The sequence below is a fragment of the Dermochelys coriacea genome, chromosome 14, assembly GCF_009764565.3.
Source record: "Dermochelys coriacea isolate rDerCor1 chromosome 14, rDerCor1.pri.v4, whole genome shotgun sequence".
In the NCBI taxonomy this organism is placed as follows: domain Eukaryota; kingdom Metazoa; phylum Chordata; order Testudines; family Dermochelyidae; genus Dermochelys; species Dermochelys coriacea.
The window spans coordinates 30,964,116-31,453,984 of NC_050081.1; the positions used below are offsets into that span (position 1 = coordinate 30,964,116).

General features: G+C 48.2%; 6 protein-coding genes, 2 long non-coding RNA genes and 1 pseudogene across 23 annotated transcripts; 6 read left to right on the forward strand and 3 right to left on the reverse strand.

Annotated features, from left to right (window-relative positions):
- Positions 1-2,848: 2,848 nt before the first annotated feature.
- Positions 2,849-6,512, reverse strand: LOC122456646. Of its 2 annotated transcripts, none has more exons than XR_006275629.1 (5): positions 6,262-6,512; positions 5,445-5,549; positions 4,933-5,068; positions 4,585-4,679; positions 2,849-2,923 (listed from the first exon to the last, which is right to left on the reverse strand). It is a non-coding gene; the product is annotated as an uncharacterized LOC122456646 (long non-coding RNA). The 2 variants fall into 2 exon arrangements; XR_006275628.1 differs by having other exon boundaries at positions 2,849-2,912; positions 6,262-6,510.
- Positions 6,513-19,024: 12,512 nt separating this feature from the next.
- On the forward strand, positions 19,025-35,687 carry LOC119843037 (zinc finger protein 572-like). Of its 6 annotated transcripts, none has more exons than XR_006275594.1 (4): positions 19,025-19,972; positions 23,481-24,929; positions 32,082-32,166; positions 35,379-35,687. XR_006275594.1 is itself a non-coding variant. In XM_043497077.1 (3 exons), the coding sequence occupies exons 2-3, from the start codon at positions 24,254-24,256 to the stop codon at positions 35,486-35,488; spliced, it is 786 nt and encodes a 261-aa protein (XP_043353012.1). In that variant the 5' UTR covers positions 19,025-19,972; positions 23,481-24,253; the 3' UTR covers positions 35,489-35,687. The 6 variants fall into 6 exon arrangements, 1 of the variants encoding a protein (XP_043353012.1); XR_006275596.1 differs by having other exon boundaries at positions 32,085-32,166; XR_006275595.1 differs by lacking the exon at positions 35,379-35,687 and adding an exon at positions 32,844-32,997 and having other exon boundaries at positions 32,085-32,644.
- Positions 35,688-40,908: 5,221 nt separating this feature from the next.
- LOC119842475 (zinc finger protein OZF-like) lies at positions 40,909-50,002 on the reverse strand. 2 transcript variants are annotated; one of them, XM_038370670.2, is made up of 4 exons: positions 49,735-50,002; positions 45,177-45,303; positions 44,452-44,565; positions 40,909-44,086 (listed from the first exon to the last, which is right to left on the reverse strand). In XM_038370670.2, the coding sequence occupies exons 2-4, from the start codon at positions 45,301-45,303 to the stop codon at positions 42,639-42,641; spliced, it is 1,689 nt and encodes a 562-aa protein (XP_038226598.1). In that variant the 5' UTR covers positions 49,735-50,002; the 3' UTR covers positions 40,909-42,638. The 2 variants fall into 2 exon arrangements, with proteins under 2 accessions (XP_038226598.1, XP_038226593.1); XM_038370665.2 differs by having other exon boundaries at positions 40,909-44,089.
- Positions 44,421-47,931, forward strand: LOC122456657. The gene is made up of 2 exons (XR_006275646.1): positions 44,421-44,542; positions 47,759-47,931. It is a non-coding gene; the product is annotated as an uncharacterized LOC122456657 (long non-coding RNA).
- A 28,582-nt stretch (positions 50,003-78,584) lies between the features above and the next one.
- Positions 78,585-96,755, forward strand: LOC119842465 (zinc finger protein 572-like). Of its 6 annotated transcripts, none has more exons than XM_043496645.1 (4): positions 78,585-78,983; positions 83,350-83,481; positions 90,690-92,376; positions 93,043-96,755. In XM_043496645.1, the coding sequence occupies exons 2-4, from the start codon at positions 83,365-83,367 to the stop codon at positions 93,909-93,911; spliced, it is 2,673 nt and encodes an 890-aa protein (XP_043352580.1). In that variant the 5' UTR covers positions 78,585-78,983; positions 83,350-83,364; the 3' UTR covers positions 93,912-96,755. The 6 variants fall into 6 exon arrangements, with proteins under 6 accessions (XP_043352580.1, XP_038226553.1, XP_043352583.1 ...); XM_038370625.2 differs by having other exon boundaries at positions 93,046-96,755; XM_043496648.1 differs by having other exon boundaries at positions 91,451-92,376.
- A 6,964-nt stretch (positions 96,756-103,719) lies between these two features.
- LOC119842493 (zinc finger protein 664-like) lies at positions 103,720-129,667 on the forward strand. Of its 3 annotated transcripts, XM_043496971.1 has the most exons (3): positions 104,209-104,633; positions 105,589-106,856; positions 128,578-129,667. In XM_043496971.1, exons 2-3 carry the CDS (start codon positions 105,647-105,649, stop codon positions 129,501-129,503), a joined length of 2,136 nt encoding a protein of 711 aa, XP_043352906.1. In that variant the 5' UTR covers positions 104,209-104,633; positions 105,589-105,646; the 3' UTR covers positions 129,504-129,667. The 3 variants fall into 3 exon arrangements, with proteins under 3 accessions (XP_038226661.2, XP_038226660.1, XP_043352906.1); XM_038370733.2 differs by lacking the exons at positions 104,209-104,633; positions 128,578-129,667 and adding an exon at positions 103,720-104,042 and having other exon boundaries at positions 105,589-110,027; XM_038370732.2 differs by lacking the exons at positions 104,209-104,633; positions 128,578-129,667 and adding an exon at positions 103,720-104,033 and having other exon boundaries at positions 105,589-110,027.
- A 6,482-nt stretch (positions 129,668-136,149) lies between these two features.
- LOC119843039 lies at positions 136,150-474,631 on the forward strand. Its single transcript, XM_043497479.1, has 16 exons — positions 136,150-136,392; positions 412,936-413,027; positions 418,391-418,517; positions 422,241-422,354; positions 422,778-424,784; positions 425,092-425,105; positions 439,597-440,032; positions 440,680-440,771; positions 444,405-444,531; positions 452,629-452,742; positions 453,163-453,457; positions 453,584-454,690; positions 461,757-462,108; positions 471,210-471,336; positions 471,954-472,067; positions 472,462-474,631. The coding sequence occupies exons 2-16, from the start codon at positions 412,944-412,946 to the stop codon at positions 473,736-473,738; spliced, it is 6,387 nt and encodes a 2,128-aa protein (XP_043353414.1). The 5' UTR covers positions 136,150-136,392; positions 412,936-412,943; the 3' UTR covers positions 473,739-474,631.
- Positions 273,486-329,015, reverse strand: LOC119842488 (annotated as a pseudogene).
- On the forward strand, positions 341,602-389,536 carry LOC119842518 (butyrophilin subfamily 1 member A1-like). Of its 2 annotated transcripts, XM_038370786.2 has the most exons (12): positions 341,602-341,861; positions 347,136-347,252; positions 348,315-348,662; positions 352,505-352,786; positions 365,810-365,926; positions 368,504-368,536; positions 369,425-369,457; positions 369,546-369,578; positions 374,305-374,325; positions 375,503-375,508; positions 375,603-375,629; positions 388,401-389,536. In XM_038370786.2, the coding sequence occupies exons 2-12, from the start codon at positions 347,147-347,149 to the stop codon at positions 388,931-388,933; spliced, it is 1,539 nt and encodes a 512-aa protein (XP_038226714.1). In that variant the 5' UTR covers positions 341,602-341,861; positions 347,136-347,146; the 3' UTR covers positions 388,934-389,536. The 2 variants fall into 2 exon arrangements, with proteins under 2 accessions (XP_038226714.1, XP_043352761.1); XM_043496826.1 differs by lacking the exons at positions 368,504-368,536; positions 369,425-369,457 and having other exon boundaries at positions 341,603-341,861.
- Positions 474,632-489,869: the final 15,238 nt, after the last annotated feature.

Consider the following 489,869-nt stretch of genomic DNA (forward strand, 5'->3'; position numbering starts at 1 on the left):
AGGCCATCCCCACCACTCTCCAATACCAGGCTGTTTCCATAATGGAAGCAGGTTTGTAACAGAGTTCACGCATCAATAGGTGCCCCTTCCTGGCAAGACCTGGTGTCACAGCTTTCTTGCTGGGCTAGCACCCCCACCGAGAGTTGCTAGCACGCTCATCCCGAACGAAAAGTCCAAAAATGTCTTTAACTGAAACAAGATCCTCCGTCCCTTTGGGGGCTTTTCCTCAGCCTGACTTTGGCTTGGCCTGCCCTTGCTGGACTTGGTAGCCCTTTCTATGGCCTTGTACGTCCCCTTCCTTAGAGACCATGGGAGAACCAGTCCTACCTTGGATTCTAGGTTCTGCCCCAAGGCCCTGTACCGAACAGCTAGGCCTGCTTCTGTACCTTTGCTGTGGTTTTCCCTGGCTTTCCCCTCAGGTGGAGCTCACTCTTCAGTCCATTTGGCCTAGCTCCAGGCTTTATTGCCCACAGGCCAAGCCCCCCTGTCATATACATTCCTCCTTAGAAACAGGCCCACACGAGGGACAAGTTTTATTCTTGTCATTTCGTCGCTGTCACCGGCTGCGCGCTTGTACAACCTGCACCCACAGCGTCTCCAGCTCCACGGCCAGCTCACTCACCAGCACTCAGAGGCCACCCTTCTCTTCAGCAGTGTCCCAGTGCTCTTCCTGCAGCCACTCATTCCCATTAACAGCTGCCTGCAGAGCCTCTTCTGAAGCCACTAGCTTCTTCTGTAGCCTTTTTGCTACTGCCACTGCATCCCCCAAAACCTTTTCCATCAGGGTCGGAGAGCCCACCATGGACTGCTCCACCCTTGTCCCTACTTCAGTCTGTTTCATCTCTGTGCCAAGCATTTCGTCCTTCACCTCCCTGCAGCACCCGACAGGGTGTGTTGGTGGAGGGTCTGCAAGATCCACAGCCATCCCTGCCATCTCCACCTAGCCTGCCTCATGTGAGTTTCTGTCAGAGGAACCTTCTCCTTTCTTTCTAACCTCTTGGGGCCCTGGCTGCTCCTTTTGCCACTCAGCAATTTTCTATGCAGGCCGGGTCTTTCAATATGGCCTGCTTCTCTGCACCAAAACAAAGAACTCTTGTCCCCATCTTGGCATTAGGCCATGCGTGTACACTTTCTCATGCCCTGCTCTCCTGGGCTAACCTTCTCAGCACAGCCAAAGCATGCTTTCTGTGTCTGCTCTTTTTGTCCATGGGCATTCCCTTTGCAAGATCTCTCACAGGTATTGCTGCTGCTGTGTCTGTAGCTCTGCCTGCACTTCCTTCTGCTTCTGTTTGTTTTCTAGGAGCTGCTGGAGAAACCCCTAGACCTGCTTTGGCTGCTTAACCAGTCCCTGGAACTGAAATGGGAAATCCAGTGAGAGGCTCGGTCCCTCGATACACCCGCTTGGGAGGACAGACCTTCCTTCAGCAACGAAGACTTCCATCAGTCCTCACGGATCACAGGCAGAATTCACAAAAAGAAAAGGAGTACTTGTGGCACCTTAGAGACTAACAAATTTATTAGAGCATAAGCTTTCATGAGCTACAGCTCACTTCATCGGATGCATCGAATTCAATCCTCCTGACTATGCCAATCATAAACAAATCTACTCATCGTTTCGTGCCCCCCCGGCAGACAGGCATGGTATCACAGGGCTAGTGATGGGCTAGTGTCCCCCATCCATGGTCGCTCCAGCACCATGGCAGTTTCTCTGCCCAGTAACTCAGCCCTCCAGCCAGGTCACCACCTTTAGTCCACCCTTCTGGGGCCCAGCTTGTCTCACACTAGAAGTCCAAAGAGGTCTTTCCACAGAAAGAAGTCCTTCTGCCATCGCTGGGGCGCTTGCTCAGCCTGCAGCCCCCTTGCTGGGCTTGGTAACCTCTCTGGGTGTGTGTACACCCCCTACTTTGGGGCCAGTAGGGGAACCCAGTCCCACCTGACATTGGTAGCAGCCCAGGGCCCTGTACCCAACAGCTAGGTCTGCTTCTTTCTCTTTGCTGCAGGTTTCTCTGGGCACTTCCTACCTTTCTTCTCAAGTTTCCTTGCTGCTTTCGACTATCTTGTTCTCATTCCTGTGGATACCCCAGCTGGGCTGTGTCACCACTGAAGTCTGGCTGTTTAGGGGGAGGTTCATGGTGCCTCTCAGTTAGGGCTCATTCTGTAATCAGCTTGGCTAGGCCCCAGGCTGCGCAGCCCGGGGTAAAGCACCCTGTTACAGGCCTGCTCTGCCCGCTCCTACTGTTATTGGCCTGGGGTTCTTGCTCCCCATTTCAGACCTGGTTTCCAGAGGGGCTGAGTATACACAGACCCCACTGCCTGGAACTGGAGTTTGCTTGTTCTGGTGACTGACATTCAGAGTCTTCATCATTCAGAGGCTGACAGGTGTGGTGAGGGGGCTGGAGAAACCCCACTGCTGAGTGGAAGGAAGTCAAAGAGTTGAGATTCTGGGAGCAGATGGGTTTGTTTTCCCTGCTGCGGGAAGTGGAGCTGGAGACTGGAGATGCCATGTGAATGAGACTACCTGATGCTCTCTTCATGCCCGAGGGGCTGGAGCCTCCTGCCAGAAATGCTCTCAGGAGTCCAGGTTCAAGGACATCTCTGGGGAGCCCCTTCCTAAGAACAAAACCAGGGTGGTACGATGATGGAGGTGTCTCTGTCCCAGAGCTGGAAGCCAAGGACAGGGGAAGCTCGCAGCCAGGCTATGCATCAGGGATGCCATTTCTCTCCCAAGAGACCCACATACCCCAAGGAGTAAATGGCTCTTACCTCCATGAGGGAGTGGGGTCTTCCATCTAAGCCTCTTTGAGAGCCAGCATTGCTTGATTTGATGGGACGAGGTGACATGCCCCAATGCTTCCTGACATGGCTCAGCTACAGGATGCGCCCGTCTGGGAGGCTGTGCCAGATCCCAGGGCCTGGAAGACAGCTGGGAAGGAGGCTCCTATTCATTTCACACCCAGAGACCCCATAGAAGGGCCAAGGGGAGAATAAAGGGCAAGAGGTGAAGCTAGCCCTGATCCTCTGTCCCACCCCCACCTCCTCAAAAGTGGAGCTTTGCGAGCTTCAGTGGGGCTGGGGCTGGGGCCGGGGCCCTGACACAACGGCCTTCTTCACCCTATGGGGCAAGGAGAGCTCGGCCTGGGCGCAGGGGGAATGGGATGGAGGTAGACCTAGGAAAGGGGGAGGGGAATGGGTGTGAGAGAAAGAGCTCCGGCCCCAGATGAAGGAATTTGGGGGGCAAAGGGAAGGACCCAGCTTCACAGAGAGGGGAGAGAGTTTCTGTGAGTGCCAGGGGGCTCCATTTTCCCTTCCATTAGCTCCCCATTTACAGGGAGCCAGAGCAGTACCTGCAGCAGGGAGCGGGGGAGCTGCTGGTGGCCTCAGAGGCAGAGCTCCTGCAGTGCCTCGGGCATCTGACGCAAGTGCCGGATGACGTGGAGCTGGCGCATCACATTGGCCGTGACGCCCTCCTGCTGCAAGGGAACGAGGAGCTGTCAGATACCCAGATGCTCCTGCGGAATCAGGGTGAGTTAAGGGCACCTGGAACCAGCAGCATTTCCACCCAGCACCTGCCCACCTCTGAGGGATGGATTCCCCCTCCTGCCCCCAGAAATGGAGTCTTGTTGTCCTTTCTAGTGACCTCCAGTGCCAACCCCCCTCCTTGTAGGGTGAGCTCCTGCCACCTCCCCCTCAGTGCCCCTGACAGCTGTTCCACCTCCAATCCACAGCTACAGTTCTCAGACCCCTCTCCTCCACCCCCACCCAGGTTGGGCAGGGAGGGGGCTCTAGCAGTGGGGGCAGGAGGGATTTTGGCAGCAGTGAAGTGGCTGTGGGGAGGTTCAGACCTTTCCCCAAGTCATCCCAGCCACTAATGCTGAAGCTGCAGGATGGCAGCCCTGGTGAATGGGGCAGATCAGTTGCCATCGTTCGACAGTCCTTGGCCTCCCAGGCTGCCAGTGATGGGAGCAACTCTAGGCGGTGGCTTGGGTGACAGGAGAGGCTCTCAAGGGGCACTTAGAGGACTCTGCTGCCCTTCCCAAGAACACAAGTCCATGATGAGGCAATGCTTGTCATTAATTAGCCTTGCTAAAGAGCTGGGTTGGAGCTGCTCCGGGGACAAGATGGCTCCCTCCTGCTCATGGAGGTGAATTCATCTCCCTTCCCAGTAGCACCTGCTCTCACTCTCATTCCCCACCAGGCTCCTTGCTGCCAGGCCAGCAAATGGCCATAGGCTGGGAATGAGGCCTGGGCCCCACCCCAATCACCTGAGTCTAATGCAGCTGCTCACCTTGTCCCCATCAGCTGCTGGGCTTCCCCCAGGAGGGAGTAGGTGAGGAGCAGCCCAGCCTGGCTGACACGCAGCAGAGGGTCATGGATGGCCAGCACTGCTGTCCGGAGGAATAATCTTCTCTGCCCCTCCTAGAAGAACTTTCTGAAGACCTAAAGCCAACCGGATGTGAGGCTTCAGCAGATTGCCCAGAACTAGGCTGCAAATCCTGGACTAGAACGGCATCTCCGTCTAGTGGCTCCAGGAGGCAGCCACCCGCACTGCCAGAGCTGTGTCATGCCCTGGCAGAGTGTCCTTACCTTCCCCACCCTGGCTGTGTTCTTGTAGCCCAGGAGTCTGCTGTCCTGGTGCCAGTCCCAGACCCACAAGTCTTCAGCCTCATGGATGGTCAGGCCTGGGAAAGAGAGACACACACACGTTTGTCATTCTGGTTGCAGTGCTTGTGTCCTTCCAGCCCATTGGTGGCTGCACAGTGGGCAGAGTCCTTTTTGTGTGCCTGACCCAACACAATTGCAGGGCGTGATGTAGAACAGAGAAAGAAACAGACAGAGACTCATCCTCCAGGTGGGGTCAGTCTGAGAGAAATTGGCTGGGGTCCCAGTCTCACACTTCTGAATCAGGTGCCATTTCCCAGCTGGGTTCCTTACCCCTCTGGTGCAGCAGCAGCTGGTAGAGCCAGTAAACCCGCTCCATGGCCTGCCAGCTGATGTCCTTGGATGGGTCACCGACAAACAGAGTCAGCTGTACCATGTGGTGACCCATCCTAGGGAATTCGGCTGAGTTCTAATGGAAGGGACTCTCCTTCCCCTCAGCCCCTCTGCAGGAGATGGTAGAGGTTAGGAGCTAGAGCTAAACCCTTAATTTTCTCTGCCTGCAAGGGAGCCTGGAGCAGGGCCCTCCATGAGGATTTGCTTCCCTAGCTGCTCCAGGATGACAGGAAGGCATGAATCTGGAGCATAGTACCCTTAAAAGTGAGATTCGCCACTTAACCAGGACAAGAAGAACACTTGACTCAAGCCAGGCTCATTCTCTGTTTTGACTCTGCCTCTCCAAGAGGAACACTCCTAACCCACAGCCCCTGCAGCAGCAGATCCTACAGCCCGTTGGATCCAGCCCACCCACACCTGGATTCAGGAAACTGGGGTCAGAGGCCACTTACGTTGAACTCAGGGAGGGTGATGGTGAATCTGAGCAGGGTCGTGCTGCTCCTAATGGCCCAGGCTCTCTCTCATGACACCCTGGACACAATCCAGTAGTTAATGTGCTGTGGGGAAAGGAGGCAGGTCAGGATCAATGGGCAGGTGCATGTGTTGTGCTAATGAGCCTCTCCCCATCCCCAGGGGGCTGAGACATTGTATGTGGGGTGGAATATCTGATTCATTGATCACAGAGCTTTAGAAGGGGATTGTTGTCCCCAGGACGATGCTTGTATCCTGCACGTCACAACTTCTTTTTGTCTCTCTAGATTGGGACAATGCTTGGTGTCAGGGCTGGTCCCATCCTCTCTGAACTCCTGATTCCTGAACAACTCACCAGGAAGGAGACAGACCCCTCGGCCCTCCCTGGCTCTGAAGTCTTTGGCTGGGTGAAGTGACTGAGTGTGAGCACAATCCCCCCAGGAATCTCGGGGCCTGTCAGAGACAAAGGCTGATTCTCTGGGGTCTTCCTGTTTTCTCTAGGAATGAGCCTGTGACTCTTCTCTGAGGACCATCTTCTGGATCTCACAGGAAGGGTTCAGACTCTCACTCCCCAAGCCAGCCAGGGGCCCCATGGTTAGTGCTCAACAGAACCAGGCAGAACTCTGGCTTGAAGTCACAGCTCCTTCCTCTGTCCTTCAAGGAGGAAGGGCCTGACGCTTCGTTGCACTGACTGCCCTGACCAAGGACGGCCCACTGGGGGCCCACCTAGGAGGACAGACTGGAAAATGGATCTAAGAGTTAAGGTAAAATTGCCCCCACCCCTCTCATTGGGCTCACCTCCAAGATGTAGTGGAGCCTGTTGATGTCTGGGGACTCTGCCAGCAGGTTCCCCAGAATGGCATCCAGGAGGTCTGGCAAGACCCTATGCAGATCCTGCAGGTGAAGGGAGAGTCATGGGTCAGAGTTAGGGAAACTGGGGCTACACTTGCTACAGGATGGGAAGAGGGGGTCTCTGGGAAGCACTGGTGAGACCCCCAAACATATATCCTGGCCTCTCTCATTCACATCCACTGCAGGCAATTAGCAAGGATTCATGGCAGGATGACAGCTGGCTCTTCAATCCATGATTTAGCATGATCTATCTGGACTTAAGTGGTGTCCTTCTCCCTGCTCAGGGTGAAGACTTCATGCAGGGCAGCTCAAAGGAGGTGGGTCTCCAGCTCTGGCTCAAGGGCAGATGTCATGGTGCTGGCAAGAGAGAGGAGCCAGTATTAGACTGTGCAGTGCAGGAGTGGGACTTGCACCAACATGGATGTGAAACTGCAGGGAAATAGGCAGAGGCTGGCGAGAATGGAAACTGAGGCACTGAGCCAGGGAATGTTAAGGCCAAGGTTTCCCAGACAGACGATGGCAGGTGTGACGGGGCAAGGCCAGATGGCTATGGAAGAGTAGTGGGAGATAGATATATTAGCTCCAGGCTAAACAAATCCCTGGTACCAGTGTAAGTGAAGCGGCAGCTGCTCCAGGTCAATTAAGACACCTGGGGCCAATTAAGAACTTTCCAGAAGGCAGGGAGAAGGCGAGGTTGGTTGGGACACCTGAAGCCAATCAGGGGCTGGCTGAAACTAGTTAAAAGCCTTCCCATTAGGCAGGTGGGTGTGCATGTCAGGAGCTGTGGGAAGAAGTTGCGTGGTTGGAGAGGCTGAGTAGTACACACCATATCAGGTACAAGGAAGGAGATCCTGAGGTAAGGATGAAGTGGAGCTTGAGGAAGTGAGGGCTGCTGTGGGGGAAGTTGCCCAGGGTATTGTACATGTCATGTTTCTAAAAGGTCAGCTACCATAGCTGATACTATGAGGGTCTCTGGGCTGGAGCCCAGAGTAGAGGGTGGGCCCGGGCTCTCCCCCACCCACCTTTGCCCCTGATTAATCACTGAGACTGGGAGACAACAGAGACTGTGCAAGGAAGGATAACTTCTCCTCACCTCCCTCACTGGCTTATGATGAAAATGGCTCAGTAGACTGTGACCCTTGTCTCTAGAGAAAGAAGCATTACGTGGAGGGTCACAGTGAGCCTCTGAGGCTAGTGAAATCCTCCAGGAAACGCGGGACCCACAGAGGCAAGGACAGAGCTTTGTCACACAGGGCAGGAATGGCGCCTGTTCCCTTGACCCTCCTGCCCCTCCTGTATCTGATCCTGGGAGTGAGCCTCTCCCCAAAGCCATTGCACTGTTACTGGAGGGAAAAGAACAGAGCAGCCAGGAGAGAGTGAACCTTCCTGCCACCTCTGCCAGAGAAGCCACCCTTGGGAGGTTACCTGGGAGTGGCGGGGCAGTGACTCCCAGCCCTGGGCCTGAGCAGCACTGGGGTGAGGAGAACCGGGCAAGAGGGTCTCGGTACCTGAGGTTGCCCACAGCAATCAGGGAGTTGGCCAGGATGGCGCCGGGTGGAGAGTCATCAGGAAGCTCCTCAATGAGCTCCTGTGAGACCCAAAGGAGACAAAGGAGCGTGTGAGATTTGGGCCTCACTGAGAAGATTACACAGCCAGCACCCCACACAGCCAGCAGGATCTCCCCACCTGCCTCCCGCTTCTCCGATTCCTGCCCACTATTTCTCCCTTCTCTTCTCCCCAATCTTCAGCCCCAGTAATCCCTGCCCTCAGCTGCCCCTCCAGCACCAATCATCCCCCAGCCATCGGCCTGGGGAGACCCCTGCCCCTCCCATGTCTCCATCCACCCTCCAGCTGCCGGGTGCCATGTCTCGCTCACCACAATCCTTTCCACCACAGACGCCTTGCAGCAGTGCGGCTCCAGCGTGTCTTGCCCTCTCTGCTGTGCAGCGAGACACGCGGGGTGGATGGCCTGCAGGAACGGGAGCTGCTGGGTCTCATCCTGCACCCACCAGGAATGGGGTTAGGGGAGATATAGCCAGTTAGCCAGGGACCTTCCTGCCCCAGCCACATCAGCCGCAGGGCTTAGGCCTGAATGGGGGATAGTGGGGACCTGCCCATTGTCCAAATCCCGCACAACTCCTACACAAGCAGGGTCAGGAACTGGGACACGGCTTGTGGGGGGAGGAGACCCCAGTTGGTGTGTGACAAACACCCCCTTTTTGGGGGTCCCAGATTGTGGAGGAGAAAGGCCCCCATTAGGGGTGGTGGCTCATGAGGGCCAAGACCCTCTGCAGGGGGTTGGGATGCTGGGAAGGAGAAGGACAATCTTGGTTCCAGCACAGCTGGGGAACGTTTGTACCTTTTCTCAGCCCTGGAGCTGCTCTCAGATGTTTTTGAGAGCAGCCTCCTCTGTGACCATGTCCACCCAGTCCTCCTCTTCCTCCTCCTCCTCTGAGTCCCTGGCGGTCCCTGCACCAGGGAGAGAAGGGGGCAGGGTGACTCCTGCTGCCACTTGGGGGAAGGACAGGGGCCTGGTGGGGCAATGTGCCCCCTTCCCACCTCCGGGACTTAGGGCAGATCGGGCTCCACACTCCCCCCTCTCAGTGATGCCTTCAGCCCCCAACTCCTTCAGAGCCCATAGCAAAGAGACCCCCCCACACTATCCTGAACTCTCTGGGAGGTGCCTCCTCCCCCCACTCCCCACCCAATGGAGCACCAAGGACCAAAGTGGCAGCATCTAGTGTCAGTGGGGTTCACGTGGCTCAGGCCAGACACCTGGGCTGGGAACCCCCCCCCCCATAGCACTGGTCAAGGGCCTGGGCCCAAGGTGTTCACAGTCCCCCCCCCCCCCGAGCCCAGCCTGGCTCCTCACCTGGAACAAAGCAGAAGCGTCCATCGGCCTCGCTGCTGCCCAAGTCCCAGGCGCTGCTGCTGTCCCATGGGGAGCAGGCTAAGCTGCTGGTGCTGGGACAGGGATCCCCCACCTTCTGCCCTGGGGAGGCTGGAAGGTCCTCAGTGATCGGGCAGGGTGATGCCTCCTGCTGGAAATCAGGGCTGGGCTCCTGCTGCCCACATAACAAGCCCCAGAGCCACTCTGCCTGGTTCTGCTCCTCGGTTGGGTCCTTCCTGCCCTATGCAGCCTCATCCTGTCCCAGCTCCATTTTGGTCTGGCCACTGCCTGTCCCACCTCGGCACCTGCGCCGGGAGCGGGTTTACTCTGCCAGAAGGCTGGGCACTTCCACCTCCTGGCCCGGCCGGGAGCTCCTTCCCCGCCAGTGGGGACGGAGGGGCTGCTCGCTTGGGGAAGATGGCAGCCTCAGGCTCTGGGGCCACCTGCAGAGCCTTCTTCCTGAACATCCTCAGGAGCCTGGCCATCCTGGAACCGAGCGGGGAGCAGGCGTGAGTCTGGGGTCAAGGCAGCCTTTCACTAACCAGCCTTTTTGGTCCCTCCCCATCCCTGCCCCAGCCAGAGCAGCTCCTCCTCCCCTCACAGGAGTGCAGGGAATGCAAGCTACACACGCTGGCAGGAGTTCATTGCATGATCTGCTCCCAACGTTCCCCCTCGTCATCCCTGGTGCTGCAATAACCGGGGAGTCTCCTCCTTTTCGATCACTGGGATCAGTAACAAAGACCATCAGTCACTTTGGACAAGCAGCTCCCTCCTGCCATCCCAGGCCACACTCCCCCACCCAGGCTAGAGAAGGAACAAAACCCAGGAGTCCGGACTTCTCCTGGGAAACCATTCCCCACTTCAAAGTCCCTAGGCATAGCAAGGATAGGGCCCCCATTGATCTTCATGCTCAGCAGCTCACAGGGTCTGGCCCAGCTCAGAGATTCTCACCCTGGGGAACGGTCTCCCACAAGGGAAGGGCTGGGAGCCCCATTGCTGGGACCTTTCCAAACACACTGGAGATGGCTCTGCAGAAGCCCATCCCCGATCTGAGAGTGAGGGGCTCCTGGGGGCTGTTTGCAAATCCAATCTCCTTTGGGAGAGATTCTCTCCCCCTCTTTCTGCCTCTCCCCAGATAGACAGGAAATGCCATAGAGGAACCCTAATGCCACTCACTTGCTCTAGGTGATGGAGTGATGGATGGAGAATGTTCAGTGTTGTCCCTTACCCTTCTCCTCACTCTCCAAGCCCAAGGCAGGCTGGAGAGGGTGATGGTGACCTGAGGAGTTACCCTGCCCAGCCAGCAGGCAGGGTGATGACACTGGACGATTGACTGGCTGTGAAAACAAGAGTCTGTCTTATTGACAAGGGACAGAGAAACTTGGCCAGCAGCAGGGGGTACAGAACACTGCCTAAAGCGTGGGGTGACAGCGCCTCCAAGATCCTGACATCCCAGCACTTTACATACCTTCCTGGAGCCTCCCAACCCTCTGGGCTGTAGGGACTGTGACCCCAACCCTACTGATGAGAAACAGGCCTGGGGAGGGGAAGCTACTGGCTCAGGGTCACACCAAGTGTCAGAGCTATGGATGGGACCCAGCAGTCCTTATTTCCAGGCCCCTTCGCTAACCACTGCTACGCACTCCCTCCCACAGCTGGCAATTACAACCAGGCCCTCATGTCCACTCTCCCTGCCTTGGAGAGGGAGTGTGCTCCCTGGAGTGACTGGACCAGGGGATTGGGAGTCAGGACTCCTGAGTTCCATTGCTGGGTTTCCTATTGGTTCCATTGCTGTTTGTTTTCCTTTTCCTGTGGGACTTTGGGCAAGTTGCACCCCCCTCTATGGCTCTGTCCCAGCAGTCAAATGGGGATTTAATACTTTCCCACTATTGGAAAGTGTTGGGAGAATCCCCAAGCAAAAGCTGCTCTGACAGTGCTAAGCAGCATCTGACCATTAAAGGTCGGAGCACACTGCCCAGGAGGAGGAGTGTTTGGCTCTGAGGTTTCACTTCAGCCCAGTCTACAGAGAGGGGCCCAGCCATGGAGTTTGGCTCAAGAGGACCAATTCTCCAATTTATTAAGGGCATTTTGAATTCCAGTCCTGTGCTCCAAAGTGCTTGGTGTCATTTGCAAATTTTAGAAGCATACTCTCCACTCCATTTTCCAAAGCATTAATGAAAATATTGAATAGTACCAGACCCTGGAATGATCCGTGCCGGATCCACTAGGTACACCCTCTCCGTTGGACAGCCAAACATGGAGAAGGGCTCTTGAAGTATGGGCTTTCAACCAGTCTGCACCCACATTACACAAATTCATCTAGACCACATTTCCCTAGTTTGCTTGTGAATGTCCTATGGGACTGTGTCAAAAGCCTTAGTAACACCAAGATAGATCACATCTACTGTTTACCCACCTCCACTAGGCCCGTAACCTTGCCAAAGAAGGAAATAGGATTGGTTTGGAATGATTTGTTCTTGACAAATCCATGCTCACTAGTCCTAAGAACCACATTATCCTGTAGGTGCTGACAAGCTGTTTAATAATGTATTCCAGTATCTTTCCAGCTATGGAAGTGAGGCTAGCTAGTCTGTAAGTCCCAGGGTTCTCTTTGTTCTCCTTTTAAAGATAGGTCCTGTCTTGTTAATGGATGGGAAGATGTTCTTTTTCAGGGATCTCAGACGAGAACTGGGGCACAGCACCTGGTTTGTTAAGGCCACAAAAATGGAGGCAGGAACCTCTTCTCTCTGGCAAAGAACCCCAGGTAACTAAAAGACAGGGACTCACATCCCTGATTGGGCTTTAAAAAAGGCAATAGTTAAAAAATTTGGCCCCGACCATTTCTTGTTTCCGCAGACTAGACATTTTAGCAAACTTTCAAATTCCTTGGTGCTAAACACCATGAAACTCCCCTTTCTCCTTCACAGAGGGCTTTAAAGCCCCTTATCTCATTCAGGCTCACGACTGCCCAGAGTTGAGAATTGTCCCTGTTCCATTGGACAGATGGGGAGGAGCTGAGGTACAGAGAAGGAAAGTGACCTACCCAAGGGCCTACACAGCAAGGCGGTGGCAGAGCCAGAAAGAGAAGCCACCAGTCCTGACTCCTGTTCTAACGGACAACAAACCCCCCAGAGGCAGGGATAGAGCCCAGGAATCGAGATGGTGGGGAAATTTCATTGAAACTGTTTCTCTCAGAAAATCCATTCAGACTAAACCAGTTTGTTTCTTGAAATCATAACAAGTGGGATGAAAGTTCTTTGCAAACATATTTGTTGCAAAACAAAGCATCTCCTGTTTGTCACCGTAAGTTAAATTGTCTCGTTGCACACAAAGAGGAGACACTTAGATCTCGAAAAATTAGATAAAATGTTTCAGTCTGAGCTAAGTAGTTGCTGCTCTTAACAAATTTCAAAATAAAGAAATACAAATAAAATAGATATTTCAGCATTCTATTATGTCATAATCTGATCTGAGTAAACGTGATAGGACACCTCATATTATGCATTACTCCTAGTGACACTCTCCAATGGATCCCCACCCTCCACCCACCGTGAGGTAGGTAGGAGTGGATCATTATTATCCCTACTTGAAAAAGGGAGAAGCTAAGGCTGAGAAAGGAGAATTGACTTGTCTTAGGTCACACAGCCAGTCAGTGGCAGAGTTGGGAATAGGACCCAAGAGCCCTGATTTTCAAACTAATCATCTGATCTTGAATTTCATACATTGAATGACCTGAATAAAGTGCTCTCAAATGAGCTCCAGACCAACAATAGTGCACAGTAATTATTCAGCAAGTATTTTAGGAGAACTGGAATGTTCAAGAGAATCATGAACTGCTCAGAGACAATTAATGCAGAGAAGCAGCAAAATTAATCAAACATATGACTGGTTATGACTTATTTACTTGGTCTTAAAAGAGAACAACAAGGACCTGAGTCTCCTCCCTGTCAATAACCCCCTGCTTAGCCAATCAGGGTAGAGACTGAGGACAGGAGGCTGAGAGTTCTCACCAGAGAGCCCAAAGGATGGCCCAGGTCACTGGTGGGGATCACTGCCCGAGCACTATTTCAGACCACATTTTTGGGTGGACCTCCCATAATGGGAGCTGCAGAGCACTCCCCCGCGACACACACACACCCCTCCTGGTGTTGGGAGGGCAACAGGAGAAGGACAAAAGAAGCAAAGAGAAGAAGAGAAAGGAGGGAGGGATGGAGGAAAAGGTGAAACAAAAGGACAACCCCTAATGTCCCCAGTGATTCTAAGGGACTAAATTCTAGGTGCAGAATAAAATTCTGCCTCCTTAAGCTCATGTTTTCCACACGTAGAATTCAACTGTCACCAGATGGATCAGACTGAACAGGTTTCAAACCTCGAAGAGGCTCTTACCTTATAAACAGGGATGTCTGTTTTCTAGTAAAATCAGTAAAAGAAAAGGAGAAAACTCGAAAGAGGTTCCTCCTCACGCTCACATACGTAAACCCTTATACTCTGTCAATCCCCAAAGAGAGATCTCAAAAAGGAGACTTGCTGCAGCAAAGCCACAGGGGTCTCGAGGTTTCCCTGGCCCTCACCCCTGTCCTGCCGGCTGATGTCAGCTCTCTCTGTGAGGTCACCACCTCCCCACCACCTTTGACCAGTAGTCTGAGGTCCTGCAAAAGGCCTTTGTGATCTCACTGCCACACCCCTCCCTTGCTGTGCTAATGTCCTGCCGCTGGCCAGGCACTTTGGAGGTTTGAGCTACTCCCTGTGGATCACCCCAACCAATGAGTGTTCATTCTAGGAAGCAAGCTGGCTAGACAGTAAAACATCAGATGCTGCTCCCCATGCTACACTCAGTTTTTCAGAAATGAGCAGACTTTATGGCCAGAAGAGACCATTAGAGCATCTAATCTGACCCCCTGCATATCACAGGCCTCCTGTATGACACAATAGCTACTTTTTGGGCAAACACATTCCAGAAAGGCATCTAGTCTTCATTAAATGACATCAAGAGATGGAGAATCCAACACTTTCCTTGGTAGCTTGTTCCTGTGGTGAATCATCCTTGCTGTTGAATATTTGTGCCTTATTTGTAATATGAATTTGTCTCTTTTCACCTTCCAGCCATTGGGTCTTGTTATGCCTTTCTCTGCTAAATTAAAGAGCCCTTTAATACCCAATATTTTCTCTCCATTAAGGCACTTCAACACTTCAATGCAGTCACCTTTCAATCTTCTTTTGATAAGCTAAACAGGTTGAGCTCTTTCAATAGCTCACCAGAAGGCATTTTTCTCCAGCCCTCAGAACATTTGGTGGCTCTTTGCTGCCCCAACTCCAATTTCACAACATCTTTTTTCAAATGAGGACACCAAAACTGGATGCAGTATTCCAATATCAGTCTCACTGTGACATTATTGACATCATCTGTAACTGTATAGATCACTGTTGTGACCACTGTTTTATATTTGCAGCCAATATTGTATAAAGGTTGTTGTGTAAGGGGTCTATGGAGAGGTTATGATTGGCTGATTATAATTATGCTATTTGTATATGTGTATCATTTTTGTAGCTGAAATTATGAATATTGTGGGGGAGTTCAGAGCTGGGGTTTGGGGGGGATATTTGTTTGGGGATCCATGTTCAGAGCTGGCACTCTGGGTATGTGAGTGACAGGAGCGGGGGAAGCTGGGGGCAATGTCTGAAATTTAATATTTTGTGTATGTCTATAGAAGTGGTTCTCAACCTTTCCAGGTTACTGTACCCTTTTCAGGAGTCTAATTTGTCTTGTGTACCCCCAAGTTTCACCTCTCTTAAAAACTACTTGCTTACAAAATCAGACCTAAAAATATGAAAGTGTCACACAGCACACGATTACTGAAAAATTGCTTCCTTTCTCATTTTTACCATATAATTATAAAATAAATCAATTTGGAATATAAATATTGTACTTACTTTTCCGTGTATAGTATATAGAGCAGTATAAATAAGTCACTGTCTGTACGAAATTTTCATAGAATCATAGAATCATAGAATATCAGGGTTGGAAGGGACCCCAGAAGGTCATCTAGTCCAACCCCCTGCTCAAAGCAGGACCAAGTCCCAGTTAAATCATCCTAGCCAGGGCTTTGTCAAGCCTGACCTTAAAAACCTCTAAGGAAGGAGATTCTACCACCTCCCTAGGTAACGCATTCCAGTGTTTCACCACCTCTTAGTGAAAAAGTTTTTCCTAATATCCAATCTAAACCTCCCCCATTGCAACTTGAGACCATTACTCCTCGTTCTGTCATCTGCTACCATTGAGAACAGTCTAGAGCCATCCTCTTTGAAACCCCCTTTCAGGTAGTTGAAAGCAGCTATCAAATCCCCCTCATTCTTCTCTTCTGCAGACTAAACAATCCCAGCTCCCTTATCCTTCCTCATAAGTCATGTGCTCTAGACCCCTAATCATTTTTGTTGCCCTTCGCTGTACTCTTTCCAATTTATCCACATCCTTCTTGTAGTGTGGGGCCCAAAACTGGACACAGTACTCCAGATGAGGCTCACCAGTGTCGAATAGAGGGGAACGATCACGTCCCTCGATCTGCTCGCTATGCCCCTACTTATACATCCCAAAATGCCATTGGCCTTCTTGGCAACAAGGGCACACTGCTGACTCATATCCAGCTTCTCGTCCACTGTCACCCCTAGGTCCTTTTCCGCAGAACTGCTGCCGAGCCATTCGGTCCCTAGTCTGTAGCGGTGCATTGGATTCTTCCATCCTAAGTGCAGGACCCTGCACTTATCCTTATTGAACCTCATTAGATTTCTTTTGGCCCAATCTTCCAATTTGTCTAGGTCCTTCTGTATCCTATCCCTCCCCTCCAGCGTATCTACCACTCCTCCCAGTTTAGTATCATCCGCAAATTTGCTGAGAGTGCAATCCACACCATCCTCCAGATCATTTATGAAGATATTGAACAAAACGGGCCCCAGGACCGACCCCTGGGGCACTCCACTTGACACCGGCTGCCAACTAGACATGGAGCCATTGATCACTACCCGTTGAGCCCGACAATCTAGCCAGCTTTCTACCCACCTTATAGTGCATTCATCCAGCCCATACTTCCTTAACTTGCTGACAAGAATGCTGTGGGAGACCGTGTCAAAAGCTTTGCTAAAGTCAAGAAACAATACATCCACTGCTTTCCCTTCATCCACAGAACCAGTAATCTCATCATAAAAGGCGATTAGATTAGTCAGGCATGACCTTCCCTTGGTGAATCCATGCTGACTGTTCCTGATCACTTTCCTCTCCTCTAAGTGCTTCAGGATTGATTCTTTGAGGACCTGCTCCATGATTTTTCCAGGGACTGAGGTGAGGCTGACCGGCCTGTAGTTCCCAGGATCCTCCTTCTTCCCTTTTTTAAAGATGGGCACTACATTAGCCTTTTTCCAGTCATCCGGGACTTCCCCCGTTCGCCACGAGTTTTCAAAGATAATGGCCAAGGGCTCTGCAATCACAGCCGCCAATTCCCTCAGCACTCTCGGATGCAATTCGTCCGGCACCATGGACTTGTGCACGTCCAGCTTTTCTAAATAGTCCCTAACCACCTCTATCTCTACAGAGGGCTGGCCATCTCTTCCCCATTTTGTGATGCCCAGCACAGCAGTCTGGGAGCTGACCTTGTTAGTGAAAACAGAGGCAAAAAAAGCATTGAGTACATTAGCTTTTTCCACATCCTCTGTCACTAGCTTGCCTCCCTCATTCAGTAAGGGGCCCACACTTTCCTTGGCTTTCTTCTTGTTGCCAACATACCTGAAGAAACCCTTCTTGTTACTCTTGACATCTCTTGCTAGCTGCAGCTCCAGGTGCGATTTGGCCCTCCTGATATCTTTCCTACATGCCCGAGCAATATTTTATACTCTTCCCTGGTCATATGTCCAACCTTCCACTTCTTGTAAGCTTTTTTTATGTTTAAGATCCGCTAGGATTTCACCATTAAGCCAAGCTGGTCGCCTGCCATATTTACTATTCTTTCGACTCATCGGGATGGTTTGTCCCTGTAACCTCAACAGGGATTCCTTGAAATACAGCCAGCTCTCCTGGACTCCCTTCCCTTCATGTTAGTCCCCCAGGGGATCCTGGCCATCTGTTCCCTGAGGGAGTCAAAGTCTGCTTTCCTGAAGTCCAGGGTCCGTATCCTGCTGCTTACCTTTCTTCCCTGCGTCAGGATCCTGAACTCAACCAACTCATGGTCACTGCCTCCCAGATTCCCATCCACTTTTGCTTCCCCCACTAATTCTACCCGGTTTGTGAGCAGCAGGTCAAGAAAAGCGCTCCCCCTAGTTGGCTCCCCTAGCACTTGCACCAGGAAATTGTCCCCTACGCTTTCCAAAAACTTCCTGGATTGTCTATGCACCGCTGTATTGCTCTCCCAGCAGATATCAGGAAAATTAAAGTCACCCATGAGAATCAGGGCATGCGATCTAGTAGCTTCCGTGAGTTGCCGGAAGAAAGCCTCATCGCCTCATCCCCCTGGTCCGGTGGTCTATAGCAGACTCCCACCATGACATCACTCTTGTTGCACACACTTCTAAACTTAATCCAGAGACACTCAGGTTTTTCCACAGTTTCGTACCGGAGCTCTGAGCAGTCATACTGCTCCCTTACATACAGTGCTACTCCCCCACCTTTTCTGCCCTGCCTGTCCTTCCTGAACAGTTTATAACCATCCATGACTGTACTCCAGTCATGTGAGTTATCCCACCAAGTCTCTGTTATTCCAATCACGTCATAATTCCTTGACATCACCAGGACCTCCAGTTCTCCCTGCTTGTTTCCAAGGCTTTGTGCATTTGTATATAAGCACTTGAGATAACCTGTTGATCGCCCCTCATTCCCAGTATGAGGCAGGAGCCCTCCCCTCACAGACATTCCTGCCTGTGCTTCCTCCCGGTATCCCGCTTTCTCACTTACCTCAGGGCTTTGGTCTCCTTCCCCCGGTGAACCTAGTTTAAAGCCCTCCTCACTAGGTTAGCCAGCCTGCTGGCAAAGATGTTCTTCCCTCTCTTCGTAAGATGGAGCCCATCTCTGCCCAGCATCCTCCTTCATGGAACACCATCCCATGGTCAAAGAATCCAAAGCCTTCTCTCCGACACCACCTGCGTAGCCATTCGTTGACCTCCACGATTCGACGGTCCCTACCCAGGACTTTTCCTTCCACGGGGAGGATGGACGAGAACACCACTTGCGCCTCCAACTCCTTTATTTCTTCCAGAGCCACGTAGTCCGCAGTGATCCGCTCAAGGTCATTCTTGGCAGTATCATTGGTGCCCACGTGGAGAAGCAGGAAGGGTAGCGATCCGAGGGCTTGATGAGTCTCGGCAGTCTCTCCGTCACATCACGAATCTTAGCCCCTGGCAAGCAGCAGACTTCTCGGTTTTCCCGGTCAGGGCGGCAGATAGATGACTCAGTCCCCCGGAGGAGAGAGTCCCCGACCACCACCACCCGCCTTCTCCTCTTGGGAGTGGTGGTCGTGGAACCCCCAACCTCAGGACATCGCATCTCATGCCTCCCAACCAGCGGAGTCTCCTTCTGCTTTCTCCCCCCAGACATATCATCTGGTCCACTCTCCGCATTGGTACCTGTGGAGAGAACATGAAAGCGGTTAGTTACCTGTGTCTGTGTTACTGGAACCCGGACATTCCGCTTACCTCTTCTGGAGGTCACATGTTGCCAAGCTTCTTCACTGGCCTCTTGGCTCCTCTGTGCAACCTGCTCTATATCTTTAGAGCTTTGTGCCCCTAGAAGGCTATCCTGAGTTTGGTCCAGAAAATCCTCAGTTTTAGTTTGTACTGACTTTGCTAGGGCTTATTATATAGTCTATTGTGAAACTAGGCAAATATCTAGATAAGTTGATGTACCCCCTGGAAGACCTCTGCATATCCCCAGGGATATGTATACCCCTGGTTGAGAACCACTGCCTATAGTGTGGGGGATATTTGCAGCTGGGGGTTGGGCCTCTGGCAACAAGGTGGGTTCTGTTTTTATTCATTTCCCTTTTCACACTGAGATTTGCCTGGGATCAGAGTGCCTGGAGTGATATGGCAACCGCAGGGACCCTCCTGCTTGACTCAGCCAGAAAACCATCCCCACTGGAATCTAGGGAGGAAGGCGGGGTCAAGCACATGGAGGGTACCATGATGCTCTTGGGGAACATTTGCCTGTGCGTGGGCCTTGTCTGTGAACTGTCCCAGAGCGATCCTGCCCAGGGGCTACTCAAGGTATTATAGTGGCTGGGATTTCTCTGGAGCGCCTAGGGAAGATGGGGAGAGAGGAGAGAAAACGTGGGCTGACTGGGTGGAGATTTTTGGCTCAGTGCAAGTTGATGAAGTTTTTGTGCTGTTGCCATTTGTCCCTGCCCTGAGCCCTCCATCCTTCTTGTTCTAAGTGAATTTTCCCATCATGCACCACTAGGGACCCTGGGTTCTAGCCAATATCCCCCCCGCCCGTCATCTGCTGGGAGGCACATGTAGGATATTCCCCTGGTTACCTTGCCACCCTCTCCCTGTAATTGCAGAAACAGACAGAAGCTAAGAGGCAGAAAATCATCCAGGAGTGAAAGAAGCTATGTGGGTTTCTGCAGGAGCAGCTTCCTGCTGTCCTAGCTGAAAGAACTAGACGGAATCATTGTCAAGAGAGGGGATGAGAGGATCTCTGAACTATCCCTGGAGATTTCCCTGCTCAGTGAACTGCTCAGTGAAATGGGAGGAGAGAATGGATAGGAACCACTGCGCCAATCTGTATAGGTGAGACTGTGCCACTGTAGTGTTAATACACAGCATTTCTTTTCTGAAACTTTTTATTAAGGCAAAGATACAATAAAATGTTAACTTACTATATCATACATGACTTATTCAGCATCATGTTAATATTCAAAGAACCTGGCTAAAGATTCTGACTCATCAACTGGCAAGCCCTCCTCCTCTGAGCATGCTACAAAGGATGATCAAATTTCTATATACCTATCCTCTTTTTGGCACTTCTCTTGTGTACATACTTGGTGTGAAAGCTGTTCCATTACAAGAAGAGTCCATATTTTACAATACCACAATTCCATAGGACAAGAAGTCACATTTTTCTAATAATATGCAACACTTAGTCTTGCTGCTAACCATAAAAAAAAAAAGAAATAAATTTGTCATTCTTCTTAAAATGTACATCCTTTATTGAACTTTAAGGAAGCAGGTCAGAAGACCTCTGGGAAGCTGTCATTTTGTTATAAGATGAATCTCTTTAATAATTGCCTCCCCAAACTGTCTAGTTCCTGGACACAACCACCATATGTGCAAGTATGTTCCATTTTCCCCACCACCCTTCCAACAGAGTGCATCCCTAGCAGTAAAAATATGATTGATCTTGAGTCAAATGCCATCTGTACAGTAATTTATAAAAATCTTTGTGAGCTACACAAATTGAAGATGTATATGTATATCCCCTTTCCCACTCTATCAATATCTTTGCCCCATCCCTCTCCCATCTTTTTATCTGGGTTGTTTTCCTATCAACATCTTTTTCAATCAAAATTGTATATATTTTAGAAATTAAACCTTTTGTTCCAGGTTCCTCCTGGATCAACTCCTTAAATGTGGTCAAAGGTCTAGATAGAGACATCTTGTATCCAGATTTCACAATAAAATGTTTGATTTGTAAATATTGAAAATATGGGATCTTAATAATTATTATTAGCTATCTCTTGGTATGATTTCAAATTAGGACCCAGGAACAGCTGTCCAAACTGAGTAATCTCAGCTCTTACCCACAATGCGTAGTCACTTTGATATTTCCTAGTGATAAATTCATGACTAGTAATAAAAGTAGCTAAGGGAGAGGGCCTCAGGTAAAAGAATTTTTAAAAAGTTGCCCAATGCTGCGAATGTGGCCTGGATGAATGGGCGATTTTTTATTTTTGGTGACTTACATTTCTCTGTAACCTAACAGTTACAATCAATAGTTATATGTGGGATCTTGTCTTGTTCGAGTTTTACCCAGCGTTTGGATGGTCTATTGTTAACGCAATTGATCACGTCTTTCAATTGTGATGCATAATAATAATAAGCCAAATTAGGGAAAGCTGGTCCACTCAACTGTGTATGTTTATTCAGTACTTTAGAACTCCCCCTTTGTCTTGTATGTTTCCATATGAATTTTAATAGTGCATCCTGCCATGTTTTTAAAGCATTTCACGGATACCAACTGGGATGTACTGAAACAAAAATAATGACTTTGAGAGGTCATTCGTCTTTTACAAGGCTACCCTACTTAGCCAAGAAATGTAATATTTGTTCAATTCGTCCAACTATTCTGTTGTTGCTTTTTCCCACGTGGAGGGTTGTTTGCCTTAAAAAAAGATGTTAATGTCTCTCTACAATATTTATTCCTAAATATTTTAAATAGAACTTTACCCATTTAAATTTATGTGGGTGACAGAAGTTTGTTTTGACCTTTCAGGAATATTAATTCCTAAAATTTCATATTTATCGTAGTTTATTTTGAAGCCTGACACCTACCCAAATTCCAAAGTCAATTCTGTTCTATCATTTTTAATGATGTTTCTGGATCCTGCAAATATAATAAGATATCAGCATACAAAGCTATTTTTGAGTTCTAATCCAGAAGACATTTTGATGCTTTTTATCAAGGGGCTGTTTCTTACATTTATGGCAAATGGCTCCATTGCCAGAGCAAACAAGGTGAATAAGGGACAATTCTGTCCCTTGCCCCTAGACAAATTAAAAGTTGGGGATTGATGACCATTAGCCAAGGCATCTGTGCGAGGATGAGTATACAGGGGCAATATGCCTGTAGAAAATTCATTTCCAAAACCATACCTTACCAAATATGTCTGATGTATTCCCCTCCAGCCAGTTGAATGCTTTCTCACCATCCAATCAAAGCAACACACAGGAAGAATCGCTAGATTAACATTATAAATGAAGGCTAGATTTATAGACTTATATTAGACCTAATTTCTGATGCACCGATTTTGGTTAATTGATTTCTGGTCTCACACTGCTGTTATTTGCTGGGCATGATTTTAACACAGTCCTTGAGTTATATCAGTAACCGTTTTTGTTTGGACTAAGTCAGTCTTCCTGTCTCTCTTGTTTCAGAGTAGCAGCCGTGTTAGTCTGTATTCGCAAAAAGAAAAGGAGTACTTGTGGCACCTTAGAGACTAACAAATTTATTAGAGCATAAGCTTTCGTGAGCTACAGCTCACTTCATGCATCCGATGAAGTGAGCTGTAGCTCACGAAAGCTTATGCTCTAATAAATTTGTTAGTCTCTAAGATGCCACAAGTACTCCTTTTCTTTTTGTCTCTCTTGTGTATCTTTTCCCATCAATGTTTGTTATTATAGGTTACTGTGACATTTTATGAACTTTCACTCACTCTTCATGGTTAAGCTCACAATTAGGGTAAATTATCACAACACAAATCACAAATGCCAGCATGTTGCACAGGAATAAACTTTCGCGTTGGGCAGTGGCATGTCCCAGCTGCTTCAGAACCATCCAATAGTCACAGTAACAAGACCTGTGACTACATACACATTTTAAAATATCAATAACAAAGGCCCTACCAATTTCATGGCCATGAAAAACGTGTCACACAGACCGTGAAATAAGCCCTTCCCTATGAAATCCAGTCTCTCCCTGCTGCTTGGAGCACTCCAGCCAGGGGCTCCTAGCTCCAGTTGGCCTGAGGAGGGACAGGACTTGTTCATCCCCTGAACAACCGCTCTCAGGCGGAGCTCAGACCCACCTCCACCTCTAGGAACCTCCTGTGGCAGGAAGCTCCATGGTTTCTGTATTCAGAGTTCAGCTCTGAAAGTAGCACAGAAGTGAGGGTGGCAATCCCGTGAACCCCCTACAACAGGTTTGCAACCCCCCTATACAATTCCCTTTTGGGTCAGGGCCCCCACAGTTACAACACCGTGAAATTTCAGATTTAAACATCTGAAAACGTTAAATTTACCAATTTGGTAGAGCCCTATCAATAACTTATTCAAATTAAGAGGCAGATACACCATGTGAGAGTGGGTTTTGTTTAATATAAATTGTTATAAAATTCAATCTCACTTATTTTATTGAAATTTTTTAAAAATTAAACTTTCATTGATGAGTTGTTGTTTTGTTGTTTTAAATCTTGGCCTTTTGAATAAGAAATTGGAAATAAGGAACCAACCTTAACCTGTGGAATATTCTTTGCATTCAAAATTCACCCTCATCTCACGTGTTTACTTTCTCCTGGAACAGGATTTCTTCTTCACAAATCTGATATGATCTCCAAGATGGAACAAGGGGAAATGCTGTGGGTCCCAGATCACCAGGGCTTCAAGGAGAGGGAGATCTTGAGAGGTACCTGTGCAGATGAGGAGTCCTTTAAACTGACTCAGAAACAATTCTTGAATGATGGAAACAGCTTGGGATTTCCAAAAACGCCAAGTTAGCTGCCCCACTTCTGGATTGTACCCAGCAGGTGTGGTATCCTCATGGCAGACATCACTTATGTCTCCACACCCACCATCGCTGACACCTGGCAGTACATCCCTTCCACCTGAGATAGGATGTGGAGGTTCCATCCTCTCTATTCTCTGGAAAAAAATTATGGAGATTGATTTTTTTTTGATCTCCCAACAGTTCATTTCATTTGTGTCTCCCCGCCACATGCACCACCCGTTTGCTCTGCCCGTTTCTGAGGTTTCCCTTCCTCCCTTTTCCCACCCTCCTGGCACAGGGAATGACTCATGTCTGGATTCTCTTTCTATCCCAGCTGGTGATGGGACGATGAGAAAGTACGAGGAGGAGAATCCCCAGCAGGAAGGTCCTGAGCAAGTGGAACAACACTGGACATTACAGAAGATCTCAAGGGAAAGTCCTCGAGTCCTGAGCAGGAAGCAGCTTGTGAGAATGAGCACAGGCCAGAGAACCATCAGGGTAACTTCCCAGGGAAGGAAGTAAATAAATCAGTTCATTATGGGGAATGTTGCAAGGACCTTGAGAGAACAACAGTCCAGCAAAGAATCTCCATGGGAGAGAGAAAAACCACATGCACCAAGTGCGGGAAAAGCTTCAAATGGAGATCAGACCTAACTAGACATGAGAGAATCCACACAGGAGAGAAACCCTATAACTGTCCTGACTGTGGGAAAAGCTTCAGCGATAGCTCAGCTCTTACTTTACATCAGAAAACCCACACAGGAGAGAGACGGTATAAGTGCCTCAACTGTGGGAAAAACTCCACTCGCAGCTCACACCTCACTGAACATCAGAGAGTCCACATAGGAGAGAAACCCTATAAATGTCCCGAACGTGGGAAAAGCTTCAGTGTGAACTCAGCCCTCATTAGACATCAGAGAGTGGACACAGGAGAAAAGCCTTATAAATGCCCTGACTGTGAGAAAAGCTTCAATGTGAGTTCATCCCTTAGTACACATCGGAGAATCCATACGGGCAAGAAACCCTATAGATGCCCTGACTGCGGGAAAAGCTTCAAGGAAAGATCAAGCCTTATTAACCATGAGAGAATCCATACAGGAGAGAGACCCTCTAAATGCCTCAACTGTGGGAAAAGCTTCAAACAGATCTCAGTCCTTCTTCTACATCAGAGACTCCACACAGAAGAGAGACCCTATAAATGCCCTGATTGTGGGAAAAACTTCCATGTGAGCTCAGCCCTCATTAGACATTGGAGAATTCACACAGGTGAGAAACCCTATAAATGCCTTGAATGTGGGAAAAGCTTCAATTTGATTTCATCCCTTTGTACACATCGGAAAATTCACATGGGAGAGAAACCATATAAATGACTGTGGGAAAAGCTTCAATATTAGTTCGTCCCTGATTAGACATCAGAGAATGCACACAGAAGAGAGACCCTATAAATGCATCAACTGTGGGAAAAACTTTACTCAAAGCTCATACTTTATTAAACATCAGAGAATCCACATAGCAGAGACACCTATAAATGTCGGTCAGTAGCCATAGTAAAAATAAGCCATTTCCTGATTTTCCTCCTACATCAGTGACATTTGGTTCCCAAGTATCTGGCTTCCCCTCTCTGGGGTGAGGATACAGCAGCAGACAAACCTGAACTGATGAGTGACTCTGGTTCTGTCTGTCTAGCACACCCCAGGCAGAGCGGAATACCTGATCCACTTTGCCTCATTGCTGCAGCCCCGGCAGCTGAGCGGATGTGCCTCTCCACCTTCTACCTGATGGGTAAAGGAAGAGAAGAGAACTCCTCTGGAAATTCCCTCTCTCCTTCCCTGCCCTTTCATGGAGATTAGCAGAAGAAAACTTGAGCCCTGTATTCACTCTAGAGACCTGTCACCATATCTCTTCTTCCACCAGCCCATGGGCTGGGCTCCCACACTTAACTGGAGTTGTTCCCTGCAGTGGGGTATCCCTGAGGGCTGGTAACCCCTTCTCTCCCCAAATCCCCCAGGGTGCTTGGTTCTCAGGGGATCAGATGTTAACAGACCAGGAGGGATGGATGATGGGCAGGGAATGGAGTAGTTTAATGTTTGGGACATGGGATGGAGATGGGAACCAGAAGCAGTCGGATGCAGGGTGTTGGGGTATCCAGTGTGTGGGGATCATGGAATAAGAAGGGTGGGAAGGGATGGGATTAGGAAGGTACTTCTCCTATAATTCAGCCCCTCTGCCCCTTTCCCTGTCCTTTCAGTATTAAGAAAGCATCACTGAGAGGGACACAAGAACTAGGAGTCACCAAATGAAATGAATAGGTAGCAGGTTTAAAACAAATAAAAGGAAGTATTTCTTCACACAACACATAGTCAGTCTGTGGAACTCTTTTTCAGCAGATTTTGTGAAGGCCATGACTATAACAGGGTTCAAAAAAGAACTAGATAAATTCATGGAGGATAGATTCATCAGTGGCTATTAGTGTCCATCCATCAGGATGGACAGGGATGGTGTCCCTAGCCTCTGTTGGCCAGAAGCTGGGAATGGGTGACAGGGGATGGATCACTTGATGATTGCCTGTTCTGTTCATTCCCTCTGGGGCACCTGGCATTGGCCACTCTCAGAAGATAGGATACTGGGCTAGATAGACCTTTGGTCTGACCCAGTATGCTTGTTCTTATATGATTTCCAAAGGGATGCATGGGCCAGGCCCACCTCAGCTTAGCCTCCAAAGATTTGTCTAGAGTAAGAAAAGTAGGGTTAGCTAGCATGTTTCCCTCTGATCCTGATCGAAACTCCAGCATTTTTCCTATTGTAGACCATCCCTAAGCATCTCCTCTATATTGTTGCCTCGTTAGCAGAGTGATTGAGTCACTCTTAAGATTAAGTATGCTCTTTCAGGACAGAGTGACTCATTCCCAGTTATTCTCACATTGATCTGAATGACTTTTTGTACCCTTTCTTCTATTTCCAAGATGTTTAACTATAACACAGAGCAGGAGCAGGGCTACATAAATGTGTTGTTTCAGAATCTGTGATACCTGAAGGTGGTGGGGTGCATCAAAGGGATTCCATTCTTCCCCCAGTGGCACTGTGATTCCCCTTTTTCCCCAGCAGCATTAAACTCTATGGCTCAGACAGAAGCTATCTTATCTCAGTGCTACCCCTTCACCTCACAAAGGGTCACATTCCCCAGTGTCCTCAGCTTTCCATGCTTAGGAATCACACTTGGATTTTTCTGATTCTAAATTAGAGTTAAAGCTGGAGATGAATGTGTCACTGACCCAGAGGAGGGATTCAAATTAATCCCCAATGCAGTGTGACCATTCTGAGTTTAAATCCCGGTGTCCATCAACAAAAGTGGCTTCTGGGCTTTTATTTGCCAAACTTGCTTATTTGCCCATGGGAAGGTTTTGTTTATTTTTTTGGTGGGATTTTTTTTTCTTCATTACAATGATGCTAAAATTTTTGTAAATAACATGACCCAATAGCAAGGGATTGTGGAGTGGTGGCTTAGAGGAGAACATGATGTGAAAATCTATTTTGATTTAGAGTAATCAGATGTAACATGCTCAGGGATTAAATTTTATATGAACTTCATATCCTTCCCCCCGTAATGTAGGTTTCTCTCTCTTTCCTGAAGGCCATTTGGTCACATAAGTGGATATTAGTTTTGTTTGAGAGGCTATAGCTGATACTTATTATGGTTTTCTTGAGACAAATTACCATTGGTGAGAATAGTCATTTCTTCTATTTTTTTCCTTTCCCCAACCCTTTGCCATGAGATTTTAGTGTTTTTTCGAACAATAGGAATGATAAATAACCATTGGCACAAACACTGATGGGCAAATGTCAGTCACCATCCGAAAGGCAGAGAATGAAACAGAGCAGGAGATGACTGCATGATCCCTGCAGTGACATGAGATACAGCCAGGTGGGGGAGAGTGTGGGAGATCCAGCTCTGGGAAAGTGCAGTGTTTGTACAGCTGATGCTGAGAACTTGGAACTCATTACACAGGGGACAGAGAGACAGGAAATATCCTTGTGGGGTGAAGCCATCGCTGAAATGCAAAGAGTGTAAATAACATGAGAAGAGGGGTGAGCAAGGGTGTGTGTGTGGGGGTGGGCAGGGGGTTACCAATTCTTGGGATGATGTTGGGAAGAGGTGGGAAGAAAATGGGGGTTTTCAACAGGCCTATGTAGCCCAGAAGTCAGGCCCACCCAGTCACCAAGGCCACAGGGAGGGGAAGACCCTCATAGCCCAGCCGGGAACCCTCCCCATCTACCAGTGTCCTGTGTTGGGATTAAAGGCACTTAAACATGATCATTGCGTCACTTGTCCCACCCACACCAAGGGACTTTTAGATTCCTCTGTGATCCACAGAACTCCTACTCAGCTTCCACCTAACCCTGTAGGTGCCTAAACAGCCTGGGCTCCTACATTACTGCTGTAAATGTTCCTTTGGTGCCTAAGAGAAGGTGACCTGCTGCCTAGCTCTAGCTGCTCAGGTGCTTATCTCATGCTGAAGCTCCAAGCCAATCCTCAAATTGAGGAAAGGTGGGTGCTCCTCTGCATCTCCCGCCTGATCCAGGGGGTGTGCTCTGAGGATGCCTAACTTCCCACAAAGTGGGAGGAGAACTATCACCTTGCACCCAGGGGTTAGGTTGCACATCAGGCATGTAAGAAAACCTGGTTCAAGTCTCCCCTCTGTCTGGGGAGGTGAAGGGATCCGTATAGGGGTCTCTCACCTCTCCAGTGACTACACCAACCACTGGATTATAGAGTCATTTTTATTCTTTATCAGGACTGGTTAATATTCAGTTATTTAATGAAATGGAAACAATTTCTACAAGAGAGACCCACATCAATTGGGTATTGCTACACAATTCCTCGTACCTCTATGCATTCTGCAATATGTGTTTTGAACTAATAACAATACTTTTATTCTCCAAACATAGAAATGTATTAAGCGGCAAAAAGCAGTGCAGAAAAACAATGTGCAAAAAAGTGCAGGCAATGTAAACAAAGCTTTAACATCAATTAACAGAGTGGAACTTTAAAATTGGAAATGCAGCAAATGTTTCCATCCATTTCAGTAAACAAATGCAGGCTGTTGTGGCTACACATGGGCAAACCATGCTTTGCACAGGTCAGTGTACGTGAAGCTGTGGTTTCCCTTGTTGTCCCCCACATGAAGTGGTAGGGGTTAGGACGTGGCCTGAGATGCCACATGAAATGTTGGAGATGTAGGGAGCTGCTAGCATGGAGTTCTCCAAGGACTGCAAAGGGTGGGGAGTCTGGGATTTTTAGACCTTTAGGTCAATCTTTGTCTGCAGCATTTGGGTTTGTGGCCTGAGAAGATCTATGATGTCCTGGTTCATCACCTTCTCCTTGTCCTGCTAGGACTTCTCTCTCCTCTCCTTTCTTTACTTCTCCCTATTCTTGGTCATATTGGCCCTCCAGGCCCTTTGCTCACAGGCCAGTGCAGCACTGGCTTGCAGGATCTTGCTGAATATATCCTCTCTAATCCTCTGCTTTCTCCTCATCAGTATTGGACATTCTGTGGGTGTAGAGAGGACACCCCTTAAGGCTGCAACAGCAGAAGCTGCTGATTAAACACAGATATGTCATTGGATTTACAGTCACAATGGAAAGGGAGAGAGAAGGCTCAAAATGCCCATCCCTTATTCTCAGAAAAGCTTTTAACAAGAAAAGTTTATTGACACTTCAGCTGTGGAGCGCCTCTGCACTGCACCGCTCTCCAGCCCCAGTCATGGTGCGTATGGCCCCACCAGTGGTGAGTGAGAAGATGGGGGGAGGAGGAATTTTGGTTCCATGAAGCAATAAAATTTCAGACTCTGGTCCATGGGCACAAGTGCAAGGAAATGCCACTGAAGATTGGCACGATGTTCCACAGGTGGTGGTGGTGGTTTAAGCTGATCTCTTATTCCTGAGGGTAACAAAGGAACAGAAAGCATAGCTCCTACTGATGTCCTGAAGCTGCCTGTGCCTGTATGCCACTAGCCTGTTTACTGAAATGATGCCAACTGAACTCATCATGGACTGGCGTGGCAAAGTGTCCTACCACAGAGGAAGAAATAAGGCAGCCCTCCCTAGAAGCCTTTGGGAGAGAATTTCAGAGCATCCTCATAAAAATTTAATCGAGATGTCTCAGGAGGCTACAAAGTATATATACATCCCTATGTATATAAACAAAGTGCCCCCCTTCCCCTATGCTTAACCTAACAGGGGAATAAAAAGCACGTGTCAATTCTACCTCTGCTTGTTGTACCTCTACTTCTTGTATGAATAAAACAATGAAAAGTCAGTACCTGTGGCTTGTTATCTTGGGGATGGGCCAGGCACCATCTTTAAATTTAAACACTGTAAGGAAAAATGCATGGTCACGCTTTCCCAAGGTACCTTCCCATGCCTTGGGCTCATCCATGCTTGCCTAGCAGACTGGCTAGACTGCTGGTGGTGTCTTTAACAGGCCCTGGCTCGTGGCTTGGCTGGAGCCTCCTGCTGTATTTCCTCCCCCTCCCCCCACTTCCACCTCCTCCCTGTTCATGGCAGGGGTCTCTGTCTTGGGCTCCTCTGAAGTATCCACAGTGGTTTTGTGGAGTCTTTTCCACGGATGGCATGATGCTCAGTGTAACAGCTCAGCACCAGATCGGTTGTTGCTCTCCCTTGCCTTGTGGTACAGCAGATGCAGATCCTTTGATTCCATGTGGCTTTCCTGCTGATCCCTGTCGTATCCCTTCACCTGCATCCCTCATGCAATCTGTTCATGTTTCTACAGCTGGTCCATACCTGGGCTTGCACAGCCTCTTCTCCCCCACAGGCCCAGGAGACCAAATACCTCCAGTCTACTCCCGGCAGGAGCACATTTAGTGCATGGCATTGGCATGGTAAGCTGCACACAGTGGCAAGCTCCTTGTTGTCCTTGCCAAGGAGGACAATCAGGAAAAGGCATTTCAAAAACACGTGGGAGGTTCTGAAAGGCGTGGTGGCTTCCAGTCTCTGTGACCCTTGGGCAGTAGGGTTTACAACTGTGACCAGATCTGTCACTATCACAGAGAATGGGGCATTCTGGGACAGCTGCTGGAGGACTATGAGGTCGACAACAGGTCATGAAACAGAAAATATCATATTGCCTCTGTATAAATCTATGGTACACCCTAATATTCAATACTGCATGGAGATATGCTTGCCAAATCTCAAAAAAGATATATTGGAATTGGAAAGGGGCAACAAAAATTATTAGGGGTATGAAACAGCTTCCATATAAGGAGAGATTAATAAGACTGGACTTTTCAGCTTGGAAAAGAGATGACTAAGGGGGGATATGATAGAGGTCTATAAAATCATTACTGGTGTGGAGAAAGTAAATAAGGAAGTGTTATTTAATCCTCAGAACACAAGAACTAGAGGTCACTAAATGAAATTAATAGGCAGCAGGTTTTAAAACAAACAAAAGGAAGTATTTCTTCACACAACACATAGTCAACCTGTAGAACTCTTTGCCAGAGGATGTTGTGAATGCCAAGACTATAACAACGTAAAAAAAGAACTAGATAAATTGACTGAGGATAGGCCATCAATGGCCATTAGCCAGGATGGGCAGGGATGGTGTCCCTAGCCTCTGTTTGCCAGGAGATTGATTACTTGATGATGACCTGTTCTGTTACCTCTGCGGCACCTGGCATTGGCCACTGTCAGAAGACAGGATACTGGACTAGATGGACCTTCGGTCTGACCCAGTCTGGCCGTTCTTATGTTCATGCAGTGGTTACACTCACACTGTGTTGACTGCAATAGGTTGATTATGGCTCCATGCCATTTGGGAAGGTAGTTTTATTGAGTCACTATGATGGGGCACTTACGATGGCCAGAGACAAATTTGAGTGTAGACACATGCACAAATGGGTCAATGTAAGGCGACTTGAGTTTAGCTAACTTTGTAATGTAGACCAGGCCCTCCAGACAGAAGTTGTTTTTTCTATCTTTGTTATTCTTTTCTCTCCCCTTTTTTGTGTAATTATTTTGTCTGAAAGGAAGCAGGATAAAATTCCACTGACATGGACCGCTTCAGCCCATCCCAAGTAACATGTTTTCTTTTTCACCAAAGGAACAATTAATACCATCTTTAATACCATCTACAAATCTATCAAATAGAGGATTTTCCCTATAAAAGACCCTGTACAACTAAAGGGAATACAGAATATTGTTACAATGGAATTAAGCCAGCAATAACTTGACACCAAACCTCATACCACACAGTCAGGGCATTTAAAGGGCTTCACCTGTGTGTGTGTGGAATTTCTGATGTCTGATAAGGTTTGAGTTGTGATTGAAACTTTTCGCACACTTGACAAATTTATGGGGTATTGAGGTCGATCTCTTGTGTGGTTTCTTTCACATGAAAGAAGATCTGAGCTCTGGATGAAGCATTTCCCACAGAGGAGGCATTCACAGGGTGTCTCTCTCTGATATTCTCCAGTGCTTAATAAGGTTTGTACTGTGACTCAAACTTTTCCCACACTCTGTGCATTTATATAATCTGTTTCCTATGTGTAGTTGCTGATGTGTAGAAATCTCTAACCTTTGAATGAAACATTTCCCACAGTCTAGGCATTTGTAGGGTCACTTTCCCGTGTGTGTTTTCTGATGTGTAATAAGCTCTGAGCTCTGCATGAATCTTTTCCCAGAGTCACAACATTTATAGGGTCTCTCCCCAATGCGTGTTCTCTAATGTCTAATCAGGTGTGAGCTCCAACTGAAGCTTTTCCCACATTCAACACGGTTTTTCCCTCTTCTATGCAGTTTCTCTGCTGGCCTGTTGTTTTCTTGCGGTTCAAGGATCCTCCCCTACAATGAATTAATTTACCCACTTTCTTCACTGAGTGCTTTCCCAGCTGTATCTTTAAGCTGTGCTGGTTTCCCCAGACTTTTCCCAGTGCACAACTGCTGGGACACAGAGAGAATTCAGGTTTCAGAGTAGCAGCCGTGTTAGTCTGTATTCGCAAAAAGAAAAGGAGGACTTGTACTTAGTACTTAGAGACTAACAAATTTATTTGAGGATAAGCTCCGATGAAGTGAGCTGTAGCTCACGAAAGCTTATGTTCAAATAAATTTGTTAGTCTCTAAGGTGCCACAAGTCCTCCTTTTCTTTTTTAGAGAGAATTCAGACATCAGTGTCATGGAGTCCCTAGGCGATGCTCTGGAACTGCTCCCTACCAAGCCAGTCAGGACTGTGGTGAGGTCTCCTCTCTGTGAGCAGACTGTCTTCAGGACACACAGCTCACACAGCTTCCACCTTCCTGGGTCTAACCTTGGTGACTCTCAGCCAGCCAGTAAAACAGAGGTTTATTAGATGACAGGAACACGGTCTAAAACTGAGCTTGTAGGTACAGAGAACAGGACTCCTCAGCTGGGTCCATTTTGGGGGGCAGTGAGCGAGACAACCATGTCTGCATTTCACTCCATGTCCCCAGCCAGCCCCAAACCTAAACTCTCTCCAGCCCCTCCTCCTCTGGGCTTTGTCCCTTTCCCGGGCCAGGAGGTCACCTGATCTCTTTGTCTTCAAACCTTTAGCTCTCACCTTGCAGGGGAGAAGGGCCAGGTCATCAGTTGCCAGGAAACAGGGTGTCGGCCATTCTCTGTGTCCAGACTTCTGCACACACCTGCCCACTAGGGCTCTGCAACGATCATACACCCTTATCCCACCACCTAGATACTTAAGAACTGCATAGGGGAAATTGAGGCACCCCCACAATATTCAGAGAAAACATTAAGAACAATCCCACTTCGTCACAATCAGTCATTGCCTGTGCCATAGGCACTGACTCTGTGGGTGCGCTGGGGCTGGAGCATCCACGGGGAAAAGTTTGTGGATGCTCTGCACCCACCGGCAGCCAAGCTCCCCCACTCGCCTCCTTCTCCCCCCCCCCAGCGTGCCATGTCCCCACTCCTCCCCCTCCCTCCCAGAGCTTCCTGCCCCTCTGCCCCCTAACAACTGTTTGGCAGCGCTCAGGACTTTCCGGGAGGGAGGGGGAGGAGTGGGGATGCAATGTGCTCAGGGGAGGAGGTGGAGAAGAGTCAGGGCAGGGGCGGGGACTTGGGGGAAGGGAGTGGAATCAGGGTGGGGGCGAGGACAGGGCAGGGGCGGAGCCAGGGGTGGTCGGGGGGGGTCGAGCACCCTCTGGGCAGAGGGGAAGTCGGCACCTATGGCCTGTGCTAGGGTTAAAGGAAAGAAAGGGGAAATTGCAAAGAAGGGAAACAACATAATACCTGTTGCGGAAACTGAGAAATTAGATTCCGCTTCCATATCTCTTCCAAACACCCAGAGGGAAGTAAAGTTGGGAATGGAGATCCTGGCAGCTGTCAGTCGGATGGGTGGGAAACCATGAGTGACAGCTGCCATAAGACACCACACTATAACTAGTGCAAAGCAGACAAATGGAGCTGATGTAGCAGGGGGCCAAGCATCAGGATGTCTCACGTGAATTCATGACTTACCAGTGATAAAAACATTAAGGCTCTAATTCAGAAAAATGGTCTAGTTTGAGGCACCTGCATTTCTCTTTCCCAACTAGAGAACTGCAGGGCAGGTGCTCCAGGGCTGTTCAGCATCCACAGCTCCAGGTGCCCAGCCCCCTGAGAACCAGATCCCAGGTGCCTAAAGGTCAGCACTCAATATCTAGACTCTAAATTAAAGGCAACTTGTTAAATCTGGACCAAGCCCCTCACTGTGCTCTGGTCCCGTATGGCAGCTAGTCTGGGCCAAATGGGCTGTAGGAAAGAAGAAAGCCTCTTCCCCTCGCTGAGGGTTCCCTCCTCCACAGCAGCTGCAAGCACAAAGCATGTTCCCAAGAGGGCTGGGAATGAAGTGGGGGTGGTGAGGGTGGGGTGGATGAGGGATAGAGGGACATGGGCAGTGTAAAGCTGGGCCTCTGGTACTCTGCACGCTGGCCGAGAAGAATGGGGGCCATTGTCATAGGGATGTAACTCTGGCTGGCTTCAAAAAACTTCCTTAGCCTGAGCCAAGGTCTGCACTGGCCCCTGCAGCCACTGAAAAGCGGAGTCACAAATTGCCTCCCCTCTCTCCTTTAGCTGGTACAGGGCAGAATCTGGCCCACTGATCTAGCTTTTCCCCCGCCTCAATTTTCACATTGATAAAATTATTTTATTATTATTCCTATTTCTGCAAATGGAGGACGAGGGCCCCATAGTGCTGCTCTCTGTAGAGATGCTGAGTAAACAGACCCAACAGCTCACAATTACAGCCAGGAACAAACACTTAACATCCTGTTAGTGTCAAAGGGACCAAAGAGATTAAAGTTACTTTTATGCCAAAGTCTTTGCAGGATCTGGGTCTAGGTTATGACAAAAAGGAGTAAATGAATGAGATAAACCAACTGGGGTCTGAATGGTGTGTGTGTGTGAGGGGGGGACGGGGGGATGATGAGGGAAAAATAAATCTCTCTCACAGATTGTATGTCCTGGGATGGTTGTGATGCTTATGGATATTGGTTCCATTGCTGGGAGATGCCTGAAAGAGAAAGGAAATAGAAGGTTTTAGACCCTTTTATATTAAACACCTGAGTGTGTCTCGGTCTGTTTCCATGTCATCATTAAAACGTAGTTCTATGAGTTCAGAGTGGTAATGCTGCTGTAAATATGAAAGCCTGAAATCTCATCTCTTTTATCTGTCCCCCCTCCAGACACTCTGCCGTCTGCACTGGAGACAAAAAGAGGGGAACCCCTAAGAGCACACAGAGCGGGTGAGATTTCAGGTGGAGATTGTCTTAAAATTATGAGAAAATTCCAGTGAAAACATCTTAATGAGTTTGCAGCTAAAGTTACCAACCAAACCGACAGCGACCATGACACACACAGCCCTAAAAATAACACATTAAACAGTAAGGAGATCCAGGGGCACAGGAACAGGGTGAACCAGGGAGCCATGCCCCCCGCCCACACTTTTAAAAGTGGGATGGTCAGGCCCAACCACTTTTTAACATGGGCATAGTTTGGGGCCAAGTTTCCCCCCCCCCCAACTGCAAGCCTTGGGCAGGAATGCAGCGTCGTAGGCAGTGGCTGTGCTTCGTGGCAGGGCAGCTGTTCAGCTTCCTCTGTGAAGCGCTGCCCCTGCCCATGGCGCCAGCCTCTTCCCAGTGCCGGCCCCTCTCAGTGGCTGCACCCCTCCTCCTCCACACCCAAGGCCCTGCCCCCGGCCAAGCCAGAAGCCACAGCTGGGCTGCCACCCAGGAAGCCTGGGCTGCAATGGGGAGCCACGGTCCCTCCACCTGCCCTGGGTGGCACACTCCAGGAAGCGGGGACATGGGCCGGGGGCTGCTCTCAGACCCCCAGAAATCCACCCAGAACAGGTGGAGGGTCAGGGGGTCTCCACAGCAGCCACGGTTCTCAGCCTGTCCAAGGGGTGGGGCCTTGGCAGGAAGAGCAGTGGGGTGGGGCCACGGAGCGGGCGGGGACACAGGCAGCAGGACCTGGTGCCACCCCCAACTTCCACCAAGGTTCCGGAACTCCTGGGGAGATCCCAAGTTGAAGTCACATAAACATAGGGTGACCAGATGTCCCGTTTTTAAAGGGACAGTCCCTTTTTTGGGACTTTTTCTTATATAGGTGCCTATTATCCCCCACCCCCGTCCCGTTTTTTCACAGTTGCTATCTAGTCACCCTACATAAATACTCTTGACACCAACCTTAGCGCTGAGTTCATGCCCATGCTGATGAACAGAAACACTCTCCCTGAGCAGCACCCAAACAAAGCTCTCTGCCCTGAGGGCTGACACATCCCTCTGCTTTACCCCAGTACCGGGGGTTTGCCCCATCGCTCTTCTCCAGTATACTACCTTTCCTTTGGACAGGGCTGGGCTCTCCCACTGAAGCTGCTCACTGCTTCCTGGATTGGGGAAATGCTCTCCCTCTGATGCTGCCAGCTGCTCCCATCTCTCTAGGCGGGGGATGGGGCCACGCCATGGCGACGCATGGGTAGGGCATGAGTGGTCACACACCCCTCCCCACAATGCACATGGGGGGCAAGGGGCCAGCAGGCAGAGCCAGAACGGAAGAGGCTGGGCCAGAGCCTTTCCTCTTCCGGTTCCGGCACTGCTGCCCACCTTAGACGCTGCCCAGTACAGCGCAGCGGCTGGACTCTCTATAGGCAACTGCTGCGCTGCACCGGGCAGCATTCCAGGGAGGCAGCAGGGCCAGAGGCTGCCTGGGAGAGCGAGAGGCTGCAGCAGCAAGGGGGTGGCTTGGACTAGCTGCTGTAAATGTAAACAAACTTGTTTGTCTTAACAGTTGGCTGAACAAGAAGTAGGACTGAGTCAACTTGTTGGCTCTAAAGTTTCATATTGTTTTGTTTTAGAGTGCAGTTATGTAACAAAAAAAAAAATCTACATTTGTAAGTGCAACACTCATGATAAATTTGTTAGTCTCTAAGGTTCCACGAGTACTCCTGTTCTTTTTACTCATGATAAAGCGATTGCACTACAGTACTTGTAATGAGGGAACTGAAAAATACTATTTATTTTATCAATTTACAGTGCAAATATTTCTAATAAAAATAGTAATATAAACTGAGCACTGTACACTTTGTATGCTGTGTTGTAACTGAAATCAATATATTTCAAAATGTAGAAAAAACATCCAAAATATTTAAGAAATTTCATTTGGTATTCTATTGTTTCACAGTGTGATTAATCATGATTAACTTTTTAAAATCAGGATTATTTTTTAGTTATTTGCGTGAGTTAATTGTGATTAATCGACAGCCCCAAAATAAACCCTTAAAAACAACAACGAAGCTTTTTTTTAAAAAGCAAAATAGAAACAAATACAAAACACACTGAACTACAAAGTTCCCCTCCCCCTGGATCTGCTACAGGATTTGAATCATGTCTCTTCAGTTCCCCAGCGCACACCTCACCACTTCAGCTCTGGGAATACAGTGGTTGCTGTGTGTGGATCAGCCACCAGCAGGGACAGGACACATGCTTTGCCAGTGGGTTACACAAGTATTTGCTAGTCATCAGTAGAACATTTTTGACCAGGACTCTGGGTTCCTATTGCTGGCTCCTTTGTGGTGGAGGGGTGAGGGAAGCTCCTTAAAGTGTGGGTGTGGGGAGGGGGACACACACTGGCACCTGAACCATTGCCCCTCCCCCTGCACTGCCCCTTTCCTGCCACCCGTGCCATCCCTTCCCCTCAAGCTCCCACTCTTGCAATGCCCCTTCCCCACGAGGCCCCATCCTTGCCTGCCCCTTCCTCCATGAGGCCCCCTCCCACTGTTCCTCACTCTTATGGCCAGTAAAGTCTTTTAAAAGTGATGGGCCATGGCCCCCCATTCTGGTACCCCTGGTTTGGTGTAATGGTTAGCAACAGGAGAGCCAAAGAACATATATTTGACACTTTGAGACTAAAGCCAGTGGGGATGAGTAGCTAATACCTGGGGCTTCCACACTAGAGACCCTAGTTCTAGTCCCCATTTCGACCTTGTGCAACTTCTCTGTTAACTTATTAGCACAATGGGTTGCAAAGGTGTCTAATGATAGATTGCGTTCTAGGGCTGGAGATATGAAGTCTTGGTCAGCCATAAGAGCTGGGGAGTGCCTGCAAACACAAGCAGCACTCAGTAGAATTGAGATGATTTTTACTCATGGCTTCTGGCTTGTTTCACTGTAGTACAGCCCACGTGTTTTGTCCTTGTCATTGGAGAGCATCCCCACTCCCCCAGCCCGCTGTTTCACTAAGCAGTCTGGGAACTCTCTCATTGGCACAGTCAGCTGCAAGTCAGGTGGACTGAGGGATTCATCTCTCCAGCCTCCTTCTCAAAGCTCCTAGAGGCCACTTCTGTTGGCCAAAAGTAACTGCATGTCACATGTGTCTGACTGATGACTACAATTCTCAGGCAATACATTCACCAGCTAAAAAAACCCAGCAGCAGTAAGATCCTCTGCCTGAGCTCATCCACCAGAGCGGACAGCCTCTGACTGCCAAGAAGCAGGAAGACTGACTGGTTAGAAGGAAATTTACAACCGTGTAACCAGTTATCCTTACATAATCATGACAATGAGTCTCATCACAGTACCAGTCAGGATCTGTAACAATATTGTATCCGGTTGCTCATGAAGAAACCAGCAGCATCTCTGCTCGGCATGCCTTTCCCATTGCAGCTCCTGTTCTGGTTCCAGAAGGCCACTCCCCAGATTCACTGTTGAATCTGATCTCAAAGCCACTTTGCTGCAATAGACTCTTGGATGCAGTGCCTTTCCATGAAACAGCCACAGAATGAAGGAGTGTGACTGATGGCTAGAAATCTCCAGCCATGCATTAACCAGCAAAACAGGAGCAGTGCTGGCCTTTCTCTTAAAGAAAACAATTTCAGTTCAGCTGCAAAAACGTATGAATTCCACAGTGCAATGCATTAAATAGCTGCAACATTGTACCAGCTGTATGGCAGCTCCTGTAACTAACCACATCCCTGGCAAGTGCTCCATTCTCACCACAGCTGGAGTTCCATTTCTGGTCCAGGTGGCTGCTCCCCAGAGTCACCCAGGCCCCCTCTGTCTGTCCCCAGATCTCCTCCTGAAGCCAGACTGGACAAGTGGCCTGAGAGCCTTGGGACCTGGAGTTCTCTGGTTAGCCCATCCCCTGTACAGAGTAGGAGCCCTAGGGCCAGCTCCCCGCACATCCGCTGCCATCTGCAAAGAGCCAGGAGTCCACAAGAGCTGGGGAGACTGTGCAGGGAAACTGAAGCAATAGCCACCAGGCTAAGAACAAATGTGACAGCTGCCCTCTTGGCCAGCACACCCAGTACTGAACCAGGGACTCCTAGAGCTCTCGTTTATCCCACACCCTGTGCAGTGCAAGACCACTACTGCAAGATCCCCTCACACCCGCTGCCCTCAACTATTGGGCACCAGCCCTCACCCAGGGGACAGGAGCTTGGTCTCCGTGGGCCAATGAGTCCCTGGTGTCTCTGCTGGGGCTGACAAAAAAGGAGAAAATTAGTGCGGGCCTTGTTAGGTATGCTTGTGTGAGATGGGGTCACGTGCCCCACTAGGGTCCAGGCTGAGATCCTAGCACATTCCAACCTGGCCCCCGAGCCACTATCAGATGGACATTCAACCTCTGTATGCTGGTGCAGGAGGCATTGGGTCATTGCCCTGGGGAAGCTGCTGGGGGAGGGAGGAGATTTCCTGCTCACAGCCTCAATGGTCTGGTTTTACTTTAATTCCCCACCAGATAAGGAGACTGACTGAGATTGTGGGTGAGGGAGAAAGATTTGTGTCTGTTTCCTCATGCCTTCCTCCACATTCTTATTTACAATGTCACCAGAAAATGAGAACAGGCATTTGCATGGCATTTCTGTAGCCGGCATTGCAACGTATTTACGTGCCAGATATGCTAAACATTCGTATGCCCCTTCATGCTTCAGCCACCATTTCAAAGGACATGCTTCCATGCCGATGACACTTGTTAAAAAAATAATGCATTCATTAAATTTGTGATTAGAACCAGGAATCCCTAGTGGAGAAGCCGGTTTAGGGAATGCAAGCAGAACTGGAGGGAGATGGGTCCAATAGGTGAGCACAGAAAGCGGCTGTGTATTCAGAGACAGCCTGAGCATTTTAAAGCAGGCCTGAAAAATGATATACTTTCACTCCTGTCTGCTTCTAAACGGGAATCTACAAACCCCATACTAAGGTTTTTAGGAGGAGGGGAGCCCCCTCCTGCCTGCAAGCAAGCAGCCTGATCACACCCCAACACAGCTGCCTCTACTACCAGTAACAGAGGCAGGCTCCCACAGCTGCAACCAGTAAGGGAGACAAGACCTACTATAAAAGGAGAGAGCACAGAGACAGTGGGTGGTTGTAGGCAGAAAGGGCTGGGACAATGGAGTCCTCTTGCTATTGGGCTGTCTCTAGAGACACAGCCCAAAGGAACAGATGCAGACTGCTAAGCTTAATTAGATCCTAGGGGCCAACTGAAAAAAGCCAATTGGCGGTAGTAGAGATCCCCTTGAAAGACCACATCAGGGACTGTGACATCACCATTATCACCTGACTCTGCACAGACTGACCTAGTGACTGTGGGGAGGGTCAGGGAGATGATAATCAGAAAAACTCTGTGCCCGTGTGTGTCCATCTGTTCCTTATCTTCCTTTTCTAGGTTCTGGCTGCAGATTTTCTCCAGACGCTTCACTCAAAAGCACACTGGTTCAGATGAAAACATAAAACAAGATTATTAACTACAGAAAAATCAAAGTTAAGTGATTTTAAATTATATTAAACAGAACAAAGCAGATTACCTAGTAAATAAACAAAACCTCAAACTAAGCCTAAAAGACTAGAAAGTTTGGATATGAATTAACAACTTTTCATCCTGACTGATGATACAATCAGGCTTACAGATGCTGAAAGCATAAGCTGCACTTGCTTTGCAGCTTGAGCTCCCTACCCCTGTTCCAAGTCATTTTCTTTTGGAGCTTCTTTCAGGTGTTCAGCAGTGGGAGAGTTAACACCCACCAATGAGGTCACTCCCTGCCTTGCATAGCTTTTCCATATGGCAGAAACCCTTTCTTTCAAACTTGGTTCCCAGACCAGTTTGTGGAAAAACACAGGTACCCAAAACAGAGATTAGTGTCATGTGGTCTGGTCATATGCCCTTGCATACCTTGCTGAGTCATAGCACCCATTATTCATAGGCTGTCTGGAGTGTTCTCAGGAAGGCTCACCAGGTTGGGGATAAGATTCTCCTAAGGCTTATTGTTTCCTCTTGATGGTCCATTACCTAATATAGGCCCTTCCCAACCAGCTGGAAGAATCTTGCTCAGTGGGTGTCACCCAGGAGTAACTACATTTGAAATAAAGATACATAGGCTTTGTCTACACTAGCAACGTTAAAGCACTGCCGTGGCTTTCCCAGCACTCTAAAAAAAAAAAACCAACCCCACAAGGGGCGTAGCTAACAAGAGTGCTGAAACTTGAATCGCTCAAGGGGGAGCTTTTTCATACCCCTGAGTGAGAAAGTTTCAGCGCTGTAAAGTGCCAGTGTAGACAAGGCTATAGTCACGATTCATAACTTCAGATACCAAAATGATACATGCATACAAATAGGATCCTCATATTCAGCAAATCAGAACTTTTCCAATGACACCTTACATGACCCATCTTGTACAAAATGCATCATAATTATGCCATAATAATATCATAGTAACGTTACTATGACGAATATGAGGTGTAGTGTCACAGGCAGTTTCTCTCTCCCTTCCCCCAGCAGGTTACCAGGAGGCAGGAAGGCCCAGCAGTTCAGCAGCCAGGGCTGCAGCAGGGTGGAGGGGCTGATGGGGGCTTCTCCTCCTCTGCCTGGGGTTTGCTTAGACCAGGCAAAGCCAGAGGGTCACTGACCAGCTGCTGCTGAAACCTGTCCCCAGAGATGGGCAGTTGGAAACTTGGGAGCCAAATGCCACTGCTGTGTGTGGGAATTAGGAAATGGAGCTTTTACTGAGGCCAGCCCTACTCAGGGCACTGAGACAATTTCTCTCCAGTGTACAGGAGTCTCTGATGTCCAAATGGTGTTAGCTCCAACTGAAGCGTTTTTCATGCTGAGGTCATCTGAGAGGCTCTTCCCCGTGTGGATTTGCTGATGCTGAATGCCTTGTCAGCACCAAATGAAGCTTCCCCCACATTCAAGCTCTTTCTTTTGTGAACTATCTGATGGGGAATAATGTGTGAGCTCAGACTGAATCTTTTCCTGCAGTTATTGAAGCTTTTCCCACAATCCAAGCATTTATGGGTTCTCTCTCTTGCGTGGACCGTCTGATGTCAAGCAAGGTTTGATCTTCAATTGAAACTTTTCCACAGTTAAAGCTTTATAGATTCTGTGTCATGTGGATTCTCAGATGTTTATGAAGTTATGAGCTGGGACTGAAACTTTTCCCTTCATCCAAGTATTTATGGGGTTTCTCTCGTGTGGATTCTCCCGTGCTTAATAAGGCTTGAGCGCTGATTGAAACTTTTCCCACAGTCCAAGCATTTAAAGGGTTTCTCTCCCGTGTGGATTCTCCCATGCTTAATAAGGCTTGAGCGCTGACTGAAACTGTTCCCACAGTCCAAGCATTTAAAGGGTTTCTCTCCCGTGTGGATTCTCCCATGCTTAATAAGGCTTGAGTGCTGGCTGAAACTGTTCCCACAGTCCAAACATTTAAAGGGTTTCTCTCCCGTGTGGATTCTTTCATGGCTAATAAGGCCTGAGGTCCGACTAAAACTTTTCCCACATTCCAAGCATTTATAAGGTTTCTCCCCGGTGTGGGTTCTCTGATGAATAATAAGGGCTGATGGTGCACTGAAACTTTTCCCACACTCAAGGCATTTATATGGTCCCTGTCCTGAGTGGATTTTCCCATGGCTAATAAGGCCAGAGCTCTGACTGAAACTTTTCCCACAGTCCAAGCATTTATAAGGTTTCTCTCCCGTGTGGATTCTCCCATGCTTAATTAGGCTTGAGCTCTCACTGAAACTTTTCCCGCAGTCCAAACATTTAAAGGGTTTCTCTCCCTTGTGGATTCTCCCATGTTTAATAAGGCTTGAGCGCTGACTGAAACTTTTCCCACAGTCCAAACATTTTAAAGATTCCTCTCCCATGTGTGTTTTCTGATGTATAATAAGGGCTGATGGTGCACTGAAACTTTTCCCACATTCAAGGCATTTATATGGCTGCTCTCCTGTGTGAATTTTCCCATGGCTAGTAAGACCAGAGCTCTGACTGAAACTTTTCCCACAGTCCAAGCATTTATAAGGTTTCTCTCCAGTGTGAATTCTCTGATGTACAATAAGGGCTGATGGTGCACTGAAGCTTTTCCCACAATCAAAGCATTTATATGGCCTCTCTCCCGTGTGGATTCTCCTGTGGCAAATTAGGCCTGAAAGCTGACTGAAGCTTTTCCCACACTCAAAGCATTTATAGGGTCGCTCTCCTGTGTGGATTCTCCCATGACTAACAAGGCCTGAGTGCTGACTAAAAGTTTTCCTACACTTCAAGCATTCATAGGGTCTTTCTCCTGTGTGGATTCTCCCATGCTTTATAAAGCCAGACAGCCGAGTGAAGCTTTTCCCACAGTCCAAGCATTTATAGGATCTCTTTTTTTTGTGATTTGTCTGCAGTGCTGTGGTTTCCTTGGGACCATTGCCTTCTCTCCCACATTCAATGGATTTATCCACTTTCTTCCTTGGGCTGTTTCCGAGCTTTCTCTCTGACCTGTGCCAATTACTCCAGGCTGTTCTCTGTTCCGAGGACTGGGAAAAATTACTGTCAGATCTCAAAATGGTCCACTGCATTTCCACTTGCTCAGGATTCCCCTCCTGTGGATTCCCCTCCTTGTTCTTATTCACTGTCTTGTCACCTGCTGGGGGAAAGAGAGATTCCAGTCAGGAGTCATTGCCTGGGCTGGTCAAAAGGACAGAAAGAGGAACAGCAAAGAGGGAAAACACAATACAGTAACTGTTGGGGAGACTGAGAAACTGGATTCTGCCTCCACATCCCATCCAAACACTCACAGGGAAGTGAAGTCAGGGAGAAAACTCCTTACAGCTAACAGGGTGGGTGGGAAGCCATGAGCGATATCTGCCATGATCATATGACGCCTCCTGACCACAACCTCACCTGGGTGAGATGAGGCAGAAGCAAGGGGGCTCACAGCACATTTTGGAGATTTTCAGTTTTTTCCTTCATTTGACAGTTTTTGTGTCAGTATCATGGACTCCTCACCTGTGTGGGTGTCTCTTGGGATCTTCCTTTCCTCAGAAGCTTGGAGATCTGGGACCCATGGCTCTTCCCCTGCTTCCAGCTGGGCGATCAGGTCAGGTTTGGGAATGGGGAGTCCTACTCAGGGGGTGAAATCAGGCATGAGCAGAGTGCACGGAGGATTGGTGGAGTATTTGTCACAAAGGGCACATCTTGAGTTTAACCTGACCCCATGATTTGCTGGGGAGTTGTGGGATCTTAACAGATGGGAACATGGTCATTGAACCCCCTTGGAATCGGGTGATGTCTGGAGGGGAGGGAGAGTTGTCACACCCTCACTAGGAGTTTTCAGGATCTGTGTGCTCTGGGGGACTTGCCAAGGCACATGCAGCTCTGATGTTAACCTCCTGCCTCTGTTTAAACCTCAGAGCCCACCCCACACATGGAGCTAGTCCCATGAAGAAAGATACACAGAGAACCTGTTTGAAGTGAGAATTAATGCAGAGAGGATGATACTCTGCTTCTGCCCCAATGACAGCTGGAGGGATGGAGATGAATTAGTATGTCCATTAGCTCCATGACTCCCTTATCCCATTTGAGGGGGTTTGGAGGTGAACGGTTCTCCAACCCTGGAGCTGTGGACTATGTGACCCATTCCCCTCTAATGTAACTGACCAGGGAAGAACCTGACCAGGTGCAGAAATACAGGGCCCCATGGCTTCAATAGATGAGGGGACAGGAATCCTTACCCAGTGAGGTCACATTCTCATAATTCTCCTGCATGACGTCCCTGTAGAGGGCTCTCTGACTGGGGTCCAGCAGAGCCCCCTGCCCCTCCGTGAAGTACACAGCCACCTCCTCGAAAGTCACCGGCATCTGAAACAACAGGTGCTCTCAACAGGGCCTGCTGCCCCAGCCACAATCCCACTATTCATTGGGGAAGAAGCCCAAGAATAGGACAGCTCTGGGAGGGCCAGAGGAGCAGAATCCCACCCTCACCCTGCTCAGAGTGGCCAGGAGGTTCCAGGGAACAGAGAGAAGGGGAGAGCTTCTTGTCCCTCCCAGCAGACGGAGGAGGGCAGGGTCTTCTTATTTATCACCCACCTACTACACACAAGCTGAAATGGGAAGCAGAGCTCTGGGCAGGGACAGGGACAGGAATCCCAGCACCTTCCCTTTGTATTTCACCACAGTCTCTGCCTAGTGGGTTCAGGCTCCAGCATTCTGGTCTGTTTTCCCAGCCCCGTCCAGAGGATTGTTTCCTGTTTCAGAAACAGGGGAATGTTCATCCCACCAATGGGCCTGTTAATAAACCAGGTCCTAGGCTGAGCATGTCCCAGCAGGTTTAACACACCCTGTCCCTTCCCTGCCTCACCCTGCTTGTTTCTGCCCCACCCCCTCTACAGCAATCCTCCCCACCAGCTCTCTGAATCCCCTACCTGAGCTAGATCCACCACATCCATTTCTCTTCCCTGTCCCCGAGGAAGATGGGATGATCAGGAGCAAAATGGGGTTATTATTCTGCAGCCTGTCAGGGTAAGAATGGAAATTGGGGAGGTTTCTGAATTAGCGTTAGTCTCTTTCACACCCCAATTCCCCCCAGGCTCTTTTCTTGCAGACATACACTCTAGACTCCTCCATGCTGAGAAAACCCTCAGTTACTTTATTACAATGAAGACCTGATCTCCCTGCCCCCTGGGACTAAACCCATGAGACGCTTTTAAATCCTCCCAGCAACAGAGTCTCTGAGTCAAATGCTAGAAAAGAGCAGAATCAAAGATGCTGATTTGGAGGATCCCCTCTGACACGGTCCCCAGGGCAGTGCATCCCCCCAGCAGCGCGGGGACCAGGCAGAGGCAGGAACTGGCTTTTCCTCTCTCTGCTCCTCACCTTCTCCTCAGCCTGGGGTGCTGCAGGGAATGGAGCTGGGCAGGGCAGGGAGCTTAGAACCTCCCTCCCCACTGATTACTCCTACTGCCCCTGCCAGTCTCTCCACTCTCCCTTCTGCATGGAAGAACTGGTTACTGTCCTGCTATTCCTGTTGGTGCTTCCTCTCCAATAGTTACTGCCACTGCTAACAGTGTGCACCTGGGTGTGTCGGGGGCAGCAGCTCTGGGTGTTTCGGGGGCAGCAGACACCTGGGGGCAGAGCAGGCGCCATCTCGGCAGAGTCACTTTCCTGCCAATAGGTCTCTCTCATCACCTGCACTCTCTGGCTCAGGAGTTGATGCCAGCAGAGCCCAGGGCTGCCCTAGAGGGCTAGTTCCAGCCACAGGAGAAAGTCCCCCCTCGGCTGGACATAAAGGGGCTTTAATGATGGTCTGTCCAACACAGACCCCACTGGGGAGCAGCAGCTGCTCAGTCTGGACTCCCAGATCACAATGGGGGCAGCATCATGTGCCCCAGGAAGCTCAGCCAGCTCTAGGGTTCCAGTATCCTTAGTACAAAGAGAGAGACTGACACCAGCCTCTTTGGCCTTAGCAATTACCAGAGCCCTCTGGTGGTGGCAGCTAATAACCAAGCCTGCCGTGCTGCCCCTGCAGCCCCCAGGGACAGTCAGGCCAATGTTGATTTCATTTGCCCATCTGGACTCATAGTGGAATCGGAGACCCAGTTCAAACTGGTATTTTATACATTAATCGGAACCGAATCTCAATCATAAATTTGTTTTACCGACTGAACCTCAACAGAACTGAACGAAAAAGGGGGGGGGGGGGGGGAAGAGTGCTGTTACCAGTTAAAATAAAGGATTCAGCATTTTTAAGCTCATTATATGAAAAAACAAAACAAAAAAAAACCCCTACAGTGATCTTATTTTCATTTAAGAGAAGATAACTAGCCAGTGGGTTGGTGATGGCTCCCATTCTGCCCCAGAATAGCGAGAAGAGAATGAGAATAGAAGGGAGCCATGCCACAAGCGCAGGGAGGGAGAGGAGAAGCTTGGGAGCTGCCTGCATACCATGGGAGGCAGAAGCGGGGCCAGAGGTAGATGAGCCATCTCTGAGAAGTCCCTCTGGGGAGAGCAGAGGTGGGATGCTCCCTGGGCCCTGAAGTTCATAATAACTCTTCAAGTCCAAGGGCAAAGGTTAATGGCTCCCCAACCTTCTCCTCTTAGACAGGCCTCCTCCCACCACCCCCAGCCCCTGGGGCAGCTCCTCCCTCCAGTGGTCCCACTTGAGGCAGAGTTCATGATCCAAGCTTCCTTCCTCAGTGAAATCACCTGCAGGGCTCCCTCCCAGCCTCCTCCGGGCACTGTCTGATACCCACCTCCAACCCCCCCCACCCCTACCCCAGATAGATACATTTCTCTCATATGTATATCTTGATCCTAGACATCAACTCCCACTGTCAGCAGAGGACAAAGTCAAGGCAAAATTTCATTACACCAAAACATGGATGAAGATGTAAATGTTTGAGTCAGAAGGCAGAAATAATGATATCATAGAACCAGTGTCAGACACATCTGAAATTGAAAGATGAATTGGAACTTATGCTGAACTCTTGTGAAATCTCTAAAAAGAAAGCGATATCTGGACGAAGGCAAGCCCAAAAAAGGATTGGGCCAATTCCTGATTCATTCGCAGATGGGCCACATCTCCATAAGAAAGAAAACATACTGAACTACTGGTAACATCTGAAAAATGTCATGCCCAAGCTAAATCAACTAGTAACTGGCAGTTCCAGCAACACAAGTGAGCATCGAAATAAAATTTCCAGGCCTCAAATGTATCCTTTCACTGCAGAGGTCCAATATGACAAAGCAAATGTTTAAATATTTTTTTTAGGTTTCTCAAACAGATTGTTTAGGAAAAATAATCATGTATATTTGACAACATAAAAACACTAGGAAAACTCATGTACTGCTAGTTACTAAATAAATAAATAATCGAAAATCAAAACAGTGTCCATTTTAAGTTGCAGCTCTTTCTTGGATTTACCTCTACTAAGATTGAAATAGGATTTAAACCAGTAACTGAACTTCTATTTTTGTTTCTTTGGGTGGCTTGAACCAGAAATGAAACCGAACCTATTGGATGGAACTGAACCTGAATCAAACCAAAACAAATACCAGCTGGATTCCTTGCCTGCTGCTGCTAACAGTGACTCTGCTTTGACACAGAAATCAGAGCAGGAACCTGTTCAGTCCTGTCAGCCCCAAACATTTATCATTCAGGAGTCAGACCCCCCCCCCAAATAATGAGACTGTCTTAAAAAAAATCAAGACTAAGGGCCTGTCTACACTACCGTGGGAGATCGGCAACTTCAGCTACATGAATAATGTAGCTGAAGTCAAGGCACTTAGATCTGCTTACCCCGGTGTCTTCCCTGCGGTGTGTCACCGGGAGACGCTCTCCCATCGATTTCCCTTGTGCTTCTCCTTGAGGTGGAGGAGTCAACAGGAGAGTGATCGGCGGTCGATTGATCGCATACTAGATGCGATAAATCCACCCCCTGCTGAATTGATCCCTGCCCCGTCTATCCGGCTGGTAGTGAAGACATGCCCTAAATTAGGAGCCGGGAGTATGTGCTCGCGGGGGGGGGGGGCGCGAAAGCGGAATATTTGCCTTGTAAATTCTGAGCCCGTAGGGGGAAGTCCACTGCGCCCCGCTTGTTTGACCATTACTAAGGAAAAAGATTCCCCACTGACTGCTGGGCAGGGCAGCCCCATTCCCCTTTCCTACCCTATGGGCTGCGGGGGCTGCCATTATATCTCTCACCATCCCCCTCCCCTCTCCTACCCTCTGGGTCTCCCTTCCCCAGCCGGTCTCCGCTTGCTCTCAAATTCTCCCTCCAGCTTCCCCAGTCACCCCTCCCCGTATCCCGCCTTTTCCTTCCCTTTATCCCCCCCCCTCAGAGTTTCCCTCTGTTCCAGCTCTGTTCCCCTGAGCCCCAGAATCCTACCCCTGCTTCCTGTGTGTTCCCTCAACCTCTCTTCAGCAGCCCCACATCCCCCTGGCCCTAACCCCCCATATCCCTGTCCACCCCCCCATCCTGCTCCCTGCAACCCTGTTCACCCCTTCCTACCCTCCTCACACCCCCCTGTTCATCCCTTAATGCGCTCTGGCTCTCAGAGCCCCCTGCCCCTCTTCAGTCCCCTTCTGTCTCCCCACATGTTGCTGTCCCACCCCTAATCCCTCCCACTCAGGGCAAAGCATGGGAGCTGGCAGCCAGCTTTCCTCTGCCCAATGCAGGGAATCGCGACCAGCCCAGCTGGGAGCAGCCTGGGGCATCCCCCTGCCCCTGCACACAGGCTGCTCCGGGGGCAGCGCTCCGTGGGGAGGGGGAGGGGGAGGGAGGCAGGTCTCACCTTCTCTCCACGTGGGGCACTGCCTGGGAGCAGGGCTCTGGGTCGCAGTAGGGGGGTCGGGACAGGCCGGGGTCTCTGCTCTGGGACAGTCTCTCGAGGAGCAGCGGGAATGTCCCTCCCTCGATAGGAAACCTCCCCCGCCCGCAGCCAGGACTCTGGGGTCCCCAGCGGCAGCAGCCGACGCCCTGGGGTCTTGCAAGGAAGGCGGGTTGCACCGTAACAGAGTCACTGCAGCGACTGCAATTCACTTCCCGATGCCAGGCTGAGTGACCCCGGGATGGCTCCGCCCGGCGCCTCCTGGGTCCTAGCGAGATCGATTGCACTGGGTTTGGCCTGCGGGTGTGTGTCTGTTATTGTTATTATTTATTGTATTGGCATGCCCTGACCCACCGATGGGAAGGGGGGTAGTGGTCAATTGCCCAGGGGCCCGGTGATTTAAAAGGGCCCGGGCAGATGGGATAGTTATGTATTTTTTAAATCAAAATTAAGATAAAAAATACCCTCCCCCCTGCCCCAGAGCCTCCCTCTCTGGAGAACCACATTCCCGAGGAACAGGCAGCTCCTCTCAGCATTAAGGAGGCATGATGCATAGAAGGCACCCTGTCAATGGGCGGACAGAGAGGAGACATCCAGATTGGACGTCTATGAAGACACTGGGTTTTTCCCAAGCATTCCCAGTATTAACCAGGTGTGACGTGATCCCGGGGTACAGTTTGGGATCATGGGACCGCTGTGCCCCCTGAACTCTCTCCGGCCTGGGCTGTCTCTCACAGTGCCTTGCTAGTGACCAGCAGCCAACCCCTGCAGGTGCTGTTGTCATTCAGCACAGCCGCATATGGAGCCTCACCCCCCAGCTAGATTGCATGAATACTCTCAGAGCCACTCATGAATCACACAGACAGGCACCACCCAGATCCCAGCACTGTACCCCAGGAATATACCGCCCTGCACGGCTCAAGATTAATTTGTTCACCACTTCATCAATGGAAAGTGGACATACACCCGCCTTTGTAAAACCTGAGCAGGTTTACCACACACACACTTCATACAAACTCACCAGTAAAGATAAACAGTAAAAGAAGTTTATTGACTATAAGGATAGAATTTAAGTGACTATATGTAATAGGGAAAAAGTCAGAGTAGTTACCAAAATAAAATAAAATATAAGCATACAGTCTAAACTCTCAACTCTGTTAGAATGGGCAACAACTAGATCAAGCAGTTTTTCTCATCCCACTGAATATTGCAGTCCATAGTACACAGATTTCACCCTTGAAATCTGGGCCAGTCCCCTCAGTTGGAATTTTCGGTCTTCTCAGTGTCCTGGTTGCTTGCAGCATAGGTGGGTGAAGGAGAAAGGCCAAGCATCATGTGGCTACTGTGTTCTGTTTTATACCCTCAGTTCCATGTGCTTGGGGAGCACAAGTCCAGGCATGTCTGGGGGCATTCCTGAGTCTCTAAGCAAGGTTGAGCAATTCCCCTGGTGTGGCCTCATGCAGGTGAGTCATTGAATTGCAGCTCCCTTGCTGGACAATGGCTGATTAAGTCTGTTCAACAGCACCCACCCAGGTGTTGGTTACCTCCCTTGTCATTGTCTCTGCGGAGCTAGTATCTGGGCGCCTCCCAAATCCAAGCATGTTTTAGTGACAACCATACAGCACATTCTCATAACTTCATATGCATTAATGATATACATATTTAGATAGAAAAATGATTTTCAGCAGATCATAGCCTTTCCCCTGATATCTTACAAGGCATGCCTTGTAAGGGAAGATCACAATGATATAAAAATGAGGAATGTGGGGGTCACGGGATGCTCCCCCAAGGTATAGAATGTCATACCAGGATATGGGGGTGATGGGTTCTTGGTCCTACAGAAGCTGCCCAGAACCCAGAGAGGCATGTTTTCCAGTGACACTGACTGTGGCGGGATTCACTCTGGTAAGAGATTGATCCAGGAAGCAGTTTGTAAGCTGTGGTCTCTTTTCTCCACAGCATGTTCACTGCCTGCTAGCACAGGGTTGAGCTGCAAGGTCTGCTTCCCTAGTTTGGGCCAGAGGTGTCACTGGTATGCCACCAGGTTCCTCTGGTTACCAGGAGGAAACACAAGGAGGAGGGTACAAAATGGGAAGCCTCCCAATTCATACTGAGAAAGAAGGACAATTGGCAAGTTATCTTAGATGCATATACACAAACGCAAGAAGCCTGGGAAACAAACAGGAAGAATTGGAAGTCCTGGCACAATCAAGGAACTATGATGTGATTGGAATAACAGAAACTTGGTGGGGCAGTTCACATGACTGGAGCACTGTCATGGATGGGTATAAACTGTTCAGGAAGGACAGGTAAGGGAGGAAAGGTGGAGGAGTTGCATTGTATGTAAGAGAGCGGTATGATTGCTCAGAGCTCCAGTTTGAAACTGGAGAAAAGCCTGCTGAGAGTCTTTGGGTTAAGTTTAGAGCAGCAAGGGTGATGTCATGGAGGACGTGTGCTAGACACCACTGGATCAGAAGGATGAGGTAGACGAGGCTTTCTTCAGACAACTAACTGAAGTTTCCAGATCACAGGCCGTCGTTCTAATGGGGGACTTCAATCACCCTGACATTTGCTAGGAGAGCAATACAGGAAGTTTTTGGAGAGTGTTAGGGACACCTTCCTGGTACAAGTGCTGGAGGAACCGACTAGGGGCCATGCTCCTCTTCAGTACCAGGTTTACCATGGTGCCGGGCCCAGGCTCCAAAGGGACCCAGGCCTGGACCGTTCTGCTTGGGCTGCAGTCCAAAGCCCCGCCAGCTCTTTTCCGACCCCCACCCAGCGCTCTCTCCTGCTGGGGCAGAAGCTTGGTCCTGCCAGCTCCTGGGGCTCCTGCTGCAGGGCAGGCTTCGCCTGCACCCACCGGCAGCCAAGTTCCCCCTTCCCCGGCCTTGTCCCCCACATGTGCCGCATTCCTGCCCCTCCCCCTACCAGCACTTTCCCTGTTGCTGAACAGCTGTTTGCTGGTGCTCCTGGAGGGAGGGGGAGAAGAGGGGGTGGGGCCTTGGGGAAGGGGGTGGAATCAGGGCAGGGCGGAGCAAAGGCGGGGTCCCCTGCACTCCTCCTACACATACCCCCTCCAGCCCCCTGCCATGAGCTGCTCCGGGCAGGAGGCTGGGAGCACCCCCACGACCCCAGCCCACACCCCTGACTCCTGCACCCCCCCACACCCAGCCCCCTGCCCTTACTCCTGCACCCGCCCCACATCCCCACCCCCACTCTGAGCACCAAATGGGAACTCCTGCACTGCCCCCCCCACATTCCCACCTGCACCCCTCACACCAAACAGGAGCTACCCCAGGTAAGCGCTCCACACCCCAACCTCCTGCCACAACCCTAAGCCCCCTCCCTCACCACCCTAGCTCCTGGCCAGACCCTGCACCTCAACCCCCACCCTGACTCCTGCACCCCCCCACACACACACTCTCCCAGCCCCCTATCCTTCCTGACTCCTGCAATCCCCAAACCCCCTGCTCCCCCATACCCCCAGACCCCTGCCCTCCTTGACTCCTGCACCCCCCCATCCCCACCGGCACCCCTCACACCAAATGGGAGCTGCCGCAGGTAAGCGCTCCACATCCCATCCCTAAGCTCCCTCCCTCACCCTAAGTCCTGGCCAGACCCTGCACCCCAACCTGCTCCTGCACCCTAACTCCCTCCCAGACCCTGTACCCTGAGCCCCCTCCTGCACCCTAAGTCCTGGCCAAACCCCACATCCCAATGCTTTTGTACATTTTTTTTTTATAAAGCGCTCTTATCCAAAGAGCTTCGCAATCATTAGCTAATGGTACAAACAATATTTGGAAAGATCATTAAGTGGTTTGCCAAGACCCCCAGTGATTTTCAAGTGGTCTGTGGAAAAATAAGTTAGTCTACAAAAACAATCAAGGTACTGCACTTTATTTTCATTTACTTGCTATTACTTATAGGAGGAGAATGAAAAACAGGAGCAGGGGGAGATCAGAGAGAATGTTCTTTTTCTTGGCTGGGTCCCAAGGAAGGGCCCCAAAAATGAAGCTGAGCACAGGGCTGCACTGACTCAATTCACCACTGGGGCTGACCCCTCCCCCACAGCTTCCCATGCCACAGCCAGGGGCTGACCCCCACTCCCCAAGCTCCACATACGGCTGCCAGAACAGCGGTTGACCCTCCCTCGCCCCAGCTCCCCACACCACTGCCAGGAGCTGGGGCTGGCCCCTAATCCCCCTCCAGCTCCATTCTGGCTGGGGCTGGGGCTGACCCCCCCAAGCCCTGCTGCATGACACCTTGCTTTACTCCCACACACACACCACGTTCCTCCACGCACTGCTAGGGTGGCGCACTGGACTTTTTTGGTACACTGGGCATTTGTTCATTTGCTCTTGCCAACTGATCAGTTGGCAAGAGCAAATGGGATAAATGCCTATTTTTGTCAAAAAAAAGTCAGGATGGCCAGGACAGAGCTTAAAAAGGAAAATGTCCCAGCCAGACGGGGACGTACTGTCATCCTATCTCCAGGCAAGTGGGTCCTGAGGGAGTCCGGCCAGAGTGGGGGCAGACCCTGGCCAGGCTAATCGAGCCACTCCCGAGAGGCCAGAGTGATTTCCCGCCCTGGCACTACACCAGCCCCAGTCGCGCTGCCAGCTCAGCCTGGCAGACGCCGTCACCTTCCAGCAAGGCTGGTGAGTGTGGCCAGGGGGCAGGGTGTGTGGGAGTGGGGTCTCTGGAGGTGGAGGGGTCTCTTGGGAGGCGGTGGGGGAGGTCTGTGTATTGGGATGCTGGGCAGTGGGGGGTCTGAGTGGGGTAATGTGAAGTTGTGGTGGTGGGCTCTGGGGAAGTACATCGGGCAGCTGTGGTGCAGCTGTGTGTGGGGGTGCTGGGCAGGGGTGGTAGTGTGCAGGCTGCTCTGCATTTGTGGTGGAGGGTCTGTGTGGGGGGCTGCTGGGCATAGGGAGTCGGGGGCTCTGTGGTGTGGCATGGGCCCACCTGCGAAGGGAAGGGTCACGCTGGCAGCACAGGGCTGGGCGGGCCAGTGTGTGTCTGGCAACTGCCAGTTTGTATACAGTGCCCTTGCACTGGGCTGGGTGGAGTGGGGCCAGCCCCACCATGCCATGCCCCATTGCCCCTGGCTGGCCCCTTGCTCTGGGGACCGACCTCCCCACGCCATGCTCTTTTGCCCCTGTGGGGGCCCACAAATATGTTTGGCACCAGGACCACAAAAGGTTAATCAGGCTCTGCTCCTCTTGACCTGCTCCTTACTAACAGGGAAGAATTGGTAGGGGAAGTAGAAGTGGGTGGCAACCTAGGCAGCAGTGACCATGAGATGGTTGAGTTCAGGATCCTGACAAAAGGAAGAAAGGAGAGTAGCATAATACGGACCCTCAACTTCAGAAAAGCAGATTTTGACTCCCTTAGGGACCTGAGGGGAAGGATCCCCTGGGAAGTTAATATGAGGGGGCAAGGAGTCCAGGAGAGTTGGCTGTATTTTAAAAAGAAGCCTTATTGAGGGGACAGGAATGAACCATCCCAAAGTGCAGAAAGAATAGGAAATATGGCAGACGACCAGCTTGGCTTAACAGTGAGATCTTCAGGGAGATTAAACTCAAAAAGAAAGCTTACAAGAAGTGGAAATTTGGACAGATGACTAGGGAGGAGTACAAAAATATTGCTAGAGCATGCAGGGGTGTAATTAGGAAGGCCAAGGCACAATTGGAGTTGCAGCTAGCAAAGGATGTGAAGGATAACAAGAAGGGTTTCTACAGGTATGTTAGCAACAAGAAGGTGGTCAGGGAAAGTGTGGGACCCTTACTGAATGGGGGAGGCAACATAGTGACAGATGATGTGGAAAAAGCTGAAGTACTCAGTGATTTTTTCCCTTGGTCTTCACAGACATGGTCAGCTCCCAGACTGCTGCACTGGGCAACACAGTATGGGGAGTAGGTGAGCAGCCCTCAGTGGTGAAAGAACAGGTTAAGGACTATTTAGAAAAGCTAGATGTGCACAAGTCCATGAGTCCAGATCTAATGCATCCAAGTGTGCAGAGGGAGTTGGCTGATGTGATTGCAGAGCCATTGGCCATTATCTCTGAAAATTCATAGCGATCGGGAGAGTTCCCAGATGATTGGAAAAAGCAAATATAGTGCCCATATTTTAAAAAGGGAAGAAAGAGAACCCGGAGAACTACAGCCTCACTTCAGTCCCCTGCAAAATCATGGAGCAGGTCCTCAAGAAATCCATTCTGAAGCACCTGAAGGACAGGAAGGTGATCAGGAACAGTCAACATGGATTCACCAAGGGCAAGTCATGCCTGATCAACCTGATTGCATTCTATGATGAGATAACTGGCTCTTTGGATATGGGGAAAGCAGTGGATGTCATATATCTTGACTTTAGCAAAGCTTTTGATATGGTCTTCCACAGTATTCTTGCCAGCAAGTTAAAAAAGTATGGATTGGATGAATGGACTATAAGGTGGATAGAAAGCTGGCTAGATTGTTGGGCTCAACGGATAGTGATCAATGGCTCGGTGTCTAGTTGGCAGCCAGTATCAAGTGGAGTGCCCCAAGGGTCGGTTCTGGGACTGGTTTTGTTCAACATCTTTATTAATGATCTGAATGTTGGGATGAATTGCACCCTCAGCAAGTTTGCAGATGACACTAAGCTGGGAGGAGAGGTAGATATGCTGGAGGGTAGGAATAGGGTCCAGAGTGACCTAGACAAATTGGGGGATTGGGCCAAAAGAAATCTGATGAGATTCAACAAGGACAAGCACAGAGTCCTGCTCTTAGGAAGGAAGAATCCCATGCACTGCTACAGGCTGGGGACCGATTGGCTAAGCAGCAGAGGTGGTGGAATCCAGTTTTCAAAGATAATGGCCAGTGGCTCTGAAATCACATCCGCCAACTCCTTTAGCACTCTTGGATGCAGCGCATCTGGCCCCATGGACTTGTGCTTGTCCAGCTTTTCTAAATAGTAACCACTTCTTTCTCCACAGAGGGCTTCTCACCATTCTGTGCTGCCCAGTGCAGTAGTCTGGGAGCTGACCTTGTTCGTGAAGACAGAAGCAAAAAAAGCATTGAGTACATTAGCTTTTTCCACATCCTCTGTCACTAGGTTGCCTCCCTCATTCAGTAAGGGGCCCACACTTTCCTTGACTTTCTTCTTGTTGCTAATATACCTGAAGAAACCCTTCTTGTTACTCTTCACATCTCTTGCTAGCTGCAATTCCAGGTGTGATTTGGCCTTCCTGATTTCACTCCTGCATTCCTGAGCAATATTTTTATACTCTTCCCTGGTCGTTTGTCCAATCTTCCACTTCTTGTAAGCTTCTTTTTTGTGTTTAAGATCAGCAAGGATTTCACTGTTAAGCCAAGCTGGTCACCTGCCATATTTACTATCCTTTCAACACATTGGGATGGTTTGTCCTTGTCACCTCAGTAAGGATTTTTTTAAAATACAGCCAGCTCTCCAGGACTCCTTTCCCCCTCTTGTTATTTTCCCAGAGGATCCTGCCCATCAGTTCCCTGAGGGAGTCAAAATCTGCTTTTCTGAATCCAGGGTCCTTATTCTGCTGCTGTCCTTTCTTCCCTGTGTCAGGATCCTGAACTCAACCATCGCATGATCACTGCCTCCCAGGTTCCCATCCACTTTTGCTTCCCCACTAATTCTTCCCGGTTTGTGAGCAGCAGGTCAAGAAGAGCTCTGCCCCTAGTTGGTTCCTCCTGCACTTGTACCAGGAAATTGTCCCCTACACTTTCCAAAAACTTCCTGGATAGTCTGTGCACCGCTGTATTGCCCTCCCAGCAGATATCAGGGTGATTGAAGTCTCCCATGAGAACCAGGGCCTGCGATCTAGTAACTTCCATTAGTTGCCGGAAGAAAGCCTCGTCCACCTCATCCCCCTGGTCCGGTGGTCTATAGCAGACTCTTACCACGACATCACCCTTGTTGCTCACACTTCTAAACTTAATCCAGAGACTCTCAGGTTTTTCTGCAGTTTCATATCGGAGCTCTGAGCAATCATACTGCTCTCTTACATACAATGAAACTCCCCCACTTTGCATTTGTCCTTATTGAATTTCATTCTATGTACTTCAGACCATTTCTTCAGTGTGTCCAGGTCATTTTGAGTTTTAACCCTATGCTCCAAAGCACTTGCAACCCCTTCCAGCTTGGTATGCTCCACAAACTTTATAAGTGTACTCTCTATGCTATTATCTAAAACATTGATGAAGACATTGAACAGAAACATATCCAGGACTGATCGCTGTAGGACCCCACTCATTATGCCCTTCCTGCATGACTGTGAACCACTGATAACTACGGTCTGGGAACTGTTTTCCAACCAATTTTGCACCCACTTTATTGTAGCTCCATCTAGGTTGCCTAGTTTGTTTATGAGAAGGTCATGCAACACAGTATCAAAAACTTTAAAAAAAGTCAAGGTATACAATGTTGACCACTTCCCACCTATCCACAAGGCTTGTTACCTGTCAAAGAAAGCTATCAGGTTGGTTTGACATGATTTGTTCTTGACAAATCCATGCTGACTGTTACTTATCACCTTATTTTCTTCTAGATGTTTGCAAACTGGTTGCTTAATTATTTGCTCCATTATCTTTCTGGGTGCACAAATTAAGATGACTGATCTGTAATTCCCCAGGTTCTCCTTATTTCCCTTTTTACAGATAGGCACTATAATTGCCCTTTTCCAGCCTTCTAGAATGTCTCCTGTCTTCCATGACTTTTCAAAGATAATTGCTAATGGCTCAGATATCTCCTCAGTCAGCTCCTTGCGTATTCTAGGATGTATTTCATCAGGCCCTGGTGACTTGAAGACATCTAATTTGTCTAAGTAATTTTAACTTGTTCTTTTCCTATTTTTGCCTCTAATCATAGAATATCAGTGTTGAAAGGGACCTCAGGAGGTCAACTAGTCCAACCGCCTGCTCAAAGCAGGGCCAATCCCCAATTTTTGCCCCAGATCCCTAAATGGCCCTCTCAAGGATTGAACTTGCAACCCTGGGTTTAGCAGGCCAATGCTCAAACCACTGAGCTATCCCTTCCCCGCATCCTACCTCATTTTCATTGGCATTCCCTCTGTTAGACGTCCAACCACCACCAACCTTCTTAGTGAAAAGTGAAACAAAAAAGTCATTAAGCACTGAGTAATGGGCCTACTCTGTTCTTGGTCTTCCTCTTGCTTCGAATGTATTTGTGGAATGTTTTCTTGTTACCCTTTATGTCTCTAGCTAGTTTAATCTCATTTTGTGCCTTGGCCTTTCTAATTTTGTCCCTCCATACTTGTGTTATTTGTTTATGTTCATCCTTTGTAATTTGACCTAGTTTCCACTTTTTGTAGGACTCTTTTTTTAGATTTTTAGATCATTGAAGATCTCCTGGTTAAGCCAGGGTGGTCTCTTGCTATACTTCCTATCTTTCCTATGCAGTGGGATAGTTTGGTCTTGCACCCTTAATAATGTCTCTTTGAAAAACTGCCAACTGTCTTCAGTTGCTTTTCCCCTTAGACTTGCTTCCCATGGGATCATAGAATCATAGAATCATAGAATATCAGGGTTGGAAGGGACCCCAGAAGGTCATCTAGTCCAACCCCCTGCTCAAAGCAGGACCAAGCCCCAGTTAAATCATCCTAGCCAGGGCTTTGTCAAGCCTGACCTTAAAAACCTCTAAGGAAGGAGATTCTACCACCTCCCTAGGTAACGCATTCCAGTGTTTCACCACCCTCTTAGTGAAAAAGTTTTTCCTAATATCCAATCTAAACCTCCCCCATTGCAACTTGAGACCATTACTCCTCGTTCTGTCATCTGCTACCATTGAGAACAGTCTAGAGCCATCCTCTTTGAAACCCCCTTTCAGGTAGTTGAAAGCAGCTATCAAATCCCCCCTCATTCTTCTCTTCTGCAGACTAAAAAGCTTGAGCAATGGGGTAGAGGATCTTACCTACCAACTCCGTGAGTTTGCTAAAGTCTGCCTTCTTGAAATCCATTGTCTTTATTTTGCTGTTCTCCCTCCTACTATTCTTTAGAATCATGAATTATATCATTTCATGATCACTTCCACCAAAGCTGCCTTCCACTTTCAAATTCTCAACCAGTTCCTCCCTTTTATTTGTCAAAATCAAATGAGAACAGCCTCTCTCCTAGTAGCTTTCTCCACCTTCTGAAATAAAAAATGGTCTCTAATACATTCCAAGAAGTTGTTGAATAATCTGTGTCCTGCTGTGTTATTTTCCCAACAGATGTCTAGATAGTTGAAGTCCCCCATCACCACCAACAATATAAGATTGTTCTTATTTGCTGACTTGGCCTAATTTGCTAAAACTTGACAGTGGTGTGGGATGGAAGCATAAAGTCTTTGGCTTCAAAATGACCCTGCCTGGTGTAAATATGTATCAGTTACCTCTTAATAGAGGATTGTAACAAATAGAGTGAGGTCATTTAAACATCATTTATTTTGCAGCTTCTTTTACTGTGCTAACAATGTAGCGTCCTGACATTGATACTTGTGCCCAAGTGACCTGTGGGTTGAATTCATTGTAGTGGGATGCGGGACATGTGGAGGATAATTGAAACTCTTAATTTCCTTAGGGTTTTCCTTCAATACACTTCTAGGCTGGTGCGATCTCTGACTATTACCGTTCACCAACTCAGCAGGCAGGCAGAGGCAGCTGTGCACTCCTCCTGTTGCCTTGACTGAGAAAGGTTCTGATCAAAGGGAGCGTAGATTCCAGCAAGCTCCTGGGGTAATGTCTCATTGGAGATGAAAGGGCTTATTCAGAAAGAGATTTTTTTAAGTTTGTAGGGTAAAGATGAACCAGAAGGGTTTTTCTCTATGCAAGTATATTTCAGTTGCTGGAGGCTGGATAGAAAGGAGAGAGAAGTATTTTGGATTTCCTCTTTCCCTTAGTGAGGGCCATCTATGCTCACCTGAAATTTTTCCTGGCAGAAGCAGTTCCTATCTGTTTATTGCAGAGTCAAAATATGGCTGCCATCACACAGAGGTATTAGTGAGAAGAGGGCCCAAAATTCCTTTCCCTCCCCCAAACACTCCCATGCATGTGGAAGCCATAATGTTGCTGCTGCTTAAATACCCTGATGGCAAACAGGTAGGGGCAGAAGGCACTGCCAGCTATACTGAGCACCCCAGAGGAGCCATGAGCTGTGTGGATTGTATGCTGCTACACCTATTCTGTATTGTTGAGGGCAACCCTCACACCCCAGTGCTTCTGGTGGCCACAGGGCTTCCCTTGGCTTCCACCAGCACAAACACCACTCCTACCACCATTGCTTGAAGATGTACGACCTTCTCCTCCTCTACCCCATTGCTCAAGCTTTAGAGCCATAACTGAACCTGCAGTTGGTAAAGTGCTCATGATCTCTATAAAATATGACATAGGTTGATTATAACTGTTGCTACTGAGGATCTCAAACTCAGACAAATGTTAGTGGGGAGTCAAAGAGTTCTAGTGAAAAACTGACATGGTATTTTTGGTGAGGTGAATAGCTCTTTAGAGGTTCAGGCTTCTTCCATGAACAAACACATGAGTCAGAGAAGCAGCCTAGTAAGCCTACCCTGCTATTTACATTAGGAGCATAATTGATGCTGAATCCTGCAGCTGACAGAAAGTATTACACAGATCTCTCTATCATTCTCAGAGCTTTCGGGCCAGCTCTTCACATGCCCTGCCCAGTCACACTCCCTACTTTCATCTGGCTTCTCTCACTCATCACAAAACCAAATGCACACAAGATGACATTTGGAAAGATGAGAGCTTCAGCTGATGAACTTGCTAGGTAATAGCTGCTGCTGGAAATACAGCATGTGAGTGTCTGTGGGGAGGGGGGGGTGTAACCGTGCCTTAGTGGGTCACAACTGAGGATGCCAAATTTAGGACAAACTGCTGAGAAATAGGGCAAACACAACCCCAAACTGGTGGTTATTCTTTTATAAGATATAACAAACCAGCCACAAAAGTAAACTCCTGTTTCACCACACTGGCTAACAAAAAAAACATAAAGGCAGTTTCCTCAGGCATTCCAGTTCTTATATCACCACCAAAACCATTGGATTCAGAGATGAGTGGTTCTTTACAACCAGCTTCATCAAATAATGGTTCTTCTGATCCCAAAGGACCAGTCACACACCCAGGTCAATATATAACTTAGATCTTACCCAAAAATTATGTTGATGCCAATCCTTTAGTATCTAAAATCTAAAGGTTTATTTATAGAAAGAAAGAAAGAAGAAAGAAAGGTGAGAGTTAAAATTGGTTAAAGGAATCTATTACATACAGTAATGGCAAAGTTCTTGGTTCAGGCTTGTACCAGTGATGAATAAATTGCTGGCCTAAGCCAAGTCTCTGGAGTACCTCCACAGCTTGGATGGGTCAATCAGTCCATTGTTCAGAGCTGCAGTTTGTAGCAAATTTCCTCCAGAGGTAAGAAGCAGGATTGAAGACAAAATGGAGAGGTTTCCAGGGCCTTTTATAGCTTTTGCCATGTGGAGGGCATCCCATTTTTACTGTGGAAAATTACAGCAACAACATACAGACAAACACCTACAAGATCTCTATCATGCATTCCTACAACTACAATACCCACCTGCTGAAGTGAAGAAACAGATTGACAGAGCCAGAAGAGTACCCAGAAGTCACCTACTACAGGACAGGCCCAACAAAGAAAACAACAAAACACCACTAGCCATCACCTTCAGCCCCCAACTAAAAACTCTCCAACGCATCATCAAGGATCTACAACCTATCCTGAAGGACAACCCATCACTCTCACAGATCTTGGGAGACAGACCAGTCCTTGCTTACAGACAGCCCCCCAATCTGAAGCAAATACTCACCAGCAACCACACACCACACAACAGAACCACTAACCCAGGAACCTATCCTTGCAACAAAGCCCGTTGCCAACTCTGTCCACATATCTATTCAGGGGATACCATCATAGGACCTAATCACATCAGCCACACTATCAGAGGCTCGTTCACCTGCGCATCTACCAATGTGATATATGCCATCATGTGCCAGCAATGCCTCTCTGCCATGTACATTGGTCAAACTGGACAGTCTCTACGTAAAAGAATAAATGGATACAAATCAGACGTCAAGAATTATAACATTCAAAAACCAGTCGGAGAATACTTCAATCTCTCTGGTCACTCGATCACAGACCTAAGAGTGGCTATACTTCAACAAAAAAGCTTCAAAAACAGACTCCAACGAGAGACTGCTGAATTGCAATTAATTTGCAAACTGGATACAATTAACTTAGGCTTGAATAGAGACTGGGAATGGATGAGTCATTACACAAAGGAAAACTATTTCCCCATGGTATTTCTCCCTCCCACCCCACCCCCCACTGTTCCTCTGATATTCTTGTTAACTGCTGGAATTAGCCTACCTTGCTTGTCACCATGAAAGGTTTTCCGCCTTCCCCCCCTTCCCACCCCCCCGCTGCTGGTGATGGCTTATCTTAAGTGATCACTCTCCTTACAGTGTGTATGATAAACCCATTGTTTCATGTTCTCTGTGTGTGTGTGTGTATATAAATCTCTCCTCTGTTTTTTCCACCAAATGCATCCGATGAAGTGAGCTGTAGCTCACGAAAGCTTATGCTCTAATAAATTTGTTAGTCTCTAAGGTGCCACAAGTACTCCTTTTCTTTTTGCGAATACAGACTAACACGGCTGCTACTCTGAAACCAGCAACAACATGGAGTTTGGAGTCACATGGGCAAGTCATATGTTTATGCCCAATTTCTCTCAGTCATTCCCACTGTAGCTCAGGCAAATGACCAAGGATCTAGTGGCTCTGACATATCTGCCAAGGCTTAACAGAGCCTGTTAGAATCTGTGTCACAACCTGGGGGGATCCCAGAAAGGAAGACACAGGAAGAGCGCTTTTTCCTTTCTTTGATGGCTTTGACAAAGCCCTGGCTGGGATGGTTTAGTTGGGGATTGGTCCTGCTTTGAGCAGGGGGTTGGAGTAGATGACCTCCTGAGGTCCCTTCCAACCCTGATATTCTATGATTGCAGGAAGCCATTACTTACACTCCGGACACCACTTTTACATGACAGTCCACTCAGTGTGGATGGGTGTCTCCCATGGTCCATTGTCAACCAAGTGTTTCTTGATGAACCACTTAATATGAACAGTTCCTCCAAGATGTGCTGGCTAGTTATCTTGTGGGTGTTACCCTAGGAACAAACATTTGAAATCCAAGTACAGAGCCAATACTTATAACTTCACATACAAAAGTGATACATGCATACAGATAGCATAATCATAACCAACAAAACATAACCTTTTCATAGGTACCTAACTCGATAACCTTTGCACAATATTTGCTGCAAATATATAACAATGGTTGCAACAATGATCTATATGGTTATATTTTAATTAGATAACAACACAGCGGTATACCAGACTAATGAGGCCTTTGGAGAATGTACAAGGGGAATCCAGTAAGTTTATTTGGGATTCTGCAGAAAAGTACAGGGAACTGAGAGCCAGGATTTCCACTGACTTGCTGCATAACCTTCGGCAAGTCACATCACCTTGTGTGCCTCCAGTATCTCCTCTCAACTTCCCCCTCCTCTGGTCCAGGGGTAGCAACGTGTGACCGAGGGGGGTACCTCTGGCACAATTTGGTTTGAATGTGACAGGGCTTCAACTCCAAATCACAGCATGAGAAAGTTCAGAGGCAGCAAACCTTTATGGATGATTGATACTCTGTTACAATTGGTTACCATTGTGAAATCTCCATTGTAAATGTGGACACAACTATAGAGAGGTATTTTTCAAAATATAAAACCGTTAGTATTGTAACAAGATATATAAACAAGAACATTTTAGTTTTCATTTCAAAATTTTTTAAAAAACAAGCATCTGAACATATTTATAGATACAGTTATTAATACATTTTTTCTTTACTATAATGTACAGTAACGTTACACTTCTCTACTTCTCATTTATATTTCAGCAGTGTTATTTGAAGAAAACCAAAATACTCCTCTTAACAAAATAATTCTACAATGTACATTTTAGTTAAATATCTGAACTATGCACACTTGTTGCAGCTGTACTCTTTCTTCTCATCAGTCAGGTTTTCTTCATTGGTTCCCTCTGGAAGGCAGGGCACATGTGGCAACCTCTTACAAGAGTCACACTGCACCTTTGATAAGTAATAGATGAGAAAATGAAATTAAAAAAAACAATGGTCCAGATAATTTCAACTGGGTGGTATGGGCTAGAGAAGCTACATTGTATTCCCAATGTTTTGCAAATCTCCAGGTTACACTGAAAGAAAACAAGTTATGCCATAAATTTTCCTTTGGACAGGTTTGGTGGGTAAAAAGAGATTAAAGAATAAAATATTATAGCAACCCTGATGGGGTGACCAACAGTACTGTTTTCCAAAGTTGAGTGGGAGTTCATAGAAACTTGTCAGCAAAAATGTCCATAAAGAAAAACTCATGAGGGCAATTAAGCCCATGTTCACTATCAACTATCTGTGATCTGAAAGTGTGGTTGAAGACATAGTCAAAAACAACCTCAGAAATAAGTATTTACCTCATTATTGAATTCTGACCTGCGATCTGTCAGCATACGCTGTGGACATTCAAATTGCATTATAATTTCATACATTTGCTTTGCCACCACAGTTACCGACTTATTTTGGAATGGAAATGCTTCAACCCGTCTTGTAAAATAGTCTGTGGCTGTCAGTATATACTGGTATCCCTCCTTTGTTGCTGGTAATGGCCCTATTAAATCCATTCCCACAATTCAAAGGGCCGACTGACCTGTATGCAAGGGAACCGGTTGGAGTTATACTTTGGATTTCTCTTATTTCATATTCTCAATAAGCCCATACTTAGTAAGCATACTGAGCACTGTGATGTGGGTTCCACAACCACACTATCAGAATCTAATTTCCATTTTAAAAAAACAGAACAAAAAGGAATAAACAAACAAAGAAGTTAACAAAAAAGGAATACAGGAATACTTGTAAGAAAAATTATATAATAATACACTTGCAGAAATATGCCAGTGCAAGGAGCAGTAGAGCTCATTGCTGCATTCTGTTGTACCATGCATTGCATTTGTTTTGAACTAAAGGCCTCATTGTGTAGCAATAATAAAAATTGATAATGATAAACAATTATCTTTGACTCCCTCTTTATAAAATTTCTTAATGGTTTTTAAAGGAAGTGAATAAAACTTGTTATCATGTATATGCAGTCCACACTAAGAACATTCCTAATGCTTTGACACTGGAAGGAAAGTAAAAGGAATTTCTGAAGAAATGTAGTCGATGTCTCAGAGTCCAAAATTCACCTTTATGCTTTTCAAGGTGGTATCCAGATTTAATTCCTTTTCCACTTTCTGGCAACGCAGACATCGCAAATCCTACTTTGGATGGAATAATAGGATGACATTAAAATTCTTGTATGAAAATGTTGTTGCAAGGGAAGGGATTGTACATTTTACAGCAAATGTATAATTATTGTTCTTTGCAATGTAAAAGTAAAATTTGCATTTAAAATGTAAATTACATATTCCAGGATTTAGTTTTATTCCTGTACAGATCCAATCCGCGATGCCATTTAGGGATCTGGGCCAAAAATTGGGGCTTGGTCCTGCTTTGAGCAGGGGGTTGGACTGGATGACCTCCTGAGGTCCCTTCCAACCCTGATGTCAACCCCATGGACTGTCATGATACTGCTCAAAGAGTTGTAGGGCTTGTTTCATGGTGTGCACAATGACAACCTTTCTTCCTCTGGCAGAAAGGAAAAGTGTCCTCTCTGATAATCAGAGAAGATGGAGATGTCAACTGTTGGGGCCAGCACATCCCTCGGCCCGCACTGCTTCCCGCAGCCCCCATTGGCCTGGAGCAGTGAACCGCAGCCAGTGGGAACCGCGATCAGCCGAACCTGTGGACGCAGCAGGTAAACAAACCGGCCCAGCCCGCCAGGGGCTTTTCCTGAACAAGCAGCAGACTGGCTTTGAGAACCACTGGCTTAGAAAACATCCTCACAGTACCTATCAGATAAAACTTGAAACCAAACAAATTTTTGGAGTAGAGAGGACCAAGCCCGCATTCCTATCTTTTCAGGATTGTTTAAAAAGCATTTTACAAGTTGAATTTCAGGGCTATTGCATGAAAAACCCTTAATGGAAGTCTGAGCATTTCAAAATAAATCTTTATTAGTCCCTTTCCACTGCATAGTAGGTCATACAGTCTATTAGTAAAGCAACATTGAATGCACACAAAACATTGAGAGTAGTGCAAAGCATTATCAATAGTATTTGAAATGCTTATGAATTCCTTTTGAAAGCAAGCTCATAGGCAGAAAAGCTACCATTGTGCTTTATACAGACTTCCACTTTTGTCACTGTTACATATATTGAGCAACAAGGTATCACCACAAAAAATTTATACTCAGAACCATGGCGCTCACATGTCACATCATTGCTCTGTGACTTAATTTTTGAGACATTTTCTTGAGCCTTTTCTCTTGCTGTTAAAACTTAACTTGTGTTGTCTTGTCTTCATTGTGTTGTCACTTCAGAACAGATCAATCACCCTTCTTACTGCAAGATGATAAAAAAATCAAAGTTTTTTAGCAGTGAGGAAAAGGCCTATGTCTGCATAATGTAGACATAACATATACTGTAGACACCTGGATTCTTCAGTGCAGTGATTGATAATGTCAGAGCCTTCTCCTTCTCAGTATCCTGAGCTGAAGCATTTGTCTTCCCAACATTCAGGTTGCTTCCAGCATAGGTGGGTGAAGATTTTGAGGCAAATGCATGTTGCCTTTATTTTATAGCTTGAGTCCATGTGCCTGGAAAATCCTTGTCTAGACAGGTGATGATGGCTTTGCAGAGTGAAATTGTTCAGAAATACCCTTGCTATGGTTTGTCACTGAATTGGAAATCCATTAATTACAACTCCCATTGACGAGTAATGGCTGGTGATGATCATTCAGTGCCCACCTGGCTGTACATTCCCTCTTCTGTTGTTACTGGAGAGCAACTCCCAAACTTACAACATATTTCAGTAACAACCAGACAGCAAAATTTAATTATTTGATAGGCACTAACAATATACATACTCTGACAGAACAATGGGTTTCAGCAGATCCTGACCTTTCATATGATATGTGACATGGCATTCTTTGTATGAAATATATCATAATTATATGACAGGGATGAATGGGAGGAGGACGGTTAAGGTCGAATGCCACAATAGGGTTGAGATACTTCTGAGTAAGAGGTAGCAATCTGTTCAAAGTTTCCATGGTGAAATCCGTATTTGCTTCTCCACTGTCAGTGCAGCTGTCATTTTGGCAAGTCTGGCACACAGATTAAGGAATGTGGCCTTGTGCAACCAATGCTCATCATCCCAAACCTGTGAATGCCACCACCAATTTTGAATTGGTTGTTGCTATGTCCCACAGCAATTTGTTCTGCATAGAATCATGATGTCCCCCACTTCTATGCTTGCGACTCTGCAAATACTACAGGATCGTGTACCTTGGGCTTGCAACGCTCATGACAATAGTGCAGAGCCACGCAGGCTCCATGCTTCTGTGTGAGATGGCAGACAGTGAGGAGGGCCATGCAGGTTTGTAGGTTAGAAAAAAGGGTCTAAGCAAATGTATGTATAAGTTTTCGTATGGGATACATATACAATTAGGGGATGGTTAACAAAGCATTATGGGAAGTTGATCCCATGATCACAGTCACCCCTGTGCAACCTGTTTGGAAGCCAACTTACAATGGCAAACCAAAGCTTCCCAAAATACAATGTGGTGGACAGTGATGAGTTGCACAGTGAGATATCTATTCATGGTGCACCTCACTCTGACTCTATACAAGTGCTTCTGGTGAGTACCCTCATTGCCGAGACAAGGAGTCCAGTAGATATGCACACAAGTGACATGGTAACTGTAGCGAGCCTATGCTGACATAACTTGAGTTAACATACGCTTGTAGTGTAGATATGGCATTAGGTATATGAAATGTTTGGGAGAGGTAACAGGAAAAGTATGAGGGTAGACTAAGATTCATTCAGGTGTTTAGGCTCTAGTTTTTGTGGAACTGGCCTTACTACACCCTAAAGGCTCAGGAACAAAGAGGCATGTAAGAATCAAATATCATGTATTTATTAAAATTTTTTGACTTCAGGGTGTATAACTCATCGTTTTAGAATTCATGTGGTTGTTAAGGTATCTCGAGGTTGTAGATGTGTCTTCATTATGTTTTGAAGGCCAAAACTATAAATGGTTTCAACAAAGAATTAGATCAATCCCTCAGGACCGGTGCATCAGCTATTAGCCAAGATAATCAGGGATACAGCCCATGCTCTGGATGTCCCTAAACTGTCCTCTGACTGCCAGATGCTGGGAGTGGACAATGGGATGGTTCACTCAGTGATTTCCTGTTCTGTTCATTCCCTTAGAAGCACCTGGCACTGGCTGCTATCAGAAGACAGGATAGCAGACTAGATGGCCTACATCCATTACAGCAGTTCTAATATTCAGCAAAAATTACAATAGATTTTTGCCTTTGAGAAAGATGTTTAGGAGATAGTATACTGCCTTTATTGAATATCTGAGAATCAAGTTGTACACAATGACATGCAGAAAAACAGTAAGGGCTGGACTGAGAGGCAAAATAACAGTTGCAAAATGCAATCACCACTGGTGAATTGAATGAAAACAAAGTTTTGAGACCAGGCCAGACATTCAGTCAGACTGGAAGTCAGATGATCCACAGAATAAACTGCTCTAAAAATAATAAGAAAAATTTAGAATTAAAAATTCAGGGAATTCAGGGAATCCCAGCAGCAGATGAGACAAACTGGTGAACTGTTACAAGACTCTATGCCATAAGATACACTGGGGATTCTGTGTTTGTTTGTTTTTTCTGAAGGGGCTGTATGTAAAATGTTTCACTGAATTAAGTCTCCTGCAGCACCTCAGTAAGTTACATCAGACAAAGGGGAGCTGCAGTGACTAGGCATTTGGAGGCCTGTGCCTTTAAGAACCAAGCCCTGAAAAGCCCATTCTGAGAGGTGCTGTCTGTGAGAGGGGAAATAAAAAAGCCCTTCTGCCCCCCCCCATTTTTGCAAACACTGGTGTCTCAGTTCACCGGGGTAACTGTTACCCCCTCTCTGCCCCTGCCTGTGCTGGGGTTTGGCCCTCTGTCACCCTCTGGCAGCACCTCACCCTGGGCTTAACCCTGGTTCTACCCCCCTACCATCCCTGATTTTGCCTTTCAGCTCCTTCTAACCTTGCCTGCAGCTGCTTGATGCCCCTGACCAGTCAATTTCCACCCTCTGCTTAGACACTAGCCACCCCACTGCTCCGATTCGCCCCCTTTGAACCCTTGCCAAAAGCAGTCCGCAGAATCTTACAAGTAATAAGGGCAGGGTGAAGGGCAGTGGCTTCAGCAGATGTTACTGAGCATGCTCACTGCACCATAAGTAGCACATTCCTACAGGGAGCAGTTTCCTACACTACACCAGGCCCACAAAAGGTTAACTCGGCCCTGTTTGGGGTGCAGACTCTGGGATGGAGTTTGGGTGCAGGAGGGGTAAAGGCTATGGGGAGTTTGGGTGTGGGGTGCAGGCTCTCACCTGGGGCAGGGGATTGGGGTGCAGGAGGGGGTGCGAACATGTGAGCTCTGGGAAGGAGGTTAGAACCTCAGCACATTATATAAGAGAAAGGAGCTGCAGTGACTTCATATAGACATGGAAACTGATAAAAGACTCTTTTAAATACTCAAATGTGAGAGGCAGAGTTTGAGGGAGGGTCTGTCTGTACAGTATTTCACAGCATTAAGTCTCCTGGCTGTAGCAGTAACGTAGCCCTGCAGCACTTGGATAAGATAGAGAGGAGCTGCGGTGTCTAAGCATTGACAGTCTAGGAATTGGGAGGCCTGTGCTCTTATGTAAGGGGTCTGTTGCCCCCCTACTAACAGTCAGTCAGGGTGTTTTGGTTGCTAGCTCCCAGTACTAAAAGGGGAAGGGTCTATGGGAAACCAGGACCCTGAGACTGAAAGTCCCCAGGAACAATGGGGAGAGGCCAATGCGCTAGGTCAGCCTGAATGACAGGGCGAGCAGGCTAATCAGAGAGTCAGGAGGCCAGGGAGGTCCCGTCCTCCATGTGAGATGGATTTGCCTGGGTCAGACAGAGTGGGGCCGAGCTAAGGAGAAAGCAGGGGCCCAAGCTAAGCTGGGGTTGCAGAGCTGTGCCAGATCCATTGATTGTGGATAAAGGAAGTGGGAGTGAGGACTCAGATCCTTTCGCTAGCCCACTTCACTGGGGTAGTGCAGAAGCCAGGAAAGTTCCCCACAATAGCGGGACTATTCCCCCGCTTACACTTAAGAACCCGGCCCCAGGAACCTGCCCTCTGCTCTGGGGCTGACATGCAGCATCCTGTAAAGAGAACTAAAAATGCCTCTGCACCCCTATATTTGCAGAGCACGTGGCTCAATCCCATGGGGTAACCATTACCCCTCTCTCCCTCCTTAAATGGGGGTTTTGTCCCCGCACAGGGTCTGGCAGTGTCTCCCCCCTGGGCTTAACCCCAGCTACCATCCCCCACCCCCGATTTTTCCCCTTCAGCCCCGATTCTGCTGCTACCTTCAGTAGCTTTATCCCCCCCAGTAACTTTCTGCCCCCTGCTCAGACCCTGACACCCCGCCGCTGCAATTTGCCCCCCTTAATCCTTTTAAACCCCTCCAAAGAGGAGGCAGCAAAACGTAAGACGTGAGGGCAGTGGCAACAGTGAAGGTTATTGCGCATGCTCAGTGGGGCTGAGCATGCTCAGTGCACCCAAAGTAGGGAATTGGGAGAGGGAGCTTTTTGCGTCAGGTGTAGCGTCACAAAAAGAAACCCTCCTCTTTTGCGGCTAGTTGCAGTTTCTGCCAGGCAAACGTGACCTTCTTAGCTACTTCTCAGGACTTGCTACTGCCTGGTCCAGAGGTTGCAAATTAGGAGGGATGGGGTTTTGTGGTCGAAAACACTCACAATTTCCTCCCTCCTTGCTAATGTGCACAGTTGATGTATTTGATGATTGAGGTGTGCTGTTTCATTTTGCGTGAATACGTGAAAAGGGAGGTGAGACTGGGGGGTACGGAGCATGGACGTGAGCCCAACGTAGCAGAGTGGCCTGTTTGATTTTTCTCATTGGCTTTCTCCTTGCTTATTTGCAATGACTTCGCTGCCCATCCACCTGCTTGTATTATTTGTATTCTACACATTGACACAAATAAAGAGAATTATTTTTTTTCAAATTAAAAAAACATTATTATAATCTGGTATATAAATAAAAAGGTTTTCTTTTTATTCCAAGATGTTTTGAACAACAAGCCTTTAAACATAATGTTATTTTTTGGTAAAGTAGTGAATTACGCATATTTCTTGCACTTGTATTCTTTGTTCTCATTGGTCAGGTTTTCTTGATTAGTTCCTTCTGGAATGCAGGGCATATGTGTCCACCTCTTGCACGAATCACACTGGACCTTGGATAAGTAACAATAGAGAAAATGAAATCTCTGAAGTTATAATGTTACACATAGTTTCTATTCTCTCACGCTATTCCTTCCATATGTCAGCATTACCTAAGACATGCCTACCAGCATGATGAAAATGTTGACAGATGTGGAATTTTTACAAGAATCCTGATTGTTAGGCAGTTTATGGCATTTGTTTCTGATACCATCGAACAATCCTCCCTTTCCTTTTCACAATTGACAAGGTTGCAGTATATGCAGTAGTCTTCCACGCTTTCTGAAAAATCAATATAGTGCAATGAAATGCTCATTATGTTACGACCAACACTCAAAATGCAAATCTTGATTTATTAATTACTGTGAATATTTTAATCCAGCCACTGGTTTGAACATATTTTCTTCCTTTTTCGTGAGTCATATTTTCTCAGGTTTTTAACTTTACTGCAGCTGTATATAAAATTAGCAATTTCATTTAACTGGTCTAGCAATAGCAACCATTCATCCCATTCAAATTTTGGGGTACTTAAAGATATTATTGATGCATAGTCACCATTACAGAACCAAACCTGTGCGATATCCTACTTTAGGGGTATTAAGATAACTGTGTGCTACATGACATAATTCCACTCTTCCTGTTATCTTCACATGTGCCTAATGAGTCCATAGTACAAGGGAGAAAGTTATTACCTGGCTCCTTCATTAGAACAATTGCAATTTGTCTTCTAAATGCAGTATTAGCCTCTTGTGTTGTTTCTACCATACTGATGTTTTTTTATGCTGCAAGTACGTTTCTGCAAACTAACAACACTTCTATTTAGAAAAATCATAATTAACATAGGTGAAAGTGGGCTGGTACAGCATACCGGTAAGAACCGGCCATCAGTAGCTGCCCGTACACGGCTGACGTTATAGTGCTGCTGTGGCAGTGCTTTATGCTTTAAAGTTGCTGCCCCCTGTAGGCCCCCCCTGACACACACACATTAGCAGCCCTGCCATAGGGTCTGGTAGCACTGCTGGATGCTACCGGCAGGGCCACTGACAGTGTGGGAGCAAAAGGGGCAGCTGCCCTGGGTTCTGGCAATTTACAAGGGCCTGGGGCTCCTGGCCCCCCAGCCCTGCACCTTCCACCCGAGATCCCACCCCTTCCAAGAGCCACAAGCCCAGCCCCAAACACCTTGGCAAGGACGCCGATGCAGAAACCCTGGTAATCTCTGGCATTTACTTTCACCCCAGATAATTACACATAAATAACAAATGATAATGGCAATTTGGTATTCAATACTTTTAAGATGAGAGGTCTGTAGTTCTGGCCATCACTTTGTCTAGTATGCTTAACAATTTTACTCTTCCAATCAGATGAGGTTTGCTAGTTAATTGTTTTATGAAGTATCTGAAATTTTTAGAGAGAACATTAGCAGACTGCATAAGTGAGCTTTTCTTTCTTTTTTTTTCCCTCTGGTTTCTGGACATGGATACAAATCCATTCTAGCTGCATTTAATTAATGATTGCAATGGCTTATTGCTCATATATATACACACTTTCTCTCATATTATTGTCTCACTCTTACACAATGTATCACCTGATTTGCTATGCCTCATATTGATAATAACACTTTCTCACTCATGTAACATGCTACTGTTTCATGTCCAGGTTCTATGAAGTTGTTGCCCAGACTGAAACCACACAAATTCACTCAAAGTCCATTAGTAAGTATATTCAGTACAAGTACATGCTGTTTCAATTTTTATTTGTAGGTAGATATTAGTCTCACTACTGTTACATTACATTCCCTGAAAAAAAAATTCACAGTAACATTTCATGTACACTGTAAAAGTAAGTATCTAATAAATCACCTCCAATTCCTCAAGCATGTTCTTTCATATCTCATCTCGTCACACAAGGGGTCAATTATTAACAATTCCTTTTTTTTTAATCAAGGCTATCTGTAAGTGTAAATATATGTACAAATTATATTGGTAATGTGATGATTTCTACAATTTTATAATGATTTCTCAAATATCATTCCATTAACATATTCTCATTTGTAATGTCTCACTAACACACAAGAGAAAAGCATATTGTGAATTCACGGATCGATTCATTACAGATTGTATTCTTCCAAATTATATTAACACACCCACAGAGCCCCAGGACCAGAAAAGTTCTGTCTCTGTGTCATGGCCCTGGGGCTGTACAGGAAGTGAGATCTCCTCTAGTCCCAGGGCCATGGCGGGAGTATGAGTGGTGCACTTCTTTAGAGGACCAGGAGCGGGATGCTGTGGATTCTCCTGCCCCACCCGGCACTTATGTGGCTTCCCACAGGCGGAAGCCAGCCACCCCACCCGTTGACTGTGGCCCCTTGGCCTGGGCCCTGTAGTCACAGTGGCTAATCTGCCACTGAGGGAGACATAATGATGAAATCAAGTGTTGCACTTAAGCTATGACCGGTTATTTGCTAAGACATTCATTAATTATAAGGCATATGTATATCAAAGACATGTATATACAGTATGATTTGTAATGACTTGAGTACAAGGTGGGAATTTCAGTGTATGGTTAGAACTAGCTGTTTGTTTGTTTTTTAAAATAGAAATGATTGCTCAGTGAATGTACAGTGATTGTTGATAGTGCTTGCAACAGACTAGTGAACATACTTATGAAATGAAGCAAAGTCATAGGGTTTTTTGGTAAAATTTATACTCCTTTCTCATGTAACTGCACAATGCGTTTGTTGCACCACCAGCATAGATAGCAAAGGAGATTTTCTGGAAAATTTGAATAAAACTAGAGATCCCAATCCCGGTCCCCTTGAAGGTAAGGTTAACACTCCAAATAAATCCCAATGTTGGGACATCAGGAGCATCATTTACTGGCTGAATTTTCCGGTGTAATGTTTCATTATTATCTGAAAAAAATGTATTCCTTGCCTTCCAAAGAAAAGTTGAGAGCAAATTGACGCAGGTTCAGTCTGCCTGATTTATTCATTTCTTCAGGATATGTGCTACTCCTTAGATATGCCAAAACATTTGCAATTTTTTCCTCGAAAGATTTCCCTGAGAATTGTTTACAACAGAAAACAGTTACTTGTGGAAACAGGGAGTATCAATCCATATAAAAGACTTAAAGTTCAATTAGAAGGTATGAGATATACATTGCAGATATATAAGCAGGGTAAACTTTGGAGTATTTGTGGCTTGCAAAATATAGCTGTATTCAATCAGTGCAGATTGAATGTTAGAGATAAGGATATCACCTACAAGATTGTAGCCACGTATAGACACAGTTACTCAGGACATGAAATGTAACAGCCCAAAAATGTAATTAAAAAAAAAACACAAGCAGAGTTGCTTGAAGATAACGGCTTCCGAAAACAAATGAATACACATGGAAACACTCTACTTACCTGCCATTATGTGTGCAGTACAGGTCATTTTTTTGCTTGGTGCAACTTTTGGGAGAAAATTGTATTCTGAAATTCTGAAGAATCTGAAATTAAGAAACCCCTATAACATTCACATATCAGTATCACCTTATTCTCAGCGTTGCCTTTCATCAATCATTGTACTGTAATTTAAATAATAAATCCTAACATATTGTAACTTGATTATCTAACAAATTAGATCCCACCACCTTAATTGGTTTATACCCAGCAAAATTACTTGTACATCACCCCAAAAAAATCAAAGAACCAGACAGAGACCATACAGATAAACAATAGAGAAATGGGACCATAGAGAAATGGGACGCTGTGGGGGGTGTCCTTTCATGAGTCAGATAGGCTGGATACTGTGCCCTGGTTCCCCAAAAAGACAAAGCTGACTAATATTATCTGTGACTGCAGAGGTGTTAACAGGGCATTGAGCATGAAATGATCTTTAACAGTGTGTTCTGACTACTTACATTAAAGAAATCCATTCTACCTTGATTTAGTAGAGAGACCTCTGATTGACCAATAAGAATCTGGTGTTACAGGTCCACATAGTGCAATTATATTTGCTTCTCCATTGTCAGTGCAGCTTGTATTTTGGTGAGTTTTGCACACAGATGCAGATATGTGGACATGCACATCCAAAAGTTCTGCAGCCACTGCTCCTCAGCCCAAGCCTTCATTGTTGCAGAAGATTTTTGCCCTTGGGAAGGATGTAAGATGACACAATACAATACACTTACTGAATATTTGTGAATCAACTTCTACACACAAGCAATGATTTGTGAACATGAGACACTAAGGGCTGGATTCACAGACAAGATAAATGTGGCAAAAGGCAATCCTGGATCAAATGCAAAGGAATTGTTGAAAACAGGAGAGGAAATCAGTCATACTAGAAGTCACATGATACAACAAAATAAACTTGTGCTATTAAAAGAAAAAGAAAAAAAGGTAGAATTAAAAACTCCAAATTACAAATCAAAGTGCAAAAACCATAGCAAGTGTTATAATAGAAAGACAGATGGAATTGCTAAAACCAATAACTAATTACTTAAATTTTTTTTGATGAGCATTAGCTATTAAAATAAAAAATAAACAGCACAATGACATGCATTGATCAATGATAATACAGATAAATGACAAAATATTCAGAGTAATAAGAGTAATAGAAATAACATTTTTAAAGGAGCAAAACTATAATTAAAATGGATTACAAAGAAGAGAGTGCACTTCAGGGAATCACAGCAGCCGATCTGACAAATTTGTGAACTGTTATGAGACTTCACGTAGACATATAGTGATGAGACTTTTAAATACTCAAAATGTGTGATGCAGCAGGTTTTTGTATTTTTTGGTGGCATCCAGAAAAGTCCAAGGGAGTTTTGCTGTGGGAAGGGGCTTGGGGTCAGTACCGGGTTTACAGTGGTGCCATGGCACCAGGCTAGGGTGACCAGACAGCAAGTGTAAAAAATCAGGGCAGGGGGTGGAGGGTAACAGGAGCCTATATAAGAAAAAGACCCCAAAATCGGGACTGTCCATATAAAATAGGGACATCTGGTCACCCTACACCAGGCCCGCCCTAGGAAGGGGCCCATTATAGACCCCTCTAACCCGGCAGTGTCCAATAGAAATTCGATGCTAGCCACACTACTAGCCATACTTGTGATTTTGACATTTTCTTATTAGACACATTGTAAAAAAGCCACATGCATTGGCCACAATTCAGTAGCCTATTAGCCACACCTGGCTAGTGGCGAACGTATTGGACACCGCTGCTTTAACCCATCCACACAGCCAGGTCTGGCCCCTTGCCTGGGCCAGTCCAGCACACAGGCCTTGCTGTGTGAGCAGCTCTCAGCCAACAGGTTCCACTCGCCTGTAGGGGGCTCATCACCCAGCAGCGGGGGTCCACCACGCGGGCGGGGCAGGGCTGTTGGCCACGGGGCCAACGGGTGTGGCTGGGATCTGCCCTGCTCCATCTCTGAGCTGTCTCCGCTGCCTAGGACCTCTGGAGCCCCACCTGCCTCCAGTGCAGAGTCCGGGCCAGTCTTAGCCAGCCACAGGGGACAGTGCGGGGGGGGGGGGGGCTCAGCTGGGTCCTGCCAGGCATGTGGGTCCTGAGGGAACCTGGCCCGGGCAGGGTCTGCTCCTGCTCTAGCCTGGGTAATTGCACCACTCCCAAGGGAACAGAGTTTTCCTGCCCCAGGAGCAGCCCTGGCTGCGCTGCCGGCTCAGCCTGGCAGATACTGTCACCTCCCATCAGGGCTGGCTATTGTGGAGGGGGGTCAGGGCGTGGGAGAGTAGGTGTTGGGGGGGATACTAGGCAGTGAGGGTGTGGGGAGATCTGTGTGTGTTGGGGGGCTGTGCAGTGGGCGAGATCTGTGTGTGTCGGGGCGCCGGGAAGTGTGTGTGTGTGTGGGGGGGGGGGTCTGTGCGGGTCACTGGGCAGTTGTGGTGATGAGGCTGCGGGGGGCACTGGGCAGTGAGGGGAACTGTGGGGGGGGGGCTCCGGGCAGGGAGGTGCAGGGCACTGGGCAGTTGTGGGAGGGCTGTGGGGGGTGTTCGGGTAGGGGAGCACTGGGCAGTGACAGGATCTGTGGGGGGGGGGTTCCGGGTGGGTGGGGTGTGCTGGACATAGTGGTCTGGGGAAGGGCACTGGGCATAGGGGTTTGTGGGGGTCTCGGGGCGGTGTGGCACTGTGCGTAGGGGGCCAAAGGGGTGCTGGGCAGGGGGGTGCATGGTGTGGCGTGGGCCCGCCCCCAAGGGGAAGAAGCACACCTGACCCTTCTGCACCCAACAGCGGACACCCCCCCCCCCGCTCCCGAGGGCACAAAACCGCGACCCGGCCAGGATCCAGTTCCCTCTGCGGCCCCTTAACCAGAGACACCTGCAAAGCCAACCAGGCGCGGGCTCTGTGTCGCAGGGAAACGGTCCCTCCGCAGGAAGTGCGTTGCATTCACCGCCGTGTTCAGGCTGCTGCCTGCCGTCCGCTCTCGCCATTGTGTCCCTTGCAAAAGCCTCCAGTTGCTGGGGCTCCGGCGCCCTGGCTGCACAAGAGAGAGGCTGATACCGAGGAAGCAACATACCCGCTGTTTCCCAACAAGAGCGTCTAGTTCAGAGACCCCTCCACCCTGCCCGGGACACCCTGACCGAGAGGACAGTCCTTCCCCTCCCGAAAGAGCCGGGGGGGCCACATCTGAGGGGGAAGGCCACCCCCACATTTCAGGGGGCACAGCGTAGAGCAAAGGTAAGCGAGTTTTTGCCACCGCCTTCCAGGTGGAATGAGGCGTCCTGGATAAACCTGTCTGCAGGAGGTTTCTGCCAACCCCTGGGACTGAATTCCCTGCAGTCGCTGGTTAAACTGCCCCATGGTTAGGGTGCTAACTTAGAATTTGGGAGAGGGGTGTTCAGTTCTGTGCCCTGCCTCAGACTGGGTGAGATGTTGGGAAAAATCACTTTGGCCCAGAGCCCCGTAGCTCACCAAAGCTTATGCTCAAATCAATTTGTTAGTCTCTAAGGTGCCACGAGTCCTCCTTTTCTTTTTGCAAAGGTTCTTTAGGTTCCTATTTTCCACTGATTTGAATGGATGCTGAAATACCTTTGTGGACCTGGGCTGGAGGGTACAGTTTTTCAAAGGTGCCTAAGTTCTATTTTTAAAAATGTTGTAGGGCCCCCACTCTGCTCTTGGAAAGAGGTTCCTAAATCCAGACTGTAGGTAGGCACCTCCCAGTGCTTGGGATTCTCAGCTGCAAACCCTGTCTTGGCCTTCGGTGCGTATGCCATTTTAGCAAGGAAGAGGAAACATTAAACTCAGCATTTAGCCCCGTGGTCAGAGCGCTCACCTGGGATATAGAGGAGCCCTCATTCAAGTCCCTTCTCCATCTAATGTATCCTTATTGGAAGCATTACAATTAAATAAATAAATAAATAAATATAGCGTTTATGCCTTTTCCTCATTTTTAGAGAGAAATATGGTTTCTGTACATTTAGTGCAATTCTAAATCAAGCCTAGGTACTCAAAGTCTTAATGACAGAAGAATAAAGTGCTAACCTGCATTCTTAGAGAAAATGAATTTTAATGCAATCAGTCCATTTCTAAATAGTCATTAAATAATTTATAAAATCTTAGGGCAGGTCTACACTTAAAACACTGCATTGGCACAGCTGCAGCACTTTAATGTAAAGACGCTCTACAATGATGGGAGAGAGCTCTCCTATCCACATAGTTAATCCACTCTCAGGAGAGGCAGTAGGTATGTCAATGGGAGATGCTCTCAGCTGAGTGCTCTCAACACTCATCAGCTGTGCACATTAGCCCTGATCTTTCTTTCTTTCTTTCTTTCTCGGAAATTCTTGAAAATATCCCTTTCGGATGTTGCCTTATTTTCTCACTAATAATACTCAAAATATTAAAAATCTCAGATTATGGAGGGTTTTCTACCCTTTTAATCGTGCAGTAATTTCCCCCTTGTTTTGGAGAGAAAGTGTTGCCCTGAGTTACTATCCCAGATGTGGGGAGAGGGGCTGAAGAAGGGGAATAAGCTCCCTGCTAATCAACTTTCCCCCTCATGTCTTAATTCCCTTTCCCTTTATGTACATTAAAATTGACTTATTTCCCCAAATGTAGTAAACATCACAGCTGGAAGCTTCCCCTCATTCAGTCTCTGATGCTCAGGGACCTAAATATCACCTGAAGTTTCAGGAGAAGGACCATGGTCCACAGCTCCGTTCCTCAGGCACAAAAGAATGGTCAGACCAAAGGTCCATCTAGCCCAGTATCCTGTCTTCCAACAGTGGCCAATGCCAGGTGCCCTAAAGGGAATGAACAGAACAGGTAATCATTAAGTGATCCATCCCCTGTTGCCCATTCCCAGTTTCTGGCAAACAGAGGCTAGGGACACCATCTCTGCCATCTTAGAATATCAGCGTTGGAAGGGACCTCAGGAGGTCATCTAGTCCAACCCCCTGCTCAAAGCAGGACCAGTCCCCAGTTTTTGCCCCAGATCCCTCAATGGCCCCCTCAAGGATTGAACTCACAACCCTGGGTTTAGCAGGCCAATGCTCAAACCACTGAGCTATTCCTCCTCCATCAATAGCCGTTGATGGACCTATCCTCCATAAATTTATCTAGTTCTTTTTTGAACCCTGTTATAGTCTTGGCCTTCACAACATCCTCTGGCAAGGAGTTCCACAGGTTGACTCTGCGTTGTATGAAAAAAATACTTCCTTTTGTTTGTTTTAAACCTGCTGCCTATTAATTTCATTTGGTGATCCCTACTTTTTGTTATGAGAAGGAGTTAATAACACTTCCTTATTTACTTTCGCCACCCCAGTCATGATTTTATAGACCTCTATCATATCTCCTCTTAGTTGTTTCTTTTCCGAACTGAAAATCCCATTCTTATTAATCTCTCCTCATATGGTAGCCATTCCATACCCCTAATCATTTTTTTCCTATTTCTGAACATTTTAAAATTCCAAGATATTGTTTTTGAGATGGGGCGACCACATCTGCATGCAGTCTTCAAGATGTGGGTGTACGATGGATTTATATGTATATATGTCTCATTATCTATCGCTTTCTTACTAATTCCCAACATTCTGTTCACTTTTTTGACTCTTACTGCATATTGAATGGATGTTTTCAGAGAACTATCCACAATGACTCCAAGATCTCTTTCTTCAGCGGTAACAGCTAATTTAGACCCCATCATTGTATATGTATAGTTGGGATCATGTTTTCCAATTTGGATTACGTTGCATTTATCAACAATGATATAACAGTGGAGCCATGGACAGGTGGGGTAGAGCACATCTGGTCTGGAGATGGCACTTTCTTAGGAGCCCCTCCCCGGCTGCGGGACAAATCTGAGTGGGTTGGTGTTACTACCTGGTGCACGAGGTTGCAACACCACTCAGATGTGTTGTGTGTGCTAAAAGTTGTGAGTTCTGCAACAAAGTCACAACCTGTGATTTTCTTACCATCTTAACTATTATTTATTTAGTATCCCTTCAGATTCTGAATACTGATCTAAATTCCCCTTTTTTTCCCCTAGTTATTGAATGATATAAAATCCCCTCACTTTTGTCTCTAGTTATTGACTATTAATATCAAATCTCCTCAGATTTTGCTGTTTTCCATCTGATTGTCAGTCTGATAAAAAAAATCTCATACCTTGCCCCCTTTCCCACTAATTTTCAAAAGTTTACATAATAGCCTCTCAGAGTCCCCCACCTCCACCCCATACATAAACCTTTTGAACTTCAGGAATTTGTCTGTATTTTGGAAAGAAACTGTTACTGACGAAGACATACTGATAAGTGTGTGTTTAGGATTTTACTGCTTTAAAACAGGCTCAGGTTTAAAATCATGGAACATGCTTTGTGAGAAATATTCCACAAATTCACCGGATCTTGCTTGTTCTTTTTCCCCTGAGCAGGATTTCCAAGCCTGATGTGGTTTCCTGGTTGGAATGGGATGAAAACCCATGGGTCAAAAAGGGATCCTGGCGGCTCTGGTCAGCACTGCTGACCACTGTTAAAAGTCCGGTTCAAGGCTCAGTAGGGCTGGCAGACTCCCTACCCAGCTCCGCACAGCTCCCGGGAAGCAGCTGGCATGTCCAGCTCCCAGGTGGAGGGGCAGCCAGGGTAGCTCTGTGCGCTGCCCCCACCCCTCGACCGCACACAGCTCCCATTGGCCAGGTTAGGGCAGGGTTACGTAGCATGACTCACGAGTGCTCAGCTGTTGAGGGGTCGTGGCGCATGCCTCTCCCGCTGCTGCCCTATTCTCCTGCTCGCGCTCCTGTGGCTGGACTCAAGCTGCGGTGCGTTCCCCTGCGCTCTATCTCCCCATCGCTGGCACCCAGGCTTTCAAGGTATCCCTGTATCTGAGCACTGCAAGGGGTTATGGGGCTGCTGGAGGGGAGGAGGACGAGACTGCCCCTCCCAGGGCCCTGTGACCTGCAGGGACTCCTGTACCGCCTCCCCCATAGGGCCCCGCATCCTGTTGGTGCTGCATGCCTCAGCATCCTCCCAGCTCACCAATGGGGCCCTTCTGGCCTCGGACAACTGGCTCCTGCCAGTCCCGGGCCTGGTGCAATGGTCTGGCTCTGCCTGGGGCTGGGACCTATAGTGATTCTACGGGGTGCCCCTTGCCACCCCCACTGTGTTTGTTAACCCCGCTCACTTGCCCTCCGTGGCTGTGGCAGGCCGGGGAGCAAGCTAGAAGTTGGGGATGAGAATTAAGTAAGTGTCAAACCTATTTGTTAAAGCTGTAAAATTTCCAAAATGAACTACAGTATTCAAGCAATTAATGAAGATCCTGTAGTTGCTGGAATGAAAAGCAAGTTCACTAGTTCCCAGATGTTCTCTCCTTAACTATTAAGGGCTCTGTTTGCTCTAGCCACCACAGTATCTGATATTCTTAACTGAGATTTTCCTTTAGTGTTCAGACCATATAATTTAAAAAAAACATATTCAAACTTTAAATCCAATCAAGGATTTGGAAATCTCCCACAATTACTGAAATTGCCACATGTATTTACAAGTGATATTACAAAGTAAAAATCACAGCCAGGTTAAAAAGTACACTAATTTAGCATTCATGTGCTTAGATGCTACTTTGATGGATGACACAGACAAAGATACGTAGCTACAGAGTGGAGAAGTCCAGCTCAAAGAACAGAATTATTCAGGCTGAATCATTCAGGATTTGGGTTTCTACTTCTAAATTTGGGACAGGAAATGTAAGTAAAATTAATGTTCAAAAAGCTGTTTTTAGTACTGAAAGAGACTTTAATGTACAATCATACATGATTAAGAAAATATACATGATCTTTAATTGCAACCCGGCTGAAGTACATATTGTACAGAACTAGGATTTATATGAACTTGCAATATGTCAAGCATTTCTAATTTATTTGTGTTCTGCTTTTCTGATTTGAAAAACCATTGCAATCTACTTCAGAAGTTGTTGTTGCATTCATACTAGGGACCCAGTTTTTCACACAAAAAGAAGCAACTGTACTATTTGTATAGGTTCTTCATATTATGAAAAATATTGTCTTACAAGTTCACAATTTTTTTTTTTTGGTAAGTCATCAGTAATTGATATTTATGAGCTCCTTCTCCTCTCATTTCCACCGCTATAAATCCGGAGTTGCTCCATCAAAATTAATGGAGCAGATCCTTAACTGGTGTAAATCAGTGGAGCTCTGGTTTTTGGTGTGTTTGTTTTGTTTTTTGTTTTGAGGTATGCTAGTTTACAGTAGCTGAGGATCTGGCCAAGCAGCATCATAACAATGTAATACCATTGTGACAGAAGAATCAAGCCCTTGAATATAGTCAGCACTGACACTTAAAAACTCTTCCCCCCCTTTTTTTTTTTAAGCTATCAAGTACTATGAGGTTGCATATAATCACAAGGCCTGCTTAGCACAAGTATACTTGGAGAATATCGTAGGAGGTATATAAAAGGATCAAGATTTCATTAAGATTAGGTGCCTAAAGATGAAGTTAGACATTTTGAAAATCCCACCAGGTCAAAGGTATGAATCCAGCTGAGGTTGCAGGCCAGTAAGTAGTCCCATTTGGTTCCATAAGAATATTCAGGTGAACAAGGGTTTGCAGCATTAGGCCCTAGGTTCAGTCCCACGTTCTTGTTAAACTGGCAATCCCAGCAAAGAGAGAGAAGTGTGAATCAAGAGCAACAAGATACCTCATGGCTGGGAGGCTCCACTGCACAGTTGAGGCACATTGGTTAGGGCAACATGGAGAAGCTTGCACTGCCGTTGCTCCCCGGGTCTGTTTGTTAGATCCACCTTTTGTCTAATATGTACACTGTAAGATCTTTGGGGCAGGAACTGTATATTATAGATGTGTACATTGCTTAGCACAATTGTCTGGTGTAAGTGCTACTGTACTACAAATAAATAATGTTTACAACATTACTTCAATGTGTTGAGCACTTAAGGTGGGAACCATATAGCACTTTCTATAAAAGGTATAACCTAGAAGATATATCATTGGATTTAATCTAATTCTCTGCCCTCCACACAGCTAGGTTTTTTGCACTGGAATGGGTATACAGTGAGATTTGTGACTGATCCTCACGTAATAAAAATATCATTACTCCAATATTTCACATCAGAAAATAGTATCCTTTTTATTTTTTCCAATATAAATTACTTTGTGGTAAAAAGCAATGAGTAGCAGTTTTGTATCAACTGAGTTGTGGAACAGATGACCTACATCAGTGGTTAATCTTGCTTCTTGATTAGTCTGAGCCCTAAAGCGCCTAAGCTGTATTTTGCACTAAGGTAGACGTTTAATAGTAATGATAATTAGCTAGCAGAATGCAGTTTGATGTTGCTGAAATCTACCCAGGGCCATTTATAACCAAATTTACAGGTACTATTGTTTTCCTTTATCTGTTTGTATATAAGACCTTTAAAATATGGCTTTTTATACAAAAATGGGACAGTTTTGTTAATTACTTTGATATTATGTGCATTTTCTCCATAGAATCATAGAATATAATATCAGGGTTGGAAGGGACCTCAGGAGGTCATCTAGTCCAACCCTCTGCTCAAAGTAGGACCAATCCCCAACTAAATCATCCCAGCCAGGGATTTGTCAAGCCTGACCTTAAAAACTTCTAAGGAAGGAGATTCCACCACCTCCCTAGGTAATGCATTCCAGTGTTTCACCACCCTCCTAGTGAAAAAGTTTTTCCTAATATCCAACCTAAACCTCTCCCACTGCAACTTGAAACCATTACTCCTTGTTCTGTCATCTGCTACCACTGAGAACAGTCTAGATCCATCCTCTTTGGAACCCCCTTTCAGGTAGTTGAAAACAGCTATCAAATCCCCCCTCACTCTCCTCTTCCGCAGACTAAACGATCCCATTTCCCTCAGCCTCTCCTCATAAGTCATGTGTTCCAGTCCCCTAATCATTTTTGTTGCCCTCCGCTGGACGTTTTCCAATTTTTCCACATCCTTCTTGTAATGTGGGGCCCAAAACTCGACACAGTACTCCAGATGAGGCCTCACCAATGTGAATAGAGGGGAACGATCTCGTCCCTTGATATGCTGGCAATGCCCCTACTTATACATCCCAAAATGCCATTGGCCTTCTTGGCAACAACAGCACACTCTTGACTCATATCCAACTTCTCGTCCACTGTAACCCCTAGGTCCTTTTCTGCAGAACTGCTGCCTAGCCATTCGGTCCCTAGTCTGTAGCGGTGCATGGGATTCTTCCGTCCTAAGTGCAGAACTCTGCACTTGTCCTTGTTGAACCTCATCAGATTTCTTTTGGCCCAATCCTCTAATTTGTCTAGGGCCCTCTGTATCCTATCCCTACCCTCCAGCATATCTACCTCTCCTCCCAGTTTAGTGTCATCTGCAAACTTGCTGAGGATGCAATCCACACCATCCTCCAGATCATTTATGAACATATTGAACAAAACCGGCCCCAGGACCGACCCTTGGGGCACTCCACTTGATATCAGCTGCCAACTAGACATGGAGCCATTGATCACTACCCATTGAGTCCAACAATCTAGCCAGCTTTCTATCCACCTTATAGTCCATTCATCCAGTCCATGCTTCTTTAACTTGCTGGCAAGAATACTGTGGGAGACCGTGTCAAAAGCTTTGCTAAAGTCAAGGAATAACACATCCACTGCTTTCCCCTCATCCACAGGGCCAGTTATCTCGTCATAGAAGGCAATTAGATTAGTCAGGCATGACTTGTCCTTGGTGAATCCATGCTGACTGTTCCTGATCACTTTCCTCTCCTCTAAGTGCTTCAGAATTGATTCCTTGAGGACCTGCTCCATGATTTTTCCAGGGACTGAGGTGAGGCTGACTGGCCTGTAGTTCCCTGGATCCTCCTCCTTCCCTTTTTTTAAAGATGGGCATTACATTAGCCTTTTTTCAGTCGTCCGGGACCTCCCCCTATCACCATGAGTTTTCAAAGATAATGGCCAATGGCTCTGCAATCACATCCGCCAACTCCTTTAGCACTCTCAGATGCAGCGCATCCGGCCCCATGGACTCTTGTGCTCGTCCAGCTTTTCTAAATAGTCCCGAACTCTTCTTTTCCACAGAGGGCTGGTTACCTCCTCACCATGCTGTGCTGCCCAGTGCAGTAGTCGTGAGACGGAGGCAAAAAAAAGCATTGAGTACATTAGCTTTTCCCACATCCTCTGTCACTGGGTTGCCTCCCTCATTCAGTAAGGGGCCCACACTTTCCTTGACTTTCTTCTTGTTGCTAACATACCTGAAGAAACCCTTCTAGTTACACTTAACATCTCTTGCTAGCTGCAATTCCAGGTGTGATTTGGCCTTCCTGATTTCACTCCTGCATGCCCGAGCAATATTTTTATACTCTTCCCTGGTCATTTGTCCAATCTTCCACTTCTTGTAAGCTTCTTTTTGTGTTTAAGATCAGCAAGGATTTCACTGTTAAGCCAAGCTGATCGCCTGCCATATATACTATCCTTTCTACACATTGGGATGGTTTGTCCCTGTAACCTCAATAAGGATTCTTTAAAATACAGCCAGCTCTCCTGCACTCCTTTTCCCCCTCTTGTTGTTTTTCCAGGGGATCCTGCCTATCAGTTCCCTGAGGGAGTCAAAGTCTGCTTTTCTGAAGTCCAGGGTCCGTATTCTGCTGCTCTCCTTTCTTCCCTGTGTCAGGATCCTGAACCATCTCATGGTCACTGCCTCCCAGGTTCCCATCCACTTTTGCTTCCCCTACTAATTCTTCCCGGTTTGTGAGCAGCAGGTCAAGAAGAGCTCTGCCCCTAGTTGGTTCCTCCTGCACTTGTACCAGGAAATTGTCCCCTACACTTTCCAAAAACTTCCTGGATAGTCTGTGCACCGCTGTATTGCTCTCTCAGCAGATATCAGGGTGATTGAAGTCTCCCATGAGAACCAGGGCCTGCGATCTAGTAACTTCCATTAGTTGCCGGAAGAAAGCCTCATCCACTTCATCCCCCTGGTCTGGTGGTCTATAGCAGACTCCCACCAGAACATCACCCTTGTTGCTCACACTTCTAAACTTAATCCAGAGACTCTCAGGTTTTTCTTCAGTTTCATACCGGAGCTTTGATCAGTCATACTGCTCCCTTACATACAATGCAACTCCCCCACCTTTTCTGCCCTGCCTGTCCTTCCTGAACCGTTTATATTCATCCATGACATTATTCCAGTCATGTGAGTTATCCCACCAAGTCTCTCTTATTCCAATCACATCATAATTCCTTGACTGTGCCAGGACTTCCAGTTCTCCCTGGTTGTTTCCCAGGCTTCTTGCATTTGTGTATAGGCACTTGAGATAACTTGCTGATCATCCCTCTTTCTCAGTATGAGGCAGGAGCCCTCCCCTCTCACGCTCTCCTGCTTGTGCTTTCTCCTGGTATCCCACTTACCTCAGGGCTTTGGCCTCCTTCCCCTGGTGAACCTCGTTTAAAGACCTCCTCGCTAGGTTAGCCAGCCTGCTTGCTCTTCCCTCTCTTCGTTGGGTGCAGCCTGTCTCTGCCTAGCACTCCTCCTTCTTGGAACACCATCCCATGGTAAAAAAAATCCAAAGCCTTCTCTCCGACACCACCTGCGTAGCCATTCGTTGACTTCCACGATTCAACGGTCTCTACCCAGGCCTTTTCCTTCTATGGGGAGGATGGACGAGAACACCACTTGTGCCTCAAACTCCTTTATCCTTCTTCCCAGAGTCACGTAGTCTGCAGTGATCCGCTCAAGGTCATTCTTGGCAGTGTCATTGGTGCCCACGTGGAGAAGCAGGAAGGGGTAGCAATCCGAGGGCTTGATGAGTCTCAGCAGTCTCTCCATCAATTGTGAATCCTAGCTCCTGGTAAGCAGCAGACTTCTCGGTTTTCTCGGTCGGGGCGGCAGATAGATGACTCAGTCCCCCTGAGGAGAGAGTCCCCGACCACCACTACACGCCTCCTTCTCTTGGGAGCGGTTCTCGTGGAACCCTCATCCCTAGGACAGGGCATCTCATGCCTTCCAATCAGTGGAGACTCCTTCTGTTCCCTTCCCTCAGAAGTATCATCTAGTCCACTCTCTGTATTAGTACCTGTGGAGAGAACATGAAAACGGTTGCTTACCTGTATCTGCGTTGCTGATACATGGACGCTCCCCTTTCTTCTTCTGGAGGTCACATGCTGTCAAATTGCTTCACTGTCCTCCTGTCCCTGCTGCGCAGTCTGCTCTGAAATTTCTGAAAATTCAGAACATTCTACAGGATATGTAGAAGCATATCCTGTCGTCTGTCCAGGAAATCTTCAGTTTCTCTTATGCAACTCAGAGTCAATCCTTGTTTCTCCAGATCTTGAACCTTCTCTTCCAATATGAAGACCAGCTTGCACTTTGTACAGACAAAGTCGCTTCTGTCCTGTGGAAGAAAGACAAACATGGCACATCCAGTGCAGGTCACAACAGCTCAACACTCCCCATCCATACTACCTTCCTTCTATGAGCTTCCTCAGGAGTTGTCGTGACTACTCAGAGAAGCCGGCAAGATGTAAGCCGCAGTGGGCTCTCCCCAGGCGAACTCCCTCTGTTAATCTCTCTGCTGTTAGCAGCTCAGCTGGTTCACAGCTGACTGGCTTTTTATAACAGTCAGTCGCACTCAAGGCTCACCTGGAACAAAGCACTCCCAATTCACACTTTTCAAACAACCAATCAAGCACACTGTCAGACTGTCCCCAGGACAGACACTCAGATACTCGCCAACACAGCCTCCCTAATGCAGCCCTTAGCATACCTCCTCTCAGGCAGATCCCAGGCAAACTCCCTCTGTTAGCCTCTCTGCTGTTTGCTGCTCCAGTTAGATTGTGTCTTCTTTTGTACAACATTTAGCAATAACCACTCTTCCGGTAGAAGGTCCAAATCCTATAAATTAAGGGCTGCCCTCATGCCAGATTGTGCAAGTAAACCACCGTTTTTGGTATGGTCACAAGTCTCAAGGTCACTTGGCACCCATAAAAATAGCACCCAGTTTTAATTGCCCATCACCAATATGGTGATATTTTGAGATGATGTGACACTGTAAACATCAGGACATGATGAGGACCATTGAAAATCCTCATCTTACAACTATATGGCAGTTTGATATTTTTTAAACTATGCTCTGCTCTCTTCTGGGTGGGTTTTTTATTGTCTTAAAGATTAAAACAAAATTTTGAATATATTATCTTAATACAGTTGACTTAATATATCAAGATGTTACTTCCTTGTTTTGTTAATCTGGAGAGTAGCTGGTATCAAATGTAAATTATATTTTTATCTTATAGCTTTCACATCATTTTGCCATGGTTTAATAAAACTGTACTATCCATGAAAATTGTAAGCATGTGGTTTTATGTTTGATGTGCTAGCTGCAGCAGTTCATGCTCTTCCCAGGGTGGTGCTAATTGAACTGATGCAAATATAGAGATTTCCTTGCAGAATTGGATGTTACACATGCTGGTCAAAACACCTATGTTAACTTTAGCTCCACTGAAAACAGAAAAATATAATATAATATAGCCAATTTTAAGGGGACCTGTACAGTCAGAAGTATTGACCTGAGGCCAAAAGTCTCGTTACCATAATTTTCTATTGTTTTCTAGCGTTCTGTAACAAATGAAACCTGAAATTAGCATAATATATCTGTCAAAAATATATTTGATTGAATCTTTGAATAACTTTTTCAGTGCACAACCACAGGCAATGGGGAGCAACTGGCCTTTAAAGAGTTAAGAGCCTAGCCAGCAGGCATCAACAGTCAGCTACCTAGTTAGTGTTGCGACATCCACAGTCAACACTGTTTTATCTATCGGCTAAACTGTGCTGCAGTCAGACTAGGGCGAGGTGAAATGGCAGAACCTGAAAAGAAAAAGATTCAAAGGTTGTCCAGTACAATCGATAAATTCTTTTTAAAGGCTGATACCTCCGAAGAACAACACGTATGCATGGCTGAATTGGTTTTAACATACCATGGAGTTAAACACCACCACAGCTACCATTCTCAAGATTGTGGAAATAAACTGTACCCCTCCATTTTCACTGATTCCGAGATCGCTTCCAAAATTCACTGCGGAAGGAGAAAAGCGGAGGCTTTGATTGAGAATGTATTAGCCCCCCATTCATTGAAACTGGCTGTGCAAGACATTGGATCAACATCGTTCTCAATAGTGACAGGTGCTTCTAATAAAGGGAACACAAAATTATTCCCAGTTGCTGTCCGCTACTTTAATAAAGATAAGGGAAGCTGCACATGTATCATAGGCTTTTTTGAGGATGCAGATGAGACATCAGAGGCAATTGCAAACAACTTACAAAGTTGTCTTCAAAATGCCGGTCTGATACATAATAAAATTGTGGCATATGGAGCAGACAACGCATCTGTCAATTTTGGAAAACGCAAGTCTGTTTTGGTGCACCTAAAACGAATGTTGGATTTACCAAACCTTGTGCCAGAGCACTGCAGTGCTCGCATAGTGCACAATACAGTGAAACATGGCTTGAAAATGCTCTCTTATGATGTAGAGAACTTGGTCATCAAGATTTTCAGTGAATTCTCATCCTGTGCAAAGAATATTAGTGAACTTAAAGAGTTCCTTGACTTCATGGAGACAGAATATTCAGAAATCTTATGCCATGTACCTACACATTTTTTGACCCTTTTCACTGCTGTCGACAGGTTACTGAAGAATTGGCCTGCACTCAAGTCTTACTTTGTGAGCAAAGGAGAGGAAACGGTGAGCTGCGCAATATGGGCCTTCCTTTCTGAGCAGAAGGACACAGTATCCGACGATGACATTATTACACTTCCCGAGCTGTACATCTACTTTGTGCACAACATTATGAGCCATTTTAACAACACCATAAAGGTTCTTGAAAGTGATTACATTCAGGTAACTGAATTGTATGCTATATTCAACAAGCTGAGAAGAGAGATTCAGATTCGACAAGAGCAAGGCTTCTATGGATACAAGGTGACACAGTTCTTGAAGAAACTGCTGCCTAACGAGCAGAATAAATTTGTTGGAGATGCCCAACGGGTTTACACACGCATGCTACAGTACCTGGAAAAGTGGTTTGATTTCAGCGAAAACTCTTTCTATATGTTGTGTGCGCCACTTAATCTGGATGGACCTCTTGAACTAGACAAACTGTGTGCTTTGACTACAAACTTGGACATTCAAGTGGACGGAGATGAACTATTTACAGAAATGTGTACGTTGAATGATGTGCTACCAACCCTAAAGAGTTTGACAAATGATCCTGAATTGACATTGTGTCAGGAGCAACAAGAGCGCCATCATCGAATCAATGTCTCTGAGGTATGGGTAGAATTCTTTAAGCACTGGGAGGCCCCAAACTTACTTAAAATTGTACAGCATGTGCTTGCTATACCACCCAGCAACGCATTTGTGGAACGCATTTTCAGTGTTATGAAGAACTTGTGGACTGGTGAAAGGAATCGGCTCCAAGTGGACCTGATGAAAGCTGAGCTATTCATGCACTTCAACTATAAAATGACATGTGCCGAGTTCGCTGGATTTTTGAAGACAGAAGCAGCTAAAGAGCTTGTGGTGGCAGCAAGAAAAGAACAGAAGTATAAATGTAAGTAGTTTTAGTTGCCACTCTCATTAAAACGGTTTTTTGTTTAATTTTGTTTGAATCTTCTTTACACTTCAGAAGAAGTTAAGTTTTTAATTTTACAGTAGTGTTTAAAATCTCTCCCTGGTGAGGTGAAGGGTATTTGAATCACACATTCCATCTCCTACATTCAAACTGTTGCAGCTCCTGGTCTTCTCCTGGTGCCTGCTTGCACCTTGCAGTGAAAATGAGCAAGTGTGGGGGAGAGCGAGCGACAGAGGGAGGGGTGATGGAGTGAGCAGGGGTGGGGCCTTAGGGAAAGGGTGAGACCACAGGGCGGGGCCTCGGGGCAGGGGGTGGGGCGAGGGTGTTGGGTTTTCTGCAATTAGAAAGTTGGCAACCCTAGTTCTAAAGTCCCCCAGGGTCTGCTTCATCTTAGCTAGGTCAGTGTTGTTCCTAGAACTCTAGACACTTGGCAGTAGCTCCCTCTCCCCTGACCTCCCTTCCTCTGATTGTTCAGATGGGATATGGTGTCCAGATTTGTCCCCTTCTCTTTCTCCCTTGGGAAAGGGTTTGGGGAGGATTCTGTTCCTGATTTTTCAGTTTCTCCAGTGCTATTTGGATTTGTTTCTCTCCTTTCCCCCTCCAGTGCAGGGAATGACTCATGTTTGGACTCTCTCTCTGTCCCAGCAGGTGAGGGGATGATTGAGAATGTGGAAGAGAATCCTCAGCAGGAAGATCCTGAGCAAGTTGAAACTCATGTTACATTATTAGAAAGATCTGAAGGGACTGTGTCTTGGAGTCGGGAGCATGGAAAAGCTGGTGGGTATCAGCACCGGCCAGAGAGACAGCAGGGAACTCAGCCAGGGAAGAATGTGGGTAAATCCATTCAATGTGAAGGTGGTTTGAAAAATTTTAGTAAAAACATGATGCACCAGAGACTCTCCAAAGGGGAGGGAAAAAACACATGCACCGAGTGTGGGAAAAGCTTCAGTCGGAGTTTACACCTCATTATACATCGCAGAACCCACACAGGACAAAGACCTCTTAAATGTCTTCAGTGTGGGAAAAGCTTTATTGACAACCCAACCCTGAAAATACATCAGAGAATCCACATGGGAGAAAAACCCTATAAGTGCCCTGACTGCGGGAAAAGCTTCAGTGAGAGACCACATCTTATTGGCCACCAGAGAATCCACACAGAAGCAAAAACTTTCATATGCTCTCAGTGTGGGGAAACCCTCTGTAACTGGTCAACCTTTCTTAGACATGAGAGAATCCATACCGGAGAGAGATCTAAACCTTATAACTGCCTCGAGTGTGGGGAGAACTTCCGTGATAGGTCGGGTCTGAGTAGGCATCAGAGAAGTCACACAGGAGAGAAACCCTATAACTGCCTGGACTGTGGAGAAAGCTTCAGTCGGCGCTCAAACCTTACCAGGCACCAAAAAGTTCACACTGGGGAGAGACCCTATAAGTGCCTCAAGTGTGGGAAAAGCTTCAGTCGGAGATCAACCCGCAGTAGACATCTGAGAACCCATTGGGGAGAAAGTGAATAAATGCTCTGACGAGGGCTGGTTGAAGTGAATTATACTGAAGCAGTTGCACCACTACAGCTAAAGTTGAGACTAGCTTCCTTTTTAACTGCTAGTTTTTCTGTATGCTGTAAAATCCACATGTAGACTTGGATTGTCTTGAAAATTTCTGTGCTTCATCTGGGCCAGGGGCAGAACTAGTGATGTGAGGTTGTAGTCATTTGGTCTAGGGGTTCCTCAGATACAGCTCCCCCCATAAGGAGCTGCTTTTACTATTCAGATAGCTCTGAAACCCTATGCAAACTTAACCCCCATGAAAAACAGGAAATATAACATTAGAGTACATGCTACCCCCACGACATAACCTCAACTCTGCCCTCTGAGTGAAGTCCCAACGTACCAATAACACACATTAGCTCTCTACCTTTACAGATGCTACAGAACACTTAAGGAATCGAGCACCGATGAGCAGTGTAGGACAGTCTGCCACCTTCTCTTGATAGGAAAGACTCTGGTGTAGGTCAGGCCTAGTGAGCAGCTGCCACTTACATTCAAAAACCAAGCCTACTCCACACAAACTACCCCAGAATTGCAAATGTTTCTATGCCTTCACCCCTGCACTGAGGATTCCTTGAGACATGGTTTTCACTGACCCCGCAGTAAACCCTGGAGATCCCATGACATATGCCACCAGATTGCTGACAGTTTCCATGGCTATACTCCCTTGTGCATTTCTACTGACACAGCCTACAGAATTCAGCACTGCAATGAAGCATAATTGATCCTTTTAAAATACACCTGCACCTCTTCTCATATTACAGTGACAGCTCTGCCAGCCTGCTCCAGCTAATCTCTTCACCATTCAACACAGCTACGCCTCACACAGTGAAGGGAGATGAGTGCATGCAGATGAATTCTAGGATTCAAATCTATGGAATACAACACAGGCAATGGTACATTTTCTTAGTCCTTCATATCTACTTATTATGGCAAGACAGTTATTGAACCATTCTCACTGGCAATTGCCAGCTCTAAGGGGGCAGAGTTAAGGTTGCATTGTGGGAATGACATTTACCTTAATTTCTTAGTTTTTAGAGGTGTAAGTTTAGCCACTCTCCACATTGTAGAAGAGCACACGGCAGTGCTGGGCTACCTTAGCTCTGCCTTTACTAAAGTTTTGGACAGTTAATATATTTGCTGATTCCACAAATGTCATCACCGTTTGACTTTTCAGTGGCTGGTTTCCCGTTTTTTCCCATTTTCTCTGGTGTTAGGAGACAGCGGTCAGCTCCCATCTGCTCAGCCCTCCTCTGGCTCTGCCTGGTTTAGCAAAGAATCTCTGATCCTCCACTCTGCTGCCATCCATCTCTTTCTCAGCTGGAATCTTCTACCTCATCTTTCCTGGATCCCCAGCCAGTGTCCTGTGGACTGGGTATCTGAGGAACCTTTCATACCCTTTATTCATAAAGACGCCCAGGGACCTGAGGCGATCCAGTATGAAGGGACTAGGGGAGACGGGTGATGGGAAGGGAAGAGCCTGTGTTTGAGCACAGGGGGATGGGAACTAAGGGATTGAGTGTGTGAATCAGCGAGTGATGGTGAGAGCGCTGAGACTGGAGAACTTGCTGCACTAGCTGAGCACAGCTCGTCATTACAAAGAGGAGCTGCAGCCGTAGCCAACACCCAGAGAAGAAGCTAAGACAGTATTTGCTCAACCACAGATGGCTCACAATTACAGTCCAATTCTTTCCAGCCCCCCAGGGATAAAATGATTCACCACAATCCCCACCTTGGTCTCCTATTGCTGTGGCTGCTGCTACCACTTATCCTCTGAATTCCACCCTTTGACTTGATGTCCCCCAGGTCTGACCCCAAAATACCACAGCTGAGAACCTCCTCTTTGAAAATCCCCTGCTTCTGTCTTCTAAGATTTAGTTCCAGGGCCTGGTCCTGCTGTGACAGGTTGCCCCACTTAGAATGCCACCTGATGTGCTGAGATCCCACAGAGCCTGCCTGTTATGTCAGCCTGGGCAGCCTTTTTACTTGTCTTGCTGAAGCAGGCTATTGAGCCTCCTCCAGAACACACGCAGGCAGGGCCACACCCAACTGCAGAACAACACAGACACTGAGATCAGTTCTGGGAAGGTTCAGCTTAAGGGACTTGCCCCAGCACTCAGGTGTCCACCTCCCTTGGAGTGCAGACCTAAAGGTATATTATGAAATCTGCCTCCTCCCTCAATGTGGAAGAAGGTATGCATAGCCCTTACTCCCCACCCTCTCCCAATTGTGAATTGTATAAACGGGGTTACATTATAAACAAAAAATAAGTTTATTAAGTATAAAAAATGAGTTTTAAATGAATATAAGAGATAACAGACAGAACAAAGCCAATTACTGAGCAAATAAAAAAACAAAATACCCAAGCTAAGCTCAATATACTTAAGAAACAGGTTACAAAATGTAATTTCTTATCCTAAATGTTATTTTAGGCAGGTTACAAAGTTTCCGTAGTTTAGCATTTTAGTTATATTTCTTTTTAGGTTCGACCCCTGTCTCAGTCTGGATTACCCCCTTGCCTTCCCTACAGGTGTCTTTAACAGTCTTTCTTCTTGAGCAGACAGGCCATGGAGAGGAGTCCCCACCCTTAAATCAGATTTACACAAGGTGGGAATCCTTTGTTTCCCAAACTTGACCCCCCTTCCCTTTTAGTGGAAAGTTACAAGCAGTATAAGATAATGTTTAGTATCAGGTGACAAGACCACCTGACCTAGTAGTGTCACAGTTATGTCCCAGGACAGCTCCAGGGGAGAGAGATTAGTATGGTCATGGTCTTATTGTTCCTTCCTAATAGCCAATCAAATCCATTAATGGGCAGCAGGTTTAAAACAAATAAAAGGAAGTTCTTCTTCACACAGTGCATAGTCAACCTGTGGAACTCCTTGCCTGAGGAGGTTGTGAAGGCTAGGACTATAACAGGGTTTAAAAGAGAACTGGATAAATTCATGGAGATTAAGTCCATTAATGGCTATTAGCCAGGGTGAGGAATGGTGTCCCTAGCCTCTTTGTCAGAGGGTGGAGATGGATGGCAGAACAGAGATCACTTGATCATTACCCTGTTAGGTTCACTCCCTCTGGGGCATCTGGCATTGGCCACTGTCGGTAGACAGGATACTGGGCTTGATGGACCTTTGGTCTGATTCTGTATGGCCGTTCTTATGATGGACTGTCTGGTAGGGGTTTTCCCAATACACACCCAGTTGTAATTGTTACATAGTCCATATTCCTAACTTTAGATACAGAAATGATACATGCATACAAATTGGATAATCACATTCAGTAAATCATAACCTTTCCAATGATATCTTACAAGACCCATCTTGCATAAAGTATATCTCAGTTATGTCATATCCATATTATAAACATATTTCCATAAAGAATATGGAGTGTAACGTCACACCCGCTCACTTCTACCAGCATCTGGGTTCAGGCTAGAGCCCTGAGGAGACTAGAACAGGAATTAAATTGGAGTCTGAAGAGTTTGGTTCCTCCAGGGCTACATGTTGCGTCCGAAAGAGCCAGTAAGGAACTAGCCTGTTTCACAGCTTGCTAACCAGAAGGGGCCCTAAGCCAGAGCATCAGGGCCCAGGTGCTTTCCCATGTTCCCATGGCTAAGAGAGGGCACTCGGCCCTCTGGGATGCAGGACCCTGGTGCAGGCACCCAGCCCATTGCCCCCTCCACCCATGGGGATCATGGCCTGTAATTTCTAAGTGTTACACTCATCCAATCAGGAGACAGGAACCACAACTTGTGACACTGGTCAGTGAGAAACAGCTCAGATGGTTTTCAAGTCTTATTTGGCAAATCACTTTGAATAACGAATAAATCCCAGAGAATTGTGCTCCGTCTCTGAGTAACACTCAGGGAAAGGAGCTGAATTCCTGCCACTCCTTATTCCCTGCACGTTCTGTGCTTTGTGTTTCTTGGGGCCCTTTTCTCACCCCTCTCTCGGGTTCTGGCTCTTCCTGCCTTTTATTCCCCCTTTTGCTCTGCTTGGGAATCACCACTAGTCCTGCGGTTCCTACGACGTGCAGAGAGCACTGTACAGACCAACGAGAAGACTGCGCTGGGAGCTTGCAGTCCCCTTTGTGCTGCTGGTGGGATTATTGTGATTATTCATGAGTATCTGTCAGGGCCGGGCACATCACAGACAGACCCATGGGCATGGCTCCTGCCCGGGGAGCTCACACTCTGCACATGTTTAAATGTTCCTGGGCATAAAGGGAGGGGCTGAGCGTTCCCTGGAGAAGAAGGTTTGAGGAGGGGCGGGAAGGTGGATGGAGGCTGGGGGAGCAGGGTCAGGCAGAGGTGAGAAGGTGTGTGTTTGTGTGGCCAGGGTAGAGCGCATATGAGGGGCAAGGGATAAAAAGGTGCCTGGGTCCTTTCCTTGAGCAGGTCCCATTCACCCAGTCTGGGCTCACTGGTCACACAGCCCTGGGGCTGGGCTCTCACTTCCCTTCCCCTGGCCCAGCTCCCAAATCCACTTCCCCAGCTCTCCTCACCCCTCCCTCCATCGTGCTGGGACCAGCTCCTCTCACATGGCTGAGTCTGCGGCGCAGAGCAGCCCATACAGCAGGGCCCTGGCACTCTCACTCCTGCCTCCGTGCTGCCCCCTATGGCCGTTTCACGCCCCTCCATGGGAAGAGACTCCGCCAGGGTAGGAAATGCCGGGATGTTCCCCTCACTCACTGGCCCCATCACATTCACTGGGCTCCTGGGCTTGCCTTTTCTGTGGGATTCTGATAATGCAGTTAATGGCCCTGAGGGGACCTGGGAATCCTGCAATCCCCATCCCACTTCTGTCCCCCGCACCCCCAGGTAATGCTGAGTAGGATCCCGTCAGGGGTAGATAAAGGTCTCTGTCACACTGGTCACTGTGTGTAACGGGGTGTGAATTCAGTTCAATGGGCCTAGGGTGACCAGACAGCAAGTGTGAAAAGTCAGGATGGGGGTGGGGGGTAGGGTAATAGGCACCTATATAAGATAAGGCCCCAAATATCGGGACTGTCCCTATAAAATCAGGACATAATTATCCTAAATGGGCCTAAAGCACATGCTGATGGGCTGTAGTGAATTGGGGGAGGGGGAGCTAGTTGCCAGGTGCTCCCCAGAGAAACATTGTCCAATCAGGGGCAGCAACTTCAGCCCTTAAATTAACCAACACCTCCCCCCGATTCCCTGTGTATGGACACATCCTCCCATCTCAGCAGTGCTCTGGGCTGTGGCTGAATCAGATCATTGCTTTCCCTGGAGCCATAGGTCCCCCTGCTCACAGCTCTCTCTGTTCAGCCCTGGCTGGGTGTGAGCATTTCTCTGACTGTCATCCCCACTCATTTTAGAAATAATTGGATCTGAAATGTTTGTAATGCAAAACCTACGTTCCTAACTTTCCACTCGCTTTAAACAACATAGGGTAATAGGTGCAGGGAAAAACTGAAGTGGGAACTCTGTGCAGTGAGGGGGCCGGAGATGGTAGGGCAGGAGAAATCACTGGGGCAGAGGGGCCCCGTCTACCAGCAAAAGCCATGTCACCCCCAGCATCCACTATGACTCCTGATACAGAGAAATCAAACCTGGGCGGAAGGAATGGAGCAGTTGCAAACATCTTGGCCCTGGCATTTCTACGTTACATCATCCCGTTGTAACTCCCTTATCTTTGTCCCATTCTCTCTCTTTCTCTCTGCTAGTTGGCTGCCCCCTTTGCTGGCCACTGCTCCTTCCCCAATGTTACGAACACTCATGATTTTGTTACGTGTCTCATGATAATGTTTTCCTTAAAGCCCAAGCTCCTGGAGTCAAGTGGAGATGTGATGATTTCAGCTTTCATTCTTAAAGAAAAAGCTTCAAAATGTGACGCCAGTTCACCCTAAAGGCTTATAAAGCAGAAGGCAAATAAAATGAACCTCAAAGCTGTTATTCTTACATAATCTCATGATTTTAAAGGCAGTCTCATGGGTTTTGGTGAGCCTGACTCATGACTGTTGAACATTTGGGGTTGGCAATGCTGTTTCCCCATCATGGACCGGATCTGTTTTCCCCACTCGCACCCTTCTATGGACCTGTCTACACCATCAAACCACCTGCTATGGAATCTGGTCTGTGGACAGAACAACCCTGGCCCGGCTAACACCTAAATGGGATTTGCAGTAGAATATGGTTCTGATCCACGTTCCCCTTCCCTCAAGTAGTGCAGGGTTCTGCAGACACCCCCTGGGGCGGTGCCGCTCCTGGGACCTGGGTCAGTCCTGTCTACACTGCAGTGCCCAGCCATGCTTTAAGGGTTTTGAGAACCACTATGCACTTAATGATGCCCCCAGAACAAGACTGAGAATGCAGGCAGGGCCCAGACCTCTCTCCCTTCCCTGGTTCCAGACTTCTCTGCTCCTGGATCCTTCCCTTCTGCCCACTCTGCTCTTCCCCAGGATCTTCCCATCCCACTTCTTGGATCTCTTCCTCTCTGTAATTTCTTCCCCTCTGTAATGTCTGTAAGCAAGGACTGGCCTGTCTTGGGAGATCTTGGGAGACAGGCCAGTCCTTGCTTACAGACAGCCCCCCAACCTGAAGCAGATACTCACCAGCAACCACACACCACACAACAAAAACACTAACCCAGGAACCTGTCCTTGCAACAAAGCCGTTGCCAACTCTGTCCACATATCTATTTGGGGGACACCATCATAGGACCTAATCACATCAGCCACACTATCAGAGGCTCGTTCACCTGCACATCTACCAAAGTGATATATGCCATCATGTGCCAGCAATGCCCATCTGCCATGTACATTAGCCAAACTGGACAGTCTCTACGTAAAAGAATAAATGGACACAAATCAGACATCAAGAATTATAACATTGAAAAATCAGTTGGAGAACACTTCAATCTCCCTCGATCTCCCCTGTTCACTCGATTACAGACCTAAAAGTCACAATACTACAACAAAAAAACTTCAAAAACAGACTCCAATGAGAAACTGCTGAATTGGAATTAATTTGCAAACTGGACACCATTAAATTAGGCCTGAATAAAAACTGGGAGTGGATGGGTCATTACACAAAGTAAAACTATTTCCCCATGCTTATTTTTCCCCCTACCATTACTCACACCTTCTTGTCAACTGTTGTAAATGAGCCATCCTGATTATCGCTAAAAAAATATTTTTTTTCTCCTGCTGATAATAGCTCACCTCAGCTGATCACTCTTGTTATAGTGGGTATGGCAACACCCATTTTTTCATGTTCTCTGTGTGTATGAGTGTGTGTGTATATATATATATATATCTTCCTACTGCATTTTCCACTGCATGCATCTGATGAAGTGGGTTTTAGCCCACGAAAGCTTATGCTCAAATAAATTTGTTAGTCTCTAAGGTGCCACAAGTAGTACTCGTTCTTTTTTCTGTGCAGATAGGGATATAAAAGACAGAGGAGAAGAGTAGGTGACAAGGTGGAGAGAGGATCCTAGATCCCTGGTTTGGAGGGAAACAATTGCCCTGAGACATTTGCCTTTCCTTCTCGGAAATTATATAAACCCCCATCTCCCCAAAAGTGACCTGCTTTGTGGTTCATAGTAAAGTTTGTGCCTTCCCCATTAGGAATAATGGAGTTTGTATGGCTGCTAATGGGGCAGTTGGCCATCTTATTGCCCCAGACAAGCCAGGATGAGGAAGAATGAGGGGTTCCCCTCCCTCCAGGGCTGCTCCATACTTCCTGGGTCCCTAGTGCAGCAATTCCCAAAGTAATGGAAGGACTAGCTGGGGGTTCGGGAAATTGTATCAATTAACTGCAGGTTGAGGAGTCGTTTTGCAGAATCCCTGGGTGTGTGACTGTTTTCATATTCCTGAAGGGGAGGTGGGGAATTGAGTTTTTAAATGTTTACAAAATGCCACCTTATGCAGCCCTCAGGGTAGCCCAGGAGGAGAAGGGAAGAATAAGGTCTCTGAAGGAGACTGCCCAGACCCAGGTTATCACATCCAAGTGGCTGCTGCCCACCCCTGGCCACAGCCCAACCCAGCTCCCCACAACCACCAGCTGTCATTCACCTGCCCCATCCATTCTGCTGCCCTCTCCCCAACAGCTATGGACCCTTCCAGCTCCATTCCCTTCTGTGCTGTGTTAAATCCGCATCAGGTAGGGCTCCCTGTTGCCCATGTTGATGGCAGGGCTGCGGGAAATCAATATGCTCTAGTTATTTATTAAATATTGATATAAATTCTTCCCAGAATTTGCTAATTTTTCTCTGATTGTTCAAAAATATTTTCAATTTCCTTTGCTCTAATTCATAGAAAAAGCTCCTTAGATTTTATTCCTACTTCCAACCTCCTCCTTTAAATGTCTGGAAATCCTTGGTTTGGAGCAAAAACACCTGGACTGATTCCTTCTCCCACATGGGGGAGCAGGAAGGGGGAAGGGTTAAAACTTCTCAGTGACCCTCTTTCCCCTTGCATGAGAATTCAGATGTTTCTCTGTTAATGTCAATACAACCTGATTTGCTTGCTGAAGTGGGTTTATTAGCATTACCAATTTTGACCTGAACATCTACTTAAAGTTCAGACCACTGTGGGTTTTTTTCCCCAGTCGGAAGGAGAAATTGAAGATGGAGTCTGGTACCTTTGATGCAATTTTGTTTATTTACAAATGTACAGAGTGCTGTTTCCTGGAACACAGAAGGAATCAAACAGGGGACAGCATCCTTGCTCAGGGAGAGCGCTTCAGGCAGCACCCCAATAGCTCTGTGTCCAGGCTTTTTCCAGGGTTGAGTTGTGGCTGCTTCGTCAGGCTATTTCTTTCTGTGCTTTGTCTGCTGCTTCTGTTACCTCTGGTCAAACAATACCCAGTGTAGCCCTCTGTCCACATAGTGCTAACTTCTGGACTGGCTTGCCATATCCCTTTGGCTTAGGTGAGGCTGCCCAGCCATTTCTCACAGCTATCTTAAATGAAGGGTACAGGCTAGACAGTTTAACAGGTTTAACCCAACCCATGTATCTATGTTTGGTAAAACTACAATAGAATTTCCCTTTAGGAGCAATTTCCAGGAAGATAGCATAGTGCCCTTCGTGAATATTTGGGGAGTAAGTTCCACACACAAGTGGTGACAAGAAAAAGCACTTAAGACTTGTCTACACTGGAAGGTTATACTAGTGTAACTGCCTGTGTGGACACTGTTATTCTGGTATAAGAGTGGCTTTTTACAATTTTTTGTGGTTTAGCTTACATCGTTTGTTAAAGGGTGTAAGCTAAACTGAAAAAAAGCCACTCTTAGACTGAAATAACCATGTCCACATGGGAAATGTACTGGTAAAACTGCACCTATGTAACTGGTAAAATTTTCCAGGGTAGGCAAACCCTAAGATTAGGGTGACCAGATGTCCCATTTTTAGGGACTTTTTCTTATACAGGTGCCTATTACCCCTACCCCTGACCTGTTTTTTCACAATTGCTATCTGGTAACCCTACCTAAGATGGTGGGAACTGAATCAAATTTCTTTTGGCAGCTCAGTGAATCATTTCAGATAGAGACGAGCTGCTGTATCTGGGCATTGAGCCACACTGCAGCTTTAACACGATAGCCCTGGGGAAAGGGTGCTGAGATGGACTCTCCAGTGAAGAGCACAAGCCCTCTGCTACCCTCACCCTATTTTGATAAGCTCGGCAGATGGCTCACCCCACCTATGGTAACTTTTTTTTATCCCCTCTGCCCCGTCTGGTGGTGCATTCCCCCCTTTTTGAACCCCGATTCTGACTATCTGTCCCTCACCTTCCCCTCCCTCCACCAGTTTGACCCATCTCTGGATACATTTTGAGCCCTGTAAAAACAAAATCTGCCCATCCCTCCCCACCAATTTGCCCCCTCTCTCCCCTCATTTAAAACTGTGTATAACAGATTCTGATTGCCAGTAAGGGCAGAGGCTTCAGCAGATGTTACTGAGCATGTTCAGATCCATCCAGCCTGCTCAGTAACAACAAAGCAGCCAATTTCCCTTTTCGCCCCCAGAGGATGGCTCCATGAGGAGCAAAATGCGGATGAGCATCCTGGCAGGGCAAGTAGAGTAATTTCAGAAGGGGCTTATACTGGAGTTTGGAGAGACAAGGTGGGCAAGGTAATATCTTTTATTGGACCAACTTCTTTTGGTGTGAGAGACAAGCTCTGGAGCCACACAGAGCTCTGTTCCAGGTCTCTGCTGGAGAGAGAGACAAACTTTAGTCCATTTCATATCCCCAATTCCCTCCCCCACCCCTTTCTCTGCAGACGGACATTCTAAGCTCAAGTTACAGCCGGTCCCAGGGAGGGCTGCAGGCTGCCTGGGTTGATATTCAGGGACATAGGAAGGGGTTGCTGAGAGCGGTTGTTGCATCTGGTGCTGGCAGGGGTGAGGCAGGAAGTAGGGAGAATTAAGGGCTCTTCGGCACTTCTGCACTGCAATACATAATAATTATTGTCACAGAGGCTCAGAGATTGTGCCGCTCCTGCATTTGGGTGGTCAGTGTGAGAAGAAGCTGCTACTGTCTCCATTGTGAGCTGGAAGCCTGGATTGAGCAGCTGCTGCTCCCCCAGTGGGGTCTGTGTGGGGGGAACCTTCCTTAAAGCCCCCTCTGTGCGCAGGCAGGAGGGACTTTCTCCAGTGGCTGGAGCCAGCCCCTGGGGCAGCCCCGGGCTCTACCCACACTGGCTCCTGAACTGGAGACTCCAGGTCAGTAGTGCTCAACTTTTCCAGACTACTGTACCCTTTTCAGGAGTCTGATTTGTCTTGCATAGCCCCCAAGTTTCACCTCACTTACAAAATCATACAAAAGTGTCACAGTACACTGATACTGAACAATTGCTGACTTTCTCATTGTTACCATAGAATTATAAAATAAATCAATTGGAATATAAATACTGTACTTACATTTCAGTGTATAGTATATCAAGCAGTATGAACAAGTCATGTATATGACATTTTACTTTGAACTAACTGATTTTGATACTCATACTTACCAAGAGCTCTACCTGCCTGGAGGGAGCTGGGGGCGGGGGGGGGAATGGTATTGTTATTCAGAGTTGGAGGAAATATTTTGTTTTGAAAAAGCCTGCTTTTTTTTTTTTTTAAATCTCTGTTAAACAACTCCTAGGACTTCAAAATAGCGTTAAAAAAAAAGGCTTTGTTTCTTTTTTTCCCCCGGGAAGAAAAGGCCTGTGAAATTCAATCCAAAATGGTGTGGATTGGTTTCTCTGTCACTGGAAGTGTTTAAAGCAGAAATTGAGTCTTTCTAAAAGATTTACTGTAGCTCCCCAAGAATGTATGGGCTTGATGCAGGAATTACTGGGGAACAAAAACTCTGTGAGCTCCTCCAGTTCTGCCTTATCTCACCCAGGATTGTCCCAGGCAGGTGTTGTATACATATGGCAGATGTTGCTCATGAATTCCCCACCACCCTGGCTGACACCTGGGAGTAGCTCCCTCCCTTTGACTGTTCGGATGGGCTGTGGGGGCAGGACTGGTCCCCCACCTCTCTGCTAGGGAAAAGTTTTGGGAAGGATACAACTGATTTTCCAGTCTTCCCAACAGGTATTTTGTTTCTCCCTTTCCTCTTCCACTTTCTGAGATTCCCTTTCCTCCGGTACAGGGAATGACTCATGTCTGGATTGTCTCTCTGTCACATCAGGTGATGGGATGGTGAGTGAGAACAAGGAGGTGAATCCTCAGCAGGGAGATCTGAGCAAATGGAAGCACAGAGAACACTATCGGGAAGATCTGAAGGGGAAGTTTCCTGGACTCCTGAGCAGGGAGAAGCCTATGAAAATCAGCACAGGCCAGAGGGGCAGCGGGAAAACTCCCCTGGGGATAGATTGGATAAACCCACTCACCAAGGGGGAGGTTTGAAGGACCTTCCTGAAGACACGATCCAGCCAGGAATCTGCACTAAAAGAAAACTGTATGAATGTGCTGAGTGCAGGAGAAGCTTTGATCGGAGATCACATCTCATTGTGCATCAGAAAATCCACACAGGAGAGAGATCCTATAGCTGTCCTGAATGCGGGAAAATCTTCAGTAATGTCTCATCCCTGATTGTTCATCGGAGAGTCCACACAGGAGAGAGACCCTATAACTGCTCAGAGTGTGGGAAATCCTTCACTCGGAGCTCCACCCTTGTTGTGCATCAGAGAGTGCACACAGAAGAGAAACCCTATAAATGCCCCGACTGCGGGAAAAGCTTCAAGCGGAGCTCAACCCTTATTTCACACCAGAAAATCCACACAGGAGAGAGACCTTATAACTGTCTTGAATGTGGGAAAGGCTTCAGTGAACGCTCAAACCTAAACAAACATCAGCGAATCCACACAGGAGAGAAACCCTATAATTGCCTTGAGTGCGGGAAAAGTTTCACTCGGCACTCACACCTCATTAGACATCAGAGAATGCACACTGGAAAGATACCCTATAGGTGCCCTGACTGTGGAAAAAACTTTAGTGACAGCTCAGCTGTTATTAGACATCAGAGGATTCATACTGGAGAGAGACCCTATAAATGCCTCGAGTGTGGGAAAAGCTTCAAGCAGAGCTCCGACCTTATGAATCATCAGAGAATCCACACGGGAGAAAAACCCTATTACTGCCCTGAATGTGGGAAGGGGTTCAGTCGGAAGGCTCACGTTATTTCACACCAAAAAATGCACAGGCCAGAGAGATCATTTAACTGCCTCGAGTGTGGGAAAAACTTCAGTAGGAGCTCTGACCTCATTAGACATCAGAAAACCCACACTAGAAAGACACCATATAAATGTTCTATCTGTCAAAAAAGCTTCAAGCAAAGGTCAGAACTTATTTCACACCAGAGAGCGCACACAACACAGAGAAACTATAAATGTTATGTCTGTGGAAAAAGCTACAAGGCAAAGGTCTCTCTAATGTCCCACCAGAAACTCCACACAGGCTAGCAAGTGGCAGGAGCTCTCACTATGGGACAATGGGTCTGTGCTCTCCTAAAGCAAAGTGTAAATGTGCTTCATTGATAGACAGTCTTTGCAGGGGCAGCAAGTGGATGAAGGGTTTGGGTTTCAGTGGGGGATAGTTGACAGGGGCAGAAAAGAACAAAACGCTGGGTACTGAGGAGCTGGGTGATTTCAGGGTCTGGGGAGAGCAGGCGATGGGATTGGTAGAGAGACATTTCTGTGGGTTACACACATATTTTCCAATTTAGAGGAGAGGTAAAAATACCCCATTGCAGTTCTTGTCTGAGTTGTCTTTGTAGCTCCTAGGGCATCTCTGCATAGGGATAGGGGAATGTTATTCAGGGAAGTAGCAAGGGGCCCTCTGGGGCTGTAGTTACAAGGCAGTAAAAGCTGCCGATCTGAACTAACAGGATGTCGGAGCACTGCTCAGTGTATTGGACATCTCTGAAGTCATGGATGGTAGGGGCGGCTGGAGATTGGGGAATTAATGGTGGAGATTCCCCAGAGAGGTGGGGCCAGGTGTGGAGCCACGACTGGGCCATGGTCAGAGGCCGAGGCTGAGGGTGGTGCAGGGGTGCGGGGCCACGGCTGGGGGCAGCACCAGAGCAGAGCTGGGAATGAAGCAGGTCTGGGTGGCGTTCCCTCCCACCCCCAAAGGGGTCTGGCCTGGACTCCGCCGCACCCCCCAAATGTTCCACCGCACCCCACAGTTTCAGGACCTCTGACTTATTAGAAAGCAGTTGATTTTTTTTCCTTCCTAAGTGTAATATTTTGCATTTGTCTTTACTGACTTTATTTCAGACCAATTCTCCAATTTGTCAAGGTCATTTTGAAATCTAATCCTGTCCTTGAAAGGGCTAGAAATCCCTCCCATCTAGGTGTCATTCACAAATTTTATAAGCATATTTTCCACTCTGTTATCCCAGTCATTAATGAAAATATTGACTGGTACCAGATCCTGGACTGACCCCTGAGGGACCCCCACTAGATATGTTCCTCATATTTGAGTATGAACCATTGATAACTACTCTCTGAGTATGGCCTTGCAAAGAGTTTTGCACCCACCGTATAGTGGTCTAGACGAAATTACATTTTCCTAGTTTGCTTATGAGAATATCATGTGGGACTGGGTCATAAGCCTTACTAAAATCAAGATTACTCCTGGGGGAATTCTGCACCAAAAAAAAAAAAATCTGCACACAATATTTTAAAATTCTGCATATTTTATTTGTCAAAATAATGCGTTTTTTTAATGCAAAAAGATCCACAATAACAGTCAGTCTTGATTGAGAACAACATTGCAGGTTATGCAAAATAATTTGTCCCCATCCACATACAATTTTGTAAGGAATTCTCGAGCACGAGAAGCTGTGTAGCAGTTTTGATGCATGATGTGAAGGCTGTCCATGTCATGCAAAAGAATGAATATCCGTTTGTCATTTGGTAACTTCATCTGGACCTGGCTGGGTACTTTGGGAAGTGCTTGGTTCTGATTGTCCTGACATTTTATTAACTGCTTGATAAATGTTTTATTTGCCTTCAAAGTCTTTTTTTTTAAATGGGTAAGTAAAATAAATCCTGAGCTATAATCTAACCCCATTGTGTCACTTTGGCACAGGAAAAAGTGAGGAAGCACATAGATCTTTCTAGTTGAGGATTTCCTTACTGTCCTTTATAATAAGGCTCCTTTACATCACTCTGGCAATGTAAAGGAGCCTTAAAATGTTTATAGGTTTTATGCTCCTGGGGTAATTGACTGAGAATGGGAACAGTTAACTAACAATAGAAACATTAACCACATTACTATGCAGGCAGGCTGCTACATTTCTGCCTCAGAAAATGAGATCAACTATCAGGAGCACCATTAACAATGTTGTTTTTCCCCATCAAGAACAGTGTTTTGTTTCAAACGTTGAAACAATTTTGCACAGAAAGAACACTCTTCTTATTCCACACCTTATCCCCTCTCAAATAAAAACTGACTGAATTTTGTTTCAATCCAATCCTTGTGATCTTCTATAAAATGAGCCTCCAGGCAATTTAAGGGATAGCACTGGCTGACTGCATTTCCAAATCTGGCAAAATAGCTGCTTGCTTCATTGCAGTGAAGGAACATAGGCAGGCAGGCAGGCTGCTACATTTCTGCCTCAGGGGACAGAGCCTGCCTCCTGCCTAACAAAAAGCCTTACCCCTCCACGCCAGGCACTCTGCAGGAGAAAGGAAGAGGGACAAAGGGCTTGGCTACACTTGCAGATGTAGAGCGCTTTGGGTTAAACCAGCCTTCGTACAGCGCAGTAGGGAAAACGCTCCAGTCTGTCCACACTGACAGCTGAAAGCGCACTGACATGGCCACATCTGCAGCACTTGCAGCTGCATTGGGAACTGTGCATTATGGGCAGCTATCCCAGCATTCAAGTGACTGCAATGTGTTTTTCAAATGGGGAGGGGGTAGAGTGGAGTGTGTTGTGTGTATGTGGGAGGAGAAAGAGTGGGTTTTTGGGGTGCTGAGAGTGCATCAGCATGCTGTCTTGTAAGTACAGACCCGCCCCCTGACTCCCCCGCCTCTCTCTCTCTCTCAAAGCAAACATTAGCTGTTTGTTTTTTTCTCGGAGATAAGCAGCTGGCACTCCGAAACAGAGCTTTGAAAGGGCCACTTCCGCATTCCTGCCGGAGTTCACAACAAAGACAAGAGAAGCCACTTCAATTAATGGGACCTTTCCAGAGGGCAATCAGAGCGCTGTAAGGTAACTCCTCGTTCACACTGACGCTGTAGCATCTCACCCAATACGCAGCAAACCTTATCCCTCTCGGGGAGGTGGAGTACCAGCAGCGCTCTAGCCAGGGAGTCAGAGCATTCTACGTGCCTTGCCAGCGTGGATGGGGAGCAAGTTAGAGCGCTCTGGGCGGCTTTATTGCGCTGTAACTCACAAATGTAGCCAAAGCCAGAGTCTCTCCCGCTTGTTTGCTCACGTGCACCCAGCCCTGCCCCTTGACGGTAACTAACTTCCCCCCTGCAGGCATGCATGCCCAGCCCCTCTCCCCCGCAGTGATTTGCATCTCTGACGGCTACTCTAGGCATGCTGGAACAGATGCATTGCCTGCGCTGCCAGGGAAGAGGTGCATGTCCCCCACATATTTCTTCTGCATTTTTCTGAACCATAAGAATTCTGCACTTACACAGGTGCGCAGAATTCCATCAGGACAGAGGCGGGCAAACTACGGCCCATGGACCACTTCCATCCCACAGGGCCCTCCTGCCTGACCCCTGAGCTCCTGGCCCGGGAGGTTAGCCCCCGGCCCCTCCCCTGCTGTTCCCCCTCCCACGCAGCCTCAACTCACTGCACTACCAGCACAATGCTCTGGGTGGCAGGGCTGCAAGCTCCTAGGGAAGCGCAGCTGCAGAGCCCGGCTAACCCCGTGCTCTGTGCTGTGTGCTGTGTGGCTGCTCCAGCCGGGCAGTGCAGCTGCCTGTCCTGGTGCAGCTGTGCTGCCAGCCACCGGTGCTCCAGGCAGCGCGGTAAAGGGGCAGGGATCGGGAGGTTGGATAGAGGGCAGAGGAGTTCGGGAAGGGTGGTCAAGGGGTGGGGGTGTGAATAGGGGTCAGGGCAGTCAGAAGGCGGGAACAGGGGGGTTGAATGGGGGCGGGAAGTCTGGGGATGGTCAGGGAGAAGGGGTGGTTGGATGGGGCAAGGGTCCTGGGAGTGGCGGTGGGCCACACCTGGCTGTTTGGGGAGGCACAACCTCCCCTAACTGGCCAAGCATACAATTTCAGAAACCCGATGCGGCCCTCAGGCCAAAAAAGTTTGCCCACCCCTGCGTCAGGAGTACAAGATGTATCACATCTACTGCTTTCCCCCAGCTACTAGACCAGTAACCCTGTCAAAGAGGAAATTAGATTGGTTTGGTATCGTTTAAGAACAGTCATACTGGGTCAGGTCAATGGTCCATCTAGCTCAGTATCCTGTCTTCCAACAGTGGCCAGTGCCAGATGCTTCAGAGGGAATGGACAGAACAGGTAATCATCAAGTGATCCATCCCCTGTGGCTTATTCCCAGCTTCTGGCAACAGAGGCTAGTGACGCATCAGAGCATGGTTTTGCACCCCTGCACATCCTGGCTAATAGCTATTGATGGACCTATCCATCATTAACTTATCTAGTTGTTTTTTGAACCCTGTTATAGTCTTGGCCTTTACAACATCCTCTGGCAAAGAGTTCCACAGGTTGACAGTGCATTGTGTGAAGAAATAGGTCTTTTGTTTGTTTTAAATCTGCTGCCTATTAATTTCATTTGGTGACCCCCTAGTTCTTGTGTTGGGAGAAGGAGTAAACAACACTTCCTTATTTACATTCTCCACACCAGTTGTGATTTTATAGACCTCTATCCTATCCCCCCTTAGTCGTCTCTTTTCCAAGCTGAAAAGTCCAGCCTTATTAATTTTTCCTCACACAGAAGCCGTTCCATACCCTAATCATTTTTGTTGCTCTTTTTCGTATCTTTTCCAATTCCAGTATGTCTTTTTTGAGATGGAGTGACCAGATTTGCACACAGTATTCAAGATGTGGGCCTACCATGGATTTATATAGAGGCAATATGATATTTTCTGTCTTATTATCTATCCCTTTCCTAATGATTCCCAACATGGTTTACTTTTTTGACTGCCACTGCACATTGAAAGAAGAAAAGGAGTACTTGTGGCACCTTAGACACTAACAAATTTATTTGAGCATAAGCTTTCGTGAGCTACAGCTCATTTCATCGGATGCATGCAGTGGAAAATACAGTGGGGAGATTTTTATATACACAGAGAACATGAACAATAGGTGTTACCATCACAATGTAACAAGAGTGATCTGGTAAGGTGAGCTATTACCAGCAGGAGAGCGGGGGCCGGGGGGGGACTTTTTGTAGTGATAATCAAGGTGGGCCATTTCCAGCAGTTGACAAGAATGTGTGAGGAACAGTGGGGGTGGGGGGAAATAAACATGGGGAAATAGTTTTACTTTGTGTAATGACACATCCACTCCCAGTCTTTATTCAAGCCTAAATTAATTGTATCAAGTCTGCAGATTAATTCCAATTCAGCAGTCTCTCGTTGGAGTCTGTTTTTGAAGTTTTGAATAAGACTGGGAGTGGATGTGTCATTATACAAAGTAAAACTATTTCCCCATGTTTATTCCCCCTCCCACACACACACTGTTCCTCACATGTTCTTGTCAACCGCTGAAAATGGCCCACCTTGATTATCACTATAAAGGGTCCCCCCTCCCCCCCCTGCTCTTTTGCTGGTAATAGCTCACCTTACCTGATCACTATTGTTACAGTGTGTATGGTAACACCCATTGTTTCATGTTCTCTGCATATATAAAAATCTCCCAACTGTATTTTCCACTGCATGCATCCGATGAAATGAGCTGTAGCTCATGAAAGCTTATGCTCAAATAAATTTGTTAGCCTCTAAGGTGCCACAAGTACTCCTTTTCTTTTTGCGGATACAGACTAACACAGCTACTACTCTGAAAACTGCACATTGAGAGGATGTTTTCAGAGAACTATCCATAATGACTCCAAGATCTCTTTTTTGAGTGGTAAGAGCTAATTTAGACCCCCATCATTTTATATGTATGGTTGGGATTATGTATTCCAATGTGCATTATTTTGCATTTATCAACATTGAATTTAATCTGCCATTTTGTTGCCCAGTCACCCAGTTTTGTGAGATGCCTTTGTTACTCTTTGCAGTCTGCTGTGGACTTCATTATCTTGAGTAGTTTTTTATCATCTGCAAATTTTACCACCTCACTTTTTATCCCTTTTTCCAGATCATTTATGAATGGGTGGAACAGTGCTGGTCCCAGTACAGACCCCTGGGGGACACCACTACTTACCTCTCTCCATTCTGAAAACTGACCATTTATTCCTACTCTTTGTTTCCTATTTTTTAACCAGTTACTGATCCACGAGAGGATCTTCCCTCTTATCCCATGACAGCTTTCTTTGCTTAAGAACCTTTGGTGAGGGACCTTGTCAAAGCCTTTTTGAAATTTTTGACAAATCCATGTTGGCTATTTCTTATCCTATTATCCAGTAGGTTTTACAAAATAGTTTTTGTAAAATAGTTTTACAAATTGATTGTTTAATAATTTGTTCCAGTTTCTTTCCAGTTAATTAACTTAGTGTAACTGGTTTATAGTTCCCCCAGTCCTCTGTTTCCCTTTTTAATGATAGCCATGTTTGCCTTACTCCAGTGTTCTGGGACGTCACCTACCCACCACAAGTTCTCAAAGATATTCACTAATGATTCACAAAAAGAAAAGAAGTACTTGTGGCACCTTAGAGACTAACAAATTTATTAGAGCATGATAATGATAGCCATGTTTGCCTTACTCCAGTGTTCTGGGACGTCACCTACCCACCACAAGTTCTCAAAGATATTCACTAATGATTCACAAAAAGAAAAGAAGTACTTGTGGCACCTTAGAGACTAACAAATTTATTAGAGCATCATGCTGATGCTTTACATACCAAGTCTCACTGTGGGACCTTCTGAAAGGAAAGGTGCTACACAAAGCACTTCACAGACTATAAACTGTCATCACCTCTGAAATGCAGCCATTTCTGAGGTAAGGGGGAAGAATGGTAGCCAATTGACCCTCATGGAGATTAAAGATTTTTAATCTTGGTAAATTATAATGTTTTTCCAGTATCCTGAACCAATATTCCCTCCACACTCTTGCTGTTGTGCAGTGTACTATGATCCAAACAATGTTTCTTTTTCTTAGGTCTCTGCTGAAAAGCCCATATGGTAAACTACTGGGACCAGCCTGATACTCAGGGACCAATTCAGATGAAGAGTCCTCAAAGATGTTCCAATAAGCTTCTTTCACAGACTAGACTCCTTCTTAGTCTGGGTCCAATCCTTTCCCCAGTACAGTCTTTGTTAGATCCAGCAGACATCTCAGGTGGTAAGCAGGGGTTGTGGTATGTAAAGCATCAGCATGAATTGAATTGTTGCAGCCAAGCTATAAACCCCTGACAAATAGGGGCTTAAAATTGAAACAATGACAGGCCCTTCACTGTAGTGATGGCAACATGTGATATAGTAGGAAAATGCAATGTGAAATTTATCATTTTGCTATAAAACAGCAGGAAGGGATACACAAATCAGACGTCAAGAATTATAACATTCAAAAACCAGTTGGAGAACACTTCAATCTCTCTGGTCACTCGATCACAGACCTAAGAGTGGCTATACTTCAACAAAAAAGCTTCAAAAACAGACTCCAACGAGAGACTGCTGAATTGGAATTAATTTGCAAACTGGATACAATTAATTTAGGCTTGAATAGAGACTGGGAATGGATGAGTCATTACACAAAGTAAAACTATTTCCCCATGGTATTTCTCCCTCCCACCCCACCCCCCACTGTTCCTCTGATATTCTTGTTAACTGCTGGAATTAGCCTACCTGCTTGTCACCATGAAAGGTTTTCCTCCTTCCCCCCCCTGCTGTTGGTGATGGCTTATCTTAAGTGATCACTCTCCTTACAGTGTGTATGATAAACCCATTGTTTCATGTTCTCTGTGTGTGTGTATATAAATCTCTCCTCTGTTTTTTCCACCAAATGCATCCGATGAAGTGAGCTGTAGCTCACGAAAGCTTATGCTCTAATAAATTTGTTAGTCTCTAAGGTGCCACAAGTACTTCTTTTCTTTTTGCGAATACAGACTAACACGGCTGCTACTCTGAAACTAATGATTCAGAGACTGCTTCAAATAGTTTCTTAAAGTACCTTAGAGTAAATTTCATCAGGATAGCCCCATTTGAATATTATTATCTAACTATTCTTTAACTTGTTCTTTCCCTATTTTGGCTTGCACTCCTCCTTTGCTGTTAATATTAATTATGTTAATTATGTGGTCACACAAGTGAATACTAAAGCAAAAAAACCAGCATTACACACCTCAGCCTTTTTGATGTAATCCATGATTATGAGTATTTGATGTTCTCCGGTGCCTTCCCAGCTCTTTCTGTCAGGGGGAGCGTATTACTGAATGGAAGGGAAGGACGGTAGCTGGAATCCCTTATCCCTGTTTTCAGGCAGGGACTCATCTGAGATTGTGACATACTGGGATTATTCCTGAAATAATTGCCCTGGGAGGGGTTTTCTTGTTTCTGGACAGTGGGGTGGGGCAGGGACTCATGTTTCATGAAATTCAGGTTTTGGGTGAGTCTTTTATGTCTCATTGAAATTTTTACATGAATCTGTTTTGTTTTATACAAATAAATTCCTAATAATTTTGTGTGTGTGTGCAAAGTCTGTCTCCCAGAGCTCTGCCAGGGGTATGATGATCCTTAGAGTCCCAGGCGGGGACTGAAAGCTCAGAGAGGGTGGATCAGAGCCCCAGTGGGGTGGGTCTGAGAGACCCAATGGGCAGAGAGGAGGCCCAGGGGCAGATGAGAGCCCCAAGGGCTGTGTGGAGTCAGAGACTGTGGTGAGTGTGAGAGACAGAAAATGTGGCTGTGTGAAGGGGGCAAAAACAGAGTGAAAATAACAAAAGGAGGAAAATAGAAGAAAAGGGGAATGATTGGAAATGAACAAGGGTTAGAAGGGAGAGGAAGAAATAGCAACACATAGTGCGTTTAGATCTCAGCTCTCCCCTGCTGCTCCTGGTCCCCACCTTCAGCGTTACCATTAGGGTTACCAATTTTCTAATTGCTGAAAACTGAACGCGCTTGCCCTGCTCCGCTCCTTCCCCTGAGGCCTCCCCCTGTCCCCCCACCCTCTGTCGCTCACTCTTCACTCTCCTTCCCCCCTTATTCCCCCCTCATTCCCTCATCTCCCAGGACTCACCTGCTGCCTGCAGAGTCAGGCTGGGAGGAGCTGATGTGGAGCCTGCCCACCTGCCCAACTGGGGCACAGCAGAGCGGGGAGGTTGGTCCCCAAAGCAAGGAGCTGGGACACATGGGGGCAGGTCCCTGGAGCAAGGGGCCAGGGGTGGGGAGGGGCAAGTCCCAGGAGCCAGGGCCGGGGCAATCAGGGCACGGCAGGCAGAAGGGGGGTGGTGAATAGGATTCTCCACCGGGTGGTGGCACCTACTTCTTGCAGCCCTGTCTGGAAGCCAGCCAGGGCTCTCTGTCAGGCACCAGCAGCTGAGCAGCTCCTCCATGGGGCTCCAGCCACAGCTGCTGCTCGTCCTGCCCCCCAGTGGTAGAGGCCCGTTACTGCAGCCAAACCGGAGTTTTAGTGTCTGGTCAGATATGCCGACTGGATGCAGCAGATTCCCTTTGAAAACCAGACACCTGGCAATCCTACTCTCAACTGATTTCCAAATAGGTTGAGGGCTGGTCTCTATGGGGAAGCTTTACATAGATTCATTGATTACATGGCCAGGAGGGACAATTGTGATTACCTAGTCCCACTTCCTCCTTAACAAGCCATAGAACTTCCTTGGATTAATTCCTGCTTGAACTAGAGCATATGGTTTCAAAAACAGCCAGTCATGATTTTAAAATTAGTAAATTTCCCACCGGCTAATAACCCGCACTCTTAAACAATTGCACCTTGTTTCTTGTCTGCATTTGGCTTCACCTTCCAGCCATTAGATGTTGTTACACCTTTGTCTGACAACATGAAGAGCCTCCCTGTATCACATTTCTGTTTTCCATGTAGGTACCTATAGACTGTGATCAAGACACCCCTTAACCTTCCCTTTGCAAAGCAAAAATAGACCCCAGGAGCTCACTCTGTCACTGTACAGCTTGTTTTCCAGTCCTTTAATCATTCTCACAGCTCTTCTCTGAACACTCTCCAGTTTATCAATACAATAATCCAACAGCGGTTGCACCACTGCCAAATACAGAGGTAACACAGGTTTCAGAGTAGCAGCCGTGTTAGTCTGTATTCGCAAAAAGAAAAGGAGTACTTGTGGCACCTTAGAGACTAACAAATTTATTAGAGCATAAGCTTTCGTGAGCTACAGCTACAGTAATGCATCCGATGAAGTGAGCTGTAGCTCACGAAAGCTTATGCTCTAATAAATTTGTTAGTCTCTAAGGTGCCACAAGTACTCCTTTTCTTTTTTAGAGGTAACACAATCTCCCTATTCCTACTGGATATTCCCATTTATACATCCAAGGATCACATTAGCCCTTTTGGCCACAGCATTGCCCTGGGAGCTCAGGTTCAGCTGATTGTCCACCATATCCTACAAGTCTTTTTTCAGAGAGTTCCTGCTTCCCATGGGACAGCGCCCCATCCTGCAAGTGTGGCCTACATTCTTTGGTTCTAGATTCATAACTCTGCATTTGGCCATATTAAAACATAAATTGATTGCTTGCACCCACCTCACCAAGCCACCCAGACGCTCTCTGTCAGCAACCTGTCCTCTTTTATATTTACTGCCCCCCTTCTTTGCAATTTGCAAACTTTATGGGTGATATTTTTTGGTTTTCTTCCAGCTCGCTGGTGAAAACGTGAAGTAGGGTACGGCCAAGAACTGATCCCTGCAGGAAGCCACCAGAAACACACCGGCTCAGTGATGGTTCCTCATTATACAATTCTGAGACCAGCTAGCCAGCTAGTCAGCTAGCCAGTTTTTAATCCATTTGCTTTGTGCCATACTGGTTTGTTTTGTTTTAAATCAGTTACCATCTGTCCCCCAGCTCCTGCTGAAGGTGTGTGCCTGTCAGTCCGGGTGCCCTTTGCAAGGCGGCTGGTGAGGGAGCGTTCACCTCCCTTCTCCTAGCGGCGCTGCTGTCTGAGTGGGAATCAGGCGCCTGCGGAGATGCTCTGGGGACCAGAGAGCCCATCGCTCGAGAGTCCCCCAATCAAAGAGACCCTCGGAGCGGAGACACAGCCCCGGCGGGCAGCAGGGGATGCTGCTCTGTAGGACGCATTTCCAGGGTTGGGAAAAGATTCTGGCTGGATCCCTCCTGGGCCACGTTTTCATCCCCAGAGCAGAGCGCAGGAGGGGGGGCGCGATTCATTAGCTCCTGCCACCAGAGGGCTCCGGGTGGTGCGGAGGCTGGGGACGGGCAGGCTGCGCTGGCCCTTTAACTCGGGCTGCCAAGGAATCCAGGATATTTGCAATTTGAGCTTCCTGGGTCAGGCAGCGCGGGCGATGCTGCTGCCGCCTCCATAGCGAGCCGGGAGCCCGGGCTGAGCTAGTGCGCCCCAGCGGGGTGTGTGCGGGGAGAGCCCTTCCCTAGCGCCCCCCTGGGCCCGGCCGGGGGACTTTCTCCGGGGCCTGGAACCAGCCCCTGAGCCGGAGCCTGCAGGTGCGGGGGGGGGACCCGGGGGAAGGGCTGGGGCCGGGCAGGAAAGTGACTCTGCACCAACAGCCCTTCCTCGCCCCAGCTCTGCTCCCGGGGCGGGGGGTCTGCGAGTCCCAGCGCTGCTGCTCTCCCTGCCCCCCTCCCAGGCTCTGCGCCCCTGAGCGCCTGCAGGAGCCGAGCCAGCTTAAAGGTTACAGTGACAAAGTTTCAGAGTAGCAGCCGTGTTAGTCTGTATTCGCAAAAAGAAAAGTAGGACTTGTGGCACCTTAGAGACTAACAAATTTATTAGAGCATAAGCTTTCGTGAGCTGTAGCTCACGAAAGCTTATGCTCTAATAAATTTGTTAGTCTCTAAGGTGCCACAAGTCCTGCTTTTCTTTTAGTGACAAAGTTGTGTGGTTTCCTCCACACCCCGGCGAACATAGCCATGCCGAGAAAAACCCCCAGGGTAGACACAGCTGTGCCGACAAAGTGTTTCTGTTGGCACGGCTATCAAGAGAAGCGGTGTTCATGCACCGGAAGAAATACTCCTGCTGCGTCTACACTAAAGGTCTATATATGCATAAGCTCTGCAGAGTAGATATGGCCGCAACAAAACAGCAACTAGACCTCCTGTCCGGAGAGGGGAAGGGCAGTGAAAGGGAGAGAGAAAAAGTGTGGGAAAGGAGAAGCAAGTGGGGAGAGAAGTTACAGGCTCCTAAACCTGCCCAGGTCTGTTGACTTTAGATTCACCTCTCATTGCACAAGATAAGGAACAGAGGCCGGAAAAGTCAGTTCCTACCTCAGCCTAGTCCCTGCTACTGCCCTGGGTGACAATCTCAGGGCGAACCCCATGCAGCTGTTTTGATTTTGTTCTTTTCTAGTATTTGGTTCTGGGAGGGTTTAATTATGTGTTGATGGGTTTAGAAAAATGCCCCAGTATTTTTGCAGTGTGGCAGAATGCAGAACATCTGTTTGCAGGGAAGGGGAGGGGGATGAACCAATGTGTCAAATTGTCTAAAGCCCCGTTCTGAAACTTTCCCTCTTCCCTTTTCACCCTGACAGGCTGGAAAGTAACATCCAGGTTTCACTCCAGATTTTCCCACTGTCCCTGGGGATAGTGAAGGGAAATGGCTGCAATGTAACAGGCACAGGTAAGCGATTATTGGGAACCTACCAGTGTCCCTGATTTCCCTCTTACCCCTGAGAACTCTGTGTGCCCCTCCATTACACTTAATAAAATCACCAACTTTTTCTCCTTAGGTACTTAGTGATTAGATACTGTTCTAGTTCCTTGATAGATGAGGGCCAGTCCTCTATTGAGCTAACAAACAAGTCCATTTTCTCTAAACATCCAGACATATTAACCCTTTTTTCTCCCCCTCCATCCCCAGTAAATGAGTAGTTTTCTGACAGTCCCAGTGATCTTAGGCTGTGATTTCCTTTTCATTTCACTTCCACAGGATCTCCAGAGTCATTGCCTATTCCACTCTGTCTCTGGGTTCCGATCCCATCTGCATAACCAATTGTTGTGTCTCTTGCTCTTTACACAACAAAAAGAAACTTGTAGAAACCGCAGGCACTGTTGAATTCTAAATAACCATACTTATTTAACTAGTTCAACTATTCAAAACCTAACTACATTCGCTGCTGTTCTGACAGGTTTTCAGCTTTTCTTACAGGAGTTTTCTAAAACTAGATCATGGTGAGGGCTAACGAACTATTTATAGGGACACTACATTCTCTTTAACTTGGAGCTGGAAGATGTGGGAAAGGCCCAGCAAGAAGAGTTAGAAATTATCCACTATGAGGAAACATCCACAAGTTCAGGGGTTTATCAAAGACCTACTACCAACCCGCAGAACTCCGAAGCCAAGAGTCACTCCAGAAAGTCAGGAGACGGGCATAGATTCATAAGTTCTGAGGCCATAATGGACCATTGTGATCATCTACTCAGACCTTCTGTATAACGTAGGCCATAGGACTTCCCTGTATTAATTCCTGATTGAAATAGAGTGGATCTTTTAGAAAAACATCTGATCTTGATTTTAAAATTTCCAGTATTGGAGAATCCACTGCAACCCTTGGTAAGTTTTCCCCAATGTTTAATCATGCTTTCTGGTAGAAAGTTTGCATCTAATTTCTAAGTTTGAATTTCTATTGCTTCAGCTTCCAGGCACTGTATCTTATTGTACTTTTGTCTGCTAGATTGAAGAGCCCATTATCAAACTTCTGTTCCCCATATGAGTACTTGTAGATGGGGAATCACGTCCCCACTTAATCATTTATTTGATAAGATAAATGGATTGAGCTCCTTGCGTCTATCACTATAAGGCAGGTTTTCCAATCCTTTAATCATTCTTGTGGTTCTTTGAGCCCTTTCCAATTTTTCAGCATCATTCTTGAACTGTGGATACCGGAACGGGACATAGTAGTCAAGTAGCAGTTGCACCAATAACACACAGAGAGGTAATATAACCTATCTATTCCTACTCGAGTTTCCCCTGTTTATACATTAAAAAGGCTAATGTGATCCTTCAGGTACAGCGTCACACTGGGAACTCACATTCAGTTGATTATTACCTTGAGCCTCAAATCTTTATCCTGGGAAGCAGAGACTCTGAAAGAGTATCCCATTTTGCAAATATTGCCTGCTTTGTTCCTAGATGTAGGAGTTTATATGTGGCTGTAGAGAAACACATCTTGTTGGCCGACATCCAGTTTACCAAGTGATCCAAATCTCTGTAAAATGACCAGTCCTTTTTATTATTTACCACTCATCCAATCTTTGTGTCATCTGCAAACTTTATCAATAATTATTTTGTTTTCTTCCTGGTCATTGATAAAATTGTTAAATAGCATAGGGCCAAGAACTAGCCCCTGTGGGATTCGACTAGAAACACATCCATTCTCTGGTGATTCCCTGTTCTCAATTACATTTTGAGACTTATCAATTAGCCAGTTTATTTTTTTAAACTATTTATTTATTAATTTTTAACAAGTTCACAAATCCTTGCCTGGCACATATCAGACAGAAAACACTTGTTACGAGAGTTAGCTTTTGTTTAAAGAGACTTTATACACAGTTAGCTAGTTTTTAATCTATTTAATGTGCCATGTTGATTTTGTGTCATTCTAGTTTCTTAATCACAATGTCATGTGGTATCAAGTTGAATGACTTGTAAAAGTCAAATATACAACATTAACATGGTTACCTTGATCAATGAAACTCGTAATCATAAAAAAAATCTTAAGTTTGTCAAGATCTATTTTCCATAAAATCCACGTTGATGGACGTTAATTATATTACCCTCCTCTAATTCTGTAGAAATCAATTCCATTATTTTTTCTAGGACTGATGACAGGCTGACAGATCTATAATTACCCAAGTCACCCCATTTACCCTTTTAAAATATTGGCACAACATTAGTTTCCTTCCAGTCCTTTGGAACTTCACTACTGCTCCAAGCTTTTTATTTTTTTTATTTTTTTTTAAATCAAATCAGATGCACTGATTTTAAAATGTCTAACTTTAATAGCTCCTGTTTAGCATTCTGTGTTAAGTTATTGTTAAAGTGGACAGTATTTTATCATCATCAGATGATATGAATATATCATCAGCTTTTTTCCAAATATGGAACAAAAATATTTATTGAATACTTCTGCCTTTTCTGTATTATTATTGACAGCTATTTCCATATAGCAATGGACTAATAACATTGATAGGATTGCTTTTCTTCCTTGTAAGCTTTAAAAACTCCTTATTGTCCTTAACTATTCTGATCATAGAGTTCTCCCTATGTCCTTTTGCTTCCCTTATTAATTATATACAATTCCTAGCTTCTAACATATTAATTGCTATCAGCCTCCCCTTTTCCCCATTTGTTGTGTATGTATGCGTATATTTCAGTTTTCAAAAATACTCTCACTTCCCCGCTAAGCCAGGCTGTTCCTTTTTAAACCAGTGTAGCTTTCTTTCTCGATTTTGGGATTGCGGCTTTTTGGCCGTCTAGTAAAATGTTTCTAAACAGTTTCCCATTGTCATTCACATTTTTCTGTTTAAATTATTGTTACCAGCTGATATGGCTCATAACCAACTTCAGCTTTGTGAAACTGTCCCTGTTAAAGCACCAAGGAGAAAGAGAGAGAGATAACCGGTATGAACTTTATTCTGTTTGTAACCACTAATTGTTAGTGCTAGGATGAAGAGGAATTTATCTGTCAAGATGAGGTCTCAGATAGAATTCCCCCATGTTGGATGCAACACTTTTGAGTGAGTAAATTGTCGTGTTTAAATGAGAAATTCTAATGACATTTTAGTAGTGGTAGCATGAGAACTGCAACCTATGTCACTCGCATTAAAGTTCCTCATGATCACAGAGCTTTCTTCCCTACACGTTATAGATAGATTCTTGAGGAGCCATTCATCCTGTTCTTTAAGAGTTATTTGGTAGTCTGTAGCAGACACCAAATAGTACCTCATCTTGCGCTTTATCTGTTAGTACACTGATCTGTATGCATTTAAGATCATTTGCACTGAGTTGTTGTGACTCAGAAACAGGTAATGCCATTTGTGACAGAGTGCCATGCTCCCTCTTCTTCTGCCTACTCAGTCCTTCCTAAATAGATTATAACCATTGATTTAACACTCTGATTATGTGAATCATCCCACCAGTTTCAGTAACGCTATCTAGATCAAATCTGTGTTCATAAATGAGTAATTTCAGTTTCTCTTGATTTTTTTTTTTTTTTTTTTTAACCCAGGCCCCTACCATAGGTATGTAGGCAATTCAAAAATTCTTCCTTTTCATGTTTCTTGGTGTCTTGATTAATGTTATTCTCAACTTCTTAATTTTTTACTGAGTGCTCATTTGGTCCCTCTTTTCACACTCCTCTGTTGGTATTAGTTTATTGCCTTCCTGAATACTCTGACCTGCCTGTCCCCTTGCAGTTATATCCTTCTGCTGAGATGCAGCCATCCAACCTGTACAGCCCCTTCACCCCACAGAAGGTAATACAATGTTCCACAAACCCAAAACCCTATGCCACTTACCTATCCAGTGCTTCACTTCCAGAATCTTCTGCTTCCTGTCTTTCTTGGCTTATCGGCCAGGAAATATTTCTGAGAAGATAATTTGGATGTTCTCCTCTTTCAGCACCCTTCCAGGTTCTCTGAAGTTGACTGTAATCTCTCCAGTTCAACTTAAAAATCACAAGTTTAAAAAAAAAAATTGTGGCAATTTTATTTGCCTTCTGTTTTCTGAGCCCAGGGGGTAGGGAAGAGATGTATGCATGAAGCTGCCTGGTGTGTGTGTATATACCCATCTGCTTGTGTATCACACTGCATCGACAAAACTCCACCTTCAACAGCGTACATGGAAAAGTGTGGCCTCCCCGCTGCTGGGATTTACCTTTCTGACTTCTCCATTCCCCTGCTTAATCATGACTCTGTTTCCTCTTTACCCCAGCCAGTCTTCTCTCCCACACTCTCCTTTTCTCTCCAGCCCCTGTAGTCACCTGCCTTTCCATTTACAGCTTCCCACCTCTCACAGCTACTGCCCCACGTGCCCCTGCACTCTCTATTCTCCTGCACCTGCTCAGCCTCCCACTGGCAGAATCCCCCACAACCTCTCTTTGTTCCCCACACATCCTCCTGGACCCCCTCAGAGTCCCTCTAGCTCTCCATATTTCCACTTTTCCTCTTGAGTTTCCTGTCCAGTCACCTAACAACGGAGCGCCAGCCATATTCCTTGAGAAGAGCCTGACATCATTCACACTGGAAACAAAGGCAGTTGGTGGCCATCTTTACTAGGGACAGCCTCACTTCCACATGACAAATCTATAAGGAAACGGTGGCCATCTTGAAGGCCATTTGACTTCAGCTCCTCCCACCCCACCCCCTAATAATGGGAAATGTGTGAGTTTTGGATTGAAATCCCAACTAAATATCATGAGACTCGTGATAAAAATCACCAGAGTCGGCAGCTCTGGGCATCGCACTTTCACAGCAGAAATTGTGTGTATTTTTAATGAAAGCTCTGGGAAATTTCCCAACTCCCCAGGGAAGTTCCCTGCTCTCTGTGGGGAGGGGTAATTTCCAGCCCTGCCTGTGACTGGTCAGGGTTCTGATCTCAGCAGGGCTAGAAGTGGGGATAAAAGGTTGAAGACCTGTGTTGTGCCTGCATCATAACAACCCTCGGTATGTGGAGGACCCTGAATCTCATGCAGGGGGGAACCTCAAATCTCCAAGGAACCATCTGACCTCCTCAAAGGGTCTCCAGGAATGGTTTCCAATTCCTTTGGTTTATACAAGTGATGGAATACACTCCTGTGTTCATACCCTACACCCTACTGGAATACTTTTTGTACAAAATGTGACATTGGAGGTGTCTTTTGAAAATTCATAATTTGGTGGTCAGTGTTGTCTTGATAAAATATGTGGCAACATTGTATGTAAAATTAAGATTTTCTTGTAGGATGTTGTTAACACATGTTCCAAACCATAGCAGAAGTTGGCAAACTGGTCTGTCCTAAACAAAGGAATGTGTGCTTTGCTTCATTAGCATTTAAGCAGTAACTAGAGTCATCAAGCAGGAAGGGAGACAAAGGGAGCGCAAACAGGTGAGAAAAAAGCAGCAGAGAAAATCCTTCCACACAGACTCTTTGTCTCCTGGTTCTCAGCTGGAAATGCTTCTCAATGGGGAAACAAGACTATAAAAAGGAGGGGCAGACACCCCAAGAAACCTTCCCTCCCCCCGCATTCATCTCACTCTTTGCACCTGAGCAGACAAAGAACATTGCTGTTGGATTATGGGAGATGGGTCCTGACCCGAAGTTGGTCAGTAACACTGCTGGAAGCATGTGGTGAGAAACTTTGCTTCAGATCTAACATAAATTGTTGTTAGATGTGAGAAGGTGTCTTCTCTTTATTTTTCTTGTAGTCATTTCTCACTTTTATGCCTCATTACTTGTATTCACTTAAAACCTATCTCTTTGTAGTTAATAAACTTGTTTTACTGTTTTATCCAATCTAGTGTGTTTAAGTTGGAGTGTCTGGGTACTTTATTTAAAGTAATAAGCAGTCATATTCCTTAAAGGAATAAAGGACTTATTTTATTTGTATTGTCCAGGAGAGGACTGGATAGTACAGGACATACATTTCTCGGGGAAATCTAAGCTTGGGGGTGCATGGGTGTTACACTGAAGTATAACCAAGGCTGGTGAGAGTCAGAGTGTAACCCAAGTGGGCCTGGCAGGCTGCAGTTACACACACACACACACACACACACACTCTCTCTCTCTTTCTCTCTCTCAGGGTGTGATTTGCATGCTGGTAGGCTGTTTGTGTTTGGCCCTGGTGGGTGCTACTTCAGCAAAGCGTTGTAAGGCATGCAAGGTTACAGGGCAGGGGTGACACAGCTGCTCATTAGTCTGGATTGTACCAAGGTGTGTCACACCCACCCAGCTAGTACATCTGGAAACAACCGTGTCTTAGAATAAGTGTAAAATCTTGGTCTCATGTGTTTTCTTTGCCTGGAGCAGGATTTTCAATTCCCAAACTTGTTGTGATTTCCCAGGGAAGAGACCTGGGTCCAAGATCTCCAGGACTCTGAGGAAAGGGAGATCCAGAGAAACAGCCACACAGGTGAGGAATTGGTTAAACAGATGGAGAAGCCGTCTGCCATTGATGTGTTTATATTTTGATTGTAGTAAGACTTTTGATATGGTCTCGCATGACCGTCTCATAAAGAAACTAGGGAAATACAACCTTGATAGAGCTACTATAAGATGGGTGCATAACTGGTTGGAAAGCCGTACAGAGAGTAGTTATCAGTGGTTCACGGTCAAGCTGCAAGGACATATTAAGGGGGTCCCGCAAGGATCAGTTCTGGATCTGGTTCCATTCAGTATCTTCATCAATTATTTAGCTAATGTCATATAGAGTACACTTATAAAACTTGTGGACATTACCAAGCTGGGAGGGGTTGCAAGTGCTTTGGAGGATAAGATTAAAATTCAAAATGATCTGGACAAACTGGAGAAATGGTCTGAAAGTAAATAGGATGAAATTCAGTAAGGACAAATGCAAAGTACTCCATTTAGGAAGGAACAATCAGTTGCACACATACAAACTGGGAAATGACTATCAAGGAAGGACTACTGTGGAAAGGGATCTGGGGGTCATAGTGGATCACAAGCTAAATGAGTCAACAGTGTAACTGCTGCAAAAATAAATAAAGCAAACATCATTCTGTGATGTATTAGCAGGAATGTTGTAAGCAAGACACAAGAAGTAATACTTTCGCTCTACTCTGTGTGGATTAGGCCTCAGCTGGAGTATTGTGCCCAGCTCTGTGCACCACATTTCAGGAAAGATGTGGACAAATTGGAGAATGCCCAGAGAAAAGCAACAAAAATGATTAAAGGTCTAGAAAACATGACCTATGAGGGAAGATTGGAAAAAAAAAAAAAAGGTAGGGGGGTTTGTTTAGTCTGGAGGCGAGAAGACTGAGAGGGGGCATGATAACAGTTTTCAAGCGCACAAAAGGTTGTTACAAGGAGGAGGGAGAAAAATTGTTCTCTCTAACCTCTGAGGATAGGACAAGAAGCAATGAGCTTAAATTGCAGCAAGGGTAGTTTAGGTTGGACATTAGGAAAAACTTCTTAACTTTCAGGGTAGTTAACCACTGGAATAAATTGCCTAGGGAGGTTGTGGACTCTCCATCGTTGTCTAACCTGCTCTTAAAAATCTCCAAACACCTGTCAGGGATGGTCTAGATCAGAGGTTATTAAACTGTGGTCTGCGAGCTCCATTCAGGTGGTCCATGGATAGTTCCCTCTAAGGTGCGTACCTGGATGGCCGCACACAAGAGAACGAAGGGTCACCCACCTAATTAGTGGAGCCGCGCAGGTGTGGCTCCACTAATTAAGTGCCTAGACCCTGGAGAAGATGCACATGTAAGGTGAAGTGGTGGCCTTGGGGGCAAGAAGGGGTAGGTGGGAGGGGGCAGTGGGTTGAGAAGAGGAGGTGGGGGGAATTTGGGACATGCAGGGCTTCGGCGGCCTGAGAAAGGGCGACTTTCCCCAGCTCCAGGGCTGTGGCTGCTAGGGAGAGATGGCCCTCCCTGTATGTAAACAGCTGAGATTCTCACAGAGGCCCTGTGAGCATCTCCAGGTCTCTGTCCCCCGGTCAGGATTGTCCCCAGCAGGTGGTGCATACTCATGGCAGATGTCGCTCGTGACTTCCCACCCACCCTCACTGACCCCTGGGAGTAGCTGCTTGCCTTTGAATGTTCGGATGGGATGTGGGAGCAGAATTGGTGTCTCTCTCTCTCTCCCTCCCCCTGCACCCCCCTTCTAGGGAAATGTTTTGGGAAGGATTTAGATCCTGATTTTTCAATTAACCCAATATTTTAATTATCCCAGATGTTTTAATTTGTTTCCCCCCTTTCCTGTTCCACTTTCTGAGATTCCCATTTGTAACGGGCTCAGGTGATCGGGAAGCCTAGTGATTAGATTTCCAGGCTCTCAGTCCCCTACTGGGCTGAGTACTTTGTCTTTAAGGCCAGGGGAGTAGTAAGGGGCACCCAGGCCCTCCCTCTCCACAGGGTCCCAGCCCATGGCCCTGTGTATATTAACCTCTGAACAGGATGGGTTTGGTATCCGTTCTGGCAGGGAGTCAGAACCCACTTCCCTGGGCTACTTCCTACAAGTCCATTTAGTTTGGGGCATGGCCCCTTTAGTACAACCTGCCGGTGGCTTGCTGCCCATAGGGTTCCCTTTTGGGTCTAGGGAAATGCCTTGGTGTGATCTCAGGTCCCTTCAGGCAAGGTGAGGATGAGCCCACAATATCTCTGGGGTCTGCTCAGTCTGTTACCTCTGGTGCTGGGGGTTCATTCACAGTCTCCCCTTGGTTGGGGAGCCAGTGCTGGCTTCCAGGTGGCTGCCCTGGCTGGCATGTCACTGCTCTATCCCTTCAGCCCTGAGCAGAGCCAGGGTCCCTTCTTTTATCCTCTTTCCAGTCATGGCATTGTTTGCAGGTATAGCGAGGTGGGACTAGCTTAACCCAAATGCTTTCTTTAACCCTTGCTGAGCCAGCTGGCAGTTTCTCTGCTTCATTGCACTCTTCTCCAAGTGCAGGGACTGACTTCTGTCTCGATTCTCTCTCTGTCACATCAGGAGATAGGATGGTGAGTGAGAACAAGGAGGATCATCCTCAGCAGGGAGGTCCTGAGCAAATGGAAGCACAGAGAACACTATTGGGAAGATCTGAAGGGGACATTTCCTGGATTCCTGAGCAGGGAGAAGCCTGTGAAAATCAGCACAGGCCAGAGGCACAGCAGGGAGCCTCCTCATGGGAGGGAGAACAGGGTAAATCCACTGATCAAGGGGTTGGTTTGAAGGACCTTCCTGAAGACATGATCAAGCCAGGAATCTGCACTAAAGGGAAACCGTTTGAATGTGCTGAGTGCGGAAAAATCTTCAGTAATGACTCATCCCTGATTGTTCATCGGAGAGTCCACACAGGAGAGAGACCCTATAACTGCTCAGAGTGTGGGAAATCCTTCACTCGGAGCTCCACCCTTGTTGTGCATCAGAGAGTGCACACAGAAGAGAAACCCTATAAATGCCCCGACTGCGGGAAAAGCTTCAAGCGGAGCTCAACCCTTATTTCACACCAGAAAATCCACACAGGAGAGAAACCTTATAACTGCCTTGAATGTGGGAAAGGCTTCAGTGAACGCTCAAACCTAAACAAACATCAGCGAATCCACACAGGAGAGAAACCCTATAATTGCCTTGAGTGTGGGAAAAGTTTCACTTGGAGTTCACACCTCATTAAACATCAGAGAATGCACACTGGAAAGATGCCCTATAATTGCCCTGACTGTGGGAAAGGCTTCAGTGACAGCTCAGCTGTTATTAGACATCAGAGGATCCACACCGGAGAGAGACCCTATAAATGCCTCGAGTGTGGGAAAAGCTTCAAGCAGAGCTCAAACCTTATGAATCATCAGATAATACACACAGGAGAAAAACCCTATTACTGTCCTGAGTGTGGGAAGGGGTTCAGTCGGAAGGCTCATGTCATTTCACACCAGAAAATACACAGGGCAGAGAGATCCTTTAACTGCCTTGAGTGTGGGGAAAACTTCACTAGCAGCTCTGACCTCATTAAACATCAGAAAACCCACACTAGAAAGACACCATATAAATGTTTTGTCTGTCAGAAAAGCTTCATGGAGAGGTCAGAACTTATTTCACATCAGAGAGCGCACAGAGCAAAGAGAAACTATAAATGCTTTGTCTGTGGGAAAAGCTACAAGGGGAAGGTGTCTCTAGTGTCCCATCAGAAACTCCACACAGGCTAGCAGGTGGCAGGAGCTCTCAGTTTGGGGCAATGGGTCCTGAAGCAGAGAGTGACTGTCCTTCCGCGATGGAGGGCCTGTGCAGGGGCAGCAAGTGGATGAAGGGTTCGGGTTTCAGTGGGGGATAGTTGGCAGCAGCAGAGAAGGAGGAGAAAACACGGGGGAGCTGGGTGGCTACAGACTAGGGACTGCACCGCTACAGACTAGGGACTGCACCGCTACAGACTAGGGACCGAATGGCTCGGCAGCAGTTCTGCGGAAAAGGACCTAGGGGTGACAGTGGACGAGAAGCTGGATATGAGTCAGCAGTGTGCCCTTGTTGCCAAGAAGGCCAATGGCATTTTGGGATGTATAAGTAGGGGCATAGCGAGCAGATCGAGGGACGTGATCGTTCCCCTCTATTCGACACTGGTGAGGCCTCATCTGGAGTACTGTGTCCAGTTTTGGGCCCCACACTACAAGAAGGATGTGGATAAATTGGAAAGAGTACAGCGAAGGGCAACAAAAATGATTAGGGGTCTAGAGCACATGACTTACGAGGAGAGGCTGAGGGAGCTGGGATTGTTTAGTCTGCAGAAGAGAAGAATGAGGGGGGATTTGATAGCTGCTTTCAACTACCTGAAAGGGGGTTTCAAAGAGGATGGCTCTAGACTGTTCTCAATGGTAGCAGATGACAGAACGAGGAGTAATGGTCTCAAGTTGCAATGGGGGAGGTTTAGATTGGATATTAGGAAAAACTTTTTCACTAAGAGGGTGGTGAAACACTGGAATGCGTTACCTAGGGAGGTGGTAGAATCTCCTTCCTTAGAGGTTTTTAAGGTCAGGCTTGACAAAGCCCTGGCTAGGATGATTTAACTGGGACTTGGTCCTGCTTTGAGCAGGGGGTTGGACTAGATGACCTTCTGGGGTCCCTTCCAACCCTGATATTCTATGATTCTATGATTCTATGATTGCAGGGTCTGAGGGGAGCAGGCGATGGGATTAGTGGAGAAACATTCCTGTGGGTTCTACATGCACTTTCCCGTACTCTGAAACCTTTCCCGTTTAGAAGAGAGGTAAAAAATGCCCCATTGCAGTGTGTGTCCAAGTTGTCTCTGCAGCTCCTAGGGCATCTCAGGGTAGGGACAGGGAAATGTCATTCAGGGAAGCAGCAAGGGGCCCTCTGGGGCTGTAGTTACAAGGCAGTAACAGCTGCCGATCTGAACTAACAGGATGTCAGAGCACTGCTCAGCGTATTGGACATCTATGCAGTCATGGATGGTGGGGGCTGCTGGAGCCTGGGAGATTCATGGTGGAGATTCCCCAGAGAGGTGGGAACTCTAGGAGATGCCCTTTTAGGAGTGTGGTGTAATGGTTAGAGGGGATGGGGTGGGGGAAAAGAGTTAGGACTCCTGGGTGTGAGCTAGTGCTGGTCACTTCCCCTCCTCTCTCTGTGTCCATTTTTCCCATCTCTACAGTGGAGATAATAGTTCTCCAACTCCCTGGAGAGTTGTGAGGGGCTGGTAATTACTGTGTTCATAGAATCACAGAAATGCAGGGTTGGATCATAGGTACTGGAACTGGGAGTGCTGCCAAACCCCCTGGCTTGAAGTGGTTTCTGTTATATACAGGGTTTACAGCAATGGTTCTCAAACTTTTGTACTGGTGACCCCTTTCACGTAGCAAGCCTCTGAGTGCGACAACCCCCTCCCCCCAAATTAAAAACATATTTTTATATATTTAACACCATTATAAATGCTGGAGGAAAAGCAGGGTTTGAGATGGAGGCTGACAGCTCAAGACCCCCATCTAATAGCCTCATGACCCCCTGAGGGGTCCTGATCCCCAGTTTCAGAACCCCTGGTTTACAGTTTAGTTTAATGGCTCGCAGCATCCCCTCTATAAAAATTGTTCCAGCACACCAGGGTTGGAAGGAACCCCAAGAGGTCATCAAGTCCAATTTCCTGCACTGAGCCAGGAGCAAGTAAACCTAGATCACCTTTGCCAGGTGTTTGTCTAACCTGTTCTTAAAAACCTCCAATGATGGGGATGCCTCCCTCCCCTGGAAGTCTCTTCCAGAGTTTATCTACCCTAATAGTTAGAAAGCAAATGATTTTTTTCCTTCCTAAGTGTACCATTTTGCACTTGTCTTTACTAACTTGATTAGAGACCCATTCTCCAATTTGTCAAGGTCATTTTGAATTCTAATCCTGTCCTCGAAAGGGCTAGAAATCCCTCCCATCTTGGTGTTATCAGCAAGTGTTATAAGCATATTCTCCACTCTATTATCGTAGTGATTAATGACAATATTGAATAGTACCAGATTCATGACTGACCCCAGAGGAGCCTCATTAGATATGTCCCTGTAGTTTAACAATGAGCCATTGGTAACTACTCTTTGAGTATGGCCTTTCAAACAGTTTTGCACCCACCATATAGTAATTCCATCTAGACCACATTTCCCTAGTTTGTTTCTGAGATTGTCATAAGGGACTGTGCCAAAAACCTTACTAAAATCAAGATATATCGACTGCTTTCCCCAGAGCCACTACACCAGTAACCCCGTCAAAGAAGGAACTTAGATTGATTTGGCATGCTTTGTTCTTGACAAATCCATGTTGGCTATTTCTTATAATCCTATTATCCTGTAGGTACTTACAAACTGATTGTTTAATAATTTGTTCCAGTATTTTTCCAGGTGTTGAAGTTAGGGTGACCAGACTATAGTTAGATTCATAGACACTAAGGTCATAAGGGACCATTCTGATCATCTAGTCTGACCTCCTGCACAGCGCAGGCCACAGAATCTCACCCACCCACTCCTACAAAAATCCTCACCTATGTCTGAGCTATTGAAGTCCTTAAATCATGGTTTAAAGACTTCAAGGAGCAGAGAAGCCTCCCTCAAGTCACCTATGCCCCATGCTACAGAGGAAGGCGAAAAACCTCCAGGGCCTCTCCAATCTGCCCTGGAGGAAAATTCCTTCCCGACCCCAAATATGGCGATCAGCTAAACCCTGAGCATAAGGGCAGGATTCACCAGCCAGATACCCAGGAAAGAATTTTCTATAGTAACTCAGATCCCATCCATCTAATATCCCATCTCAGGGGATTAGTCCTATTTACCCTGAATATTTAAAGATCAATTACTTACCAAAATCCCATTATCCCATCATACCATCTCCTCCATAAACTTATCAAGTAGAATCTTAAAACCAGATAGATCTTTTGCCCCCACTGCTTCCCTTGGAAGGCTATTCCAAAACTTCACTCCTCTGATAGTTAGAAACCTTTGTCTAATTTCAAGTCTAAACTTCCTGGTGGCCAGTTTATACCCATTTATTCTTGTGTCCACATTGGTGCTGAGCTTAAATAATTCCTCTCCCTCTCCTGTATTTATCCCTCTGATATATTTATAGAGAGCAATCATATCTCCCCTCAACCTTCTTTTAGTTAGGCTAAACAAGCCAAGCTCCTTAAGTCTCCTTTCATAAGACAAGTTTTCCATTCCTCGGATCATCCTAGTAATCCTTCTCTGTACCTGCTCCAGTTTGAAGCCATCCTTTTTAAACATGGGAGACCAGAACTGCACACAGTATTCTAGGTGAGGTCTCACCAGTGCCTTGTATAATGGTACTAAAACCTCCTTATCCCTACTGGAAATGCCTCTCCTGATGCATCCCAAAACCGCATTAGCTTTTTTCACAGCCATATCACATTGGTAGCTCATAGTCATCCTATGATCAACCAATACTCCAAGGTCCTTCTCCTCTTCCGTTACTTCTAATTGATGCGTCCCCAACTTATAACTAAAATTCTTGTTATTAATCCCTAAATGCATAACCTTACACTTCTCACTATTAAATTTCATCCTATTACTATTATTCCAGTTTACAAGGTCATCCAGATCCTCCTGTATAATATCCCGATCCTTCTCTGAATTGGCAATACCTCCCAGCTTTGTATCATCTGCAAACTTTATTAGCACACTCCCACTTTTTGTGCCAAGGTCAGTAACAAAAAGATTAAATAAGATTGGTCCCAAAACCGATCCCTGAGGAACTCCACTGGTAACCTCCCTCCAACCTGACAGTTCGCCTTTCAGTAGGACCCGTTGCAGTCTCCCCTTTAACCAATTCCTTATCCATCTTTTGATGTTCATATTGATCCCCATCTTCTCCAATTTAACTAATAATTCCCCATGTGGCACGGTATCAAACGCCTTACTGAAATCTAGGTAAATTAGATCCACTGCATTTCCTTTATCTAAAAAATCTGTTACTTTTTCAAAAAAGGAGATCAGGTTGGTTTGGCACGATCTACCTTTTGTAAAACCATGTTGTATTTTGTCCCATTTACCATTGACTTCAATGTCCTTCAAAATTTTTTCCAGGACCTTGCATACTACAGATGTCAAACTAACTGGCCTGTAGTTACCCGGATCACTTTTTTTTCCTTTCTTAAAAATAGGAACTATATTAGCAATTCTCCAAGCATTCGGTACTACTCCTGAGTTTACAGATTCATTAAAAATTCTTGCTAATGGGCTTGCAATTTTGGGTGCCAATTCCTTTAATATTCTTGGATGAAGATTATCTGGGCCCCCTGATTTAGTCCCATTAAGCTGTTTGAGTTTCGCTTCTACCTCAGATATGGTAATATCTACCTCCATATCCTCATTCCCATTTGTCATGCTACCATTATCCCTAAGATCCTCTTTAGCCTTATTAAAGACTGAGGCAAAGTATTTGTTAAGATATTGGGCCATGCCTAGATTATCTTTAACCTCTACTCCATCATCAGTGTTAAGCGGCCCCACTTCTTCTTTCTTAGTTTTCTTCTTATTTATATGGCTATAGAACCTTTTACTATTGGTTTTAATTCCCTTTGCAAGGTCCAACTCTACTCGACTTTTAGCCCGTCTCACTTTATCCCTACATGTTCTGACCTCAATTAGGTAGCTTTCCTTGCTGATCCCTCCCATCTTCCACTCCCTGTATGCTTTCTGCTTCTTCTTAATCACCTCTCTAAGATGCTTGCTCATCCAGCTTGGTCTACAACTCCTTCCTATGAATTTTTTCCCCTTTCTTGGGATACAGGCTTCCGATAGCTTCTGCAGCTTTGATTTAAAGTAATCCCAGGCCTCCTCTACCTTTAGATCCATAAGTTCTTCAGTCCAATCCACTTCCCTAACTAATTTCCTTAATTTTTGAAAGTCAGCCCTTTTGAAATCAAAAACTCTAGTTGCAGATTTATTTTTGTTAATCCTTCCATTTAGTTTGAACTGAATTAGCTCATGATCACTTGAGCCAAGATTGTCCCCTACAACCATTTCTTCTGTGAGGTCCTCGCTACTCACCAAAATTAAATCTAAAATGGCATCCCCTCTAGTCGGTTCAGCAACTACTTGATGAAGGAATCCATCAGCTATCACATCTAGGAAAATCTGAGCCCTATTATTATTACTAGCACTGGTCCTCCAGTCTATATCTGGGAAGTTAAAGTCTCCCATGATCACACAGTTTTCATTAGTATTTACTTTATTAAAGTTCTCCAAGTTCTCTTTGTTTCCCTTTTTAAAGATAGCTACAATGTTTGCCTTACTCCAGTGCTCTGGGACCTCACCCGTCCTCTGAGTTCTCATAGATAATCCCTAAAGATCCAGAGACTAGTTCAGCTAGTTACTTAAGTACCCTAGTCTAGAGTCAATTTCAATACATCTAATGTCTCTATTCTTTAACCTGTTCTTTCCCTGTTTTGGCTTGAATTCCTTCCCCTTTGCTGTTTATGTTAAATATGTTAAGTACCTGGTCAGACTAGTGAATACTGATGAAAAGTAGGCATTAAACACCTCCGCCTTTTTGTCATCCATTATTATAACGATTTGATGCTCTCCTGTCCCTTCCCAGCTCTCTCTGTCGGGGGCAGTGTGTTACCAAATGGAAAGGAAGGTCTGTATTTGGAATCCCTTATCTCTATTTTCAGGAAGGGGCTCAGCTGAGATTTTGACCCACTGGGATTATTCCTGAAATAATTGCCCTGGATTTTGTCCTTGTTTCTGGACCATGGGGAGGGGCAGGGTCTTGTGTTTCTGGAAATTCATGTTTTGGGTGAGTCTTTTATGTCTCATTGAATTTTTTACCTGAATTTTTCTTTTTATACAAATAAATTCCTAATATTTTTGTTTGTTGGTTTGGTGTGAAGTCTTTGTCTCCCAGAGCTCTGCCAGGGGCATGATGATGCTTGGAGTCCCAAGAAGGAACTGAAAGCTCAGAGAGGGTGGGTCAGAGCCATCTATCCCCCAGCCCCCGCTGAAGGTGCCCCGTCAATCTGGGTGCCCTTTGCAGGGTGTCTGGTGAGCAAGTGTTTGGTTCCCTTCTCCTAGCACCTGGGGTGAGGGTGTGTGTGTGTGGGGGGGAAGCAGGAGCCTGGGGCGATGCTCCGGGGACTAGAGAGCCATCGCTCTGGATGAGCTGAGACACAGCCCTGGTCACATTTCCAGGGTTGGGAAAAGATTCTGGCTGGATGCCTCCTGGGCCACGTTTTCATCCCCAGAGCAGAGCGCAGGAGGGGGGCGGGATTCATTAGCTCCTGCCACCAGAGGGCTCCGGATGGTGCAGGGGCTGGGGACGGGCAGGCTGCGCTGGCTCTTTAACTCTGTCCATGAAGCCAGGGGGTATTTGCAATTTGAGCTTCTTGGGTCAGGCAGCTCAGAGGGTGGCGCTGTTGCTGCTGCCTCCATGGTTCCATGTGATTTGGGAGCCCGGGCTGAGCCGCTGCTGCCCCCCAGCGGGGTGTGTGCAAGGAGAGCCCTTCCCTAGCGCCCCTCGGGGCCCAGCCGGGGGGACTTTCTGCGGGGGCTGGAACCAGCCGCGGGCTCTGCCGACACCAGCCCCTGAGCCGGAGCCTGCAGGTGAGGGGGAGACCCGGGGGAAAGGGCTGGGGCCGGGCAGGAAAGTGATTCTGCAGCAACGGCCCCTCCTCGCCCCAGCTCTGCTCCCGGGGGTGCGGGGGTCTGTGAGTCCCAGAGCTGCTGCCCTCCCTGACCCCCACCCCGGCTCTGCCCCCCTGAGCGCCTGCAGGAGCTGAGCCAGCTCTGGGAGAGCGACCACCCTGGACTGGGGCCAGCCAGGGACCGAGTCTCCCAGCCCGAGGGGAGGGGAGGGGGCAGGAGGGAGACAGGGGCAGAGACTGGAAGGAGCAGCCGGAGCAATCAGTGGGGAGGGAGGTTCCCGGCTCCCAGCCGTGCCCAGCCCCGGTCCCTGAAGCACCTGGGCAGGTTGACTTTCCTGGGACAAGGTGAGGAGCAGGGAGAGGAAAAGCCAGTTCCTGCCTCTGCCTGGTCCCCGCACTGCTGGGGGGATGCGCTGCCCTGGGGACCGTGTCAGGGGGAACCCCCCCCCCCAAGCGACTCCTTTGGTTCTGCTCTTTTCTAGCATTTGGTAACTTCAGGGACTCTTACTTGACAGGGTTTAAAAATGGCTTTTGGGGTTTAGTCCTGGTGGGAATGGGTGGATCGGGGCTGCAATAAGGTGACCAAGGGTTCTTCCAGCATTGCAGAGTCTAGAGCATATGTCTGCAGAGAAAGCAGCTGGAGGGAATCAAGGTGTGAAATGGACCAAAGCCCCTCCTGAAACTCCCCATCGTCCTTCTTGCCCCGACAGGCTGCAGAATAACATTGCCCCCCCATCCCCCTTCTGGGGGATAGAGAAGAGCAATGGCAGCAGTGCAGACAGCTCAGGAAAGCCATTGTCAGGTTCTGGGGAGGTGGTGGGGTGCGGTCTGGCTGTGGAGGGGGAAATAAATACAGAAGGAGAGAAAAACAGGAAATGAAAAATATTCAGTTATGTCTTTTGCTCTTTACCCAACAAACTCAGTATGGAGAAGCCACAGGGGCACAGCTGGCTCCCAAATAACTGTTTACTAACTACAGTAAAACCCCAGAGTTATGAACAGTCAGGAATGGAGGTTGGTTGTAACTCTGAAAAGGTTCATAACTGAACAAAACGTTATGGTTCTTTCAAACGTCTACAACTGAACATTGACTTAAAACAGCTTTGAAACTTTATTATGCAGAAGGAAAATGCTGCTTTTCCTTAATTTTTTTTTTAGTATTTATGTTTATACTGCACTGTATTAGCCTTTCTTTCTTTCTTTCTTTCTTTCTTTCTTTCTTTCTTTCTTTCTTTTGTCTCTACTGCTGCCTGATTGCGTACTTCTGGTTCCAAATGAGGTGTGTGGTTGACCAGTCAGTTTGTAACTCTGGTGTTCGTAACTCTGAGGTTCTCCTCTATACACAGACATGCAAGGCTGAGCCACATACATACACTGATGCAGCTGGGTGGTTTCTGACAGCAGCTTCTTTAAAACATAGAACACAAAGTGTGTCACCAGAGGGCTCGCAAACTATTTCAAGGGAAACTATTTTTAAATTTGTTAGTCTCTAAGGTGCCACAAGTACTCCTTTTCTTTTTAAGGGAAACTACTCAATTCTTGCACACTACATACCCCTCCCTCTTCAATTTAAAAGGACATTTTAAAAAAAACCCTTACCAATCCATTATTATCAAAAGTACTGTGATTAAATATCCAGCACACTATACACCAGGGACCAAACCTGCTGAGATGTTGTTAACTTCCCAATAACAGTGTCTCTGAACCAAATATTAGAAAGGAGTAGATTCAAAAGAGCCACTTTGGGGAATCTTCCCTCCCACCCCGCACTGTTCCCAGGGCAGCGCATCCCCCCAGCAGCGTGGGGACCAGGCAGAGACAGGAACTGGGTTTTCCTTTCTCTGCTCCTCACCTTCTCCCTAGGAAAGTCAATCTGTCCCGGGATGCGGTGAATGGAGCTGGGCAGATTGACTTTCAAAGTCAATCTGCTGCATGCTGCTAGGGTCACTTGTAGTAGAAGCAAAGACATGAGGCTCATTGGTGCTGTCATGAGTCACTGTCTGTGATTGGGTTGTAGGTGTGATATTTTCAATGGGTGTCACTGGGGTAGAACATCCTGCTGAACTTGTGCTTAGCAGCTGTCTAGGTGTCTTCCTGAGGACATGTTCATTGAAAGCTCCTTGTCCAAAAGTTTAGCTAATTTGTTTTGTACTGGAGTCCATCATTTATTTAACTTCAGGGATCTGCTGTTTTGCTGGTCTAGCTGAATCTGTCTCTCATTTAATGTCTGAACTGTTCGCTTCACAACACAGATGTTTAGCATATGCTGTTTAGTTAGATGTTAACTCCCTCACTGTAACAAACCCAGGGGACCACAGATTTCCCCTGTATGTTTTTAGTAGCACCGAGGTTTGCTGCAACCTCACTGTTTTAAGTAGCCTCTGATTGCCCTGTTGTGAAGTTAGAAACACAGTGGAATCTTTATCCAGCTCCATTTTAAGTCTGACTTTTGCTTGTAAAGGAATCCAAATAATACTCCATCTTCTTCTAAGTTCAATAGTTGTTGAGAAGTTATTACACTCTCATGACTTGGCTTGGCTCTAGTTATAACCTGAGTGTTACCCTAACTCAAGATCTGTCCACTCACACACAAAATCCTGAACTGGAAAGTAACTCGTCATTCTGTAGTACTGAGAGTCATGGGATCTGCTACCAGAAGTCATAGTGACATGCAAAGTGAGAACAGTGCCAGTGTGGACACTGTAACTTGCGTGTTATTTCAATGTGGTCGCGAATAGATAACTGGAGTTAGCTCCGCAGTGAAGACAGACCCTTCTCTATGGACTCCATGTTGTCACCTGAAAGCTGGTTTATCTTAAACCCTCTGGATTACCCTCATGAAGTGGTTCTTTCACTAACCTGCACATTTTGTCTTTGCCCCAGTTTTTTGTGGTTTTGACAGGGTTTGTGCTTGAACTAGTCATCATATCTCTTGTGAGACTGTTTCCCATGATAAAAAAAACATAGTTTTGGGTTCTACAAAGCCACCCAGATGAATGACATGGAGAGGTACCTGGTCTGGGTTCTCTGTAAGTCCTAGAGGGAGGAGAGATGGGGAAGAACTAATAACCTGCATCATAGTAACTCCAAGACCTCACAATATTTGCTTTTGTGAGCAGCCTGAGTTTTAACCTGCCAGACATCACCTCCCTGCAGCATGAGGGCCCCTCACATGGGATGGGGATAAAGGGGGATGCTAAATTCAATTTAATCAACAACAGGAGCATTGGCCATAAGCCTTGATGCAGAGATGGGGAATGGGTAGAGGAGGGGGAGATCTTTGATGTCATCTCCTCTTCAGCTGCTCAGCAGTCAGTTGCTGGCACTTTGCCTCTATCTATTATCCTCTATTTTGGCTTCTGCAGAAAGGACCTTTGCTGAGACAGTTTGGTTACTTTTCTCCATAGTCTCTGTGAAGTCCCCCTCTTCTCCTCCTCCTCCTCCATCTCTGCACAAGCAACTGCTCTTTCTCTCTTGGGAGCTGATGTACTTTCTCAAATTTTACTCCATCTTCTCTCTTTTTCTCCTCATTTTGTTCTTTAATAACAAAAATTCACAAAGGACTGAGAATCTCAGTTGCACAGGATCCCCATCCCCACTTCAGGCTCATTATGGGCCAGAGAATCCACAGCAATTTGTGTATCTAATGGATTTACAGAGTTACATAGTATGGGCCAGACTGAGCCATAAGTCACCCATGCAGTCCCCATGGAGGTTCAAGAACCCCACCCTGCCCTGGTATTTCCATTGCCCTCAGATGGCCTGTGGGGTTAACACCTCACTGAGATGACTGGGGAAGCCATTGTTTAAGGCAGCCTGCAGAGCTCAGATCTCCAGTGAAGTATATGCAGAGTTCATATCTCTGTTTGAGGAACTGCCCCAGATTGAGGTATCAGCAGAGGACGTTTTGGACCAAATTGATAAATTGAACAGTAATAAGTCACCAGGGCCAGATGGGATTTACCCCAGATTTCTGAAGGAACCCAGATATGAAATTACAGAACTACTAACTGTGGTATGTAACCTATTGCCAGATGACTGCTGCAAACACCATGACAGGTTTCAGAGTAGCAGCCGTGTTAGTCTGTATTCGCAAAAAGAAAAGGAGTACTTGTGGCACCTTAGAGATTAACAAATTTATTAGAGCATAAGCTTTCGTGAGCTACAGCTCACTTCGTCCGATGAAGTGAGATGTAGCTCACGAAAGCTTATGCTCTAATAAATTTGTTAGTCTCTAAGGTGCCACAAGTACTCCTTTTCTTTTTGCAAACACCATGGTGAAAGTTGTAAGAGAGGCATCACCATCTCCTCCAACCATTTTGTGGGAAGTGAGGCAAGCACCTAGCTCATTCCTGCAAGAAACGCCTTAGGAACCTAAGCCATCTCCCAAGGCATGTTCCCATTCCTGAATTGCTAAGCAGAGCTAGGCTCCTTCCTGCAGCCTGGACTTAGGACACATCTGGCTAGTTGGTATCTTCCATTGATTGCTAGTCAGCTCCTTGCTTAGAAAGCTGGTTTTGTTGGTTCACAGTTTTAGGTGCCTAGTTCTCCCCACTGATTGTATAGAAACATCTGGCACCTAACTCAGATTGATCACAGTGTGGGTCCTGTAACGCTCCATCAGAGGAGTGAAGTTCTGGAATAGCCTTTCAAGGGGAGCAGTGGAGGCAAAAGACATATCTGGCTTCAAGACTAAGCTTGATAAGTCTAGAGAAAAGAAGAATGAGGAGGGATCTGTTAACAGTCTTCAAATAGTTAAGGTTGCTTATAAAGAGGACAGTGATCAATTGTTCTCCAGGTCCACCAAAGGTAGGACAAGAAGTAATTGGCTTAATGTGCATCCAGGGAAATTTAGTTTAGATGATAAGAAAAGCTTTCCAACTCTAAGGATAGTTAAGCTCTGGAATAAGCATCCAAGGGAGGTTGTGGAATCCCCATCGTTGGAGATTGTCAAAAACAGGTTAGACAAATAATTGTCAGGGTGGTCTAGGTTTATTTAGTTCTGCTTCAGAACAGGGGGCTGGACTAGGTGACATTTTATGGCTCCCTTCCAAGCCTACATTTCTATGATTCTGTGATCTACTTACTGCAACATCCCCGGGCAGATTCACTTTCCTGGGAACCAGGGGAGGGACAGAGAGAGGAAAAGCCAGTTCCTGCATCTACTTAGCCCTGGTCTACACTATGAGTTTAGGTTGAATTTAGCCACATTAGGTTGATTTAACCCTGCACCCGTCCACACGACCAAGCCTGTTTTGTTGACTTAAAGGGCTCTTAAAATCAACTTCTGTACTCCTCCCTGGCGAGGGGTTTAGTGCTAAAATCGACCTCGCTGGGTCGAATTTGGGGTAGTGTGGATGCAATTAGACATTATTGGCCTCCAGGAGCTATCCCAGAGAGCTCCATTGTGACCGCTTTGGACAGCGCTCTCAATTCAGATGCTCTGGCCAGGTAGACAGGAACTGCCCTGCGAACTTTTGAATTTCATTTTCTGTTTGGCCAGCATGGCGAGCTGATCAGCACAGGTGACCATGCAGAGCTCATCAGCACAGGTGACCATGCAGTCCCAGAATTGCAAAAGAGCTCCAGCATGGACCGAACGGGAGACACTAGATCTGATCACTGTATGGGGAGAAGAATCTGTGCAGGCAGAACTCCGTTCCAAAAGATGAAATGCCAATATATTTGATAAAATCTCCAAGGGAATGATGGACAGAGGCTACAATAGGGACACACAGCAGTGCCACGTGAAAATTAAAGAGCTCAGGCAAGCCTATCAAAAAACAAAGGAGGCAAATGGTCGCTCTGGGTCAGAGCCCCAGACATGCCGCTTCTATGATGAACTGCATGCAATTCTAGGAGGGGCACCTACCACTACCCCACCACTGTCCATGGACACCTGCAAGGGGGGAGTCTCGTGTAACAGGGATGAGGATTTTGTGGATGAAGAAGATGATGATGAGGAGGAGGTTGAGGATAGTGCACAACAGGCAAGTGGAGAATCCCTTCTCCCCGGCAGCCAGGAACTGTTCATCACCCTGGAGCCAACACTCTCCCAAGGCGGGCTCCCGGACCATGAAGCTGGAGAAGGCACCTCTGGTGAGTGTACCTTTGTAAATATAATACAGGGTTTAAAAGTAAGTGTGTTTAATGATTAATTTGCCCTGAAGACTTGGGATGCATTCATGGCCAGTACAGCTACTGGAAAAGTCTGTTAAGGTGTCTGGGGGTGGAGTGGAAATCCTCCAGGGACATCTCCATGAAGCTCTCCTGGAGGTACTCTAAAAGCCTTTGGAGAAGGTTTCTGTGGAGGGCAGCCTTATTCTTTCCTCCATGGTAGGACACTTTTACCACACCAAGCCAGTAGCAAGTATTCTGGAATCATTGCAGAACAAAGCATGGCAGCGAATGGGCCTGGGCTTTGGTGGCATTCAAGCAACATCTGTTCTTTATCTCTCTGTGTTATCCTCAGGAGAGTGATATCATCCATGGTCACCTGGTTGAAATACGGGAAATTTGTTTAAGGGGACATTAAGAGGTGCCCGTTCCTGCTGGCTGTTTGTCTTTGGCTGAAAAGAAGTCATCCCCGCTGTTAGCCATGGTGGGGGGGTGGCCTGTTCATGCTGAGCTGTTCAAGTTTGGCTGACAGGGATCTTCCCTGATACTAGTGCCCCATTAGAGGGGTGGGGGGGAAGCAATTATCCCAGAGAATTGGGTGGGGGTTGGGTTGTGCTACACATTCACCCTAAAACCACAGCCCCTCCTTTTAAATGGCCAACCCAACGGGCTTTGCTTGGTATGGGAAAGGAAGGCGCTGCTGTTTGAAACCATTCCCTCATGTTATGAAGGCTGAAGAAGCCGAAACCCTTTGCCTTACCATGGCTGCCTGCAAGCCGAATTCTGTTGACCAGTTGAGCATGTGTGATGTCTCACACCAAACCGGCAGGCATTCAATATAAGAGGCAAAATGCAACCTTGTACCAAAAGCACATGTGCTATGTAATGTGATTCGCTTGATTCAGTGTGAAATAGTCTTCCCTTTGTTCTCTAAAATGTATCTTTTTAAATACTACTCTCCCTTTTTTTCTTCCTGCAGCTGCAAATGTTTCTACACTCCCCCTATCATCTCCATCCCAGAGGCTAGCGCAGATTAGAAGGCAAATAAAACCGCACTTGCAATGACATGTTCTCATGCAGTCCTCCCGCACTGAAAGAGCTCAGCAGAATGCATGGAGGTGAACAATGGCAGAGTCCAGGAAAGCATTAAATGAATGCGATGAGAGGAGGGAGGAGCATGATGAGAGGAGGCAGGATGCAATGCTGAGGCTAATGGGGGAGCACACTGACATGGATGAGCTGCAGAAAAGGCAGCAGGAGCACAGACCGCCACTGCAGCCCCTGTATAACTGCCTGCCCTCCTCCCCAAGTTCCATATTCTCCTCACCCAGATGCCCAAGAACGCGGGGTGGGGTGGGGTGGGGTGGGGAAGGCTATGGGCACCCAGCCACTCCACTCCAGAGGATTGCTCAAGCAACAGAAGGCTGGCATTCAATAAGTTTTGAACTGTAGTGTGGCCTTGTCCTTCCCTCCTCCCCTCATCCACCACCCACCCGGTGCTTCCCTCTTCACCCACCCCTCCCGGGCTACCTTGCGAGTTTTCCCCCTGTTTGTGTGATGAATTAATAAAGAATGCATGATTTTGAAACAATAATGACTTTATTGCCTCTGAAAGTGGTGATTGAAGGGGGGAGGTCAGTTGGCTTACAGGAAGTAGAGTTAAACAAGGGGGTGGGTTTTCATCAAGGAGAAACAAACAGAACTGTCACACCATAGCCTGGCCAGTCATGAAACTGGTTTTCAAAGCTTCTCTGATGCGCAGGGTGCCCAGCTGTGCTCTTCTAATCACCTTGGTGTCTGGCTGCACATAATCGGCCGCCAGACGATTTGCCTCAACCTCCCACCCCGCCATAAACATCTCCCCCTTACTCTCACAGATATTGTGGAGCACACAGCAAGCAGCAATAACAATGGGAATATTGGTTTCGCTGAGGTCTAACCTAGTCAGTAAACTGCACCAGCGCACTTTTAAATGTTCAAATGCACATTCTACCACCATTCTGCACTTGCTCAGCCTATAGTTGAATTGCTCCTTACTACTGTCCAGGGTGCCTGAGTATGGCTTCATGAGCCGTGACATTAAGGGGTAGGCTGGGTCCCCAAGGATAACTATAGGCATTTCAACATCCCCAATGGTAATTTTCTGGTCTGGGAAGTAAGTCCCTTCCTGCAGCTGTTCAAACAGACCAGAGTTCCTGAAGATGCAAGTGTCATGCACCTTTCCCGGCCATACCACATTGATGTCAGTGAAATGTCCCTTGTGATCCACTAGTGCTTGCAGCACCATTGAAAAGTACCCCTTGTGGTTTATGTACTCGCTGGCTTGGTGCTCCGGTGCCAAGATAGGGATATGGGTTCCGTCTGTGGCCCCACCACAGTAAGGGAACCCCATTGCAGCAAAGCCATCCACTATGACCTGCACATTTACCAGAGTCACTGCCCTTGCTAGCAGCAGCTCAGTGATTGAGTTGGCTACTTGGATCACAGCAGCCCGCACAGTAGATTTACCCACTCCAAATTGATTCCAGACTGACCGGTAGCTGTCTGGTGTTGCAAGCTTCCAGAGGGCTATCGCCACTCGCTTCTCAACTGTGAGGGCTGCTCTCATCTTGGTATTCTTGCACTTCAGGGCAGGGGAAAGCAAGTCACAAAGTTCCATGAAAGTGCCCCTACGCATGCGAAAGTTTCGCAGCCACTGGGAATCACTCCAGACCTGCAACACTGTGCGGTCCCACCAATCTGTGCTTGTTTCCCGGGCCCAAAATCGGCATTCCAAGGCAGGAACCTGCCCCATTACCACCATGATGACCAAATTGCCAGGTCCCATGCTTTGAGAGAAGTCTGTGTCCATGTCCTCATCACTATCGTGATTGCGCTGTCATCGCCTCCTCTCCTGCTTTTGCAGGTTCTGCACATACTGAAGGATAATGCACAAGGTGTTTATAATGCTCACAACAGCAGTGGTGAGCTGAGGAGGCTCCATGCTTGCTGTGGTATAATGTCTGCAGGAAAGCAGAGTTGCATCAGAAGCGGTGGATGATGACGGATGCCATGAGAATAGATATTTATACAGAACGATGAGAGGACCTGCGAGGTGGATTCATGTCACCAGGAGAGCAGAGTTGCAGCGGAAGCGGTGGATGACGATGGTTAGCAGTCCTACTGCACCGTCTGCTGACAGCAGCACCCAGGACACAACAGCAGTAGTGACGGTGAGCTGAGCTGAACGGGCTCCATGCTTGCCGTGGTATGGTGTCTGCATGGAAAAAAGGCGCAAAATGATTGTCTGCCGTTGCTTTCATGGAGGGAGGGGTGACTGACGACATGTACCCAAAACCACCTGTGACAATGTTTTTGCCCCATCAGGCATTGGAAGCTTAACCCGAAATTCCAATGGGCAGTGGAGACTGCGGGAACTGTGGGATAGCTACCCACAATGTACCGCTCTGTAAGTTGATGCTAATCATGGTAGTGAGGATGCACTCCACCGACTTAATGCGCTTAGTGTGGATGTACGCAATCAACCATATAAAATCGATTTCTAAAAATCGACTTCTATAAGAGCGATCTAATTTTGAAGTGTAGACATACCCTTAGCCTAGGAACTGCTGAAGGAATGTGCTGCCCTCAGGGAAAATTTCAGGGGGAATCCTCCAAAGTAGCCCCTTTGATCCTGCTCTTTGATTACAATTGGCACACACAGTGACACTGACAGGTAGTGGTGGTTACACAATTTCAATCTAAAGGGACTTTTTCAGTTGTTTATAACATACTCGGGATTACTAGATTGACTTTGTGTCTGATCCCGTCTGGCAAATCCTATGTTTGTCTTTAGGGTAGACAGTCTCTGTCATGATGACTTTATTTTTGATGAAAAAAATACTTGGCCTGTTTTTGAGACAGGAAAAAAAGAAAAATACAATTTTACCATTTTTATAAAAAGTTTGGGTTTTGTTGAAAGACTGATGTGACTTGATTACACTGTAGAAGAACCTTCAGCGAGAGACAATAATGGGTGCCAAAGGGAAATTCAGTTTAGTGGATAAAGGCGTAAGATCAACCAATAGCTAGCAGTTGAAGATGGTGAAATCAGATGAGAAATTAGGCATAAATTTTTAATAGTGAAGGTGATCAACCACTGCAACAAATTATCAATGGAAGTGGTGGACTTTTCATCTCTTGATGTCTTCAGATCAACACGGGATGACTTAATAGAAAATGATAAATCTTGTACAAAGAATGCCTTGTGAGGTGTCATTTGAAAATTCATGATCTGCTGAACATTATTGTTCTGTTGAAATATGTGTAGCAACACGGTGTATGAAGTTATAAGATTCTACTGTAGGCTTGCTACTGTAATATGCTGTAATTTTGGTACATATTTGGTTTGCTAACACCCACAAACCAGTTTTTCAGTGACAAAGGCGTGTTGGTCCTAGTCAGGTCTTAAAGAGCCATTGTCCAGCAGGGGGAAAGATATAAACAATAAATTTACATTTCATCACAGGGACGGCTCAAAATCTCATGCCTTCAATCCCAGCAAGAGATGACCCTCAAAGAGGTGAGAAAAGTATAAATCACTTTTCTTAGGCAATACCAACTGCTATAAGCTTTTGGTGAGAAAAAAATTTTGCTTTTATGTTTATTTGGCTTGATAAGTTTAGACATTAGATTGCATTTTTAATCTTTTCATTTTCTCGGTAACCAGGCTTGACTTTTATGCCTCATGACTTGTAATAATTTAAAATCTATCTTTCTGTAGTTAATGAATTTATTTTATTATTTTATTTTAACCAGTATGTTTGGATTAAAGTGTGTGGAAACTCCATTTGGGACAACAAAGCTGGTGCATTACCATTTTCCACTGATGAAATGACAGACCCTATATGAACTTGTATCTTCCAGGAGAGCGCTGGGCAGTAAAAGACACACATTTCTGGGGAAAGTCTGGGACTGGGGAATTTGCCGGTGTCACCCTGTATATGATTCATGAGTGGCTGGCCAGAGCATTCATGTATTTTGGCTGGGTGGAATTTACATGCTAGTGGCTGTGTGTAAACTGACCAGGAGTGGCTGTTTAGACAGCAAAGTGGTATAAAATTTACCCCAGACTGGAGCATTGAAGGGACACAGTGGTCCAGCAGTCCAGATGGTACCCTGGGGAATGTCACAGGGTGAGGAGAGGCTGTTTGTGCAGATTCACTTTCTTGACTGTCCCCAGCACTTTCCCCCAGGTCTTTCTCATCCCCTGGAGTCTCTGGCTCAGCAGCTGATGATGGCAGAGGCCAGGCTGCCCAAGTGGCTGGTTTAAGCCACCAGAGGAGCTTTAATGAAGGTCTCTCACTAGCACAGAGCCTAGGGGGGAGCAGCAGCTGCTCAGTAGTGGAAAGAAAGAAAGGTGGAAGCAGCATCTAACCCAGAAGCTCAGCACAGACAGATCCTCCCTCCATTAAAAATAACTGGAGTTCTCTGGTGGCAGCAGCTCAGGACACCTTCCCCCTCCCTCCACGCTCCCCCAACAAGCCAATTTGGGCAGAGACATGACACCAGATGCATCCAGCCAGAATTTCAGTCTCCTTCCTTAAAAGACAGGAACCTCCCCAGCTAGTGAACCGAAGAGAGACAGACAGGGCAGGTGCCTGGAGAGAGGAGGGGCAGGGGTGTCTCTGTTCAGTGCTGGTGCATTGGGAAAGGCCGGCCATTGTGTCTGGATGAGCACTAGGGAATGACGTCCCAGAGCATGCACCCGAGGGGAGGTCTGGGCCGTGTCCATGGGATTCCTGGGCACTGAGCCCAGATTCTGATCAATCACATGAGTGCCCCTCGCCCCAACCCCAGCTCCTTTCATAGCCACACGCGAGACACACCTGTGAATCATCCTCTCGTCAACAGCCCACAGAAAAGCCCCACTGACACCAACAGGGAGAGGTGGTAGGATCAGACCTGTTTCTAGCCACATTTATTATTACTCCATGTCATACAGGAAGGGATTAGAGGCAGGGGCAACGTGTGGAACTCCAGCAGCAGGGAAGGTGAAGCAGCCTCAGGTGGCTGGGGAGGAGCTCAGCCAACCAGCGCCTAGCCAAATGGGGTCCTGGTCCTTGGCTGAGGCTCTCATGGGCTACAATAATACAGCCAGCCACGCTGCTGCTTCCTCCCTCCCAGGGCTGCAAGGACACAGGGAGAGTGGCACTGCCAGAGGGAGGGCTGCCTCCTCACTGCTGGGTGTCCCAGCTAGAGGCATCCTGAGCAATCTGGCAGGGCATGTGACCCCCCAAGAACCTTTTATTTTTGTCTCCCCCCCCCCACTAGCCACAACTGTGTGTTGTCTCTGGAGGGTATTCCCTCCTATCACAATTTGCTACCCTGGTGAAATACTTATTTTAAGTTTGAGCACAACGAAAATGAGATTTTTCTAATTTAGGAAATTATATCACATTGGAATCTTATTTTCTTTGTGTCCAAATTTAAAACAGAGATTTCACAGTTGTAGCACATTGTGATGGGAGTGCTTCCACCTAGCACAACTTGCTGCCCCTGGACCAGGGGATGGGGAATGGTGAGAGCAGCAAATTGTGATGGTGCAGCAAAAAAATCCTAGCAGGGTGACAGTAACTGCTATTGGTTGGAAATGGTGACAGGGAGCAGTTTGTAACGAGACACCTGGCTCTACAGGGAAAAGGCCAATGTCTGTATGGAACAAGTGCTCTAAATAAAGATCTCAGGCCTGGGGCAGCACCCAGGCCACCAGAGGCCCAGGAAGGTCAGGCAGGAGCCAAGACCTAGCCTGAGCCTCAGAGACTAGCAGCAGAAACAGCAAACCCCATGGAGGTGAACACAACAGCTCTGAGACTGAGGACTGCTCCATTCATGCCCGTGGGTGTCTCATTCCCTCCCCAGGGCTGGAGAGTTTCTGATACTGGTCAAGCCTGCCCATTCTCACCTCCTCACCCCGCTCTCATCAGTGTGTTCTTGGGGCATGCTCCAACCATGCCAGTTCTCAGCTCCCCACCCAGAGGGGCAGGGCTTTCCCAGATCCTTGCACACACACACAGGGGAGGGGGTTCAGGCACCACGAGAAATGCAAGTTCCCCTGGAACCTGGCTCACATGAGGGGATAACGGGGAGTCAGACACACAAATATACAGAGGCCCCACATGCTGGCACACACAAGGTCAGGAAGATGGGCTCAGGAACCACTGGGGGAGGCGGCAGAGAAGGGAGACCTACAGACCAACCTACCCAGAGGGGTAGGGAGGGGGCTCAGATTCCCCCAGAGAGGCAGGGCCTCTCCAGGAGCTGGTTTGCATGAGAAGACAAGGAAGGGTGGGTCACACCTCTGTAGCTGGGCTGGGGGCCCCCAGATCATTGCACACACACACAGGAGGGGAATGTGAGAGTGAAAGGTGCCTCTGCCCCTATCTTCTTGAGTCCCCTGTCACTAACCCCCATCTTTTCCTTCACAGTGTCGCATTCCCCCACCCCATCATCTGAGCCTCCAATCCCTCTCCCTTTATTCCCACCTACTCTTCCACACCAAACACCCTCCCTTCCTAGCGACTATTTGCTTGTGTAGTTTATTTTCTGTTCAAAAATAGTGTAAACGCCTTTGGATTATTTTGCTGCACTCTGATTACATTTCCCCTAAATCAAAACCCCCTTGAAGAGGCAGATTGGAGCAATAGGCCTGTTTTTTGTTCTTGACACATCTCCCTCCGTTTGGATTTAAACCCACACTGCATAGACTCCGATTCAATGACTGCAACTTTCCCTCAGAGCTACCCAAGTGCTGTAAAAAAGAGGCAGTTTTCCCGGTAGTTAGCCTCTCTGTCTGCATGACTTCACTGTAATCCCTTTAGCTCATCATGTAGCACAAGAGACTACTGATGACCTAAACGAGAGGAGCAAAACCTTTTTCAAAAAAATGTTTAATTTGATTTTCACCACAGGGCTGGTGGATACCAATACACCCTGTCCAGGCAGTCCTTGAGCTTTGGAGATCCTGGTGTGATCAACTGAGCCCTAGTTTTATCTCTATCTATGAGGGGAAATTGGTTGCCAAAGTCTGTCAATTTTAAAAAAACCTCGATTTTGGGGGTGTGGCTGTATCTCAGCTGCCCCTTGGCCAAATGATCCCAAAATTGGATCAGTAATAGAAATATACACACTCATAAGCCACACCAAATGTCAGGGCATTCCAAGTAACAGTGTGGATTTTCCAGCACTTAGGAAAGACCAGCTTTAAACAGAAACTTGATCTAAACCTTAACTCTAGCAGGGCTGTCACCCTTCTATACTTAAGCACTTCATATACCTTAGAGAATACTTATGAAAATACTTATATACACCTTAATACTTATTTGTCCAGAAAGCAAGTATGAATCACTCTGCAGGTCAGAGATTAGGACTGTCACCGGGGAGGGGTGAGCACCTGGGTCCCAGTCTCTGTGTCTATGACTATTTAATTATTGATACCACCTAGAACAGCTTCGACAGGAGGGTTTGAGAGGGACCCACTTAGGAATATGACAGAGCAATTCATTTAAGAGACTAGCTGAGTGATCAAGACAAGGTAATGTGAGGGGTAGGCACATTTTGATGAACAGTACTGACAAAAAGAAAAGTATTTGTGGCACCTTAGAGACTAACAAATTTATTTGAGCATTAGCTTTCGTGAGCTACAGCTCACTTCATCGGATGCATTTGGTGGAAAATACAGTGGGGAGATTTATATACACACACAGAGAACATGAAACAATGGGTTTTATCATACACACTGTAAGGAGAGTGATCACTTAAGATGAGCCATCACCAGTACTGACAAAGTGATGTCACCTGGTGAGCACAAGTGGAATTACAGGGAATCGACAGAGTTGGGAAGTCTACTGCTGGTGACTAGTGTTAAGATTCTGTCAAGGGTATTTTTAGTAAAATTCAGGGACAGGTTGCAGGCAATAAACACTACCAGAAGGATGTGGAAAAATTGGAAAGAGTCCAGTGGAGGGCAACACAAATGACTAGGGGGCTGGAGCACATGACTTATGAGGAGAGGCTGAGGGAAATGGGATTGTTTAGTCTGCAGAAGAGAAGAATGAGGGGGGATTTGACAGCTGCTTTCAACTACCTGAAGGGGGGTTCCAAAGAGGATGGATCTAGACTGTTCTCAGTGGTAGCAGATGACAGAACAAGGAGTAATGGTCTCAAGTTGCAGTGGGGGAGGTCTAAGTTGGATATTAGGAAAAACTTTTTCACTAGGAGGGTAGTGAAGCATTGGAATGGGTAACCTAGGGAGGTGGTTGAATTTCCTTCTTTAGAGGTTTTTAAGGTCAGGCTTGACAAAGCCCTGGCTGGGATGATTTAGTTGGGGATTGGTCCTACTTTAAGCAGGGGGTTGGACTAGAGACCTCCTGAGGTCCCTTCCAACCCTGATATTCTATGATTCTATGATCTGTGGCACAGCAGGCTAGTGCTCTAACCACTGGATCATCCTGCCTCTCTAATCTCATTATCTCTGCCTGAGCATTTGCACATGACAATAAGTGACCAACCCCCACCCGTGCAGTCTGAACACAAACCTGGAGAGCCACCACCACCTCCACCAATTGAGCTAACTCCAGGAGATGCTCACATTTGTACGCATGTTCTTAAGACTGGCTGTGCATCCTGAAAGAGGACACACAAATTGTGGGGGCAGGGAGTGGGGAATGGGGTGGGTGGAATTTCCTTAAATGTTCAAAAACAATTATGCCACCTTGTTTTTGTTCAAAATCTTGTGATCTTTTTTTTATCAAGTCTTGTCATGTATTTGGACCTGACTGATGAGTTGTGAGCGCTTGGGGTAGGCACTGCTGAATATGAGAGTGGCTTTCACTTACCTCTGAGCTCCTGCTGTTGAGTAGAAATGGCTTCCTGTTCCTGAATGTTCACATTTTCACTCCTAAAAAGAAGACATTCTCTGTCAACTTTCAGTTCAGCTGTTCAGTGCAGTAATGCTGCAGTGCATCGAACAGGAATGTAAAGGGAAATGACAAAGGCAAATACATGTACAGTACCTGCTTGATGTGCTTGCCTCCCCCTGAAAGGAGAAATGGGGAAACTGTCAATAATAATCTATAATTTAATAAAACCATGTGAAAAAACATCCAGAGACCATTCCCCATGGGTGTGCTACGTGCTTTCAGACACAACACCCTTCTTCGCAACAAGACAATCCCATTTCAGAAGGGTAAATTTCCAGCCATCCCTGCTTCCCTATGTATTTATGAATTTCATTCATCTGAGCAAATAATGTAGCTAACGTATTCACCCCGCTGTGGCTACAGTTTGCTAAACCCACTGCCAAGCACCTTTATCAACCACAAAGGGTTATGCCTCTATATGGACCAGCATTAGCCAGAATAAGTGATAGGTTTACAGCTGATATGGCCTGAAGGGGCCATTCTGATCATCTGGTCTGACCTCCTATTTTTGAGCACAAGTCAGAGAACCTCCCCCGGTGATTTCTGCATCATTAGGAATCCATTTTGAAGCATTTGGAGGAGGGGAAGGTGATCAGGAACAGTCAACATGGATTCACCAAGGGCAAGTCATGCCTGACTAACCTGATTGCCTTCTCTGATGAGATAACTGGTTCTGTGGATATGGGGAAAGGAGTGGATGTGACATATCTTGACTTTAGCAAAGCTTTTGATATGGTCTCCCACAGTATTCTTGCCAGCAAGTTAAAGTAGTATGAATGGACTATAAAGTGGATAGAAAGCTGGCTAGATTGTCAGGCTCAATAGGTAGTGATCAATGGCTCGATGTCTAGTTAGCAGCCGCTATCAAGCAGAGTGCTCCAAGGGTCGGTCCTGGGGCCAGTTTTGTTCAGCATCTTTATGAATGATCTGGATGATGGGATGAATTGCACTCTCAGCAAGTTCACGGATGACACTAAGATGTGGGGAGAGGTAGATATGCTGCAGAGTAGAGATAGGGTCCAGACTGATCTAGACAAATTGGACGATTGAACCAAAAGAAACCTGATGAGGTTCAACAAGGACAAGTACAGAGTCCTGTACTTAGGAAGGAAGAATCTCATGCACTGCTACAGGCTGGGGACCGACTGGCTAAGCAGCAGTTCTGCAGAAAAGGACCTGGGGATTACAGTGGACGAGAAGCTGGATATAAGACAGCAGCGTGCCCTTGTTGCCAAGAAGGCTAATGGCATATTGGGCTGTATTAGTAGGAGCATTGCCAGCAGATCGAGGGAAGTGATTATTCCCCTCTATTTGGCACTGGTGAGGCCACACCTGGAGTATTGTGTCCAGTTTTGGTCCCCCCACTACAGAAGGGATGTGGACAAATTGGAGAGAGTACAGCGGAGGGCAACGAAAATGATTAGGGGGCTGGGGCACATGACTTATGAGGAGAGGCTGGGGGAACTGGGGTTATTTAGTCTGGAGAAGAGAAGAGTGAGGGGGGATTTGATAGCAGCCTTCAACTACCTGAAGGGGGTTTCAATGAGGATGGAGCTAGGCTATTCTCAGTGGTGGCAGATGACAGAACAAGAAGCAATGGCCTCAAGTTGTAGTGGGTGGAGGTCTAGGTTGGATATTAGGAAAAAACTATTTCACTAGGAGGGTGGTGAAGCACTGGAATGGGTTACCTAGGAAGGTGGTGGAATCTCCATCTGTAGAGCCCTGGCTGGGATGATTTAGCTGGTGTTGGTCCTGCTTTGAGCAGTGGGTTGGACTAGATGACCTCCTGAGGTCTGATTCTATGATTGTACATCCATCTCAGCATATCAGGGGGAACAGGAGAGGACAGGTAGCCATTAGCACAGTTGTAAATAGGGTTATAGATCTCCAGCTCTACCCACTGGACCTGCTGACTCTGCCTAACCCATTTCTAGTAAGGTTGAACCCCAAATGCACAAATACAGAGTGGGAAATAATTTTCTTGGCAGCAACCCTGCTGAGAAAAATCTGGGAGTAGTGGTGGATCACAACCTCAACATGAGTCAGCAATGCGATGCTATTGCAAAAAAAGCAAATGCAATTAAGAACATAAGAATGGCCCTACTGGATCAGGCCAAAGGTCCATCTAGCCCAGGATCCAGTCTTCCGACAGTGGCCAGTGCCAGGTGCCCCAGAGGGAATGAACAGAACAGGTAATCATTAAGTGATCCATCCCCTGTTGCTCATTCCCATCTTCTGGCAAACAGAGGAGAGGGACACCATTCCTGGCCATCCTGGCTAATAGACATTATGGACCTATCCTCCATGAATTTATCTAGGTCTTTTTTGTACCCTGTTATGGTCTTGGCCTTCACAACATCCTCTGGCAAGGAGTTCCACAGGTTGACTGTGTGTTGTGTGAAGAAATACTTCCTTTTATTTGTTTTAAACCTACTGCCTATTAATTTCATTTTAGGTTGCATTAACAGAGGCATAGCATACAAGTCATGGGAGGTACTGCTCTACTCAGCGCTGGTTATGCCTCAGCTGCAGTACTGTGTCCAGTTTTGGTCACCAGTGTATAGAAAGCATGTATAAGCGTGTATATTGTAGAATGGGGCATGGTTGACTTGAGGGAGGCTTCTCTGCTCCTTGAAGTCTTTAAACCATGCTTTAAGGACTTCAATAGCTCAGACATAGGTGAGGTTTTTCATAGGAGTGGGTGGGTGAGATTCTGTGGCCTGCGCTGTGCAGGAGGTCGGACTAGATGATCAGAACGGTCCCTTCTGACCTTAGTATCTATGAATCTATGAAAGGATGTGGAGAAACTGGAAAGGATTGAGAGGTGAACGGCAAAGATGATCAAAGGGACGGAATGCAGCCATCTGAGAAAAGGCTGAAGGAGCTGGGTATGTTTAGTTTGGAAAAGAGAAGATGCGGGTGGAGGGGGGACACATGATAATCTTCAAGTATGTGAAAGGTGGCCATAAAAAAGATGAAGAAAAGTTGCTCGTTTGCCACAGAGTGCAGGACAAGAGGCAATGAGTTCAAAACTCCAGCATAGCAGATTTAGATTAAATCTCAGGGAAAACATCCTAACTGCAAGAACAACAGGGCAATGGAACAGAGGCCGCAGGAGGTCATGGAAGCTCCTTCACTGGAGGTTTTCAAAAGGAAGCTGGGTAGCCCTCTATCTCGTATGATTTAGACACAACAAATCCTGTATCTCAGCAGGGGTTAGACTAGATGGCCCTTGTGGCCCCCTCTAACCCTGTGGTTCTATGATTCTAACAGGAAACACACATGGTGACAGCACAGTCTGCCACAGCCACACCAGCTGCCCCCATCCCATCTCTTCCCCTGGACTCTGCTCTTCCTTACTCCTACTGAAAGTGGCAGCTACCTAATAAAGACACACACGTGCCCCCAGCGCCCTCTGCTGAGCTCTCTTTTGAGCCCCTCTCCCTTCCCTCATGCTGTTCTCGACTTGCCCAGGATCACCTGTGTCAGCAGCAAAATAACTTCTGGATGAAGCATGGTGTGAGGATGCCCCCTTCCCCACCCAGAGACCAGGGTGAAGCCCTGGCAGTCGGGTTTACTGGGCCCTGCCTCAGCGCAGGGGGCTGGACTTTGTGACTTCTCCAGAGCCCTTTCAGCCCAATATTTCTGTCAGTTAGCTCTGGCCTGTCTGAGACTCTCCAGGCCTCGGAGCCTGATCTGGTTCCCCTTGCAGTCAATGGTCAGATTCCCATTGGCTGTTGGATCTGGCCCTAGCGCACATCTTATCACCTGTGTATTGCACTGTGTGTTGTTAGGGGCCTAGCGACCCCCTGGGTTATTGTTACAGGGAGATACTGAGCTGAGCTCACAGAGTTCTGTCTTGTCTGTTAAATCTCCTCTGGGTTTCTGCCATCCTGCCCCTGAAAATGAAAATGTGAGAAAGTAACAACAGCCCTGGGGCTGATCAGAGGGACTCTGCAGGGACACTGAGTTCTATTGCTCCAGAGGCTGAAGTGCACACCCCAGCCCAAGCCAGATGCCAGATAAGACTCAGGCTGCAGCTTTCAGTCTGAATGTGACAAACCCCAGTTAACTGAAGAGGAAGGAGCAGGGAGAAACTAACAATGTGATTTTATCGGCCGTTCTTTTACATGGCCACGTTATTTCCATCCCCAAGAAAATAGGCTCAGTCCAGTGAGAATGAGGGGGGAAAATAGCATTTAAAAATTAAGAGGAAAATTTATGAAGACACCCTAGATAATGTCCAGATCTGCCCACCATTCCCAGGACAATCTCCCCGCCCTCATCGTTTATGATCCTGCTGAGATAACAACCTTGGGTAACAGCAGCAGAAAGGAGCAAGTGGTGAGTGTGGGGTACAAAGGGTAACAATAAGCCGCAGTTTATTGAGCTGCAGAGGAGAGCGGTGTCCAATGGGAGCCTCTGGGGTCAGAGTCTCCTTTTTTATTGCACATCATCTGACAGACAAGCCCTCAATCAGGGTAATAGCAACGCTGAGCCTGTGTGCCCCAGAACACACAGATAGGAAATGATAATTAAACACCCCACTGCCTGTGCTGACAGAGCTCAGGGTATCTGAGACACTTCAGGTGTGGCTCTGAAGGGAGTTCCAGGGCAAGGTGCATAACTCCCTGCTCTGCTTCAGACTCCCTATGTGGCCTTAGGCAAGTCACTTACCTTTAGATGCAGATAGGTGCCTAGTGGAATTTTCAAAGGTGCCTGGGCACCTAAATTCTAATGGGAGTTAAGCACCTAAGTGCTTTTGAAAATCCAACTAGATGCCTAACTGCATCTTTAGGTGACTACAGACCTTCCAAAATCTGCCCCTTAGTCTCTATCCCAGATTTGCAAAGCTATGTAGGCTCCTAAAGATGCAGACAGGAGCCAAGAGGGACTTCAAAAACTGCCTGCATGAGTTAGCTGCCTGACTCCCATGAATTCCTTTTAGCTCCTGACCCTTCTGCATTCATCCCATGCATATTTCATAGAAGGCGCTTGCTGGCAAGAATGTCCATGAGAACAAGGGATTTCTACTGAATGTTATGAAATGTTCATAGAATATATCAGGGTTGGAAGAGATCTCAGGAGTCATCTAGTCCAACCCCCTGTTCAAAGCAGGGCCAATCCCCAACTAAATCATCCCAGCCAGGGATTTGTCAAGCCTGACCTTAAAAACTGCTAAGGAAGGGGATTCCACACCTCCCTAGGTAATGCATTCCAGTGTTTCACCACCCTCCTAGTGAAAAAGTTTTTCCTAATATCCAACCTAAACCTCCCCAACTGCAACTTGAGACCATTACTCCTTGTTCTGTCATCTGCTACCACTGAGAACAGTCCAGATCCACCCTCTTTGGAACCCCCTTTCAGGGAGTTGAAAGCAGCTATCAAATCCCCCCTCATTCTTCTCTTCCGCAGACTAAACGATCCCAGTTCCCTCAGCCTTTTCTCATAAATCATGTGTTCCAATCCCCTAATCATTTTTGTTGCCCTCCGCTGGACATTTTCCAATTTTTCCACATCCTTCTTGTAGTGTGGGGCCCAAAAATGGACACAGTACTCCAGATGAGGCCTCACCAATGTCGAATAGAAGGGAACGATCACGTCCCTCGATCTGCAGGCAATGCCCCTACTTATACAGCCCAAAATGCTATTGGCCTTGGCAAGAATGGCCCACTGCTGACTCATATCCAGCTTCTCGTCCAGTGTAATCCCTAGGTCCTTTTCTGCAGAATTGCTGCCTAGCAATTCGGTCCCTAGTCTGTAGCAGTGCATGGGATTCTTCCGTCCTAAGTGCAGGACTCTGCACTTGTCCTTGTTGAACCTCATCAGATTTCTTTTGGCCCAATCCTCTAATTTGTCTAGGGCCCTCTGTATCCTATCCCTACCCTCCAGCATATCTACCTCTCCTCCCAGTTTAGTGTCACCTGCAAACTTGCTGAGGGTGCAATCCACACCATCCTCCAGATCATTTATGAAGATATTGAACAAAACCGGCCCCAGGGCCGACCCTTGGGGCACTCCACTTGATACTGGCTGCCAACTAGACATGGAGCCATTGATCACTACCCGTTGAGCCCGACAATCTAGCCAGCTTTTTATCCACCTTATAGTCCATTCATCCAGCCCATACTTCTTTAACTTGCTGGCAAGAATACTGTGGGAGACCATGTCAAAAGCTTTGCTAAAGTCAAGGAACACCATGTCCATTGCTTTCCCCTCATCCAAAGGGCCAGTTATCTCATCATAGAAGGCAATTAGATTAGTCAGGCATGACTTGCCCTTGGTGAATCCATGCTGACTGTTCCTGATCACTTTCTTCTCCTCTAAGTGCTTCAGAATTAGTTCCTTGATTCATGGGAAGCAATGTCTGACATTTAGGCCCTGATTCAACAAGGTCCTTAAGTATGTGCATAACTTTCAACATGCAAGCAACCCCACCAAAGTCTTAATCACAAGATATTTGCACCAAACACCTGTTTCTAAGAGTTAAATTCATCTGTAGCAAGGTTGAAGAATCACTGGCATGGTGCCTCCTGCTGGTCATCTTGGGAATTAGCTCAAATCCAGCTCCAGAGCACCTTCTTCTGGCCAGTGTCCCACCTGGACTCTGGTGCCCCTTTACCTGGGGGTTCTGCCCCAGCATTACCCCACACTCTGGGTTTCCCCTCTGAGGGGAACCCCCAAACCTCTAAACCCACCTTGCCTCAGTGGCTACTGCCAGTCATCATCTAGCCCCCATTCTCTGGGGCAGCCTGCAGCCTGTAATGGCCACTCATCATTGGCAAGGCAGTTGGACCAGCTGCCTCTGCTTATCCCCAGGCTGCCCCCTCTGTAGCCCCACTACCTTCTTCGGCCTTAACCAAGGCCTCAGCCTGGTGAGTTGCCAAGCTTGAGCTCCCCAGCTCCTTTGCCCAGCACTGCTCTGTCCAGTACCCTTCTCACAGGCAGCTAGGTCTATCTCCCTCCAGGGCTAGAGAAAGACTCCTTATTGTCTGGCCCTACAGCTCTTTTATAGGGCCCAGCCTGGCACTGATTGGCTATCTCCCAGCCTTTTCCTATTGGGTCTCAGCCCCAGCCCTCTCCACGGGTTGTCATTTAACCCTTTCAGGGTGGGAGTGGGGTGACTGCCCCGCTACATCATCATTCATCCAATCAAGAAACAGAAACAATCCCATGAGTCCTGTGTGTCAATCATAACTAACCCCCACAGATCAATATATTTGACAAAAATATTTAGCAAGTATTTTTGAACAAATAAATCAGAGCAAATTGTGATCAGTTTATGGGCTGCTGACAAACCGGAACAGAAGCTGATCTCGCTGGACACATCACATGCTATACATTATTCCCCCAACTCTGCTCTCAGCCCTTCTGTCCTCTGTCTGCCCCTGCCCCCCACCCCCGCTCTCAGTCTCTTGCCTTTTATTGATACCTTTGCTCACTCCCAGAAGAATTACTGGTGTTACTATTATTCCATGTTATTTCTGTAGCCCCCTCAGTGCCGTGGGCATGTTGTATGGTGCCTGCTCTGGGAGGTCCCAAGTAGGGCTGGGCTTAGGGGCTCATTAATGACTGTATGGAGGGATTCAGAGGAGAAGTCTGCAGGCGCTGGGCAGTAGGTCAGAGTGGGCATCCCAGGCATGGAGGGAGGTGCAAAAATAGAAGGACATGGGGCAGGGGGTGGACAAGGCAAGATGCTGTGTTGGAGCTAACACATGGGGAGAGGGGTGAAGAGCTTCCTGGACTCCCAGGTCCCATTCACCAGATGATGTAGAAAAAGCTGAAGTACTCAATGCTTTTTTTGCCTCAGTCTTCACAGACAAGGGCAGCTCCCAGACTGCTGCACTCGGCAACACAGTATGGGGAAGAGGTGAGCAGCCCGCAGTGGTGAAAGAGCAGGTTAAGGACTATTTAGAAATGCTGGACATGCACAAGTCCATGGGTCCAGATCTAATGCATCCAAGGGCACTGAGGGAGTTGGCTGATGTGATTGCAGAGCCATTGGCCATTATCTTTGAAAATTCGTGGCAATCAGGGGAGGTCCAGGACGATTGAAAAAAAGGCAAATATAGTGCCCATATATGAAAAAGGGAAGAAAGAGAACCCGGGAAACTACAGACCAGTCAGTCTTACTTCAGTCCCCAGCAAAATCATGGAGCAGGTCCTCAAGGAATACATTTTGAAGCACTTGGAGGAGAGGAAGGGTGATCAGGAACAGTCAACATGGATTCACCAAGGGCAAGTCATGCCTGATTAACCTGATTGCCATCTCTGATGAGATAACTGGCTCTGTGGATGTGGGGAAAGTGGTGGATGTGATATATCTTGACTTTAGCAATGCTTTTGATACGGTCTCCCACAGTAATCTTTCCAGCAAGTTAAAAAAGTATGGATAGAATGAATGGACTATAAGGTGGATAGAAAGCTGGCTAGATTGTCGGGCTCAACAGGTAATGATCAACGGCTCAATGTCTAGTTGGCAGCCGGTATCAAGCGGAGTGTCCCAAGGGTCGGTCCTGGGGCCGGTTTTATTCAACATCTTTGATTTGTACATGTCATGTTTCTAAAAGGTCAGCTACCATAGCTGATACTATTAGGGTCCCTGGGCTGGAGCCCGGAGTAGAGGGTGGGCCCGGGCTCCCCCCCCCTGCACCTTTGCCCCCTGATTAATCACTGAGACTGGGAGACAACAGAGACTGTGCAAGGAAGGATAACTTCTCCTCACCTCCCTCGCTGGCTTATGATGAAAATGGCTCAGTGACCCTTGTCTCAAGAGAAAGAAGGGTTATGTGGAGGGTCACAGTGAGCCTCTGAGCCTAGCAAAATCCGCCAGGAAATGTGGGACCCACGGAGGCAAGGACAGAGCTTTGTCACAATACACACATCGGGCAGAAAATTTAAACTACCCGTACACCTTATAGTGATCCATATTAAAAGGGACCTGGGGTGTCACTCTAAACAGCTCAGTGGAGACTTTTGTTCAGTGTGGCTCTTCTCAAACAATCTAACAAACTGTTTGGCTGCACAAGGAATGGGCAGGAGAATGATACAGAGAATATTCTAATACCTTTATATAAATCAATGGTATAGCCACACCTGGATGCTGTGTGCAGCAGTGGGCACACATCTCACAGAGGACAGTGAAGGATCAGAGGGGGCTCAGAGAAAGGTTGTGAACTCTGAAGAGAGAGTGAACAGACTGGTGTTGTTCAGTGCTGTGGATTGTTGTTACTGCTGTCAGGTTGTTATGGCTGATCAGTGCTGCTGTTCTTGGAGCTCCGATGTTAGCTGCATGAGCAGAGGATGCAGATTTCGGATTCACCAGATCTCAATGTAATTCATGAGAAAGACCACAGGCTTGGTTCGGTGATGAAGGCGCTCGGCCAGGTTTATTGTCGACAAAGCATGGTTCTAGAGCTCCATAGGAGCAACAGGTACACTAACATTTGTATGCCTGTGTCATTCTGCCTAGTATGGGTAACATCTAATAGTGCCAGTCTCAGGTCAGAGTGTCAGAAAACAGGGCAGGTACCCCAAACTCATGGTGTACTCTATCTTAAGATTTCACCAAGCCAGTAACAAATGAGTGCTCCTGAATCACGATACTAGTTTATAATGGAGCAGCAGACAGTCCCCTTCAGGCTCTGTAGCCCCTTGTGTACCACCCAGACAAACCAGACTTTATGATGAAAGGTTATTAAAACCAGAATTCATCACACATTAGGTTCTTCCATCCCCAAAGAACTAGTCACTTACCTTAGGTCAATATATATTCCAGATCTCACCAAAGACAATGATGATAGCCAATTTCTTTAGTAATTAAAACTAAAAATGTATTAGTTAAGAAGAGAAATGAGAGTTAATAAATGGTTAAAGCAGATAGAATACATTATAGTTGGATCAGAGGATATAGTTTAAAATGATAGCAGGGATGTTAAATCTGCTAGTTCCTATAAGTCTCAGAGACTTATAGAAACTGAGTTGCCAAATAGTTTTGGGGACCATAGTCCTTTTGCTTAAAATTCCCATTGTTAGAATTCATCAGCCCATAGATGGGGTAGGAAAGAGGTGGCCAGGGACCTTTGTTATCCCCTTTCATATCTTGACCCCTTTTCCTGGAAAAATACTTTCTATGTCCTGGGGTCATGCAGTCCTATAACATATATGTTTTGCCATCAATCATAACTAAGGCTACGATTTTGTCACGGAGGTCACGGAAGTCATGGAATCATGGACTTCCAGTGACCTCCGTGACTTCAGCCCTGGTGGCGGGGCTTGAGCTGTCAGCTGGGACCCCAGAGCTCCAATGCACCGTGGGCAGCAGGGGGAACCACGGATCTCCCAGCTGCGGAGCTCCCAGCCACCATGGGCGGGCAGAGCTCCCGCTGTATGTGGTGGAGGAACCCCAGGGCTCCGAGATTCCACAGGCAGCGGGGGCAACCGCAGGGCTCCAAACCACCAATGGCGGCAGGGGATCCCTGGGGATCCAAGCAGGGTCCTGCAGCTGCCTCGCCACTTTGGGCGGTGTAGGAACCCCATCTCTGTGAGGGTCTGGGGGGAGCCCAGAGCACCAGCAACCATGTGCTCTGGAGCCTTCTCCCTCCCCATTTTGTCATGGATATTTTTAGTAAAAGTCATGGCCAGGTCACGGGCTTTTGCGAATTTTTCTTTATTGCCTATGACCTGGCCAAGACTTTTGCTAAAAATATCAGTGCAAAAATCTTAACCTTAGTCATAAGAATGTAAGAACGGACATACTGGGTCAGACCAATGGTCCATCTAGCCCAGTATCCTTTCTTCCGACAGTGGCCAATGCCAGGTGCCCCAGAGGGAATGAACACAACAGGTGATCATCAAGTGATCCATCTCCTGTCGACCATTCCCAGCTTCTGGGGAATAAATAAAGGCTAGGGACATTTCAGAGCATGGTTTTGCATCCCTGCCCATCCTGGATAATAGCCATTGATGGACCTATCCTCCATCAGTTTATCTTTTTTTGAACCCTGTTATAATCTTGGCCTTCACAACATCTTCTGGCAAAGAGTTCCACAGCACAGTTGACTGTGCTTTATGTGAAGAAGTACTTCCTTTTGTTTGTTTGTTTTGAACCTGCTGCCTATTAATTTCATCTGATGACCCCTAGTTCTTGCGTTATGACAAGGAGTAAACAGCACTTCCCCATTTACTTTCTCCACACCAATCATGATTTTATAGACCTATATCCTATCCCCCCATTAGTGGTCTCTTTTTCAAGCTTAAAAATACCAGTCTTATTAATCTCTCCTCATATGGAAGCTGTTCCATACCTCTGCTCATTTTTCTTGCCCTTTTCTGAACCTTTTCCAATTCCAGTACATCTTTTTTGAGATGGGGTGACCACATCTGCACACAGTATTCAAGATGTGGATGTACCATGGATTTCTATAGAGGCAATATGATTTTTTCTTTCTTATTATCTACCCCTTTCCTAATGATTTCCAACATTTTGTTCGCTTTTTTGACTGCCGCTGCACATTGAGTGGATGTTTTCAGACTTCAAGATCTCTTTCTAGAGTGGTAACAGCTCATTTAGACCCCATTTTTATATGTATAGTTGGGATTATGCTTTCCAATGTGCATTATTTTACATTTATCAACTTTGAATTTCATCTGCCATTTTGTTGCCCAGTCACCCAGTTTTGTGAGATCCCTTTGTAATTCTTCGCAGTCTGCTTTGGACTTAACTATCTTGAGTACTTTTGTATCATCTGCAAATTTTGCCACCTCAGTTTACTCCTGTTTCCAGATCATTTATGAATGTGATGAATAGAACTAGTCCTAGTACAGACCCCTGCAGAACACCACTATTTACCTCTCTCCATTCTGAAAACTGACCATTAGTTCCTTCCCTTTTGTTTCCTATCTTTTAACCACTTACTAATCCATGAGAATGTGACAAGTTGGCAAGGCCAGATTAACTCTCCTGTGGTCCCGGGGCTATTAGATTTTGTGCAGCCCCTGTATAAAGTCTTTTTCCTGGGAGGGAGTTTGGTGCAGGAGGGGGCTGGGGCAGGGGATTGGAGTGCAGGAGGGGGTAGGGGGTCTGGGAGGGAGTTTGGGTGCAGGACGGGAATTCTGATCTGGGGCAGAGGGTTGGGGTGGAGGAGGCAGTGCAAGGTGCAGGCTCTGGTCAGGAGGCACTTACCCCAAGCGGTTCCCGGCCAGCGGAGCAGCAGCGCTCAGGCTGCCTGCCTGCCTGCCATAGCTCCCCTACCGCTCCTGGAAGCGGCTGGCTGTTAGCATGTCTCTGCGGCCCATGGGGGGAGGGAGGCAGCAGGTCTCTGTGTGCTGCCCTCACCCACAAACAGCGACCCCGTAGCTCCCATTGGCTGGTTCACCCCAATCCCCTGCTCCAGCCCCCTCCTGCACCAAACTCCCTCCCAGGAAAAAGACTTGTATAAACAAGAAATAAATTTATTAACTATAAAAGGTAAATTTGAAGTGATAATAAGGGATAGCAAACAGACCAAAACAGATTACTAAGCAAATAAAACAAAACACGCATCCTAAACTTAAGGTCTTAAAGAGACTAGTTTCAAGAAGCACAGTGTCTCAAAGGTGATGAAATATTTGGCAATATCACTGGATTCATCATACATGAACTGGCATAATCGTTCCCGTTTGTGGATTTTTGAGGAAGTAGAGCCAGCTGCTGAAGGATTTTGTCTCTTCCACTCCATTACAGCCAGTTCATGCTTCTGGGTCTTAATTTGGGCCTGTATTTCTCTGTCTTCTCTGACTTTCCAGAGTCCCCCATCCTAGCTGGGCGGGAGGGCTGGGGAGTGGGAGGGGATTTGCCCTTTCCAGCTGTCAAGGGACCCATCCAGACAGGCAGGACTATGGTCAGAGGTATGTCTGAGAACAGGAGGTCTCATGGGCAGTGTGAGATGTATATGGAGAACTGGTCCTAGGGTCAGTATTTTCTGTGACCACTATCTGGGGGGTTCTATTGTTTCTGGTTCTGTTTTTGAACATAAAGAATTTAGGGACAAAAGCAGCAGACGGATGGAGAGAAATTAACAAAGGAGAAAGTGAGGCTGAGTCTCAGGGGAAACGTCCTGGCAGCAAGATCTCTGGGGTTTGGGGACCATCCTCCCAGGGCCAGCACTGGGCATCCCATTATTCCATGCTGCCTCTGGGAACCCTGCATCACCAAGCCCACAGAGACCTCACAGTGCATGTGAGGTGAAACAGTCCCACAGCCACCTCTGTGCCCTGCTCTGGGCCTCCTCCCTGTGCTGCCTGCAGGCTAAGAGAGGCACAGGCATTGGTAGCAGCCTGGTGTACTGCAGCCTCCTGGATTCCCCAGTTGGCAGCAGGCGCTACTGCACCCCACAGAATGTCAGCTGCACTGCACAGAAGTTACATTACTGCTGGGCCTTCACTCCATCCCCTGCAAGGAGGAGCTGCCCCTGCTGGTGACAGTTTTCCGCAAGGCCAGGTCCCCAAAGCAAGAACCCCTGGTGAGTCACACTGGAACACACAGTGCAACAGGACAGAGTCTAAGGAGAGATTTTGGGGGAAGCAGAATAAATTGTGCACAGACCCTAAAGTGCCAGGGCTCAAGGCTTTTGACTGTTCTGCCTGTAGCTAGTTTCATGAGGTGAGGCCCATTGTTGTGAAATGAATGAATAAGACTGAATTTCCCCTCCCTGTCCCTCTTCCAGCCAGAGGGCATTGCTGGCAGAGGATGGCATACATCACATTAGTAGATGTGCAGGTGAACGAGCCCCTGATGCTGTGGCTCTTGTGATTTGGTCCTCTGATGGTGTCACTGGAGTAGATATGGGGACAGAGCAGGCAACGGGCTTTGTTAAAGGGATTGGTTCCTGGATTAGTGTTTCTGTGGTGTTGTGTGTATTTGCTTCAGGTTGGGGGGCTGTCTGTAAGCTAGGACTGGCCTGCCTCCCAAGGTCTGTGAGACTGAGAGATCGTTTTCCAGGATAGATTGTAGATTGCTGATGATGTGCTGAAGAAGTTTTAGCTGGGGGCTGTACGTGATGGCCAGTGGTGTTCTCTTATTTTCCTTGTTGGGCCTGTCCTGTAGTAGGTGACTTCTGGGTACCTGTCTCGCTCTGCCATGGACATTGGCCAAACTGGACAGTCTCTACGTAAAAGAATAAATGGATGCAAATCAGACGTCAGGAATGGTAACATACAAAAGCCAGTAGGAGAACACTTCAATCTCCCTGGACATTCTATAACAGATTTAAAAGTAGCCATACTTCAAAAAAACTTCAAAAACAGACTTCAAAGAGAAACTGCAGATCTACAATTCATTTGCAAATTTAACACCTTTAATTTGGGCATGCATAGGGACTGGGAGTGGCTGGCTCACTACAAAAGCAATTTTCCCTCTCTTGGCATTGGCGCCTCCTCATCATTTATTGAGAGGAGACCACATCCACCCTGATTGAATTGGTCCTGTCAGCACTGGTTCTCCACTTGTAAGGTAACTCCCTTCTCTTCATGTGTCAGTATATTTATGCCTGCATCTGTAATTTTCACTCCATGCATCTGAAGAAGTGGGGTTTTTACCCACAAAAGCTTATGCCCAAATAAATCTGTTAGTGTTTAAGGTGCCACTGGACTCCTCACTGTTTTTGTGGATACAGACTAACACAGCTACCCCTCTGATACTTGACATCATGCGAGGCATTGAATTTAGCCATATGAAGTGGAAATCCATCAACCTCATCAAAAAAAATCGCAGATACAGACAGACATCATCTTCCTCTCCAAGTGCAAAAGGATGGACATCATACCACATGGATTGAAGGCAAAAAATCCATTACAATCAACATACTACACTGACTATGGTGAGTGATTATGCCACACACTCTCAAAGAAACTGAGGAACCACCTGATAAGCATCCTGAACAGCACACAGGAGAAGATCAAGAATGAGCTCTCAAAACTGGAGACTCTAATACAAAACAAACCTTCCACACAAACTTCCACATGGCTGGACTTTATAAAAACAAGACAAGTCATTTACAATGCACACTTTACTTCTCTACAGAGGAAAAAGGACAGTAAACTATCTAAACTCCTACTTGCCACAGGGGGCTACAATACTGGTACCCTTAACTCACCCAACAATATTGTTAATCTATCCAACCACACACTTAGCCTGGCGGAAGAGTTTGTCCTATCTCGGGGACTCTCTTTCTGCCCCATCACCCCCACGAACATGATATAGTTCTGCAATGATCTGGAAGCCTACTTTCACCATCTCTGACTCAAGGAATATTTTCAACACACCACTGAACAGTGCACTGACCCACAGGAACTCTTCCTACAAGAAGAAGAATTCTGCGTGGATTCCTCCTGATGGTCGAAATGACAGACTAGACTTTTACACAGAGTGCTTCCGCAGACATGCACGGGCTGAAGTTGTGAACAAAGAGCATCACTTGCCCCATAACCTCAGCTGTGCAGAACACAACGCCATCCACAGCCTCAGAAACAACTCTGACATTATAATCAAAGAAGCTGGCATGCACCAGCCTTTGTAATCTGAGCTGAGATTCCCCCTAGTACTTCAACCAAACACACACTGTTTTAGGTAAAATAGATTGATTAACTACAGAAAGATAGCTTTTAAGTGATAAGTAGCCAGCATAGAGATCAAAGTTGGTTACCTAAGAAATGAAAATAGAAATGCATAAGGTGCCACAAGTACTCCTTTTCTTTTTGCGAATACAGACTAATATGGCTGCTACTCTGAAACCAGTCTAAACTCTGACTTTAATAGACTAAGCAAGTTTTGAAACAAGCAATGTCTCACCCTAACAGATGGTACAAGCAGGTTACAGTTCCTTAAAACACAGACAGGACTCCAGCCCAGCCTGGGACTAAACTTTCCCAGTTCAAAGTCTTTGTATTTCAGATATTCTTCCAGGTGTTGAAAGGGGGTAGGGGGGAAGAGGCCAAGTGATGATGTCACTCTCCCTCTTTTATACTTTCTTCCAGCTGCTAGAAAGATCCTTGGGAGGTGTGTTAGGCCTTGTCTACGCTACAGAATTTTGTCGACACAAGTTACGCCAACAATAATAAATCAGTATAATTACATCACTTGTGCATGCTCACACTATGCTCCTTCTGTCAGCAGAGCGCATCCACACTTGGTGCTCTAGCATCAACAGTGAGAGCAGTTGGAAAGGATGGATCCCGCACTGCTCTCTACTGGTGTGGTCACTGTTATGAACTAAGTCTCTTGATTAATCACAGTTAACTCACACGATTAACTCAAAAAAATGAAATTAATAAAAAAAAATTAAAAATTAATCACGATTAATTGCAGTTTTAATCGCACTGTTAAAAAGTAGAATACCAGTTGAAATGTATTAAATATTTTGGATGTTTTTCTACATTTTAAAATATATTTATTTCAATTACAACACAGAATACATTGAGGGGAGCTGGGTTTGGCTGGGGGAGGCAGCAGCTGGGACTGGGCAGTCTCCATGGGGGACAAGATTCTTCTTGCTGTGGAAGATTTTACATCAGTATTTAATAACCAGAAGAAAAGGGGCGATATCAGTGGGGATTTTATTTTATTTTATTTCCAAGTAGAAGAATTAAAGAGAAAACAGCAAAATCTGTAGTTGGAGATGAGTGTCTAGTACTTGAAAAATAGCCTTTCCTTAAAGGTGACCTGAAGGGGAAAGAATAACTGGGAGCTGCTCCCTTTTGTGATTCTCTAGGTCACATAGGGGAGGCCTGACAGCTTCCTGACAGGGTTTTTTCCACCTGAAAAAATGAATTGAACTTGAGTTTTCTCCCAAAAAGACTTTCACTCCCCTGTTGTTGGTGTGGCTGGTTGGGAAACTACCATGTGTATTGGGAGCTGTCTTAGGGCTAGTCTACACTTAAAATACTGCAGCGGCACAGCTGTGCTGCTATAGCATTTCAGTGAAGATGCTACCTCCACCAACAAGAGGGCTTCTTCACTTCCCCGAGAGCTGGTAGCTGTGTTGGAAGAAGCCCTCCCCCGTTGACAGGTCTACACTGAACACCTGATCGCGGCAAGCGGGAGGTGCAGGGAGGGAGGGATGGGGAGGCACTGATCATCGGGGCCACTGGTGGGCAGAGGTGCTGGGGGGAGGGGGAGGAGCTGATTGGCGGGGATGCCGGTGGGTACTCAGCTCCCACCATTTTTTCCCCATGGGTGCTCCAGCCCCGGTGCACCCATGGAGTCGGTGCCTATGCCATGGGAACATTTGTGTATTTGCCAGGTGCGCAGAGCTGTCCGGGTGGAGACACTTTCACGCTGACCCAGGAATTGGTGCTGGGAGGCCCCACTGCCCAGAAGGCTAAGGGCTCTGGCTCCCCTGCCCTAGGGGGTGAAGGGAGGGGCTGTGGGGCTGCTGTTCCCCATCCCAGGAATGGGGTGAAGGGGACGTGGACAGAGACCATGTCTCTACGTGCGCTCTGAGGGGCAGACCCGGCTCCAGTTTGGGCTTCAAAGCCTGAGCTGTAAGGATAAGGCTTTTGTCTGCAGCCATACTGTAAGGCCTAAAGCCTAAGGCCTTTGTTTGCAGGCAGATTAAAAGAGCAGCTAAGCAGCAGCCATTAGCTGAGAAGCAGGAAGTCACATCCTCACATTCCATCTATGTGACTGTGCACTCCATATGTTTATGCAAATATGCTTATGAGTGTAAATATAATGTAATTGGAATATGATTTATGCAAAAGGTGTCTTGTAAGGTCTCATTACAAAGCTTATAATCTACTAAGTGTGTTCATCCTATTTGTATGAATGTATCATTCTTGTATCTGAAGCTAGAAATATGAAGTATTACTCTGAATTCCTATAGTAACTATGCAAAATGTGGGCCCTTAATGGTGGCTTGGAATCTTGATGGCTCCCATTAATTAGGATAATTGGTTCTAAATGGCTCTGTTTACTTGAAAACATTCCTGTATACCTGGGTGCCAGCTAATGAAATCTCAGAGGACATGTGAACATGTCACATGATACTGGAGTCCATCTTAAACCTGGTGCTTTTCCATTTAGAAAGAAGGGTGGGAACCCAGAGAGAGACAAAAGATTCCAGCCTTGTTAGAATCATAGAATATGAGGGTTGGAAGGGACCTCAGGAGATTATCTAATCTAACCCCTTGCTCAAAGCAGGACCAATCCCCAATTTTTGCCCGAGATCCCTAAATGGCCCCCTCAAGGACTGAACTCACAACCCTGGGTTTAGCAGGCCAATGCTCAAACCACTGAGCTATTCCCCCCCCCAAAGATATAAAAGGGGGTGGAACAGAACAAAGGGGGCTGCCAGTCATGAGAAAACCCCTAATTACCACCTGAGCTGGAACTAACAAGAACTCTATCAGGGGAAAGGATTGGGCCCAGACTAAGAAGGAATCTAGTCTGTGAAAGAAGCTTATTGAAACATCTCTGAGGGTGAGATTTATTTGTATTCAGTTTCTTAATGTATTAGGCTTAGACTTGTGTGTTATCGCTTTATTTTGCTTGGTAACTTACTTTGTTCTGTCTGTTATTACTTGAAACCACTTAGATCCTACTTTTTATACTTAGTAAAAGCACTTTTGTTTATTAATTAACCCAGAGTAAGTGATTAATACCTGGGGGAGCAAACTGCTGTGCATATCTCTCTATCAGTGTTATAGAGGGCAGACAATTTATTAGTTTTACTCTGTATAAAGCTTATAGAGGGTAAACTGATTCATTTGGGGTTTGGATCCCATTGGGAACTGGGTGTCTGGGTGCTGGATATAGGTGACTTGCTGTGCAGTTTTTGGTTAAAGCCTGCAGCATTGGTGGCATGGTTCAGACCCTGGGTCTGTGTTGCAGCAAGCTAGCATGTCTGGCTCAACAAGGCAGGGTTCTGGAGTCCCAAGCTGGCAGGGAAGATGGACTCAGATGTAGTTTCAGCACATCAGGTGACAGTCCCAAGGGGGTCTCTGTGACTGAACCCATCACAACGGTGTAGTCGAGCAGGATCTGTGCACAGCTGATTGCTTTGAGACACTGGTACTGATTTTAAGTGAGTTTTGAGTGTGATGGCTGGAGAACAGACAAAGTGGTTACTGGTTTATTGTCTTCTGTTTGTTTATGTCGGATGAGAGAAATAAGCACAAGCAAGCAGGAAAATGACTACCAGTGAGGCAGCTACAAAACTAGAGCTGGCCAGACTGGAAGCGGAAGAGAAGGCAAAGGACCACGAGTTTCAAATGAGGCTCAAAGAAGTAGAGGCAGCCAGGGAGCAGGCTGCTCACAAAAGAGCCATGAATGCCCAGAGGTTAGCCCAACAAGCTTCTCAAGAAGAGAGGCAGCAAGCCTCTGACACAGCCCCGCCAGGTAACAATGAGTGGGGCCCTCTCAGCGCAGATAAAGGTCTCTCTTGTGCTGGTCACTGGGTGTAACAGGGATGTAAATTCCTTTATCAGGCACTGGTCAGCATCCCAGTCATGGCCCCTTACGGACACCAGCTTAGCAATGTCCATAGACAGATCTCTAGTGCAGTGACTGGCTACAAGAGCTTCCTGAACCAACCCTTCTTCCCCAGTGTCGATGAGATCCAGGTCTCAGCATGGCTCCCAGAGGCTGCTTGAGGAGTGTTGTAGGGCTCCTGGGGTAATATTGCAGCAACAGTGATACACTCGAACCCAGGAGCAAATGGGCAAAATTTGGCCCCATCCCAACTTTTAAATGGGGATGGGTCATCCTGGGAACTAGACACCAGAGCAGAGGAGGGCATGCAGGTAAACAGGTCAGTAATGGTTGCCTGCAAAGCAGTGTGGGATAGCTATTGGAGGACTGCCAAAGTGGTGTGCAGTAGGACTATGTGCACACAAACAATAGACAGATAGAACTCTATTCACAGCATGGCTATCCACTTTGCAACAGGACTCCAGCATTCACCATAAATGCAGAATTAGTGTCCTGGGAAGGATTGTGGTATGTGTGCACATATGTTTTTAAATCAAATTAACTCAACTTAATCCATTTTAAACCCCCTGTGTAGACAAGTAGGGTGGCCACTGACACATCCCCAGAGTACTGAACATTCCAGAACTTCTGGAACAGGATGGGCCTGCCGTCGTTGGCTTGACCCTGCCCCTGCCGTCATGACTTCACAGGCACCATGCGTGCGAAGTCACACTGTACAGAGGACACCATTTTGCAGAGTGTGCCACCCTGCCCCTGTTATGCTTATAAAAACTCACAGAATATTTTTCAGAGGAAAAGGCAATACACCACATTTATTTAAAATGCTTGCTAAACAAGTATTAAAATCAATACATGCATAAACACACCCCCCCACACCCCAAAAGGTTCTGCAGCTGGTGTTATAGTTACCAGTCCTTATCATTGCTCGAGTCAGCCTAGTGGCCAGCTAGACTGAACAGGAGTGGGAGCTGGGCCTCCATCGGACATGTCTGATGCTCTCTTGTTGGTGCAGAACAAACCCAAAGTCTCCTGGCTTCTGCCCATCTTTATAGCAGTTGTCTCTCGTGTAAGTCTATGGATGTTGCTGTGTCAGCTGGGATTCATTAATTGCAAATTTGCAATTCTCACAGTCACTTTCCATCAGTGATGTTTGGATCCTACACTGGCAAAGTTACAGCGCCTGCAGTTACAGCGCCGCTCAGAGAGCACTGAAAGGAAACTGTTGTTGTGTGTTCACACTTGTGGCACTTGCGGTGCTATTCATAGTGGTGCACTCTGGGCAGCTATCCCACAGAGCACCTCTTTTTCTTTTGCCGCTAAGACTTATGGGAAGGCAGAGGGGGTTGCAGGGCATCCTGGGTCCTGTCCCAATCCCCGTGATGCATTGCTTCACATCCCAGAAATCCCTGTGATTCCGTCCACATTTGGCACCATCTTTCAACGGTTTATGTACCTCGTGACCTGGCTCTTCGGGCTGCAGGAATGGACCCCGAACTGCTGACTGGTATGCTGCTCGCTCTGACTAACACATCATGAGTGGCAATGGAGTTATTCCTTAAACTACAAAGGCAAGAGGACTGCGACATTGAACTCACCACGCGTAGTAGCTATGACACGAGGTTGCTTGTGGCATTCACGGAGGTGCTGACTACAGTGGAGTGCCGCTTCTGAGCTCAGGAAACAAGCAGTGAGGGGTAGGATCACATCGTCATGCACATCTCAGATGATGAGCAGTCGCTGCTGAACTTTGGGATGAAGAAAGCCACATTCATGGGACTGTGTGATGAGCTCGCCCCAGCCCTGCGGCGCAAGGACACAAGAATGAGAGCTCCCTGTCATTGGAGAAGCATGTGGCAATTGCACTGTGGAAGCTGGCTACTCCAGATTGCTACCAATCAATTGCTAACCAGTTTGGAGTGGAAAAGTCGACCGTTGAACTTGTGTTGATGGAAATGGGCAGGGCCATTAATTGTATCCTGCTCTGAAAGACCATGACTCTGAACATCGTGCGTAACACTGTGGATGGCTTTGCACAAATGTGCTTCCCTAACTGCAGAGGGGCAATAGATGGCACGCACATTCCAATTCTGACACCAGACCACCTAACCACTGAGTACATTAATTGCAAGGGGTATTTCTCAATGGATCTCCAGGTGCTTGTGGATCACCGTGGGCATTTCACAGACATTAACGCAGGCTGGTCCGGAAAGGTGTATGACGCATGCATCTTTCAGAACACTGGCCTGTTCAAGAAGCTGCAAACACGGACTTTCTTCCAGGACCAGAAGATCACCATAAGGGAAGTCGAAATGCCCATTGTGATCCTGGGAGACCCTGCCTGTCCCTTAATGCCGTGACTTATAAAGCCATACACAGGGCAAGGAGCAGTTCAACAAGGCTGAGCAAGTGCAGAATGATTGTGGAGTGTTCTTTTGGCCATTTAAAAGCCCACTGGCGATGTTTGTATTGGAAGTTGGACATGGCTGATGACAATATTCCTATGCTTATAGCCATGTGCTGTACGCTCCATGATATTTGTGAAGGGAAGGGTGAAAGCTTCACTCAGGGCTGGACTGTTGAGGCTCAGCACCTGGAGGCTGAGTTTGAACAGCCAGAGACCAGGACTATTAGAGGGGCCCAGCGTAGGGCCATAAGGATCAGGGATGCCTTGAGGCAGCAATCTGAAGCTGAAAGCCACTAATATTTGTTGCTATGCTCAGGATTGCAGTGCTTGTGATACTAGGAGGTTATTAGTGCACATGATGCAAGAAGGGGCCTTAACATAATTGTATGTTGCTTTGCAGTGCTTTTTTTGCTTTCATTTAATAGAATAAAGATTGCTTTCAAACAAACACAATTCTTTCATTAAAAGACAACAACCAGAGGAGAGAGTCAAATAAACAAAAAATCAGCAGGGAGGGGGATGGGGGAAGGGAAGGTCCCAGAAGGAGTAGGGTTCCTGGGATGGCTAAAGATTTGTGTATGTCCAGAGATCATACCCAATCATCTCCTTTGGAGTACAATGCAGTGGGTGCTGTACTTCAGCAGGGCCAAACTGCAGAGGGATGAGTGTTGAGTGCAGAGGGTAGTGGGAGTCCGCAGTGCTGGACTGTAAGGGGGGATGACTGGAATGCCACGGGTATAGACTGGAGCCAGGAGGCTGATAAGAGTGTGTTGGCGGTGTCTGGGGGGCACATGGTAAAGAGTTTTGTGATAATGGCTGCAGGGGAGGACAGGCGCAGAGCTGCTCGTTTGAAGAGCTAGATCGCCTGGAGCGTGTCTGCTTGGCACTCCATAACTTTTAAGAGCCGCTCCGTGGCTTCATTCTGGCATGCCAAGTTCTCCTTTTGGTCCTTCTCGCTGTCCTGCAACTCCTTCAATTCCTGTTTCTCGGCCATTAATGGGGCAAGAAACAAAGCAGCTCTGCCAAAGAACCTGCAGCAGCAGATTGCCCCGTATCTCCACAAGAGTTTCCTGGAGATCTCTGAAGGAGATTCCCGTGAAGTGAGGAGTCATAGAATCATAGAATCATAGAATGTCATTTTGGAAGGACCTCAGGAGGTCATCTAGTCCAACTCCCTGCTCAAAGCAGGACCAATCCCCAACTAAATTATCCCAGCCAGGGCTTTGTCAAGCCCGACCTCAAAAACTTCTAAGGAAGGAGATTCCACCACCTTCCTAGGTAACGCATTCCAGTGTTTCACCACCGTCCTAGTGAAAAAGTTTTTCCTAATATCCAACCTAAACCTCCCCCACTGCAACTTGAGACCATTACTCCTTGTTCTGTCATCTGCTACCACTGAGAACAGTCCAGATCCATCCTCTTTGGAACTCCCTTTCAGGTAATTGAAAGCAGCTATCAAATCCCACCTCATTCTTCTCTTCCACACACTAAACAATCCCAATTGCCTCAGCCTCTCCTCATAAGTCATGTGCTCCAGTCCCCTAAACATTTTTGTTGCCCTCCGCTGGACGTTTTCCAATTTTTTCACATCCTTCTTGTAGTGTGGGGCCCAAAACTGGACACAGTACTCCAGATGAGGCCTCACCAATGTTGAATAGAGGGGAACGATCACGTCCCTCGATCTCCTTGCAATGCCCCTACTTATACATCCCAAAATACCATTGGCCTTCCTGGCAACAACAGCACACTGTTGACTTATATCCAGCTTCTCGTCCACTGTAACCCCTAGGTCCTTTTCTGCAGAACTACTGCCTAGCCATTCAGTCCCTAGTCTGTAGCAGTGCATGGGATTCTTGCATCCTAAGTGCAGGACTCTGCACTTGTCCTTGTTGAACCTCATCAGATTTCTTTTGGCCCAATCCTCTAATTTGTTTAGGGCCCTCTGTATCCTATCCCTACCTCCAGCATATCTACCTCCCCTCCCAGTTTAGTGTCATCTGCAAACTTGCTGAGGATGCAATCCACACCATCCTTCAGATCATTTATGAAGATATTGAACAAAACCGGCCCCAGGACCGACCCTTGGGGCACTCCACTTGATACCGGCTGCCAACTAGACATGGAGCCATTGATCACTACCTGTTGAGCTCGACAATCTAGCCAACTTTCTATCCACCTTATAGTCCATTCATCCAGCCCATACTTCTTTAACTTGCTGGCAAGAATACTGTGGGAGACGGTGTCAAAAGCTTTGCTAAAGTCAAGGAACAACATGTCCACTGCTTTCCCCTCATCCACAGAGCCAGTTATCTCGTCATAGAAGGCAATTAGATTAGTCAGGCATGACTTGCCCTTGGTGAATCCATGCTGACTGTTCCTGATCACTTTCCTCTCCTCTAAGTGCTTCAGAATTGATTCCTTGAAGATCTGCTCTATGATTTTTCCAGGGACTGAGGTGAGGCTGACTGGCCTGTAGTTCCGTGGATCCTCCTTCTTCCCTTTTTTAAAGATGGGCACTACATTAGCCTTTTTCCAGTCATCCAGGACTTCCCCCGATCGCCATGAGTTTTCAAAGATAATGGCCAATGGCTCTGCAATCACATCCACCAACTCCTTTAGCACTCTCGGATGCAGCGCATCCAGCCCCATGGACTTGTGCTCGTCCAGCTTTTCTAAATAGTCCCAAACCACTTCTTTCTCCACAGAGAGCTGGTCACCTCCTCCCCATGCTGTTCTGCCCGGTGCAGTAGTCTGGGAGCTGACCTTGTTCATGAAGACAGAGGCAAAAAAAGCGTTGAGTACATTAGCTTTTTCCACATCCTCTGTCACTAGGTTGCCTCCCTCATTCAGTAAGGGTCCTTGACTTTCTTCTTGTTGCTAACATACCTGAAGAAACCCTTCTTGTTACTCTTAACATCTCTTGCTAGCTGCAACTCCAAGTGTGATTTGGCCTTCCTGATTTCACTCCTGCATGCCCGAGCAATATTTTTATACTCCTCCCTTGTCATTTGTCCAGTCTTCCACTTCTTGTAAGCTTCTTTTTTGTGTTTAAGATCAGCAAGGATTTCACTGTTAAGCCATATGGTCGCCTGCCATATTTACTATTCTTTCTACACATCGGGATGGTTTGTCCCTGTAACCTCAATAAGGATTCTTTAAAATACAGCCAGCTCTCCTGGACTCTTTTCCCCCTCATGTTATTCTCCCAGGGGATCCTGCCCATCAGTTCCCTGAGGGAATCAAAGTCAATCAACAGCCTGTTCCACCACTCAGACTAGGCATGCAGTGGGAGACAAGCCTGCTTTCTGCAACCCTCCTGCCTCCAACAACTCGCTTCAGCGATTCCCAAAATCAGATCCACTTAGCAGGGGCTTCCTCTCCTATTTGCACTTTGCCAGTCTCCGTCAGCTGTGACTGGCTAGGCTCCTCCGGGGTAAAAAAGAGCTCCTGGCTGCATGCATCTCTGGCCTCTGAGTCATCCACTGCCTCTGGGTCCCCCTCCTCCTCCACATCCTCATCCAAGATTTCCTCCTCCTTGCTCGGTCCACTCTCAACTTGCACACGAGCCACCAAAGTATCCATCGTGGTCTTCGCAGTGGAGGTGGGGTCGCTGCCAAGTTTCGTGTCCAACTCTTTGTAGAACCAGCAGCTCATGGGCGCAGCACCAGAGTGGCGGTTTGCCTCCCGTGCTTTGTGGTAGATGTTCCGCAGCTCCTTCATGTTGATCCTGCACTGCAGTGTGTCCTGGTCATGGCCCCTTTCAGTTATGCATCATGATATGTCCGTAGGTATCATAATTCCGACGGCTGGAGTGCAGCTGTGACTGCACAGCCTCCTCTCCCCAAACGCCGATGAGGTCCAGCAGCTCGGCATTGCTCCAAGCAGGGGATCACCTGGTGCATGAAGCAGGCATGGCCACCTGGAAAGATGTGCTGAGACCACTGCACGCGTCACTGAGCAAACAGGAAGGGGACTTTCAAATTTCCAAAGGAATTTATGGGGCGGGGACGACAGTTGGTCACCTGTGGGCAGGGCAGTAGAGTTCAAACCGATGACCAGAGAGATGAGAACAGGTATTGTGGGACACCTCCTGGAGGCCAATTGTAGCGCTGTAATCACCACAGTGTCTACACTGGAACCGCAGCACTGTAGCCACGGCACACAAAGCTCTACGCCTCTCGGTGGGGTGGCTTTTTTAAAGTGTTACAACTGCGCAGTTTCTGCGCACTAAGTGGCTTGGCCGTGTGTGCACCTCAGGAGTTACAGCGCAGAAAGCTGCTTTACTGTGCAGAAACTTGCCAATCTAGACAGGGTCTTAGGGCATGGCTACACTTGCAGACGTAGAGCTCTTTGAGTTAAACCAGCCTTTGGAGAGCGCAGTAGGGAAAGCGCTGCAGTCTGTCCACACTGACAGCTGCAAGCACACTGGAATGGCCACATTTGCGGCACTAGCAGCGGCATTGGGGGCGGTGCATTATGGGCAGCTATCTCACAGAGCATCTCTTCTCATTCTGGCACTGTATCTTGTGGGAAGGGGACACGGGGTGCGGGGCATTCTGGGTCCTGTCCCAACGCCCCATGATGCATCGCTTCACATCCCACCAATCCCTCTGCTTCCATCCACATTTGGCACCATCTTTCAACGTTTTTCGTGCTGCGCGCTCCATCTTCCCTTTCGGTCTGTGGGAATGGAGCCCGAACTGCTGAGGAATATGCTGACGAGCCTCGCCAGCACATCACGTTTGGCAGTCGAGTTACTCCTTAAGATCCAAACTGACACTGAGGACTCCAATGATGATATTGACTTGAGTAACGCATACGACACGAGATTGCTTGTGGCATTCACGGACATGCTCGCCAGCTTGGAATGCTGCTTTTGGGCTCGGGAAACAAGCACTGAGTGGTGGGATCACATCGTCATGCAAGTCTGGGATGACAAGCAGTGGCTGCAGAATTTTCGGATGACAAAAGCCATTCATGGGACTGTGTGAGGAGCTCGCCCCCACCCTGCGACACAAGGACACGAGATTGAGAGCTGCCCTGATGGTGGATATGCGGGTGGCTATTGCAGTCTGGAAGCTGGCAACTCCAGACAGCTACCGATCGGTCGCTAACCAGTTTGGAGTGGGAAAGTCGACCATTGGAATCGTGTTGATGCAAGTTTGCAGGGCCATTAATTGTATTCTGCTCAGAAGAACCATGATTCTGGGTAACATGCATGACATTGTAGCTGGCTTTGCATAAATGGGTTTCCCTAACTGTGGAGGGGCGATAGATGGGACACATATTCCAATTCTGGCACCAGCCCACCTAACCTCCGAGTATGTTAATCAGAAGGGGTATTTCTCTATGGTTCTCCAGGCACTTGTGGATCACTGTGGGTGTTTCATTGACATTAACGCATGCTGGCCGGAAAGGTACATGACACACGCATGTTTCGGAACACTGGCCTGTTCAGGAAGCTGCAAGTCGGGACTTTTTTCACAGACCAGAAGATCACTGAAGGGGAAGTCAAAATGACCGTTGTGATCCTTGTAGACCCCACTTACCCTTTAATGCCATGGCTCATGAAACCCTACACAGGGAGCCTTGACAGCAACAAGGAGTGGTTCAACAACAGGCTGAGCCGGTGTAGAATTACTGTGGAGTGTGCTTTTGACTGTTTAAAGGGCCGCTGGTACTCTCTGTATGAGAAGCTGGACCTGGCCGATGACAGCATCCCTGCAGTTATATCTGCATGCTGTACCCTCCATAACATTTGTGAAGGGAAGGATGAAAGATTCACTCAGGCATGGACCTCGGAGGTTCAACACCTGGAGGCTGAATTTGAACAGCCAGAGAGCAGGGCTATTAGAGGGGTCCAGCGTGGGGCTGCAAGGATTAGGGATGCCTTGAGGGAGCAATTTGAGGCTGAAAGCCATCAGTAATGTCTGGTGCCTTGCATGGGAGTGAAGTGCAGTGGTTCCAATGTTAGTAGGAATCTATGTTTGCTACGCTGACTTGCAGTGCCTGTTGCTTTCCTGGGCTAAGGTATCTTTTACTTTATGCAATAATAAAGAATGTTTTCAAAGCCAAAAAAACATTTATTGAAAAGAACATGCATTTATTGAAAAGAAACACAACTGCTTGGGAAACAGAAACCTTGGGAAACGGGGTGGGGTAGGGATCGGTACAATCACAGATTTGCATATGTCCTATTATCATACTCAGCCTTCCTGTCTGGAGTGCTGCGCAATGAGTGCTGCACTTCAGGATGGCTATACTGCATGGTGATGGGGGTTGAGTGCAGGGGGTAAGGGTCGTAGTTTTCAGGGCTGGGTGGTGAAGCTACAGGTGTTGGAGGCAGCTGGTGGCGATAAGTACCTGGATGTTGGGGAAAGTGGGTTGGAGGTGACATGGTGGCACAAGGGAAAGAGTTTTGGGACAAGGGCTGTGGGGGGGCGGGAGCGGTAGTGCTCCGCCTGCATGGCTACAAGTGCTTGGATCGAGTCCGCTTGGCGCTCCATGATGCTTATCAGCCGCTCCGTGCTTTGGTGCCAGCGATCTGCATTCTGCTGGCGGACCCTCCTTTCACTCTCTCACCACTCCTATACTTTTTGATTTTCATTAAGGGAGTGCTGCATGACTTCATTCAGCATGTCCTCTTTACTTCTACAATTCCTGATTCTTTGCAGCCGGTGATAACATGGACAGCTGAGATCTCAAGGTTGCATCTATAAAGGCAAAATGCAACACTTAACAGAGGCAGCATTGTTCACACCAGACAGAGCAATGATTCCCCCGTACTTAAGGAAGGCAAGCACAGTCTACACAATAGCATAATTTGCAAACAGGAAAGGGATTTTCAAAATTCCCAGAGAATTTAAAGGGCGGGTCTGACGGTTGGTCACCTGAGGGAAGGGCAGTAGAGTTCAAACTGATGACGAGAGTGACTAGAATAGGTATTGTGGGACACTTCTGGAGGCCGATCAGAGTGCATTAACAGACCAGGGCGTCCATATTGCCTGTCCCAAAGCGACTGCAAATAGCCCACGGGAACCCAAAAATAGTAGGTAAGCACAGGGTCAAGGGGGACTGATTGTTTCATGGCTGTACCGTCTTCTGGGGTTCTGTGCCTTGGGGAGAGCCAACAGCTGCAGGGGGCCCCTATACTGAACACTGTCCCCACATTTTCCACAGGAATTCATCCTGGAAGATATCTTGCTGCTAAGGGGGACCTGGGAAGCAAGGGAGGGTCTTCTGCAACAATGCGGCTTCTACCCTGGCCCATATGCAGCTTGTCTGTGTGCAGCAATGGTCCCCCTGCCCCTCATGGCACAGTGGCGTGGACATGTTAGCCTGACAGGGACAAGGACCACAGTGGCTCTCCCAAGAAACCTGCACAAGTGCATTGCCCAAGTTCTGGCTGAAAGCTTTGAAGAGATCACTGAGGTTGATTACCGCGATGTGAGAGAGTACATCAATGCCCTATTCCGCATCTAGGCATGCATGCAGCCCTAACCCTCCTCGCCCCAAGAGCCCGCACTGAATAACTTCCTTCCCCAAATAAAAGCCACTTACCAGGAACCTCCTCTGGTGTTTGTCCTTCCCCAAGCACTGGCCGCCGTGACTGGCTACCTTCCTCCTGGCTTGAGAACAGCTCCTGGCTGCATGCCTCCAAGGATTCTGGGGTGTCTTCCTCCATCTCAGCTCCCTCACTCCTGCTTTGCTACTCTTCCTGCCATGTTGGACTGGGCTCTGAAGTGTCCATGGTGGTACTCGGAGTGGAGGTGGGGTTGCCAACAAATATTGCGTCCAGCTCTTTGTAGAAACAGCAGGTCGTGGAGGCAGCACCAGAGCGGTGGTTTGGCTTGCGGGCTTTGCAGTAGGCATTCCGCAGCTCCTTCACTTTAAGCCTGCACTGCACTGCGTCCCAGTCGTGGCCCCTTTCCATCGTGGCCCTTGATATCTGCCCGAAGGTATTGTAATTCCTACGGCTGGAGCGCAGCTGGGACTGAACAGCTTCCTCCTCCCAAACACTGATGAGGTTCAGCACCTCGCCATTGCTCCATGCTGGGGATCACCTCGTGCGTGGAGGCATGGTCACTTGGAAAGATTCGCTGAGAGCTCTCCACACCTGGCTGAGCAAACAGGAAGGGGATTTTCAAAATTCTCAGAGAATTTAAAGGGCAGGTCTGATGGTTGGTCACCTGAGGGCAGGGCAGTAGAGTTCAAACTGATGACCAGAGTGACTAGAATAGGCATTGTGGGACACTTCTGGAGGCCAAATAGAGTGCATTAACAGACCAGGGCATCCACACTGGCACCACAGCGCTCCAGCGAGGGCGCATCAAACGTTATTCCACACGCCGAGGTGGAGTACCAGCAGTGCTGTAGCTGTGGAGTCAGAGTGCTCTGTATGCCTTGCCAGTGTAGACGCATCGTGAGTAGAGCTCACTGGGCTGCTTTAATGTGCTCTAAATCACAAGCGTAGCCATGCCCATAGTTACAAACTGGGCCGTTCCTACAGTCATCTTCCATCAGTGATGTTTGGATCCTTAATCACAAACTGGGTACTGGATGTTTACACAGCTGCTCCTTATCTTATACTTTGCATTTCAGGGTCATCAATTTGCACTCCTTGGATCATCAAACCAAGGGTGATACTGGTGTCTCCTTTTCCTTCACTCTTTCTTCTCTAATTAGGTCCATCTGATACTAACATCCTATCTCTTATTTGCTACATACACATACCTCATTCACACAAAGAACAGCTCTACATTGTTTCACCAAGCAATGAGAGGAAACAGCAGAGGGGCTGTTAAACAATTTTCTAACAAGCAGGCTTGTAACAAAACATCATGATTCTTAAACAGATCCATTTCATATCACTACTTTAGCTTATAAAACAAATTACTATTACTAATTTAATAAATCCAAAACAGCTTAATAGACCCAGGGAACTTTGTGAGGGCTTGGGTTCTTTGGCTAACACCCCCACCGGTGTGGCCAATGTCATACTGGCAGGAGCAGGGTGGCAAGCTCTCAAAATAGCATCATCTATTATAATACCAGACAAGACCACATCTGGTACTGGACAGGGAAAAACCTTTCCAAAAACAGCACTGTCCTACTCAAAACTGGACAAATGACCTGCCTAGAGCTGTGCATTAAATAAGTTTTTAAACCAGTTTAATTAAACCTGCATGAAAGGCTGTGTGGACACTCTTATTTTGGTTTGAACAAGGCTTATTTCAGTTAATCTGAAGTTAATTAGGAATCAGGTTAATCTACTGCAGTAAACTGCTTTTAAAATGAAATAAGAGGAGCGTCCACACAGGGATTCGCTCTCGTATAACTAAATTGGTTTAAAACACAATATCAGTGAAACTGGTGCAACTGTCTGATGTAGACAAGGCCTGAGGCCTTGCCTAGATTCCAAGTTGCACTAGTTTAGTTAAACCAGGGTAAAACCCAATATGGACACACTTATCTTGATCCAGAGGGGCCTATTTTGGTTTAGCTTAAGCCAGGGAGAAATCTACTTAAGCTAAATCGACGTGAGCGCCTCTTAGGCCTGTGTTTGTCCCAGTGTAACTTTTTTGGTCAGAGGCGTGACTGCCCATCTAAATAGTTCTAACTCTACAAACCATAGTGCGGCTGCATTTAGATCAGTATAAAAGTGACTCCTACTGGTAGAGCTTATTCACCTCCCCATAAGGGAACAGCTATATTGATATAAACACCTTTGTACAGGTATAACTCCATCTGCACTCAGGGGGCAGTTAATCACATTGGTTTAAAAAGACACTATTAGTTAAACAGGGTGCGAATGCATGTGCAGCAAAGGCCCAGCATTGACAGTTGTGATGATGAATGTGTTATTTCACATTTAATGAGCTTGAGTTTAAAAAGGCCCCAGCACTCTTCTGGAGAAATCAGATGGTGAGTGCCTTTCTGTCTCCCCATCCTGGGGACTCCTGGTGCAGACTCTGCCCCACTGAGTGGCTGTCGCACAGGGGAAAGTGCTACTGGGTTTCTGAAGACAATACGGAGGGGACTGGGAGCCATGCGATAGCTTGGCAAAGAGGGCTCAAGCCCTAGGGATCTAGGACTTGGATGAAATGGTGATGTGACATGTGGGGGGTGGGAACTTCAGCTGGAGAGAGACCTGGTCTTTCCCGGATGGCAGAGCAGAGGAGTTGCAGGGGCTGGGGAACCTCAGAAACCTTCCCTGACTGCAGGAAGCCCCCATTCCTGCTGGGGAGTGGGGAGACAGCCGCCAGGCAGCTTCAGAGCAGTTATTTGTCTGTGCATGTCCTCTCCACTTCCCATGGAATGATCCTGCAGTCTTCAGCAATGAATACAATGCATGCAGGGAGTCAGCCACCTGCGTGCCTAGGGGTGTAGCAATGGCAGTGTGTGACATTCTGTATCTTAGGAGAGCATATTGTAACCCTGATATTCTTCATTTTCATATAATCGTGATCTCACATATAAAGCATGCCTTGTAAGGTATCAGGGGAAAGATTATGATCTGCTGAAAGTCATTTCTCTATCCATATATTTGTATCATTAAGACATATGAAATTATGAGAATTGTGTTATACAGATGCTCCCCGACTTACACAATCGTTCCATTCCAGAACGCCTTGCATAATTCGAATTTTGCATAAGTTGGAAACGTATACCTGACTATTACACACAAACCCCCCCCCCCCACTCCAAAACCCCAAAACCTCCTATTTCTAGCTCATGGAACTTTTTCCGTAAATGTGGATTTGCGTAAGTCAGGTCTTGTGTAACCCAGGAAGCGTCTGTATGGTAGTCACTAAAGCTTGCTGTAAATTGGGGAATCAGCCAGATATTAGCTTCCCAGAGGCAACAGCAACAAAAATAACCAACGCCCGGGCGGGGTGTCAAATAGCCTATTAACAGCCATTGTCCAGCAAAGGAGCTACAATGCAATGACTCACCTGCATGAGGCCCCACCAGGGGAATTGCTCAACATTGCTCAAAGAGACTCAGGAATGCCCCACAGACATGCCTGGACTTGTGTTCTACTAGCACATGGACTGAGAGTGTAAAACAGACAGAGTGGACACATATTAGGCCCTTCTCCTGCCCCCACCTTCACTGCAAGCAACCAAGACACTGAGAAGAAGACAAGACTCCAAAACAGGAGATTGGCCCAGGTTTAAGGAACAAACCTGTATATTAGGGACTGCAATATCCAGTGGAGTGAGAAAAATTGCTTACGCTAGTTGCTGCCCACTCTAATAGGGTTGAGAGTTTAGATTGCGTGCTTATATTTTCTTTTCTTTTGGTAACCACTCTGACTCGTTATGCTTTGACTTATAATCACTTAAAATCTATCTTTATAGTTAATAAATCTGTTTGTTTATTCTACCTGAAGCAGTGCATTTGGTTTGAAGTGTGTCAGAGACTCCCCTTGGGATAACAAGCCTGGTACATATCAATTTCTTTGTTCAACTGACAAACTTATAAAAGTTTGCAGTGTCCAGTGGGTATAACTGTATACTGCAAGATGGAGATTCCTAGGGTTGTGTCTTGGACCATAGATATTGGCTAGTATCATTCGCTTGCAAGTAGCTGGGAGCAGATTATATGCCAAAGGCTGTGTGTGAACAGCCCAGGAGTGGGGATTCTCACAGCAGTGCAGGGTAAGGCTGGCTCTGAGAGTCAAGGATTGGAGTGGCCTAGCAAATCACTGGTTCAGATAACACCAGAGGGGAATGTCACACGGGGACGGCCTCTTTGCCCAAGAACACTATCACATGTGATAAGTATGCAGAGACATGAAGACAGGAGATAGTGGTGTGGAAAGGGGGGTTAGGGCCCCTGGGGCATGGAGGGATCTGGTGAGAGTAGCAGAGACACCAAAGATATAGTGGAGGGTGTAAAGAAACTATGTTCCATGGCAGTCAGAATGGTCTAATGATTATGGCACTGGACTAACAATCAGGAGACCTGGGTTCTCTTTCTGCTCTGCTGGGTAAGTCAGAAATTCTTAGTGCACAGACTGTAGGTTAAAATAGGTTTGATTTCTTCAGGGACAAGAAACTGTCCAGAGCTGTGGCATTTGAGGCCCTTTCAATTATCATGTGCTGGTTCCATCAGGCAGTTTGTGTTTCCCCTGCTTGGTTTGGGTCCCTCTTACATCTCCAAGGAGACCTTTGAGTTCTCTGGTTTCATTGGAAAGACAGCAGAGAATCCACGGAGTTACGGAAGGTTCTGGTCACCCTGGTGCCTCTGTCATATGCTTTGCAGGAGTTCATACAGGATATCATGCAAGGCAAATGTCCTTGGATTGGACTTAACTTTACAACCCCTGCAATGAAGTGGACCTGAGTGGATGGCTCCCCGTTAAATCAAACACTTTGCATCTTTCCCCATGTTAAATACATCTGAAGTGTTTTTAAACATCTGAAGTGTTTTTAAACATTAGCCAAGCTAATTATTTATCATTATCTGTATTTATTATTGCTGCACAATAAAGCCTCTAATCAGCTATAACAAGTGCACATGTGAACTAATGGATGACATAGTGCAGCAACGACTTTTATTGCCCATTGTGGTGGCACAGCGAGTCTATTTATGCAAGTTTTCAGTTGCAGAAGTTTGGCCTGTATATATTTACTTCTGAAAAATAACAAAAATTAGATTCTGACTGTGTGGAGACATGAACTATTATAGAAACCACATTATAATGTTTACTTTGCTTACTATATATGGGATTATAATAAAAATGTCATAGGAAAGATCCAGATGAGAACTCTAGCCTGTGTTCTTGCACATAGGTTGTTAAACCCTGAGAATTGCTGAAAGCAGATTTAATCAGGCTGTATCCGATACCACGGAAGTGATACCAGTATGTCCTGACAGCCACAGATGATTTTTCAAAATAGGTAGAAGAATTTTTCCACTTGGAACTATGATAGCACATGAGGTGAGAAGAAGACATGTAAAATTATATATCAACATGAATGTCCAGAGCAGATACTGGCAGATCTGGGTTCTGAATTAAATAATGAGCTAACAGTTTACCTCTGGTGTTATTTTCACTATATGGTCAATTACACAATCATGGCCATGTGATAGGGGGCTGTTAACTACTAACTGAGCCCTTTGGAAGCCAGCACTCTGGTCACTGAGAACACCCAGGGCACCGGGTGCAGTTAGAGTAGGAGGCACTGAATAGTTTGGGTTTGGAAGGGTAGAGGGGATCACCTGCACCTGTAGGGAGCCTGATGAGCCTGATCACTAGGTCAGTGCTGAGAAGAAAGCAGCAGGATAAAAGGCTGAATCAGGGAGTAGGAAGGGGGCTCCTCATAACTGCTGCTATGCTGTGATGCACCATAAAAAGTAGTAAAGACACTTGGTGGAGGTTCCCTGGCAGACTGCAGGCTGCCTAATTCACAAAGAGGTCTGCCAGCCAGGGGTTGCAGGAACTGACGGGGGAGCCCATTTATAGTTAGAAAATTAAAAATGAACATTGCCTGCAATCTCTTCATGACACTTCATGCTGTAAATTGTGAGTGACAACACATTTGTATGTCTTGTCAGATAGTGAAAACCATGTTGTATATTAACCTATTTGCCAACATATTTTCTCATGTAAGATTGGATAAAAAAACACAGTAATTACACATAATTAAGTGAGAAATAGGGAAAGGAACGCAGATATTTCTGAAGGAAATTTTAGGGAAAATTATCTATTTTTAGATTAAAATTTCCCACTGTTAAAAACTAGGAAAAACACATAGCTTCAGCAGCCCATGCCACCTAGATACCAGTAGACTGGATAAAAACACAAATGAATCCATCAAAAGATAATTTAGGATATTTATTTTCAAATAATCAAGGTAAGTTTAGGGCACATTGCCATGGATGGCATATTGTGAATAAATCTTCAAAACTGAATTATTACATTGAAAATGTTCATAATGCATCACGTTTAAAACAAAAATATTCCTAACAATGCCACATGATGTGCCTCCCCTCATACTCTGCTCAGCTACCTCTTCAAGAAATGAAGTTAAATCGCTAATTTAAAGGAATTAGACCAATTAGTCACTATTTTACAGAGCATTCCAGAAGGTGGTGGCCAGAACCCAGAGGAATTGTGATGAATTTCCTGGAGCAACTTTATTTTCTTTGGACTCTAAACCTCACATGACAACAAAAATATCACCCTTTTGACTGATTTATGGCTGAGAAGAAAGGTTTCCCAATAAAGCTTCGCCAAATTTCATGTTATCTGTCATTAAGTGCCAGCGTCTTTAATAGAATTAAGTTAATTTGTGATGATTCAATAAAGGAATACAACCCCTTCTCTATTTCTTTATCAAACTACATTTGTTGTGTCCTTCTAACAAAGAACATGAAGAGCCTGGCAGTACATTGTAATCCCACCCCCAGTCACAGTTGATGCTGACAATACATTGCCTGCAAATAATAGTTCTAAAGAAAAATAAACTAAAAAATGGAGATTGTAGAGGAGATTTCTATATGTAGGAAGATAGGATTTGAGGTTGGGGACTGTGTTTTGTTAATTGTTGTGAGAAAAAGAAAGGAAGAGTCATATCTTGATTACCGATTAGATGTAGCTAGAAAGTTAAAAATCACTTGAATTAATGCTGACAGATGTTCAAAGAATATTATATAATCTTGTGTGAGTTAACTTAAATATATTGCTTACTTAATTCTACCATTTTTTCACCTATTAATTTTCAAAGATGTCATGCAGGAGGTGGGTATATGTGCCCTGCCTTCCAGAGAAAAGCAGTCAAGACAATAATGAGAGGGGGAGAGAGAGAGACAGAGAGCAGCTGCACATGTATGTAGTTGTGATGTTTTTGACACATGTACATTGTAACTGAACAACTCAGTCTGACAATTTAATAGTCTATTTTGTTAAGATAAATATTTTGGATTTCTTGAACTTCCACAGTTGAAATACAAATCACATTATTTAGCACATTATTTAGATAAGTTAGAGTTCAACATAGATTTGAAGGAAGAATTAAAAAATAAATGTAAATAATTCCATTTCTAAAAATATGTTTAGATACTTGTTTTTGAAATACTGTTGAAATGTAAATTAAAATAATCTTGTATTTACACCTTGTTATAATAATATTTTCTAAATTAGAATAATCTTTTTTGTTTCATATTTTACATTGAGATTTCACAGGGGTAGAAAATTCTGACAGGAGTGAATGACCCCCATCCACCACCATCTGCTATCCCGGGACAGGGGACGGGGAAAGGAGAGGGCTACGGGTTGCCAGGTGTCCGGTTTTCGACTGGAACCTCCAGTTGAAAAGGGAAACTGGCAGTGTCCGGTCAGCACAAAAAGCCCAGTTGCCCGCAGTAACTGCCTCCCCACCCCCACTTGGGGGGCAGGGGTGGGAAGAGCAGCAGCTCTGGGAGGGGAGAATCTGTGCCACGGGTGTCGCTGTCAGAGACAGAGATTCCCTCCGGCCTGAGCTGGGACTGGGCAGATTATCAGGGGAGCCGTGTTTTCACCCCCAGCACTGAAATAAGGGCGGAGCGTCCCGGAGAAGGTGCCAGTGAAAGTGAAGAGATGGGACCTGTCAGTCACATTATAAAATGAGATCTCGCCCGTCTCATAGTCCAGAAAAATTCCCACCCGCCTTGGCCTGACGCTCACGGGGAGGGGGGTCCAGGGGGAGGTGAGGGCCTTGTATTCCCCCTTCCTCAGCCACACGGCCCAGTATCCAATCCCAGGTGTGTATGTGACCCACCCCTTTCTGCTCACAGATTCCCTACAAACCCCCAGTTCCCACTCAGTCTTGTCTCCCACCCCCACCTCCCAGTAATGCCTCCCGCCCCTGAACCCCTCAGTGCCCAGGACAATGGGATATTTATCAAATCTCTCAGGAGTGTCGGGCAGATACTATCTTGTGTCTCCGTGTCTCACACGTTTACAATCCTCAGACAGGATGAGCCAGGGATTTGCCGTGTCTGGATCCAGAGTCACATCCACTGGGGAGAGAGTCACCGAGTCAGTGCCGGGGGCAGGGGCTGGTCACTGGGATCAAAGGGAAATTAACCTTCATCCCCATTAATCGCTGTGCTGGGGGTTGTTGCCCTTTAAGGGGAGTCAGGGCCAATGAGAATGAACTTGAGGGGAAGACAGGAGGGTGTGTGTGTGTGGGGGGGAAGTGACAGTAGAGGTGGGGGAGGGGAGGGCAAGAGAGTGACGGGGAGGGGCCAGGCTGATGCTGGGAGAGGAAAAGGGGAGGGGCAGGGACGAATGAGGGGAGGGGCAGGCAGAAGAGCAATGGGGGGCAAGGGAAGGAGCAGGCACCAGGAGCATGGGGAGTGGGGGCGGGAAAGGGAACAGGCAGGCACCAGGGGGACAGAGTGAGGCAAGAAGCTGGGCGAGAGGAGGTGGCTAGGACAAGGGTGGTCACTGGAGGGCAGAGCAGGGAGGGGGAGGGGCTGGTGCCAGGGGACAGAGTGGACAAGGAGTGTGAGGGGAGGAATGGAAGAGGAGGGGCAGGCACCACGGGGTAGAGGGGAGGGGCTGGTGCCTAGGGGAAGAGAGGGGAGGGGTGGGCACCAGGGAGCCAAAGGGAGGCAGGAGAAGGCGTATGCACTGGGGCACAGAGGGAAGGGGGTTGCACCAGCAGACACAAGGAGCGAATGGAAGGGGAAGGAACTAGGGAGGCAGAGGGGGTGAAAAAGGAGAGGTTGGCACCAGGGGGCTAGAGGGAAAGTGAGGGAAGGAGCAGACATGAGGTGGGCAAAGGAGGATATGGGGGAAGGCACAGGTGACCGGGGAGGTGTGACTCCGCAGCTCCCATTGGTCGCAAACTGCAGCCAATGGGAGCTGCAGGGGCGGTACCTGCAGGCAATGGTGCATGGAGACCCTCTGGCCCCCCAGCCGAGGAGCCGCTGCCAGAGGGCTGTGGCAGCTGCTTTTGGAAGCCGCCCGAGGTAAGCGCAGACACCCTGACCCCTGCTGCACCCCAACCCCCTGCCCTAGCCTAGAACCAGCACCCCAAACCTCCTCCCAGAGCCTGCACCCCTCCTGCACCCACACTCCCTCCCAGAGCTTGCACCCCACACCTCCCCCTGCACCCAACTCCCTCCCAGAGCCTGCACCCCACACCTCCCCCTGCACCCAACACCCTGCCCCAGCCTGGTGAAAGTGAGTGAGGGTGGGGAATAGTGAGCAACAGATGGAGGAGGGATGGCGTAAGCAGAAGTGGGGCCTCGGAGAAGGAGTGGAACAGGGGCATGGTCTCAGGGAAGGGGCAGGGCAAGGTTTTTGGGTTTGCATGATTAGACAGTTGGCAACCCTCCCAGGGGGGCATATGGAAGTCTTGGCTGTACCAGAAAAGCGTGGCCAGCAGCGCAGCCGGCAGCTCGCTGGGCACCAGCCAGCGCAGGTGCAGCAACACCCAAATGTCAGGCGGACTGTGTGCATGCGGGCACAGCTTGTGTGTGCAGGGAGGCCCATTGACTGTTCTGCCCGGGTCCCAGAATTCCTGTCAGCAGGGCAGCAGGCTGTAGAAGGAGGTGAAGTGATGGGTGCAGAGGGTGTTTGGGGGAGAGGGGCAGGTGCCAGGAGGTCAGGGGGACAAAGGGAGGGGGAGCTCTAGAGGGGGAGAGGTGGGTGGAGGGCAGGGGCACATGCCAGGGAGACAAAGTGGGAGGACGGGCAGGGGCCAAGGGGAGCAGAAAAGGGTTGAAAGGAGGGGGTGGGGTGACGTGAGGTGGAGGGGGGCAGGAAAGAGGCAGGGGCCAGGTGAGCACAGGGGTGAGGGAAAGTTAAGGGAGGGGTAGGTGCCATGGGTGAAGGGGGACAGGCCCCGGGGAATCTCTGTTGGTCTGGGGCCATGTGTGGTTGGTTTGTTAATAAGAACAGGTTGGTGCCGTCCTCACACACAGCACAAAGACGCAATAATCAGATAATCAAATCTCCCAAGATTGTCAGGCAGATCCTGGCGTGTCTCTGCGTTTCACATGTTTCCGATCCTCAGACAGGATCTTGCTCCCTCCATCTGGGAGAAGCTGCACTGGGGTCCAGTCCCAGTTCACACCCACGCAGCGTGTCTGCACTAGGGGTTTGCACTGGGGCATGCACATGCCTGAGACACTGTTGTGCCAGGGGCCATAACCCCTCCCCTCACTGGGGTTATGGATCAATAATTACAGGGTCACTGGAGCAGGGGAGCTGGACTCTGGACTCCCAGGTGGGGACCCGATCCACTAGGCTGCAGGGTCATTCTCACTCTCATGCTCTGGCCGAGGGCCCATGGCAGTGTTTAGACATAGGGGGTGTCTTCAGCAGGAGAGATTGAGGGAGTCCCACGTCAGACACCTGGAGCCCAGCAGTTCCAGCCCTCAGCTGAGGGGGGGAGACCCCCATTCCAATTCCTTCCCCTGTATCACACGGGGGGATTGAACCGGGGGCTCCCAGCTGAGGGACCAGCCACTGGGCTAAAGGCTAGAAGGGAAGCGGCAGCACCTTTCTGTTCATTGAAACTATTCAGGAAACTCAGCATGAATTGGCAAATAGTTTCAGTCGACCTGAAATATAATTTTTCGGCAAAAAAACTATTTTCACCCAAATTTCACCCAGCTCCACTGTCTGAGCAATGTAGGAGCCCAATTCCCAATGACTTGCAGTGAGTGACTGTCAACATCCCCCAAAACACACAGTTACGAGCAGGCCAGACTCAGGACATCAGCTATGAAACACTCCAGAGCTGTTTTAGAGTAGCAGCCGTGTTAGTCTGTATTCGCAAAAAGAAAAGGAGTACTTGTGGCACCTTAGAGACTAACAAATTTATTAGAGCATAAGCTTTCGTGAGCTACAGCTCATTGCTATTTAATTTGCCCTGGGTAGAAAAAATCCCCCTGGACACCTGATCTCACCCCCACAAATCAGACTGAAAATGGAGACTCGGCTCCAGCCTCAACTCTCTGCCCAGAGTGATTTGTCCCATGGACTCTTCCAGCAGCACAGATCCTCTGCAGATACACCTGGACGTCTCCCAGAGTGGATAATGGTTACCGAGACCATCTTAGAGTCCCAGGGGCTCAGGTGTCTCCATCTAACGACTGCACCAGCCACCCCCTCGCTCTCATTAACCAGCCCTGGGTCAGACACACTGGGAACTTTCACACCCAGACTCTGGAGACACTTTGGGTTCATCTACACAGCCCACGGCATTTAGTTTCAGAACTGGGTGGACATATTCAGGCTTGCAGGGCTCCCTCTTTGGCACTAAAAATAGCCGCATAGACGTTCAGGCTCAGGCTGGAGCTCAGGCTCTGAAGCCCAGGCTGGAGCCAGGTCTGCCCCTCACAGCGCATGCGGGGACATTGTCTGTGTCCACATCCCCTTCCCCGCATTCCTGGGATGGGGAACAGCAGCCCCAGGGCCCCTCCCTTCACCCCCCCAGGGCAGGGGAGCCAGAGTCCTCGGCCTCCTGGGCAGTGGGGCCTCCCAGCACCGATTCCTGGGTCGGCGTGAAAGTGTCTCCACACGGAGAGCTCTGCGCACCTGGCAAATACACAGATGTGCATAAGCGCTAAATCTGTGGGTGCTTTGGGGCTGGAGCACCCAGAGGAAAAAAATGGTCGGTGCTCCCCCCCAAGCACCTCCGCCCACCAGCAGCCCTGACAATCAGTGCCTTCTCCTCTCTCCCAACATCTCCTGCTTGCCGTGATCAGCTGTTCAGCGGCCTGCAGGAGGCACTGGGGTGAGGGGGAGGAGCAAGGACAGGGCACACTTGGGGGAGGGGGTGGAGCAGGGTGGGAAGAGGCAGGGCAGGGGTGGGGCCTTGGAGGAAGGGATGGAGTGGGGCTGGAGCGTTGAGCACCCCCTGGTTCATTAGAAAACTGGTGCCTCTGGCCCCTTGGATCAGGATCCGGGATGGTACTCTCCCCAGGAGTGATGGAAGCTCCCTAAAAGTAGAGGGGCCAGCACAGCCCGAACCTTGGCCCTGCCCACCTGTGCCGCTCCTTCCCTCCAAGGCCCCACCGCCACTCCACCCTTTTGCCCCAAGCTCCTGCCCCCACACCGCCTCTTCTCCCCTCACACCACTCCTTCTCCCCACGCTGCCTTTTCCCCCCAAAACCCTGCCCCCCCAGTCACTGCTCTCTAACCCTAACCCTTACGGCCAGTAAAAAGTGGGAGGCCAAACCCTTCCACTTTTAAAAGTGATGGGGCCATGGCCCCCTGTATCCCCCTCTTCTGGTGCTCCTTACTCACTCCCTCCCACCTCAGGAGGAGAGGGGGCCTTGGGGCAGTGTCAGTGAGTTCAGTGTTAGGGGTACAAGCGGGGTTTACACCCCGGCTGCTGGAGCTCTGTGTATTGAATGTACAAGGATGTCACAGCGGCTGTGTGAGCCCCCCACTGCCCTGACAACATGGCTCTGCTCTGACACCTGCTGGAGTCTCTCCCTGGGGAGGAACCATCCCTGTGGCATTCAGGCCTTGGCCTCCCTGCAGAGGTGGCTGGTGAAGTTGCCGTTAATGTGAGTTACGATGTGAGCTCCTATCTGCTGGGAACTGGACTCTGAGTCTGGGCTGGGATCAGTGACTGGGGAGTGAAAGGCCCCAGCTCCCCTCACTGCCTCTCTGAGCCAGCTGGTTCCCCTTCCCCACCCCAGTGCAATACCAGCGATGCTCACACTTGGTTAATCCCCCCCAGTGGCCCAGGGGGCAGGGCTAGGGCCTTCCCAAGGAGCAACGGGCGCAATCTACAGCAAGGGAGACTGAGGCTGGAGATGAGCAAACACTTTCTAACTCTCAGTGCAGTGATGGTCTGGACCCAGCTCCTAGGGAGGCTGTGGGATCCCCATCACTGGAGGTTTGTAAGAATAGGACAAACTGCTGTCAGGAATGGTCTAGGCCCTGCCCCAGCATGGGGGTCTGAACTAGGTGCTCTACATTGCTATGAGTCTAGGTTACAGCTGTTCTGGGGCTGGGTCCAGGGCCCTGGGGGCTCTAAGCGTGGTGTGTGGCACATGGCAGAGTTAACACAGTTAGTGACCCTGGTAGCTGGCAGCTCAGTGTCCCTGACAGGAGCCTGGGCTGGCACGTGTCGGCTGCCTGTACTCGGCTCAGCAGGGTGTTACTGTGCTGTGTGAACAGGACCTAGGGTTGACACTTGTCCAGGTTTTTCCAGGATTGTCCCTTTGCTTAGGTCACTGTCTGGGAAATCTGTGAGTCTGCCCAGGATATTACAAGTCCTGGGTGTGTCAGTGGCTGTAGCCAGGAAGCTGCGGGGTGGCGGTGCCTGCACAGAGGGAGCTCTGGGTCCAGAGTGCCTGGAACTGGCTCGGACAGGGCATCTTCAGAGCAGTGAGTGTCATAGGGAGCTAGGGGCAGCAGGGCCCAGTCACCACCACGCAGGGACTGGCTGTGGGTTCGGCACCAGGGGGAGCTGGGTAGATCTGGCGCCGAGGCCTTCTTGGTATATCTGAGGCAGCCACAGAGACAGGAGTCATTGGGCTGGTGGTATCTTCCAGGGGTGGGATGGGGAGACAGTGCCCTTGGTGGTGAGACAGGTGGTATATGTGGAGCAGGCAGATGTCACAGTTTTTTGCATCTCAGAGGTGACAACCCTAATAGGGCCCCCAACAGTGTTGGTGTAACTGTCCCCCGACCCCCAGCTCTGTGCAGTAGGATACCCTGGAGTGCATGGACCCCGAGTCAGTGGTGTTGTAATGTGTGTGCATGTTCCCTGGGCTCTCTGATCCCTGCTGAAGCAGCCCAGACTCTCCCAGCATGCACCAAGGTGCACACATAGTCAGGCAGCATGCTGGGAGCAAACACACAAACACAGCTCAGCCACAGGTGTGAGGCAGAAAAGCTGACATGTGGGCACAATTTGTTGTAACTGAGTCAGTGGAATGCCACAATCTCATTATGAAAACATGTCTGCCCTTGCAGTGGGGATTGGGCCTTCCTCACTCCAAAACCATGGAGACAGTGAACAGCTCTGTAATGGGGCGTTGGCCCCACACCTGCCTGTAAAGGGTTAATAGAGCCCAAGGGAGGCTGCAAGAGAAGCAGCCAATAGGAGAGTGGCTGTAAGGAGCAGCCAATCAGGGCCCAGCAGGACCATATAAGAAGAGCTGCAGGGCAAAGCAGAGTCAATTGCTCCTTGGAGTTCAAGGAGGAAGGAAAGACTGGATGTATTGCTGGTAGAAGAAAGTTAGCACTCTGGACAGAGCAGTGCTGGGCAGGAACAGGGGAGCGAGAGGCTGCTAGGACTGGTATGCTGAGGCCCTCAGGTGAGGGTGAAGAAGGTGCTGGGGCTCTGGGGAAGTGACCCTGGGAAATGTACTAAGAGGTTGGAGGGGATGGAGCATGTGGCTGCCATCTACAGGGTCTCTGGGCTGAGATCTGGAGTAGTGGGTGGGCCCAGGTCTCTCCTTGCCACTGGGAAAGTGGCTGGACAATTTGCTGCAGTCACCACTGGGTGAAGTAGATGGACAGTAGACTGCAGGGCTGAGGAGCAGGAAGCACAGATTGTGACTTGGATGGAGGACTGTGTCATAAGAGGATGCTGAGGTCCTGGGAGTGATGTGGGTCTGGGAGTAGATGTGATGGTAGGGAGGCACCATTGGGAAACGGCATATTGACTTGTGGAGCTCCTGCCCAAGAGGGCCAGCAGGAGGTGCCAATGTGGTGAGTGGAGCCCTGTTACAAGCTCTTGTCTGGTCATCTTATGATTGAAAGAAATTGTGGCTAAAGCATGGTCTGAGGATAGCAATGCTGCTGCTGGGAAGAGGCAGCTTAGCAGTTCAGTGCAAGTTATGGACAGATAAGAACATCCATCCTGCAGAGCCCAGGTACTGCCCTGGAAAGGTGACTCCAGGAGGCAGTATTCCCTCCCAACTCCACCCTTTTCCAAAGGTGGTATGTGCCTGGTCTGCAATAAACCTGGGGTGTTGCCTGTTCCTTTCCATCCACCCCCAGTGATGTTGCTGTTTCCAGCCTATTGAATTTCACATCCTCTGTGCAGGGAAAGGAGCAGAGAGCTCCCAGGGTGAGGTGGGTCTCACTGTGGATAAAATATCAGTTGTATGTACAGTACCTGCGTAGAGCTGGGCAATTCTCCACCCTGCAACCAAACACAGACAGAGGGGTGAGAATGCCCCTGAACACTGACACACTGAGCAGGAGACAATGTCACACAAAGGTGATACTGGGGAGAATGGGACTTACTGAGCTCAGCTTGGAGTTTGTCTAAAAATAAAACAGAGGAGTCAATATCACATTCACTTGCAGAAGAGAAGTGAGTCAAAAAGACCTTTAAAGCAGGGAAGTTAAAATCCTTGGATTCAGCCTGAAGACTACATCAGCAGCCAGACACCTGCCCCCCCCCCCCCCCCCCGGAGCAACAAAGAAATCAGCAAGGGGAGAAATATAGTAACATCACCTGGCCAGGTGCAAGAGGTTGTTAGAACAAAACAAGGATCCTTCAGCAACTGGAAAATAGAAACCCTATGAAGCCAGGAGAAAGGAGTATAAAGCAAGTCAGGTGAAGTGCATGATGGGAATTGGCAGAGTGAATGGCAAGAGATGCACTGGAATTTTTTTGTATTTCAGTCTATTAGACTCAAGAAGACTGAGAGAATTGATGGGTCCCCTAGATCAGCAGGGGATAAAGGGAGCAATTGAGGAGGGTAAGGACAATGCTGAGAACCTAACTTATTTTTTTGCATTGGGTTTCACCATAGAGGATGCTGGGGAGAGACCTGCCCAGGAGCTGCTCTCTTGAGGAAATAAAGATCAGGGATGAGGTGTGAAGAGGAGATATTGGAACAAACTGATATGTTAAAGGGCCAGCAGCCACCAGGACCAGAGGGGATCCCTGCCAGATATCAAAGCCCAGGAGCTCTGACATCAGAGAGATGGCTGGGTTGTTTACCATAATATGCATCTCTCATTAAAATCTGCTACTATTCTGGAGAATTGGAGGGCTGGCAATGTTGTATCCAGCTTTAAAAATTTGGCAGGAGTAATCCTGAGACTTACAGCCCAGTGAGCTTTACTTCAGTATCTGGTAAACTAGCTGAAACAATAATTAAAATAGAATTCTAAAACAGCTGTATGATAGTAGGTTAGGTCTGACTAGCAGTTCTGGACAGGAAACTGGTGTCCTACTATATCTATCAACATGCTTTGAGTTTGTCAGTAAAATGCACAAAGGAGAACCCAAGAGCATAGTTTATGTGAACTTTCAAAAAGCCTTTAAGTTTCTCAAAAAGGTTATTATGGAAATTAAGCCATCATGGAGTGAGAGGTAAAGTATTACCCTAGATCAGAAACCAACTAAAAGACAGAAAACAAAGATAGAAATAAATGGTCAATTTTCATATGGAAAATTATAAGCAGTGGGGTGCCTCAAAGTTCAGTAGTAGGATTGGAGGTTAATCTATCTATCAGTGACTTGGAAAAAGGGATAAGCTGAGTGTGACATTGCACCCCATAATGTTTTATGGAAATATGCTTATGAAAGTAAATTGGCATAACTGGAATATGTTTTATGCTAAAAATGCCATGTAACATCTCTCCAAAGGTTATGACCTACTGGATATATTCATCCTATTTGTATGCATGCATCATTTTTGTATTTGAAGTTATGAATATTGACTCTGTACTTGTTTAATTTTAAGTAGCCTCAGTGAAGCAGTTGGTCAGCTTCCTGAGAAGACTATTCTTGGTATGTGCCCAGTCAAACACTTAAGCTAACAATGAATGTGGAGATGTCAACCCACATCTGAGCTTTCCAGGGAATGTGGCCTGGCTGGTAAAGAACTGAGTCATGCATGGACATGTGACTTGCCCATGTGACTCAAACTCCATCTTGAAGCTGGATCCTGGATAGGAGAGAAGAGACTCTCTTGTGGGTGGAGACCCCCTATTTAAGCCCCTGGGAGACCCCTCCATTTTGTCTTCAGCTGGCTCAAGAGTCTCTCCACCCCCAAAGGATACCTAAAAGAAACTGGAACACAAGGGTGTGAGTGATTGCTGGACCCAGACTAGAAGGAGGCTAGTCTGTTTTTAAACAAAAAAAACCCACTTATTGGAACATCTGAGGGTGAGATTTCATCTGTAATCACTTAATGTATTAAGCATAGTCTTGCATTTTTTATTTTGTTTTGGTAATTTACTTTGTTCATCACTTGGAACCACTTAAATCCTACTTTTTGTATTTAATACAATCGCTTTACTTATTATTTTAACCCAGAGTATGTATTGATACCTGGGGGCAAACAGCTGTGCATCTCTCTCTATCAGTGTTATAGAGGGCAAACAATTTGAGTTTACCCTGTATAAAGCTTACAGGGTAAAACAAACTTATTTGGGGTTTGGACCCCATTGGGAGCTGGGCATCTGAGTGCTGGAGACAGAAACACTTATTAAGCTGTTTTCAGTTAAGCCTGCATCTTTTGAGGGACGTGGTTCAGACCTGGGTCTGTCTGTCTAGCAGGCTAGTATGTCTGGCTTGAACCAGACAGGGCACTGAAGTCCTAAGCTGCCAAGGAAAACTGGCTCAGAGATAGTATCAGCACATCAGTTCCCAAGGGATTTTCTGTGATCCAACCCATCACACCGAGAGGTGGCAAAACTTTGGCCAGGTTACTGTGATATTTACTATATGAAAATCCTGATTTAGCAAAATAGTAGCTTTGTCAGGAAATGCATCAGGAACAGGGAGGAAGATTCCAAAGCTGGCAGGATTCCAGACAGAGGCCCAGAGGAAGACGCTTAGTGTGTAGGCAGCAGCTGGATGGGGAACTCACTCTGGATGCCCTGACCAGTGGGAAAAGCTGCAGCTCAGATGAGACAGACTGCAACAAGAGCACCAGGGACTTCCTGGCAGGAGCAGGAGAAGTGGAATGTGAGAAGGAACACTAGCATGAGCAGGATGAAGACAGAGAAGCAGTGACAGCATGAACTATAGAGTGAGGCTATATCAGCAGCACACTGATCCAGGAGGTGGGGTCAGACACTGTATGTTTAGCATCTTGGATGGCAGAGACTCTGCATTGTTGCCTCCCCATAAGGATGGGGATGGCATAGATCAGGGGTGGCCAACCTGTGGCTCTTTAGAAGTTAATATGCTGCTCCTTGTACAGGCACCGACTCCAGGGCTGGAGCTACAGGTGCCAACTTTCCAGTGTGCCAGGGGGTGCTCGCTGCTCAACCCCTGGCTTTCCCACAGGCCCAGCCTCCCCCTCCCCTGAGCCTGCTGTGCCCTCACTCCTCCCCACCAGAGGCTCCTGCATGCCACTGATTAGGATGTGCAGGGGGGGGCAGGGGGAGCTGATTGGGGTGGGGGGCTTGCTGATGTACATTGGTAAATTGACTCCTTCTCAGGCTCAGATTGGCCACCCCAGCATAGACACATGTTTAAAATAAAAATGCTTTGAGATGAGTTCTGAACTGAACCGGGTGGCCCCCAAGACATGGCATGGCATCTGTTCCCCTTACTGAAGGGGAAGGCTCTAGACACTTTCACCCTTATGGCCAGGAACGACTACAGACATTAGGAGCAAAGTGAATGAGCTTTACTGTAAAAAGTCTAAACTAACACTTGAAGCAGATAAGAGGAAATTGCAGAGGTTTCAGAGAAAAGGGGCCATGAACTCTGCTGAAGATACTACCCAAGTGAGGGCTCAGATTAGGAAATGGGTGAATCACTGATCAATTTCCAGGGAACTCAAGAGTGGTGAGGAAACTGGGGCAGGGAACAGCATGCACATGTTTCTTATTTTGCCTGCATCTCTATCTCTTGTGCTGTCTAAAAGTGCCTGATTTAGAAATCCCTTTGCAAAATCTGTCTTGTCTTCAACTATCAAGTGTCCCTGGAAGAAAAAATATAAATCTGAGTATCCACTAGGATGGGAGCTCTGGGAGGGGTGGTCATAAGTACAGGGTGACTTGTGGAGGTTCAGTACTGATACTGGGGCCTTGGGCATCTGGACCATGGTGTTCCACCTCCAAGATAGATGACTGATTCTGGCACAATGTTGGATCAGGCTCTTCATTGCTCTTGGGGAGAAGAGAGTTTTGAGAATCAACAAAAAGCACCTGGTACGAGGGGTGAGACTGAACCAGGATCCCCCTGACAGGGGTGCCAACCACATGGGAATGGGGATGTTAGCAACACTTGTGGGTGCTACAAGCCCCTGCAGACAAATGGATGCCCCCAGAGAAGCAACAATAGTCTCTGGCCTTGCAGCCTCTGGCCTCAACTTTTTCAGTTTGGATATAAGACATTATTGTCAGTTTGCTGATTGCCAGTTTCCTCTAGTCATTGCTCCTTGCCTTCCATGGTCCTAGGCAGGACCTGAATTGCTAATGTATTAAAATGTGCTTGTTCAATTCAACAAACAATATTTCAGGACTTCCCCATTCATCTTAAAGAAGAGAACAAACTGTGTGCTACCCCTTTGCTTGTCCCTTGAACACACCCCATTGGTCCCAGAAATTACGTTGGTCTTTCTTCATTTTGGATTGCACAGTTGCTAGAGGGAGGAAAAAGGCAAATTGTGAGTTTTCATTCTGCCAGGTTTATGGCAATATTCTGACTGTTTAACATAATGTGCTGTACTTCTGAAAGAGGGACAGATTTAGTCAGGGGTTTAAAACACCCATCTCCAATATGCCATGTGATTAGGGAGGGAGAGAGCAGCCATTGGCTGTGGGGGATGATTATATAACTTGGGGGACTGAGAGGTGTGATGGGAGGGGGAAGCATGAGGAAAGGAAGGAGACACAGGAGTGTTTTCTGGGACATGGGTCAGGGAAGCACCATCCCTTAGAGTGTGTGTGTGTGGTGGTGGGGGGGGATGTTCCAGAGCACTCCTGGAACAAAAGTAAAATAGAACTTACCAAGCTGAGCAAAAAATTTCTTCTACAAGATGGAAAAGAGAAATAATATATGAAAAATGTACTTTAAGAAGTTATAGTACAGTGGTTTCCCCACCACCGTTTTGGTATGTTTGCAAAGTAAAACACTGGTTGTCTTTGTTTTTTTTGTTTCGTTTTTTTTCTTCCTGGTATTGGAATCACTTTTCTGCCATTGAAAACTTTTGCCCAATTCTTACCAGAAACAGCTAGAATATTTTTCACTGGAAAATAGGTATTTGGGTCCAACAATTTCACATTCATGTTGCTTTTGGTGAATTTTTTCAGTAAAAGGAGAATTTGGGGGTAAAATATCAATTTTTGCTTTTAAGATTTATATGCCATTCACAAAATAGCAGTGATGGCAACCCCCTTTATGTGAGAGGGCTGTAGAAAGTTATGAAGTGATTGTTAAATTTTACTTGTGTAGTGTTCTGTAGGGAGAGCAGGCTAAATATTTGCACACAGGGCAAGTGTAGGTATGGCCTGGCCACACCACTGACAAGGCAGAATGGGAGTGCGTGGGTGTTGTGGTCATACAGGGGTATTGCTCCAAGAGGTCAGAATTAAGGTTGTATGGGTGTTTACTTTTATTCTGTATTCCTGGCTTTATGAAGCTGGAATTTTGCTGAACTCAACTTTCTGGAAGGGCGGAGCTACCACTGGATAACCTTAACTCTTCATTGGTCACAATCATAGAAAGGTTGTCAAGTCCAGCCCCTTGCAAGTAAAGGCAAGACCTAGTAAATCTAGATCATCCCTGGCAGGTGTTTGTCCAACCTGTTCTACAAACCTCCAATGACGGGGATTCCATAACCTCCCTTGGAATCCTTTTCCAGAACTTAATTGTCCTTTGAGTTGCAAAGTTTTCCAGAATATCTATCCTAAATCTCTTCCAGAGGGAAAGGGTGAAGTCCCAGGAACTGGCAAGGGAATGGGAGTAAATCTTGATTCCTGTGCAGCAATGTGAAACTGTGTGCCTCCAGGTGTGGGTGTGGTTGAGACTGGCTCCTGCCCTATAGCTAAAGGCAGCATCTCTTCCTAGGGGGAGGAAGCATGTTGCCAGCCAGTGAGAACTGTCCAGGTTGCTGGCTGCCAGGAGATTGCAGAAAGCAAGGGACAGACCCCACTCTAGGGTGCATAGGGAGATGTGTCCCGGAGGGAAGCCCAGAAAAGAGTGGTGGAATCTTAGGAACCACTGAGGTGGGTGAGGGTTCCTTTAACACTGTAGCTGGAGGCAAACCCAACTCAAAGAGAAGGTGAAGTGCCTACCAGTGAAAGAACTGTTCTGGCTGTTAGCTTCACAGCTGAACAGGGGATAGATCCACTCTAGAGAGCACAGAGGGGTAGGTATGTCTCTTAGAAGGGGGCCCAGAAGAGGAAGCTAAGAGAATTTAGTGGGAATGTCTCCTCACTGATTACATGGGGGAGCAGGGTTTGCCCAGGATAGAAAGGCTGGTTCAGCATCTGTGTACCCAAGCTGTGGCTCCAGTTTTAAGAGGGAGCCATCACACAACTGACCTCTCAGGGATAGAGAGGAGTGATAGTGGGTATGCCAATCCAGGTCCCACTTCTTCAGGATGCTGTTCCTGGTGTACTAGAGAACTGTCTCTTTAAAACAGGATGGAGCTCCTGCTGAAGAATTGATTGTCCGTGAAAATGCTAATGACCTCCCAGAGAAAGGGGAAGGAATAATTACCTGGGCTGGTAAGATACAGCGAGCAGTTAAGAAAGGGGGGTGGGGAAAGAATCTGAAGAGCAGCTGAAAAGTCACAACCTTCTACAGAAGGGGGGGGGGGGGAGAGTGGGGAAAGTCCCAGTGCTGGGAGTGGAAAACACAAGGAAACACCAAGTCAGGGGTGGATTTTTTGCATGGGCATAGCCCTGGAGATCAAATACAGCTCCACAGTGGGCCAGCCAAGGTCCCCTCGCATCCTTACCTCACCAGAACCCCAAAGACCTACATAAGTGAAAACTCTTACTGAAGGTGACACTGGAAAAAACATTGAAAGGAAAGAAACCGTAACTAAACACATGCTAAGGTTCAGGGAGGAGTTGAAAGACACAATGGGTATTGAACAAACAATACTGTCTAAACAGGAGGCATGGTATGATGAAAAATACTTAGAAACGCTTACCTGTGATAAGATTTGGTGGTGGTGTTAAATTTCATGATACGAAGCTTGTTGTTAATGGTAAACCTATGATAAAGTATTTGGTACTGATGGTAAATCCTATGAAAGGGTGTAACATGCATGATTTTTTGGAAAAAAGCTTTTGGACAGGTTTGGGGTGATAACCAGGAAGCCCTATAAGGATACTGCTTCTCAGCTAATATTTGTAAACAGGCTTAAAGCTTGTCACAGCAGAGAAGCCCTAATGAACCTGGCTTGCTGTGTGGAAGGGGAAACTGAGACACACCACCTCCTGGCATTGATGGCTAAATGCCAGGATACCTACACTCTAGAAGACATGAATATCTGCATTAAGTTAACAATGCTTCCCAAAAAGATGTTTCCTGGCAACCCAAAAGAAACACAGAACTCTGCAAGAGCAACTGTGGGTAACACTGCAATGTTTGGTAACACTTAGGAGTAGTTTAGTTGTGTAGATTAACTCTTCATTTTCTGGATTTCAGATTAAATTTGTGCAACCTCCTATCTCCCCCTGATCCCTGCTCACATGGAGGGGCAGGGAAAGGGGCTCGGACTCCTCAAGAGGAGTAGGGTCTCTCCCAGATCTCAGTGCACACACAGAAGGGGAAAATTCAGGGCTGACAGGCCCCCTCACCCCATAAACCTCTGCTACCCAGTGCCAGGTTTACAATGGCTCCAGTTGCTCCATGGAGCCAGGCCCATGCTCGGAAGGGGCCCTGGTGTGCTCTGCCTGCACTGCACCCTAAGACCCCACTGGCTCCCCCTGCCCACCACTTGCTCCTTTCGGCCTGCCTGCTGGCTGAGGACACTTCTCCACTCCTCTCAGCCCTCTGGCTGGACCCCAGTGCACCTCCAGCTCATCTCTGCTTCCCACCACCTGTGGGGCCCCACCTGTCTCCCTGGAGCTGAGCCACCTAGAACTGGTGCAGAAGCCTGGCCAGTCTCAGCCAGGTGTGTTGGGCGGGAGACAGAGCAGGGAGCTTGGCTGGGCCCCTCCAAGCAACTGCATCTTTAGGGAGCCCTGCCGGGGCAGGCCCTAGCCTGGCTGATTGCACCACTCCCGAGGGGCCGGAGCGATTCTCCGCCTGGAACCAGCCCTGATTGCTTTGCTAGCTCAGCAGGGCCTGTGTGTGGTCAGGAGGCAGGGCTTGGGGGAGTGGGACAGTGGGGAGTCTGGGTGGGTGCTGGGCTGTGAAGGAGCAGGGAAGATCTGTGTGTTGGGGCACTAGGGAGTGGGGGGGGTTCTGTGTGGGGTGCTGGGCAGCTGTGGTGGGGCTGTGGGCAGGGGTGGTGGTGTGCAGGGTGCTGTGCATTTGTGGGTGAGTCTGGGGGGGCCTCTGGCCATAAGGAGTCAGGGTGGGGTGTGGTATTGCAGAGGCCCACCCCTGAGGGGAAGGGGCATGCTGGCACCACAGGGCCAGGCAGGTCACTGCACCTGGCAGCTGCCTGTTTGTAAATAGTGCCCTCGCATTGGGCAGAGCAGCGCTGGCCTGGCCCTGCCATGCCCCATTACCTCTGGCTGGCCCCTCGCTCCAGGGACTGAACTCCCCATGCCATGCTCCATTGCCTCCATGGGGGCCCACAAATATGTTTGGTGCTGAGCCCACAAAAGGTTAATCAGGCCCTGCTGCTACCCCTCACATTCTGCAAGCCTTTACATCTTGTCTCCTCCCACTACCCTGTAATCCCTACCCCTCCCTCTTACATGAGTCCCCAATCCCTTTTCACTCCCTTACCATCCATACCCATTTATCCTCCTCCCCGTAATACCTCCTTCCGTAGCTGCCTACCAAACCCCTCTTCCAAGGTTCCCAACTACTTTTGCCCCCCCCCCCCGAGCACTGCCCCTCCCAGTGAACATGCACATCTTCTCACTTATTTTCTTTTCAAAAATAATTTCAGCACCTTCTGTGCTCAGGTGACATTATACCACAATCATCATAATAATGAAACCACCTTGACAGAGGCAGATGTTCCCCCAGATGGTCACTGCTCCTTCTCAGAGCTCTGCCCACAGTAAGTTTCAAACTTCAGAGTTAGGAGGCCCATTGATCTCAATGAGATGTTCTCCCCATGGAAGTGAACACAGCCTGAAACAATAGCTCTGAGAACAGCTCCATTCACGTCAGTGGGTATTCCGGCCCCTCCCCAGTGCTGGAGAGTGATACCTGACAAGCCTGCCAGTTCTCAGCTCCCCACCCAGATGGGCAGGGCTTTCCCAGATGAAGGAGGGGGAGGGAGGAAGGCTCAGAGGATCTAAAGTTTTACTTTCATTTTTGAATGAAGGCTTTTTGTACATAATTCTACATTTGTAAGATGAACTTTCATGATAGAGATTGCACTACAGTACTTAGGTGAATTGAAAAATCTATTTCATTTTTTTACAGTGCAAATATTTAATAAAAATATAGGTGAGCGCTACACTCTGTACTGTTAGAATTGAAATCAATGTATTTGAAAATGTAGAAAACATCAAATATTTCAATAAATGGTATTCTATTGTTTAACAGTGCAATTAATCTTGTGATTAATAGCAATTTTTTTAATTGCTTGACAGCCCTAAAACTAATCTAAAACTTTAGAGCCTACAAGTCATAGATTCATAGATACTAAGGTCAGAATGGACCATTCTGATCATCTAGTCCGACGTCCTGCACAGCACAGGCCACAGAATCTCACCCACCCACTCCTACGAAAAACCTCACCTATGTTTGAGCTATTGAAGTCCTCAAATCGTGGTTTAAAGACTTCAAGGAGCAGAGAAGCCTCCCGCAAGTGACCTGTGCCCTATGCTACAGAGGAAGGCGAAAAACCTCCAGGGCTTCTCCAATCTGCCCTGGAGGAAAATTCCTTCCTGACCCCCAAATATGGCAATCAGCTAAACCCTGAGCATATGGGCAAGATTCACCAGCCAGATACGACAGAAAATTCTTTCCTGGGTAACTCAGATCCCATCCATCTAATATCCCATCTCAGGGGATTAGGCCTATTTACCCTGAATATTTAAAGATCAATTACTTACCAAAATCCCATTATCCCATCTCCTCCATAAACTTATCAAGTAGAATCTTAAAACCAGATAGATCTTTTGCCCCCACTGCTTCCCTTGGAAGGCTATTCCAAAACTTCACTCCTCTGATGGTTAAAAACCTTCGTCTGATTTCAAGTCTAAACTTCCTGGAGGCCAGTTTATACCCATTTGTTCTTGTGTCCACATTGGTGCTGAGCTGAAATAATTCCTCTCCCTCTCCTGTATTTATCCCTGATATATTTATAGAGAGCAATCATATCTCCCCTCAACCTTCTTTTAGTTAGGCTAAACCAGCCAAGCTCCTTAAGTCTCCTTTCGTAAGACAAGTTTTCCATTCCTCGGATCATCCTAGTAGCCCTTCTCTGTACCTGCACTAGTTTGAATTCATCCTTTTTAAACATGGGAGACCAGAACTGCACACAGTATTCTAGGTGAGGTCTCACTAATGCCTTGTATAATGGTATAAAACCTCCTTATCCCTATTGGAAATGCCTCTTCTGATACATCCCAAAACTGCATAGCTTTTTTCACAGCCATATCACATTGGGAGCTCATAATCATCCTATGATCAACCAATACTCCAAGGTCCTTCTCCTCTTCCGTTACTTCTAATTGATGCGTCCCCAGCTTATAACTAAAATTCTTGTTGTTAATCCCTAAATGCATAACCTTACACTTCTCGCTATTAAATTTCATCCTATTACTATTACTCCAGTTTACAAGGTCATCCAGATCCTCCTGTATAATATCCCGATCCTTCTCCGAATTGGCAATACCTCCCAGCTTTGTATCATCTGCAAACTTTATTAGCACACTCCCACTTTTTTTGCCAAGGTCAGTAACAAAAAGATTAAATAAGATTGGTCCCAAAACCGATCCCTGAGGAACTCCACTGGTAACCTCCCTCCAACCTGACAGTTCGCCTTTCAGTAGGACCCGTTGCAGTCTCCCCTTTAACCAATTCCTTATCCACCTTTTGATGTTCATATTGATCCCCATCTTCTCCAATTTAACTAATTCTCCATGTGGCATGGTATCAAATGCCTTACTGAAATCTAGATAAATTAGATCCACTGCATTTCCTTTATCTAAAAAACCTGTTACTTTTTCAAAAAAGGAGATTGTTGGTTTGGCATGATCTACCTTTTGTAAAACCATGTTGTATTTTGTCCCATTTACCATTGACTTCAATGTCCTTCAAAATTTTTTCCAGGACCTTGCATACTACAGATGTCAAACTAACTGGCCTGTAGTTACCCGGATCACTTTTTTTTCCTTTCTTAAAAATAGGAACTATATTAGCAATTCTCTAATCATTCGGTACTACTCCTGAGTTTACAGATTCATTAAAAATTCTTGCTAAATGGGCTTGCAATTTCAGGTGCCAATTCCTTTAATATTCTTGGATGAAGATTATCTGGGCCCCCCGATTTAGTCCCATTAAGCTGTTTGAGTTTCGCTTCTACCTCAGATATGGTAATATCTACCTCCATATCCTCATTCCCATTTGTTATGCTACCATTATCCCCAAGATCCTCTTTAGCCTTATTAAAGACTGAGGCGAAGTATTTGTTTAGATATTGGGCCATGCCTAGATTATCTTTAACCTCCACTCCATCCTCAGTGTTTAGTGGCCCCACTTCTTCTTTCTTAGTTTTCTTCTTATTTATATAGCTATAGAACCTTTTACTATTGGTTTTAATTCCCTTTGCAAAGTCCAACTCTACTCGACTTTTAGCCTGTCTCACTTTATCCCTACATGTTCTGACCTCAGTTAGCTAGCTTTCCTTGCTGATCCCTCCCATCTTCCACTCCCTGTATGCTTTCTGTTTCTTCTTAATCACCTTTCTAAGATGCTTGCTCATCCAGCTTGGACTACAACTCCTTCCTATGAATTTTTTCCCTTTCTTGGGATACAGGCTTCAGATAGCTTCTGCAGCTTTGATTTAAAGTAATCCCAGGCCTCCTCTACCTTTAGATTCATAAGTTCTTCAGTCCAATCCACTTCCCTAACTAATTTCCTTAATTTTTGAAAGTCAGCCCTTTTGAAATCAAAAGCCCTAGTCGCAGATTTATTTTTGTTAATCCTTCCATTCAGTTTGAACTGAATTAGCTCATGATCACTTGAGCCAAGATTGTCCCCTGCAACCATTTCTTCTATGAGGTCCTCGCTACTCACCAGAATTAAATCTAAAATGGCATCCCCTCTAGTTGGTTCAGCAACTACTTGATGAAGGAATCCATCAGCTATCGCATCTAGGAAAATCTGAGCCCTATTATTATTACTAGCACTGGTCCTCCAGTCTATATCTGGGAAGTTAAAGTCTCCCATGATCACGCAGTTTCCATTAGTATCTACTTTATTAAAAACATTAAAAAGGGCTCTATCCATATCCAAATTAGATCCCGGAGGTCTATAGCACACCCCAAGCACTATCGTAGGAGAGGCTTTACTAGTTTTCTTCCCCAATGTAATTTTTGCCCAGACGTACTCTGTCTTATCCATTGCATCGCTTCTTATTTCTTTACATTCTACCTCATCATTGATCTACAATGCTACTCCACCACCTTTACCTTTGTTTCTGTCTTCCCTAAACAGCACATACCCTTCAATATCTGTAGTCCAGTCATTACTACTATTCCACCATGTTTTTGTTATCCCTATAATATCTGGTTTCACTTCCTGCACCAGTAGCTCTAGTTCCTCCATTTTGTTACCTTGGCTCCTCACATTGGTGTACAAACATCTTAATTTTTGCTGTTTGGCCTCGCTCACATTTTGTACCCTATTAGGCACAGTCGTTCTACAGCCAGTATAACCTATTAGACTAGTATCCACACCACCCTCGCTCCTTATATACATTCTCCTACCCACGGCTGTATCCTTTCTTACTTCGTCTTCTTCCCTCTCAATGCTAAAATCTGGCATGGAGATTACCTGGCCATCTCCCAACCATCTCCCCCAAATTCCTAGTTTAAAGCTCTCTTTATCAGTTGTGCCAGCCTTGATCCTAGAAGTCTATTTCCTTCCCTACTCAGATGAAGTCCATCCCGAGAGAACTGTCCTCTGTCTGTGAATGCCTCCCAGTGGCCATACATGCCAAAGCCCTCCTTATAGCACCACTGCCTAAGCCATCTGTTGACAGTCATAATCTTGTCACACCTTTGTTGCCCTTCTCTAGGAACAGGAAGGATACCACTAAAGATCACCTGAGCCTCAATTTCCTTAAGTGTCTTCCCCAGCCTAGCATAGTCTCCCTTAATACTTTCCAGCGAGAATCTAGCTGTATCATTTGTTCCCACATGAAGGATAATTAGGGGATTCTTTCCCGCTCCCTTTAGGATCCTTTTCAATCTCAGGTCTACATCCCATATCTTAGCACCCAGAAGACAGCACACCCTTCTATTCTCTGGATCAGCTCTAGTTACAGGCTTGTCTATTCTTCTCAATAAAGAGTCCCCGATCACATAGACCTGCCTTTTCCCGGTGACAGTGCTATTCTTCAGTCTCTCCCCTGTTCCCTCTGGCTGCAAGTTCTTTCCATTCCTATTTTCCCTTATAATCCTCTTCAACCCATCCTGTATCCTCCTGGGGCTCATATTTGGTGTAGTCTCCCTTGACTCTTCCACTTTTCCTATAGGACTAGCCTCTCTTCTCTTCTTCCTTACCCTTCCACCTTCAACAAGTACCTGCTGAGCCCCTTCTTCATTTTCCAACTCTGCAAACCTGTTCCTAAGCTCTATTTCTCCTTCACTAGCCCGTCTTTTCCTCTGCCTGGTTCTTTGAGTCACATGCTTCCACTGACCACTTTCCTCACCCAGTCTCCCCTCAAAATTCCCCAGCCCTGCTTCCATCTGCAAGTCTGAGCTTTTCCCTTCAGATACCTCATATCTTTGCTCCATCATCTGCTCAAACCCCTTCCTAAACTCAACCAGACTTTCCACCTGCATCTCCAAACCTCAGATCTTTTCCTCCATCAGCTCTATCAGACGGCATTTCATGCAGAAAAAACTCTTACCAGGTCCCCCCCTCCAGGATCATGTACATACCACAACTTCCACATCCAGTCATCCTCAATGTGTCTTCCACTACAGGAGTCACTCCCACAGCTGCCTCCGTATCTGTCATCGGCTTCTCACCTAAGTCCTGTTAATCTGGGAAACACAAGCCACACCAAAAAGACCACCCCCCACAGCAAAAGCAAACCCCAAACAAGCACCACAATACAAACTCCTCCAACAGAGCTCCCACTCAAACTCCCCTATTTACAACTCTGTTTGCTAGCTCCTGTGCCGCTGCAGCTGTCTGTAGTCCACACAGTCCTATTTCTTGTCCAGCCAATCTCTGAAAAAGATTTGTTTACATTTGCAGGAGCTAATGCTGCCTGCTTCTTGTTTACAATGTCACCTGAAAGTGAGAACAGGCGTTCATATAGCGTTGTTGTAGCCAGCATTGCAAGATAGTTACATGCCAGATGCGTTAGTCATATTCCCTTCATGCTTTAACCACCATTCCAGAGGACATGCATCCAGAGATTCTGCTCAATAACAATCCAAAGCAGTGCAGACCGCGGCAGCTTCGTTTTCTTCATCTGAGTCAGATGCCACAAGCAGAAGGTTGATTTTTTCTTTTTGATGGTTTGGGTTTTGTAGTTTCCACATCAGAGTGTTGCTCTTTTAAGACTTCTGAAACCATGCTCTACACCGCATACCTTTCAGATTTTGAAAGGCGTTTCAGATTCTTAAACATTGGTACCTTCTTTGTGTTTTATCAAATCTGCAGTTAGTGTTCTTAACCCAACACATGATGTTCATTTTATCATCCAAGACTGCTATAACATAAAATATATGGCAGAATGCAGGTAAAACGGAGCAGGAGATTCCCCCCAAGGAGTTCAATCACAAATTTAATTAATGTATTTTTTTTTTTTAATGAGCATCATCAGCATGGAAGCATGACTTCTGGAACAGTGGCCAAAGCATGAAGGGGCATATGAATGTTTAGCATATCTGGTATGTAAATATATTGCAATGCCTGTTCTCGCTTTCTGGTGACACTGTAACTAAAAAGCAGGCAGCATTATCTCCTACAAACAAACTTGTTTTGTCTGAGCGAAGAAGTAGGACTGAGTGTACTTTGTAGATTTTTTTTTTTGCACTCAAAAACAAAACACTTAAGTTGCACTAGAATAGAATGCTCTCGTATGAGGTAAATAGTATTTTTCTATTTTCTGTTTGTAATCAGAAATATAAAGTGAGCACTGGACAATTTGTATTCTGTGTTGTAATTGAAATCAATATATTTGAAAATGTAGAAGAATATCCATAAATATTTAATACATTTCAATTGGTATTCTGTTTTTTAGCAGTGCAATTAAAACTGCAGTTATTTTTTTGAATTTAAATTAATTTTTGAGTTAATCACATGAGTTAACTGTGATTAATCAGTCCTGATATTTTTAGTAAAAGTCAGGGACAGGTCATGGGCAATAAACAAATTAATGCAAACCAGCAACTAAATTTTTTTTACTAAAAATACTCTGGGGGGTGACGACAGGGATGGGGGTGGTCAAGCATGCACCGGGCAGAGGGGAAGTTGGCACCTATGATGATCTGCATCTTTAGGCACCTACACAGCTTCAATAATCTGTCCCTAAGTGACTCACCCAAGGTCTCACAGCACATTTGTGGCAGAGCAGTCTAGTTCTGTAACCACTGGACCATCCTTCCTCTCTAATCTCATTATCTCAGCCTGAGCATTTCCACATGAAGGTATGTGACCAATCCCCACCTGTGCAGTTTGAACACAAAGCTGGAGAGCCGTCACCACTGCCACTATTTGAGCTAACACCCCAGTTCCAGGAGATGCTCACATTTGTATGTGTGTTCTTAAGACTGGTTATGCATCCTGAAAGAGCGCACACAAAGTGTGGGGATGGGGAATGGGGTGGCTGGAATGTCCTTAAATGTTCAAAAACAAGGTGGCACAATTGTTCATAATTGTATGATATTTTTTTATCCAGTCTCATCATGTATTTGGACCTGACTGATGAATTGTGATTACTTAGGCTGGGCACTTCTGAATATGAGAGTGGTGGTTATTTACCTCTGAGCAACTGCTGTTGAGTAGAAATGGCTTCCTGTTTCTGAACGCTCACATTTTCACTCCTAAAGAGAAGACATTTTCAGTTCAGCTGTTCAGTTCAGTAATGCTGCAATGCATTGAACAGGAATGTAAGGGGAAATGACAAAGGCAAATACATGTACAGTACCTGCTTGATGTGCTTGCCTCCCCCTGAAAGTAAAAATGGGGAAACTATAATTTAATAAACCCAAGTGAAAAAATAGCCAGAGACCATTCCCCCTCGATGTGCCACACACTTTCAGGCACAAAACCCCTCTTCCCATCAGGGCAATCCCATTTCAGAAGGGTAAATTCTCAGCCATCCCTGCTTCCCTAAGTATTTATGAATTTCATTCATCTGAGCCAATAATGTAGCTAACTTATTCTCCCCGCTGTGGCTACAGTTTGCTAAACCCACTGCCATGCACCTTTGTTAACCACAAAGGGTTATGCTTCAGTATGGACCAGCATTGGCCAGAATAAATGATAGATTCACAGCTCATAAGGCCTGAAGGGGCCATTCTGAACATCTTGTCTGACCTCCTGTTTTTGAGCACAGGCTAAAGAACCTTCCCCCCATGATTCCTGCATCATCAGCTTGTGGCTGAGCTAGAGTAGATCTCTGAGAGATGCCCAGCAATGATTTAATGACCCCAAGTGATGGGGAACCCACCACAACCCTTGGTAGGTTGTTCCAATGGTAAATCCCCCTCATGGTAAAATATGTGAACCTTATTTCTAGCCTAAATCTCTCTAACTTTAACCTCCAGCCATTAGATCTCACTCTGCCGTTGTCTGCTGGATTAAAGAGCCCTCTCCCAGATGTGGCTTTCCTCTGCAGGGCTAATGGGATTAAAAGGCAAAAAAACCCATCTCTTAGTAACTAAAACAAGGAGCTCTGCCTCTGCTATTGGCATGGGGATGGAGCTTAGTGAAGAATTCATTTGACAAATAAGGGAGCTCAGACAATTTCATATAGCAAAAGGGGGCTATATTGGAGGGGGGATGCTCTTGGAGCAAGAGGGGCCATTGATCATCATATGCCAGAAGACAAAACTGGAGAGAGAGAATGCAGGAGGGTCTCTGCCTTGCCTGAGATGCTGACCAGACCTCAGAGTCGCATGTCTACACTAGAAGGGCTGTGGCCGCTCAGCTCTCCTGATACAGCTGCGCCGCCGCAGCGTGTGTGGTGAAGACACTTTATGTCTGTTTATGAGAGAGCTCTCCTGTTAGCATAAAAAACCCAATCCTGTGAGCAGCAGTACCTATGTTGGTGTAACTTATGTCACTCACAGGGGTGGAATAGTCACACCCCTGAGTGACATAAGTTTTGCCAGCATAGGCTGTAGTGTAGACATAGTGATAGAAGGGGTGAGAGCAGACACAGGGGATAGGGGGCAGTTTGTCTCAGGACTGTTTGTTATTCTGTGTAGATCTGTAACTCTCCCTGTGCTTTTTTAAAAATACAAGTGCCTGTGATTAAGAAATCCCTTTGCTAAGCCAGCATTCCTGGCTCGCCTGACACATTGTCCATGAAGGGGTCAATCGAGAACTCAGCGTGCCCACAGTGATCTGGAAATCTGCTGGAGCATGTGTAACCAACTGTGAGCTTGGGAGGGCTGCGGCACTGGTTCTGGGGTTTCAGACAGCTGGGGTGTGGAGGACCACATCCCAAAGAAGCGTGGCAGACATGGGGTCTGCAGTTAGGAGTGCAACTGAGAGGCCCAGAGCTGAAGTCTTAGAAGCACGTGGGATTCTGTGGTTCATTCCAGTCACAACTGACTGGTATCTGTCCAGAGAGGGTGTGACACAGGGCCCTAAAGGGATTTAATTAGCCAACAAAAACACCCCTACCTTGGACTCGTGGGCAGCCTTTGCCATGGGAATCACAACGTGAGAGCGGTGAGCCAGGAATCCTTTGCAATCCTCACAAAGGGCTTTGCCATCCTCCTTACAGAACTATGTGAGCTCTTTGCCATGTTCCTCACAGACATTCCCTTTCCTACTCCTTTTCCACAGTTATGTGATGGATGGTACTATGCTGCCCAGCTGTGTGTTGGACCTGAAGGCTCTTTTCTGGAACGTTTCTCCACACTGAGGACAGGCGGCATTCTCCAGTCCCTGACAGTGCTGGGTGAATCAGCTATGGCAGAAGTTGTGCCCACACTTTGTAGTCACCGGGTCTGTCAAATACTCCTGATGGATGCAACAAATGGTATCATCTAGCTCTCTACCAGCTAAAGATATTGGAGCTGGGGATTCCAGACCCTCAGTCTTACGTTTCCTCTCCCCTGGTGGAGCAGGTGTCTCCATGGTTGCTGGGCTCTCAGTCTGTCTGTCTGTCTGTCTCCTTCCCCAGCTCTGGGTGTTCTGGTGTCACTGGTGGGAGGTGCCTGCTTCTGGCCTCTGCCCTACTCCGTGCAGGGTGAGGTGAAGAGAAGGGAGAAGCCTGGAGGAGAAGGGAAAACAGAAAAAAGGGGAAGAGGAACTGACTAAAAGAGGAGGAGGAATGGCAGTTAGAAAGGGCGAAAAGCTGCTCTGCCAGACACCCCCTCGCCAGTGAACAGGAGCAGGAAAGGGTTTTAGCTCCGTGTTTGGCACTGGTGAGATGGACCCTGGAACACTGCGCCCAGTTCTAATGGCCACATTTTGGAAAGGACGTTCAAAAGAGTGGAAAGGGTACAAAAAAGAACCACAGATGTGATTCAAGGGCTGAAGAAAATGCCCTACAGGGGTAGACTGAAAGAGCTTGATCTGTTCAGTTTATCAAAAGGAAGAGTGAGAGGTGACTTGATCATGGTGTTTGTGTGCCTTCATGGGGAGAAAATCCTGGGTATTAAAGAGCTCTGTAATCTAGTGGAGAAAGGCAGGACAAGAAACAATGTCTGGAAGCTAAAGCCAGACAAATCTAAATGAGAAATAAGGCACAATTTTTTAACAGTGCAGGTGATGAACAACCTCCCAGATGGTGGATGCTCCATCCCTTAATGTCTCCCAGTCCAGACAGGTGCCTTTCTGGAAAGATGCTTTAGTCAAACACAAGTTATTGGCCTCAGTAACTAGGTGAAATTCACCAGCCTGTGTTATAAAGGTCAGACTAAATCTAATGGTCCCTTCAGGTTTTAAAAACTAGGAATCTATGAATTCCGGCAGGCCTGAGATCATGCGAGGCCTCAGTGCTAGAGAAACAGCATGAATAATACTAAATTAAGTAGTGCAATGGGGGAGGTTTAGATTGGATATTAGGAAAAACTTTTTCACTAAGAGGGTGGTGAAACACTGGAATGCGTTACCTAGGGAGGTGGTAGAATCTCCTTCCTTAGAGGTTTTTAAGGTCAGGCTTGACAAAGCCCTGGCTAGGATGATTTAACTGGGACTTGGTCCTGCTTTGAGCAGGGGGTTGGACTAGATGACCTTCTGGGGTCCCTTCCAACCCTGATATTCTATGATTCTATGATTCTATAAGTAGGCTGTGGGTAAAGTGTGCCCATCACCAGGAGCTTTCCTGTAGGTCCTTAAAATGCAGAAGGACAATAGGGAAGAAAATTTGAGGGTCTGAACAATGAATGTTCCACTGACCTCTGTTTATGTTCACTTTCCATGCAGTTTTGATTCTGTGTTCATATTTAGAATAAAATATTGATCATTGCACCGTGACCTGAACCCACAAGAACACTCTGTTATTCAGTAGTGCTGGGGTCTGTTCTTCTCTGCTCCTAAGAACAGACAAATAAATGTGGTCAGCGCTCACAGCCCAGTTCAGTTTATTGTTTCCTTATCCTCCCTGCTCACGGTTGCGCTGGGAATCTCTGTCACTCACATTACATCTCGTATAGATTGAGAGCTCCCTGGGCCAGGGACATATCTTTGTTACACATCAGTGACTGGGGTTCCTAGGCGCTAGTATACCATTACTGTTACTGATAACCATTAAGAACAAGTGGGGGAATAAACAAAGGTGGTTGCCAAGACTGGCTCCTTCATTGCTAATTCCACCTCAGAGTAATACAGCACCACTTTCCCCTTAGGGGCTCACTAATGGCTGTATTGAGGGATTCGAAGGAGAAGTCTGCAGGCCCTGGGCAATAGGTCTGGGTGGGCATCCCAGGCATGGAGGCAGGTGCAAAGATAGAATGACATGGGGTGGGCTAGGCAAGATGCTGAGGTGGAGCTGACACATGGGGAGAGGGGTGAAGAGCTTCCTGGGCTCCCAGGTCCCATTCACCCAGCTTGGGCCCCTCACTCACACAGCTCTGGGGCTGGGCTCTCCCTCCCCTTCCCTAGCTCTCCCCGCTCCCCATCCTCACCCCACCCTCCATCACGCTGGGACCAGTTTCCCTGATACAGCTGAGTTGGCAGCACAAAGCGGCCTGTACAGCAGGGCCTGGCACTGTCACTCTTAACCCCTGTGGCTGTTTCACTCCTCGCCATGGGTAAAGAGTCCCTAGGACAATAAATGCCGGGACATCCCCTGTTGCTCACTGGCCCCATCACACTCACTGGGCTCCTGGGCCTGGCTTTTCTTTAGGAGTCAGACCATGAAGTTATTGGCCCTGAGGGGACCTGGGAATCCCCCCAAGCCAGGCCTGGAGCTGACCTCATTGGGGTTCTCTTGGAAGCTGTGGGGGAGACACTAAAATGAGGGGACCTAGGTCTCCTCCCCTAGAACATTCTGAAATCCCACTGCAATTTTCTGAATTTGATACAATAATAAAAAAAGTTGAGGCCAAAAATTGTAAGTGGCCATGCAGGACCCTGTGCAGGGGAAGCAGCCTGTGGGTGAGCTGACTGAGTCTTTCTCGTTATCATACTGAAATGTTCCCACTACCATACTGAGTCCCTCATAATCACTAATGGCTTTTTATTCTCACCCACCCTGCGAGGCGGGACAGTACTGATATTCGTGTCAGTATTGTGGCAGCCCAGAGAGACTATTTACAGTTAAATGTTTTGCTGGCATAGCTACATCGGTTAGGAGTGTGAAAAAACCCACACCCAGCCTGTGACGGGTTCGGTCACAGAGACCCCCTTGGGACTGTCACCTGACGTGCTGAGATTACCTCTGAGCCCATTTTCCTTGCCAAAGCTTGGGACTCCAGAACCCTGTCTTGTTGAGCCAGACACACTAGCCCGCTGCAACACAGAGCCGGATCTGGTTCACGTCCCCAAAGCTGCAGGCTTAACTGAAAACAGCCTAGCAGGTTACCTGATTCCAGCACCCAGACGCCCAGGTCCCAATGGAATCCAAACCTCAAATGAATCAGTTTTAGTCTGTATAGTGAGGCGGTATCAGTCCCCACCGCCCCAGAGAGAGACGAGCCCCTCCAGACATCAGAGTGGGCAGAGCCCGGAGCTCTGAGCCCGCCCCCCAGAGGGTCAGGCATGGCACAGGAAGTATAAAGGCCCGACCCCAGAGCTCACTGAGAGAGCAGCCACCAGGGAGACCAGAAGCCTCTGGCTTACCTCCCGGTTGGGAAGCCTGTGATGGACCCAAGGGCTGACCGGGCCTGCCCCAGGCCAGCTTCCCGGAGGAGTTTCCAGGCCTGCCCTACATCACACCAGTGATCCTGAGGAATCCATGGTGTTGGACCCCCCTGGGGACACCACCCTGACCAAGGTACTTTAAGAGGGGGAGTTCGGAAGTAGTCTGGGGGCAGCCAACCCTAGTCTGGCTGCAGCACAGCCGGAACCCATGTCAGTGTGTTGCGGCCAGGATCCCCACTGATGCAGCCGTGGGTCTTCTGCCACTGCTAGGGCCCTAGCCTGGGATGCAGTGGAGTGGGAGGGCCTGCATCCCATCTGCCACCCAACTCACGGGTGACAGTCTCCCCATCTCCCTGACCTTCAGAGCCAGGGCCTGGGCTCACTGTTGATAAACTGTTGTTGCTCAGTCCCTGCCTGAGGGCCTTAGCACCTGACTCACCATTGCCCCACCCTGACCTAGGGCCTGGGTTGACAACTAACTGTGTTGTTTCTGCCCTCCCAAAGGCCTTGGAGGAAAATTCCTGTGGCCGGACTAATTCTCTGCTAGACATCCTCCCAAACTTAGTGAGGTGGCGAGGGTCCCCGCTGCCCCAGAGAGAGATGAGCCTTGGCTAACCTCGTAAGCTTTATACAGTGTAAACTCATAAATTGTCTGCCCTCTATAACACTGATAGAGAGATATGCACAGCTGTTTGCTCCCCCAGGTATTAATCACTTACTCTGGGTTAATTAATAAAGAAAAGTGATTTTATTAAGTATAAAAAGTAAGATTTAAGTGGTTTCAAGTAATAACTGGCAGAACAAAGTAAGTCACCAAGCAAAAGCATGCAAGTCTAAGCTTAATACATTAAGAAACTGATTACAGGTAAAATCTCACCATCAGAGACAGTCCAATAAGGTTCTTTGGGCCCAGACTAGGAAGGAGTCTAGTCTGTCAATCTTTTCCCTTGGTACAGTCCTTGTTAGTTCCAGCAGCCATCTTAGGTGGAAACTAGGGGTTTTCTCATGACTGCAACTTTCGGTGGTAAGCAGGTGTGTTCTCATGACTGGCAGCCCCTTTGTTCTGTTCCACCCCCTTTTATAGCTTTGGCACAAGGCAGGAATCTTTTGTCTCGCTGGGTCCCCACCCCGCCTTCTAAATGGAAAAGTACCAGATTTAAGATGGATTCCAGTATCATGTGACATGGTCACATGTCACTGTAAGACCTCATTCTTCATTACCCACAGGCTGGCCCACGTGTACACAGGAAGGCTTGCAAGTAAATAAACCATTTAAAACTAATTGTCCTAGTAAATGGGAGCCATCAAGATTCTAAACCACCATTAATGGCCCAGACTTTGCATAATTACAATAGGAGCTCAGAGTTATACTTCATATTTCTAGCTTCAGATTACAAGAATGATACATGCATACACACAGGAGGAATAGTTCAGGAGGTTATAAGCTTTCTTATGATACCTTATAAGAGATCTTTTGCGGAAAGCATATTCCAGTTACATAGTTCCATAAAACATATGGAATGCAACGTCACACAGCCCACATAGCTCCACCACCACAGACCATCCTGTAACCCTTTTGTTGGTACAACAACTTGTTCCCTTCAGGGAACTGTTGTCATCTATTCTGGGGAAACCATTCGCTGCCAATATCAGCTGCACTTTTGCTTGGCAGGAGGGGAAGTTGCTCACCTAGCTACATAGACGAGACCTAACCACCTTACTCACAAGGCACAGTTCTCCTCATCCCACAGCCTCCCAGCCTACCCACTGCACCACCTGCTCTCCATAGGAGCTCCCTTACACACAGTATTTAGGGCTCCATGCCCAGCTCCTGTTCACAGCCAGACAGTGTCAAAAAATAGCACACAATGTTCTCGCAGTGATGTGATTCTGGCCTGGCTGGAACCAGTCTCATGATGACAGTCTGCCACATCCACACCAGCTGCACCCATCCCATCTCTTCCCCTGGACTCTGCTCTTCGTTACTCCTGTTGAAAGTGCCACTTCCTAATAAAGACACACGTTACAGCTCAGCAATAGCATCTGTGCCCCCAGCACCATGTGTCCCTGCTGATCCCCTCTCCCTTCCCTCCTGCTGTTCTCTGCTTCCCTCAACTTGCCCAGGATCACCTCAACAAAATAAGGTCTGGGCACCTGGGCAGAGGGCCGAGCAGAGGGAGATGATGCCAAGCCAGAGGGCCTTGCAGGCTGAACTTGGAGGGGGGACATGACCACAACAGGGAGGCCAATGGTGGGGGAAAATGGTCCTGCCACCTAGAGCCTGAGGGTGTGTGGCCACCACCAGGGCAGGTGTCTGATCCATGATATCACTGCAACACACCCAGGGCCCGGGAGGGAGCCTGGGACATGTAAGGAACAGACTGCAAACTTTTTTTACATTCCAGAGACAGCTGGTTGTGGTTTTCCCCTTGCCCATAGGGCGGGGCCTAAATTCCCTGTAAACTGCGCAGACGTGAACACTGTACCAGTGGAGAGAGGCTCCCCTGCCCTGGCCCAGCCCTGCCCTGCCCAGTTGGAGTTGCCATGGCCGGGGAAAGGCACTCGTCCGCTGGCCCAGTCATGCCCTACCATGCCGGAGCTGCCGCACTGGGGAGAGGCATCCCTCCCCAGCCCAGAGCTGCTGCTGCAAGAGAGGGCTGGGGGGAGTCCTCGCTCCCTGGGACAGCCTGAACCCCAAACCCCTCAATCCCGGCCCCACCCCAGAGCCCAGATCCCCAGCTGGAACTCTCACCCCCCTATCCTGGCCCTCTGCCCCAGCCCTGAGCCCCCTCCCACACTCCGAACACCTCAGCCCCACCCCTGCCACACATCACCTCCATACTGGTGCACATAAAAAAATTTATTCCACACATGGATGTAAAAAATTAAAGGGAAAACTGGGCAGGGTCCCATTCCTTTCACCTTTTCCATTTTCCTCATGTTTTTCTTACAGTTGCTGTTTAGTAAATTGTAGTTGGTTTGAACTTAATGCAGTGGATCAGGGAAGTGGATGGTGAGGTGGGAGTACCCCACAAGACTGGGGTTTAACCATCCCAGGAATCTTGGGCTCAGCCTTATCGGGGTTACGAAGACTGCTGCATGGGGGAGTGAAAGGGGAGCCCTCGAAGGCAGGCAGGCCTCTGGATAAAGGGAGTGGGACCCATCTCCGATTCCACCAGGGTAGTGCAGAAGCCAGGAGAGTTCCCCACAATAGCGGGACCATTCCCATGCCCATCCCATGGACTGCTTACACTCAGTCCATTCCCAGGTGAGAGCCCCTCCCACTTTCTTCCAGAAGCCTTTTATCCCCACCTCACACCTTCAGTCCTTTGTTCTCAAGCTGGGGTCTGCTCTGCTTCCCTGCTGAGGGGTTGAGACTTCATCTCCCTCTGGTTCATTGGTTGTTAGGTGTCAATATCCTGGTGATCAGATTTTTCCATTTTCAATTTAGATTCTCCATTGGTAGGAGGTTGACCTCGGCTAGTCCTTTCTAATGACCCATTCAGGCTTGCCCCATCTCTGGCAGGTGACACACACACCCCTATGCCTTCCAGCCTGTCCTGCAAGCAAACTTACTTCTTCCCACCCACCCCCATTGGGTAGCCATGCAAAATATAAGGAAAACTGAGGGACATATAGGATTCATAAAAATAATGCAGAAAATTCCCACTTTATCACTCTGATGTCACTACAGAAAGTCCCTCAGAGCACTGAGCCCTGAAGGCGTCCAGTACAAGCCTCTTGCAGGAGTCTGGCTGGGCTGGATTCGCTGCAGGGAGCCGTGGAGAGACACAGGTGTCGCTGGTGCTGAAGGCGCAATCTGGGAGTCTTAGAGACCCCAGCCCTGCCCCTGTGGAACTGTGTGGGTCCTTGGGGACCAGCATATTAAAGAGGTCACTCCCAGGGGAATGGTCAAAGGCTGGGACATAGACCAGACCCTCTGGATCCATGACACTGGGGCAATGGAGGGAGGAGGGGCAGGAGGGAGTGACACTGGGGAACAGGGGCAGGAGGTGCTGGATGGATGGCATAGAGGAAAGGTACACTGGGCAGAGGGGGCACAGTTGGGGAGAAGGGGGAGGGGCAGAGGTGTGGGGGAGAGGCAGGGTGCGCTGGGCAGAGCATGCTGGCAGAGGGAGAGGGGACTGATGGGCAGGATCCCCTGGGAGAATAACATGAGGGGGAAAGGAGTCCAGGAGAGCTGGCTGTATTTTAAAGAATCCTTATTGAAGTTACAGGGACAAACCATCCCGATGTGTAGAAAGAATAGTAAATATGGCAGGCAACCTGCTTGGCTTAACAGTGAAATCCTTGCTGATCTTAAACACAAAAAAGAAGCTTACAAGAAGTGGAAGATTGGACAAATGACCAGGGAAGAGTATAAAAATATTGCTCAGGCATGCAGGAGTGAAATCAGGTAATAACACTTGGAGTTGCAGCTAGCAAGGGATGTTAAGAGTAACAAGAAGGGTTTCTTCAGGTATGTTAGCAATAAGAAGATGGTCAGGGAAAGCGTGGGCCCCTTGTTGAATGAGGGAGGCAACCTAGTGACAGAGGATGTGGAAAAAGCTAATGTACTCAATGCTTTTTTTGCCTCTGTCTTCACGAACAAGATCAGCTCCTAGACTACTGCACTGGGCAGCACAGCATGGGGAGGAGGGACCAGCCCTCTGTGGAGAAAAAAGTGGTTTGGGACTATTTAGAAAAGCTGGACGAGCACAAGTCCATGGGGCCGGATGCGCTGCATCCGAGAGTGCTAAAGGAGTTGGCGGATGTGATTGCAGAGCCATTGGCCATTATCTTTGAAAACTCATGGCGATCGGGGGAAGTCCCGGATGACTAGAAAAAGGCTAATGTAGTGCCCATCTTTTAAAAAAGGGAAGAAGGAGGATCCTGGGAACTACAGGCCAGCCAGCCTCACCTCAGTCCCTGGAAAAATCATGGAGCAGGTCCTCAAGGAATCAATTCTGAGGGGGGATTTGATTATCTGCTTTCAAGTACCTGAAAGGGGGTTCCAAAGAGGATGGATCTAGATTGTTCTCAGTGGTAGCAGATGACAGAACAAGGAGTAATGGTCTCAAGTTGTAGTGGGGGAGGTCTAGGTTGGATATTAGGAAAAACTTTTTGACTAGGAAGGTGGTGAAACACTGGAACGCGTTACCTAGGGAGGTGGTGGAATCTCCTTTCTTAGAAGTTTTTAAGGTCAGGCTTGACAAAGCCCTGGCTGGGATGATTGGGGATTGGTCCTGCTTTGAGCAGGGGGTTGGACTAGATGACCTCCTGAGGTCCCTTCCAACCCTGATATTCTATGATTGACACCAGGCTCTCCAAGGCTGGGACAGTCTGTGTGGAGTGACAGGGACACAGCAACATCTGGGCTATTTGCTCCCTGTCCTGTTCCTGTTCCCTATTGTGGAGAGCACTGGGGTTGGGTAAGGGGAATATGGGAATGATCAGAACCCATCCAGTTGGCTCAGTGCCAGGGATCCCATGGACACGGCCCAGCCCTCCTCTTGATCCCAGCTCTGGGGATGCAGGTTTCCCTCTCAGGGCTGTTGCTTCCCTGAACAGCACAACAGTGATGGGACCCTGATGCCTCTGGCCTCAGCTTCGAGCAGCCGCCTTCAGCACCAGCCGAGACCCCCCCAGAGCTTTCACTGAAACAACTTGCTCATTAAAACTTTCTCCAAGCCAAGGACTTTTTTGTGGTGGCTGGAACCAGCCCCTGCCAACACCAGCCCCTGAGCCGAAGCCTGCAGGTAAGCAGGGAGAGACCCAGGGGAAAGGGCTGGGGCCGGGCAGGAAAGTGACTCTGCCCCAACGGCCCCTCTTCACCCCAGCTCTGCTCCTGGGGAGGCGGGGGTCTGCAAGCCCCAGAGCTGCTGCCCTCCCTCCCCCCCTGGCATTGACACTGTTAATTTTATTGCTGGTAGGCTCCCTACTGTGAAATTAAGCCCTGTGCTCAGCTGACAGGTGTGGGAGGGCAACAGCTGTGAGCCCCAGGCAGGGCTGACAAGCAACAGTCAATGCAATCAACCTACACTGACACTGCATCGCCCTAACTACATCGACCTAAGCGCTATGCCTCTCACAGAGGTGGAGTTATTAAGTTGATGTAGTAGGTGAGTTACATTGGCGGGAGCACAATTTTAGTAAAGATACTTACATAATTAGCTGGACATAAGCTGCCTTACATCAAGCTAACCCTGTAGCATAGATCTGGCCTCAGATTGAAAGGGGCAGCAGGAGCAATAAGTGTAGAGGGAGGTTTCCAGCTTCCGGGTCAGCCCAGACCCAGGGCAATGCAATGGGGGAAGGGAGGTTTCCAGTCCCTTGAACAGATGCCCCAGGCATGAGAAGGTTTTAGGGGCTCCTCCCCAAAATGGAATCTCACACCTGGGAGCCTCGTCTGCACAAACCCCTCACCCTGGAGTTACAAACCCTGGTGGCCCCAAACAAGCCCTGAGCCTGAGCCACGTGCAGCCCCCAGTTACTGACGGGCCCTGCCCAGCTGCTGTCCTACCCTGGCCCTGGGGGCTGTGAGCCCAGCTGTCTCCCCTCCCTGCCCCAGAGCAAAGATCCCTCCCCTCAGGGACATGCAGGCAGCAGTGGGATCCTCCATCAGCCCTGTCCCAGCTGCAAGGAGACAAATCGCTCTTTTTCTTGGGAAAAAGAAAAGTGGCACCTTAGAGACTAACAAATTTATTAGAGCATAAGCTTTCGTGAGCTACAGCTCACTTCATCGGATGCATCTTTTTCTTGGGGCAAGTCAGAGACACGCAAGCCACTGAATCTGTCCCGGCTCAGAGTCTGAATGAAGAGATGGTGGGGGTGGGGCCACTCAGACCGTGTGTCTGGGCTCAGTGTCTCCCCAGGCTCTGTCTGTCCCTGGGAGCTGTCAGGTCCTCTGTGCTTCCCCATAGCTTGGTGCCTCTGTGTGCCCTGGAGTCAGTAGCCCTGTGTTATATCTGCCTGAGGGCACCACCCACCCATGGGGCCTGGGGAGAGAACCCCAGCCCAGGAACAACAGCCCAGCCATGTCAGGATGTCCCCCCCACCCCACACACACACCCCGCTCTACTCAGAGGAGCTGTGGAAGACTTGACAGGACAGGGCTGCATTCCCTTGGCCTGATTCTCCTCCTCGCACCCATGTGACCCAAGAGTAACAGGTTTAGTTTCACTTTCCTCTTCCCAGAAATGTGCTGCCCTAACAGCAACCGGCCATTTCCCTGCTGCCAACTGCCTCCTGCTTGTTACCCAGCATTCCCCGGGATCTGCCTGAGTTCGGCTTTGTGAATCTTTTCAAAGGGCTCTCACTGCAGCTTTGCTCTCTGTTGTCTGCTGCTTCCACTCAGACACGTCCTTCTGCAACCTGCCACTGATCCTCTCCCTGTCACACACGTGCTTCTGCATTCCTACCATCTGTTCTGCTTGTGTCAGAGACGGAGCTGTGAGAGCATCAGATTCTGCCTTTTGATTAGTCACTTCACTTTCCTTTTCAGCTTTGATTCATTCCAATTCCTGCACTCTGTCTTCCAGCCGATCTATCTCCTGAGCCAGTGTTGTTGCAACCAACCACAACCCCTGCAAGGCAGCCCTCTTCTTTGCCCTGACGTTTGGACCTCCCCCCTTCCCTGGACCAACCCAGACATCCCATTGCTTGTGGAGCTGCAAGAAGGCTCGGGGGCCAGTGAAGATGTGTTTTTTCAGAGTTTGTTTGCCTTGAGGCTCTGACAGACACATCCCTGAGCGCACATATAGACAAGCTTCCTGTTTACCTAAAATGCGAACCTCAGCAATTTTGACACAGATCTCATCAGGAAGGACGCGGGATCAAGCTGCGCTTTCTGTAGCACCCAAACCCCCTCCCTCCTGACTCGGTCATGCTGCTGTATAGGCCCACTTACAGCGGTTAGCTTGGCTACTTTAGCAATAAGCAGTAGTGGTTCAGGCACTTTACTAGTCTGCCAAGATCTCCTCATACACTGCAGGGGGCTGATTTGGGAATGGTCATTAGGGACAAGGAGCCAGGAACCAAAACAGGACCAATTTCTTAGCTTGCAGCTCCAAGCCTGTTTAGTCAACACCAGACACTCTCTCTAGATTTTCTGGGGTCACACTGTGCTCACAGTGGCTGCTTGACTTTTACCTCTGCCTCTCTGTTCTTGTCTGTTCTCTGGGCTTCTACATTTTGCATATTTTCACACACACACCCTCTTACCCAAAATACTACTCAGCAAAGCCCTTCTGTCCAAAACTCCTGGGTGGGTTCACATACCTGTTTTGTCTTAAGTAGGGGCTTGTGATAAATTTATCCTTCCAGTTATATTAATTGAAGGATAAATTCACATCCATCGATCTCAGAGAGTTTTTAACTCGACCCATATCAAGGTTTCACCCAGCTCATGATGATACTAACCAAACTGTTTTTCCTGTACCAACTCTCTCAATAAACTTGTGAATCTTGCACAACTGAACAGAGTCATTATTTGAATCTACCCTGGAAGGGAAGGGAAGGGAAGGGAAGGGGAGCTAGAGGCTGTGACGGCTCCAGGAGATTGCCATTTTGAGTGCACAGATGGAGTTGGGGGGTGGACAGATACCCATCTACTAATTTTCTTTTCCCTTTGTGTATGTGCCCACCATGGCATGGGTATGTTAACAGTCAGTGGTTGGGGCTTCAGTCTGAGTTAGAAGCCAATTGCCTAGGCAGTCCAACTTCCAGTTAGAAAACTTGTTCAGGGGGGCTGAATGAAGGTGGAGAGTGTAGGGGGAGAGAGGAAAGGGGAGAGGAAGATGGGAGCTGGAAATTCAGAAAGGCTCTTGGCTCACATCCACCAGAAATGGCTGAGGCCATGGGGCACCCACAACAGAAGTGAGCACAGCAGTATAGCATAACAATAATACATTGTAATGAGGGATACTTACATGCCAAGATCCCCTCAATCATATCTTCCTTCTGTGTCCTGGGCTGGGTTTGGGGCTGGGAATTGGGGCAGCTTCCTACAAGGCCACCCTCAGAGTCCTGAGTCCAAAGGGATCCTGGCTTTCCGAGGAGATCTCCTCACTGCCCTCTTCGTGTTCCTCCACCAGTGACTCTTGCTGCTCGGCCTCGGGGGCTCCACTGTCCTCCCGATGGCATCACTGCATCCACATGAACGGTAGTCCGCAAACTAACTTAATTCACATTGAATTTAGTGCACTTTTAAAGTGGAATCCAGAATTCACAATAAGTGGGGAGTCAGTGAGCTTTAAAGGTTTGTGTCAGATGCACACAGGCATTTTCAATCCGCATTAACTTGAGTTAGTCTGGACTAAACCCCCCATTGAGATAAGCCCCTCGATTTCAAGCGTAGGGGCTGGGGGTTGGTTCTGCACTGTGTGACTTACCCCTCGCAGTGGCAGGGTGATGCTGGAAGGAAGCAAAGGCAGAGAGAGCTGCTTCTCGGGCACAGGGCTGGAGTGTCAGGCTTGGGATTTCTGTAGGCACTGGTGCACTATACATCCCCACTGCTTTTCAGGGGAACAGGACTTACTGTGTGTTTCTGTAAATAACCAGATGACACCAAAGATAACCTTGACTTCATGTCTGCAATTGCTCATCCAAACGGATCCCTGCTCCCCCAGCCAGCCCCAAATTTCAACTGCTGCTCAGCCAAAGAAGCATCAAGACCTGTCAGAAACCATGTGATGTGAGCAGGCATGGAGCAAATCACCTTGTATATTCATTATATGTGATGTGATTGGTCACTTAAATCACCTGGGTTGAAAGCACCACCAGACTGGGATGAGAGGGTTTGAGTGTGAACAGAAGTGGGGTTAGGGCAATGCCTGAGTTAGAGCCCGAGTTAACTCTGCCATGAAGACAGACCCTGTTAGATACAGGCGCTAACTTTTGTTTTTCCCAGTGCATGCTCTGGACCTGCTCTGCCCCGAGGCCCTGCTCTAGGGTGACCAGACAGCAAATGTGAAAAATCAGGACAGGGGCTGGGAGGTAATAGGAACCTATTTAAGAAAAAAAAAACCAAATAGGGACTGTCCCTATAAAATCAGGACATCTGGTCACCCTACCCTGCTCCCACAGGGCATCTTCCCCCAGGATCCACCCTCCATCCGCCTCTTCCTATCCCTACTCCGCTCCCTTCCCAGAGACCCCCCTGCCTACCTGCAGCTTGCTCATCTCCACCCTGTCCCCAAGCCTCCCCGCCCACCCACCAGCCTCTCGCTCCTCACTGCCCCCTCCCCCGAGCACCTCCCACCAGCTGCTCACTGATCAGCGGACAGCCCCAGGGCCCGCCAAACAGCTGATTTATGGCCAGGCCCATGGCCCACAGAACAGCTGTTTGGTGGCCAGCCCCAGGACCTGCGGAAAAGCTGATTGGCGGCCAGCATCAAACAGCTGTGGCTGGTGGGTGCTGAGCACTCTCTATTTTTTTCCATTGGTGCTTAGGCCCCAGAGCACCCTCGGAGTCTGTGCCTATGCAGGTTGCGCAGAACACAGTCCCCAGATTAGGTATGACAGGTTCCTGCTGGCCAGTCCCAATACAGGATGAGTAAATAAAACCTCTTTTCCAACTACCAGAAAACCCAAAGCAAAGAGGTGACTCCTCTGAGTGTTTCAGGTCACTCTGAGGCATTTACACTGCAGACCATGAATGAGGAAGCTGCATGTCTCTTCAGATACCTGCTTAAAGCAACCTGACTGTAAACAAGCCATTGACGATGTCTGACTCAGCCCAGGGAACCAGTCTGAGTGGTTTGCAAAGAATTGTACAGAGGTGAGGAGAAGTTCATACAAATAAATGTTTCTGCTAAGACTCCAAGCTCCAAAATGCTTCACTAGTAAATATTTTGTATGATTGCCATATCTGGAGCAGTCAATTAATTAACAACACAGAAAATTTGTTTTTAAAAATTCTCTCTATACATGTTTCATAGTAGCAGCCGTGTTAGTCTGTATTCGCAAAAAGAAAAGGAGTACTTGTGGCACCTTAGAGACTAACAAATTTATTAGAGCATAAGCTTTCGTGAGCTACTGCTCACTTCATCGGATGCATTTGGTGGAAAAAACAGAGGGGAGATTTATATACACACACAGAGAACATGAAACAATGGGTTTATCATACACACTGTAAGGAGAGTGATCACTTAAGATAAGCCATCACCAGCAGTGGGGGGGGGGAGGAGGAAAACCTTTCATGGTGACAAGCAAGGTATGCCAATTCCAGCAGTTAACAAGAATATCTGAGGAACAGTGGGGGGTGAGGTGGGGTGGGGGGGAGAAATAACATGGGGAAATAGTTTTACTTTGTGTAATGACTCATCCATTCCCAGTCTCTATTCAAGCCTAAGTTAATTGTATCCAGTTTGCAAATTAATTCCAATTCAACAGTCTCTCGTTGGAGTCTGTTTTTGAAGCTTTTTTGTTGAAGGATAGCCACTCTTAGGTCTGTAATCGAGTGACCAGAGAGATTGAAGTGTTCTCCAACTGGTTTTTGAATGTTATAATTCTTGACGTCTGATTTGTGTCCATTCATTCTTTTACGTAGAGACTGTCCAGTTTGACCAATGTACATGGCAGGGGGGCATTGCTGGCACATTATGGCATATATCACATTGGTAGATGCACAGGTGAACGAGCCTCTGATAGTGTGGCTGATGTGATTAGGTCCTATGATGGTATCCCCTGAATAGATATGTGGACAGAGTTGGCAACGGGCTTTGTTGCAAGGATAGGTTCCTGGGTTAGTGGTTCTGTTGTGTGGTGTGTGGTTGCTGGTGAGTATTTGCTTCAGGTTGGGGGGCTGTCTGTAAGAAAGGACTGGCCTGTCTCCCAAGATCTGTGAGAGGGATGGGTCGTCCTTCAGGATAGGATGTAGATCCTTGATGATGCGTTGGAGAGGTTTTAGTTGGGGGCTGAAGGTGATGGCTAGTGGCGTTCTGTTATTTTCTTTGTTGGGCCTGTCCTGTAGTAGGTGACTTCTGGGTACTCTTCTGGCTCTGTCAATCTGTTTCTTCACTTCAGCAGGTGGGTATTGTAGTTGTAGGAATGCATGTTAGAGATCTTGTAGGTGTTTGTCTCTGTCTGAGGGGTTGGAGCAAATGCGGTTATATCGTAGAGCTTGGCTGTAGACAATGGATCGAGTGGTATGATCTGGATGAAAGCTAGAGGCATGTAGGTAGGAATAGCGGTCAGTAGGTTTCCGATATAGGGTGGTGTTTATGTGACCATCGCTTATTAGCACCGTAGTGTCCAGGAAGTGGATCTCTTGTGTGGACTGGTCCAGGCTGAGGTTGATGGTGGGATGGAAATTGTTGAAATCCTGGTGGAATTCCTCAAGGGCTTCTTTTCCATGGGTCCAGATGATGAAGATGTCATCAATGTAGCGCAAGTAGAGTAGGGGCATTAGGGGACGAGCGCTGAGGAAGCGTTGTTCTAAGTCAGCCATAAAAATGTTGGCATACTGTGGGGCCATGTGGGTACCCATCGCAGTGCCGCTGATTTGAAGGTATACATTGTCCCCAAATCACCTACTAGAGGACAGGCCCAACAAAGAAAATAGAACGCAACTAGCCATCACCTTCAGCCCCCAACTAAAACCTCTCCAACGCATCATCAAGGATCTACAACCTATCCTGAAGGACGACCCATCCTTCTCACAGATCTTGGGAGAGAGGCCAGTCCTTGCTTACAGACAGCCCCCCAATCTGAAGCAAATACTCACCAGCAACCACACACCACACAACAGAACCACTAACCCAGGAACCTATCCTTGCAATAAAGCCCGTTGCCAACTCTGTCCACATATCTATTCAGGGGATACCATCATAGGGCCTAATCACATCAGCCACACTATCAGAGGCTCGTTCACCTGTGCATCTACCAATGTGATATATGCCATCATGTGCCAGCAATGCCCCTCTGCCATGTACATTGGCCAAACTGGACAGTCTCTACGTAAAAGAATGAATGGACACAAATCAGACGTCAAGAATTATAACATTCAAAAACCAGTTGGAGAACACTTCAATCTCTCTGGTCACTCGATTACAGACCTAAGAGTGGCTATCCTTCAACAAAAAAGCTTCAAAAACAGACTCCAACGAGAGACTGCTGAATTGGAATTAATTTGCAAACTGGATACAATTAACTTAGGCTTGAATAGAGACTGGGAATAGATGAGTCATTACACAAAGTAAAACTATTTCCCCATGTTATTTCTCCTCCCCCACCCCACCCCACCCCCCACTGTTCCTCAGATATTCTTGTTAACTGCTGGAATTAGCATACCTTGCTTGTCACCATGAAAGGTTTTCCTCCCCCCCCCCCCCACTGCTGGTGATGGCTTATCTTAAGTGATCACTCTCCTTACAGTGTGTATGATAAAACCCATTGTTTCATGTTCTCTGTGTGTGTATATAAGTCTCCCCTCTGTTTTTTCCACCAAATGCATCCGATGAAGTGAGCAGTAGCTCACGAAAGCTTATGCTCTAATAAATTTGTTAGTCTCTAAGGTACTACAAGTACTCCTTTTCTTTTCTCTATACGTGGACACCCTCATAGAACTCAAGTACATGGAGAGCAAACAGACCCAAATATAAAGAGAGAGAAGGTTACACACAGCTGTGTCCTCTTCCTGATGCTCAGGGAAGCCATTCCAAAGGTCACTCCCCACCCGCTGATCTACCTGTCCTGCCTCAGTCAGCACAATTCTTCGGTAACCTGCCAAACAGATTCACATTCCAAACTCGCAGGGACATTCTGCAGAAAGGCAGCAAGGCCAAGGCCTGGTGAATCCCCTGATTCCACAGCCAGAAAATTCACCCAGGCCATGCCACCGGCATCCAGAATCTGAGCTCTTCGCCCGGCCCACTGTGGCAATGTACAAGGGCCATTAAAACCTGTCTCTGGCTGGGGGAGACTTTCCCCATACAGGCGCTGTGTGACTCAGGCACAGGCTCTGCATCAAAGGGCCCCTTGCAAGCCCCACCACGAGGGGTGTGCTGGGAGTGCAGCTGAGGGCTTGCGGGGCTGGGAGGGAATGTGCTGCAGGCAGAAGGAGGTGGGTCCATACTGTTAACACTATGGTCATTTTTGACAGTGCCGCCTCCCATAGGCAGCCCACACTGGGCTGCTATGACTTAGGGTAGCTCCCCTGGCTACCTTAAATTACACTGTGGGATATTTTATCCCCTCCCTCCACACAGAACAGCCTGGAATCCCAAAGATGCAAAAGTGGTGTCAAGCGACCTTTGCCATCTCTCCTCCAGAGCTGTGAGTTCTGTGGTGCACATCCCAGAGGCCTGGCACAGTATCGCACCCTGTGTTTCTAGACCTTGTGTTTGCAGAGATAACCCTGAAAAGGAACTGCGTGTAAGTGATGAAGTGGTGTTTGCCTGAGTCTGCAGGCAGCCTGAAACAATAGCACTAAGAAATGGGAACTTCTCCATTCCTCACAGCTCAGTGGACTCATGATGTCACAGAATTCAGCGTGTCTGCCACAGAATTCACAGGTTGCCCTAAGTTTTATCCTCTGTGTCTCTGCCCTGCTGCAGACAGGAGTGGGGGGAGCCACCCCCTCACCTAAACAGCCAATGCCCCAGTCAGAGAAGGAATCTTTCCTCCCTCGTTCAAACAGTTGCAATAGTCCAACCAACACTGAGGAAACCCACCCTGGATGCTTCAGTTTTCACCACTACTACCAGCATCAGATCTATTCTTGAGCGAGCTGAGAGGGGAGCTAGCAAACGGTTCATCACCAGCTCATCTAGCTGGAGCTCACTCTAGCCATGGCTTGTTCTGGATCGAGGCCAGGCCATTGAACTTCAGCTGCTTTAGGGGCACTGATGGACGATCTCCTTCTGTCACTGGACAAGTGGTTAGAAACTGACCAAGGAGCTATGAACTCCTGCTGACAGGATGCTGTAAACGAGCAGCATTCCCTCTCCGCTCCAGAGTCTGCTGTGTGGGGTCAAACTCACCCCTGCCCTGGGACTTTGCTATTCACAAGGTAACTCTCAATAACACAGTCTGGCTTTTCCCTAGGGCTCCTCCCGTGTTCCAGCAGGGAACGGGCGCAGCAGGTCTTGGGGTAGCTGACAACAGGACATGCTCACAGAGGTTGAGGGCCCTTGGGGCCCCTTAACCCAATGGGAGTTAGGAGCCTAAACAGAGTAAGCACTTTTGAAAATCCCACAAGGTACCTATCTGCATCTTTAGGTTCCTAAATACCTCTGGAAATCTGGCCTTACATCCCTCCCTGCTTACCTAGAGGAGGAATTATACAAACCAAACCAAACACAACACCAGAAATCACACCCAGAAATCCTCCTCTGACATTCCACCCAGAGATCCATCATGGGCCAACTTTCCCAATGCAAGCCTCCCGCACAGGGATTCGTGCCACTTTGCTTGCGCATTGGAAATGGCAGGTTTCCAACCTTCTGCAGTCTAGACCAGAGGAGGGAGCTCCAGATCCTCAGCTCAACAACTTGGATTTTCTAATTTTGCCTAGAACATGCCTGGCAAGAGCTGGAAGCTTTGGTTCGCTGGAATGCTGGGCAATCCCAGTGAATATGTGATTGGATCCAATCCCAGGCTCACCGCGCTCATACTGTAGCTCCCATTGAGGAGTTATCTCTGTGGCTGGGACCAGGGCTTGGTCCTATACTACAGAGTTAGATCAATGTAAGGCAGTCTACATCAAACTAATTATGTCAGTGTAAGTGCCCTGCTACACTGATATAATAACTCCAACTCCACGAGAGGCGCAGGGATTATGTGGGTGTAGCTAGGGCGATGCAATGTGTGTGTAGACACTGTCTCATTTACATCAGCTGTTGGCTGTCATTCTTGTCAGTTCCATGGCTCCACTGGCTAGAAAGCCAGGCTGTTCCGAGGGCAGGTGGGGGCTCCAGCTAGGGCCCAGCTGCCTTGAGGCTCTCCTGTCCTAGCCTGGCTGTGCCCTCCATGCTTGGAGCTTGGATGCCCCGCCCCACTCCCAGCCTAGCTGCTGCCCAGGCTTCCTGCTCTGAGCTGGGCTGAGCTGCCCTGCTCCATGCTGCCAGCCAGACTGCTGTCCGGAGACTCCCATCTCCCTGTGGGGAGCCCTGGTGAGGTCACTAGCTCAGCACTGAGAAGAAAGCAGCAGGATAAACGGCTGAACCAGGGAGCACGAAGTGAGCTCCTCATAACTGCTGCTATGCTGTGATGCACCATAAAAAGAAATAAAGACTCTTGATGGAGGTTCCCTGGCAGACTAGAGGGTGCCTAATTCCCACAGAGGTCTGCCAGCCAGGGGTTGCAGGAACTGATGGGGGAGCCCACTCATAGTTAGACATTTAAAAATGAACATTGCCTGCAATCTCTTCATGACACTTCATGCTGTGAATTGTGATTGACAACACACTTTTATGTCTTGTCAGATAATAAAAACCATGATGTATATTAACCTATTTGCCAACATATTTTCCCATGTAATAACACAATAAGATTGGATAAGAAATCACAGTAATTACACATAATTCGGTGAGAAATAGGGAAAGGAACGCAGATATTTCTGAAGGAAATTTTAGGGAAAAATTATCTATTCTTAGATTAACACAGGGAAATTTTAAAAACCAGGAAAAACACATAGCTTCAACAGCCCATGCCACCTAGACACCAGCAGACTGGATAAAAACACAAATGAATCCATCAAAAGATAATTTAGGGTATTTATTTTCAAATATTAAAGGTAAGTTTAGGGCACACTGCAATGGATCGCATATTGTAAATAAAGCTTCAAAACTGAATTATTACATTGCAAATGTTCACAAAACATGTTTATTTAAAAAAAAAAAAAGTAGTCCAAGCAGGCCATGTGATGGGCCTCCCCACATACTCTGCTCAGCTAGCTCTTCAAGAAATTAGGTTCAATCACTAATTTCAAAGAAATAGACCAATCAGTCACTATTTTTACAGCAAAAACAAAGAGGAATCCTTGTGGCACCTTAGAGACAACAAATTTATTTGGGCATAAGCTTTCATGGGCTAAAACCCACTTCATCAGATGCATGGAGTGGAAAATACAGTAGAGAAATATAAATACACAGCATATGAAAAGATGGGAGTTGACTTACCAAGTGGAGGGTCAATGCTAATAAGCCAATTCATTTAAGGTGGAAGTGGGCTATTCTCAGCAGTTGACAAGAAGGGAGGAAAGATCACTTTTGTAGTGCTAATGAGTTCAATGTAATCAAGGGAGTGGGAGTGCTTTGTTCCAGGTGGGCCTTCAGTGGGCCTGAGTGTTATAAAAAGGCAGCCAGTTGCGAACCAGCGGAGAGGCTAACAGAGGGAGTTCCCCTGGGGAGAGCCCACTGAGGATTTCATCTTGCAGTCTTCTCTGTGTAGTGACTGCAAGATCTGAGGAAGCTCCTAGAAGGAAGGTAATATGGATGGTGAGCATTCAGCTGTTGTGACCTGCACAGGTTGTGCTATGTTTGTCTTTCTTCCACAGGACAGAAGCGACTTTGTCTCTACAAAGTGCAAGCTGGTCTTCAAATTGGAAGAGAAGGTTCAAGGTCTGGAGAAACAAGGATTGACCCTGCGTTGCATAAGAGAAAATGAAGATTTCCTGGACAGATGTCAGGATCTGGTTCTATGGGCACAACATTCTGAGGAATCAGAGGAGACTGCGCAGCGGGGACAGAAGGACGGTGAAGAAAATTGTCAGCATGTGACCTCCAGAAGAAGAAAGAGGAGCATCCATGTACCAGTAATGCAGATACAGGTGAGCAACTGTTTCCATGTTCTCTCCACAGGTACTAATGTAGAGAGTGGACTAGATGATACATCTGAGGGAAGGGAGCAGAAGGAGACTCTGCCGATTGGAAGGCATGAGCTGCACTGTCCTAGGGATGGGGGTTCCACGACCGCCACTCCCAAGAGAAGGAGGTGGGTGGTGTGGTCGGGGACTCCCTCCTAAGGGGGACTGAGTCATCTATCTGCTGCCCTGACTGGGAAAACCAAGAAGTCTGCTGCTTGGCAGGAGCTAGGGTTCACGATGTGACGGAGAGACTGCTGAGACTCATCAAGCCCTTGGATCGCTACCCCTTCCTGCTTCTCCACGTGGGCACCCATGATACTGCCAAGAATGACATTGAGAGGATCACTGCAGACTACGTGGCTCTGGGAAGAAGGATAAAGGAGTTTGAGGTGCAAGAGGTGTTCTTGTCCATCCTCCCTGTGGAAGGAAAAGGTCCGGGTAAAGACTGTTGAATTGTGGAAGTCAACGAATGGCTACGCAGATGGTGTTGGAGGGAAGGATTTGGATTCTTTGACCATGGGATGGTGTTCCAAGAAGGAGGAGTGCTAGGCAGAGATGGGCTCCACCTAATGAAGAGAGGGAAGAGTATCTTTGAAAGCAGGCTGGCTAACCTAGTGAAGAGGGCTTTAAACTAGGTTCACAGGGGGAAGGAGACCAAAGCCCTGAGGTAAGTGGGGAAATGGGATACCGGGAGAAAGCACTACCAGGAGAGCGCAAGAGGGGAGGACTCCTGCCTCATACTGAGAAAGCAGGATGATCAGCGAGTTATCTTAAGTGCCTATACACAAATGCAAGAAGCCTGGGAAACAAACAGGGAGAACTGGAAGTCCTGGCACAGTCAAGGAATTATGATGTGATTGGAATAACAGAGACTTGGTGGGATAACTCACATGACTGGAGTACTGTCGTGGATGGATATAAACTGTTCAGGAAGGACAGGTAGGGTAGAAAAGGTGGGGGAGTTGCATTATATGTAAGACAGCAGCATGACTGCTCAGAGCTGTGGTATGAAACTGCAGAAAAACCTGAGAGTCTCTGGATTAAGTTTAGAAGTGTGAGCAACAAGGGTGATGTTGTGGTGGGAGTCTACTATAGACCACCGGACCAGGGGGATGAGGTGGATGAGGCTTTCTTCCGGCAACTAACAGAAGTTACTAGATCACAGGCCCTGGTTCTCATGGGAAATTTCAGTCACCCTGATATCTGCTGGGAGAGCAATACAGCAGTGCACAGACTATCCAGGAAGTTTTTGGAAAGTGTAGGGAATAATTTCCTGGTGCAAGTGCTGGAGGAACCAACTGGGCAGAGCTCTTGACCTGCTGCTCACAAAAGGGAAGAATTAGTAGGGGAAGCAAAAGTGGATGGAAACCTGGGAGGCAGTGACCATGAGATGGTCGAGTTCAGGATTCTGACACAAGGAACAAAGGTTTCAGAGTAGCAGCCGTGTTAGTCTGTATTCACAAAAAGAAAAGGAGTACTTGTGGCACCTTAGAGCTAACATTTATTTGAGCATAAGCTTTCGTGAGCTACAGCTCACTTCATCGGATGCATTCAGTGGAAAATACAGTGGGGAGATTTATATACACACACAGAGAACATGAAACAATGGGTTTTATCATACATACTGTAAGGAGAGTGATCACTTAGGATGAGCTATTATCAGCAGGTAGGGAGGGGGGAAGGAAGAAAACCTTTTGTGGTGATAATCAAGGAGGGCCATTTCCAGCAGTTGACAAGAATGTCTGAGGAACGGTGGGGGATGGGGGGGCAATAACATGGGGAAATAGTTTTACTTTGTGTAATGACCCATCCACTCCCAGTCTCTATTCAAGCCTAAGCTAATAGTATCCAGTTTGCAAATTAATTCCAATTCAGCAGTCTCTCATTGGAGTCTGTTTTTCAAGTTTTTTTGTTCAAGGATAGCCACTCTCAGGTCTGTAATCGAGTGACCGGAGAGATTGAAGTGTTCTCCAACTGGTTTTTGAATATTATAATTCTTGACGTCTGATTTGTGTCCATTTATTCTTTTACGTAGAGACTGTCCAGTTTGACCAATGTACATGGCAGAGGGGCATTGCTGGCACATGATGGCATATATCACATTGGTAGATGCGCAGGTGAACGAGCCTCTGATAATGTGGCTGATGTGATTAGGCCCTATGATGGTATCCCCTGAATAGATATGTGGACAGAGTTGGCAACGGGCTTTATTGCAAGGATAGGTTTCTGGGTTAGTGGTTCTGTTGTGTGGTGTGTGGTTGCTGGTGAGTATTTGCTTCAGATTGGGGGGCTGTCTGTAAGCAAGGACTGGCCTGTCTCCAAAGATCTGTGAGAGTGATGGTTTGTCCTTCAGGATAGGTTGTAGATCCTTGATGATGCATTGGAGAGGTTTTAGTTGGGGGCTGAAGGTGATGGCTAGTGGCGTTCTGTTATTTTCTTTGTTGGGCCTGTCCTGTAGTAGGTGACTTCTGGGTACTCTTCTGGCTCTGTCAATCTGTTTCTTCACTTCAGCAGGTGGGTATTATAGTTGTAAGAATGCTTGATAGAGATCTTCTAGGTGTTTGTCTCTGTCTGAGGGATTGGAGCAAATGCGGTTATATCGTAGAGCTTGGCTGTAGACAATGGATCGAGTGGTATGATCTGGATGAAAGCTAGAGGCATGTAGGTAGGAATAGCGGTCAGTAGGTTTCCGATATAGGGTGGTGTTTATGTGACCATCGCTTATTAGCACCGTAGTATCCAGGAAGTGGATCTCTTGTGTGGACTGGTCCAGGCTGAGGTTGATGGTGGGATGGAAATTGTTGAAATCATGGTGGAATTCCTCAAGGGATTCTTTTCCATGGGTCCAGATGATGAAGATGTCGTCAATGTAGCACAAGTAAAGTAGGGGCATTAGGGGACGAGAGCTGAGGAAGTGTTCTAAGTCAGCCATAAAAATGTTGGCATACTGTGGGGCCATGCGGGTACCCATAGCAGTGCCGCTGATTGGAAGGTATAAATTGTCCCCAAATGTGAAATAGTTATGGGTGAGGACAAAGTCACAAAGTTCAGCCACCAGGTTTGCTGTGACATTATCGGGGATACTGTTCCTGACGGCTTGTAGTCCATCTTTGTGTGGAATGTTGGTGTAGAGGGCTTCTACATCCATAGTGGCCAGGATGGTGTTTTTAGGAAAATCACTGATGGTTTGTAGTTTCCTCAGGAAGTCAGTGGTGTCTCGAAGATAGCTGGGAGTGCTGGTAGCGTAGGGCCTGAGGAGGGAGTCTACATAGCCAGACAATCCTGCTGTCAGGATGCCAATGCCTGAGATGATGGCGCGTTCAGGATTTTCAGGTTTATGGATCTTGGGTAGCAGATAGAATACCAGAGCAGTAGTATATGGACCCTGGACTTCAGAAAAGCAGACTTTGACTCCCTCAGGGAACTGATGGGCAGGATCCCCTGGGAGAATAACATGAGGGGGAAAGGAGTCCAGGAGAGCTGGCTGTATTTTAAAGAATCCTTATTGAGACTGCAGGAACAAACCATCCTGATGGGTAGAAAGAATAGTAAATATGGCAGGCGACCAGCTTGGCTTAACAGTGAAATCCTTCCTGATCTTAAACACAAAAAAGAAGCTTACAAGAAGTGGAAGATTGGACAAATCACCAAGGAGGAGTATAAAAATATTGCTCAGGCATGCAGGAGTGAAATCAGGTAATCACACTTGGAGTTGCAGCTAGCAAGGGATGTTAAGAGTAACAAGAAGGGTTTCTTCAGGTATGTTAGCAATAAGAAGGTGGTCAGGGAAAGCGTGGGCCCCTTGTTGAATGAGGGAGGCAACCTAGTGACAGAGGATGTGGAAAAAGCTAATGTACTCAATGCTTTTTTTGCCTCTGTCTTCACGAACAAGATCAGACTACTGCACTGGGCAGCACAGCATGGGGAGGAGGGACCAGCCCTCTGTGGAGAAAAAAGTGGTTTGGGACTATTTAGAAAAGTTGTATGAGCACAAGCCCATGGGGCCGGGTGCTAAAGGAGTTGGCGGATGTGATTGCAGACCATTGGCCATTATATTTGAAAACGCATGGCAATCAGGGGAAGGCCTGGATGACTGAAAAAGGCTAATGTAGTGCCCATCTTTAAAAAAAGGGAAGAAGGAAGATCCGGGAAACTACAGGCCAGTCAGCCTCACCTCAGTCCCTGGAAAAATTATGGAGCAGGTCTTCAAGGAATCAATGTTGAAGCACTTGGAGGAGAGGAAAATGATCAGTAACAGTCAGCATGGATTCACCAAGCCAAGTCATGCCTGACTAATCTCATTGCCTTCTATGACGAGGTAACTGGCTCTGTGGATGAGTGGAAAAGCCGTGGACGTGTTTTTCCTTGACTTTAGCAAAGCTTTTGATACGGTCTCCCACAGTATTCTTGCCAGCAAGTTAAAGAAGTATGGGATGGATGAATGGACTATAAGGGTGGACAGAAATCTGGCTAAATCGTCGGGCTCAACGGGTAGTAATCAATGGCTCCATGTCTAGTTGGCAGCCGGTATCAAGCAGAGTGCCCCAAGGGTTGATCCTGGGGCCGCTTTTGTTCAATATCTTCATTAATGATTTGGAGGATGGCATGGACTGCACTCTCAGCAAGTTTGCAGACACTAAACTGGAAGGAGAGGTAGATACAATGGAGGGTAGGGATAGGATACAGAGGGACCTAGACAAATTAGAAGATTGGGCCAAAAGAAATCTGATGAGGTTCAACAAGGACAAGTGCAGAGTCCTGCAGTTAGGATGGAAGAATCCCATGCACTGCTACAGACTAGGGACTGAATGACTAGGCAGCAGTTCTGCAGAAAAGGACCTAAGGGTTACAGTGGACGAGAAGCTGGATACGAATCAACAGTGTGCCCTTGTTGCCAAGAAGGCTAATGGCATTTTGGGCTGTATAAGTAGGGGCATTACCAGCAGATCAAGGGATGTGATCATTCCCCTCTATTTGGCATTAGTGAGACCTCATCTGGAATACTGTGTCCAGTTTAGGGCCCCACACGAAAAGAAAGATGTGGAAAAATTGGAAAGAGTCCAGCAGAGGGCAACAAAAATGATTAGGGGACTGGAGCACATGACTTATGAGGAGAGGCTGAGGGAACTGGGATTGTTTAGTCTGAGGAAGAGAAAAATGAGGGGGGATTTGATAGCAGCCTTCAACTACCTGAAAGGGGGTTCCAAAGAGGATGGATCTAGACTGTTCTCAGTGGTAGCAGATGACAGAACAAGGAGTAATGGTCTCAAATTGCAGTGAGGGAGGTTTAGGTTGAATATTAGGAAAAACTTTTTCACTAGGATGGTGCTAAAGCACTGGAATGGGTTACCAAGGGAGGTGGTGGAATCTCCTTCCTTAAAGGTTTTTAAGACCTGGCTTGAAAAAGCCTTGGCTGGGATGATTTAGTTCGGGATTGTTCCTGCTTTGAGCAGGGGGTTGGACTTCTATACAGCCCACAGCAGTGAGTCCCAGAACCAGGTCCACAGACTCAGGTTTGTGGGGCTTGCACTCCAGCACTAAATATATCCATATAGACCTTCGGGGTAGGTTGGAGCTGGGGCTCTGAAGCCCAGGGAGCAGGCGGGGGGGGGGGGGGCTTCAAACCCAGGCTCCAGCCCCAGACGTAACGTCTACACAGCTGTGTTTAATGCTGTTGCACAAACCCTGCAAGCCAACGTTTGTCACCCCAGCTCTGAGACTCGTCAAGGAGGGATGACAAAGTAACATGGCACAGACACCTTCCATGCCACTGGGACATTCATTCTCCCAAGCTGGTGTCTGGAGGCCCAGGAACAGCCATGGGTGTTCCAGCTCCCATTGATGGAAGTGCCCAGATACGCACAGCAATGCACTGAGGCAGGCCAGTGACTTGACAGACACCACCGCAGACAGCAGCAGAGAAGATGCTGCAGAAGATGGTCCAATGCTGTGCACTGACCATGGGCAGGATGGGTACATAAGATGGGGCTGCCTCCAGAAGCAAGGCGGGGAGATTAGCCCATTTTTCCAGGGCACTCACAGAACAGGGGAGTTCCAGGTTATTAGAGACACCCTGCCATGAGGAGGTCAGGTCCAGGACTGTGGGAACCCCATTCTGGGCAGGGAAGAGCGACACCCCTAGGGTTAATTTGTTTCGAGTGCAGGGAAAAGGGACACGTAAAAGATGCTGCCCTCCAAGAACTTTGGATTTTGATGTTGCTGTGGGGCAGTGCGAGTTTCTAGGACTGGGTAAAATGGAGAGCTAAGAAAGCAGGGTATAAGTATCAGAGGAAGAGCCCAGCCATGGGTTTCAGATGTCCCACCGCTTACCAGGGATACCTTAGACTCACTCCCAGACTCAAAGCTTGGGTGTTTGAGTAGCTTCCTCCAGGAGCCTGAAAAGACTCCACTGGAAAATGATCCAACCAGCAGCTCTAGTGTACAGCAGGCTCTCTGGGCCAGGGGAGCTGGGGCAGAAGCTAAATGTGATTTAACATTTCTGGTGGTCCCAAGAGATAGGTGGGACTAGAGCTCTGACTGGGATATTGAACAGCTCTATAATTTGCAGACCCAGGTGCGGGTTTTCTTACTGAAACTGGCCAAGCAACAAGAGGGAATCCGGTAATCAGAGGACATGCAGAAGGAGCTACTCCCAGACTGGGAGAGAAGACACCAGGTTGTGGCTACGGAGAGCAAACGGGTCTAGGCTCTGAAAATGGAACATGGTGTTCAGCAGAAGAAATTCTGCTCTAGCTTCCAAGAAGCCCAGCTTTAAAGATATAGCTGCAGCACCCACATGAGCCAAGTACTGGTGAGATTATTCAAATACAGGAGAAACTCACAGCTGCTGAATGTACTAAGCACCAGGCACCACCCCACAGGGAGGAAGCAACAGTTGGAATTGCCAATACCCCTAGTCAAGGAGCCTGGCCCTAGAGGAGAAGCAGCACCTGGAGACCGGAATAGTTCAGCCAAGGGAGGAGTAATGCAACAGAGAGATGGAGAACAACAGTCTCAAGACAGCCAAGCTGCAGGCAGCCAAGGTCGAAAATGAGCCATGCAAGAGGAAAGCTACTCAGGAGTCAAAACTGAAAGGGTTTGAACAAGCCCTAGGCCTTGCGAAGGAGGGCCCCCAGAAAGGGCTGCAGGACATGAGTAGTGTGCCTGGGAAACTAGAGGAGGGTTTGCTGGGACACAGGACCCTGCCACACTGGTTAGAAGGAAGAAACCTGGAGAACTTGAAACAGAGGGTGTCTACAAGTGAGCTGGGAGGTGAGATTCCCAGCTTATGTAGACATACCTGCAATAACTCTGCTCAAGCTAGAGCGCTAAAAGTAGCAGTGTAGCATGGGTAGTATGGGCAGCTCGGACTAGCTGCCTGAGTACATACCAAGGGAGTCCAGACAGGTTTGTACTCAAACTGCCACCCGTGCTACCCTGCCACATGACTATTGTTAGGAGCTAGCTCAGCTACATCTATGTGAGCTGGGAATAGCGTCGCAGCTCAAATGTGGACATATCCTATGACAGGGGAAGGAACAGTTTCTGCAAGAAGATAAAGAACTAGAAAGACTAAAGCTGACGGCTCAGGAGAGGGCAGAGGTGCTTGCTGAGAGCTCTGGTGTGTGAGATAAGAGAGAGCCCAGCAATAAATTACCAGGAGGCTGCATTTACACAGGTGAGCAGAGTGAGGCCGTGGGTGTCCTGGGAGGCTTTTTAGGGGAACAAGTTGATCACACACTGAAGGGCTGGATGTCGATGGGCACAGATACAGAGGGAATCTGGCTAGAAGGGAAGCTGCAGCAGTGGCCATGTCCTCTACAGCTACCCAGCAAACCCACCTGCTAATGGACTGGAGAGAGCTAGAAGAAAAGCTGAACTCCCTGCAGGCCCAAAGGCTGAGCCCCGGCAGGAGCTAAAGGAGATGTGCTGCTCAAAGGACTGGATCTCAGCCCAAGCCATCCAGCGGGAGAAGGACCTGGCCCATCTCAGCACTGGAAGGTGACCAGGGAACAGCAGTGTTTGTTGTTGCAGAAGGAGCTGACTGAGCTCCAGAATCAGCTTAAGGTCAAGTGTGGAAGGAAGCCCGGCTCTGGGACTCATACGAAGCAGGAGAGCCCAGAAGCCTTGTGGAAAGAGCTGAAATTATGCTGGAGAGAAGGTGCAGTGTCTCCAGAAAACAGAGCAGCTGGGCAGCGAGCTACACCAGCCGGCTGGAGACAAGAACAGTATGGAGAAGGGTGCAGAGGTACAGGCCCATCTGGTGGAAGATGGCCATCTGAGGTGGGGATGCCAGTTGCAGAAGGAAAAGCCACCATAAGTTCCCAGAGCTCCTTTGCTGAAGGAAAAAAGATGCTGCCAGTAGTAATTAGAGGCACTAACAAGGAGCTAGTCTGAATGGAAGAGACCTTGATTCCAAAGGGTGCGTGTGTGACTAGTGTATCCTTTGGGCTGCTGGCTGGAGAGACCCTGAGGCAGCCTGATGCTGGTTACCAATTGTAATGGAATGCTAAACTGTATTGTATTGTTCAGCCACAAAGTGGCACAGTGTGTAATATATTTAAATTACCCTAACCTCAGCCAGAGGTTTATAGGAGCTTATACTGAACATATCTGGTGTGTATGTGGCTCAGAGGGAAGCTCTGTAGCCAGCCCATATTTGTTACAGGAGAATGACACCAATGGTGAAATCCTGGTGATACTGACTACCTCTGCTATGGCCAGAGGGCCTGTCATGATAAACCCCCCCACTCTGAACTCTGGGGTACAGATGTGGGGACCTGCATGAAAGACCCCTAAGCTTATATTCTACCAGGTTAGGCTAAAACTCCAAGGCAGAGATTCCCCCGGCCCTTGGACTGGAATCGCTGCCACTGCCAAGTCATTTACATAAAAATTCAGGGAAGGGTCACTTGGAATCCCTATGCCCCCAAGCTCCTTCACCCCCATTCCTGGGGAGGCTTGAGAATAAAATACCAACCAGTTGCTTTAGCAACATGAGTACAAATCAGACCCTTTGTCTTCAGGACACTGAAATCAATCAATCAGATTCTTAAAAGAACAACTTTTATTACAAAGAAAAAAAGTAAAAGAATCACATCTGCAAAACCAGGATGGAATGTAACTTTTACAGGGTAATAAAAAGAATTAAAACACAGAGGATTCCGCCCTCTGGGCTCAGCTTCAAAGTTACAAAAACAGGAATGAAACTACCTCTTTAGCATAGGGAAATTCACAACCCCAAAACAAAGATATAATCTAATGCATCTAGCTAAACATTTCCTTGCCCTGCTCACAGATTCTGTGGTTTTAGATGGATTATTCCAGGTATGGTTTTAGGAGATATTGTACCTGCTGGTTTTTCCCTCCATCTGGAGAGAGAACAACCCACAGAACAAAACAAAACAAAACTTTCAAATCTGGCGGGGAAGGAATATTCTTTAATCATTCTGGTCAGATGCCAACAGGTCATTTGAACTGTTTAACCCTTTACATGTAAGGCAATCCATTACAGCTGCCAAGGAGGGATTTTAGGCTACTGAATGGGCTGGCATATATAAAGGTTGCTATTCTTCCCCCTATATTCATGATGCCCCCCAAATCACAAATGGAGCTGGGACATCACACTGGATGTGATTTCTTCCTGGAGCTCTAGGAGAAACCAGAGTTCATAAGACACATGCATCTCTAAGCATACTACTGATTATATAAAAACTAAACAGTATTTCCCACATTTCAATGACTATAATGACTTAGAATATAGGGACAGTTTTAACCAGTTTTCTGATTCTGGGAAATTTTCACAGGAGACTGCATCAGCCACTTTGTTAGAAGCTCCTGAAATGTGTTGTATTTCAAAATCAAAATCTTGGAGAGCTAAACTCCACCAAAGAAATTTCTTTTTATTTTCCTTGACGATATGAAGCCACTTCAGCACAGCATGGTCAGTCTGCAGGTGGAAATGCCGTCCCAAAATGTATGGGTGTAGCTTTTCCAGAGTACACAATGGCATAACATTCCTTCTCTGTGATTGACCAGTTGCTTTCCCTCTCAGACAATTTCTTGCTGAGAAACACAACAGGATGGAATTCTTGATTCAGTCCTTCCTGCATTAAAACTGCTCCCACACCATGCTTGGATGCATCTGTGGTTACGAGGAAAGTCTTGAAGCTCTACGAGGGGCTCTTAGCACAGGGTCAGACATGAGTGTTGCTTTAAGCTGGTTAAAGGCCTTCTGACACTCTTCAGTCCACTGAACTGCATTTGGCTGATTCTTTTTGGTCAGGTTGGTCAGTGGGGCAGCGATTTGGCTGTAGTGCGGTACAAATCGCCTGTAATATCTGGCCAAGCCTAAGAAGGATTAGACCCATTTCTCTAACTTTGGGACAGACCACTTTTGGATAGCATTCACTTTGACCTGTAGGGGGGTGATAGTTCCTTGACCCACCTGGTGTCCAAGGTAAGTCACTCTGTTTAAGCCTATTTGACACTTTTCAGCCTTAACAGCGGGTCCTGCGTCCTTTACACGCTCGAAGACTTTTCTTAGATGCTCCAAGTGTTCTGCCCAGGAATCAGAAAATATGGCCACATTGTCAAGGTAGGTGACTGCAGATTCTCCCAATCCCGCTAGGAGACTATCTACAAGTTTCTGGAAAGAGGTGGGTGCATTTCACAGCGTGAAAGGGCGCACATTAAATTCATACAGCCCCTTATGGGTGATGGAGGCTGACCTTTCCATGGCAGATTCATCTAGCAGTACTTGCCAGTACCCCTTGGCTAAGTCTAAGGTGGAGATGAACTGAGCACATCCCAGTTTCTCCAATAGCTCATCTGTGCGTGGCATTGGATAGTTCTCTGGGCGAGTTACAGCATTTAGCTTACGGTAGTCCACACAAAAGTGGATTTCCCCATCTGGTTTGGGAACTAGAACCACTGGAGATGCCCATGCACTTTCAGAGGGGCGGACTACACCCATCTGTAACATATCCTGGATCTCCCGTTCTATAGCGGTTTTGACTCGAGGAACCACCCGGTATGGTTGGGCTCTAATTGGGCGAGCATTACCTGTGTCAATGGAGTGGTATGTCAGTTCGGTCTGTCCTGGGGTGGCTGAGAACATCGACGTGAAGCTAGTTCACAGCTCCTTGATCTGCTGTCGCTGCGTACACCCGAGGGTCATGGAGAGGTTCACCTCTTCCACGCCACCGCTGCTTTTTCCTTCATAGTAGACTCCTTCAGGCCACTCAGCATCATCTTTTTCCTAGGCTGTAAACTGAAAAACCTTGAATTCTCTGAAATAAAAGGGCTTTAGAGAATTAACATGGTACACTTTAGACTTAGGTTTAGGTTGGGAACACTATGAGATAATTAACAGCTCCCAGGTGCTCTCGGACTGTAAAAAGCCTTTTCCACTACGCTTCCATCTTATGGGCCTGGAGCACCTTCAAAACCATAACCTGGTCCCCTACTTTGAAGGAACTCTCTCTGGCATGTTTATCATACCAAGCCTTTTGCTCTTGCTGAGCATCTTTCAGGTTTTCTCTAGCAAGGGCTAAAAAGTTTCGGATGGTGTTTTGTAGGTTTACAAAGTCTAGAATATTAGTTTCTGGAGAAGGTGTAAACCCCTCCCATTGCTGCTTCACCAACTGCAATGATCCCTTAACCTCATGGCCATACACAAGCTCAAAGGGTGAAAAGCCCAAACTGGGATGTGGTACAGCCCTGTAGGCAAAGAGCAACTGCTGCAACACTAGATCCCAATCATTGGAGTGCTCATTTACAAATTTACATATCATGGCCCCCAAAGTTCTATTAAATTTCTCCACCAGGCCATTTGTTTGATGGTGGTAAGGGGTGGCAATCAAGTGGTTTTTCTCATGAGCTTCCCAAAGACTTTTCATGGTCCGTGCCAGGAAATTAGTTTCTGAATCTGTAAGGATGTCGAAGGGCCAACCTATCCTGGCAAAAATGTCTATTAAGGCCTGGCACATGCTGTTGCAGTGTTGCTTAGAGCTACAGCTTCCGGCCATCAGGTGGCAAAATCCATGAAAGTCAGTAGGTACTGCTCTCCTCTGGGTGTCTTCTTCAGAAAAGGACCCAGAATATCCAAAGCTACTCGCTGAAATGGAAACTCAATTATGGGGAGTGGCTGGAGAGGGACTTTCACCTGGTCTTGGGGTTTTCCCACCCTCTGGCACACCTTACAAGACTTGACATAGATAGAAATGTCCTTGCCCATTCCCTCCCAATGAAATGACTTCCCCAAACAGTCTTTGGTACTGTTCACGCCAGCATGGCCACTAGGATGATCGTGGGCTAAGCTCAAGAGCTTTACCCGGTACTTAGTTGGAACTACCAACTGTCTCTGAGGATGCCAGTCCTCCTTGTGCCCACCAGAAAGAGTTTCCTTATATAAAAGTCCTCTTTCTTCAACAAACTGAGATCGATTAGAAGAGCTGAGAGGCGGTGAATGGCTCCAGGCTCCCTTGAGGCTCTCATCTGCTTCCTGCTCTGCCTGGAATTACTCCCTTGATGCTGGAGACATCAGTTCCTCACTGGGTTGTGGACTTGGGCTTGGTCCCTCTGGAAGCGATGCAGGCGGTAGGGCTGTTTCCGTGGACTGTGAACCATTCTCTACTGGTGGACTAGGTTTTATTTCAGGTTCCAGCTGAGCTTCTTGCACAGATTTAGCTGCTGCTGCAAGTGCAGGCTCAGTGGTGCCCTCTGGTGTTCGGTTTGCAGATGGGGTTGCAAGTGCTGGATCCAGTGCTGGCAATGGTCCTGATGCTGGCTGCTCCGCCAGTTCCGGTTCTTGGACTGGTTCTGGCTGGGTCTCTGGAACTAGATTTAATATTGCTCTTGTAGACATTGGCCTGGGGTCTGGTTCCATCACCTCAGTCTGGGTCTCTGGGAACACAGACGGGGCCTTTGTAGAAGGCTCAGGAACAGGGATAGGTGTGAAGGCTTTCTTAGCCTGGGTGCAGGTGACTATTCACACCCTCTTGGTTAGCTTCACATGGTTGGCCAAGTCCTCTCCCAGCAGCATGGGAATTGGATCATCATCATAGACTGCAAAAGTCCACATTCCTGACCAGCCCTTGTACTGAATAGGCAACCTAGCAGTAGGCAGGTTCAAACAGTCTGACTTGAAGGGTTGAATCATCACTTGGACCTCTGGGTTAATGAATTTGGAGTCCACTAAGGATTGGTGGATAGCTGACACCTGTGATCCAGTGTCTCTCCATGCGATAACCTTCTTCCCGCACACACTCAGAGTTTCCCTTTGCTCTGAGGGTATCTGGGAGGCATCTGGGCTTGAGGTCCTTTGATGCGACTCCGGTGCAATGAACTGCAGTCTGTTTGGGTTCTTGGGGCAGTTGGCCTTCACATGCCCCAGCTCATTATATTTAAAACATTGCCCAGCTGACTGGTCACTGAGGTGGGTTGCTGGAGAATGGTGTGGTGAGATGATAAGGTGTCTGGGGTTTTCCTGGGGGCATAAGGGGGGCCTTAGGCTGCCCCCGGTGGTAGGGTATTGATTCGGGGCATCCCTTCTGGTATCCGTCCAAACTGTGACCAGGGTTGTTCCTCTCTACTACTTCCACCCATCTTGTTCTGATTTGCCTTGCCTCTCTGACGGTCTCGGACTGCTTGTATTGATCAGCATAAGCAGCAAGACTTTCTGCTGAGTCCATCTTCTTATCCCATAAACACTGTTTTACATCATCATTGCACAGAGTCAGGAACTGCTCCTGTACAAGCAAATCATACAGCTCTTCAAAGCTAATTACACCTCTTCCTTTGATCCATTTATCGAAGAGATCCGTCATCTGGTTTACATAAACCACATTACTTAGTCCAGCTTCTCTCTCAAGGGTACTCTGTAAGTGTCAGGTGTAATCTGAAATTGTTTCAAAACCAAATCCTTAAATTTACCATACGCAGAAGCTTCACCAATAAGCATTTTATTGAATATGTCCAGAGCTCTTCCAGTCAATTTTGCAACCAAAATAGTAATCTTCTGAGTATCAGCAATAGAGTGGATGGTACACAGTCTCTCAAAGGTGATGACATATTCAGCAATGTCAAGAGACTCCTCATATGCTGGGCATAACCGCTCTCACTGGTGGCTATTTGGAGAGTTGGATCCTCCTACATTGGGATTCTGTTTCGTCCATTCCAATATAGCGAGTTCATTGTCTTTTTCCAGCCGTTTCAGCTCCAGGGCTCTCTCATGAGCAACATTTTGAGCCTCACATTCTTTCTCCTTTAATTCCAGGGCTCTTTCATGTTCCTTCTTTTTCTCTTCAGCCTCCAGTCTGGCTAATTCCAATTTCTTTTGGACTTCACTTTCCGTCATTTTGCTAACCTTCCTACCCTTACTATAGCCTAGCCCAAGAGCTAGGAAAAAAAAACAGCTTGTGAATTCTCTTGCTGCAGCTTAACCACTTTGCCCTCAGGCAAAGGAAGAAAAAAACTCCAGCTGCTCTAAGCTAAAAAAAAGTGACCAAATCTAAAGTCTGTTTTTCTGGTTCAAAAATGGTCCCACCACACTGCCACCATGTCAGGGTAACCCCCTCACACACTCTGAACTCAGGGGTACAGATGTGGGGACCCACATAGTTTATATTCTACCAGTTTAGGTTAAAACTCCTTCAAGGCACAGATTTCCCCTGCCCTTGGACTGGTATCACTGCCACCACCAAGTGATTTACACAAAAATTCAGGGAAGGGTCACTTGAAATCCCTATCCCTCCAAACTACTTCACCCCTGTTCCTGGGGAGGCTTGAGAAAAAAATACCAACCAGTTGCTTTAGCAACGTGAGCACAAACCAGACCCTTTGTCTTCAGGACACTGAAAACAATCAGGTTCTTAAAAGAACTTTTATTATAAAGAAAAAAAAAGTAAAAGAATCACATCTGCAAAACCAGAATGGAATGTAACTTTTACTGAGTAATAAACAGAGGATTCCCCTCTGGGCTCAGCTTCAAAGTTACAAAAACAGGAATGAAACTACCTCTTTAGCATAGGGAAATTCACAAGCCCAAAACAAAGAGATTAGCTAGATGCGTTAGGTTAATATTTCTTTGCCCTACTCAGTTTCTGTGTTTTTAGATATATTATTCCAGGCATAGTTTTAGGAGATATTGTACCTGCTGGCTTTTCCCTCTGTCTGAAGAGAGACCCCCACAACAAATCCTTCCCCCCACCCCACCCCCAATTTGAAAGTATCTTCTTTCCTCATTGGTCCTTCTGGTCAGGTGCCAACATATGTCATTTAAACTGCTTTGCCCTTTGCAGGTAAGGCAATCCGGTACAGCTGCCAAGGAGGGATTTTATGCTACTGAATGGGCTGGCATATATAAAGGTTGCTACCCTTCCCCCTATATTCATGACAGGGCCTGACTAACAAGGGGTAGAAGTTGTTCTGAACTACAACATGCTGAAGACTAGGGGGGATTTTGTCCATCACATGAGCTGCATAGGACTATGGGGAACAGAACTCCTGGTCTCTTTATTCTTCAGTGATGAGAATAAAAATATGGCCAAGGGCCTTGTAGATTTCCTTTTGGCAGCAGGGCAGGAAGTGCCCCCTGGCTGCAGAACATAACCAAATGTTAGCCATGGTCAAGCCAATCTTTGGGTATGGGCTAGCTTTGGGGGACCAGAGGAAGAGAGGTCCCTCTCTTTCCCTCCTTTAAAGGGAGTCAGGGACCAGCCAACCTGTGACAGGCTCCTGTAAGGGAGAGTGAGACAACCCAGACCTACTGGAAGTAACTAAATCCTTAGGTGGTTGGTTGGCAGCTGTATAGCTACTGAGTCTGATAAAGCTGCTGAGGAGAGGAGCTTCCAGGAGAGCTCACCAGAGTAAGGAGCCTGCAGCCTGGAAGGGGTGCTCCTAGAGAGAGCGGATCCCAGAGCAGACAATGACTGCCACAGCAGCTGCAGCAGGACAGAGCCCAGCAGGTGAGGACTGCAAGGAATAAAGGTGCAGTGTGACCTGAACCCAGCTCTGGGAAGGAGGTCTTAGGATCCTGACTCGAGAAGAGTGAGGAGCGGGAGTGAGAGCCAGAGGCTGGAGCAGACTGAAGGAAAAGGTTTTATTTGGACTCAAAGCAGACCTCAGCTCAGAGTAATTTAAGGAGTGCTGAAGAGGGTAAACTGAAGCAGGGTTTTTACAGGGCCACCCAGACCAGCTGGGGGAATGGGGGACATAAAGATGTCACTCCCTGACATGTTTGCACAACTTGCACCCATTTCACAGAACTGCTGCCCCTTCCTCATGCAGACAGAGCCTTGCTCTCTCCAGTCTGTGTTGTGTTCATCACCATAGTGTCTAACCCCAACAATCCCTATATCACTGAGTGAGAACCTGGAGCAACTCCACACTGAGCACAGGGTGTTGTGCCTCCCACCCAGCTCCCAGCCTCCCTATCTGAGCTCCTAGGTTGCTCCCATCTGCCACAACCTCCAGCTCCCCTCAGACGGCTCCCCCTGGTCCTCAGGCTGCCCCTGCTCTTGTTAAGAAAGTGAAGGAATAATTGTGTTAGCACAGCTTTAAACAGAGAGTTTGTTCTAAAAAGTAATAAGGACTTTGTAAAAACAACCGGTCTTCGGAACATGACTCAGACTCTCACCCTTTGAATACTTTATATTTGTTTTCTTTGTTCTGTGTGCCAAGTGGGGTAAACAGATCTGTTAAAACTGTTAGGCCTCAAAAGTAATAAAAAAAATGTTAGAAAAAATGCATGTAAATGTAGAAATGGTTTAAAAAAAACAATAAAAATGTCAAAAGTACCAGCCTAAGAATTACAACTTGCAGAGTCACTCGGCCGAAGAATGCGCAACGTGGAAATAACCGGATGACCCTACAGGGCAAACCGGAATCCACCCAACTGCCCCCAGGATGGAGGGGCTAAAAAACTAAAGAACAAAATAATCACCAGCCGTCACAGAGCCATCATGGATGTGCCATCTGCTGATGGACATCACTCCAAATTGCAACAACAACAACCCAACAATAAGAACTCTGAGTCCGGTTCTGCAACCACTCTACTGGAGCGTTGGATGCGCATCTGACAGAGACTCTGCTCCACCCTCGTGTCCAGGCTACCTGGCTTGGCATGAGCAACCCTTAGGCTGGTAACTATAACAACTTTGCAGAACTTGTGTGTGTGTGTGTGTGTGTGTGTGTGAGACACGTGTGTGTGTGACGTGTGTGTGTAAGTAAATGCCTGTGTAGATATAAGAATTGTAGTCATAACTAGTAGGTTTCAGAGTAGCAGCCGTGTTAGTCTGTATTCGCAAAAAGAAAAGGAGTACAATAACTAGTAGGATGTTTTGAGTTTTGCCTTTCTTTCTGTATTTAAATAAATGCGGCATTTTGCCTAATCCCTCTTATAACATCCTGTTGTTTTTTATTTTATTGGTATAACACACTGTCCTGTGCCCAGCACAGTCAGCAGGGTCATTACAATATGCTCTTTCAGACAGAACCAGAGAGGTGCAAAATGGGCCCAGGGAATGGCCAGACCCACACTGAGACCCTCACTTCCCCTACCCAGAATTTGCTGCTCCCCTTGCTGGGCCTTGTCTACACTCAGACCGGGAGCCCTTCAGGACCGGCAGCCCCTTGTTCTGTCTCTGCAGCACCTGGCTCACTCGTGGGCGCTATATCAATAACGCTCACTGCCCAGCCCCCTAAGGGCTGTGTGACAGCACGGAGCCTTCCCCATTGCATACGGGGACTCTGGGGTGCAGGGAGCCCTGGTTACTCTGCCCCACACATTCACTCAGTGACTTCCCCAAGCTGCTGGATCCTGGTCCCTGGGATCAGAGTGTGGGCAGTTGAGTGGCACTGACTGGTTGGGAGCGGATGGGGTGGGTGGAAGGAAAGGGTTAATCCCAGTGCCATCCTGCTTTGCTGCCCGGCCCTGGCCGGTCTCTGCCCTCTGGGTGCAGCTAGGTTGCCAACCCTCCTGGATTGGCTGGGAGTCTCCCGGAATTGGCCTCAATCTCCCAGGGGCTATTGAAAGCCATCCGGGAGATTTTAATATGCCAAAGTCTAGTGGGCAGTACACTGGGGCTAAGGGCAGGCTCCCTATGTGCCCTGGCTCTGTGTGGCTCCCAGCATGTCCCTGCGGTTCCTAGGCTCAGGGGAGGCCAGGGGGTCTCTGCGTGCTGCCCCTGCCCCGAGCGCCAACTGTGCAGCTCCCATTCTCTGGGAACCGTGGCCAATGAGAGCTGTGGGGGCAGTACTGCAGGGACATGCCAGCCACTTCCCGGGAGCTGCCCGAGATAAGTGCTGCCTGGAGCCTGCACCCCAAACCCCCTCCTGCACCTCTACCCCCTGCTCCAGGCTCAGCCTGGAGCCCCCTCCCACACTCCAAACCCCTCATCCCCATCCCCCCCAACCCACACCCCTTCACACACCCCAACCCTCTGCCCCAGCCCAGTGAAAGTGAGAGAGAGTGGGGGAGAACAAGTGACAGAGGAAGGAGGGAATGGAGTGAGCAGGGGCGGGGCCTCACAGAAGGGGCGGAGCAAGGCAAGGATATTTGGGTTTGTGCTATTAGACAGTTGGCAACCCTAGGTGCAGCACAGGGCGTGTATCTCTGAGCAGATCCCTGCCCACTCGCCCGGCCATTTGTCCTAGACAAAGAATCCAGGTGCCAAGGGAAGGAGCAGCCCCAGCAGTGCCACACTGGCCCTGGCACGAGCTGAGCCTGCGAGCGCAGCAACAGTGGCAGAGAGAGGGAACCCAGCCAGTCAGAGCAGCAGGGTCCCCACCTGTAGGGGAGGGATCAGCGCTGGGACAATAGGCCAGGCTGGGAGCTCTGGCAGCAAGCGTGGTACCCTAAGCCCTGCTGGAGACCCTGGGCCTGGCCAGCCTGGAGCTGCCAGCGAGTCTCTCAGGGTCTGGGACCCGACCCAGGAGGAGGCGGTTGGGGGGGGGTCCCCCTTCCTGTGGGGTGCACGCAGCTCAGGATGGGGCACCAGGGTGTGACAGGAGTTTAGGCAGTCCCCTAAAGAGAAGCACAGAGACAGACAGTCTCAGGATCCTGACAGGCTCACAGACCTGGGTTGTGAAATGCCCCAGAGCCCAGCCGTGCTCCAGCTCAAGGGGACTCATCTTGCTGTGTGGGTGGCAGGGACAAGGGGCTCAGGGTCACACAAGGATGTTCTTGAGCAGTGAGGGATGCTGTGGGAGGGCAGTTGATGCTGCTGCCACTTGCTCATAGTCCTGTGTTCCTGCCACTACTTCAGGTGCCACATTTAATGCCCCCGCCATGATGGAAGCCTGGCGAGGGGGGGCAGGAGGGGCACAGAAGGCCCCACTGTGAGGCAGCAGCCATGACTCCTCCTTAGCAGTTTTCCCAAGATAATAATATTAATGGGGGGAGGGAGGGGGAGAGAAGAGAGAAGGTAGTTTCCACTTAACCCCTTTCAGAAATGGAACCAAGGCATTTCCCACAAAGAGAAACCTCACTCAGAACAGTTACGTTTGCTGCAACCCTGAGTGCAAGGAAGTGCCCCAGTGACAGTCTGAAGGGAAACGAACCTTAATGCGCACACCCCAGTCATTGCATTCACTGGCAGACTCTGCCCCCTCGCGAGAGTCCCAAACAGCTCCAGCATGCACAGTACCACATTCCCCACCATGGCACAGAAGTGCAAACCGTTAACTCTGACCTTAGGCTTTCCCCTGCGACAACAACACGTCTCCCTCCATCCTGCCTCCTTTACACGCAGGAAGGGGAGGGAAAAGTAGAACTGGTTTAAAAAAAGGAGCAGGCAGCACTCACCAATGTCCAGGGCAATGGCCTAGGAGACCTTTGTTCCGTTCCTGGCTCTGATATGACAATGGGCATGTCTCTGTGCCTCAGTTCCCCTCTGGAACGCTGAGACAATGAAAACTTTCTCCTTTGTAAAGTACTTTGTGAGCTGTGGCTGAATAACTCCATATGAGAACAACGTATTGTTCCCTTTCCAAACGACAAGTAAAACTAACAGCTCCCAGCCCCTGGGGACTGAGCAGTGATGGGACTTGCATCAGGACCGGGTGTAAGTACTTCACAGGTTTTTTTCAATGTTAAATTATCAAAGGCAGAGTCCCTGAATGTAAACATGTTCATGCATCTGATGAAGTGGGCTCCATCCTACGAAAGCTTATGTCCAAATAAATGTGTTAGTCTTTAAGGTGCCACAGGACTCCTCGTTGTTTTTGCTGAAATAGACTAACATGGCTACCCCTCTGAAACTTGTCACCTAGGACTTTTGTGGCCTTTTCCAGCCTGTGACAGAATGTATCCCTGTATTCACACCCTACACACTATTATAAAAATCTTTGTACAAAAGACATGTCTTGTAAGGTATCATTTGAAGACTCGTAAGTTGCTGGTCAATATTGTCCTGATAAATTATGTGTGACAACATTGTGTGAGAAGTTATAAGATTCCCCTGTATGGTGTTATTAATACATGTTCCAAACCACAGCCCTGCCCAAAGAGAAGCTGGCAAACAGGACTATTTTAAACAAAGGAATTACACATAGACACCCTGTCTCCTGAATCTCAGCTGGAAATGCTTCTCAAAGGGGGGACAGGACTATAAAAAGAGGGAAACACCCCAAGACACTCTCCTCTCTCTGCCCGTCATAATCACGGCACATGAAGGACAATAGAAGCAGCATTGAACTGCGGGAGGGATCCTGACCTAGAGGGTGTGGTCAGACTGCTGAAGCAAGTGGTGAGAAATCTTTGCTTTGAATCTAATGTAGTTTGTTAAGATAGGCATTAGTAAACATTCTGCCTTTATTTTTTCTTGTAATCATATCTGACTTTTATGCTTCATTGCTTGTACTCACTTAAAATCTCTCTCTTAGTAGTTAATAAACTAGTTTTATTGTTTTATCTAATCCAGGACGTTTAAATTGAAGTGTCTGGGAAACTCCGTTTGGGGTGGTTCGTTGTTTGCATATTATTTTTATTAAATAACTATTTATATAACTTGTATTGAACAGGAGAGGTCTGGGCAGTACAGGACACACATTTCTAGGAGAAAATCTACGGTTGGGGGCAGGGCCGTCCCTATCCATTTTGGTGCACTATGCAGCTCCCCGCCCAGGGGGGCTGTGTGGGGCCCCAGGCCTCTGCAGGGAGGGGCGGGGGGCTGGGGGGAAACTGCCCCTCAGCACTCGCCGGTGGAGCAGAGCAGGCTGGTGCCAGGTCACTCTACTTACCACCGGTGAGTGCAGGCCCGACCCCTGCTGCAGTCCTCAGTGGTGTGGGGGCGGGGCTGGGGCACAGCGGGGTGGGAAGAGGTGGGGGGCGGAGCAGGGGTGGAGGCTTTGGGGAAGGGGTGGAATGGGGGCAGGGCAGGGGCAGAGCAGGGGAGGAGGCCATAGGAAAGAGGTGGAGCAGGAGCTGGAACAGCACGCAGCTACACAGGGCACCAGGAAATTTGATGCCCCAAATTTCCTGTTGCCTTATGCAGCTGTGTACTTTGCGGGATGTACAGGGATGGCCCTGACTGGGGGTGTTTGAGGGTCATTGTGCAGTATAACCAAGGCTTGTAAGAGCCCAGCTGTAGCTGGCTGGCTGCAGCACACACAGACGTAGCTGGGAGTGAATTGCATGCTGGAGGCTGTTTGTGAGCAGTCCAGGCTGGAGGCTACAGCAGCGAGAAATTGTAAAAGGCACCCCAGGTCAGAGGGCAAGAGTGACACAGCAACTCCTTAGTTTGGATTCTATCTAGGTAGGCTCACACAGCCATCAGCTTTAAGCACAGGAATATTGACACTAGTCCAGCTTGTCAAGATCCTCTGGCAATGAAAAATGTTGCACTGATTATAACAGAAGGAATGAGAGGAGGGAGCAGTCAAGAGACATTGGCTGGATTGGCACATTCAGAAGCTAAAAGACCAGATTTGCTTTAGAGGAAGAATTTCAATAGCAACACATGGTGTGAAAAGGCTGTTGCTGTCCACTACTTGGAAAAGAACGGGGCTAGATACACCCAGTTGCCACTTTAGGCACTTACATCAAAAATTTAGATCCTCAAAACCTGTGCTCAGGTGGCCCTGTTGGTCCCAAAGTCCCTGGGTGCCTAAGTTTCCACTGGTAAAATCACAGAATCATAGACATGTTGGGCTGGAAGGGACCTTGAGAAGTCAAGTCCAGCCCCACGTGCTGAGGCAGGACCAAGTAAACTAGATCATTCCTGACCGATGTTTGTCCAGCCTGTTCTTAAAAATCTCCAGTGATGGGATTCCACAACCTCCCTTGGAAACCTATTCCAGAGCTTAACTCCCCTGAGAGTCAGAAAGTTTTTCCTAATATCTAACGTAAATGTCCCTTGCTGCAGAATAAGACCATTAATTCTTGTCCTCCCTTCAGTGGACACGGAGAACAGTTGATCACAGCCCTCTTTCTAACAGCCCTGAACATGTCTGAAGACTGTCAGAGGCCCCATCAATCTTCTTTTCTCAAGACTAACCATGCCCAGCATTTTTAACCTTTCCCCACAGGTCCGGTTTTCTGAACCTTTGATCGTTTTTATTCTTCTCCTCTGGACTCTCTCGAATTTATCCACATCTTTCTTTAGGTGAGGTGTCCAGAACTAGACACAGTACTCCAGCTGAGGCTTCACCAATGCCAAGTAAAGCAGGACAATTACCTCCCCTGTCTTACATAGGACACTCCTGTTAATACACCCCAGAATGGTATGAGCTTTTTTTTGCATCTGAATCACATTGTTGACTCATATTCATTTTGTGATCCACTATAACCCCCAGGTCTTTTTCATCAGTACTGTCACCTAGCTGGTTATTCCCCAGTTTGTAGTTGTGCATTTGATTTTTCCTTCCTAAGTGTAGTACTTTGCACTTGTCTTTATGGAATTTCATCTGATTGATTTCAGACCAATTCTCCAGCTTGTTAAGGTCATTTTGAATTCTAATCCTGTCCTTCAAAGTATTGCAACCCCTCCCATCTTGCTGTCATCTGCAAATTGTATAAGCATACTCTCCACTCTACTATCCAAGTCATCAATGAAAATACAGGTTGTACCTCCTTTATGCGGACTTCCCGTAACCAGCAACATCCCTGGTCCGGCAGCATCGGCAACCCCGTGAGTGCTCCAGGGCTGGAGCACTCATGGGGAAAAGCCAGTGTCCCTGGGCTTAGAAACTCCTCCGTCACCCTCCCAGAGCTTCCGAAGCACGGAGTTAAAGCTCAGGGAAAGAGGTGGAGGAGCAGGGATGGGGTGGGGAGGGCGCTGGGGGGAAGAGAAAGGGTAGCTCAGAGCATCGCACCAGAGCAGCATTGACTGAGAAGGGATGGGGGGCACTGCTAGGGGGGGCTCCACAGCCATCCTGCCTCTTTCGCTGAGCATCCCCCCATCCCTTCTCAGTCAATGCCGCCCGGCCTCAGGGTTTTGCAGCCGCCCTGTGTCTTCCTCCCCAGTGCCCCCACCCCCAACCCTGCTCCGTCAATGCCGACCCCTCTCCTGCCAGAGTGGAGTTCCATGGCCGGCAGCAGATGGGCCAGCATTGACCTCCCCTGGTCCTGCAACTTCCCCGGTTCAGGACCCATCAGGTCCCGAGGGTGCCGGACAGAGAGGTACAACCCGTATTGAATAGTACTGGAAGCAGAACTAACCCCATCGTGGCCGCACTAGATACGTCCTCCCAGTTTGACAGCAAACCATTGATAACTACACTTCTAGTACTGTCTTTCAACCAGTTGTGTACCCACCTTGCAGTAGTTTCATGTAGACCACATTTCCCTAGTTTGTTTATGAGAATGTCATGTAGGACTTTGTCAAAGGCCTTTCTAAAATCAATATAAATCATTTTCAGTGCTCCCTCCATCCAATAAGCTAGTAACTGTGTCAAGAAAGGAAATTATGCTGGTGTGACATTCTGTACCTTGAAATAGAACTCTGTAATCCCCATATTCATCATTCCTATATGGTTGTGAGATTTCATATAAAGCATGCCATGTGAAATATCATTTGAAATGTCATGATCTGCTGAAACCCAGTGTTCTGTCAAAACATGTATAACATTAGTGTGTATGAAGTTATGAGCTTTTGCTATGTGGTTGTTACTGATATATCTTGTAAATTTGACAGTCTCCACTACAAAGGTGGGGAGGGGACCTCTGCCCAGGAAGGTGTTCACTGACCATTAATCACCAGGGAAGCGGTAATCAAGGGATTTACAATTCAATGACACAAGCATCACACAATGGGGACTGCTCAGCTCTATGACTAGTTGCACAAGACCACCAGGGGGATTGCTCAACCCTGGGACTCAGCAAAGCCCACCAGGGCATGTCTGGGATAGACTAAGGATATAAAATAGGGGATAAAAAGAAAAGGAGTACTTGTGGCACCTTAGAGACTAACAAATTTATTAGAGCATAAGCTTTCGTGAGCTACAGCTCACTTCATCGGATGCATGTAGCTCACGAAAGCTTATGCTCTAATAAATTTGTTAGTCTCTAAGGTGCCACAAGTACTCCTTTTCTTTTTGCGAATACAGACTAACACGGCTGCTACTCTGAAAATAGGGGATAGTGGCTTGGCCTTTCTTCTCCCCCACCTACGCTGGAACCAACAAGAATACAGAGAAGACAGAAAACTTCAACAGAGGAGACTGGTCCAGGCTTAAGGGAGAAGCCTGTGTATTATGAACTGTAACACCCAGTGGGGTGAGAAAGCTGCTTGATCTAAATACTCAGTGGCAGTGAGTTATATGGGTCGGTGGTGCCTGGGCTCCAGCAAATTCAGGGCCTGGGGGGCCTGGCTCCACAAATGTTCGGGGCTCGGTCTCTCCCCCGGTCCTGCCTGCTGCCCCCGTGCACCTCCTCTGAGTGTCCCTGACTGCCCCGAGCAGCGGGCAGCTGCCCTGCCACTCCACGCTGCGCTCCCTCACCAGCCACTGTGGCTGCCGGCTACAAGGGAGCAGCGCCAGGGGCAGGCTGAGGTGGCTGCTGCGGCTGTGGAAGGGGGAGGAGGAGCTTATCCTGGCTGGACCTCCTGAGGGGGCTTGGGTGAGTGTCGTGCCAGGGGAGAGGGGGAAGAGAGGGGGGCCCTCACCCGGAGCTCGCTGCTGCTGGTGGGGAGAGGACTGGGGGGAATCCTCCTCTCTGCCCCCCTGCACCCCAGCTCCAGGGCAGCCTGCCTGCTGCACCCCAAACTCCTCATCCCCAGCCCAGCCCCACACCCCACACTCCCCTGCACCCCAACCCCCTGCCCCAGGCCAGAGCCCACACCCTGCAACCAAACTCCCTCCTGCACCCAAATTCCCTCTCAGAGGCTGCACCCCGTCCCGCACTCCAATCCCCTGCCCCAGCCCAGAGCCTACATCTGTCCCACACCCAAACTCCCTCCCAGAGCCTGCAACCGTCCCGCACCAAAACTCCCTCCCAGGGCCTTAGGCAGGTAGGTGGGTGGAGGTAGGACTTGGACCCATTCTGGGCATCACCAAAAATTACACAAACCTGCCACCCCTGTAAATACTGCCTGGAGCAATAAGGTTTAAGATATAGATTGTGTCTTTTTTTTTTCTTTCATAACTATCTCTGACCTTTTAGGACTACCACTTACCATCACTTAAAATCTATCTTTCTGCAGTTAGTAAACCTGTTTTATATTTTACCTGAAACAGTGTATTCTGCTTGAAGTGCTTGGGAATTCTCAGTTCCATTACAAAGGCTGGTGCAGGGCCTCTCCACTCTGAGGGAAGGGCGGACTGGATAGTAAACTTACACTGGCCAGGCTTCTGACCAGGGTAAGACAGTACAGTTCTGGGGTGTAAGGTTGGGGAGCTGGGGGAAATTGGCTGGAGGCAGAGCCTCTCTATTGTTGGTTCATGAGTAGAATTCATGTAACCCAGTTGGATGTGTCCCTGCCTGTGGATGTCTATGTAAGTGCAATACTTGCCAGAGGTTTATAGTTTGTCACAGGTTTCAGAGTAGCAGCTGTGTTAGTCTGTATTCGCAAAAAAGAAAAGGAGTACTTGTGGCACCTTAGAGACTAACAAATTTCGTGAGCTGTAGCTCACGAAAGCTTATGCTCAAATAAATTTGTTAGTCTCTAAGGTGCTACAAGTACTCCTTTTCTTAGTTTGTCACAGCATCACAGTGTGAGAGGGAGCCCAGACTGATGGGATAGAGGGCTCACCGGTACCCCAGTTCCAAGTTGTACTCCGGGGATCCCATCAGAGTTGGTTTGGCATGATTTGTTCTTGGCAAATCCATGCTAGCTTTTCCTTATAGCCCAATTATCCTCTAGGTGCTTACAACTGATTGTTTAAGATTTTTTCCCCAGTATCTTTCCAGGTGTTGAAGTTAGACTTGTTAGTCTATAATTCCCCTGGTTCTCTTTCTTCCCCCTTTTTAAAGATAGCTACTGTGTTTCGTCTTCTCCAGTCCTCACCCATAGGCACAGAACTCCCTGATGTACATAAATATTTGCCTGTGAGCAGGTGCACAGCTGCTTCAGTCCGGTCTCCTGGGCACCTATCTCCTGCCTATGCCCTAGTGGGATTCTCACACTAGGCATCCTCATCTATCCTGCCTGTGGGACATGTGGGACCAGTGGGCATGCACAGAAGTAACCTACTGGATTGGGCCCTGCACAAAACCATGCCACTGCAATAGGAGGTGCCCTCCCCTCCAATATCTTTTATCCCAGTGGTTAAAGACTCACCTGGGATAGGAGAGACCTGAGTTCAAATCTTTTCTGCCAGCTGCAGGGGAGCTAGAAAAATGTATATAGGAGGGGTGCTGAGAGCCATTGAACCAAACTGCAAACCCTGTATATGATGGAAACCATTTCAAGCCACAGGGTGCGGCAGCACCCGCAGTGCCCCTCGTTCCAGCACCTATGGCATGCTGTGGAGAAAAGATTTGAACTTGGATCTTTTCCCATTTGTGTAGAATACCTTCATGTCTGGCCTATGGGACAGGTTCTCAGTGTTTCCTGCTGAAGCTGTTCCACTGTGTATGAATACAGAAATAGCCCTTAGGCCAGGGAGAGAGTGAGAATGACTGTAGAATTCAGTGGTTAGAGCATCATGTGGGAAACCCAATATGCAGTCCCTCTGCTCCAATGCTGGCTTAATTATTCATACATCATGGAAGAGCTTCAACAGGAGAGATTGAGGGAGACCCACATCAGAGTAACCGGGCATCTCAGCCCTCTCTTGGGAGGGAGGATACCCAACTTCAAGTCCCTTCTCCACATCAGGAAGAGGGTAGAATTGAGCCAGACTCTCCTACATACCAGGGGAGTGCTCTAATCACTGGATTAAAGGTTGGGGACGGGGAAGGTCACCTCCTTTTCTGTTTTTTGCCAGAAATAGCTAACGCCATGAAAGGGTGCACAGCTGTGAATCTCGCTTGAAGGGAAATGCCTCCCTCCAGCCCAGACTCAGGCCTCTAAATCCTTTTGACGGGCAGGGTTTAGGAAACCCCCCTTTCCTCAGCATTTCCTATTGGCCAAGCTTCACTGGGGTTACTCACAAGCAAACACAGAGAAATACAAGTACATAGCCAATACTTATCACTTCAAATACAAAAATGATACACACGTACAGACAGCATAATCATAACTAGCAAATTACAACCTTTTCATAGACATCTCACATGACCATCTTTGTACAAGATTTCTTGCAATGTGACATGGTTGCAATAATGATCTATGTGGTCATAGATCAATTACATAGCATCACACCATCCTGTGAAGTAAGTGTACCCTAATATGTTTGTGGGTGAGGAAGACAAGTTTGGACACAGAAGGAGGGCCCAAGCACCTAAGCCCTATATGAAGAGGTGCCGGGGGCTTGTTTTAGTTAGGAGGGTGAGCTTGTTTTCTAAAAAAATGAAGAGTCTGGTGGCACCTTAAAGACTAACAGATTTATTTTGGCATAAGCTTTCATGGGTAAAAAACCCACTTCTTCAAATGCATGGAGTGAAAATTACAGATACAGGCATAAATATAGTGGTACATGAAAAGAAGGGAGTTACCTAACAAGTGGAGAACCAGTGCTGACAAGGCCAATTCAGTCAGGGTGGATGTAGTCCACTCCCAATAGTGATGAGGAGGTGTCAATACCAAGAGAGAGAAAATTGCTTTTGTAGTGAGCCAGCCACTCCCAGTCTCTATTCAAGCCCAAATTAATGGAGTTAAGTTTGCAAATGAATGGTAGCTCTGCAGTTTCTCTTGTAGTAAGAGGAGGCCCTGAAACATAAATTCTTGTATCAGAGGCCCAGTCTGAGGCCTGAAGCCTGAACTAAAGTAAAGCCTGAACCAAAGTACCTCCAGGCCGTGATAAGCAAAGCTGGACTGTGAGCCAGAGGCAGGTCCCACTCACAGAAGTTGGCAAGAAAAGGTTGTCAGAGGCACGTGCTCACACACGCATAAGGGCTAATGAGAGAAACTTGTGCCAAGACGGCGGCAAGACACTCCATAGACATAACAAGGAACAGGCAGGTGCATCTTAAAGACAGGGTCAAAAGGACAACATGATGGATAGATTCATTTGAACTATGATGAGTAATCGGTCCTGCAACGGTATAAAAGTAGGTCCCGGAGTGCATATTTTTGACCAGCCTAGGGGGCAGTGGAGTGTCCCGCCACTGACTGAGCTGTGTCCATTGCCAGGGAGCACAAATTCGTAGTATGCCCGGTAGAGTCTATAGGGCACTATTACTGTGCTTCGTTTGACAATAAACCTGGCTTGGGTTCCTTCAGACCTTACTAGAGTACTCTAAGTGCTCTTAGTCTCTAAGGTGCCACAAGTCCTCCTTTCCTGTCTTTAAAGCAACCCCAGTTGAACAGGTGATTGGGAAAACGACTTGGTTTGTGGATGGTAGTTCTTATTATACTGAAGGAAAGTGAGTTACTGGCTTTGCAAGGATTTGTTTAACTGGAGAACGGCAGAGAGTTAACTCTTTCCAGTACAAATTGACTAAAGGAGGAACACAATCTGCAGAAGTGTCAGCAGTTTTAGAAGTCTTAGATAGAACGAAGAATAAACCAACAGAGCTGATAATACAAACTGATTCAGACTATGTGTACAAGGGAACCACTATCTATCTGCCATGGTGGAATAGTATAGGTTTTACAGGAACCGATGGATCCAAAATTAAGCACAAACTTTTGTGGCAGCAAATAGAGAAATTGGCAGGGCAGTATACAAAGATTCAGATGGTTAAAATAAAAGCCCATAGAGGAAAGGGTCCCTTACAGTGGGGAAATGAACAAGTAGATAAATTGGCTAAAGAAGCAGCCCTTACTGGAACATTGTGGGAACTGATTCCTGTGGCAGTAACCACCCGGGCTCAGGCAAAGCAAAAACAAGAAATTGAGGGAACAACCAGAGATAGTTTCAGCTTTTACAGGACCTGCAGGCAAAAGATGACATTATACAACAATGGATAGGTGAATGTCCCTTACAGTAGCAGGGTGTCCCATTGAGAAAGGAGGGAGATCTGATTCTGACAAAACCAGAAAATGAATGGATTTTAGTAATCCCTCAGCAAATGCAGTACCTCCTTTTAGGATGGTTACATGGTTCAACTGTGGGTGGGAATGTGTATTCCTGTTTTTGTGTCTTTTTGTAAAGTAAGGTTTTGCCTAGAGGGATTCTCTATGTTTTAAATCTGATTACCCTGTAAAGTATTTACCATCCTGATTTTACAGAGGTGATTCTTTTACCTTTTCTTTAAATAAAATTCTTCTTTTAAGAACCTGATTGATTTTTCATTGTTCTTAAGATCCAAGGGTTTGGGTCTGTGTTCACCTGTACCAATTGGTGAGGATTATTATCAAGCCTTCCCCAGGAAAGGGGTTGAAGGTCTGGGAGGATATTTTGGGGGAAGACGTCTCCAAGTGGTCTCTTTCCCTGTTCTTTGTTTAAATCGTTTGGTGGTGGCAGCATACAGTTCAAGGACAAGGCAAAGTTTGAACCTTGGGGAAGATTTTCACCTAAGCTGGTAAGAATAAGCATAGGGGGTCTTTCATGCAGGTCCCCACATCTGTACCCTAGAGTTCAGAGAGGGGAAGGAACCTTGACAGAGACCCATCATCATATTCTTCAACAGTTCAGGATCCATTCCTGCAGACTAAAGAGGCAGAGCACACTGAACAAAAGCTGTTGAAACATGGTGCCAAATGTGGACAGAAGCACAGGGGCTGCCGGCATGCGAAGCGATGCATGAGGAGCAATGGGCCAGGACCCAGGATGCCCCATGACCTGCCTCCACCTTCCCACAAACCTCTGAGGCAGAATGGAAAGAGGTGCTCTGTGGGATAGCTGCCCATAGTGCACCACTCCGAATGCTGCTGCAAGTGCCACAAGTATGTTCACACCATTGCGTGGGCAGCTGACTGTGTGAACACACAGCAGCGTTTCCCTGTGGCGCTCTCTGAGGGGTGCTGTAACTCCCGGCGCTGTACATCTGCAAATGTAAACATAGCCTTAAATTGTGTAAATTGCTATGTTTGGCCCAAGTCAATTAGGAATCAGGTTAACCTAAACCTCAGTAAGCTGCTTTTAAAATGAGGCTGTATCTACACTGGCAAGTTACAGCACAGTAATTTGCTCGCTCATAGGGTGTGAAAAAACACCCCTTCCCACCAAGCACAGCAAGTTTGTGTGTTGTAAAGTGCCAGTGAAGACAGGCTCCGAGTGCTGAGAGCCACACTCCCAGCACTCTGAGCTATTCTCCTCATGGAGGTAGATTATATAGAGCACTGAGAGAGCTTTCTCCCAAGCACTCATGAGCAACCACACAGTTGTTTTCAGTGTAGCCATAGCCTGAAATAGAGGAGCATCCACACGGGTGTGACGTTGCACTCCGTATGCTTTATGGAAATATGCTTCTGAATGTGAATATGATGTAACTGGAATATGCTTTATGCAAAAGGTCTCTTGTATGATGTCATTAGAAAGTTTTTTTCCACCAAATGCATCCGATGAAGTGAGGTGTAGCTCACGAAAGCTTATGCTCTAATAAATTTGTTAGTCTCTAAGGTGCCACAAGTACTCCTTTTCTTTATTAGAAAACTTGTAATCTACTGAGTGTGTTCCTCCTATTTGTTTGCATGTATTATTTCTATGTCTGGAGTTAGGAAAATAAGATATAAACTTGTATCACTGTTGTAGTCACACCAGGTGAGGGCCGTCAATGGGGCATTAGGAACTTGATGGCTCCCATTGACTAGGACAATTGGTTGTAAATGGTTTATTTACCTGCAAGCCTTCTTCTATATGTTTGGGCCAACCCAGGAAGAATGGAGACTAGGGGTCTTACAGTGACATGTGACCATGTCACCTGATACTGGAATCCATCTTAATCCTTGTACTTTTCTCTGGATAAGGGAATGATTAGGGGGCTGGGGCACATGACTTACGAGGAAAGGCTGAGGGAACTGGGGTTATTTAGTCTGCAGAAGAGAAGAGTGATGGGGGATTTGATAGCTACCTGAAGGAGGGTTCCAAAGAGGATGAAGCTAAGCTGTTCTCAGTGGTGGTAGATGATAAAACAAGAAGCAATGGTCTCAAGGTGCAGTGGGGAGGTCTAGGTTGGATATTAGGAAACACTATTTCACTAGGAGGGTAGTGAAGCACTGGAATGGGTTACCTAGGGAGGTGGTGGAATCTCCATCCTTAGAGGTTTTTAAGGCCCCGCTTGACAAAGCCTTGGCTGGGATGATTTAGTTGGTGTTGGTCCTGCTTTGAGCGGGAGATTGGACTAGATGACCTCCTGAGGTCTCTTCCAACCCTAATAGTCTATGATTCTATGATTCTAGGGGTTGGGACAATACAGACAAAAGGTTCCCACCTTGTGCCAAAGATATAAAGGGGGTGGAGCAGGACAAAGGGGGCTGCCAGTCATGAACTGCAGAGAGGTGTGGCCCAGCCTCTGGGTCTGTGCTGGAGCTGAACTGGAGTGTCTGGCTCAGCAAGACAGGAGTGGAGAGGCGCCTGTTCTGGCAGGAGGGTTGTTCTCAGTGGTATCCCAGTACTTCGAGTGACAGTCTCAAGAGGGGTCTCTGTGACCGAACCCATCACAATGGGTTTGCTTTGGTTTAACTAAATTGGTTGAAAAATAATTTCAGTGAAACTGGTGCAACATTCTGACATGGATAAGGCCTGAGGCCTTGCCTAGATTCCAAGTTGCACCAGTTAAGTTAAACAAGCATAAACCCCAATGAGGACACACCTGTGTTGATCCAAAGTGGCTTATTTTGGTTTAGCTTAAGCCAGGGAGAAATCTACTTAAGCTAAATCTATAGAAGCCCCTCTTAGGCCTGGGCTGCACACAGTGTTTGTCCCAGTGTAACTATTTTGGCCAGAGGTGTGACTTTCTACCTAAACAGTTCTAGCCCCACAGCCCATAGTGCGGCTGCATCGATACCAGTATGAAAGCCACTCCTCCTTGTAGAGCTTATTTATCTCCACATAAGGGAACAGCTGTACTGATATAACCACTTTTGTAGAGGTATAACTGCCTTTGTGCTAGTGGGTGGTTAATCAAATTGGTTTAAAAAGACACCTTTAGTTAAACAGGTGCAAACGTGTATGTGGCCAAGCCCCAGCATTTACAGTTGTGGTGATTAATGTATTAGTTCACAATTAATGAACTTGAGTTAAAACAAGCCCCAAAACTCTTCTGGACAAACCAAATGGCAAATCCTTCCATTTCACCATCCAGGGGACTCCAGGTGCAGACTCTGCCCCACTGACTGGCTGTCACACAGGGGAAACAGCTACTGGGTTTGTGAAGACTACACTGAGAAGACTGGGAGCCATGCGATGGCTTGGCAAAGAGGGCTCAAGCCCTAGGGATCCAGGGCATGTATGAAATGGTGATGTGAAATGTGGCAGGTGGGAACTTCAGGTGCAGAGAGATCTGATCTTTCCTGGAAGGCAGAACAGAAGAGTAGCAGCAGCTGGGGAACCTCAAATACCTTCGCTGACTGCATGAAGCCCCCATTCCTGCTGGGGAGTGGGGAGACAGCCACCAGGCAGCTTCAGAGCAGTTATTTGTCTGCCCATGTCCTCTTCACTTCCCATGCAATGATCCTGCAGCTATGAATACAGTGCATGCCAGGAGTCAGCCACCTGTGTGCCTAGGGGCGAAGCAATGGCAGTGACAGTCTCCTTGCCCAAGAACACTATCACATATGATAAGTATGCAGAGACATGAAGACAGGAGATAGTGGTGTGGAAAGGGTTCTGAATTGAATAATGAGGTAAAAGTTTACATTTGATGTTATTTTTTCCAGACGGTCAATTACACAATCATGGCCATGTGAGAAGGTACTGTTAGCAGCTACAAACAGAGCCCTTTGGAAGTCAGCACCCTGGTCACTGACCACACCCAGGACACTGGGTGCAGTTAGAAGAGAAGGCACTGAGTAGTTTGGGTCTGGAAGGTGTGATGGTATCTAAATGAACTATGACCGTATACATCATTATTGCAACCATTGTCATATAGTTGCAACAAATCTTGTACAAAGATGGTCAAGTAAGATATCTATGAAAAGGTTGTAGTTTGCTGATTGTGATTAAACTACTTGTATGTGTGTAGCATGTATGTATCATTTATGTATTTGAAGTTATGAGTATTGGCTAGGTATTTATATTTCGATGTGTTTGATTCTAAGTAGCACCAGTGAAGCATTTGGCCAGCTCACTGAGAAGGGACTATTCAAATTAAGTGCCCCATCAAGAAACACTTAACTGACAATGACAGGTTTCAGAGTAGCAGTGAGCTGTAGCTCACGAAAGCTTATGCTCTAATAAATTTGTTAGTCTCTAAGGTGCCACAAGTACTCCTTTTCTTTTAACTGACAATGGACCTTGTGAGACTCCAATCCACATCTGATGAGCTTTCCTGGGAATGTTCAAAGTACCATGTGAGCAATGGCTGCCACCTGCAAAGAACTGAATCATGCATGGAGATGTGAACTTGCCCATGTGACTCCAAACTCCATCTTCTGCTGTGATTTTCCACAGTAAGAACAATGGAGATCTTCCACATGGTAGAGGATACAAAAAGGCCCTGGAAGCCCCTCCATTTTGTCTTCAAACCTGCTTCTGATCTCTGAAGGAACTTTGCTACAAACTGAAGCTCTAAACAAAGGACTGAAGGACCCACCCAAGTCTGTGGATGTACTCCAGAGACGCAGTTTATTCCATCACTGCTATAAACCTAAACCAGGAACTTTTCAGTTGTTGTATGTATTTGATTCCTTTAACTAATTTTAACTCTCATCTATCTTTCTTTCTTTTTATGAATAAACTGTTAGATTTTAGATCCTAAATGATTGGCGAAATAGTGATTGGGGGTAAGATCTGATTTGTATATTGACCTGGGTTTTGAGGCTGGACCTTTGGGATCAGGAGAATCTTTAATTGGGGAAACTGGTTTTCATAATCAGTCATCCCTATAAGGCGTGCTACTGGTGGTACAAGGAAACTGGGGTACCTGAGGGAATTGCTTGTATGACTTCTGGTTAGCCAGTGGAGTAAAACTGAAGTCCTCTCTGGTTGTCTGGTTTGATGTGCCTTAGAGGTAGAGAACCACCAGCCTGAGGCTGTGACTGCCCTGTTTCTCAGCAAATTGCCCTGAATTGGTACTCTCAGTAGTGTCCCACGAGAGCACCCCTTGTTACAAAAGGGTAGAGGGGATCACTTGCACCTGTAGGGAGCCTGATGAGGTCACTAGCTCAGCACTGAGAAGAAAGCAGCAGTATAAAAGGCTGAACCAGGGAGCAGGAAGGGGGCTCCTTGTAACTGCTGTTATGCTGTGATGCACCATAAAAGATAATAAAGACACTTGGTGGAGGTTCCCTGGGAGACTGGAGGCTGCTTAATTCACACAGAGCTCTGCCAGCTCGGGGTTGCAGGAACTGATGGGGGAGCCCATTCATAGTTAGACATTTAAAAATGAACATTGCCTGCAATCTCTTCATGACATTTCATGTTGTAAATTGTTAGTGACAACACATTTTTATATCTTGTCAGATAGTAAAAACCATGTTGTATATTAACCTGTTTGCCAACATATTTTCCCATGTAATAACACAATGAGATTGGATAAGAAGCCATAATAATTACACATAATTCAGTAAGAAATAGGGAAAGGAAAGCAGATATTCTGAAGGAAATTTTAGGGAAAAATTATCTATTTTTAGATTAACATTTCCCTGTGTTAAAAACTAGGAAAAACACATAGCTTCAGCAGTCCATGCCACCTAGACACCAGCAGACTGTATAAAAACACAAATGAATCCATCGAAAGATAACTTTAGGGTATTTATTTTCAAATAATCAAGGTAAGTTTAGGGCACTCTGACATGAATGGCATATTGTGAATAAAACTTTAAACTGAATTATTACATTGAAAATGTTCATAATGCATCATGTTTAAAACAAAAAGTAGTCCAAGCAATGCCATGTGATGTGCCTCCCGTCATACTCTGCTCAACTAGCTCTTGAAGAAATTAGGTTCAATGGCTAATTTGAAGGAATTAAGCCAATCAGTCACTATTTTTACAGAGCATTCCTGAAGGTGGTAGACAGAACCCAGAGGAATTGAGATGAATTTCCTGGAACAACTTTATTTCTTTGTACTCTAAACCTCACATGACAACAAAAATATCACCCTTTCAACTGATTTATGGCCGAGAAGAAAGGTTTCCTAATAAAGCATCACCAAATTTCAAGTTATGTGTCATCAAGTGCCATTGTCTTTAATACAATTTAACTTAATTTATGATGATTCAATAAAGGAATACAACCCCATCTGTTTCTTTACCAAACAACATTTGTTTCATCCTTAGAACCAAGAACACGAAGAGCCCGTCAATACATTGAAATCAACAGTGGACACTGACAGTACATTGCCTGCAAATAATAGTTCTAAAGAAAAATAAACTTAGAAAAGGATGTTGTAGAAGAGATTTCTATATACAGAAAGATAGCATTTGAGGTTTGGGACCATGTTTTCTTAATTGATGTGAGAACAAGAAAGGAAATGTCATATCTTGATTACCAATTATATGAAGCTAGAAAGTTAAAAATCACATGAATTAATACTAACAGAAGTTCAAAGACTATTTTATAATCTTGTGTGAGTTAACTTAAATATATTGTTTAATTAATTCTATCATTTTTTCACCAATTAATTGTCAAAGGTGAAGTGCAGGGGGTGGGTGTATGTGCTCTGCCTTCCAGAGAGAACCAGTCAAGACAATAAAGAGAGGGAAAGAGAGTGAGAGCAGCTGCACATTTGTGTAGTTGTGATGTTTACGACACATGTACATTATAACTGAACAACCCAGTCTGACAATTTAATGTATTTTTTTGTTAAGATAAATATTTTGGATTTCTTGAAATTCCGAAGCTGAAATACAAATTATACTATTTAGAGAAATTAAACTTTAATATAGATTTGAGGGAAGAATTAAAAAAATTAATGTAAATAATTCCATTACTAAAAATATGTTTAAAAAGATTCCATTTCTAAAAATATGCTTGCTTTTGAAATGCTGTTGAAATGTCAATGAAAATGTTCTTGCATTTACACCTTGTGACAATAAAAACATTTTCTAAATTAGAATAATCTTTTATCTTTCATATTTTACATTGAGATTTCACAGGGGTAGAATATTCTGACAGGAGTGAATAATCCCCATCCGTCACTATCTGCTACCCCTGGGACAGAGGATGCGGAAAGGTGAGGGCAGCAAAAACCACTAGGTGTCTGACAGTATTTCTTACCAGCATCACCCTGCGCCAGGGATGGAGCAACACAGGGGGAGTGGGAAAAATCTGTCTGGCTCCTTCCAGCAAGTGGGACCCATTCACCCAGCCTGGGCTGGGGTTGCCAGGTGTCCGGTTCTCGATTGGATCCTCCAGTTGAAAAGGGAAACTGGCAGCGTCCGGTCAGCACAAAAAGTCTAGTTACCTGCAGTGACTGGCCCCCTCCACTGGGAGCGGGAAGAGCAGCAGCACTGGGAGGGGCCAGTCTGTGCCACGGGGTCACTGTCAGGGACCGAGATTCCCCCCGGCCTGAGCTGGGACCGGGCAGATTTTCAGGGGAGCCGCATTTGTACCCCAAACATAGTAACCAGGACTGAAATAAGGGCGGAGAGTCCCAGAGAAGGTGTCAGCGAAAGTGAAGAGACGGGACCTGTCAGTCACATTGTAAAACGAGACCTCGCCCGCCTCATAGTCCAGGAAAATCCCCACCCGGCTGGGCCTGATGCTCACGGGGAGGGAGGTCGAGGGGGAGGTGAGGGCCTGGTATTTCCCATGCCCCAGCCACACGACCCAGTATCCATCCTCAGGTGTGACCTTCCCCTTTCTACTCACAGATTCCCTACAAACCCCCAGGTACCAGCCTGTCTTGCCTCCCACCTCCACCTCCCAGTAACGCCTCCCGCCCGCGAACCCCTCAGTGCCCAGGACACAGATATAATGATCGAATCCCTCAGACTTGTTGGGCGGATCCCAGTTTCCGTGTCTCACATGTTTCCGATCCTCAGACAGGACAAGGTTGGGATTTGCCGTGTCTGGATCCAGAGTCACGTCCACTGGGGAGAGAGTCACAAAGTCAGGGCCAGGGGCAGAGGCTGGTCACTGGTATCAAAGTGAAATTAACCTGAATTCCCGTCGCTCCCCACGGTACCTGCCGCTTCCTTCGCACCCCCTCCCCCGGCACCTTCCCCTTAGTCCTTCCCCCGCCCCTCCCCTCACCCTCTGCCCCCCTGACACCAGCATCCCTCACTCCCCTCTAGTGCCCTGGTACCAGCCCCTCCCTTCACTCCTCCTCTGCCCCCCTGAGTGTCATCTCTACCATTGCCCCCATCTGCCTCCATGGTGCCTGCCCCTTCCTTTGCCCGCTCTGCCTGCCTGCCTGGTACAAGTCCCCTTCCCTTCTGCCCTTTGAACCCCGATGTAAGCCCTTTTCCTCACCCCATCTCTGCCCTACTGTTGCTCACCCCTCCCCTCATCCTCCTTCTGCCCCCCTGGTGCCCACATCTCCACACCCCTCTCTCTGCCCCCCTGTGCTCACCTGTTCCCTTGCTCCCAATCTGCCCCCTGGTACCCATCCGCTCTCCTCTCCCTGCATCTGCCCCTCTGCTCAGTCCCCACATCCCTCCCAGTGCCTGCCCCTTCCCTCACCCCCCTCTGTCTTCCTGGCACCCTCCCCTGATACCCTTCTCCACTTATATGACTGTCCCTTTCCTTTGCTCCTCCGTTGCCCCCTGGGGTCTGCCCCACCCCTCACGGCCCTCTGGCACCGCCCTACGCCTCACCCCACTTTCTCCCTTTGTCACCTGCACCTTCCCCCACACCCTCCTTTTCCCTAGTGCTAGCCCTTCCCTCTACCCCCCCTCTGCCTTCCCAGTGCCTGCCCTCTGTTCACCCCTTGTGTCCCCTGGTGGAAGCCTCTTCCCTCTCCCCCCTCTGAGCCCAGTGCCCGTCCCTTCTCCTGCTCCCCTTTTGCCCCTCGAGCCCACCCCTCCCCTCATCTCCCATCCTGCCCCTCGTGCGCACTCTATGGCCCTGATGACAGCCCCCCTTTTCCCCCTTAAACCTCCCCCCCCAGTGCCCACCCCTCCCATCATTCCATTCTTCCCCCTGGCACCTGCTCGCCTTCCTCCACCCACTGGTGACTGCCCTTGCCCCAGCCAGCCCCTCTGCCCCCAGGCTCCTGCCTCACTCTGTGCCATAGAATCATAGAAGATTAGGGTTGGAAGAGACCTCAGGAGATCATCTAGTGCAATGCCTCGCTCAAAGCAGGACCAACCCCAACTAAATCATCCCAGCCAAGACTTTGTCAAGCCGGGCCTTAAAAACCTCTAAGGAAGGAGATTCCACCACCTCCCTAGGTAACCCATTCCAGTGCTTCACCACCCTCCTAGTGAAATAGTGTTTCCTAATATCCAACCTAAACTTCCCCCACTGCAACTTGAGACCATTGCTCCTCCTTCTGTCATCTGCCACCACTGAGAGCAGCCGAGCTCCATCCTCTTTGGAACCCCCCTTCAGGTAGTTGAAGGCTGCTATCAAATTCCTCCCCCCCCACTCTTCTCTTCTGTAGACTAAATAACCGCAATTCCCTCAGCCTCTCCTCGTAAGTCATGTGCCCCAGCCCCCTAATCATTTTCGTTGCCCTCTGCTGGACTCTCTCCAATTTGTCCACATCCCTTCTGTAGTGGGGGGGACCAAAACTGGACACAATACCTCCAGATGTGGCATCACCAGTGCCAAATAGAGAGGAATAATCACTTCCCTCCATCTTCTGGCAATGCTCCTACTAATGCAGCCCAATTTGCCGTTGGCCTTCTTGGCAAGGAGGGCTCACTGTTGACTCATATCCAGCTTCTCGTCCACTGTAATCTCCAGGTCCTTGTCCCTAGTGCCTGCCCATTCGCCTCCCCCCTCCACCCATTGTCCTGGCACCTGCCCCTCCCCTCATCCCTTCCACCTCCTGGTGTCCACTCCTCTTGCCCCCCCCATTGCCCTTGTGCCTGCCCCTTCCTTCTTCCCCTCCCCCTTCTGCTCCTGTCACCTGCCCCTCTCCTTTCCTCTCCCAGCATAAGCTTGTCCCCTTCCCCCACACCCCGACTGACACCTTCCCACCCCCACCCCCGCTCCCCCTGCCCTTTCCTGGCTCATTGTCTCCTCACAGGCAGAGGGGCCCTGACTCCCCTCAGGGGGAGGGTGACCAGACATCCCTTTTTTAAAGGGACAGTCCCATATTTAAGCCCTCCTGCCAGTGTCCCAACTTCTTAAAAATGGGCAAATTGTCCAGTATTTTCTGTCTCTTCCCCATCAGTTCTGATGGGTCCTGCTGCTGGCCAGATCCTTGCTCACCAGACGCCCACCCACCAGTGGTGAGGAGGAGGTGGCCAGTGGCTGACGATGGGGGTCAGTTTGCAAGGCTGGTGGTGGGAAGAAGATGCAGAACGCAGGGCCGGACCCTCCCACTGCTGATCCATCAGCGCAGCCCCCACTGCGTGCCAGCTCTCAGCCAGCAGGGCCCTGCCCCTGTCCCGTTTCCAGCCAGCACTGCAAGCCATGGTAGGTAGTGAATGTGGGCAGGCACCAGGTGGCAGCTGGTTACATGTTGCCCCTGCTTCCCACCCCTCGGCCCTTTACATGCTCCCCCTCTCACTGTTCTCTCCCTGCTTTGCCTCTTCCCCCACCCCCAGCCCCACTGCTCCTCCGTATCTGCTGCCCCCAAGCAGGGCACATCCTGCTCCCAGCACTGTGTGAAGAACCTGCCCTTGATCTGAGCACTCAGCAGCTCACCAGCGGCATCGCCAGCAGGCTCCTTCCTACACCCACTGCCTCTGGCTGGGCCAGCACTCTGGAAATGCCCAAGACCCTCCGGCCCAGGGCACTGGCCAAGAGGGGCCGAGCTCTGCACGTGCCAACCTCCCCCCGGACCCCCCCAGCACAAGGAAGCCTCTCCTCTCCTCTCCTCAACTAAGTGGGAGGTGGGGGGAGTGGAAAGGATTTCCAGCCTGTTCATGCCCCAAAACTCCAGGCTCCACAGCAGCCCACAGGGTAGGGTCCTGCCTGCAGGGAGTGCGGAGCAACTCCATCCCCTAGGCCCCCTCCCCTGCTGAGCCACCTCTCTGGCCCCATTCGCTGAAGCCCCTGCAATCAGGGTCTCTGGGCCCTGGTGCACAATGCATCCTTAGGGCTTAATCCCTTCCTGCCTGCGCTGAAATCAGAGGAGGCTGGCTGGGTTATGTCTGTGGCCATCCCCTGCTGTAACCCCTCCCCTCACTGGGGTTATGGATGAATAGAGGCAAGGACCAAGTGGTACTGTGGAGTCGCAGGCACCTGGGAGGCAGAAGCATATGAGGGAAGGGGCAGACCCCAGGGAATCTCTGTTGCTTTGGAGGGGGGATTTCCTCACTTCTTGCCCCCTGCATCTGGGAGAAGATGCATCGGGTGCCCGTCCCAATCCATACCTGCACAGCGTGTCTGCACTAGGGGTTCCACCGGGGCAGCTACATCAGTGCAAGGAAACCCATGCAGACATGGCCTGAGACACTGCTGTGCCAGAGGCCGTAACCTCTCCCCTCACTGGGGTTATGGATTAGTAATTACAGGGTCACTGGAGCAGGGCAACTGGACTCTGGGCTCCAAGGTAGGGTCCGACCCTCTGGGCTGCAGAGTCATTCTCACTCCCACGCTATGGACCAGGCCCATGGCAGTGTTTAGACACAGGGGAGCGTCTTCAGCAGGAGAGATTTCAGAGTAGCAGCCGTGTTAGTCTGTATTCGCAAAAAGAAAAGGAGTACTTGTGGCACCTTAGAGACTAACAAATTTATTAGAGCATAAGCTTTCGTGAGCATCCGATGAAGTGAGCTGTAGCTCACGAAAGCTTATGCTCTAATAAATTTGTTAGTCTCTAAGGTGACACAAGTACTCCTTTTCTTTCAGCAGGAGAGATTGAGGAAGCCCCATGTCAGACACCCGGAGCCCAGTGGTTCCAGCCCTCACCTGAGGGGAGGAGACCCACATTCTAATTCCCACCCCACATCACACAGGGGGCACCTTTTTCTGTTCATTGAAACTACTCAGCAAACTCAACATGGATTCAGGAATAGTTTCAATCTAACCAAAAATATAAACTATTTCTCCCAGCCCCGTATAAAACCTGTCTGAGCAACTTAGGAGTCCAAACTCCAGAGCCTTGCAGTGAGTGACTGTCAACATCCCCAGAAACACACATTTATGGGCAGGCCATGCTCAGGGCATCAGCTATGAAACATCCAGAGCTGCTGTTAAATTTGCCCTTTGTAGAAAAATTCCCCCCCTCCAGACCCTGATCTCACCCCCACATCAGGCTGAAAATGGAGACTTGGCTCCAGCCTGAATTCTCTGCCCAGAGAGATTTGTCCCATGGACCTTGCGAGTGGCACAGACCCTCTGCAGCTGCACCTGGGCATCTCCCAGAGCGGATAATGGTCCCAGAGACTGTCTCAGAGCCCCAGGGCTCAGGTGTCTCCATCTAATAACTGCATCAGCCACCCCCCTCGTTCTCATTAACCGGCCCTGGGTCAAACACACTGGGAACATTCACACTCAGACTCTGGAGACACTTTGGGTTAGTCTACACAGCCCGCAGCAGCAAGTCCCAGAGCTGGGACAACAGACTGAGGTTTGTGGGGCTCCTGCTATGGTGCTAAAAAGAACCTTACAGACCTTTGGGCTCAGTCTCAATTTTGGGCTCTTAAGCCCACGGAGCAGGGGGGGCTTCAAACCCAAGCTCCAGCCCCAGACACAACGTCGACACAGCTGTGTTTAATGCTGTAGCACAAACTGCACGAGCCAAAGTCTGTCACCCCGGATCTGAGACTCACCCAGGAGGGCTGACAGAGCAGCATGGCACAGACACCTTCCATGATAGTGGGACATTCACTCTCCCAAGCAGGTGTCTGGAGGGCCAGCAACAGTCAAGGGTGTTCCAGCTCCCATTGCTGGAAGTGCCCAGGCACCCACTGTGATGCCCTGAGGAGGGCCAGTGACTGGAAAGAGTCACCCTGACCCACCACAGACAGGGCTGGTCCAGTGCTGTGCACTGACTGTGGGCAGGACAGGCACATAAGATGGGGCTGCCTCCAGGATCAAGGATGGGGAGACTGGCCTGGTTCCGAGAACACGCGGGGAACAGGGGAGTCCCAGGTTATTAGAGATAACCTGCCATGGAGAGGTCAGGCTCAGGACTGTGGGAACCCCATTTTGGGCTGGGAAAAGTGACCCTCCCCCAGGGTTAATTTGTTTTGACTGCAGGGAAAAGGGACATGTAAAAAGATGCTGTCCTACAAGAACTTTGGATTTGGGGCAGAGGGGATGTCACTATGGGGCAGGAAGAGTTTCTAGTACTGGGTAAAATGGATAGCTAAGAAAGCAGGCCCTGGGGTATAAGCATCAGAAGGAGAGGCCAGCCATAGGTTTCAGATGTCCCTCTGCTTACTAGGGATACCTTAGCCTCCCTGCCAGATTCAAAGCTTGGGAATTGGGGGCATTTGAGCAGCTTCCCCCAAGAACCTCAAAGGATTCCTTTGAAAAATGATCCAACCAGCAGCTTAGTGGACAGCCAGGTCTCTGGGCCAGGGGAGCTGGGGCAGAAGCTAAATGTGATGCAGCATTTCTGGTGGTCCCAGGAGAGGGGTGTGACAAGAGCTCTGACAGAGCTATCGAACAGCTCTGTAATTTGCAGGCCTAGGTGTGGGTTTTCTTACTGAAACTGGCCAAGCAACAGGAGCAAACCCAGTGATGAGAAGACAGAGAAGGAGCTACTCACAGAACAGGAGAGAAGCCACCAGATTGTGGCTGCAGAGAGCAAATGGGTCAATGCACTGAAAAAGGAGCAAGGCGTTTGGCAGAAGAAATTCTGCTCCTGCTCCCAAGAAGCCCAGCTGTTGGAGATAAAGCTCCAGCACCCATGTGAGCCAAGGACTGGTGAGAGTATTGATATTCAGGAGAAACTCACAGCTACTGAATGTACCAAGTGCCAGACACCAGACCACAGGTAGGAAGTGGCAGTTGGAGTTGCCAATACCCCTGGTCAAGGAGCCCTGGCTCTAGAGAAGCAGCACCTGGAGACCGGAATAGTTCAGCCAAGGGAGGAGCAAAGCAACAGAGAGATGGAGAACAACAGTCTCAAGACAGCCAAGCTGCAGGCAGCCAAGGTAGAAAATGAGCCATGCAAGAGGAAAGTTACCCAGGAGCCAAAATGGGAAGGACTTGAACAAGCCCTAGGCCTTCCAAAGGAAGGGCCCAGAAAGGGATATAGGACATGAGTGGTGTGGCTGGGAAACTAGAGGACAGTTTGCTGGGACACAGGAGCCTGCCACACCACTTAGAAGGAAGAAAGTTGGAGAAGGTGAAGCTGAGGATATGTCTGCAACTGAGCTGGGAGGTGAGATTCCCAGCTCATGTAGATGTACCTTCACTAACTCTGCTCAAGATAGCATGCTGAAGGTAGCAGTGTAGCCTGGCAAGGATGGGCAGCTTGGGCTAGCTGCCTGAATATGTACCAAGGGGGGCTGGGCGGGTTTGTACTCAGGCAGGTAGCTGAAGCTGCCACCTGTGCCATCCTGGCCACATGGCTATTGTTAGGTGCTAGTTCAGCTACGTCTACATGAGCTGGGAATCACACCTCTTAGCTCCAATGTAGACATTTCCTAATAGAGGAGAAGGAACAGATTCTGAAAGAACTTAAAGAACTAGAAAGACTAAAGCTGAGGGCTCAGGAGAGGGCAGAGGTGCAGGATGAGGGCTCTGGTATGTGCAATAAGAGAGAGCCCAGCAATAAATCACCAGGAGGCTGAATTTACACAGGGTAGGGGAGTGGATGCCATGGGTGTCCTTGGAGGTTTTTTAGGGAACAAGTTGATCACCCACTGAAGAGCTGGATGTTTACAGGCACAGATACGGAGGTGCTGGCTAAAAGGGAAGCTGCAGTAGTTGCCATGTCCTCTACAGTGACCCAGCAAACCCACCCACTAATGATCTGGAGAGACCTAGAAGAAAAGGTTGCTGCAGCTGAGGGGAGCAGGGCAGAAGGCCTTGCACAGCTGAACACCCTGCCAGCCCAAAGGCTGACGAGGAGCTAGAGGAGATGCACTGCCCAAGGGACTGGATCTCAGCCCAAGCCATCTAGCAGGAGCAGGAGCTAGCCCGTCTCAGCACTGGCAGGTAACCAGGGAACAGCAGTGTTTGTTGTTGCAGAAGGATCTGATGAAGCTCCAGAATCAGCTTAAGATCGAGCGTGGAGTGAAGCCCAGTTCTGAGACACATACAAAGCAGGAGAGCCCAGAGGCCTTGTGGAAAGAGATAAAATTATGCCAGAGAGAGAAGACAAGTTGTCTCTGGAAAACAGAGCAGCTGGACAGAGAGCTATGCCAGCCAGCTGGAGAGAGGATCAGTGCTGTGGTGGGTGTAGTGATACAGGACCCTTGGGTGGAAGATGGGCTGTCTGAGGTGGGGATTCTGGTTGCTAAAGGGAAAAGCAACCATGTTATTAACATAAAAACACACATCCAAGTAGGGTGACCAGATAGCAAATGTAAAAAATTGGGACAGGGGGTGGGGGGCAATAGGCATCTATATAAGAAAAAGCCCGAAATATTGGGACTGTCCCTATAAAATTGGGACATCTGGTAACCCTACATCCAAGAGGAAGCTGAAATAAGAAGGGAAGAGACAACGGACCTCTCCCCTACAGAGGCCTGGAAGAGCAACACAAAGCCTGAACTCGAGCTGGGCTATAAAGAAGTCCATCCTAAAGGAAAAGACGTCCCCCAAGGGGAGGAGCAGGAAGGTGCTTTTTTAGCTGATAAACATTACACACAGTCATGTGGGTGGAGGAGGATCCAAAATGGGCTCCCAGAGCTCCTTTGCTGAAGGCTGCAGGAAAAAAGATATGGTCAGTAGTAATTAATGATGCAAAGAAGGAGCTAGTCTGAATGAAAGAGATTGGAAGAGATTCGCTGCAGTTTTAGGTGAATTCAGGGGACATCATGATTGGTAGTAGTGGATTATTTTTCCAGGTGTATAGAAATAGTGTACTTGAAAGACATAACTTACCACAGTGTTATTGAACAACTGAAGTGCACTTTTGCTCATTTCAGGGTTCCAGAAGAACTTGTGACAGAGCATGGACCACAATTCACTGCAGCAGAATTTAATTTACCCAAATAACATATGGTCTTCCTCATATTACTAGCAGCCCATATTACTCACAAGCGAATGGAGAAGCCGAAAGAGCTGTACAGACAGCCAAGAATATCCTACAGCAGAAAGATCCATTCTTTGCTCTTCTGAGTTACAGACCAACACCAATAGCAGCTCCTGGATACAGTGCAGCACAACTCCCGATGGGAAGACAACTCAGAACTGCCCTCCCCAACATAAGGAGTAGCCAAATCAGATAAAAAGGCAAAAAGAGCTTAGGAACACTTTTACAACAGACACCACTCAGAGACCTACCAGGTCTAGAACCTGGTAACGGTGTTTGTGTCAAACTGAATGGAGAAAAAGAATGGAATACTCCAGCTGTCGTAAAGAAAAATAATTCAGCGCCCAGGTTGTATGTGGTTGAAACTGACGGAGGAGAGCTAAGCAGAAACTGTCAATATCTACAGTTGGTTTCTCAGAAAGAATGATCGACAGAGCAAACTCCACAGATGGTGGATGCAGAGCAAGAAGACGACTCAAGGATTCCAGACCGATCACAGACAGTCATTGGAACTAATGAACGCCCAGAGGACCAATCTGTTACATATTCGGGTCATGTAATTAGAAGACCAGTGCCATTCAGGGACACCTGACAGACTGATCCATACTGCACTCCAAATACAGTGGGATAGTGTAAATACTGTAAATGGTAGGAATGTAGAATTTAAAGGGGGAGATGTAATGGAAAGCTAAACTGTATTCTACTGTTCAGCCACTAGGTGCTGCTGTGTGCTAAATACCTTTTTTAAACAATCCTCAGTCAGACCTGGCAGAGCATTAATTGATCTTACGCTGAACACAGCTGGTGTGTATCTGGCTCAGAGGAAAGCACTGTGGCTAGTCCATATCTGGCACAGGAGCATGATACCAGTGGTGAAAGGTCAGTGCTATTGTCTACCTCTGTGATGGCCAGAGGGCCTGACCTAGGTTTGTTCTACACTACAGAGTCAGTCTGACGTAAGGCAGCTTACATTGACCTAATTATGTCAGTGTACACACGACAGCCTTGCTCCCACTGATGTAAGTGTTGCACTACACCGACATAATAACTCCACCTGCACAAGAGCCATAGGACTAATGTCGGTGTAGTTAGGGTGATGCAGTGTTGGTGTAGACACTGCCTTACTTACGTCAGCTGTTGGCTGCCGTTAATTTCACGGCTCCATGCTGGAGCTGGGAAATTATCAAGAAAGCCCCGTCCCATGGTGGGCTTCAGCTGAAGCCAGGCTGCCCTCCATCGTAGTTCCCTGCTAAGGGAGGTGAGAAACCTGAGTGCCTGCCCAAGATCCCCGTGGGCAGCTGGGCTCCTGGCAGGGAGCTGGGCACAGCTGAGAGAAGGAGGGCAGTGTGGACAACAGCCACCCCAGTAATTACTGCCATGGCTGTAAGGCGACCTAACATAGGTTCACGTAAGTTTGCAGTGTAGACATGCCCTTACAGGGGTACAAGTTCTGAACTATGCTGTAGACTGTGGAGGATTTTGCCTCTCACATGAGCTACACAAAATGTTGGGGACACAACTCGTCGTCTGTTTATACTTCAGTGATGAGAATAAAAATATAGCCAATGGCCTTGCAGATTTCCTTGTGGCAGCAGGACAGGAAGTACCCCTCTGGGTGCAGACGATAATCAAGTGTGAGCCATGGTCAAGCCTTCCTTTGGGTACAGGTTAGCTTTGTGGGGGGAAGGGATGTCACGGGGGACTGGCCCTTTAAGGGGAGTCAGGGCCCAGCTTACCTATGACAGGCTCCTGTAAGGGAGAACCAGCCAACCCAGCCCCACCTGGAAGTAATTAAATCTCTAGGCGGCTGGTTGGCAGCCAAACAGCTAATGAGCCTGATAAAGGGTTACCAGGGCTAAACTAAAGGGACCCTAGAGACAGGAAGCTGCTGAGGAGAAGGGCTCCCAGACAGCTCACAGAGCAAGGAGCCTGGAGGGGCTCCCCTGTGGGAGAAGAGCACCAAGAGTTGACAGTGACAGCCCACAGCAGCTACACCAAGTCAGAGCCCTAAGGCTGAGAGCTGCAGGGAATAAAGGTACAGCCTGACCTGAACCAAGCTCTGGGGACTCCTGATTCCATGAGGAAGACAGAACCAAACCTGGCTCTGGGAATGGGGTGGCTGAGGGACTCCTGACTCGAGGAGAGTGAGGAGCTGGAGTGAGAGTCAGGGCTGGAGCAGAGCAAAGGCAAGACTTTATTTTGGGGTTTATGTGGACTGAAAACAGACCTCAGCAGGGGACTTTTGTCTCAGACCTTTTGGACTGTGTGGAGTAATGTAAGGAGTGTGAAGAGGGTAAACTAAGGTGGGGTGTTTGCAGGGCCACCCTGAGCCAGCTGAGGGAGTGTGGGAGGGGGATGTGAGAAGGGGGTGATGATGGGAGGCTCGGGATCCCTACAGGCTTAGGTACATGAAATGGCCCAGACCCATGTGTGACCAGGCCCAGTGGACACAGACTGCACTGGGCTGGGGCCAGGGAAGGGGGAGGGGAGCAGAAGTGGGGAGGGGAGCAGGGATGAAATATACCAGAGCCTACGTTGGTGCCTGGAAAGAGCATCTGGCCTTCCTGACTCCTGCCTTGTCCTGCAATTCTGTTTTGATCCTTGCCACCCAACCCCTCCTCCTCACCACCCTGGATGCCTCACACCCACTGCCATCCCCTTCACTGGCTCCACTCCTTGTCCTCTCCTCCCAGGCACTGCCCTGCTCGCTCCTCACTCCCTGCTGCTCCCCCACTACCAGCCCCACTCACCCTCATGCTCACTTTGTTCCCTTCTCCCACCAGCTCCCCCTATACCTGGAACAAACTCCGTCCATGGTTAAAGTGCTGTCCTAGGAACCAACAGATCTAGGCCCAGCTTTGCCACAGGCTGCCTGTGTGACCTTGGGCAAGTCACTGAGTCTCTCTGTGGTTCAGTTCCCCAGCTGTGAAACGGGGATAATTGTCATGGGCGGTGGGTAAAATAGGCCAGACTCTGGCCCTGCCCATGTTTCGTGCTCTAACCCAAGCCATTGCCCAAGCCAGCGGGAGCTCAGCTTTGCTGCTGGCCAGAGACTAACAACCTGGTGCTGGGAGTGGTGCTGAGGCCAGCCGGCGACCTTGCACTGGGGGTGGTATGGTGCTGGTGCCGGCCAGTGGCTCAGGACAGTTTGGCCAGGACACCTCCGGCCACTGGGAGGGCACATTCAGGGCGCTGGTTGACAGGGGGAGCAGACGTTTGGAGCTCCAGGAGACAGGGGTTGGGGGAGACAGGGCCTTGGGCAGAAGGGGCTGGGCCCTGTGGTTAGCTTCCCCAAAGGGGGGCTCACGTGCCACCCATAATAATCATCCTTCCTTCCCCCACCCTGTGTCCGTCTGGTCTATTCAGACTGGAAGCTCTTTGGGGCAGGGATGGTCTGTTATGTGTTTTACAGCTCCCAGCACCAGGGCCCTGAGCATGTCAGCTGGCGGCTCCTTCACGGAGCCGTGAGCACGGGCGTATACTTGGCGCGGTTCACCTCAATCCCAGACACCTGCCCCTTTTGTGGCGTGAGGGATACCCTGGCACATATATACTTGGAGTGTGCCAGGCTGCAGCCCCTATTCCAGCTCCTCACCAATATTTTATTACATTTTTGGTTGCACTTCTCCCCTCACCTTCTCATTTATGCACTCCCTATCCGTGGCCCCACAAAGTCACGGGATCTTCTGGTCAACCTCCTCCTGGCCCTAGCTAAAATGGCCATCTACAAAACCAGAGTGAGGAGGTTGGCTGATGGAGTCTCCTGTGAGTGTGGGGCCTATTTCCAATCCTCAGTCCGTTCACGTATGCGGGCAGAGTTCCTCTGGGCGGCGTCCTTTGACGCCTTTGAGGAGCAGTGGGCGCTGTCCAGGGTTCTCTGCTCGTGTCCCGTCTGGTTCCCTTCGTTTAACCCTTTGACCGCACTCCTGTCCCTGTTATTTTATTAGTTGTCCCCAGGAATTTTTTGGGTATCTAGGTCCTGTGGATCCCCCTTTTAGGCTGGGGGGGATCCTTTAGTGGTGGACAGGCTTCGCCCGCCCACTTCCCGGATCCCAATAAGACCAGGGCCCTGAGCATAGCAGGAAACTCCAGGCAGTCCTGCACTGCAAATAATATCAGTGTGTTTAGGGTCAGATTATGCCACACTGACTCATGCTGGGCAGCCCCTCGAGTCCAATTGCACCAGGGTGGCAGAATCTGGCCTTTAACTCAATAAGAAATTCTATTTGTTTTATGCTTCCCTCAGATTTCCCAGTGCTGCAGATGTTCCTGTTGAAGCCTGCACCTGGGGTGTGGAGTTGTCATGGGGGAGCTTGAGTGTAGACAACCGAGCAAGGGACAGTCAGGGCTTGTGGTCCAGGGGAGAAGAGGGGAGGCGATGCTTCTCCTCTTTCCCATGGAAGTAACTTTAAGGGTTTGTCTACACAGGGAAAAGCCCTGAGTAGCTAGTGCAGAACAGCTAATCAGACTGACTTCCTGTGTGGACACTCTGATTCCATGCTAAGAGTGCCCTTGGCTGCTTTGGGTTAATCCACACTGGAACTGAGTGCCCTCACCCCCTGCTGCAGAGTGAGTGCAGAATAATGGTGTCCACATGGGGAGTTAGTGCAGAATAGCTTTAAATTCACACCCGCACTATCATGGTGCAGAACAGCGATTCCACACTAGCCATGCTGGGCTCTTCCCCGTGAATTCCCCACGCCGACAAGCCCTCAATGTGGTGAGAGGAGGTTTCGATGCCTTGCTCCTCACCCCAGTGACCCTTCTAAAGCCACCAGCTGCCCTCTGCCCTCCACCCACGCTCTGCCACTGCATCCAGCAGTGTTGGATAAGCTTATCGGCTGGATGTTTCTGGCAAAAAATGATAAGCAGTGAAATAAATAATGAACTGACTAGAGGCCATAACATAGCAACAGAGAGCAGTTAAACAATTGCCTGTGGCACCAGCTTCCCCCTCACAGCAGGTTGGGGAAGAGGGGCGCGAGGTTGGGTATTCTCTCTCTCAAACTTTCACATGGACAATGACATTTGCCCCACCCCTTAGTTACTCTGAGAGCTGTAAGAGGACTGAGCAGGGACCAAGTATCCCAGGGGAATGGGACTAAGAGGGACTGCGGCAGTGTCAGCGTTAGTTACCTGCGTATCCTCGGGCTCTGGCGAGTCCTGAAATAATCAGACATGAGAATTTACACAAACGAAATGCAGACTCGGCAAGTCACAGACTCAACAAGTCACACACTGTGAAAAACAAACGACATGGAGCTTACCCAGTTCTGTCAGAGGGTCCATGGGAATGAGAGGGGAGAAAAGGGAAAAAAGAACATAAATGAATCAATAGGAGAGATTCTCAGTAACAAAAGTGCCCAGTTCTAAACTCACTTTACATTGGCCTCAGTGGGAATTTTGCCTGAGTAAGGACAGCAGGATTGGGCTCCTAATCAGTAGTTAGGGCTTCTCCTTTATCGCACCTGATCCCGCAAAACCTCCCCCAAGAAATCAGTGGGGCCGCACCTGTGGGGATCACTCATGTGAGTCATGGGGGCAGATACATGGCCCAGTTCTCTCCCTGCTCTGGTCACTGTGTGCTGGGATGGTGCAGACTGGCTGGGTCCAGGCCCTGGACATCAGAGAATTCCCTTGGCATAGGGAGAGCCAATTAGGGTAAAACAGCGTAACTGGCTCCTGTGCCATGCCCCCCTCATCCCGGTGTAGGGGGCATGTCAGGGCTGGGACTGAGGGGCGGGGGGTGTGTGCTGGGGCAGGGCAGGGCAGGGCACGCACATCACCAATTCTCAGGGACCACGGCCAGCTGGAGTGAATCAGAACAGCCCCTGGGGCAGCCTGAAAACCAGGGAGCCATAACCAGCTCCCGCCCTGCCCCCACCCCCCCACCTCGAGCAAGTCCTGGGCCTGCAGAGAACCTGGGCCTGCAGCTCAAGAACTCTTCCTTCATAAGTGTCTCCATCCCCCTGGGTGATGCTGGTGACCCCAGGGGTGCTGAGCTCCTACAACTCCTGCCGGCTTCAGTGTGATCAGACCCATGTGCCTGATCCCACAGCTGCTGTGTGTGGTGTATGGAAACCAACAGGGCTCAAAGGGCCCGATCCTGCTCCAAGGAAACCTCTGTGTGTGGGAGTACATTCATGGAGAGTTCACAGGGTGTGGCCCTATTCATGTAAAATAATATTGTTCTCGTTACAGGGTGTCTCTGGTGCCATAGTGAAGTTGTTTGTGTTTAACCTTGGAGATGGAGTCTTAATGTGAAAAAGAAACTATTAATATTAGGGTTGCCAGGTGTCCGGTTTTTGACTGGAACACCTGATCAAATAGGGACCCTGGCAGTTCTGACTGGGCCATTAAAAGTCCAGTCGGCAGTGCAGCAGGAATAAGGCAGGCTCTGTGTGACTCCTGGAAGCAGCCAGCATGTACCTGCGGCCCCTAGGCGCAGGGGTGATCAGGGAAGCTCTGCGCACTGTGCCTGCCCTGAGTGGCGGCTCCACAGCTCCCATTGGCCAGGAACCAGGGCCAATTTGAACTGTGGGGGCAGTGCTTGCGGTGCTGAGGCACCTGGCTGACCCTGTGCCTAGGAGCCGGACATGCTGGATGCTTCCGGAGCTATGCAGAGCAGGGGGCGCAGGCGGCAGCCCCACTGACTGGGAGCCACCTAAGGTAAGCGTCGCCAAGTTGGAGCCCGCACCCCAAACCCTCTCCAGCATCCCAACCTCTGGCCCCAGGTCAGAACCCTCTCCTGCACCCTACTCCCTCTCAGAGCCCAAACCCCTGCCCCAGACCTGAGCTCCCACCAGCACCCAAACTCCTCCTGGAGCCCACACCTTCCGCACCCCAAACCCCTGCGCCAGCCTTGAGCCCGCTTCACACTTCAAACCCCTCGCTCCAGACCAGACCCCTTCCTGCACCCCAAACCCCTCATCTCTGGCTCCACTCCAGAGCCCGCACCCGCAGCTGGAGCCTTCACTCCCTCCTGCACCCCTGTTCCATCCCAGAGCCTGCCCCATGCCCTGACCCCCTCATTTCTGGTCCCATCCCAAAGCCCGCACCCCCAGCGAGCCTCACCCCCTCCCACACAGGAAACCCTTGCCCCAACCCAGTGAAAATGAGTGAGGGTAGGGGGAGACGCGAGACGGGAGGGGAGGGAGTGGAGTGGCGGCAGGGCCTCAGAGAAGGCGTAGGGCCTAGGGAAAGAGGAGGGGCAGAGGGTGGGGCAAGGGTATATGGTATTGTGCCATTGGCAACTGTAGTTAATATTCATATTTCAATACTACAAATTTTCCATTCATTATGTCTGGGTAATATCTGGATTTCCCCTTGTCGTGTACCTTACCTGTCTCAGTAACACATTAATTTTTACACTAATATGTCTTTGCACACACAGCTCTGAGTGTTCCTTTTCCAATTTAAAGCATAATCAAAACTAGTAAAACACACATACCTTTCAATGCCTCGTATTCCCCTGGAAAGTCAAAGACATCGGGAGTTAACGTTGAGTCTCAAAACTTAATGGGAAATAGTCAAGTGAAAAGCAACATCTCCCTCTCTGGTGAGATGAATGTTTTGCAAGATTTGTCTATAAGATGCTAGGCAGAGCACAGCACAGAAGATGGCATTTTATGGAGGCTGGGACCCAACCTGTCCTACCCCAGCTGTTACATGTACTATGTTATACACCTCAAACACTGCACAGGTAAACCTGGACCAGAGAGCAGGACTTCCTGGCTCCACATCACTACTCTCTGTCCCTCCCATATTGATCCCTGAAACCCTCCCCACCTGCTCCTCTTCATCCCCTGTCCTCTGCACAGACACACACACCTTTAAGTAGGGTTGTTAATTTTTGTTGGATTTATTCCTGGAGATGTCATCACATGACATAATATTTAATTAAAGATTAATCTTTAATTCCTGGAGACTCCAGGCCAATCCTGGAGGGTTGGCAACCCTACCTTTAAACTCCACCTGATGTCATACCTGCATATCCCATTGCCAGTCTCCTGCCCCACTCCACATTGTTATTTGCATTCCAGTTGTGTCTAGAGGTCACACTCAGAGCTGGGCCCCACTGCGCTAGACCCTGTATGTGCACACTCAGGGCCAGGCCCCACAGCCAGGGCTGGATTAACTCTTCTGGGGGCTGGGGGCTAGTTGATTTTGTGGGGTCCCGTAGGCTCCAGGGTTGGGCCAAAAATGAGGGGTTCAGTTGTGGGAGTGGGCTGCTAGGGAGCAGGCTGGGGGTCTTGGCAGAAGATAAGGTGCAGGAGAAGGCTGGGGCTGGGAGGGAGGGAGAGTGCAGGAGCAGGCTGGGGGTGGGAGTGGGGGGTCTGGGAGGGAGGGTGCAGGAGCAGGCTAGGGGTGGAGGGTCTGTGAAGGAGGGAGGGTGCAGGAGTGGTCTGGAGGGGGGGAGTGTGGGGTCTGGGATGGAGGTAGGGTGTAGGAGCAGGGTGGGGTTGGGGGGTCTGGGAGGGAGGGAGGGAGGGTGCACGAGTGGGTGGGGGATGCAGGGTCTCGGAGGGGGGAGAGTGTAGGAGCAGGCTAGGGTGGGGGGTCAGGGAGGGAGGTAGGGTGCTGGGGGGGTGCAGGTCTGGAAGGGAGGGAGGGTGCAGGAGCAGGGTGTGGTGGGGGTCTGGGAGGGAGCTAGAGTGCAGGAGTGGGCTGGGGGGATACAGGGTCTGGGAGGGAGGGTGTCAGAGGGGGCTGGCGTGCGGGACACTTACCTGGCACTCCCGATTGGTACGGGGGAGGACACCTGCCGGTACCGCCCCCACAACTCTCATTGGCCACGATTCCCAGCCAATGGGAGTGGCGGGGGCAGAGCAAGTGAAACACTGGGACAGAGAGCTTCCCTGCGCTAGTGGTGACATGGCTCCAGCCCGGGGTGGGTGCGGGAGGAACAGGTCAGCAGTGCACGGGGCTGCTTCCCCACTCACCCACCCGCCCGCCAGGCAGAGCCAGCCAAGAATGCAACATGGAGGGGCTTTAGTGGCTGCAGCCCAGCCCCTCCGCGCTTAGCCTGGGGCCCCGGGCTACATACAGGCCCTAAAGTCCCTTTCTTAATCCAGCTCTGCCCACAGCACTAGGACCTGTACACACGCACTCCAGACTATAAAAAGACATAAACCCTACTCCAAAGAGTTTACAGTCTTAGGGCCTGACCCTGCAAATATTTATGCCCCGGTCTAACTTTACCCACAAACCTCCTCCTCTTCCCCACCCACCCCTCTAACTGCTGCCCCATCTCCCTCCTCTCTTTTGTCTCTGAACTCAGTCTGCAAACAATGCTTGTGTCTCCAGCTGTCCTAGATCCCTTCCAGTCTGACTTCCCACTCCACTCAGATCACTCTCACTGGGGTCCCTAGTGATCACCCTGGCCAAATCTCAGAGCCCACAACCTTGTGGTTATTTTTGGTTCCTCCCTCTGCACACCCAGGCCATTTCCAAATACTGCTGCTGCTTCTTGAGTGTTATCTCCAGTATCTGCCCTTTTCTCTCCATCCTTGCAGCACAATCTCTCTCTCAGGCCCTCATTGTATCCTGCCACAACTGGAACAACAGCCTCTTCTATGGCTCCCATACACACCCACTGTCCCCCCTTCTGTCCACAGAAACTGCATCTAACAAAGTGACAGTCCCTGGCCCAGGGAGCTCACCCTCTGCATGGCAGACAGGGTACAACAGGGGGATAAAATAGACAAGTTAGGTGAAGAGGTTGGGAGGGGGAGATAACGATAAAACAAACCAAAGCCCAGCTCACCAGGTGCCCAGTGCCAGCCAGGAGAGATTCCAGGGGCCACAGCACAGCTGGGTTTGGAGGAGGGATTAGAGAGAGGAGAAGGGGGCAGCTTTACTAATATTGAGGGGATGTTTTTCCATGCCTGGAGTGGGAAGGGGGAGAAAACACTGAGCTGTTTAAGGGAGAAGCAGACAGGCAGGTGACCCAGGCTGAGGGTGACCAGACAACCCAATATAATCAGGACTGTCCCAATATTAGGAGTTTTGTCTTATATATGCAACTGTCCTCCTCCCCCGCCCAGCACACAAAAAGTGTCCAGATTTTTCACAGTTGCTACCTGGTCACCCTATCCAGTACCCAGGCTGCCAGGAGCAAAAAAAAAAAAAAAGGCCAGTGGCAGTACGGCTCCCCTAGAACCAGCCCTGCATGCTCACCCCTGGAACTGGCCCTCCAGGCTGCCATCGCTGGCAAAGGGAAGGTGGCGCCAATCGCTTAGACAGTGTGGGACTAATTGGTGAGGGACCTAAAGGCAAAGATCAACATGCAGGAGCAGGGAGACTCGGGTGAGGTCAGGATATGTGGGTCCAGCAAGAGGTTGAGTCAGAGACCATGCCCAGATTTCTGGCCTGAGTGACTGGGCGGATGGAGGTATTGTTAGGGTAGCCAACACTGTATTTCAAAATTACAGGACAGTTTTTTCTGCCCCCTCCCCCCAACCCAGGCCAACATCATGGAGCGGTTTCCCAGCCAGGGCAGGGGGAATGCCCCAGTACCCTCCCATAAGGAGCTACCTCGAGCAGGGCTCAGACCCCAGGCCTCCCACTCCTTCCAGTCAGCTCAAGCCTCACACCCCACCTCAGGACCACAATCCCTGGCCCACAGGAGGGGCAGAGACCCTGGTGTCTTGCTCTGGGGGGCCCAAAGTGGCTGGAACGGAGGGAGAGCCACCACAGCCCCCTGCCTCTGGGAGGGCTCGCAGTGTTATCCAAAAAAGAAAGCAGTACTTGTGGCACCTTAGAGACTAACAAATTTATTAGAGCATAAGCTTTCGTGAGCTACAGCTCACTTCATCGGATGCATCCGATGAAGTGAGCTGTAGCTCACGAAAGCTTATGCTCTAATAAATTTGTTAGTCTCTAAGGTGCCACAAGTACTGCTTTTCTTTTTGCGAATACAGACTAACACGGCTGCTACTCTGAAAAGTGTTATCCAAAGAGATGAAGAAACTAGGAAGTGAAAAGGGCTCTGAGGGGTGCAGAAGAGATTAAACACTTAGCTGTTGAACCTAAGTTGCCCTCTGGTCATTGATGAGGAGGAGATGTCAGACAGGCTGAGATGTGGGAACAGTCTTTAGTGGAGAAGGAGTTTGAGAGACATTGGCACAGAGGTGGTATCTGAAGCCATGTGTGTAGGTAAGAGCTACTAGAGGCAGAGTGTGAGAGGGGAGAGGAGGCCAAGCACTGGGCTCTGGGGAGGGATGTTCTCTGAAAGAGGGAGACAGGAAGAGACTGACCCAACAAAACAGACACAAAAGTGATTAGAAATGCAGGAGAAGAACTGGGAGAGGAAGGAGCTGTGAAAGCCAAGGATTTAATGGAGACAGGAGTGGTCAGTGGTGTCAGAAGGAGGAGCATGAAGCTAGCACAAGGAGGATGAGGATCACACAGAAGCCACAGGATCTGGCCAGGAAGGTCATTGGAGACTTTGGCGAGAGTTTCAGGGGAGTGCAGGGGACAGAAGCCGGATTGGGGAAGATCTAGGATGGAAGTGGAGAAGAGGAACTCCACAGCAATTGTTGACAGAACATTCACTGAGCTTAGAGATAGAAGGCAGAAAGGGCAATAGGTAGACAGGGAACTAGGGCTGGGGATGGAAAGTGTGAAGATGGGAGAGATTAAGTGTTGTAAGGTGTCTGGTCTTTTAAGGGGAGTTGGGCCCAGCCCCACCCTGTGATTAATCAGCTGATGCTGAGGCCAGGGATCAGGTGACAGTTTAAAGATCTCCTGGTCTTCATAAAAACCTGGCCAGCGAGTCCCTCAGCTAAGGAGAGCTTCAGGAAGCAGCAATACACCTGCAAGATACCCTAGGACAGGGAAAAGAGTCCTGTTCATGTCTGATTGTCAGGCACATGGCCTGTGGGGTGCAATTCTGCAGGGAGGGGCCAGGCCCCTGCAGAAGAGCCCAGCTCAGGGGAAAGACCATGATGATGCTGAACTTGTGTTAAACAGTTTTGAAGAAAAAAAAAATGAAGCTAGGAGGGAAGGGCACTGAGACCCTGTGACTGGAGAATGTTTGTGGGGCACACAGGCTGGTGGGACAGTCCCTGGCTGGCACAAAGTCATGTTGGTATGGAGAGGGGAAAGGTTGGAGGAGAGGAGGAGGTTAGTTAAAGAGAAGGGTGTGTGAGGGATGTGAGTGAGGGGAAGGAGATCAGGGGATGGTTGTGGGAGCAGCTGGAGGGGTTGGAGGAGAAAAGAACTGTAACTTTTCAAAGGGATGGAGGGGTGAGGTCATGTTTGATCTTGTGCATTTTCTCTGTAAAGAAACCAGTGAGATCCTGTGCAGAGGGTCATCGGGCAGGTGGGGGGGTTGATGAGGGAGTCACAGGTGGCAAATTGGTGGCTGGGGTTGGTTGTGGGAGTCAGGTGGGGAAGTTCATCTGTTTAGCTGGAATGGAAGGAGAACTTTGGGAAGGAGACAAACCCTCCTGCCTCAGAGCCTAAGACTTAGTCAGCCTCTGAGTGAGGGGGGCTAGGAAGACACTTTGGCTAGAGGCAGGTTATTCCATCACTGGCCACTAGGGGGTCTCTTGCAACATCCTCTGAACCAGCTGGTACTGGCCACTGTTCCAGACATCAGAGTAGCAGCCTGATGAAGTGAGCTGTAGCTCACGAAAGCTTATGCTCTAATAAATTTGTTAGTCTCTAAGGTGCCACAAGTACTCCTTTTCTTTTTGTTCCAGACAGGATCCCAGGCTCGGGGCCCCCACTCTGATTTACTCTGACCACTCCTGGGTTCTTCAAAGCTCCTGTTTTAAGCCTCCGTTCAGCAAAGAAATTAAGCAGATACGTAAGTACTTAGCTGAATTGGGACATTAGTGACTATACATCTAAGGGACGGTTCATTATAGATACTAGAAACCATCCCCATGTAAAAGCTGTTAGCTTGAAGTTCAGGGTTTCTGAAAGTCACCTATAAATTAATGTTATTGTAGTAACAAAAATATCAAACAATGTTTTAACAAGGTTTCAAACAGGAATTTGGACGGGCATCCAGATCTCTGTAGCTGCTTTGAAAACCCCACCCTTATTGTGTGAAAGGCTGGAAATTTGTAACTCCATTCCCTGCACCAGCCTTCTTGCAGCCACTGTGAGTAGAACTGATCAGTGGGTGAGAACTAACTTTTCAGCAGTGGCAGATTTAGAGTTAGTGGGGCCCTGTGCTCAGCTTCATTTTTGGGGGCTCCCCCCGTTTTTCATTCTTTCTTTCTTCATCCTCCTCTTATAAGTATAGGAAGTAAATGAAATAAAGTGAGGTACCTTGATTGTTTTTGTAGTCTATTTTTTTTTCCAGAGACCACTTGAAAATTGCTGAGGGTCTCAGCAGACCATTTAATGATCTTTCCAAATATTGTTTGTACCATTAGCTAACTATTGTAAAATGCTTTGGATAAGAGTGCTTTATAAAACATGTAAAAAACATTGGGTTGCAGGGTCTGGCCAGGAGTTAGGGTGTGGGAGGGGGCTCAGGGTTGGGGTGTGGCGTCTGGGAGGAAGTTAGGGTGCAGGAGTGGGCTGGGGTCTGGCCAGGAGTTAGGGTACAGCAGGGGGCTCAGGGCTGGGGCAGGAGGTTGGGGTGTGGAGCGCTTACCTAGGGCAGCTCCCATTTGGTGCGAGAGGTGCAGATGGGAATGTTGGGGGGGGGGAGAGGCAGGACCTCAAATTTGGTGCTCAGGGTGGGGGTGGGGATGTGGGGGCATGCAGTAGTCAGGGCATGGGGTGTGGGCGGGCTGGGTATGTGGGGGATTGCAACAGTCAGGGAGGGTAGGGGGCTGTGAGGGGACGCCAGAGTCAGGGCAGGGGTTGTGGGGGGTGCAGGAGTCAGGGGGCTGGGTGTGCGAGGGGGGTGCAGGAGTCAGGGAGGGCAGGGAGCTGGGTATGCGAGGGGATGCAGGAATCCGGGAGGGCAGGGGGCTGGGTGTGGTAACCCTGAGTGGCTTAGTCAGGGGGCTGGGGGAGGGTTGTATAGGGGGAGTGCGGGGGCCCCACCTCTGCTCCGCCTCTTCCCCGCCTTCTCCCCCGAGTGTGCTGCAGCCCTGCTCCACCCCTTCCCTCCAACCCTCCCTCCTGGAGCGCCTTGAGTGCCAGCAACCCCTGCCCTGTTTGGTGGCGGGGGAAGCGCTCGGAGGGAGGGAGTGGAGGGGGGACATGGCATGCTCGGGGGAGGAGGAGGCAGGGGAGTAGGGAGGTTGGCTGCCGGTGGGGGCGGTCAGAGCCTGCAGCGGGAGCTCCAGTAGCTGGCAGGAGCAAGTTTCTGCCCCCGCAGCTGCTGGCCCTGTGGCCCCCAGCAGTTGGTGGGCCCCGTGCCAGGGCACCATGTGTTTTATTATAAATCCACCTCTGTTTATCAGACAGGATAACCTGCTAACAAGTATAGGCTATAGACTGTATTTCTTTTACCTGTAACTTTGTTTCCAAATCTACACTTGCTTTTATTTGAGTCTCTGTCTCAGGCTCTATTAATTAAACTTCAGTTTGGTTTTACTGTAGACGTGTCTAAGTGCCTGGTGTAAAGGAGTGTCGGGCCCCTGCTCCATGGACCCGACCGACCCCCGCCCCTTCACCATGAGTCAGCTACACGAGCTGCAGCTGGTCCGTTTTCAGACCGCGCCAAGGAAACATCTATACACGCTCGTGCTCCACATCCTTCACGTCCTCACCCTCCCTGACACAAAGTATCTGGACCTCCTGCCACCCCCTAGAGGGTGAGGAGCCCCGGTGGGCTGGCCTCTATTCCACCTTGGTCCCGAGACCCGCCGGGGATATCAGTTGGTGGCTTCTTCACAGGGCTGTGAGCATGGGAGTGTACTTGTCGCGGTTCACCCCAATCCCGGACACATGCCCCTTTTGCGGCATGAGGGAAACCCTGGCTCACGTCTACCTAGAGTGCGCCAGGCTGCAGCCCCTATTCCAGCTCCTCACGAATATTTGTTAAGATTTTGGTTGCACTTTTCCCCTCACCTTTTATCTATGCACTCCCTGTCCGTGGCCCCACCAAGTCACGGGATCTCCTGGTCAACCTCCTCCTGGCCCTGGCTAAAGTGGCCATCTATAAAACCAGGGTGAGGAGGTTGGCCGATGGAGTCTCCTGTGACTGTGGGGCCTATTTCCGATCCTCCGACCATTCACGCCTCCGGACAGAGTTCCTCTGGGCGGAGTCCGCTGACTCACTCGACACCTTCGAGGAGCAGTGGGCACTGTCGGGGGTTCTCTGCTCAGTGTCCCCGTCCAGTTCCCTTCGTTTGACCCTTTAACCGCACCCCTGTCCCTGTTGTTCATCAGTTGTCCCCTGTAATTATTTGGCTTTCCAGGTCCTGTGGACCCCCCTCTTAGGCTGGGGGGATCCTTTAGCAGTGGACGGGCTTCGCCTGCCCACTTCCTGGATCCCAATATGGCAAAGGAGTGTGTTGAACCTAGGTGAAGCCAGTAAGTGGGGGTGCACTGCTTCCACTGAGGCAGCAGATCGGCGTACATTGCTGGTCTCCAGGAGGAGACAGGGGATTGGGCACGCAAGTGAAACAAAGCCGGGATGTGAATTGCTAGCATGCAGAGAGACACACCAGGGCTCATGGAGCCTGGAGCACAGCACCTTGTATTGCCTGTAGCCAGTAGCTTAGGGAGAGTTTCCCCTGGTGGGCACAGACAAGGCTCCCACACGGTAAGCAGGTTGCAGCGATTTACCCTGGAGAACTCGTGTAACCCCAAAGGCATCTCAGAGCTCCCGATACAATGAATGGGGAGAAGCTGGCACCTTAGAGTGGGATCCACAGAACCCAGTGTGTTAGGAGCCATGAAAGCCAGCCAATGGGAGAGGCCGACAAGAGGGGTATGTGCTAAACCCTACCCCTCTCCTGAATTTGGTGCCTCCCTCTGCTAGTGATCCACGGCCAGGAGCCCCTCTTCTGGAGCCAGGCAGATTAGGCACCCCTGTGTGTCTGTGAGACAGAGTAAGGCACTGGCCACGCTCCACACAAGATGGCCAAAGGGCAGAGGGGTTTTATAGAGTAATTCTGAGATAATGTTTAATTAAAGTGTAACAACTTGAATAAAAGAGACAGAGGAAGTCTCACATCAGAATGTCCCATAGCCCAGTGGTTACAGCTTGTCCTGAGAGGTAGAAGATCCTTGTTCAAATGCCTTCTCCTTATCTGGCAGAGATGGTGGACTTGAACCAGAGTCTCCCACAGCCCAGATGGGTACCCGAACCCCTGGGCTAAATGTTACAAAGGAGGCTCACTGCATCTCCATCCCCATCCCCCCACCTCATTCTGTGTGCTGTTGGATGGCCTCTGAGCACATCTACTGGATTAGGCCCCACGAGTGAGATTAGGTAGACCAGATGTCCTGATTTTGGGGTCTTTTTCTCATATAGGCTCCTGTTAACCCCCCACCCCCTGTCCCGATTTTTCACCCTTGCTGTCTGGTTGCCCTAAGTGAGATAAACTGAGGGGAGGAGCATCTGTGTCGCTAGGGGCACAAGTGGGAGATAGGTGCCCAGATGTCCATAACAAGTCAGCCGTGTGCTCCACATGCCCAGAGGCAGAAACTTAGACACTGAGAGAACTTTTACACTAGAAATTTATGTCCTGGATGAGTTTAGGTGCCTACAGGGGTAGGTTTCAGCCAAGTGGGGTTTTGTGGATCACGGTGCCTAAAACTGGGATTGAGAGGCCTATGTCTGGGCTTTAGGTGACTAAGTTTCTTCATAGATCCGGGCTGTAATGCACAGTGCAATTCCCAAATAAAAACTACATTAATGTGGAGCTAAGGCTGAGAGAACATACTTGTAACTTAAGGGTAAAACACATTACAGGAGGAATGGTGTAATTATTCCCAAACCAAGTGTTATACACCCAGGAAATACAAATTATGGTTAAATTATAAAAGAAATCTATGGTCTAGAAAAGCAGCTAAGGCATCTAAACAACCTTAACTCTGCCCTGTAGTAACATCTTCAGGGCAAAATTGAAAAACATTATGTGCCTTTAAAAATCAGTTTCATTTAATGTAGAACCACACACACACTGCTCTGCATTGATCAGACCTGTATGGATATTGTATGGAGTCACTGCAGGATGGAGCTGAGGTTGTGGGTGGATCACTGAGGGTGAAATCCCACCCTCTCCCATATTACATGGGCATGGAAGGGTCAGAACAAAGGGGCCTCCCGGGTGAGGGATCCTGTCAAACGCTGGACAAGTCTCTCCAGGTTCATCTACCTTGCAAAAAACCTTTTGGCAGGGGGTCTGAGCCCGGGGCAACTGACTCGGGCTTGCAGAGCTCACTCTACAGGGCTGAAAATAGTAGTGTAGACGTTCCTGCTCAGGCTGGCACCTGGGCTCTGAAGCCCAGCCAGTGGGAGGGTCTCAGAGTCTGGGCTCCAGCCCGAATGGGAATGGATACATGGCTAGATTTAGCCCTGCAGTCAGTTGACCCAGGCTCAGAGACTTGCAGCCATGGGTGGTTTTTTGCACTGTAGATGTACCCACCATCTCCAGCAATGAGACTGACCGAGCTGGGCTGGTGTATTCAGGGCCCTGGGCTCAAGGTGCCATTTCTGTAATTTCCAAGGGGGTTATTAGGACAAATGAGCCCTTCACCCTTCAGAGCCTCTTTGTGTCAGTGTGAGCAGCCCTGAGCTCCCTGCTTGGCGTCGAGATGGAGATGTTCCCCATCACTCATTCAAACAGGCTGTAAGTCCACCTGCTAAAATTGAGCTCAAGGTGTTAAACTGTGACTCCACTGGCAGTAAATCTGGCTTTCAATTGTGTTAAGTTGGCTCGACTTGACTGACATGACATGAAATGTTCAACCCATCCCATTGGTCCCAGACACTGACCTTTCTGTCTCTTCATCTCAGATTGCAGAGTCTCTAGAGGGAGAAAAGAGGGGGAGGTGAGACTTCCCCCTGCTGTGTTTATGGGGATAATGTTAATTTTGTAACTGGCCCAGACACTGACCTCTCTCTTTCTCACATTCAGACAACAGGGTCTCTAGAGGGAGAAAAGGGCAAGAGATGATTCATCAGTTCACAGATTCCAAGGCCAGAAGGAACCCTTGTGATCACCTAATCTGACCCCTGTATAACACAAGCCCGTCGGCTTCCCCACAATAATTTCTAGAGAGGATCTTTTAGAAAAACATCCCATCTTGATTTACAAACTGCCAGTGCTGGAGAATCCCCAACAACCCTTGGGAAATTGTTCCAATCGTTAATTAATAATGGCGAGATTTCACCCTGTTGTGTTTATGGGGATAACTCTACTGCCAGCTAATGTGATGGGCCCAGACACTGACCTTTCTCGCTCTCCTTATCCGATCGCAGGGTTTCTAGAGGGAGAAAAGGGCGAGAGGTGAGATTTCACCATTCTGTTTATGGTGCAATTCCTGATATTAACGTAATTGTGCTGTAACTGTGAAAGTGAGGCAGACAGGCTGACAAACAGGACACACAGACAGATCTGTCTCAACATTCCTGCGCTGACCATCCCTCACTGACCATCACCTCTAGGAGCTGCTCTATCTATCTAGCCCCCAGGAGCCATCCCTGCTTCATGGGCCCCGTCGCACTCCTGTCTGATCTGGATATTGCAGGGGAGAGGAGAGAAGGTCTCTTTTTTTATCCAGTTCCCTGTCTGCTCCCCTCTGTGCCCATCCCCTGGGTGGCCCCAGCTCTCTCCAGGTCCTGACTATGGGGATGGGGGTGGGAAGTGAGGGATGGGAATGGGGCATTGGCCTGAGCTGGATAAGGGATACGGTCTGGCTGGCTGCATCCTAGTCTGTCCCCTGATCCTAGTGATACCTGGGAACAGCTCTTCCTAAGCCCTACCTAAGAGTGGGGTGGAAGTGCCTTTCTTTAGCTGAGTGCTTAGCTCAGCATAAGCCAGGGAGGGGTGTGTGTATGGGCCCCTACAGATATCGCCTCTAAGATCAGTTCTTTCCCACTGGGAGCTCGTCCCCTTGGTGCGCCAGCCCTGGGGTACTAACACTGCTGGAAATGGAGTAGGGTTATGTCCTCCAGTCACTGCTGAGCACAGCCTGAGCAAGAGCATTTTGTGCCCCGGTGTGAGCAGTGTCTCAGACCAGCCGTACAAGTCCTGGGTGTGTTTGAGTTATTAGAGCATCCTAGCCACACAGATCACCAGGGCAGCTGGTGGGATAATTCTCTGAAAGGCCCAGTGAACAAGACAATGGCAGTTCATTGTTCTGACTTTTTAGTGCTTGGAAATTAGCCCAACATAGCTCTCTCTGGACACACAGACAAATTTTACATATGACTTAAAATGAGTGAATCCCTGTGTGATGGGGCATATCAACCTTGCACTGGCCCAACAAGGGTTGTACACGGCCTACGGGTGCAAGAGGCCATGCTTCCTCACCCCTCCTGGACATGCTCCAACTGGATGCTGGATATACAAGGGAGCAGTTCAGCCCAGTCTGGGCTGACAGAGGAAGAGAGCATATGCACACTCTGAGCTCCTGCCAGGAAGCTGCTAGAGCTGCAGACTGTGGAGGCTGAAGACGCCGAGTCCCTGGCAGGACCCCGGTTGACTGCGGAGCTAGAGGAAGACAGACAGCCACTGCCAGGGAAGGAAATGCCAGAGCTGAAACCATGGATGGGAAGCTGCCCAGGAAGAGCATTTGTTGAGGTTGGAACCTGAACCTGAACCCAGGGCTACTGGTTTCACAGGGTCCGGGATTGGAACCCAGGGGAGTAGGGTGCACCTGGATCCCCCTACCCCTTCCCATGCCTACCACTGGGTGCAACGGCCACCCAAGGGATATTGGGTGCTATTGCCTGAGATGGTGAATATTGGGCACCGCTGCTGGAGGCTAGAGCAACTGGGTGCTACAGCCCCAGATTGATTGACTCTGGCTGCTAGGCCTCGCTGCCCTAAGGACAGGGACAGCCATATTGACTCTGTCCCTGGGGCCTCACTGCCTTAAGGGCAAAGGCAAGCCTATAGATTCTGGCCACAGGGCCGCTCTGCCCTGAGAGCAAGGGCATGTCCCAGATCTCCAGCTACTAGGCCTCGCTACTCCAACCACACAATGCCATGCTCAGGGAAAGGGGACATTTTCCCTCTTTTCCTTCCTTGACTGCCTGAAATCCCACTAAACCATGCCACCTAACCTGGACTCAGCCCACATAATGTAGCTGTTAAAACCACAAATTAAACCAGTTCACACCTGGTGGTGACAGGGTGTGTAAGTAGAGTCTGAGAGCCTGTCTACAATGGCAAGTTATAGCACAGTGACTTGCTGGCTCAGCCCTGGTCTACACTAGGCGTTGAGGTCGAATTTAGTAGCGTTAAATCGATGTAATCCTGCACCCGTCCACATGACGAAGCCCTTTTTTTCGACTTAAAGGGCTCTTAAAATTGATTTCCTTACTCCACCCCCGACAAGGGAATTAGCGCTGAAATCGGTTTTGCTGGGTTGAATTTGGGGTACTGTGGACGCAATTAGATGGTATTGGCCTCCAGGATCTATCCCAGAGTGCTCCATTGTGACCGCTCTGGATAGCACTCTCAACTCAGATGCACTGACCAGGTAGACAGGAAAAGGCCCGCGAACTTTTGAATTTCAATTTCCTGTTTGGCCAGTGTGGCAAGCTGCAGGTGACCATGCAGAGCTCATCAGCAGAGGTGACCATGATGGAGTCCCAGAATCCCAAAAGAGCTCCAGCATGGACCAAACGGGAGGTACGGGATCTGATCGCTGTATGGGGAGAGGAATCTGTGCTATCAGAACTACATTCCAGTTTTCGAAATGCCAAAACATTTGTGAAAATCTCCCAGGGCATGAAGGACAGAGGCCATAACAGGGACCCGAAGCAGTGCTGTGTGAAAATTAAGGAGCTGAGTCAAGCCTACCAGAAAACCAGAGAGGCGAACGGCCGCTCTGGGTCACAGCCCCAAACATGCCGCTTCTATGATGAGCTGTATGCCATTTTAGGGGGTTCAGCCACCACTACCCCAGCCGTGTAGTTTGACTCCTTCAACGGAGATGGAGGCAACACGGAAGCAGGTTTTGGGGACGAGGAAGACGATGATGAGGAGGTTGTAGATAGCTCACAGCAAACAAGTGGAGAAACTGGTTTTCCCGACAGCCAGGAACTGTTTCTCACCGTGGCCCTGGAGCCAGTACCCGCTGAACCCCCACAAGGCTGCCTCCCGGACCCACCAGGCGGAGAAGGGACCGCTGGTGAGTGTACCTTTTAAAATACTATACAAGGTTTAAAAGCCAGCATATTTAATGATTAATTTGCCCTGGCATTCGTGGATCTCCTGGATATACTTCTAAAGCCTTTGCAAAAGGTTTCTGGGGAGGGCAGCCTTATTCCATCCACCATGGTAGGACACTTTACCACTCCAGGCCAATAGCACATACTCGGGAATCATTGTAGAACAAAGCATTGCAGTGTATGTTTGCTGACGTTCAAACAACATCCCGTTCTTTATCTCTCTATGTTATCCTCAGGAGAGTGATATCATTTGCATGGGCACACCCACCCTGCCTAGGTGCTCAGCATGATGGAATTGTTTGCCCAAATGATCACTTTTGGCTGGTGTGGGACCCCCAGTCTCCTTGTTATTGGGACAGGGGTAATAAATGGTTGTTATCCTTGGTGTGTGAATCCAGGGCAGCAGAACTGTACTTGGCATTGTCTGATTGAGGGACTCACCCTCAACTAAAAGGGTCTCACTAGGCAGGGGACATGGGCTCCAAAACCTAGTGAGGCTACACAGCTAATCAGCTACTGATTTGATCCTTTCTTTCTACTGGTCTATAGCAGAATTAATTTGATTTAATTGAGAGTTTTGTTATACATTCTAGAGTTTAGATCACTGATATTTAGGTCTAAGTGTTAGATTTGTTTTGGTACAGTGTCTCTGATGTAAGAGATAGTCTAGTGTGCACCTACAGTGGGATTCCCACACTCTAACAGCTGAAATTGTGAGAGCTCTACTAAGTAGGAAAGACCTGAAGGCATCCTGCTGGATTGGTGTATCAATTGGCCAGTAGGGTGGCTGGGGAAGAGAAGCAGAGTACTGATTGTCTTGTAGCGTAGCTCCAGGTAAAGAAGCACAGAGATCAGCTAGCATGGTGGCTGGTGAAGAGGAAGGGCAAGCGAGTGCCTGGGCAGCGGAGCTAGTAATGTGCCTAGGTGGGAGGTGAGCTCTGCAGATGCATCTCTGGACTCTGGGTCTGCACTGACCCAGAACAACAACTGTGAGTGGGGTGTGGAGGGGACAGGCATATTAAAGGGACATTTGGTTGAGGGGAAAGGACACTGCCCAACTTACTTGGTGGTGGGTCTTTGAGTCATAGTTTATGTTTATGAATCCTGTTTGCAGTGTTTCCCCAAATTAATGCTGGGTTATTTCCCTTCTTTTATTAAAAGTTTCTTTCTACGCTGAGACTTTGTGCTTGCGAGAGGAGAAGTATTGCCTCTCAGAGGCACCAAGGGGGTCGTATGTAATTGTCCCAGGTTACTGGCTGGGGGCTCAAGCTGGTTTTGTGTTGCACTGATGAAGAGAAACCCCTAGATATTGCACCCGGCCCTTGTTGCTGCCAGTTCCAACAGGCAGAAGGCTTACTGGTGACAGTTCTAAAGGTACAACACCCAGTTCCAGCTTTCACAAGTACAAAGCACAGCTCCTTTCTGCTTCTCTGAATTGCCTGCCTCTGTCCCAACTGGGAATCATTGTAACAGACATTTCCCCTTCGCAATTCTTTAGATACTTGTAAATTCCTACACAGCACTTCAGGCGAAAACCCTGTCTGGGACTTTCACAGCTGCTTTTGTGGGTTGCACACTTGGTGCCCATTAATTTCAACAAAAATTGAGTATTCAGATCCCTTAGGCAGCTTTGAAAACCCCAGCATTGCTAGAAATGCTCAGATCACTGAAGGCCAATTTTTGCCCCTTGTGTTCAGAGGAAAACCTACAGCTGAGCACTTGTACTACAATAGAGAGTGTATTGCCCTGCCCCTGTAGCAGGATCTCAGGGCTTGTCTTCACATACAGCACGGCAGCTGCACCAGTGCAGATGCACCGCTGGAGCTCTTCGTGGAAATGCTACCTACGCCGAAAGAAGAGCCTCTCCCATTGGGGTAGATACTCCACCGCCCCGAGAGCTAGGTAGGTATTACTGAGTTCCTCACAGGTGAGAATGTAATTATAGAGACATAAGTGTGCAGTGTAGACCCAGCCTCAGGCTGAGTTAATTTACTTGTCTACACTGGCAAGTTACTGCGCTGAAACTTTCTCACTCAGGGGTGTGAAAAATCCCCCCCCCATGAGTGCAGCAAGTTTTTCAGCACAGTAACTTGCCAGTGTAGACAGGCTCCCAGCACTGGGAGCTATGTCCCTTGTGGAGGTGGTTTTCCCTCAGTGCTGGAAGAGCTTTCTCCCAGTGCTGGCGCGTGACCACACTGTCATGTTAAAGTGCTGCTAAGTGTAGACAAAGCCTTAGGGCTTGTCTACACTTACATTTTATAGCACTCTAACTTGCTGGCTCAGGGGGGTGAAAATCACCCCCCTGAGTGCAGCAAGTTTGAGCACTTTAAAGCGCTAGTGTAGCTATTCCCCTCATGGAGGTGAATTACGAGGAGCACTGGGACAGCTCTCTCTCAGTGCTCGCGCATGACCACACTCACACTTCAAAGCGCTGCTTCGGGAGTGCTTTGAAGTTTCTAGTGTAGACGTAGCCTCAGTGTAGATAAGGTAATCGCTAACCTCTCCATTACTTTCCCATTCGCAGCTCCCACTCACCTAGATGGGGAGAAAGGGGCATGCACAGACTTGGGGGGCAGAACTGGAATTGAAAAAAGTCCCCTCTCTCCTCCTACTTTGTGTTAGTTTTTCCTTGCCAAGATACATATATGGGTGCTCCAAGCACAGCTCACTGAGCCCCACACAGGTGTTTCAATATAAGCAGTGCTGATCCCCCTGGAATAGTTCAGAGTCACATTTAGTGAGCTTTGAAGGGGTGAAGCCATTTGAGCCTTCTCAGTTCAAATATGAAGTCATCATTCACCCTTCTCCACCGCCCATTGCCTGAAACTCTTCTGAACATGGAATCAAAACCCTTTAATCCCTATATCTTTACTTTTGTTTTTCATTTTTATCTCTCCCCACACCCCAAATTCCTCCCTCTTGTTACTTCACCTTTCGCTTTGTGTTGCATCCATAAGAAGTAACTGGCCAGGACAATGAGAACAGCCAGGAGAGTCAGGCTCACCCATATAGACACCATCCAGGGATTGACTCTCGGGAAAAACAGCTCTGCAAGAGAAGGTGCCATTGACTTCAGAGCAAACACGTGCAGAATGAAGGCAGGACATTGCAACAGTGATGACACTATGACTAGTTAAAAGACTCTCACAGGGAAATACACAGGGAGATGTGGTTCCTCTGTGCTTTATTATTAAGTCAATGAAAGTCCAACCTTTAGCCTGGTTACTGAACATGGTTAATTAATGGGAGGGGGCATGTTGGAGGTAGGAGGGTGTAGGGTGGAGCTCTGCTATGTTACACCTATCCCCATTGGCATTCAGGCAGGCCCTAGGCTGCTCCAATTGATCCCAAGCTGCAGCCAGTGCAGACTGGCCCTCAGAATCAGAGTTGTGACCAGCTCCCTGACACCCCCAACTCCCCTGTGTTCAGAGGGGCTCAGTGACACCAGAGAGTCTGGCCCAAAATATGTTAATGCAGGATTTTAATACAAACAAAACTTGAGCCTGGAGAGTCAGAGTAAATTTCCTCCAGATTCCTGTTGCCTGGGCCCTGGGGCGATGCTGACGAGAGGGTCCTTGCTATGTGATTAGTGTGGTGTACTGAAAACTGTGTAGAAATCACAAATTGTCACTCTGAATCCTGAGGGGTTTTCTGATGCTGCTTGCAGGCTAGGGGGCTCTGCTGGGGGCGGGCATCTGGGTCCTCTGCAGTCACTCTGCAAAGAGCCAGCCTAGAACAAGGTGGGCTATGATCTGCCTCAGGGAGTAGCCTACTTTGTCTCTCTCTGTATTTGGCTGTTGTGTGTTAGAGTTCTGGATTTGGGGGAATAAGCAGCGTTACATTGCAACCTTCCAGGAAGAGTATTTGTTTTATTTCTCATTCTCTGTTGATATGCCGTGAACACAACAGTGATGTGATACGGGGCATACCATAAGCTTATCAGCAGTGCAGCACTATGAGATCTCAGATGAATAGTGATTAACATATTCAACATTGTTATTATTATCGTGATGAAACTACTCATTCTGTATTAACAAAGTTATTTGGTAGATAATAATACAGAAAAATACGAACCTTTTTTCCTAAAAATTAAGATGCTTTTAGCTAAAAGTTTGTTTCTGCATGTTTTGGGCCTGATCCTTTATTGTTAGCACTGCCAAAACTCTCATCAGCCTGGTTATGCAGGGAAGATAGGATCCGTCCCATTGTGGACCGTGAAATAAAAAAACCATAATGTAATTCATCTGTCAGATGCTGGCTGTGGATCTGTGATTACTGCCTTCTGAGCAATTAAGAACAAGTTACGACCTGATCCTCAGTTATGATGGGCAAAACATTCATTTCGATGATTGGAGTTTTGCCAGAGTCTGAATTGCAGGACGGGGCCCAGAGTGCAGCTTTTATACTGATGTGGTATTTTCAGATATAATCTAAGTAGCAATGCTCAGACCATATCCAGCTTTCTTAGCAGCTTTCTTGTGCTAGTCAGGAAAAATAACTTAATTGGCCAGATTTTCATAAATGCTCAGCACCCAGCAGCTCTCAGTGAGAAGAAAGGAGAATTCCCTCCCTCCCTCAGCTGAGTACTATGATCGTCACAGCACACACAGAGAGGTTAGATACAAACTAAATACTCTGGCTGGAAGGTTGCAGCGTAACACGACTGTATCCCTTAGAATCCAGAACTTAACCCACAAGAACCTCACAATGGAGTCCCTAAGGCAGCGGTCACAACTCATCGCACTGCTTTATATAACACTGTGACACACTGTGCCTATAACACCCTGAAACCCCCATGTTCACCACGTGTTATATGGTTATGATATATTTGACAAAGTATGCCTTGTGAGGTATCATTTGAAAATTCTAATTTAATGAACATCATTGTTCTGTTAAAAGTATGTTACATTGATGTGGAGCTATGAGATTTAATTGTGTTAGTGAAATATATTGTCATTTTATGCTGGTTCACAGACAGCTCTGGAACAACAACAGAAAACTGCAACAGGACTTAGAAAAGCTATTAACTGCTGAGATGTGGCAAGGCCTCATTGCCATCAGGGGGACTGTAAAAAAGATTTGCATCACTCCCCAGTGACATCTCAAATATACATACACGGCTGGTGTGAACAAGAAATTACAGTTCTCCTGACAGACGCTTTGAATCTCACATACACAGGGTTTTTGTGTCTATACCCCAGTGGGGATTAATCCTCGAAGAGAGGAGGAGGGTATAAAATATAGACAGTGATCTTCACATTACCTCTCTCCCCTCTACTCACAGCAATAAGATTGCTTGAAAGTCAGTAGGAGCATCATTGAACTGGGGTTGGGGGGAGGGAGAGAGAAGTTGGTCCTAGCTGGAAGGCTTTCCATTAGTATGGACTTCAGTAAGTTTTTGGGTGTGAGAAACCTTTTTGCTTTCAAATCTTACTTAGCTTGGTAAAGTTTAGGAATTAGTTTTTGGTTTTATTTTTTATTCTTTGTAACCAATTCTGACCTTTATGCCTTATCACTTATTATCACTTAAAATCTCCCATTCTCTAGTTAATAAACTTATTTTTGTTTTACCTAAACCAATGTGTTTGTTTGGGAAATCTCTACTCAGGTTAACAAACACCCTAGCAACATTTCCGTTGATGAAATGACTATTAAAGATAATTCAGTAGTGTGCTGGATACTACAGGATGCACATTTCCAGTACAAGGCTGGGGAATTGTGAGTGTCACCCTGTATGTTATGTAGTTCATCGGCTGGGAAAGCATTCATGTAACTTTGCTGGGAATGACTTTACATGCTAATGGCTGTGTGTGAGCAGAACCCAGAGAGGCTGCATTCTTTCATTTTACACGGCTTTTCATAGCAAAGCCATGTAACAGGCACCTTGGGCTGGAGAGTTAAAGGGACACAGCAGTTCAACGGTTCAGACTGTACCCTAGGGGATGTCACAAACAGGACTTTACTTCTTAGAATCCAGAACCATAACTCACAAGAACCCAAACCGCAGAGGGGAAGCTGCTCCCTAAGGCAGTGGGCACCTTGCTTTACGTTGGCTTGTCTATAGGAACAGTTAGTGCATGGCAGGCTGGGGTGTAAATCCACCTTGCACTAGCTTGTTGCGCACTAACTGGCTGTGTGCACCCTGCTGCTGTGCACTAAAAGTTCCCTAGTGTATGTAGATCTGTTCCCATTTCAAAGCAGGGCACATCAAAGTACACTATGGAATTGTGAGTGCATATAGCAGGGGCCACGTGGACAGTTGGTGTGCACCAGCTTTACACCCTAGCTTGCCATAAACTAACTGTTCCTGTAGACAAGCTCAGATTTTGCTTTTTTACAGAGTCCTCTGTTCTGCAAACAGCACCTGGCAAACATCCCTCTCTTAAAGTGACAACTTGCAATTCCAACACAGTCCTCACTACACCACAAGAACAAAAGAGAATTCTCTCCCCGACCCCTATTGAGAAGAACGATGATTGCTGGTGTGATGTTACACACCATATTCTTTATGAAAATATGCTTATGATACAGATATGACATAACTGAGATGTACTTTATGCAAGTAAGGTATCATTTGAAAGGTTGTGATTTGTTTTATTTTCTTAGTAATCTACTTTGTTCTGTTTGCTACTTCTTTACCTCTAAAAATCCATCTTTTGTAGTTAGTAAACATATTTCTTGTTTATAATATAATCCAGTTTATATAATTTCTAACTGTTGCGGGGGGAAGCGGGGAGTTGTACATACCTTCCTCCACCTTGAGGGAAGGGGCGAATTTCATATAAGTTTGGGTTTGCACTCCAAGGGAGGTGAACACCTGGGGCTGTGGCAAGTCCCTTAAGCTGAGTCTTCCCAGAGCTGATCTCAGTGTCTGTATCATTCTGCAGCAGGACATGGCCCTTCCTGTGTGCTTGGCTGGAAGAGGCTTGTGAGCCTAGCCCAGCAAGACCAGGTAAAGGGGACTCAGGCTGGCAGAATAGACTGACTCAGTGGCATCCCAACACATCAGGTGGCACCCCAAGGGGGTGCCACCCATCACAGCTGGGTACTGAGCTATTATGAAAATGTGGCCAATGGTGTCCCAGCCTGCAAGGTGCTAAACACCCTCAGGTCCTACTGGAGTCAAAGTTTATGTCTATATTGCAATTAGACACCTGCAGCTGACCCATGCCAACTAATTCAGGTGTGCTTGGCTTAGGCTAAGGGGCTGTTTAATGGCAGTGTAGATGGGCTTAGGCTGAAGCCCAAGCTCTGGGACCCTCACAGGGTCCTAGAGCCTGGACTCCAGCCCGAGCCTGAACCTCTACTGCTATTTAACAGCCCCTTAGTCCGAGCCCCTTAGCCTGAGCCAGCTGGCACAGGCCACCAGCAGGTGTCTAATTTCAGTGTAAACATATCCAAAGAGAACCAAGGTTGTTCAGGACTTTCCAAGACGTGCTCAGCACCTTGAAGGTCCAGGCCAATACTTAGGAGACACAATGATAAATACTCTCCACTCATTTCTGCAGCATCTCAGTCTATCCATGTGCAGCACGGATGGGCACTGACCTGCTATGGAAATCGCTGACTCTCTCTCCTGATAGAGTCGGAGGTTCCTGACACAGCAGGACAGTTTCTGGTTGGACTCTTCTGTTATAACAATGGCAATCTCTGTTTGAAACAAGTCATCAGCCTCTGAGGTTATTTCTTTAGAGGCTGATGGTAAGATCTTCCCCTGGAGATCTCTCCACTGAGCCTCAGGTTCTGGGTACCATCTGGATGATCGACACACCACCCGGATCCCTCCATCCTGATGTCCCTCCACTGAGATGTCAGGATCAGAACCCAAACCTACAGAAGAAGTAAATGAACTTGTGATAATCCTACAGTGCCCAGTAATGAGCCAAAAACTTTATTACACTGTTATCAAAAGCCATTTCCTGTTAAACTAATAATAAATTGTGAGTCCATGAATGTGGCTGGTCAGTTAATATGGTCAGATTTATATTTGATAGACAGTAAAATTAATATTAATGTCAGGGCTGTTCTATGCACAAATTTGTTCCAGTTTAGTTAAACTGGTTTAGTTAATCAAGTGCAAATCCCTGTTAAATCTCTTAAATCAAGAAGGAATTGACTCAAGCTAAATCAATAGAAGCCATTTCCAAACTCTTTTAGGCATGTCCACACAGAGCTTTGCACTAGTTCATCAAAACCAGTGCACATGTATGTGTAGACAAACATTAAATTAATTCACAAATAAAAAAACCTTGTTGTAGGGGAATTTGGGTTGCTTGGCAATGCCTTGTTGCTTTCCAGAATAAAGAAGTGAACAGCAGAAAACTGATACAACTGAAAGTCAGGAAATACACTCAGCAAAACAGAAACACAAACACTCAACAAGGAAATGTAGGGTTAAGGTAACACCTCTCACACCAGATCACACTTAGAGGGTTTATTATTGATGAGCTACATTGAAATAAAATGATCTTAACTGAAACAAGAGTCTTGTACTTTAATCAAAAGTGTGAATTCAAACAGATTTCATTAATGTGGGGTCAGTGGTGTGTGTGTGTGTGTGCAGAGAGGCCCTTAGGCTGTTTGGAAATTTCACACAGACCAGCCTAGAAAGGAAAACGACCTACAAAGAGAGACAAAGAAGCTACAAGTGTCTGGAGCCTTCCCCACATGGGATTCTTGCCCAGAAGAGCACAGGCTATGGAGTGCTCTCCCAGAAGGGGTGTGAGTCACAAGGCTTTGGTCTGACAGACTCATGGGAAATGCCAAGCCACAGACAAGGACTGAGGTTAAAGTGCCTAAGGTGAAAATTGTAACCCCCATGCTTCTGTTGCTGTTCATTTTAAACAGTCCACTGATTCCAGCTAGATGGGGACTCACAGGTAAACAAAGGAAAAAGTTTATGAGCCCTTGCAGCATGCTCAGTAGGGCATCTCCAAGGGTGGGGGCTAATTCCACTCCCAAATACAGTAAAAGCTGTTTTATCCGGCATGTTGGGGCAATGGGGGGTACCGGTAAGTGAAAAATGCCAGTTAACTAAGGGAGAGAGTTTGGGTGCAGGAGAGGGGGTTTGGGCATGGGAAAGGGTGTGGAGCACAGGCTCTGGGAGGGAGTTTGGGTGATGGAGGCGGTTTGGGGCAGGAGATTGGGGAGCAGAAAGGGGGGCAGGGTGCCAGATCCTGGGGTGCTCACCTCAGGCAGCTCCCTGCAAGTGGTGACCTGTCCTGGCTGCTCCTAGACAGAGTCATGGTAGGCGGCTCAGAGCGTTGCCTCCACCCCTCACTGAGGGAACCGCAGCCAATGGGAGCTTTGGGGGCGGCGCCTGTGGGCGGAGGTAGCATGCAGATCCTCTGGGCCACCCCTCTGCCTAGCAGCAGCTGGGACAGGTCACTGCTTGCGGGGAGCCACCTGAGGGTGTCCACCAAATCTGGCACCCTGCATCTCCTCCTGCCCTGCAACCCCTTGCCCTGAGCCACCCCCCATACCCAAACTCCATCCCAGAGCCTGTGCCTTACACCCCAACCCTGCACCCCCTCCCGTACCCACACTCCCTCCCAGAGCCTGCACTCCACAACCCCTCCTGTGCTCCAACCCCGCTGCTAGCCCCACGCCAAGCGGATTATAAACTGGAATTTCAATGATGATTAGAAATGCCAGTTTATAGAGCTTTCTGGTTGGTGAAGTGCCAGATAAAACAGTTTTGCTGTATAAAGAAAAAAAGTTGCCAAAATCTTAAGTTAGTTTCCCCAGACCCAGAGGGAGTCAGCCATATCAGATCTCCACCCTGAGCACTGATAGTCACAGGCCTGTTTTACTAATTGCAGCAAGAAGATAACCACAACAACAAGGATATCAGCCTATTGGAAGAAATGGGTGCTTGTTGCTTGTTCAGCTCATGGCAGTGTGGTGATATTAATGCCACATCAGTTGTATGGTTTAAATGCATAGGATTTGGGGCCTGTGAACCATTTGGTAGTGAAGAAATCTGTATGCTTGATTCTAATTTTGTTGTTGTTTCCAAAGTGTTTGGATATAATGATAAGATTGTGTCTAGATTTAAGAGGAGTCTCAGTTAACCCTCAGTTTGTCCTCTTATGAACCTAACGATTGTTTTAGTTTGAGCGGCTTTACTCCATTGTGGTGTCTTGCTCCAGTCTGGAAGAAATTCAGGCTATGAGCATCCATGACTGTCCAAATGTGCATATTTAATCTCAGGTGTTGTTATGCCCGGTGGGAGCTCCACTGTCCAACCAGACCGAACCCCCTCACTATTCCTGCAGTAAAATGGAATTATAGGGTGCTTGTGTAACCAAAGTTTGGTGGGTTACATGTACATTACACAAGGGAATGATCTTGTGGTGATAAAGTAATATCCAGTCATTGCCATGATTGACAGCTCAGGTTACCCACAGTTGACAGTTATTGTGCTGTGGATGGCAGTGAGTGGCTGGAAGGGTTTTAAGTAGAATGTAACTTTGTCAGTGCATTAAAATTAAAATGATGAGATACACAAATTAAAAGTGTATGGGAATTATTGGCTATGATTGTCTGTCATACAGCAGTGATTAGAGGCCCCAGTGTGTTGGGCACTGCATGCACACCACACGAGACAGTCTGTGGCCCAAAGAGTTTACAGTCTAAACAGGCATGATGGACAAAGGGTGAGAGATGAAACAGAGGCACAGAGACTTTCCCAAGTCCATGCACAGCTCAGTAGCAAAGGCAGGAATAGAACCCCTGTCCCTTGACTCTCAGTGCACTGTGCTATCCATCTGGCAATCGTGTCTCTCATTTAGTGGTGTTCTAGCTTATGTGCACATGCTTCATATTGCCTAGCAATTGTGGGGAGCTACATAACCCTGCAGTTTCCTGAGCAGGAACAAGAGACTGGCTCTCCCTTTTATGAACACAGACAGTGCTTCTCAGCAGGGACAAAGGATTGGATCAGAAGAACCACTGGAAGGAGCAGTGCACTGCTTAACTGATGGGCAGGGAAGCTAAAGTCTTCCACTACTTTCATTTAGTTACAAAGATAATTTTACAAACATCTGTGACTCCCTTGGGCAGAGGAAGTGCTGGGTGTTCTAGGAGGAGGAAAGTGGAGAAAGGCAGCAAGAGGGCATGTGTGTCTGGACCTCCTGACAAGAGGCCTACAGTGAGCGGGCCCTCGCCTAATGAAGCAGCCGAGAACCTGCCCAAAGCCCAGGAGTGACAGAGCGGCTGGCTGGGGACACCCCAGGATGAGAGCCAGTAAGAGCACCGTGCCAGGGAGGAATCACCTGAGAAGGACAAACCAGAGCCAGACCCAGTTTTGCTGTCACCCAGAGCTGTATGGGGCTGTGAGTACTGGGGCTTGTGACTTTGAATTGGGATTAAGGTTGGAGGCTGTTAGCTAGCTAAGTGGGGAGGTTGTTGCTCTGTGGGGTTTTGCAGAGAGCAGCAGAAGAGGGCACTGGAGGGGTTTGCTGTGGAAAATTCATTGGTGTCAAAGATGACCAGGAGCACCCAAGACTCACTGCTGCATGGGAACTCGACCCAGGACTCCTGAATTCTGAATGTAGACACAGAGCCTGGTGTCTGCCCTGTGACACTGTGCTTGGCGTCTCCCATTTTTTATTGTGGTACCACTAGGCCCATGGGTACTTGGGTTGACTGTAACCTGCTTTACTAGCGTGCCCATATTTTCCCCCTGTTGTTTTTCTACCTTCATCCCTCTGTAAATAAATATTTCCCTTTCCTATACTCACTGATCTATTCTGGTGTGTGCATTTACACCAGGTGTCCCGGGTGGATGGGAGTTACCCTGCTGTGCTCCAGTGCGCGCCTGTTCTTGGCCAGAGCCGCTCTACAGAGGATACTCCGTCTTGGCCATGAGGGCTCTCTAGTTACATATTAATTCCCACAAAGTACTTCCCAATGCAGAATTACAGTTTCCCAGCAGGGCCTTGTGCCTTTCCAAATGCAGGGAGCAGCTAAACTTACATTCCTGAAACCCAAGATACAAAGTAACGGCATAGAGCACCCCAGCCCTGCAACCTTAACTCTCACTCCTGGGGCTGGCAATAGGCACGGGGAGTGGTTCAGTGAGGGTGGTGCCATAATAAACAGGCATGAGGAAGGTGCCATTGCTGGTGTTGTATTTCTCCGATTTGGATTCCAGCATCTATCTGCCTGCACTCCCACTGCCTTCCCCGTGTTCGGAGTCGCTGTACTGACTGGGGGAGGGGTTATTTAGAGCAGGCTGGCAAAGTGGTCACTCAGGTCACTGTGATATGACGAGAGGGCACATATGTGTCTCATTGCACTGCTGAGGTCTGCAGGCTGTGTCAGGAGAAGTGCAGTAGATCTTAACCTTTCAGAGTCTGATTTGTCTTGTGTACCCCCAAAATTTACCTCCCTTAAAAACTACTTGCTTACAAAATGAGACATAAAAATACAAAAGTGTCACAGCCACACTATTCCTGAAGAATTGCTGACTTCTCATTTTACCACATAATTATAAATCAATTGGTATATAAATATTGAACTTACATTTCACTGTGTAGTGTATAAAGCAGTATAAACAAGCCAATGTCTGTATGAAATTTTAGTTCATACTGACTTCACTGGTGCCTTTTATATAGCCTGTTGTAAAACTAGGCAAATATCTAGATGAGTTCATGTACCCCCTGGAGATCTCTGCATACCCCCAGTGGTACATGTACCCCTGGTTGAGAACCATTGCTGTAATGAGCTCAAATTGAGTCCACTAAGCCTACCCCAGACTCCAATGAGCCACAGAAATGTTCAAGAGAATCTGTGTATGAGTGTGAATTTTAGAGCCCTGAGGAAAAAAGCAGCTGTTAAACAGTGAACTAGAACAAACCTTAATCAGAGCAGAGCTACTGACCCACTATAACAAGAAAAGTCAACCATCATCTCACAATGAACCCTCAGACTCCACTTATTACCCTGTTGAAGATGTCAAAGTATCAGAATTACTGACCTGCCACCTGCAGTTCCAATAAAGCTTCTTCATAAGAGACACTGGACTCAAAATAACAACTGTAATGCCCATTGTCAGAGGGTCGGATATCGTGTATTCTCAGGGAAACTCTCCCATTTGTGATGTCGTCTTTCAAGAGCTCAGTTCTCCCTCCATATTCCAGCATCTGCCTCCATACTGATCCCGCCCACCACGGTACAGGTGCACCACTGCAGAGTACTGGGATCGGAACCATCTCACCTCCATGTTCTCAGCGCTCATCCTGGGGAGAGGTGGCAGACAGGACGGCCTCCCCCCTAGGGAGGCAATGACTGGATGGTCAGGTCCAGTCACTCTGAACTGTGCTGTGAAATGTACAAAGGAAAATGGAAATTAGATCAGCGAGGGGCTGGGGGTGGCATTACCTCAGCAGTAAGACTCACAATAAGAGAGTACCCTGGGTCAGAAGTGAACACCATGTCCCCATGCAGTGCCCTCAGCATGTCTGTGAGTTCAGAGAGTCACAGGATTGGGGTAACTGCACCTCTGACTCTCTCTGTGGTCTGCTCAAGGCATGTCTCCTTAGGTCTTGGGCCTCCAGCCGTCACCTGTTTCTGAACAGGGACCCACGGCCCTCTCCCTCCACACTGGGGTTTCAGGCCCCTCAGTTCACTGTGGTTTTCCCAGCAGGCCTGATCAAAGACCAGCATCTGTGCTTTGCTTTCTCTCTCAGGGCTATGAACAGCGTGTGCCAGCAGTTACAAGCAACCCAATAGCTCTTCCAGAGCAGAGAACATTTAAGGAGAAAAGCCTGACAGAGAAAAGTTACCATAAACCCATCAAAGGTCCGAACACATGTTACACTTGTCCCAAAGGATTCTCATCTGGCACATGGGACTTGCAGGTAGGGTTCAAAGTCTTTCAAACCTTTCTGTAAAGGTTGCCCCTTGGTTAACAGGTTATGTCACTTTGGAGTCCAAGATCTTCGGTCTCTGGTCAGTTCAAATCCAGCTTTTAAACCAAAAATCTTTGTTCTCTTGGGCTTCTGGACCTGGTCTCAGGGCTGGTCTTAGGGAAAATGGTGCCCTAGGCAAACTTGTATTTTAGTGCCTCCCCGCATCACCCTTGCACCCACAGTCTTCCTACTTCCCCATCACCTCCTTGCTCCACTGTCTAATTTATATTGAAAGAGGTACTCAAGCTCAGTCCTGGCACAAATTAAGCACCAGCTGGGTAGTCTGATAGTGGTGGCTGCTGGTCAGGTGCACCACTGCCAGCAGCAGCACAGAAGTAAAGGTAGCATGATTTATGGTATAATACTACCCTTACTGCTGCTGTGACTCATAGTGCCTAGCACTCAGCCTGCAGCTCAAGGGAGGCTTTACACTATGACATAGAGGCTGTATCTTGCCAGAGCCCACAGCCCCTTGGGCCACTCCTGGCTCACCGAGGTGCCATTTCTGATTTTGGGGAATGGGGGCAACTTTAACTGTGATTCCAGGGACTACTTAGGTACCTGAAAACTCTAGGGTTTGGGTTTTTTTAGACAACTTAGTAATTAGCAGACAGGAGCACTGTGTCTAATTCCTTGATGTAAGCAGAGTCTGAATGAACTCTCCCCTGACAGCTACCTGAGAGGGAGAGAGACTTCAAGAGCAAACTGTATTTACATGAACACACCTACTCTGTGTAAATATCTAGCAGACAGGAGCTGTGTATCTCCAAGTGATCAACTGTGGCTGGTGTTGGGTTACAAATCACTTTACTACTGAATGCAGGGGTAGTGAAATGCTGTTATCGATGTTGTTGTCTTTATTGTCTGAGTAGAAGGGAGCAGAACTGTGCTTAACTTTTCCTAAATGAGGGGTCACCCTGAGTTGAAAGGACCTTGCTAAGCCAGGGGCTGGAATGCCAGACCTTCCAACAAAAGCAGAGAGGGAGTGGGGACAGGTGTTTTAACTAGGAGGTGTAATGTTCCTTAAGGGTCCTATGTCTGGTTTAACTTGTTCTTCCCTGCCATTCAAAGATAGAGCTAAATAGGCTCTATTAGGAGCCTTTTGTTATTTAGTGTTTAATAGAGCTGATAATCAGTTCTAGTAGGACAGCATTTCTGCTTAGCCTCAGAGCTGACAATCACTAAGACTTGGATAGAACCTCAAAAGGTCACAGCAGACACATATGGTAGAAGGTGATCAGCAGGGGCATGGGGTAATTAGGCAGAGCAAGTGCTCAGAGGGTAGATCAAGCCAGGTGCCTTCTTCCACGCATGGGAGGTGAACCCACACAGATGCACCTCTGACCCCTGGGTTCTCACTGACCAAGGACAGCCACTGTGAGTGGGATGGGGTGAGGGAGCAGAGAAGGGTATAGAAAAGGAACTTTTGGTTGTAGAACTCAAGAACATGAGGCAGAAGACACTTCCCTACACACTCTGGGGGGTGTCCTGCTCACAGTTTTGATTATGAATCCTGCTTGTGGCATTTGCCCTAATTAATGTTGGCTGACTTCCCCCTCCTTTCATTAAGTTTCTTTTCTACACTCAGCTTCTGTGCTTGTGAGTGGAGAAGTGTTGTCTCTCAGAGGCGCCCAGGGGTGGTGTGTAATTTGCCCAAGTTACTGCATGGGGGCTTGAGCCAGTTCTGCGTTGTTGAAGAGGAACCCCTAGATATTGAACCTGGCCCTGGTTGCTGCCGACTCCACCTAGCAGAAAGGTTACATATAAAAAGAAAGAAAAAATATATACAAACCCCAATTGAAGCCACATTTTAAGTTTATATGTAAATTTAGAACAATCAGGAGATAAAACAGCAAGATAATCCCAATCCTTGGGAGATCAATTTTGGAGCTTTAATATGGATATAAGAAACACAAGTGTGATACTTTGTATTCTATCTTTAGTAGAGATAAATGAAAATAAATAAAATCTGCTTACTTTCGCTAACAGACACAATCTCTTTCACTGCCATTATCTACTCTATTCTAGTCAATTGTTTTTCACTCCACTAAAAAAGTATTTACTTAATTTTTAAAAAGTTTTTTTTCTCTTATTACCAATGGGAATTTATTTTTCTAATTATTTTGGCATACGTGTTTACATATCACAATCATGTACATGACACACTGACATTTGACTCCATCACTACTATTATTATCATACTTGGCCGTGCATTTATTTTCATATGCATTTTAAGTTATTTTACAGATATAACTAAAAATGCCATTTGAAAATAAGAGACCTTGCGCACAATGGCTAAAGTTATGTGTTTATCATTTGTTGTTGTTGTTAAAAGCACTGCTAAGGTGAGTACAAGCTAAATTTACATTCTAGAAGGATACTATTATTTGGTTGTACCACTTTAAATAATGAATGGCAAAACACAATATGGTAATAAAACTAATGAGAATTACTCCAGCCAGGAGAGGTTGGGCATTTTAGAACTCACTACTCAAAGACTTAAATTTAAGCATAAGAGAGAAATAAGATTATGAAATGCACAGACCATTCAAAAAATAATAATAATAACAGCACTATTATCCTTAAGGAACTTTAAAAGAATAAAATTACAGGGAATATATCTGCATTGTGCATTTCAATAGGAAGTACCAAGAATTAACAACAACAACAACAACAGTAGTACAAGTGTGTGTTGGGGGGAGAGTTTGTGTGTGTTGGGGAGTTTGAGAGACAGAGTGTGTGAGTGGGAGTGTGAGAGACAGAGTGTATGTTGGGGGAGTTTCAGAGTAGCAGCCGTGTTAGTCTGTATTCGCAACAAGAAAAGGAGTACTTGTGGCACCTTAGAGACTAACAAATTTATTAGAGCATAAGCTTTCGTGAGCTACAGCTCACTTCATCGGATGCATTTGGTGGAAAAAACAGAGGAGAGATTTATATACACACACACAGAGAACATGAAACAATGGGTTTATCATACACACTGTAAGGAGAGTGATCACTTAAGATAAGCCATCACCAGCAGCAGGGGGGGGAAAGGAGGAAAATCTTTCATGGTGACAAGCAAGGTAGGCTAATTCCAGCAGTTAACAAGAATATCAGAGGAACAGTGGGGGGGGGGGTGGGGGGAAGAAATACCATGGGGAAATAGTTTTACTTTGTGTAATGACTCATCCATTCCCAGTCTCTATTCAAGCCTAAGTTAATTGTATCAGTTTGCAAATTAATTCCAATTCAGCAGTCTCTCGTTGGAGTCTGTTTTTGAAGCTTTTTTGTTGAAGTATAGCCACTCTTAGGTCTGTGATCGAGTGACCAGAGAGATTGAAGTGTTCTCCAACTGGTTTTTGAATGTTATAATTCTTGACGTCTGATTTGTGTCCATTCATTCTTTTACGTAGAGACTGGACCCATGGAAAAGAAGCTCTTGAGGAATTCCATCATGATTTCAACAATTTCCATCCCACCATCAACCTCAGCCTGGACCAGTCCACACAAGAGATCCACTTCCTGGACACTACGGTGCTAATAAGCGATGGTCACATAAACACCACCCTATATCAGAAACCTACTGACCGCTATTTCTACCTATATGCCTCTAGCTTTCATCCAGATCATACCACTCGATCCATTGTCTACAGCCAAGCGCTACGATATAACCGCATTTGCTCCAACCCCTCAGACAGAGACAAACACCTACAAGATCTCTATCATGCATTCCTACAACTACAATACCCACCTGCTGAAGTGAAGAAATAGATTGACAGAGCCAGAAGAGTACCCAGAAGTCACCTACTACAGGACAGGCCCAACAAAGAAAATAACAGAACGCCACTGGCCATCACCTTCAGCCCCCAACTAAAACCTCTCCAACGCATCATCAAGGATCTACATCCTATCCTGAAGGACGACCCATCACTCTCATAGATCTTGGGAGACAGGCCAGTCCTTGCTTACAGACAGCCCCCCAATCTGAAGCAAATACTCTCCAGCAACCACACACCACACAACAGAACCACTAACCCTGGAACCTATCCTTGCAACAAAGCCCGTTGCCAACTCTGTCCACATATCTATTCAGGGGATACCATCATAGGGCCTAATCACATCAGCCACACTATCAGAGGCTCGTTCACCTGCGCATCTACCAATGTGATATATGCCATCATGTGCCAGCAATGCCCCTCTGCCATGTACATTGGCCAAACTGGACAGTCTCTACGTAAAAGAATGAATGGACACAAATCAGACATCAAGAATTATAACATTCAAAAACCAGTTGGAGAACACTTCAATCTCTCTGGTCACTCGATCACAGACCTAAGAGTGGCTATCCTTCAACAAAAAAGCTTCAAAAACAGACTCCAAGGAGAGACTGCTGAATTGGAATTAATTTGCAAACTGGATACAATTAACTTAGGCTTGAATAGAGACTGGGAATGGATGTGTCATTACACAAAGTAAAACTATTTCCCCATGGTATTTCTCCCCCCCCACCCCACCCCCCACTGTTCCTCTGAGATTCTTGTTAACTGCTGGAATTAGCCTACCTTGCTTGTCACCATGAAAGGTTTTCCTCTTTCCCCCCCTCCCCCCCTGCTGCTGGTGATGGCTTATCTTAAGTGATCACTCTCCTTACAGTGTGTATGATAAACCCATTGTTTCATGTTCTCTGTGTGTGTATATAAATCTCTCCTCTGTTTTTTCCACCAAATGCATCCGAAGAAGTGAGCTGTAGCTCACGAAAGCTTATGCTCTAATAAATTTGTTAATCTCTAAGGTGCCACAAGTACTCCTTTTGCTGGGGGAGTGTGAGCGACGGCGCACTGTCTCTTTAAGTACAGCACTCATTAGGCTGAAGGCTTGTTCAGCCAGCAGCAGCGGCCAGCAGCTCCCACTTGTGACCCAGAGGCAGCAGCAGAGACTCTTATCCCCCTACCCCAGCTCAGTGAAGACTGGTTACAGGGTCAGGGGGATGGGGATGCCCCAACATCAGCCCCACCCCCACCCCACTCTGCACAGCAGACAAGAGGCTCCCAGGAGCAGCTCAGCCAGGGGCACCTCCAACCAGGAGCAGCAGCAGCTGCAGATGGAGGCAGAGCAGCGGTGGGAGGAGAGACAGGACACCCCTGCTCCAGAGGCGCCCCCTCAGCAAGACGCCTTGGGTGGTCACCCAGCTCGCCCACCCCTAAAGCCAGCCCTGCCTTGTCTAACCCAGTTTATTCAACTCTCCCTAGGGAGCTGCAGCTGGAGCTGCTCCCTGTCCCACAAGTCATTACCCCCCATGGTTTGTAGCTCCTGAAGGAGGTGGGGTAACCCTCCCCCATGGTGTAGATTACAATCCCCAGCCCACAAAGGTGCATTTAACATGGATAGAGGCCATGGATAAAAGGGACACAAAAATACACAGAACATTCATAAAGTGAATTTGACAGTCCCCAAAATGTCAGGTGTGGTTGCAATGTCTGCCACGCAGAGTTCACGTGTGAGTGTTAGACACTCTCCCTATTTTCTGAATGGGGCTCAACATGTCTCATGGGCACCCTGGGGATAATGGTGCTGGGGGCCTGAGTCTCTGATACACCAAGGCCTTTTCATGCTGCTCCAACACAGGGGCCTCCTCATCTGCAGGAAGGGTGCTGTAAAGGGCGGCAAGGTGGAAAGAGATGAAAACAGATCATCACTACACAGGCGATGGCTTAAAAGGTAAAGTCAGAGGCCAGATAATAGAGGGAAGAAGGAGGCAGATAAAAAAGTGAAGGAAACAGAGAGCTGGTCACTGTGGAATTGCACAGGAGTGGGGGTGGGGGTGGGCTGTCTCTTTGCAGAGACTCACCATTCAGAGAGAGCCGGTTAAATTAGCAGGATGGAAACCACAGTAGGAGGGAACTGAAATGCCCGAGTAGCTGTGGAGGCAGCCCCAGGGATGGAGTGGGTCACTATAAGGGGTTCACGGAAGGCATAGGATGAAAAAGCCAGCAAACATCCTCACATCCTCACTGTGAGACGAGGTCTAGCTCTGAGTCCCAGTCAGATGTGCCTAGAGCAGCATGAAAGACATGTGGTTGTTACTTCTAAACTGGAGAGTCTAGGATTCAGGACTCCTTTGTGGCTGAAGAGTCTGATTTGTGATGTACGCGGTCTGGCAGTGCAGTGTCTAGGAATTGGAAGTGTCTTTTTAAATAGTTTGCGAGCCTTATAGTGGTGCTCACTGTGTTCTGTGTTTTTGAAGCTGCCAGAAATCAGCCAGAGCAGTAGGATGGATGTAGCATCAAGGCCTGACATGATGGTATATAGATAGTAACCATGGTTACTGGGGACCCAGCTGTACCCTTTGTTTTCTCCATGTTGCTGGTTGTTGGCAGGCTGAGCAGACGTGGTTTGTAAGAGACGTCAGTGATGTGAGATGGATGCTGGTGACCAGCAATACCAACAGCAGCCTCCCAGTGAGGAGGCCGGAGATCCTACCTGACACCAGCCTGTGAACCTGTAGAGTGAGGCAGAGAGCGATGTAGCCGGGCAGAGCAGAGCTCACTGTGGAACCGGGGGAGAACGAGGGAACCTTCCCCATCATCATAGCTTGGTCTGGGGAACAGGAGAAATAACAAACCAGACAGTGAGTGAGTGGGACGCAGTTAGAGTGCCACGCTTGTCTGACATTCATAGCTCTGGTCCATGGATCTGTTATATTTACATTAGCACACTTCCCAATATTCATAGACTAAGGTCAGAGGGGACCATTAGCTCATCTAGTCTGATCTGTGCCATGGGCCAAACACTCTCATCCATTTACTACTCAGCTCAAACTTGTGTTTGACTAAAGCATCTTCCAGAAAGTCACCAACCCTTGATCTGAAGACAGCAAGAGACAGACAATTCATCACTTCCCTGGGAAGTTTGTTCCAATGATTATTCACCTTCAGTGTTACAATTCTGTGCCTTATTTCTAATTTGAATTTGTCCAGTTTTATCTTCCAGCCATTGGTTCTTGTTATGCCTTTCTACCCTATATTAAAGAGAACCTTAGTACCCTATATTTTCTCCATGAAGGTGTGACAGATGGGGAACTTTACTGAAATATTTGTATGAATATCAGTAGGATGCTCTACCGATCCCCTTGGAATCACTACTGCTTTGGGGGAAAGAATTGCTTCTCTCGCTGGGACTAGGCTGAACAGGCCAGAGATCTGAGATGTAGAGCCACTCAGAGTATCTGGGCTGAAATCAACACATAGCAATGGAAACAACGAGGAGTCCTGTGGCACCTTAAAGACTAATAAATTTATTTGTGCATAAGCTTTCATGGGCTGGAGCCCCCTTCCCAGATGCATGAAGTGGAAACTTCAGTGGGCAGATATATATACACATGTAGAGATGGGTGTGTTACATCACTATGTGGAGGACCAGTGCTAATGAAGTCAATTCAATCAGGGCAGATGTGGTCCACTCCCAGCAGTTGATGAGAAGGTGAGAACATATTGTAATCAAGGAGGCTGACAAAGGAGGTGCTGTAGTCATCACGAATAGGTCAGATTATGAATGGGAGGCTGCTAGGCAACTCTCTGACACCATATTCTACAGGCCACTATCCTCCGATCACACTGAGGAGTACCAAAGGAAACTACACAGTCTGCTCAAGAAACTCCATGAAAAAGCACAGGAACAAATCTACACAGACACACCCCTAGAGCCCCAACCAGGGGTATTCTATCTGCTACCCAAAATCCATTAAACTGGGAATCCTGGACGTCCCATCATCTCAGGCATCGCACCCTGACAGCAGGATTGTCTGGCTACTTGGATTCTCTCCTCAGGTCCTATGCTACCAGCACTCTTAGCTATCTTCGAGACACTACTGACTTCCTGAGGAAACTACAATCCATTGTTGACCTTCCAGAAAACACCATCCTGGTCACTGTAGATGTAGAAGCCTCTACACCATCATTCCACACAAAGGTGGACTACAAGCCGTCAGGAACAGTATCCCCGATAATGTCACGGCAAACCTGGTGGCTGAGCTTTGTGACTTTGTCCTCACCCACAACCATTTCAGATTTGGGGACAATTTATACCTTCCAATCAGCGGCACTGCGATGGGTACCCGCATGGCCCCACAGTATGCCAACATTTTTATGGTTGACTTAGAACAACACTTCCTCAGTTCTTGTCCCCAAGTACCCCTCCTCTACTTACAGTACATTGATGACTTCTTCATCATCTAGACCCACGGGAAGGAGGCCCTTGAAGAATTCCACCGGGACTTAAACAATTTCCACACCAACATCAAATTCAGCCTGGACCAGTCCACACAAGAGATCAATTTCCTGGACACTACAGTGCAAATGATCACATAAACACCACCCTATACCAGAAACCTACTTACTGCTATACTTACCTACATGCCTCCAGCTTTAATTCAGGACACATCACACAATCCATTGTCTACAGCCAAGCCCTAAGATACAACCACATTTCCTCCAATCCCTCAGACAGACAAACACCTACAGAATCTCTATCTTAAAACTACAATACCCACCAGCGGAAGTGAAGAAATAGGTTGACAGAACCAGACGGGTACCCAGAAGTCACCTACTATGGGACAGGCCCAACAAGCAAAGTAACAAAGCACCACTGGCCATCACCTACAGCCCCCAGCTAAAGCCTCTCCAGCACATCATCAAGGATCTACAACCTATCCTGGAAGATAATCCCTCACTCTCACAGACCTTGTGAGACAGGCCAATCATCGCTTACAGACAGCCCCCCAACATGAAGCAAATACTCACGAGCAACTACACACCACACAACAGAAACACTAACCCAGGAACCAATCCCTGAAATAAACCCCGTTGCCAACTCTGCCCGTATATATAGTCAAGTGACACCATCATAGGTCCTAACCCCATCAGCCACATCATCAGGGGCTCGTTCACCTGCACATCTACTAATGTGAATATGCCATCATGTGCCAGCAATGTCCTTCTGCCATCTACATTGGCCAAACTGGACAGTCTCTACATAAAAGAATAACTGGACACAAATCAGACATGAAGAATTGTAACATTCAAAAACCAGTAGGAGAGCACTTCAATCTCCCTGGACACTCAGTAACAGACTTGAAAGTTGCCATACTTCAGCAAAAAACCTTCAAAAACAGACTTCAGCGTGAAACTGCATAGCTGGAATTCATATGCAAACTTGACACTATCAGACTGGGTCTGAATAGAGAATGGCAGTGGCTAGCTCACTACAAGAACTAATTTTCTCTCTTTTGTTATTTGCACCTTCTCATCAATTGTTGGGAGTGGACCACATCCACCCTCATTGAATTGACCTAGTTAGCACTTGTCTGCCACATAGTAATGTGGAATGTGGGTTCCAGCACAATAAAAGGTCATTCCCAAGGGACTGGCTAAAGGCCAGAACATAGATCAGACCTTGTGAATCCATGACAGAAAGTCACCTCTCAAACTTCTCTTTGCTAAAGTGAACAGATTGATCTCCTTCAGTCTCCTACTGTGGGACATTTGCTCCAGCTCCTAAATCATTTTTTTGGTGACCTGTTTCTGCAGTGTCTGTGATATTTTGGGGTGCAATGCAGATCAGTAAGGAGTTGTGTCACCGCCTGCCCTGTCCTCCCAACTGCGACTGCTCAGAGCCCTGGAAACCTACAGCCCTGTCACACAGGGAGCAGTTCAGAGCTGAACTCTTTTGGAAATGTGGCCCTAGGCCTCTCCGGCCCCCGGCACCTGCAAGAGGCTTCTTTGCTGTAAAGGGTGGGCTTCCAACAAGGGCTGACTTCACATGGGACTCACACCATGTTACACCGATGGAAGCTCTGGCTGGGTCTGGACTGTGATGTGGTGAAGTGGCTGTAACTTGCCTTAGGCCAGGATGGCTGCAGGGGCTGGCATGGCCCAACGAGCAACCACATTGGAGAGGAAGTAAGTGAGAGCAGGGCTGGCGGGTCACAGTGTGTGTCACTCACTGGGCACCTGCATTTGGTGGCAGCTGCTGATAGAGCACCAGTGAGAAGTAAAGCTGACCCCGCCTGCCAGAAACCCCCTGAGGGCAGCAGCAGCCTCACCAGCTCTCCCTTGGGGTGAGGGCCCCTAGGATGCCAAGGGTCTTGTGGGTACAGACAGGTGCAATTGACACTTGGAGGGGGAGATTTTTACAAACACAGAGGAGTTAGGATCAACAGGGATTATGCTCCTAAATCCCTTAGGAGCTTTAGAAAATCTCCCCCTTTCTGCATCAGTTGCACCCAATCCGGCCCCAGGTGTTTCCCTTCCATCTTTTACCCTCTCGCTCTGGAGCCTCACAGCAGTGAGCTGATAATGAAAACACCCTCACACTACCAACAGCGCCCCACGGGAACATTACACCGGCGATCGGTTCCTACCCGTCAGTAAATAGAGCAGAACAGCAAACAAATGCAAACCTGGCAGTGGAGACACTGGACAGGTCTCTGAATCTGTGTGAGCATTTCTACAGCCACAGCTGCGTTCCCAATAGGAAAGTGACAGTTTATCCCCCAGATCCCAGGAACGAGGCCCATTGATAGCAGCAGCTCGTCTGACTAATCAGCCTGGAATTATCCAGGGGAGCAATTCAGCTGGGGTTGCAGTGAGTGACCCCCTACCTGCGGTGTCCTGTGGAGTTGTATCCGAGCAGTTACAGTCTCTTCGGGGGGCTCCCTGCTTCACTACCACCCAGAGCCATTCTCTCTAGGCAGAGCTCCTGCTCCCAGTGACTGGTTCCCTTTCCCAGGCTGTGACACCCATCCTGCCAGAGGGGTCAGGGAGCCGCAGGGGTTAACTCCAGCCTGTCCCTGAGCTTTTCATTAAGTTAATGCATTTTATTTGAATGGAAGCCCCGTCCTCTCTTGGCTCATTCACCAGCTTCAAAAGTGAAAGAAGGATGTAGGCTGGAATGTGACTGTGACTGGATCCGCCTCACAGGATGGTTATGGCACAAAGATCAAATTCCTCTGCCACACCCACAGGGCTAGTGAGAGGGCAGCTTCGGTGCCAGCAGCCTCAGCTCTACAGGTTGCCTGGTGATGGCCAGTTCTGCAGGATGTTTGTCCTGTGCACTACGAATCTCTGTAATTATTTCAACCCTGTGTAAAGAATGGGACCAAATCCTGCTGCAGCAGCCCCTAGACTCAGAGGCCATGTTAATTCATTCCAGTTCCCTGATGTAACATTAATTAATGATTATTTGGGGGACAGAGTTTTGCTCTATGCTCTCCAGTGGGCCAGCCCTACTCCCTGGGCCTCCACGCCTGCAGTGTTATTCAGACAGCCTGGCCCAGATCCTCTTTCCTGGGCCCTGGCTGCTCTGCTCTTCCCCTAGAAACAGGTCCCAGCAGGTCAGGGAGACATAATATAAAATGGTGCCTGGCTGAGTGCAACAAACCTCCTGAATTCTGTGGGATCTTGGAAAATGCTGAATTCCCTTCACTGTGGAATGTGTGATCATTGGGCTACACAACCACCCGAATTGTGAGATGAGCCGTGAGAAGTGAGAGAAAGTTGATAAAATATCACAATAGCTGATAGCAATAAATGCTGATAGGAAAAGCTGCAAACAGAGCCTGGGCTACCCCATTGGGGGCCCTAAGCAGGAATAGTGTGTGTGTGGGGTGGGTGGCCCTTACCCAGCCCTGCGAATTCTAACTGCATTATTTCCAAAAATCAGGCCCCCTGAGCTGCTTGGGGCCCTAAGCAATTGCTTAGTCAGCTTATGCCGAGCGCTGGCTCTGGTGGGAGAGAGGCAGAGTGAATCAATCCCCACAGACAGATTCCTGGTTTAACTCCAGGACTGTGTTCAGATTGTGCCTGGTAAACATGAGGAGGGTGGGATGGGAAATCAATGGAGCACAATGGGTGTGTCTGAAATTAGGCCTAGCTGGTGAACAAAATAATGAGGGGATGGGCTATTTCACCCACCTCCCTGTTGGGGACCTCTAAAAGAGAATTTTGGGGGAAATGAGCAGCCGCTGGCTGACTGGGAGCCGGGTGGGCCGGAAAGAGCGAGCTTCACCATAGATACATAGATACATAGGTACTAAGGTCAGAAGGGACCGTTCTGATCATGTAGTCTGACCTCCTGCACAACGCAGGCCACAGAATCTCACCCACCCACTCCTGTGAAAAACCTCACCTATTTCTGAGCTATTGAAGTCCTCAAATCGTGGTTTAAAGACTTCAAGGACCAGAGAATCCTCCAGCAAGTGACCCGTGCCCCATGCTACAGAGGAAGACGAAAAACCTCCAGGGCCTCTTCCAATCTGCCCTGGAGGAAAATTCCTTCCTGACCCCAAATATGGCGATCAGCTAAACCCTGGGCATATGGGCAAGATTCACCAGCCAGATACTACAGAAAATTCTTTCCTGGGTAACTCAGATCCCATCCATCTAATATCCAATCTCAGGGGATTAGGCCTATTTACCCTGAATATTTAAAGATCAAAGCCCCACAGAAGATTTGGAGGCCCAGTTCCCATTTGAAATTAATGGGGATTGGGAATGGAGGTTGGAGAGGCCCTGGAGGTTTTTCGCCTTCCTGTAGCATGGGGCACGGGTCACTTGAGGGAGGATTCTCTGCTCCTTGAAGTCTTTAAACCACGATTTGAGGACTTCAATAGCTCAGACATAGGTGAGGTTTTTCGTAGGAGTGGGTGGGTGAGATTCTGTGGCCTCCGTTGTGCAGGAGGTTGGACTAGATGATCAGAATGGTCCCTTCTGACCTTAGTATCTATGAATCTATGAAAATCCCACCCGTGATTACTGAAGATGCAGATGAAGACTCTGGAGCCCAGTTCTGCAGCAAGAGGTGAATTCTGCAGCCTGAGAATTGAAAAATTCACTGGGCCCAGGTGTAATTAAGGAAATAATGTTTATATAACACCCACCTGCCCAGGCTTCCTGCCGCACTAGAGAGAAACCCCGACACAGGTCTGATTGTGAGGAATGTGACAAGGGCCGGCAGCCTGTCAGAAGCTCAGCAGCTGCCCAAGACAGGCAGAGAAACCCCTCTCCACAGTGTCAGTTTCATTCATAGGTTTCCTGGTGCAATTAAATAAAACAAGTAAGGAGAGTCTGTGGCCACATTCCTTTCATGCAGCTGCACAGGCTGAGACCCCATGGGCAGGGCCCCGTCTAGGGATCTGAGTCAGTCACTCTCCCTATCCAAAAAAACCAACGAGTCCTTGTGGCACCTTAGAGATGAACACATTCATTTGGGCATAAGCTTTCGTGGGTTATCACCCACTTCATCAGATGCATGGAGTGAAAAGTGCAGTAGGCAGGTATAAATATACAGTACATGAAAAGCTGGGAGTTGCCTTACCAACAGTGGGGGGGTCAGTGCCAACGAGGCTAATACAGTCCATCCCTCAGACAGAGACAAACAACCCCTCAGGATCTCTATCAAAGCATTCTAAACTACAATACCCAACTGGGGAAGTGAAGAAACAAATTGACAGAGCCAGACAGGTACCCAGAAGTCACCTACTAAGACAGGCCCAACAAAGAAAGTAACAGAACGCCACTAGCCATCACCTACCGCCCCTAACTAAAACCTCTCCAATGCTCATCAAGGATCTACACAGGGCAGATGTAGATGACACTTGGAGGGGGAGATTTTTACAAACACAGAGGAGTTAGGATAACACAGGGATTATGCTCCTAAATCCCTTAGGAGCTTTAGAAATCTCCCCCTTTCTGCATCAGTTGCACCCAATCCGGCCCCAGGTGTCTACAGCAGGAAGTAGGCGGCCCTAAGCCAGGCAGTCCCATGGCCATTCCTTGGAAACACAGGTCCTAGGGAGCAGCACGCAGAAGTTCCCTGTGATCACAGCTGCCCCTGGGGAACCCCATAAAGGGGGATCCCCACTATGAATGGGAAGGTACAGAAAATATCATACAGCCCCAGGTGATAGTGCCTTTTCCAATGAATCTCCACTAGGCTGAGGGACAAGGACGATGGGTGTCCCAGCTGGCCCTTTCCTCGCACCATCTGCTGTAGGATCATGGAGCACATCTGCGGGGGGTAGGGGGGAGTGCCACAGAGACTCTGAGCCCATCACATGGGAGCAGGGAACCTGGTGCAGAGGTTTCCTGTGAGAGCAGATCTGGGCAGGGGGACATGAGTCACTTCCGTATTTGTTAACTTTTTCACATGAGTTTGTGTGAAAGGATACTTGTCTCTGGAGGCAGGAGTTACCGCAATAAAATAATACAGGTAGAACCATAAAACATTCCCTTATCAGGTCAACGGTTGCTTGTGATGGCCAGGGAGACATTAACTGTCTGGCTCTTAGGAAGTTTCATTCTTAAAAAGAGAAGGAAGAAAAGTTAGAAAACTTCATCTAACATTGAACAAGGTAACAATAGTGGCAGACTGGCTCACAAGGGGACAGGGATAAGGGTACAGAACCTCTCATGGGGCAAGCTCTCACTCTGCCTAATGGCCCCCGCTCCTGCTGTCACCCACACTCCTTGTACCCTCTCCCAGTGTCCACCCTTCTCTTATACTTAGCCTGTTCCCTTCTGTCCTTGGCAGATCCAGCCTCAGGATCCCCCCACATAGTCTGTCTGTTCCTGATGCTGGAAGGGGGAATCAAACACTCTTCAGCTCAATGCTTCAAACTTGTGAGCCCAGTTCCGCTCTCATTGGGTGAATGGTTAAAATCCCACTGACGTCAACGGGGGCTGCAGCTGGGCCCCATGTGGGGCCCCCCATGCGATTGCAAGTAGCTCAGTATCACACATGGCACCAGAGAGATGTCGGGGCAAAATCCAGTCACCTTATGCCTGTTGCCCCCAAACTCTCCTCCCTTACAAGGGCAGAATCAGGCTTTTAAACCTGGTGATTAAATGGGGATGTCCCACTTACACTATGTTTATACCGTGTTAGCAGCTCAATGACATGCAGGTTACTCCCCAGTGTGGAAATACTATGATTGCCAAGCAGGGACATGAGATCTTCACCCGCTGCTATTTCTCCCAGTGCCTGGTAAATAATTTACCTGACTAATCTGACTCCAACCCAGTCTCCCCACCTAGTGCAAAGAAACACTGTAACTGAACTTTTCCTGTGACATTGTGACCCAGATACAATGTGTATGACCCTGTTTAACAGCAGGAGAAAGGAGCAGGTGGTGAAGGAAGGAGGGGGACAATGAGTAGAGAGGTGTAAAAGCTGAATATACTCTGTGGTCGGGACCAGAGGTGGATGCATAGCTCACATTCACCAGTGAGTTAAAAGTGCACTGAGAAGATTTTTCTGCTTCAGGAGAGGCAGGAATATCACAAAGCTTATGTAGGCAGTCAGGGTTATGGAAGTTTTGGGAAAATTCCTGCCATTGTAAATGCTACAGAACACTAAGGATTAAAGCCTCTCCCATTTTGAACCTCCCTTTGCTTTCTAGGGCAAGCATCGGCCACATTCTCCTGGCCCTTAGACAGTGTATTGTGGAGAACATTTAGTCCCTGAACTGTCCTTGCATACAGTGAAGGGACTCTGCAGACCGGCAATACAGACAGACTTGCACAACTGATACTAAATTCCATGTTGGCAAAATCAAGCAGATTTTGCTAGCAGTAGCAGTTACTGACTTCCATGGTGTCCTGTGACAATTAGCTACCCCTCCTTTCTAATTGCTCCAAGGGTAGTACATTATAGCAAATGGGGGTACACCTGTCACAATTTTTTACCATTCCCATCCTTTGGTCTCATAGTAGCAAATTATGATAGGGCACCAACCATCTGTCACAATTTGCTACCTCTCCCCCTCTGGTCCAGGGGTAGCTAATTGTGAAGGATTAGGTCAGGCAGCTCCAGTTCACATGGAGGATGGTCCTCTGGGCTCCTGACTCCTTCATTGGCCTGCCTACCCTGTCAATCAGGTTGACTTGGAGCCTTGGCCTCTCCCCATGGCCCTGAGGACTGCCAGTCTTAGGATCTTAATTTCTCTTCAGCCTTTCCCCTTTCTTTCGGGAGAGTGCCAAACCTCCACTATGTTTCAGTACAGAGCCAACAACCCCCGTACATTCCCCCTTTCTGTCACATCCAGAATGTCCACACCAACACATCCAGGTCCCATATTAACAACATTTACAAGCATTTTTTTTTATAAACATTTAACATATTTAACATTCTATGTCCACTTCTTTATCTTATACATGATAGCATACACTAATACAATGCACAAAACCAATAACATAATCATCTGTAAATTTAACAGGTGGTTCACCTTTCTTAGTTCCCTGAAACCATCTTAACACTAGTGGTTTATTACCCATAGTTTCTATTCCCGGTCCCCGTGTAACACCGGGTCAATTTGAGGGATCTGGCCATTTTCAGCAGGGTTTGGGTTTGCTCTACTCTATTCCCCTTGGGACTCAGTTTATGTGACTAGAACCACACTCACGCTGGTATCAGTCTCCATGCTGATCTGTTCCTCCTATGGTCCCTAATCAGACTAAGAGTGCAATGTTTTAGCGGGTCCCTAGGCACTACTCTCTCAGGACCTCCTCATTCAGGCCGGATGGTGTAAACTGGCAGATCGGGGTTGGTGTGAGCAAGTACAATGTGGAGATTTGACTCCCCTTGTCCTGTATTTTATTACATCCCCAGTGTCTATGGTTACGAACTAGGACACGATCAGCAGGTCTGATGAGAGCCCCACTGGTCTTGTGATCAGAAGTCCTCTTCCTACTTTGGGCTGTGTCTTGAGTTGTGCTGGGAGCAATTTCACAGATTGTCTTCAGCCTGTCATGGTGATCTTTAACCCAGTCCTCCAAATTGGTCAGCTCATCCTTAGAAAAGATTTTTTGATGCTTCTCTAGCAACATGCTTAAGGGCTAGTCTACACTAGAAGCTCTATATCTAGTAAAGACACTCTATGCCAATGGGAGAGAGCTTTCATGTAGGCATAAAACTCCACCTCTATGAGAGGCTGTAGCTAAGTCGGTGGGAAAAACTCTCCCACCAATACAGTGCTGTCTACACTGGTGCTTAGATCGAAGTAACTTACATCGTTCAGGGGGGTGGCTTATTCACACCCCTGAGCGATATAAATTATACCAAAGTAAGTGGTAGTGTAGACAAGCCCTAAGTTAACCATCTGTGACAGGAATCAATCCTTGGAGCTCTGCTTGAACTGCAACTGGCAATTTGTTCTTCATTCTCTCTTCTTGTCACCCGCAGCTCATCTTCATTCTTTTCAAAGGTCATCTCCACCTGAGGAACCACTTTCTCAGGCCGGTGTACCTCAGCAACTCTAATTCGAGGATACAACCCCTCAGCCTTCACACTTGAGTTTAGAAGACTCACTGGTATTCTTCCTTCAATGGCATTTGTCAGTACATTGGCTGGCCGGAACCCATTAGGAGGCTTGCCCAAGATGCAGGCTCTACAAGCACTTGATATCCAGCCGTATTTCCTGGTACCCAGCAGCATTCATCAAGGATCTTCCTTCTCCAAGGAGGAATAGCCACTTTCTGTCTTCCAGCCACTTTCACATTTCCAATCTGCCCCAAGGGGCCCAGGGAATGGCTTCTCTCGGCTCAAGCCAGTACCCTACCCTGCACAGCATTCTTCTTAAAGTGCCCATGACAGTTCATCCTCCTGGTTCCTTCTCCTGGAAACAGTAGCTTCTTCAGCTCACTAATGATGTGCATCCCTAGAATCCCTGGGACTCCATCTCCCATATGATTTCCTTCAGAGACCTTGTCTTTCCAGAGGAAAATGCATTTTCCTGGCAGTGTCTGACCCACGTACTCTGTGTCTGTTTCAAGGCACCCTACCACTTGGATTGTCATTCCATTAGCTGCTGTTAGACGTACAAACTGTGTGCTGTTCATGGTCAGCTCCTTGTCCTTCAAATATTTTTGAAAATGCGACTCAGTAATGATGGTGACTTCTGAGCCAGTATCTAACAAACATCGGGTCTGCACCCCTGCTATAAGTGCTTCAGCAGTTAAACAGTCTCCAAATGCTCACTCACAGAAGTCACTAGATATACTGGCACTGTTCATGTTTCTTCCAGCACTGTCTGCAGAGTGATTTTCCACCAAGGACAGGCCTAGGAATCCTTCTGCCACTGCTTGGCCTTCTACTGTAGATGGGGCACCAGGAATGAGTTTTGGTTTTGAGTGCCTGGCACTCTGGTCTCCTTCTCAGTGGACATTCTCAGCTAGTATGCCCTGGCCCTTCACAAGCGTAGCAAATGTACCATAAGACAGTTTATGTCAACCTAACTATGAAGGGCCATATAAAAGGGAGCAGCAGATCAGGGAAGAGGGTTGTTGGGTTGAGCTGCTACTGGGAGCTGGAGGAGAAAGGACTGCATGCCAAAACATCCCAGAATGGTGCTCACTTTGTTTTGCAACTTATTAATTTGTTGACTCATATTTAGTGTATGATTCACTCTAACCCCGGGATCATTTTCTGCAGTACTCCTTCATAGGCAGTCATTTCCTAGTTTGTATTTGTGCAGTTCATTAGTACTTTGGCATTTGTCCTTGCATTCATCCATTTATTTCAGACCATTTCTCCAGTTCTGAAGATCAATTTAAATTCTAATCCTATCCTCCAAAAGCACTTGAAACCCCTCCTAGTTTGGTGTCATCTGCACATTTTATAAGCATACTCATCCACTCCTTTATCTAAGGTCATTAATGAAAATATGCAATAGTACTAAACCCAGGACTGACCTCTGCAGGTCATAGACCTGCTAGATATGCACCTCCCATTTGACAGTGAAGCAACTCATAATTATTCGAGTATGGTTTTACACCAGTTGTGCACTCACCTTACAGTATTTAATCTTGATCACATTTCCCTAGTTTCTTATCAGAAGGTCATGTGGTGACTGATCATATGCCTTACTAAAATCAAGACATATCTTTTCTGCTCCTTCTCCCCATTCACTAGGCCAGTAACCCTGTCAAAGAAGGAAAAATAGATTGGTTTGGCATGATTTATTCTTGACAATCCATGTTGACTGTTACTTATCCATTTATTTTCTTCTAGGTGCTTATAAATTGATTGATTATTTACTCCATTATCTTTTTGGATGCTAAAGTTATCTGACTGATCTATAATTCCCTGGGTTGTCCTTGTTCCCCTTTTTAAAGATAGATATGATGTTTGCCCTTCTCCAGTTCTTTGAGACCCCATCCATCCTCCATAAGTTCTTGAAGATAACTGTTAATTGTTCAGAGATCGATTCAGCTAGTTCCTTAAGTAATCTAAGGCTACATCTACACTTGCAGCTGTAGGGCACCTGGAGTTAAACCTGCCCTTAGAGACAGAAGCAGGGAAAGCGCTGTACTGTTCATACTGTCAGCTCCAACCGCAGGGTCATGGCCACCTTTGTGGCACTTGCGGCGGCTTTTGGAGCAGTGCATTATGGGCATCTATCCCACAGAGCACATCTTCCCATTCTGACGCTGAGGCAGGTGGAAAGGGGGAGGGGAGTCGCAGGGCATCCTGGGTCCTGTCTCAATGCCCCGTTGTGCATCGCTTCGCATCCCAGCAGTCCATTCGCTTCCTTCTGCATTTGATGCCATCTTTTAACGGTTTTTCTGCTGCACGCTCTGTCTTGGAATGGATCCCGAACTGTTCAGGAATATGCTGATGGGTCTCGCCAGCATGTCATGAATGGCAGTCGAGTTATTCCTTAAACTACAAAGTGACAGTGAGGAGTCCGACGAAGAGGTTGACATGCATAACACATACGATATGAGATTCCTTGTGGCATTCACGGACATGCTGATCACTGTGGAACGCTGCTTTTCGGCTCAGGAAACAAGTACCGAGTGGTGGGATTACGTCGTCATGCAAGTCTGGGATGACGAGCAGTGGCTGCAGAACTTTCGGATGAGGAAAGCCACTCTCATGGGACTGTGCTGAGCTTGCCCCCATCCTGCAGTGCAAAGGCATGAGATTGAGAGCTGCCCTGCCAGTGGAGAAGGGTGTGGTGATCCCAATCTGGAAGCTGGCTACTCCAGATTGGTCACTAACCAGTTCGGAGTGGGCAAGTCTACCATTGGAGTCGTGTTGATGCAAGTGTGCAGGGCCATTAATCACATCCTGCTCAGAAGAACCATGACTCTGGGCAACGTGCATGACATTGTGGCTGGGTTTGCACAAATGTACTTCCCTAATTGCAGAGGGGCGATAGATGGCATGCATATTCCAATTCTGGCACCAGACACCTAGCCTCCGAGTACATTGTGGATTACCATGGGCGTTTCACGGCCATTAATGCAGGCTGGTCCGGAAAGGTGCATGATGCACACATCTTTCGGAACATGGGTCTGTTCAGGAAGCTGCAAGTTGGGACTTTCTTCCCGGACCAGAAGATCACTGTAGGGGAAGTCGAAATGCCCATTGTGATCCTTGGAGACCCAGTCTACCCTTTAATGCCATGGCTTATGAAACCTACACAGGGAGCCTTGACAGCAGCAAGAAATGGTTCAACAACAGGTTGAGTTAGTGCAGAATGATTGTTGAGTGTGATTTTGACCGTTTAAAGGCCCACTGGTGATGTCTATGTGGGAAGCTGGACCTGACCAATGACAACATCCCTACGGTTATTGACACGTGCTATACCCCCCATAACATTTGTGAAGGGAAAGGTGGAAGCTTCATTCTGGCATGGACCACTGAGGTTCCATGCCTGGCGACTGAATTTGAACAGCTAGACACCAGGGCTATTAGAGGGGCACAGCGCAGGGCTGGCAAGGATTAGGGATGCCTTGAGGCTGCAATTCGAAGCTGAAAGCCAGTAATGTATGGTGCCTTGCACAGGAGTGCAGTGGTTCCAATGCTAGTAGGCATCTGTGTTTGCTACGTACGATGCACTGACTAGCAGTGCCTGTTGCTTTCTTGGGCTCTGCTTGCTTTTCATTAATGCAATAAAGAATGTTTCCAAAACAAAAAAATCATTTATTGCAAAGAAACACAACTGCTAGAGAAACAAACACGGCATGACACATCTGTACTGTATGGGAGGAGGGAAAGGCGTGGGGTGGGGAACAAAACAATCCCAGATTTGCGTATGTCCTGGTATCATATTCAGCCTTCCTGTCTGTGTGGTGCACTTCAGGCTGGCTAAACTGCATGGGGATGTGGATTGAGTGCAGTGGGTAAGGGTTGGGGTTTGAATGGGTAGACGGTGAAGGTAAAGGTGATGGAGGCAGCTGGTGGAGATAAGAAACCGGATGTTGTGGACAGTAAGTTGGTGGTGACACAGGTGTGCAAGGGAAAGATGTTTGAGACAGGGGCTGTGGGGGCAGGGGGCAGGTGGAGATCTGCTCCATGCAGTGCTATGAGTGCCTGCATTGAGTCCACTTGGTGCTCCATGATGCTTAGGAGACGCGCCATGGTTTGTTGCCAGTGATCTGCATTCTCCTGCCGGACCCTCCTTTCACTCTCCTGACACTCTTGTACTTTTTCATTTTCAGTAAGGGACTGATGCATGACTTCATGCAGAGGTCCTTGGTTCTTCACGGCCGCTCCCTGAGGCTGCGCAGCCGTTCGGCCATTGATAACAAGGACGGCTGGGATCTCAAGGTTGCATCCGTAAAGCCAAAATGCAACATTTTACAGAGGCAGCATTGTTAACACTAGACAGAGCAATGATTTGGCCAAATTTAAACACAAGCACAACTCACACATTGCAACAAACTGCCTGTCCCAAGGCGAGTGCACATAACCCACAAGAGCCCCGAAATGGTGAGTAACCACAGGAGCAGAGGGGACTGATTGTTCCAGGGCTGTACTGTCCCCTGGGGTCCTGTTTCTTGGGGAGAGCCAACAGCTGCAGGGGGCCCCTGTACTCAACACTGTCCCCACATTTTCCACAGGCTGGGTTCATCCTGAAAGATATCTCGCTGCTGAGGGTGACCTGGGAAGCAAAGGAGGGTCTTCTGCAACAATGCAGCTTCCGCCCTGGCCCTTATGTGGCTTGCCTGTGTGCAGCACCGGTCCCCCCATCACTCATGACACAGTGGCGCAGACATGTTACCCTTACTGGGACAAGGAGCACGATTGCTCTGCTAAGGAATTTGCACAAGCGGATTGCTCAGCTTCTGTATGAGACCTTCGATGAGATCACTGAGGCTCATTACTGCGATGTGAGAGAGCAAATCAATGCCCTATTCTGCATCTAGGCATGCATGCAGCCCCAAGCCTTCTTTCTGCAACCCTCCTCGCCCCAACAGCCCGCGCCCAACAACTCCCTTCTCAAAATAAAATCCACTTACTGGGTCCCTCCATTGCTGTTTGTTCTTCCCCAAGCACCATCTGCTGTGACTGGCTACCTTCGTCCGGGCTTGAAAACAGCTCCTGGCTGCATGCATCTAGGGATGCTGGGCCATCCTCTGGCTCTGGGGCCCCCTCCTGCTCAGCACCCTTGCTCCCGCTTTACTCCTCCTGGATCGTTGCACTCTGGGCTGGCACGGCCTCTGAAGTGTCCATAGTGGTCTTCAGAGTGGAGGTGGTATCACGTCCAGCTGTTTGTAGAACCGGCAGGTTGTGGGGGCAGCACCAGAGCGGCGGTTTGCCTCCCATGCCTTGTGGTACGTGTTCTGCAGCTTCTTCACTTTAACCCTGCACTGCACTGCGTCCCGGTCATGGCCCCTTTCCATCATGGCCCTTGATATCTGCCCAAAGGTGTCATAATTCCTATGGCTGGAGCACAGCGGGAACTGGACAGCCTCCTCTCCCCAAACACTGATGAGGTCCAGCACCTCGCCATTGCTCTATACTGGGAATCACCTGGCACGTGGAGGCATGGTCATCTGAAAAGATGCGCAGAGAGCGCTCCACACCTTGCTGAGCAAACAGGAAGGGGACTTTCAAAATTCCCAGAGAATTTAAAGGGTGGGTCTGATGGTTGGTCACTTGAGGGCAGGGCAGTAGAGTTCAAACTGATGACCAGAGTGGCTAGAACAGGCATTGTTGGAGACATCCTGGAGCCGGTAAGAGCGCACTAATAGACCAGGGCATCCACACTGGCACCGCGGTGCTCCAGCGGGGGCACATCAAATGTTATGGTTTTCATGGAGGTGGATTACCAGGAGCGCTCCAGCTGTGGAGTCCGGGCACTCTAAGTGCCTTGCCAGTGTGGACACCTCAGGATTTACAGTGCCTGGGGCTGATTTAATGTGCTCCAACTTGCAAATGTAGACAAGGCCTAAGGTTAATTTTGTCAGGCCCTGCCTACTTGAACACATCTAAATTATCTAAATATTCTTTAACCTGTTCTTTCCCTATTTTGGCTGGCTCAGGGCTCAGACAATCTGTTGTATTGGTTGGACAAGAAAACTCATCAATTATCCTAGGTCTCTAGCTGAGAGTCTGTGCAGCGCCCAGCCCTGCCACACCCCTCACAAGCAGGTAAGTGTGAAACTTACTTTCCCTCACCCCCAGGAGACAGAAGCCTTGGAGGACAGTGGCTTTACATGCAATTTCTTTTTATTTTACTGATTCTGAGAGAGCAGGAGAAACAGTGCAGAGCTGAGTGTCACCTGCCAAAGTGAGTGGGTCGGCTCCAAATCTGTCACTCACTGGCACTGCTGGGGATGTTTCTTTAAGAGGATTTTGATCCTTGTACTTTACTCAGCATGTGACAAGAATTTCTGTTTCAATAACTTCCCAGCTATCTTGTTACTTTCATTTCTGAAGCTGGTGGGAGCAGTAGAAACGGGCAGCGATTCCATTCAGTTACAAATGCATTAAATTAACAAAAGACACAAATGAACAGGACAGAGTCAAACTCCTTGGCTCTGTATCTCCTGTGCTGAATGGACGAAATGGCCTCAGCAAAGGGAGGTTTCACAGAAAGCAGGAACTCTCCCTAGGGGATGGCTGTGGATGCTAGAAAAACTGAGAGCTTCCCAAGGACCCTGAAGCTGCTTGGAAGTGTCCCTGCAGGACTCAGCAGGTAAGGGGGCTTCCATCCCTAGAACTACAGACTAGCTTGATATTTCCTCATCCACACACTCACTCAGATGAGCTGTCAGTGTCACAGGACCCCTCTCCCAGGTTTGTCAGGAGTAAACTGCTGCTCCCATACTTTGAGTGTAAATTTGACTGCAGAAATGCACACACGTGATGATCTGTTATAAATATAGGGGGAAAGGTAGAAACCTTTATGTATACCAGCCCATTCATTTAGCCATAAAGACCTTCTTCGCTGTTCTTCTGAATTGCTTTACCTGTAAAGGGTCAACTGTTTCCCTGAAGATGCTTAGAAAAAAACCACAAACGAGGAAGGAGTTGGCCGAGAGCTGAGACCCAATGAAAATCAAAGATACATTCAAATCAGGGGAAACAGTTTCCTTTTCTCAGCAGTCTTTGGTTTTGGTCTGGGTGTTCTCTCTCAGAACTGAGAGGAAGCCAGCAGGTACAAAATCTCCTAAAATCATACCTGGAATAATCCATCTAAAACCACAGAAATGTGGGTAGGGTAAAAAAGGTTTAGATAGATGCGATTAGGCTATTTGTTTGTTGGGCTTGTGTTTTTTTCTGTGCTTTTATAGGATTTTTTCATCTTTTTCTTTTGGTAACCAAAGCTGAGCCCAGAGAGGAATTCTCTGTGTGTGTTAAATTCTAGCACTCTGTAAAATCTATTACCATTGTGATTTTTTCAGATGTGGTTCTTTATTTTGTTCTTATAATAAAATTTACTTTTAAAAGAATCCTTTGATTCCAAAGTCCTTAAAACAAAGGGTTTGTCTGTGCTCACCTTGATAAGGCAACTGGTTGGTATTTTATTATTAAGCATCCCCAGGAAAGGGGGTGAAGGGCTTGGGGGAATATTTTGGGGGGATAGGGATTCCAAGTGATCCTTCCCTGAATATTTTGTGTAAATCACTTGGTTGTGGCAGTGATACCTGTCCAAGGCAGAGGACTCTGTACCTTGGAGGAGTTTTAACCTAAGCTGGTAAAATATAAGATTAGGGGGTCTTTCATGTGGGCCCCCACCTTCTGCACTCAAAGTGCCAGAGTGGGATGATCAGTAAGTGTTTGATTTTGGTAACATCATAGTGTGCTTAGTCCATTCCAGTCACACAATGAGGCAGAATCTCTGCCCCACAGAGCTTCTAGCCTGAAGATTGAGAGAAGGTTTTCCCCTTTGCTGGTTCATTGTACTTTAGCAGAGCCCGGGGCCCTGCAGTAGAGCTCATTTGCTTTTTCTGTTTTGCTGCCTGATGTGAGCTGTAGTTAGTGAATTGCTTCCTTAAGTGATGTTATTGGCCCTATGTGACTCCCCTTCCTTACCACCGGATGGATTCATAAGAGGACTTAGGTGCCTGTCACTTTAAGTACCTACAAAAAAATCCCAGAATCAGGACACATTGGGATTCACAAAACTCTGCTCATCTGCGACCAAACCCTGCGGTGCCTACAATCACTTAGTGCCTAAATTTTTGTAGTAACAGTTTACAGGTGCTTATTTTTCTGCCTCTGAGCATTTTCTCTACTCAAATCTTCCCAAATGCTCAAAGGTTCACTCCCTTCCCCAACCAAGGGGTAAAGACACCCCAAGGCTGCAGCCAAGTCGGCTGACATATGGAGGAAGGTGATTTCACCTTGGAAGATGAGTGAGAGGGGGTAGTGGCAGGTTCCCATCTCGGTTTCAATCCTCAAGGCATTGGGGTGGCAGGAGGCCCATGAAAACTCCCCATGTGCACCCTGCTAGTGTCATCCAAAAGATAAGGACCAAGGGAGGATATGAAACTGCTCTGAACTGTGTTGTGAAAACGGTATGTTTGAGTAAAGAAAGTCTGTGCTGTAAGAATCTTGAAATTGCCTGGTAGAAAAGCTACCAAGTGGATGGGAATTTGCTTTTGGCATCTATGGAAAACATCTGTGGTTTTACCTGAACTTGGAAAGTACCTGGGTCCAAGGTAGCAGGAGATTTGAACATTCCCAGGTCACTGGTTGAAGAGAGCTCACTCAGTTTGATGTCAAAGGGGAAAGAAATGTGACAAAGTGGGAATTGTCTGTAATATTTTTATGAACTATCTGTATGATTCTGTACCTATCACCTTGGCAGCGCTATCCACTGGGGGAAAGAATTGATTTTCTCCCTGGGACATGGTAGATGAAGGTAGGTATCTCAAACATAGAGCTGCTTGGACTTTCTGGGCTGGAATCAACACACTGGAATGGTCGACCCTACAGAGACAATGGAAACCACAATGGCTAAATATTAACACCTTGCTGCAGGGGCAGCTGAACATGGGAGCATAACATGGCTGTGTCTGGAGAACAAAGAGGAGAGGTTTCAAGGTTAGGTTAGGAAGAGCAGGGTACGCAGACACAGAGCACTGCTGGAATGGGGAGACAATGAAGACAGGGCAGGTAAGGATGGGCCTGTGACAGCCTGGCTCCCACGCAGAGGAACCATATCCTATGCCTACCTCTCTTATTCTAACCCAAAGACTTTCAGATTCTGCATACCTGGTGACCAATAAATGGTTCTCTTGTTTTGCAAAGGCTGCCTGTGCCACTATAAATACTCACTGAGACCTCTGATCCCTGAAGGGGCCCAGTACAAAAGTCCTGCAGGAGTCTGGATGGGCTGGATTCACTACAGGGAGCCACGTAGAGAGACAGGGATCATCCAGTCTTGGAGCCTTGGAGGCCATGGGACTGCCCCAGTAGAACTGTGTGGGTCCTTGGGGCCTGGCACACTGAAGGGGTCACTGCCAGGAGACTGGTTACAGGCTGGGTATAGACCAGACCCTGTGAATCTGTGGATCCTTGGCAATGCTGCCAGGTGTTTGTGAGAGCTTTTGCCCAGCATTGTGTTTTTAATATCCATGTCACTGCACTGAGATAACAGAACAAGGCAGCGACAGATGAAGAGGGAGAATCCTTGGGCCAGATTTGGTCAAATTGGTGCATGGAGTGGTTACAAGTAATGAGGCATAAAAGTCAAAATTGGTTACAAGAAAATAAAAGTAAAATGCAACTAACGCATAATTTAACAAGTTAAGTGAAGTCAAAGCAAAGGTCTCTCTCACCACATATTCCTGCAGTCTTACTGGCTGAATTCCTTTCAGTCAGAATCCCTCCAGTCCAGTGCTGCTTCCTTTCCTTTTCAGTGTTGTTGATGCCCTGGGTAAAGAGGAAGGGAGAGAGTGAAAAAAATTGTATAGAAAGGGAGAGCAAATGCCCCAAGTTCTCTCCATTTGATTTTGTTGATACCTGACTGAGGCATTGGCTTGCCTTTTGTCATTGGAGAACCATTTTGTGACCTCTCTCCAGATTTGGAATATGTCTCAGTAACATCATACAGTAGAATCTTATAACTTTACTTACAATGTTGCTATGCATATTTTACCAGGACAATAATAATCAGCAAATTATGAGTTTTCAAATGATACCTCATGAGGCATACTTAGTACAAGATTTATCAGAGTCCTATGAAAGGGGTGAACATAGGGGTGGAGACCGTTACAGGCACCATTGGTGCAGTGAACTGGAAAGACTGCCTGGGTCACTGTGGGACTGACAGAGACATTGGAGGACTGTACCCCAGAAGGGGCAAAAGTGACCAAAGAGCTAATCCCCAGGGTGACCAGGAGGAGGTGCCAAACAAGGGGTGAGTGGAGCACCCCATGACAGAGTGCTCAAAGAAAGACTTTGGGGAAGAAAAATTGGCCACTGGCCTGAGCTTCACCATCATACCTGCCAACCCCTGCATCTCATAGGATCCCAGACCTTTCTCATCTCAATCCTGAGGGATGCCCTGACCAGACCAGGCCAGAGAGAGGGACCCTGATGGCATCACCACCTCCACTGGCTCCAGATGAATCCCAAACACCACCTGGGATGTGAGATTCTGAGTGTCTCTCTCCAGTTGCCCCCAGGTGTCCTTTTCCTTCCCTAGCTCATGTTTAATTTCTTATTTCTCTCCTTTTCCTTCTATCTAATAAGAGTCTGGCTTAGCCTGCCAAGACTCCATATTTTGCAACACTGCTGTGTGCTTGTTAAAGCAATGCCCTAAACAGCCTGCTGCTGGGAAAAAGTTGCCAGATCTCAGAGCCCAGGTCCTACCATGTGCTGGGCTTGTGTTTCTCCAGCAGTGAAATTGCAAGTGAGGGTCAATGCCAGAGACAGAAGCTGCATTTTCTATCTTTGCTGGTCTTGTCTCTCCCCTTTTGTGTGTGTTTGTTTTGTTTTGTCTTCTTAGCAAATATGACTGGACTTTATCAACAACAGGAACAACAACAGAGTCAGCCCATGTCAGTAACGTCTTCTCTTTTCCTCACAAAGCAGTTATTAATATGTATGCCATGTTGGTCCCAGGATATTAGAGAGAAAGGTGGTGAGAGGTAACATATTTTATTGGATCAACTTCTGTTGGTGAGAGAGACAAGCTTTCAAGACACACGGAGCTGTTCTTCAGGCCACCATCTTTATTACCATAATTTATTACCATCTAAGAGACTGTCAAATAAGAGGCTTTTTTTCCTTTTAAAAAACTCTCTCCAGCTAAAGGGAAAGGAAACAAGGGATGTTGTTAAATGAAAGTCTAATTTAATATTTATATTTCATATGTTTTAACTGTTTTTCCTTCTTTTTCAATATCTTTAATAAAAGATTGAAAACATTTGTTATGGTGCATTTGCCATGGTGCTAAGCAGGCTGAGGTCTCTGTATACCAAATCCAAGACCATTTTAACTGTTTAATATTGAACAGTGACTGGGGCATGTTAATACCTTTGACTCTTTGGGTCCCTATGGGTACGTCCACACAGCAATAAAAGATTTGCAGCAGTAAGTCTAAGAGTCTGGGTCAACAGAAAGTGTGGACATACCTTATATTACCGCCAAATTTATACAACACTCTTATTCCAGAAGACAATTGCATTGTTTCTGTTTACCCAATGCACTGCAGAAGTGGGCTAACACACAGACAAGGCATTCTCGTTCCGAAATTAGAGTGTCCACATATGGATTTATTCTGGAATAATCATTAACCTTAGCACAGGTGCAGCTCCAGGGAGCAAGCACTAGTGCAGATGGGCTGCCAGCTACTGCTGGCATTTTAATCTCAATGATGTTTGATTCTGCTTAGAGCTAGTGCAAACTAGAGTTATGGGGAGAATCCCTTCCCAACTCCATGCATTGCACACCAGGATGGGCTAACCCTTGTGCCAATCAGTGCACATCTGATTTTGTTTGTTTCTTCTGTTCTCAGACCCAGTTACCATGATGGGGAAGGTTCCCTCATTCTCTGTCAGCTCCACAGTGAGCTCCGCTCTGCCTGGCTATGTCGCTCTCTGCCTCACTCTACAGGTTCACAGGCTGGTGTTAGGTAGGAGCACCTGCCTCCTTACTGGGTTTGCTGCCTGTTCTCACACAGAGCTCTGCTGCCCTGCAGCTCCTCGCACATACAAAGAGAAGTGACCATGTCACCTGTTCCAGGGTCATCCACACTGGACACCCCCATAGCTCAGGGCACACCCAGAATATCCCTCCTCCTAACGTTGTCTGGTGGACTCCTGCCAGCCAAACCCCTGGGTGAAAACTCCCATTGACTTCAGTGGGGCCTGGATTTCTCCCCTGGATTTGGTGTCTCCACTTCCCTTATGGTCCTTGCTTTAATCTAGCACCAGCCTCCTCTCTGCCCCTTCCTGCTAGCATGAGAGTGTGTCCCCCACCCCATGCTCCTCCTGCCACCTGGCACATTTGCTGACAAAAACCTTCATTGACGCAGAGTTACGGTTACCAGGGGTATCACCTGCCCTTCCAGAGCGTCGAGTTCAGTAAAACTCAAACCGCTGAAAACCAGGACATACGGAGTTAAAGCACATGCCAACGCAACCTTAACTCTGCCACATCCCCTCCCTCCCTCCCTCCACCCCAGAGCGCCTCCCTGGGGAGCTAGCCCATCCCCCTGCTCACACCACCACGGCTACACTTTCTCATGCTAGCTCAATCAAAGCTTGTGGGTGCACGTCTCCCCACACTGGAAATTACAGCTCCAGCTGTAGTCATCCCCATCCAATGTTACCAGCTCACAGAATTTTATCACACGTCTCATGACATTTGATGTGTTTCTTAAAGCCACAGCTCCTGGAAGCCTGTGATTAGGTGAGAATCTCAACTTTCGTTTTGTTATAAAGTAAGTTTCTGTCCCTTGTGGTTACAGATAAATGCTTGGAAACATGACCCAAGGGAACTTTAAAGGTTCAGAATCAGAAAACAAAGAACAACCCCAATTTTATGATTTAAAAAAATCTCTTTATTTTTAAGCCAATCTCATGATTTGGATGGGAGGCCTGACTTGGTAATATGCATCCTGCTGCACTCACATTCCTGTGTGTCTTGGTTCCTCTCCACTTTAATTTTCTTTTCTCCCTGACTCATTTCACAGCACAGTTCACAGTGATTGGACCTGAGCATCCAGTCACTGCTTCCCTAGGTGGGGTGGCCATCCTGCCCTGCCACCTCTCCCCCAGGATGAGTGCTGAGAACATGGAGGTGGCATGGTTACGATCCCATGATTCTGCAGTGGTGCACCTGTACCGTGATGGGCAGGATCAGTATGGAGAGCAGATGCTGGAATATAGAGGAAGAACTGAGCTCTTGAGAGATGACATCACCAATGGGAGAGTTTTCCTGAGAATACGCGATATCCGACCCTCCGATGATGGGCAGTACACGTGTTTTTTTCAGTCCAGTGTCTCTTCTGAAGCAGCTTTATTGGAACTACAGGTGGCAGGTCAGTAACTTATTGAGATACTTTGATGTCTTAAAAAGGGTAATAAGTGGAGTCTGAAGGGTCATTGTGAGATGACACCTGATTTGTCTCATAGTGGGGCAGGTGCTCTGCTGTGGTTAAGGTTGATTCTAGTTCACTGTTTAACAGCTATTTTATCTAAGGGCTCTAAAATCCACACGGATACTCAGATTGTTTTGAAAATTGCTGTGACACATTGGAGTCTGGGACAGGATTAGTGGTCATTAGAGCAAGTAATTAATGAGATACACAAACAGCTCTAAAAAGTGAGGTGATATTGGCATGTTGTGTTTATTACAACTTTTTTGTGCACACCTGGGGCCAGACAATGGCTGATCCTCCCCACACTGATGTCACAAGCTGGGATTGATCTCGGCTTCTTTCTGGCACTCTCAGTGTAACAGTGGTTGATACACAGAGTCCTGTAGCCCAGTGCCTAGTATAAGAATGGGAGAATTGAGGAATTCCCCTGCCCCCCAGGACAGCTGAAGGCAGGAGGCCTGACACCTGAAGGTGCTGCCAGAGAGACCAGCAAGGGCACATGTGTAGCTAGTTCTGTAACCCAGACATTTAGGTCAGATGCAGCGAACACCAGACTGCTGACAGTCCCCATGACAAGAAGACACCTCTGTGCACTTCTACTGGCACAGCCTACAGACCTCAGCAGTGAAATGAGACATATGTAATGATCCCTCAAGGTACATGCACCTCTCCTCATATTGCTGTGACAGCTCTGCCAGCCTGCTCGAATTAATCCCTCCACCAAACACTACAGCGACTCCAAACACAGTCTCCATCATGCCTGTGTATTGTGGAACCATCCTCACTGACTGTTCCCAGCGCTTATTGCCAGCCCCAGGAGGCAGAGTTCAGGTGGCAGGGCTGGGGTGGTGTGTGCTGTTACTTTGTATCTCTTGGGTTTCAGGAGTTTAAGTTTAGCTGCTCTCTGCATTTTGGAAATGCACAAAGCTCTTCTGGGCAGCCTTACTTCTGCATTGGCAAGTAGGCATTAATATGTAACTATAGACTCCTTGGGCTGAGATGGAGTCTGCTCTGCAGAGCAGCTCCAGCCAAGAACAGGCACGAACTGGAACGCAGCGGGGTAACTCCTTCCACCCCAGGGAACAGGGTTAACTGACAGGTTTCAGAGTAGCAGCCGTGTTAGTCTGTATTCGCAAAAAGAAAAGGAGGACTTGTGGCACCTTAGAGACTAACAAATTTATCTGAGCATAAGCTTCCGTGAGCTACAGCTCACTTCATCAAGACTCCTCATAAATCTAGACACAATCTTATCATGACAACCATACAGCAAATACTTTACAAACAGCACCAATAAATTTCTTCAGTACCAAATGGTTCATAGGCCACAGACCCTATGCATTTAAAACATACACTGCTGATTTGGCATTCATGCCACCACATTGCTCTGAGCTGAACCAGCCGCAAGCACCCAGTTCATCCAAAAAGCTGGTATCCGTCTCTTTGTGATTATCTTCTTGATGCAATCAGTAAAAGCAGGCCTGTGAGTATCAACACTCAGGGCAGAGATTGTCACCTCCCCTCTAGGTCTAACTGAAGGCTTTGGTACTTTTTTTCTTTATATTGGGAGTGGAATTGTCTCCACTCTTGGAGATGCCCTACTAAGCATACTGCAAGAGTTCATTAACTTTTTCCTTTGTTCACCTGTGTTACCCACACACTCTAGGACACCGCACCCTTACCCAATTCCTAGGGCTCAGGAGGTACTCTTCTGCAGATTTGCAGGGTCTTTTACCAGTGAAAGACCCTTACATAGTGATATCCTTATCCTTTATTTATTAACAATTATCAAGCAGAATACACACACTAAGCATACAATGCTCACCAATCCTGATCAGGCTGGTGGACTTTCCCTGTTGGCCAGGCAAGGTTAGTCTCATCTGGATTCTGGTTGCTGCCCATCAGTCATGCAGAAGATTCATACCAGCTCTGATCTTAGGCTGTCTTACAGGTGAGTTCTTCTTCCAGGTCTTTTCTTCTTATTCTTCTTCTGTTCCTTCTGCTGGTCTCCTTGGACCTCAGGTTACATAGTGAAGATTGAGTCCTGCTTAGCTTAACCAATCATTTTACTAAAATATTCCAAAATATTCTATGATCAATCCTAAAATACTGTGAAACAATTCTTTAACCAATCATACTCCACCACTTCTGTTGATTTAAATCTTGCAAAATTGGTTATGCAACAGACAGAAACAATGAAAGAACCAAACAGAAACCATACAGATAAACAATAGAGAAGTAGGGACAATAAAGGCAAAACAGTAACGAAGTAGAGGTTTCACACCCAAAACTATTGATAAGTGATTCCATGCCGGACAGAATGCCATCAGGCTAAGTTTTCTTTAAACATCTTAAGAGATTCCTTGCTTATCTGGTGATAGTGGGCACTATTAGGAGAGGATCATCTTCTTAACAGCCCGATATTACATTGTTTTAATGTAATTTAGATGGAATGTGAGGATGGGACTTTCTGCTTCTTGGCTCATGGCTGCTGCTCTCCTAATGTGGCTGCGGAAAAAAGTTCCCAGACCTTACACTTGCTAATCCCTGACTAGCTGGAATCAGTTAACTGTTTAAAACAAACAGACACTGAAGCACGGGGGATGGGATGGGGGGTTACATATAATTTCCACCATAGGCCCTTTAACCTCAGTTTTTGTCTGTGGCTCTTGGGCATTTCCCATGAGACTGTCGGGCCAAAGCCTTGTGAGTCACACCCCTGGTGGGAGGGGACTCAGTACTTTGTGCTCTTCTGGTCAAGAATCCCATGGGGAAGGCTCCAGACACCCGTCCCGTCTCTGTCTCTCCTGGGAGGTTGTTTCCTTCTCTAGGCTGGTCCCTGTGAAATTTCCAAACTCCCTGAGGGCCTCTCTGCATACACACTGACACCGCAATAGTGAAATCAGTTAGAATTCACACCTGGTTAAGGTACAAGACTCTTGCTTCAGATTAACAGAATTTTATTTCAGTTTAGTTTGTCAGTACTAAAAAAACCAAGTGCAATCTGGTGTGTGAGGCGTGAACTTAACCCGTAATTTCCTTCCATCTAGTGTTTTTGTTTCTGTTTTTCTGAGTGTATTTCCTGGTTTTCAGAGGTACCCGTTTTCTGCTATGCACTTCTGCATTCTGGAAGAGTACAAGGCCCTGCCAACACAACCCAAACTCCCCTATTACAAGGTTTTTTATTTGTGAATTAATTTAAGGCTTGTCTACACATACATGTGCACTGCTTTCGATGAATTAGTGCAAACCTCTGTGTGGACACTTAAATGGGTTTGGAAATGGCTTGTATTGTTTTAGCTTGAGTCAATTTCTTCTTGATTTAAGAGTGGCCATACAGGGATTTGCCCTGGATTAACTAAACCAGTTTAACTAAACTGGAGCAAGTTTGTGCATAGAAAAGCCCTGACATTAACATTTATTTTACTAAAAGAAAAGGAGAAGTGATGAGTGAGCTGTAGCTCACTTCCGATGAAGTGAGCTGTAGTTCACAAAAGCTTATGCTCTAATAAATTTGTTAGTCTCTAAGGTGCCACAAGTACTCCGTTTCTTTTTGCAAATACAGACTAACACGGCTGCTACTCTGAAACCTGTCATTACGCAAGGCAATTTATTTTACTGTATATCAAATAAAAATCTGACCAGATCAACTGATCAACCACACTATGAACTCTCATTCAATTATTAGTTTCATAAGAGATGGCTTTTGATAACAGTGTAATAAAACTTTTGGCTCTTTACTGGGTACTTTAGGATTATCACAAGTTCATTTATTTCTTCTGTAGATTTGGGCTCTGATCCTGACATCTCTGTGGAGGGACATCAGGACGGAGGGATCCGGGTTGTGTGTCGATCATCCGGATGGAACTCACAGCCTGAGGCTCAGTGGAGAAATCTCCAGGGGAAGATCTTACCATCGGCCTCTGAAGACATATCCCAAGAGGCCAATGGCCTGTTTCAAACAGAGATTTCCATTGTTATAACAGAAGAGTCCAACCAGAAAGTGTCCTGCTGTGTCAGGAATCCCCAACTCGACCAAGAGAGAGAGACAGCGATTTTGATATCAGGTCAGTGCCCGTGCATGCCGCACATGGATAGAAAGAAACCCTGCAGACATGGGTGGAGAGTATTTATCATTGTGTCTCCTATTTATTGGTCTGAACCTTCAAAGTGCTGAGCATGTCTTGGAAAGTCCTGAGCAACCTCAGTTCTCTTGGGATATGTCTACATTGCAGTTAGACACCTGATGGTGGCCAGTGCCAGCTGGCTCAGGCTAAGGGGCTTGGGCTAAGGCATTGTTAAATTGCAGTGTAGACATTCGGGCTTGAGCTAGAGACCAAGCTCTAGGACCCTCTAAGGTGGGGGAGTCCCAGAGGTCAGGCTTCAGCCTGAGCCCGAACACCTACACTACAGTTAAACAGCCCCTTAGCCTGAGCCCAGTGAGCCTGAATCATTTAGCATGGGCCAGCTGCAGGTGTCTCATTGCAGTGTAGACCAGGGGTCTCAAACATGCGGCCTGCAGAGCTATTTCCTGCAGCCTGCCATGGGTGCTGACTCCCCCCTCTGCTGCTCCCCCCCCAACCCTCGCCCCCCCAGTGCACCATGTCCCCTCTCCTCTGCCCACCTCCCAGCGCTTCCTGCCACCAAACAGCTGTTTGGCAGTGCTTAGGACTTTCCAGGAGAGAGTGGGGAGGAGCGGGGATGTGGCGTGCTCAGGGAAGGAGGCGGAAAAGAGGCGGGGCTGGGGCACGGATTTGGGGAAGGGCTCAGAATAGGGGCAGGGTGGGGGAGCATGAGCTCTATACTATTCTGGTTTATGCATCATCAACAGAACTTTTGACTCAGTCTAATCCAACCCCCATTTAAGTCAGTGACATTCTTTCCATTGATTTCAATGGGAGTTAGACAAGACCCTAAATTCCAGTTGCAGCATATAGTACTGGTGAAGAAGCATAAGTGAAAAAGAACACTGCTGGACTGAAATTACAAGGTACATTTGCAGACCAGTGTAAAGCGGTTCACTCACCTCAGGAGCACCTCCTTGTGGGTACTCTACCCTTTTAGGCCTCTTGTAAGAATCCCTAATCCAGGACAGAACCACTGGGTGTACTCTCCTCCCGACCTCCTCCTTGTCTCTAGCCAACTCCCTTTCCCTCTAAGAAGTGGCTGCAGACCGCCACCCTGAAGCCTTCTTCATACTGTCACTTTCTGGCTTTATCATCCTAGCCCAGGTCTTCCCCATGCTGGGCTTCATCTTCCATTAGTTCTTATCAATCCCTGACTTCCCTCCAGGTGCAACATATAAGGTTAATTGGCCCTTTCTGGCCCACATTTACCCACTCAGGGCTTGTGTGGGATGAACACCCCATCACAGGCTGACAGAATTTTTTTTAACTCATACAATTAACAAATTAACGTTGCCAGCTAAGTGGCCAAAAATGAAATGATTGTCAAAATTAGCACTGACTTTTTGCATTACAGTTTTAAAAAAGTTAATACATTGACTTTTAATAGCATACTATATAACTCTTCATTTTTTATATACGTTTGTATCGTTGTATGAAAAGGTTTCAGTGATGCAGCCCTCGGGCCAATGTATTAGTCCACATGTGGCCCTCATGGTAATTTGAGTTTGAGATCCCTGGTGTAGACATACCCTTCAACTCCAGTAGGAGCTGAGGGTGTTTAGCACCTTGCAGGCTGGGACACCATTGGCCAGATTTTCATAATAGCTCAGTACCCAGCAATCATCCTTCTTCTCAGTAGGGGTTTGGGAGGGAACACTCCTTTGTTCTTGTGCTGAAGTGAGGACTGTGTTATAATTGTAAGCTGACACTTTAAGAGTGGGGGCTTTCCCAGTCCTGTTTGCAGGCTAGAGGGCTCTGTAGCAAAGCGTGTGAGCAGAATCAGGGCTTGTCTACAGGAACAGTTAGTTTGTGGCAAGCTGGGGTGTAAATCTGTCTCACACTAGCCTGGCACACACTAACTGTCCGTGTTGACCCTGCTATATGCATTAGTGATTCCATAGTGCTCTTTGATCTGCCCCACTTTGAAACGGGATCAGATCAAAGTGCACCAGGGAACTTTTAGTGCAGTGCAGCCAGGTGCACACAGCCAGTTAGGGCATAGCAGGCTAGTGCAAGGTGGATTTACATCCCAGCCTGCCGCACACTAACTGTGCCTATAGACGAGCCACCATAAAGCAAGGTGCATTGAGTTGTGCCCACTGCCTTAGGGAGCAGCCCCCCTGCTCTGTTTTGGGGTTCTTGTGTCTTAAGGTTCTGGATTCTAAGACATAAAGTCGTGTTACACTGCAACCTTCCAGCAGGAGTATTTATGTTTGTATCTAAGGTCTCTGTGTGCTGTGACCATCACAGTTCTCAGTGGGGGTGGGGGAGGGAATTCTCCTCTGTTCTCAGTGAGAGCTGCTGGGTGCTGAGTATTTATGAAAATCTGGGTAATAAAGTCATTTTTCCTGAACAGCACAAGAGAGCCCTGGATATGGTCTGAGCATCACTACTTAGATTACATCTGGAAATACCAGCAATAAAAATTGAGGCCCAAAATAGGCAGAAACAAATCTTAATTTTTAGGAAAAAAGGTTGTGATTTTATGTATTCTTTTCTACCAAATACCTTGGTTACTATCAAATGTTGTATTTGTAAAGCACCATTTTTCTGAGGTCTCATAGTGCTACACTGCTGGTTAGTCTATGATATGCCCAGTATTACCTGATTGCTGTGTTCACAGCACACACACGGAGAGTTACAAATGTAACCCTTCTGCCAGTCAGAGTTGGCAGCAACAAGGGCCGGGTTCAGTATCTAGGGTTTCCGTTCCAATAACACAATGCAAAACTGGCTCGAGCCCCCACCCAGTGTCCTGGGAAAATCTTACACACAACCCTGGGCACCTCAAAGAGGCAATACTTCCCCTCTCGCAAGCACAGAGTCTCGGTGTAGCAGAAAATCTTTAACATGAGGTAAATGACATCAGCATTAAATTGGGAAAACACCACAGCTAGGGTTCATAAATCAGACCATGTGCAAAGACCCACCCCAGCAAATTGGGCCGTGTCCTTTCCCTTTGGTTCTTGAGTCCAGCAAGCCAAAATCACCTGAAGTCCTAAAAGTCCAACAACACAAAAGTCTGTCCCTGGTCAGTGTAGCCCCAGAGTTCAAAAGTTTATCCACCGAGTCTTTCCTCCCAGCCTGGGTGAAAAGCGAAGTGTTAAGGGGCACCTTACATGGTCCAAGGCTGATGGCCCCACCTCTCAGTGGAGTTCTGCTGCAGCCTTCACCACAAGCCACTCCACCAGCCATCCCATGAGCCGCTCCAGTCATCCCACAAACTGCTCCGTTCCACCAGCCATTCTACTCCACCAGTCATCATGCAAACTGCTCTGCCAGCCACTCAGCAATATATCTTCAGGCCCCCCAGTCAACACAGCACTCAGTGATTTCAGCTTATAGTAGGGGAGCCTCAGTGCTAGCGCATCATTAGCCCAAAGTGAATTCAGTTCAGCAGCTTATAACTAGACTCCCAATAGAATCAAAATTAGCTCTGAAATTTCACAGTGGAGAGAGAAGACAATACAATTAGTGCTTCACACCCTCAAAAGGAACCCACACCACCAAATACTTATTTCCAACCTTTCTCAATTCACTGGGTTTTGGAACCCATGTCCCTTGTCTAGTGAGTGCTACTTAGTTGATGGCGAGTCCCTCTGCCATAAAACAGTTCGACTGTCCTTGATTCACATAATCAGGGTTACAACACTTTATTCTTTCTGCCCCAATAACAGAGAAACTGGGGATCCCACAGCAGCCAAAGCATTTGGGCTACTGTGGGCTCATGCTAGGCGGGGTGGGTGTGCCTATGCAAACAAGATCAGCCCCCTGAAGTTCTTTTCCACAGCTTGTCACAATTCACCACCAGATGTCAGGGTAGAGCTCATCCTGACTCTGCTTACACAAACAAAACATAGATAATGTTCCCAAAAGGCTGCAGTGTAACATTGCTTTATTTCTAAGAATCCAGAACTCTAACATGCCACAGCCAAATACAGAGCGAGACAAAGCAGGCTGCTCCTCAAGGCAGAGAGGCAGAACCAAACCCACCCTGCTCTAGGCTGGCTCTTTGCAGACTGACTGCAGAGGACCCAGATGCACGCTCCCTACAGAGCCCTTTAGCCTGCAGTCAGGACAAGGAATCCCCTCAGGATTTCAAGTGTCAGCTTGTAACTTTTACACAGTTTTCAATACATCGCACTAATTATTTAGCAAAGAACCCTCTAGTCAGCAATTGCTCCAAGGCCCAGGGAAGAGGACTCTGGAGGAATTTTTACTCTGAATCTATAGACTCAAGTTTTGTTTTTATTAAAATCCTGCATTAGCATATTTTGGTCGAGACACTCTCATGTAGCTGAGCCCCTCTGAGCACAGGAGAGTTGGGGGTGTCAGGAAGTTGGTCACAACTCTCTGATTCTGAGGGCCAGTATGCACTGGCTGCAGCCTTGGGATCACTTAGAGCAACCTAGGGAATGCCTGAACTTACACTAGTGGGGAGTAGGTGTAGCATAATAGAGCTACACCCAACCCCTTCCTTATCCCCAACACACCTTGTAATGGGGCAAGGCCAGATGGCAATAGAAAAGTAGTCTTATTGGGATCCGGGAAGTGGGTGGGCAAAGCCCGTCCACCGCTAAAGGATCCCCCCGCAGCCTAAAAGGGGAATCCACAGGACCTAGATACCCAAAAAATTCTGGGGGACAACTAATGAAATAACAGGGACAGGAGTGTGGTCAAGGGGTCAAACAAAGGGAACTGGATGGGGACACCGAGCAGAGAACCCCGGACAGCGCCCACTGCTCCTCAAAGGCGTCAAGGGAGTCAGAGGACGCCGCCCAGAGGAACTCTGCCTGGATACGTGAACGGACCGAGAATCGGAAATAGGCCCCACAGTCAAAGGAGACTTCATCGGCCAACCTCCTCACTCTGGTTTTATAGATGGCCATTTTAGCTAGGGCCAGGAGGAGGTTGACCAGGAGATCCCATGACTTCATGGGGCCACGGATAGGGAGCGCATAGATAAGAAGGTGAGGGGAAAAGTGCAACCAAAAGCGTAATAAAATATTGGTGAGGAGCTGGAATAGGGGCTGCAGCCTGGCACACTCCAGGTATATATGTGCCAGGGTTTCCCTCATGCCGCAAAAGGGGCAGGTGTCTGGGATTGAGGTGAACCGCGCCAAGTACATGCCCATGCTCACGGCTCCGTGAAGGAGCCGCCAACTGACATCCCCGGCGGGCCTCGGGACTAAGGTGGAATATAGGCTGGCCCACCGGGGCTCCTCACCCTCCAAACGTGGAAGAGGTCCCCCCATTTTGTATCGGGGTGGGACACGAGGGTGAGGGCATGAAGGGTGTGGAGCACGAGCATGTATAGATGTTTTCTTGGCATGGTTTGAAAGCATCTCTTGCAGCCGGCTTACAATGAAGGGGTGAAGGGGTCAGTTGGGTCCACGGGGCAGGGGTCCAATTAAAAGGTCTGGTGGGCCTGGGGTAGCGGATGGGTGGGGCGTGCCCTCATGCAGGACCCGGTCGAGATAAACCCGAGCAGCGGGCGGCAAAGCAGCTTTCACCTCCTGAAGTATGCGCCTGGGAGTACGAGGTCTGGAAAGCCCCATGTGCTGAGCGAGCGTCAGGGGATCCAGCCAGTCTCCCCGGTCATAGTCCAGGAGGTCTCCGACTCCTGTGACTTCTGCCAGGACCAACCTCTGGTGCACCGAGCAGGACTCCGCCACCTGCACACGGAGCTGGGGGTTGTGTAGCAGGGGCTCCGCGAGGAGATCTGCCCCGTGGTGGCCGCCACGGACCTGGTCGTTGAAAAGAGTTTCCAGGTCCAGAGGTGGTCTTGGTAGAAGACCGGCAGCCCAGAGAGGTCTCGTGGAAGACCTCTCGGATGGAGATAAAGGAGCTGCCAGTCGTATCGGAGCCCTCGGAAGCGGTGCAGGAAGGTGTGCGCCAGTATGCTCCACGCCGGACTACCTGCACCATAAAGGAACCTCTGCAGGGCCTGGAGGCGGAAGACATGGATCTGAGTAAGTGGACATTTCAGGCCCTGCCCTCCCTCCTCCAGGGGTAGATGGAGAACCCCTACAGGGACCAAGTGCAGTCCTGACCAAAAGAACTCCAGAATCGATGTCCGGAGATTGGCCAGGAAACCCGGGACCAGGACCAGGGTGTTGAGCCGGAACCAGAGCATGGACAGGACTAGTTGATTAAGCACCAGCGCTCTCCCTCGAAGGGAGAGGCACTGGAATAGTCCTGTCCATTTCTGGAGATGCTCTATCACCCTGCCCTCTAAATTCTGCCAGTTCTCCGGCGGAGAGGGATGCGTGGCAGAAAGGTAAACGCCCAGATAGAGCAGCGGACCCGTGCTCCACCGGATGGCCTGAAGCACGGGTGGGAGGGAGCTCGCTTGCCGCCAGTCCCCTACCACCAAGCCAGAGCTCTTGACCCAGTTGACCCGCGCGGAGGAGGCTGCCGAATAGATGGCCTGGCAAGCGTCCACCCGCGCCAAGTCGCCCGGGTCCTGAACCACGAGAAGCAAGTCATCAGCGTACGCCGACAGGACCAGCCACAGCTCCGGCTCCCGCAGCACCAATCCTGTCAACCTCCTTCGGAGGAGACAGAGGAAGGGCTCAATCGCCAGAGCGTACAGCTGGCCAGAGAGGGGGCACCCCTGCCGTACTCCTCGCCCGAAGCTGACCGGTTCGGTCAGGGTCCAGTTGAGCCTGACCAAACACTCTGTGGAGGCGTACAGCACCCAGAGAAAACCCACAAACTGGGGTCTGAAGCCAAACAGCTGTAGAGTGCTCACGAGATACCTGTGATCCACCCTGTCGAACGCCTTTCCTGATCCAGGGACAGGAGAGAGAACGACAGACCATCCCTACACCCGAGTTCCAAAAGGTCCCGGACCAAATATAGGTTGTCGAAGATGCTGCGGCCCGGGACGGTGTAGGTCCGGTCGGACCACGTCCGCCAGCACGGACCCTAGCCGCAGCGAGATTGCTTTTGCCACGACTTTGTAATCCATGCTGACGAGCGAGACGGGATGCCAATTTCGTAAATCACGGAGGCCCCCCTTCTTCGGCAATAAGGCGAGCACGGCTCGCCTGCACGAAAGAGGGAGGACCCCGCTCTGCAAAGACTCGGCCCAGACGGTGACTAGGTCTGGGCCGAGGACATCCCAGAACACGCGGTAGAACTCCACGGTCAGCCCGTCCATGCCCGGAGATTTATTGGTGGGCATGCGACGGAGGACTTCCCAGAACTCGGCCAGAGTGAGAGGCAGCTCTAGCTGGTCTCGGTCGCCCACGCTGACTGTCGGGAGCTCCTCCCAGAGCATTCTGCAAGCATTAGGATCTGTCGGATCCAGGGAGAAAAGGCTTGCGTAGAAGGTTCTCGCCCTCCCGCACATCTCCACCGGATCCGTAAGGGGGGTGCCATCTTCTGCCAGTAGGCAGATGACATGTTTTTTAGCCCCCCTCTTTTTCTCCAGGGCATAGAAGAAGCGGGAGCCGCAATCCATCTCCCGAAGGAGACGGATGCAGGATCGAACAAAGGCACCCCGGGCCCGATGGTCCTCGAGGGTCTGGAGCTCTTCCCGCTTCTCCCGGCACACTCCGCAGAGGGGTGGATGCTCGGGGCTGGCGGCCAGACGCCTCTCCAGCTCTAAGACCTCCCATTCCAACTGCTCTATCGCCACATCCCTCCATCGGCTGGCACCCCGGGTGTAGTCACAGCAGAAGAGCCAGGCGCACACCTTTCCTAGGTCCCACCATAGATCTAGATAGGCATAGATGTTGACGAGGTTGACTACGAGCCCTTCCATGCAGATCCGGAGGTGCAGCAGGCGGCCCAGCACAGCCTCGTCGACCCCCAGCATCTCGGGCTGTAGGTCGGGAGAGAACAGGGTCGCCACTCCAGCCGTATGAACTGTGAGATGGCTAAAGTAGATCCTGTCTCCACAATCCAGCTGCCAGCTGTCTTCGGCGGTCGGATCCGTATGGGTCTCCTGCAAGAAAACTACAGAGTACCCCCCTCCTGAAGGAAGGAGAGCACCTGGGACCTGCGGAGACCCATCCTACAGCCGCGGGTGTTCAATGTTGCGATGGTAAGAGGTGCCATGAGGAGGGCTGGGGGGATCCCCGCCGGTAGGGACGCTCGTGGCTCCTGATGGGCCACGCAGCAGTCCGTGACCTACCCCGTAGGTGAGTAAGGAGTCACGGAAGAGGCGGACCCACTGGTAGACCGCGGCGCCTTGCCTCCTGGTCCTTTTACCCTCCCCCATGTGGGCCCTTGCGGCCTGGAGGATTTGATTAAAGTCCCCCCATCACTGGAGAGCAAGCTGTACTTTGTTGTGGGAGCCACAGACGTCTTCTAGAAACTCCCGCAACTCCTCTCGCAGCGCATGGGGGGCTGGGGTTACAGTCTCCTGGTTACTCCCCGACGGGGCCCTTGGTACAGCCCCATGGTCCACCAAGACGGGCAGACAGGGTGCGGACTCCTGACGGGGCTCCTGATGGGTTGGCCCGAACGCTGGGGCGATAGGGGGCGGTGGAGGGAGGATAGCAGCCCCTGGTGGGTCGGGACAGGTAAACACAAAGGCCGCTCCCTGGGGGTCATCGATTGGAAAAGGAAAGGAGACAGTCCCAGGGGCAGCAATAACATCTCGGGAGGTGGACGGGATAGGAACAGGGGCAGGGGCAGGGTTAGAGGCGAGATTCTGGGTGGGGAGAGGGCTCTCAGTGATGCCGGGCGCAGGCTCTATGGTGGATTTGGCAGCCACGGCATCAGGAGGTGGACTCTCTTCTGTAGGGCCCCTTCCGGGAAGGAGGTCAAATGCTCCTCACCAAAGAGGGGTGCCCCTGGTGGCTCAGGTCCCGGCCGCGTGGCACTGGTCGTCGCCTCAACAGGCTCGGCGGCCCTCCACGGGGTGCCATCTGCAGCCGGGTTGATGGAGGAGTCCAGGGGCTCCTCGGAGGTGGGAGCGGAAGCAATGGTTAGGGGGAGGGAGCATGGGGAAAGGGGGGCTGGAGTGAAGTCACCCAGATCAAGACCTGCTGGCATAGGGTCATCCTCCCCTTGGGTGACCAGGGTCAGACCCAGGGCCTCGATCTCCTCATATATGGATGGGAAATCATTTTCCACCACCCTGGGCTTCTCCCCGCCGGCACCTGATGCGACGGTTGCCTCGGGGCACACTGAGGTTTCAGATGGCGCCTCGGGGGCTTTGGGGGGGAGGGACTCCCGTGGAGGGGAGATACTGCCTTCCAGTGCTGCCACGTCTTCCCCAGCCGGCTCTGGTGGATGGAACACACCCGTGGGTAGAGCAGAAGGCTCGGCATCAGTGCCCCCCTTCCTGGTCTTCCAGGGGGCCTCCGCATCAGATGAAAGGAGCGAAGCTTTAGCCTTGCGCTTGCCCCGCTTCCCCTAGACTAGGGCCCAGCCCTCCATGGCATCATCTGAGGGCTGGTTAGCAGGGGTCATGTCAGGGGGCAGAGGCAATGGCTCAGGGACTCGAGGGGGTAACGGTGGGGCAGCACAAGGGAGGGAAGATTCCCCTTGGGGCAGGCCCTCTCTCATGCTCGGCGGTGTCCCTGCCGCACCCTCCTCCACAGGCCGCCCCCAGATTGCAAGCAGTGGGGGCAGGGCTCTCCCGCTCATCTGGGCATAGTTGGGGAGGTGCCCCTTGGACCCGAGCGGGAGTAATGACGGACTGGGAAGGAGGAGGGGTGGTTTCGGGCACCGGGCAGCCAGGGGCGCCGGCGATGACAGGGCCGGTGCCCTGCCGGGGCTTGGGGGTCCCAGATGCCCCTCCTTGCCAGGTCAAGGGCCAGTCTCTCCGGACGTGCCCTATCGCCTGGCAGAGGTAGCACTGGGCCTCCCCCGTGGAGTAATGCACCCGGTAACGGGCCCCCTGGTAGGGGACTAGAAAGGACCCCTCCAGCACCTCTCCGTCACGCGCCACCGGTGGCAGTTGAAGCTGCACTTGCCGGCGGAACGAGAGGACGTGACGGAGGGCAGGGTCTTTGCAGCCCAACGGGAGAGGGCTGATGACAGAGAGAATGGGCTTCCCCAGGGTAGAGAGGGCCGGTAACAGGGCAGCATTGGGAAGAAAGGGAGGGACGGAGGTCAGGACCAGGCGGACGCCCAGGTCCTCTAGCGGCTCCAAGGGGATGAACACGCCCCCTACTGCCAGGCCCTTCTCCACCGCCTCCTGGACGGCGGCCTCCAATGCTAAAAAGAAGACGACCTTGCCATACATTTTGGAGGCCACCAAAATGGCTGTGGGCCCCACCACCCTCGCCAACACCCGCACATAAGTCTCCACGTGGGGCGAGGCGGGCACCAGGAGGCAACGGATGCCATGCTTCCTGGTCATGGTGGGAAAGGGGCCCCGGCTGCTATAGATGGTAGTGGAGGCGGTGGGCAGGAGAGATGACGTAGCAGCAGGCAGGGGAGCTGCCGCCACCTGGGTTTATGCCCTGGGGGCCGGGGGAGGGACACCCGCAGAGCTGGTGGAGGGAACAGCGGGGAGGGACGCCCCAGCCAGTCGTGGGGCCGGGGCATTGGGGGCAGCCCCTGCCATGGAGGGCCTTGTCTTTTTAGTGGAGCCCTTCCCCTTCTTCTTTCCCTGGCCCTTCCTGCCGGCTGGGGGGGGCTCCCCCGAATCTGAGGGGGTGAGAGACGTGGCAGCAGTGGAGGTCACCCTGGTGCCCGTCGCTGCTGGTGCCCCAGCAGAGGCGATGGCAGATGGTTCGGCAGCAGAGGTAGAAGCTTCGGGGGGTGACGGAGGGGCAGGCGTGGGAGGGGCAGCTCGGGCTGCTGGAGGGGGCCCACCCCTCTCATCCCCCGCCATCATGTGTAGGGAGGGAAGGGGAGACACCAGAAGGAGAAGGGGAGAGGGGAAGCAGATCGACCACTCCTCCCCGCTAGGCTGCAGGCAGGGGAGGAGGGCGCCAAAAGGGGTAGGTTGGAATGGGGGCAATCAGGGGTTAGGGGTCAGTCACCGACACAAGGTGGAATTCCGGCTCCTCTTGGTGCACTAGGGGAGGGGGGGGATACAACAACATTCGGGGTGCAGTGAAGAGGGTTGAAACTAAAATGGGGAGTTGCACAAGCGCATGGGAGGGGGCATGGGCACACGGAACAAGGGGCTAAGCGGTCTGGAGGTAGAACAGGGAAACCAAGGGGCTAGCTTCAGAGGCTGGGGCGGGGCAAACAAACAAAGGCTGCAGAAGGAAATGCGCGGGGTAGGCAAACAAACTGAAGCTAGTAAGAGGGGCTAGGACAAAAGGGAGGGCAAAGCTACAAGTGGCAAATGGGGCAGGTAGTAAAGGGCAAAGCTGGGGGATAGGCAGTCTGGGGGGGCACATGTGCCCACGTGCACTTGCACAGGTCTTTTTTTAAGCTGGCTGCTGCTTCTGGCCCAAAGGGTGGAAATAGGGCGTGGCAAGCCAAGCAAGCAGCTGAGTCCAGAGGCAGGAGCTGAGGCAGATGGTATACAGCCAGTGGGGGTGGTGGAGGGGGCAGCAGTGGTGGTAGTAGTGGTGGGGGTTGGGGGGACACACAGATGGATTGGGGGGCAGCTCCACACCACACCCCCTGTGTCCCTGGAAACACAGTCAAGACCCCCACCACAAGAGCACAGTTTGAAAATTACTCAGTCTTAGGCCCCCTCCACGGTGGTCTGCAAAGTCTCTAGGTGCTCCCCCACTGGTAGATGGTCCTCTTCTTCTCCTCCTCGGGCTTCAGCAGCTCCAGCCAGCAGACTCCACAGCAGCAGCAGCAGCAGCAGCAGCAGCTCCAGGAACTCCAGGTGGTGGTCCAGGCAGGCAGAAAGGACCCCTCTCAGGTGGTGGTGGTATCCACAACAGCAGTGGCTGGGGTCCCTCACTCCTCCTCTCTGGGGAGTAGGCTAGCAGCCCTCCCTCCCCGGGGCTGCAGTTGCAGCAGTAGCAGCACCCGAGAGTGGGGGGGTCCAGCAACCAGGTAGCAGAGAACGGGGGGGGGGGGGTGTCTGGCCCAGCCAGGGGAGCAGCTGGAGCAGCAGGGAGAGCTTAGGGCCTAGCAGCAGGAGTAGCAGCTTCCCACCTCCCTCCAAGCTAGAAGGTTATGGAAGAGTCGTGGGAGAGAGAGAGAGAATCGCTCCAGGCTAAACAAATCCCTGGTACCAGGATAAGTGAAATGGAAGCTGCTCCAGATCAATTAAGACACCTGGAGCCAATTAAGAACTTTCCAGAAGGCAGAGAGAAGGCTAGGTTGATTGGGACACCTGAAGCCAATCAGGGACTGGCTGAAACTAGTTAAAAGCCTCCCAGTTAGTCAGGTGGGTGTGGATGTCAGGAGCTGTGGGAAGAAGTTGTGCGGTTGGAGAGGCTGAGTAGTACACACATTATATCAGGCACAAGGAAGGAGGCCCTGAGGTAACGGTGAAGTGGAGCTTGAGGAAGTGGGGGCTGCTGTGGGGAAGTAGCCCAGGGAATTGTATGTGTCATGTTTCTAAAAGGTCAGCTACATAGCTGATACTATTAGGGTCCCTGGGCTAGAGCCCGGAGTAGAGGGTGGGCCTGGGCTCCCCCCTTTGACTCCCTCCCTGATTAATCACTGAAACTGGGAGACAACAGAGACTGTGCAAGGGAGGATAGCTTCTCCTCACCTCCCTCGCTGGCTTATGATGAAAATGGCTCAGTAGACTGTGACCCTTGTCTCTAGAGAGAGAAGGGTTACGTGGAGGGTCACAGTGATCCTCTGAGGCTAGCAAAATCTGCCAGGAAATGTGGGACCCAAGGAGACAAGGACAGAGCTTTGTCAGAACTCCCTCCCATTAATTAACCATGTTCAGTAACCAGGCTAAAGCTTGGGCTTCCATTGGCTTAATAATAAAGCATGAAGGAGCCACATCTCCCTGTGTATTTCCCTGTGAGATTCTTTTAACTAGTCACAGTGTCATTACCGTTGCAGTGTCCTGCCTTCATTCTGTAGTGTTTGCTCCCTAGTCAATGGCACTTTCTCTTGCAGAGCTGTTTTTCCCGAGGATCAATCCCTGGATGGTGGCTCTAGGGGTGATCCTGTCTCTCCTGGCTGTTCTCATGGCCCTGGCCAGTTACTGCTTCTGGAGACAACGCAGAGCGAAAGGTAATGTAATGAGAGGGGTGGGGGGAATGTGGTGAGAGACACACAGAGATTTAAAACAAACCCATAAGTAAAGAGACAGGGATTAAGGGGCTTTGATTCAGTGTCCGGAGAAGTTTCAGGCCGTAGGAGCCGGGCTGAGGGTGAAGAGGGAGCTGAAGAAATTATGATCATGTTTGAACCAAGACGTGTCAAGTGGTTTCCGCCCTTCAGATCTCACTCCAGGATCCCGAGTGAATTTGACTCTGAACTGTTCCCTAGGGATCCGCACTGCTTTGCCTGAAACACTATGTGGGGCTCAGTGAGCTGGGCTTGGAGCCCCGACATACGGAACTTGGCTGCTGGCAAGAAAAACAGAAAGTGAAGTAAAAGAGAGGGGTTTGTTAGAGCTCAGTTCTGACCTTCAGTCTGTGCTTGTGAGTAGGAGCTGTGAATGGGCAAAGCAGTGACTATGCAAATGCAAAGGTTAACATTTTTCTACACTCAGATTTTCTCTGTGTGAGATCCAAATATTTTTATTAAAACTAATGTTTGAAATCAAATTCATGTTTGAATTTAAAGGAAATTCAAAGGTTTAAAGAAAAGGCATGGTACATTTGGGGTCAAGTTTGGGTTATGAAAAATTAAAAGTTTTGGTTACAAAGCTGACGAGATACGTAGATTGTCCCAGATTAAGGTGTGTGAGTTTTAACTGGTAGGGAATAAGTGTTCTCGGGTACGCCACCCATAGAGTGTATAGAGTCAGAGTCAGTAGCGGTAAAGTCGATTGGTACATGGGTGGAGTTTGTCCCTCGGTCCGTCGGTGTCTGGTAGGTCTTCTAGAGATGGATACAGTCTGTCAGAGAAGGAAATGGGTTATTTCCCTGACTGTGTCCCTTGTCGGCGGTCTCATTCACATGTCCTGGTATTGTCGGGGTCCTGTGATGTGTTCAGTGTATATGTCCCTGGACCATCTGATAGCGTCAGACACCATGAGCTGCCTCATTAGCCGGGCATAACACCAACCAACTCCGCACCCTCTCAGCACCAGCTTGTTGTTGAGGTCCCACATGCCCAGGGCTCCGATGATCAGGGCATGGATCTGGACCTTGTAGCCCTGGGCTCTCAGAGTGTCAGCCAGCAGGATACACAGGGTAATGAACTCTCTATTGTAGCATAAGAGCTCAGCTGTAGTTTTTTCTCCAGTCGCAAAGGGCAGAACTGCCTTCAGCGATCTATATGTTTATAGAGATGCTGGAATTTTCACAGCTGCCTAAGGGGTCTGAATGTCCAATTTTTGTTTAAATTAATGGATACTGAATGTGCAAACCCCAAAGACAGCTGTGAAAGTCCCACCCAGAGGGTTTTCTCACCTGAAGGGCTGTGAAAATTATGTAGAAATGTATCAGTGTCGAAAGAATTGGGAAGGGGAAATGTCTGTTTCAATGATTTCCCAGTGGGGACGGAAGCAGGTAATTGAGAAAAGCAGAGAGGAGCTTTGTACTTGTGAAAGCTGGAACTGGATGCTGCACCTTTAGAACTGTCACCTTCGCACTCTGTCAGCACCTGGTGTGAACTGGTTTAGTTAGTGGCTTACAGATACATTATGTGGGTTGAATACCCGTTTAGGTGTCAGGGATACACTCATTTTGAGTTGTATGTAAAAATCATGTATATGCCCAGAGAGAGAGAGAATTCTCCTGGGCTCATTTTGAAGCTTTAAACAATCAGAACAATGAATTGTCACTGTCTTGCTCCCTAGCCTTTCAGAGAATTCTCCGCACCAGCTGCACTGGTGAGCTGTGTGGCTAGGATGCTGTAATAATAACACAAACACACCCAGGACTTGCACGGCTGTTCTGAGACGCTGCTCACACTGGGTCACAAGATGGTCTCACTCAGGCTGTTCTCAGCAGTGACTGGCAGACATGACGCTACCTCCATTTCCTGCAGTGTTGGTACCCCAGGGCTGACACATCAAGGGGACGAGCTCCCAGTGGGAAAGAGCTGATCTTAGAGGCGATACCTGTAAGGGCCCATTCACCCCTCCCTGGCTCCTGCTGACCTGTGCGCCCAGCTAAAGAAAGGCATCTCCACCCTGTTCTTAGCTGGGACGCTACCCAGGCCCTAGGGGGAGCTGTTCCCATGTATCACTAGGACCAGGGGACAGGCACCTGCCACAGGGTCAGGAGTTGGCCTAGAATGAAGCCAATCAGACCCTGTCCCCTTTCCCAGTGTGGGTCAGTGCCCCATTCCCATCGCTCACTTCCATCCTCCATCCCCACAGTCAGGAGCTGGGGGGAGGGGGGAAGGGGGGGGGAAGAGCTGGGGCTGTTCAGGGGATGGGCCAGAGGGGAGCAGACAAGGAACTGGACAACAAAAGAGACTTTCTCCGCCCCACTACCCCCCTCAATAGCCAGATTAGACAGGAGTATGACAGGGCCCAGGCAGTGGGGATGCTGGCTGCAGGGATGTTGAGACGGATCTGTCTGTCAGTCTGTCTGCCTCGCTTCCATAGTCACAGCACAATTATGTTAATAGCAGGAACTGCACCTTAAGCATGATGGTGAAATCTCACCTCTCGCCCTTTTCTCCCTCTAGAAACTCTGCGATCGGATAAGGAGAGTGAGAAAGGTCAGTGTCTGGGCCCATCACATTAGCTGGCAGTAGAGTTATCCCCATAAACACAACAGGGTGAAATCTTGCCAGCCATTATTAATTATTAATTAATCATTGGAACAATTTACTGAGGGTCATGGGTGATGGCTGGAGCCCCCCTTTGGGGAAGCTAGCCCCAGCTCTGCCTCTTTCACCCATGCCCTCCCCCTTCAGCCAGAGCTCTGAGACCCCCTGTCTCTCCCCCACTCCTGGAGGAGCCCCAAGCACCCCCTCCCTCGGCTGGAGAAGCCCCAGGCCGGCTGAAGCCCCGAGGCCTCCCCTCCCACCTGCCCAGAGCTGCCCCAGGTCAGCCGCAGCTGTGCTGTGACTTCCCTTCGCAGACCCCAAGCTGCCTGGGGAAAAACATCTCTCAGGTCTGGAAGACGCTTTTGCTATGCCCCATGCCAGTTCCGGGGTGGCTGAGGAGGTGGTATGTGCTACTCAGCTTCCTGGGTCCATCAGTAATCTCCAGTCCAGGGAAATTACTGATGAATCCAGGAAGCTGAATAACACATACCGCCCCCTCAGCTGCCCTGAACCTACATAGGGCGAAATAAATCAAAAACGTCCCCCCAAAATCCAAAAACAAACAGAGGTCTGGTGGCCATGGCAGCGGCAGGGGAGGCTGAGCCTCTCCTAGTCTATTATACCCACTGCCCATGCCAAGGGTCGTGGTGGATTCTCTATCGCTGGCAGTTTTTAATCAAGATTGGATGTTTTTCTAAACCATCTGCTGTAGGAATTATTGTGGGGAAGCCCACTGGCTTGTGTTATGCAGGGGTCAGACTAGGTGATCACAATGGTCCTTCCTGGCCTTGGAATCTGTGACTTGATGAATCACTTCTCACCCTGTTCTCTCTCTAGAGACCCTGCTGTCTGAATGGGAGGGAGAGAAAGGTCAGTGTCTGGGCCATTTACAATATTAACTCTATCCCCATAAACACGACAGGGGGAAGTTTCACTTCTCCCTCTTTTCTCCCTCTAGAGGCTCTGCGATCTGAGATGGAGAAACAGAAAGGTCAGTGTTTGGGACAAATGGGGACCCGATGGGTTGAAGATTTCATGTCATGTCAATCGAGTCAGCTCAGTCGAACCAACTTAACTCAATTGAAAGTCCCATTTAATGCCAGTGGAGTCACAGTTTAACACCTTTAGTTCAATTTTAGCAGGTGGAGTTATAGCCTGTTTGAATGAGTGATGGGGAACATCTCCATCTCAATGCCAGAGCCCAAGCAGGGAGCTCAGGGGCTGCTCACGCTGGTACAAAGAGCCTCTGAAGGGGAAGGGATCATTCAATCTAATAAACCCCATGGGAATTACAGAAATGGCACCTTGAGTCCAGGGGCCTGAATATACAACCCAGCTTGGTCAGTCTCATTGCTAGAGACTGTGGATACGTGTACAGTGCAAAAAACCACCCATGCCCACAAGTCTCAGAGTCTGAGTCAGCTGCCTGGAGCTCGTGCTGCAGGGATAAATCTAGCAGTGTCGCCATTCCTGCTTGGAGACATCCCCCTTCCTTCCTCACTGGGTCTCAGAGCCCAGGTTCCAGCCTGAGTGGGAACGTCTGTACTGTGTGAGCCCCACAAGCCTGGCTCTGAGACCAACTGCCACAGGGCTTTTTTTTTTTTTTTTGGGCCGGGGGCAAACCCACAGAGACTTGTCCAGTATTTAACAGGATCTCTCACTGGGAACCCCAGGTGTTCTGGCCCTTGCATGCCCATGTAATGTGGGAGGGGGCAGGATTTCATCCTCAGGGACCACACACACCCACAACCTCAGCTTCAGCCTGCTGCGACCCTGCACAATAACCGTACAGGTCTGATCAGTGCAGAGCAGTATGTGTGTGTGGTTCTACATTAAATGAAACTGATTTTTAAAGCACGCTGTATTTTTGTTTTTGTTTTTTTTCAATTTTCCCCTCATAAAGTTACTGCAGAGCAGTGTTAAGGTTGCTTAGCTGCCTTAGTTGCATTTCTACACCATGGAATGTTTGGGTTTTTTTAACTTTAACCTTAGTTTTGTATTTCCTGAGTTTATATCGCTTAGTTTGGGGATAATTACAAGATCCCTGTAAAGTGCTTTACCCTTAAATTACAAGTACGTCCTCTCCACCTTAACCCCACACTAATCATAGAATCGTAGGACTGGAAGGGACCTCAAGAGGTCAGCTAGGCCAGACTCCTGCAGTCCTGGCAGGACTAAATATTATCTAGACCATCTCTGGCGGGTATTCGTCTAACCTGCTCTCGTGATGGAGATTCCCTCAGCTTTTATCTCCGAATCGCATTATGGCCCCAATCTACAAAGAGCCTTAGGCACCTAAACTCCAGCCACAATGCCCATTTTAGGCACAGTGATCCACAACCCCCTGCTTTGCTGACACCTAACCCTGAAGGCACCTAAATTCACTCAGGACATAAATCTCTGTGTAAGTTCTCGCACTGTCTAAGCTTCTGCCTCTGGGCACGAAGAGTGCACTGCTGCCTCAATCTAGATGTTTGGGTTCCTATCTCCCACCTGTGCCCCTGGTGACACATAAACTGGGGGGAGATCATCTAGCTTACCGGTGGGGCCTGATCCAGTAGTCATACACAGAGGCCACCCAGAACTGATGTGAGAGACAGGGAAGAGAAGAACCTTCCTCAGGGGCAGTGCATGAACCACCCCTCCGCCCCCTGCCCCTCTTTTAGAGCCCCTGCCCAAGCTCTGAGCTCCCCATCAAGGCTGCTGGCCCCCCACAGTGCCCCCAGTCCCTGTCCCTAGCAGCCACTGCCAGAGGGGTGTGCCAGTCAATTTTGGGAGCTGCCCCAGGAAAGCACTGACTCCCTGCACCCCAACCCCCTGCCCCAGCCCAGAACCAGCACCCCGCACCCAAACTCCCTCCCAGAGCCCAACCCCTTGCCCCCTCCTCCATCCAAACTTCCTCCCAGAGCCTGCACCCCACACCTCCTCCCGGACCCAACCCTCTGCCCCTGCCTGGTGAAAGTGAGTGAGGGTGGGGGACAGCGAGTGACAGAGGGAGGGGGATGAAGTGAGCAGGGAGCAGGGCCTCAGAGAACAGGTAGGGCAGGGGGCATGGCAAGAGGCTTTGGGTTTGCGCCATTAGACAATTGGCAACGCTACCAGATGGGTATGTGGAAGCCCTGGCTATGCTAGAAGAGCAAGCCCAACAGCACAGCCAGCAGCACTGCCCAAATGTCAGGTGGACAATGTCTTCATGGGTGCAGCTTGTGTGTGCGTGGGGGCCCAATATTCTGCCCTGGGGCCCGGAATTGCTGTCGGCAGGCCTGACCATTCCTATCTCCATTCAATCCTCGCCTTTCACAGCTCCCTCCTCTCCCAGTTCTCCTCCTGCCTCATTAATCCCTCTCGGTGTCTGTTCTGTTGGGTCGGTTTCTTCCTGTCTCCCTCTTTCACAGCACAACCCCCAAAGCTCAGTGCTTGTCCCTAGTGGTTCTTATGGACACTCATGGCATCAGATACCAACTCTATGCCAGTGACTCTCAAACTCTTGCTCTGTTCCCGGGCCTCCCATCCCACATCTCAGCCTGTCTGACAGCTCCTCCTCGTCGATGTCCAGAGGGCAACTTAAGCTTAAAGCTCTTCCGGCCCCCTCACAGCCCACCCCACTTCCTAGTTTCTTCATCTCTTTGGATAACATCACGAGCCCTCCCCGAGGCAGGGGGCTGTGACAGCTCTCCCTGCCTTCCCGCCTCCCATCCCACACACTGGGCTGCCCCGAGCTAGGTACCAGGATCTCTGACCCTTCTGTGGGCCAGGGATTGTGGTCCTGAGGTGGGGTGTGAGGCCTGAGCTGGCTACAGGGATCCCAGAGCAGAGTGTGAGGCCTGGGGTCTGAGCCCTGCTCGAGGTGTCTCCTTATGGGAAGGGCTGGGGAGTATTTCCCCTGCCTTGGCTGGGAGAACCACTCCATGATGTAGGCTCAGGTCAGGGGTTGGGGTTGGGGTTGGGGAGAAAAAAACTGTCCTGTATTTTTGAAATATAGTGTTGGCCACCCCAACAACATCTCCATCAGCCCCGTCAATCTAGACATTGTCTCTGACTCAGCCTCTCTCTAGGCCCCCATGTCCTGACCTCACCCCAGTCTCCTTGCTCCTGCGTGTATAACACAGCACAGATACAGCCTCTTGTGTCTCTCCGAACAGCCCAGGCTCTCATTCACCCCATCATCTCACACCTCCACTGCTGTGATCTCCTCCTGTCTGGCCTTGACGCCAGCCGCTTTGTCCCCTCAGCTGCATCCAAACCACAGTTGCTAGGCACAGCCCTCAGGCTCGTCTGTCCTGCCACATCCTCCACTTAATTCCACTGAGGCCCCCTCCAGCCCAAGCTCCTTGTCTTTGCCTTTAGGCCCCTCAACTCAACATTTAGTACCACCCTGTCTGAGCGATTGGCGCCGCCTTCCCTCTACCAGCGATGGCCAGTTCTAGGGATGGGCGCACGGGGCTGGTTCCAGGGGTGGGCCAGCAGGACCATCATCCTCGGCACCACTTCCAGGGGGAGCTGTACTGCCGCTGGGCTTTTTATTTTTTTTTCTCCTGGCAGCCTAGGTAGGGTGACAGATAGTGTGTAAAATCTGGACACTTTATTTTGTGCGGGGGTGGGAGTGGGGGAATAGTTGCATTTATAAGACAAAGCCCCTAATATTAGGATGTCTGGTCACCCGCAGCCTGGGTCACCCGCCTATCTGCTTCTCCCTTTAACACCTCAATGTTTTCTCCCCCTCCCACTCCATGCAGGGAAAAACATCCCCTCAGTATTAATAAAGCTGCCCCCTTCTCCTCTCTCCAATCCCTCCTCCAAACCCAGCTGTGCTGTGGCCCCTGGAATCTCTCCTGGCTGGGCACGTGGTGGGCCTGGCCCGGAGTGTGTGTGTACAGGACCTAGCACCATGGGGCCTGGCACTCTGTGTGCATACAGGACCTAGCTCAGAGAAGCCCGGCCCTGGGTGTGTGTGGATGTACAGAACCTAGCACAGTGGGGCCCGCCCAGGAATGTGTGCACAGCACCTAGCCCTGAGTGTGTGTGTACTGGATCTAGCACCATGGGGCCTGGCCCTGAGTGTGTGTGTACAGATCCTAGCACCATGGGGCCTGGCACTGTGTATGCATACGGGATGTAGCCCAGTGGGTCCCAGCCCTGAGAGTGTGCGTACAGGACCTACCACAGTGGGGCCTGGCCCTGAGTGAGTGTGTACAGGATCTAGTGCTGAGTGTGACTATACAGGACCCAGCTCAGTAGGGTCCAGTTCAGAGTGCAACCTCTAGATGCAACTGGAATGCAAATAACAATGTGCAGTGTGGCAGGAGACTGGCCCTGGGATATGGAGATATGGCCTGGGGTGGGGGTTAAAAGTGTGTGTGTCTGTGCAGAGGACGGGGGATGAAGAGGGGAAGGTTGCAGGGGGAGGGTTTCAGGGAACAATGTGGCATGGCCAGAGACAAGTAATGACATGGAGCCAGGAAGCCCTGCTCTCTGGGCCAGGTTTACCTTCCAGTATCTGAGGTTTATAACGTAGTAGATCTAACAGCTGGGTCAGGACAGCTTAAGTCCATTCGCCCATAAGAAGCCAGCTCCTGGGCTGTGCTCTGCTTAGTGTCTTATGGACAAATCTTTCAAAACACTCGTATCACCAGTGAGGGAGACGTCGCTTTTAGCTTGACTGCTGCCCATTAAGTTTTGAGACTCAGCATTAACTCCCGATGTCTTTGACTTTCCAGCGGAATACGAGGCAGCGAAAGGTAAGGGCATTTGTACTAGTTTTGATTATGCTTTAAATTGGAAAAGGAACCCTCAGAGCTGTGTGTGCAAAGACGTGTTTGTGTCAAACATTAATGTGTTACTGAGACAGGTAACATACACGACCAGGGGAAATCCTGATATTACCCAGACATAATGGATGAGAAATTTTGGGTTTTGAAATATTACAGTTTTATATTTCACAACATTAAACCTTGGAAATACCCTTAAAAAGTAAACAAACAAACGTCACTTACTGACACCTGAGAGACCCTGTAACGAGAACAAGGATTCTTTTATACCAATAGGGCCCAGCCCGGTGAACTTTCCATGGATGTTCTCCCACATCCATAGGTCTCCTTGAAGCAGGATTGGGCCCTGTTGGCTTACACACACAGCAGCTATAGGATCAGGCATGTGGGTCTGATCCCACTAAAGGTGGCAGGAGTTGCAGGCGTTCAGTATCCCTTGGGGTCACCCAGCATCACCCAGATGATGGAGACATTTATGAAGGAAGCGTTCTTTGAGCTGCCGGCCCAGGTTCTCTGCTGGGCCGGGACCTGCTTAGGGTGGGGAGGGAGCTGGTTATGGCTCCCTGGTTCTCAGGCTGCCCCAGGGGTTGCTCTAATTTGCTCCAGCTTGCTGTGGTCCCTGAGAATTGGTGATGTGCTCTGTTCTGCCCAGCATACCTCCTCTCAACTCCGACACTCCCCCTACACCAGGATGGGGGTGGGGGGGGGGGCAGTTGACACAGGTGCCAGCTATGCTGCTTTACACCAGCTGGGCTCTCCCTATGGCAGGGGAATTCTCTGATGTCCAGGGCCTGATTCCAGCCAGCCTGCACCATCTGGGCACACAGCGACCGGAGCAGGGGAAAGAACTGGGACCCTTATCACTAATGGCCCCATTCTTCCCCCCGACTCACGTGAGTGAGCCCCACAAGTGCGGTTCCACTGATTTCTGGGGGGAGGGTTTTCAGGATCAGATGAAATAAAGGAGAAGTCATAACTAGTGGTTAGGAGCCCAATCCTGCTGTCCTTACTCAGGCAAATTCCCACTGAAGCCAATGTAATGCAAGGTTAGAACTGGGCACTTCTGTTACTGAAAATCTCTACTGTTGATTCATTTATATTCTTTTTTCCCTTTTCTCTCCTCTCATTCCCATGGACCCTCTTGCAGAACTGGGTAAGCTGTTTTGGTTGTGTGGTTTGTTTTTCACAGTATGTGACTTCTGAGTCTGCATTTCATTTGTGTAAATTCTTGTTTCTGATTATTTTAGGACTCACCAGAGCCCAAGGATATGCAGGTAACTAATGCTGATACTGCCGCAGTCGCACTCAGACCTATTCCTCTGGGATACTCAGTCACTGCTCACTTTTCTTTCAGGTCTCACAATATCTAAGGGGTTGGGCAAAATGTGATTGTCTGTGTGAAACTTTGAGGAACTTGTTTATTCACGCACCCCGTAGGGTACCTGCTGGGGGAAGCGGGGAGCTGGTGCAAAGAGATAATTGTTTAACTGCTCTCTGTTGCTATTTTATAGCCTCTAGTTAATACATTGTTTATTTCAATACTGACCATTGTCTGGCAGAAACATCCAGTTGATGAGCTTATCCAACCGGCTGGATGCAGTGGCAGAGAGTGGGTGGAGGGCAGAGGGGCAGCTGGTGACTCTAGAAAGGTTGCTGGGGTGAGGAAAAGGAATTTAAACCTCCTCTCCCCACACTTAGGGCTTCTCAGCATTGGGAATTCATGGGGAAGAGCCCAGAGTAGCTAATGTGGAATATTCTGCACTTGTATTCTTCCAATGTGGATTAACCCAAAGCAGACAAGGGCACTCTTAGCATGGAATAAGAGTGTCTGCACAGGCAGTTAGTGCTGATTAGCTGTTCTGGACTAGCTATTCAGGGCTTTCCCCCCACCCCACCATGTAGACAAGTCCTTAAATTTACTTCCAAGTAGAGGAGAAAATAAGCCGGTGTGTGAATTAGACCAGCGATTGGCTGGCTGGGGGCAGGGCTCTGGATGCTGCCAGCATGGTAAAACTGGGTGGTGCTGGGCATGGGCAGCCCATCCCTTCCCTTCTGCTTGCTCCCTCCCCTTCTACCCTCCTCCCCCACAGGAGCCCAAACCACCACCACTCCTGACCCCCCGCCCCAATGCCAGACAGCTGGGGATGAGGCCCCAGCCCTGGTGGGGCCAAGCCAGCACACACAGTCCCTAGGTGGGGCTGCCCCACCCCCCGCCCCAAGCCCCCTCCCCAAGGGGCGTTTGCCATAGGACAGTACCTGTAAGAAATTTAAATTACTTTCACACCTGCTTCCAAGGGAAAGAGGAGAAGCCTCCCATCAGGTCTCCTCCCAGAGACCACAAGCCCTGACTACCCCCTGCTGTGACAAAGCTGTGCCTAGATCTGCTGGTTCCTAGGTCACCATCTTAACCACAAGAGCATCCATTCACTACTCCAGTCATAGACAGGACACTGGACTGGCTAGGCAAGGGCAGTGACAGGGAGGGTTTGGGGAGCAGAGCCCCGTAAGGCCAGGGGACTGTCACAGAGCTTGGGTCTCATGTGCCACCATAGGACATGCACAGTGCATATGTGCAAGGTCCTAGTGCCCAGTGCCTGGGTGTGTGAATTAAAGCAGTACAGGAGTGTGGGGGGCAGTGGGAGCTGGGAAGCCGGGTGAGAGCAGGGGGTTCTGAGGCAGGAAGGAGGAGGAGGTAGTTGGATGATGCTCAGCAGCAGGGAGTTTGTTCGGGGTGTAGGGGGAGCTGGTGGGAGAAAGGAACAAAGGGAGAAGGAGGGTGAGTGGGGCTGGTAGTGGGGGAGCAGCAGGAGGTGTCAAGTGAAGGGTGGGCAGGGCGGAGCCCAGGGGTGGGGACAAGGAGCAGAGCCAGTGACGGGGACGGCAGTGGGTGTGAGGGGGCCTGTAGCTAGATCTAGAGATTCTATATTGATTATACTGACAACTAAAAATTCGTAAGTAATCACTTTAGGGTTGAACGGTTTTGTCCCAAGATCAGGCCCCGTATTATTTAAATCATTACATAGTTGGGAACCCCACTGTGCACAGCTGCGACACTCACACTATAGGAACTCTCTTAGATTTACAAATAGTTTATTAGCACATTTAGCAAAGTCACACACCCCAGCTCAGGAAGGTAGACAGAGATGCTATAGAACCTCCATCGGCACATTCATATACTTAGATAATTTGTTGCAAAAGAACCTAAAAGGAGAGCCATTGTTTTTTATGTGCTGGGCCAGAGTGAGGAGGAGGAGGAGTTGGTGGCAGCGATCAGGACAGAATGGCAGGGCAAGGCTAGAGTCAGGAAAGCCAAATGTTCCTTCTGGGTTATTTCAGACCCCTGCCACTGCCAGCCCTGCTTCCCTCCCCGCCCTTGCTGCATCCAGCCCAGTGCAGTCTATGGCCACGGGGCCCTGGGCATGGCTGGGCTCTCTGGGCCATTGCACACCCCAGGCCCCTGAGCCTCGATGCATCATTCTAGGGAATCTCCAGCCCCAGGGGAGCCTCCTGCAACTCCCGCCCTCCAACCCCAGCTGCCCTGTCTTGGGCAGCATCCTAGGCCCTGAGAGACTCGCTGGCCGCTCCCGGCTGGCCAGGGCCATTGGTGCTGGTACCATGCTCTTACTGCCAGAGCTCCCAGCCCCTGACCCAGCCCGGCCTGTTGCCCCAGCGCTGACCACTCACCTGCAGCTCTGCCTAGCTGAGCCCCCTCTCTCTGCCACTGCCACTGAGCTCGCAGGCTCCGCCCATGCCAGGGCCAATGCGGCGCTGCTGGGGCTGCTCCTCCCTCGGCACCGGATTCTCTGTGTCTGGGGCAAATGGCCAGGCGAGTGGGCAGGGACCTGCTCAGAGACACGCCCTGTGCTGCACCCAGAGGGCAGAGACCAGCCAGGGCTGGGCAGCAAAGTGCCACCGCACTGGGATTAACCCTTTCCTTCCACCCACCCCACCAGCCCTGGCCAGTCAGTGCCACTCGACCGCCCGCGCTCTGACCCCAGGGACCCAGGTCTGGCAGCTCGGGGGAGTCACTGGATGAATCTGTGGGGCAGAGTAACCAGGGTTCCATGTGCAATGGGGAAGGCCCCGTGCTGTCATGCAGACCTTACGGGCTGGGCAGTGAGTGCCCATGTGTGAGCCAGGCGCTGCAGAGACAGAACAAGGGGCTGCCGGCCCCAAAGGGCTCCCGGTCTGAGTGCGGACAAGGCCCAGCAAGGGGAGCAGCAAATGCAGAGATGGTGCAAGGATCCAAGTGCACCCTTGGGCCTGTTTGGCTGGGTCTGACAGAGTATTGTAGTGACCTTGCTGGCTCCGTGCTGGGCCCCGGGTCACTCCCAGTTAAATATCCAGCCGTCAGGGGGCTCAGTACCCCCAGGGCAGGGGCACCCAAAGGACAGAGGCAGCAGGCTCAGAGACAGCCGCATGCTGCAGGCAAGAGGGACCAGCCTGGGAGCTGGGATGGGGAGACCAGGAGTCAGGTGGGAGGCACCACCCTGTGCTCAGTTGCTCCAGGTTTTCACTCAGGGACGCAGGCTCCATTGAGCCCAAACAGACAGACTGGAGAAAGCGAGGTTCTGTCTGCCTGGGGAACAGCAGTTCTGTTAAATGGGGGACAATTGTGTAGACTCATCATGGGGTGGAACCCTCACATACCACCCTCAGCCGGCTCTGGGTGGCCCTGCAACTGCCCTGCCTCAGTTTACTCTCTTCAGCCCTCCTTAAACTGCTCCCCACAGTTCAAAAGGGCTGAGACAAAAGTTCCCTACTGGGGTCCACTCTGAGTCCCAGTAAACCACAAAATAAAATCTTTTCCTTCACTCTACTCCAGCCTCTAGCTCTAATTCAAGGTCCTCACTCTCCTCAAGTCAGGAGCCCCCAGCCCTCCTTCCTAGAGCTGGGTTCAGTTCAGACTGTACCTTTGTTCCCTGCAGCCCTCACCTACAGGCCTCTGTCCTCATACGGCTGCTGTTTCTATCAATGTCCTCTCTGGCAGCTCCTCACCCTTAGAAGAGCCCCTCTCTCTGGGCAGACCCCTTCCAGGCTCCTTGCTCTGTGAGCTCTCCTGGGATCCTTTCTCCTCAGCAGTTTCCTCTTTCTAGGATCCCTTCAGTTGAGCCCTGCTAACCCTTTATCAGGCTCATTAGCGGTTTAGCTGCCAACCAGCCATCTAGGGTTTTCATTACTTCCAGGTGGGGCTGGGTTGGCTGGTTCTCCCTTAGAGGAGCCTGTCACAGGTAGGCTGGTCCCTGACTCCCCTTAAAGGGCCAGCCCCCATGACCTCCCTTCCCCGGTCTACCTAAAGGCAAGCTTGACCGTGGCTAACACTTGGTGATGTTCTGCAGCCAGGGGGTACTTCCTGCCCTTCTGCCACAAGGAAACCTACAAGGCCCTTGGTCATATTTTTATTCTCGCCACTGAATTGTGAAAAAATGAAGAGACCAGGAGTTGTGTTCCCCACAGTCCTGTGTAGCTCATGTGATAGGCAAAATCCCGCATAGTCTTCAGCATGGTGTAGTTCAGAACAACTTGTACTCTGTGTGTCAGGCCCTCTGGCCATAGCAGCAGTCGTCAATAAAGCACCAGGCTTCCACCATTGACGTCATGATGCTGTGGAAGATACAAGCTGGCTACAGAGTGTCCTCTGGAGCCAGATACACACCAGATGTGCTCATCACAAGACCCTTTAATACTCTGCCAGGTCTGGCTCAGGTTAGCTTAAATAAGGTCTGCTACACCTAGCTACAAGGTCCCTCCAACAGCTGCCTCCCAGGACACACTCACACACACCATTTGGAGTTAAGTTTGTCTTTCATTCAGATAGCTCATTATTAGCATCTCTAATTATTACTGAGCACAGTATTTTTTTCCTGCAGCCTTCAGTAAATGAGCTCTGGGAGCACATTTCAGATCCTCCTCTGCCCACATGGCTGGGTGTAATGTTAGCAGCTGGGAAAGTGCCTTTCTGCTCCTCCCCTTTTCCTGTAGGATGGACTTCGTTTTAGCCTAGCTCTGATTTGGGATTTGTGCTGCTCTTTCAGGTCTCTGGGGGAGAGGTCCCCAGTCTCTTCCTTTTCTATTGCAACTTCCTCTTGGACCTGTGTTTTTACGGTGGCTTTTCCCTCCAGCAGGTGCAATCCCCATCTCAGACAGTCCATCTTCCACACGATGGGCCTGTACCTCTGCACCCAGCTCAGCGCTGTCCTTGTGTACAGCCGGCTGGTGTACCTCGCTGTACAGCTGCTCTGTTTTCTGGAGAAGCTGCGCCTTCTCTCTCTGACATAATTTCATCTCTTTCCACAAGGCCTCTGGCTTCTCCTGCTTTGTATGTGTCTCAGAGCTGGGCTTCATTCCACACTCAATCTTAAGCTGGTTCTGGAACTTAGTCAGCTCCTTCTGCAACAACAAATACTGTTGTTCCCCGGTCACCTTCCAGTGCTGAGACAGGCTCCTTCCAGTGGTTCCTGCTCCGGTTGCCACTAGATGGCTTGGGCTGAGATCTAGTCCCTTGTCAGCGCATCTCCTCTAGCTCCTGCAGGGCCTCAGCCTTGGGCCTGGAGGATGTTCAGCTGTGCAAGGCCTTCTGCCCTGCTCCCCTCAGCTGCAGCAACCTTTTCTTCTAGCTCTTCCCAGTCCATTAGTGGGTGGGGTTGCTGGGTCGCTGTAAAGGACACAGCCACTGGTGCAGCTTCCTTTGTAGCCAGCACCTCTGTATCTATGCCTGTCAACATCCAGTCCTTCAGTGCGTGATCCACTTAAAAGCCTCCCAGGACACCCACAGCATCACTGCACTTCCCTGTGTAAATGCAGCCTCCTGGTGATTTACTGCTGGCTCTCTCTTATCGCACACTTATCAGACCCCTCAGGCTGCACCTCTGCCCTCTCCTGAGCCCTCAGCTTTAGTCTGTCTAGTTCTTTAACTTATTCCAGGAGCTGCTCCTTCTCCTCTATTAGCAAACGTCTACATTTGATCTAAGAGATGTGATTCCCAGCTCATGTAGATGTAGCTGAGCTAGCACCTAACAATAGCCATGTGGTCAGGGTAGCACAGGTGACAGCTTCAGCTACCTGCCTGAGTAGAAACCCGCACAGCCCCCCTTGGTACGTACTCAGGCAGCTGGCCCGAGCTGCCCTTCCTAGCCGGGCTACACTGCTACCTTTAGTGTGCTAGCCTGAGCAGAGTTAGTGCAGGTACATTTACGTGAGCTGGGAATCTCACCTCCCAGCTCAGTTGCAGATGCCCTCTGTTTCAAGTTCTCCAGGTTTCTTCCTTCTAACCAGTGTGGCAGGCTCCTGTGTCCCAGCAAACCCTGCTCTAGTTTCCCAGGCACACCACTCACATCCTGTAGCCCTTTCCAGGCCCCTCCTTCACAAGGCCTACGGCTTGTTCAAGCCTTTTCAGTTTTGGCTCCTGGGTAACTTTCCTCTTGCATGGCTCATTTTCTACCTTGACTACCTGCAGCTTTGCTGCCTTGAGACTGTTGTTCCCCATCTCCCTGTTGCTTTGCACCTCGAATGGCTGAACTATTCCAGTCTCCAGGTGCTACTTCTCTTCTAGGGCCAGGGCTCCTTGATCATATGTACTGGCAATTCCAACTGCCGCTTCCTCCCTGTGGTGTGGTGTCTGGCACTCGGTACATTCAGCAGCTGTGAGTTTCTGCTCCATTCCAAGAATCTCATCAGTCCTTTGCTTAAGCAGGTGCTGGAGCTTAATCTTCAATGGCTGGGCTTCTTGGGAGCTAGAGCAGAATTTCTTCTGTCGAACGCCCTGTTTCTTTTTCAGTGCCTTGACCTGTTTGCTCTCTGCAGCCTCAACCTGATGGCTTCTCTCCTGCTCTGCGAGTTGCTCCTTCTGCCCGTCCTCTGATCATTGGGTTTGCTCCTGTTGCTTGGCCAGTTTCAATAAGAAAACCCGCACCTGGGCCTGCAAATTATAAAGCTGTTCAATAGCCCTGTCAGAGCTCTAGTCACACCCCTCTCCTGGGACCACCAGAAATGCTGCATCACATTTAGCTTCTGCCCCAGCTCCCCTGGCCCAGAGATCCAGCTGTCCACTAAGCTGCTGGTTGGATCATTTTCCAAAGGAATCCTTTCAGGCTCCTGGAGAAAGCTACTCAAAGGACCCCAGTTCCTAAGCTTTGAATCTGGGAGCGAGGCTAAGGTATCCCTGGTAAGCAGAGGAATGTCTGAAACCCATGGCTGGCCTCTCCCTCTGAAGCTTATACCCCAGGGCCTGCTTTCTTAGCTACCCCTTTTACCCAGTACTAGAAACTCTTCCTGCTTTTCCTCTGCCCAAAATCCAAAGTTCTTATAGGGCAGCATCTTTTTATGTGTCCCTTTTCCCTGCAGTCAAAACAAATTAACCCTGGGGGGGAGGTCACTTTTCCCAGCCCAAAATGGGGTTCCCACAGTCCTGGGCCTGACCTGCACCCCATGGCAGGGTGTCTTTAATAACCTGGGACTCCCCTGTTCCCCGAGTGTTCTGGGAAACCAGGCCAGTCTCCCCATCTTTGCTCCTGGAGGCAGCCCCATCTTATGTGCCCATCCTGGCCACAGTCAGTGCACAGCATTGGACCAACCCTGTCTGTGGTGGGTCAGGGTGACTCTTTCCAGTCACTGGCCCTCCTCAGGGCGTCACTGTGGGTGCCTGGGCACTTCTAGCAATGGGAGCTGGAACACCCTTGACTGTTGCTGGCCCTCCAGACACCAGCTTGGGAGAGTGAATGTCCCACCATCATGAAAGGTGTCTGTGCCGTGCTGCTCCGTCAGCCCTCCTGGGCGAGTCTCAGAGCCGGGGTGACAGACTTTGGTTCGTGCAGTTTGTGCGACAGCATTAAACACAGCTGTGTCGATGTTGTGTCTGGGGCTGGAGCTTGGGTTTGAAGCCCCCCTGCTCCCTGAGCTTAAGAGCCCGAAATTCAGACTGAGTCCAAAGGTCTGTAAGGCTCTTTTTAGTGCCATAGCAGGAGCCCCACAAACCTCAGTCTGTTGTCCCGGCTCTGGGACTTGCTGCTGCGGGCTGTGTAGACTAACCCAAAGTGTCTCCAGACTCTGGGTGTGAATGTTCCCAACATGTTTGACCCAGGGCCAGTTAATGAGAACGAGGGGGGTGGCTGGTGTAGTTGTTAGATGGAGACACCTGAGCCTTGGGGCTCTGAGACGGTCTCTGGGACCATTATCCGTTCTGGGAGACACCTAGGTGCTGCTACAGATGGTCTGTGCCACTTGCAGAGTCCCTGGGACAAATCTCTCTGGACAGAGATTTCAGGCTGGAGCCAAGTCTCCATTTTCAGCCTGATGTAGGGGTGAGATCAGGGTCGGGGGGGGGGATTTTTCTACCAAGGGCGGGGTGTCTTTAATAACCTGCGATTCCCCTGTTCCCCGAGTGTTCTGGGAAACCAGGCCAGCCTCCCCATCTTTGCTCCTGGAGGCAGGCTCATCTTAGATGCCCGTCCTGCCCACAGTCAGTGCACAGCAATGGACCAGCCCTGTCTGCGGTGGGTCAGGGTGACTTTTTCCAGTTACTGGCCCTCCTCAGTGTGTTGCTGTGGGTACCTGAGCACTCCCAGCAATGGGAGCTGGAACACCCACGGCTGTTGCTGGCCCTCCAGACACCAGCTTGGGAGAGTGAATGTCCCTCCGATATGTAAGGTGTCTGTGCCGTGCTGCTCTGTCAGCCCTCCTGGGCAAGTCTCAGAGCCGGGGTGACAGACATCGGCTTGTGCGGTTTGTGCTACAGCATTAAACACAGCTGTGTCGATGTTGTGTCTGGGGCTGGAGCCTGGGTTTGAAGCCCCCATTTATTCCCTGGGCTTCAGAGCCTCAGCTCCAGCCTGAGCCAGAAGGTCTGTACGACTATATTTGGCCCCATAGCAGGAGCCCCACAAACCTCAGTCTGTCCACTCGGCTCTGAGACTTGCAGCCACAGACTGTGTAGACGAACCCAAAGTGTCTCCAGAGTCTGGGTGTGAAAGTTCCCAGCATGTCTGACCCAAGGCTGGTTAATGAGAGCAAGGGGGGTGGCTGGCACAGTTGTTAGATGGAGACACCTGAGCCCTGGGACTCTGAGACGGTCTCTGGGACCATAATCCGCTCTGGGAGATGCCCAGGAGCAGCTGCAGCGGGTCTGTGCTGCTCGCAGAGTCCAGGGGAGAAAACACTCTGAGCAGAGAGTTCAGGCTGGAGCCGAGACTCCATTTTCAACCTGATTTTTGGGGTGAGATCAGGAGCTGTGGGGGGAGAATTTTCCTACCCAGGGCAAATTTAACATCTGCTCTGGGGTGTTTCTTAACTCTGCATTGCTGGGGATGTTGACAGTCACTCATTGCAAGTCACTGGGGTTTAGGCTCCGAAGTTGTTCAGACAAGTTTGAAGTGGAGCTGGGTGAAATGTTTTGGACAAATAGTTTATTTGCTGCAAAATATTATTTTGGATCGACTGAAATTTTGCAAATCCATGTTGAGTTTGCTGAATAGTTTGAAAAACAGAAGAAGGTGCCACCACTTCCCTTCTAGCTTTTAGCCCAGTGGCTGGGCTGTCAGCTGGGAGTCCCAGGTTCAATCCCCCCGTGTGATATTGAGGAAGGAATTGGAATGGGGGTTTCCCCCCGTCAGGTGAGGGCTGGAACCGCTGGGCTCCAGGAGTCTGACATGAGGCTCCCTCATTCTCTCCTGCTGAAGATTCCCCCTGTACCTAAACACTGCCATGGGCACTGGGCCAGAGCGTGGGAGTGAGAATGGCCCTGCAGCTCAGTGGGTCAGGCCCCACCTGGGAGCCCAGAGTGAGCTTCTCTGCTTCATTGACCCTGTAATTACTGATCCATAACCCCAGTGAGGGGAGGGGTTATGGCCCTGGTACACCATTGTCTCAGGCATGTCGGTGCCCCCATGCAAAACCCTGCTGCAGACGCGCTGCGTGGATGTGAACCGGGACTGGCTCCTGGTGCAGCTTCTCCCAGATGGAAGGGGCAGGAAGTGGGGAAATGCCCCCTCCCTCCCCACTGTCCCGGCCTCATTAGTAATGTCCCCTGTTCCCCCCATTACCCAGTTACACCTCCAAGCATCCCCCCACTGTCCTGGCCCCACCCAGGAGCCAAGCCCAGATCCACTTCCCATGGCCTGGGGGAGGGGCTGGTCTGGGCAAAGGGAGGGGCCGGCTGTGGGGTTTGCCTGGTTGGAAGGTGGTGCCCGTGGGGCCAGCCAGCATGGAGAGTCCCAGCTCCACCGCTGGGGCAGGGCTGCCTGGCCAGTGTATGTGGGGACGGCGCCAACCTGCTCTTAGTAACAAACCAACCACACATGGCCCCAAAGCAACAGAGATGCAGGCCTCCCCCTTCACCCCTCTCTGCCCCCTGGCACCTGCCAATCTCCTCATTGCCCTCGGGCCCCTAGCTCCTGCCCCACCCTTCCCCCAACCTCTGTGCCCACCTGGCCCCTAATTCTATCCTCCCTGGCTCCACTTTGCCCCATCCCTTCCCTTCACCCCCTTTCTGCTCCCATGGTCCCCACTCCACCCACTTTGTCACATGGCCCCTGCCCTGTCACATGCCCCCGCCCTCCACCTACCTCTGACCCCCTGGAGCCCACCCCCCTTTTCACCCTGCCCTCCTGGGCTGGCAGCTGCCTCCTTTTCCAAACACTCTTTGCACCTGGTTCCCACCCATCACTTCACTCCCCTACTCCCTGGCCTCTGCTCTCTGCTTTCCCCCCGGCTCACGAATCCCAGCTCTCCCCTCCTCCCCATCTGCCCCTAGTGCCCACCCCATCTTTCACCCTCCTCTGTTGTCCTGGCTCCTGCTCTTCTCACTCCCCTCAGTGCTCCTGGCACCGGCACCTCTCCGCATCTTCTCTGCCCCCCTGGCCCCGCCTTCCCTTGCTCCCCTGTGCCCACCCCTCCTCTAGCCCCACTCTGACCCTCTGGCTCCTGCCCCTTCCCAACCCCCTCTCCTAACACCCTCTCTCCACCTGCCCTGCCTCTCCCCTTACCCCTCTATGCCCCCTGGTGCCCACCCCTCCCCCCTCAGCCCTCCTTGTATCTGCCCCTCCCCTTGCCCCCTTTTTCCCAGGTGCTCCCTCCCACCATCCTCTGCCCCATCACCCATGACTTCTCCCATTCCCTGCCGTCCTGGTGCCTACCCTGCTTTCACACTATCCTGCTCCTAGCACCCACTGCTCCCCTCCCCCTTCTCTCCTTTTCCTGCCCCATCCTTTCCCCCTCCTGTCCCCCAGCACCTGCCCCTTCCCCTGCCCGTTAGGAATCCACCTCTTCCCTTGCCCCTTCTATCCCCCAATACCTCCTCTTGCCCCTTGTTGGCCACAGTGCCTGCCCCTTTCCATGCCGCACGTCTGTCCCCCTGGCGCCTGCCCCTCCCCCGTCCCATTGCTGCCTGCCCATCTGCTCGTCCCCTCTGCTCCCTGACTTTCATGCCCCACTCGTGCCCCTCTAACCCCCATCTCACACCCTCTTCCCTTGCCCTCCCACCTTTTGATGACCACCCTTCCCTCACCCTTCATTTGCCCCTGTGCTTGACCCATCCCATGCCACACCACTGCCCCCCAGTGCCCACCTCTCCCCCACTCTGTCCTGCCAATGCCTGTCTCTGACCCCATCCCTCCCCTCACCCTCTGGCACAAGCCCCTTCCCTTGCCCCCTCACCCTCTGGTGCCTGCCCCTTCCCTTGTACCCCCTCCCCTTCCCCCTTAGTTCTCCCCCCAGCCGCTCCTGTCGCCCCCTCTGACTTCCTGACACCTGCACCCCTCACCCCCCTCTAGTGCCCTGGTGCCAGCCCCTCTGTTCACTCTTCCTCTGCCCCCCTGAGTCCCATCTCTACCCTCGCCCCCATCTGCCTCCATGGTGCCTGCCCCTTCCTTTGCCCCCTCTTTCACCACCTGGTGAAAAGCCCTTCCCTTGACCCACTTTGGGCCCCCAGGTGTCAGATCTTCCTTCCCCCTATCTCTGCCCCCCTGGTGCCCACCCTTCCCCACACCCTCTCCTAACCTCTGGGTCCCACCCCTCCCCTGATCCTCCCTCTGTCCCCCTGGTGCCCACATCTCCACACCCCTGTGCCCCCCTAGGGCCTGCCCTTCTCCACACCCCACTTTCTAACCCCTGTGTGCACCTGTTCCCTTCCCCCACTCTGCCCCCTGGTGCCCACCCCTCTCCTGTCTGCCCGTCTGATCAGCCCCTGCTTCCCTCCTGGACAATAGCCCTTCCCTCGCCCTCCTTCCCCGGCCCCACTAGCAGCCACCCCTACCATCATGCCCCTCTCCCCCTTGCTGACTGCCCCTTCTCTCGGTCCCTGTTTCCCCCTGGGGTCTGCCCCACCCCTTGCCCCCTCCATGGCCCTCTGGCACCTGCCCTACCCCTCAGCCCTCTTCCTCCCCTTGTCACCTGTGCTTTCCCCTGCAACGTCGTTTTCCCCTGGTGCCAGCCCCTTCTTCTACCCACCCTCTGCCTCCCCAGTGCTTGCCCCACTCCTCCTTCCCCCTCCCCACCCCATTGGAGCTCCCCCCATTCCCTCACACCCCTGTGCCCCTGGTGCCGGCCCCTTCCCTTGCATCCCTGTGCCCCTGGGGTCCGTCCCCTTCTTCTGCCCTGGCACCCACCCCTCCGCTCACCCCTGAAACCTGCTCTTCCCTTCCCCCGCCCCTGTCCTCCTGGTGCCCCCCTTCCCTTGCCCCCCCTTGCTCTGGTGTCTGCCCCTCCCTTTGCCCCACCCCTCACCCCGTGAAGCCCCTTCAAACCTGCCCCACTTTGCCCCCCTGCCTTCCTGGTGCCGGCTCCTCTTGCCCCCCCACTGCCCTTGTGCCTGCCCCCCTCTGCCCCATCACCTGCCCCTCCCCCAGCATCAAGCTGTCCCCTCCCCCATCCCTCTGCTGCCCGCCCCCCCTGCCCCGGCGTCTGCCATTTCCCCACAGGCAGAGGGGCCCTGGCTCCCCCCGGGCAACCCCCCCCCCTCCCCGCACAGCGATGAACGGGGCTGCCGGTTAATTTCGCTTCCAGCCCAGCGACCCGCCCCGGCCCCGGCCCTGACTCGGTGACTCTCTCCCCAGCGGACGTGACCCTGGATCCAGACACGGCAAATCCCTGGCTCGTCCTGTCTGAGGATCGGAAACGTGTGAGCCGCGGAGACAAACGACGGACTCGGCGCAACAACCCCGAGAGATTCGATGGTTACCCCTGTGTCCTGGGCGCGGAGCGGTTCGCGGGCGGGAGGCGTTACTGGGAGGTGGGGGTGGGAGACGAGACGGGCTGGGACCTGGGGGTCTGTAGGGAATCCGTGCGCAGGAAGGGGGGGGTCACACTCACACCGGAGGCTGGATACTGGGCGGTGCGGCTCAGGGACGGGAGATACGAGGCCCTCACCGACCCCCGGACCCCCCTCCCCGTGAGCGTCCGGCCCGGCCGGGTGGGGATTTTCCTGGACGACGAGGCGGGCGAGGTCTCGTTTTACAATGTGACTGACGGGTCCCATCTCTTCACCTTCACCGGCACCTTCTCCGGGACGCTCCGCCCTTATTTCTGCCACTGGTACGGCGCGGCTCCGCTGATCATCGCCCCGGCCGGGGGGAATCTCGGACCCTGACACCGGCCCCGCGGCTCCTCCCGCCCCCCAGTGGCGGGGGCCGGTTCCTGCAGCTGCCGGAGTTTCTGCGCTGAGCGGACGCAGGAGGAGAAAACCGGGCCCCGGGAACCCCCGCCCCGGCTGGTGAGTGGGACCCACCCGCTGGAAGGAGCCGGACAGATCCCCCCCGGGTTTGCCCCACCCCGGCACAGGGCGGTGCTGGTAAGAAATGCGGCCAGGCCGCGAGTGGGTTTTGCTGCCCTCCCCGGCCCGGGGTAGCCGATGGCGGGGGCGGGATCATTCACGCCTCACCATTTTCTCCCCCGTGAAATCTCAATGCAAAATATGAAAAACAAAGTTTACTCGAAACGAGAAAATGTTATTGTAAAACCAAAGCATTTCCACTGACATTTCAACTGTGCTTCAGAAACAAGCATCTGAACATATTTTCAGGAATGGAATTCTTGCCTTTTATTTCTTGATTCTTCCCTCAAATCTATATTGAGGTTTAACTTCTCTCCATGGCTTCACTTGTATTTCAACTGTGTCATTTCAGGAAATCCAAACTATGTATCTTATCAAAATAATTATTAAAAACTGTCAGCCTGGGCTGTTCAGTTACAATGTACGTGTGTCATAAACATCACAACTACACACATGTGCAATTGCCCTCGCTCTCTGGCTCTCTCTCTTTATTGTCTTGACTGGTTCTCTCTGGAAGGCAGCGCACATACACCCACCTCCCGCACTACACCTTTGAAAATGAATAGGTAAAAAACTATAGAATTAATTAAGCAATATACTTAAGTTAACTCACACAAGATTATAAAAGAATTTTTGTACTTCTGTCAGCATGAATTCATGTGATTTTTAACTTTCTAGCTACATATCATCGGTAATCAAGACATAGCCCTTCCTTTCTTGTTCTCACATCAATTAATAAAACACGGTCCCGAACCTCAAACGCTATCTTCCTATAGATAGAAATCACTTCTACAATATCCTTTTTTTAGTTTATTTTTCTTTAGAAATATTATTTGCAGCCAATGTACTGTCAGTGTCCACTCTTGATTTCAATGTAGGGCCGGGCTCTTCATGTTCTTGGTTCTAAGGATACAACAAATGGTATTTTGGTAAAAAAAAAAATAGAGAAGGGGTTGTATTCCTTTACTGAATCATCACAATTTAACTTAATTGTATTAAAGATACTGGCACTTAATGGCTCATAACATGAAATTTGATAAAGCTTTATTGGGAAACCTTTCTTCTCAGCCATAAATCAGTTGAAAGGGTGATATTTTTTGTTGTCCTGTGAAGTTTAGAGTACAAAGAAAGTAAAGTTGCTCCAGGAAATTCATCACAGTTCCTCTGGATTCTCTGTTCACCACCTTCTTGAATGATGTGTACAAATAGTGACTGATTGGTCTAATTCCTTGCAATTGAATGTCATTTCCTGAAGAGCTAGCTGAGCAGAGTATGAGGGGAGACACATCACATGGCATTGCTAGGACTACTTCTTGTTTTAAATGTGATGTGTTATGAATATTTTCAGTGTAATAATTCAGTTTTGAAAATGCATTCGTGCCCTAAACATACCTTGATTATTTGAAAATAAATACCCTAAAATCATCTTGTGATGGATTCATTTGTGTTTTTATCCAGTCTGCTGGTGTCTAGGTGGCATGGGCTGCTGAAGCTATCTGTTTTTCCTAGTTTTTAACATGGGGAAATATTAATCTAAAAATAATTTTTCCCTAAAATTTCCTTCAGAAATATCTGCATTCCTTTCCCTATTTCCCATTGAATTATGTATAATTACTGTGGTTTCTTATCCAATCTTATTGTGTTATTACATGGGAAAATATGTCTGCAAATAGTAGAAACTATGTTAATATACAACATATCTGACAAGACATAAAAGTGTGCTGTCACTAACAATTTCCAGCATGAAATCTCATTAAGAGATTGCAGGCAATGTTCGTTTTTAAATTTCTAACTATGAATGCTCCTGCATCAGTTCCTGCAACCCCTGGCTGGCAGACCTCTGTGTGGATTAAGCAGCAGGTAGTCTGCTGGGGAACCTCCACCAAGTGTCTTTATTACCATTTATCGTGCATGACAAGATAGCAGCAGTTACATATACTGTTGCTTTCTTCTCAGTGCTGAGCTAATGATCTCACCAGGGCTCCCTACAGGTGCAAGTGATCCCTTTTAACCTTCCAAACCCAAACTACTCAGTCCCTCCTACTCTAACTGCACCCAGTGCCCTCGGTGCTCTCAGTGACCAGGCTGCTGGCTTCCAAAGGGCTCAGTTTGTCGCTGCTAACAGTCCCCTGTCACACGACCATGATTGTGTAGGTGACCATGTAGTGAAAATAACACCAAATATAAACTGTTACCTCATTGTTATATTCAGAACCCAGATCTGCCAGTATCTGCTCTGGACAGCCATGTTGATGTTTTACATGTCTTCTTCTCCACCTCACGTGCTGTCAAGTTGGAGCGCATTAAATCAGTCCCGGGCACTATAACTCTCGAGGGTGTCCACACTGGCAAGGCACATAGAGTGCCCCGACTCTGCGGCTGGAGCACTCCTGAAAATCCACCTCGATGAGAGGCTTAGAGCTTTCTGCGCACAAGCTAAAGTGCCACGGTGGCAATGTGGATGCCCTGGTCTACTGCTGTGCTCTCATCAGCCTCCGGGACATGTCCCACAATGCCTGTTCTAGCCACTCTGGTCATCACTGTGAGCTCTACTGCCCTGGCCTCAGGTGACCAAACGTCAAACCTGCCATTTAAATTCTCTGGGAATTTTGCAAGTCCCCTTCCTAATTGCTCAGCAAGGCGTGGAGCGCTCTCTGCACATCTTTCCAGATGACCATGCCTCCAGGCGATCCCAAGCATGGAGCAATGCTGAGGTGCTAGACCAGATCAGTGTTTGGGAAGAGGAGGCTGTGCAGTCCCAGCTGCGCTCCAGCCATAAGAATTACGATACTTATGGACAGATATCAAGGGCCATGGCCAAAAGGGGCCATGACCAGGATGCAGTGCAGTGCAGGGTGAAAGCGAAGAAGCTGCAGAATGCATATCACAAGGTGCGGGAGGCAAACCGCCGCTCCAGTTTTGCCAGCATGACCTGCCTGTTCTCCAAAGAGCTGAACATGATACTTGGGGGTGACTGCACTGTGATGTTGCACTCCATATGTTTTATGGAAATATGCTTATGAATGTGACATAACTGAGATATGCTTTATGCTAAATATACCATGTAACATACCCCTGAAAAGGTTATGATCTACTGAATATATTCATCCTATTTGTATGCATGTATCATTTTCATATCTAAAGTTATGAGCATTGGCTCTATTCTAGTATGTTAAGTATTTGCTGCGGGAAACACATAAAGGAGGGTGAGCCCACCTGTTGTGACGACTATTCAAGTAAATTGGAAGTACTTGACTAACAATGAACTGTGGGAGACACCAATCCACATGTGCTAAACTAACATGTAAAAATTGGTGTCAGCCTGCAGAAATCTGAATCATTCATGGACATGTGATTTGCCCATGTGGCTCCAAAATCCATCTAGCTGATGTAATCTTGCAAAGGGGTTTCCTCCCACAAGGCAGAGAATATAAAAGGCTCTGGAAACCCCTCCATTTTGTCTTCAGCTGGCTCAAGATTGCTGGACCCAGGCCATAAACTACAGCTTTGGTCTGAAAAGGATTGGGCTAGGAAAGAATCCTGTCTGTGAAGTATGCTTATTGGAATATCTTTGAGGGCGAGATATTACTTGTAATCACTTTCTTAATGTATTAGGCTTAGACTTGCATTTTGTTTTATTTTACTTTTGTGACCTTCCTTGCTCTGTCTGTTATTATTTCAAACCACTTGAATCTTGCTTCTTATACTTAATAAAATCACTTTTGTTTATTAATAAACCCAGAGTAAGTGATTAATACCTGGGGGAGTGAACAGCTGTGCATATCTCTCTATCAGTGTTATAGAGAGCGGACAATTTATGAATTTGCCCTGTATAAGCTTTATACAGAGTAAAATGGATTTATTTGGAGTTTGGATTCCACTGGGAGCTTGGTATCTGGGTGCTGGAGACAGGTAACTTGCCGAGCTGTTTTCAGTGAAGCCTGCAGCTTTCGGGGCTTGGCCCAGACTCTGGTTCTGTGTTGGGTGGGCTAGCATGCCTGACTCAACTAGATGGGGTTCTGGGAGGCTCAGTCTGGCAGGGAAAATGGGCTCAGCGGTGATTTCAGCACATCAGGTGACAATCCCAAGGGGATCTCTGTGACCCAACCCATCACACCCACCTCCAGTCCAAGGAGCACCACGGACACTTCACAGGCCATGCCAGCCCAGAGTGCAATGAGCCAGGAGGAGGAAATCGGGAGCAAGGGTGCTGAGGAGTTGGGGAGCCCAAAGACAGATGATGACTCGGCATCCATAGATGCATGCACCCAGGAGCTGTTTTCAAGCCCGGAGGAAGCTACAGTCACAGCAGCTGGAACTTGGGGAATCGCAAAGATCAGAGGAGGCACCTGGTAAGTGCCTTTGATTTTGGGAAGTGAGTTGTTAGGGGCGGGTTGGTGGGGTCAAGAGAGTTGCAGAAAGCAGATTTGGATCTGTGCGGTGCCTAGATGTGGAACAGGGTGATGATGCACTCTCTCGCATCTTGGCACTCGGCCTCACAGATCTCAGCAAAGGTCTCATGCAGATACCGGGCAATCCGATTCTGTAGGTTCCTTGGCAATGCTGCTGTGCTCATTGTCCCATTAAGAGTAACATTCCCGTGTCATTGTGCCATCAGGGGTGGCAGAACCATTGCTGCACGAAGGGAAGCCGCATAAGGGCCAGGGCAGAATCCGCAGTCTTTCAGAAAACCCTGACTTGCTTCCCTGCTCACCCTCAGCAGCGAGATATCTTGAATGATGAACGCAGCCTATGGAAAATGTGTGGATAGTGTTGAGTATAGGGCCGCCCTGCAGTGTTAGCTTTCCCCATTATACACGGTCCCCGAGCAATGAGTTTCCCTGGCCCCCGAGTTTACTCACCATTTTGGGGGTCTTGTGGCTTATGCGCTCTTGCCTTGGGACAGACAGTTGTGATAGGTATGTGAGTTGTGCTTGTGTTTAAGACCGGCCGTATCATTGCTCGGTCTAGGGTTAACAATGGTGCCTCTGTAAAATGTTGCATTTTGCCTTCACAGAGGCAACCTTGGCATCCCAGTTGTCCTTGTTATCGCCGGCTGAACAGCTGCACAGACTCAGGAAGCAGCCTCAGAAAAGTAAAGAAAAGTAAACCTGCTGCATGAAGGTTTGGAGCAGGCCGTTGCTGAGAGCAGAAAAATGCAGGAGAACACAAAGAGGCTCCTAAACATCATGGAGCGGCAAGCGGACTTGATGCAGGCACTCATAGAACTGCACGTGGAGCAGCTTCATGCCTGGCCTCCCCTGCAGCCTGTGTCCCAAAACTCTTTCCCTTGCACCCACCATTTCACCGCCAACACAGTAGATCATAACCTTTCTAATGGTATGTTCCATGGGGCATTTAGAATAAAGCATATTTCAGTTATGTTATATTCATGTTCATAAGCAGATTGTCATAAAGTATATGGAGTGCAACGTCACAATTGCATTAAGCGAAAGCAAACATAGCCCAGGAAAGCAACAAGCATTGCTAGTCAGTGCATCGTATGGAGCACTAGGTACCTACTAGCATTACAACCACTGCACTCCTGTGCATGGCACCAAACATTACTGGCTTTCAGTATCAAATTGCTGCCTCAGTACATCCTGAATCCTCACGGCCCTGCGTTGTGCCCCCCTTAATGGCCCTGGTCTCTGGCTGCTCAAATTCAGCCTCCAGCCACTGAGACTCAGCGCTCCAGGTTGTAGTGAAACTTTTACCCTTCCCTTCACAAATATTATGCAGGGTACATCGCGTGGCTATAACCATAGGGATGTGGTCTTTGGCCAGGTCCAGCTTCCCATACTGACATCACCAGCAGCCCTTTAAACAGCCAAAGGCACACTCGATAATCATTCTGCACCTGCTTAAACTGTTGCTGAACCACTCCTTGTTGCTGTCAAGGCTTCATGAGCCATGGCATCAAGGGGTAGGTGGGATCTCCCAGGATCACAATGGTCATTTCGTCTTCCCCTATGATGATCTTCTGGTCTGGGAAGACTGTTCCCACTTGCAGCTTCCTGAACAGGCCTGGGTTCCAAAAGATACGTGCACCATGCACCTTTCCAGACCAGCCTGTATTAATGGCTGTGAAATGCCCAAGGTGATCCACGAGCACCTGGAGAACCATTGAGAAATAGCCCTTCTGATTAATGTACTCGGAGGCTAGGTGGTCTGGTGCCAGAATTGGAATATGCGTGCCATCTATCACCCCTCCGCAGTTAGGAAAGCCCATTTGTGCAAAGCCATCCACAATGTCACGCATGTTGCCCACAGCAATGTTTTTTTCTGAGCAGGTGTGTGATTAATGGCCCTGCATACTTCCATCAACATGAGTCCAGCTTCTCCAGCTCCTGTTGCAAACTTTCCTTCTCCTGTTTCCAAATTTCATGCTCCTCTGCAAACTTATTTACAGCCTGATACATAATCCACACAGCAGCATTTGTCATTTGTTTCTTTTTAGAAGTAGGAGTGCCCCATGGACTATAAAGTGGATAGAAAGCTGGCTAGATCATCGGGCTCAATGGGTAGCGATCAATGGCTCACTATCTAGTTGGCAGCCGGTATCAAGAGGAGTGCCCCAAAGGTCCGTCCTGGGGCCAGTTTTCTTCAATATCTTCATTAATGATCTGGAGGATGGCATGAACTGCATCCTCAGCAAGTTTGCATATGACACTAAACTGGGAGGAGTGGTAGATACGCTGGAGGGTAGGGATAGGATACAGAGGGACCTAGACAAATTAGAGGATGGGGCCAAAAAAAATCTGATGAGGTTCAACAAGGACAAGTGCACAGTCCTGCACTTAGGATGGAAAAATCCCATGCACCGCTACAGACTAGGGACTGAATGGCTCAGCAGCAGTTCTGCAGAAAAGGACCTAGGGGATGAGAAGCTGGATATGAGTCAACACCGTGCCCTTGTTGCCAAGAAGGCTAACGGCATTTTGGGCTGTATAAGTAGGAGCATTGCCAGCAGATCGAGGGACATGATCATTCCCCTCTATTCAGCATTGCTGAGGCCTCATCTGGAGTACTGTGTCGAGTTTTGGGCCCCACACTACAAGAACGATGTGGAAAAATTGGAAAGAGTCCAGCAGAGGGCAACAAAAATGATTAGGGGGTTGGAGCACATGACTGAGGAGAGGCTGAGGGAACTGGGATTGTTTAGTCTGCGGAAGAGAAGAATAAGGGGGAATTTGATAGCTGCTTTCAACTACCTGAAAGGGGGTTCCAAAGAGGATGGATCTGGACTGTTCTCAGTGGTAGCAGATGACAGAACAAGGAGTAATGGTCTCAAGTTGCAAAGGGAGAGGTTTTGGTTGGATATTAGGAAAATCTTTTTCACTAGGAGGGTGGTGAAACACTGGAATGTGTTACCTAGGGAGGTGGTGGAATCTCCTTCCTTAGAAGTTTTTAAGGTCAGGCTTCACAAAGCCCTGGCTGGGATGATTTAGTTGGGGATTGGTCCTGCTTTGAGCAGGTGGTTGGACTAGATGACCTCCTGAGGTCCCTTCCAACCCTGATATTCTATGATTCAATGAATTAGGCCCCTTGAATCAAAAAACGTGTCTAACTTGGTTAAAGGGATACACTGTTAGAAAACATTTGGATTCAGGAGACCTAAGGGAGCTGGTCATTGTTATGTAAAGCCTCCGCTCAATCCAGTAGAATGTGATTGTAAGATCTGTAACTTTTCAGTCATTGTTTGTATGATCATTAAGTTCTGTAACCTTTTGCAAACTTTGTAACTTTAGTTATTGATAACATAGCCTTTTAAGTTTTGTAACTTTTGCAAGCTTTGTAACCTTTTCAGTTACCACTTGAAAAACCTCCAAGCTTGGCAATATTCCATCACATGATCAGGAAGAATGTGAACAAGGGAATGTATGTGGGGCTGGGTGGAGAGGAACTGCAAGGAGAAAAGAGCCCGGAGCCAGGAGTGTCTGATGTAATCTGCCCTGAGAAGGCGAACACAGAGTGCTGCAAAGAAAAGAAGAACCTGTTATGCATGAAAGGAACGAGGTCTGGGAATGCTTCTCGGTGATGGACACAGAAGGAAAACCTCAGTGTACATTACAAGAGCCGCCCAGTTCCAACAAAAGGAAGCAGGCACGCACACAAGCCCCTGCTTCTTGACCTGCTCGCCGGCCCGGATCCATGACCGCAGGCAGACACACAAGATCTACTAGGCTTCGGCTTCCCATGCTGTCTCCAGTAACTCTCTGCCTGCGTGAGTGTGCGGGAGCATGAGGTATGAACGCGGTGAATGTGTGCATGCATGCATAAGCGCCATTCTTTTTCTGTTTGATCCAATAGCGGCATTTAATAAAACCAATATAATGTAACCCTGGGTTGGTTTCTAGGGAAATTGAGGTAACAGTAATAACTTGTGCTGGCCCTATGGAAGGGGTGGCGGCGTTAGCAGAGCTTGAGATGGAGTCAAATCGAGAGGACAGAGAGGCTGTGGTAAAGATGATAGGTCGGTATTTCGTAACCGCCTTCTGAGTTAAAGGCAGTTTTGCTGATGGATCAGGAGGAGGGAAAGTCAGTTATGGCTCATTGTGCTAGACTGTTGTCGGCAGGTTCTCTAGCTGATATAAAGGAAGGGCAGGTAACAAATTTGTTATATAATGGTTTAAGGAAACCTATTAAGGTGTTTATAGAATCTCAAAAGGAGTTGGATCAGGCTAAATGAATTAAGATGGCCCAAGAAGCAAAAAAGGTAGTAAGCAGAATAAGTGGCTCCTCCCGGAAGGCAGTCAGCGAGGTTTCTGACAGCAACTGAGCAACCTACAGGGGTCCTAATCACACCGGTATGGGATGTGAAATGGGACGAAACAGTACGCAGAGGGTCCCATGGAGATCAGTGAGAGCACAAATATGGGCTTTACTTCAGGAGAAAGGAGCAGATATGGTTCATTTACATGGACAGACTTCAGAGGTTTTGTTAAATGCTGTGAATGATTTGGCAGGGAACAAGTCACAGCCTATGCCACAACCTGTTGAGACTGTGGGAACAGGTCTGGGAGATCTGGTAGGCCCCTATGGCTTGTTGTCCCAGGAATTGGCTCAGATGGACATGGCAGCTTCCCATCAGAGTAGCTCCACATCTCAGCAGGTTTGCCTTGCCCTTAGCAACCCCTGCCCCCAAGATTGAATGTTAGTGGCTAAATTGCAGCCCCACATAACTGGTAGACCTTACATGGAAATGGGGCAGGTGGGGGCGAAAGGAAACATACAATGGTTGCTAGCATCAATTGCTACAGGAGCAGAGGCAACTCTGATTAAATTGGTGCAGGAGGACGTGGAAAAAGGACAAATTATTCCTTTATTTGGCTTTCAAGTCCAAGGAGTAAAATGAATTTTATTTTAAAAAAAATCTGTCATGGGTGACAGGACGTAGTAAGTTTTGGACAGACACAGTGGTCTGGAACAGCATGACTGAAAATGCTGTCTTAGGTGCAGTTGTGGTACAGCAGAAAAAAATGGATAATTGATCTGGCAGAAAGTTGGCTGTGGAAAAGGGAGACAGGGATTGTAAGTAATCAGGTAATTCCAGGAGCATTAAGAAAAGAAGTTTGTAAAACCATAGCAGCTGTGGAGCTACCAGATAATAAATGGACACAGGAGTTCCCTATGGTGTGGGCCAAAAAAAAAAAAAAAAACCACCCAACACACTCTGAATGTGGGGGCATACAAGCAGCAGTGAAAATAGTAGGAAAATTTCTAAAACCAGTTCCTCAATATACCTACCCTGCAAAAGCTGTTCTGCATAGAAAAAAAATTGCTACAGGATTTAAAAAAAAAAAAAAAAAGTGGTGATGAAGTGCCAAAATCCAAACAATTCTTTGATCCAGCCTGTGCAGAAAGTGGACAGAAGGTGGTGCCCCATGATTAATTACAGAAAAATCAATGCGGCTACAGTCCCGAAGGCAACAATAGTAGCTAATCTTCCAGCTATATTGGCTGGAATAGCTTCAGCTGCTAAATGGGTCTCTGTATTGGATATTGCTAACTGTTTCCTTGCTATTCCAAAAAGAAAAGGAGTACTTGTGGCACCTTAGAGACTAAAATTTATTTGAGCTAAGCTTTTGTGAGCTACAGCTCACTTCATCAGATGCATTTCTTTTTGCGAATACAGACTAACATGGCTGCTACTCTGAAACTTACTATTCCATTAACCCCTGAGAGTCCATCTCGATTTGCTTTTACATTTCAGAACAAGCAGTTCACATTTCAACGTGTCCCCATGGGTTACCATGGTGCTCCAGCTATAGCACATGCGACAAAGATGGGGATCAACTCCCTGATTTGAATAAGCCATGGGTTACTTCTTGTGTGAATAAGATACTGATAACAGCTGTTTACCAGGAGGAATGTAAACATCAAACTAAGCTGGTCCTGGGAACAGTGAAAAAAAAAAACAGACTTAAAATTATCATGGGACAAGGCACAGCAAAAAGTTAAATACTTGGTACTATTTTGGGACAGGAGGGTCAGTACTATCAGTAAAGAAAAAGTGAAAATCTTAAGTACCCTCCCTAAGCCAGTGGACGTGCATTCAGCTAGGGTATTGTTAGAAGCTATGGAATTTGTTCAGGATTTTATACCAAATTTTGCTGAAATTTGTCAACCCCTGTGGTCCCTAATTTAAAAAATTGCCAATGGGACTGGGGCCCAGAACATGTGGAGGTATGCAGAAAGATAAAAGAAGCAGTTAATGCACCAGCATTAGCAGAGCCAGATCCAACTAAATCTTTTTACTTAATGGTATCACACAGCTTGGGAGCTATAGGTGCAGTACTACTGCAGGAAACATGTGGAAAGCAATGCCCTGTCGCTTATGGAAGCTGCAAATTAACACCCCATGAGTCCACATTTTCTCCATGTGAACGGGAATGCTTGGCTATTATATGGGCCTTACAGAAATGGGAATACATAACAGGACACACTCCTATTATTCGCAAAAAGAAAAGGAGTACTTGTGGCACCTTAGAGACTAACAAATTTATTAGAGCATAAGCTTTCGTGAGCTACAGCTCACTTCATCGGATAGCTGTAGCTCACGAAAGCTTATGCTCTAATAAATTTGTTAGTCTCTAAGGTGCCACAAGTACTCCTTTTCTTTTTGCAAATACAGACTAACACGGCTGCTACTCTGACTCCTATTATTGTAACCACAGCTCAGCCCGTAAAGCTGATTCTGCAAGAAAAGACTTCTAAAGATTAAAGTAAGTGATCATTGTTTGGCTAAGTGGGCCCTGATTCTACAGAACCTCAGGCTTGTAATAAATAAAGTAAAGGAATCTCCACTACTTCCATATGCTCTAATAATAGAAGGGAAACAACATGAATGTCCTATTCCCATACAGACACAGTACAAGTGGCCTGTGCAAGAAGCTGGGGGATCTACTACAGGCAATATTGGATCACAAGTGGGTATGTGTAAAGGTTCAGACTCACCCCTGTGGCACCTCCTGCTGGTCATTGGGAATTAGCTCTTTTTCAGTGTGGAGCACCCTTTTCAGGCCAGTGATCCACCTTACCGCCAGCCCCCCATGTCCCTCCCAGGACCCAGTGCCTGTTTCTCTGGGGTGTTGTCTTCCTGGCAGTACACCCACACTCTCAGGTTCTGAGTCTCCCCACACAGGGGAACCCCCACCCTCTAACCCAACCTCACCTCAGTCTGAGCTACTGCCAGTCCCCACTTAGCCCCTTATATCAGGGCCAGACTGCAGCGTATACATAACTCACTCATCACAGGCAAGGGGGTTTTGGACCTGCTGCCTCCGCCTACCCCTGGGCTGCCCCTCCAACCCTGCACCTATTCAGCCTGTAGTCAGGTCTGCAGCCTGAGGCTTTCCAGGCCAGAGCTCCCAGCTCTTCTGGCCCTTCCCCAGCCCTACTCCAATCTGGGTGTCCTGCTCAGCACCTTGTAGCCAGACCCTTCTCCTTCTACCAGCAAAGAGAAACTGACTGGGCTCCTGGCTCACAGCCTCTTATAGGGGTCAGCTGGGCCTGATTGAGCTGACCACAGCTGCAGCGGCTCCCTTAATCAGGCTGGACTTTTCCCCACAGCCCCAGCCCTCTCCCAGGGCTGGCCTCAGCCCTGTCAGGGCCCGTGCGGGTAACCACCATGCTACAGTATGGTTTCCAAATGGATCTAGTTATTACAAGGAAAGCCAACTTCTTTGTGCAGCAGCAGCTGTTTGTTTCCAGAACAAGAACTGGGGATCCCTCAGCCCAGGCATGTGAAGTGGTAGCAGTCAAGCTAGCATGTGAAGCAACTCCCTTGGACTGTGACGTGGTCATATGTTCTGACTCTCAATGGACTGTGCAAGGAGTAAGCATCTGGGCACCCATATGGGAACAGCAGGAAGGCAAAGAAGTCGCATACTGGGATTACTGGAAACTATTATTGATAATATTCGGAAAAGGGTTGGTTCCACAGAAATCAAGCATGTTAAGGCTCATGTGAAACAACATACTCTGGAAGGATACTACAATGCGAAAGTGGATGAAATGTCTAAGGAAGCAGAAGCTACAACATCCCCTGTGGTTCACAGTAACATCGAAGTGGTGACTCAATGTCATATGAAAAAAGACGCAAATCCAAAAAAACTGCAAACAAACACTGATACAGCTGGTCAAAGTCTTCTGAAACAGCACAAAGCATTCATACAGTACTGTGATAAAGTGGGAATGTTCTTAATGTTTTCTCTGAATACTGTGTGGGTCCCTCAGTTTCTCCTATGCAGTTCTTAAATATCTAGATGGTGGGATAAGGGTGTGTGATTGTTGCAGAGCCTTGGAGGGCCAGTGTGATGCTGTCTGCACAGAGAATGGCAGACACCCTGTCTCCTGGCAACTGATGGCCTGGGCCCCTCCCCTGCAAGGTGCCAACTGAAGCTGTTTGGAGAACAAAGAGATCCGGAAAAGAGACAAAGGCCAGAGGAGGGGCTGGAGAGTTTCAGTCTGGAGCTGGATGGGGAAATGGAGGAAGGCCCAAATGGGGCTCTGGCCTCCCTGCCCCCCAAGATGGACCTGACTGAGGGGTCCTGTTCTCTGTACCTACAAGCTCTGTTTTAGACCATGTTCCTGTCGTCTAATAAACCTTCTGTTTTACTGGCTGGCTGAGAGTCACATCTGACTGCGGAATTGGGGTGCAGGGCCCTTTGGCTTCCCCAGGAGCCCGGCCTGTGCAGACTCGCTGTGGAAGTGCATGGTGTGAAAAGGGGATGCTGAATGCTCCGAGGTCAGCCAAAGGAAGGTCGAAGCTGTGTAAGCTTCTTTCCCTGGAGACAGTTTGCTCACATAGAGGAGGCTCCTCCAGAGTCCTGACTGGCTTCATATGGAATAGTTCCAGAGCAACGCCTGGTGACTCCGTGACACTATGAAGAACAGAAATGAAAACAAGTGAGACAAAGAATAACAGAAGTAGAAGGAAAATGAAAACAAAAAACAAAATGTCATCAGAGCAAAACAAGGAGACAAAAAAATGGGTATCTCCAGAACAACATAAAAAAAATTCCATTTGTACATGAACAAGGACATTTTGGGGCTAAAAAAACATAACACAACTAAAAGATTTCGTGTGATGGCCAGAAACGAACATGCATATTAACAAATTTTGTCAACAATGCTTGGTGCATGCCCAAGTTAACCCTAAAAGCGGGGGGGAATACTAAAACACCAACCTAACATTAAGGGCCTGTGGCAAGAATTACAAATGAATTACATTGGACCTTTTTAAAAAAAAAAAAAAAAAAACCTCCTACCAAAACAAAAAACAAACAAACAAAAAACCCTTTTGCTTGGTGGTCATAGATAATTTTTCAGGATGGGTAAAAGTAATCTCCACAACAAATAACACAGCTCAAACTACAGCTCTGGCTTTATGGACCCAAATGCTAAGCAAATGGGGTATACCCTTGGTCATAAATAGTAACCAAGGACCTCACTTCATGGAAGCAGTGGTAAAAGCATTATTATTAATAATGATAATCAAACAAAAATGCATATGGTCTACCACCCACCAAGTGCAGGAAAAGTAAAAAAACAAAACAAAAAAACACAGCCTTGACCAAGCAAATTCAAACACAAGGCTGAAATTGGAAAACTGCTTTACCTGCAATTCTGTTGACCATAAAAACCTTGGAACAAGCTGAAAGTAAGTACTCACCTTTTAAGTTAATGACAGGTCAAGCTATGAGAACTCCTAAATTCCTACTCCCGTCTGAGAAATGGGTGCAGAAGGAAGTTTGAATAGCAGATTTAGTACAATTTTTTAAAAATGGGCACAAAAAATCAGCAAAGACAAAGGGAAGAACAAAAAGAAACATCTGGGTACCAATGAAAAATAGAAGACAAAGTAATGCTCGAAAAATTGGTAAGTAAAAAAACCCCTAAAACCCACATGAAAGGGACCATTCCCTGTAAAATATGTGGCCAGTCCTATAGTGGTTCTGATGGCTACTCCAAATGGGAATGTATGAAAACATTCTGATCAAGTCAAACTGTATCCATCAAAAAAGTTAGTATAATCATTCATGACTATATAAGATAAATATAAAATAGTATATAGTCATGTAAAATGTACTCATCTATAAGGCTCAGTTAAAGGCCTGTGTTTTGTTTGTTTATTTGTTTTCACAAACTAATCCATGAAAGCAAAAAATATACTGGGGAACCTGTTTCGTTTGGTCATCTATGGGCTCGTCTGCCATGTGGCTACTGACTCACCTTCCGTCTGTTCCATGGGAGAGGCAACCAGAGATGGTAAAATCAAGCAATTCCAACAACAATGGGGGTTTATACTAAGGATACGCATGGATTTTCTCCTCCGAATTGGGGCTACTAGTCTTGAATGGGTAAGGGAGCAAGAAATAGGACTAAGTGTTTAGTCACCCCTTGAGGAAAGGTAATTAAAGCAAAAAAAAAAAAAAAAAAAAGTCTGACTTGGAACTGGAATGTCACAAAACTATGAAGTAAAGGCCCTGTATGGTGAACCTATCCCTGACCAGGAAAAGGTTCTTGTAAAAAATGGTCTCCAACTTATTTGAAAATGCGTGAACAAAATTGAAGAAGTATTTGTAAAACTAGGGAAGTATCTGTGTAAAGGAATAAAATGGGAATTCTGATATGAGCATCCATTCACCTTACTTCCACCTTTTATAGAACGCAGACCTATAACAGCACCTCCGCCAACTGAAAAAGCAGGAGCAAAAATTCGAAAACAGTCCCTAAGTGCTGAAAATAACATAAATTTTGGCACAGTTCCAACTGGCATGAACCTTTCTATAAATAACGGTTCAGAGCCATCCTCTGTAGTTTTGTCCAAAGGTCTTGTTTCAACAATGCTTATCTCCCCAGAATTAAAAAAAAGAAGCTGAAAAAAAATAAGAACACAAAACTTTTTATCCAAGCGGCCGATTCCTCAGGTCAAAAACTGAAAAAAAAGCGGTCAAACCTGGTTAAAGGTCATGATGAGGAAAAAAACTAAATGTGGAAAATGGAAAAGTTTGGCACTGTATGGTAACAAAATCTGTTAATCCCTTTGGGGCCAAAAAAAACCCACTCAAGGAATATGAACCCTTCATGTAACAAATAGAGCATGTGTTTATTAGGAAACACATGGAGCCTCTCTAAGTGAAAAAAATAAAAAAAACTTTAAAGCAACTAATGCAGTCAGCATACACTCAAAACAAGGAAAACTAGTGAATCAAAAGATGGGATATTCTGTAATGAAATTAAGTAAATTGTAGGAAAAAAGTGTTTTAAATATTGTTAAACAAATAGGTGTCAGAGTAGCAGCCGTGTTAGTCTGTATTCACAAAAAGAAAAAGAGTACTTGTGGCACCTTAGAGACTAACAAATTTATTTGAGCATAAGCTTTCGTAAGCTACAGCGCACTTCATCGGATGCGTTTCGATGGCTTTCGTGAGCTGCAGCTCACTTCATCAGATGCATTTCGATTGCTTTCATGAGCTACAGCTCACTTCATCAGATGCATTTCATCGAAATGCATCCGATGAAGTGAGCTGTAGCTCACGAAAGCTTATGCTCAAATAAATTTGTTAGTCTCTAAGGTGCCACAAGTACTCCTTTTGTCAAACAAATAAGGAATATTCGCTCAGGATTATCCTGGAAAAAAGTTTGTATAAAAGACCAGGAAATCTTAAAAGAACAATTAAAAAAAAATCTTAAAACAGAGCCAAAAAGAAACTTGGCCCCAGACTCTTAACTGGGCATTCAGTTACTACTCGTATATTAATCAGTCATTCCAAGATACCTGAAAGGTGCAAGTGCATACATGTACCATATGCCAGTGCACTCTCATCCTCTCTGGTATAGCCAATGGAAAGGCACAAGAAGTGCATCCGGTAATATATGCCAATGCCTGGAAAAATAAAACAAAATACTATAAAATAGTATAGAAGAAAATGAATTATGGTAAATACTGGAATTAAAATAAAAGCAAATACTGGAAGCCCAATGGAAATGGGGTACCTTCGTTAAAAAAAATTGAAATTTAAAATAAAAAGAAGATAATCTCACCATAAACTTACATTAAAAAATGGTTGGTGGAAATTATATAAAATAAGCCAAAATATATGTTGTCATAAAAAAAAGGTTTCAGAGTAGCAGCCGTGTTAGTCTGTATTCGCAAAAAGAAAAGGAGTACTTGTGGCACCTTAGAGACTAACAAATTTATTAGAGCATACATCCGATGAAGTGAGCTGTAGCTCACGAAAGCTTATGCTCTAATAAATTTGTTAGTCTCTAAGGTGCCACAAGTACTCCTTTTCTTTTTATAAAAAAAAGGGTAATATAACAATAAACAACAAAACCTGGTTTATGGACCAAGAAATGTGGTGTACTCATGAAAATATAACTTATTTCCAGTACGAACAATATCAATGGCACCCCCAAATGACTAAAATCTTTATGACTCACCCTAAATTAACATTGCCAAGTTTAAAAAAATCAAGTAAAATAATACAGATTGGAATATAAAAATCAAACTAATCAAGGCACTCTGGACCAAATATAATGGTCAACTAAACTAATAATATCTGTAAAAGATATGTTTGCTCAAAAGTATAAAATTGTTTAAAAAGCTGTAAAAAAAATAAAATCTCAAATGTGTGCTTGGTACGATGTTGTATGTCAAGTAACAACATGAAATAAAGTTAATTGGGTAATGTTATTTTGAATTTCTGAAACTGCTGTATTATTCCTTATATGTTTCTGTTGTAAATATCAGATGTTAAGCAATATAAAACAACCCAAGCTTTGCAAAAAACTTATAAAATTAAGTTGTTAATTTATGCAACTAATAATCATAAAATAATGCTTTAAGTTTTATAAAAACAAAAAAACCCACAGATAATCTAATAGTTAGTGTACAAATTGCAGGCATGGCATGGCCATACTGAATGAATGGTGTGAGCATAACTTGACATGACTTAAACATGGCTGAAGGGCTGCAGAGGATCCAGGGAATAGGGTTCCTTTATGCAGAAGCAGATTTGATAAAGGACTGACAACGCCTGCATATGTGATCGATATTGTCTTATTTAACCTATTGGTCTGCAAATATGGGCCCATGCAAAAGTAAATATCAAATGTATAAAGTTCCAGCATGGAGCACAGGTTGACCTGGTTGTAGTGACCTTGCAGCGAGGACACCACGCAGAGAGTCAGAGTGAATGATTGATGAGTGAGTAAACGTGGAGTGGAGTGGTGTGGAGTGATTTTCGCTGGGTACCTCCCCAGCCCCTTCTAAAATACTAATTATATAAAATTAATAACCACACGCCCACTGGGCATGCTTTTAAGACATGTGACTCCTTTGAGGAAAAAGAGTATAAGAATCAAGCAAAATAAATTACTGTTGGTTGAGATTCCTTAATTGACGCTTAAAGAAGCAACGCTGCCAGACAGAGTAGCCAAAACTGCTCCGTGGGCTCGAGTAGGACTGTGAATCAGAAGTGTCTCAAGACAGCCAAGGCCTTGCCTCAAGGGAATCCAAGATAGACAAGAGGGCTAAGAAGAACAGACCTGGAGAGAAGAAGCCGTCCATAAAATTGGTAACCACCTTCTCTGTTTGCCAAGCAGGAACTGCATGTGGCTAGCACAGGGCCTGTTTGTGTATGTTTGTAAAAAAGAGACTTGGTAAGAGGAATTTATAGCTCTTCATGAATTGCTCTTAATGTCTAACATAGAAGTTATGTGCCTAATGTAACCCTTTACTTCTCAAGAAACTGCTGTGCATTGAAAATAATTGCTGTGGACCTTTTTCACTGGTATGACAGTGATCTGCTCCACTGGGTGCCAGTAAAGATCCAATTCAGGGGTAGTAGCGTCCCCTGTTGTCAACACTGAGCAGCTCCAGCCACTTCCCCAGCTGCTCTTGTCACAGCAGCACCCCTGGACACTGACATGATGATTCAAACGGGAGGGTTTGCAGGATCAGGCCCTCGTCGGCTCTCTCATATATTATTGCTCCACATTTCATACAGAAGGAGGTGGGAATCAGGAGGGGAATCTGAGCAAGGGAGGGAAGACTCCATCATTGGAGGCCAGGTGGGGAAGGGGCTGAGATCCAGGCAGTTGAAGCTGATCTGTGTGTAGGAACTGCTTCCCATTAGAATTTGCTACCAATCGCAAAAACCTACATTCACTTGGCACCTAAATATTTGCAGTAGCAGTCCCCTAAGTTCCTGTGTTTCTGCCTCTAGACATGTGCACTGCTTCCCCCCGCTAGGCACCCACACATCTATCTCCTGCCTGATCCCTAGCACGGCCCTGAATCTAGGGAAAATAGGTGCTCCTCTGTTTATCTTGCTTTCAGGGCCCAATTCAGCAGGTCTGCTCAGAAGCTACAACATCACACTGGGAGCTTAGGTTAAGTTACTTATCCACTAGGACCCCTAAATCCTTTCCAGGGACACTGCTTTCCAGGATACAGCCCCCAATTCTATAGATAGGGCCTACATTCTTTAGGAAAAATTTTCAAAAGTGTTTAGGCATCTCAAGATACAAATAGGTGCCTGTAGGATTTCCAGTTTCAGAGTAGCAGCCGTGTTAGTCTGTATTCGCAAAAAGAAAAGGAGTACTTGTGGCACCTTAGAGACTAACAAATTTATCTGAGCATAAGCTTTCGTGAGCTACAGCATACTTCATCGGATGCATTCAGTGGAAAATACAGTGGGGAGATTTATATATATATAAATTATATTTATAACAATGGGTGTTACCATACACACTGTAAGGAGAGTGATCACTTAAGATGAGCTATTACCAGCAGGAGAGCAGGGGGGAGTGGAGGGAGAAAACCTTTTGTAGTGATAATCAAGGTGGGCCATTTCCAGCAGTTGACAAGAACATCTGAGGAACAGTGTGTGTGGGGCTGGGGGGGGAATAACATGCGGAAATAGTTTTACTTTGTATAATGACCCATCCACTCCCCGTCTCTATTCAAGCCTAAGTTAATTGTATCCAGTTTGTAAATTAATTCCAATTCAGCAGTCTCTAAAAACTTCAAAAACAGACTCCAGCGAGAGACTGCTGAATTGGAATTAATTTGCAAACTGGATACAATTAACTTAGGCTTGAATAGAGACTGGGAGTGGATGAGTCATTACACAAAGTAAAAAGAAAAGGAGTACTTGTGGCACCTTAGAGACTAACAAATTTATTTGAGCATAAGCTTTCGTGAGCTACAGCTCACTTCGCTTATGCTCAAATAAATGTTAGTCTCTAAGGTGCCACAAGTACTCCTTTTCTTTTTGCGAATACAGACTAACACGGCTGCTACTCTGAAACCTACACAAAGTAAAACTATTTCCCCATGTTATTTCTCCCCCCAACCCACCCCCCACTGTTCCTCAGATGTTCTTGTTAACTGCTGGAAATGGCCCACCTTGCTTGTCACCATGAAAGGTTTTCCTCCTTCCCCCCCCCCCCCGCCCCCCGCTGGTGATGGCTCATCTTAAGTGATCACTCTCCTTACAGTGTGTATGATAAAACCATTGTTTCATGTTCTCTGTGAGTGTATATAAATCTCCCCACTGTATTTTCCACAAATGCATCCGATGAAGTGAGCTGTAGCTCACGAAAGCTTATGCTCAAATAAATTTGTTAGTCTCTAAGATGCCACAAGTACTCCTTTTCTTTTTGTGAAGTTTTTTTGTTGAAGAATAGCCACTCTTAGGTCTGTAATCAAGAGACCGGAGAGATTGAAGTGTTCTCCGACTGGTTTTTGAATGTTATAATTCTTGACATCTGATTTGTGTCCATTCATTCTTTTACGTAGAAACTATCCAGTTTGACCAATGTACATGGCAGAGGGGCATTGCTGGCACATGATGGCATATATCACATTGGTAGATGCGCAGGTGAACAAGCCTCTGATAGTGTGGCTGATGTGATTAGGCCCTATAATGGTGTCCCCTGAATAGATATGTGGACAGAGTTGACAACGGGCTTTGTTGCAAGGATAGGTTCTGGGTTAGTGGTTCTGTTGTGTGGTGTGTGGTTGCTGGTGAGTATTTGCTTCAGGTTGGGGGGCTGTCTGTAAGCATGAACTAGCCTGTCTCCCAAGATCTGTGAGAGTGACGGGTCGTCCTTCAGGATAGGTTGTAGGTCCTTGATGATGCATTGGAGAGGTTTTAGTTGGGGGCTGAAGGTGACAGCTAGTGGCGTTCTGTTATTTTCTTTGTTGGGCCTGTCCTGTAGTAGGTGACTTCTGGGTACTCTTCTGGCTCTGTCAATCTGTTTCTTCACTCCCCACCCCGCTGGTAATAGGTAAAATCCTGGTAAGAACAAAGGAAACTATGCTATGAATACTGAAAGTGATTGCTTAAATACGAGCATCAATTACTATTTTCTGTGATTATTTATTATTAGAACCTTACACTAACCAGCACAGTGACATCCATCTGCACCATGTTAATCAAGGCAAGGCATGCTAAGGAAAACAGGAGTAATCAAAACACGCTTTTAAAAAGCATTAAAAATAAATAAATAAACTGAAGTGAAATTGCATTTACAGTGGTTTACTGGAAACAGAGTAACTTTCAGGCATTGGAACAGTAGATAAGACCCCCATAAAGTGCCAATCAATTATTTTGCATCCAATGAAGTGAGCTGTAGCTCATGAAAGCTTATGCTCAAATAAATTTGTTTGTCTCTAAGGTGCCACAAGTCCTCCTTTTCTTTTTGCGAATACAGACTAACACGGCTGCTACTCTGAAATGAATTATTTTGTGTGACAAAGACATATATGGTCATGTGCTTTAACACCACAGCCCTGGAGAGGGGTTGCTGAGATGGGCCAGCAAGGAACACAAACTTCTCTTGGAATTAATTTGCAAACTGGATACAATTAATTTAGGCTTGAATAGAGACTGGGAATGGATGAGTCATTACGCAAAGTAAAACTATTTCCCCATGGTATTTCTCCCTCCCACCCCACCCCCCACTGTTCCTCTGATATTCTTGTTAACTGCTGGAATTAGCCTACCTTGCTTGTCACCATGAAAGGTTTTCCTCCTTTCCCCCCCCTGCTGTGGGTGATGGCTTATCTTAAGTGATCACTCTCCTTACAGTGTGTATGATAAACCCATTGTTTCATGTTCTCTGTGTGTGTGTATATAAATCTCTCCTCTGTTTTTTCCACCAAATGCATCCGATGAAGTGAGCTGTGGCTCACGAAAGCTTATGCTCTAATAAATTTGTTAGTCTCTAAGGTGCCACAAGTCCTCCTTTTCTTTTTGCGAATACAGACTAACACGACTGCTACTCTGAAACTTCTCTGCCACCCATGTGCTATTTTGGCAACCACTGCCCACGGCTCACCCCATTGTGGTAACTTTTATCCCCTCTGCCCCTCGCTATCCCAGGGTCTCCCCTTCTGCCCCTGTGTGGCAGCGCATCCCCCCCATCCTAACCCCGGTTCCTGCACCCTCTCCCCGATTCTCTCTACCTGCCCCCCTCACTCCCCTGCCTCCGCCAGCTGTTCCACCCGCTTCTGGACACGTTTCGGCCCCCGCCCCATAAACAGGGGACCCCCCCCCCCCGCAGTCCTTCGGCGGGGAGGAGAGTCTGGTGGCAAGCGAGGGCAGCGAGTTCAGCGGATGTTCCCGAGCATGTTCCGATCGCTCCCGCGGCTCAGTGGCAGCTCCGCGCTGTGGGGAAATTCCTCTCCGCCCCTTCCCTCGCAGGGCCGAGCTTCCCGGGCTAGCGGCTGCTGCTGCCGCCGCCTCCATTGTGATCCGGGAGCCTGGGCCGAGCCGCGGCTGCTCCCCAGTGGGGTCTGTCCAAGCCCCCGCTGGGCCCGGCCGGGGGCACTTTCTGCGGGGGCTGGAACCAGCCCCGGGCTCTGCCGACACCAGCCCCTGAGCCGGAGCCTGCAGGTGAGGGGGGAGACCCGGGGGAAGGGCCGGGGCCGGGCAGGAAAGTGACTCTGCCCCAACGGCCCCTGCTCGCATCTCTGCTCCCCGGGATCTGCGAGTCCAGGCTGGCTGCTGCCCTCACTCCCTGACGCCCCAAAGCTCCCGTTAGCACTTGCAGGAGCCGATCCCGCCAGGAGAGTGAATGTCCCCGGCACAGTGGCCAAGTCTCCTGGGCAGAGGGGGAAGGAGATGGGGAAAAAACAGGCTGGAAGGGGCAGCAGGAGCTTATTGCGGAAGGAGGTTCCCGGCTCCCAGCCCTGCCCAGCCCCATTCCCTGCATGCCCGGGGACACAGTGACTTTCCTGGGAACAAGGTCAGGAGCAGGGAGAGGAAAACCAGTTGCTGCTCCGCCTGGTCCCTGCACTGCTGAGGGAATGTGCTGCCCAGCGGGACAGAGTCAGGAGGGGTCCCCCAAACGGGCTCCTTCGATTCTGCTCTTTTCTAAGGCCAGGTCTACACTAGGAAATTAGGTCAGTATAACTACCTCACTCGGGGTGTGAAAAATCCACACCCCAAGAAAAGTAACACCGTTAAACCGACCTAATCCCCAGTGTAGACCAGAGTTGGCCAACCTGTGGCTCCAGAGCCACATGTGGCTCTTCAGAAGTTAATATGCGGCTCCTTGTACAGGCACCAACTCCAGGGCTGGAGCTACTGGCGCCAACTTTCCAATGTGCCAGGGGGTGCTCACTGTTCAACCCCCTGGCTCTGCCACAGGCCCTGCCCACACTCCACCCCTGCCCATCCCCTACCCTGAGCCTGCCATGCCCTTGCTCCTCCCCCACCCCACCCCCCAGAGCCTCCTGCATGCCACAAAACAGCTGATCAGGAGAGAGGAGGAGGTGCTGATCAGCGGGGCTGCTCCTGGATGGGAGTCATTGGGAGTGGGGCAGGGAGAGCTAATGGGAGGCTGCTGACGTATTACTGTGGCTCTTTGGCAATGTACATTGGTAAATTCTGGCTCCTTCTCAGGCTCAGGTTGGCCCCCCTAATGTAGACAGTGCTAGATTGACAGGAGAATTCTCCCATGGACAGAGCTGGGAGGTGGAGCACCTACCTCGACAGGAGAAGCCTTCTTGTGGGCATCGGTAGCATCTTTACTGAAGATGCAGCTGTGCTGCGGCAGCATTGTAAGCGTAGACCTGCCCTAAGGTTTGGTTCAGAGACTTTTAAAAATGACTCAGTGGGTTTAGTCCTGGTGGGAGGGGCTGGGTCTGCGCTGCAATGAAGTGACCAAGTGTTTTTCCAGCCTGGCAGAATCGAGAATCTGGCTTCAGGTAAAGAGCCCTGGGGGAAACTGGGGTGTAAAATAGACTAAAACATTTTCTGATGCCTGCCCAATGGCCCTTCTTGCACTGACAGGCTGCAGAATGACATCCACATCTTGCTCCAGATCTTCCCATCCTCCCAAGGGACAGGGAAGAGACATGGCTGCTTCAGTGGTGCTGGCTCAAGTAAGTGATTAGCAGGGAGCTGCTGAGGAGGGTGGGTGGGGTTGGTCTGTACGTGGGGGAGGGACAGGAAATACAGGAGGAAAGCTGAATGGGGAATGAAAAACCTCTGTTGTGTCCTTTGCTCTTTACACAAGAACAATATGGAGAAGCCACAGGGGCACAGCTAGGTCCCAAATAACCGTGTTTAGTAACTATACACAGACATGCAAGGCCTAGCCACATATTTACAGTACTGCTTAGATTAGTCCTTGGCAGCTTCTAAACCATAGAACATAGTGAGGCACCAGAGAGCTCACAAACTGCTTGAAGGGATGTAAAGTTGGATTGCTTGGTCCTTAAGGGCAGCTAATCATCAACAGGAGCCCTTCCCGGTTGTCCCTCTGCTTCCGTCTCAGTGTGTTTCAACCATCTGGGTTCTCAGCTACTAGCTAGTAGTGCCCCCACCTGACTATTGAAGGGAGCCAGGAACCCTACCCTACCTCCTTGTGTAGTTTCAGTTATCCCTGATCCGGTCCTTACCCCCAGGACTAGCCTGATGCCTCCGTACATAGCTTCCATAATGAATGAACCAACAATCAATGTATACTTTATTTACAAGGGGAAATATACAGGAAGCCTATAAAGGGAAGGGAAAGATGGTCTTGGAGTAGATACATCAGTAACACCATACAACTCACAAGTAACACAACCCCTAGGGTGGATTGTCCTGGATTGACGAGTCCAGTTTATTTCACACTAGTGGGCTCCGAAACGTGGAGGACCCCATGTACCTTAATGAGATGTTGCAGGCCTGAAGCTGCTGGAGTGCAGTGGGGTGATGAGGGCGCCGATTCACCCGGGGTCTAACTTCTCTGCGGCAGCAATAGGCGTTACTCAGAGTGGGAAAAGTCCCCACAGCGTAGGGAGGCTCCTTTGCATTTCCCAGGCCAATTGCTCTCTGCCAGAGTTCGGTAAAGCCCTTTGAGGGCAAAAGAGTCAACACACTAGGCGGGGGAGACAGTCAGGAGATCACCCGCACTCCCCTCAGGCTGGGGGAGACAGTTGGGGCATCGCCTACCCTCCCCTCAGATGGGGGAAGACAGTCGGGGGGTTGCCCACACTCCTTTCACGCAGGGGGAGACAATCGGAGCATCGCCCGAGCTCCCCTCAGGCAGGGGAGAGACAGTCAGGGGATTGCCTACGCTCCCCTCAGGCAAGGGGAGACAGTCGGGAGATCGCCCATACTCCCAGCAGGCGGGGGGAGTCATTCGGGGGATCGCCCATGTTCCTGTCAGGTAGGGGTAGACAGTCGGAAGATCACCTGTGCTCCCCTCAGGCATGGGGGAGACAGTCAGGGGATCACCCGCATTCCCCTCACACAGGGGAAGACAGTTGGGGGATCGCCTGCCGCCCCTCAGGTGGGGGAAGACAGTCAGGAGATCGCCCGTTCTCGCCTCAGGCAGGGGGGAGACAGTTGGGGGACTACCCATGTTCCCCTTGGGCAGGGGAAGGCAATTGGAGGATCGCCACGGGCTCCCCTCGGGCGGGGGAGACAGTCAGGGAATCACCCGTGCTCCCCTCAAGTGAAGGGAAACAGTCAGGAGATAGCCCGTGCTCCCCTCAGTTGTCAGCAGGTGGGACATCCTGCTGAACTTGTGCTTAAAAGCTGGTTTAGGCAGACATTCAGTGAAAGACATCAGCTTTCTTGTGCATAAGTTCAGCTAATTTGTTTTGTATCAGAATCAATAATAATAATAATAAACATGAAGGGCTTTTATGCTCTGCCAGTCCAGTTTAATCCATGTGATTCTCTATTATTTATTACTGGACCCTTTCACTTCACAACATACAGGTTCAGCATATGCACTTTATTTATAAAAAAAGAAAAGGAGTACTTGTGGCACCTTAGAGACTAACAAATTTATTGGAGCATAAGCTTTCGTGAGCTACAGCTCACTTCATCGGATGCATTTGGTGGGAAAAAAAAAGTTTTTGTTTTTTTTTTGTTTTTTTTTTCCACCAAATGCATCAGATGAAGTGAGCTGTAGCTCACGAAAGCTTATGCTCTAATAAATTTGTTAGTCTCTAAGGTGCCACAAGTACTCCTTTTCTTTTTGTAGATTCACTTTCACTGGGCCTCTGCCATCAGTGTCTATTCCACTGTATCCCTGGATTTGGACCATGTCCTCGGTGCAATTTGTTGTCTTTTTACTGTGTAATATGCCAAAGAACTCGATGAAACCACATAGGCATAGTTGGGTTCCAAATAATCACATTTAGTAAATTTACACAGACACCCAATGCCTAGCTATGTACCCACTGCTGCTCCGATTGGCTCTGGAGGCTTCTAAAACCTAGAACACAGTGAGCTCCACTAAAGAGCTCATAAACCATTCAAAGAAATACAGTAACTCCTCACTTAAAGTCGTCCCGGTTAACGTTGTTTCATTGTTACGTTGCTGATCAATTAGGAAACACGCTCGTTTAAAGTTGTGCATTGCTCCCTTATAACGTCGGTTGGCAGCTGCCTGCTTTGTCCACTGCTTGCAGGAAGAGCAGCCCATTGGAGCTAGCTGGTGGGGGCTTGGAACCAGGGTGGACCAGCAGCCCCCTATCAGCTCCCCACTTCCCTAAGTTCCCTGTGCATCAGCCGCCCAGCACACTATCAATTGCCGGGCAGTTCAGCTGTCCCACCCTCCACTGCCACATGCTGCTCCTGCCCTCTGCCTTGGAGCTGCTCCCGGGAGCCTCCTGCTTGCTGTGCAGGTGGGGGAGAGAGGGGGGCTAATGTCAGGGTGTCCCCCTCCCCCCTGCTCCTGCACCCCACTTACCCCATCTCCATTGTGGGGGGATGACAGGACAGGCCTCAGGACAAAGGACGCTTCCTTGGAGCAGCTGCTGTCCCAATTTGCTTATCTACTTAAAAAGGCAGGGTACTTAAGAGTGGGGTCAGCCTACTTAAAGGGGCACCCTCTCTCTCTCACACACATAGGGTGCGTGTCTCTGTCTCTATCTGCCATGCTGTCTCCCCTCCCTCCATTTGTGTTGCCTTGTAGAGTGTGCAGCTACATTAACAACAATGAGTTAACCTTGAGGGCTCAGCCAAAAGCTAATTCATCATTTAGCAGTAAGGAATTCCCTGGGAAATATCCCACCCTCTTCCACCCGCTGACTTCACCACCTCAACCAAGCTTCACAATCATTATCGCTGTGGACAGTATTAAATTGTTTGTTTAAAACTTATACTGTGTGTGTGTATATATATATATATATATATATATATATAATATAGTCTTTTATCTGGTGAAAAAAAATTCCCTGGAACCTAACCCCACCCATTGACATTAATTCTTATGGGGAAATTTGATTCGCTTAACATTGTTTCGCTTAAAGTCGCATTTTTCAGGAACATAACTACAACATTAAGCGAGGAGTTGCTGTACTAACCTAACCTTATACACTACCTCTTCTTTAAGCTAGGGCCTGAATTTTAGGGATAGGGTGGAAATACTCCTGTGTGAGGAAACAACCCCCTGAATTTGTTGATACCAAAATTCTGTTGCCATCCTACAGCACTCAGAAGCCAAGAGTAACTCTGGAGGTGGGCTTACAAACTGTAGGGAAATGGTGGCCATTTTGAATAAGGGCTGTGACATTGCTCTTTATATGATTTTATGAAAATATGCTAATGAGTGTGAATATAATGTAACTGGAATATGCTTCATGCAAAAGGTCTCTTTTAAGGTATCATTACAAAGCTTATAATCTACTGAGTGTAGTCATGTATGTATCCTTCTTGTATCTTAAACTAGAAATATTAAATATAACTCTGAGGGCCTATTGAAATTATGCAAAGTGTGGTCCATTAATGGTGGTTTGGAATTTTGATGGCTCCCATTAACCAGGACAATAGACTCTAGATGATTCTGTTTACTTGTAAGTCTTCCTGTATACCTGTGTGCTGGCAAGTGGGTAATGAAGTCTTACAGTGACATGTGATCATGTCACCTGAACTGGAATCCATCTTTAACCTGGTACTTTTCCATTTAGAAGGCGGGGTGGGAACCCAGAGAGGGACAAAGGATTCCCGCCTTGTGCAAAAGATATAGAAGGGGGTGGAACAGAACAAAGGGGGCTGCAATCATGAGAAATCCCCTAGCTACCACCTGAGCTGGAGCAACGACTGCACCAGGGGAATGAATTGGGCCCAGACTAGGAAGGTGTCCACTCTGTGATAGAAGCTTATTGAAACATCTCTGAGAGTGAGATTTTATCTGTATTCAGTTTTCTTACTGTATTAGGCTTAGACATGCGTGTTTTATTTTATTTTGCTTGGTAATTCACTTTGTTCTGTCTGTTATTACCTGGAACCACTTAAATCTGAGGTTTTGTATTTAATAAAATCACTTTTTTCTTATTAATTAATCCAGAGTATGTATTAATACCTGGGGGGGCAAACAGCTGTGCATATCTCTCTCTCTTCTCTCGGGGGAGGGATAGCTCAGTGGTTAGAGCATTGGTCTGCTAATCTAGGGTTGTGAGTTCAATCCTTGAGGGGGCCACTTAGGGATCTGGGGCAAAAATTGGGGATTGAGCAGGGGGTTGGACTAGATAACCTGCTGAGGTCCCTTCCAACCCTGATATTTTATGATTCTCTGATCAGTATTATACAGGGCAAACAATTTATGAGTTTACCCTGTATAAGCTTTACACAGGGTAAAACGGATTTATTTGGGGTTTGGACCCCATTGGGATTTGGATATCTGAGTGCTGGAGACATTTCTTGAACTGTTTTCAGTTAAGCCTGCAGCTTGAGGGGGACATGGTTCAGACCTGGGTCTCAGAGTAGCAGCCGTGTTAGTCTGTATTTGCAAAAAAGAAAAGTGTGTTTGTAGCAGGCTAGCGTGTCTGGCACAACCAGGCAGGGTTCTGAAGTCCCAAGCTCGCAGGGGAAACAGGCTCAGAGAGAGTCTCAGCACATCAGCTGACAGTTCCTAAAGGGGGTTTTGTGATCCAACCCATCACAAGGGCAGTTTGACTCTACCCCTCTGAAAGTAATGGGAGGTGGTGGCCATGTAGAACAAGGGAGAACGTGTGAGTTCTGTGCCAGGAATTATGAGATCATGGGAAATGTCCAAAAATCCCAACTAAATATTGTGAGACTCATGATAAAATCAGCAGAGTTGGCAGCACTTGGCATCACGGTTTCACCACAAAAATAGTGTGTTTTTAATGATAGCTTTGAGAAATTTTCCTTTCCCCAGGGAAAATTTCCTGCTCTCTGTGGGGTGGGGGTGAGGGATTTTGCAGCCCTGCCTGTGACTGAGCTGGTGGGATTTTGCCCAGGGGAGCAGGTTCTGAGAGGGGGACTCTGGCTGTTTCAGGAGCTGGTGACCTTCAAGGAGGTGGCTGTGTATTTTACTGAAGAGCAATGGGCTCTGATGGACCCCCATCAGAGAGCCCTCTACAGGGACGTCATGCAGCAGAACTATGAGAATGTGACCTCTCTGGGTAAGGATTCCTGTCCCCTTGGGTATTAGAAGGGGTGAGGTTCTCTGAAGCATCTAGGTCAGCTTCTGCTCAGGATTCTTCCCTGGTCTCTTAGTTTTCAGGAGGATCAGCCCCAGAAACCATGTGAGAGAGACTGTTCCCTCCTGATACCCCTCCCAGGGGAGAGGAGATTCAGAGACATAGTGGAGATGCTCATCCGCTTCCAAGGGAGAGGATGAGCTATAGGTAGCACCCTGTGTTTCTCACTTTTACACACAGAGAGATGTCTCCTCTCCATCCTTTCTCAGGCCTATCTCCATGGCTGGGAAGGGCTGTGATCTCAGCAGGGTTAGGAAGGAGTAAGAGGTTGCCCAATTGTATTGTGCCAAAGTCATAAAATCCCTCAGTGTGTGGAGATCGCTGAACCTCCTGCAGGGGGAACTGTACACCTCCCAAGAACTATCTGACCGGCATGCCCAAAGGGTCTTCAGGAACATCTGTTTGGTTTATGCAGCTCTGGTTGAAGAAGGCAGCAGTGCTGATATAGATACTTGGATTTCTTCAGGGCATTTGATTTGGTACCACACGACATTTTGATTTAAAAAGCTTGTGTTATATGGAATGAACAAGATCACACAGTAGATGGATTCACAACTGGCTCACTTACAGATCTCAAAATGTTGTTGTTAATGGGGGAAGTCAATGAGCAGGGCCGTTTCTAGTGGGTGCCCTAGGGAGCAGTTTTTTTATCTTATTTTTATCAACAATCTTCATGATGATGTAAAATCTTTGCTGATAAGGTTGGTGGATGACACAAAGATTAGTGGGGCATCAATAATGAGGACAGGTTATTGTTACCGAGTGATCTGAATGTCCTGCTTAAGTGGTCAAATCCACTAAAAGGTGTTTTAGTACTTGTACAGCCAAATGCAAGGTAATACATCTGAGACACCAAGAATTCAGATAGTACCTACAGCATGAAGGATTCTGGAGTTGGCTGCACTACGGAGGCTAGAGCAGCATAGCTACTGCGCTGTAGCTGCGCTGGCATAACCCCATAGATGTAGCCAAATTTGACCTTCTGAAATAAAAAGTCATACTTGAGGACCTGGGTTTCATTATCCTTCCTTTTAATTTAAACTGAATCAACCTGTGACTAGAGCCAAGGTTATTTCCTATGACCACCTCTTCTATGCTGTCCTCACTACTTACTAAAACCAAGTCTAAAATTGCATCAAGTCTGTTGGTTTGGTGACAGTTTGAGGAAGAAAGTGTCGACATTGTAGACAATCATGCAGCGCTGTGGGGAAAAGGACTCAGGTGATCCTTGGGTGTATAAAAAGGGGAGTATCTGGCAGAAGCGAGGAAGAGCTCTTGCCTGTATGTGCAGCATTGGTGAGACCGCTGCTGGAATACCGCCTCCAGTTTTGGTGTCCACACTTCAAGAAGGATGTGGGAACACTGGAGAGAGTTCAAAGGAGGGACACAACAATGACCTTGGGGCTGGAAGACAGGCCTTTCAATGGGAGGAGCTCAACTTATCCAGCTTATTGAAGAGAAGGTTGAGAGGGGACTTGATCAGTGTGTTTAGGTACTTACACATGGAAAACAGATTTGGTAATGAAGGGGGAGGGGGGCTTTTAAGCTTTGCTCAGGAAGGAATAACTTGAAGCTGTGGCTGGAAGCTGAAGTTACACAAATTCTTCCTTGAAATAAGATGCAATTTCCCAGCAGTGAGGATAATTAAACATTGGAACCATCTTACTAAGGTGGTAGGGGACTCATCATCGCTTTGAGTCTTTAGCTTGAAATTAGTTCTCTCTTTAAAAAATTTGCTTTAATCCAGTTTCTGGGGGATGTTTTGTGGCCTGGGCAGGGGCAGGGAAGATGGTTGTAGTGGAACTCAGTGTCCGACTCCTCCACTCCCCACAATCTCCATGCCTCCCTCACCTGAGCCCCCAACCTCTCTTCCCTCCCCAATCATCCACCCCATTTATACCCCTCTTCCCTTATTCCCCCACTCCTCTGCCCCCTGGTATCTCTCGCCTTCCAGGATGCATTCACATGTCTGTTTCCCCCTCCCCACAAAGATTTTGATTACATTCCCCCCAAAATGAAATTGTGACCCATGATTCACAAATTGTAATCTGGCCACTCAGTCCAAAACTCCTTTTGTCTTAGATGGGGACTTGTGATTAACTTATCCTTAATTATGCTAATTGAAAGGTGAGTTCACAGCCATCAGTCTCAGCAAGTCTCAGTTCAACAGTACAAGGCGGCAGAAGGACATTTTTGAGGGACTTGTAACTCGAGAACCCCTCAAAAGACCCCAAATTTGGGTCACTATCACTACCCAACATTCCAAGGAGGCACACAAAATGCAAAGTGATCTGAGTAACCCTTCAGTTTTTAGAGCACTTACAGGAGTTGAGCTTTAAAGCCTATAAAATGGCAGAAATGGAAACCCGTTAACTCTTTTTCTGTATTGGTGCATGCATACTGTAAAAAATGTACATTTTCTTAAATCTCATTCTCAGTCTGCATCCCGCAAAGACTGAGGGGGTGCCATGCACTATTTTGGGTAAAACTCAACAGATTGAGATCATTCTGCCCTGCATCACTTCAATGGTTTGATCTCTAGCCCTATGCAAAAAAAAAATATATATATATAGAAACTCTTTTTTAAAATGGCTATTTTTCTCAGGCCTTATATTTTTGGCACCTCTAGCTCAAATGACCCCAAAGTTTGGGTCACTAACTGCACCCAACACCCTCCTGACACACACCAAATTTCAAAGGAGTCTGACAAAGGATGTTGATTTTAGAGGACTTAGAAAAGTCAAACTTTTAACAGAAGTCATGATGCAACCTTAACTATAGTGGCCCTGCCATGCCAGTACAATTTCCTGGTTTTTCAAACGTTTCTGTTTGAAATACTTTAATTCCGTATTTCCTGGGTTTTTGGAAGTTTGGGTGTCACTGAATTTATTAAGTGTTTTTTCTGTTTAGTCATTGAATAATGATTATAATCATTTTTTGTGGCTTCAGTTGGTCATTTACAGCGGTCAGGAAAGAATATTTTTCCCCAATGTACAAATGGCTAGTTCTGTTCTAGGATGGGGTCTTTGTTTGTATGTTTTCTTCCTCTGAAGCATAAGAGATTGGCCACAGTTGAAGACAGGACACCAGATGGGGTGGACCAGTACTTCGAGGTGGAACAGAGAACCCTCTTTCTAGATTCCTGGCTGCTGTGTCTTACTCACATGCTCAGGGTCAAACTGATCACCTGATTTGAGGTTAGGAATGAATTTTCCTGCAGCTCCGATTGGCTGGAACCTTGGCGGGGGAGGGGGTTAGCTTTCCTGAGTCTGCAGCATTAGGCCTGGCTCACCTGCTGGGATCATCTGAACATCTCTTACCAAATCAATTCCCTGCCATTGCAGGAGCCTCAGACATTAGTAGCATCTTGGTCTGTCCTGTTCTCTCCCTGTGCCACACAGTTTACTCTCCTGGGACTGAAATCTTTTTCAACAAAAGTCTCTGGGCTTAATATAGGGGGTACCTGGGTGAAAATGAAAGGCCTCTGATACACAGGAGGTCAGACTAGATGATCTATTGGTCTCTTCTGCCCTTAAACTTCGTGAAGAATACAAGGGCACCCACTCATCCAGCATGTCTGGAAACAGCTGTGTCTCAGAATAATTGTAAAATCCTGGTCTCACCTGCTTTTTTTCCCTGGAGCAGGATTTCCAGTTGCCAAACCCAACATAATATCCCAGCTGGAACGAGGGGAAGAGCCGTGGGTGTCAGACCTCCCGAGCTTTGAGGAAAGGGACATCCTGAGAAACATCCGCACAGGTGAGGAAGTGATTAAATGGACACAGAAACCACCCGTCATTGGCATAATCAGCTGGGATTCCCACAAAGGGCCCGTGGGCTCCCCCACTTCTGCTTCAGTTCACCCAGGTTAGGATTGTGACTAGCTGGTGTCGTATCCTCATGTCAGATGCAACTCAGGGCTCCCCACCCATCCTGACTGATACTTAGAAGTAACTCCTGCACCACTGTGTGTTCGCTTGGGATGTGGAGGCAGAATGGGTCCCCTCCTCTCTCCTTTCTGGGGAAGGGTTCGGGGGTGGGAGGGATTTGGCTCCTGATTTTTGCATCTCCCCAGCAGATCTTTTGGTTTATTTCCTGCCATCCCATTCATTTTTTTGAGGTTCCCTTTCCCCTCAGGCACAGGGAATGACTCCTGTCTCGATTATCTCTCTGTCCCAGCAGGTGATAGGATGGTGCGTGAGAGCGAGGAGGAGAATCCTCAGCAGGAAGTTCCTGAGCAAATGGAACAACATGGAAATCTATCTGGAAAAACGGAAGAGGAAGTTTCCCAGAGTCCTGAGCTGAGAGAAGCCTGTGAGAGACAGCAAGGAAACAACCCAGGGATGAAACTGGGTAAATACACTTACCAAGTGGGAGGTCTGAAGGACCTTAAGGAAACCACAATCCAGCCAAGAGTCTTCAGTAAAGAGGAACCATATGACTGTGCTGAGTGTGGGAGAAGTTTCAACCGGAAATCCAACCTTGTTAGACATCAAAGAGTCCACACCGGCGAAAAACCCTATAACTGCCCCAGCTGTGGGAAGTGCTTCAATCAGATATCAAACCTTATTGTACATCAACGAATCCATACAGGAGAGAGACCCTATAAATGCCTCGACTGTGAGAAAAATTTCAAGCACAGTTCAGACCTTGTTTTACACCAGAGAATTCACACGGGAGAGAGACCATATAAATGCCCTGACTGTGGGAAGAGCTTCAAGCAGAGCTCAGTCCTTATTTCACATCACACAATCCATACGGGAGAGAAACCCCACAACTGTCTTGAGTGCGGGAAATATTTTGCTTATTTCTCATCCCTGATTTCACACCAGAGAATCCACACAGGAGAGAGACCTTATACATGCCTCGACTGCGGGAAAACCTTCAGTCAGAAAGCGTACCTTATTGTCCACCAGAGAATCCACACGGGAGAGGCACCCTATAGCTGTCCTGAGTGTGGGAAAAGCTTCAAGCAGAGATCAGACCTTAGTGTACATCAGAGAATCCATGTGGCAGAGAGACCCTATAAATGCCCCGACTGTGGGAAAAGCTTCAGCCAGAGTTCAAACCTTCTTAAACACCAGAGAGTCCACACAGGAGAGAGACCCTATAACTGCCTGGAGTGTGGGAAACATTTTTCTAATTTCTCGTATCTGATTTCACATCGGAGAATCCACACAGGAGAGAGACCCTATAAGTGCCCCGACTGCGGAAAAAGCTTCAGGCAGAGCTCAGACCTCAGTAAACATCGGAGACTCCACACAGGAGAGGCACCCTATAAATGTTCTTTCTGTGGGAAAAGCTTTGCTCTGAGCTCAAACCTGATTTCACACCAGAGAAGTCACACGGGAGAGGCACCCTATAAATGTGCCAACTGCGGGAAAAGCTTCAAACAGAGCTCGGACCTTATTTCACACAGACGAATTCACACAGGTGAGAGACCTTATAAATGCTCTGTCTGTGGAAAGAGCTTCAGCCAGAGATCAAACCTCACCATACATCAGAAAATCCACACAACAGCGAGACCCTATAACTGCCCTGACTGCGGGAAAAGCTGCAAGCGCAGCTCAGAACTAATTTTGCATCAGAGAATCCACACGGGAGAGAAACCCTTTAACTGCTCCAATTGTGGGAAAAGTTTCTGTCAGAGATCGCACCTTATTAGGCATCAGAGAATTCACACAGGAGAGAGACCTTATAAATGCTCTGTCTGTGGAAAGAGCTTCAGCCAGAGATCAAACGTCACCGTACATCAGAAAATTCACAAGGCAGTGAGACCCCATAACTGCCCTGAGTGTGGGAAAAGCTGCAAGCGCAGCTCAGACCTTATTTCACATCAGAAAATTCATGTGGGAGAGAAATCCCATAACTGCCCTGAGTGTGGAAAAAGCTTCAAGCGGAGCTCAGAACTAATTTCACATCAGAGAATCCACACGGGAGAGAAACCCTTTAACTGCTCCGAATGTGGGAAAAGTTTCTGTCAGAGATCGCACCTTATTAGGCATCAGAGAATTCACATGGGACATAAACCCTTTAACTGCTCTGAGTGCGGAAAGAACTTTACCCAGAGCTCAGCCCTTATTGTCCATCACAGAATGCACACTGGAAATAAACCATATACATGTTCTGTCTGTGGGAAAAGCTACAAGGCGAAGGTATCGCTAATATCCCACCAGAAACTGCACACAAGTTAGAAGGTGTTGGGAGTTCTCTCTGTTGGGCAATCGGTTTGTGTCCTCTTGAAGCAAAGTGTAAATGTGCTTCATTTGAGAAGGGTCTGGGCAGGGGCAGCAGGTAGGTGCAAGGTTGGGGTTTTAATGGAGAATGGTTGATGGGGCCCAGACAAGGCCGGAATGCTGGATAGTGGGAGCTGTGTTGTTTCTGGGTCTGGGCAGAGCAGACGATGAAATTAGTTGCAAGATGTTTCTGTGGGTTCCACACACACTTTCCAATGTAGGGGTGAAATAAAAATGCCCTGTTGCCGTTTGTGTCTCAGCTCCTCAGGACAGGGTGAGAGGGACGTTCTATAGGGAAGTAGCGAAGGGCCCCGTGGGGCTGTGGTTATAAGGCAGATGGTCCTGCTAAGCTGAAGCAACAGGATTTCAGAGCAATGCTCAGTGTATTGAACATCTCTGCAGCCGTGGGATGGGAGGGGAGACTGAGACGGGAATTCATGGTGGAGATTGCCCAGACAGATATTGTCATTTGGGGTTGCACTGTTCCTGGGAGGACAGTATGGTGTAATAGTGACAGCAGGGGGAGTTGGGACTAAGGACTCCTGGGTCCTATTCTGAGCTCTTGTGTGGGAGTAAGGGCTAGTGAGTTAAAGCAGTGGAGACTGGGACTCTGGGTTCAGTTCCCAGTTCTGAGAGGGGAGTGTGTCAAATCTCGCCATCAAACAACTGCTCCGGAAGGTGGTAGTTGCCAATGGATACTATCAGGCCACCCAGTTTCCACTCATATTAATGGCTCTCAGGGCAACTCCAGCTGCCTCCACAAATCACATGCCCTTTGAGGTGCTGATTGGGTGAATTATACCAATACCAGAGCATCTTCTGTGGCATACCCACAGTTAGAAGTGGGAGGAGTGCGGTGGTGGAGAGACGGGGAGTCAGGACCCCTGGGTTCAATAACACTGCGTGCTAGTGTCTCCTGGTGTGATCTTGTGCCAGTCACTCCCCCTCCTCTCTGTGCAGCCTCCTCTTCTCCTGTCTCTGCTGTGGGTAATAGTTGCTCCCCTCCACAGGGAGTCGTGAGGTGTCACTAATTCTTGTGTGACTCAGGAGGTCAGAGGTGCTGATACTCACCTGCCCCTTCCTGGCTCTCTGTGTCCGGGGAGTGAGTGACTGAGCCAACAGGAAGGGTTTCAGCAGGATTTCCTCATCCCTGTTTTCAGGGAGGGGCTCAGTTGACATCACACATGGGATTTTTCCTGAAATAACTGCCCCGTGAGGAATTTTTCTCCTTGTTTGGGGATGGTGGGGGACGGGAGGGTCTCTTCTTTCTGGAAAATCAGATTTCAGATTCATCTTTATTTCTCACTGAAGTTTTTACTTTGGTTGGTTTCTGTTTTTTCCAAATAAATTCCTAATAAAATGTTTATTGCAAATCCATTGTCTCTCAGGGAATCTCAGACATTTCCTCTGTTCTTAAGGTGTACGGGTGCAGGGCAAAGTGCCCCACATTGGGTAAATTGCCCCTCGTGAATTCAATGTTGATAAATTCAAAGTAATGCACACTGGAAAACATAATCCCAACTATACATATTAAATGGTGGGGTCTAAATGAGCTGTTACCGCTCAAGAAAGAGATCTTGGAGTCGTGGTGGATAGGTCTCTGAAATCATCCGCTCAGTGTGCAGCAGCCGTCAAACAAGCTACCAGAATGTTGAGGAGACTGGGGCTGTTCAGGTTGGAAAAGAGAGACAACCGAGTGGGGGATATGATAGAGTCTGTAACATCATGACTGGTGCGGAGAAAGTGAATCAGGAAGTGTTATTTATCCCTTCATATCGCACAAGAGCCAGGTGTCAGCCAATGAAGTTAATAGGCAGCAGGTAAAAACTAACAAAAGGAAGTGTTTCTTCACACAACACACAATAAGCCTGTGGAACTCATTGCCGGGGGATGTTGGGAAGGACAAAAGTATAACTTCAAAAAAGAATTAGATAAGCTCGTGGAGGCTAGGTCCATCAATGGCTATTAGTCAAGACGTTCATGGATGGAACCCCATGCTCTGGATGTCCCTAAGCATCTCACTGCCAGAAGCTGTGGGGTTGGACGATGGGATGGATCGTTTGAAAATTGCCCTGTTCTGTTTATTCCCTCTGAAGCACCTGGCATTGGCCATTGTCAGTAGACAGGATACTGGGCTAGATGGACCATTGGTCTAACCCAGTATGGCCGTTCTTATGTTCCTATGAACTCCCCCTCAACAGGAATCTCTCACTCCCCCTATCCAGCCCCTTTCACTGGCGTGTCTGTCCATCCTGCTTTAAAAGGTGCCTCCATGTGTTTGCTCTTGCAGCTCTAAGTGCCTCTGGGCTCACTCTCTGGGTCTTTCCTTCCTGTAGCCTGAGAATTAATTGGTAGCTCAGAGCTGGAGCACTATGATACATGGACACATGGAGAGGCATGATACATGGACACTTCCCATGGGGAACAGCCCATCTCCTTCTGCCAAGCAGCATCTCCAATGTCTGTCCTCTCTCTCTGCTCCATATCCAGCTCATTGAGGAATCCAGTGCCTCACAGGCAGAATCGAGACATTTCGTCTTGGGCTCAGAGCTGTTGAAGAGCCCTCATCCTGCCCAGACTCCATCCCAGCCATTCACTTCCCACTGGGTTCCTGGATCCCGCTTCCAGTTTCCTGGTGGTTTCTGTGGCACTGTCTCCCTACTGTGGTAACTGCATCTCTGTCTAGGGGGATAAACCCCCTCTCCCCGAAACTCTGCTGTCCCGTTCTCGGTCCCAGGCCCTTGCTCCATTGCTCTGTGCTGTACCTGGGCCATTAAACCCCAACATTAGGGCTCTGATCACAACCCCTGCCCTGGACCCTGGAAGGGAGTGACCAATTGCAGCCACCAGACAAAACACCCCCACGTGTTTGTTGCTGTCTGAAATTGTCAGCCCAGACATTTCAGTGCGGGTGTTTGCAGCCCTGGGCCATCATCTGAGCTGGAGGGAAACAGTATCTTTACAGGGTATCTTTAGTTTATGCTCAGTAATCCTTGCCCCTCAGAATCCAAGCAGCATAAAGATACAATTCCTCCTTGTTAAGGCTTTTTATTCCCTCCCCACTTCTGCTTTGAGTTATAAGTTCAACTGTTGGGAGGAATTCACTTGCATCATGTATCAGAAAGGTAGCCATGTTAGTCTGGATCTGTAAAAACGGCAAAGAGTCCCGTGGCACTTTATAGACTAACAGATGTATTGGAGCATAAGCTTTCATGAGTGAATATCCACTTTGTTGGATGCATCATGTCTCCAGTTTGTCGGATGCATCATGTCTCCTGGTTTTTCTGGTGTCAATGGGCTTGCTTTGTCGGGCTGGACATAACCCTTGTTGGATACTAGTACATCACGCTAGTTAATGTTTCTCTCTTGTCTGGTGGTTTACACAATTACAGAGGCTCACAATGCAAATGCTCAACTATTACTTTACAATATGGGATGCAGATGTTATAAGTGAGATTAAAGTACACAGCACTTACAAGCATTCAAAAAAGTCTAAACACTGAGCACGTTTTTATAACTCTACTACCTATTTGACCAATATTAACACACAGGTGAACCAGACTGGTTCTGGTTGTTTTTCAGCATGTAAGTGAGGCATAGGGATCTTGGCACAAAGTGGCACCTGGTTTGCCAATGTCACATCAGGAATTACCTGAGCTCCCCAAAGAGTCTGCAGGAAAATTTTCCCATTTGTTTTGTTTATACAAGGACCCACCCACCCACCCATCTGGCAACAGCTCTATCTCAGGATAACTGTAAAACCCTCATCTGACCTGTTTTCTCACAACCAGTTTTCCAATTCCCAAACTGAACATAATTTCCCAGCTGAGAATGGGAGGAAGAGCTGTGGGTCCTGGACCTCCAGGGCTCTGAGGAAAGGCAGGACCTGAGAAACATCCACACAGGTGAGGAATTGGTTAAACAGTCCCACAGAAACCATCTCTCATTGGTATAAACAGCTGGGATTTTTTTAAAGGCCCTTCAAGCTCCCTCGGTTCTGCCTCATCTCACCCAGGTTAGGATTGTGCCCAGCTGACGTGGTATCTTTATGGCAAATGTCACTCAACTGCTCCCTGCCACCCCAGGGAGACGCCCTATGAGGGTCCCCAGTGCTCACCCTGCACCTGCATAGCCATCCAGGGAGACACCCTGCCAGGGTCCCCAGGGCTCCCCCCACATCCAGACACCCTGCCAGGCCCTACCAGTGAGTGCAGCAACAAGAACCTTTGGGAACACCTCTACTCACACCAGGCACCAGAGCCTCCCCAGATGGTAGAGAGACCCCCGGGCATGGGGTGCACCCCTCCCTCATCAGACATTCCAGTTGGGACAGAGATCCCTCTGGATTTGACTCTGGGGACAGGGAGAGCCACTGCCTCACCAGCCACCATACCAGGGGCAGAGAGTGCCCTCCCCAGGCAGGAGGAGAGATTCCCTCTAGAGACCCCTCTCCAGACCAAAGCCCACCTCAGTTATTCCTTCAGTTCACGGAGCCACTTGACACATGAGAATTCCACAATAGTGGGACAGGTGCCTCACTGGTGTAAATCAGTGGTTGTGCCATTGGGGTCATTGGGCCAGAACCCCAGAGGGTGTTATGGAGAGAATCCAAAAGGGGGCATCTCTCGGAGCTGGCACAGGTCACAGCGTCAGCAGGAGAGTCTCACAGCACAGCCTGGCTAACACCTGTGACTTCCCTAGCTGGGTGCATGAGTGTCTTCAGCGTGGCTCAGTAGCTGGGCTATGACAGCCGCATTTCCTCTGAGCATAGGGGTGGGGGAGACATGTCCCACACACTGGCTAGTGGGTTACACAAGTGCTATCAGTGCCTGACTCTCTGAGCCCTCATGCAGGTGCCTAACACTCAGGGTTTCCTCCCAGAGTGACCCTCCACATGCTGGGGTTGAGTTCATTCTGTGACCTTTGCCCTCAACCTAGCTAATACAGGGAATGCATTAAAGTAAAACTAAGCTGAATCAACCAATGCCTGGGCATTGCATGACTCCCCCATTACAGTGGGGGAACACTAGATAACCTTTGGGTACAACTGGGCCAAATCCCTGTGGGTCCTGCAAAGAACACACCCAACCGGAGATTCCCCAGCCTACAGGGCTGCAGCTCCCCCAACCTCAGACTGTCCTGTCCCCACTTATAGGTTGCCCTCTCCCAGGCCTTCCTATTTTGGCCAGGGACCCTGGAGTCTCCCTCATGTCCCCAAAGGTGGGCTGCTGTCCTTAGTTCCACCCCTCCAAAGTCTGGTTGGCTGAGGACAAGGCACTCGGCTGTCCAGCCAAAACTCCAACCAGGCCTGAAGCTGTACAACCTCAGCCGCATGCTAACAAGATCCCTACCCGAAATGTGGTGCAGCAGGAATCCAGGCACAACCCTTCTCTCCTCCCTGAAACCTCCAGAGTGAATGAACCAGAGACAGAGTCCCAGAGAAACGTTCCCTCTGCTGTCATTCTGGGCTTTGGTCAGAATCCCTGGGGCCTTTTAATTTGGGGGCCCTCCTGGGACATTCACAATTCCCTACAGTCCCACATTCCCCAATAACACCCCCTCTCCAGAGACACAGTCCTCCCTCCTTGAGTTAACAGGGCACAATCCATTTATCGTGGTCTAATTAATAGAAGAAATCCCAAGGGAAATAGAGCCATGAGACAGGAATACCTGGGTCTCTGTAACTCAGGGCTCTGGGCTTCCACACTAGGTCCAGGCATCCAGACAGGGTCTCCCCAGATTGAGTGACTCACACTGCCTTGCTCCATGCTGGAGGGACACCCTTGCATATACAGCCCCCAGAACTGCTCTGGCCTTTACTGCTGCCCTATTACAGGGCAAACTGCAAGGTCACTCCCTCTCTCTCCCCACATGTGGTCTCTCTAATCCAGTGGCTCTCAGCCTTTCCAGACTACTGTCCCCCTTTCAGGGGTCAGATTTATCTTGCCTACTCCCAAGTTACATCTCACTTAAAAACAACTCGCTTACAAAAATCAGACCTAAAAATACAAAAGTGTTACAGCCACTATTACTAAAAAATTGCTGACCATATAATTATAAAATAAATCAACTGGAATATAAATATTGTACTTACTTCAGTGTATAGTCTATAGGGCAGTATAAACAAATCATTGTATGAAATTTTAGTTTGTACTGACTTTGCTAGTCCTTTTTATGTAGCCTGTTGTAAAACTAGGCAAATATCTAGAGGAGTTGATGTACCCCCGGAACACCCCTGCATACCCCCAGGGGTACAAATGCATTGGTTGAGAACCACTGCTCTAAGCAGCTCCTGCTGCCTAGGTTTCCTTTCCCATTCAGCATCTGAATGGCACATTGCTCTCCCCTCCCCAGCTCCAGCCTTGTTAATTTTGTACTCTCCCCACATCCCAACCTGACTGTTATTCCAACCTTTGGATGCTTTATGTCATTCCTCTGCCCCCGGCTGTTCCCAACTCCCATTGTCTTCTCCCAGCATGGAGCCTGGCTCATCTACAGTGCTCAGAGCCATTTCCCTGCAGGATTGGTCTGTTTCTAGCTGCTTTGGAGGATGACCTGGGGTGGTTACAGACACCCACACTGAGCCCTCTGGGCTGCTAATCTAAAATAGTTAAAAACCAGGTGGGAGGTTTTGTCTGGTGGCTGCAGTTGTTCACTCCCATCTAGCACAAGTCCAGGGCAGCGGCTGTCTGTGCTCCATAGTTCCATCTACAGAGCAACAGAGCTGGGGTCCGTGACAAAGAACAGGACAGCAGAGTGTTGAGGAACAGGGGTTATTCCCGAGTAGTGATGCAGTTACCAGCACAGGGAGCTAGAGTGTCACACGAACTAGGAGCAGGCACTAGATGGGAAGTGAACACCTGGGATGGAGTCTGGCCAATGTGTCTGAGAGCCCTGCAGCTGCTCTGTGTGTCAATGGGGAAATGTCACAGTTCTGCCTGGGAGTCACTGAATTCCTCACTGAGCTGGGGATGGGGCAGAGAGTGGGGACAGATGCTGGAGATGCTGCCAGGGAGAGAGAGATAGGCTGCTCCTCATCTGGAAATGTCCATGTTTCCAGCCTCCCAGGGCCAGTTGTTCCAGCTACCCGTGCAGCTCACACCCAGGCAGGGCTCCTGGATTCTGCCTCTGAGGCTGTTTATCCCCTGCACCAATTAAGCCCTCAGGAGAGGGGGACGGAAGAGACAGAGATTAAGCCCAGTGTCACAAAGAGCTGCAAGAGCAAAGATATGGAGGTGCTCAGATCCCCTTTTAAAGCCAGATGAACAGAGACATCAGCAAAAGGGCTGGATATGGGGACTGAGCAATTCCTGCTCCGGGGCAGTGCATAAGGGGGAACTGACCCAGTTTGAGGCACTTTGCCTACCCTCCCTAGAGCTCAAGAATAGAGGAGATTCCTGGAGATATGAATGATTCACAACATTTTATTAAGAATCTATTTGGAAAAACAAACTATTGAGGTGAAAATTTCAACAAAGAAAATAAGATAGACTTCTTCCAAAACTTGAATGTCCAGGAACATGTGACCCTCTCATACTGTGCACCATCCAGAAAAAGGGGGAAATCCACCCCCCAGGGCAGTTATTTCAGGACTAATCCAGTGTATGTCATGTGAGCTGTGCCCTTCCCCGAAAATAGGCACAAGAGAACTAAGCTAAAACCCCTTCCTTCAGCCCAGCACCCTCCCTCTCCCACACACCTAGAGTGAGCTAGGAAGGGATGGGAGAGTGTCAGAAAATAACAAAATACAGTAATTATAACAATAATGACACTTCCCCCTCCCCTGGCACCTTCGTCCTCCTGCTCCGCTGAACACAGGGATTAGTGACCCCTCCAACTCCCCTGGGAGGAACGGATGCAAAGCAAGGAGGGGAAGTGACTCGGGCAAGGTCATAGAAGGAGACAATAGTAAAATTGGTTATTGGGCACAGGAGCCCCGACTCATCTCTAGAGCTCTTGGAGCTGGGAACTGAACCCAGGAGGTCTCAGTTCCTATCCCTCCTGATCTCAGTCTTACAATATGTTGCCATCACAGGAACAGGGCAAGCCTGCCAAGGCCCCACCTCTTTGTGGTATCTCCCCCATGAATCCCCCAATATCAAACCCTCCCCCCGCACCAGCCTGCATCAGCAGAGATGCCCAATGCACTGTGCAATGTACTGTCACTTCAGATCCACGGCTCTTACGGAGCCCCCTTGCTGCGTCCCGGAATAACATCTCCTGCTCCCTGCCCAGAGGGGCCTTAGGAACTGCAGAGATGACCGAGACGCAAACAGCATCAAGGCATTTTTACGTCCCTAATCAGAAAGCATGTGTGGAACCCACAGGAATGTCTCTGCACTAATCTCATTGCCTGCTCCCCGCAGATCCTGAAATGACCCATCTTCCTAGCACCCGGCATTCCCTGCCCTGCACCAACCACCACCCACTGAAACCCAAACCATCAACCCACCAGCAGTCCCAACCCAAACCATCCTCAAAGGAAGCACATTCATATTTTGCTTCAGGAGGGCACAGACCCATTGCTGCATAGGGACAGCTCCCGCCATCTTCTACCCTGTATGGAGTTTTCTGATAATGTCCCATGTGGTTGCACTTGCTCAGGACCTCCCAGCTGAGGATTCTCCTCCTCGTTTGCACTCACCATCCCATCACCTGCTGGGACAGAGAGAGAATCCAGACAGGAGTTCTGTGCCAGGGAGAAAGAGAACCTCAGAAAGAGCACGAGCAAGAGCAAAAGCAAAGTGGGGAACAAATCCATATAACTGTTGGGATGACTGAAAAATCCAAAAATACACATAAATCTATACATATAAAATCAAAAGTAGTCTAAAGGGATCTAAAGTAGTAGGTACCACTCAAGAAAGATCTTGGAGTCATTGTGGATAGTTCTCTGAAAACGTCCACACAATGCACAGCAGCCATCAAAAAAGTGAACAGAATGCTGGGAATCGTTAAGAAGGGGATAGATAATAAGACAGCAAATATGATATTGCCTCTATAAATCCAGGGTACACCCACATCTTGAATACTGCATGCAGATGTGGTCGCCCCCTCTGAAAAAAGATATATTGGAATTGGAAAAGGTTCAGATAAGAGCAAGAAAAACGATTAAGGGTATGGAACAGCTTCCATAGGAGGAGAGATTAATGAGACTGGGGCTTTTCAGCTTGGAAAAGAGATGACTAAGGGGGGATATGACAGAGGTCTATAAAATCATGACGGGTGCGGAGAAAGTAAATAAGGAAGTGTTATTTACTCCTTCTCATAACACAAGAACCAGGGGTCCCCAAATGAAACTAATAGGCCGCAGGTTTAAAACAAACGAAAGGAAGTATTTCTTCACACACTCATCCTATGGACAACACACACTCATCCTATGGAACTCTTTGCCAGAGGATGTTGTGAAGGCCAAGACTATAACAGGGTTCAAAAAAGAACTTTGGTCTGACCCAGTATGACCGCTCTTATGTTCTTATGTTAAATCCTTTCCCAGAAGAGAGAGAAGAGGGAGACCAATTGTGCCTCCACATCCCATCTTGAGTGGGAGGGAGCTACTGCCAGGTTGGGTGGGAAGCCATGAATGATGTCTGCCATGAGAATATGATACTCCTTGGGGACGATCCTGACCTGGCTGAGATGAGGCAGAATTAGGAGAGATCCTGGGCCTTTGTGGGAATCCCAGCTGGGGTATTTCTGTGTCTCTTTAACCAACTCTTCACCTCTGTGGATGTTTCTCAGGATCTGGTGCTCTGGAGATCTGGGACCAATGGCTCTTTCTCCAGTTCCAGCCAGGATATCACGTCAGATCTCCAAACTGGCAAGCCTGCTGTGAGAAAAGCAAATAAGCAAAGGAAGGTTTTACAGTTATTCTGACACAGAGTCATTTGTGAATGCGCTGGCTGTAACTGTCTGAGGTACCGTGCATAAACCAAACAGATATGAAAATGTTCCTGGAGATCTTTGGAGAGGTCAGATGGTTTCTGTGAGACCTGCCCTTTCCCCTTCAGGAGGCTCAGGGATCTGCACACACTGGGGGATTTTATGACTGGCACAGCACAGGTGTGCAACCTCTTACCCCTTTGTACACCTGCGGAGACCAGAGTTCTTTCCAGGCATGGAGCCAGTCCTGCAAAGGGCAGGACACCCAAAATATCTGTATGTGGGTGTTTAAAACAGAGAGAGGAAGATACAACCCATCTCCTCCCTTTGAAGCTCTGGAGAGAGGGGAGAGGAATCCTTACCCACCAAGGTCACTTTCCCAAATTCTCCTGCATGACATCCCTGCGGAGCAGTGGAGGGCAGCCTGAGGCCCATGGTCCGCATGCGGCACATCAGGGTAATCCACTGGCAGGCCGCCTAAACATTTGTTTACATTTGCACAGTTCATCGTTCCCGGCGAATGCAAGCTGCAGGAAGCAACGGCCAGCACGTCCCTGCGGCCCGCATGCAGATAAGTGCTGGAATTCAAATCTCTGGAGCACAACAACACAGCACAAACAATGGCACAATCCCTCCTTACATCTCCTTATCACAGAAACACTGCAACTGAACCATTTCCTGTGGCCACTGCCAGTTCCAGCAAGCAGAGTTAAGTAAAAAATTAATTCAAAATTGACATCACAAGGACTAGCAGAAGGCGGGGGGGCGAGGGGGGCAGGACGGCAAAAACAGTAGCAAATTCTGATAGGAGAGACCATCCCCATCGATCACAATTTGCCATCCCCGGACCAGGGCATGGGGACAGGTGCTTTGGTAGCAAATTGTGACAAGACAGGAAAACCCTATATGTCAGTATTTGCTACCCATAGCAAATTATGAGAGAAGTATGCAACACTACAAGGCAGAAACTGGATTTTCTTCTCTCTGCTCCTCACCTTGATCACAGGAAAGTCAATCTGCCCAGGGATGCTGCTGGGAATGGAGCTGGACAGGGTTGGGAGCTGGGAACTTCCCTCCCTCCCTCCTTAGGGCTCCTGCTGCCCCTTCCAGTCTCTTTCCCTGTCTCCCTCTCTGGCCCATTCCTGGGAGCTGGAACCTTCCTGAGTCAGTGAGAGCAGCAGCTCTGGGCCTCGCAGACACACGTGGAGCAGAGATGGGAGGAGGAGAGGCTGTCTGTGCAAAGAGTCACTTTCCTGCCCAACCCCAGCATTTTCCCCCAGTTCCCTCACAATTACCTGGAATCCCTGGCTCAGAAGCCCCCGGGGCGCCCTATGATGCTGGTTCCAGCTACTGGAGAAAGGCACCACCCAGGCTGGGCACAGAAGGGGGTTTAATGAAGGTCCCTCCCTGGCCCGACGGACTCCACTGGGGCAGCAGGAGCTGCTCAGGTCTGGGCTCCCAGATCACAATGGAAGCAGCAGCAGCAGCAACAACCTCTAACTCAGGAAGCTCAACCCCTGGTATCCTGAGAAGACACAGAGCAGAAAATAGCCAACTCCTCTCCCTTAGCAATAAGCAGGGCCCCCTGGTGACAGCATAGAATGAGATACAGCCCTGACCCAAACCTAGCAAGCAATTTAACAGCTGTGCAGGTGTCTCTGTCAGCGGAGATTTTATATCAATATTCAAGAAATGACTAGGAAGTGCTGATTCCCCACATCCCTGTTAACGCAGCATCGCCTGGGGTCAATGGCTGCCCCGGGGGAACCAGCACTTTCTAGTTATTTGTTCAATATTGATATAAAATCTCCACTGATTTTCCCCTTTTCCCTTTCTAATTACCAAATCTGAGTACATAATCCTCTGGGATTTTCCCTTTTGCTTCTTAATGATTGAATTATCTCAAATTTTGATATTTTCTCTAATTATCGAGTCAGATCAAATCCACTCAGAATTTGGTCCCCACCTGCCCCCGTTTTAAATGACAGGAACAGCTGGGTCTGGAGAGCAAATGTTGCTGATTCCTTATCCCAGATGGAGGGAGCCGGGCAGGGGGAAGGAGTAAGGAGTGTTTCCAAGTGCCATAAAAACGTCCTTCCTCTAGGATAAATCTGCAGTTGCTAGTTATTTATTGACTCTTGATATAAAATCCCTCAGATTAACACCTTTCCCTCTCTAATTATCACATACTGATATAAAATTCATTCAGAATTTGCCAGTTTTTTTCTCAGATTGTTCAATATAGTCTTAATTTCCTTATATTATTATTAAATAATTATTTTAAAAATCCTTAGATTTTATTCCCATCTCCCACACCCATCCTTCAAATGGCGAAACTTCTGGGTGTGAAGGGAAAACAGCTGCATTGATTCCTTCACCCAAAGAGGGGAAGCCAGATGGAGGGATAAGTTCAAACCTCCCAATGATCCACTTTCCCCTCTAAACAATCCACCCCAGTCTATGCTAATTAAATCACTCCAGACTTGCTAAATGTTAATTCCCCTTCACCCCTGCCCTGAGGATTCCATCTGAGACATGGCCTTCACTTACCCCTCACTAAGCCCAGGAGATCAGTCATATGTGCCACCAGACCGCATGACAATCCCCACGCCAAAGTCACATGCTGTGCACTTCTGCGGTCACAACCTGCAAAACTCACTGCTGAAAGGAAGACAACTTTCTTCAAGTTCAGATGTCCCTCCTCTCATCATATCACAGAAACAGCTTTGCCAAGCCGTTCTAATCCCTCCATAGCTACACAGTGAAAGCAGTGGGAGCGCATGCAGATAAATACCAGAATTCGGATCTGTGGAGCACTGCACAGTTATGGCATGTTCTCTTAGATGTTCCTCCTGTCTACTTATTACAGCACTGTCCTTACTGAACGTTTCCCAGTGGCTTTTTCGAGCTCCGGGAGGCAGAGTTGACTTTGCATTGCATGTCTGGCAAGTAGTACATCCAAGTATTGCCACTGATATCAATGTCAGGTGTGTCTAGGTAGCAAATTCACAGATCTCTTTGCTTACTAAAAATTACAGTACAAAATTCAGTTTGGGAGGAACTAAATAATATGACAGAACAGTGTCATTTGTGAATATTTGGTGAAAGTAAATTCTACAACAAGTAGTGGTGTGTGAAAAAGCACTACTGGCTCATCTACAGAGGCATGTTATACTGGTGTAAGCTAAGGTGCGAGTTTAAGCAGATATTGTCATACCAGTATGAATCCCTATATGGACACTGCCAGTCTGGTATAGCAGTGGCTTTTTTTGGTTCAGCTGATGTTGCTTGGAAGGGGTTAACTAAACTGAAAAAAAAGCCACTATTATACCAGAATAGGCATTTCCACATGGAGGGTTTCCTGGTATTACTACACCCTTATAACTGGTAACAATTTCCAGTGTAGACAAGCCCAAAGGGGCTGGATAGTGAATCAAGTCTCCTCTGGCAGCTTAATACATCATTTCAGACAGAGTAGAGCTGCTGTAGCTGTGCATTGGGCTGCTCTGTGCCTTTAACAGCGCAGCCCTGGATAGGGGATGCGGAGATGAACCTTCCAGCAAGGACCACCAGCCCCTCTGCCATCCACACCCTCTTCTGGCAACCCCCGCACATGGATCACTCCCTCTGTGGTAACTTTTATCCCCTCTTACACTGTCTGGCTCTGCATCTCCCCAGTTCTGATCCCCAGCTCCCCCTCGGTGTTCCTGATTTTGCCCAAATGCCCCTCTTCTTACTTTTCCTCACCAGTTCCATCCTCCTCTGAACATACTGTGGCCCCTGCACAAGTTCTACCCATTCCTCTCATCTGATTTGCCCCCTCAAATCCTTTAGCCCAGTGGTTCTCAACCAGGAGTACTCAGAGGTCTTCCAAGGGTTATATCAACTCCTCTAGATATTTGCTTAGTTTTACAGCAGGCTACATACAAAGCACTAGCAAAGTCAGTACAAACTAAAATTTCATACAGACAATGACTTGTTTATACTGCTCTATATACCATGACTTCTCAAATTATGGGTCAGGACCCCAAAATGGGTTGTGACCCCTTTTTAATGGGGCCACCAGAGCTGGTGTTAGACTTGCTGAGACCCGGGGCTGAAGGGGAAGCTCAAGCCCTACCACCTGGGGCCAAAGCCCAAACCCCACCAGCCCAAGGCTGAAGTCAAAGCCAAAGGGCTTCAGCCCTGGGTGGCGGGGCTCAGGTTACAGGCCCCCCACCTGGGGCTGAAGCCCTTTGGCTTTGGCTCCTGCGCTCCTGCGCGGTGGGGCTTGGGTTCACACACACACACACACACCACATACACACACAAGCTGGTAGAGTTCAGATGGGCTCAAGCTGTGGTCCCCCCGGAGTCATGTAGTAGTTTGTTGTCAGAAGGCTGTCATGGTGCAATGAAGTTTGAGAACCCCCATATACATTGAAATGTAAGTACAATATTTATATTCCCATCGGTTTATTTTATAATTATAGGATAAAAATGAGAAAATCAGCACTTTTTCAGTAATACTGTGCTGTGACACTTTTGTATTTTTACATCTGATTTTGTGAGCAAGTAGTTTTTAAATGAGGTGAAACTTGGGGGTAGGCAAGACAAGTCAGACTCCTGAAAGGGGGACAGTAGTCTGGAAAGGCTGAGAGCCGCTGCTTTAGCCCCCTTTTATACCAGGGAGCAGGCTCTGATGGCAAGGGAGGGCAGAGGTTTCTTCAGCCCATGTTAGGGAGCATGTCTGGATAGTTCAGGCAGCTGGGTAACAGCAAAGTACCAAATCTCCAAAAGAAATAACCTGAAGCAAAACACTCGGTCCTTATTCTTCAGCCGAGGAGGGCGATTGGGGAGGTCTCAAGAGGGGATCTGCCCATTTCACACCCTGGTTCCCCCAGGCTCTGGCCTTGCCAACAGAGACTCTGGGCTTTAGTTACAGTGGGTCCCAGGGAGGGCTGCAGCCCGGGTTGTTATCCATGGGGCACAGGAAGCAGGGCTGGGAGCAGCCGCTGAGAGCTGGTGTATCCGGCGCTGGGGCGAGGGCAGGGGGAGAGTTCAAGGTTGGTAGGAGGCATCAGTGGTACTCTCAGAGGGCCAGAGACTGCACAGCGCCTGCATTTGAGTGGTCCGGGATCAAGGCGGCTGGAAGAAGCTGTCGCTGCCTCCATTGTGAGCCGGAGCCCGGGCTGAGCCGCTGCTGCTCCCCAGCGGGGTGCGGGGAGAGACCTGCATTAACCTCCCTTTGCATCCGTTCCTCCCAGGGGAGGACTTTCTGCGGGGGCTGGAACCAGCCCCGGGCTCTGGCGACACCAGCCCCGGAGCCGGAGCCTGCAGGTGAGCGGGAGAGACCCGGGGAAAGGGCTGGGGCCGGGCAGGAAAGTGACTCTGCACCAACCGACCCTCCTTGCTCCAGCTCTGCTCCTGGCCAGGGGTTTGCGAGTGCCCTCGGGGACAGTGTCAGGGGGGATCCCCGAAACCAGCTCCTTTGATTCCCCTCTTTTCTAAGGCCAGGTCCACACTAGGAAATTAGGTCAGTATAACTACCTCACTCGGGGTGTGAAAAATCCACACCCCAAGAAAAGTAACACCGTTAAACCGACCTAATCCCCAGTGTAGACAGTGCTAGATTGACAGGAGATGGACAGAGCTACTGCCTTCTGGGAGGTGGAGCACCTACCTCGACAGAGAAGCCTTCCTGTGGGCATCGGTAGCATCTTTACTGAAGATGCAACTGTGCTGCGGCAGCATTGTAAGCGTAGACCTGCCCTAAGGTTTGGTTCAGAGACTTTTAAAAATGTCTCAGTGGGTTTAGTCCTGGTGGGAGAGGCTGGGTCTGCGCTGCAATAAAGTGACCAAGTGTTTTTCCAGCCTGGCAGAATCGAGAATCTGGCTTCAGGTAAAGAGCCCTGGGGGAAACTGGGGTGTAAAATAGACTAAAACATTTTCTGATGCCTGCCCAATGGCCCTTCTTGCACTGACAGGCTGCAGAATGACATCCACATCTTGCTCCAGATCTTCCCATCCTCCCAAGGGACAGGGAAGAGACATGGCTGCTTCAGTGGTGCTGGCTCAAGTAAGTGATTAGCAGGGAGCTGCTGAGGAGGGTGGGTGGGGTTGGTCTGTACGTGGGGGAGGGACAGGAAATACAGGAGGAAAGCTGAATGGGGAATGAAAAACCTCTGTTGTGTCCTTTGCTCTTTACACAAGAACAATATGGAGAAGCCACAGGGGCACAGCTAGGTCCCAAATAACCGTGTTTAGTAACTATACACAGACATGCAAGGCCTAGCCACATATTTACAGTACTGCTTAGATTAGTCCTTGGCAGCTTCTAAACCATAGAACATAGTGAGGCACCAGACAGCTCACAAACTGCTTGAAGGGATGTAAAGTTGGATTGCTTGGTCCTTAAGGGCAGCTAATCATCAACAGGAGCCCTTCCCGGTTGTCCCTCTGCTTCCGTCTCAGTGTGTTTCAACCATCTGGGTTCTCAGCTACTAGCTAGTAGTGCCCCCACCTGACTATTGAAGGGAGCCAGGAACCCTACCCTACCTCTCTATGTAGTTTCAATGACCCGGTCCTTACCCCCAGGTCTAGCCTGATGCCTCCGTACATAGCTTCCATAATGGATGAACAAACAATCAATGTACATGTTATTTACAAGGGGAAATATACAGGAAGCCTATAAAGGGAAGGGAAAGATGGATTTGGAGTGAATACTTCAGTAACACCATACAACTCGCAAGTTATACAACCCCTAGGGTGGATTGCCCCGGATTGACGAGTCCAGTTTATTCCACACTATTGGGCTCCAAAAGGTGGAGGACCCCATGTAGCTTGACGAGATGTTGCAGGCCTGAAGCTGCTGGAGTGCAGTGGGGTGATGAGGGCGCCGATTCACCCAGGGGTCTAACCTCTCTGCAGCAGCAATAGGCGTTACTCAGAGTGGGAAAATTCTCCGCTGCGTAGGGAGGCTCCTCTGCATTTCCCAGGCCAGTTGCCGTCTGCCAGAGTTCGGCAAATCCCTTTGAGGGCAAAAGCGGCAACACACCAGGTCTGGGGAGACAGTCGGGCAGTGTCTGCACTTCGTCAGGTAGGGGGAGACAGTCGGGGCATCGCCTGTGCTCCCCTGTGGCGGGGGAGACAGTCAGAGCATCGCCCACGCTCCCCTCTGGCGGGAGGAGACAGTCGGGGCATCATCAGTGCTCCCCTAAGGCCAGGGGAGACAGTCGGGGCATCACCCGTGCTCCCCTCCAGTGTGGGGAGACAGTCAGAGCATTGCCCACAGTCCCCTGAGGCAGGGGGGATGAGACAGTTGGGGCATCACCCACACTCCCTTCAGGCTTGGGGAGACAGTCGGGGCATCGCCCACACTCTCTTCAGGCAGGGGTGGACAGTCGGGGGATTGCCCGTGCTCCCCACAGGCAGAGGGAAGACAGTCAGGGGATCGCCCATGCTCCCCGCAGGTAGGGTGGAGTCAGTCAAGGGATTGCCCATGCTCCCCTCAGGCAGGGGGTGACAGTCGGGGGATCCCCCACACTCCCCTCAGGTGCGGGGAGACAGTATGGGGATCTCCCATGCTCCCCTCAGGCATGGGGGAGACAGGGAAATGCGGGCGATCCCCTGACTCAGGAAGGGGGGAGACAGTCTGTCCTCCTCTTATCCCTGCTCTGATTGGCTTACCCAGCCTCCATCCTCTAGGGTTCACCCAATCGCAATGCTCAACACTCTTGGTGAGGTTAGCACACCGCAGTCCTCCCCATTTCTCATTGCCCAGCAACATGCTTGGCTCCCCTTTTCATCAGACCCATTAACCCGGATGACTCAGATGTTACCCAATTCCTGCACACTACGGATTCCTCCCTCTTTAATGTGAAAGAGTATGGGGGGGGGAGTCTCACCAATACATTACTGTCAAATTGACTATGATTAAGAATCCAGCATGCTACAAATTCAGTCTGAGTTGTTTTACAACTTCTCTCGGAAGACTATTGCACGGGCATCACAACAGCATCTGTTGCAGAATCTGTACTTTCTTGCCTAACTGTGTCAGCCACATCTTCCCGCTATGTGATGCTAGGGTCACTTAATGGAAACAAGGACACAAGTCTCAGTGGTGCTGACACAAGTCAACGTCTGTGGCTGTACTGTAGGATAGGTGTTTTCAATAGGCATAACTGGGGTAGGACATCCTGCTGAACTTGTGCTTAAAAGCTGATTTAGGCAGACATTCAGTGAAAGACATCAGCTTTCTTGTGCATAAATTCAGCTAATTTGTTTTGTATCAGAATCAATAATAATAATAATAAACATGAAGGACTTTTATGCTCTGCCAGTCCAGTTGAATCCATGTGATTCTCTATTATTTATTACTGGATCCTTTCACTTCACAACATACAGGTTCAGCCTATGCACTTTATTTATATTACCTTCACTTTAATAAGACCGCAGGGAGAGAGGATGTCCATTGTATGTTTTTAGTAGCATTGAGATTTTCCACAACTTCACCTCTGAAAGTAGCCTCTGATAATCCAGCTATGAAATAAGACAGAGCACACCCTGTATCAAGCTTCATTTTAAGTGTAACTTCTGCATTGTAAAGAATGCCAAACAACATTTTGTTTTCTTCTAAATTTGACAGTTCTAGAGATGCTATAACTGTCCCAGGGCTTGTCATGATTGCAAAACCCTTAACTTGAGAGCAGCTCAGCTGCCTGCAGAATAAAGAATCATGGGATGTGCCCCTAAAAGTCTTAGCAACACACGAATGAGAGCAGCATTGGTGTGGACAGTGGACACAGTAACTCACGTGTTATTTCACTGTGTGGCCTCTTCAGCTCAAGCTAGGCGAATTTATGAGGAGTAGCTCATAAACTGGAGTTAACTCTGCAGAGAAGACATATTCTCACTGGGCTCCATGTTGTCTCTCGATATCTGTGGGACAGTCCTCTACTGAGCTATTGTACAAGCCCATTTTCCCCAAGTACCAGGCACTTTTAACCCTTCCTTCTTCCACCCTGATTTAATAAACAGTCCAACTGGCTGCAGGTAGCAATTTCTTTGTACATTCACTTTCAGGGGGCCTCTGCAGTCACTGTCTATTCCACTGTATTCCTGGATTTGGACCATGTCCTCGGTGCAAATTGTTGTGTCTTTTTACTGTGTAATGTGCCAAAGAACTCGATGAAACCACACAGGCATAGTTGGGTTCCAAATAATCACATTTAGTAAATTTACACAGACACCCAAGGCCTAGCTACATACCCACTGCTGCTCTGACTGGCTCTGGAGGCTTCTAAAACCTAGAACATAGTGAGTTCCACTAAAGAGCTCATACACTATTTAAAGAAATACCAACCTAACCTTATATTCTACATCTTCTTTAAGGTAGGGCCTGAATTTAAGATGTAGAACAAGGGAAACTGTGTGAGTCCTGTGCTAGGAATTAAGAGATCACCCAAAATCCCAACTAAATATTGTGAGACTCATGATAAAATCAGTGGAGTTGGCAGCTCTTGGCATCATGGTTTCACCACAAAAATAGTGTGCTTTTAACAACAGCTTTGAGAAATTTCCCCTTCCCTAGGGAATATTTCCTGCTCTCTGTGGGGTGGGGGTGAGGGATTTTGCAGCCCTGCCTGTGACTGAGCTGGTGGGATTGTGGCTGGGGCAGCAGGTTCTGAGAGGGGGACTCTGGCTGTTTCAGGAGCTGGTGACCTTTGAGGAGGTGGCTGTGTATTTTACTGAAGAGCAATGGGCTCTGCTGGACCCCCATCAGAGAGCCTTCTACAGGGACATCATGCAGCAGAACTATGAGAATGTGATCTCGCTGGGTAAGGATTCCTGTCCCCTCAGGTATTAGAAGGGGTGAGGGTCTCTGAAGCATCCGGGTCGGCTTCTGCTCACGTACTTCCCTGGTCCCTTACATTTCAGGAAGATCAGCCCCAGAAACCATGTGAGAGAGACTGTTCCATCCTGATACCCCTCCCAGGGGAGAGGAGATTCAGAGACATCGTGGAAAAACTCATCCCCAGAACTTCCAAGGGAGAGAATGGGCTATAGGTAGCACGCTGAGTTTCTAAACACAGGCTCACACCCAGAGAGATATCTCCTCTGCATCCTTTCCCAGGACTATCTCCATGGCTGGAAAGGGCTATGGTCTCAGCAGGGTTAGGAAGGAGTAAGAGGTTGCACAATTGTGTTGTGCCAGTCGTAAAATCCCTCAGTGTGTGAAGATGGCTGAATCTCCTGCAGGAGGTGCTGTACGCCTCCCAAGAACGATCTGACTTCCCTAAAGGGTCTTCAGGAACATTTGTTTGGTTTATGCAGCTCTGGTTGATGAAGGCAGCAGTGTTGATATAGATACTTGGATTTCTTCAGGGCATTTCACTTGGTACCACATGACATTTTGATTTTAAAAGCTTTTGTTATATGGAATGAACAAGACCACACAGTAGATGGATTCACAACTGGCTCACTTACGGATCTCAAAATTTTTTTGTTAATGGGGGAAGTCAATGAGCAGGGCTGTTTCTAGTGGGTGCCCTAGGGAGCAGTTCTTGGTCCAACACTACTTAATATTTTTATCAACTGTTTTCATGATGATGTAAAATCTTTGCTTGTAAGGTTTGTGCATGACACAAAGATTAGTGGGGTATCAATAATGAGGACAGGTTATTGTTACCAAGTGATCTGAATATCCTGCTTAAATGGTCATAATCCAATAAAAGGTGTTTTAGTACCTGCACAGCCAAATACAAGGTAATACATCTGAGACTACAAGAATTCAGATTATACCTACAGCATGGAAGATTCTGGGCTTGGCTACACAATGGAGGCTAGAGCAGCATAGCTACTGCGCTGTATCTGTGCTGGCATAACCCCATAGACATAGCCTACAGCAATGGAAGGGGGTTTTCGGTCACTGTAGGAACACAGCCTCCCTGAGTGACAGTAGCTATCTTGATGAAGCATTCTTCTCTCCTGGCTGTGTCTTTACCAAGGGTAAGGTTGGCACAGCTACGGCAGTGTAGCTGAGCGCTGTAGCTATGTCAGCTTAAATTGTAAGTGTAGACCAGGCTCTGTCTTAGAAATGACTTATTTAAGAGAAGGTCATTAGAGTCACTGAGTTTTAAGGCCAGAAGGGACCACCAGGTTATCTAATCTGACCACCTGTATATCAGAGGCCACCAACACCCCTCAGCACCTGCACACAACCGCACAACCAAAATTAGACCGAAGTATTACAGATCTCAGGAGACTAGACCATTATGTGCCACAGGCAGAGAATAAGAGGAACTAAGATGCACAGAGTCAGAGGCCCCAACAATGGCTGGGAATGATTAAGTGAGATACACCCACAGAATCCTAGCAAGTGACCTGCACTCACGTGCTGCAGAGGACAACAAGATGAACAAACCCCCAAAGTCACTGCCAATCTGACCTGGGGAAATTCCTTTCCAACCTCATGTACAGTGATTAGTTAGACACTAATGATGTGAGCAAGAAACAGCCAGCCAAGTACCTGAGAGAGAGAATCCTCAGTGTGACCTAAGACCACTGGCACACCCCGCCCAATGCCCCCTTTCTAGCCATGATCATCCCTGATGCTTCAGAGGAAGGAAATACAAAAAAAACCCTCCCAGAATACATTGGGGGCGATCCTTTTCTAATCCCTGCTGGTAGCTGACTGAAACCATGAAGCATAAGCTCTAGGACTATAAAATGTAAACCAGAAGTGAACCCAAGGGTTGTTGAGCCCTGCCTCCCACCATCACAAGCAACCCAACAAGACAATGACATGGGTGCTGACTCCATGGTTGCTCCAGTGCTGGAGCATCCATTGAAAAAAATTAGCAGGTGCTTAGCACCCACCGGCAGCCAAGCTTCCCCCAGCACCTCTCGCCCGCCGGCAGCCCTGCTGATCAACTCCTTCGCCTCTCTCCCAGCGCTTCGCACCCATCGCAATCAGCTGTTCCATGGAGTGCAGGAGGCACTGGGAGGGAGGGGGAGAAGTGGGGATCGGGCACGCTCGGGGGAGGGGGCAGAAAGAGGCAGGGCAGGGTAGGAGAGGTGGCAGGAAGAGGTGGGGCATGGGTAGAGGCTTGGAGGAAGGGGTGGAGTGGGGGTGGGGTCTGGGGCAGAGGGAGGGTTGAACACCCCCCATATAGAGAGGAAGTCGGTGCCTATGGACAATCACACTCATAAATTTGACCAGCTCTCAAAACTAAGTTGGAAATCAGATTAGTCTGGCATGATCGACCTTTGGTAAACCTATGTTGCATTACCTCCTCTTTACCATTTACCTCCATGTATTTCATTATTCTTTCCTTCTCAATTTGCTCTAGAGCCTTGTATACTACGAGGTCAGATTATCAGGTCTGTAATTGCATAGATTTTTCCCCTTTCTTAAATATAGGTACAGTGTTAGCTATTCTCCAGTCATATGGTACTTCCCCCGGATAGATAGATCTATTAAAAATCCTTGCTACCAGACCAGCAATTTCATGTGCCAGTTCGTTCAGTATCCTGGGATGGATATTATCGTGTCTGCCTGAGTTGAGCACATTAAGTTTTTTTAAGATTTTCTTCCACCTCAGATGTGGTTATTTTCTTTTCTAGACACTCATTTTCATCATCCTGATTGAAAACCAAGGCAAAGTATTCATTTAGTTTTTGGGTCATACAGTAGATTGCTTTTAATCCCATTCCTGTCCACAGTGCATAGTGACCCAACCTCAGCCTTCCTTACTCTCTTTTTATTTATATAGCTAAAAAATCTCTTATTATTTATTTTAATTTCCTTGGGAAGAGCTAATTCAGCTTGACTTTTAGCAATTCTCTCCTTATTCCTACATTTTCTAACCTCCACGATATAGTTTTCTTTGCTGATCATTCCCTTTTTCCATTCCCTGCAGGATCTCTGCTTACTCCTAATTATCCTTTTGAGATGGTTATTCATCCAGTGCATCTGGAGCCTTTCCCTACATGTTTTTTCTCCTTGCTTGGGATGCAAATTTCAGATAGTTTTTGTATGGTTGATTTGAAGAAATTTCAAGCCTCCTCCACATTTAAGTCCTTGAGCTCTTCAGTCCAGTTGACTTCTTTAACTAATTCCCTTAATTTCCCAAATCTGACCTTCTGAAATAAAAAATCATACTTGATGATTTGGGTTTCATTATCCTTCCATTTAATTTAAACTGAATCAACCTGTGACTAGAGCCAAGGTTATTTCCTATGACCACCTCTTCTATGCTGTCCTCACTATTTACTAAAAACAAGTCTAAAATTGCATCAAGTCTGTTGGTTTGGTGACAGTTTGAGGAAGAAACTGTCGACATTGTAGATAATCATGCAGCGCTGTGGGAAAAATAACTCAGGTGATCCTTGGGTATATAAAAAGGGAGTATCAGGCAGAAGCAAGGAAGAGATCTTGCCTGTATACACAGCATTGGTGAGACCACTGCTGGAATGCTGCCTCCAGTTCTGGTGTCCACACTTCAAGAAGGATGTGGGAACATTGAAGAGAGTTCAAATGAGGGACACAACAATGACCTTGGGGCTGGAAGACAGGCCTTTCCATGGGAGGAGCTCAACTTATCCATCTTATTGAAGAGAAGGTTGAGAGGGGACTTGATCAGTGTGTTTAGGTACTCACACATGGAAAATAGATTTGGTAATGGAGGGGGAGGGGGGCTTTTCAGCCTTGCTCAGGAAGGAATAACTTGACGCAGTGGTTGGAAACTGAAGTTACACAAATTCTTCCTTGAAATAAGATGCAGTTTCCCAGCAGTGAGGATAATTAAACATTGGAACCATCTTACCAAGGGAATGTAGGGGACTCATCATTGCTTTGAGTCTTTAGCGTGAAATTAGTTCTCTCTTAAAAAAATATGCTTTAATCCAGTTTCTGGGGGATGTTTTGTGGCCTGGACAGGGGCAGGGTAGATGGTTGTGGTGGAACTCAGTGTCCCACCCCTCCACTCCCCGCAACCTCCATGCCTCCCTCACCTGAGCTCCCAACCTCTCTTCCCTCCCCAATCATCCACCCCATTTATACCCCTCTTCCCTTATTCCCCCACTCCTCTGCCTCCTAATACCTCTCCCCTCCCAGGAGGAATTCACATGTCTATTTTCCCCCCAAAGATTTTGATTACATTCCCACCAAAATAAAATTGTCACCCATGATTACACAAATTATAGCAACCTCTGGCCACTCAGTTCAAAACTCCTTTTGTCTTAGATGGGGGCTTGTGATTAACTTATCCTTAGTTATCCTAATTGAAGGGTGAGTTTACAGCCATCAGTCTCAGCGAGGTCTGTGATTTATCCAGTCTCTAGTACCTCTCAGTTCAACAGTACAAGGCAGCAGAAGGATATTTTTGAGGGGACCTGTAACTTGTGAACCCCGCAAAAGACCCCATATTTGGATCACTAATGCTATCCAACACCCTGAGGAGGGACACAAAATGCAAAGTGATCTGAGTAACCAGTCAGATTTTAGAGCACTTACAAGAGTTAAGCTTTAAAGCCTATAAAATGACAGGAATGGAAACCTGCTAACTGTTTTTCTATATTGGTGCATGTGTACTGTAAAAAATGTACATTTTCTTAAATCCCATTCTCAGTCTACATCCCCCAAAAAATTAGGGGTGCCATGCACTATTTTGGGTAAAACTGTTGAGATTTGAAAAAAACAAACAAACTAGAAACTCTTTTTATAAATGGCTATTTTTCTCAGGTCTTATATCTCTGGCACTTCTTGTTCAAATTACCCCAAGTTTGGGTCATTAACTGTACCCTACACCTGTCTGACAAAGCATGTTGATTTTAGAGGACTTAGAAAGGTCAACCTTTCAACAGAAGTCACGATGCAACCTTAATTATAGTGGCACTGCCATGCCAGTACAATTTCCTGGTTTTTCAGAAGTTTCTGTTTAAAATACAATATTAACTCTGTATGTCCTAGTTTTTTGGAGTATTGGACGTTTTGAATTTATTAAGGTTTTTTTTTTTGTTTTGTCACTGAATAATTTTTATAATCAATTTTTGTGGCTTCAGTTAGTCATTTACAGCGGTCAGGAAAGAATATTTTTCCCCAATGTACAAATGGCTAGTTCTGTTCTAGGATGGGGTCTTTGTTTGTATGTTTTCTTCCTCTGAAGCATAAGAGATTGGCCACAGTTGAAGACAGGACACCAGATGGGGTGGACCAGTACTTCGAGGTGGAACAGAGAACCCTCTTTCTAGATTCCTGGCTGCTGTGTCTTACTCACATGCTCAGGGTCAAACTGATCACCTGATTTGAGGTTAGGAATGAATTTTCCTGCAGCTCCGATTGGCTGGAACCTTGGCGGGGGAGGGAGTTAGCTTTCCTGAGTCTGCAGCATTAGGCCTGGCTCACCTGCTGGGATCATCTGAACATCTCTTACCAAATCAATTCCCTGCCATTGCAGGAGCCTCAGACATTAGTAGCATCTTGGTCTGTCCTGTTCTCTCCCTGTGCCACACAGTTTACTCTCCTGGGACTGAAATCTTTTTCAACAAAAGTCTCTGGGCTTAATATAGGGAGTACCTGGGTGAAAATGAAAGGCCTCTGATACACAGGAGGTCAGACTAGATGATCTATTGGTCTCTCCTGGACTTCAGGAAAGCAGACTTTGACTCCCTCAGGGAACAGATGGCCAGGATCCCCTGGGGACTAACATGAAAGGGAAGGGAGTCCAGGAGAGCTGGCTGTATTTCAAGGAATCCCTGTTGAGGTTACAGGGACAAACCATCCCGATGAGTCGAAAGAATAGTAAATATGGCAGGCGACCAGCTTGGCTTAATGGTGAAATCCTAGCGGATCTTAAACATAAAAAAGAAGCTTACAAGAAGTGGAAGGTTGGACATATGACCAGGGAAGAGTATAAAAATATTGCTCGGGCATGTAGGAAAGATATCAGGAGGGCCAAATCGCACCTGGAGCTGCAGCTAGCAAGAGATGTCAAGAGTAACAAGAAGGGTTTCTTCAGGTAAGTTGGCAACAAGAAGAAAGCCAAGGAAAGTGTGGGCCCCTTACTGAATGAGGGAGGCAAGCTAGTGACAGAGGATGTGGAAAAAGCTAATGTACTCAATGATTTTTTTGCCTCTGTTTTCACTAACAAGGTCAGCTCCCAGACTGCTGTGCTGGGCAACACAAAATGGGGAAGAGATGGCCAGCCCTCTGTAGAGATAGAGGTGGTTAGGGACTATTTAGAAAAGCTGGACGTGCACAAGTCCATGGGGCCAGACGAATTGCATCCGAGAGTGCTGAAGGAATTGGCGGCTGTGATTGCAGAGCCCTTGGCCATTATCTTTGAAAACTCGTGGCGAACGGGGGAAGTCCCGGATGACTGGAAAAAGGCTAATGTAGTGCCCATCTTTAAAAAAGGGAAGAAGGAGGATCCTGGGAACTACAGGCCGGTCAGCCTCACCTCAGTCCCTGGAAAAATCATGGAGCAGGTCCTCAAAGAATCAATCCTGAAGCACTTAGAGGAGAGGAAAGTGATCAGGAACAGTCAGCATGGATTCACCAAGGGAAGGTCATGCCTGACTAATCTAATCGCCTTTTATGATGAGATTACTGGTTCTGTGGATGAAGGGAAAGCAGTGGATGTATTGTTTCTTGACTTTAGCAAAGCTTTTGACACGGTCTCCCACAGCATTCTTGTCAGCAAGTTAAGGAAGTATGGGCTGGATGAATGCACTATAAGGTGGGTAGAAAGCTGGCTAGATTGTCGGGCTCAACGGGTAGTGATCAATGGCTCCATGTCTAGTTGGCAGCCGGTGTCAAGTGGAGTGCCCCAGGGGTCGGTCCTGGGGCCCGTTTTGTTCAATATCTTCATAAATGATCTGGAGGATGGAGTGGATTGCACTCTCAGCAAATTTGCGGATGATACTAAACTGGGAGGAGTGGTAGATACGCTGGAGGGGAGGGATAGGATACAGAAGGACCTAGACAAATTGGAGGATTGGGCCAAAAGAAATCTAATGAGGTTCAATAAGGATAAGTGCAGGGTCCTGCACTTAGGATGGAAGAATCCAATGCACCGCTACAGACTAGGGACCGAATGGCTCGGCAGCAGTTCTGCGGAAAAGGACCTAGGGGTGACAGTGGACGAGAAGCTGGATATGAGTCAGCAGTGTGCCCTTGTTGCCAAGAAGGCCAATGGCATTTTGGGATGTATAAGTAGGGGCATAGCGAGCAGATCGAGGGACGTGATCGTTCCCCTCTATTCGACACTGGTGAGGCCTCATCTGGAGTACTGTGTCCAGTTTTGGGCCCCACACTACAGGAAGGATGTGGATAAATTGGAAAGAGTACAACGAAGGGCAACGAAAATGATTAGGGGTCTAGAGCACATGACTTATGAGGAGAGGCTGAGGGAGCTGGGATTGTTTAGTCTGCAGAAGAGAAGAATGAGGGGGGATTTGATAGCTGCTTTCAACTACCTGAAAGGGGGTTTCAAAGAGGATGGCTCTAGACTGTTCTCAATGGTAGCAGATGACAGAACGAGGAGTAATGGTCTCAAGTTGCAATGGGGGAGGTTTAGATTGGATATTAGGAAAAACTTTTTCACTAAGAGGGTGGTGAAACACTGGAATGCGTTACCTAGGGAGGTGGTAGAATCTCCTTCCTTAGAGGTTTTTAAGGTCAGGCTTGACAAAGCCCTGGCTGGGATGATTTAACTGGGACTTGGTCCTGCTTTGAGCAGGGGGTTGGACTAGATGACCTTCTGGGTCCCTTCCAACCCTGATATTCTATGATTCTATGATTCTATGATTCTTCTGCCCTTAAACTCCGTGAAGAATACAAGGGCACCCACTCATCCAGCATGTCTGGAAACAGCTGTGTCTCAGAATAATTGTAAAATCCTGGTCTCACCTGCTTTCTTTCCCTGGAGCAGGATTTCCAGTTGCCAAACCCAACATAATATCCCAGCTGGAACGAGGGGAAGAGCTGTGGGTGTCAGACCTCCCGAGCTTTGAGGAAAGGGACATCCTGAGAAACATCCGCACAGGTGAGGAAGTGATTAAATGGACACAGAAACCACCCGTCATTGGCATAATCAGCTGGGATTCCCACAAAGGGCCCGTGGGCTCCCCCACTTCTGCTTCAGTTCACCCAGGTTAGGATTGTGACTAGCTGGTGTCGTATCCTCATGTCAGATGCAACTCAGGGCTCCCCACCCATCCTGACTGATACTTAGAAGTAACTCCTGCACCACTGTGTGTTCGCTTGGGATGTGGAGGCAGAATGGGTCCCCTCCTCTTTCCTTTCTGGGGAAGGGTTCGGGGGTGGGAGGGATTTGGCTCCTGATTTTTGCATCTCCCCAGCAGATCTTTTGGTTTATTTCCTGCCATCCCATTCATTTTTTTGAGGTTCCCTTTCCCCTCAGGCACAGGGAATGACTCCTGTCTCGATTATCTCTCTGTCCCAGCAGGTGATGGGATGGTGGGTGAGAGCGAGGAGGAGAATCCTCAGCAGGAAGTTCCTGAGCAAGTGGAACAACATGGAAATCTATCAGGAAAAACTGAAGAGGATGTTTCCCAGAGTCCTGAGCAGAGAGAAGCCTGTGAGAGACAGCAAGGAAACAACCCAGGGATGAAACTGGGTAAATACACTTACCAAGTGGGAGATCTGAAGGACCTTAAGGAAACCACAATCCAGCCAAGAGTCTTCAGTAAAGAGGAACCATATGACTGTGCTGAGTGTGGGAGAAGTTTCAACCGGAAATGCATCCGATGAAGTGAGCTGTAGCTCACGAAAGCTTATGCTCTAATAAATTTGTTAGTCTCTAAGGTGCCACAAGTACTCCTTTTCTTTTTGCGAATACAGACTAACACGGCTGCTACTCTGAAATCCAACCTTGTTAGACATCAAAGAGTCCACACCGGCGAAAAACCCTATAACTGCCCCAGCTGTGGGAAGTGCTTCAATCAGATATCAAACCTTATTGTACATCAACGAATCCATACAGGAGAGAGACCCTATAAATGCCTCGACTGTGAGAAAAATTTCAAGCTCAGTTCAGACCTTGTTTTACACCAGAGAATTCACACGGGAGAGAGACCTTATAAATGCCCTGACTGTGGGAAGAGCTTCAAGCAGAGCTCAGTCCTTATTTCACATCACACAATCCATACGGGAGAGAAACCCCACAACTGTCTTGAGTGCGGGAAATATTTTGCTTATTTCTCATCCCTGATTTCACACCAGAGAATCCACACAGGAGAGAGACCGTATACATGCCTCGACTGCGGGAAAACCTTCCGTCAGAAAGCGTATCTTATCGTCCACCAGAGAATCCACATGGGAGAGGCACCCTATAGCTGTCCTGAGTGTGGGAAAAGCTTCAAGCAGCGATCAGACCTCAGTGTACATCAGAGAATCCATGTGGCAGAGAGACCCTATAAATGCCCCGACTGTGGGAAAAGCTTCAGCCAGAGTTCAAACCTCCTTAAACACCAGAGAGTCCATACAGGAGACAGACCCTATAACTGCCTGGAGTGTGGGAAACACTTTTCTAATTTCTCTTACCTGATTTCACATCGAAGAATCCACACAGGAGAGAGACCCTATAAGTGCCCCGACTGCGGGAAAAGCTTCAAACAAAGCTCGGACCTTAGTAAACATTGGAGACTCCACACAGGAGAGACACCCTATAAATGTTCTTTCTGTGTGAAAAGCTTTGCTCTGAGCTCAAACTTGATTTCACACCAGAGAATCCACACGGGAGAGGCACCCTATAAATGTGCCAACTGCGGGAAAAGCTTCAAACAGAGCTCGGACCTTATTTCACACAGACGAATTCACACAGGTGAGAGACCTTATAAATGCTCTGTTTGTGGAAAGAGCTTCAGCCAGAGATCAAACCTCACCATACATCAGAAAATTCACACGGCAGCGAGACCCTATACCTGCCCTGAGTGTGGGAAAAGTTGCAAGCGCAACTCAGACCTTTCAGAGTAGCAGCCGTGTTAGTCTGTATTCGCAAAAAGAAAAGGAGTACTTGTGGCACCTTAGAGACTAACAAATTTATTTGAGCATAAGCTTTCGTGAGCTACAGCTCACTTCTTATTTCACATCAGAAAATCCATGTGGAAGAGAAACCCCATAACTGCCCTGAGTGTGGAAAAAGCTTCAAGCGGAGCTCAGAACTAATTTCACATCAGAGAATCCACACAGGAGAGAAACCCTTTAACTGCTCCGAATGTGGGAAAAGTTTCTGTCAGAGATCGCACCTTATTAGGCATCAGAGAATTCACATGGGACATAAACCCTTTAACTGCTCTGAATGTGGAAAGAACTTTACCCAGAGCTCAGCCCTTATTGTCCATCACAGAATGCACACTGGAAATAAACCATATACATGTTCTGTCTGTGGGAAAAGCTACAAAGCGAAGGTCTCACTAATATCCCACCAGAAACTGCACACAGGGTAGAACGTGTTGGGAGCTCTCCCTGTAGGGCAATAAATCTGTGTCTTCTTGAAGCAAAATGTAAATTTGCTTCATTTGAGGAGGGTCTAGGCAGGGGCAGCAGGTGAGTGCAAGGTTGGGGTTTTAGTGGGGAATGATTGATGGGGCCCAGAAGAGGCAGGAATTCTGGATACTGGGGAGCTGTGTTGTTTCTGGATCTGGGTGGAGCAGACGATGAAATTAGTTGTGAGATGTTTCTGTGGGTTCCACACACACTTTCCAATGTAGAGAAGAGGTAAAAATGCCCTGTTGCCATTTGTGTCTCAGCTCCTCAGGCCCCTCAGGACAGGGGCAGAGGGACGTTCCTCAGGGAAGCAGCGAGAGGCCCCGTGGGGCTGTGGTTATAAGGCAGATGGTCCTGCTAAGCTGAAGCAACAGGATTTCAGAGCATTGCTCAGTGTATTGAACATCTCTGCAACCGTGGGATGGGAGGGGAGACTGAGACGGGAATTCATGGTGGAGATTGCCCAGACAGATATTGTCATTTGGGGTTGCACTGTTCCTGGGAGGACAGTATGGTGTAATAGTGACAGCAGGGGCAATTGGGACTCAGGACTCCTGGGTCCTATTCTGAGCTCTTGTGTGGGAGTAAGGGCTAGTGAGTTAAAGCAGTGAAGACTGGGACCCTGGGACTCTGGGTTCAGTTCCCAGTTCTGAGAGGGGAGTGTGTCAAATCTCGCCATCAAACGACTGCTCCGGAAGGTGGTAGGTGCCAATGGATACTATCAGGTCATCCTGATTCCACTCATATTAATGGCTCTCAGGGCAACTCCAGCTGCCTCCACAGATCACATGCCCTTTGAGGTGATGATTGGGTGAATTATGCCAATACCAGAGCATCTTCTGTGGCATACCTGCAGTTAGAAGTGGGAGGGGTGGGGTGGTGGAGTGACGGGGAGTCAGGACCCCTGGGTTCAATAACACTGCGTGCTAGTGTCTCCTGGTGTGATCTTGTGCCAGTCACTCCCCCTCCTCTCTGTGCAGCCTCCTCTTCTCCTGTCTCTGCTGTGGATAATAGTTGCTCCCCTCCACAGGGAGTCGTGAGGTGTCACTAATTCTTGTGTGTCTCAGGAGGTCAGAGGTGCTGATACTCACCTGCCCCTTCCTGGCTCTCTGTGTCCGGGGAGTGAGTGACTGAGCCAACAGGAAGGGTTTCAGCAGGATTTCCTCATCCCTGTTTTCAAGGAGGGGCTCAGCTGACATCACACAAGGGATTTTTCCTGAAATAACTGCCCCGTGAGGAATTTTTCTCCTTGTTTTGGGATGGTGGGGGAGGGGAGGGTCTCTTGTTTCTGGAAAATCAGATTTCAGATTCATCTTTATATTTCATTGAAGTTTTTACTTTGGTTGGTTTCTGTTTTTTCCAAATAAATTCCTAATAAAATGTTTATTGCAAATCCATTGTCTCCCAGGGAATCTCAGACATTTCCTCTGTTCTTAAGGTGTACGGGTGCGAGGCAAAGTGCCCCACATTGGGTAAATTCCTCCTCATGAATTCAATGTCGATAAATTCAAAGTAATGCACGTTAGAAAACATAATCCCAACTATACATATTAAATGGTGGGGTCTAAATGAGCTGTTACCGCTCAAGAAAGAGATCTTGGAGTCATGGTGGATAGGTCTCTGAAATCATCCGCTCATTGTGCAGCAGCCGTCAAACAAGCTACCAGAATTTTGAGAATCATTAGGAAAGGGATAGATAACAAGACAATCTCATAATGCCACTACATAAATCCATGGTATGCACACACTCCTTGAATATGACTTGCAGTTCTGGTCTCCCCATCTCAAAAAAGATATGTTAGAAATGTAAAAGGTATAGAGAAGGGTAACAAATATGGTTGGGGTATGGAACAGCTTCATATGAGGCGAGATGAAATAGACTGGGACTGTTCAAGTTAGAAAAGACAGACAACCGAGTGGGGGATATGATAGAGTCTATAACATCATGACTGGTGCGGAGAAAGTGAATCAGGAAGTATTATTTACCCCTTCATATCGCACAAGAGCCAGGTGTCAGCCAATGAAGTTAATAGGCAGCAGGTAAAAACTAACAAAAGGAAGTGTTTCTTCACACAACACACAATAAGCCTGTGGAACTCATTGCCAGGGGATGTTGGGAAGGACAAAAGTATAACTTCAAAAAAGAATTAGATAAGCTCATGGAGGCTAGGTCCATCAATGGCTCTTAGTCAAGACGTTCAGGGATGGAACCCCATGCTCTGGATGTCCCTAAGCATCACACTGCCAGAAGCTGTGGGGTTGGACAACGGGCTGGATCACTCAAAAATTGCCTGGTTCTGTTTATTCCCTCTGAAGCACTTGGCATTGGCCACTGTCGGAAGACAGGATACTGGGCTAGATGGACCATTGGTCTAACCCAGTATGGCCGTTCTTATGTTCCTATGAGCTCCCCCTCAACAGGAATCTCTCACTCCCCTTATCCAGCCCCTTTCACTGATGTGTCTGCCCATCCTGCTTTAAAAGGCGCCTCCATGTCTTTGCTCTTGCAGCCAAGTGCCTCTGGGCTCAGTCTCCGGGTCTTCCCTTCCCGTAGCCTGACAATTTAATTGGTCGCTCAGAGCTGGAGCAGCTGGTCCCTGGGAGGCATGATACATGGACACTTCCCATGGGGAACAGCCCATCTCCTTCTGCCCGGCAGCATCTCCAATGTCTGTCCTCTCTCTCTGCTCCATATCCAGCTCATTGAGGAATCCAGTGCCTCACAGGCAGAATCGAGACATTTCCCTTTGGACACAGGGCCGTTGAAGAGCCCTCATCTTGCCCAGACTCCATCCCAGCCATTCACTTCTCACTGAGTTCCTGGATCCCCCTTCCAGTTTCCTGGTGGTTTCTGTGGCGCTGTCTCCCTACTGTGGTAACTACATCTCAGTCTAGGGGAATAAACCCCCTCTCCCCTATACTCTGCTGTCCCATTCTCGGTCCCAGACCCTAGCTCCATTGCTCTGTGCTGTACCTGGGCCATTAAAACCCAACATTAGGGCTCTGATCACAACCCCTGCCCTGGTCCTGGAGGGGAGTGACCAATTGCAGCCACCAGACAAAACACCCCTGCGTGATTGTTGCTGTCTGAAAAAATGTCAGTCCAGACATCTCAGTGTGGGTGTTTGAAGCAGCCCTGGGCCATCATCTGAGCAGCAGGGAAACAGAGTATCTTTACGGGGTATCTTAATTTATGCTCAGTAATTCTTGCCCCTCAGAATCCAAGCAGCATAAAGATACAGTTTCTCCTTGTTAAGGCTTTTTATTCCCTCCCCCCTTCTGCTTTGAGTTGCAAGTTCAACTATTGGGAGGAATTCACTTGCATCATGTCTCCTAGTTTGTCTAGTGTCAATGGGCTTGCTTTTTTGGACTGGACATAACCCTTGTTGGATACCAGTATGTCACGCTAGTTAATGTTTCTCTCTTGTCTGGTGGTTTACACAATTACAGAGACTCACAATGCAAATGCTCAACTATTACCTTACAATATGGGATGCAGATGTTATAAGTGAGATTAAAGTACACAGCACTTACAAGCATTCGGAAAAGTCTAAATACTGAGCATATTTTTATAACTCTACCACATATTTGACCAATACTAACACACAGGTGAACCAGACTGGTTCTGGTTGCTTTTCAGTATCTAAGTGAGGCATAGGGATCTTGGCATAACGTGGCACCTGGTTTGCCAATGTCACATCAGGAACCACCTGAGCTCCCCAAAGAGTCTGCAGGAAAATTTTCCCATTTGTTTTGTTTATACAAGGACTCACCCACCCACCCGTCTGGCAACAGCTCTGTCTCAGGATAACTGTAAAACCCTCATCTCACCTGTTTTCTCACAACCGGTTTTCCAATTCCAAAACTGAACATAATTTCCCAGCTGAGAATGGGAGGAAGAGCTGTGGGTCCTGCACCTCCAGGGCTCTGAGGAAAGGCAGGTCCTGAGAAACATCCACACAGGTGAGGAATTGGTTAAAAGGTCCCACAGAAACCATCTCTCATTGGTATAAACAGCTGGGATTTTTTTAAAAGCCCTGCAAGCTCCCTCAGTTCTGCCTCATCTCGCCCAGGTCAGGATTGTGCCCAGTTGATGTTGTATCTTTATGGCAGATGTCACTCAACTGCACCGCCACCCCAGGGAGATGCCCTATGACAGTCCCCAGTGCTCACACTGAACCCGCACAGCCACCCAATGAGACACGCTGCCAGGGTCCCCAGGGCTCACCCCACATCCAGCACCCACACAGCCAGGCCAGGACCTACCAGTGTGAGTGGAGCAGCAAGAACCTTTGGGAACACTTCTATGCACACCAGACACCAGAGCCTCCCCAGAGGGCAGAGAGACCACCAGGCATGGGGTGCACCCCTCCCTCATCAGATATTCCACTTGGGGTGGAGATCCCTCTGGATATGACTCTGGGGACATGGAGAGCCACTGTCACACCAGCCTCCCTACAACGGACAGAGTGTGCCCTCCCCAGGCAGGAGGAGAAATTCCCTCTAGAGACCCCTCTCCAGACCAAAGCTCATCCCAGTTCTTCCTTGAGTTCACGGAGCCACTTGACACATGGGAATTACACAAGAGTGGGACAGGTGCCTTGCTGGTGTAAATCAGTGGTTGTGCCATTGGGGTCATTGGGCCAGAACCCCAGAGGGTGTTATCGAGAGAATCCAAAACGGGGCATCTCTCGAAACTGGCACAGGTCACAGCGTCAGCAGAAGAGTCTCACAGCACAGCCTGGCCAACACCTGTGACTTCCCTAACTGGATGCATGAGTGTCTTCAGTGTGACTCAATAGCTGGGCTATGACAGCCGCATTTCCTCCGAGCATAGGAGTGAGGGAGACATGTCCCACACACTGGCCAGTGGGTTACACAAGCCCTGTCAGTGCCTGACTCTCTGAGCCCCCATGCAGGTGCCTAACACTCAGGGTTTCCCTCCAGTGTGATCCTCCACATGCTGGGATTGAGTTCATTCTGTGACCTTTGCTCCCAGCCTAGCTAGGGTCATACAGGGAATGCATTAAAGTAAAACTAAGCTGAATCAACCAATGCCCGGGCATTGCACGACTCCCCCATCTCAGTGGGGGAACAGTAGAAAACTTTTGGGTACAACTGGGCCAAATCCCTGTGGGCCCTGCAAAGAATACACCCTACCGGAAATTCCCCAGCCTACAGGGCTGCAGCTCCCCCAACCCCAGACTCTCCTGTCCCCACTTATAGCTCGCCCTCTCCCAGAGCTTTCCTGTTTTGGCCAGGGACCCTGGAGAGTCCCTCATGTCCTCAAAGGTGGTCTTCTGTCCTTAGTTCCATCGCTCCAAAATCTGGTTGGCTGAGGACAAGGCACTCAGCTGTCCATCCCAATCTCCAACCAGGCTCAAAGCTGTACAATCTCAGCCCTCTGCTGTCATCCTGGGCTTTGGTCAGGATCCCTGGAGCCTTTTAATTTGGGGGCCCTCCTAAGACATTCTCAATTCCCTACAGTCCCACATTCCCCAATAACACCCCCTCTCCAGAGACACAGTCCTCCCTCCAGGAGTTAATAGGGCACAATCCATTCATTGTGGTCTAATTAATAGAAGAAATCCCAAGGGAAATAGAGCCATGAGACAGGAATACCTGGGTCCCTGTAACTCAGGGCTCTGGGCTTCCACACTAAGTCCAAAGCATCCAGACAGCATCTCCCCAGAGTGAGTGACTCACACTGCCTTGCTCCATGCTGGAGGGACACGCTTGCGTACACAGCCCCCAGAACTGCTCTGGCCTTTACTGCTGCCCTATTACAGGGCAAACTACGAGGTCACTCCCTCTCTCTCCCACCATCTGGTCTCTCTTAGCCAGTGGCTCTCAGCCTTTCCAGACTACTGTCCCCCTTTCAGGGGTCAGATTTGTCTTGCCTACCCCCAAGTTACACCTCACTTAAAAACTATTTGCTTACAAAAATCAGACATAAAAATACAAAAGTGTCAAAGCTACTATTATTGAGAAATTGCTGACATTTGCATTTTTACCATATGATTATAAAATAAATCAATTGGAATATAAATATTGCACTTACATTTCAGTGTATAGTCTACAGAGCAGTATAAACAAGTCACTGTCTGTATGAAATTTGTGTTTGTACTGACTTTGCTAGTGCTTTTTATATAGCCTGTTGTAAAACAAGACAAGTCAGACTCCTGAAAGGGGGACAGTAGTCTGGAAAGGCTGAGAGCCGCTGCTTTAGCCCCCTTTTATACCAGGGAGCAGGCTCCGATGGCAAGGGAGGGCAGAGGTTTCTTCAGCCCATGTTAGGGAGCATGTCTGGATAGTTCAGGCAGCTGGGTAACAGCAAAGTACCAAATCTCCAAAAGAAATAACCTGAAGCAAAACACTCGGTCCTTATTCTTCAGCCGAGGAGGGCGATTGGGGAGGTCTCAAGAGGGGATCTGCCCATTTCACACCCTGGTTCCCCCAGGCTCTGGCCTTGCCAACAGAGACTCTGGGCTTTAGTTACAGTGGGTCCCAGGGAGGGCTGCAGCCCGGGTTGTTATCCATGGGGCACAGGAAGCAGGGCTGGGAGCAGCCGCTGAGAGCTGGTGTATCCGGCGCTGGGGCGAGGGCAGGGGGAGAGTTCAAGGTCGGTAGGAGGCATCAGTGGTACTCTCAGAGGGCCAGAGACTGCACAGCGCCTGCATTTGAGTGGTCCGGGATCAAGGCGGCTGGAAGAAGCTGTCGCTGCCTCCGTTGTGAGCCGGAGCCAGGGCTGAGCCGCTGCTGCTCCCCAGCGGGGTGCGGGGAGAGACCTGCATTAACCTCCCTTTGTGCCCGGCCGGGGGGACTTTCTGCGGGGGCTGGAACCAGCCCCTGGGGCAGCCCCGGGCTCTGCCGACACCAGCCCCTGAGCCGGAGCCTTCAGGTGAGGGGGAGACCCGGGGAAAGGGCTGGGGCCGGGCAGGACAGTGACTCTGCACCAACGGCTCCTTCTTGCCCCAGCCCTGCTGCCGGGGGGCCGGGGGTCTGCGAGTCCCAGCGCTGCTGCCCCCCCGACCCCCCCGGCTCTTCCCCCCTGAGCGCCTGCAGGAGCCGAGCCAGCGCCGGGAGAGCGACCGCCCCGGGCCGGGCCAGGGTCAGAGTCTCCCAGCCGCGGGGAGGGGAGGGGGCAGGAGGGAGACAGGGGCAGCCGGAGCAATCAGTGGGGAGGGAGGTTCCCGGCTCCCAGCCCTGCCCAGCCCCGGTCCCTGCAGCGCCCCGGGGATATTGACTTTCCCGGGACAAGGGGAGGAGCAGGGAGAGGAAAAGCCAGTTCCTGCCTCTGCCTGGTCCCCGCGCTGCTGGGGGGATGCGCTGCCCTGGGGACCGTGTCAGGGGGGATCCGCCAAAGCGGCCTCTTTGGTTCTGCTCTTTTCTAGTGTTTGGTTTAAAGACTGTGCTACTGGGGGGGTTAAACATGTTTCAGTGGGTTTAGGCCTAGTGGGTGGGGCTGGGCTGGGATACGCAGCAATAAAGTGGCAGAGTCTAAATTTAAAGCATCTTTCTGCAGAGAAAGAGCCTGGGGAAATCCGTGTGAAATGGACTAAAACCTCTTCTATAACCTGCCCCAGAGCCCTTCTTGCCTTGACAGGCTGCAGAATAATGTCCACATCTTGCTCCAGGTCGTCCCAACCTCCCAGGGGACAGGGAAGGGAACCAGCTGTAATGGAACCAGTGCAGGTAAGTGATTTTCAGGGAGATGGTGGGGTTCGCCTGCATGTGGAGGAGGGACAGTAAATACAGATGGAGGGAAGAACAGAAAATGAAAAACCTTCTGTTGCATAGTTTGCTCTTTACACAACACACAATATGGAGAAACCCCAGGGACACATCTGGGTTTTTATAACTATACACAGAAGTGCAAGGCCTAGCCACCTGTATACATTTACGTGGTCTGGTTTCTGGCAGCTCCTAAGGAACCCAGTGAGGGCCGCTAGAGGGCTCACAAACTGTTTAAAGGGATATTGCCCACTTCCTACACACACAGATTCATAGATTCATAGATACTAAGGTCAGAAGGGACCATTCTGATCATCTAGTCTGACCTCCTGCACAGCGCAGGCCACAGAATCTCACCCACCCACTCCTATGAAAAACCTCACCCATGTCTGAGCTATTGAAGTCCTTAAATCATGGTTCAAAGACTTCAAGGAGCAGAGAAGCCTCCCTCAAGTCAACCATGCCCCATGCTACAGAGGAAGGCGAAAAACCTCCAGGGCCTCTCCAATCTGCCCTGGAGGAAAATTCCTTCCCGATCCCAAATATGGCAATCAGCTAAACCCTGAGCATATGGGCAAGATTCACCAGCCAGATACCCAGGAAAGAATTTTCTACAGTAACTCAGATCCCATCCATCTAATATCCCATCTCAGGGGATTTGGCCTATTTACCCTGAATATTTAAAGATCAATTACTTACCAAAATCCCATTATCCCATCATACCATCTCCTCCATAAACTTATCGAGTAGAATCTTAAAGCCAGATAGAACTTTTGCCCCCACTGCTTCCCTTGGAAGGCTATTCCAAAACTTCACTCCTCTGATGGTTAAAAACCTTCGTCTGATTTCAAGTCTAAACTTCCTGGTGGCCAGTTTATACCCATTTGTTCTTGTGTCCACATTGGTGCTGAGCTGAAATAATTCCTCTCCCTCTCCTGTATTTATCCCTCTGATATATTTATAGAGAGCAATCATATCTCCCCTCAACCTTCTTTAGTTAGGCTAAACAAGCCAAGCTCCTTAAGTCTCCTTTCATAAGACAAGTTTTCCATTCCTCGGATCATCCTAGTAGCCCTTCTCTGTACCTGCTCCAGTTTGAATTCATCCTTTTTAAACATGGGAGACCAGAACTGCACACAGTATTCTAGGTGAGGTCTCACCAGTGCCTTGTATAACGGTACTAAAACCTCCTTATCCCTACTGGAAATGCCTCTCCTGATGCATCCCAAAACCGCATTAGCTTTTTTCACAGCCATATCACATTGGCAGCTCATAGTCTTCCTATGATCAACCAATACTCCAAGGTCCTTCTCCTCTTCCGTTACTTCTAATTGATGCGTCCCCAACTTATAGCTAAAATTCTTGTTATTAATCCCTAAATGCATAACCTTACACTTCTCACTATTAAATTTCATCCTATTACTATTACTCCAGTTTACAAGGTTATCCAGATCCTCCTGTATAATATCCCGATCCTTCTCTGAATTGGCAATACCTCCCAGCTTTGTATCATCTGCAAACTTTATTAGCACACTCCCACACTGCCGACTCCTGCCTCTTTGATGAAGAAGAACATTTAAAAAAAAAAAAACTTACCAATATGTTACTGTCAATACTGCTATTACTAGAAGACTGCACATTTTGTTACTTCTGTAGGCCAAACTCATTGCACACATCAGAGGCTCCTGGCATCTTTTCATTCCCCTTGGCCCCCCACGAGTGTGCCATCCTCCCATCCCTATTTTAGGGGATCCCTGCAACCCCCCACCCACTCCCTCATGCTAAGGGTCTGTGTGTGTCCCCCCTTCCCCATGCCAGAATTCCCCATTTTTCCTCCGATGTCCTCTCCAGTCCCCTCTTTCCACATATTGTGTCCGCCATTCTTGCATTCCCCCTATGCGAGGAGAGTTATGTGCCACTATAACAGGTACCAGCCACCTCCTGAGCACCCCCTCATGGACTGAGGTTGTGCTGCAAGTGTCCTGACTCAGTTTCCCCTCTTGGTTCCTCCATAAACTCAAAAAGACTTCTCTCTGTTCAATAATACTCCCCTTAAGGTCTGCTTTATTAGCAAAAAGTTCAAAATAAACCCCAAAATTCTTTGTTTCCACCTCTCCAGCCTTAAACTGCACACATTCAATTCCCTGACATATTGTCCCAAAACTCCCAGGATCTTCCATGCAGGAGCCTTTCTCATTCTTTCTCACAGCTTCCTCTTCCTGTTTCCTCCTCTCCTCTGGCTCTTTCCAGAGCCCTCTATGATGCCCCATTGAGAGGCTGTTAATGAGGCACAGGTAGGCTGGACCAGTTCTTTTTTTAAAGGGCCCAGTCCACCTTGTGACAGCTGCCCTATTCCTTCTCTCCCCCTCCCCACCCCCCCGGCTTGACTTAAGGCCAATAGACTCTGTGGGCCCCTTATTATATACCCAATAAACCCACCGCCTTTGTCTTACTGTTGCAGGGGTGTGCACAGGAATAAAAATTTGGCTGCTTTTGGAGGGGCACTTTCTGTGCCCCCGCCCTTCCCATGGCCAGAGGACCTGGCTCTCCCCTTTGTAGCCCCAGTGTTGGAGAACCTGGTTCTCTCAGCCGCAGCCCTGGGGCCGGAGGAGCTCGCTCTTCCCAGGCAGCTGGAGGAGCTGGATCTCGCCCCAGAGCCAGAGGAGCTGTCGTCTCCCACCCCGCCCTGTGGCCAAAGGAGCTCGCTCTTCCCACCCCGGCCCCGGACAAGTTCTGTGCCCACACTGATTGGGGGGGCCTGTGCCCCTGCTTGCTCCCCATTGTGCATGCCCCTGCACTGTTGACACCATTAGTAATTAAATACTGTTCCAGCTCTCCAGAGGACAAGCTCTCTGCTGAGCTATCAAACAAGTCCATTTTCCCCAGCCAGCCAGAGATTTTTTTTAACCCTTTATTTGTCCCCACTCAATGAGCAGTTTACTGACAGTCCTACAGGCAGCAGTTTTCTTTGAGTTCCATTTCCATTGGGCCTCTGGAGTCCCTGACTATTCCACTGTGTTTCTGGATTCAGATCCCAACCCCGTTGCCAGTTGGGTCTTTCCTCTTCAAACAACACAAAGAACTTGGAGAAACCACACAGGCAGAGTTGGGTTTCAAATAACAATATTTACTAAATAGCCACCAACACCCAAGGCCTAATTACACACTGCTGGACTGATTTCTTGAGGTTTCTAAAACTAGCACACAGTGAGCGCTACTAGGGAGCTCACAAACTACTTAAAGAGATACTAACCTACCCTTAAAAAGAAAAAGAGTACTTGTGGCACCTTAGATACTAACAAATTTATTTGAGCATAAGCTTTCATGTGCTACAGCTCACTTCATCACTAACACGGCTGCTACTCTGTAACCTACCGTTTTACACTACACCATCTTTAATGTGGGTCCTGAATTTGTGGGACAGGCCCAGTGTAAATTACTATACTTGAGAAAGCAAATGCCTAAAAATGTTGATATCCAAAGCCTACAACCAGAGTGCAGAACTCAGAAGCCATGAGTCACTCCAGAAAGTCAGGAGAGGGGCATAGATTCACAGGAAGTCAGAACGGACCATTGTGATGAGCTAGTCTGATGTCCTGTATAATCAGGATTTAGGACTCCCCTGAATTAGTTCCTGTTTGAACTAGCGCATATCTTTTCAAAAAACATACAAACTGAATTGAAAAAAATGCCACTAATGGAAAATCCATGGTAAGTTTTTCCAGCGGTTAATCGCCGTCACTGTTGAAAAGTTTGTGCCTTATTTCGAATCTGAATTTATCCATGTTCAACTTCCAGCCATTAGATCTTGTTATATATTTATCTGCTAAATCGAAGAGCCCATTATCAAATTTCTGTTCCCAATGTAGATACTTATAAACTGTGATCAAGTCACTCTTTAACCTTCTCTTTGTTAAGCTAAATAGACTGTGCTCCTGGAGTCTTTCACTACAAGGCATGTTTTTCAATGCTTTAATCATTTTTGTGGCTCCTCTCTGAATCCTTTCTAATTTTTCAACACCCTTCTTGAATTGTGGGCACCAGAATTGGCCATAGTATTCAAGTAGCTGTCACAGAACTAGCATAACCTTTCTATTCCTACTTGACATTCCCATGTTTATTCATCCAAGGATTACATTAGCCCTTTTGACCGTACCGTCATTCTGGGAGCTCATATTCAGCTGATTATCCACCAAAACCCGCAAGTCTTATTCATTGCTTCCCAGGATAGAGTCCCCCATTCTGTGTCTATGGCTTGAATTCTTTCTTCCTAATTGTATGAGTTTATATTTGGCCATACTGAAATGCAAATTCTTTACTGACACCCAACTTACTAAATGATCCAGATCGCTCTATAAGGGTGATCTGTCCTCTTCATTATTTACCACATCTCCAATCTTTGTGTCACCGGCAAATTTTATCAGTGATGAGTTTATGTTTTCTTCAAAGTGACTGATAAAAATGTTAAATAGCAATAGGGCCAAAAACCAATTCCTGTGGGACCCCACTGGATACACACCCACTTGATGATGATTCCCTGGTTATAGTTACAGTTTAAGACACATCAGTTAGCCAGTTTTTAATCTATTTAATTTGTGCCATTTTAATTTGATATTATTTTAGTTTTTTAACCATAATATTGTGCAGTACCAGTTAAACACCTTTCAAAATTCTAAGTCTGATCAGCACTATTTCCTTTATCAGCCAAACTTGTAACCTCATTATAAAAAGGTACAGTAACTCCTCACTTAACGTTGTAGTTATGTTTCTGAAAAATGCAACTTTAAGTGAAACGATGTTAAACTAATCCAATTTTCCCATAAGATTTAATGTAAATGGGGGGGTTGGGTTCCAAGGAAACTTTTTTGGGGGGCAGACAAAAGGCATTCTGTACTGTACTGTGGTTGGGAGGTGCCCCTGGCTTACCCCACACAGGCACAGCCCACTGCAGACAATGAGGCAAGCAAGGACACTAGGAAGCACCTTGTGCAGCAGCAGCAGCAGTTTCCCCACAGAAGAACGGGCGCCAACTTTGCCGGGGGATGCTCCAGGCCCGCCTCTTCCCATCCCTGCTCCACCACCTCCCTGGAGCACGCCGCGTCTCCGCTCCTCCCCCTCCCTCCCAGCGCTTCCCTGCCACCAAACAGCTGTTCGGCGGCGCTTAGGACTTTCTGGGAGGGAAGAGGAGGAGCAGAGATGCGGCAGTTCCCTGCTCCTCTCTCTCCCTCCCTCCCAGCACTTCCCTCACTGCCGAACAGCTGTTTGGCGGTGGGGGAAGCGCTGGGGGGGAGGGGGAGGAGGCAGAAGAGAGGAACTTGTGCAATGCTCCCTTGTAAAGTCGCTGCTCTTCCACAGAATCCTACAAGCAGTGGACAGAGCAGGCAGCCAAATGACGTTGTAAGGGAGCATTGCACAACTTTAAACAGGCATGTTCCCTAGTGAAGCAGCGATGTAATTTTGAAACAACGTTAAGCGGAAGGACGTTAAGTGAGGAGTTACTTTATCAAGCTAGTTTGACAGAATATTTTTCCAAAAATTCATATTGATTTGTTTTAATTACATTACCTTCTTTTAATTCTTTAGTAATCGAGTCCCATATCAGCCATTCCATTCTCTTGTCTAGGTTTGGTGTCATGCAGACAGGCCTCTAATTACTCAAGTCACCCTGTTTATCCTTTTTAAAAATTGGCACAACATTAGCTTTCCTCCAGTCTTTTGGAGCTTCCTCAGTACTCCCAGATTTATTGAACATCAACATTAACTACTCTTCAGCTACTCCTTAGCCAGCTCTTTTAAAAATCTTGGATGCAAGAGTTGGATTTGCTGATTTTAAAATGTTTAACATTAGTAGCTGCTGTTTAATACCCTCCAGATATACTGGTGAAATTAAAGGCGTTGTTATCATCATATGATGAGACTATATTATTTGATTTTTTTAACATTCCAGTCATGCCAATCTTCCCACCAAGTTTCAGTAATAACAAATAGGTTGAACTTTTTCTCATTAATAAGCAATTCCAATTTCTTTTATTTTTTACCCAGGCCCCTAGTGTGTAGGCATTAAATAATTTCTTCTTTTCATGTCTCTTGATGCCTTGAATAATTTTGTTCTCAACATCTTGATCTTTTGGTCTGAGTGCTCATTTGTTCCCTCATTTGTTTTCTCCTTTTGTTATTAGTTTAATGCCCTCTTGATTACTCTAGCCAGCCTGTCCCCTAGCAGATTGGTTTCTCTTCAACAGATATGGAGGCCATCCAACCTGTACAGCCCTCTCTCTCCTAGAAGATGGTCCAATATTTCATAAAACCAAAACCCTCCACCCTACACCACTTACCTAGCCAGTGTTTCACTTCCAGAGTCTTCTGCCTTCTGTCTTCCTTCACTCCCAGGACAAGAAGCATCTGAGACTATCACTTTCATGTTGCTTTCCTTTAGCACCCTTCCGGTTTCTCTGAAGTTGTCTGTAATGGGGAGGTGCCCCATGACAGAGTTATTAATGTCAATACAGACCATCATCACTGGATCCTTGCCCCCTGACTTCAGAAGCCCTATTCAATCTCAGAATGACCCCTCATGTCTTGGCTCCGTCCTGTTGTCTGCCTGTCCCTGGCAGAATGTTCTTTCCGTTCTTCTTAGCACATAATCCCCAACAAGGATTGTCTGCCTTTCATGCATGGGTAGAGATCTCTTTGCAGGGACGCTTGATTGTCTTGTGGGTTGGTCTCCTCAGGTATGTCCTGTACAGTTCTCCATTTTGTTTGGTCAGCTAGATATTGCAGTTTCCACACTGAGAACATGATAACATGATAACTTCTAGCTTTGTGGGGTTCCTTCTTGTCCTCTTCTCTCTGGTGTTCACAGTTTGCCCATCCTCAACTGCCTCCAGCTGTGGAGAATGTCACCTGGTCTTCCTGCCTCAGTGATTACAAACTGCCCGCCTCCTTCTCTGGTCTCCTCCTCTTCCTGGTTCTGTGGTAGCCAGTTCCGTTCTTGAATCTGGGGTGGTGATGCTTCCTGAATTTGGTTGTCCAAGAACTCCTCAGTATCTCTGTATCTGTACTTGTCCTGCCAAACCACTAATCTTTCTTCCAGCATAGCCACCAACTTGCACTTCATCCAAAGGATGTTTGATCTGGCCTCCTTCAGGAAAGAAAATATGGCACATCTGTTGCAGGTCACAACCACTGTTCCATTGCTGGCCACGTAAAACTGTACCTAGAGGAAACCTCTCACTTCCTCCAAAAGTCCCCTGTTTGCCTCTCCAGTTCATTTTAAAAAACACTAGTGTAAAAAAATAATAAATTTTGCAGCAATTTTATTTGCTTTCTGGGTTTTCAGCATTGGGGTAGGGCCCCTCCCTCCCACCACCAGGGGCTAAGCTGCCTGGCCCCAGTGTTTGTGTATTGCATTACAGCTACAAAACTCCACCTGCAACAGCACACGTGCAAAAATTAAACTTTCCCTGCCACTACTCACAGGGGGACACCAACTACTGACCCTCCCCTACCTCTGGGAAGGAGGAGCTTCCCTTCTGGCCCTCTCCACCCCCTTTCCTTACTATTACTTTGTCTCCTCTCTGCCCCTACCAATGTCTTCCCATACAGTCTCCAGTCTCTTCTCTGCCTGTCCCATATTCATCGGTCTTTCCCTTTGCAGTCTCCTGTTTCTCACACCTGCAACACCATATGCCCCTGCAGCTCCTCAGCCTCCCTCTGACCCCCACACATTTCCATTTATCTTCATAGATTCCTGTCCAGTCTCCTAACCACAAAGTCATAGCCGTGCCTGAGGAGAGCAGGGATTTGGTCTCATTGTTTTCAATGTGAGTTGGTGGCCATCTTTACCAAGGGCAGCCTCACTCTCACTTTCACATGACAAAACTCCAGGGAAGTGGTGGCCATCTTGAATCAGGGCAGTTTGACTCCAACCCCCTTCCCCCACAAAGTAATGGGACCATGTTGAACAAGGGAATATGTGTGAGTTCTGTGCCAGCAATCATGAGATTCCTGTGAGAGCATGGGAAACTCCAAAATTCCAACTAAATATTGTGAGACTCATGATAAAATCACTGGAGTTAGCAGCTCTGGGCATCATGGTTTCACCACAGAAACAGTGTGTTTTTAATGAAAGCTTTGAGAAATTTCCCCTTCCCTGGGCAGTTCTCTGCTCTCTGTAGGGAGGGGGATTTTCCAGCCCTGCCCACAACTGAGCTGGTGGGATTTTGGCTGGGGGAACAGGTCCTGAGTGAGGGACTCTGGCTGTTTCAGGGGCCGGTGACCTTTGAGGCAGTGGCTGTGTATTTCACCAAGGAGGAGTGGGCTCTGCTGGACCCCAGTCAGAGAGCCCTCTACAGGAATATCATGCAGGAGAACTATGAGACTGTGACATCTCTGGGTAAGGATTCCTGTCTCCTTGGTTATTAGAAGCTGAGGTGTCTCTGAAGATTCTGGGTTGGATTCTGCTCAGGGTTCTTCCCTGATCCCTTAGATTTCAGGAGGATCATCCTATAGTCCCCAGAACCCATGGATAAGCATCTGCATCCTCTATGCCCCCTCCTATGGGAGAGGAGATATGGAGACATAGTGGGGTGCTAATACATCCCCATCCCCATCCCCAGCATGTCCAAGAGAGAGGAACATCCTATCCATCCTCTCTATCTGTGTTTTTAAATATGGGCACACACTGGTACACAGAAAGATGTTGTGTGTCCCTCCTTTCCCAGGACTGGCTCTATACCCGGAAAGGACTCTGGTGTCACCACGGTTACAAAGGGGTAAGAGGTTACACAACTGTGCTTTGCCAGAGTCATATAATCCCCAATGTGTGGAAATCCCTGAATCTCCTCCAGGGGGAACTACTGCAGGTCTCCCAGGAACCATCTGATCATCCCAAAGGGGCTCCAGGAACATTTTTCCATCTGTTGCATTTATACAAGGGCACCCATCCAATTCATCTCTGGATCAGAATAACTGTAAAATTCTTGTCTCTTCTGTTCTCTTTCCCTGGAGCAGGTTTTCCTATTCCCAAACCGAATGTGATCTCCCAGCTGGAACGGGGGGAAGAGCCTTGGGTCCCAGCTCTTCAGGGCTCTAAGGAAAAAGAGATCCTGAGAAACATCTACACAGGTGAGGAATTGGTTAAATGGATGCAGAAACCACCCACCATTGATGTCAATAACTGGGATTCCCACAAAGGCCCCGTGAGCTACCCCAGTTCTGCCTCATCTCACTCAGGTCAGGATTGTTCCCCCGAGGTGTCATGTGATTCATGGCTTCCTGTCTGCCTTGCCTGACACCTGGCTGTAGCTCCCTTCACCCGGAGTTGTTGGATGGGATATGGAGGCAGCATTGGTTCCCTCTCTTCCAGAGAAAAGTTTTGGAGGAGGGGCATACAGCTCCTGCTTTTTTTTCAGTCTTCCCAGCAGTTATTTTGCACTCTCCTTTTGCACTCTCCTTTCTGAGGTTCCCTTTCATCCCAGATCAAGTTGATATTCATGTCTGAATTTTCGCTCTGTCCCAGGAGGGGATGGGACGGTGACTGAGAAGGAAGCAGACAATTCTCAGCGGGGAGGTCCGGAGCAAGTGGAACTGCATGGGATGCAGTCAGGAAGAGCTGAAAGGAACAGTCCCTGTTCAGGACTCCAGGAAGCAACCTACAAGAGTCAGCTCAGGCCAGAGAGGCAGCTGGGAAAGCACCGAGGGAAGACACGGGGTAAATCCACTCAGCATGGAGGAGTTTTGAAAGACCTTCCCGAAGACACGATCCAGCCAGGAATCTGCACTAAAGAAAAAATGTATGATTGTGCTGAGTGTGGGAAAAGCTTCAGTTGGAGATCACATCTTATTGTACATCAGAGAAACCACACGGGGGAGAAACCCTATAACTGCCCCGAGTGTGAGAAAAGCTTCAGTCGGAGCTCTACCCTGATTATACATCAGAGAGTCCACACGGGGGAGAGACCCTACAAGTGTCACGACTGTGGGAAGAGTTTCAAGCGCAGCTCAGAACTTCTTTCACATCGACGAACCCACACGGGAGAGAAACCCCATAACTGCCCTGACTGTGGGAAAACCTTCAGTGATGGCTCAAATCTCATTAAGCATCAGAGAATCCACACAGGACAGAAACTCTATAACTGCCCTGAGTGCGGGAAGAGCTTCAGTCGGAGCTCACACCTTATCACTCATCAGAGAATCCACACAGGAGAGCGGCCCTTCTACTGCCCTGAGTGCGGGAAGGGGTTCAGTCGGAAGGCTCATGTCATTACACACCAGAAAACCCACACTGGAGAGAGACCCTTTCGATGTCCCGAGTGCGGGAAAAGCTTCATTCGGAGCTCAGACCTCACTATACATAAAAGAATCCACACGGGAGAGACACCCTATAAGTGTTCTGTCTGCGGGAAAAGTTTCAAGCAGAGCTCAGAACTTATTTCACATCAGAGAAGCCACACAGGAGAAAGACCTTATAACTGCCCCGACTGCAAGAAAAGCTTCAGTAATAGCTCCGACCTTATTGTGCATCGGAGAATCCACACAGGAGAGAAGCCCTATAAATGCTCCGATTGCGGGAAAAGCTTTGGTCACAGCTCGGCCTTTATTAGACACAGGAGAATCCACACTGGCCTGAGGCCCTATAATTGCCCCGAGTGCGGGAAAAGTTTTGCTCAGAAATGGCACCTTATTAGACACCAGAGAATGCACAATGGAGAGACACCCTATAAATGTTCTGTCTGTGGGAAAAGCTACAAGGCAAAAGTCTCCCTCGTGTCTCACCAGAAACTCCACACAGGATAGAAGGCAGTGGGAGCCGTCCCTGTGGGACAATGGGTCTGTGCTCCCCTGAAGCAAAGTGTAAACCTGCTGCAATTGAGGATGGGCTGAGTGGGCACAGCAGGCAAGTGGGTGGTTTGGATTTCACTGAGGGTGGCTGGTGAGGCCAAAGGAGGGGGCAGTGCTGGGCACTGGGGAGATAAGTCATTTCCGGGTCTGGGGGGAGCAGGCGATGGAATTAGTGGGGAGACATTTTATGCAAGTTCCACATGCGCTTTCCAATTTAGCAGGGAGGTAAAAATTCCCCGTTGCCATCCAGTCATCCTTGCAGTTCCTAAGGCCCTTGAGGACAGATGCACGCGGATGTTCTGTGGGGCAGCACCAAGCAGTTGTACGCGGCTGTAGTTTATAAAGCAGCCGAGAGCTACTGCTCTGAAGTAACAGGATTTCAGAGCAAGTCTTGGTGTATTGAATGTCCCTGTAGACATGCGGGGGTGCACTGAACATTGGGGAATCCATGGGGGGAGATTCGCCTGAGAGGTTTGATTGCCCTGTTCCTGAGAGGCCAACAGTGAGAGCCGGAGACTTGGGACGTAGCACTCCTGGGTTTGGCTCCTGGCTCTGAGAAGAGTGTGGGGTCAGGTGGCTAGAGCAGGGCAAAGGAAGTGGGAGTTAGGACTTCTTGGTTCAGTAGCCAACTCTCCTAGTGTCTCCTTGTGTGACCCTGTACCAGTCACTTCCCCTCTCTGATGTCTTGTTCCTCCTGTCTCTGCCCTGGGGATAGTAATAGTCGCTCACCTCCCTGGAGAGTTGTGGGGTGTCACTAATCACTGTTTCAGAGTAGCAGCCGTGTTAGTCTGTATTCGCAAAAAGAAAAGGAGTACTTGTGGCACCTTAGAGACTAACAAATTTATTAGAGCATAAGCTTTCGTGAGCTACAGCTCACTTCATCATCCGATGAAGTGAGCTGTAGCTCACGAAAGCTTATGCTCTAATAAATTTGTTAGTCTCTAAGGTGCCACAAGTACTCCTTTTCTTTTTACTAATCACTGTGTGTGCATCAATTCTAAGGCCAGAAGGGACCATTGTGTTCCCCTAGCCTGACCTCCTGTATAGCGCAGGCCATAGGCTTTCCCTGAATTAATTCCTGTTTGAACCAGAGCAGATCTTTTTTAAAAAAAACATCCAGTCTTGATTTAACAATTGCCAGTGATGGAGAATCCACCACAAGCCTTGGTAAGTTGTTCCACTGTTGAAAAGTTTGTGCCTTTTTTCTAGGCTGAATTTGTCCAGCTTCAAATTCTAGCCATTGGATCTTGTTAGATCTTTGTCTGCTAGACTGAAGAGCCAATTGTCAAATATTTGTTTCCAAGATACTTACTTAGAGACTGTAATCAAGTCACCTCCTAATCTTCTCTTTGCTAAAGTAAATAGATCAAGGTCCTGGAGTCTTTCACTTTAAGGCTTGTTTCCCAAGACTTTAGTCATTCTTGTGGATCCTCTCTGAACCCTCTCCAGTTTATCAACAACCTTCTTGAATTGTGGACACCAGAACTGGACACAGTATTCAAGTAGCTGTCACACCATTACCAAATACAGAGGGTAATGTAATCTCTCTACTCCTACTCAATATTCCCCTGTTTAGACATCCAAGGAGCACATTAGCCCTTGGGCCATTGGCAGCTCACATTGAGCTGATTATCTACCATGACTCCCAAGTCTTTTTCAGAATCACTACTTCCCAGGATACAGTTCTGCATCCCTGTAACTAAGGTCTGCATTTTTTGTTCGTAATTGTATGAGTTTATATTTGGCCATACTGAAATGCATATTTGCTGGCACCCAACTTTATAACAATCCAATCTGTGTGTCACTTGCAAACTTTATCAGTGATGATTTTATGTTTTCCTCCAGGTTACTGATGAAAATGTTAAAAAGCATACCGCAAAAAAATGATCCCTGCAGGACCCCACTAGAAACACCCACTCAGTGATGATTCCCTATTTATAATTATATTTTGCAATCTATCAGTTAATCAGTTTTAAATCCATTTAATATATGCCATGTTGATTTTGTATCATTCTAATTTTTTAATCAAAGTATCATGCAGTACCAAGTCAAATGTCTTACAGAAGTCTAAGTATATTCAATCAGTACTATTACCTTTATCAACCAGACTTGTAAGTTCATTAAAAATAAATCAAGTTAATTTGACAGGATCTGTCTTCCATAAACCCATGTTAATGGGGATTCATTATATTACCCTTTAATTCTTTATTAATCAAGTCCCGTATCAGCCACTCCATTAATTTTCCCAGGATCTGTAAGGCTGGCAGTCCTACTATTGCCTAAGTCATCCCATTAACCCTCTACGCACAACATTAGGTTTCTTCAGTCTTTTAGAATTTCCTCAGTATTTCAAGAGTTATTTTAAAATCAACATTAATGGTCTAGAGAGCTCCTCAGCTAACTCTTTTAAAACTCTTGGATGCAAGTTATCCGGACATGTGGAATTAAAACTGCTTAACTTTAGTAGCTGCTATTTAATATCCGCACAAGATACAATTGGAATGGAAAGAGTGTTGCCGTCATATGATATAACTACATCATCTATTTCATTTTTGTTTCCAGATACAGAACAGAAATTATTGAATATGTCTGCTTTTCTGCGGAAAGGGATCTGGGGGTCATAGTGGAGCACAAGCTAAATATGAGTCAACAGTGTAATGTTGTTGCAAAAAAAGGGAACATCCTTCTGGGATGTATTAGCAGGAGTGTTGTAAGAAAGACAGGAGATTAGGCCTCAACTGGAGTATTGTGTCCAGTTTTGGGCACAACATTGGAGAGAGTCCAGAGAAGAGCAACAAAAGTAATTAAAGGTCTAGAAAACATGAGGGAAGACTGAAAAAACTGGGTTTGTTTAGTCTGGAAAAGAGAAGACTGAGAGGGAACATTATAACAGTTTTCAAGTATGTAAAAGGTTACAAGGAGGAGGAAGAAAAATTGTTTTTTTTAACCTCTGAGGATAGGACAAGAAGCAATGGGCTTAAATTGCAGCAAGGGAGGTCTAGGTTGGACATTAGGAAAAACTTCCTAACTGTCAGGGTGGCTAAGCACTGGAATAAATTGCCTAGGGAGGTTGTGGAATCTCCATCACTGGAGATTTTTAAGAGCAGGTTAGACAAACACCTGCCAGGAATGGTCTAGACAATACTTAGTCCTGCCACAAGTGCAGGAAACTGGACTAGATAACCTCTTGAGGCCCCTTTCAGTTTTATGATTCTATGAATATTGGCCTCTTCAGCTATAAAGTTTCTTTTATTCCTGTATTTTATTATTCTGCCACTGTCTCATTCTTCCCTAGCTCTCTCTGTCAGGGAGAGTGTTTTACTAAGTTGAAGGGTTTTAGCTGGATTCTCTTGTCCCTGATTTCAAGCTAAGACTCGGATCACATTGTGATTATTCCTGAAATGACTGCCCTGGGAGGGAATTCATCTGGTCTCTGGATGATGGGGGTCTTGTGTTTCTGGATATTTAGATTTTTGTTGAGTCTTTATTTTACATTGAAGTTTTTTCAACATTGGTTTCTGCTTTCCTGAATAAAAGATTTATTGCAAACCCTTCATCTCCCTGGGCATCTTGGGGAATTTCCTCCGTTCGTGAGCTTAGCACAAGGCTGGATACACAGACGCCTCCAGAGGGGGAGCAGCTTGTCTCCTCACCAGCAGCATCTCCAGTGTCTATTCTCTCTTTCAGCTCAGTGAGGAATCCAGTTGCTCCTGGGCAGAATCTTGACGTTTCCCCGAGGACACACAGCAGCTAAAGGGCTCTCAAACATCCTGGCTGGACTCCATCCCAGGCGTTTGCTTCCCATCAGGTGTCTGGCTCCTGCTTCTGGTTTTCTGGTGCTTTCTGTGATACTAACTCCGTGGTGTCGCAACTGTCTCTATTGGGGAAAAGGAGATTTATCCCCTAGGCACTCTGCTGTCCTGTTCTCTGTCCCAGCTGCCAGCTCCATTGATCAAAAATTGGGCCATCAAACCCCAACACCAGGGCTCTGATTTCACCTCCTGCCCTGGACTTCCTTTGGAGGGGAGTGAACAACTGCAGCCACCAGACAAAACATCCACTGGTTTTGTTATGGTTTTTTTTGTTCTACATTTGTACTATGCCTTTCACAATGGGGTTCTGGATCATGACTAGGGCTCCTTGGTAATACAATAATGTAAGGTTCCTAAAAAATCCCCTACCACGATTGGATCTGCTGCAGCCATTTCCATTCACCAACCCCTAGGAGGACGGAACAAGGTGGAGCAGGGTGTGGTGGTTATTTTGGCCATAGATTTCTCCTTCTGTTCTTTTGATTCCTTTATCAATTTTCTACCATTTGGAGAAGGGTGATTGGGGAGGGTTCAGGACCTTTAGTGCATTTCACAGCCAAGTTCCTGAGTCCTATTTCCATCCCTATCCCTCCCTGTTGCTGTCACACTAGAGATTCTGAATCCCTCTACAATGAGAAAAACTTGTATTTTCAAAAGCCAGTTACAGTTGCTAGGGACCAATCATTTCCTGACCTCTCCCACCATTAGCACATTCCCAGCCCTGAAGAGCAAGAACAGGGGAAGCTGAGGCCTTCTAGATCCTGAATTGTGCCCTTAATAAAAACTCCTCAGCAGATATTTTGGTTTGTATTGATGTGAACAAACAGATCAAAGCCGATTACCTAGTAAATAAACAAAAACACAAACTGAGCTTAATATAGGATATGAATTACCAAATTCTCACACGGAGTGATAAACAAGCTGGCAGATTCTTAAGGCACAAGCTGCCTTTGCTTTGCAGCTTGGGTTTCCCAGGTTTTCATATACAGGCTAGAAATCCCTTTAGCCTTGGATCATCACTTCCCCCAGTTCAGTCTCTGTTCCTCAGGTGTTTCCAGGTGTGTTGTTGTAGGGAGAGTGAGGTACCATCATGATGTCATTTCACCCTTTTATATCTTCTTCCCACTTCCCTTTTGCTGTGACCTGGGTCAAACAGTTCCCATTATGAAGTGCTATCTTTGAGAGGTTTCTATTGTACATGGTTCCTGGGGTAATCCTTGTTCTTGTGTGCATTTCCTCAATAAGACATTAACATTGTTTGGCCTTTTTACTGTTGTACCTGAAAGACTGCTTGTGGGTGTTTTCAACCTAAGAACATGCTTCAGTAACACATACATAGCCAAACTTCATAACTTCACATACGATGATAGCACATACAATCTAATGAGATATTGTCTAGTAAATCAAAACTTTTATAATGATAAACTTTGACTTTGTGCAAAACATATCCTACTTATATAACAGTGGTGAATATGGGGGTGCCAGGGTGTCACACACCCATGCTCTCCCTTGGATGGGGATGAATTAACATCTCCACACTGTCTCTGAATTGACCCTCCTCTGGGAGGAATATAGAGGGGATAGGCTTTCTCTCAATGGTCTGGGGTCTATTGGGATGATTCCCCTGAAATATAGGGGACCAGGAAAGGATCCTGGGTAGAAGTGATTGAGGTACTTCAGAGATACCCCTGCTTCTAATACCCAAGGGACCAGGATTCCTTACCCAGCGAGGTCACATTTTAATAATTCTCCTGCATGATGTCCCTGTAGAGGGTTCTCTGAGCACGGTCCACCAGAGCCCCCTGCCCCTGGGAAGCAGGGCCCGACACGCCTCACAAAGGGATTTCTCCCTGTGTCTGTGATGCGATGTCTGTTGGACACTGCAGCCGATCCATTCCAAAATTCCAGGGAATGTTTTAGGGAGCCACTAGCAGCATCCTGCTGATTGGATGAAAATGAAAACCAGAAAAGCCTGATTTAGAGACCAAATCCAGCTGCAGGCAGAGGAATCCCTCTGGTGTACCCTGCTGCTGTGTGCACATCACAGGCAGTGGCTGAGGTGGCTGCATGGCGAGATCATACAGCCTGGACTGTACCAGACATAACACAGCCTTAGAGGATGGCTTTTGGAGGGACCTGGAGGGGCAGGAGTTGGGTTTGGGGGGAAGCAGCAGGGACTAGAAGGGTGGTGGAGAGGAGCCAGTGAGAGTGGGGGGAAGGAGTGACCCTGGGGTGGAGTGAAAGTGGAGAGGAGTTGGGGAGAATGTGGGGACAGAGTGAGGAGGGGAAATGGGGATGTGGAGGGGACACCGGGGTGAGGAGTGTGGTGGGGGGAGAGCAGGGAATAGAACAGGGACTGTTTATACTCTTAAGTGCCGGACTGGGGGTGTCTGTAACTCCCATGACCCTCATATATGGCCCCCCTCCTGCTCTCCACTACCCTTCCCCCACTCCCTACACATCCCCTCCCCATCCACCACATTGCAGCGTAATCTGCCATCACCTGCTGTTCTCTATAAAGATCATATTTCACAGGCACCAACTTCACAAGGAGCTCTCTCTCAAGGGGCGCACAGCTTAGCCAGCATGAGAGAGGCAGTGTGCCATCCTGCAGTGATTGGTTAAAGCCCTGTGAGAAGCAAGTCCATCCCCTGCCTTTCCAGGAGGCTGATGGCTGGGGCACACTCTGCACTGGCAACAGGCCTCTGATATCAGCACGTCCAGGGCTTTGTTCCCTCATAGTGACAAATTTCCACACACATACACACCCCCGCTGGGAATGTCACAGGACTACTAACTGTGGTATGTAACCTATCACTCAAATCAGCTTCTGTACCAGATGATTGGAGGATAGCTAATGTAATGCAATTTTTAAAAAGGCTCCAGAGGTGATCCCGGCAATTACAGGCTGGTAAGCCTGACTTCCGTACCGGGCAAAATGGTTGAAACCATAGTAAAGAACAGAATTATCAGACACATAGAGGAACAAGATTCGTTGTGGAAGCGTCAACATGGTTTTTGTAAAGGGAAATCATGCCTCACCAATCTTTTAGAATTCTTGGAGAGGGTCAACAAGCATGTGGACAAGGGTGATCCAGTGGATATAGTGATCTTGGCCTTTCAGAAAGCCTATGACTAGATCCCTCACCAAAGGCTCTTATGCAACACAATCAGTCATGGGCTAAGAGGGAAGGTCCTCTCATGGATCAGTAACTGGTTAAAAGACAGGAAACAAAGGGTAGGAGCTTGGACTGTTCAGCTTGGAAAAGAGACAACTAAAGGGGGATATGATAGAGGTCTATAAAATCGTGAATGGTGTGGAGAAAGTAACAAAGTGTTATTTATTCTTTCACATAACACAAAAAACAGGCGTCACCCAATAGGTATCAAATTTAAAACAAACAAAAAGAACTACTTCTTCACACAATGCACAGTCAACCTGTGGGACTTGTTGCCAGGGAATGTTGTGAAGGCCAAAAAATAATCAGATCAATAATCAGATAAGATCATGGTGGATAGGTCCATCAATGGCTATTAGTCAAGATGGTCAAGGATGCAAACCCATGCTGTGGGTGTCCTTAGCCTCTGGCTGCCAGGAGTTTGGAGTGGATGACGGGATGAATCACTCAATGATTGCCTGTTCTGTTCATTCCCTCTGAAGCACCTGGCACAGGCAACTGTCGGAAGACAGGATACTGAGCTAGATGGACCATTAGTCTGACCAAATAAGACCGTTCTTATGTAATTCAAGGCTCACATTTAAAGAATCCAGCAGAGATTTCATGTTCTGTTCTCCTCCCCTTTTCCTTTCCTTTCCTCCCTCTTTCCCCCCGTTCATTTCTGACCAAACCTTCCAGCAGCTGCCAGACAATTGCCTACTTGAGTATGTTTCACTTCAGCCATTTCCCTGGCCTGTCCCCTGGGAGGATGGGATGATCTGGATCGAAACACAGATGTTATTCGGCAGCCTGTCAGGGTGAGAAGGGCAATGGGGGAGGTTACAGAAGGAGCTTTAGTTCATTTCACACCCCAATACCCCCACCCCAGGCTCTTTCTGTGCAGACAGAGGATTTAGACTCTGCCAGGCTGGGAAAACACTTGGTCACTTTATTACTCACGTGAGTATCAGTCTTTGAATTCACACCCACAGTTCTGCATCCAGTTATTGCCAGCCATTCCTCTCCCCTTCCCCTACTGAGTGTGCAAAGGGCATCGTGTGCACAATTGCAGCCCTGTGTCCACTGCACTGCCCTGGCTGGGGGCACAGTTGGAGGCTAAGTCACAGGCACATGTCACTGTTTTGCCCCTTTCAGTTCTGGGTTTGGGGCAGTGCCCCTTTTCTGTGGGAAACCAACGAACCCATCACCCTGGCACAGCCCTGTTCTTCTCTAGGGCTTTCCCTGGAGGGCTCTCAAAGGCCTTCACCCCCATTCACACACACCCAGCCTCTCAGCCCCTGGGCAGTAGGTCCAACTTAGGGCCAGCCCAGGGACAGACCCAGAGACCTGCCTGAGGGGAACAGACAGCAGGGCCCCCTGTGCCCCTGGCTGGAGCTTTTCCCCAGATATCTCCCAGCACTGTGCAGAGGAGCCCAGCCTCCCCTCCCAGCTCCAGTGCGGTCTCCCCAGGCCTGTATATCCCCTACAGGCTCTGGCTTAGGATCTGGGGTGGGCAGAGCCCGGGGCTGCCCCTGGAGCTGGTTCCAGCTGGGCTGGGCACAGAACGGGGTTAATACAGGTCTCTCCCTGGCACAGAACCCGCTGCAGCTGCCGGCTGCTCAGTCTCGCTCCCAGACAATGAAGGTGGCAACCATGGTGTCTGACCCAGGAAGCTCCAACCCTGAGCAGAGCGAGAGGCAGCGAGTGCAGCCTCCCATCCCTGAGGAGTCCCTGGAACCCTCTGGTGGCACCAGCTGATGAAACCCGCTGCCTTCGGCCTGGGATCATGGCACATGTCTGGATCCAGCCTGACTCCTTATCCCAGCCTGGGAACATGTCCCACAGAGCAGGACCCCCTGCTGTGGGTCCCACCCCCTGATACTTCCACTGCTAAGGAGAGTTCACCCTCGGGGTTGGGGGAATAGACGTCCCTGAGAGCCAGACCTGTCCTGGATCACCAGATCCCAGGTACAGGTACCGCATGGGAGTGATTTGCGGGTGGTGAGAAGCCGGTGGAGAAGCGAGGACAGGGCATGTTCAGAGGCAGGAGTTTGATGATGCACAGAGCCCAGGTAGGGGACTGAGAAGGCTCTGAGTGCTAGAGGGTGGACCAATATGGGATGGGGTGGGTCTGAGAGCCCCACAGGGCGATGAGGTGGCCCAGAGACCATGAGGCAGCTGAGAGATCCCTGGGGTTGTGGGGCTCAGAGACTATGTGACTGAGAGACAGAGAATGTGTGTGTGTGAGAGGGAGTGAAAGAGGTGAGAACAAAAAAGAGGAGGAAAGTAGAGAAGGGAGAGGATCAGGATGTGAAAGTGACACAGAGCTACAAGGGAAAGGAAGAAATAGCAACAAATGAGACAAAAAGGGGAGGTGAGGGGGGAAATGGTTATTTAGCTCAGGTATCCCTGCTGCTCCAGTCCCCGCCCACAGCCTTACCCTCTGTCCTCCAGCCCCTGCTGCAGGTGTCCCTGTCAATCTGGTTTCCCTTTGTAAGTTGTCTGGTGAGCCAGGGTTCCTCTACATTCGCTTCCCTCTCTTAGTGCTGCTATCTGGGTAGGAATCAGGAGCCTGAAGAGAATGAGGTGACCAGGGACCCATGGATCCAGAGAGATCCCCAGTCAAAAGGAGCCCATGAGATGAGACACAGCCCTGACGGCAGCAGGGGATGCTGCTCTGTGGGGCACAATTCCAGGCAGGGAGAAGGATTCTGCCAGATCCCTCCTGAACCCAGTTTCCATCCCCAGGGGGAGAGTGTAGTGAGGGGGTTTCATTAGCTGTTGCCAAGAGAGGGCTCTTGTTCTTGCTAAGGAGGGGAGGCTGTGCTGTCTTCCTCTTCTTTCTCTGCTCGGGTATCAGTGTTGAGCTCCCTGGCTCAGAGGGTTACTCAGAGACAAAGGTGGATGTAGATGTGCTGGGTGGGTGGCTGCCCTTCGACAAACACAACAGAAGGGAAAAGGTTCCTGGAGACCCTCTGGAGATATCAGCTGGTTCCTGGGAGATGTGCGGTTTCCCTTGCAAGAGATTGAGGGATCTCCACACACTGGGGGATTTTATGGCTCTGGCACAGCACAGTTGTGCAAACCTTTACCTCTTTGCATCTCTGCTGAGACCAGAGCCCTTTCCAGACACAGAGCCAGCCCTGGTGAGGGAGATTCAACATTTTTCTGTATACCAGCATGCAACCACGTTTAAAAAAAAACACAGAACAACCTGGAACAGGGGTACCACTGTGCCCCCTTAATTTTCTAGCCCGGGCTGTCTCTTACAATGCTCTGCCAGTGACAAGTAGCAAACCCCTCCAAGCACTGTGATCACTCAGCCATCAGCATGTGGAGACTCACACCCAGCTACGTTGCATGAAGGCTCTCTCAGCCAGTCATGAATTATACAGAGAGAGGCACCAGAAAAATCACTCCAACCCCCAACCTTGCACCCCAGTAATGTTCCGTCTTACACTGCTCAAGACTCCCTTGGACTGTGCAAGCTCATTTATTATTCCACCACGCCAACCAATTGTAGTGGACATGCAACAGCCCTTGTTAACCTGAGCTTAGATTCCACAAGCATTTCAACCAAAAACACATTGTTTTCAATAAAATATAAAGCAGGATTATTAACTATAGAATGATAGATTTTAAGTGATTATAAGTAGCAGTCACAGAGATCAAAGTTGGTTACGTAAGAAATAAAAAATAGAATTGCAGTCTAAATTCTACAGACTAAGCAAGATTTTAATCAAGCAGTTTCTCACCCCTCTGGATGTTCCAGGCAGTTTACAGTTCTTAATACACAGACTGAATTCCCTCTCAGGCTGGGACTAATCTCCCCAGTTCAAAGTCTTTATCTTCCACACGATCTTCCAGGTGTTGGAATGGGGGAGGAGAGAGGTCCAGTGGTGATGTCATCATTCCTCACTTATACTTCCTCTACAGGTGCTAAAAGGATCCTTGTTGTAACATGGGGGTTAGGCAGCCCCCACTGCATATGTGCTCCCTCTGAGGAGTCTCAGAGAATGGATTCTTCTTGGTGGGCCACCAACATCTGTCTGGCCCATGACAGTTGCTCCTTTATTGCCCTGAAAGGCCAGCTGTGGGCATTCTCAAATTACCACACATTTCAGTAAAGTATTGCTATAGATTTGTTATAACTTCACATACAGTGACAGTACATACAATTAAATAGGATATTAATGTTCAACAGATCAAATACCTCACAAGGCATGCATTGTACAAAACATATCATAATCCTATCACAGCAGTGAATATGAGGGTTCCAGTGCACTATTTTTTTATACTTCAGTGTTAACCACCAGTTTTGGGAGTAAGCGCTCTCCTTTTGCAGCCTGTCCTGCCCTTGGCATTTTCCGTGAGGGCTTCCCTAGACACCCTGGGTCACACCAGGGTCTTACAGAGACCCAGATGACACAGAGACACAGATGTTTCCAGATGTGCTGGGTGGGAGGATGCCCTTGTATATAGTCAACAAATGGGGAAATATTCCTGGATATCCTTTGGACAGAATGAATGGTCCCTAGGAGATGTGTACATTCAGGGATCTCCACTCTGAGGGATTTTAAGAATCTGGTATAGAATATAGAATATCAGGGTTGGAAGGGACCTCAGGAGGTCATCTAGTCCAACCCCCTGTTCAAAGCAGGACCAATCCCCAAATAAATCATCCCAGCCAGGGCCTTGTCAAGCCTCACCTTAAAAACCTCTAAGGAAGGAGATTCCACCACCTCCCATTTCAGTGCTTCACCACCCTCCTAGTGAAAAAGTTTTTCCTAATATCCAACGTAAACCTCCCCCACTGCAACTTGAGACCATTACTCCTTGTTCTGTCATCTGCTACCACTGAGAACAGTCTAGATCCATCCTCTTTGGAACCCCCTTTCAGTTAGTTGAAAGCAGCTGTCAAACAAGACATTCAACCTTTTACCCCTTTGTAACCCTGCTAAGACCAGAACCCTTTCCAGGCACAGAGCCAGTCCTGGGAAGAGCAGGACACACAAAATCCCCAAATGTGAGAATGAGCCCATGTTTAAAAAGACAAGAGGAACATACCACCCATCTTCTCTCTTGGATGGGGTGATTTAACATCTCCACCCTCTCTCCGAATTGCGTCTTCCCTGGAAGGGGTATGGTGGTGACAGGCTGTCTCTCAAGAATTCCAGGGATTACTGGGCTGATCCCCCTGAAATCTAGGGGACCAGGAAAGAACCCTGAATAGAAACCGATTTTGGTTCATCAGAGATCCCCCTGCTTCTAATGTCCAAGGAGACAGGAATCCTTATTTACTTACCCAGCGAGGTCACGTTCTCATAATTCTTCTGCATCACATCCATGCAGAGGGTTCTCTGACATGGGTCCAGCAGAGCCCACTCCTCCTCTGTGAAATACACAGTCACCTCCTCGAAGGTCACCAGCCCCTGAAACAGCCAGAGTCCCCCACTCAGGACCTGTTCCCCCAGCCACAATGCCCCCGCTCAGTCTCAGGCAGTGTGATGGGGTAGGCTTTCCAACTGTCTCATCACACAAACCCGAACACCCTAGCCGCGCCCCTTCCCCGAGGCCCTGCCCCGTTTACTCCATCCCCCCTCCCTCCGATGCATGCTGTCCTCCAGCCTCACTCACTTTCACCGGGATGGGGCAATGAGTCAGGGTGCAGGAGGGGATGCGAGCTCTAGGCTGGGGCCAAGGGGTTCAGAGTGTGGGAGGGGGCTCCAGGCTGAGCCTGTGGTAGGGGTTTGGTGTGTGTGGGGGGGTGTGGGGTGCCAGCTCTGGGGGGGAGTTTGGATGCTGGAGGGGGCTCAGGGCTGGGGTATGGGAGGGAGTGAGGGGTGTGGGCTCCAGCCAGGAGGCGCTTACCTTGGGTGTCTCCCAGGCGGCGGTGCAGCGGGGCTCAGGCAGGCTCCCTGCCTGCCCTGGCCCTGTGCAGGAGTCAGCTCTGTGATCTGCCCCTGCCTGCAGGCACCGACTCTGTAGCTCCCATTGGCCACAGTCCCCAGGCAATGAGAGCTGTGGAGTCGGCACGCAGGGTGCGGGCAGCACACGGAGACTCCCGCCCCCAGGGGCCGCAGGGACCTGCTGGCCGCTTCCGGGAGCAGCACAGGGCCAGGGCAGGCAGGGAGCCTGCCTTAGCCCCACTTTGCCACCAGACTTTTAGCAGCCTAAAATTTCTCGGTTGGCTTCAGTAGCCTCCGGGAGATCAAGCCCGATTCCAAGAGACTCCTGGCAAAACCAGGAGGGTTTGCAACCATAGATTGGGCGTGCTCCCCGCACAGGCCCTGCAAGAGCTGAATTGGGCTAGTTGGGCCCAGTCAGCTAATTAGGCTGCCAATAGGGGAGCTTTAGGCTAGAGACAGCTAATTAGAGAGAGGCTCACTATGCAGGGATAGGCAGGGCCTATATAAACCAGGAAGTTGGCTACAGACAGGAGCTGTGGGAATGCAGGCTGCAGTCACTCCCTGAGAGGAGGGAGCTTGGCTTGGCAAACCCAGCAAAAGAGGAGAACCAGAGAGGGTGGCAAGGCTCAGGGGAAAAGCAGTGAGGTATGGGGTAGGCCAGACCTGGGCTGCTGATGAGAGAGCCCCTGAGCTGGGACCCAGAGTAGAGGGCAGACCCGAGCCCCCCTGCCAGCCACTGATGAAGTGGCACTGGTGGGGTAGTGAGCAGGGAGATTGCCTGAGCCCCGGATTGTCAAGAGGGACTTTGATATCATGGAACACATATGGTGACCCGGTCTGAGTCATGAAGCAGAGACTGCAGTTCCAGCAGTGAGAGGGGCCCGCAGGATGCTGGGAGAGACACTGACAGAGAAGGAGCTAATCCACCGAGGTGCCAGGAGGAGGTGCCGCATGCCGTGGGTCAACCCCATTACAGACAGGGCTAGAAAATCTCCCTGCTTTCTGTGGGAAAGAAGGGTAAAGCACTGGGGGGGGGGAAGTAACCTGAGGAGGGGAAATGGTGATGTGATGGGAGCAGTGGGAATGGGGAGTGTTGGGGGGGGGGGGGAGATGGGAGGGAGTAGGACAGGGACTGTTTCTAATGAGCCCCAGATTTCATCAGCTCAACCTCTGCAAATATGGACTGGGGGGTGTGAATTTCTGGAGTCAGGTGGGAAGGGGAGGGGGGAGAGTAATGAATAAAGGGAGGACAAAGGGTAAAGCAACCCTGCGTGCAGGGTTGGGGTGGTCAGCAACTCCCATGACCCCATCTCTGTCTCTGCATCCCTCTTACCCTTCCTACACATCCCCTCGCCACACGCCACATTGCAGCCTACAGAGGAATTTCCCTGCCATCCCCACCTGCTGCCTATATAGACCACAGCCCATGGGCAGCAACTTCCCATGCTGCTTCCTCCTTGAGAGAGACAGTCTGAGATTCAAGTCCATCCCCTGACTTTCCAGAGAGCTCATGGCTGCTGTGCAAGGGCAATGGGCCTCCAATATTGGCACATCCAGGGTTTTGTGACCTCACATGGGGGAATGTCCCCCCACTCTCTGCTGGGAATGTCACTGGATTTCAGGCCCCACATTCACAGCAGAGAGATTTCATTTCCTCTTCTCCTCCCCTTCTGCTTTCCCTGTCCCCCCACGAATTCACTCCTCCCCTTCTGCTTTCCCTGTCTCCCCACAAATTCACTCCTCCCCTTCTGCTTTCCCTGTCTCCCCACAAATTCACTCCTCCCCTTCTGCTTTCCCTGTCCCCCCACGAATTCACTCCAGACCAAACCCACCAGCAGCTACCGGACCATCTCCTACCTGAGCTTGTTCCACTTCAACCATTTCCTTGCCCTGTCCCCTGGGAGGATGGGACGATCTGGATCAAAACATGGACGTTATTCTGCAGCCTGTCAGGGTGAGAAGAGAAATTAGGAGGTCTCAGAAGGGGCTTTAGTTCATTTCACACCCCGATACCCACCCACCCCCAGGCTCCTTCCCTGCAGACAGAGGATTTAGACTTGTAATGTCCTAGTGCGCCAGTGTTTAGGTTTCAAACACTGCACAGGAATCTTGGTCTAAGAACTATTTTCAGTCAGATACAGAGCCTTTTTTAAAAGGTTTTGGAACCTTTTGTAGTCTATGGTTTTATAACTTATTTAAAAATAAAACAACCTAAGTTATAGGTGCTAGAACTTGGGGTCTGGGAGTGCAGCATCTCCTGGCTTGAAGTGGTTTCCATCACATACAGGGCCAGCACAGTAGCTGCATGATCTCTAATTTATTCTTGGGTGTGACATTTTTGGAGATCTTTCTAATTCATCATGAAAAAAATTTTCAGATTGTGTTGTAACTTGGTCTTTCACCACTAACATAAATAAGCTGATGCTAATGTAAGCGGGGGAATGGTCCAGCTATTGTAGGGAACTTTCCTGGCTTCTGTACTATCCCGGTGAAGTGGGCTTGCAAAAGGATCTAAGTCCTCGCTCCCACTTCCTTTACCCAGAGGCCTCTTTGCCCTTGAGGACTCCCCTTCCACTCTCCTGTCTGGCAGAGTCCTTGTAACCCCAACAAGGCTGGGCCCAGGATTTCTGGGGGACTCGACCCCCAACCCTGCTGTGGTCACCTAAGACAGGGGCTAGGGTGTCCCCACTCCGGGGTACTCTCTCTGCACTGGGCATTCCCTGACCCACTGATCATTACATACAATTTAAAGCAAATACAAGTAATTTAATCAACAATTAATTTAAAAAAGAATAAGGAATAATGGGAAAGGTTAAAGGAAACACATCACCCCGCTCTGTGGCAGGGAACATCACAAACAGTATGTCTCGAACGTCCGGGCAGTTCACAGTCTGTTCCTTGTAGGTCCCAGGCCTTCTTCTCAGGCCCCGGCTGTGCTGCAGGGATGCTGTGGATTGGACACTTGCTCTGGTGGTGGCCATACACCTCCAGGCTTTGGGTGGTGGGACCCTTCTTCCCAGCATCAGCCCCCCATCAGGTTAAGATCCCCCTCCTAGTCTAGCCTGCAAGGACCCATGGCTGGGGGTGTCTTTCTGTGCTCGGCTGGCCCCAGTTGCTCACCACACCTGGCTCCAGACTGTTCCAGCTCTAGCTCCCCTCTGCCTCAGTACAGCTACTGCTGTTCTGCCTCCAGACCCTTGAGCTGTT

Excerpts from the sequence above, each read along its gene's own strand:
- LOC119843037 (XM_043497077.1), top strand. The coding sequence starts at position 24,254 with ATGGGAGAGAGAAAAACCACATGCACCAAGTGCGGGAAAAGCTTCAAA. Across the intron at positions 24,930-35,378 it reads ACATTGGAGAATTCACACAG|ACACTCTGCCGTCTGCACTG; the intron begins GTGAGAAACCCT and ends TCCCCCCTCCAG.
- LOC119842475 (XM_038370665.2), bottom strand. The coding sequence starts at position 45,303 with ATGCCGGTGACTTTCGAGGAGGTGGCTGTGTACTTCACGGAGGGGCAG. Across the intron at positions 44,566-45,176 it reads TGAGAATGTGACCTCACTGG|GACTCCCCATTCCCAAACCT; the intron begins GTAAGGATTCCT and ends CCCCCTGAGTAG. Across the intron at positions 44,090-44,451 it reads CCCAAGAGACACCCACACAG|CAGGTGACAAGACAGTGAAT; the intron begins GTGAGGAGTCCA and ends TCTTTCCCCCAG.
- LOC119842465 (XM_043496645.1), top strand. The coding sequence starts at position 83,365 with ATGACACAGACAAAGATACGTAGCTACAGAGTGGAGAAGTCCAGCTCA. Across the intron at positions 83,482-90,689 it reads CTAAATTTGGGACAGGAAAT|GCTGATACCTCCGAAGAACA; the intron begins GTAAGTAAAATT and ends TTCTTTTTAAAG. Across the intron at positions 92,377-93,042 it reads AAAAGAACAGAAGTATAAAT|CAGGTGAGGGGATGATTGAG; the intron begins GTAAGTAGTTTT and ends TCTCTGTCCCAG.
- LOC119842493 (XM_043496971.1), top strand. The coding sequence starts at position 105,647 with ATGGAAGCACAGAGAACACTATCGGGAAGATCTGAAGGGGAAGTTTCC. Across the intron at positions 106,857-128,577 it reads CCACCAGAAACTCCACACAG|GGAAACCGTTTGAATGTGCT; the intron begins GCTAGCAAGTGG and ends TCTGCACTAAAG.
- LOC119842518 (XM_038370786.2), top strand. The coding sequence starts at position 347,147 with ATGATGGGGAAGGTTCCCTCATTCTCTGTCAGCTCCACAGTGAGCTCC. Across the intron at positions 348,663-352,504 it reads ATTGGAACTACAGGTGGCAG|ATTTGGGCTCTGATCCTGAC; the intron begins GTCAGTAACTTA and ends TTTCTTCTGTAG. Across the intron at positions 352,787-365,809 it reads GACAGCGATTTTGATATCAG|AGCTGTTTTTCCCGAGGATC; the intron begins GTCAGTGCCCGT and ends TTTCTCTTGCAG.
- LOC119843039 (XM_043497479.1), top strand. The coding sequence starts at position 412,944 with ATGACATCCACATCTTGCTCCAGATCTTCCCATCCTCCCAAGGGACAG. Across the intron at positions 440,772-444,404 it reads CTTCAGTGGTGCTGGCTCAA|GAGCTGGTGACCTTTGAGGA; the intron begins GTAAGTGATTAG and ends TGGCTGTTTCAG. Across the intron at positions 453,458-453,583 it reads GGGAGAAGTTTCAACCGGAA|ATCCAACCTTGTTAGACATC; the intron begins ATGCATCCGATG and ends TGCTACTCTGAA.